Source organism: Camelus ferus, chromosome 9 (assembly GCF_009834535.1).
Source record: "Camelus ferus isolate YT-003-E chromosome 9, BCGSAC_Cfer_1.0, whole genome shotgun sequence".
In the NCBI taxonomy this organism is placed as follows: Eukaryota; Metazoa; Chordata; class Mammalia; order Artiodactyla; family Camelidae; genus Camelus; species Camelus ferus.
Window position 1 is genome coordinate 75,795,475 of NC_045704.1, and position 487,587 is coordinate 76,283,061.

At 39.0% G+C, this 487,587-nt stretch overlaps 2 protein-coding genes and 2 long non-coding RNA genes across 7 annotated transcripts; 2 read left to right on the forward strand and 2 right to left on the reverse strand.

The window, feature by feature from the left end:
• Positions 1 to 107,909: 107,909 nt before the first annotated feature.
• PRMT6 (protein arginine methyltransferase 6) lies at positions 107,910 to 113,752 on the forward strand. Its single transcript, XM_014568414.2, has 2 exons — positions 107,910 to 109,167; positions 111,347 to 113,752. The coding sequence occupies exon 1, from the start codon at positions 107,942 to 107,944 to the stop codon at positions 109,070 to 109,072; it is 1,131 nt and encodes a 376-aa protein (XP_014423900.1). The 5' UTR covers positions 107,910 to 107,941; the 3' UTR covers positions 109,073 to 109,167; positions 111,347 to 113,752.
• Positions 113,753 to 140,491: 26,739 nt separating this feature from the next.
• On the reverse strand, positions 140,492 to 156,551 carry LOC116666118. Its single transcript, XR_004322968.1, has 3 exons — positions 156,403 to 156,551; positions 141,386 to 141,477; positions 140,492 to 140,938 (listed from the first exon to the last, which is right to left on the reverse strand). It is a non-coding gene; the product is annotated as an uncharacterized LOC116666118 (long non-coding RNA).
• A 30,538-nt stretch (positions 156,552 to 187,089) lies between these two features.
• Positions 187,090 to 487,299, forward strand: NTNG1 (netrin G1). 4 transcript variants are annotated; one of them, XM_032487228.1, is made up of 10 exons: positions 187,090 to 188,374; positions 195,390 to 196,149; positions 348,752 to 349,392; positions 404,583 to 404,755; positions 416,392 to 416,418; positions 426,786 to 426,851; positions 429,182 to 429,241; positions 436,856 to 437,023; positions 441,631 to 441,765; positions 485,488 to 487,299. In XM_032487228.1, exons 2-10 carry the CDS (start codon positions 195,904 to 195,906, stop codon positions 485,736 to 485,738), a joined length of 1,767 nt encoding a protein of 588 aa, XP_032343119.1. In that variant the 5' UTR covers positions 187,090 to 188,374; positions 195,390 to 195,903; the 3' UTR covers positions 485,739 to 487,299. The 4 variants fall into 4 exon arrangements, with proteins under 4 accessions (XP_032343119.1, XP_032343117.1, XP_032343116.1 ...); XM_032487226.1 differs by lacking the exons at positions 429,182 to 429,241; positions 436,856 to 437,023; positions 441,631 to 441,765 and having other exon boundaries at positions 187,093 to 188,374; XM_032487225.1 differs by lacking the exons at positions 426,786 to 426,851; positions 429,182 to 429,241; positions 436,856 to 437,023 and having other exon boundaries at positions 187,093 to 188,374.
• LOC116665916 lies at positions 405,019 to 426,553 on the reverse strand. Its single transcript, XR_004322749.1, has 4 exons — positions 426,183 to 426,553; positions 420,949 to 420,952; positions 416,253 to 416,256; positions 405,019 to 405,030 (listed from the first exon to the last, which is right to left on the reverse strand). It is a non-coding gene; the product is annotated as an uncharacterized LOC116665916 (long non-coding RNA).
• Positions 487,300 to 487,587: the final 288 nt, after the last annotated feature.

Below are 487,587 nucleotides of genomic sequence, written 5' to 3' on the forward strand. Positions count from 1 at the left end.
TAAGCAGCTCAGGTTCTCTCTCTTTGTCCTAACAAATTAGGCACCTTATTGCCTGGACCTCCACAGCTCTCACTGCCCCTCACCAGCAGCAACACCCTACCTCTGTCCTGCCAGGAATGCATCAGTGAGGCTGCAAAAAGAATCAGAGCAGCATTCCTGGTTAAGGCTTTGTTAAAAGTTAACTGAAGTATATTAAACATTTTAAGAGTTTGAGCAAAAATTCATTTGAATGAGGCCACGCCAAAGCAGAACTCGTTAGGAGCACTCCACCCACAGGAGCTGGGGAGAGACTTGTGTAAAAAAGAGGTGGAAACAAAGCAAGGAAATTACTTGATTGGCTGTCACTTAAGCATTTGCTTTATCTGGAAAAGCTCAGTGAGCTGTTTGTGATTGGTTGTCCTTAGATTTTGATTTCCTAACCTTGAGGCACTTGTAGTGTTAGGTTTTGGTTTGCTTAGGTGGACTGTTATTTTACAGTCAATTATTCTATCAGCAAAACGAGTTTATTCAGCAATAGCAGAGAATTGCATTTCATGACGAGTATGTTATAGCAAAAACCATAGGCAAGTCCAGAGAGACAAAGGCGAGGATCGCTCTTATAGAGGAGAAGGGGATATAGAGGAGAAGGGGAAGTTGGGAAGGGCTGTAAAGGGTCCACTGGAGGAAACTGGTTTGTCGGCTGAACTGTAACTGTCCCTCTTTGGCCGGGCTGTTGCCAGGCAAGGAGAAAACTTTCCTTCCTCCTGCTGGGATATTAAAGTAGTAACCTTCCTATTGGAGATGCCAGATACGTCCCTTCCGTTTGGGGGTATGCAGATGGCAATAAATGGTAGGGCATCAGAGCTCCCCCTTCCAGCCTTTCCAACTCCAGTTTAAATGAGGCTTTCTTTGTTCATTTTCACAGCTGCTAAGGTATTAGAATCACATCAGTCTAATAGCCTCCATTTTTATTTAACTTAACAGCTTTTAGATAATGATTAACTCAGCCTTGTTTGATCTCTTGCTTGATTTGGATTTTGGGAGAAGACGCAAAGTTGCACAATTTAGGCTTTCATTCAATCTCCTAGATTGAATGAACAGCAGGACTGAAAATAAAAGGGTAACTTCCCATGTAATAGAGGGGAGACATTCGAGACACCATCCCAAAGCACCTCTATCTCAAGATGATCAAGCTGTGGTCAGGAATGGAAAGGTCTCTGAATCAACTCAGCTTTTGCAGTATTCATGGCATCTCATAAAACAGTGCTTTTCAAGCTTCATTTTGCATATGGATTATCTGGGGATTCCAATTCCATAGGTCCAGGGTGGGGCCTGGGGTTCACATTTCTAACAAACTCTCAGATAATGCTAATATTTCTGGTCCCTGGACACATGTTGAGAATCAATTGGTCTAGAACAATCTCATCTAACCTCCTACCTTTTCCGTCATTCTTTCAACCATTTCCAGGGAGCTTGGATAACGTACTCTCTTTGTCTGTTTGGACTTCTACAACTAAACACCATAAACTGGGTGGCTTATAAACAACGAAAAATTATTTCCCACACCTCTGGAGGCTGGAAGTCCAAGAGGGGGAGAGAGAGCTCAATATTAGGTGCTGGGACAAGTATAAGTCTGAGAAACCATCCATGTAGCTTATAAATTGTTTAGATTGAACTTTCAAATATCACAATAGTTGATCAGTATATAGGGTTACCGATATCTGGTAAAAATATTGTAATTTTAAATGGATTTTTTTGATTAAGGATAATTTGGTTTGATTTTTTAGTGATTTTCATTAATAAAAACAAATTATGCTAATGATTTCACCATCCAGTCTGTGTTATTGACTATGAATTAATTTTAATAATCATTATGTGATTGTTAATAAGTCACATTTGTGTAATTGCTAGCGTTAGATAACTCCAAATGCTATGAAAGTCCAAATTAATTTCTAGTTTATCAGTGTTTATATTTTAATAAAAATACTGCTTTCATAAAATTCTGACATAGCACTTAAATGGATTCTTGGCACTCCTCTCAGTATATAGGTTAAAACAACTGACCAGTTCTAGATTTTTTTGTGATAAATTCCATCTGGCTAATGCAATGGAGAGATTTTAAAGTCATTTCTTTGGTCCAGATTTCAGAATCAATCCCTTAGTATTCTTATGTCTTCCTTCCCTGCGAGGTAACCAATTTAAGTGAAATAAAGTGATTTTTAATGGAATAGACTGTTCAAATGACCCTATTTCCTGAAGAGGGCATTTTCATGAATATTTATTTAATCTCTTTTACTTTTCTCAGGTTTTATTTTAAATTATGTTCACCACTATAACCTCGGGAGTTGAAAAATCTATTTTTTCATGAAGGCATTGAATAATAAACATATACCTGTTGCATAAGTTTCTAAGAGATTTCTATAACTTGCTTTTAAAATGTTCATCTAATGCCACCCAGCCACAAATAACAGATATACCTCCTCTTTCCATCAGATTTTTTATAAATAGGGTAAAAAAAATAAGGCATATAGAACTGATATAACTGAAAGATAAAATGAAATAATTATATTATTTAGAAAGTTATCAAAATATGAAATATTGATATGTTCATGGTGAAATGGGGAAATGTGCTTTTTATACCAGATGCAAAACTTTATCTCTCTGAAACATTAAAAACACAAACAGTCTGCATAAAAATTCAAAGACTATTTATCCCATGGAGGGAGTTTGTTAAAGTTTTATACTAGCTTGGGTGAGAATAACTCATTTGTAAGTCTTCCCTACATCCACTTTAATCAGAATTATTAAAACCTTCATTTAAATTTGAATTTGTAAGAGTTTTGAATAATTGAAAATAATTGGTGAGTAAATTTGGTCCACAGTGATTTTTCTCCAAGAAGGTCATCATTATTTGAATTGAGAGGAAAAGAAATTTTGTTCCCCCAAGGGAATTCTGTTATGATTCCTCCAAATCCCAGTAAAAAAGATAGAAAACATGAGGTCCTAGACTCATGAGTACTGGATTTTTCAAATTACCATTAGATACAAATGGCTCTGGCTAAGGCCATCCTATCTTGCCCCTATGAAATCCTTTCTCCTGCATCCTACATTTAAAATCATAACTAGCTCACCTTCCACAGAACCAAGAATTAAAATGGTATTTAATAACAATCTTTGGGAAAACTTCACCTGAGAACTCTGAGCCACTTTTAATTACCTTTAACCATCATATTGAACATTTTTAACATTGGAAGCATTCTGAACTTTAAACAAACTTAAAAGGAAAAAGAAGACACTAATCAACTTACCTACAAAACAGAAACAGACTCACAGACATAGTAAACAAATTTATGGTTACTGAGGGGAAAGGGTTGGGAAGGGATAAATTGGGAGTTCAAGATGCAAATATTAAGTAGTATATATAAAATAGAAAAAAAAAATTTCTTCTGTATAGTACAGGGAACTATATTCAATATCTTGTAGTAACCTATAATGAAAAAGAATATGGAGAGGAATATATGTATGTATATGTATGACTGAAACATTATACTGTACATCAGAAATGGACACATTGTAACTCCAAAAAACATTAGCACACAGCCTGTACATAGTTTGGAGACTGCTAAGTTATTTAATTTCCCTTTTACCCAGTTTCTCTACCCTATATATAAATAGGATTTTGTGAAATGGCTAATGAATAAAGCCTAACAACAAGAGTGGTATACAGACATCAGTCCATAAAGTAAAGAAGTTTCCTCTCTTCCTCTCTCATTGTTCTCCCCAAAAACCTGACTCTAAGAATCCCTTAGATTTTTATCATTTAATTCAATTGTTCACCCGTCAATCTTAGATTTTAGAACCATAAAACCCAAATGTGAATTTTTGAGCTGGCACTGTATGTGTGAGTCATGAACGTGCTCAGTTTCCTCATTGGCAAAAAAAATAATACTAGTCCCTACTTCATGAGGCTGCTGTGGAAAATCAAACGGGGTGAAGTATGTGAAAGTGTTACCGCATGTGAAAGAGTGACAATTCTCATGAAAGCAAGCATCAAGTTAATTGTACGTCTTGGCTATTATGAATAATGCTACAATAAGCATGGGTGTGCCTGCAGCTCGTCCAAATCCTGTTTCCATTTCCTTTGGATATACACCTGAAAGTGGAATTGTTGGATCATATGGTAGATCTGTTTTTCATTTTTTGAGGAAACTTCATATTGTTTTCCATAGTGGTTGGGCTAATTTACGTTCCTACCAGCAGGGTAAAAGGGTGCCCTTTTCCACATCCTCACCAGCACTTATCTCTCATCTTGGTGATAGGTGTGAGGTGAAATCTCACTGTGGTTTTTATTTGCAACTCCCTGATGAGTAGTGATTTTGAGCATCTTTTCATGTGTCTGTTGGCCATTTTGATGTCTGCTTTGATAAAATGTCCACTTAATTCTTCTGTCCATTTTTGAATCAGATTGTTTTTCTTGTTATTGTGTCAGCTCTTCAGATATTTTGGATATATGGATATATATAAGCCCCAGATGTATATAATCCCTCATCCAACATATGATTTATAAAATTTTCTCCCATTCTTCTGGCCACCATTTCACTTTGTTAATGTACAATGAACTATTATTCAGCCATGAGAAAGAAAGATTTTCTGCCATTTGTGACAACCTGGATGGCCCTTGAGAACATTGTGCTAAGCTAGATAAGTCAGAGAAAGACATAAGACAGAGAAAGACAAGCACTGTATGATATTACTTATATGTGGAATCTAAAAATGTCAAACCTGTAAAGGAAACAAACAAACAAAAAAATGAGAGAATAAAATGGTGGTTACCAAGGGACTGGGGGTGGGGGGAAAATACTGATCATGGTTAAAGAGCATCAGGTAACAAATGTAACTAGCAAGTAACTACTTGTAACAAGTAGAAAATAAACCACAGAGATCTAATGCACAATACGATGAACAGAGACAACAGTACTTCACTATAATGATATAATGTGACAAATATTGCTCTAATGGCAATCAAGTAATAATATATAAATATATCACAGTAATACTCCATACATCTTAAATTTACAAAATGTACCATGTCAAATTTATGAAATAAAAAATAATTTAAAAACCAAACCAAAAAAATGAAAGTTTAATTCTAAATTGAAAGGAGGATACCTTTTTTGTTTGGTTGTTTGTTTGGGGGGGAGGTAATTAGGTTTATTTGTTTATTATTTATGTTTTAATGGAGGCACTGGGAGTTGAACCCAGGACCTCGCGCAAGCTAAGGACATGCTCTAAAAGGTGGATAGCTTTTTAAGCCCCATGAAAACATTCAGTAGTATCAAAAATAAAAATAAAAATAAAAATAAAAATAAAAATAACTAGCCCTTAAGTAAATTTGTCTTCATCCATTTTTCTCTCCAGAAAACAAAATTCTGAGTAGAAAGGCAGCTCCCCATTATATAAAAAGCAGTGCAGTGCCAGATCCATTTCAATGCAAAACCTAGAATCAAATTGCTGTTTTACTTCACCTTGATTTTCTTTTTTCAGTTCTGTGGATAAAGGCCACAGGCAGTAAAGTCTGGTTTTCCTTGGAATTTCTCATCAACCTTCATAAGGAACCAAAGCACAGCAAGGTCTGAGCTTATTTTGATCGTAGGTGTAAGATCTCAAAGGAACTGACTTAACACCTCCTCGTGTGAAAAAGTCCCGAGGCTTTTAGGTGACTGTAAATTCAATATGATCTTACTCTGTGAAGCATCTGAAAATCTGACTAATAACAGAATAACAATAATAATGATAATAGTTAATGTTTATAGAGCTCTTACAAGATGCCAGGCATTATTTAAAGAGCTTCCTATGCATTAACATATTTAATCCTCTTAATATTATCATTATCCTCATTTTCTAGGTAAGGAACTGACAATAAGAGCTATCATTGACTGCAAGCTTATTTTGCAAAGTAACCTAGATGCTTTATACCTCTTATTTCATCCATCAAATTCTTAACATAATTATGTGGCCAAAATCCAAGAAAGAAAAGCCAAGAATAGAAATGTCGTACACTAAAACTCAAAGCCTGTAAATGTTGTTCAACAGAGGTGGACGAGACTGTTCAGAGCACCTGGGAAAATTTAGCATCGCTGGCCCCTAACCACTGAATGTCAGTAGGGACCCTTTCCTAGACACTGTCACATTCAAAACATTCCTACTCACTTCTCAGTTCTCACTAGGGGACAATCATAGCCCTTTTTGAGAATAAAATTACAAGGAGAATGGCAAAATAGTTCCCTGGGTTTAGCCAGGAGTGGATTTTGGATATTTGTTCATTCATTCATTCATTCATTCAGTAAAGGTTTACTGAGTATAGTCTGTTTATAAAGGAACAGACTAGATATCAGTGTGTCAGCAAACAGAAAAACACACACAAGCCACATCCTGTTTACAGTGTATAAAGGGCAGTAGAACGTAAATGCAAACAACCACTCAAAAGAAAGAAAGTGGTGTGAACCATAAGGCCCGAGCAAATTAAAATGTCCTTGAAGCTTGGAGAAGAGTGGTCATTGCTAGTGGGAGAAAGCCTCAGAAGGTTCCAAGGAAAAGGTAAGGTTTGGACCGAGGCTTTGAAGGGAGGATAGACTTGGAGAAATGAGGAGATTTCCAAGCAAAAGGCAACATGAGTCAAAATACAGATGTGCCAAAATGTAGGGCATTTTGAGGAACCGTAATCCCATTATGGCTGAAGTAGAGTGGTGTGTGGGGGTTGAGGGGAGAGTAAGAGGGGGAAAGGAAGAGAAAATGAGAAGGGAAATAAAGGAGGGTCGTGAGGGGCAGGCTAGCATGGTGAGGGAGAGTCCCTGAACATTCTGAATAGAAGAGAGCCATGACAGAAATTGTCATTTGGAAAGATTTATGTGGCAACTAGATTAGAATGGATTGAAGAGCTTGGAGGTAAAGAGACATAGGAAGAGAATCTTGCCTGTATCCACAAAAACAAAGAAACAGCAATAGAGAAGAGGGGTAGATTCAGGAAATATTGCAAGACAGGCTCAATCACTGGACCACTGATTTGATGTGAGCAGGAATGTTTCATTCACGGTGAGGTTTTGAGCTTGGGTGAATTCACAGGAGTTGTTTATTCAACCAGAAGTTATGCAATATGTTTGCCTACCTGGGTAAAGCATTGTGTTAGGCACTGGAGAGGCAGAGGTAAATGATTCCTAGCCTTGGGTTAGGAGAAGAGCATTCATGCCAGGCCAGAAAATAATGGCAAGATGAGGAGTAGATTCCACGGGCAATTACAGAAACACTGAGTTTGAAGACCTGGTTGAAAATCCAGAAAATGTATTCAATAGATAAGATTCGTCACAACCCAGTTCTACGATTTCCTTTGTGAAGTACTCTCCTGACTCATCCAACAAACATTTTTTTTTTGAGTGCCATCTATGTGCTTTTCACTGCACAAGTCTCAGAATGCAAATATCCAAGTGCCATTGACTCTGCTTGCTTCATCTCTCTCTGATATGCTCAACTCTCTTATGTCCCCAAATTACCCAATTCAGGTCTCCATCTCCTCTCAACTTAATTATTATATCAGTCTATCCTACCCCTTACCTGCAGTTTTAACCCGCTATAAATCTGTCCTCTACACTGGAGTCTGAGTGGTTTTTTAAAACATAAATCTGATCGTGTCCCTCTTTTGCAAAATGCCTTTCAGTGGTTTGTCACAGCTTGAAGAATAAAGTCCAGATTGCTCAACATGACCCACCACTCCTGACTCCTGCTAACCACTCCAGCATTCGCTCTCAATGTGATGTTCTTCTCATGCTGGGCTTCAGCCCCACATTCAGGTCGTCAACAATGCCATCCTCTCTTTCACTGCCAGGTTTTCTAGGATGTTCCTTCTCTATAAACTACCCTATTTCCCTCTTTGTCTGCCTGAACCCTTTTCATCTTTCAGTTATCAACCTATCTATCCTTATACCCCAAAGTACAGCTTTGATGTTCCCATAACGTGATAACATGCTATGTTCCTACAGTCATAGCTCTCTTCATACTACATTTTCATTTCCTTAATTAATTCTTCAGTGCTTGTAACTTACTAGACTGTAACTGTCATGAGGACGGAGGCTATTGTCTAAGTCACAGCTGTAGTACTTACGTCTCACAGCACCTCAGACATAGCAAGTAATTGATAAATATCTACTGAGTTAATGAAAGGGGCTTACATTCTGATACAACTGAACACTGCTTTTTCTACCAAAGAACGCTACCATATGTGGAATTATCCTCATCTCAACATAATCACAATTATTCATCATGTATTTGTCTAATATACCATGAACTGCTTGAAGTCAAGGACTGCATTTTACAATCTCTCTATGCCCTGTACCTTCCAAGCTGATTTTAATATGGTAGGGGCTCAATCAATGTTTGCTAAGTGAAAAAGTGAACAAAAATCAGGGCTTTACACACACCACCTAATCTAATTTCCCCAGCAACCCTGTGTAATATTTATAGGTGAGTCACTTGATGTACTGCAAATTATCAGCAAAGGCTATTTTCTAAAGTTCTAGATAGGTTTAACAAATACACAATAGTTCATATCATAAACTTTCCGAAGACATTCACTCCACTCAGTTTCTTTCCATGTTATTCTGATTGACTAAAACAGAATTCCCCCTGGACAGGGTATGGACCAACTTCCTAAGAACTACCTGGGGCGCTGGTTGAACGTACACATTTCAGGGCCTTCCCCAGAACTCTTGAATCAAAATCTTATGACTAGCAAAGTTTGAGAAGTACTGCAATAAAACAGTAAAAGAATTCTCACTCACACTGACCTGAAAGATTCATTTCCTGTAATGTAACAAAAATCCAAACTGTTGTCCTTGACAGAATTATAATCACATCTATTCTCAGGAATCTCTATTTTAGGATCTAGGCATATTTCAATTACCAGTTAAAGAACAGAAACTCGAAAAAACAAAAAAGCTGCATTCCTTGAGCACTCCTTACATAAACATTGCTCTGTCTGTATTCTCTAAGGCAATCACATTTTTGACATTATTTAGTAATGCACTGCCCCCTTGCAGAAGCCTAATTGATCCTTTGATAGGACACAAAGCTCTTGCTGGGAAGAGGATGTTTTTACTGTCTAAGTACATCCATATTTAGAAAAATGCAGCTGATGAGTCAAGTGCTGCCCAGATTAATAGGTCACCAAAAAATGAGAAAACTTAGCTTATTTAGAGTTCTCTTAAGAGAGACCTTTAGATTTTTATTTTAAAGTCCATCATTTAAAATGTATTTAGTGCTACTGAACGACCAAACTGTCATGTTCTTATGAGTGTATATTTCTATAACTAAATGTAATTATGGAACAGGGTGGCAAGTTCATTCATCTATCAATAATAGAAGCTTTACTATGTAAGAATACACCATTTTATTCTTTGTTCATTTGGATAGGTTATAAGGGAACCACCTCTTGGTGGTCGGACATTCATAGCTCACAAAGGTTTGCCTGTTTATGAACTGTGAGCCTGAGAATGCCATTTTGTCATTCAGTTTTCACATTGACTGCATTAGTGAAGGTTCTTATGACTGTAAGCAATAAAGAGAAACTCTGGCTTACTTCACCAAGAAGAGAATTTACTAGAAGAATCATATCTCATAGATTTCAAAGAAGAGTTTTGTTTTGCTTCGTTTTGTTTTAAAAGCAGGCCTCTTAAAGGTAAAGGACTCAGAAACCAGTCATGAAATTTCAGAAGCAGCACATGCTGTCATCAATGTGCCTCAAAAACCCACTGAGTTTTATTGTCCCTAAGTTCAAAAATTTAAATTCGAGAGAAGCAGAGAACTTTATAGACCTATTCCTCTTCCAGCATGATTGCACTGAAATTAAACATTTCTGTTCAACAAGAATACTACATAGAAAGTAAAGAAAAAGATGACAAAATGGGAAAAGATATTTGTAATGTCCAAAACTGACAAGGTATTTTTAAGCAGAATACACCAGGAATTCCTGAAAATTAGCTAGGAAAAAAAAAAAGTAACTCCAAAAGAAAAATGGATACAAGTAATAGAGAAGAGAAAAATCCAAAAATCCATGAAGTATACGAAGAGATGCTATAACATTCTAGTAATCAAAGACATATAAATTAAAGCCACAAGGAGTCAATCTAAACCTTAGTAGGAACTAATGCTCAGCAAAAATTAGAAAGGTGGCAATGCCAAGTGTTGGCAGTTAATGCAGGCCTGTTGGAACCTTCAGGCACTATTGTGGGGAGTGTGAACTAGAGCAGCTATTCCTGAGAACAATCTGGCTCTACCCTGTCAAAATAGTATGTGGACAACTTCTCATTTCCAATTCTATTTTGGATATACACCCCAAAGGAGTTTGCATAGAAGTCCCAGAGAGGCCCTGTACAAGGATATTCCCTGCAGGGTTACTTGTGAAAGCAAACTTGTGTGCTCATTCCTGGAAGAGCATTAGGTAAAATGTTTTGAAGGCACACGATGGAGTTCAATGAGCAGTTAAAAGCAACGACTTAGATATGATCATAACAATATAGACGGATTTAAGGGCATCACCCAGAGTGAAAAGAAGGCTGAACAAAATGTATTACATAATGACAATTATGCAAATTATATACAAGAAGACGACAATACACATTTTGCAAGAGTACTTGCAAGCAAAAAGACACATGTTGAGTAATTTGAAATTTGAAATTTTTCCTGGGGTGGAGAATGGGAGGAAGATGGGAGTTGGAAATGGAGATACAATGGAAAAATTAAATAAATTCAACAAGAGAGAGGACTTCTATGGACCAAAGATCATAATGTACCTAAAGTAGGTAGTTAACAATACTACTTACCACATAGCTAAGTAATTATATACATTTTATTCATATAAGTATGAAAAAAAAAAATAGAAGTCCATGCAAATGCATTATCTTGATTATCTGAAGATGAATCTAGGTTGAGGAGCAAGGAAGCTGAATACGAACATAGCTTAAGTAAGTAGTTATTCTCAGCTTTTGAAAGAGTTTGCGATCCACCATTCCTTTTACTATTCCAATGGATTTTACAGTGTTCTTTTATTACCATGATTTCCTAAACCCCACAGTACCTAATTTTAATTGTACAGCTATGTACACATTTTCTACAGCCTTATCTTTCCTTTCATTCTTACTGACATTTACATCTATGTCATGACACTTTCAACTTTCAACCTCAGTCTGTGGTTACTCCATCCATCAGCCAACAGCTTCTCCACCCTGCACCATTCGTGTACGAGCTTGACCATGTCTTTGACCTCTCTGTCACGTGTTTTTTTTTTTTCTTTATAGGCCTCTAATAACTTCTTTGCCATGTGCTCTCCCCTCTTCTCCCATTCACTAAACCTGCTTCTCCCTACTGCCTCTGAGATGCTAATAATTCAAGCACAGATTGTCAAGAAACTCGATTACAATGGATCCCTTGATACCAGTCATCTAATTCTTTAACATCTAAAATCTCACCACTTTCCTCTTAGCAGATGGCCTCACTTCAGACTTTGTTAAGGCTTCTGAGCTCCCTAACTATCCTGCACCTCAGTTCTTCAAATGCTGACCATTATCCATATCGACTCATCCTTTTTTCACCTTCAAAAGAACGAAAGACTTTTATTTTATCTAACACCTTCACCACAGCTATAAATTCCAACCCATTGCAGGTCCTGAGAAGCTTTACTTCCATATTTATCTCATCTTTCTCAGTAGCTCCACTTTCTCCCTGCTCGCTGGGTCCTTTCCCTTTCCTGAAGGCGTACCTAAGTCTTCTCTCACCTGAAAATCAGCTTTGCACTGAAATCATCCCTTCCATCCTAAACTTCTCTCCCTGATCCTATAGAGGCATTTAGACACATACCACCTTGCAGTGTGGCTTAAAATTTTTATTTTGAATATCTGTTTCACTCTACCTATACCCCTCTTTCCCCTACACACACGAGGACACATACAGCTGATTTATTAGGATACAAACTTTTTGTTACATGTTAGGAACAATTTTGTTCACTCTATGGACATATCCTTTCAGTCTCAAAGACCTAGAAATATGAATTATTTACAACTCTTGCCTGGATAATTTCCAGTGCTTCCTAAATGAATTGTCTGTCTCTGTTTCTCCCTACTCTTTCTTTCTACAACATAAATATCTGTATTTCTCTATTGCTATGTAGAGATAAATGAGACATGAGACTTGACTTTGAACTGCTTACAATCTAGTGGCAGAGATGACATGTAGATGTCCTAAGAGAAGTGAAGGCAAATGGATAGGAGAGTTCAGAAAAGGGAGATATTTTACTCGGATAGAGGTACTTAGAATTTCTAAGGAGGATGCAATTCGGGTAGACCCTGAAGGATGAGTAGAACATGCAAAGCAGAAGAGCACTCCAGGATGGTAGGGCCCCAAGTCATGCAGTTGGCCAGCAAGTTAGTCAAGCGTGACTTTAGTATAGTCAGTAAGACTAAATGAGGCTAAAAGTTATTAGATTATAATAACCTACCATTATTAAGCATATATATTACGTTCTGAATACATTGTTTTATTTAATCCTTTCAATAACCCTGTGAATAGATACTAATATTATCCCATTTTATAGATGAAGACACAGCAGAACATGGAGGTTAAGAAGCATCAAAATTTCTCACACTAGCAAGTAGGAGATCTGGGTTTTGAATCAGGTCAGCCAGAGACTAAAGTTTGAGCTAAAACCAATAAACACACTCTCTAGAATTAATTTTGAACTAAGTTATTTCATTTTTCATGTCAATTTTTCATTTGTGTGACAAAGCCCAAGGCAGGAAAGATTTGTAAACGTTAAAATCCTTGCTATGCAAAGAGATGCCATGTGGAAAAAGGCACAAGACCCACGTAAAAGGCATGTGTATGTGAGATGCTTTTGTTGCCATGATCTCCTTGCAGAGTCAGATGGAGGTTGATGTGCAGGATATTCCTATAAAGGGACTGTTCTTGGCATCAACACCTGTGGGAGGGAAAGGAAGGAAGCACAGCTGGGCAGAAGAAATTGTTCGGTAATGAAGTCTCAGCAACGTCCTCGGCCCACTTCTCGGGGGCTCTGCTGCTGAGATGGCCTTTTTAGAGTTATCCCTCGTTGAGCTGAGAGGCCACAAACTTTTGTACCGGCTTGTTCACCAGTAATTGGATAAAATCCACTCCTAGAAGAGAGCATAACCTTTGGCAAGACAAAATTCTTCAGCCTGCGTATCCTCAAAGGTGGCTGATGGTTGTGGGGGGAGGGGACTGTCTGATAGCAGCCCTCCCTGGGAATAAGTCCTTTGTTTCTGAAGAAGGACCAGCTTCTACCATAGGTAACAGATTAATCCCCAAGTCTGCGAGATTTTAGTTCAAGAGAAGTTAATGTCACTCTCACATAAAGTCCAGTGGGTGTTGGGTGTTGGATGTTGGGTGTTGCTCTGTCTATGCCACCATTTAGGAAGCCGGGGTCACTCTGTATGTGACCTCTCTCACCTTTAAGGCTTCAGCACCCTCTTCATTCAACCAGCAGAAGGAAAAAGAGAGAGGCGAGGATCACATAGAAGATTTCCATAAGCCAAGGCTAGAAGTGACATCTCTTTGTTTTGTCTACATTCCAGAGGGCAGAATTCAGTCACTGGACCAGATGTACCCAAGGGAAACGAGGAAACAGAGTCAGTCTGTGGACTCAGGATGAAAGAGAAACATGTTCTAAAACAACTAGTCGGTCTTCGCCAAAAGAACTTTCTTAATGTTACTGATTTTTCTGTTTATTGTGCTAAGCAATGTGCTTTGCAGACCTTCAGGGCGAACTCGGCATGCGTGGAATTCCGTAACTGTGACTGCCATCTCTGAGACCAGGCAAGCCTGAGAGCCAACCTAGACTCAGAGAGAATTTAGAAAATGTGCACGTACATGATAACAGGGTCAAAATGACTGACCAAAGGTGTACCTTCGTTGTAACTGTTTATCTCAAGTCACTGTTTTTCTTCCCCCAATTTTCTCTCTCCAAAAGATAATTCTTTAAGAAATTTGGCCTATTTACAGTAATATTCTATTGCAAAGATAATCATATTTTTCTTCTTTTGGTTAGACTCTTTGGAATTTAGGCCCAGGAGTCTAGAGGAAAACACCAGCATTGTTGCTACTGGAAACTACAGTATAGACTACTGAGAATTCTTCAGTGAATAAAGGGCAAGTAGAAGCTTTCATGGCAAAAACATAGTATCTACCACAATTTTACATCTATAAAATTCTGAGTGTTTAATAAATATTGATCCTAAATCCAGCGGGAAAAGGAATGCATTAGTTACTTTGGGGACTCATCTCTGGCTCAAACGGGCTGGCACACAATAATACACCACGCTTGTGTGTGTATTTTTTGAGCTGTACTATACAGCCACTTCTCTCCCTCACTCACATTACTATGTTTCTAAAATAACATTCTGACACTTCTTATTCTCCACTTGTATCATTCCAGCACTTTCCTCTTCCAACTGCAGCATGAAATGTGTATTAACAAGTGTAAAACATCCAGGGATTGTTTCATATGTGGGGACCAGCACTGCGCTAAAAGCCACTTGGAAAAACTCAAATTTGTTGTTGTGTGTCCTGCCTGAGTAGGTTTTAAGGTTAAACTCTTAGGTCTGTCTGCTGCTACCCTCCAAACCCCGTGGGTAGGGATAGATCATTTTACCTTTACACTTTTCAGTTATTTTCATCTGCAGAATGGGGGTAAGGATAATGTGATATTTGATTTATAATGAGAAATACATATATTTGGTCTTTGTCCCTGTTTCTGGCACAGAGCTCCTAAAACCATTGGAATTTCCTAAGTGATGAGAGATATAAAGGTGTCTTTCGTTATGTTAAAAAGGGGGCTTTTGGAAAGCACCTAAGGATGGGACTTGATTGTCAGGGGACCCAACCTTGGGATTAAAGGGTTGGAACTTTCAGTCCCCGACTCCCACCTCTACCACCTCCGTAGAAGGGAGGAGTTAGAGGTTGAATGAATTGCCAGTGGCTAGTGACAAAATAAATCAGGCAATGTCTGGATAATCGTCACAATTAAAAATCCTCACAAAAATCTTTCCAAATAAGAGTATTATCCCCATTTTGCTGATGAAAATAAGTAAGAGGCTTATGTATCTTGCTCACACACAACTAGTAAACAAACCCTGGGCTAACTTCGAAGTATGTGGTCTTGAAAAGTCATTTTAAAGGACAGTTTTTTTCCTCAGAATATATTATTAGTGTTGTATTTTATAATGTAATAGACATAATGTGTGACAGTTAATGCAGTGTCAGTGAGGTATTCACAGACAATAGGAAGACAAGTGTTCTATGACTCTAAACCATTCTTTTCTTGTCCACATTTTTTAAAATATTTTTTTTTTCTTTCTTTAATAGTTTCCCTCAAGTCTCAGAACTCAGGGCATCACTTACCATTCCTCCTTTCCAGAAATATATGCAGAAGTTTTACTAGCCAAATAAGAAATAAAGTTCTAACTTATCAAACTGCGTTGTATAAACTGTATTGACCAACTATGGTGTATAATGAGGCTTTTAGGCTTGAGGCCAAGCGAGCAGCTGACACTCAGAGGGAATTGCAGGGAAGATTCCACTGAGATGTGCTTCCTCCGAGACAACCCAGGGAGATCGCCACGCTTGGGCTTAGATCGTGAAAGGGAGCTGTGGCAGAGTGATTCCTCCCACGAGTTAACTTTATTCCAGTGAAATTATTAAATCAAGAGGAATCCGATAAATCACTCCTCTCCCCTATGAAAAGGAGAAAGTCGGGGACAAAGAGGGAGACTGAAGGTTCTGGTTTCAGTCTCCTCCTGTCTGGGCACAGGGATCAGAAAAGGAAATGAGAAATCTCCTCCTCACCCCAGCCCACATAGCCTGTAATCCGAACATACAATCACTTTAACAATTCAGATCCCAGTCTAGGTGTCACCTGCTCTGGGAGGCCTTTCCTGAACACAAGTCTAAACCAGCTCTCACTCCAAATTACTCTTACTTTGGCCCCATTTTATTCCTTTCATAGCATGTGTTACTAACTAAGATTATTTTGTTCATATATTTCTCACCCTGCCTTTCTGTCCAAATTTTGCCATTAAAACCTCCATAGAGTAGGGATTTTTCTTCAGGGACTTCAATGATGTCTGGCACCTAATGAGTACTGAATAATTAATTTTTAAATGAAAAATGTGCTCTTCATTATATGCATACACATTTGATCTCACCACTGAGACTGCTTGAGAACCAAGTCTCACACTTCTTTTAATGTACCATGGACTTTGCCACTTGGTGAGAATTTAATACACATTTGCTTTTGTTGACGTATTTGTACAAGTTTTCCAACGACTTTTTTGATGGACTCACAGTCTTTCTCCATTACTGACCACTTTCCTTAATAAGAGAACTGCCTGATAATTTTCACTCAGACTGACAAGTCTGCAGTTAAATCATAAATTACTGGAAATGAATGGATTTCCCCAGGCCACACAAGTCTTCTGGGAAGACGGACATTAAAGAGCTTTTCTTAAGAGAATAAACAGCATTTCATGACTCATTCCCACCTGTTGTTATGAGATCTTATCCCTATGAAATATCTCCCCCGACATACAAAATGATTTTCTTCCTGATAGAATCGAGATTTGTTTTAAATTAATAAACCTTAGTTTTTAGATTCACAGAAAAACTGGGCAGAAAGCACAGGGAATTTCCGTACCTTCTCTACCCCATCCTCCTGTACCGTTTTCCGCATCATTAACATCTTGCACTGGAGTGCTGCATTTGTTACAACTGATAAATCCATATTGATAGCAGAATTGTTAATAAAAACCCATAGTTTACATTAATGTTCATTCACTAAGGTTGCATAGTTCTATGGGTTTCAACAAATGCATAGAACCCTATGCCCACAATTCACAGTTTCATACAGAGCAGTTTCACTGCTGTAAAAATCCCCTGTGCTCTTCCTATTCATCCCTCCCTCTTAGACAGAATACAGCTTTAAGTAACGTTTGTTCATGAAAACCTATTGTCAGCTGCCATGTGATGGCTTCTTTTTCCTTCCCGTTTCATCTTCCCTCCAGCAGGTCTGTGGTCACAGGCTGCCTCATACCACAGACATCCAGTGCCAGCCTGGGCACCCCAGAGTGCAACAAAGCCTCCGAAATCTTTGGGATCTAAAAGCCACCTTGTATTCCATGCCTGTCCTTGCCTTGTGTTGTATTTTTGTCACATGTGGACAAAAGTGGTCCTCTTATCCCCCAACATCTTGAAGAATCTTCAGTGAAATTACTTTTCAGGTATCATTTGCTACTCTTTCTGTCCCTGGTATTGAAAGACAAGTCCCATGGGGGAACTGAGCCCAGCGACCACTCTAAAGACCTCAACACACTCAACAGCAATGAGCTTTGGGGCTGTAAGTCCGTGCTCAGCAAGAGTTGTCTACCGAGGGCCAGGCAGTAATATTCCAGGCTTTGTGAGCCTCCCATGGCTGCTGTCAGACATTCTTTGTTTTTGTTTCGGTGTGTTTTTCTACAACTATTTAGAAATGTTCTTAGCTTGAGGCCACAGAAACACAGGCCACAAGCCAGATTTGGCCTGTAGTTTGCCAAACTCTGCTCTACAGTCAGACCACCTGTCTGGTCTGATTACGGTTTGACTCTTTCTCTGCCACTTACTTAATATTTAACAGACACATTTGATCTGCCTAAGTTTCCTCATTTCTAAAAGAGGAGTAATTGTTTCTACCTTAATAGGATAGACTGAAGATTAAGGAAGATAATGCTTACAAAGTTCCTAGCACTGTGCCTGGCACTTGTAAATGCTAACTATCCTTATTACTATTTCTCAGGACACATCCTCCCTGACAGTTCAATCTTTATTACTGACCAAGATTGTCTAATTCCATCTGCCTTTAGGATAAATTTTCTTCTAGGACTTTCCTTGTTCCTGTAGGTAAACTGAATCTATATGTGCCTTCTCATCCACCTGCCAGATATGCCCAGCTGTGTTTAGTTCCCTGGAGTGTGACTAGATATAGGGTAAGAAGCCTCCTACAAAAATGAAAGTAGGCAGTAATAGATAAGACGGATACCATCAATTAATACATGTGCTGCAAACTACCCCATAATTAACAGACTAATTCTGTTCTGAAGCCCCCAACCATACCTGAATGAGCCAATTAGAGTCAATATCCAGGTAAGTTACAGCAAAATCCCATGACATATTCTCTTGCTGAATTTGGGTACACTCCATCAGTTTCTGGAGAGGAAAAGACATTTTTTTCTTGGCACGAGCTGCACTTTTTCAATTCAACAATTATTTATTGGACATCTATTTCATGAAAAGCACTGAGCCAGGCATTATAGGGGAAACAAAGATGAACAAGACACAGATCCTACCTGTAAGGAAGAAGGGAAAAAGAAGGTGGGTGCACAGACAGGCATGATAACAAAAGTGTTTGTAGAAAAAGAACAGAAATGAGGTTTAAGAAAACACAGTCAGGAGGTTGCATTGCTCCTGAGCAGTCAGAAATGGCTCCAAGTTGCTTTTTGGCTGCATCTTAAAAGATGGATAGGATTTCAACAGGATGAAACTAAATAACAGGAAGAATGATTTGTGTTAGAGAACAACAAGCCATACAGCTGACGAAACATGGGGATGGTGACGGAGAGCAGTGAGTGTGGAGGCTAGAATTAGAACAACCTGAAAAGGCATGAGTTCATCTAGACTTGACCCCTGGCGTCACACAAGAGGAAACTGCATCTCAGAGATTAAGCGGCTTTCCCAGGTCGTACCACTAATGGCTGAGCCGAGGTGCCCCTCAGCAACCCAGCTTCCCAGGCTGGCTCACTTTCCATTACCTAACCGTTGAGAACACATAATGGATGAAATTGAATATTGCACTCTGGTTCTTGGTTTTCCTCTGTTAGAAGTGATTTGACACTGGCAAACTTTGAGCAGCAAAGCATCCTCATTAAGGATGTGAATGTCTGATGTCAGCAGCACCGTGAAACAGGGGCTGAAGAGGAAGAGGCTGGAGGCAGGGAGACAGGCAAGCACTGCTGGCATTGCTCAGCCTGAACCAGGGTGGTGGCACCGGGAGGCCTTGGCTGGGACAGAGAAGAGGGGCACTGTGAAAGGAGAACCAAACCACTGGGAGGAGAGGGAGAGCAGGGAAGTGAGAGGAAGTACTAAAGAGCAATTGCTTCTGCCCCAAATCTCTGCGTTATTACCTACAGACCTAACACATCACCTGTCTGTACACAGAAGAGACAGACTGGAGCAGAACGAAGTCTGTGCTCCCTCCCAGACCTGCTGCCGACCCTCCACAGTGCCTAGCGAGTCACTTCTCTGAGCTCTCCTTGTCCCTTATGTAACAGGAGGCACTGTCCAGATGATGGCTGACGCCCCTTCCAACTCTCACGACAGCGGTTCTAAATCTCAGCCACGAGAAGGAGCCCAGGGGCCAAGGGCTGCCAGGTGGAAAGATGCATCCACCTGGAACAAAATCGGTGCACACATCTTTGGAGGTGGAGGGGCACAGGTCTGAGGACGGAGCCGCTCTCCTGTCTGACCTCAAGGAGAATTCTGCTTGGCAGTTTGTCATCCTCCCTGAACTCTGAAGTTGAACACACGGCCTGATGAGCTGGCAGAAGAGGCTCCAGAAAGACAGAACACAGCAGCTTGCCTCCGCGCAGCCGGGTCCAGAAATAGCACACCCCGTGCAGAAGGCTGCCCTGACGCATGCCCTTCGTGACGGCTCGCCCAGCAAGTCTCTGACGTGTCACCTGCCGTGGCAGGGAGTCAGGCAGGGAGCTGTCTGTCCTCGGTGCTCAGGAAAAGACTGTCTGTCAGTGAGGACACCTCACTGAGCATAAGGCTAGCTGGCTGTGGGGGAAGACCTTTTGCTTTTCATTCCTTTTTCCAGAGCTTGCTGTCAGGAACCTGTGACTAACCGACGCTTTACCCACAGCCCCCACGGTCTTCGGTACCCACTCTGCCCAGTCACCAACCGCAGCTCCAGACACACGTTCTTCTGACTGGTTTTTTTGCTTCTCAACCAATGCCAGTGCTCTGTGGCACAATATGATGGATATATCTTTCCATTTCAAATAATCAATTTTGCAGAATGCTTCATTAACAATAACTACTAGAGTCAGTGGTCAGGGTTGTCGCAACACAGTTTGTCTGGGCTTGAATGCACTGACCCCTCCCACTCTCCTTGTCAAAAAATATAAAGGAACAGATTCATCAGGAATAACGGCCAGATGTTTGCTTGTTAATGATCCTTCCATAATCAGAAATGCGATGACCAAAGGACAGTTAATCTTGTCAATTTCTGTGACAGAAAACATGCTTAATTTATCATCCACTTTGCAGAAAATAGAGTTCTTGTGCATCCAAACCAAACCAGGAAACAAAATAACTAGAATTTAGTCTCATTTGTACTATAAGCCCAACATAACCTTTGCATAGATTTGCCAAATTGCTTCTGCTTCTTGCACATCCTGAAAACTTAGCATTGGGGACAAGAACAAGAAGCTCCCAGACCCCAGTGCAAGGGCTGAGCTGAGCTGATCTGAGCTGAGTGTGCTGCTGAAATGCACTGTAATGGGATGGATGCCAGGCTCTCCAATCTGGCCTGAGGTCTCCATCAGTGCTTTGTCTCACCTGCAGTGTGGAGACGCCTCACCAGCTTCTGCCACTCAGTGCTCATAATCACTTCTGCATGGAGCCGTGTCCTCCACTCTCTTCTCTAGCCCTCAAACATCCCACAGACTACAGAGGTCCTCCCCAGGGGTGTGTGTGTGTGTGCATGTGTGTGTGTTCCCTCACAGGGTATTCTCAGCAAATAACCACCCACAGTGCACTTCCCTTCTTCAAATATAAATGTGCCTACAGTCTACACCCTCCACAATCGCGATGTATACCAGGTCTGGTTTTCTCATGTCTTGTCTCCCCAGTGGGATCAGATAGTGCCCAAGTGAAGACTGTCTCACAACTTCCACAGTTGATGAACTGAATGAAGATGTAAGAAATCTTTGCAGAGGCAATGAGAATTATAGAAAAGAGCTTGGAATCTGAAGTCCAGACTTAAGTTTGAAATTATAACTCAGCCGTCTACCAGTTGTGTAGCTGTGGGCAAATTATTAAATCTCTCTGAGCCTCAGGTTCTTTGTATATAAAATGAAGTTAGGGGGACCAGGGAAACTAGCACATGTAAAAAGCCTGGCAGAGTGCCTGGTACATGCAGAGGACTCAAAAAATGCCAGTTCCCATTTCCTTTTTGAGCGACCCAATAAAAAGACCAGAACCTAGAGTCTCCATCTCTCTCCCTCTCCAGCTCTGTCTTACAGACACTCTCTGTCTCTCAGACAAAACCCCCAGCAGTCGATACCTGTGTGAGAATAATGCACAGGGTAAAAAGAAACAACAGTCATCGAAACCAACAACAATATAAAGAGGATGCACCTGACCTAAGGAAAGGTCTTGTTTTAATTGTATCTCAATCTTCTCAGTTCAGAAAGGATGCAAATGCACAAAAACATATTGGAGCCACATTGTCTTAGTCGGCTCAGCTGCTGTAACAAAACATCACAGACTGAGTGGCTTAAATACTTATTTCTCCTGGTCCTGGAGGCTGGAAGCCTGAGATCAGGAGGCCAGCGTGGCTGAGCTCTGGTGCATCACTTCCAGATGTGTATACACCCACCTTGCAGCGTCCTGATGTGGCATCCATCCCATCATGAGGACCTCACCCACATGACCTAATCTAACCTTAATTAACCCCCAAGGTCACACCTCCAAATACCATCATATTGGAAATTAGAGCTTCGACCTATGGATGTGTGGGGGACACACTCAGCCCATAGCACATGTCATGTAAGCATCGCTCACGAAACTGCAAAGTGTCCCCTCAGTGTACTTCACGGCTCAGAAGGTGCTATATGGTTATTTTCTAACAGCAAACAGTCACTTTACTGGCTTATTACTTGATAACGTTTATTGATAATATTGTATCAATAATTTAAAGCAGAAGTTGTTTCTACACCCAAAATTTGTAAAGAATGCCAAAGTTTTCTTTGTAGAGTCAAACAAATTAGGAGACTTCTCTAATTGAGTGTTCTGAGTGAGTTTTTGTTTCAGAAATAGTAGAGACACAATAGACAAAGAGAGATAAGGAGAAAAAACCAGACTGAAAGAGATAATGCAGTTCCATACTCTCTCAATACCTTTGGGCCAAGATACCAAAATACCTCAAAATGCGATGGTCATCACTGGAATTGCTTGACTGAAAGCAGCAGAAAAAGCATTTTATCCCATAACCACCCCTGAGTATGAGATCACAGCCATGTTGAATGTCCTAGAGTTCTCCAACTTCTGGAATCTAGAAACATCCCTTTTACTACTCCCATTCAGCTCACCCAGCAAGAGAGAGCCTCCTCTCCTCTGAGCCCTGTGTTTCAGAGACTGGTACCTATTTAATTCTCTAGTTTCACCCATCTTATTATTGTCTCGCATCGAGGCAGCTCTCATGGAAGTAAGTGTTACGATGAAGGGCTAGATGCTGTGAGAGAGGAAAGGGGGGAAAGGAGGAGGATGAGGAGGAGGAAGACAGGGAAGCTGCTAAATACCAGAAAATATATGTATGTGTAAAATCCATTAAAAGCACCAGAATTGCAGAGGAAAGAGCTTTTGAGCTGGAGATTAGTTCTTTGGCAACTTGGGACAAAATGCTACTATGATTTTTTTTTTTTGATTATGCATTCCCAAACTTAAATCAACAGTGTTTACACCAAATGACGCTATCCTTAATGGGCATCTACAAGCCTGATCAACAGCAATGGCATTAACTAGACAGCTCACCAGGCATGGACACCTGTGTCTACCCACTTGCTCAGGCCAAGGAATCTGGGAGTCATCCTTGAGCACGGCCTCTCTCATCCCAATTGCCGCCAATTCACCATCAAGTTCTCTCAACTCTACGTTCCAAACACACCTCTAATTCATTCAAATTTCCTGTGTCTTCACTCTTACCAGCCTCGGCCATCACCTTTCATGAAGACCCGTCCAGTGAAAGTTACTTCTCTCTGCACCTCTATCCTTTCTCCTCTCAATCAACCCATTCCCCAACAGTAGCCAGAAAGATCTCTAAAAAAGGCAAGTCTGACTATGTCGCTCACTATGTTCAAATCCTTTTACCACTTCCTGACATTAAAAAAAAAAAAAAAAAAAAAATCAAAATTGTTAACAAGCCCTAGAAGTTGTGGCCTGGCCTGGCCACTACTTAGTTGTCTCTGCAACTGCTCCTTTTCTCTCACCCCTTCCCTCTCTCATGCAGCCTCTTCTCACCCACCTGCCCTCTCCTCCTCAGACACGCCCAGTGCCTTCTTGTGTCAGCGCTTTGGCACACCCTGTTCTATTGGAAGCACACGCCACCAGCCATAGTCCCTTTTATCCACCTGACTCCTACTGATTCTCCAGATTTTGGCTTGGATGCTACCTTCTCAGGGAGACTTTTCCTGACTCCGGAGTTTAGTTTAGGATCCCTGTTACATTGTCTGATGGCATTACTTAAATTTTCTCCAAGACACTTAGTGTAATTGTAGTCTTATAGCCACTTGTGTGGTTTTATATGTTACTTTTATTTATTTATTTTGGGGGGCTGTAATTAGGTTCATTCACTTATTTTAATGAAGGTACTGAGGACCGAACCCAGGACCTGGTGCATGCTAAGCGCACACTCTACCACTCAGCTATACCCTCCCCGCACCATGTGATTTTTTTTTTTAATTTAATGCTTGTATCCACTATTCTCTACTCCAAGTACCAAGAAGGTAAAAACTGGCTTTTTTTTTTTTTCTTTTTTGCCATTGTATCCTCAAGCTAAGCACAGCATGTAGAACATAGTGTCAGTGCTTTGTTGAATTAATTCATTAGTAAATTCCATTTGCTTTTCTTTAATCAAGCAGCTGTGTCCCCATACTTCCGTGCCTATCACAGCTACCATTGTTGAGCACTCACTGTGTAGCAGGCACATGCTAAGCATGCCACATACCTCCTGTTTGTGGCAACTCTGTAATGCAATGCAGTATCGTCCCCATTGTATAAATAGATAACTGAGCAACTCAAGGTCACAGACTGGTAAAACTGAGATTCAATGCAAAGCCTTTCAGGCAACCGTGGCCCATTTTCTTAAACAATTCACTATACTGCTCCTTTGCGAGGAGATAGCAATTAAACTGGGGGGGGGGGGTGGAGAAGGGTTGGGAAGCATGCGTTTTGTCCTGCTATCTGCTGTTACTGTTTCAACCAATCAGAGATACGATTTTTCTCTGTGTTTGTCATTTCCATTGACAATGACTCTTACCACCATATGCTGAATGGAGAAACTGTTCCCAGTTTCCAAAGGATGTTAAACCAGGGGCAGGGATGAATTGCAGCCTCTCTCTTCCAGCCTTTTGAGTTTGTTTTAAATATAAACACATAGGATTCCTCTGTTACTGCCTTCAACACTGGCTTCCCTACCTGGCATCCTTGCTGGCCAAAGACTGTGGATGACCGAGACAGCAGTGTGCGTGCGGCAGGATTCACACCATAGAAAAAGAATGGAGCTATTTCCAAGTGAAATTACATACACCTTAGTTTGGCTTTAATCAAAATGGTGAATGTTACTGTTTAATCACTTTTGTAAACAGCAACCAACTCTCCTGCCATAGGATTATCTCAACCTGCAACATTATGCATTAAAAATCCTGGAAATAGCCAACTCCTCTGAATCATAAATATACCTTCAGGCCTTTGCTCCTCCAAAACAGTTCCCTTGGTGACAAGTCTGTTCCCTGGGTGATAACTGATGGATTCCTTCTGGATGTCACTCTGAGGATGACTTTAATCTGAAGCAAGGCTTCAGTTCCTTCTAAGGCATTAAAAACAGGATACAATCATGGCTCTCTTGAGGATGAAAAATGGAATTTTCTTGTAAGCAGGGAAAGGCCCCATTCTGTGCTAAAACCTCAGGAAAATGCCGGTAGAGTTGCTCTGGAGACACATCACCATGCTCTTGTCCACTCTGTCTAGCTCAGGCCTGTGTCTGGACTCTCAGCAAGGCGTGAAATGTCTGCTTTGCCAGAAACGTCACTAGTGAGTACACTTTACTTAGCCTCCTCTCATCACTGAAGTGACAGTATTTCACAACCCTGGGGAGAACCTTAAGACAGCACATCCTGCTAAGCCAATTTATGGAAGAGAGTCTTATTTTTCCTGTTAATCTATTTTTGTGGGAGACTTCAACAGCAGTCAATAATAATCTCTGGCATTTCTTGTTTATTTATAAAAATGTTTATCATCCATGTACTTATTTCTGCCCATTAAATATCAGGTGTTTCAAGGGGAAAAAAAATACAGCAATTAAAAACTTTAAAGGAAGCCAAAATCATTTTTACAACACAATTATTTTTCTCCGATTTCCTGCAGATGATAAAACAGCCTAGTCCACAGGGGCGGGAAGACAAAATTGACGTCCACCTAAAACCACTCAAATGTTTCCCACAGGAATCATCAGGAGGCAAGCAAAGTATCCTAATGCTGCATGTCCACTTGGGCCGTTGTCCTGAGAATCCTGTCTCATTTTATAGAGTATTTTAGGTAGGAAATGCACCTGCTACATATGTTAGTTCCCTAACTTAAGCCTTTCAGATCGCAGTGAGGTTTTATTTTAACAGCCTCGTTGAGAAGCCTTGATATAACGTCACTTAAGTCATTGCTGCTATTAAAAACAGGATCTGAAGAGTTCACATGGCCATAATAAAGTGCTAAATTTTTGTTATGACAAAATTTATAATCTTAAAGCCACAGATGGATATATCAATAGTCTATCCAACAGAGGTTTCAATACTCCTGTGCTACTTGCTTATCAACATGGTTGACTATTCCAGATTGTTTTGTGTTTTTTTCCAAAATCCTGCAATACGTAATTACCTGCCAAATTTCTCTTAGTGTCTTCTAAATGAATATTCCAGGGGGACAAGGACATACAGAGACACTGCCACGGCAAGGGAAGAGCTGTGAGTGCAGAAGTGAAAGAGAAGGAACGTAAATTCTAACGCAGATTCTGTTTCTCGTTTCTTCGGCCGTTTCACTTCTATCCCTCATGACGTGGCTGTTCTCAGATAATGCTGTGAGGGCTACACCATTTTTTTTTCACCTTTATTACCTACTCTCCAGAATAGCAGTCCTACTATAGTACTTCGACTCTTTAATTGTGAGGGGAATGACTCAGAAGCAACATTTTGATAATCCCACATTATGAGGAAGGAATACATTTTATCTCATTTTCACACTGATGTCCCCCAAACTCACACAGTTATTAAGAGACACGAATGGTAAAGGTGACCAAGGAAAGCATTCAGGTACAGAGATATTCTTCATCATTTGCTTACCATTACTAGGTACTTAATACAATCTTTACGAATGAACATTTAGTGGGCGAACAGAGGGAGAGGGTGATCTGAAGCTGTAAGTGGCCATGGCAGCTTCCACCTCCTGAGAGAACACCTATTATCTCTGGAACACCACAAAACACACTGTTGAGCTATTTGGTTGTGGGAGAAAGAAAAGTTTAGAGGACAGAAACAAGAAGAATTAAATGATTTCTCTGCATGATTAAGGACAAGCTTGGGTGTTCCCAAGAGGATGAGGACAGTGGAATAGGTTGGCAGAGAGGAAGAGAGACGTTCAGAAAGGTATGAAAATTGAGCCCTATATGGGTGAGCCACTGAGACTTTTGAGAATATGGCAAAATCTCAATTTTAAATTGTCTACATATGGGCTACAATGTAATCTTGCCCACAAACTTTAGTGACTCACTGCTAATTACATAGCCTTGGGTCACTGATACTATGGGACAAGAAGGGTCACAGTGTTACCCACATGTGGGGGGTAGGGGGGGCACTGACAAAGAGCTGCAACATACTTGCATTGATGACATAATCCACAACTAAATGAATTCAATGGTAGCAGAAACCAGAGCCACTGAGAGAAACATAAACCACTCAAGTCTCCGCATAGAAATAGAAAAAGGAGTTTCAAAAGTCAGGGTACTTACTGCTCCTCACAGGAATACATCTGTCTTATTAGTGGTGCAAACATCATTCACTTCTCTTCACTTAAATATGTTTCCAGCCTTCTTCCAGACGTTGGTAGCACGAGTAGTGTGTAAACCCCAAGCGTGAGAAGCATTGGGGTTTACATTGTGCTGGCTCTGTTTAATTGTGGAGGTTACGTGGTTGTTGAAGACTCTTTGCTTGGTGGGTTTCACACATCACTGGTGTTGAGTAACTATTTTTGAGCTCTATGATCTCAATCTCATTTAATTCTCACAGCACACCTATATAGTAGGTATCTGTAGCTCCATTTTTTAAAATTGAAGTCTAGTTGCTTTATAATTTTGTGTTACTTTCAGATGTACAGCAAAGTGATTCAGTTAAACATACATATTTTTCCTCTTTTCCATTATAGGTATTGAACATAGCTCCCTGTGCTGTACAGCAAAGCCTTGTTGTTCATCTATTTTATATATAGTGGTGTGTATCTGTAACTCCATCTTACAGATGAGAAAACTGGGGTTCAAAAGTAAAGTCACTTATTCAAGAGTCACACAAACACTAAGAGACAGAGTCAGGATTGGACCCATGCCTACCAGGCTCCAAAGCCTGCGGCTATCCTGTCTTCTGAAATGAGCTTAAAAGAAAGAGGCGTGTCATTCTGAGAAGAAAACCAATGATGTCCCCCTTGAATCAATCTCTGGTCTTGGGAGGAATTTGGTCTATAAAACAGAGACCTTTGCGCAGATCTGTCTTATAGGGGAAAATATGAGCCCCACTGGGAACAAAGAAGAGAACTTTTGAGTCTTTTCCTGTGATATCCAGGATACCAAAAACAAATTAGTGTAGCCCTAATGCATTCAGGATGGGAAAGAATTTAGCAATGTGGGTAAGGTCACCTTGAGGTCCACGGTGCAGACCTGGGTTCAGATCTGACTGCAGTATTCACTTCCCTGTCTCTGTTTCTTCATCTGAAAAATGGGTGTTGTAATAGTGTCTACATCCCAGAGTGGCTGTGAGGATGAAGTGAAATAATGCAGCTAGGTTACCTGGCATGTGCGCCTCACATAAAGCTAGCAACAAAGATGATCACGTGTAACACCAACACTCCTGCTGAAATGGACAGAAGTGTGCTGGATCCCAGGATACTGATTTTGCTTTCTTTTCATTACAATTCCTCCTGATATGCTTGATCAGGAGTCTTTACAAGGGGATAACAAAGGAATTTTAGTAAGATCTTTGTCCTAGTATTTTCCATGAGGGCTGAAGGAAAGAAAACCCCAGGAAGATCAACTGAGTCTTTCACATCATACAGGTAATGATGGCAAAAGGAGCAGGTTACTATTAGCAATTTTTACTACACTTTATTGGTTTAAATTGTACAATGGTTTGAGGAACAATGTACTCTAAACACTGTAGCCCCTAGCAGCCAGCAGTGTGTCCGCTTGTTTTTTAAAGCATATAGGAAGAAATGTTGCCTAAATGAATAGCATTGCTTTTCAGTTCTCTTTTGCTAACCTAGGAAAATCACAGCAAAATCCAAGCTAATTAACATAAAATAAATATATGACTATCCCTATATAGGTCATGAAGAGGATGAGAAAAATGACACCTATTTTCTATCTCACTGACAAAGACACTTTAAAAAACAAGCAGACATACCGCTGGCTTCTGGGCGTGTTCAACTAATTGGAAAAACACTGAATTTTGAACAGATTCCTCTGTCTGCTTAAGGACACATTTTGCCATCCAGGAATATAATTGCTAATGTGAATTAAAGCAATGCATTCAGGCCCATCTCAATGGGCCTGAATGGACACAGAACATGGTGGCGATGTGGTCTGTCTTTTTGACAGATGGACTCCAATTTAGCCATCACACCCCCAAAGGGTTAAACCACAGTGACATGTTAAAGGCAGGGGGAAAAGTACTGAGGAAATAATCAATTTTCTCTGCTGTATGCTACTTCTAGAAGGTTGCTGCTGTAATAAAATTAGGATGCCACTTTATTATTCCGGTGAAAGTAATTTTATTTACTTTTTCAGCCAACACATACACACAGGGTGGTGAGAGCAATCAGCTGCTGCACTTGTTAGCTCACTGATTAAATATGTTGTCACCTAACTCTGAACTAATTAAAGGAAATTGAAGCTGTTTGTGCATTAGCCAACATGGTATTAACTTTGTTAACCGAGGTTTCTGAGCTTGCTTCCTCTTTTCTCTGCCATATTTTTTTTAAATCACTTTTCTTTTTCACTAGCAACTTAACCCAGAGTTATCAAAACCTGCTAGAGTTATCTCTGAATCTTTGGGGTGTACTTACAATAGCTACTCACATCTCTTGCCATTTGATTGTGGAAGACACTCTAAATAAAAAGGACTAGAGAAATAGGAGCCAGAAATATAAAACTAATTAATATGCTTTAACTATGCTTTCTTCTACAAGATGGCTCTACTGGTGAGTGGACCTATGAATTTCTGGTATAAGTAAACCTATGGATGAATTTAAGGGAGAGCATCAGGCAGCTGACCCTCTGGGCCAACCTGAACCCTGAAAGCTCTGTAACTCCACCCCCCTGGTGTCTCAAACCCACTGCCTGAAAGTATCCTGGCCAATGGGATTGTCACTGTTTACGCCCCTGTGTTCAATAACCCCATCATCTAGCTGTCTCCTAAAGTGGATCTGTCTATTTCCAAAAGCAGATAGATGTCAGTAGGTTGTTTTTCCCAAAATGCTAGCTCTGAAATATTTATCTTTTGCTTTCTTTATTTTTTATGCTAGTGAAAAAAGTAACTTCAGGGCTTCAGGGATACAAAAGAGAAAGTTTTTGAAGTGCTTTAAAGGAAGGGGAGAGAAAAAAAAAGAAACAGAAAGATCTAGAACAAAAGTTGAACTACTTGCTGTACCAAGGCTGCTTCACTAAGGCTGCTCTCCCGCATGAGAAAATACCAGTGCTGTACTTTGTACTTATATAATGCATTTAACTTTTTCAAAGCACTTCACCTACATTATCCTGTGGAATCCAGCAACTGGCTTTTATAAATGGAAAGGACACTGTGATCCTAGGGTGCTTCTAGAAATTCCAAGCCAAAAACCCGTCGGGTTTAATTAAAGGAAAAGTGTCCAGAAGAGAATCAAACCAGTGCTAATCAACCAGCATGCAGGTCATCAGGAGAAGACAAATCCTGTCCATTTAAACGGTTGAGAATTCAACAGTTTAAGTAACATAATAGCAATTCCAAGCAGGACTAAATGTATGGGGATCAGCTGGAACCACTTTCAGCTGAGATTGATTGATTTAGTTTTTACAACACCAGCCAGCCAAACAAGTAAACAAAGGTTTTTCAACTCCCACTGGTTATATTGACTTTAGACTCATTGTCTGTATCTTATCAGATTTTGAGAATTATAAACCCAGGAGACTGGCAATCTGGGATCAAGACTGGGGGAGGGAAGAGGTAATGCTTGCAGATTTTAAAATTCAAAAAGAAAAAAAAAATAAGCTTGAAACACAGCACAGAATAGTAAGTGGAAAATAAAATCAGTGCAGCTAGTGAGCAATACACCTGGAGTATTAAATTCATTTTTTTAAAGAATTGCAAGTCTATGAATTAGAAAAGAAGTGCCTTGGGTAAGTTACTCGTCAAGGTGTTTCTCTAAGATCTCCTGCAGCATTAATAGATTATGACGGTGAGGAATACCTTGAAAACACGTTTAGCAGTGTCTCCATCATGCAGTTGTGTACTTCATTAGTCGTTAACAGAAAAGAGAACGAGCCGTTTATTAAGGAAAAAGAAAAAGAAACTTCTCAGGGGCTATCAAAGCCATTTGTAAACTTTGACTGGATCTAGACTTTCTCAGAATTTTCCATGAATTTCCAGACACAGTCCCAATACACTCTGGTGGCTGGCCCTTGTTAGCGGCCAACTTAATCCATCAACTGCTTTAACCGAAAGCCCCAGAGAGAGCTGAGGCAGCCAAAGGTACGGAGTCTCCCAGCACAGTGGAGGAGCCGTCCCCTCAGTAGCTATGGAGACATGGCCCAGGACTGCTTTTTCACTAAAAGGATGTAATTGCTAATGTAGTTATTGACTTGATGGATCTGTCCCAGCTTAGCTTATGTCATTAGGGCTGTTTCCTCAGCCATTTTAGGATGAAATTTCGTAGGTATCTTACTACAAAGAAAATGTCTTCCTTTTCTCTTTTTTTCCCAACGTGTCATTATAATCGATTCATCTAAGGCTCACAATGTACTAAGAGCTATATAACACATGGTTACAATCCCTCAGCAGTTTATGTTTTAAATATGCCCTCGCGGTGAATTGGAAAGCAGCCTCCGTATTTGAGATCCCTAAGATGCCTGTGGAAAAAAGCTTTGCTACTTTCATGAGTCAGTTATTTTTGGCCACTTATGGTTCATCGATCCTCTTAAACAGTTGCTTGATCATTTCCTTGTTCATCAAAATATGGGCAGTGCCGCCAAGGAAGCAGTTGTAGCCAAAATCCCTGGATTTTCCTCTTGCAGGGTAGGTGATGCGAAAAACCAACTCTCAGTCGCAAATTAGAAGACCAAACCCTTTATTTTTCATGTTAGCCAAAGAAAGATCTCCTAGTTATCACATAATAGTCATCACAACCAGTTCATAAATCCAAGTCTGAAGTATGTTTGCTATGACAGCCAGGAAGGTTGGTTTCTTCAGTGATGACAGATTTCTTTGATCCAAATCTGAGGAATAAAACTACTCATTATAACTCTAAAGATAGTGTTTCTTGGAAGGGGCAGAGAAACTGAAGTAAAACAGAACCCACGTACGAACTCATTGATTTTGAAACCCATGTTTTCAGGATTGAATGCAGAGCTCATCTGCCCTGAAGCGGTGCGACATGGTGTGTGAGTGAAGGAGTTAACACCACGCTTCTCACCCCAGCCCTCACCACACTGTAATTAAAGTGGTGTCAGCCCTCCTTCCACTCTAAACCTGTGGTATGATTTTCAGAGGTTTATGACTCAACCATAAAAATTCACTCTAGGCTGAAAACTGGCACTAGGCAATGAAACTCGAGAACACAGTTTTTGTAGAGAAAATTATTTCAGCTCTTTAAGGCTATAGAAACTTTTTTTTTTCAGTTTCCATGCTCACATAATAAAAATAAATCTGTTCCATATATACAAATTTTCTATGAGTTTATTGAATTTCAATAACCTATGATGTTTAAAGCTCTACAATACTTGTTTTTATACCTCCTCTCACCCCTGAAAAGACGGTTTTGATCAAGCAAGTATTGGGACTTTGCAGAATCTGAACTGGAAGGAAGCACAAGGGGGCATCAGATCTGATCTCCTTCCTCCGAGCATTTTCCCTGCTGATGCTTCTTTTCTTCCCCTTACTTCCTTCTGCACACTGTTGACAGGGTAAGACTCATTTCTTCCTTGGGTTTCTCAATTATTTTTTTTAAATCTGTAGCACTTCCAGGGAAATGACAATATCTATCCTAGTTGGGAATAAAAGAGAACTCTGCTATTTTTATAAACTGTCTCTAGAAGAATCTGCGGTAAGGAGGGTAATGTGATTGGTGCCTCAAAGGCCATTGATCAAAAGAGGTGGTTGGCTGTTATGGGTGATAAGAAACATCTTCTCCTTTGGGGAGGCAGGAATCTATTATGAAGCAATAGAATCAGAAGGGTGGATGCATTTTTCAGATGTAGGAGTTAAATACCTATTCTTGTAGCAGTTTCTACAGGTATAAAACCCTTTTAAAGTCCCACATTACTAGATGGCATTTGCTTCATAAGAAGATCTTAAAAAGAATGATGATTCATTTATGAATTCAAAGATTCCTCCCTTGAAGTAGCAAATATTATCAAAAAAGATGAATTCATTCTTTAAGCATTTTCTTTCTCTATTCTTGTTAAAATGGTAAACATAATACAAAATTAGCTTATGCTGTATACTGATATTCTGCTTTTGAAACTTACTTTTAAATCTAATAACAGTAAATATCTTCCCATTCCATTAAGATAAAGTATAAACAAAGAAATTCAGCCCTAAATCTGTTCCCTGATGAACTATACATATTTCCATATTAAGCATGCTATTTTAATTCCACTGATTTAAAATAATTTGGAAGCTAAAGAATATATTATGGAAATCCTTCAGGAAAAAAGAAAACAATTATTATTTCAGTTACTTTAAAAGAAGAACAAGTTAGAAGAAATGAAATAAAATTTCCATTTAATCAACATCTGTTTTGTGTGAGGCAGTTTCCTACGCACTTCACATTTACATATTTGCTTAAGAAAGCCAAAAAAATTTCAGTTGTAGCTGATGCTTTGTCCAAGAGGTTAAAAGAGTCTAAATTGAAGGGACAGGAAGGGGATGAATGAAAGCACCAGATTAGAGTAAACTTCAACATTGCCATTAAAGAATGTTCTTTCTCACATTCTGTGAGTGCACGTAACATATGACCCAGGGCCACAGGCAGAGGCATGGACTGCCCTCGGAAAATGCACAGGAAAAATTAACCCCTCCACCAAGTCGATCAAGCCGTAAGCTTGCAGTGATTTACACTCTCCCGACAAGCGTGAGGCAATGAAAGTGCTCTTGTATTCTGGCTTCCTTTGTAAAAGCTGAGTGTCTCCAGATGGCAGGGCTCCATCCTGACTCATATTTTTTAAAAGTTGCGCTATCCTCTCCCAGGAAAAGAATGGAATATTCCAGGTGATCAGAGAATAATGAGAGGAAACCAAAGGAGTTTCGGCTTGTGTGCAGCAGGCAAGAAAAATGTTTCCAATGACCCAGTTTAAAGGACTATCACCTTGTAGGGCATAAAGAAGACACGACAGCCTGCAGGACAAGCAGAAGTCCCTTGATCAGAGGGGAAACAATTCAGTTTGACACCGCTCTGACTTTGAGGCCAAGACCACCAACAGAGCATGCCTTGCAAGCTGCACTTAGGATCCTTGCTCAAAGGACAGGCTGGACTGGAAACCAGAATGTGCAAAACTGCTGATGGGCTTGTACAATTTTCAGCCACATCAGCACACGCAGGAAGGAACACTGTCAATTCGGCCCTCTCTAAGTGCAATGGGCAGAGATGGAAAGTGAATGTAGCTTTTAAAAACTAGGGGAAAATCCTCCCCAGCGAAGAGTCTGTAAATAGCAAAAATATTTTTTTCCCCAGGATGAAGTCGAGTCTTTGTTTTTGTTTGTTGTTGTATCTTTTGTTTTAAATGTGTTTACAGTAATTTTCCAAATGAGAATATAGACTCACACTTCCCTTTTAATAATTATTTTTCTAAAACAAAAAGGTATTCGATCAAAGCTTGTATTTTTCGCACTTTCTACTTTCATTTCAATCTAAAAGGTTGGACAAAACAGAACTGCGGTACAGATATGGCCTCCTTATGTTCTGAATTTTCTCATAATCCCCAAACTTAATGTTTTTCAAGTAAACTGTCTGTGAGATATGCACTAATAGATCAAAATACTTTTGTATCTTTTGAAGTCTTCTGATTCACGAATCAATTTAGATTTTGGATCATAATTTATATTTTAGTGCTCAAACCATAATGAGGGCAGTTGCAGATTTGTGGAGGAGCTCTGAACAGACCTCTGGTTTTTTTAATGGGTAACAGCAAGAAGAAATTATCATTCAATTACTTGTGCCTGAAACTTTTCAGTTCACATTGACTGAAAAAGCTGCCCAAACTCCTAAACTATCTACTAACCCAACTTCCCCGAGTCTAATTCCTCCTTCCCACACACGCTCATAACGTCTTAGACTCGAGAAAGAAAAAGTGTGCCGTTCAGAGCATGACACTCCCCGCTGCCCTCTGCGACGTGCACGTTGCCCACGGTCTGTGCTGGGCCCTGGACTTGCTGCTTCCTCTCCCACTCGTGGATCACAGACCCCCACGCCCCATGCCCTGGGTCCCTGGCATTGAACTTCTCACCGCAGGCCAGGTTCTAGTTCTTGGATTCTCTTTCCAATCCTTATCAAAACTTATTTTCTGCAAGCTGTCACCTTGGAAAAGACCAAATTCAGTACATAATCACCTAGTAATGCTCACCCTTTACGTCTCTCACTAAATTCCATTCCAGGAGCCTTTCCTCAAGCTTCAGAACACATAGGTTCTTCTAGTGTATGCTTTAAAGAACTTTGTCCTTTGCAGGGCGAATTGCAATAGTCATCATGTAACTATTCGTATAATCATTTGTTTAATGTCTGTCTTTCCGACTGTTCTGTAAGATGCCTGACAAAGGGAACTTGAGCCCTCAGCTCCCAGCACAGTGCCTGGCAGACATGAGACACTCACCACTGCTGCAAAGTCAACAGTCAGTGGTGATTTAATGTATTATTCCTCACATGAGTATTCATCTTTTAAAGAGAGAGAAGGGGAGCCTGTTTATGGGGCTGCCTCGTGTACCGGTACTATGACAGGCTCAAAAGCATTACCTCACTGGTCCCTCAGGAACTCTGCGAGGGACGGATTCTGATTCTCATGCAAATTCCTTACTCAAGGTCCCACTGCTAGGCTAGGGTGTCAACCCAAATCTGCCTGACTCCTAATTATTTTCACTGCATCTTCCTCTTGTTCCTGAGGAAAATAATCTCCGGGACAGACTGTAAACATTCCTTTCTGACCCTTCATTCACATCACGGAGGTGATCGCCCACGTTATTTATGAGCTTTAGCTTGCCCTCCTGCTCTCTAAAATCCTTTGTCTGTGCAACAACCAGAGCAATCTTAAAATATAAATAAGGCATGCTACTCTCCTACCTTAAAGCGTCCAAGTTTTTCAGTGCACCTAGAACAAAGTCCAAATTCCCTGCCATGGCCAACAAGGCCCTCTGTGATCTGGCCTCTGCCGACTTTTCAGGCCTCGTCTCTTACCACTCACCCGACCCCCTTTGCTCACTGCGTACGCCTCATCATGCTAGTCCCCTTCGTCATTCTAGACCACACCAAGCTCGTTCCCATCTTAGGACTTCTGTGCTCTTCTGTCCTTCTGAAGTCCCACTGTCCTGGCATTCATATGGCTGCATCCTTCTTGCCAGTCAGGAAACTCCTCTGACCCCCACGAACACAGCACCCCTACAGAGATCCCTGTCACCACCCCCGTTACTACTCGGAGATATTTTCTCGTCCTGCCGAGTCCGGTCTCCACCCAGCAGACTCTCGGTATTCAGGCCTCAGTCTGATCCTCACTTTCTTAGAGGAGCTACTCCTAAAACTTCAGGGAGGGCAGGTCCCCAACGGTAGATTTTTAAAAACCTTTTTCTCTGCTAAAATTATAACCGATTAAATATTGGTGCTAACTAACCCTTTTAACTAACTGGTACCTGCTTGGTTTTTTTGTGTGCTTTCCCAAACATACACGTGAATACAAGCTCCTTGAGAGGAGGCTCTTATGTGTCTGTGTTTTTCACTGCCGCATCACCCAGAAATGTGGCCCTTTTTTCCTGAAATTTACAGTGTGTAGAAAACAGACTTTAAATAGTTACTTAATTACTATTTTAAGTAATTAAGTATTATTATGTACTATATATTGAAAATTGATAATTCATTATGTTATTTATTTTATTGTTATAACTATGTAAGTATAATTATTTAAAGTGAACATTTATTTAAATGTTTTAATTATTTAAATACTTAAAATTAGTAATTTAAAGTGTGATGAGAATTACAAAGGAGAAAGCACCGGGCAGCGTGGGGACCTGAGAACAGAGACGCACCTATTCTAGCCTGGATAAAGGAGAGGTCAAGAAAGCCTTCCAATCCAGTGATGGTTGAGCTGAGCCCTGAAATGTGAGTAGCAGTTAGCCAGGCATGGAGTAGAAGCAGGGTGGGGCGGCGAGGGAGCAGGGGAAGAATAGTCCAGGCATCTATAAGCACATGTGCCTCCTATACTCCATCCAGGCAGCCCCTCACTCTCTGTCCGGTTGCCTTGTTCTCTTCATAGAATTCACAACCATCTGAAAATACACTATTTTCTTTGTTTATGGTCTGTCCCTCTAAACCATTAAAAGAAAAGTTCCATGAGAGCAGGGACTTTGTCAGTCTTGCTTTGCACTATACTTGAGTGCTTAGGACAGTGGCCTTCATTTAGGACATGGTTGATATGTGACTTTTAAAAGAACATGTGAAGGTCTCGAAACAGTAGAAGTAAAAGCAAGACGCTAAAAGAAAAGCACCAAGTCTGTGACAGAAGATGTAAGGAGCCAACAGCATCAGAAAATCTGCAGTTAGGGGGCAGGTGGGTAAGCAGCACTGGTAAGCGTGTTAGGGAAGAGGGACTCTACCCAGAACTAATGAGAAGATCTGCACTTTAAACAGCTGTCTTATACGATCAGATATATGATTTTAAAACATCACTCTAGCTAAAGCGCAGAGAACGGACTGAAGAGGAGAAAACCTGGAAGAAGAGCAGCCTGTCCTGGAAAGTTTTACTGCTGTCCACGTGAGAAATGGCAGTCTCTTGGACCGGGGCGGAGGCCATGGCAATAGAGAAGAGGAATCAGATTTTAAAAGTATTTGAGTCCTAGAATTGAACTGATGTAACAGATAATTGGATGTAGCAAGTGAAGAGAGAGAAGACCAAGTTTCTTCTCAGCCTTGAGCCACAGATGACTGATGTATCTGCCTAAACAGGGAAATCACAGGAGCGCAGCAGGCTTGGTGCACAGGGTGAGGGCTCAGTGACGGTGGGGACTGCAGGGGACGCTGAGACCTCCTGGTGGGTCAGTCTAGCTGGCAGGTGGACACACATGTCTAGGCCTGAGGCAGGTGGGTCCAACCAAAGATAAACAGATTTAGGACTGATCTGCATTGTTGTTGGTTAATTGGTTGCTTTTGTTGTCCCTGGGCACTGATAAGACTCTGAAACCAAACTGCCTGAACTAGCATTCGGGGTCCCCTCCACTTCTGTTCAGTGGTCTTGGCCAACTGACTATTATCTGCAAGCTTCAGTTTTCTCATTTTCAAAGTAAGGTTAATAAAAGGACTCACTTCACAGGATTGTTTTGAAGGTAAAACGAGATGAAAGAGGTAATAAGCATAAAACATAGCCTGTACAGAGTGAGCTCCTAATAAATGTTAATGATTCTTAGCCATTATTAGCCTTTTTGGCATTATAAAGTCTACCCGATTCACGGACTTTTGTTAAACATTATAGGGATAATGCAAAGCCAACAGACTTCTCCAGGTTAAACACTTGCAGTCTTCCTCCACATATAGATCATATAGTTCCAATTTTCAACAACAGGGGTGCCTAAATTCCTATTTACAAGCTGATGCCTTTAATTGACATCATTTTTAACACATCGTATTCCATATTTATTCTGTTTTTCAGATTATACTTTTGTAGACTTTGATAAGGAGTTACCAGAACATAAATATGCATTACTTCGGTAAGGAGGCATTGATAAGGATCAAAGCCACATATCCTAAATTTCTGTCATAATTACTTTTTGCTGACTAATCAATTAAAAAGCATTTCAAATGTAATATTATGCTTCCCAGAGGTACATGCTGAAATCTGCCACTGAATAAGTCGTTCCCTTTTTACCAATATTAGATAATATATGTCTAAAAGCAGTAAGTAACTTTATCAGCTGTCATTATCTTGTTCCTCTTCTTCATCAAAAGACACTATAGAATGCAATTGAAATGCTAAGTGTAAGGAGAGATAGAGATGTGTGTGTGCAGTTGTGTGTGTACACACACACACGTAATCTCATGCACATGCCTATATACCTATGTGCAGAGTAAATGAAAATGGAATGTGAATTATAAGAGAACAGAACAGTTCTTAAGAGGTAATGAATCTTTGCCCTAGCAGGGACCATAAAAATCAGTCCATTGGCCTCATCACACAGATACAATATCCGAAATCCAAAGAGCTGGGATAAATTGCCTGAGATCAGGCAATATTGTATGGCAGAGTCATGATAAAACGCTTATCTCCTAACCCACAGCCCAGTATTTCTCCACTATGCCACGGTTAACAGATTTACTACTGCATTTTATTTTAAATTGATTCTGATAGAATTATGAACATGTTTGTCATGTTCAACATTCCGTATCTCCACTATAGCAGCTAAAAAGACTCAAACCATAGTTAAACTGATTATATCTCCTTTATTTAACCACATATTATAGTGTTAAAAATAAATAACCCAAGGTAGACAATTAAAAGATTCATACAGCGAGTCATTGTCTACAAAAGATCTGAAAATAAGGCTGACATCTGTTACAAAGAAGGATTAATTAGGTATTACTTTAAATGATGAATTCTGGCTCCATTTCCCATGAGAACAGTTGGTAAATGTACTGTTCTAATTAGGGATTTGGATCAAAATATCATTTTATTCTAATCATGAAGCCTATTAAGATTTTTATTAATACTATCAGTTTTACTAACTATGTGCATCACACATGTTTCTAAGACAAGCACAAATACTTTCCCTCTGGTGAAAAACAATCTTATAAATGGTATAACATTTATAATTGGGGGATTATTGATTTAGGGCTAAACTACAGCATTATAGTTCCCTTTTATCATAGCATGCTTTCTTCATAATATTAAAGATATCATGTTATTAAAATCTCATGAGATCCTATAAAGTGGTGACAGAAAAAGCAAGGCTATGCCAAGAGGTATGGCATATAGGGCTTAAATCATGGGCTTGTATTCTGCATGGAGGACTAGTTCCTCCAAAAGCATTTTCAAAAGAAAGCACATGCCTTGCGCCATGCCCCTCTGCTGCCACCTCACTGCCACCTAAATCTAGTCACGTGACTTGCCCCAGCTCTTACAGTGCAGCATGGGAAAGACCATGTAGTGAATAGAAAGAACAGAGAAAGTAGCATTTAGAGTCCTGGACTTACATCCTGCCTTTACTACTTGCTAGATATCTCTTTATGCTGGTTACTACTTAAGCCCCTACACTCTTTCTAGCCTCATTTTGTCATGTATAATAGAGGGATAAATTATGATGATAATACACTCGTTTCTCAAGGGTTGTTCTGAGAATTATATGAGCTAATTTATGGGTATGACATACAGTGTTACTCAAATAATCATTTATTTAATACTTATCAAGTACCTCTTCTAGAATTTGTGCATAGTTGTTACACATTTTCCAAAAATGTACTAAGCCACCAATAGGTGAGGGGAAGAAGAGAGGAAGTTAAAATGAAAACATATGTCAGCAATTAAAAAAAAAAAAAAAAAAAAACTCTGCAAACAAAAGTCCTGGACCAGATGGCTCCACTGGGGAATTCTACCAAACATACAAAGAAGAGCTCATACTGATCCTTCTCAAACTCATCCAAAAGACTGAAGAGGAGGAAATACTCCCACACTCATTCTATGAAGCCACCATCACCCTGATATCAAAGCCAGATGAAGACACTACCAAAAAAGAAAATTACAGGCCAGTATCATTAATGAACATAGATGCAAAAATTCTCAACAAAATATTAGCAAACAGAATCCAACAATACATAAAAAGATTATACACTATGATCAAGTTGGATTCATCCCAGGGACACAAGGATGGTTCAACATATGCAAATCAATCAACGTGATATATACCACATCAACAAAAGAAAGGACAAATATCACATGATCTCAACAGATGCAGAAAAAGCATTTGATAAAATTCAGCACCGATTTGTGATAAAAAAAAAAAAAACTCTTTCTAAAGTGGGTATAGAGGGAACATACCTCAACATAATAAAAGCCATTTATGACAAACCCACAGCCAACATAATACTCAACAGTGAAAAATTCAAAGCCTTCTCACTAAAATCTGGAACAATACAAGGATGCCCACTCTTACCACTTCTATTCAACATAGTATTGGAAATCCTAGGCATAGCAATCAGACAAGAAAAAGAAATAAAAGGATCCAAATTAGAAGAGAAGAGGTAAAATTGTCACTATATGCAGATAACATACTATATCTAGAAAACCCTAAAAGCTCCACACAAAAACTACTAGAACTGATAAAAGAATTCAGTAGGATAGGAGGATACAAGATTAGCATACAGAAATCAGCTGCATTTCTTTACACTAACAATGAAATATCATAAAAGGAAGATAAAGAAACAATCCCTCTTAAAATTGCATCCAAAAAAACTTAGGAATAAACCTGGCTAAGGAGGTGAAAGACTTATATGTGGAGAACTACAAAACATTGATTAAGGAAATTAAAAATGATTTAAAGAAATGAAAATATATCCCATGCTCCTGGATTGGAAGAATTAATATTGTTAAAATTGTCCTACTACCTAAAGCAACCTACAAATTTAATGTGATCTCTACCAAATTACCCAGAACATTTTTTACAAAACTAAAACAAATAATCCTAAAATTTATATGGAATCACAAAAGACCCAGAATTGCCAAAGCAATACTGAATAAAAAAAAAAAAAAAAACAAAGCTGGAGGAATAACCCTCCCAGACTTCAGACAATACTATAGAGCTATAGTAATAAAACACTGTGGTATTGGCACAAAAACAGACATATGGTTCAATGGAACAGAACAGAGAGCACAGAAATAAACCCATGGACTTACGGTCAATCAATCTTTGACAAAGAGGCAAGAATATACAATGGAGAAAAGACAGTCTCTTCAGCCTCATGCTATTAGGAAAACAGAATAACTGTATGTAAAGAAAAATATCATATGATATCACTTATATGTAGAATCTAAGAAAAAAGACACAAATGAACTTATTTATAAAACAGAAACAGATTTACAGACATAGAAAACAAACTTAATGGTTACCAGGGTGGAAATGGGGTGGTAAGGGATAAATTGGAAGTACGAGATTTTCAGATACTACTATGTATGTATATATATATATATGTGTGTGTGTGTGTGTGTGTATATATATGATAGATAAACAAGTGTGTATATATATGATAGATAAACAAGTTTACACTGTATAGCACAGAGAACTATATTCAATATCTTGTAGTAACCTATAATGAGAAAGAATATGAAAAGAAGATGTGTATGTATGTGGATGACTGAAACATTATGCTGTACACCAGAAACTGACACAACATTGTAAACTAACTATACTTCAATTTAAAAAATGGAAAACAAATTTATCCTCCTGTTACATCAATTAAAAATATGGATGTGTGGAAATAAATACTAAATTGCTTACAGATTTATTCTATGTGCTTATTTTTTAATGAATGTTTGATTATTTTTAATAGAAAATAATTAGCTTAATCGTACTTAGAGCAACCACAGAAAATTGCCTCTTTTAAAATTTTCATTATAATGGGCAGGAAGGTAAAATAGCAAATCATCCTATTAAATAATAGACACTTGGAGATGCTAGTTACATGGGGAGGACTGCTTTCTTCTAAATGCATCCTCACTGCCACCACTGCACGCTGTCACCTCAAAGGACAAGAAGATAATGGTGGCTGAGGCAGATGCCATAGCCAGCACTTAGAAGGGAGAGGAGTATTTGCTGGATGGATTTTCATAGACAGAAAGGAGGGAGCCTTGCAGAACTAACGTGCGTGTATTTGTGTAATCAGTCCCTTGCAAACTGCCATTGTTGGTCCCTTCTCACTCTCCTGTATTGCTCTGGCAAAAATCTAAGCACTTGCCTCAGTCATTTACATGACTCAAGGTCTTTGCAAACCATCTTGTTCAATAAAGAACCCTTCTTTCCTCCACTATCCCTCTCAGTGGCTTTCTACTTCACTTAGAATAAAATCTAATTTCTTTAACATGGCCCCCAAGGCTCTGCATGATTTGACCTTTGTCCAGATCTTCAACTCCTGTCATGTTTCTGCATGGCAACCTCACCGAACCAGTTTCAGTTCCTAGAAAACACCAACCTCTTGCCCACCTCAGGTTTTACATGTTATTTATTTATTTTTTTTTTTACAAAACTCCTTCACTTCTCCCCACTCATCAGTTAAAAGTCTTCACTTGACTAAAACGAACTCAGCTCTCTGGGTTCGGTTCAAATATTATGCCACCAACTCTCCAAGCCAAATCAGCTGCCACTCCCCAGCCTTTATTCTCTCTTGCAGAATTCAGTTAATTTACTTCATAGAAGTCACCTCAGTGTTTAATTATACAATCATGTGTATGTTTATGTCCACCTCTTCTAGTAGTTGGTAAACTCCATGAAGCAGGGACATTTCCTGTTTTATTTACCACTGTCACATACTGTCTGGCTCGCAGCCTGGGTTCAATATGTGTAAGTTCCTGAACCAAATGAATAAAAGTTCATTACTAGCTACTCAAACAGACGAAGCTATTTAATCTTTGTAATTATTCTATACATAAAATGTTGTCTACCTGTATTAGATAAAACATTTAGTATTGGTGTCTCATATAATATCTACATTTACACAAGGTTTATGACATGGTGTAACTACCTAGAACGTCTTCCAGTTCACAAAGAATCTCCATTTTGCATTATTACATTTGAACTTTCAATCATCACTTTTGTTAGCAGACTATACAACTGAAGCTTAGAAAGATAAGAGACGTGCTAAAATTCACATTCCTAATAAGATGGCAGATCTTTAGATTTTCATGTCAAGTACGCTTTGCATTACATTATATTGCCCCAAGACTAAAATTTAAACCTTTGGAGAAACGGGTGGAATCACAGCTTCAATATGCCATTTATTCCCTTGAAGGACAATCACAGGAAACCTTACCTTTGATGCCATTAGTAAGATTGCACTTACCAAATTTACCACCACCCCCACCCACCCCCAACGGAACACAATGCTAAATAAGTTTGGCATCGACATGAAAATATTTTAAATGATTTTATCTCAAGACAAGCTACACCGTCTTGGTTTCCTGGTTCCATGCACTGACTAATACAGGGTAATGTGGTGTGGGAAGAATGTCACCAATTTTGAGGCGGGGAAGATGGTAAGAATTAGAGCTGGCTAGGCCTATCTATTACAACCCTGTCTTCATGGGTCTGTCCTCTCATCAGTAATCCACGTAGCTATTTTGGTAGTTATTTTCCACGTTTGAACATGCAGGTGGCAAAATCCTGCTCGTGCGGCAATGCAGGCAGGTTATGTGACATTAGCAAACACAGACTCACATAGAGCCACTTCTCAAGGAATTGCTGCTTTCTTTTTATATTAATGAGAACAATAATAGTAATAGGTAACATTTACTGAATACTCGCCACGGTCAAAGCACTAGTTCACATTTTTTTTAAGTCCTACTTAATTTTGTCCTCAAACCGCTCTTTAAAGATATGCTTACTATTTACCATTTTGTTGACAAAATCTCCTGTATGTATGACCTGAATCTCCTAGGTCATAAAAACAAGCTTTAAGACTGTTCAGCTGGTAGGTTGTGCAGCTGGGATTTAAACTCAGATTTGCCTAGTTAAAACCCATTTTCTTTCCATGCTGGCAATATTGATCACTCTTTCCTTTTTGATTAGCAGCGAACTTTGGTTTCCTTATCTTCAACGTAGTGATCATTGTTCCTTTTCTGGGTATCTAATGTTTTCCGAACAATCTTTTAAAACCTCTACTAAGGAAGGGTATGAAAAACAACCACGAAATGGTAATCACGTGAGGTGAAGGATGTGTTAACTAACCTTATTGTGGTAAACATGTCAATATATAGGTGTATCAAATCAACATCGTACACCTTAGTCTCACACAATGGTACATGTAAAGTATATCCCAATAAAGTTGGGGAAAAAAGAGTAGGTGAGTGACATGAGCATGAAATCAGACAGAGCAGGAAATCTCATATTCTCACCTACCAGCTGTTGATCTTGGGCACGTCATCTTACTTCAGTGGCCTCAATTTCCTTGTCTGTAAAATAAGAATAAAAATATTTATAAGCTAATTCATGGGATTCTCATGAGAAATATATAATGTATGTCATGCACCTATATCTTCCCTAGACCACAGGAGATGTCCAATATTTTTATTACACTCTTAAAAGTTTTTTTTTTAATATTACTTTAGCATTTATTAGCTGGGTGACTTTGAAAAGGTTATTTAACCTCCCCAGGCTCCATGTCCTCTTATCTAAAATGGGGATTATGGCATTATCACCTGTCTGATCATTCTGTCCAAATCAATTTTTGTTCAAACTGGGAAAGCTTTGAGAATATTTTTAAAAAGGCATTGAAACAATTTAGGTAATATAAATTTTAAAACAGTCACTAAAACTGGTTTCACTTATGTTAGTGGATTGACAAAATAGTTCTATACAAAAATATTTAGAAAAATAAAATTATTTCTAAAAAATAAGTAATATATATCTGTATACTTTAAAAGAACATGAAAGATTTATAATAGTTACCTTGGCATTAAAAATAACATAAGCACAATAATCATTCTTGCTATATATTCACATAATTTAAGTAGTTCCTTAGCTACCTGTATCTCATAGCATTATTTCTAAAACATGTTTTTATATTTCAGTATTGGTTTAGTTTTAATTCTTGCCTATAATCATCCTTAAAATTACATTTTATAGTCAATAAGTTTGAAACTCATGATACTTCCAATTGGCTTTTTCACGTACAACATAATATTAGAGGAAATATATGAGAATATATTCTGTCTTTGAGAGCTGAGGATCATGGTGTGTTCTGCTAAATTCAAGATAGTCTGAGTCATATTTTTCATAATAAATGTGGAAATATTTCAGCTCAGATATTTTCACAGATACCATCCTTTGCCTCCACTCAAAACAATAATGTTCAACAAATATTTTTATAACTAAAACTTGTCAGTAAGTTGATTCCTTTTATTATTATTTTGAAGGTTTCCCAAATTTGCATTCTCCAAAATCACTGGTCCTTTCACTTTCATTTTATTATGATACAGAATGTAAATTTATATAAGTAAAACCAGAAGCTAGATCAAGAGGTTTTTCCCACCAGCTGAGATATTCCAAAATATAATTATAGGATTGTAAAACTGAATCATGTACGTTTACATTCTCATCATTTAATTTGTTCAGTTGTTTCTCTTCGTAGGGATAAATTTCAGTGTCTACTTGTTTAAAGGCTTTGTCTTTAATAGTTGAAGTTCCCTTCAAAATTTCAAAAACTGAAATTCCACTCTTACACTATGCTTAAATGTCTCTTATTGCTTTTTAACAACATGAAATATTACAGAACTTGACTACGAAGAAAGATCAATAGAATTGCAGGACAATTACAAAATAATTTATTACAGCCTCAAACATATCTAAAATTAAATTTGTGATAGGCCATAAGAAGCGAAAACATATTGTCACAATGATGTGTGTGTTTTCAATACCAGCCGCCAAATTTTGTGGTTAGTTCTCTTTATGTACAGGATATTTGTAAATTTTGATATTTACAGCTTGCATTAAAAAAATTGAATACAGTAGTTTGCTTGGATTATAAACTATGCACGTATTCTAACAAATTCCCTGCACATGTCTGCTCCATGAGTTCCTTAATTTATGAGGAAACAATTTTTTTTTACCATACATTATACAGTAATACAAAATCTGTAGTCATATCACCCTGAAAATGAATACATCTTCAGTGTTCACCTTTAGAAATGAATTAACAAAGATGTTCAAAATAAACGCAGATGTTTCACTTTCAATATAATGAACTTCCTCTGATGGTCTAAAGGGGGTGCCCCTGCTTGCGATAAGTTGCCTTTCTACTGCTGCTTTCAAATTACTCTCTTTTTCTTTGACTTTTGTCAGTTTAATTATAATGCGTTTTGGTTTTATCCTTTTGGGCTTCAACCTATTTGGGGTCTTTTGAGCCTGATGAATGTGGATGTCCATTTCTTTCCCCAAGTTCAGGGACATTTTAGCCATTGTTTCTTTACATAGAGCCTCAGTCCCTTTCTCTTTCCCTTCTCCTTCCAGGGTTACCATAACACATATATTTATTTTATTTTTGTTGGTGCTCCATAAATCCCATAGGCTTTCTTAATATTTTTTCATCCATTTTTTTTCCTTTTTCCTCTCCTGACTAGATAATTTTCAATGGAAATAGGAAACTTAATTTTTGTCTTCTGCTTTTTCGGGTTTACTGTTGACGTTCTCTTTGGAATTATTCAGTTTGGTCATTGTGTTCTTCACCTCTAGCATTTTCATTTGGTTCATTTGGTGGTTTCTATTTTTTTGTTAAACTTCTCATTCTGTACATGCATGCTTTTCCTAATTTTGTTGAATTGTCTATTTGTGTATTTTTGTACTTCACTGAGCTTCTTTAAGAGGGTAATTCTGAATTCTTTGCCAGACAACTCAGTGATCTCCATTTCTTTAGTATCAGTTACAGGAGCTTAGTTTCCATTAGAGGTGTCATGTTTACCTGATTCTTTGCGAATCTTTGTAACCTTGTGTTGGTACCTGTGCATCTCCTCTTCAAGACTTCATAGGTTTTGCTTCAGTAGGTTAAGACCTTTGCCAGTCAGCTCAGCTTAGGGTACTAGATGGGTCAGCTGGTAGCATCTGCAGACAGATGGGGCTTGCTACCGGGGTCTCTGGTTGGGTGAGGTCACCAGCCTTTGCTCTAGGTCGGTGGCCAGGTTTTCACTGGCTGGGCTCCACCATTGGGAAGGCCTTCTGACTGGATTCATGTTCAACCAGGCTTCTGGGTGAGCTTCCTATTTGGGCAGAGTTGCTGGATGTTTTCCATGTTTGGATGGGGCCATTATCCAGGCTCTGTGAACACCCTTGGTCAGGTGGGGCCTCAGGCTGTCTTCCCCACCCTGGATGGCGCCCAGTGTCTGGTCTTCGAATTGAGGCAGGGTGGGCTGTAGTCTGGGCTTTACAGTTGGGTAGGCCATTGGGTGTGCTCCACTGTTGGGGAAGGCTGTGGGCTGGGCTCTCTGATCAGGTCTGGTCACTAACTGTACCCTGCATTAGGATGGGGCTGGTGACTGTTCCCTGGTAGGGCAGCACCACTGTCCTGACTTCTTCATCAGGTAGGGCTACAAACTATGCTCTGCAATTGTGTGGGGTCACTGACTGGTCTCCCTGCTTGGGTGAGGCCGCAGGCTGTTTAGCAATCCCTTGGGGTCATATGCTCTGCTCCATTGCTTGGCAGAGTTGTAGGCTGAGCTTTGCAGCTGGGTGGTTCCATCAGCTGAGATTTAAGACTCCAGGGTCTTTTCAAGCCCCCTGGTTATGTAGGGCCAGAGGCAATGCTTCACAGTGGGCAGGGCTGCTGGTTTGGCTCCCTGTCTGGAGGATCAGAGGATGTCTTTCATAGCTCCAGAGTGCTGTGGCCACGATTCCTAGAGCAGTGAATCCGGATACCATGCTCAGCAATTGGGCTGGACTGTAAATTTGGTCTCCTGCCTGGGCAGGGCTGTAGAACTTGCTTCATGGTCAATGCAGCCCTGTGCTAGCAATTCAAATCATGCCAAACTGCTAACTGAACTCCCTGGCCTGATTGGGTCACTGGCTCAGCTCTGCAGATCTACAGAGCTGCTAGCAGGAATCTCTACTCAGGTGCTGCTGAAAGCAGGAAAGTGGTCTGCCAACCTATGAGTGTGGGTTGCTGCAAACCCTGTCCCCCTTATCTGTCTCTGTGTGAATCCCAGTAATTGTGCTCCACAGATTCTCCCAGTGATCCCTGTGCGGTAGGACCTAAGGAAGCCACCACCACCCCCCGCCCCGCAGGAAGCATCCCACAAAGCTGGGGAAGCTGGATATTCACCTCAGGTTCTCTTTTTTCCCACTGGAGAAGACATAGGCCCAGGGAGGCCTTCTCAGTATGACACTGTGCCGTGGCCCAAGGAAGGGGTGATGTGGTCAAAGGGGAACTCCCCTCTTGCCTTTCCCATGCATTCATGCTCGGTCTCTGTTGTTCAGGAGGTGCTTCAGCCCCATCTGGGCTCTGCAGTTTTACAGTGCTCCCCTGTCTAGGCACAGTGGCCAGCTGGTCTTCCTGTTAGGGAGACTGTAGTTAGGAATGACCTATGACACCAGTTTGATGGTGTCACCTACCTCCTTTGAGCTATTATTCTTAAAATCAAGTTTTGAGATACACAAAATATTAATTCCTTGATAGTCTTGATCTTTGTTTTTTATAAAAAATATCCTAGACATAGAACACATTCTTTAATTTTGCATTTTCCTTGATTGAACTTTTAAGAGTGATTGTAAAAGCATCTGCAAGGTGGACATAAGAGTATATGTTGTTTCATATAAGCTTGTTTCCTTCTTTAAGGATGAAAGTATCTTTTCCCTTGTTCTGATTTCTGGTTTATCATTGAAGTCAATATTACTTTTGTTAATTCAGATTTTTAATCAATTTCTGATTCCATTTCAAGTATTTCACACAGCATCCACAACTTTTTTTCTCTTTACAAGTCCTCTGTTAAAATATCTAAAAGAACTGTGGCCTATGGAAAATATTCAAACACTGAGAAATGATAGTGAACATTATTGAGTTGTATTCAAGTACTGAATCATTCAGGAAGCCTAGCAAAGCAAAAGCACTACATAGAATCACATGTCAAAATTACTCATTTAATGACTTACTTTGTTTTTAGAACTCATTTCTTGGAATGCCACTATATATCTTAGAACACCACTCATGAATTTTGTGTAATGTATCTACAAGTATAAACATATTTTTTTTTTGCAAGAATGGCTCACAGTTAGCAGCAGACAGAGCCAAGAACATACACTTTAAAAATGGCAACAACACAAGCATGACTGACCGATGAAGTCATAACCATTTCTTTCCATCATGTTCCTGTCCCTCTTCCTTCAGGCTGGATGATTGCCTTTCTAGTGTCCAGAATAGTTGATCTCTAACATCATTTATGCTCAGATTCTAAGGTTATCCAATGATCCATGTCAGGTAACACATCACACAAATACACAGAAGTAAGCATTAGCTAACTTGTCATCCTTCCTAAAACAAAGGATGAGATTATATATTTCATAATGTATTTATTCTACTTTCAGGGTAAACTCCAGAAAAATTTGCAAAGGGAGGCTACACATTAGACTATCCTAGAGATTTGAAAGACTGGATAAGGCCACCATTTGAATGCTTCTGTACTGCATCAGGAAAGAAAATCAGATGACCTCGAAGCCACTTAGAGCCTTAAAATAATGCTAAGATTTTTGATGCCAGAGATTAACCCATTAAGCCACCACCATTGGCTGTAAGCATTCTGATACTCTGAAACTGGTATGGAGCCTCTGTACTGCTTGGGGCTTAGTTACTATAGAAAAAAGAAAAGTCAGATTAAGCTGTCATCCAAAAGGAAATTAACATGTGCACCTAATTGGCTTAGGCTTATTATTATTATCATTATTATTATTATTATTATTATTTATTAATACAATTACAATTTGCATCTATAGAAAATATCAGCATTATTTTTCAATTACTATTTCAGGAAAGCAAGTTATCAAGATGAAGTTTGTGAGAGAAGTAAGGGAAATTCATAAAATGTACTGCAATTACAGCTAAATCCAAAATGGGCGTATCAGCACATGAGTAGGAACACATTTTCAAGTTCTTGGTATGCTTGGCCTCTATCTCATACCACTAATTACTTCTCAACGCAAATGGGCAAAATCATTAGCGATTTGCTCAGCAATAGGTGGAAAGATGTATTTCCTTTTTCCTCTCGCTGTGGAAAATCGTCCGCATTGTACCGCAGTGCTGAGCAAGTTATTCTTAGCAGTGAGTCTCCTCAGACATTTTATGGCAGCTTGGGGAGTATTATATGTATGATTAATAAATAATTACAACCATGTGTCCTCTCCTCAACTCACACTCAAAAGGAATTTTGACTGTGTGACACTTGAGAGGAGTTCTGAGAACAATATATTTATACATTTTAACTTAGATTTATTCCAGAGTTAAAGTACAAATATTTACATATCCCATGCCTACTTTACATATAGAATTATTTTAACCACCATGGATATACAGCTACCTCCAGGGAGAAATGCGGGGAAGAATTTAGCAGCAGGAAAACACGGTAAACAACGATTTAGGACAGAAGGTAAAGAGCATCGTAAACACGGAGAATCTGAAATTAGAGGAAGAATTTGTAATTAGGTGGAATGTAATCACTCAGCTGGAATTTGTCTGCGTTACCAGAACAGGAGCATTTTGTTATTGTTGTGCAAAGTGCTTTCAGATATTTCATTAACAAATCAAGCAGAAAATCCCATTTCAGTCTTTTTCACCACCTCTCTCTCTACCTAACAGTACAATGCAATATGAACTTGGCTTATCAGTCATTGTGCAGGGGTATGATATTGGGGTGACTACATCACTGGCAGCAGGGTATAGTCATGGGGAGCCTAGGTCCTGAATTTTCTGGAAAAGTCCCAGATTCCTACTTGATCGATTCTATGTGCTACCTTTTGGTTCCAAAGTTATAATCACTGTGACTATGGAACCAAAAGCTGTGGCTGGATGAGAGGACACTTCTAGCTCCAGCTCAGCCACTCAGTGCACATCCAAAAATGTTTCTTAAGTAATTTTGGCGGCAGTCCCTACCCTCTCCTTATACAATGGCATGAGTGGGAAAATGCCAAACAGCCTCTTACTCCATGGCTTACCTAGCATTAAGCAGGATGGCCTAGCAGTTAAAAACACAGACTGGTACCAGTGTGCCTGGAGTTGAATCCCAGCTCTGCTAATCCCAGCTCTGTGTGACTCTGGGCAAACTAATTAACCACTCTGTGTCTCAGCACCTTCATCTGAGGCTGATGACAAAGGTACTTTCTCATGGAGTTGTTACTCCATGATGAGCTGATACACATAAAGCACCTAAAACAGCACATACTGTGCATAAGCATACTCCTTCAATATACATATATGAGAAAGGACCACATGCGAGCTTGAATTCTCTATTAATTCAGTTACTCAACAGCCATTCCCTTTTTGTGCTCCAGCTCAAAACACCTTAAAAGATGGGTTTTGTTCTCCATAATTATGAGAAAATAGATTAGAGAGGTAAAGAAACTTGTCCACAGTCTCATCTGACACCCAGTATTTATGACCTTCTATGTCTGATTTCAAATCTGTGCTCTCTAAACTCTGCTTCCCCAAGGTCCCTACAGATTTTGCAAGATGATTATTACTTTATTACAATGTGCCTTGGTCCCAAGTTCATTGTCTGCAAAAATGTGTAACAAGCATGATTGCTGGACATACACTGATTAAAAAGCAATGCTTCTGGTTCACCTCCTCACAGTAAAGAACAGCAGTTAAAGAACCAGATTCCACAGCGAGACTGCCTGTGTTCATGATATCAGCTCTACCACTATCTAGATAACCTTGGGCTTAACCTTTCTATGCCTCAGATTTCTCTTCTATTAAATGAGCATCATGGTCCCTAATTCAGAGGGTTATTTAAATATTTAATTAATTAAAACAAAGCATTAGAATAGTTCCTGGCACAGAAGAAGCAACATAGAAATGCTTCCTGTTAACATTCTTATCATCACCACTGCTACTTGGGGGAGCTGGGAGAAGAGACTGTTTAACGGCCCTACACCAATGTAATCATGGCCATACAGAAATGGGTAAATGTTTCATTCAAACAGAAAGCCACTCTTCCTGTGAAGGGACTTCATCCTCCTTCCTCACAAACCATTGCATTTGTGTGTAGAAGGACACTGCTCTCCAAAGAAGAGACACTTAAAACTGCTCAGCTTAGAGATACAGACAGGTGGGATGATGCAGGCCCAACCAACAATAAACAAAATGTTGAAAGGAGGTGAAGCCTGCCACATAAACTAACTGTTAAAGAGTCAGTGTCCGATAACTAGCCTTTGAGCAAGTAAATAAACAAAGAACGAAAATGTAGTGGAAGAGGTCCCACTGACCTGGTTGAATGAGAACAATGTCACAGACAGAAGGGGATGAAGATGGAACAGAGGCATCCCCTTGGCTTCATCTGCTCAAAGCTTATGATAAGCAAGGAATGAAGAGGGAAAGGATGTGATTTCAGAGATCCTACAAAGCCCTGAAAGTTTGTTGTATGTATGTAAACAGTATATAGCTCTTCGTACAGAATGCACCCTTAATTTTTTTCTCATTTGCATAGAATTCTAAATATAAAAGTCCTTCCGGGGATTGTGAAAGAGAATTGCCCCAACTGGCTGGACCCCAACTCAGCTGTTAAATTGGAGATCCTGGTGTTCAGAGTGTACAAAATAAGCAGTTCTTATACAATTTTCTCTTAATAAGGCTTATTTCTAAGTGGACTCTTCTTAGATTTGTCTTGGTAGGGTTTTAGTTTCCCATTTGCTTTTTCCTTTGTTTTCAGTAGAGGGAAAAACTTGAACAGATTTGTTGAGAGACTGAGTGAATGGGTCACTAAGAGGATTGTAGATTTTAATAGACTCCTCTCTTGCCTTCCCACGCAGCTATTTCCTATAACCCTAAGTTTGAAGGATTTGAAATAGAACTTTAAATATTATAGAGCGGAATCATCAAAGAGTTTTAAACCTGCCACTGGATGAAGGACAGAAAGAAAGGACCATCTGATCTAATGCCATGAATTCTTAGCACTGAGGATGGTTCCCCTGGAGCAGAACAGAGAAAAACAGGGAGAGAAAATACTTAATTGAACCAAAATAGGCTACAATGACATACATGGAAATCAAAGCTTTAAAATGACAAATTAAAATAAAGGGTAAAGAAAGCAAAGGTGAAGTTAACTTTCTTCCCTAGAGGCTGCTAACTTATCTAGGGCAATGGCTTTCAGATGCTAGAAAAAGCACTGATCCATAATGATGTTTTCAATGTTTCTCTACAAAGTGAGGACAAAGTGGAGAGTTTTTTTTTTTAAGTGTACTTTTTTTTTGATTTAAAGGATTATTCTTTATTCTGGGAGTGTGTTCTACCTCCATTTTTTTTTATATTAAAATGCCCTTTAATTGGAAGAGATGGTGACAAAATATGGTAGCTTATTTCTTCATTTCAATGCCCTTAATGATTGAAATTAAAGATCAACAACACTATATGGCCTCCTCAAATCAGAAAAGAAAAATTCTGATCCAAGGGAAAAAAAGGCCTGAGACCCAACAACCTGAGTTAGTTCTCTTCTACAGGCTGGATCAGAATTACCTTGGAAGCCGTTTCAAATTAGACACTGCTCCTTCTGTGTGTGGTGAGCTCTCAGAAGGAAAGTTGGGAAGAGGGGGGGAAGGAGATGTGTATTTTTATATAAGATTCTGATACAAACCCCAATTGACACGAACAGTTCTCAGAGGAGACTCGTCGACTATCATCCTTGGAAGACGCATATCTTTTTACTTTTGTATTTTTCTTGAACTTACTCACCTCTGTGGGCAGGAGACAAGTAGTTTACAATGGATTTTCCTAAATAAGAGGAATAACACTTTAGGAAACAAGTATCTATGCTCCACATAAAAAAAGATCTTTGAAGGAGAAGCTTCAAGAAAACAGCAATTCTTTTCATAAAGAAATCATAATATATTAAGACTCTAGGGATATGACAAATATAGTCTTGACTGTGGTGGCAAGCTAAATAAAGTCCTTGAGATAATTTTAATGGAAAAATTTCTACACACAAAGCAAGTAAGTAGACATACTCTAAAAATATATATTTCTTGAGCTCTAAAAAGCTACACGGGGGAATGCTAAAACACATATTCAAACTGTGCAAGATGGGTGAAAGTGTAAAAGTAAATCCGGATTTCTTTAACACGGTGAAGCGAAATAAAATCCTTAAGATACTGAGTTCCTGTCTGTCCTTGAGATCGGTCTAGTATAATCATCTTCCTGTTCCAATCCAGCTAATTTCCTCCCTGTCCTGTATATATACACATATGTACATACACACATACAGCATTTACTTAAGGAACTAATGCTACACCCTGTCCCTCCCCTCACCCGACCCTACTGCCAGCATAAAATATGTCTTGACCCTTCCTATGCAAATCCTACTCATTCTCTAAAGCTTATTTTGTTTACACAAACACTAGACACTTAGCATGTGCCAGGAACTTGCTAGGGCCCAAAAGGCCATAAAGAGCAATTGCAGGTTTTAAGGAGATTTGTGTTTTAGGTGTGGAAGATGGCTTTGGAAGAAGCCTTGTATAAAAACAGGGAGATTCTTTAGGAGGCTGCTGTAATCACCTAGGACAATAACAATCAAAGTGTGATCTCGCAATCAACAAAATCAGAATCACCTGGCGACTTGTCAGAAATGCAACTTTTCATGCCCCATCCCAGACCTACCAGACCACAAACTATGGGCTCCGTCCCAGCATTCTGCAGAGTAGCAAGCCTGCCAGGGGATGCTGATGCACACTGGAGCGTGTGGACTTAGAAGACAGGTGGGAGACAAGATTAGAGGCCATGGGTTTGGAGAGCAGGACACACTCTCCAGATATGACTGAGCTGAAAGACATGATGACTGATTAGATGACAAAGAAGAAGTGAAATAAAATGTCAAGACTTATGATTTGTGTGACTGATGCCTAGGAGAGCCTTTCAGGGTTACAGAAATATAAGAAAATTTCTGATTTGGGGTGGTCAGTGAAGAAACTAAATGCTTATTTCATACTGGGATGTGTCCAATCTGAAGTTTAAGACATTCCAATGAATATGTCCAGAATGGTGGTGTAAGAGAGAGACTGAACATCAGAAGAAAGATTAAGATACAAGTGATCTTAGGGGTGATTAAAGTTGAAGAGCTAATAAAACAAGAGAGCAGAGGCAGTCACTAAGGAGAGCATCAGAAGTGAAGGAAACTGAAGATGGAATCTGGAAAACACTAATATTTGAAGAACAGATGATGGCAGAACCTAGGAGAGAAAAAACATAATCATGGTATTTTAGAAGTTCAACAGGGCAAGAGTTTCAAATGTCACAAAGAGATTAGGGTAAGGAGAGAAATATATCCATTGCATTTTGAAATGAAGACAGTTGTGACTTTGCTAAGAAAAATTTCAATGGTGAAGAAATGAGATTACAGTAGGAGAGAATAAACAAATGAATCAGGACTTCTGGTTTCAGCCACAACATGAAAAAGTTTAGAATTCATTGCTGTTATCTTTACAATAAAAAAAACAAAGCTGAACAAACTGAGAGCAAATGACTTTTATTGGACCCATCAGAGAACTGATCACCACCCCCAAAATCTGGAGAGAAGGGTTCATCCAAGGAAAAAGAGGCAAGGTATGTTTACCCCACTCCTAGCCAGGTCACCATCTGTCCTCACACTAAAGACTGAGTTACTTCAATTCCTATCACCCGATACAAGATGCCAAGCTTTGGGCAAAAAAATTACAAGGCATGCCAAACACAGTAGGAAAAACAAAACAAAACAAAACATATACACACACAGGATGAGAGACAAAGCAATTATCAAAACCAGACTTGTTATGACACATGTTGGGATTATCCCATAGGAACTTAAAATAACTACAGTTAGTTTGCTAAGTGATCTAGTGGTAAAAGTAAACAAACATCTGGGCAATGCCAGGGATGGAAACTCTTAAGAAGGATTCAAAAGGAAATGCTACAAATAACAGAACTTTGTAACAAAAAGAAGGGTGTTTTGATCGGCGTATTAGTAGACTTAACACAGCGGAGGAAAGAATCGGTGACTGTGACAATAAGTCATCAGAAAATTCCCACACTGAAACGCAAAGAAAATATGGGAACTTTTAAAAAATAGGATAGATATCTAAGAAATGCAGGACAATTTTAAAAGCATAACTTAGGCATAATTGGAATATCTGAAGAAGAAGTAAATAAAGCAGTAATGGATTGTAACCTAGAGTATAAAATATCCATGAGTCTACACTGATATAAATGATTGAATAAATTAATAATTGGGGAAAACCAGATATATTATCCATGCAGAAGAATTCCAAATAATTGTATAGACACTTCATCCTTGGGAAGATGGAGCATAATTCTTCACGCCTTAAGAACTGGCTATCCATTGAAACTTTCTTCCAAAGAGCACATACATCAGGGAAAAAATAAGACTTTCTACAAATTATGCTAACAGCTGGATATTCCTTTGCATTAAAATAAATTTTGATCCATGCCTTGCAACATATCCAAAAAATAATTCAAAATGGATCATATACTTGAATATAAAACCTGAAACTAGGAAACTTTTAGTTGAAAACAAAGGAGAAAATTTTTGTAACACTGAGTTAGGCAAAGTTTCTTAAATGTGACACCAAAATCACAATCTATAAAAAAAAAAATTACTTTTTTTTATAAATCCAAATTAAGAACTTTTGTTTTTCTAAAAATAACATTGACAAAGTGGAGAGACAAGTCATAGACTGGGAGAAAGTATTTGCATATAATCGTTAAAACCCTTGTGTTCAGAATATATCAAAATTTATAATTCAATAGTAAGAAGATAAATAACCCAATAGATTAAAATTGGCAAAAAAAATTTGAATAAGCACTTTACCAAGTTAGATAGTAAAATGACAAATAAGCACATGAAATAATACCATCAAAACACAGTCAACCACAGAATATACCACTAAAACCCCACTGGAATGAGTATAATCAAAAAGGTTTTCTGAAAGTCGTAAAGAATGTTAAGACACTAAAATTCTCATACACTGCTGTGAGAAATGTAAAAATGTTACAACCATTTTGGCGAAAGTTCGGTAGTTTCCTTTAAAAAAGGTAAACATATCCTTCCCATACAACACAGCAGTTTCACTCCTACATATCCCCCAAGGTAAATGAAAACATGGCCGAAGACTTGTACGTGATGCTCATAGAAGTAATATTTTTGATAGCCAAAACCTGGAAACAACCCAAACTTCTATCAGCAGATGAGTAAAGAAACTGTGGTCTATCTGCACAATAAAATACCTCTCAGAAACAAAAAGGAACACACCAGCAATACATGTAAAACAAGAATGAATCCCTAAAACACTACGCCATCTGAGAGAAGCTAGATACAAAAAACTACATATTATACAAATCCAATACCTTGGAATTTCTAGGAAATACAAAACTATGAAGACGTAATCAGGTCAATGGTTGTCTAGAGTGGGGAGTGAGAATGGGGTTAACTCAGAAAGGCATGAGGGAGCTGTTGAGATGATGGAAGTGTTCTAAAGCTGGAATGTGGTGACTGAATATATCTACTAAAACTCATAGAGAACTGTACCCTTAAAGTAGGTAAGTTTTAAGGTCTGTAAATTGTATCTCAATAAAGCTGTTTTAAAACAGTGAATATTTGCTAAGGAAGTAGAGATCGTACTTATCTGAAAATTGATTATGAAAGGAAAGTGATAAGGCATTAAATAGTAAGTAAACAAGTTTGATGGAGATTTATTTTCCCTTATAAAAATGAGAAATAGTTGAGTATAGTATAGTATAAAGGAGCCAGTAAAGAATGGGAGTTTAAAAACATAAAAAAAAAAAAAAATTAATGTATCCAGATCTTTGAAGAGCTTTCGAAAGCAATTAGATGGATTCACTTAGGATAAAAAGGGTTACTTCATCCTCTGCAATGGGAGAGAAGGTGGAAAAGATGAAATTAAAGATAACAAGCTGTGGTGATGGGGCAAAAAGGCAGCAAATTAAGAGTTCTATCCTGGTGGTGTCACTTCTTGCTTACTTCGAATTAAATGGAAAGAATATATTCCTTAATAGTTCAGTTTCCTCCTGATGGTTATGAACTCTTCAACTAACTAATATGAATACAGTTTGGCATTCTTTCTAGCTGAAGTGAATTTATACCTGTCGTAATAACAATAAAACTTAGTAGAATAGTCTTCAGCCTGAGGTGTATACAGTGGGGGTCTGAGTATAGAGGAATTTAGAAAAGCAGCTGACCTTGGAGGCAAAGGGTAAATAATTGCTTCCATCTTCCTGTTGGGTGTTTTCTTCCACTCTACCCCATAGCACAAGGTAGACAAGAAAAAGGGAGTGGTTAGGTGGCTGCATTAATGTTCCAACAGTTTTCCAAAAAGATTTCTCTGCAACTGCATTATCCCAGGTTGATTGCTCAACCGTACTGGCTTTTCTCCCCAGCTGGCACCCACTTCAGCCTACCACCTCCCAGTCCCATCTGCCACTATATTTTACCTCGAAGTCCTCTTTAATTATTTTACCTGTGTGTGTTTCTCCTCTGCTGGGAGCACTGTGAGTAGGGAAGCAACATCTTGGGCTTCCTTGGAGTCCCTGCATTAGTGCCAAGTAATTGGTCGTGCAAATCTTAAGATTTGTTAAATTGGAAATAATTTAAAATCATTATGGAATAGCTACCAATAAGCTATTTGGAAACAAAATCTTTTCTAAGATATTGGTGATAACCATATATGCCAGATCTCATTTCTAATTTGGATTCTTCCACCAAAGAGCTGGATGGTGTTGGACAAGTGACTTAATATCTGTGAGCCTCCATTTCTTTATCTGTAAAATGAATGGGTTGGCTTAGATAGTTTAAAAAGTTAGCAATTTTTTTTCAATTATAAGTGAACAAAAGGACTAGTAGTGCTAATTGTTTAAAATCCAAAATCGGTAGATGTTTATAACAGAGAAAGGAGAGAATAATATTTGCTTATTCCTGGATCTACCATTGCAATTTCACAGCACAGAGAATAAGATACATAACACTATTTTATATTTGAATGTTCTTCTAAAAATTGATTTTAATGTAAGTTTTTGTTCTAGCATTTGATGTTGCTGAAAGAGAAAACAATTTCTAGGAAAGAAAAATCAATTTTAAAATGTGTATGGATGAAAAATATGTATAATTTCCTATATCCTGTGGAATTGAAAATTACTACTCAAAAAAGACAGTTACACCCATGATAAATTTCTATTTCACATACATGAAAAACATTTTAATGTGTCAAAAATCTCAATTTTAAGTCTTTTACAGCAAAATTTAAATATGCTATCTCTTTTACTTGATGATGTAGCTTAAAAACTATCTATGGAGTTAGGTTATTTTTCTCTGAGAAAGATTGACCCAGGATGATAGTAAAAGATAAGGAAATCTTGTCCATATTAGAAAAAGCTTAAAGAAAATCTAGTGAATGGCTTGAAGGAGTAAAACCTAAGCAATAGTGTAGATAAAAGTGGAAGTTGTTGACTCATTCAAAGGGGAACCTAAAATCAGAGGTAGAAATCACGGCTATATAACCTACAGAATATTTTGTTCTCAACTGCACTGCCCCACAATGAAGAATACCAGCAAGGAAGCCAGCTTTGGGGACTAGGATTCTCAGACAAGATTGGTGAGACCAGCTGCCAAAGAGACTTTAAAAGGGATTGTTATGGTAGACAGTTGCAATTTCCCTTATAGAAGTCTTTGATTCATAATAAAGTTCACAAGTAGAAGACTAAGTAAATTCTTGTGAGCTCATAAGGTTGTAATATAAACTTTCTCCTTTTTTGTACCAGAAACTAACCAATCGCTTCATCCAATAAGTATTTGATAATTATTTACTAAGGAAAAGTGAATTTTTTATAAAGGTCATATAGAGGATTGACATTAGTATCTGCTAAATCCTAACTATTCACCATCTGCCAGGACACTGTTCCAATGCTGTGCATTTACTATCAAATTGAATCCTCACAACAACCATTTGAAGTATTACACAATTCTCATTTTACAGATGCAAAAACTGAAAACCAAGGAGATTCAGAAGTCCACATAACTAATAAATGAAAAGGGCAGAATTTGAATACCAATGGTATGCTCACGGATGATAACTTCATTCATTATAGGTACAGCAGTCCTTTCACATACATTTTCTCACTGAAGTCATCTGTTTTCCAATGATTTGTTTATTCTAATGTGGTGAACATGAAAAGGGGATCAGGAAAAATTGTCTCAGCATCTGGATCACTGTCTGCTGGCTCCTTTGACAAACTTCATTAATCTTTCAGAATCTTTCGCCTGGTTATAGGACTTTTCAATTAACTAGCATGAATACAGGGAAGTGTCTTGACTAAATGAAGTTTATTTATACCTGCGGTGTTACAATGCAGTCTGGTAAGATGATCTTTAGCATCAGTCAACTCTAATCCCACAAAATAAAATTGACTGTCTACTAAGAAAGATCTTTGACAAACAAAAGTTATCACTTAACTTAGTTTCTACAAAAAAAAAAAAAAAAAAAAAGACTGAACTGGTAATCACACAAAAAATCTATTTAAAAGAAATAATGGGAAAAGGGTATGTAAAATATATTATTTATAGTTGTAAAAATTCAAAATTATCTAAATGCCCCCATAAAAGATTAATGGTTAATTCAAATAAAGAATTGTGCATCTATACACTGCTGGTGGGAATGCAGTTTGGTGCAGCCACTGTGGAAAGCAGTATGGAGAGTCCTCAAAAGACTAGGCACAGACTTACCATATGACCCTGTCATCCCGCTCCTGGGCATATATCTAGAAGGAACCCTACTTCAAAAAGATACCTGCACCCCAATGTTCATAGGAGCACTATTTACAATAGCCAAGACATGGAAACAACCTAAATGTCCATCGACAGATGACTGGATAAAGAAGATGTGGTATATTTATACAATGGAATACTACTCAGCCATAAAAACTGACAACATAACGCCACTTGCAGCAACATGAATGTTCCTGGAGAATGTCATTCTAAGTGAAGTAAGCCAGAAAGAGAAAGAAAAATACCATATGAGATCACTCATATGTAGAATCTAAAAAAAAAAAAAAAAAGAACATAAATACAAAACAGAAACAGACCCATAGACATAGAATACAAACTTGTGGTTGCCAGGGGGGAGGGGGGTGGGAAGGGACAGACAGGGAGTTTGAAATTTGTAGATACCGACAGGCATATGTAGAACAGATAAACAAGATTATACTGTATAGCAGAGGGAAATATATACAAGATCTTGTGGTAGCTCACAGCAAAAAAGAATGTGACAATGAATATATGTATGTTCATGTAAAACTGAAAAATTGTGCTCTACACTGGAAATTGACACAACATTGTAAAATGACTATAACTCAATTAAAAATGTAAATAAAAAAGAATTGTGTATCTATAAATATATTTTCATCCATTCAATGAAAATCTTGTTTTGAAAAACAGTTAATGTCATCAAAAATTCTTACTGTATAATATTGGGGGGAAAGGATGCCAATACATGCAAAAAATGAATTAGAAGCCTACATTCCAAAATATCATTAGTGATTATATCTTGGCAGTGTGATTATAGGTGATTTAAATATTCTTTTTAGTGTTTCTGCTTTCCACATATTCTACAATATCCGTACTATGACTTTTATAATAAAATATCTATATTACAGTAGAATTTCCCAGTTGATTTTTGAGTAATAAGATGATATTTATACTTCATACATTTTCTGAAAATAATGGGTATATGCATGGAGTGTTATATGCAAACAATTTAACATGCTATTTAATTTAATTGTTAAAAGAAACTTATGGGCTTCCCACTTGCAGCCAAGATCAAATGACCTATATTGGATTCACCATCCTGCTTGAACCAAAACACTGGGTAAAATACATGAAACAATGGTTTTAAAGACACTAGATATTGGGCAATGAAGGATATTGATCCCTGAGGGACAGGACTCAAATGAGATGATCCTTGAGATTGTCTCAGCTTCCTGCCTTGAGACATTTCCAAGCCATGACTTGGGGTGGATAGGGAGGAACCCAGGCAAAAGACAATGGCTTCCTGACATGAAAACATTTGAGTCCAGGGCAGACAAAGATAAAGTTCACAGGACAGAACACTTTAATAATGCTACACAGAGGCAGGAACTCTGAAGATCCACAATGTGAGAAAACTAAGAAGGATTAGAAGGGACAGTACCAAACTCACACAAGGCTGGGAATACTGCCTGTTTCCACAAGCCAAGCTGGAAACCATCAAAATTTATAGGGCATTGGGAGGAGTACTCACAAGGATTTTTTCCCTCAGTAGTGGAGGAAAATTAGCCTTCGACTAAACGCTGCTCTGTTTCTATACAACAAATCTTAAAAGCAAGACCAAAAGGATAAAACAGTTTCAAGCAATTATGTTGCATTCTTGAACATACTTTAAGAATATTCAGAGTGATACAAAAATATTCAGCACACAATGAGATTAGCATCTACAATGTGTGGAAACAAATATTTTTTCAAAATAATAATGGCCTGCAAAGAGCCAGAGAAAAGAACTCATGATGAGGAGAAAAATCAATCAAAACTGACCCAGAAATGATACAAGTGTTAGAATTAGCAGACAAAGACATTCAAACAGTTATAATAACTGTATTCCACTAATTCAAATAATTAAGTAAGAAAGTGGGATATATTTAAAAGACTCAAAGTGAACTTCTAGACTTGAAAACTGCAGTAATGAGAAGACAAATATACTGAGTGGGGTAACTGGCAGATTAGAACATAAAGACATAGCCACAAAACTATACCAGGTAAAACACAGAGAAGGAAAAAGATTAAGCATAGGGTTAGTAAGCTGTGGGAAAAACTCACCTGGCCTCATATATATATATAGGAGAAGAACAAAGTTGGAAGACAGACACTACCTGTCTTCAAGACTTAACTATAAAACTACAGGAATCAAGATGGATGGTATTATCAAAAGAATAGACAAAATAGGTCAATAGAACAGAATAGAGAACCCAGGAATATACACATACAAATATAGTCATATTATTAGTCAACTCTGACAAAGGAGCAGAGGCAATAAAATGGAGCAAAGATAATCTTTTCAACAAATGGTGCCAGAACAACTGCATATCTATATGCCAAAAAAAATATCTAGACACAGACTCTAGACAAAGGTCTTACACTCTTCACAAAAATTAATTCAAAGTGGATCTATACCTAAATGTAAAATACAAAACTATAAAACTTCTAAAAGATAATGTAGGAGAAAACCTAGATGACCGGGGCATGGCAATGGCTTAACAGATACACCAAGGGCATGATTCATAAAAGAAAAAAATTAACAGTCCTGAACTTCATTAATACTAAACGCTACTGCTATGCAAAAGATACTCTCAAGAGAATGAGAAGACACTACAGACTGGAAGCAAATACCTGCTAAAGACACATCTGATAAAGGATGGTTCTCCAAAATATACAAAGAACTCTTAAAACTCAAGAATAAAAAACAAGCAACTTAATTTAAAAATGGGTGAAAGATCTGCATAGACACCTCATCAAAGAAAAAAGGGATACAGCATATGAAAATACGCTCAACATAATATGTCTTTAGGTAATTGTAAATTAAAACAATAATGACATACCATGATACACCTAATAGAATGGCCAAAATCAAAAATACTATAGAGGATGTGGAGCAACAGGAACTCTCATTCATTGCTGGTGGGAGTGCAAAGTGGTGCAGCCACTTTGGAAGCCAGTTTGGCAGTTTTTCACAAAACTGAACGTATACTAGTCCCCACTTATCCACAGGGGATACGTTCCAAGATCTCCAGTGAATGCCTGAAATTGTGGATAGTACCGAACTCTAAATATACTGTTTTCTCCTATACATACATACCTATGACAGTTTAATTTATAAATTAGGCACAGTCTGAGATTAATAATAATAACTAATAATAAAGTAGGACAACTCTAATAATATACTGTAATAAAAGTTAGGTGAATTTGGTATTTCTCTCTGTCTCTCAGAATATCTTATTGTACAAATTTAATGTCTTTTCCATCTTAACTAAGCACTTGCCGTGGATGGTGGCCATTAACATCTGCAGTTTGAGGTGCAAAAGCAAAACTAGCATGACTAATTTTCTTCTTCACAATTTCATGAGTAGAAGATTTGTCCTTGCTGTAGACCTTAGCAGCCTCAGCACATAATTTTTTCTCTTCCTTATTAAGTCAAGAACTTTCACCTTTTCACTTAAAAAAAGCTCTTTATGGCTGCTCTTCGGCATGTCCAAATTGCCAGCATTACTACTCTTACACTTTGGGGCCATTATTAAGTTAAATAAGTGTTGCCTGAACACAAGCACTGAAATACTTCAACAGGCAATCTGATAACCCAGAGGATACTAAGTGACCAGTGACACGATACAGTGAACAAAGGGATGATTCATGTCCTGGGCGATACAGAGCAGGATGATGCAAGATTTCACCACACTACTCAGAATGGCATGCAATTTAAACCTTATGAATTGTTTATTTCCGGAATTTTTTGTTTAATATTTTTGGACCTGTGGTTGATCACAGGTAACTGAGACCATGGAAAATGAAAACGCAGATAACAAGGGAATACAGTACTCTTATACTATCCAGCAATATTGCCTCTTGGTGTTTACCTAGAGAAGTTGAAAACTTATCTGCAAAAACTTGCAATAGGTGTTTAATGAAGGTTTATTTGTAATCACCAAAACTTGGAAGTAACTAAGATATCCTTCAGTAAGTGAGAGGATAAATAAATTGTGCTGCATTCAGACAATGGAATACTATTCAGGGGTAAAAACATAATAAGCTATGAAGTCTTGAAGAGACATAGAGGACTCTTAAGTGCATATTACTAAGTAAAAGGAACATATCTGAAAAGGCTATACAATGTGTGATTCCAACTACATGACATTCTGGAAAAGGCAAAAATATGGAGACAGTTAAAAGATTAGTGGTGACCAGGAGTTGAATGGTGAGGAAGAATGAACAGGCAGAGCGCAGAGGATTTTTAGGGTAGTAAAATTTGTATATATGATACTGTAGTTAACAGATACAGGTCATTCTACATTTGCCAAAGCCCATAGAAAGTACAACAACAAGAATGAACTGTAATTAAACTAAGGACTTTGGGTGATAAAGATGTATCAATACAGGTTCATCATTTAACAAATGTACCACTCTAGTAGGGGACATTGATCATGAGGGAGGCAGTGCATATGTCAGGAAAGGAGTATATGGGAAATTTCTGCATCATCTGCTCAATTTTGCCATGTAGCTAAAATTACTTCTAAAAGTTCACTTAAAAAATCCTCCACCCCCAAATACAAAGGCATGGGATTGGCTCATGTGCCTCTATAATGCAGAGTCTGAGTTAACTGACATGTGATGAGATGCACCAGTTGGCAAACCTTCACACTTTAATCTATCCTGGGACTCAAGATACAGTTTATACCTGGGATCCCAGTACATTTCAATAATGTAAACCCTATATTTTGGGGGTAGTCACCACACATAAAAGACAAACAGGCAAGATTCACCTCAGCCAACAGAACTGTTTTCATGCCTAAATTCTTTATAGCTGTAGCACTCATTTCCCTAAAATACCCCAGGGTGAGCATGGGCACTCTGACTCAACAGGTAACAGATTTAAGTGATCTTACAATTTTAGCACTGATGATCAGCTTGACAAAGTGGGACTCCAAGTACCCCCCCCCCCCCCGGTTAAAAGTAATTAACATGGCCCAAAATTAATGAAAACAGCTCCTTCAAAGACTGAAATCCATTATATGAGACCTGCTTGGAGAAGAGGCGAAGGCACTTACTCACTTCTCAGAATGTGCAATAGCAGGCTCTTGAATAAGGAATTCAACAGAAACCACTTGCTTTACAAGGCCTCAGGCTTCAGGCCTCATAAATGCCCTAACAGCTTATTTAAACACGTTCAGATTTAAGTAAAACGTGGTACATTTTAATCATGAGTCAAATATCAGAGTGGCTGTAGTAAAGAGTTTGACCCTTTTTTTTTTTTTTTAATTTTTTACTACTGATAGCTTTCAAGTCCCACTCCTCCCCCTTCTCCTACTGTTTACACTTCTGGGAAAGCCCATGTGCTCTCTCCTGTAATGCTTAAGTCAGGCAAGCCCTGGCCTTCATGCAAGAGCCATGCCTCCAGCCTCACTCCATAACCACAAAAGAAGTCAAACCCAGGCACCCTCTCCTTGCTCTCTGAAGCCATTTCAGCCCTGCATGGGAGCCTGCTCTGCTCTCCGCAGGACAACGTGTTAGGTGCATTACAAATCTCTTCATACTCTCTTGGTGCATTTGTGGCATCATCAGTCTCAGTATTAAACATAATTATGTGTGGGGCGTCGAGCCCATTTCCCATGGGATGGTCATAACAGACTCCAAGCCACTATTCTTAAAATTACTAAACAAAGAAAAAGAATCAAACATTCAGGCTGCTTTTTCCATATCAACTATATTCCAGGACAACCCAATGCAGAAGAAATGAAAGAATGAGAAACATCATCATATTGCAAATCTGATGAAATACTGGGTTTACAACAATCATCAGTGACTGTGAAAACCACTAGACAAAAGGTTCATGGGCAATTCTATAATAGATTCGGCTGGAACCATCCGAACTGACTAATAACCTTAACAGTGCTAAAAGGGAGATGACCAGTTGTTATACGTATCCTGATGAACGCAGTAGGAAGCACATAGCACTATCTGTCCAATATTCTTACCAAAATTATAATATGAATCTAATCAAGCCTTTAGATTTAACTATTAGCTAATAGAAAATGGGATGGATAGAGGAGCTAGTTAGATGTAACCATGAGATGGACAGTGAAATACGGTATATGGAAACTCCATCAGGAAAAAAATCAATGGTTTTCTTCCCCAAAATGGCATTAAAATGGGAAAAGGAACTGTAATAGATAAGACATATTAGCCTATTGCAATGTGTGGACCTTGTTGATCCTCACTTAAGCAAACCCATTGTAAACTGTTTTGAGTTAATCAAGGAAATTTGTGCACATGCTGGACATTAGTTAATATTAAGAAATAATTGTTAAATATGGTCAACGTAAATAGGATACGGTCATTATGTTTTTTAAAGGGCTTGTCTGTTAGACATACAATCTTGTGGGGAAGGGAGTATAACGTAAGGAAAGAGGAGGATGTTAAAGACACATGCTACGAAAGATATTAATGTCTCACCTGAGACCAAATAGAACTGGGTAGAAAGGGAAGGAAAATGTACCCCACACAAAACAAATATCACATGGGAAGTTGCGAGTATCAGAAAGACCCTCGTGTATCCGAGAAACTGAAAGGCACCATATGGATTGCAGTGTAGGGCTTGAAAAGGAAAGAGACAAGCGGGAACACTGAAGGGTCATTAAAAGCCATGTCATTAAGGCCATAAATATTGTGTTTAGTAGCAATAAGAAGCCATTGAAGGATGTTAAAAAGGAGTATGACATGAAGATATTTTTGCTTTAGAAATGTCACTTTTACTATGTTATGTGGAATGGATAGGTAGGGTAAGATTGGAGACAAGGTGACAATGAGTTAAAAGGCTTTTCATTAGCAGATATATGAAGAAGGTGATGGTATAATTGATGAGAAAAGTTTTAACAATATGACAAGACTTACTGACTGTATGTGAGGGGCAGTGGGTAAAGGAAACAATGCAGGCAATGATGATACCAGACTTCTAATTTGAGGAAATAAAGAGTGGCATTGTCCTTAACCTGAGACAGGGAACACAAAACGAACAGCTGGTTTGGGAGCAAAGATCACTTGCAGCCTCACTGAATTTGAAATGTCTTCAACACACCCAAGTGAAGAGACAGCCAGTAGTCCGTGGACATATGAAATGGAAACTCAAGTATTTATCTTTGACAATCATCAACATATACAATGTACTTAAAGCCATAGGAATGCATAAGAAATTCCTGGATGAGTATGTATGGTAAGAAGAAAAGTCAGTAAACAAATCTCAAGAATATACACTAAGAGCTAAAGAGGAAGAAACTCGTTTTTAATCATCTGATTCAAAAAGTTTCACACCTAAAAACTGCCACCATTTTATAAGATAACCAAGGGCAGATCCGATGTCTTAACGTGCTTGTGTTTGATTATTATTTTTAATTCACTATAAAATATGTCAGAGATTGCATGATTATACTACTTTTTAACCCATTTTACTGTCAGGTATATATTTGCCATTACACATCATGCCACTACGAACATTCTTGTATGCGTCTCCTTGGGCACACACACACCAGTCTCCTAAGGATATATATCTAGAGGTAGAATTCCTAGGAGGAAGGCGTGTTGGTCAGTGTTCAACTGGAGGAAACAGAAACAACTCCAATTATTTTAAGGAGAGAAGTATGAGATACCAAGTGCTTGCAAAATCACTGAAAGGGCTGGAGGAGTGGGTTCCAAACCTAGAATGACTCAGAAAAATGCCGCCAAATGGACCCACCAGAGAAGTTCACCTTGGCTACAATCAGGAAGGTAGGAAGTCAGGAGGCAGCTACTGGAACTGTTGAGTTGAAGAACATGCCACTGTCACTGTGATCCCAAGCTCAAGAAAAACCACAGCCTCTGAACTACAACTGCTTGTCAACACTGATGAAACTAATGACCTGACATCCACTGTTGCTACAAGAAAAACACAAACAAAAGCAATGTCTGCATGACTCTGCCTGCTGACCAAAACTCCCATATCATTCTGCTTTCTCAGTATTTCCCAACTGTATTTAATTGGCAGAACTTAACGTGCTTCTCGTGTTCTAACTCAAGAGAGTCTCTGAGATCTGAGAAATGCTGATTCAAGCTCTCAAGATTTAACAGAACAGCACAGTAGACCAACAAGGCAATGCTGAGAGACACCCTCATCGTATCCACCACATAGTGGCAGTGCACCTCATACTTGGCCACATGTTGCAAAATAGGTCTGTCTTAGTTCACTCAAGATGCCAAAACAAAATACAACAGATTGAATGGTTTGAGCAACAGAAATTTATTTTTCACAGTTCTGGAGGCTGGGAAGTTAAAGATCAACCAGCGCATTTGGTTCCTGGTGAGGGCTCTCTTCCTGCCTTGCCGACAGCCACCTTCTTACTGTGACGTCACATGGCAGAGCTCTTGAATCTCTTCCTCTTTTATAAGGACCCCAAACCCATTATGCGAGATCCATCCTCACCACCTCATCTAAACTAGTTATGTCCCGAAGGCCCCCCCTTCAAATACCATCACATTGGGAATTAGAGCTGCAACACACGAGTTTAGAGGAACACATTCAGTACCTAACAATCTCCTAGGTGGTTTTATGACTATGTATTCTTTCCCCTGGTGGATGAGTGCTCCCATTGTTCAACATCCTCTCCAATGATTAGTATTTTCAAGTGTTTTATTCATTTTTATCAATCTAATAGATGCAAAATTATATCTCATTCTGGTTTTAATTTGCATTTTTTGATTACTAGTTAGGCTGAACATATTTTTACTTGTTTGTTGGACATTTTAATTTCCTTTTAAGTTTAGATATCTTGTCATTTTTTTATATTGAGTTGTTAATCTTTTCCGTAATGATTTATGGGAGGTCTTTGTAAATTCTGCATCCTAATCCTCTCCTGGCCGGCTGTATGCGATGAAATCATCCTCTAGTGTATGGCTTAGACTTTTTTCTGTTGTTACTTATGGCATCTTTCCATGATAAACTTTTCTACATTTTAATTTTCATGTAGTCAAACTTAATTTTTTTCTTTATAGTTTATTCTCTTTGGGTTCAATTTATTATACTCCTCTCTTGGAATTATTAAGAGATTTTCTAACAGAGAAGTCCTTTATAACTTCTTAAAGATGTAAAGACTAAATTTTCACAGTAGCTTTATCAATCTTCTGATATTAACTCATGGGTATGGTGGGAGGTGGGAATCTAACACATATTTTATTCCTTATAGATCATCATTATTTGAGCATCATTTTTTTCTAACTAGATCATCCTTTGCCTACTGATAAAAAAATGCCACTTCTGTCATATATCAAGTTTCTATGTCTGATTCTGAGATCTCTATTCTGTCAACATGTCTTTTCAAGCATGGCACAAAAATGTCTTGATAGCTTGATCATTTTTTTTTTTTGCCTTAAAATCTGTTTTGTCTGATTTTTATATACCAGCTTCATTCTGTTTAATATTTGTTTACATTTTTTATTGTTTAATCACCAATTTTTCTGTGTATATTTAAATATGTGCTTTTTTTAAAAAAAATAACATATAGCTAGATTTTTTAAAAATTCAAGCCTGACCATTTATTTTTCAACTGACATTTTAAACCACTCACATTTATTGTGATTGTGGATGCTGTTTAACCCAAGTTCATGTGCCTGATGCACAGTGAGGCCAATCACCAATATGTTGGAGCTTGGAGCACAAAAAGGAAAATGTAAGGAAAATGGGTGGCTTATGCCCAAAAGACCCAAACTCTCATATGGTTTTCAGGGAAGAGTTTTCAAAGACAAAATTTGGGGTAAGGGCTGCAGGGTGTGTGACTTTCTTCTGATTGGTTGGTGGTAACAGGGTGGTGTCTCCAGAATCTCACCTTTTGGTTCCAGCCTATCTGGGGTCTACGACTTGTGATCAGCATGTAGTCACCATCCTCCACCTCGGTGGGCATCTTAGTTTCTGCAGAGCAACTCAAAGATATGCATCAGACTGTCATCTATATCCTAGAGGGACTAGGAGACCTGAGACTCTATTGTCATATTATCTGCTTGAGCCTGCTCTTTGGAACTGGGGGAAGGCCTAGGACACTAAAGACTTTTTTTTCCTATGAGCAAGAAACAAGGGCAATGGAGGGACTTTTGTAGGAGGACCCTATGGGGTTCTGCTTAGTTTCAATCACCCCTTTTCAATGATACTCTTCAACCTTGAGGGGAATGGATGCAGGGCAAGAAAGAGAATAATGTTTCAAATATAGAAGTTAATCATAAACCTGGCAGAGGAACTCAGTTTTAAAGGGACTCAGCCTCACAGATGTATCTGGATATAGGTCTCATTTTATTCTTTCTATTTGCCTTATTTCTATTCTTTGGTATTTTTTATTTCCTGCCTTGTTTTGGATTCATCAATTTTATTTTTAATTATAGTTATTATTATTCCATTTCCCCTACTTGTTTGGGAGTCATTCCCTCCACTTTTATTATATTTGTATTTACCATCCTCTTTAAGCAGTGTGACATGTGTATCCAGTTATTAAAATGGGACTCTTTCTTTCCTGGAGTGTCATCTAAAACCACAAGACCACAACCAATAGAGGAAAGTAACCTCCATATGAAAAAAACAAATAGGTTAGATTACCTACGAATAATTTTCCAAGTTGGTGACCCAGAACTTGTTCTTCAGCCTCATTGCAACCTCCAGGCCACATGAGAAAATGCTAAGGACTCACTGGAGGTCGATTAGAATTGGCAAGTTCATTGGAAGATGTTGTTGTTGCGCCATCTTCACCAAGCTAAGTGAGGCGGAATTAGAGGGCGCTCAGAGAAACACTTGGAAAACTCATACTACTTGGAGTTTGGGGATCACAAAGCTGCTGGAAACTGACTCCTTCCTGGAGACCTCTAACCGTGGGTGCTACATGGATGCACCCTGACTCGCAGGGCACTTGGAGAGGGCTGGGGGCCAGCACGCTGTCACTTGACTCATGCATCTGTGGAGAGCCAGGCATGCATTGTTTAAAGCAAACCTCCCTTACTCAAGAGGCCCAAGAGGGACCAAGTAACCTGACACAGAAAAATCTGTGTAGGATGAACTACCAGAAGGCAGAGCCTGGAGGGAGAGACGTAATATATACACGGAGAGGGCTTTTCCCACATTAGGACAGGAGGAGGAGGAAGGGCCCCCGAGAGACCCACAAAAAAGCCATACCAGAGAAACAGCCCATATTTCTGTGTCTGCTAAACAGGAGGCCCACACATGGATAAACACTGTAACCTGAAAAACACTGGAACTAAAACCTAAAAGGTGGTGATAAATGTTTTATTACACTAAAGAGCAGCCAACATGAAAAATACGGCAAAGTTCATTGGAATCTAATACTCCAGCTATTTCTTGCTTTTCTTCTCATCCTGGTTACCTTCTTAGGGGTGTACCCATAAGCCATAAACACCAAATATTTTATAGATGATAAACAGGAAGCTGTCTGTTTGCCAGCGTATTTGTAAAGGACTTCAGCCAAGACAGAGGACTTAAGTCTGAAAGCTTTGCCTCCCCCTTACAAACTCTGGTCTTTCTCTCAGTAAAGAAATCTGCCTGCCAGCCTGCACTGGAACCTGTCTCTGCCTGTGCCTGCTCTTTGACTCTAGTTTTTGGATCTAACACCTCTGCTTATTGCTCAGAAACAAGTCCTTAATTGGCCCATTTTCCCTATTATAATAAAGCTGGTGAAAGGAAAGATAATTATAGCCAATAGTCAAGAAGCTACTGCATCTTTATTTTAAATATTTGTGTGATTGTGGACTGCAAGATACTGAATAAAATGAATGGGTAACGGATGCTTTTTAAAAAAGCCCTCTATTTTCTCTGTATTTCTTATATTGCTAATGGATTCTTTGCTTTTCAACATGAAGAACACCCAAAGAGCTGAGAATATGTGATGCTACACACTTCTGGTGATTAAGTATGTGCCCCTGCATCATTTGGCTGAGTCAGCGATGAGGGCAGGTTTGTGTGGCCACCACTAGCAGCAGCCATTACCAGCCAGACACCATCACTGCCAAGGCTCTGTTTCTTCTTTAAGGCTCTTTTCTGAAATCTGAAACTCAATTGACATTTGCTAAAGTGTGAGGCTTTCACTAAGCCTTGGCTCAGTTTTGGTGTGAAATTAAGCTCTCCAAATTGCGGGTAGATCTAGGCTAGATTCCAGCTTCTTATACTCCCCATCTCTATCCATCCTCAAGAATCCTCCTCGCTACCACTGCCTCCTTACTGGGGAAATCCTTTGGCTTGACTTAGTCCTTCTCGTCTAATGTACGAGAGCCAGGTGGCCTTCTTCCCAGACTTAATCTATTTGCCAATCCTTTCTGTCATTTTTTTGAGGAGGACAAAAATAGCGGAATCCTCTTTCTTGCAACTCTGGGAACATTTGTGTGTTTTTGAAGAAGGTCAAAGTGAAGCTATCTCTAAATTTTCTGCGAATCTTCTGATTGTCCCTGTAACTAGTTGGAATCAAGTGCCACACAGAATGAATCCTCAGATAAAAATTTAAAACTAACAATGAACTAGTCTTTGAGGTTTTATTTATATTTAAAATGTAAGAATAAAGTTGAAAAAGAAGCGCTCCAACCAAATATAAACTAAAAAATTTTCAAACCTGTTTTTTATTCTCCTAACTTGTGTGATTTGTACTAAGAGTGAAGATTCAAAGAGTTCAAAAAAATTATTGCTTTAAATTGTGCCTAGCACACAAGAACAGCATTAAAACAAAATAGGACACAAAAGATCAGCATTGATACTAAGGTCAATGGTGACCATTTCAAGCAGCTATGTTAAAAAAACAAAAAAATTTTAATTAAGAAAAAACTTTGATGGAAGAGTAAAATACTAACACAAGAATGTTCTCCTTCCAGACATTTGCTGGGAGATTTGATTGCCATCAACAAAGCAAAGGTTCAGACAAAATCCTCCTTTCCGCCTCCAGAGAAAACAATCGTCTAAAATGTTTCTTTAATTCTCAAATTGAGTTAATTGCTTCTCTGCTCCACTCTACTTATTAGACTATGTCTGAGTCACATTTCCTCCTTTTCATTTTAAGAACACTTTAAAGCCAACAGATATCTTAGGCTAGGAAAGGCCATGCTGCAGTAACAAAAAAAAAAAAAAAACTCTTCCCTGGGTCACAGGTCAGGACTGACACAGCTCCCCATGTGGTGACTCAGAGATCTAGGTGTCCTTCATCCTATAGCCATGAAACCCAGAACATGCAGGCTCTAAGGTCACCATAGCCAGAAAATAATGGGAATGAGGTGGCTGACTGGCTCTTCTTCATCCTGCATGGGGACAGTCATGTTTCACCACATGCAGGGGAGGCTGGGAAGCGTGGAGGAATACATGGGCGGTGAGTGAGCACTAGTCATTTTGGACACAAGCTTGAACTTCTGAAACTATGTTCACACTTCCTCTCTTCACCTGAGATTTTCTGATGCTGTAGTTTTGCTCATCAGCAAAGAACACTATGTATGGCGGGGGTTGGGGGTAGTTATTCCATTCTTAACATCTCTTGCTTTTGGAGTACATTAAATGTTTCAGTAACTTGGTAACAGTTTTTAGTAAATGTTTACTCTTTCAGGGTAATTAGGCTGCGTTAAGACAGAGGGGTATCTTGTCACTAGAAGCCTGGCTACCTCTTTCTGTCATGGACAAAGAGAATGACATGTGGGGCTCCAGGCATAGAGGGCTCCTTTAATTTACGTCAAGAGTTCGTCATGTGAGTCCAGCTCTTTGGGTGCAGGAAAGTTACGAAAGACAAAATCCTGATGTATCCATTCAGAATCCACCACTGTAAATTGACTGCATGTTGTTACTTGCCAACATATATCTTTCATGTTTTACTAAGTTACAAAACAGCATTCAGAGTCTGGCTCACTTAGAAAAAGTAGAGAATAGTTACCATGCTCTTTCAGAGAATGAATTCTCATCAGCCAACCTAGCGACCAGCTTAAGCAGAAATGAATATGAAATTGCCAATACAGTACAGGAAGAAATGTGGGCAGGTCTATTAAAAATGTCTTCACATCATGTGAGCAGCACACACAACCACCAACAGATGATATTCAGCCCGAGTTAAAATAGATGTCAGCCCAGAGTGGAGAGAATACTGAAAGGAAAAAAAAAAAAAAAAAAAAACCAATGGCAACACAATAACTAAATGACTACAGGCTGAGACCATGATGTTCCCCAAACAGGTTAGACCAGGTGGTTTATCTATGCAGATCATTGCTGTTGGAGACTTTGGTTCACATCTAAAAGATGAGCAAATTGATAATGAATAAATCATGGTAACGAAGGCCTGCTACAAATGTAAAAGAACCCATGTAATCCACAGGGCCCCAGGAATCCCATTAGGTCACAACCCTGAAAAATGTTTCAAAATACCCTATGGCATCTAGCGAGCTAGTTTAGTTTAATTGCGCACTGGAATTCTTAATGACATCCAAAAGGGCAAAGTGATTACACACACACACACACACACACACACACCCCAACACAAAAGGCTGAACATCTAAACTTAGTGGTTCTCAACCAGGGATGACACTTTTCTCCCCCAGGGGACGTTTGGCAATCTCTGAACACATTTTGGTTGTCAAAACTGTATGGATGCTCCTGGAATCTAGTGAGTAGAGATCAAGAGTGATGCTAAGCATCCTACAATGCATAGGACAGTCCCCATTACAAAGAATTATCCAATTCAAACTTGCAATGGTGCTACTGTTGAAAAATCCTGATCTATACATTAATAACGGTTTCTCTGAGTAATAGAATTAGTTAATAGTGGTGGTTGCTTCTTCTTTGTGCTTTTCTATATTCTGGATTATCTAAAAGTAGATGTTTGTTTTGTTTTGTTTTAATCAGGGTAAAAAACAATTCCATTTGGGAAAAAAAAAGAACAATTATTTTAACACATTTGAATTAACTTGAATGAATTTAAATATGGAGACATTTTATTCAGAAGACCTTGGGAACCTTAATTGTGATAGATAGATAGATAGATAGATAGATAGATAGATAGATAGATAGACAGTAGATGATAAATAGATAGATGATAGATAGATAATTTCTATTATGTGAGCTTCCAATTTCAATGAATTTGTGCTATCTCCACTCTTACAGCTATTTCCCAAGTTTTCAGGATTGCATTGTTATAATTCTAAAACTGAATTTCCTATTCATCATTCTTACAATAAGCCCACAATGTGGAAAGCATTCATGCTGAATGGTGACTGGCCTTATCAAGAATTGGAAAGGACAATTCCCATTACACCAACCATCCCAAATACTGTAGTATGTCTATCATCTCTGCCCTCTAGGCACTAAATTGCTAGTGGGGCCCCTTCTATTCAGTCATGTAACAATGAAAGATGCCCAAATACATTTCCAAATCCTCCTTAGAGGGACTGTAAACAGCCCTGGCTGAGAACTGCTTGACTAGCTAGTTTCTGATGGTTTCTTCCAAGCTTATGATTCTTTGATCTCCCACATTTCAATAGAAAACCTATTCTGATTCTTTCATTTCAATAATACACGTTCCTCAAACAGAGATCTCAAGGTTCCCAGACTTCTCGTGTTGAACAAATGTCATTTCATAGGTTTACTTGGGCTTTGATAAATTAAAGCAAAATAAAATTCAGAGAACAAATAATGTGATGATAACATAAAAGTCTAAGTGCGACCAGTGGAACTAAATGCTTATTAACCAATGTTGAATTAGTGGGATTGCTTAGAATGTTTTCATAAATTTGACATTTCTCTTTACTACTACTGTCTTGAATTTCTGCCTGACTGCCTCTAATTTCCAAGTCCTAAAGGAGTTGCTATAAATAGCTAAAATTTCCTGATCTCCATGATATATTTTTATACCTTTGGTCAGGTGCGTTATTGTCCAAAGTTACTTTTGGCAGTACTGCTATAAGATATCATAACTAAATTGTTGCACTTCTCTGAGTAGAACACAGCATGCAAAACAAATTTTACATTCCAAAATATTTTTACAAAATATTAAGAAAAAATTTTTATCCCATAGGAAGATATACTTTTTAGACAAATTGTAATCATATAGATATTTAGTGACCTTGAATTTATTTCATTAAGGTACAATAAAATCCTTTCCAAGCTCACCTTTTTCTTTTATATACGTCAGCTGACATGTAGGGAAAGCAGTGAAAGGACGAAAGGAAATCTCAGCACCGAAATTGAGGCATTAGGTGTATATTGCACTGAGATTAGGAGGGGACCATCTTAAGCTAGAGTTTCCGGCAGAAGAGAAAGAAAAGATACTGAGAAATGGTTCTGAAAAATATGAACCAGTAAGCAATGAAATGGCTATTTAAGCCAATAGCAACAGCATGCTAGATTACTAGGAAGTTAACTTGATTTTAATGCAAAAGGACTTATGGTCTTATGACTGATGCCTACAGCTTTTGTAGAGGCATACAATTTAAATTCTTTTGAATATATAATACATATGACAAAATGCTAAGTAAAATTTAAGAAAAAACTACTTGGTTCATGGATTTAGAAACTTTTGCTAAGGACAGTGTAATAGCCTTTATTTTTTTTTTAACTTTTCATTGTGGGAAAATTCAAATATATGCAATAGTGGAGAGTATGTATGATGAATGTATGTATATATTATCCGATTTCAACCATTATCATCACAAGGTCAATCTTGCTCTTTGACTGTTTTAATTTTGACTAATGCCTGTTTGGATGAACTTAGGAGCAGCCTTCCCAGAAAACCTGAACATAGCCTGGATAATGTCTGGATTTTCATCTTCATTTTCTGAAGAATAACTTCAGAAAGATCAAGATCCCAAATAAAAACACCAAATTTCACACACCATCTATTTTTAATTCCTCAAAAAATTCCACCAAAACAGCAGTAAGTGGACTTCTTTTTTTTTTTTTTTTTTTCATGTTATCCCAGAAAAACTCAGATGACGGGAGAAGGGACAACAGCAATAAGGTGTGGAAGGTGGAAACAGGTGGACAAGTGGAGTAAAACTGAGTCTTAAATGGGAGCCGGGCAAAGCTCCAAGCTGATCCTACTTATGTCTCTTGAGTCTCTGAAGAGTTTAGGAATGGACATCTCCAAATCCCAGAGCGCTGACAGCCACCCTTCATCTCACACAGGGGAATGGAGGATCATTCTCTGCAGAATCTGACCAACCTAAGGTAACAGCCCTGAAGATGGAGATGCCGGGGTCTTCCCAAGTAAACTGCCCACCTCGACCATCCTGCAGCAAAGCTCATAGATGCTTAACTCCCTTCATCTGAGAGTTTACAATCAGAGTTTTAAGTCCCCTACGTTTGAATATGCGACAGCTGAGTAGTACCAGGTATCTGAGGAAAACATCTAACATGAGATCAAAGTAATCAAACAGGAAAAGCAACCTGGAGGGAAAATGGGCAACAGAATAGAGAGAACTCTCATCAGCATCCTCAGAGAAGCAGAAGAAGGTATCAAAACCATGAAACAAGAGCAAAATATTATTTTTAAAGCATTTTAAAGCAAAAAGAGAGTTATTGGAAATGAAAAAAGTAACCAATACGCATAACTCAATGAACAGTACTGAATACATAAACCACAAATGGAAGCAAAAAAGTAAAAAGAAAAAAATTAAAGGGAAATAGGAGGAAAAAGATAAGAAAAAGAGAGGATCATTCTAGATGATTCAAACTCCAAATGATAGAATGAAAAGAACAGAGAACACTGAGAGAAAAATCATCCAGGCAATAATAAAGGATAATTTCCCAGAACTGATTGAGAAGCTCACTAAGTGCCAGCAAAAATGGTAAAAAATACAGCCATACCACAGAACATCACCATGAAATTTCCAGACAAACGGGAATCAGAGTAGCCTTGGGTTCTCAACAGCAACAGTCCAGGAACTCACAGATTATAATGCAGTGCAGTTCTGGATAAAACGTCCTAGTCTTAATAAAATAAACACTGAAATCTGTTCCAACCAGAATTACAATACAGCTATATTGAGAGGATGAGATTTGAGTAGGGGAGAGAGAGAGATGAGAGGCAGGGAAGACAGATAAGCCTTTCCTTTCATAGCAGGGAATCAGTAGATAATGCCAAACCCTGAAAAATCAAAAAGTAGCAATACAAACATGTTACTTAGAAACAGGAAGTAAATATTACACACATACACATGATAGATAGATAGATAGATAATAGATAGATATTTAAAAGATGTGATTTCTCTGAGGAGGGAAAAATGGATGAAAAAAGAAAGAGGAAAAACTAATATTTTTTTATATCAAATCCTACTTATTGAATTAATTTATTTGCTTCTTAAAATTACTTAATTGTTTGTTTACCTTTGAGGCATCTATCATTTTGATTAAAAATTTTAAACTGCAACATTGACTTTAAAAAAATAAATCCTTGTTCATTGTTTTTGTGTTACTCTAAGTTGATATTTGTGTTAATTTCACTTGGATAGACTCCGCACATAATCAAAACACCTCATTTTCCAATACTTCCAAATAGCTAGCAGTCCACCGTGTGTGAGAGAAAGTTGCTACAAGGCTGATTTGAGAATGAGCTTTGACAAAAGCTATGAAAGTGAAACGGAGAAACAACTGACCTACATAGTGTTGAACATGTCTGCTGAGCACCGAGAGATTTAATTAGCTGAAATGTGTTGACAAAGTAAGACCTTTCTGATGGTTCAACAATTTTTGCATCAGAGATCCTACGAAACACTGAGACGGTTAAATTGTTGGATTGCTTACAATCAGGTTCTGACATCTACGTATACTCTGTCTCAGGAGGAGCTAAAAAGCAATGTGGAGCGTTAAAAACCACTAACAGGCATTCATGAGAAGATACTTTCCAGCCACCAGAGACTTAACATGACAGGATAGCACTGACCTGGCTCCAGCCCTACTCTGGATTATGTGCTGATGAGAAGCAGGTACCCACACCTTTCGTGGTTAAATCATTAAATTCCTCTACGTAATTTTTTAATTACCAGCGTATTACTAGTAGATCTGACCACCTCCGTGTGCAGTAGGACACACACCCTCATTCTCCTCTGCCACCATCACCACCACCGCCATAAAACACTAAAAATACAGCCATTTAGAGATGAGTGAACTGTGATATAAGCCTCAGGAAAAACAGTGTATCGATCAGAAGCATAGCTGTTTTTACTTCTGGATCCCCAATTGTGGAATGTATCTGAGGAGATGTTAGAACAGTGTGTTTTTCTAAATAGATTAATACTTTAATATTTATTGAGTGTGCATACTAAATCTTAAATATGCACAGGGAAACTTCCTTCTACATACTTCAAAAGAAATGCAAAGATGTCTAGACTAAATGAGTTACAAAGCAGCACACAAAAGTAACAATAGAACACCTTTGTTCATTAGTTCTGTCACCAGACATTCCAGTCATTAATGTAGTACTGGAAAACATTAATCACCACCCTAAATTGTATCTTTATGTTGATATTTAAGTTAGTATAATAAGAATCACTTCAAATGGTTTATAATTTATGTAGTTCTCTTATGGCTGGTTTAATTTCCTTTAAGTTTTTTAGATGATTGCAAGCTCTGAGCAATCGACAGGAAAAAGCTGAAATAAAATGAAATGAAGTTGTTTCAAAATGCATTCCTTTGAATTCTCTTGAGACATGTTTTTTAAAAGGTAGTAAGCTATGTTCACCTAGCTAAGACTCCTTATGTTACCACTTTTCTGTAAGATAAAAATCAGGTCTGTCGTTTAATATGTATTTCTAACTCCCTCATCGTTTAAAAAACTGTAACAGACAGTGTTACAACTGAAGTGACAAAACTGACACTGGACAGGGAGAGTTCAGGGTCTTTTTACTCCTTTAGGTCCAAGTAAACCAGGAATAGTCAAAAAACCCATTCAGGCTCCAAATGATTACACTTTCATTGGACAAATGCTCACAAACTATTCTTTTTTATCTTTATTTTGGAATCCTGTCCAGATATATTAAGGGGAATACATTTGATCAATAAAATATCTTTATACTTCAATCAATTATATCTATCCTCCCCTGTTTTTCATTATTCTTCTGAGATTTCTGACAGATATTTAGCTGTATCATTTTCAAGTGTCCTTTTTCCTGCAATGTGATTTGTCTAGATGAAGATACTTAAACAGTTTAGGCCACTGAAGACCTCAGACACTGCAGAGAGCACATTTCAGAGGGGCAATGAAGCTAAATCATTACGCACAAACTTTCGTCAATCATCCGTTGAAGGCTTTTCCAGAAGAGATTACTCTCATATTTGTCTTCCCTGCCCCTTATAGGCCGAGAAGTCTCTACCTCTCCAAAGAATTTGGATTTCAATTCCCTTTTACTGATACTTGTTTTACTCTTTTTATTAAAGATAAAGATACTTTTCTTAACAGAGAAGATAGAAGTAATATTGTGTTCCATTTCTTCAACACTGAAACTTAACATTTCTCATGTCTTTATTATTCTTTCTTCAGTTCCTAAGACAGCCAGTTAGTTGTCCACAGCAATTTTCGTAAGCCTTAGCTTATTTTGGACTTTCAAGTTATTTGGTTTATTCGTATTCATCCTTACATTGCTGGCCCTCATTCTTATTACTCCAGGTTATTTCTAAATCTGACTTAATCTGAGAACACCCATCTTAGGTTGGGTTCCACCAGAAGACCTTGCACAGGGTTACAAATGCCAAGTCTTTCTGGGAAGCACCCACAGAAGGTGCAGTAAATGAGTCCAGGAAAGGATGTAATTCAACGCAAGACATGTTAAAAAAGCAGGATGCCGCTGTGGACAACAGAGGCTCGAGTCTGCTGAGGAGCTTGGGAAACTGCAGAGTCCATCTCAGAGGACCAAGGAAGCTCACTTATTGTGCATGTTCTTGTCAACCATTAGTGAAGGCTTCAACCAAAGAAATGGATTCCAAAAACATGTCTGGGCTGCCCCTTGCAGGCCAAGAACCTTCTTTCTTCCCAAGAAAAGCCTCAGGCCCAAAGCTGCAGGTGTTCATGCTAGGAAGCTGGGGTCTGCGAGTGTGGGAACTGTGTGTGTTCAGTGACTATGGCAAGGATACTGACAGCATCTGCTTTGTCTCTTTAGAAAACATTATTTTAATGAGGTCATTCTCTATATCATTGTTAGATTGTGCTTTCAAAACTCCAAGTCCTATTTGGCCACTCTATTACAGCCACGAATCACAGAAGCCCACTACGCTTCCCTCCATTTGTGAAAGCTGGCAAGCATTTGAGTGAGTCAACTGCTCCTTTCTCTCACTGCTCCAGCATGACGATGCCGCCACTTCACAGCTTCAGCTAGTGGGCACAGGTCTCAGTGCCCTCATCCTTAGGTAAGGGTAATATTTATTTGAATGAAGATAATAGTAATACTTATTTATTAGGTTGCAAATATCAGGGAGATTAACATAAGTAAAACATTTACCATAGTTCTTACAAAATAGTAAACACACTAGTGCTACCTATTATATTATTAATATTATTATTACTATTATTAATTACAGTAATTATTTTTTAACTTTCACTTTTTCCTTATTAACCAAAATTATTCCTTGGAAAGTAGCTCCCTTCATCTCTAAAATATTCTAGAACAGAGTTCCTCAATTTCAGCACTATTAATATTTGGGGTTGGATTAATTTTTGAGATGGGGAATAGCCCTATACATTGTGGGATATTTAGCAATATCCTTAGCCTCTGCTTACTATATTCTAGTAGTACCCTTGCCCCAAGTTGTGACAACCAAAAATGTCTTCAGATGTAGCCAAATGTCCACTGAGGTTGGGGATCAAATTGTTAGGAGAAAAACAGTACATGACATATAAACAAGCAGTCAATATATACCTGCTAAAAGAAAAGGGGAAAGTTTAAAAAAGAAAGTGAAGGAGGGAAGAAGGGAGGGAAGAATGCAAGAGGAGAAGGCAAGCAAGAGTCAGGGAGGAAAGAGAAGGACGGAGGGAGAGATGTCCTGAAACAAATGGCAAGAATTTATCCTAGGTACCGACTTTTTGCTGAATGAAGATACCAGTGGATGATCTGATAGCTAAAATCCCCCATGGCTGCTGTCATAAACTGTCTCTGCGCCATTTCTGTAATCAGATTCGGGGATATCAGTCCATGTACTTGACTTGTCCATTCAGTCTCCCATTACTTACATTCTTTTCTCCTTTTGCTCTGAACCCAAATGTTCTCCAATCTGCCTCAGCCTTCAGGTTCATGAGTTTTTACGGTAGGTGAATGTTGTCTTGACAAGTGACAATACTTGATCTCTTCCGTGTAGAGCTCTATTATTTTTAAGCAATCTGTAGCTGGCCCTGTCCAACATGGCAGCCACTGGCCAGTAGACTTAGTATGAAGAAAATAATATAAAATAACTGATTCATAATTTTTATTCAGTGGCCTGTTGAAATGATAGTATTTTTAATATGCTGAGTTAAATAAAATGTAGTGCTAACATTAATTCACTTATATATTTTCACCTATTAATGTATATCCAGAATTAGCCAGACTGTGAAGTTGAGGGCACATTCCTCCAGACTGCAAACTGTGCCCAAGACATCTGGCACCAAGTGTATCCAAGATTTCTGACATCAACTGTGAGGAATTAGGGTCTAACTTTAAAGTTAGAGGGAAAACTGCCCTCACTTCAGGCACTAACTGCAAATTCAAGGGGTTTCCAAAACCACACTCAGTTTTGATAATTCACTAAAAGGATTCACAGAACACACTGAAAGCTATTATACTCGCAGTTATGGTTTTATCACAGGGAAAGGATATAAAGTGAAATCAGCCATGAGAAGGGACTCATAGGGCAGATTCTCGGACAGTTCCAAATGCAAAGCTTCCACGGGTGTCAGGATGTATTGTCACAGGAAGTGTGACAATCCACATCGAGTACTGCCAACCAGGGGAGCTCACCCAAGCTTTGGTGAACAAAGTTTTTATTGAGGCTTCATTTCAAAGGCAAGATTGATTGATTTCCCACATGGATGAACTCAGCTTCCAGATCGACTGATACCATATGACCCAAAGCCCCCACTATAAGTCATATGGTTGTTCTTTCTGGTGTGGCCAGCCCCGACTCTGAGACTATTGGATGTGGTTGGTCCTACCTTAAGATCTGGTGTGACCAGCCCCTATCCTTAAACAAAGACACTGCTATCAGGTGCGACATAGATTACTCCTGCAAGCAAGGACAAAGCTAAACCTCTCTTGGGGGCAAGGTCAATGTGGCTACACTACACAATGTGACTACTAGAAAATGTGGCTCACTCTATAGTTCTATTACACAGTGCTTATCTGTATCCCTATAGCCAAAATTCTCGTCGTCTACTCTATTATACTAAATCTCAGCAATATCTTTGGATTCATATAACTAAGTTGTGCCATTGTCTGTCATCTGAAGTTTTGGGGGTTTGTTTTTTTTTTTTCATTTTTCATATGATTTATTGGGAAATTTCTCCATTGTTATTCCCCTTTCTAGGTCAGTTTAAGATAACAAAATATATTTACATGTTTTAGAATCCTTGATCTATTTTCAGCTGATCATCCTGACAGATCTTTCAGCAAAAGAATTTACTCCATCCTTGGAATGCCACTTTTTCCCATTATGAGCTCCTCATTTTGTCACTCGTAAACCACTGTGTAGGAAAACACTGACATCATCTAGCAACCAAGTGTTTAGTTGAACGTACCCTCTCTTCTTCTCCATGGTCTGTACCTTATGTGGAGAAAGAGGAGCCCGAGGCTTCACAGACCCTAGATATGCTCTCTAGGTCTTTTTCAGAAGTTTCAATTCATCCTTTAAATAAAATCTGAATCATATTCAATGACTTTCACCAGGTCCCCTGTGTAATAGCTCCAAAGACAAAGTCCTCTTCCCATTTAACCATTCCAGGAATACATATAGCTTTCTCTAGACCAACACTTTGAATGCTGATCAGATGTACAATTTTTGGTGCACTCTCCGTGTATTCAATACCCGTGGTATGATGTTAAGCAAAAGTGATAAAAAGATAAGAGGGAAAGCTTCTGCTCTCAATGGACTCTTTGCCTGTAATGGAAACGTGACAGAAAGACCTCACATGGTCAACGCATCTTAAGATTAGGACAGGCAATCGAAGACAAGCCAAGAACCAAGCTGCTCAGTCCACAGACTGGATTTCCTGAGGCATTTATTTCATACTATCATTAATCTACATCTTATCAGAAGAAAAATACAATTATTAGTTTTAATAAGATCTGAATTAAGAAATATCCATTCTTAAAGAATGTGTGCTGCAGCAACGAGTTAAAGCAACACAATTAGCTATGCCTCTGCAACTGGGATTTTTAAATCCTGGATTTTAGGAGGTCAAAATAGGACATTAATTATGTTTTGTTTTGGTTTATCTTCTTATACTATGCCATTCCGTCATGGGGTATATACCAATTAAAATACATACACGTTGTTTTTATGAATGCACTAAATGGAGATGACAATCACTAACGCAAAACCAAAATAACTAAGTTGTGCTTAGTTTAGCTTGGAGGTGGGCATTGTACAAGATCGGCAGCCTTAAGCAGTTCTGTTGATGGCTTCCTGTCCTTGGCAAAACCACTGTGGATGACTCTTAATAGCTGTCAAACATCTGCACACATGCTCTTGGTTGCCCTTCCTTCACGCTCATTCTACCCTAGCTGACTCTGCACATCTGTCGTAATTTGGTGAATAATAATAAATATGCTTATGTAATAGGTGATGCCACAAGGCACAAAAAAAAAAAAAACCCTGAAAATTCACTATGCAGCTGAGATTGGGGCAATAGTCACACGGTATCAGGGACCACCTCACTGTAGCCATCTTGTGGCAGACGAGGACTTAGGGAACCTGAGTCCTGATCTAATACTTCTCCTCCCATACTGAAAAGTCTTATGGAAATTTCTTAACTTTTCTGCCTCAATTCTTCATCTGAAGAGTGGAAGTAGTTAGATCTGTTTCAGTTACTTCAGAGTGATTATAAACAATTGAGTTTTTTTTTTTTAAGTACTTGAAAAAGAGTCTCTCACAAGACTGTATGGACAATATTTCCTTTAAGGTTGTATTGACCACAGCCTCATTTTTAATCTCCTTAAATGAGGTGGTTTCCATACCATCACACAACAAGCGGTGCCTTTCAGGGAACAGGTTGGAAGCTGTTATTACTAGCTCACAAGCCTGAAGTTGTCTTCTGAAACAGAAGTCACAATGTTTTGATCACCCATCAAAAGATATTAAGGCAGCAATTAAGAATCTTTTTAAACGTGCACGCAGATCAGAGAAATCTCAGAGATTTGGCTGCAACTGAAGACTACAAACTGTTTCAGGAAACTTTTTATATTTCTTCTTTCTTGTCAACAGGTGGTTCATTACTAAAGCATTCCCTGACAAATAGCTGTATTACCATCGAGTGGTAAAACAGCCATCTTCTACCGTTATTCTATGCCCATGGAAATGCTTTCTGCTGTTGACTCATTGCAAATTAACTCAATGGTGCTGAAATTAATCACCTAGACTCTCTATCTTTGTTTAGAAAATTAGGGACTCCTTGGCTTTTTGTCATTGGTACCATGAGGAGCCCAACAAAACTTTTACATCATTTATAGTGCTCTGTAATTGCCTTAATAGGTCTAATTAGAATACTGGATTTTGTTTTCCAAGAGCTTGCATATTTTTAATGGGTTTGCTTTCTTGTTAATGGCCTAAATGACTTTCTACGAAGACCAACTTACACCAGAGGCAGGCTGCAAATCAGTAAAAAGGTTACTTTGTTTTAAAGGAAGGAAAAAAGAAATCAAAAGCTGCTCCCCATAGCAGATATTCTGGGATACAGGGAAGTAAAGGAAGAGAAACCACAAGTATTTATACATTAAAAATTCAACACACTCGATTAACAAACTTTCCTGGGTGTTCATTAGGTGCCACACTGTTTTAGGCCCTGAAGACACATTAGTGAACAAAAATAATCTCTGATAGACTGTAACTTATATTCTAGTGGAAGAGACAGCAAGAAACATGCATATATAAAGTTTGAGGTAGGCCTATGTTCATGAACAAGAGGAAGGCACAGGGCTGCAGAGAGGGTGAGACACAGCATTAAGAAGGCCACCCAGGAAAGATCCAAGAAAGTAAGAGATGAAAAGACACCTGACTGAAGTAAGGGGGAGACCTGTGTGGACGTCTGGGGTCAGTGCATTCTGGGAGAAGGAAACTATGCCGATGCCCTCGGGGCACAGTGATCAGCATATTCAAAGAACAGAACAGAGGTACCTGTCACTAGAACACAATGGGAAATCCATCTTCTATTAGAATTCCTGTTACAGTGACTGTCAGATTCCCACACCCTGGTTTTAAATGCCTACTGCCCAACACAATGCAAAAAGAGAAAAGCCTTTGAACAAAATGCATAAAATTACTGAGTGAAAATCAATAATATGATCAATACGTGGACCACACTTCGGTTAAGGAAAAAAATCCACTACTTGTGATTTGTCAAAAGAAACAAAAGTGCTGTTTTTTTCTGATGCCTTAGAAAATTATTTAATTTACATTTTCTCTGTCACATTAAAATCTAACTTACATTTAATATAAAAGTGAAAAAAAAATGCTTACAAACCACTCACTCCTTGTGGGGAATTAGAATACAGACCTCATAATCTGATAAAATTGGACTTTCATTCTTAAACTCCTTCAGGCATTGTTAATAAAGATATTCTCTTTTGAGGTATGTTTTATAATAACAGATAAAAGGCACTCAATTATATATTCTTACAATTGGAATTTCCATAATCCTGGATTTTATTAAATTAAAACCATTTATATTTTGCTGTTTTTTTAACCTTTTAATTTATGTAAGTGTTTTCTAATTTTAAAATCATTTATACAAATTTATTTTGACATGGGGAATGGATGGATGGACAGACAGATAGAAAGATAATTGCTAGATGGGCTGCATATGTATGCATTGATTTTGTGAATATATTAATTGGGGCTGATAATTACTTATTCAAAGTCAAAATAACTAAGGTATTCTTATGTTATTGGCTCTGGAGGTTAGTTTTTTATGAGATTTTTTTCTGTCCTATAACTAATCTAAACAATATCTAGCAGTAAAGTTAGAAGAAAACAAACAACAAAATCTACTACTTAAGAATAGAGCACAGACGTGGTATAATTCTGGCTCTGCCACTTACCGGCTATGTGACTTAAGCAAGCTACTCAACTTCCCCGAGCCTTAGCTTTCTCTTCTGTAAAAGCAAAAATAATAATTTCTTCTTGTTTTAAACATATGCTACCAAACTCCATGGCATAGTACCAGGCATTTAATAAGGTGCTCGAAGATTACTACCTATTTTATAAGCAGTAGTCGTGGTTTTATTTTCATCATGACTATCATGAATCATTTGTCGGCCTCACTTTGTTGGTGGCAGCACAGCCTATGTGCCAGGTGAAGCTGTAATCCATGTGTGACCCTACCAGGACCTACTGGTTACTTTAGAGAAGGACTTGCTCAACCTTATTATACTCTTATCTTACGGCAGGTGGCAATTTGTGATAACATTAGTCCCGGGAGTTACGCTCTGTTGCTGCAACATTGACGGCGAAAGCCATGTTAGCACAAAAGCAAACAGTGACCAACATCTGCAGAATTATAAGCTCAGTGAGGGAAGATAGTGAAGAAGGTTTTTCTCACAACATTTTGGTACAAGAATTCTATTATAACATAAGGGAAATTTTAATTACTTAATGACTCCCCCGACCCCAGCCAATGTGAGCAGTATACGTTTATGACTACCATTTTGATAAAATCACATTAACAAAATATATAATTATAAATTGTGTAGCACTCAAGAATATTTATTTCATTAATCACAGTAGCTTTGAAGTCCAGGATAGATGTGGGAATTAAATACATCGTAAAGGCGGCATCACAAACCTGTAGGGGAAAGACAGGCTGCCAAAAAAAGAGTTTGAGCCAACTTGGTAACTGTCTAAAATAAACAGAGAAAAACAATAAATTTCCAAGTAATCAGAAGTGAAGTGGCCCCTATGTTCAGTGTAAGAATCAGCCTCCCCAGAGTCCCAAGACCATCGACATGGAGTCAAGACACAGCACGTTCTGAGTAAGATCCCTTCCACTTCATCTAAGATCACAAGCCTAAAATCAGACCTACTAGGACTTCTAAATCAGAAACTTGCCCTCCCCCACCCTCCAGTTTAAACTCTTAAGTCCTGAAAGGGCCCTCTGCCTTCAACTCTTGGACTTGCTTCATCATGCCTTTATCCCTGTGTCTGGCATCACCATACTCTTGGAACATCTACACTCTAATCGCAATAAGAACCCCTACATCCTCCTGTCTCCCGAGCCATCCGACTGCTGAAAGTCTTCCACTCTGAAATTCACGGTTCCCTTATCAGCAAAATTCTTCCCTTCACCTTCTTCACTCAGCTGAAACTCAGCTCTCCCCCATGGGCCCTGCTTTCCCTGCAGGCAAAGTGGCAGCTGTTTGTCAACCCACCATCACCCCAGTGTCCCTGGGCTGTGAGTGAGGTAGAGGTCAGCCTCAGTCTTCATTGTGGCTTTCAGACCATTCCCCTTCCTGAAAAAAACCAGCTTTGAATCTACTGTCACCGGATTATACCACTAAATACTCCCCATTTTCTTTCTGACATATCAAATGCCCTGGATCTTTCCCGCTAATTGCTAAACAATTGTAGCCCCTGAGTCACTGTCTCACTCTCCACGATACTGTTCCTTCCTTCTTTACGGTGACTCAGCAAACATGCTATTGTGGTTTGCTAGGAATGCCCTAACAAAATACAAGAGACTGGGCAGCCTGATCAGTAAAACATTTATATTGTCCCAGGTCTGGAGGCTGGAAGTCCACGATCAGGTGCTTTCAGAACTGATCTCCTCTGAGACTTCGCTCCTTGACTTACAGACAGGCCGCCCTCTTGCTGTCTCTTTCACGTGTTTTTTTTTTTGTTTGTTTGTTTGTTTTTTTGCTCTGTGCATAAATTGGTATCTCTGTATGTGCTAATCTGTTTTTATAAGGACACCAATCAGATTGGATTAGGGCCCACTCTGACGACCTCATTTTAACTTAGCTATCTCCCTAAAGACCCTCCCTCCAAATACAGTCACATTCTGAGGTACAAGGTTAGGGTTTCAATGTAAGAATTTGGGAAGAACACAACTGAGCCCAGAACACATGTAGATGATGCATCTTATGCTCTGAGATACTGTATTTATCCATCAGACAAAGTCCAAAAGCTTGATAAAGCATTTTATGGATGAGCTCACACATTGCTGCTCAAAGTATAAACTGGTACAACAAATCACAAATGGACAGACCTTCTGGCTTAATAATACCACTTCTGAGAATTTATTCTACACAAATCTATTTACATATGTGTGACATGAGGTTTGTAAAAGGCTAGTCATTGCAATATGGCGTGCCCTAGTAAAATGCTAGAAACAAAATTAATGTTCATCAGTAAGACTTTGGTTAAATAAATGACATGTCCATCAAATGAAGTAGTATTTACTTGTATAAAGAAATGAGGCAATCTGTTTTTATATGGCAGTTCCAGGATATAATGCTAAGTGAAAACTGCAACAAGCAGAACAATGGCATCTTGTGTTTAAAAAATAGAGAAATAAGAATATACATATATATCTGCATTTGCTTACATGTACATAAACAAACACTGGAAGGATGTATAAGAAGTTACCTGTGGAGTTGGGATGTAGGGACTGAGCAAAGGAGAGGAAAAGGTAGGACTAAGACTTTTCACTGTGTATCTTTCAGCATTCTGTATATTATTCTTGAACTATGAAAGTGTATTACCTATCCTAAAAATCAAGTGTTAAAAATAGTTGTAGAAAAATAGCTCATAAGAAAATCATATCAGTACTACATCATTGAAATGACAACTAACTTCATTTTATAAACACCTTGATTAAACACTTTATGTATAGCAAATAGGAAAACAGGGAAAAAGAATATTTCTCCATTTTGACTCCAGGAAGACTGTGGTGAGGGAGAAACCGAAACTGGTAAAGAATTCATTATTGTTATTTATTAGATACAGCAGGCCTGCAAACATGTCAAGAATCCATGTAAAAAAAGGCAGGAAGCAGTATTAGCATCAAAAACAACCACTGACGGTAAGCAATACCACTTGCAGAATGAATAAACAGGTGTATAGCCACTTAAAGTTTAATTTCCACATAACATGAACAAACAGATGAGTAAAAGAGCAGCCTTCCCCCTGAGACCAAAAGAAATTGGACCACAGAGCAGTAACATAGCACTATTGTTGAAACAACAATCAAGATAGTGAGTAATAGAAACAGAAGGAAAACGCAGAAACTGGAGGCAATCTTCTTTGTATTCAACAGCATCCGTTAATTCCTTTCTTTGTACAGTTCAAGGTCCTCAGATGGGGAGAGATCTCCATGTCAGTGTTCCTACGGTTGGGTCCAAAAGTATCTTGTTAAAAAATGGTGAGTACAGACAAGTAGATTTCTCCCACTAATGACTCTTAACAATAGTCTTCACCAAAATCTGAGCCATCAAAGGCATACAATGAAATGAACTAAAAACATAATTGAAGAAGAATCTAAGAATGAATGTAATTGGGGTTATTTTACCTAAAGAAAGGAGTAACAGAAAAAGTGAGAGGCATCAGCATCAGTAAGAACAAATATTATTTGATTACCAACAATTTAGATCTTGGGAATCAGAGAGTGAAAATAAAACACAAATGCTCCCAGAACTTAGGAGACAGGACACACACATCAAAACCAAGTCTACAAACTTGTTACTTAAGGGTCAATCCAGCCCAGAGACATACTTTATTATAGAGTGATATGTCAATACTAAAAATGTTAGGCAATTTCATATAAAAATCTAGATATTCAGCTTCTCTTCCAAAACTGGGACACAGAGGATTCCCAAGTGCTGAGAGGAGGAAGTGTTTCAGGCACCATGGGATACATTTTACACCAAGAATAAGGGAGGCACCATGTGAGAGAAACCCTATGGGGGCCTGGGGCCCACAAAGTTTAGAACAAGGTGAAGTACAATGTTGAGGGGTATGTTAGTCAACTCTGGCTGCCATAACAAAATAGCACGGGTGGGGGGACCTAAAAATCAGGAGTTTATCTCCCTACAGCTCTGGAGGCTGGAAGTCCGAGATCAGGGTGCCAGCATGGTTGGGTTCTAGTGAGAGCTCTCTCCCTGGCTTACAGATGGCCACCTTCTCGCTATGAACCCAAATAGGGGAGAGACCTCAATCTTTCTTCTCTCTCTTCCTCCAGCATGGTTAGGTTCTGGTGAGAACTCTTCCTGGCTTACAGATAGCCACTCTCTTGCTAGGAACCCAAATGGGGGAGAGACCCCTATCTTTCTTCTCTCTCTTCCTCTTATAAAGACATCACGAGAGTCCCACCACCCTCATGACCAAAGCTAACCCTAATTACCTCTCAAAGCCCCACCTCCAAATACCGTCACATGGAGGTGGGGAGGAAGGGCTTCAACATATGAATTTGTAGGGCAGACAGAAAACTTCTGTCCATACAAGGGGCCAATGTAAACCATTTGCTGGGTAAGAAATTTGCATGTTAATAGAAGCCAGGTGGGAAGAGATATGATTTTTTTAGTTATCTCTTTTCACCCTTTCGTATTTTGAATTCAGTGTATTTAAAAATCTTCCTCCACTGCAAACTTCACCCTCTAATTTACAAATATTACACCCCCCAAAGTCTCATCTTACAACCCTTCCAGAACAAGGAATTTCTATTCCATTCCAAACCAATTATGGACATAAAATCATGATGTCAGTTTCACAAACTACATAAGAAAATTAGTCTTGTTAATTTATATTTACCTTTCATGAAAGAGATAAATATTTAGAATCTGGTCAATAATTTGGTATATAAAGTTAGTTAATTTAGTGATGTTAGATAGTCAAATGAGGTCACAAGTTTTACTTTAAAGTTAATCACCTGTGCATATTCTTTAACAGTACGGAAGCATTTCATTTATTTTGCAAAACAGCTGTTAAATACTTAATTTTTAAAAACATGCTGCTAAAAACCTTCTTTTGCCCATAAAAGTCACCATATTTACATATCTATTATTCTCCATTCCAGCACCTTCTTTTGAAAACAGGTGGCTTTCATTTCATAATTAGCAAATACTAAAATAGATCATCAAAACTCAACTTTGTCAGGCTCCTAAAAGAAAGAATTTCTATTGGAATATAGTCCAATCCATACTGGTGAGGGAGCTGGTAGAAGTCAGCTCTATATAGAGGTGGGGCTATCTCACAGCTTTGCATATCCAGTTTCCCCTTCACAGGTTGTCGCTGTCTTTGTCCCTAAAGCTGGGTTTGCAATCAGGGTGGGCTCTGATAAATGCAGGAGAACGAGCTTGTCTTTGAGATGTTAGCCCAGAAGAAACCTCAAAATCTATTTGAGCCCTCTGCAGGTTTGGGAGCCTCTTATTAGTCATAGCTCTTCCATTTACTAGCTCTTCTGCCACTTAATCTCTCTGAACTTCACTCCCTTAATCTTCAAAAGTGGTACGATGATAGTATCTATTGCCTAGAATTACTATAAATTAAATCTTAGTACAGTGCCAAAGAGACAGATTACATGAATTTACTTTCTCTCCTTCCTGAAATCATACCATAATGGAGCTGTTTTGTTTTGTTTGAAGCCACAAAGACAAAGAGAAAAGAGCAGAGAAAAGCTAAGAGAGTAAATGTAAAAAGTCAGAAAAGTAAATGATAACTGACTAATGGTACCTGACAGCAGACCCAGGAAGGCAAAATGCAAAGTAGGTAATGAGCGAAGTGACAAGCAAACCCATCTGAGACATTTAACTGTGCCCCACCCCACACCCCTGCCTGAGGTGTAGGTGAAAATAAAGCCACAATACCAAAGCCAAAAGATCAGCGAAAAATATTTTTAAGAACCACATATCCCACCATCATAAAACCAGATCACCTGAGTAATGGTTTTTCCCCAGGGAACATTCACATCCTGAAAGCTGAGACTTCAGGTTTCTTACCCTTGTACTTCATAAAGGTTGAAAGCCAGGTATATATATATCACACAAGAGACTGGAAGAGCTTTCTCAGAAGACTCTGACCTCTACCTTGAAAGACAGGGACCAAGACAAACAAAAATGCGACAGCCTTCTCAGAAGAAACAGCAACTACGCAGGGAGAAGAAATTTTCAAAGTATTTCCGAGACCCTCAGAAATACAATAAAAGATAATGCATCTATGAAAAAGAGAACAGACACTATTAAGAAAAGGAGATCAGGAGACAAAGGAGAGCTTTCCAGTCTCCCCTCTAGGTAGTAAACACGGTACATAAATACGCACCTTGTGAAGAATCAATTTTGTTAAAATAACCATGCAGCCCAAGGCAATCTACAAATTCAATGCAATCACTATCAAAATATCAAACGAATTATTCACAGAACTAGAAAAAATAATTTCAAAATTTATATGGTAACACAAAAGACCCTGAATAGCCAAAACAATCTTGAGAATGACAGAGCGAGAGGAAAGTAACCTTTAAAAATTGTATCAAAAATTGCTTTAATCTAAATAAATAAACAACAACAACAAACACACACACAAAGGTTCCCAAAACCAGCAATGGCCACATATGAGCGTTCTGGGCTCTGGCATCCAACGTCCACATCCTTTCTCTGTACTCATCCTCTCTAATTCCCTATTCTGATTTAGATATCCCTTATCTGTGCACTCAGCACATCCTGTGCATACATACATCTTTCATAGCACATACACAATACACCTTAATTTTTGTTTATCTATCTCCCATACTAGAGTGTGAAGTGTCTCTAGGAAACGGACTGGGTGTCACCAACACAGAGCATAGTGTCTGGCACATTAGTAGGTGCTCAATAAATTTTTTGAATGGATAAATGAAATGATTGGATGGCAGAACTGCTGTCACACCAGTTTGGTATGTTCCCAGGACTGATACTTCCAAAAGTCCACCATCTATTAGCTTTGCTGGACCCATTCATGTAAAACTCAGATATGCTACTTAACTGAGGGAAAGAACCAGAAAAGTGACTGAGTAGAGGAAGAAGGGGTGAATGGGAGCCTCCCTTCAGTAAAGAATGACAATTTGAGCAAGTAGTATCTAATTATACATAAGAAAAACTATTCTGTGCTGCAGCTATGGGATTATGCTTTCCAACTGCAAAGGCAAATGCTCTATTACTGCAGTTAAATTCTAAATATTCATTTGTGGATTTTAAAATATTAACGGTGGTCATATTTGAAGTTATTTTCTTCATTTTGCTTTTGTATTTTCTGATGCTTCTACAGTACCCAGGCATTAGTTGGGTAATAAAAATTAATTATAGATGCATGAAAACATATAAAATAATACAAATTCAAATCAATGTTAAAATATTACTAATTTAAAAATTTATTACCTCTTTATGAAATGTGCTTTGAACCAACAATGGTGTAGGATTCACAATCGTCTTTGTGCATCATGAACTACGTTTGTCCTGGCTCTTCTCAGGTCTATAGAACGAAAATCTACGGAAAAGAGACCCAGGCACGTGTAGTTCTTACAAGCTACACAGGTGATTCTGACACTCAGGCAGGTCCGAGAATCACCATCTGTGGAACACATGACTCATGAGAGATCCATGATCTTAAGCCAAGAACTAGGACTCCACCCAATCACTGCATTCAGTGGCTTCACTCATAACTTGTAAGTGGAAAAGTAATTATTAGTTTAGTAAGAAGAGGAGTGGAAGGAGAATACATAAAGAATAGGATTTCTCAGGGTGACTACTGAGCACCATTTAATCCAGATCCAAAGTATCTATTAAGTGAAGACAATGGGTAAGATAGGATTTATCAGGCTTATTTTAAGTTTATCTTGCTTTTCTATATTTCTAACTGCTAGGGAGTAATGTCTTAGAGGATTACTTCCATTAAAAGCCCATCCCCTTATCCTTTTTGCTAGCAATTCTTTCCAAAGTATATAAAAGCCTATTTCAGTTTTTAAGAAGCTAGTTAATCAAATGGATATTCAAGTTCATTTGCCTGGTGTCCTTTGCTAAGAGTCGACACTCAAATAAGGGCTTATAGCACATGTATTTGAGCTATTAACCATGTCTGCTAACCATTTATCTTACTTTTTTTCCCCTGAACTCAAAAGCTAAAATTCTGTTAGCCTGCCACTTTATTTTTATTCACTATATTACATTCAAATGGCATCACTATTATATTAATGTAATAGATGATCTCTGTAATTGAATGTGAATACTATCACTTTGCACCCTTCTAGAGTTATTAATTTCAGTATATTCATTGTATTTTCGAATATGGCTGCACAGTAAATAATACAACACAAAGAGGCTTTAACCTATTCCCAAAGCCTATGACAAGGATGTAAAGCCAGTGGTGTATTAACTTAAAAAATAGATCAATCTTATCTTGTACAAAGAAGATAAAAGGTAGTTCTGTCATTAAAGACAACCCTGCTTAAGGCTGTAAACCATACTGGAGACTATAAAGAGAAGCCTGGAAGCATGTGTTAAATTTTCTTTCCTGTCCTGGAAGAAAGTATTCAACTCAATCGACATTTAAAACAAAACAAAACAAAACAAAACAAAACCCACAAAAAAAACGGATTCAGTCATCCAGGTATTTCCTCATGTTGACAGCGCTGAGAAAGCATAAACCCAACAGGAACGGCAACAATAATCACAATGTCATTTCAGCGCTTTACAAAGAGCTTTAATACACATGAAAGTGAAAATTAACTGACTTCTTAAGCATGGCCATTACACTATCCACTGATATCCTAAGGCATGTAAGTGGAGAGCACAGCCGTATTCATCAGAAGAAAACACAACAGTTCCTCAGACCAACGAGAAAATTCAGAGTGAAATGCAGAGCCGTGTAGGGAAGATATTTGAACAGCACAAGAATTACCCTTGAGTTTTTGAGAAAGGGACTCAGCATTGCTCACAAACTGTAGACAAACCTGGGTTCAAGGTCTGCCAAGTGGACTTTGAGCTCTTCGTACTGATGTTGGTTTGCACACTCGGATGCTTCCCCGGGTGAAATCTCAAACAGGTCCCGGCACGTGGAGGGCAAGGAGAGACCAAAAAAAAAAAAAAAAAAAAAAGGCAAGCCACTCCAGATTGGTAGGTGGCAGGTTAAAAGGCAAAAGAACTTACAACAGAGGCTTGTCTTGGGCGGCCACAAGATGAGCAGCTCTCCACACCTGCCGGGCAGAATCTTAAGGTGTATAAGGGGGCTTTAGCAGGTTCAGTCACGTACAGAGTTCAGACGGACTCAACACCACCTTACTCTCTCAGGGCTTCGTCCATGAAATGGCTCCCACTACAGGAACGGTGGGCAAAATGTACATTTCAAGGACGGGGTTGGGGTGTGGTGCCTCTGACCACCCGGATCCAGCTTAAAGGTCAACATGTGGCCACATCCTCTGGATGACCTCCTCCGACACTCCACCCCTCGTGACTGGCTCTCACACTCTCACACGCCCCCGACCTGCAATGTGCTCTGCGAGGTCAGTAAAGGGTTTCACTAGCAGGAAGGTGGCTCATTTGGCGACTACCTGGCTGCACCAGAGGCAGAGTCCACAGTAGCTACATGGGCACACGCAAGAGAAAGCACAAAGACCGTGTTTCCCAAAGTAAGTAACAGTTTTTTTCCACCAAGAAGTCCATGATCTGAACCACTGATTTATTAAGTCCTCTAGGCTGGGAGTCAGATCGCTCAGGGCATTCACTTGCGTCATCACATGATTTAATAAAGATAATGCCTTATCAGACTCATTAGTTATGAACACGACATTCTGTTTGGATAATGGCACAGGTGCCTCCTTTTGAGACAGTAATAATGTTAAAGGCCGGCCAGTTTTGGAGGACAGCCTTTTCTCATTAGAGACATTTCGTCATTCAGTGAAGACAGGCTTTGCCGGCTATCACCTAAGGCTTGCCTGGTGAATTCAGTAAGGGCTTCTATGTGTGCTACAACGTCCTCCAGGCCAACGAAGGGAACAAAGATGGCAGCCAAAAGATCGTACCAGTGGGAAACAGAATGTGCGCATCTGGCCTTGAGGAGAGGGAGGTTGACAATTTTTGTTACTTTGGATCCTCCCCTGTGCCCAGGGAAGACCTAGATACAGCACAGTGGCCCAACCGCCCAGGTGGAGGCCAAGTGTCACGACCAGTCAGTCCCAAACCAGTCACTATCCTTTAATGGGGCAAAATGACTACACAGCTCTGGTGATATCCATCCCATATTCTTGGTACAACTGGGTTGGTTCTGTTTAGAGTGATTCATCTGTTCCCAACACAGGGGGTGCCAGGGGTTCACATGTCCATAACCCAGGGTGAGCCACATGAACCCATCCCAGCTCTTAGTGTAGCCATCCGTGACCCTCGTGGTGGCATTTTTAGGACTCTTCTGGTCAGCAGTTTGATGGGCTGCCATGTAGTGACAGGCACAGAAAGAACAGCCATGCCCCGTGTTGATATCCGTGCCACAGACCAGGTCTCTGGATCAAGTATTGGTAATGCCAGGTGAATCAAGAGTACTAGCCCTAGTGTGTTCTACCTTAACATACTGCCTTCCAGTTTTCTCCCTGGAGTGGTGATACCCATCATGATGAGCAAGAGAGGGGCAGGTGCCCACAGTATGAGTGGGCCTGCTGTAAAAAGGTGTTTCCATTAAGTGTCCATCCTGTGACCAGACAACAGAGGAGCAGCAGAAGCCTAAGGGCAAGAAACCAGATATTTAGTAGAAACTTGTATGGGAAGATCTTCTCCTTCTAAGAATTACACTTGTGGCCTGACCTTTAGACGTTAATGTGGCTGCAGCTTCAGGAGTCTGACCTGGTTGTGCATATTGTACACGTTGCCCATGGGAGTCAGCACTGTCAGGCATGAGGAGACGGGCTGGGGGTGGGATATGCCAGACCAGGACTCCCAGTTTTCCCCCCTTTCAATGGTGCGTGTTCCATTCCAGGTATAATATGTTTCAACAGGTCCAGCCTGCAGCAGGACAGCAGGATCCTGTGGAGACCGTGTGGTTCCCAGGGGTAGGAAGTAATTCATCCATCCCAGTGGGACATCCCATTGCCAATTCCAGGAGATAATGTCTTTCCCGGGCGTGATGGGGTTTGGGTGTGCTCAGCAGCGCAACACATAAACCACATGAGAATCAAGGCAATGGCTGTCTCCCAAGATTTCCAAACCCTTATAGTACTGGGTGTCTTGACAAGGGTCCCCAGTCTGGCATATGAGCAATAGGCCCTGCAGTTTGGTCATTCAGATGTATTGTCTTGACAACAACCTTGGCCTGGGATAGTACCTTAGTCCCCCAGGCCAAGGTTGTTTTACCTGCTAGTAATTTAATCTATTGTTTTAATATTCTATTTTTCCTTTTTACGACCACTGCTGCTAGCGAGTTATAGGAGATGGAACCTCCATTCAGTGTTACAGTCTTCTGTCTAGTCTTGCATATCATGACCTTTGAAATGTGACTATTCTATGAGAGTAACCGTTTCTCTAACCCCCTAATCGTGGCAGCCTGGTTTGCATAGTTACAGAGGAAAGCTTGGGTTAGGCCACATACAGTGTCCACACAAACCAAGTCATACTTAGAACCCTCAGGAAGAGGATGGGGGCCAATTTTCAAATCCCTCCTCGGGACCTGGAACACCAGTGAATGGCTCCAGACTCTTTTGGTGGGTTGCCTTGGCTATTGTTAAGAATACACAGGACACGCTGTTGGTACATGAACCAAGTCACTATTTCAAGGGCAAATGGGCATCCTTGGCAATATGCCATCCCACCCAGGCACTAGAGTGGCCACTTTTTCTATGCACTGAAACTGCTGTATGTGCCAAAAGGTCAGCTGCTAGGTCATGTACCCAAGCTAGGGCAAGAGCTTCCTCATTACCAGGGGGTGTCAGTGCCTTATAAGCCAGAATATGGAAGACAGTGAGGACTGTTTCAGACTCTTGCAGATGAACCCAAATACTTTCCATATATCCTGACCCCATAAGGGTTTATTCAAAATCATACACCCCTTAGCTTCCCATTTTCCAAGCCATAGACAGGGGCTGGAAGACAGGACACTCCCCTGCTGTAAACAGTCCTGCTGTAAACACATGTTCTGATATGCTACAGATCAATTCAAATTGGCAGATGGAAGGTTTAATAAGCAAGGGAACTTACATACAAGACTTGTCTTGGGTGACTACAAGCCGAGTGCCCCACCCTCCAAAATCGTAAGCTTTATATAGAGGCCTTAATGAGGTTCAGCCCAGATGGTTTCAATGACACTTCACTCTCTTAAAATTGGAAGTTGCTCTGGCTATGGGAACAAGGAGACAGGAGGTGGAAGGAGCCTCAGATTGCCCTCTGATTGGGTCAACAGTCAGTAAAGCCCTTTCAATGACCTCCTCCAATATTTGTGAGCTCCTTAGGGCAGAAAAAGACACTGCTTCCTCCTCTCTTCCTTAAAGCCCAGCACAGCGCTGGGCGTGTAGAAGAAGCTCAACAATATTAAGTGAATAAACCAACAAAAATTCTTCTTTAAAAAACCGTCCTTCACTTTCTCCTTTTTATTGAAGCATAATTAACTTAAAATATTACTAAACCAACTAAGATTCTGCAGCGGAACTAACAATTCCCACACCACAACTCTTCTGAGTAAAACATATGCAGAGGTTAGACAAAAACACAATGTCTAACTTGCTTTCTTCCTTTGATGTCTAGAAACAGAGTAGCTGCAGAACAGAGATGGAAGAAATGAGCAGCTCAGGTCACTTCTCCATGCAAACTCATCCACAAGTATCACGTAGCGTGATCCACAGTGGCTTTAGAGGAGGCTGAGAACTGAACACCGCACAGCAATATAAGTGAAGGAAGTGCTTGTATGCAATCCCATGGGCTAATTTCAACACACGTATCTAGAGCACAAGAATCTAGCCAATGGCAAGTCACGTAGCCTCTTTTTGCCTATTTTCTGATCTCTAAATGGAGCTAATCAGACCTGCCACAGAGCGTTTGTGAAGACTGAGTTGTCTCTGGTATATAGAAAGCAGGAAATAAATGTTAATTGTTATCAAAATAATTAATATGATGACTATATATATGGTGCTCCACTAGACACTGTGGGAAGATAAAGGGAACTGGCTCCTGAAGAGTTTGTAATCCAGGAGAAAATGTAAGTAAGAGGTGGATGTAACTGCTATGTGTCTGGTTTTCCAAACTGTGAAAATAGGGACAATAATATCCACCTCATAGATTTTTGTGAATTAGAGATTATTCCCTAAAATATAAACTCCATAAAAACAGGGATTTTTTTTTCTGTCTTGTTCACCTTTATACCTTTTGATACAGAGTATCAGGTGTTCAGTAAGTATTTGCTAAATGAATGAACGAATGAATAATGCATATAAGACATTTAGGCAATGCCTCATTCATGGTAAACACACAAGTTTTAGCTATTATTAAGGCACTTAACATACAATATCATAAAAAATAAATTATTTATATAAAGTAGAAAATATTGAGACAAAATAATTGTATGAAAAAAAACCCAAACTATGAAATTCCTGGTAGGAATATTTCCATCTCAAAGGATCTGTGCAACAACAGAAACCCACTTAAACAAATTATGGTATGTTCATACAATGGAATACTATAAAATAAAGCAAGGGCAGTGAAAAAAATACTGCTACACATAGTCACATAGGTGAATCTCACACCCATAAAGGTGAGCAAAAGAAATTAGACGTAAGAGAATACATACTGTATGATTTAGGTGTGTATCAGATTCAAAATCTAGGGCAATGAACGTTTTCTGGTATTATCAGGACACTTACCTTTGGGAAAGAGGACAAGTATAGGATTGGAGGCACACAGGGACAATCATGGCTCTGGTAATGTTTTATATCTTGACCTGGGTAGTGGTTCTATAATGATCACTCATTTCATATGTATATTTGTATTAATCAGCTTTGTTTTTGCTGCAGTAACAAGTAATTCCAACAGCTCAGCGGCTCACAACAAAAGTTTTTGTTTCTTGCTTCCATTACATGAGAGCTGCCGTCTACTGGGTTCATTTAGGCTTCACTCAGTTTGGCTTTCTTCCAGGACTCTTTTCTTCTTGGACCCAGACTTAAAAAGTAGCCACAATTTGGGTTTTTTTTTTTTTTTATTTTTACTTGGTAGGGTTTAGAAACTTAAGGGTGAGTAAGGTAAACTGGGCTGTATTAAAATCTTCAGGTCAAATATGGTGTACAGCTTGTTCAAAACTTTGTTTCTGATTTATCTGATCCAATCATCTCCCCATGCCAAGAGCTACACCCATAGTTCTCTGAGACATAGACTAATTCGCAAATATTTTACAATATTTATCAAGTTTCAGTAGGAACACACCCTTGGTCTTTTTACCTGGACCTATTTTCTCCAGCTGAAACATTATTTAACATATGTAGTTGAAATCCCCCATCGGTTAATTTTGAACTAATCAAAAGGGCAGTTCAAATGCCTCGGTAGCAAAATGCTATCAGAATATAAGAATCTGATTGAAGAATTTGATTGGCTTCCTTTCATATTAAAGGTTTTCACAAAAGAAAAAAGAAAGAAAAACATCTTATTAAGTAACAATCATTAACCTTAATGCCTGATTTTCATTAAACTACATGCTGCTTATTACCCCTGGGGCAGGTGAGCAAATACTTACTTCCACAGATGCACTGATACATTACTTTTATAATTTACATTCCTATTTTTCTGTACTATTTTCATTACAGTGGCCTGATTTATAGCAGAAATTGTTAAAATCTCATAACCAATATTTACACTTGGAATTGTTAAATGCTACATTCAATACACTAAGAGGGCTCAATAAATTTAAACCAAATTGCTAATTATGGATTAAGTTCATAATATCCCTGTTGTCACTACCTAAACAATTCAATACACACATTTTTTAAAAGAATTACAACTACTCATAATAATATCATCAGGGAACTATGAATTTGCTATTCATCTGTTTTAGTATTAGGTTTAATAGTTGGGCCAATACACCATGGATCTAAAAGACACTATACACATCAAGAGAGTAACATAAACCTGGGCTTTTCATGTTAGACGTTCTAATTTGTTTAAATACAAAAATCACCACCTTTTGTCTTCATTTTCCATAAAGGATTTTTTTTTTTGACAGAAGTGCCTCTTTCTATGCTGGCAGCTTCCACGTAACTATAGCAAGGAAAGAACTAAATCATTTAATGAATATTCATATCAAAGAGATATTTATAACATTTTTCATGTCATTGTTCTTTTACCAATTCTCCAACATACACTTTGAGAATTACAATTAGTTCTTGAAATCCTGAAGGAACTATCATCAATTCCTATACTAGGCTTTAAAATACATTTTAAACAACAGACCTTCAAATTAAAGAGGAAAGAAAGTTAGAAATAAGTATCTGTAGGAAGAAATCACATCAGAATCTGAGATAAAATAATACAGGAAAGAAAAGTTGGGAGTTAGAAGTGGTATAACAGTTTGCTTAAGTTAAAAAAAAACCCATAATAATAGATAATATAACACTAACCCTAAAATACAAGCTCCTTGGGAGTAAGGACTTTTGTCTTTTTGTTTATTGATATGTTCCCTGTTTCTGGAATACTTAGTGCAGAGTATTAGTCCAGAATGATAAATAAATGGATGAATGGATAAATACATGAGAGTGATGCAGAAATTGATCATGGTTCTCCCAGTCATACAAAACACATCTGTGACCCTGTGTATACTCAGGACCCAATCTGGAATGTGGAAATGGTTCAGATTTTAGTACAACAAGCTAGATTCTCAATAGAAAAGTGAAAAACAAAAAATCTTGGTGTTCAAATGTCCCACCTCTGGCACGGAAAAGCCAGATGTATAAATAGTTCTGGTAAAATGGGATAAATGAAAAAAGAGTTACATATAAGTGTTATCAGGGCACTGGTTGAAAAAGCTACAAAAAATTGTTAACATCTGAGCATTATCTAAAAAGATGAGCGACAGGACAAAGGAGTTCCACACTCAAAGCAAAGGTACAGAACTGTCAAAGTTCACATTGATTTTGGAGAACAGTAAACTATGGATTTCAAACTTTTAACTATAACCCATAGCAATATACATTTAGTACACTTAACTGCAACAAGTTTTATGAAATAATACTCACCTATACTCATTTTATGCGTTTGCTATTTTCTATTCTATTTCTTCTACTTCTTTTTTTTAATGCTAGTGAAAGTGTATTAAATCAATTTCAAGATCCATTTGTTTGAAAAACATTATGTTTGTTCATTGAATATAAATAGTGAGCAGACCACTGAAATGAAAACACAAAGAACACTCTGCCAGCACAGTTGGAAAACTTCTCCCATCCAACTGGTTTGCTGCTGAGCTGCAACGCTCAGAGGACTATGATCTGGTCCCTCTCTTACTTAAAACAACTCAGTGTGGTAGAAAAGATAAGTAAAGAAATCTCTCTATATATCAAGCCGAGTACTAGAAGGGACAGTGGCACAGGCCATTTTTTCTCTAATCTGGCCAATAGTTAGGGCTTACCATTATTCTATCTAAAAGGGTTAAGAAAGTTTGGAAATGAAATAATTTCACATCTGGGAGCATCTTAAATTTGACCTGTATCTGGATTTACCCCCAGAGTTTCCCAGAGTCAAACTGTCATACTGAACTACAAAAAGCCAAACTCTCTTTTCCTTCCTCTCTGAATAGCAATTTGTTTCCACATCAGTCTTCATTGACTGGCCAGGCTCTGTTCTAGTGCTGGGAACTACAATAGCCAGGAAACAGAAGTCCAAGTCTCCTGGAGTTTATATTTTACAGAAAATAAATAGACAAATAAATTATGTACATTCAGCTATGAAGGAAATAAATGACATCTTGGGTTAGAAAATAGTATTTAAAGTAGCCAGGGAAGGACTTTCTTAGGAGTAATATTTGAGACCTGACAGTTGAGGAGCCACTGAAGTAAAGTGCTAAGAAGAAAAACAATTTTCCAGGGCCTGTAAGAGCATAACTGAAGACCTAAGACAGGAAAAAGGTATCATTAAAGGTCAGTATACCTTGGGCCCAAAGAGGAGTTGGGAAGAGCAGTACAAGATGAGATGGGAAGTTACGTGAAGTTACTGGATTGTTCCAGTAACAGGAATAAGAAGTTACTGGAGAATGACACGGTCCAGTTTAGATTTTTAAAAGCTTATTTTTGTAGCTCTGTGAAAAATGGATTAGATAGGGGTATGATTTAGCAGCAGAGAGATCTCTTTGGAGACTGATTTCCACACAAGGAAAGACGGAAAATTGGACTAGGGTGGAGGCAGTGGAGAAGGAGAAAAGAAGATGGACTCAGATATATTTTGGAGGTAGAACCAACAAAACTTATATTCAGAATTTCTTTAAAAGAGATCAAAGTAAGTGAAGTGAAAATTGGGTAGAGGAGTGAATGCATTTAAAAGGGAAGGGCAAAGATTTTGATGGCGGGAAGAATGGGAGCAATATACCCTGAGTAAGCCTAGAATTAATATATTAAAGTGGTCACACTTAAGACTCTGATCCCATGTCCCGCTCTGGACCGCTATTTTCTTAAAACTAGGCAGAGAGGAACTACTGTGAGGATTTTTATCTTTAAATGGTTGAACCCAGGGCACTGAAAAAAGATAGTTTACCCAACAAAAATAAATAAAGCAAGATTTAACTAAGATCATTTTAGTGAAACAGTTCTCATCCTGGCTGCACAAATTCCCTGGGTAGCTTTTATAACTATATGTGCAGGCTCCACTGGAGTGGTTCTGATTTAACTGGTTTGAGGTGGGACACAGGCATAGGTATTTTTTAAGTCTTCCACAGAGGATTCTAATGAGCAGCTAGAATTGAGGGTCCTGAGTTAGAAGTACAGCTGAGGATGTCAGGTCAATAAGCCTATTTTCATTAAATGACAGATTAATAGAGACAACGGGGTGAAGGAACTTTTCCCCCCAGATAAGGAATACAGGCCCATTGGTTAAACATAGTTTGAGATTACAAGAAAATAAGAGTCACCTTTCTTCATGTGATTATCTTTTTTCTTAAGCTGGGAGAAAATATTTTCTCACCTTACTTGAGAAGAACAGAAATACCCATATAGACATCACATGTATTTTTAAATGTATTTTATTTCTATCATGAACAACCAAGAGGGAAGAAATTAACAGCTGATAATTGACTGAAAGGAAAATGGAAGGGAAAGAGGGGAGTACCAATCTTGCCCAGACAAGGAGACACACAGGAAAAAATGAATTGCAGTGGAAAAGTGATCACGAGGGAAGAAAGATTCGGTTACTTCTGGGGGTGTGGGGGAGATTGGTTACCTGAATAACCTGGCAATGGGTTTAACTGTAATCACACAACTGTTGCTTTTCAACTGCTTCTTGGTCTGAACCTTTCCGAGATTTAACTCTTGAATGATCCACACAATTACCAGAGCAGGACTAAGAGCCAAGTAACCATTCTCCTGCAAGAGAGACCAAATTGTAATGTTTTAACTGCAATGAAATTCCTTGTTGCTGGTGGGTGAATGGTGCGGTAACTGAAGGCAAGAGCAGTTCTATAACTTGCCCTAATCATTCTATTAATTTGTGGTCTCACTGGAATCAGAACCAAGGCTTTATACAACGTTAGATTTTTACTTTGTTCCATTTACACTTCCCCTGCATTCTAATTCCACCCGAAAACGGGGAAGAAAAACACGTAGTGCAATTTCTAAATCTCCACGTCTGGAGAGCTTTAAGAGCCGCACCCGTTCAGGTGAGGCGGTAGTGTGTGAACGGTGCCGCCCAGAGAATTCGGTGTAATAAAGAAAACCTGGGAGTTGAGCAGACAATAGTTTTAAGTGGGCGTGTCCACTTCAGGAAGGGAATGAAAGCAGAGAGAGAACTGAGGATCTAAGGGAAGGAGGGGGAACGTAAAGAATCATAAAATGTAGGAGCCGAGGGTGGGAAAGGGATTCCGGGACTCCGAAGAAGCAAGTGGAGGAGTTCAGGACAGATCGGCGGCATCCGGCCGGCGTCCGCGCCCAAGTGGGAAGCCCGAGCGCGCACTACAAGTCCCAGAAGCCCCCGCTTCCTGGAGCCCGCGCCGTGTCGCGCAACGCCCGCCGGGAGCCGGCCCGAGCCGCCAAGATGTCGCAGCCCAAGAAAAGAAAGCATGAGTCGGGGGGCGGCGGCGGCGAAGGAGGGGAGGGAGCCGAAGAGGAAGATGGCGGAGAGCGGGAGGCGGCTGTGCCGCGACCCCGGAGGAGTAGGCGGGAGCGGGACCAGCTGTACTACCAGTGCTACTCGGACGTATCGGTCCACGAGGAGATGATTGCCGACCGCGTCCGCACGGACGCCTACCGCCTAGGCATCCTGCGAAACTGGGCAGCGCTGCGGGGCAAGACCGTACTGGACGTGGGCGCCGGCACCGGCATTCTCAGCATCTTCTGTGCCCAGGCCGGGGCCCGGCGCGTGTACGCGGTGGAGGCCAGCGACATCTGGCAGCAGGCCCGGGAGGTGGTGCGGCTCAATGGGCTGGAGGACCGGGTGCACATCCTGCCGGGGCCGGTGGAGACGGTGGAGTTGCCGGAGCAGGTGGATGCCATCGTGAGCGAGTGGATGGGCTACGGACTCCTGCACGAGTCTATGCTGAGCTCTGTGCTCCACGCGCGGACCAAGTGGCTGAAGGAGGGCGGTCTTCTCCTGCCGGCTTCCGCCGAGCTCTTCGTGGCGCCCATCAGCGACCAGATGCTGGAGTTGCGCCTGAGCTTCTGGAGCCAGATGAAGCAGCTCTACGGTGTGGACATGAGCTGCCTGGAGAGCTTCGCTACGCGCTGCCTCATGGGCCACTCAGAAATCGTGGTGCAAGGCCTGTCCGGCGAGGACGTGCTGGCCCGACCGCAGTGCTTTGCTCAGCTGGAGCTGGCCCGCGCGGGTCTGGAGCAGGAGCTGGAGGCCGGGGTGGGCGGGCGCTTCCGCTTCAGCAGCTACGGCTCGGCTCACATGCACGGTTTTGCCATCTGGTTCCAGGTGACCTTCCCCAGAGGGGACTCTGAGAAGCCCCTTGTGCTGTCCACCTCGCCTTTTCACCCGGTCACGCACTGGAAGCAGGCACTCCTCTACTTGAATGAGCCTGTGCAAGTGGAACAAGATACGGACATTTCCGGAGAGATCACGCTGCTGCCCTCCCAGGACAACCACCGTCACCTGCGCGTGCTGCTGCGCTACAAAGTGGGCGACCAGGAGGAAAAGACCAAAGACTTTGCCATGGAGGACTGAGCATGGCCTTTTCTCCCAGCTACCTCCCGAGTCGGCCAGACCTGCGCGGTAGAGGTGGAGGGGGGTCGGAGGAGAAAGGGAGATCTCACGAGCAAGTAGGGGGCCTTATCTTCCGTCTCCCTTTTCCCTCAGGGCACCTGGGGAGGGAGAGTAACTTCAGTCTCCCTTCCAGGAGAGTCTTCTGGCGGTATTTATTAAAAAGTGATTCCTCTCCCCCGCAACGATCGAAACAGCGTGTTTATTAATGGTCCCTTAAGCCTCTAAAGCACGTGGTACCAAGCACTTGTGTTTCCCTTTAGTTTCATGCAGGAAAGAAAAAAGGGAAGAAAATGTCAGCTTATGAAGGCTCCTTGCACATCCCTGACACCTCACACCCAAAGTCTGAAGCCAGGAAGAGGGTAAAGGGGTTTACAGTTAGATCCCATAAATTTCCAGTATGACTAATACCTCTCTAGAGCTCATTCTCTGAATTCTGTTCCTTCCCAGGCGCCTCTAGGCCACAGTACTTCTTCCTCATTGTTCTTTAAATAAATTTTACTACTGGTGACCTGAGGGAGGAGAATGAGCAGGAAGTTTAAATAACACTTGGTACTTCCTTAGGGTGCTGAAGTTGGTGAACACAGTACTCCATTAAGTGCGATAAACTTCCTGTGTAATGGTGCAGCATACCTAAGAAATCTAGAAGATAACATTAGGAGAAAAAGGCCTGAAAGACACGAAGTAGTATGGATTTTTTAATTCTTGTCTTTACTATTAAGATTTAATCAAGAGAACATTTCATGTATTTTCCACAATAAAATTTTTGTGTACTTCTTTAAAACAGGCTGGTAGAGATTTCTTCTGAGCCTGACCCAAGATCTTATTTAGCACCATGGGTGAATTATTTAAGCTCATAAATTAAGGAAAATATTTTCCCAGCTTGAAAATTAACCTCTCATTTAGAGGGATCATGTGATTTGGCCTACTTACATCAACTAAAATTTTTTTTTAGTATGTTTCTTTTTTTCTTTTTAGCTCAGCTAAATGTGAAAAAGTTGTGAATTTAGGAAAATAATTTGTAATGAAGTGTGAGTCATGTTATCAAATTAATTTTACCAATGTTTCCCTCCTTATCCCCGTGGCAAATAAAGCATTGGCATTCTCTCTGTTTTTACAGATGAAGTAAGAGTCTTGAGTACTGTTTGAATTATAATGGTTTCGCCTTTTTAATATTGTTAGTTCTTAAAAACAGTCCCTACAGAATATAGCTTCAGGGTAATTCACCTATTCTTAATGTATGGTTTCTTCATGCTAGTAGAAAATAGATGTGAAAAACTGGTCTTCTGAAGTACTCTAACATAGAAATGTTTATTATAACTGAGTTTTCTTCTTTATTTTGCTTATCAAAATACTTAAGTATTATGACTAATTTGCTAAAACTTGGTATCAGTACAATAAAATCTGCCATTATGAAGGGAAACATGTACAAAATCATCCACTTTACAAGATCCTTGAATAGTAAGTAATATATTTATAGTTGTCACCATGGTGATGTTAAGATTAGCCTATGTAAATAGTACAGTCATAGCAAACTAGGCCTGGTTTAAGCTAGAGGAATAAATTAGTTCCTTCTGTTAGGATCAACTGTATTTTAAGTTGAACATTTATTTAGTATTTTAGTATACAGTTTTGAGTAGATTTCTGGTGTTTAACTTCCTACAGTAATCCCATTGCTGTTTGAATACATGAAAGCCTTCTACCAAATTCCATTTTTTAAACATGTTTTATAAATATATGAATCTGTAGAGTTCCCACTACCAGTATAACCACACAAAGCACACCAGTTAAAACTGGGTAACTACAGAAGTAAAAGGTGAGTATGTCATAATTAGAATGAAAATTCTTATTTTTACTGTTTTCTCAAAAATAAGATGAATTATAAAAATATACCTAAAGCAGTTAGTCTAGAGCAACATGGCATAGTGGTTAAAAGCTTGGACTCAATCCAGACAGGTCACACTGGAACCTAGGCTGCATCACTCTTAAACTGTGGGCAAAATACTTAACCTCTGTTTTCTCTCCAGTGCTCTCATGCAAATGGGATAGTAATCCTACCTGCCTCATAGAAATGAGAGGATACAATAAGTTAATACATATAAGCACACAGTGCCTAGTGCGTTAAGATCTCGGTAACTCGTAGCTGTTCTAATATGCAGGACCTGGAGCAGGTGGACACATTGAAAATGTGCTACAGGATAAATAGTCTACATTTTGATTTTTTTTTTCTTTTTACAGGTTTTGTTTGACAGTATCAGCATGGCTGTATATGACGAGCAATATGTGACACTGGACACCACGTGACCCAAAGGAAGCTCAAGCCCTTTGAAGTGAGGACACTTCCAGAAGGATGAGATTGTGAGACGCATCCAACATCCCAGCACTATCCGAGCTCTGTGTGAACTGGTATTGATTGTTCAGGGCCACTTGGGCCTCAGGAAGGAACTGCCAACCATAAGGAGAGAAAAACTTAGTGAAGTTCTGTCTGCTTTCTCCCAACAGCCTACATTTATTTAGCACTGAAACTTTCCAAGTATTTCTGTTAACTCACTGGACAAGTGGACATTTTATTGAGTATACAATAGTCATTGTGATAAGCACTTAGGTTACAAACCATTAAAACATAGTTTCTGCCTCCAAATAGGTATATTCACATGATAAACCAGAAAGTAAAATAAATTAAAAATAATGGGCAAAAGACTGGGGTGGTGTAGGTGTTAGGGAGGGCAGGTAATTATCTTTACATACTAGGAAAAAGAGTTACACAGATTTGTGAAGGATTTGCTTAAGGTTACATAGCTAATTCTTGACAACTGAACACGTCTTTCATTTCCTAACCTCAGATAACCCCTTAGTTTTAAGAAGTCTCATTGGAGATCTGTCTCATAGGCCTCCAAGAGCTACCTTCAGTATACAGGATCAGTAGGTTGACAAATACTAGCCACTCATCAGTATCCCTGTTCCCATTTCCCTAACATAGCTCATCAAATGTGGCAGTTTCCCAGGAAACTGAATCCTCAACACAGTAGCAAAGGTAGACAAACTGCCATTCTCCTTGGTACTTGGTGCCGAAGAGCACACATCCAAACAAGTGGTCATTCATTTAATGATTTAATAAACACCGGCTATATAACAATTAAGTTCTATGATACATAAGCAAATCCTACTCAGAAAACTGGGTTCAGCAGAGGAACAGAATTACCTACATCAGTAATCTGCATTTATTGTTTAGCCTGGAACAATTTCATTCCAATGAAATTTTACCTCTCCTGAAGCAAGGATGAGAAGCCAGCCCTCTTAGGAACTTCATTCTCAAAATTTCACCCAAGTGCAAAAATACACCTTATCACAGATTATGAGCTCCTCAGAGAAAAATCTCTCTGTGGTGTTAACTCCCCAAATAAATGTGTCGTCGATATAACTGGTTTCTTTCAGCTAACAGACACAGTGCAGTGGGTAGAGGGCCCTCTCATACTGGCTGCTAGAAAGCTGGGCCAACTTTATGACTCACTTGTGCTTTACTTAGTTTTTTTTAGCTTTATATCTGCCTTCATTTCCATAACCCAACTTTTTTCTTGATTTATCCCTCTCATAATATTAATTTTTTTTCCAGAATTTATGTATCTTCTCTTCTAATACTTTTTTGGCATTAAAATACTTTCTGGAATGCCTGCAGGATTTCTGAGGGTGAGGAAGTTAGAGAAGAGGCCAGAGGAAAAAAATTTACTATGGAATGTGGTATTGGGCATTGTTAATGTGGGTGGATAGCTGACTGGATCTTATCCTTTAGCCAACCTGCAGCATTTTACACTTTGTAGAATCAAGATTTCTGAATTGTAGCAAACAGACATGTAGACAATCTTGAGGAAACCTCGAATGTTCTCCAACTCTTTGTAAGCCTAGAACAAGCCCTAACTGCACCTTAACTACAACAGTAGGATTGTAGATTACCAAACCTCTTCCAAACCTGTGTCAGGATAGTCTAAAGTGATGATAAGGAGCAAGATGACATAATGAGACTATTTCTCAAAATATCATACATGCTTGTAGGAAAAGACATTTGAAACAAAGAATCTGGGCCTAACTAAACACAAAGAGAATTTTAATAAAAACTGAGGCATCAACAGCACTGGAATTGTGCTCCTTGGGGAGCTTTGATAATTAAATTCATCGCTGATAATAATAACTTTGGGGAAAGGCTTGTGAAGATTTCAGTTGGATAGATTTTTAGCTCCAAAAAACAATCACTTATAACAGAAATTTAGAATATAGAGAGCTGTGGGGGTGGGATGAGGGGGAGTTCCTCTTTCTCTGGGCTGTCCCCTGCAAGAAAAGGAAGGACAGAAAAAGGAAAGCGGGATGGAAAGAAGTCCTCCCCACACATTTTTAAATGCTCTACAGGTATTCCTACAATCATATGAGATACGTATTTGTAAAAATCCTTCACATTCTGCAATACTGTGCACTAAAAAATAACAAACTTAAGGACAAATTAGGTTGGGTGGACCATCAAAACCTATGCAGCTTTGTAACTAGGAGCACTAGGAACACTAATTCTAATAAAAATAGTAGCAGTTAAAAAAGATGTTACTCCTAGTAAATAAACACTGCAGTAAATAAGACAGCTTGACGGGAGAGCATGAGGAAAAGTTACAGAGACAAAGCAAAATGCACAAAGATGGGGAGAAGCCTTAATACCATTTCCAGGACATAGAGCATATGGCTGAACAGAGCCAAGAGGGTATGAATGCAGAGTGTGATACACTCCTCTTTGGCTAGCTGCATTTAACTTGTGTCAGTGTACACTAGTGTTTGGCGCTTGCTACCTGGTGGTGGTAAATATTAATGATGGGAATGATCACATATGAATCAGTCAACTTTCACATTATGATTTGAAATTGTTCCTCTGTTTACCGATATCATTTGTTTATTTTGCAGAAACATGCATGTAGCACAACATTCTGTCCTTTGTTCAACTTCCAGAAATTAAAGTAACTCAAAATTCTGTTGGGTTTACAGATCTTCCCAGTGCAATCTTTCTTAAAGGAAAATGGAATAGATTCAGAAGCTTACAGATGGCTATAACCATCTTTGAACATCAGTCTATTTATTATTTTGGTCACCAGGAAGATCAACAGGAAGGGAGAACAGAAATTCTGGGCTGTGTACAGTGGAAGGAAAATAGTTGAATATTCAGGAGGTGGTTAGAAGGTAGATAGACAGTGGGATTGAGGATTATAGGTATTTTTGCAGAGCTGAAGTTCAGCATAAAAAACATCATGGGGTTAAAGAGACCTGAAGTTAGTGAGAGAAGCACATAAATAAAGAGTAGGATCCCCATGCATACAGTTTGCCTACTTTGTAATATCCTTAGGGTAAGCTTTTCCGAAGTCATGGGCTCAGAACATAACTAAGATTATTTTGAACAATTACAAATTATTGCTTATTTTGATACTTGTCCTTAATCTCACTTTTCAGCTTAGTTTCTAAATCTATTCAAGGACTCTTCAATGTTAAGACCTTCTAATCCTCTCAAATTTATAAACAAAACCTTCCAACCACCATTATTTCTGGTGATATGCAGTTTAATAATGGGTGGTATGGAGTTGGATGACATTAGGCATTAAAAAAAAAAAACACTTGCAGCTTTAATCTTGGTAAAACTATTATATTTAAGATCAAAGTGTAGAATTTTAAATTGTATATGATGTTATTGAAAGGATTAAGATCCCCAAATGGTTAAAAAATTCATTTTATGCATTCATTGGAGTCAGACTTTTACCAGGAATTTCTATAAAAATAACAAACTCCTTATTTTAATGTGAACTTCTCACTCTACCATTATTTATCATTTGGTGAATTATAAAAATAGGAAATATTTAAATGGTTAAGTATGTACAGTAAAAGAATTAAAAAGAGAGGATTTGGAAAATCCACAGATTAAATACACAATCCCTGAATAACTGAGAATTTACTCTAGTCAGAATATTTAGGAGAAAACAGAGAGAGAATGACAGCAATTACAACAAGGGGATTTTAATATGAAATGAAATTAGGAACTACCAGGAAGTGTAAAGTTTGTAATAAACAGACTTCAGCATCAGCTAGCTCTGCTTGAACCCCAACCAGGGGAATTTTAGAGAGCCCAGACATTATTATAAAGTAAAGTTGCATGTAAATTAACTCCATGATATTGGGTCCTAGAGAAATGGGCTTCAGGATGATGCTCTGTAGAGATAGGAGATAGAACTGTTGAGTTATTAGCAATCAGACAAGTTCCTTAAAAGTAAAGCTAAACCAATAAAGGATGTGGTCATTGTACCATCCGCACAAATAGTGATGTTATTTGAGATTAAAATGATATGTTATTCAGTGCTAAAATATGTGATATGGTTGTTAGGGAGATATCATTTTTCATTTTTTGATTCACTGTCTGATTAATTTTATACCAGATGAGGCTCCGTAGCGCAATGGATAGCGCACTGGACTTCTATTTTATACCAGATGATACTGCATTCATGGAGACATGTAGTGAAAACAGCATATGCTGAAACTTTATGCCAAATGATATTCTAATGCACCAGCTACTACTTCTCAGCATGTAGAATGTTTTTATGCAATAATGACATATTAATCATACTGAGCAAAGTCCCATTAAAATCAATGACATATTAACTTTGTTTACTTCACATGAATCATACATAATAAAATAATGTTATGTAAAGAGTGACTTTCATCCTAAGGAAAACTCTGTATCATAAATTTTCATGTAAAATAAACTCCTTTTGTCAGACGTGCCACAGCATACATATATAGTCATGGTACTTACATAAAGCATCTTTATTAATTTTTAAATCATTATTGAGTTCCTAACATGTGCTAGATGCACTTCAAGTACATTATTTTACTTACTCCTTGAAATAGCTCTGTGAAGTAGTTCAAATATCAATCCCATCTTACAGATGAGAAAACAAAGGCATGGAGGGGTGAATTGCCCAAGGCAACAGGGAGAGTCAGTGCTTGAGATTCATCACCTAAAGTCTGAGCATCTGAACTACCACACGGTATATCCTATCCGTGATGCCTGAGCTCTCAAGGAGCTGAGACATCTTAAACCAGGATCTCCAAAAGCCAACTTTGAGACAAGGATGCAAGGAAAAGTGTTTATCAGGAAGTGTTCCCAGAAAATGCTAGAAGGACAGCTGGGAAGCAGGACTAGGAAGGGAAGGAGATCTGGTTAGAATGTGATATTAAGTCAAGTCCCAAGGAAAAGAACTTTGGCTCAATCCTGTAGAGATGCCCTGGAGACAGCATAGATCACACATGTCACCAATTAGGGAGCAATGGAGCTGAAACATTCATACGTTCTCACCCATCAGACATTGGCTAATGACTGCCCCTAGGGAGATATAAATTCCTAGAGACTTCCCAGCTCTCATGTAGGTGGGCAGAACAGTGTCCATAGCCTAAGGGCAGTCCTCCAGTGAAGGGTCACTGGTGTGGAAGGTTAAGAAAGAAAGTTGAGGGAGCAGATAATTTAAAAATGGTAAAGGATGCAAAGGGACAAAAGGGGAGTAAGGAGCAGAAATAGAGCACTGATAGGCTATTGCTACTGTCCTAAATACCCTTTCTAAGATTTCTTTACATCTAAATAGTTACATAGTTACAGACATTTATTCTGTTTATGTCCCTCTTTATCATTAGATGTTTTAAAGCTGCATAAATAAAATACAAATATAAAATATTTAGAAGGAAAGTTGATTTCCTATTCCCCACAGTTTAGAATGTATCTTTCTACTGCATAGAAAATATTGTGTATACACACACACACACACATATACATATATATATTTTTTTTACAAATATATAGACATATTATTCTGGAAATTATTTTGGAGGTCAAAATATATATCCTAAATATTCCTTGAAGTCAATACATGTATATATAACTCTTTAAGAATATGAAAATATATGGATACATAATCCATAATTCATTCAACCAATTTTCTGTTGATAAACAACTGTTTGCAATTCTTTTCTACTACAAATTATATTTACCCTTTTCTTCTTTCTGTTCTCTTCCTAAGTGATCTCATCCAGTCCCATTACTTTAAATAGTGTACCACCTATATGCTGATGACTCCCCAATTTATAATGTCATCCTTGACATCTCTACTGAGTTTCAGACTCTGTATAAATGACTGCTCAATTGTCAGCTTGACTTGCACATAATAGGCATCTTACACATAACATATACACATAATTATATACATAATTTTACCATATGTGTATATATCTCTAGACAGAATATTCTTGGGTTTTGCTTGTTTTTTTTTTAACAAAACCAGTATATATTTATCAGATATATTTTTTAAATAGCTAGCCAGAACCTCTCACTACCCTCTACCCAACTTCATCTTTAGCCAAGAGTTGATCTGCTCCTTGAAGGCATGACAACAGCACAGACTGTTACATCAGATCATGATCACTGGTGGGTGTTTACTGAAATACTCGTTATGTGAGGGTACTGTTTTTGGTTCTGGTATGCAAAGAAGTGTAGAACAGGGTCCCTGGGCTTCAAGAGATGAGTCTGAAGTCCAGAGAGCAAGCACCTCAACTTCTAAAAGACAACGAGTATCAGAATCAGCATACTCTCAATGACAAGTGAATCACACAGACAAGGGCTATTATCAGAGTCTGGTCACTGCACGAGGGGAGAATCAGAGCTTCTCACCGAAAATGGAGGGACGGAACTGGATCTTGCTGATTCACAATCTTGTCAAGATCCTACCCTAGGGACCCTCCTCCCGGAACATTTTTTCTTAGACTTCATGTTTCACTCTCTCTGTCTCTCAGTTCTGTGCTCACAAGTCACCCCAGAGTAGCTTCCCCTGACTACCATGATGAAGACAGTCCTCTTCCTTACCACAGATACCATTTCCTCCTTATTATCTCAAATTGAGTTGTTTGCTTGTTTATTGACTTTCTCACAATGAAAGATTTATGAGAGCTGCAGTCTTGTCTCTCTTGTTCACCATTGTCTACCCATTGCTTAAAACATTATCTGGCACAAAGTAGGCATTCAGTACATGTTTGGTGGGTAAATGGTCCTTGTAAACCAAATGAAACTTACATAGGACAGAGTAGCCATTCTAGGCAAGGACAATCGCTTGAGAGACAAGTGCTCCTTCGAGAGTTCTTTTCAATCACGATCTATAAATGGCTTTCTCCTCTCTAAAGGGAAATTTTAGTAACACCTGGGATACTGATAGTATCACTGATGGACAGTACAAATAATTGTGCTTGCCACTATTGTAACAATTCCCAGTCAGTTTATAGCCAGTGAGCCTTCTCCTGGCTCTGCCCATTTTCCCTCAGGACACAGAATAAAGCTTGTCAAAGAGGATTTGGTTGGATCTCTGGAAATAAAATTTTGCAAGGCATCAGACAAAAGTGTTGATAGGACTTTCAAAACAACTGGCTTCCTTTTCAGGGTTTCCATGAACAAAAGAGAAATACTAAAAATTATGACAAAGAATGTAGATAAAATCAAGGTCTACTTTGTCAAAGGTGACGAAAAGAATTTTTTTTTTCAAAGTTCTATTTTGACAACCAGTTTAATTCGATTTCTTCCCAACTACTGTTTGACAAGTATCTGGCAGTCTTCTCTTCCCCACCAGGCCTGAGTGGACAAGATCCTACAAAACTGCCAAAAGGCCACTGAAGGAATTGCAAACCTGCGTGCTCTTCATTCCTTGTCATCATCAGCACTGCCCAGTCTATGCCCTGAGGTCATCCCTGGTCTACCCTGAATTTCTTCCTTTGAGGAAGGAAGCAGACAGCATCTTCTCAATTAGTGCTCTGAGTAGTTAGAGCCTATCAAAGACATGCTTTATGACACACTACAGTTTAAGAGGCAGCCACCACAGAGTGTGGCTACATACCAGTAAATTTTGACAGAATTTTACTAAAAACTATTTTGAAATACCATCCATCTATTTTAATAGTATTATTTTCATTAAGAAAGCAATGCATCCTGATTACAGCAAATCCCAAACTACAGAAACATGAGAAAAAATAATATATCATCTATAGTCACACCCCCTACAATATTTCCTATTTCAACTTTTATGTGTGCCTGTTTTTAAGAACTTTATAAAAACGGCATCACACCATCTTCTACAACTCTTACACTTCACTTGTCACACCACCATGTTGCATCTTCCAAACAGCACTCAGTACCACCTGAAATTATCTTACTCATTTCTTTACTTTACTTTCTATATTAACTTTCTCCAAATAAAATCTGCATTTTACAGAGAGCAAAATGCTCTTCTCTCTTATGCACTCAAGAAATTAATTAATAGATAAATGTCAAATTAATATCTTCATAAATATCGCCTTATGCTCTGCTATTTTCATATCTTTAGGGTAGATTTCCCTAAGTATTTTGCTTATTTTCAATTATAACAAATTCCAGTAGACTGCTTTCTGAAAGGTTGTCATACTACATATTCAACACCAAAAATACCTTAGAAAGTCTGTTTCTCAATACCCTCACTCGCCTAGATTTCAGTAATCTTGTTTTTTAAATCTTATGGGTAAAAAAATGCTAGCTTCTAATGTTGAACTTCATTACCCTAACTCTTAGTACATGAGTATCCTTCCTTATATTCACTGGTCCTTTGCATTTCATTTTCTGTGAACTTGTTGTTTATTTTGCCCATTTTTCTATTGAATTTTACGGTTATTGGGCGGCCCTTTGTTAATGAGGAGTACTCTTTCATATGTGTTATAATTCATCCATTTATTTTACTTTATTAATTTTGGGTCACTCAGAACTTTTCCATTTTAATGAACCCAAATCTAGTAATTTTGTTTGTAATTGCTTCTGAGTTTCTTTTCTGACTAAGAAGGCTCTTCCTAATTGAACATTGGGAAAATACTCCCAAATTATCTTTGATCTTCATCATTTAATTTTTAAATTTAAATATTTAATTCCTGTTTTATTTGTGTTTATTTTGCTTTTTACAATTTGAGGCAAGAATTCTTTTGTTTTCAATGTAAAAGCATAGAATCCACTTAATTAATGCTACCAGATTTCACTTTTAGCATGTTGGACCAATGTTTTTCATAAAATATCTCAGCATTTCACAAATATGAAAAGTATAAGTTTAATGATAGATAAGTTAGGAGAAAGAGGGAAAGTTACATAAAAGAAAATACATGGAGAACAGTAGTAGATAGAATTTTAGAAAAAAAGAGAAAAGAAAGTTTGGAAACTCAAAAAATGTCTATTGTAAACTGACTATACTTCAATTAAAAAATATGATAGAAACTTCAGATGAATTTTTTTAATGTCCAGAAGATAAATATAGATGAGACAAAATGCCTGAGAAAGAAAATATTCTAACATGACCAGTATTATAAATAAAATGTATCATTATTAATAATTTTTATTCAAAAAAGTATTGTTTTATATTATTTTCCTGCCTAAGCTAACTCTGATGCAGTCTTTTTAGTGATGGATTACTGTTTCTAAGATAGTCTGACATACCGTATCCTCTAAAATTCAAGGCTTGGTTATTTTCTTAAGACTTGTATTTGTTATTATTTATTATCAATATTGATAAATATTTATTTTAAGATTTATACTTTTTAATATTTTAAATTTTATTTTTAATTTAAATATTATTTTAAAATTTACAAATACTGTTCTTAACCTCCATATAAGTTTACAAATTTTTTAAAGTTTCAAGATAGGCCTGGAAAAATAAAAATACTAGATAATTGATCCAAATAATATGCAGTATTAATTTCCAGGAACAGAATTTTAAAATAAAGATGAATTCATGTTTACATGGTCTGGGTAAATTTATCCTATGGACCTTATTTCTGTGCATATAAAGGTTTCCTTCAATGAGATTATAATCAAGGATAAAATTTTCCCCAAAAAATGGGACAAGTATTTTATAAATACTGAATCATTTGGGTTATATTTCCAATGCCATTTTTAAAAACTATACAGAAAAATCACTTTTTTATGATATCAGTTTTCTCTATATTTGGCTGGAATATTTTTGTCACTACAAGGAAGCATCCATGAGCAAATTTCTCCTAATGTGAAAGATTCTTTCTAGGATTAAATTTAGTCATCAAAGAATTTATCCTTTGTAGTCCATTCTGCATTTAACTAATTTGCCTTGTTAGTCAAATATGCGCGCGCACACACACACACACACACAGAGACAGGCCAGGTGGAGGAGACAACACTGGCAGATACTGGTTAAACAGTGGTTGATACTTTTTAGAAATGCTTGAAGCAGACCTACAAGGCAGCATCTACTGGGTGAATGCGTTTCAATTCCTGAGAAACATGGTGGTATCATCCCAGGAAACATCATGCAATTCCTGGCTCCTTTGTTTTGCTCATGCTGCCATCCTTGCCTGTCCAGAATGCCTGTCTTCTCCCCTTCCCTTTGCATGTCTGACGTTTCAGATCTTGCTTAAATGCCACCTCCCATACTATTTTCTCTTCGTCCCTGATGGAAGGAATCTCTTTACAGTTTCACATTATACTTTACCCACATTACTCTTTGGAGGCCCTTAACCTGTGTCTACTTCAGTGTAGCTCTGTTGTCCTTTAAGGGCAGGGAACTTTTCTTACTCATCTTTACATGCTGCAACCTGGCTAGCATATAATATTTGATTGTTTTTATTCTGTATCCTTCTCTGTTTCTTCCTGTTCTGCATGAGAGAAGAGTGTTTTTGTACTTTAGGGCAGAGTTTCTGGCTTAACTGATTTTGCGAAAGGCCTTAGATGACTTTGGAATCCCATATGTCAGAAAATTCTGTTACTAAAAGGAAATCAAAATACTGTATCCCAAACAGAAGACGATATGGTTTTAATTGAACAATAACTTTGGGACTAAGTTCAGTCCAACAAAATAATAAAATATCTATTTGCAAAATAAAATTAAACATAATATTGTTCCTCAAAAAAATCTTAACCAATTTACAACAAGTTTTATTGGGCATAAATTCACCCAAAACTCAATGCATATGCCAAGTCCTGCTATAATGTGTTAAAATTGCTTCAGTATGTTTGTGGTCCATCCATATCTAAACTATCCATATGAAATGTGGCATTAGCATAAAGTCTAACTATTTCCAGAAACCTTAAAATAAGAAGTGTATTTAAACATTTGTCTCACAATATATTAACTGTAAGTCACTTAATCTCAGGAAAAATAGGCAATATTTTAACTATATCTTGACAAAGATGCATTAAATCTATTTTTTTTAATGTTTTATTGCTTGCAAGTTTCAGCCTGATGTGATTTTAAAATAGCCAAGTTATAAACCCCTGAAAATTGGAGTTTATAATGGAAATACTGACAGACTCTTAACTTTTAGGATGAACATGCTGCTGTAATGACATTTGCCGTTGCCGCCTCAGTCAGCGTAGCGCCATGACTGGGGTGCTAGATGTGGTATTTCAAATATGAAATTGGTTGAATACGTGCTGAAATACTTTGCTGTTTCTAAAATTTTAGAAAACTCATTTCTTGTTTTGGAAACTCCTTTTATCTGAAAAGTTACTATAGCAAACTAGATGGAGGGCTATTTTTCTATTTTCTGCAATATCTCCTGGGTTATCTCATCTTCTTCTGTGGCTGATTTCCACAAAGCTTTCCTGTCTCAGTCTGTTGCACCTCCATCCACCAGTTACATAGTCAAGCCAGAAAATGAGAGGTCAACCTTAGCTCATATTGCAACTTTCCCACATCTGATTGGTTGCAAATACTGAGTGTTTTACTGCCAAAATATATTTTGAAACCATTTATTTTTTTTTATCATCACTGCCATCACCTTAACCCATGCTACTAAAACCTCCTGCCAAACCAGTCCCAATAGCCTCCTAACTTGCATTTCAGAATAATCAATAGTTGGTAAAGGAAAGTTCTTAATATTTATAGAATTCCAGCAAATAAAGCAGTAGAAATGATAGAATTAGAAAATCATCAAATTTCCAAAAAAGAAAAGAAATAATGCATACTTGGAAGTTGCAAAGAGAGTAGTTCTGTTCTCACTACACACAACAAAAAGCTAACTCTATGAGGTGATGAATGTGTTAACTAACCTGTTGTGGTTAACCTTACTTCAGCATATATATGTATATCAAGTCATCAGGCTGTATAGTTTAAACTTACACAATGTTGTATGTCTGCTATATCTTAGCAAACCAGAAAAAATCCTAGCTCTGTAATTCAAATGACCTTGAGATAAAGTAGGAATATATCAGAAAAAGAAAAAAAGAAAATCAGAGGGTGGGTATAGTTCAATGGTGGAGTGCATGCTTAGCAGGCACGAGGTCTGAGTTCAATCCCCAATACCTCCATTAAAGAAAAAAAAAATTGAAAAAAAAATTTAAAAGAAAAAGAAAACCACCATTTTGCAACCCATAATGAAATAATAGATCTCTGCAATGATTACCCATAGGTGTTAAAATCAGGATGTGAGTGGGTAATGGAGAACTTTATAATGAAGGAATCAGGCTGACTTGCTCAGACTCTATCAGCTGTACTCATCACCAAAAGTGGGAAAACCAGGTACTGTGTGTTGTAAAACATGATGAATGCAACAGGAAGCATACTTGCCTAAAATACTGAACCTGAATCGAATCAGGCCTCTAGATTTACGGGAGATAAAAGGAATGGAGGAATAGGTTAACACTATGAAGAAGCAATCAGCCAAATCCAGGAATATAGACATCCTACGGAAAAACAGTGGCCTAATTTCTCCAACAAATCAATGTCATATGAGAGGCAGTGATGACGAGGTGGGGTAGGAGGTTGTTATGGACTAGAAGAGCCTTAAATGCCGTAACAACTGAATGTAATGTGAGTACCTAATAGGATCTGATGCAAACAACCCATCTGTAAAAATAATATTTGAGGCAGTGGGGAAATTCAAATGTGACTTGTATCAAAAATATTAAGAAATTATTGTTAACTCTTTAGGTATGAAAATGGCATTGAGATTATTTTTTGAAATGTTCCTGTCAGAGAAACGTAATGAAGTATTTGTGGGTGAGATGACATGATATATGGGTTTTGCATTAAAATACTCCAGGAAAATAAAAGGAAAGGTGAAAGAAGGAAGATCAACGTATACTGACAGGTGCTTTAGCAGGATGATGAGTATATGGGATTCATTGTACTATTTTCTTTATTTTGTGTATATTTAAAATTTTCCCTGAAAAATCATCTTTAGAAGATCACTTAGGTTCCATAGAAAAGAAAGATAATGACTTAGCAAATGTAGGCGTAGTGAAATATACAGATTTGAGATATATATTTAAATTAATAGGAACTATCAATAAATTGGAGGAAGAGGTAAAGGAAAAAAGAGAAAGCACTGGTAATTCCTTGGTTTTTGGTTTGAGCAACTAGGTGAACAATAGTGTCATTTACTGAATTAGTTTAGACTTCAGAGGCACATTTTGGGGGATAGATTAAAAACCCAATTTAATTTCAGACATTAAGACCTGTATTAGTTTTCTTTGGATGCTGGAAAATAATCACCACATGCTTCATGTCCAAAAGCAAAACAAAAGCAATGTCTTACAGTTCTGAAGGTCCGAAGTTCAAAATCAGTCTCAGTAAGCCAAAGTCAAAGTGTCAACAGGGCTGGTTACCTCTGGAGGCTCCAAGGAGCAATCTGTTTCCCTTCCTTCTCCAGCTTCTAGAGGCTGTCCTCATTCCTTGGCTTCCTATTTTCTTCCTCTGCCCCCATGGTCACATCACTTCCCTGGCTTTGACCTTTTCATCTCTCTTAAAAGGACCCTTTGATTACACTGGGCCTACCAGGAAAATAATCCAGGATAAGCTCCCCATCTCAAGATCCTTAATTTAGTCTTACCTGCAATGTCTCTTCTGCCAAGTAAGATAACATATTCACAGTTCTGAGGATGAGGACATAGACGTCTTTGGGGGCCACTATTCAGCCTACCTCAAGGGCTAATATATCTGAAGTGCCTGTCAGATATCCTAGCGGAAATGTCAGTTGGACAGTTAGATGTAAGCGTCGATGTCAAAAGAGAGAACTGAGAGACCAAATTTGGGAGTCATATACATAGAGATATGACTTAGAGATATGAGTAATGCTTGAATCTGAGGAATTCCAGATTTAGAGGACAGGCATCCCAGGGGACTCGAGAGTCAAGAGTTCAGAAAGCCAAGGGAGCAGCCCATTCATGTAATGTGGAGAACTGGGTCTGTGTGGCTGAGAGGTCAAGCAATACAAAAGGTATTCATTGTATTTGGCATCATAAATAAAGCCAGTAAATTTTACAAGGGCGGTTCCAACAGCTGAAGTGGAAAGGAGTTAACGAATGAAATGGATCTAGTGACTAAAGACAATATTTGCAAAGCTTCTTTGGGAAGAGCAGTGAACACATGTGAGGGCTGGAGGATGATTTGGGTCAAAAAAGAGGTGTTTGTTTTTCTCAAGAGAGGAGATACGAGAACATGCTTGTTTGTTGATAGAAATGATCTCGCAGAAAGGGGAAAATTGATAACAAAGGATAAAGAAGGAGTAAAGGAGGGAAATCCTTGACCAGGTGACAATGTTGTTCTAGAGGAAAAGAGAGAGACTTTCTTGGGAGCAGAGCCCTACTCTGGGCATAAAGAAGGGAGGGCAGGAAAAATGGGCACAAATGGAGGCTGGCAGTTCAGTTTGTGGAGTTACGATGCATACCTGCTTTGACAGCTTTGTTTTCTTAGTTACGAGAGTTCCAAGTAGAGCTGAGGGTCAGTTGGTGAGGGAAGGTTTGAGAATTCTTCCAAGAGAGATACTGTGAAACTCCTTTCAACAGGCCAATTTTCCCCTGACAAAAAAGGGGAGTGGAGTGGGAGGAAGCCTTCCCCTTGTGATAAGATGGATTTGGAGGGGCAGTTTTATAAGTCTGATATTTATAAACATAGTATTTTCAAGTGATAATTAAATTATTTTCAAATATAGTAAGCTAATTGAATAGAAGAGAAAATTTCTTTTGTGCCAATGCAATACGAGTTACATTGGCTGCTTGAAATTCACCATTGCAGTATGGATTTAAATGTTCAGCATCTTTTAATGAGTTGTTAAGAAGCAGACTTAAAAGTACATAAAAATGATAGACTATATTTGCAGCCCTAGATGAGTGTTGTCCCTAAGGGGTGACATCAGTTAACATCCTAGAGTCCCACAGAAGTAGCTGCTTTATCCCAATTAAAATAGGACCGTCATTTCAAGAGTCTTGCTTTCCAAGCAGAATAATATTTTGCCCATCCTCTCCCAAGCCATAAGCAAATGATACCTCAATGGCTGAATGCTCAAGATTGCCTAGATTCAAATTCTTCTCACACAAACATCAGAAAGGCAAAAACGTGTTACTCCTGGGCTAAAAATCCTCCACCTCCATCTTGAGGTTTAGGACTTAAGGTTGTGAGTGACAGCAATGAAAAGTTAATGTGCTTAAACTCTTCTGAAGGGTATCAACTTTTGGGAGTATGTTTCAATGCAGTACCACAGTTTTATTATAGAAGGGATATGTGTCAATCTATTACCTCTGGAAAGAATGAGAAGTATGAAATAGTTATCTTAGGGGAAAAAAACGACTTTACTAGGAAAGCATAATGGGATTGTTTGTTAACATAGAATCAGGTTGCGTTTTTCAAGAAGCATTTTGGTTACTTTCATCAGATTCACACAAATAATCTGTATTCTTGATTTGATCCAGCAAATAACTTGATTCAAGAATATTAGCAAACTATCCCCTAAGGGATAAAGAGAATTATTTCCATAAGTTATTTAATGTCAACTACATGTTGATTCTTCACTAATTTTGTTTTAATAATACCTGACTGCATCTGTAAATTCTGGATGTGCTCTGCTGTGGTTACCTGCATACCACAAATAACAACAGTAATATTTTGCCTTTGAATACTCCAGAGCTCTTTTATAGATAAGAAATTATTCTTACAACCTTTCCTTGAGAAAAGACCAGGTTTACTCTTCCCATTTTTCTGAAAAAGAAAAGTAAAGCACATGCATTACAAAAGTACTATCCCCAAATCTATTAGGTTTCTTTGGACTTACAGTTTAATTCTTATGCCACGAAATTTGAATGAGTAAGCATAAAAATGTACACTAAGTGGAGCATTTAGGAAATCATTGAAAGGAAGCTGCAAAACTCCACCGGCTTTGTCTTTTGAATTCACTTCCAGAAAGAGTCAATTCAATTTGACAAGCATGGATTGAAGATCTCTGCTACGTTTAAGGCATCTAGAAATTTGTAAGAAGGTAAAAATATCAGTTAATGATCATTTGAAACAGAGACCCGTGCCCAAATCACATTAGGTTCACTCAATAGATTGTTGTTTTCTTAAAATTAAAAATGATGGCTTGCTGCCTACGTTGATGCTGTTAGACTTAACATTTTTATTGCTGTTGTTGTTTCTGTTTTGCGAATGATAGTGATGAATTTCAAATTCACTGATTTTTTTTCAGTGTAACAGACAGAATTGTTCAAAATTCGTGTCCCATTCATGAAAGAATAACTGTAATTACATGTTTCATACTTGGCTCTGAATTGGGTAATCAGCAGAATTACCTTCCCAGTTGGGTTCTTTCCTCCTGTACTTCTTGATGTAACTAGTTCTGTTTGGATATGTTCAACTAACTACACAGTTGCTAATTGAAGGCTATTTGTTTGCTTTTTAGATGAATAAGCTTTATGCATAGAGCAGTTTTAGGTTCACAGCAAAACTAAGAGGAGGACTGAGAAACTCCCGTATATCCCCTACTACCACCCATGCACAGGCTCCCCCGTTATCAACATCTCTCACCAGAGTACACTTGTTGTAACTGACAGCTAATTGAAGGTTGATGCTTATTCTTATGCTATTTCGGTATGTTCCTAATTACTTAAAACAGTTTCTTAGAGATACTAGTACTCAATAAATGTTGATTGATTTTAAGTTAGCTAATTCCAACCTTTTGAATTATAGGAATGTTATATAAAGAGGGAAGAGTTTGGATGACTGAGTAGGCAGTTATGCCATTTAAGGACCCAAAGGAGATTGGAAGTGATGTTCTGAACAAAACAGTTGAGGAGGGAAAAAAAGAAACTGATCACTGTAAGAGAGAATAATTGGATTACAAGTCCTCTTGCAATATCGGAGAGGCTTGTGCCTTTGGTGGAAAATAGGCCTACAAGGTAACCTTTACTGTACAAAATGATGCTTTCCAAAAGTGCAGATATCAAGGTCATTGGCAGAATAACCAGCAAGATTAAATTAGTGACACTGGAGAGGAAAGATGACAGTTCAAGGGAGACAGACCAGAGAGGCACTCCCCTGGCCCCTTCAGGGACTCAGGGCATTCAGTAGAGTCCCAGGAAAGGCCTAAGACATCCCAGAAGCAAATGCAGCCTACAGGGACATAACATCATCAAAGTGGAGGTTTTACGCATCCAGGCTGCCCAAATATTCTGAGTCTGCCTAATATCGACTACTAATTTTTAAAGGAAATATCTTTATTGTTTTGAGTTCCTACTACATGCTAAGCATAGAGTTAAGCGCTTAGGGGCTAAACAAAACAGACAAGGCGTCCTTCTCTGAAAGAGATCTGGGAAGCATGTCTATCTCTGGGTCTAACACAAGGTCTGTGTTCAGATGTCACTTCATTAGCAATCTGCCCAGACCACTCTATCAAAATAGTACCTCACTCCTTTACTTGGTAGTCTATCAGTCTCCTGTTTGCTCCCCCACCAGGACACAGGCACCATGGCAGCAGGGACGTTGTCTGGTTTATCACTTCATCATCAGGACTACAATAATGCCTACACATAGCAATAAATATCTGTTGGACGAGTGCATGAATAATTAAAGAATTGAGCTTGTTTGCATTTTTGGCTATTGTAATCAAGTTTGGGAGGAACAATCATAATTTTTTCATCTACTTGTCTACTTTTCTTCAGATAAATTCTTAGAAGCAGAATTGTTGGGTGTGCATTTTTTTAAAGACTTTGATAGAATGCCAAGTTGTTGTTCTAAAAAGAAATTCAAATTTATATTCCTCCAGTGTAGGACAATCCTCTTTTCTTATAACTTTCCATACAAGGGCATCGTCAATTTTGTTAACTTGTATGAATTTTATGGGTGGAAAAGATATTGCAGTGATGTTTTATTTTAAATTTATTTGATTATTAGGTAGAGTTAAGCTAGTTTCATATGATTGTTGATTGATACTACTTTTTTTTGAGAATTGTTATTACAGTTGGCTTATCCCAGTATTCTGATCAATTTTAATTTTCATTGATTTGTGTGTTAGAAATATTTACCCTTTGTCACATATTTTATAAAATATTTTCAACCACTTTGTCATTTGTTGCTTAATCTTCTTTATGATGGGAATTTGGCTGTAAAACTCTTCATTTTTTATGTCATCCAAACAATCAAAATTCTTTAGTTTGCACCTGTGGAAGATTAAAAATTGCTAAAATCTTTCCCAGCTCTCTCATCAAGAAGTAGGGTTTTCTTTGCCACTTCTTAAAATTGGCAGATCTTGTGAATTGCTATGACTAATAGAAAGAGGCAGTAGTGACTTCATGCAAACTTCTGAGGAAGGACTCAAATTCTCTGAAGTTTGTGCTTTTTTTGCCTCCTTGAATCCCTGAGGCCACTACACTGTGAATAAGGCTACTCTAGCCATCTCGAAGATAAGATACCAGTCATCCCATTTTCCCTAGCTGAACCCAGACACCTTTTGAGCCATGATCTGATCACAGCCACAAGTTAGGCTGGCCAAAGTCAGCATAAGAACCACCAAGCCAGTCCACAGAATCATAAGAAATAATAAATTATTATTTAAATACAGTAGGGCAATCTGTTACACAGCAGTAAAAAACTGATGCAGTGGCTTTGGGTTATGCTGTTATTTGCTAACTTACAAAAATCCATATCTAAATTTTATTTTAGTATATTTATTATTTTAATTTTTCCTTTTTTAATCAGGTGCAAATTATTTTCGATGTACATGTGAGACATAGCTTTATTTTTCAAATAGCTATATAAATGTCCTCAAATCATATACTGAACATCCTATATTTATCTCACTCATTTTTAATGCCACCGTGCTAAAATTCCCCAAATTTGGATTTATTTGGTAACCGTTTAAGCTTTCCATTGTTCTATTTATTTGTTCCTAGTTCAGTATTACACTTTTAATAAATGCAGCTTTGTATGTTTTTGTTTTTTAAAAAAGACTATTTTTTAGAGCAGTTTTAGATTCATACTTCAATGAGAGGAAGGTATAGAGATTTCCCATATAGTCCCTTCCCCCACACATGTGTAGCCTTCCCCTTTATCAACACTGCTCACCAGAACAGTACATTTATTATAATTGATTAACCTAAACTGACAAATCATAATCACCCAAAGTCTGTGGTATACATTACAGTTTACTCTTGGTGTTGTAAATTCTGTCAGTATGGACAAATGGATAGTGGCATGTATCCATCATCAAATATCATACAGAGTATTTTTACTGTCCTAAAATTTTTCTGGGCTCTACCTTTGCATCTTTTCCCTCCCTCCCTTCCAAAAATGAATCTCTTCACTGTTTTAATAATATTGTCTTTTCCAGAATGTCATGTAGTTGAAATCATACAGTATGTAGAGTTTTCAGATTGGCTTCTCTCACTTAGTAATATGCATTTAAGATTCCTTTATGTTTCTTCACGTCTTAACAGCTCATTTCTTTTTTAGCACCAAATAATATTTTATTGTCTGGATGTACCAAAGTTTATTAATCCATTCACCTACTGAAGGACATTTTGGTTGCTTTCAAATTTGGTCAATTATGACTAAAGCTGCTATAAACATTCATGTGCAGGTTTTTATGAACATAAATTTCAACTCCTCTAGGTAAATACCAAGGAGCACAATTGTCCAATTGTATGGAAATAATACATTTAGTTTTGTAAGAAACTGTCAGATTGTCTTCTAAAATGGCTGTAGCATTTTGCATTTCCATCAGTGATATATTAGAGTTTCTGTTTCTCCACATTCTCACTAGCATTTGCTGTTGTCAGTGTTCCAGATTTTGGTCATTCTAATAGGTGTGTAGTGGTATCTCATTGTTGTTTTAATTTGCATTCCCTTAATGACATGTTATGTGGAGAATCTTTTCACATGCTCATTTGCCATCTGTACATATTCTTTGGTGAGGTGTCTATAAAGGTGTTTGGCCCATTTTAAAAATCAGATTGTTTTATTATTGTTGAGTTTTAAGAGGTTTGGTTTTTTAAAATATATTTTGGATAACAGTTCTTTATCATATGTATGTTTTGCAAATATTTCCTCCTGGTCTTTGGCTTTTCTTCTTATTCTCTTGACATGTCTTTTGTGGAGAAGTTTTTAAATTTAGTGAAGTCTAGTTTGTCAATTATTTCTTTCATGGGTTGTGCTTTTGGTGTTGTATCTAACAAGTTATCACCATACCCAAGGTCATCTGTGTTATCTTCTAGAGTTTTATAGTTTCATGTTTCACATTTAGGTCTGTGATACAATTTGAGTTAATTTTTGCAGAGAACATAAGATCTGTATGTAGATTTTTTTTTTTTTTTTGCATGTGGGTGTCCAGTTGTTTCAGCAACATTTGTTGAAAGAGACTATCTTTCCTTCATTGTATTGCCTTTGCTCTTTAATCAATGATCAGTTGATCATATATGTGGGTCTATTTCTAGGCTCTTTATTCTGTTTCATTTCATTCACCTCTTCTTTTGCCAATACCACACAATCTCGATTATTGTAGCTTCACAGTAAGTCTTAAAGGTGGATAGTATCAGTCTTCCAACTTTGTTCTTCTTCAATATTGTATTGGCTATTCTGGGGCTTTTGCCTCTTGATATAAACTGTAGAATCAGTTTGTTGATATCCACAAAATAATTTGCTAGACTTCTGATTGATATTACATTAAATCTATAGATCAAGTTGGGTATATATGTATTGGTTCCTTCTAGTGTGTTATTCGAGTTGGGTATACACGTCTTAGCAAATCTGATGGTTGTTAAGAGTTTGCTCAGTTTAGGGCCTTTTTTCCTTCTTCTTCTTCCCCAGAGTTTTAAATTTAATGGTCCCTGTGTTTTATGTCAATCATGTGTTCGTCCCCAAATGTTTTCTTTTTAAATTCAAACAGTCTTAAACTCAAATAGCTATGGATCAGGAGATTTCTCCTAAAAATCTGAAATTTTGACTTGGATGATCTGGCAACACTGGCCTAGAATTCCTCGAGAGCAATCAGTTCAGGTGAACGTGAATAGCAGGCATTTCTATCCGCAGGCCAGACCTCTTCTGTTAAGCTACAGGCCATACATCTAGCTGTTTACTGACATTTCCCCATCCGTAGAAACTGCTTTTCTGGTTTCCACCATTGCCAAGGAAGAGACAGGACAAACTATTTTTCCGCTCGTTTGCAGGTGACCCTCTTCCCTTTCCTGAATACTTGGAGGAATTCTTTACAGAGCATACCTGCTGCGTACTAGATCCCACGACACTTGGTTTGTAACGAAAAGACTTCTTTATCACCTTTATCATGATCAGGACAAGATTTTCATTATCATGACCTCTTTATCATCCCTGCCTTCAAACCTCTTTCTAAAACGGGAACCGTTACTGGGGTTTTTCCGGATTTACTTCACGAACTTTCTAAAACACTGAATCACTCCCTTTGGAAGAATTATTTAATGTCAACTTACAATGTCTACTTTCAATTTTGTTCAGTTTACACTGTTCCTGAAAAGTGTCCCATATAGTTTGTGTTGTAAGTTTGAAACTAATCCCGAGTTTCAAGTTTCTTGCCTATTTTGTTCATTTTTGGTGCGTTTCAGTGGGGTGGGCTTTAAGCCTTCTCTTATTTTTACATCTTTCCTGGAATATCTTCACTTCATGTTTGATGTGCGTGTTACATAGTACATGGTTTATTAAACATCTTAATCTCACTTTACTGTGAGAGGGCTTGCTTTATTTCCTTCACATATTCCCTTTTCAAGGATAGGGTATATGCCACCTGTAAGCATTCAATAAAACTGATTACATAGAGGGATTTACGAGCAATCTACTGATGGAGTTGCCACCTGAATAAATACTTGGCATTCATGATTATTCAACATACTTATGTTGTCCCTTTGCCTCTTCCTTAACCTACGAGTCAACAAACAAGATACTTTAAATTTTGTACTTACTCTGAACATTCTAAGAACTTTCATTTAAATTTTTTTCCTTAATAAGTAGAGTCACTTGTCTAAGGTGGTTGTAAAGTATATCAGTCCCAGGTATTAGAGAAACAGAACCAACAGGATATGTATTTATGAATCTTTATCTGTCTATCTACCCATCTATCATCTATAGAGAAAGAAAAAGGGAGAGAAAGGGGGATTGATTTTAAAGAGTTGGCTCATGCACTTGTGAAGGCTTGGCAAGTCTGAAATCTAATGGGGTAAGCAGACAGGTTGGAGACCCAGGGGAGAGTTTGCAGTTCAAACCCAAAGTTAGTCCACTGGCAGAGTTCCTTCTTGCTTGGGGAGAGATCACTCTTTGTTCTGTTAAGGGCATCATTTGATTAGTTGAGGCCCATTCACTTTATGGAAGGTGACTGACTTTACTCAAAGTCCACCAACTTAAATGTTGATCTCATTCAAAAAACACCTTCACAGGAAACATCCAGAATAATGCTTGAGCAGATATCTGGCCACTGTGGCCCAGCCAAAATGACATATGAAATTAACCATCACAGAAGATAGTTTTTATAGGTGTTCATATTTAAAAAAGTAAGTTATGTGGCATATTTGGGTTATTGGAAAAGAAGGTCTATCCTTCAGTGAGCCGTCTGTTTGTTTACTGTTAATGTGAACTGACTGGAATCATAGCTATTTTAAACCAGCATTATCATAACACATTACAGGAACTGCATATGCTGAAAAAAAAAAACTGGGCAGTAAAACATATTGATGAATAGTTATTGACAGCTTTTATCCAGACGTGCATTTGCGCAAACAGTGAGTCCCTACTTTTGCAACAGGCATTCTTATCACAAGCCTGCGTAGGCCATAGTATGCATACAGTCTAAGCTCAGAAAAAACATGGACTGAATAAGCAAGCCTTGCTCCCACATTCACAGATAGCATCTGGAAAATTAGATCCATATTTTGATACAAATATACAGAAAAGGGGATGCATACTTTGGGGAAGGCATTTGCTTGGGGTACTATAATATTATTTGTTGAAATGCTTAGTTTACATAGCTGGGGTTTTTTTTTTCCAAAAAAGAATAGAGGAAAATATTTTTTCTTCTAGAAATATTTAACTACTATGTATTCTGCCTTTACTATTTTTTTTCAGTTTTGTTTTGTTTGGAGAGTAACTCCACAGATATAGAATGTTTGCTAACCACATAACATTCTGCACTTCGCAGCAATGCTTGAAATATTTTAAAGTTATTTCATAAATCTGCAGTCAGGGATGAACAATGCCAAAACTTGGCACTGCAGAAGTTAAGTCACTAATTTTCCCTCTATCCTTTAATTGACTGAAATAAGTTTCCAGTTACTCCCAATAGAATCACTACTGATTCAGGTTTATTTGCCATCTCTTTTCCAAAACAACTACCATTAAAAAAAATCCATGTCTGTGCTCATGCCACTTTTTTTCAGGACAACCTCTTTCAAGATCTGCTTAAAACTATCCTTCTTTCAAAAAAAAAAAAAAACAAAAACACAATCGTGAGGTGATTCTGCCTCTGTTTCCAGCTCAGGACCTCTCTCTCCCCTAGGGCTTCAGGTGTGCTGTGACACCATACATGCCTGCAATGCACAGAGGGTGGCTCGACCCATACAGATTTGTGTCATGAATGACCAGCAATCTTGCTGGACACTCAGAGTGAAGGTGGGTGTGTCATAAAAGAAAGGTTTTCTTTAAGGCCTCAGAAGGTTCATCTAATGTAGTCCCTGGGTGCTAGCCCTGAGATACTCGTTTGACTGAAAGCTGAGTGGATGGTGGGCCAAACTCAGCCTCTGCGAGGTCCCTCAGCATCTCACTCAGTGGTTCTTCACTAAGTCCATGGTTCTTCCTTCTCTCCTCATTTCTTGAAAATTTTGCTGTAATTATTTCCTAAACTATAGGCATCTCATCTACTGACCACCTCATCTCCAAAAGCACAAATGTGTTTCTCACCTCCAGAGTTCATGCCCCATGTGTTTTGCCTCCACCATTAGAAATAGAAATACAGGCTTATCTGAAACAGTCCCAAGATAGCAAAGAAAAGGAGGAAAAACAAAAGTGTTAACTTCCCATGTCTAAAGAAATTATACATTCGTGTTCTCTTAAAATGTCTATGTAGGGAAATCAAAAGATTTAATAAATGGTATTTTCTTTGGAACCCTCATAGACAAACGTTTCCCCTGAGATGATTTCTCAGACTGCTCCTTGCAGTGCTTTACTGTTATCAGTTTCTTCTGTGCCCTCTTAAGTAGAAACAGCTTATCTTCTCAACTCCATCTAGTTTGTGGTCAGGCAACAGACTCTGTCAGGGTTCTGAGCTCTGGATGGGACAATTTCTCTGAGAAAACTGCTTGCGCCAGGGGGTAAGGATGGCATCTCCTCCTACAGTGATGATGGAGAGAGATGCAGTCTGCTCTCAATTCCTACTGGACTTATGTGCCATTACAAAGGACAGAGAGATAGAGGGAAAGGGAAGGGGTAGGTAGGAATGAAAGGAAGGAAGGAGGGAGAGGAAGGAAAGAAGGAAGGAAGGGGAATGAAATAAAAACAGGAAAAAAATGTTACGTATCCCAGGTTGAAGAACCCCTTTCTTATCTTTGTGTTGGGAGATCTCATACACTCTGAAGACTTCAAGCACTGCCATCATTCTGATCATTCACAAATCTCCATTACCAGCCTGTTAAGCAGTAGGAAGTGTCTGAGATTTTACCCTGTTTGCAAGCTCACAAGTTAGCCTACCAGCTTCGTGGATGCTGGCAGAAGACTCTTGGGTCAGAAACAAAGTACTTTTCACTCACAGCACAGCAAGGTGAGTAAGCTTCCTGCTCAAGCCAGTTCCCTTTTCCCACCCAAGTCCACAGGCACTGTGGCGCGGGATGGGTGGATGCTGCAGATGCCATGGGTTTGTACCACAATTAAGAAACTCGAGCCTAGGAAACCCTAAATTTTTATAATGAGTTGCAAGCAAAGGTGACCAAACTGTGCTCCAGAGGGAAACATTTTCTTTATTATACTCTAAAGTAAAAAACCAGGCCCTGTACTGCAGAGTGAGATACCATCTCTATCTTCCAGGCTGTTCCCTATACCAGCATCCTTGAAAAGATACTGAAAGCTGTCAGTATCTCTGCCTGAAAGATGCAGAAATGCTACAGATCCATGGAGAATGCTCTCCCAACACAAGCCCAGCTCTCCTGTATGAATTCCAGACCCACATATACAGCTTCCTTCTGGACACCACCACCAGGATGTCAGAAAGGCATTTCAAACTCAGACTGCCAAGAGCAAACTCTCCCATGACTCTTCTGCGCCTCGATTTACTTTCTACTTTAGTGAATAACAGCTCACTCAGCCTATCTTGAGCCCAGCGTCATCCTAGACGCTACTCTTCCTCCTCCCACTCCTGGCTAATCAGTCACCCAGTTCACTCAATTCAATCTCATTCATGTTGTTTTACCTGCCCACTCTTCCCCACATTCGTGGCACTGTCTTAGCTCAGGTCCTTAACATCTCTCCCCCAGCCATCAAAATCCTACTGTTATCCCATCATTCAAGGCCATTCCCCACACTCACACCAAGGAAATCTTAATGCTGTTGCCTATAAAATAAAATGTAAGCTTCTATGTCACACAACCGTATTTGCATCTTGGCCCCCACTCATCTTGCTCTCCAGTCTTTTCTTTTCTCTAATTGCATTTATTTATTTGACTATTAGACTCCTACTAAAATACAAACCTCAATTTCAGAGACTCTCACTTACATGAATTTGATTCTTCCAAGAAGACAATAACCAGTGAGAAAGTCTTTAGTAGATAATTATTTGAGAGTCTACTACATACAAAGTTGTATAGGTTATGCTTTTAATTTCTGGGGTTGGTGTATTTCACTTACATTTACAGACAAAATTTTGGACTAAACACACAAATTTAGACCAACTATTTTGCTAAAACTTTAAAATCTTCAAGGGAAGAGGTCATTTATTTTTCAACACCTCCCTTTGACAAAGAGGGCATTCTATAAATAATGTTTACTAGCCAACCATTTTTAGTTAGCATACTGACTACACATATATGTGGGTTTTATTACTGGGTTTTTTTGTTTGTTCATTTGTTTTTCAGAGTAGGGTTTCCCAATCTTGGCGCTAGTCACATATTTTTGGATGGATAATTGTTGTAGGGGCTGTCTTATGCACTGTAGGATGTTAAGGGCATTTCTGGTTTCTACCCACCAGGTCCCCATTAGTAGCCTCTCAATCCAGTTTTAACAACCAAAATTGCCTCCAGACAGTTCCAAATGTCCCCAGGGGACAAAAATGCCCCTGGTTTGAGAGTGACTGATTTAGAGCCACTGGTTGGCCCTTTTTATCCCTCTAAATAGAATTCAAATAGAGTGAAGGTTGTACACAAATTTTTCCAAAACCAATATTCAAGAATTACTAGAAAAACACATTCCAGCAAGAAAACAGCTCACTAGAGTGAAAATGGGATAAGATGGTTCACGGAACATATATATTAATGAATGAGATATTATTTACTATGTAGAACAAAACCAGTGAAGAGTATGATGCTTCGAAAACTGCCTTGTGGTAAACCACATGAACCATATTAATCATGTGACTGTCTTTCTTGAACCCATAGAAAAGATTTATTCCCCTTCCTCTTTTATAGCATAATCTAGCTATGTATCTAGAGTGGTTTTTTTTTTTTTCTTATTTAGAAGCTTGTTTTTCTTGGCTCTTAAAATTCTTATGGCATTTTTACTGCCATGATCAATGTTTATTTATTGTAATGCTAATAAATGTTTGTAAGTTGGTTGATCTTCTCTAGTGGGGTGGTTCAAGAATGATTTTAACAACTGAAGTTTGCAAAAAGGTTATCATCATATTGTCTAATTTTTCTTGGTGTTTTAAATAAACGTCTTCAAGTTTGCTGAGATATTATGCTCTAGAAAATGACTTGAGTGTTCTGCAATAACAGCTTTTCATTTGGGTTATGAGTCTTAATATTCACTTACAGCATTAACTCTAGTAGTTTCAAATATGCCATTATGAGCCATTTGGAATTTTAAAAGCATTCATAAATAAATGTATAGTGGAATAGTTCCAATTGGGTGGGTAAATAATGTACATTTAAAAAATTAAAATAAAATAATATCAAAATGCATACACACTTTGGTTAAATAGAGAGTGTATTCTGAGCCACTGAAATACATTTTTCATCACATTGAGTGAGGCTTTCAGAAATTTTGCTTTTCCATTATAATGAATAGCAAACAGAGCAAATGCCAGGAATAGGAGTAAAGATCTCAGATAAAATTTGAAATTTTATTTTACTATTTTCATGAAGCGTGAAAATACAAAACCTCTTGCCATTTGGTTTTTAAGAAGAGTTAGTTATTAAGGACATTGAAGCAAAAATATACAAAGCAATTAGAAATTTTTCATTACTTTTTATCAAGCATGAATAGTATTTGGAAAGAATCAAATTAGATCACATAGACTGAAAATTAATTGAGTTAATTGCTACTATGTTTTTAGTTTCTTATATATTCTTATTAATAGAAGAAATATCAAATACAGTTATTTTCCAAAAAAATTCAGTCTACCTCCCCTCCGCCCACAATTCAAGAATCCTGAAGTCTGTGGGAATAACTCTGCCACTTCTCTCTGCCCAGATTGTCGTGGTCCTTTTCAGGGTATATACATACATGCTTAACTTCTGTGCCAGGTGTGACCATGTAAATCTGCGTCAAGAATCTGAACCTCCCTTGGCACACATGCAGCCATCACCATTTGAGGTCCTACCTGGCCCTACTCTGCTGGTACAAATGGAAAACAAAAACCCTTTACTGACACAGCAATACCTGTACCCTCCCAGACAGAGTCTTGCCACTTCCATCATCGCCTTAGATGTTTCCTTCCATTTCCTTGCCTTCCCTGAGCAGCCCCATCTCCTTCCCTAACAAAAGTTTCAAGACGGCTTCAATTAGATCTTCAAAGTAGCTATTAATTATCACTGAGGCAAGAGAAGCAAGAACCAAGAGGTTTATCTCTCTTCCATTCTTTCTAACAGGGAGAATAAATCAATATTTTAATAGGCTTATAAATTATACACAGTGCCTCTACTCATATTTCTTTATTCCTCACAGAACTCTTACAACACATACTGCCATTTCACAGACTCAGAATGACACTGAGAAAGTCTAGTTGTCGTGTTCAAGGTCACAAAACTAGAAGAGGCAGAGCTGGGATTGAAGCCCAACTCTTGTGACTCAAGGCCCTCAAACTCTGTAAGAGCTTCAGATTGAATGGAGGAGTCAGTGAAGGACAAGGTGCTATTACTGAATTTAACCTTAGAGGACTACAGAACAATAATTTCAATTCAATGTTTGGTATCTATACTAGGCTGGTAGGTAGAACAATGGCCCCACAAAGATGACTGCACCCCAATCCCCTGAATCTGTCAATATGTTGTGACAAGGAAAAAGGGAATTGTGGATGCCAACGGAATTAAGGTTGCTAATCAGCTGACCTGAGATGGGGAGATTATCCTGGATTATCCAGGCAGGCCCACTGAAACCATAAAGTCCTTAAATGTGGACAAGGAAGGCAGAATAGCAAGCAGCAGAGTGATGTGGCATGAGGAGAATTCAGTTGGCCATTGCTGGCTGTGATGGTGGAGGGGAACAACAAGCCAAGGAGAACAGGCAGCCTTTAGGAACTAGAGAAGGCAAGAAAACAGACGCTCCACCTGAGTTTATAGAAAGGAATGCAATTCTGCTGACTTCTATTTTGGCCCAGGGAAATCAATACTTCTGAACTCCAGAACTGTAAAATGATATATGTGTGCTGTTTTTTTAACCACAAAATTTGTGATGGTTTCTTACAGTAGCCATAGAAAACTGTTATCTCAATTTTGTGTTTTTAAAATCTTATAACCACAATTAGCAAATAATAAACCAGAAAAAGATCAAACAAATTAGTATTCCATTATCATTAAGAAATTCTCAGCCCAAGGATATATTAAAAAATACAAATTCAAAGTTTCTGAAGTTTTCCTTTCCTTATATTTATTCAGATATATGATTATTTAATCAATAATTATTTATGAAGCAGCTATTAATAACTTGGAATTGAAGAGATAGTGGGAGGCAAAACAGATCAAGTTTCTGTCCTTCAAAGATTTACAATCAGAATAGTCTAAAAAATCAGTTCATTGGGTGTTCACTTTATATCCAAATTGGTCAGGTAGAGTCACAAAGGGAGTTCACAGTCAAGCCAACTGCGGATCAAAGAGTAGATGATGTGGAGTCAGGCTCAGCCTCAGGCCTCGCTTCTGCTTCACCCCTGCTGACTGCAGAGCTCGGCCATGCTCTTGTCTTCTCTTTTCCAGATTCCTTGTTCACTCTACTCTTCCTTCCTCAAAACTCGCCTTGTCGTGGATTTGGTCTTGACAGCCTCTCCTCTTCCTTGCTCCCTCAACCTTTCCTTAAATATTTTGACTGCTAACCACTGAAGAAAAACAGGCAGTTACAACAACATCAACAACAAAAGTAAGCGGTATGTGTTAATGCCTACAATGTTCTTATCTCCGAGGCTTTGGCTCATTTTCCGTAACTGTTCTCTGAGAGGTCTTCGGGCAGTAACTGGAGACATAAATAAGTCCTAAATTTGGATTCAAGGTAGAACAAAGGCTACCCCTTTGAACTCAAGTGGGCATTTGTCTTTCTGAGGCTTTCCCATGAGATGACACCAAATTCACTAGGGTGCCAAATAATCACACCCTATGGGCATTTCCCCTAAACCACACATCAATTAAAGAGCAATTCTGGGAGGCCTATGTCAATAAAGCTGTTTTCCAAACTTGCTTTGGCAACAGTCTACAGGAAGAAGTAAATTTTAATTTGTGATCCAACATGCACTCATAATTGAAATTAAAGTTTCACAAACAATACATACCCCTTATACTGAAGAATACACTCTGATTTTTTAAATTCTATTTCTTCTTCTTCTTCTCCTTCTTTTTAATGCTGGCTTGAAGCTTTCAAACACTGCAATGAGTGATCATGAGGAACTGGTTACACAACGTGACAAGCATAGTCATCACAACTCTGGATGTGAGTCCTGGCTCCAACACCTTCTTAGCTGGGCAAGTTAATTCAAGTTGCTTATCGTCTCTGATTGTGCTTCCTGTTACCTAATAAGTGGCCATTAATATTTCAGAAGAGAATGGCAATGACCCAAGGATTGAATAATATAATGTACGACGTTAGTTCCGTGAGGGCATGCTTTTCACGTATTTTGTTTACTGGTGTACACAATGGTATACTAAAGTCAGCTCTCAGAAGCTCACAAGAGTGGATCCTGTACTTTTCCCAACTCCCCACTCAACGAGATCCTGTTGGTAACTGGAAATCACCCATCACGGGGGGTATTTACACCAGAGGAAACAGCAAGTGCGACGCATCAGCCCCCTCCCCGCCCCAGCCATTATAAAACATTTACTAGCACACTCCTGCACGTATCCGAAGCAGCTAAATGGTGCCTGACTGGTAATTCTTAATAAATATTCATCAAATGCATAAATGTAAAAATAAATATAAAACATTTTATAACAACAACCAGTATCACCATCAGGAAAGATATGTTAATAGAAAGTGCCTTGGGGACTGTTTTGTTGAAAGAAGAGCCACCTAAGGAATTGCCTTTAAGGAAGATCTTGCCAATAAAACAAATGGTGTAGAATGACCTAATTTCCTGTTCTGTCACTATAGAACCAATGAGTTAAATGGTGATTAAAAAAAAAAACAGCTATTGTGATTTCTTTTACAGCTTTCCCCTCCATTCTCACCTTTAGCTCAGTGCAAGTGACTAACTTCTAAAATGTCAAAAATCAAATTATGCTGCATAGCAGACAAACCCGTACATAATTTGTACATATTTTCTTCCAACGCTGATGATGAAGAGGTGGGAAGTTTGCAAACTAATGTTAAAGAATGATGGAGAAATGAAGATTATTTCCATTAAGCCATGCATACTTTCTGATTAAAAGTAAAACAGAAAATAACAACAAAGCGTATTTCCTTCCCGCGTATTATCACCTTCTCCAAGAACATTTATAACTCTCCAGGGAAAGAGTGGGCGTCCCTCTCTTCTGGGCTTCCATGCCGTAATGCATGGGCTCAAGCATATATATTGTATATTTATCACATGCAGCACAATATAATTGCCTATAATTACTTGTCTCCCCCAACGTAAGCAACTGAAGTCTAATGATTTTCTTTCGTTTATACTTTGACACTAAGAGTAATGACTGTATCTTCCAGAATGCCTGGCACATGATAGAAGTTAGTAATGTTTACTAAATGCATAGTCAAATTAATATATTTATGAGTTAATGAATAGTTCTTTGTATATTAAGGATAAACTCCAGGCTTTGGAAAAACTAAACAATTAACAATAACAAAAAAGAAAATAAACGGAGGTAATTTTTTGAGACCAAACTAATGCTCATTGCTCTTCAGATTTAATGATGAGATGCCTGATGGACACTGTCGGGTGTTTGCTCCCAGGCAGGAGGGAGGACAGGGATTCCATGCATGTTAACCCTGGGGGAAAGTTCAAAGACAAGTGAGTAGAAATTAAGAATCTCTTCAACCTTTATTGCATAGCCAATACTTCTACTAAATAGATAGCTAGTTGAGTTGCTTTAGAATCTCTACTGAAGAGTTATGTCTACTTGCTTAAATCTCAAGGACTCAGGAATGTTTGACTACACATCATTCAGGAACCAGTTATACCCGTTTTTGTTTTTTTGTTTGAATACGTTTCATTCAGGGATTGTTTATACTCATTTATGTTTAAACATAATTAGATGTAATCAGTAGAAAGGTCAAGCATGTATATTCTCATCAACATATAGTTTAAATGATAAATTCAGAGATTAAATCTCAGAACAAATAACTAAACAAAACATAACACTAAATCTCACACAGCTGAACTGGTTTATTTGCCCCTGCAGTTGCTTGAATAGATGTTAAGAAAGAAAGTATAATTTTCTGTGCCCCTTGGTTTCTGCCAAATCACAGTAGTCAATAGTCACAGTAAATCAATGCATATTCTTTCTCTTAAGTCCCTTAGGTGCTGTTGAATTGTAATAAATGCAACTCTCCACTTCAGTGATCTGGGCTGTGATCCAGGAGAAAGGAAAATCTTGAATTTAGAGTCTTGGCTTATCCACAGCTCAGCAAGACTTTGCAAATTTTAATGAAGATTCAACTAACCGATGCATGTAAATGGTGAAACTGGAGCTTGTTTTCATTGGCACGATACACCATTCTTAATTTGGGAAAGAATTCTTTTTTGTCTTGTTAGAGTTTAGGTTGCTCTGCCATTACTTGATTATGCCTTTTATCATGTACGCTGTACCTTTGGATAAGTATTTCCTATTGTTGCTGTTGTCATTAAATTTTTTTTAAATTCCAGATTCAATAATATTTTGTATATAATAACTATGAGTTTAGAAAATATAATATACTTTCCAATATGGCTGCATCCCCATCAGAAAGCAGAGCCTAAAGATCACTTGGGTACATGGGAGGGGATTCCATAAACAGGCACAAGGTTTTTTGTTGTTGTTGTTCTAAGGGATTTTTTTTCTTCATACTAACTATATTTATCAGAGATTTTTCAATCAATTGAATTTTAGTTTTCATTCATTTGAAACAATAATTTTGGACTTATGAACATTTGATGATACTTACAAGTTTAACTATTATCTTAAAATTATAGTTCACATTCATAGAGATAATTAAATAGTAAGTGCTTTATCATAAAACTTCCTATGATTTTCCCTATAAAAGAAAGACTTTATCTCTTAGTGTTGAATTAGTAAGACAATTGATACAAAACTTAATTAAATGTCTTTATTCAGTCATCTTTTGATAAACACTTAGGTTGCTTCCATATCTTGGCTATTGTAAATAGTGCTGCTATGAACATTGGGTGCATGTATCTTTTTTAATTAAAGTTTCTTCCAGATATATGCCCAGGAGTGGAATTGCTGGATCATTGGGTAAGTCTATTTTTAGTTTTTAAGGAATCTCTATACTGTCCTCCATAGCAGCTGCACAACATTACATTCATACATTCCCATCAACAGTGTAGGAGGGTTCCCTTTTCCCCATGCCCTCTCCAGTATTTACTGTTTGTGGACTTTTTAATGTTGGCTATCCTGACAGTATGAGGTGATAACTCACTGTAGTTTTGATTTACATTTCTCTGATAAATAGCTTTATTGAGCATTTTTTCACATGCCTGATGGCCATTTGAATCTCTTTATTGGAGAAATGTTTGCTTAGGTCTTCTGCCCATTTTTTGATTGGGTTGCTTGTTTATTTTTGTTACTGAGTTGTATGAGCTGTTTGTATATTCTGGAAATTAAGCCCTTGTCAGTTGCATCATTTGAAAATATTTTTTCCTATCCCGTCAGTTGTCTTTTTGTTTCATTTATGGTTTCCTTTTCTGTGCAAAAGCTTAGAAGTTTAATTTGTTTATTTATGCTTTTATTTCTATTGCCTGGTTAGACTGACCTAAGAAAACATTGCTACAATTTATATCAGAAATTGTTTTGCCTATGTACTGTTTTAGGAGGTTTATGGTGTCTTATCTTATGCTTAAGTCTTTAAGCAGTTCTGAGTTTATTTTTGTGTAAGATGTGAGGGAGTGTTCTAATTTCATTGATTTACATGTGGCTGTCCAGTTTTCCCAACACCACTTGCCAAAGAGACTGTCTTCTCTCCATTGTATATTCTTGCCTCCTTTGTCAAAGATCAATAGCAAAGCTACAAAGTAGCTTTGTAGAATTGTCTGAAGTCTAGGAGGGTTATTCCTCCAGCTTCGTTCTTTTTCTTCAGTATTACTTTGGCAATGCTGGGTCTTCTGTGACTCTATATAAATCTCAGGATGATTGGTTCTAGTTCTATGAAAAATGCCCTGGGTAATTTGATAGGGATCGTATTAAATCTGTAGATTGCTTTGCATAGTATAGACATTTTAACAATATTAATGACTGGATAAAGAAGTTGTGATATATATAGGAGTACTACTCAGCTATAAAAAAGAATAAAATAATGCCACTTGCAGCGACATGGACAGACATGGAGATCATCATACTAAGTAAAGTAAGCCAGAAAGAGAAAAACTATATGATATCACTTATATATGGAACCTAAAATAAAAGGACACAAATGAACCTATTTGTAAAACAGAAACAAACTTACAGACATAGAAAACAAACTTATGGTTACTGGGGGGAAAGGAGATGAAGAGGGATAAATTGGGGGTTAGGATTTGTAGATACTAACTACTATATATAAAATAGATAAACAAGCAGGTCCTACTGCATAGCACAGGGAACTATATTCAATATCTTGTAATAGCCTATAATGAAAAAGAACATGAAAAGGAATATATATATATATGCATAACTGAATCACTATGCTGTACACCAGAAATTAACACAACATTGTAAATAGACTACACTTCAATTTTTAAAAAACAAATTTTCTAACATGGTAGATATGTGGGGGAGAGGGTGCAGAGGGAAAGTGAGAACTGGATGTCAGTCCGTGAAAACAAACACTTCCATTTCCAGTTTCAAAACATTATGCACTGAGATTTATTTTAGAGGATAAAAAGAAAAAGAAGAATGGAGCCCACTTCTTCAGTTTCGCACGGACTTAGACTGTGACTGTCTCTGATTCTCAGCAGCTAGTGAGGACAGAGTTAAAATATCCTGAAGAGCAAAGATTGTGTTCTACTTTTTTTCCTTCCCCTCGAATCTCTCATTCATCCAATCTTCAAATATTGGTTGAGTGTCTGGCACTCTTTTAGACACTGAATAATACTGTTGTGGGCTGCATTTTCCAGCAATGACAGCAGTATTATCTCCCATCCCACAGGTGCTTCTACAACATGACCTGGCTGCTGCTCTACCAGGAGGTGGAGTCTGATTCTTCCCCTCTTCAACTGGGCTAGTCTTAGAACTTGCTCATAAGCAACGGGAATGTAGTAGAAAAGAAAGCGCATGGATTTTGAGGCTAGTTCATTGGAGGCCATGCATCTTCTGCCCAGTTCTTTTGAAACTCTTGCTCTCGGGGAAGCCAGCCAACCTGCAGGAAGTCTGTCTACCCTGAGACTGCCAGATGGAGACACCACGTGTAGGCACTCTGTCAACCAAGCTCGGTCTTCCTACCCTTCTCACCAAAGCATCAGATGTTGAATAAAGCTGTCTTGGATCGTCCGGAGTAGCTGGTCTTAGTCAATGCTTCAAGGAGTAGAAAATTGTTCAGGCAAACCCTGCTTGGATTTCTGACCTACAAAATTGTAACATGGTGACATGGTTGTTGGTATAAGCCACTAGGTTTTGAGATTGCTGTGCACCAGTGTGTTATATAACCATAACTACCACTACTACTACTACTAATAATAATAATAGTAATAATAATAGCTAGCATCTATTGAGCTCTTTTATGTCTTAGGCACTTATTTAACATTATCTCCACTTTCTAGAGAGGCCAAAATAGACTGTCTCAAGATCACAGAGCCTAGAAGAGATGAAGCTAGAATTAAAATGCAAGGTCTGCATCTGAACTGCTATGCTCTACAAAGTCCCTGCCCTCGAGGAGCTCATAATCCAGTGGAGAAATAGACTCATAAATGATTATAATATAATATGACAAGTGTCATAATATAGGCATCACAAGATGCCATGAGAATTTAGAAGAGAGAGAATGTAATTCTTTTTGGAGTAGGGAGGAGATAGGGGAGAAACGACTCAGAAAGTTTTTGAAGAGGAAGTAAAATTTGATCATGTAGGGATCTGGTGCCTGACAGAGAAAAGAGCATTGGCTGTCTTTTCTTCTTTCTTCTCTTTCTCTCTCTCCCTCCCTTTCTGTCCCTCCCTCTCTCAGTGGCAGATAAATATGCCTGAAACAAGAGAGGTTAATAGGATGGGACAAAAAATTTGAGGAGGCAAGTCAGGAAAGGTTAACATAGACCATTTCACTCCATGCTAAAGTTTTTGTATTTTTTTCCTAAAAGTGTTAAGGAATCATTGGAGAATTTTTGATCGGGGAAGTAGCAAAAGAAAACTTGCATTTTTTTCAATTTATTTCTGTGCAATGTGGATGGAAAATGAATTGGATTGAATTTAGAAATGGGCACTCAAATACATATTTTATACGAAAGAATGAAGGGATTAATTTAAATTGCAATTTTGTTTCTCTCTCTACGGCCTTAGGCAATTTGCCTTCTCACTCATAGCAAAACAATGCAGAATATACAAAACAACACACAAAATTGGTAATAATGACACCTAATATTTATTGAACATTTATGATGTGTGTTGTCATTTAATCCAAACAACAGACTTCAATGTGAGCATTACTGTCTCCTTTCTATGGAGGAGGAAACTGAGGCAGAGATTATCCAACTTGACATAGCTATTTGCTAGCAGAGCTGGGATTCAAGCCAAGGCTGTCCTGTTCCAACTGATACTACAAATTCTGAAACAGAGTTCAGTGATAGCAGATCCTAAAGCAGACACTTTCACCCTAATTTAGTAATAGGTGAGTATGGAGTCACAGTCAGGATACAAAAGTATAAAGGGAAGGGGAACTTAGCCAAAACAGAAAGTACAGAAAGGCTTTCTGGAGGAGATTATTATACATGAGTGAATTTCAGAAGATAAGTTTCTTTCTTCGAGCAGCCATTCATTTATTCATCAAATACGTCACAGTGCCTATAGTGCCAGACACCCTGCCAAGAGAATAAGATAATTACTTTGCCTGCTTGGAGCACACGTTGTAGCATGGAGAGTTAATAGACAAATAATCACAAGCTTAAAAAATGTTATAAAAGGAGAAATACAAGGTTCTACATAAGCCCCTCAAAAAGGGATTCTCACCTACTCTGGGGAGGTAAAGTTTAAGCCAAGTGCTAAAGGGTGAGTGAGAATTATTCGAGTGAAGTGGGAGAGTATGATATAGAAGAGTATTCCAGGCAGAGGGAAACAGGATGGCAGGCAGAGAGGTGGGCAAGCACAAGGACTGAAAGACATTGAGTCTGACAACAGCAGAGGGTGATGAGCAGAACTGTAAGTGTGGGAGGCAGGGCTCAGTCCATGGAGAGTGTCACGGTATTACAGAGACCTTGATACCGTTTGAAGGCATTTAAAAATTTGATTGAGGATTTATTAAATTCACTCTGGTCACTGTGTGCAGACTGAATAGAAAGGTGGCAAGAATTAAAGTGTGGAAGTAGGGAAATGTGGATATATTTAAGTATATCTTGGAAATATAATTGATAAGCTCTGGTGACTAATTACATACCAGGATTGGAAAAGGAAAGGACAGTTTAAAGGACAGCTCATCCACATCTAAACTGTATGATTGGATAAATGGCTGTACCAAAATGGAACATCACAGAACACTGAAAGGTGGGGAATGACAGAGAGGGATTGGTGGATGGGAGTAGGGGACTGGAGAGATCTGAGTTAATTTCAGGTGCCTACGAACTATCCAAGATGAGAATTAATACATAGTTGGATATATGGAGTTAGGCATGATGTCCAGACTGGTGATAGGGATTTGAAAATTTCTGGCAATGAGATACATGGTAAATGAAGTTAAGAAATTGATTAGGGAGAGAGAGTAGAGTGACAAGAGAAGACGACATTTCTGAGTTGAATGTGTTTTGAGACAAAGGAGACAGAAGAATTTCCTAGAGAGTTAGAAACTGAACAAGACAGTGTTAACGGAGAGTGTTTCGAGGTGAAAGAAATCATTAATGTCATTTTGCTGACGTGAGAAAATGTTGAGCAAAGAATAAAAAGTTTTGAATTTGGCCCTGTAGGGTGACATAGTTTCAAGCGGAATGTTAAGGAGAGGTCACAAAGGGAAGGGAAGACATCTCTGAAGATATCTGGCTGTGAAGGATATAAGACAGTAATTAGGGTGAGCTATGGGTTCAAGGAAGGTATTTCATTGTTTATTGTTTGTTTTTATTTTGTTTCTATTTTGTTTTGTTTTCCAGTGTTAGACTCTAGGTAGTGTCCAGGTAGGTGTTTGAGTTCACAGAGCAGAGAAAGGTGAGTGCTTGTATGTCAAGTCCTGTTCCCTCCACCAAGAAAAGGGAGCTGTTTCAAAGTATGAGATCAAAGAGATAAAAGAGATCACAAAGATCAAAATTTGCTTGGAAGGTGAGAACATGACCAGAAAATATATTGCTGCTATAATTTTGAGAAATCTTTCCCAGAGTCATTTTTTTCCCTCATTACTTCAAGTAAATCTGTGATCATTTGTACAGCCATTAATTCTTCCTGTGAGAGTTACGGTTCTTAGTGCTTAATAGCTCTAATGTTTATGTACAGTAGAAACCAGTTCAACAGTATGCATGTTAAAATTGCCAGGTAAAAATACATTTTCAAGTCCATATCTCCCAAATGTCTAAACTCATGTTCACATTATAAAAAAATAATTTGTCTTCTAAAAAGAATGATGGATTCCTGGTTCCTAAAAACACTAAGAACACAGGCTGCTAGCTCCCTTTAATGAAATTCAGTGCTTGATATGTCATAGAAGTGAAATAAGGTTTCTCATGAAAAATTAACAATAACAAAAATGAATCCCTAGGTAGACTGCTGTTGGCCTCTTCTTCAGTGTTAAACAGGAAAGGCATCCCTGGCAGGCACCAGAGATGATAGTGGAAAAACAGAATTCAAATCCATATGTGGTATGGAGGACAGACAACAGGTGCAGGCAGACTTTCTGGCTCCTGGGCATTTCCTCCACCCACAGTCCCCCCTCCCCCGCCTCCACCGCTCAGCACCAGAGGGGTCATGATGGTGTTGGTGCAAACAGCAGGCAACTTTGTCGTCTATTGTTGAAAGAGTGAATAAATACGGTAGACACACATTACGAAATATCACGTAGCAGTCAGAAGTAATGAATTAGACATGCATTGATAAACATGGATGGGCATGAATATATTCCTGCGTTTTAAAGAGTGTAAGAAGCGAAAGAGAACTATAACCTATAGTGAAATACCATTTACATAAACATTTTTTTTAAAGATTCAAAACACTATTTCACCAGGATAGAACATACAAATGTACATGTCTTAAACAAAATACAGTGTGTTTGGTAGAGGAGAGGGCAAAAGAGGAAAGGGACTACCGATTGTTGAAGAAAGGGATAATTAATTAAAATACAATAAAATGGGGACTGATGATAGTGTGTCAAGAACCTAGACCTGTGACTGAAACAAATCTCTGTACTGCCATCCAAAAAAGATAAGACAGCATAGACAAAAACAAATGCAAAAAAAAAAAATTGTATAATGAAAACGTAAGTAGGTTTATAGTCAATGTGATTTGCAGAAGATTGAAAAAGACCCAAATGTAAATTTATAAGGAGGTAGGCTTTCTGTTACAGAGCCGTTTCAGATGAAGAGCAAATTCAGCAGCCATTCCTCTGGGCTACTACCAATTCATCAAAGACTCTCCCTAGGAGTTCCAAACGGCACATAGTGGAGAGGGTCACAGAGGGTACAAAATAAGATTTTGAATGAAGTGACCCTTTGGTGAAAGAACAGGAAGTGTAGGGGAAGGTTTATAAAAATATCAGCAGGCTAGTAAAACCTTAAGAGATTGATCAGTTTTGTCAAGCTAGTTTTAAGACTGCTTTCATATAACGTAAGATATTTTTGAGAGACAAAGACCTAAAAAACTGCCAATTAATAAACACAGAAAATCAATATACTGGAAAATTTCATTAAATTAGTTTTTTATGCTTTTGTTGAATGTCAGTCTTGACCCAAACGATGCCATGACTTTGAGTAGAACAAAAGAAGGTGAAAAATGCCCTTCACATGAAAGTTTTATATTCTGACAGCACAAAGGAATGAAATACTTTCTCATCTGAAATAGCAGTTGTCTGGGAAGTTCTTTCATTCTTTCACTGGCACACAGTAAATTGAGTCTTTTCAACAGTAATGCAATTGGGAACTTTAAAGATAATTAAGAAACATAAAATATGTCAGTCTTATAGTTGGAATATGAGTTTTAATCGCTCTCCTTCAAGAGCATTAGTACAAGTTTAAGTCTCATAATTTTTTTAAATGTATCATTTCAATATATACTAAGAAAAAATGTCTAATAACTGTGTATAAAAAAATAAAATGTTTGTGTTTTTGTAAATATTTAATAAAAGCTGTATTTGAAATATATTGCTGACACGTTGTACAAAAATATTTCTTAAATGTGTTGGTAATAACGTAGAAAAACTACAAAAGAAGAGAAAGGAAGCCTATGACGAAAATTAGGTCAATGACCTGCCCTGGAATAAATGTAGGGATTCAGTTCTCTCCTGAATGTCTCAGAGGTCAGGGGCAACGCAGAAGGACGACGTGTCTATCTGTCTCCTTCTTAAAATCTCAACAGTTAAACTGATTGCAGGAGAGCATGACTGGTACCCACACCCAAAATCCTTGTAGTATAAGTGCTCTCGATGAGGCTTCCAAGAGTCCTATCCAGTTTACAGATTTAAGGAAAAAAACCTGTAATTCACACCAGCAGCTTAGTAAATAATGCATGCCTCAACTTCAGTTCAAAAGAGTAAATTTTCATGAAGATTCATATAGCTAATCCATATACTGTTGTAATCTCAATTATAATCCTCTCTCAGATTAGCCTTTTCTGCATCCATGTTCCACCATCAATCTGTTACCAGGTGAGATATTACTGTGATTCAGACATGCGGATCCTCAGAAGTACATTTATTTTCCCCTTAAAGGTTCTTGATACATTAAGGACACAGACCTTCAAGCAATCAACAAGTCCCCACCTGGGCCAAAGCATTATCAGTCTCTTGTTATTATGGTTCCTACTCAGTGTCAAAACTGTCTTCCTCAGAATCCACCATCATTACAAAAGCTGAACACCAGGATTACATGGATCTCAGATAACACATGTGGAAATATCACAGATTTCCAACTATAACTATACCCTAAACCACACACACACACAAACGATGCAATGCTCTAAAATAAAAGAAAATGCATAATCTCAAAGCTGACCAAACCTGTGAATCACATTGGAAACATCCAAAACAGACCCATAATTATGATTTAAATATCTTATTTTTAAACATCTCCAACATAAAGGAATTTTTGTATGCCAGTTTAAATATTTCAAACACAAAAGAGAGAGCATGCCATTACATGACACATGTTCAGAATGACATTCTCCCTTTAGAGTTGCAAAACCAAGGCAGTTTTCACCAAATGAGACATCAAGACAGAGAATCTGCACCACTTTATGGAGGATAAGGAGGGCACCCTTCTTGGGTACATGAGTTCTCTCTTTTCTCAAAACAGAAGTACCTCACATATGGTTTAATCTGAGGAAACACCTCCTTGAAGTTATAACCTAGTGTAGCTGAATGAAGAGCTGTGTTTTCATTCTAATTTTGCTAGTAATTAGTTGTGTAAGGTTAGGAAAAAATTCAATTCTGTAGGCCTCAGTTTTCAAATTTATAAACTAAGAAGTTTATAGTAGATGATTTCTAATATTCTTTGTACCTCTCATTTTTTTGCTTAGTTTTCGCATTGTAAAGTAAATTTAATAATTTTTTCATTAATGTAATAAAAGCAACTTGAATGATATTATGTAGCAGCAGGAATGCTGCTAGACCTCAGGAGCAGTGGAAGCCCACGGACAGAACAACAGAATCCTCCTACATTCTCCAAATTGCTAATCTTGGCTACATTCTCTTAGTCTGACTTCTTCCATCTGATAGAATATACGGCTGCCAGAAACTCTCAACTTACCTTCCTCCTCTTCCTACTATGAGTACCACTAATATTTCTTCCTCAGTTTTTTTTTTTGTAAAAGACAAGTTACTGGTTTGGGCCACGTGCTTCTCATTAGAACAGTCAACTGAGGTTTTGCAGGAAGCTGTCATCACTGGGCCAGTTTGGTGCCAATAACCACCCCAGAATAAGCACGTGGTGCTTGTAAGAACAGGTCTGGGCCCCACCGTGTATTGGCTGTGTGATGTTGGAAAAGTTACCTAACTTCTCCAAGTCCCCACTTCCTCATCTGTAACATGGAAGAAGTACTAGTTCCCAAATCACAGGGTTCTTCTGAGTATGAAATGAATGCATGTAGATAAAGTGATTAGCACAGTACCTGGTTCATAGTAAATGCTCAATAAAATAGTAAATATTATTTTAAAGGAATCGTCATCATCATCATCATGGAAAATCCCACTAGATTCACATCTTTGGAAAGGGGAAAGGTGCTTCCCAGAAGGATAGAAAGTACTGGATGAGACAAGTAATAATTGTCATGTACACCGCTGTTAGAACATCTTACTCTGAAAATCATTTTGGAACAAGAATAGAAAAAAAAAATTAAATGAAAAAAATGAAAGGAATAAGCATATGTCTAAAGTAGGAAAGAAAGACAAGGGCAACTAGAACAAACTTACAGAAAACTAAAAAGAAAACGCCTAACCCTTTTTACATTGTGGAAGTTGAAGAAACATCCTTGTGGACTTGGCAGGAGAGATGAGACTCGGTGCTTAAATGCAGGTCCAGCTTGGGACCTGCCCACGGGGATAGACAGGCCCTGCTGCCGTTTGGGGACTCAGTTTCTGGCTGCCATTCATGGCTTGGTCTCTCTGACTTGGCCGGGGCGTGGGAGTCCTATCTGATGGTCTCAACCTCAGTGCGGTTCCCACCGACCGAAGACACTCTGGTGTTCAGCAGACCCTTACTCTAACCTGGACTGGCGGTTCTTCCACAGACCCGGCCTCTGCAGAAGGCTGACCTGCCCCTGGGACGGTAGGTCTCCTGGCAAGCCAGCCGGCTCTTAAATTGGCATTCACACCACTGGGGAATGCGACTTCTCAAGACAGCCATGTGGTGTGCTCCCACCTCTCCTTCAAGTGTTTGCTCAAATGTCACTTTTTAAGGAGGCTTCCTTGAGCTCGATTCCCCCAACACGTCCTGCTCGCCTTCCTGCTCAGCATTCACTGCCATCGTACATGTAACATATTTTATTTATTTTTTGTTGAATGTGTGTCTTTCTCCCACTAGAATATAAGTTCTAATGGGGTTGGGATTTTTTTTCTTTGTTTAATATTGTATATTCGGTGTCTAGAATATAGCCTAGCATAAAATTTTAAAAATGAATGAATAAATAGAAACTAGGAAGTGCTTCAGAGTCCCAACTCACACCGTCTCTGTGACTATACTGTTTCATTCTCCTAACTAGTCGGGCTCCTGGCACATAGTAGGTGAGTGAATAAACGGGCTTATTATCATTTTGCCACTGAGTCCTTATATGGCTCAGCTGATGCGGTCCCTCAGCGAGCCCCTGGGTCGATTTCCAAAGATTGCTCTCATTCTTTAACTATCACTTGACGATTATTCTCCCAGGCTTTTAATTCTGACTTATTGTCTGTGGCCTGATGTGCATCCCTCCTTGCGTTCTGCCGTCTTTTACCTGTGCCCCATTCCAACCTCTCTAACACTCCTTGCCTGCTCAGAAGAGTCATTTCTACCTAGACAGCTCTTCACTACCCTCATCTGGTTTCAAGCTATTAGATTATCAGCTGATTATCTTTATATTTCATTCTGATGTCCTTGTTCATCTCATTTGTACCTTCAGGGAAAAATGAACTCATTTTAATCCCATCTGAAATTTCTTTACATAGTTATACTGTACCTAAAATTGTGGGTCCTTGCTCCATTAAAAAAAAAACTTATTATGGATCTAAATTCTGTAAGCATACTATGAATGTTGCAAGCTTATGTAAGCTTGCAACTTTTAAAAATAGCAAACACTTATTGAGCTTTTATTATGTGCCAGATACTGTGCTAAGCATTTTCTATACATTGCTTCATTTTCACATAAATTTATAAATAAAGACTATGGTTTTAGCCTTACTTTATAGATAAAGAAACTGAGATTCAGAGAAGCTAAGATATTTGCCCAAGATCACACACATTTAGTAAGTAGCAGAGGTGAAGTTCATGGCCAATTGTGTTTGTCATCAAGGCTTCTGTTCTGAAGGATCACACTAAACAGGCTTTGTGATTCATGCCTACTAAAGAGGAATTTTACCACAACTTATCTATCAAATAAATGAACTGTGTAAATCAGAACCAAACATTAATTTACAACAAATTATGAAAAAAAAACCCATTCTTGTCACTCAGAAATATCTCATGATTTGGTAAACTTCCAGGTGAATACTGAGCTCATAAACAAACAAATGGATTTGAATGAGACAGAAATATTTTTTCCTTTTAATACCAATGTCATCTTTTCTTTACTCATCTTCCATGCGATATTCATTCATATTCCACTGATCAGAAAAGCAAGTGACACGAAACTCTCTCTCTTACACCCCTTCTTAAACCCCTTTACATAAGGACCAGCTATTAAGCCACGAGGCTGTATGTATTTCATTTGGCAACGGTCACAATTCTCATTAGGAGCTCAGATACATGCAGGGGCAACTGACTGGTAATAACGTGCTGGCCCACATCAGCGCTTGCAACCCACTCTCAAGTTGTTTACTAGTTCTCATAATATTCTAATTACCAATATGGTCAGGGACAAAATGCTGTTTTTGTTGTATTTTCTCCCCCTCTTCACATGGCTCAGCATGGATAAGCTGTGAAATGTATGAGAAAACAATGTTTCTAATGATTTTATTTCAAAATATGTTCCAGATTTTCCATGCTGAGAAAGTTACCCTCTGAATTCTTAAAACTGCTGAGATGACCTGAACGCTTAGAATTCTCCCGTAATCATCTCTGCAATCGGTAAAACGAGGCGAATCTTCAGAAGAAAAACTGCTTTACGACTCCAGCCCCGCCCTCACGTAGCGTTTACTACTTACCCTCCCGAGTGGGTCCCCAACCGGTGTCCTTCTGCCCGGTGTCCTTGGAGACCGAGTTCAGTTCAGACGCAAAGGAAAGCTTTATTCGGTGATCCAGAAATGGAGAAGTAGGAGTTGCGTTCTAGATCCCCGCTTTCCCCTCAGGGCGCTGCCGGGGCTGTTTCTCAGGGTTCTTGTTGGGGGAGGGGCGTGGACAGGACGTGCAGTTCTCGCGAGAAGGGTGCAGTCCAGCTGCTCCCGGCACTTCGGAGTCTCCGCACGTAGGAAGCCGCCGCCATCTTGAACCGACGTGTGTTCGTGGGCAGCTCCTCTCTGCACAGCCTCCACACGCCCGCTCCCCAGGTGGCGGGGACAGGGACAGCGGCTCTCCAGTCTGACATATTGGGCGCAAGGCCTCTGCACTCGGCCCCCTAAAGGCAAGTGAAACTAGACTAAGCAGGACAGAAGAGGTTAGACCGTATCACCTGGATGCCACCTTATCCACACCCCGCCCCCCACCGCGCCCAGGACCCCAGTGGGCTTTGCTCGTGACGTTCACACGGGGCTTACGTTCTGTGGCCTCCTAAGTGAATGTTTTATTCCTAAAATAGGCTAGGCAGAAACGATGGTCAGTAGAAGATAAAAGTTAGAGGAATAAATTACGGCCGCCCCAGGGACTAAAGCCGCTGCAGTTTACAGCTAAATTTCCTCCGTATCAAATCACTCAAGCATTGTTACTAAGTCTGTACACACTCTTGCTTTCTCTTTCGGCGAACAGAGTCTTTCATGCCCCTTTCAGAGCTGCGACTACTTTTGTCAACAACCGAAGCAGCTCACTGCTGTGAAAATAACTTGGAGTAAAAACCAACCAACCAAATATATATATATATATATACACACTCAAAATTGAAGTGGGAAGGAAAATACCTGGGGGATATTATATTCAAAAAAATATGGTAAAGAGGCTTGCAAAATAATGCTGCAAGCCTTGCTGGAAATACAGTTCTAGAGTTTGAAATTCCTTCAGGATGGAGGCCATCCTGACATCCTTTGACAGATAAATACTTGAATGAATCTTTCAGAAGCTATTGTGCTTTGACAATTTGGTTGATTCAAGAAGAAAGTGAGGAGAAAGGGGCTGAATATTTTATTGTGTGATTCTAAGTATAAATGTTTCTTTCTCAAGCTCCATGTTTCCTGGAGTCCAGAATGCTGGACCGGTACACGTGGATGAACTGGTAATTCATGACGTTATTTTGATCGTAGGCTGTGATTGATTGAAATGATTAAATGAGCCTGTTTCTGAAAGCAGATATGGAACATGGAATGTACCTCCTGGTTTAAGAACAGAAAGCACCAGACACCCATTAAAATAAGATGTCTGAAATTTGAACATTAAAGTGTTAAGTAACAAAAATCAGTTGTTTTCATGAATTCTGAGATAAAATTAGGATATTTGTGAAGTGACTGTGAAGCTAACATTAGGTAGCCTCATTTGTTTATCATAATCACAGATAAAGTCCTGAAACAAGGGCCACAAGGCGTGTCAACTGCATATGTCATCCTTTGTCCATGGGACGGTCACACTGCCTTTGCGTGGGCTAATTCTGTATGTCTCAGTGTTTACTGACACTGAAAAATGTTGGTGAATAGTCATTATACTAGTGAGATTTTGAGAATTATTATCTACCTCATCACAGTAATTACTTGATAGCACAAAGTAGGCCACATCCCCATTATTGTTTACAGATCTAAAAATTTCATCCTAAACACTTTCTGAAAACAAACAAACAAAAAATGGTCTCAAACAATTTCTCCAAGGCCAAAAGACGGTACAAAACATATTATCAGATAGCTATATTCTCTAAAATTTTCTGTTTTGATTTTTTCACTCTGTTGAGTGATCATCTTTCCTGGTTCCTTCCATAAATTGCCTCACACAGGCAACCCCCAATATAAAACAGAGTGTCCTGGAGGTCCTACTGCAGCCATTTGAGACAGAAAACATTTTCCTAAGACTTGGTACTGTTGAACTAATTAGGCTCACCCAAGCTACAGATCCTATTTAGCCTGTTCGGGTTAATGTACATTTTTTCCTTGAAAAACACGTAGTGAATCCTACTGGGAAAACATCTTTTCTGATCTTAGTGATTACTAGTCCAAAAGCCCTTTTCCAAAAGCACTTCTTCAGTAGCTTAAGGATTTGACTTTCATTAAAAAGTAACACTTTGATTTCTCTGTAGTCATTTAACATTTATTTATACTTTGTATCAATCAGGGTCCAGTCAAAAAAGCAGAATCATCAGGAAACTAGAGAGATACAGAGACAGGTAGATGGATAGATAGGCAGGTAGAGATACAGTTTTGCTATAAGGATTTGACCTTACAGATTTGGGCGCTTAAGTTGGTTAAGTTGTCTCTGTAAGGCTGTTGACTTTGCATCTGGTGCTAGAACTTTGTGTAGTAGTGGTCTAGTTCGTCTTCATAGTCAGGATCAAACACACCAGCCAGTAGAATAATCCTCTTCTTTGCCTGTTGAATCAGAGGCATAAGGAAACCAAAGTGTCCAGACAGCAGTTTCAACTACCAGGTGAATGGAATCATTTTTTGTGTGCCCAGCAGACCCTAAAATCAAGAAGATGGGGAACAAAAAATTTTTTTTCTGTTAGTAGGTCACTTAGGGGAATAGTGAAAAGAATCACTCCCATGCCTACCATTTGACTCCTGGACTTGCAAATCCTGGTTATAAGAGAACGGCATGGTTAGATGCTGAGTTTGAGCATATGCTACCTTCAAGAAGACATTTCACTGATGTTCTCAAGGTGTTCCCACCCCCAACACAGGTTTTCACATAGCCATCACATCAGTCAAGCCAGCTGCTTCATGAGCTTGGGGAACACAGTAAGACCCATGAATTCCATAAGCATGAACCCACTGCTATACTTCGTTTTTGTGTGTGTGAAATAAATTCCTTGGTCCGAATGATGCTGTGTGGAATGCCATTAGGATGGATAAGGCATCTGAAGTCCAGAGCTGATAGTTTTTGCAGGGGCATTAGGGAAGACAAATCCATATCCAGAGTAAGTACCTGTTTTAGAAGAGATGGGCGCTGCCCTTTTCGTGATGGAAGTATCCCAGTGTAAATAACCTGCCATAGCTGGGTGATTCCCCAGGGAAGAGTGTCGTCAGGGCTCATGTTGTTCTCTGAAACTGTTCTCTGCTAAAATTGGGCACTCAGCAGTGGGTATGGCCAGACCAACCGTGTTGAGAGGAAGTCCACAGTGCTGAGCCTGTGTATAACCTCCGTTTCTGCTGCCATGGCTGTTTGTGCATGAGCCCACCAGGCAGTGGCAGGAGTGGCTGGAGAAACATGGGTCTCCGTGCAGAATGGGTCATATCTGATTACAAAAATCGTTCTCTACTACGGTCACTCCTTAATGAGCATTCACATGGGACACAAATTTTCAAACTCTGCTTATTTGCAGTGGTCTCCCACAGAACCCTTTCCTCAGACCTCTTAATGACCAATTTACCCATCATGTTCCTTTGAAGTATCAGAACATCCAGTCAAACCACTGGCTATAGTTCAAAGACTGCATAGATATATTATATACATCCTATCATCCTTTCTTCCCGGGAAAAATGAACAACCAGAAGCACTGCTCGGAGTTCTGCCTACTAGGAGGATTTGCTTCCACTGCAGTCCTTTATCCCAGAGTGGGGCTGCAGTGCTGACGCTGTTTTCTTTTGGGTTGTGCATGAATATCTTGGAGAACCATCAATAAAACAAGCCCAAGGTTTTTCTTCCTCAATCAGATGGTCAGGTGAAGTCCCTATGAGATCATCATACATGAGGAGAGAGAGAAGATATGTAGCAGGAGTAGGGATGATGAGCATCTGTGTCTCTAGTGACAGGAGGGACAACAGGCATCTAAGCTCATGTAACTCACCTGTGCCTTCAGGACCTTCCTGGACAGGATGTTGTGTGTTACTATTTACATTTGATGATGGAGTATAGCTGTGCACACCCAGATTCATGGTTTGCAGAACCAGGCACCACATGCAATTCATGATGGGCAGTTCAGGTTAGACGGTAGGTTGGTAGTCCATAGTCAAATGGTCAGTCTTTACTAAAGGCCTGTGGTAATCCAAAAGCTGTTTTTTTAAAAGAGAAGGTATCACCAGAGGACAGCATGGCATTGCTCCAAAATTCTAAGGCTATGTACTGTGATAAAGTTCTGCCAAAAGCTTTGAACAGCATCCCTGTTTCACTACTGACACAAGTACCATTGGATCTGCTGGGCCATATGTCCTAAGTGGTAGAGCAGCTTCAGGGGCAGTCTGGGCCTGTTGCAGAACCTTCTCTTATTCTGTGCTTCACTCAAAACTGGCAGTTTCTCGGATAACCCAACAAAGGGGTCAGAGCAGCATGCCCAGATAACATACATGGCGCTGCAGAATCCAAAGCAGCTCATCGGATGACACCCCACTTCCTTAGTGGCCAGAGGCAGCAAATTTCCTTCACCTTGCAAGAGATAAGGTGATATTCCCCAAGCCATTGCACCTTTTGAAATTTCACCAAGATGACAGACAGTCCCTTGAATTTTCATCAGTTTAATTCCCCACCCCCTCACACACAAGTGTCTTACCAACTCGTCTAGATAGCTGCTACTTTCTGCTTACCAGAACATAATATCCTCGGTGCAGTGGACCAACTCAGTGTCCGGTGGAAGGGAAAGGTGATCAAATTCCTGCAAACTAAATCGTGACATAGCTCTGAACTATTGGTGTGCCACTCAGGTAGAACAGCAAAGGTATATTACTGGCCTTGTCAGTTGCAAGAAAACTGCTTCTTTGCTGGCCTTTACTGCTAGGTATAGAGAAAAAAAGAATATTTATTATATCAATAGCTGCATACCAGGTGCTATGGGATGTGTTGGTTTGCTCTAGAAAAAAAGAAATAAAATCTGCAACGGCAACTGCAGTTGGAGTCACCACCTGACTGAGTTTACCATGATTCAGTGTCATTCTGCAAAATCCATCTGTCTTCTGCACAAGCTGAACAGGCAGGTTGAAACGGAGTCACCATCTCTGAGTTTCAAGTCCTCCATTGTGGCAGTAATCTTGGAAATGTCTCTAGAAGTGGAGTATTACCTTTGTTTTACCATTTTCATAAGTAGAGGCAGTTATAATGGCCTCCGTTTGGCCTTCCCTTGTGTAATTGCTCTAACTCCAGCGGGCAGGGAACCACTGCGTGTGTATTTCAGTTATGCCTTCTAGAACAAGGGTAATAGTCAGAGAGTTCGTTGGAGACCCGAAAGGCCCATTGTGAGATGGTCCTAAGTCAAACTTGATTACCTGACCTCTTCGCAACCCTGCACCAACTGGTGGGCCACAGTGGTGGTTTAAGTCTGTGGGAATTAGTGTTAGTTCTGAGCCAATTTCCATTAATACCCAGAATGTCTGATTATTTCCCCTCCACAATTTATAGTTACACTGAAAAATGGTCACATATCCCTTTGGGGGAAGTCTAGGAAAAAGAGCAACAGTATAAAATTTTGGCAGTGAAACAGGGTCTTTTCTTAAGGGAACTGGGCCTCCCTTCCATTCAAAAGGTTCTTGTTGTATGAACTGACTTAAGTCTAAGAGTTGATGGAGGAGTTATGATTCTGTTTTGGTCAGATTTCAAATTAGATTTCTTTTTTTTTTTAACATTTTTTATTGATTTATAATCATTCTACAATGTTGTGTCAAATTCCAGTGTTCAGCACAATTTTTCAGTTATTCATGGAGATTTCTGTTCACTAGGCCTACAACCATCCCCCTTGAAAATATTAAGTAACCTGGCCAAGGCCGAAAGTCCCTGTGAGTCCGTCTAGTCTGGTGCCTGCACTGGCCGCAGTGTCCATTATGGTAATCATGCCACCCCTTTGTTTTTGGAGATTAAGTGTTCTCCTTGGTCCCAGTAATCCCATCATCCCCAGTGTATTTCAGGAAGCCAGTTCTGTGGGAGTAGCTCTAACTGTGATTTCTGACCTATGGAGAAGAGCTATCACAAAGCTCTTCAAGGATGCCAGGAATCCTCTCACTAACTTATTTCTCATAACTTCATGAAAAGTGGGCGAACAGATCTTAGATGCAAAAACACTTCAGTATTACAATCACCTTAAGCCTTCAGATGCCTTCTTCCATGGAATTTCATGAAAGTTATGGCCTTTTAACTTGTCTGGTATAGGTTGTTTTGGATCCATATTCCAACCAACTTACCAAAAAAAGTTAGGGCCATTTCTAGCTCCTCTGCTTAAAACAATAAATCTAGAATCTGTCCTTAGGGGGTCTAGAGCAACATTTTATGCCTGATATAACTTTATATTCCTTCTATCTTGATCCTACACGTGTAAGATCTATTCGTACATACTCTTCATATTTCTATCAAAACAAATTAACAAATTATGCAATATCTTGGTGGATATTGCACCTTATCCCAGGTGATGATTTGTAGCATGCTCTTTGGGGCCTTTCAGGACTTGAGTCTGGCTATAGATCTTGAAGGCCAGAAAAGGTAGGTCCCAAGGATGATAGCAGTGCCTTGCAAGGCAACTCTATTAGGGGAGGCCATTACAAATTCTTTAATAAAAGGAAGACTAACCCAGGCAGGGATGGAAGGACTGATTCCACTGGCAAAGAAGCCTCAGAAGGTTTTAGGAGACTGGGTAATCAGAATCTGCCCATACATTCCATCCCAATTTTCAGGATTTCAGTCCTTCCCAATCAATGTCATAACTTTAAGAAAAGAGACTCTTCATGGTTGGAGATTCAGTTTTCATTATAGTTCAGCCACCTATAGGATTAGGCTTTGGTTTGGTTTCCAGATATCTTGATCCCACCTTTGCAGGAGATAAGAGTTTTCCTCAGGATAGTCATACAAAGTTCCAAGTGTTCTATGTGGAACTGGAGTTGAAAATTTAAAGCGCTGTGAGCTCTTTATAACTTCTTGCTTCAAGTTCTCCAGCACGTTTAAAGCAATTGACCAATCCCATTATACTCTGTATTTTTACTGTAAGAGGGCTGCTTGGAACCTTCCCTTCTAAAGGCACTTGATCACAGGCATCCAAACATCATGAATTGAGTCACTGTGTTGCCTGTGTTGTCTCTGCATAAACCAGTGCCCACTTTATCATGGGATACGGTATCACTGTCTTTAAACTTAATCACATCAGAGAACCAATTCCAGAAAACTAGAGCCAATATAAAGAACTCATCTTTAAGATTTTGTTTCTCTGGAGCCACCCCATTTCCAGTGCCGAATTCTGTCAGGATATCATCAGAGAAACAGAACCACTAGGAGATGTAAATAGATAGGTGATAGATAGATACATAGATAGGTAAATAGATGGATGGATAGATAGATATTTGTTACAGGGAATTGACCTCATACAATTGTGGGAGCTGGAGTTAGTTGAGCAATCTCTGTGAGGCTTATTCACATTTGGTGGTGAAACCTTAAGTCCACAAGCCACGTAGAGTCAGGAAAGGAAGATGAAAGTAAGATGAAGAAGAATAAAAAGAAGCTGGAACCCATAAGCAGGAGCAGAAGTCATGAGGATAAGCTTCATGCCTGGTTCTTGTTGCCTGTGACTGGTAGTGTGGGTGTCCTGCAGAAGCCAGAGCACTTCATTACAAAGCTTGACACACCCTTGCCCCAGGAGTCAGAGAAGCAGAAGGAAAACCCAGGATAGCTGGAGCAGTTTCCGGCATAGCTGCTGGCTCAGGCCAACAGGGTGCTTCAGCACGTCAGAGAGATGTGTGAACTAACAAATGGTGCCTTCTCATCTACATCCTCCAAAGCTTGCAAAAGAATCTTTTTTGGGCCCATTGTAGCTGGAAATGTATAAGAAAGAGAATTCTGAGCAATGTAGCTTAGCCTAACCAACTTGACACATTATAAAGCCCCCGTACACCCTGAAGAGAACTGAAATTTCCATCAGAAATTTTCTGAAGAGATTTTTTGACAGTTGATATGAAGTAAAGGCTATAAAGCAGTGCTAAGTGACTAAAAGGGTATGATAGTAAATAGCAAATATTCTTAATGGAGAAACTAACCAGAATGAGAGGTCCGGTAGAAATGGATCTACCTTGTTACACTGTTTCCTTCTGATTTCCCTTATTGATACCTTACCCAAATGATGCTATTTGTTTATTTCCCATGGATTGTGATAAAGATTTCTCTTTTTTCTCAAGGAAAGTAGGTGTAGGTGAGCTATGTGATTCCTGTGGTTATAAAGTCAGACTTTGACTTCTGCCTCTTTCACTCCTTTGAGATATTCCTACATTAACTACTTCTTCATTTGCAAAAGCAATAATAGGCTTATCTATATATCATAGAATTTCTGAATTTATTAAACATAATGGTTGCAAAGTGTTATATCAATATTTAAAAGTTGAATCAATCATTAAGTATAACTAAATAATAATAGAAAAGTAAATTAACAATAATTATAGCTAGATTATTATGTTCCTACAGTATTATTTATGGTTTTCATTTCCATGGCAGATTATAACATTAAAATGTTTTTACACTACTAATATCTTTACCAATGACATTAGGATAAAAAATTTTGTTTAAAGAGATTAAATTGTTTAAATCATTTGCATTTTTGGTTAAGAGAATAACCATGATAGATACTGTCTCAGTTATGAACTTCCCACTTAGAAATTGCCAGGTTTATGTTGCATTTTCTTTTCCCTCACTCACCTTAATTTTTTTCTCTCCACTCTAACTGAAATATTAAATAGCATTTACTGAATAATGTTTATGTGGCAAGCACCTAGCTTACTGAGTTAACCCTCCAAAATTTGAAAATGGGGAGTTCTACTATGTACCTTTTGTTTTAGTATTACAGTGTTTTCAAACACTGTCTCCACCTTGTGGAAGGGTGGAGAGTAAGAAACAGAAAAATAGAGAGCTAGTTAACTGCAGTAAAATCAGGAAAAACATAGGGCATCAGGAAAGCACATAGTAGGCACCTAGCCAGCCTTGATGAGTCAGAAAAGGTTTCCAGAGGAAGTGAAGGATGCTTTAGAGTTGGGAGAAACTATGATGGGAGGTAAGAGAAGGGTATTCCACAGAGAGAAAATAGTATACGCAAAGGTGAAAAATAAATTTTGCAAGAAGCTACAAATAATTGAGCTGGCTTAGTACAGATAATGAGGGCATGAGTGGCAGTGTGTGGCAATGGAAAGGTAAGCAGAGTTCTTCTAGAAGGTAGAACCAAGCTTGAATGATTACACTCTATCCCAGAAATAAGATGTAGCCATTAAAAACCACTGAACATGAGAGAACCTGTATTATTTTAGGAAAAGTACTCTTGATGCTTTATAGGATGAAATGGAAGAAAAGACTAGTGGCAGATGGACCAGCTCAGAGATGAAAGGTAACTGTGGCCTAAACTAAGGCATTGACAGTGATCTTAAAAAGCATTGGATGAGTCAAGAGACATTGGTCTGGTAGATTTTCCAAGTCTTAATATACTGATCAGATAAGAGGAAGAGAGAAAATCCAGAATGGTTCTCAATACACTTATTTGAACAACTTGGTTGAATGGTGCTGCCTGTCACTGAGTTAGGAGAAAGGGGAGCAGCACCCCTTGCTTAGGTGTCATTACACCCATTTCAGAAACAAAGCCGGGACAAGTTGGTTAAATCCCAAAGTCACAAATCTAGTTACGTGGTAGAGTCTATAGGATTGCACCCCTGACTCCTGAGTCCATGCTGGTAGTGGGTCTGTGACATGCTTCCCAGACCCCCTTTCAGGACTGAAGAAATTATGCTCCAGGCTGTTGGGAGTGCTGCCAGCTGACAGTCCCCTCCAGGAAATGAACTACACCAACGAGCCTCAGAGTATGATCTCCAAACCAGCAGTATCAGCATCACTTGGGAACTTGTTAGACATGCAAGTTCTCGGGCCACTCCCAGACCTGATCAGAAACTCTGGCAGTGGGACCCAAGAATCTGTTTTGTTAAGCTCGCCTGGGTTCTGATTCTGATGTATGCTAAAGTTTGAGAGCCACTGGCCTGTGTTAATGAAAATTGCAGTGACAAACTCCCGTTCTTTCTACCCCTTTATCCCAAAGTGGAAAAACTCTCAAGGGCTCTCCCAGTCTCAGTACTCCCCATGGGTCAGTCAAAGCCTTTCTTGAAACTGCATTGCGTTGTAGTCCAACTTCTGCCTCTGCCCAGTTATGTTTGCTTTCCTTTTGCTACAGGTTTTTATCCTGCATGGTAATCTTCACTTCATATTTTGCCTCCTTAGGAACCTAACCGGCAATAGTCAATACCAGCAGTGATCAGAGATTGCAGACACTAAGATGGGATGTTGGAGCTTGACCACTTGTCAGTCCCCTGACCATGAGGACCCAGTTACTGATGGTAGATGGAGCTCCTGGGAAAAGGTAAGAGTGAAATTTTTTAAATGCTTACTGGTGGTAAATGGGGTTGGTATAAAGGTAGAAATAAATACACTAGTAGTGCAAAGGATCAGGTGTTTGAGAAATATTAACTGTTTTAATTATAAGGACAATAGAATGATTTGGTTATTGATGGGAGCAACCGATGCTTTGGAAACAGTGGTAAAAAACTGAGTAATTAGTGGGTAGCTATGAACACCAAAAGTCCTCTTTGACTGCATATAAAGAGACTCTCATCTTTTGGAGCTGAATGACCAAAAAAATGCTGAGAACTAGGCCTCAAATTTAATTTTAAAAGTATCAGAGCTCTAGGGGAGGGTGTAGCTCAAGGGTAGAGTGCATGCTTAGCATCCACCAGGTCCTGGGTTCACTCTCCAGAACTTCCTCTAAAAGTCAATAAATAAGTAAACCTAGTACCTGCCCCCTCCCCCCAAAAAAGTAGCAGAGCTCCAAAGAAAGCTGAATTCTGAATTCTCAACCTAAGCAAGTCTTTTCTGTCAAAGTTAGGGCCTTGACTGGAAAAGAATGGGATCTTGAAATGTCAGATGCATTTGAAAAATGTAAAGCCTGTTTCCAGTGAACTCTTGGTGTCTGCGGAAGTTGCTCACTTTTCTCCATCAGAGGACAGCACACTCACGCTGTTTGATGGTGATGCAGAAGCGCACGTTTTAAGACAACACATGCTCCCTCTAGATCTGCCCTGGCCCCCAGAACAATAATTAAGGTGAAAATCACACATAAGCAAGCATTACCTGGCCAGGGAAGTACTGGGTCTAAGTGCTAAAGGAGGAAAAGTACTATCAGTGGAGATAAGGGACCTGGTCACTATGTGCCCGAAGGAACTAGGAGAGTGTGCTGGGAAACAGATGTCAAGGTGCTGGATCAAGAGAAGCAGAATATAAAGTTGAATAAGGAAGAATGTACTGAAATGGGATCATTTCCTGGGATACAGGATTTAACATCCTGGTAAGGACCCTTAGGAAAAATGCTAACATGTTTGGGGAAGAAATGGCCCATGTTAAAGTGAAATAGAAAGGTGAGAATTGCCATGGCAATTGGTAGAAGAAGGAAACAAGGGCTCAAAGAAGTGCGCCTACAGGGGTGGATGTATTACACAAACCCACCCAGCGCCTATGTTCTGAGATGCTCCATTTGCCAGATCGGTAAGGATGCACCTGTGAGAGAGCCTTCAGCATTGTGAGCAGCTCAGTGGATGTTCTCCTTCATAAGCCACGGCTGCAAATGTTGTAGAACGAGGCTCTCAGACAGCAAGGCAAAGATAGGATCTTAAAACGGCGAAGTGGAGGGTTTCCTAGGCTGCATATTACTAGCTGATCTCACTCTGAAATCAGGGCTTTCAGAAGCCAGTATACACCACTATAGATGTTTCGGTTACTTAGAATATTAACATTCTTCTATGCTAGTTGGTGAATAGACTTTGTAGTGAGCACTCTGCAGCTCTCAGCTGCCAATGTCCATCTTCCCCACGACTAAATGCTTAATTGTTGACACAGCCTTAAACAGGAGCCCATGTTGTTTCCTGGGCCATACTGCTTGATTAGCATTTTAATATTTTGAAATGTCTTAGTCCATTAAGCCCATTCTGAAGATTTGAAGAAAATGCTTAAATATTCCTTTTGTCACATATATCATATATGTTTGTGTATATTAACTCTTTTTAAAGTTACATAACACCTTTTTTGTATTATGGCATATTTACAATACTCAGTTGAAGCAAAGTACACCAGGATGGTAGAGAGCCATAGTGTTGTGGGAAAAGTGGGGCAGAGGATGGAATGAAACAAATAGATGACATGTTCCCTGGTTGCAGTCTATGTTGAGAATATCAAATACATAAGCAATGTTTAATTATCCATCTTACTTACATTAATTCACAACTAAGAAACTAAGGTTTTGCCAAACCTTACAGTTTTGTATTAGGGCATCCCTTTGAATCTAAAATATTTTTAGGCTTTCAGTAAAACTTGTATTTAAATCCCTTCATTTGCTGACCTATTATTGAAAATCATTGTGGGCAATAAAAACACTTTTTAAAATAATTCTCCCAAATCAAACAAACCCCAGCCAAATATTCCCTAAAGTGTGAAACAACAAAGGCAATGGATGAAAATGAATCAGTGATGCTGTCTGGAATTTTAGCTTAATTTTTTTGCTGTTGCTCAAATATTAATAACTTGAGATCTGATCTTTTTAAACATGCAGAATGTGCTTAAGCCTTTAAAAAATAAAAAGCTAAACAAAGACTTAGCCCGCACACTGGAGGGAGCAAGCCCAATTTGGTAGAAGAGGGAACTAGACAATTGCAAGGTACTTTAAGATTGTTATTTCTAGGCATTCCTGGGGTTACTGTAAGGAAACTGACCCTGCATGGCTACTGGATACTAGACCGTGTGTGAGCTGCTTTATAACCCAGTCAGCCACGAGCAGAAATTACTAGTGACTGAATCAAGATGGTGGGTCTCTTAGCACAGGTGTGAATAGACAGAGGCAAAATGTAAATCAGCTAAAAGCAGGAACTGTTTCATTGCCAAAATTATGACAGAATTCTCAAAAGCTGAGAAGCAAGCATTGAATTATTAATTAGAAAATGATTATAATTCTTTTTTTTTTTTTTTTTTTGCTTTTCAAAGTATGAAATAGAGAGCAAAACATCCTCAAAACTACACTGCAAATTAAGCGGCTATCCTACTAATGTTAGAGCCATGATTAAGAGGCATACAAATAAGATTTTTAAAATGAAAGCTATGGTTGTAGTTTACCTCAGCTTGACTGTCTTCCTGGTTTGAATCTGCTGTGTGCCTTATTTCCTTTTTCTATACAATGAAGATTATAACAGTAACAACCTCATAAATTTTGAGGGAGCTAGTATGTGCCAAATGCAAAAGTTATCAGCTGGTAGGCTGTAAGTGTTAAGTAAATCCTAGCTGTTGTTACTATGTTAAATATTGTTACTTTGTCAAATGGGAAGCTACAGTGCTTTCAGCAGAATAGCTTAGCTCCCTCGTAGGCAAAGCAGGCATTTATGATCCTGGAACTTAACTAATTTTTATAACACTGACTCTTTGGGGAAATGTATTCTTTGTCCCAAGCGACCTATTTTTAACAGTTGGGGCATATGTGCACGTTTTAGTTGGAGACGGTCTGAATCAAGGCAGTGTGATAAGTGCCCAAGGAGAGCTGAATGTATCTAATAACTTCTATACCAGGCCTTATCCTTGGAAAGTGGTTCAGACAGCAAGATGCCAACACATCTTACCTTTCTTGACTCAGTAAGGAGGACAAGAGGCAAAGTGCTCTGAGATCAGTCTGGCTAGGCAGGCTGGTGCTAGATCATATCTTTCTTTGCAGGTCATGTTAAGATTCTGTTTTCATCCCAGGAACATTAGAAAGCCACCAAAAAAGTGGTAAGCAGAACATGACATATGATTAGAGATGTTTATGAGGAGATCACCCTGGCTGCCGTGGAGAGGGTGAGTTGGTGGGAGGCGAGGAGTTCGGGCACGTGTGAATACAGAAGACTGATAGGTTTTGCAGTGGCTGGGTGAAGATGGTCGTCTGAGCCAGTTGTGATTATAGTAGAGGTGGAAAACAGATGGAAATACATTTTCCTTCAGAGGATCAAATTCAAATCCAGGTTATTTACTAACACCTTTGACCCTGTTTCTACATTTGTGAGGTAGAGAAGTTGTAGTTACCACACACAGTAGCTGTGAAGATTAAAGGTGACTTTGGCACAGAGAAGCAACAAGGCCACACAGTGAGACAGTGATGGTGCCAAGGTGAAACTCAAGCTATCTGACCCTGACAGCTTCTGTCAATTGTTGTGATTGTTAAATAAAAATTCCTTTGTGCATTTTAAAGCACCATGACGACCGGGTAATAATGTGATCCACCGAACAAGTGATATGCCTGGGTGTCAGTCACACTTAAAACAGGATAGGTTTAAAGTTCAGTGTGCAATTATTCGACAGTGGTTTTAAAGAGAAGGAGCAAAGAGGCAGCAGCCTATGTGGTAGGAATTTCCCTCTGCAGGATACTGTGGGTGTTCCCCCTTGCTGGTGGTTTTGACAGGGGATGTGAAGAAGGGTGAAATTGGGTTTCAGAACCCTTATCTGAACACAGGAGATGTGACCGGCAGCCGCTCCCTCCTGACTAGGATCCACCCTTGTATAACAGCCCTCCACCCTCACTCATCCACTGAGAAGGAAACAGTCCCAGAAATGCGCTACTTTGCAATATTCTTGTTACAGAGTTAGCCTAAAATAGCAGCTCTTTGCAGTTGAAAAGGAAGCCCTAGTCAGGGCTGGGGCTGCTGTGGAGCGTATTTGTCTGGTTTAGGCCATATGTTGAGATCCAAGTATACCTCTCTTGACTTTAACCATTAAACAAACAAACAAACAAACAAAGCAAATGGATTTGGGAGCCCAGAACTGACGTTAGATCCCAGAGAGATCACTGACGTCCCATGTTTTGCTCTCCAAATCCACCTGGAGACACCTGAACTCCTTGGCTGTGAGAGCCTCCCCTACTGGAAGCGGGGATGGCAGGTTAGGGGAAGAACAGTCAGTGCCTTTTTCTATCCTTTCCGTTTTGTTCACACAGTCTGTAAAGAGCTGTCCTTTTTTAAGCGCCAGGTGTTAAAAAGTGTTTAATTAGGTCAAAACTTGGAGGTAGGCTAGGAAGAACTGAAGTAAGCTGCAGTGAATCACGTAGCCCCAGAGTCATTCTGCAGTATTTATGCCCTCGTACGTATACACACGCCAAACATATTTGTGGGATTAATATTTGATTAATAGCAACATTTAGGGAAGAAGGGTGGTGTAAGGGGCCCCACGATTCCATTTCCAGGGGACTGTTGAGTCATTTTTCCTTGCCTGAAGTTCACAATGCATAAGGCACTGGATGTTTGGGTGGCAGTAAAACCTGGAAGGCCAAATCAAAACAGCGAATTTTACATCTGTGGAAAAAAAGTTCCGCAAACTGAGTCAGCTAGAGTATATCACCAGCCGTACTGTGAAGGAGACTGTGGTGAAGCGCACTGGGTTACGTTTTCACAGAGCATGTGCCCCGGAAGCTGTAACCTCTGCACCTCTGTCATTTCACCTAAATGCCCATTCCTTCATGAATCTGCCTCTACAGCTTATTGAATCATTGAGAAAATGTGCTCGGCTTCTCTTTTAAATGCCTTCTGTTCCCAGCAGCTTGCAATATTACTACACTCTGAACTAAAGCAAAATGCAAATTCTAATGTGTTTCACAAAAGCGCAGGCTTGATGATGATAAAAGGATAGAAAAGAGTAGCCTCCTCCTATTGTTCGTATAGATACACAAAGAGCAATGAATAGAAACAATAAATCCCAACCAAATGCAACATTTCTTGGTGACCCAGAAGGAAGCTTACCGATAATGACTGAGGCAGATGTATGCATCAAATATAAAACTGAATTTGCCACTCTAAGGGTATTATAGTGAGCTTCAGAACAGCCCTAAAAAATCTCCCCAGAACTGGCCTTGCTACTCAGTAGAGGAAAGAAACAAAACATTTTATCAAACCAGGCAAGGAATTCTTTTTTTTTTCTTTTTAATTAGTGTGACGCTCACATCTTCAAACTTAAAATGTGTGTGACAAGTAGGTGTTGCTGTGACTGCTCGACCCAGGAAGACTAAAACTGAGTCAAGCGAATAACGTGGGGGCTTTTCGACATGACCTTCTGCGCTCCTGGCTCCTTCGGCTGTAGCATGTCTGCAACTGCGTCTCCTGTTGGGCTCAGTTGTACTTGTTGAATCCCTTTCTTCTTCCGACACAGCATGAATTCTGAATTGTTTCGTTTGTGTTCTGTTGTATAATCAGAATTTCAGAAAATACAATGATAAGAGTATTTAGATTTTAAATAGCAGTCTCCTGAAAAATGATGCCTACAAAAAGTGATAAGTACCTAATTCTTTGCTCCCTACCCCCAATTGTATGTATTTACTCCTTCTGTGTCTTCCACACTTAGAAATGCCAACTGTACTGAGTCAAACATAGTGTGAACATTTATTGGAGGGAGACTTAACAAGCCTTTAAAAAAGTTAGTAAGTTTTATATTCCTGCATTTAGGGTAAAGAGGATGGAACTACAGGATTTGGAAGTATCAGGAAACTTAGATGGCATCCATCCCACAGCATTTTGCAGAGGAAAGAGAGGCTCAGTTAGGTCAAAGGCAACCTTCTATTAGCCAAAGAGGCAGGACTTGGAGGCCAGACAGTGGTGGATTCAATTCATGACTCCATAATTTATGAGCAGGTTATTAAAAGCAGAGAAGCCTTGGTGTCTTCACCTGGAAAGGGTGTAAGAATGCCTCCTTCACAGACCTCTTTTAAGGATGAAATTAAGTAATGACCCCAAGTGTCTAGCACATGACAAGGTACATGATAAGCACTCAATATATATTCTTTGCCCCTCTTCCCTTGCCTTGGGTCACACCCTAGCCAGTGGCAGAATGGAAGTGATAAATAATACAGGTCTCTGACTCCCACTTTTACAGCATCCCAGCTTCAATTAGCTGGCTGAGCTCTGGTTGATCTACTCAAAGGCACCCATGTCTCAGAAGCCCACACAGCCAAGGCCACTTGTCTCAAATCCATCGAGAGATAACAAGGTGTGTGTATGGGGGGGGGGAGTGCAGGGAGGGGCACATCTGTACCTCATCTGAAGGTGCAGAGTTGCTCTTTCTCCATTCCCCTTACAGATTTCATTTTAATTAGCTCCAACCAACTTCAAAACGAGGCAAGTGTTCCAAGCATAGAAAAGTGGCTACTGAGCAAGGCCACCGATATCCTTGCACACCAGCATTGGGTAAATACACTGAATTTAAGCCCTAAGAAACAGGGGTCAAATGTTCATGCTCACACGGTCATTATGTCAGAACACTCGCAGGTGGAGGGGGTTCACATTTATTGAGCACCTAGTGGGAAGGACCCCGTTTTGAACCCGTTTTGTGAAATAAGTGTCATTACCCGCATTTACAGACATGGGCTAAGAGGAGTCAAGGAAGTAACCCAGGGAAATGGAGTAGTAAGTGTCAACCCCAGGATTTATAGCTGGGCATGTCTGACTTCAAAGCTCAAACTGGTTTCACTGCACTCACAGCCTCCCAGAACTGCTCTCTTCAGCTCATAGTGCCTAAAGCTGCTCAGATGAAGCTGTAAGTATGAGTGGTTGGTATTGTAGTAATCTGATCACAAATCAGGGAGACTGGCCACTGTGTTTAAAGATGTGCTGTTCAGACTGTGTTCCATAACCCACCACGCAGCTACAGTACCAACCAGAAGATGCCTCCTTAGGGAAGGACAAACTAGCAGGCTGATGAGAGAGGCTATGGTAGGAAGGATTTAGTAATTATATTTTTATATTTTACAGGAAAAGATGTTAAAGTTTTTTTTTTTCAACCCACTGGTCAGGATCTAGAATATATTCCCTATGGAAAGATTTAACATTAGTTTCCCTTTAATTCTTTATCATGTGAAACTAAACATGTAACTTTAAAAAGTAAGAAACTGAGGGCAGGAAAAAAATTTAAATATTTGAAAAGAAAGAGTACAACTTAAACTACTAGGTAGGTTAGAAGAGCCAAACAATAGAATCAATCCAAAATTTTAAAACAAATTGTTATTTATTTTAAAAAATAATTTAAGTACAATAATTGATATGTGATTTGGTGTAGTTCAGGTGAACAGCGATTGTTGTGCTTCGCTGTGAATTATGTGGATTCTGTCCTGATGTCATAGAAGCTGTATTACAGTTTGGCTGTTGCAGCAAGACCCAAAATAATCTCATACAACCATCAAGTGTAACAGTACAAGGCTCATACAGTGGTCTGTTACATCAAGAAGCCAGGACTACTTATCTTTTGCCCTGCAGTCCTCAACACCTGTCTTCAGTGTCAGGGTTCAAGATGGTTATGCTAGCTCCTACCTTCACATCTGCATTCCAAAACGAAGGAGAAAAGGGGAAGACTCCTTCCCTTTAGGGATATTTCCCTGGAAGTTTTACATAGCATGTGGCCGAGGCTAGGAAATGTCCTTAGCTAAAATTCTATTACTAGGATGGAAAGGAAGACCAAGTCATGGGGACAACTACTGTAGAAGCTCGATCTGCGATCCATGATGTGGATCTTAATGGGGCAATTTGAAAATGACTCTGTCAGAGGCTATTTCAAGTTGTAAAAATTTCACAAATGTTATAGGACATGCTCATTTACTGCTAGGCAGGACATACCCCAGATGTGCACACTGAAAAGAGAAATGTGACAAGGTGAGGCAGACCTAGAGCAAAGAGATGACCCTGGTGAGTCCTTACAAATGAAGCTGTGCTTTTTTTCTCTGGAATCTGTTAAAACCACTAAGTTGAAAAGATGAACAAAGATTTTTCAATAAATTATCACTATTTTTAAAATTTGTTACGTGATGCTTTTTAAGAAGGAAATAAGTACTTATCACAGATTTTTATTTTGATATGATAATATATAAGTAAATGCAAAAATAATTTTGCATCAGTAGTTATTGAAGGTTTACATAGTGTCTTATACTTTATAAATGTCTGTTATGAGTGTAAATAGTAAACTTACAAATGTTCCATGTTTTTAAACAATCCAAAGCAACAAGTGTTATGTATTTTTTAATTGATTTACCTGACATATTTATATTAAAAGATAGCACTGTTATCAGCACAGGCCATTTAACTTAAGCCTCATAGTAACAGTATGAGTTGTGTATCATCTCCATTTCATCCGTAAAAATAGGGTTCAGAAAGGGTGAAGTCACTTATCAAGATCACACAGTTCTTAGGTAGAAGAGTTGGAAATCATATCACATCTGCCTCCAAAGATTATACTGTCTTCTGTAAGAAAGCCCCAAATCTAAACATGTTCACTACTGGCTATCCTGGAATATTTTAAGGCCTTTAAAAAATCCTCCCATCATGGATATAACCAGTGAAAGAAAACTAAAATGAGATGTGGCTCCAAGTATGGGGCTGTCTCCTCCTCCTCCTTTCCCTCTCCTGACCCATTTTAATCACTTAGGATAAACACCTCTCCTCCCCCCACCTTTTAACATATTGTGGTGACAAATTAATTTAATCAGAAAGCTCTGGCAAAGTGTGAAATTTGTTGCAAGAATTTTTTCCCTTTTCTTGTACACATTATTAATCTAGGGCAAAAGAATCTTAGTTCAAGTCATGAACTGAACTGATATCTGAAAAAGAATTTATTGAATTTAGAACTCTGTCAATTGATATTCCATTGAATGTGATTCCTCTTTTATTTTCAACTTCAAATCAATAAAGTCTTTGGATTCTGAGGCTGTTCCATAATGTATTTTTGGATGGCAGAGTAGAGGGTGAGAAAATATTTCATTTAAGTGTTCCCAGAATAGCTGCAGAGCAATCTTTAATTCCTGCTCCTAAATTCTGTAAGAACCAATTGATTCTGAAATGACAAATGGTCAAGGTAATTATAAATTTTGTTTTTGTGTTAAGATTATATTGTTTAAAGCTAGCCTATCAGAACTATTAGCATAATTAATTAATTTGCAACAACTACCTTTATATAAAATTAACCATTTTTATTTAGGACTTGAAATAACTATTAGGCCTTGTTGTTTATGTTACAAAACCATTGGCTGTTGCTGCCCTTTACTGGTTTGCAATGGTACCACAAATCATAACTCGTGGTTAGTTGTCAACAGTGTGAAGATCTCCACGTGCCATGCATTACTCAAAATAACACATTATTTGTGAAGAGCAGCCAGGGAGCCATCTGAAATAATTTCTTGACCCCAGGGCTCACAGACGTAGTGCACTACTTACTATGTATTGTCATTTCTCCACTTGAAAGTAGGCTCATCAGAATTTCCCATTTGTTCTTTCAGTATTAACTTACATACCCAAGTGGTCATCTGTGCCCTCACTGTGGTCAGCGAGTAGAGATTTTCACATCACTCTAATACATGACATATAATTAAGAGGTGAGAGTGAGGTGAACATTATAAATCATGATAAATATGTAACGGGCACCACGTCAAATGCATACTATAATACCGTCGAAAATATTTTCCACTCTTTCAAAACAATTTTTAAGAGCATTATCAGCAGGTAGCGGGTTTTAATTTGTGATCTTTATAATAATGCTGCTTTGCAGTAGCTCTGCAGCTACGGATATTACTTTCTGGTTATTCAGACGTTGTTCCTTCCTGGCTGCACACATAAACGATCCTTAGTGTTTCCCACAACACCGAGTTTAACAAGTTTGGTAAAACTGAATTATGGGACAATCAAGCCTTCCAGTTTGACCCTGGTTGTGATGCTGTGGCTTCTAGGCTCTGTGGTGCTCAGGCTCAGCAGCTTGCTGGACCAGGCAGCATGTTCCAGTCTCTTGTTTTTTAGCATGTTCATAAAGATGTGCAGTAAACCTGGGAATCCCATCCAAGTTTCCCTGGTTTGAATTCAGTGTGTTAACACGGAACAAATGATGGGTGTAATTGGTAGAGTTTGTAAACATGTGGTTATGTGACATCCTAAGTGAGAAAACGAGGTTCTTTTTTGCTAAAACAAATATTATTTCATGTGTATCCCATGCCTTTCCCAGCGGTTCTCAAGATAATCCATCGAAGTCTTGAATTTAAAGTGTCTTTTCCATTAAACATTTTTTTCTCTCTATTCATATCTTTGGTGAGGATGTTGTAAAAAATGTTATTTTATCACATTATATTCTTTTTTGAGGACCCTCAGGCAAAATGCATGCCTATCATTATTACAAAGAACAGTTACACTTCCTATATAACTAGTTTTTTTTTAAATCTAATAGATACTATCAATTAAACTATAAGATCTTTTCTTTTTTACTGTCCATTAGTAAGCTTTGGGGAAAATGTGTGGTACCTAGACATTATGATGTGCATGTTCAGTCTTATTTTCCCTGCACTTTGTTTCTGCTCCCTTTTTGTGGTCATTTTTATGTATTCCTGTAAGTGGCCCAAAATCCTTCCTGAAATATGATGGCAGCAAAACTTAAAAAAATAGGTAAAGGAGTTAAGAAAAAAAACCTTTCCAGAAAACTACAGAAATTAAATCTCCATACAAAAATCAATGATACTAATTAAAAAAAATGATGACAATACTAACTGACATCATATGAAAAGGACTGTTCTCCATGTCCCCAAACTATATAATATTTACCCCCAAAGGTTCAAAATTGCTTTATAGAGGGCTGTATGATACATAAACAATACAAATATGGTTAAGCTTCAAAGAGTTACATAAACATGAATTAATGTGATATGCTGTAAATTTCTGTCAGACTTTAAAAAAAAGGTATCTTAAATCTCTAGCCATGCTGGTCTCTTCCAACATGCCAGGGAGGATAAGAGCCTTTATACTAGCTGATTCCTCTTCCTGGAGCATTCTTCCCCCAAATATCTGTGGGACCAGCTCTCTTTCCTCAAGTCTCTGCTCAGCGTCACCTTCTCTATGAGGTCCGAACTGACCACTGTATTTTGCACTGCAACTTGCCCTCAACACGCCACTCTCCATCCCTCAATACCCTGTTCTACTATTTCTTGTTTCCATATATTACTGTCTTTCAAACACAGTAGATGATTTACTTATTAATTATGTTTGTTGTTTATATCCTTTGTCCTCCAACTAGAATGTTAAGTTCGTGAGTTCAGTCTTTGTTTTGTTGGCCACTGAATCCCAAGCTCTAGAACTATGCCCATATTACACACTCAATAAATATTTGGTTGAACAAAGGGAAAGTATGTGCATTTTGAACATATAAATAAAAATGAAAATTTAAGGGTTTTATAATTTCTCATCTAATTTAAAAGGATTGTTTAGCTTAAAATTATTTTTATAAATAAATTCTGTCAGAAATCTCACCATTTCCTCACATATCAACTTTTTTTTCTTTTTTCTTTCAACAATGACCATTTTAGTATAAATGATTGTTTACCTGGCTTCATTCATACAGTAGCTTCCCATTTGCTCTCACTGCCTGTACTATCTCTGTACTTGGATTCAATATGAACAAAATTTCCAGGTAAATTAACTTTAAAAATATCACATTATTCATGAATTTCCCCTGCTCAGAGCTCCAATTGCTCCTTATTATCCTCTGGGTAAACTTCAAATTCTTCCCTGGGGAGTTCAAGGAGCATTAACCTTATATTCCATTGATCTAATTTTCCAAACTATACTCACAGCTTCCTCCCTGAGACCTTAACTCTAATGACTCTGTTTCCCCACCATCTCCCGAAAATGGGTTGGCCTTTAGGCTCCACTGCTTCTGCCCTTCCTCAGTCTCCTGACGACATTCCCTCTGTCGTTTATCTATCCAGACCCCTTTCCTCCTTCCACCTCCCTCAGTAAAACTCTCCTGATCTTTGAAGACCAATTGTATTCATTCTTTCAGTCAGTCTTAAAAATTCATATTTCAGTTTTTAACCTTATACTGTGTGATACTGTTATAAAACCCTTCAGTAAAAATTGTATCTTAAACATAGAAATTATAGCTTATATTTTTACATTTTCCAGTGTGTTTGGCACAGTGTTAGAAGCATGATAAATGGTCCAGAAATGCTTGTCTATTAAATAAATAAATATAGGAATTTATGCTGACGTATTAACAATAGAAGGCTCAATACTATAATATGGGAAGTAAATAATTAATATTTGCAGAGTGTTTTTTTAAACTAAATATCACATTTATTCTTCACAGCAATCCTATAAGATACTCAGCATTATTCCCATTATTCCCATTATTCCCATTTTTATAGCTGAGGAAAGAGAGCTGAGGAAAGATTAAGCCAGTTACCTAAGGCCATGCAACTGTTAAGCAATTTATTAAAGGACTTGAATTCTGATCTTTGAGGATTTGCCAATATATCATACTACATTTCATAGTGACTTTAACTTGAATACACAGAAAATACATGCATCTATATCGATATCTACCTTTCTTTACACACACACGCTTGTATATAGTTTGACTGCTAAGTTTTTAATCTAAAATGTTTTGGAAGTTTTGACCTTTATGGAAGTCTGATTGTGATAAGTCACCAGGGCATTTTGCACAGATATGTTAGCTAGTGCTGGTAAAGAAAGCCCAATAATTACTGACTGATTTTGAAAAAAATTGAACCAGGATACGATAATCAAAACTTTTAATACCTCATGACTGAATCTTATGGTAGGTTTCAGAGGAATGGTGTTTACAAGTTGGGTAATTCACTTCTAGGAGAGATTTATGGCAGCTTATAGCTAATACATATGTTCCAGAAATTGGGTCTTAGTGACCATGGTTGCAAATTAACTGTATTATGTGGCAAATGCTTACTTTCTTCTTTTCTTAAAAATATGACTTCAAAGTCCTTGGCCTTCATTCTATCTAATCTTTCAGAGAATCAAACATATATCCCACTTAATTCTATTATATAAGAAATTTATGTACTACTTTTAGAAATCAGAAATCCTGTTCTATTATCCAAGAATATGAAGAATATATTTATTTCTATCTCAGCTTTCATTTCAATTAATCTCAACCTCAAAGCAGACTCAAAATGCAAAAGCTGGAAGGGACCATCGGCTAGTTATTCTTAAAATTTAATATGCTTAAATAAGAATCATCTGTGGAAGTGCTGATTTAGGAACCTGGTTTTTAGCAAGCCCCCAAAGCCATTTTAAGGTAGGATGTCCATGAATCCCACCTTGAGAATTTAGACTTATTTAACTCAACTTCCTCATTTTACAGATTTGGTAGTTAAGGCCCAGAGAAGTGAAATGGCTTATGCAAATTCACACAGCAAGAAAGTGTCTTAAAAAGGTGTTAGTCTCCTGGTTCCTAGTCCAGTGCTACTTACACTATATCTCATTAGATTTTCTGAAAAAAACTTATTTGAAGGATCTAAACATATAATGGTTTTAAGCTAAACCTTCATTTAGGGCAGTCTCAGATTTTCAGTTGCTGAGAGTCTGGAGTTCTGTTTTTCAGTGCTTAAATGAGCTATGAGCATTCAGCTCTCATTGTCCAACAATCAGCTCCTAATATGAGAATAATTGCAACATCTTAACAGTAATATATATACCATGATATACAGTAAATGACAGTCTAGTTCTCTTTTTTTATTGCCAACTCAGCCTTCAGACAAGTGGGGGCAGATACAGTTTCAGGGAAATAGCTGAGGAGAGAGGTAGTTTCCTAAGTCTCATTTTACATAGATATCAAGAAAATTAAGGTTTATAAATGCAAAAGGCAGTTGGAAATTTGTGGGGAGGGCAGGTAAAAAACAAAACCAGATTATTCATTTTTCCTTATCTCTTGACTTTTTGGTCAAAAACAGCTAAAAAGCTTGATTAACGCCCATCTTCACCAAAAAAAAAAAAAAAAAAGTCTGAATTCTGCTTTGATTTAGAGAAGTGCTGGTTACTGTAAATACCAAGTTGTTACTGTTTTCTCCCATTATGCATAATGATTTCTAAATTTCTTGAATTTTTGCATCTTTTTCCATTTTGTTTTATTTTGTTCCCACCTCCTTTTTGACAAATAGTTATTCTCCAACAGAAGTTTGAAACACATTTATTTAGGATAGCAGAAATGCAAATCATGGTGGAATGGTTGGGGACTTTCATCTAAGGCTTAATTAGTGTCTATAATTACTAATACTCAACTCTTCATTATTCATGTGTGGCTTATCCCTGGTTAAACGTTTGAACTTTCAGTTTCCCGGTCACCAGTCTGCTCTGCAGCCACTTTCTCCTGCTGTCTGTGCTTACTCGGGGAAATCCAACTAATTTTAATACCAATCTAAGTGCAAAACTTCATTGCGAAGGTCTATCTCCTGCCAAAGTAAGACATATAATGTATTCAAAAGCAAATAAAGAAGTTTTAAAATTGTTTGCTATTTTAGATTACTCTTCTCTTAACTCAGATTACTTAGAACTGAATGGGTAGTGTCTGATCCTGTAAGGTTGAGACATAAAGCTGCCATTTTTGTAGGTCAATTATGGTGAATTTTTAGCATATTCGTAAGTCTCAACCTCAATAACATAAGATACTTCCTTTCTCTTGATTTTTCTCTTCCATTGCTCTCAATTGTTGTTACAGATTTTCCATGTCAAAAGCTCAGAAGCATTCACCACAAAGGCCATCCATGAGCTGCAGTCATACCAAACTACTTGGAAGTGCCAGAGTATGCCCTGTCGCCTTAGGCCTCCTGACTCTGTTCCTCCTGCTTCCTAGTCAGAAGGCCCTTTGCCCCTTTGCTGGGTGAATATATACTCATCTTTTGAGATGTAGGTCATATGCCGCATCATCAGCTTTTCCCAGGATTCACTGAGGAGAATCAGACATTGTTTCCTTTGGGGTTCACCTGCTGTCTGTGGGTTTCGATCTCAGCTCCTGCAGCAGCGTTACTTTGGTTGTTTACAAGTCTGTCTTCTCTAACACATTGTAAACTCTGTGAGGGACTGCCTTATTCATCGTGTTATTTCTAATGTCCCTAGGACACAGTAGGTGTGAAATTCATGTTTGAGAATGAGGAAAGGGGAACAAGAAATAATTTCTATGACATCATAGGAATCTTGCAGTTGTGTTATTTTCCATGAGAGCTCCAAGTTTGGAGAACTGACAAACAAGTTTCTTCCTGGCTTATTGAAATAAGAGATTTCATAATGCTTCTGATTTCATTCTTCTCCATTACAAATTGAAGTAGGATTTAAGAGAATTAGGCATTTTCTGCAGGAGAGGGAGCCTTCTTGCCAACGGCGATGGCAGCCCACTGGGAAGTAAAGGCCACTTGGCACAAATCCGTCTTATTTACTAGAAGCCAACCCAGCTTCTCTCTACTGCCTCCATTCAGCGTAGAAGCTAAAGGATGGAAGCCATAGAGCTGATAAAAACAGCAGTCAGGGCAATCATTTCAGAACAGTAAACCTGAAATTAAACTCAGAAGCAGGAGGACAAGAAAAGCAAGGAGAAACGTCTAGGTAGAATATAGCTCAAACCAGTGGCACCCTGTGACCTTCGATTTCTCTTCTGTGTCTGCTGCTTTTCTATTCATGGACTGCCTTTCATCATGGATATTCTTACTGCAGTGGTTCACCGAATTTTAGCTCAACCCTTATTGTATCCGGCCGCACATTTATATGATGGTACAAGAACCTCTTGAGAGGCTGTTAAACCACCGAGGCTGCAGTTTATTGTAGTTTGGGGACATGGTCTAGATCTTGGAAGAGGTTTTGGAAGCCCTGTATCATCATCTTGATTGTGTGCATCTTTGCCCCATTTTGGGCACACAAGGAATCTCCAGACTTGACCTTTGCTATTGCATTTCTCTTACACAATCTCTAGTATAATATGAAAGATGCACATTACAGTTGGTGTAACTCTTGTTTTCCCAGCATGACAGTGCACACTCTGACTGGGGGTTTTGTATTACCTCTAGCATCCAGTATAGTTCCTGGCAGGTGGTGAGGGTTCCATTAATATTTTCTGAATTGAAAAGAAGAACCATCAGGAAAGAACTGTTGGAGAGATCTCTAATTTAGGCAAGGGGTGTTCATCTTCCTTCATATATTTTCCTTCTCTGTTTGAAAGGTGGCTGATTTTGTTTTTGGAGAGTAATTGAAAACATAAAAAATTACATTTGAGGAAATTGACGCAGCTGTTAACTTTCGAGACTGAACTTTTCCAGCCAACACACTAGATTACACGTGAGATCTCGTTTTCTCATGGACTAAGTTAATGATCTTGGACAAACTAAGCACAAGAAAACACAAGTTCATAGAAGCTTGCTAATTTTTTTCAGACCACAGCATTATCCAAACCCACTGCAGGGATGACTCTTTTTGTTGCCTCAGAAAAAAAGATAAACTGTTAAACAAATAACCCAAAATAGGTATAAAAAAGGCTCAGGGTGCCACGACTGACAGATTTTACTGGTTGGATAAAAACATCTAGGGTCACAATGCTCCAAAAGCATAAAAATTAAGAAGTGATTTTTGTTGACTTCTTATGGGTGAGAGAGATTAAACAAAATTAAGAAAACTATTCATGGGTCATAAAGTTGGAATAGAAAAAGACATGAAATCTGTATTTGACTAAAAAAAGTTAATCTTCTAGGTTCACATGCTTTCACTTGAAGAAAATACCAAAACTCACATTTTGTTAATTTTTATGTTGTCTTAACCAAAGCAGCTAATTTTATTATTTTCAAACTATTTCACACAATAAAATATATTAGAAACCACATGAGTGCTAAAGGTCACATCCTCTGCACAGTCACTATCAGTGGCTTATACAATCTGCTATTCTTCATGTTCTAGAATCAGTAACATAGTCGATATGTGTATTTTCTTATATTAAACAATATCCCCTTTGGTCTGCTATCAGTCCTTGGAAGAACTAAAAGAGATTGTTGATATACCTATGTTGGACATGCTTGATACTTGGATAATTTGGGCTTGTAAATTTAAAGTTTCAAGGTAAGTGTACTTGGTGGACCTACAACAGCAGGAAAATGCCAGTATAGTCAGTGACACAGTCCAGGCCAGATGTCAAGAACTTGCGAGAGGTTTAAATGTCAAAATACTTAAGCATTAAAAAATCCTGTTAAGTAAGGAATGTCAAAACCTGTCAAAACTACACTGCTAATGGCTCTGTAATAAAGTATGTCTCTGAGCACAGAGTAGAGACAAGAAAGAGCTAAAGGTTTTACAACTACTGGGAACCATGTTTCTACTGGGGCACAAGTAGCAGTTATAAAAAATATCTATCACATTGTATACAATTGGCCCAATAGGACTTGTCCCTGATTTGAATATTTCACACATCTAAGTCTTAGTTTAATACAGTGAAAATTAGCTCTTGTTACCAAGGAGGTTATAACTGAATCCTGGGAATGGGTAAAAATTATTTGCATCTGCAAATACCTATTTATGTCAAGTACCTTAATCATATTTATAAGAAGACACATATCTTTTTGGACCAGATATTATGCAAATATGCTACCATTACCAGTTTGGCATATTGACGTCACACATATTTAAACAACCCTGCCAAATCTCTAAAAAGAAGATTTTTAAAGCAGCTAATAACCTAGAAAAATGAACAATAGAGACCTAAGAGAATTACAAATAGATGAAAATCTAAGTTAAAGAAGAATGAGGAATGTGTGGAAACCAGACAGAGATCTGAAGCCAGAACTGAAAGATCAAACAATTCTTCTCTAAAAGGAGAGAGAAATAGAGTTGAAAGTTTAGATAAAAACAGAAAAATCATTCTTTCCAAAGAAAGTTAAATATATATATATTTATATATATATGTAGAGAAAGCAAAGGATGATAAAAAAAAAAGTAAGTATGCCCTAAATTATTTTCCCTGATGCCAAGAAAATATCTAAAGCAAATTTTTGATTGCTGTGTATTACATAAACAAATGTGCAAGGTATGTTTAGGAAAGCTGGTTTAATATATAAATTCATGGGTTCTCAGTCTGAGGAAGTACATCAGATCCATCCAAAGTGCTTTTTTAGAGAAAAAGTCCTTCCCACCTATCCCCACTAGAGGAGGGATCATGACCTGGATGAGAAGTTTTAAAATTGAAAGTCTCCTTGGGGATTCAAATTTCCTGCTCAGAGTTTAGATCCACTTGTTTGGTTGGTGATTTACTGAGTCTGTGAAAGATCGGAATAGATGTATGAGGGAAAATTTGCCTCTGGAAGACTCCCACTCTTGGAGTGGGAGAAGCTGCTTAACTGGAGAGGGTCTCCATTCACATATTGGACTCATTTGGGAACGGTGTCTCATCCTAGTGAAAGGGACTCTGGGAGAGAGGGAAGGTGTGGCACAGGGAGAGAGGGCAGGAGGGTAGTTCTGATAGCACAAAGATCTTGGTATATCTATCCCAGAAAGGAATACCCTAATCTCTGCACAGAGATTTATTTTCCTTTGCTTTTTAATGGAGAAAGACCTAAAAGAATCAGACAAAGCTGAGCATGAGAAGTCAGGAGTTTTCCTGGCTTCAGAGACGAATGCAGGAGGAAGAGGTAAGGATGAGCGCTATTTCTATCTCAGCATTCAGGCCAGGATGCCAGTGAGAAGCGAGAGGGCTGCTGTGGGTGTTGCTTCCCCCATCCTTCTGGCTCCTCAGAGGGCGCCAGGCTCTGGGAGCATGTGAAAGGAGGGTTAGGTGGTGAGCGGCACCTCCCTACAATGGGTATATTATGACCCTGGAGGAGGATGGGCAAAGACTGGGTGAAGAGCAAGGAATGGCCACTGTCTAAGAATGTCTTTGAGGAGTTTACTCCTCAGGTGACTCCTTTTTGCAGTGACAGTGCTTGAGAATAGAGGTGGGGAGAAGGAAAGAGAAGAAATCACAGATTCCTGCGCTGGAGGGAGTCAAGGGAGAGAGGATTTATCCTGGCTTCTCAGGTGTTGGAGGGTCTGGAGTGGGGGTGCCTGGAATCCTTGCCTCCTTCCCAGCTGCTTAGGGCCAAGGAGGATCTGATTATAGGCTCAGTTCAACAGTCTTCTCCCCTATGTCCCCTTCTGCCACCACATCACCAGTCATGGTGGAAAAATTAAAAAAAAGACTCCTCTGCTCTTAGCTCTGTGCCTCCACTGTGGGACATGCAGTGAGTGACCAAGTGTTCACAGTTGCCCATTTCTTACCCTCCGCTTTGTCTTTACCAGACTTAAGTTCTGCTTCTCTCCTCCTCGGACCCTGAATGTGTACCCCACATCTGAGCAAACACTAAAATGCAGAACATGTTTCCTTGTCAGCTTATCCCCCAAATCAGTGGGCCACAGAGACACATTTCTTACCAAACCAGCAGTTCAAGCCATGGGTTTACTCCCTCTCATCTGCCCAACTTTCCCTCACCGTTTATGCCCTTGACCATGCAAAAAGGTCTTTCTGCTTGATTTTGAGATGCTTGCAGATTTGTGAGATTTCTCTATTGCAATAGTCTTTCTTTTTAATTAACGTCTCTCCCTGTCTAAGTATCTAAGTCTGAATTTTTCTTTTCCCTTGACGTTGGTGTGTAGCTAAGAGTGATCTCCGGTAAGTCTGAGCCCCCACTGGTGGGGCGGGGGCAATTGTCTTTCTCTTCAGTAAGTCGAGGGGGCCTGAAAAGCACAGCTCTCTCTCTCTCTCCAACTTCAACTTTTGAAAGGAGAATGAATTTCTAAATTAGGAGTTTCGAGGCTTGCGCTGTAGGGGCCGCTGGCTAGGCAAGGGAATTGCTGGTTGAAAAACACTGTTGCGATCTGCTAGGAGCGAGGGGTGTGCTTAAGAACGGTTTTCGAGAAGAGAGCCAAGAGTGAGGGATGGGACGGGCGAGGGCATGAGTGAAAGGTACGCGAAGAATTACTAGAAAACCGCGCTTGGTGGGCGAGCTGAGGGTGGGGGAGGTGAGTGGTGGTCGCAGAGCCTCGGCACCCCGAGGTCGCAGAGTGGCAGCAGCAGCGGTTAGAGCAGCAGCAGCAAGCAGGACGGAGTTAGGACCGCTCGGAGCGTCCAGGTCTCGAGGTAGTATAAGGTTTGCAATCCTTCCACTTGCTGGCAGTTGCAGAAGATCTGCTTTTAAGTGAAACGTACATGCCACCCTTCCGAGGGCTGCAGCTTTCCCCGGCTTGCTTCTTTCTTTCTTCGGCCCTCGCGCTCACTCTTTAATACGTACGCGCCACTAAGTTTGCAGAGAGCTCGCTGCCGGCTCGGAGTCGGGTCCGGCCAGGCGCCGCGGGCGGGGGCGGGGAGCCTGGGAACCGCAATCCAGAAGCATCGTGGGCCATGTATATTTCATCAACTGGACTTCGGGTGCGTCGCGTCTCGCAGCCATCAGCGCTATGTGCAGTGACATTTCTGACTTGAGTGGAGGAATGCGCGAAGAAAGCTCGGGCGAAATTGGTACTGGAGGATCTTCTTGGCGCCAATGCTAATTGTCCTGATTTATGTCCCTTCTGACTAAGCTCAACGTCTTCATCCGAAATAAAATGAAAGCTGTGCCAAGCGGGGTAGAACCGCCGGGCTGCTGGTTCTGATCCCCGGGAATCAGGAAATCGTCCTGCAGCTTAAAAATTGGAAAAAAAAAAAGGGGGGGGGGGATTGAGAAAAAATAGAAATAGGGGGGAAAAAAACACCTCAGTAAAAGTTTAAGGCGAGAAGTGGCAGAGGCAGTGGCGCGAGGAGGCGCGGAGGAGAGTCGGCAAGCGGTGGACTGGGCTGGCAAGACCTCCCAAAGGCTGAGATTTCATTATTAATATCACTATATTTTTGGAGGGAGAGGCACCTTTCTCATCCTCTCTTCCTCTCCGCCCACCTCTATTCCCTCCCCCTCATCTACCTGTCAAAGTCACTGATCTTTTGCATTTCGGAAGAGGACGTCAACGGGAAGGAATTCCCCCTCTCGGCCAGGGCTCCGAGAGGGGGCGACGCGCAGGAGGCTCCCCCCGAGGGCCAAAGGCGAAGGTAATTAAGCGGCAGGGAGTGGCGGGCGGGCCGGGGCTCTGGGTCCGCGGGGTCCTCTCCCGCCGCGGCCCGGGCGCAGCCCGGACTTCGGGGTGCGACGGCGGGGCGGCGGCGCCCGGGTCCACACCCCCAGCTCTCTCGCTCCACCCCGCGCCCCGAGGAAGCTCGGCGGGAACAGCCTCCGCGCGCCCAGCGCCGCCCGGGGCTCCGCCGCTGCGGCCGCCGCCCGAGGCGCACCAGGCTGGGCTGGGCTCCCGCCCGGCTCCCGGCGAACGAGCCCCACGGTGAGTGCCGCCGGCGTCCCCCTCCCTTCGACCCGAGCGTCCCGCCTTTGCCCCTCTCCCCCACCCCCCGGGCTCCCTCTCTCCCTCCCCCCGACACCCCCCTCCTCTGCGCAATCCACAGGCGGGAGGGAAGGCTCCGGGTGGGCGAGGAACTTTGTGAAGCGCCTTGAGGAGGCAGCGCGCGGAGCCTCTGCGAGCACACACCCCGCACACTCACACCCACGCACAAGTCTTCCTGGTGTGCGCCCCGGGCAGGTTGTGTGTCCGTGCTGTACTCAGTGCCTGGGTCGGTGCCTCCATCGACGGACTTACAGACACACACAGCTCCCTCTCCCTCTCTCTCTCTCACACACACACCTGACCACATACAACGCACTGGAGGGTTCTTTTTTTCTTTCTTTCCTTTCCTTTCTTTTTTGTTTTTTCTTTTTCCCCTCTTTCATTTGCTAATTGTCCTTGCTTGGGGTAAAAACTTGCCCTCTTGCCGACCCCTTAGGGTTGGTGGTCACACTGAGCTTTTGAAGTTCCTTTCTTTTCATCTCTTTTATTAATGTGAGATTAAGCATTACTATCCCATGTTGTGCAGCTAGGGAGAAAGGAAAAGTGATAGAGGAAAGACTTGGTGTAGGAACGCTGTTTGGAATATTTTCTCAGATTCTTTACTGGCATTGCATTAATCGGTTGATGGATTTGGCTAGAGACATTGAATTGCCCTCCTGTATGGATCTGTGGATATCTATATATAATACAAATAATACTGAATATTATTGGGCCCAAAATAACCAATTAAGTGAATCATACACAGGAACTTCGATAAAAAAAGAAACTGCGCCCTCTGCTGTTTATTTTAGTAACCTCACTCGGGGACTTTTTTTTTCTCCCTTTTTTTTTTTCCTTTTCCTTTTCTTTTCTTTCTTTCTTTTTTTTTCTCCCCCTCCCCCCCGAAATCCACTTAAGAGACTGTCATTTTACAGGGCAAGGGAGAAAAATTCCTAGCAGGCATTTTAAGCAACGTTATTTGGAAAAGTTGGAGGTTGCATTTCCATCCTCGCTTTGGGTATAGATTTCCAGAGTTGAGGCTTTTGTTTCCCGCTTCCTCCCCCATTCTTCCCAGGGAATGCTAATGGAGCCACTTGTTATCATAACAGTTTGTCAATCTTTGGAATGGAAAATTCTGAGTAAGATTCAGAAATCCACTAAACATATGGCGTATCTGGCAGTAGATTTGCTCTAGAAATAAGGCCCTATTTTATGACTGAAAATACTAAAAGTTTTCTTATCTTACAGAATTGGGGGGGGGGGGACAGAAAAATCTTCCAACAAAATCATTTGTTCAGATATACTTAATGGTTAAGTTCGTTAGAAAAAGTTTTCCAGAAATTCTCTTCTTGGAGTAGGGGCAAGGTTTTTCTGATTTGTCTAGTCCTTGAGAGAAGAGCATCTCTAACCTTTGGGGAATTAACAACCCCAGGTTTCATTAACTATTTTGAACTGTCACTTTGAATGCCTTACTGCTCCCCTCCCACCCTTGATCTTTAGCGAAGGAATATCAGCTCAATAACTGTCCAAGTTTCTTTTGGAAGATAAGTAACTTTCAGTTCTTCCTTGAGACAAAATTTGGATCTTTGCATGTACATCAGCCTGCAAAGAAAAAAAAGCCTCCAGTGTTTCACACGGAAGGTTGTTCCAGCTTATATACATAAGGGATATATTTCCTTCTCATTTCTGGATGCCATGAAATGAGGTCTCTTTCACCACTAAAAACCAACATGAGTGGATTCAAAATTCCACATAGTTGGCTATTAACTTGGTGATACTTCCCACTGTGAAATTTAAAATGGTAGTCTTCACATTTTGTAAGAAAACAGTTTATTTTATATGCATATAAAGCTGTTTTTCCTACTGAGATTTTTGTTTTGTCGGCTTTCACTGGGTATGTGTGTTAAAATGATTCAGGTTAGCTTTTTAAGGAGAAGGCTAATGTATTTTGCAGTTTATTTTTGTATATGTGTAAGTGGTGCATGTACCTGTCTTTGACTCCATTAATATTCTGGAAAAAATCAAATAACAGTGTTAAAAAATTGAGCCATTACACAATTAGTTGATATGTCTTCTTACTGTTGTAAAGATTTAGAGAGAGAATTTTAGAGTTACAAAAGCACTAAGTCACTTGGAAAGAAACAAAATTTCATACAACGCAGAAAATCAATTATATGTTGACAGAAAAAATGTGTGTGTATGAATTATATTATATGTCAGTAAGAGATTTAGCATACTTTAAAAAATAATTTTATCTTCAGAATCCAAAGTTTTGTTTTAAAACTTCAAGTGGGTGTAGATTTTCTCAAATGTATATTTGAAACCTTGGATTTCTGAACTTCCCTACCTGACAATAAAAGATTTGTTATTCTCTATTAATGAAACAGCATATTTATTCTAGGCTGAACTGATTCTGAAATAATTTTATGTATTATCCCATCCTCAAACATCCCCCAAAATATATGCTATCTAATTTCCCTAATCAATCTTCTCTAGGTGAAAGGAAATATTTCAAATACTAAGGTGTGCTGTTTGGTTTTATTAAGAATCTTGTGATAGGCAGTTGCTCTTAATACTCAAATCAAGTATGAGTAGAATATGCCAATAATATTGCAGGCCATGTTAAATTCATTATATTTTGAGAGACAGTTAACAAAAGGGTAGAAGCAAATGTCTCCCATTAGGATGAATAGAAAATGCTTTCTTCATAACAAGTAAAGAAATGCAAAGAGCGTTCAATATATATTAAATATCTCCTCTAGTCAATTTTATGATGACAGTGTTGGAAGCTGCTAATTTTGATAGGTTATGGAGTTTGGATATGTCTTTATCTCCTTATATATCTCACTCAATGGAATGTGATTATAGTCAGTGTTCTTTTTGTTCTTTCCCATTCAGAAACATGCATAATTATAAAATTCTTAATGTCTATGAGGAATGAGTCAATAGCTGCCTATTTCAGGTGCCCCTGAAGAGCTGACTGTTTATGGAGTAAATAGCCTACTACCACGCCCAGCCCCCACCTCCTAGTGAGATTATTTAGTAAAATGAATGCCCAGAGCCAGCTAGGGTTAGTGGCTTTACTGTCAATACTTTCCTCTCAGTTGATGAAGTTGGCAGTTGTTTTGGAATATAATTACCTATAATTTTGATCATTATTAATTCCGTGTAGTGGTTGAGAGGTTTCTTTTCTGATGAGGGAAAGGACCTGTGAAATAATGTCAGCAAAGTTAACCCAAGGTGGCAAGGAATTAGCTCCAGAATCCTGGAAAAAGATGTTCCTTGTACACGAAGCCATTTTATACAGCCCGTTTTAGTCCAGATCAATGACATCTATCCACTTGAGAGCATGGCATAATTTTATATTTTCACATTGGCTTCACAAGTGTGTACACCAGTGAGAAGTCTGTGGAGTACTCATAGCATATTAGTGGGTATTTTTATTGAAGAGGACTTCCCAGTACTTGGGTGCGCAGGTAGGGATGATGGCACTACCAGATTACAGTGAGTTCTCAAGGTTCCCTGAGTAAAGAACTAGAACTGGGGCTGCCCAGAGCTCTTCTGAAGCTGCTCACATTTAGGTGAAATGAACAACTGAGACAAATTCAAAGCCCACATTACTTGGCAATGAGTTCAGTTATGGGCAAGAAGAGATGGGTTTAGTATATTAAATCCCCAAGTATGTCATTGACTGTCCTTCTCGTATCGGCTTGCCTGGCTATTTGCTGTGATGACCTAGCTTTTAAGAAGCTATTGAAGATTTTAACCTGGTTGAAAGCATAACCAGGTGGGAACTGGTGCTATTAGGTAACAGAGGTTAAGGGGTAAATAATATTCTATTTTTAAATCATTTAATTTTCCTTGAGAACTTCATAATTATACTTCAGTAGAAAATTCCTGATTTAGACAGAGGCTTCTTTTCTATTGTGTGTTATGGAAGTTCATTGATTCAATTTTTTACTGATTTTAAATTGAGAGAATTTTCTTTGAAGTGTATGTGGCATTGAAAAGTAAGGAGATCCTGATGTGAAGGATGCATTCTAAGTGATGCTACAAACATAAAAATTGGAGTGAAATCAAATAATTATGTGAAAGAACAGCTTAGTGACCCTCTGTTCCTGATCTGTAATATGCCGTGGTCAATATCCTTTTCTGTGTCAATGGGAGCTCATTAAATGTAAATTCTGCAGACTAACTGAGCCATGCCATATTAGTGCTTGCCAAAGCTTGACATTTTTAATACATTAATAATATGTCTGTAATGTAATGGAAAACTATTAATCACAACTGGTTATGTGCCAGAAATTTAAGCTATAATTGGCTGCTTCTTGTCAAGAATGTCTGTCGCACAGTCCTGCAACTGCCTAATATTCAAATGTCTTGCACTCCTCTGCATTTTTCCTTGTCAGTTTTCTAAATCTGATCAATGATGTAGTCCATAATTTTGTGTAGTGACCATCATTATAATTCTGGTGTACTTTAATGAGAATTCTTTACATTGGGATCGCTGTTGTGTCAGGAAATAGTAACAGGTTCCCATACATTTCCTTAGTGTCCAAATTTTTAACACACACATATATGGTCATCCTTTATTTTGTGCATCAGGTAAGGCGAAATGTGGATGAAGGCAGTGGCCAAGAATAAATGGATTGAGGGACAACATTTATTGGTTAAAAAATATAATTAATCTTAGGGAGAATTCAAGTATATACTTAAGGTCATATTTTTAAAATAATATTAAAAATTAGTTTGTAGTGCTCACTCAGTTCAAACTCAAAGCATTTCATTCTAGGTCTTCAACATTGTATGTTTCTTGATAAATAAGTTGCTGTGTATTTGAAACTAAGAATTGAAGCTAACAGTTTCTGGTGCGGTAGACTTTACACTGCTTCAGCTATAAAGCCCACCTCCTCACCACCCTGTAGAAGTGTTTGTTCTTATTTTAACAAAGTAGTAAACGCATTTAAAAAATGCATCTAGAAAATGTAAATTTGTATTATTTGAATATCCTTTCAGATTATTAATTGTCAAAATGTTGGATATTTCTGAAAATACCAACTTAAAATTACTAATGAATCTGAAAAAAGCAGAAGGCAGTCGTAGCCACAATACATGCTTCTCTGTGATTTTCTTCTTTTTAGATTAAGATTTCAAAATGTACTCAACACAATATAGTCTTTATGTTACAAGGAAGAGGCAGATTTAAATCTGTAGTTTATACATGTTTAGACAAACTGCTAATTATTGCTTCATAGGAACTCAAATATTCAACACTTTTCCTAATAGAAAATATCACAAATTGCAGCAGTATGATAACATTTTATGAATTGAATATAATGAAAATTGCACTTGCATCCATAAAGCAATTATTATAAATTGCTTTGCTATGGAAACACAATTCAACCATCTGTTGGCATTTCATAGTCTCTGTGGTTTAGTTCATTTTAAGATGGTGCATTATTTAAATATAGTGAATTCCTTTTATAAGATTGTTTGAGGATAGTGAACTTCCATATTTAAACTGCTTAGTGTGAACTGAAGGGTCTATAATGGTATTTCCTAAAACTGTAGGCGTTTTTGTCCTTCTGCATTTAAAAAAATAGTTAAAAATTATTTGGACTATGACAATAAGAACCAACTAGTTAAGCAAATATACTTTTCTTACACCTGGATTTCAAACATTATTGTTTGTTTAGATTTGAACAGTGATTTCTAGGGGGGAAAGTTGCCAGTTAAACTCTCCAGTGACTTGTACCCATACTTACGTAGGCTGTAAGTTAACCCAAAAGTACTTTTAAACAGTAATTTTTATTTTCTCTTGGAATTAGTGCCATGTTATTCTGCTTCATGGCCTGTTAACTCACCCTCTGCTATTTTTATATGTGCATTTTAAATTGTGCATTTTACTACAGAGCTTTTAGTTTTAAAGCAGCGTATAATATTCGCCTTTGGGACAAATTCTCTTCTTCTGTTGCAGAAAGTAACTGCAAATGCAGATGTAATGGCTATAAAAAGATGTAAGAAAATAGAAGATTCTTATGAAAGGAAAATTTGCTCCTTTGGTTTTATTTTTGAGGGTTTTTTTTTTTTTCAGAGAGCCAAGTTATCTTTATCACTAAATGCAACTAAACAAAAGATGTGAAATTCTTCCAATATAATGAACAAGTCCAGAGGGACAGGCTCATGCCAACAATGCCAGTTTTCACTCCAGCTAACAACGGCTAAGAAATGTACAAGGAATTTGGAAATTTTTAGGGTCTCTTTGCTAAGAGACAAAAGGCATTCCAGTAGTTGTCACTTCTTTGTCATTGTTATAAAAGCGCTTATTTTTCCTCCATTGTTCTCCAGGAGGATTTTCTCGCACTGCGATGTATGAGAAATGTTTAAATCTAGCTGCTTGCTCTCAGTTTTGTCAAGATGGAAATATAATTTTTGAAGCGAAAACCTGTAACTCACCTGGAACACACACATCTGTCTTTGTTATGGAAGAGTTAAATCCTTCATATCGAAATTCTCTCCAATATGAATGATTTCTGTGGTTTGCTCATTCTAGCAAAGCAGCTGAGTAAAGGTTATCCATATTACACCAATTTGCTTTATATTGCATCAAACCTCCCAAATGTCAACATATCATATATTTTGTAATGCATTGATTCTGGGACAGTAACTCTTATTCTTATTGTTTCTAAAAGGGTGTTGCTGCCAGAAGAAAAGAATGATTGATGGGAAGCAGACACCGGGGTATAGACGCTCATCCTTTTGCTTCAGATACTGATACCTCAGTGCATCTGAGCATCGCTTGTGATCTGTGAGCATCGAGGATCACCCAGGATATCGGATGTACACCAGGAGAGCCATCACTTTGCTAAATCATTATCTGCTACTGGACATCTTTTACAAAAACCAAACTAGGCCCAAGTGTAATAGATACGTTCTGGGACAATGAAAAAGCTGCAAGTCATTAATGCCTAACGCACAAGTATGCTAGGCTTCTGCCAAAGTCCTCAGTATCCCTGAACACGCGCAATATCCAAACTGTCCACTTTTAGTTTCAAAATCTACTTTGAGATCGCATCTTCTTCCTTTTTTTTTTTTAAATATACAGACCTACCTACGAATAGACATACATGCATATGTAAAGTAGACTGATACCACAGAAAAGCAAACCCTGCTTTAGTTACCACGAAGACTGCCAAGAATTTAGAGATGTATTTGTCAAGATTCCTGTCCATTCATGCCCTTTGGGTTACAGTGTCCTCAGTGATGCAGCCCTACCCTTTGGTGTGGGGACATTATGATGTGTGTAAGACTCAGATTTACACAGAAGAAGGGAAAGTTTGGGATTACATGGCCTGTCAGCCGGAATCCACGGACATGACAAAATATCTGAAAGTGAAACTGGATCCTCCAGACATTACCTGCGGAGACCCTCCTGAGACATTCTGTGCAATGGTGAGACAACCTTTTTGAATAGAATATTTCGTGTTAAGTGTAGGCATGTTGTATATGCATGAAATGTGGGGAGTGTAAAGACTCAACTGGGGCCATAAGATGAATCTGCAGGTGGCAGATTTGTGCTGACAGGCTAGCTTCGTTCTCAGTGGAGGCCTGTGCTCCCTGGAATTGTAGTTTGCACAGTGTGATTGATGCACTGGAACTTAACCTCCACGTTCCTGCAAACCAAAGGTTTCTCCGAGACAAGCGCACTGTATGTAAATTATAACAGAACAAGTCCAACTGAAGGTTAAATTTTAGATTGGAGATTGGAAATGTGACCAGGCTAAATATGATATGGTAAGGATAAAATCCATTGGTAAGCCAGCTTTAAAAACACAAAGATTTCTTCATATGTATATTTAAAATAAGGCCAGCCCCTAGTTCCACAATTCAAAGCTAGGGTAGACGTCATGATTTTCCTCATCAGGAAAGGGCTATGATTCACAATTTGGGGGCGGAGCGGGAGATAATTGGGTTTATTTATTTATTTAATTATTTTTTTTAATGGAGGTACTGGGGATTGAGCCCAGGACCTCGTGCATGCTAATGCGAAGCACTCATTCTGCCACTGAGCTATACGCTCCCCCTTAGGAAAGCTCTATAATTTGGAAGATCTTGGTTAGGAGACCAGTGAGAGGAGAAACACAGAAGGAGATGGGACTAGAGCCTCATGAGAAGCTTTTCCAGAAAAGTCTTATTTGATAATTTATGTAGCCTCTTATTTTCAAGGGTTGTGGTTTCCTGTAGAAAATGTTGGAATGTTGAAAATGTATTTGCTGAAAAGTAATGACATGGAGCCTACACATTTAAATGCTATCCTTTTGATAAGCCAAGTTAGAGAATTCATTGTTTTCATAGTATATAGAAGTCTTTTTCTGGGCGGAGAAGTAAATGCTGTGAGGAAAGGTAACATTGTGGCGACACGTTGAATTTTTACTAAAGACATTGCTGAAAATATACCTTTAAGGTATTACTAAAGAGTTTGGTGATTAAAATGAGGTAGACCAGTGTGCTAAAGAATTCAGCATGTCCATTTGGTTTATATTGCTTTTTTTTTTCTAATATAGGTAGTCTTTATTTGATACAGGAACTGTGATCCCATTTTTTCTCCACATAACATATAATTGTATGGCAGATTTTAATAGTGTTTTTACCTGGCTTTATTATCTTGAACCTGGCCTGGCATTTTCAGGATAGTGAAACTATTAATCAAAGTAGCATCTGTTCACAGTCCCCAGTGAATTAAATTAGCATAAGATCATCTTAGACCTAGCACTGTAGAAAAGGTTTTGTAACAGGGAACAATTTTGAGCAATAAAGAGTGTTTTCACCTAAAAGCTAAAGGCTTGCCATTTTTCAGAAGTGCCTTTGGGGACTGGTTTGAATTATAGTCTAAACCTGATTTCGTGGAGAGTGAGAAAAAGAGCTTGGCTATGAGGTGTCACTATGACTAAAGTGCCCTGAAAGACTAAGTATTTCAAAGAGAGGACCCGTCTCTCTGGGAAACAGGTATGTGCTTTGCAAAGAAGTTGTCTTTTAGAACCCAGAGACTTCCAGAAGAGAAGTTTATTCAAACACATCAGGAAAACTATAATAAATCTATAAAGCAGCAGGGGCATTTTTTGGCTTTCTATAAGGTCTTTAATAATCCCTCATAAAAGGTCAAATTTAAGGCCTCATTGCAAATCTGAGATGAAATGGCTGTTCAGGTGACAGGTAGTGCATTTTCCACTCCTCAGCAGAGGATGAGTTCTGGGCCAACTCTTTGTATGATTAAGAACACTCTAACGCTGCATATTGGTTTGCATGTACTTGTAGCAATATGACTCTTGTGGAATTGTTTAATAATTTACAGATCAGAGTAAAATAGCAAAGATCCTTTTGCAGTGTGTTGTTTGTACTTGCATAGGCCCTGTGTGGTGAATTTAATGTGTGATTTGAATGTGTGGCTTTCCTGATCTCAGCCTCTGGCAAGAGATGCTTGTTCAGCACTGCTCCTGTCCATCATGTTGAAGGGTTTGTTTGGTGTCTTCAGCATGCCTCTTTCTCCCGTCATGAGTGGGAAAGGGCACATTACAGAACTTCTTGTGCCTGCCTTTCACAGGGACATGGTCATAGGTCCTTAAGCAAGCTGGTTCCTACTAGTCCACTGGCTATGTGATGTTAGAGACCAAAAGAAAAAAATTAAAATGATATCCTTCAGCTTTCTCAAGTGCAGTCATGTGTACTTTATATGTTTATATAAAACTTCACAGGGCAGTGTTTTAAAAGGCTGCATCTTACTGTGATGCAGATGTTCCCAAGCATTGATGGGTTTAAGCTTGTCATTGAGCAGAATGGTTTTCCAAGGGAGAGTATGAGGTTTTGGAGACGTCACCTATCAGTGCTTAATTTGGACTCCTTAATGTGCATATGATCAGCATAACAGATTTAATAATCTATCCTTTAAATACATAATATGGGACTAATTGTATGCATGCTATATACTAAATCAAAGATGAAGACCTACTATAGCAACGCTTCCTCTCTGCAGTTTTGGATTTTCCATAAAAGTCTTTAGTGTAAGGGTGCCTGACACAAGGCTGTAAAGCTGTCTCAGGATGCTGTCATATCAGACCTGTTTAGGTGCTCCTTAGCCCAAGGTCTAATGGGAATCCATCAAGTCATTTGTGTTATGACTTTCACGTTCTCCCCTCCTTGACACACGCATCCATACCTGCTCCCTCAGAGTCGTTATGGCCTATTACATCAGGGCAGCTGCCACATAAGCGCAGTCACTGCTTAGCCCTGATATGTAAATGCTTGCTGCGAAATGGATTCAGTAATCACCTGCCTTGCTAGTGACACCCTTATTAGCTGTGACTATAACAGTTCTGAGCACCGAGGGGACATTTGGTCAGAGAAATATCCTGTAATTCCCATAGCCAATTTATTTTATATAAAGTTGAAGTTATTGGCAAAGCATGGAGGGTCTGTGTTGCTGCTTTTTGCGTTACTTCCATCATTACATGGCAGTGACCATCCTTGAATGCTGCATTTACTTTAGAGTGAAATTTTAGGGAAAAAGGACTACATAATTCCATTTGTAGAAGTAGATCTCCGCTTATTAACCTAGATAACCTACTTAATAACTCTTTAACGTCTAGTGATTTTAAATTGTTGTGTACCATAAGTATTCGCATTTTAAACATCAGTTTTATGGGAGATTCTGCCATTTCTACTTATGAGAGTGGAAATACATATGTCCATATACATATATATGCATGAATTCTGTATATTGAGACCTTGCATTTCCCTTTTAATTTAATTTGGTATATTCCTCACAAGTTGTTGATGGCTAAAAAACCTATTTTTGTTAGCGAGGAACAATCTGAAGGGTAGAAGAGGGTTGAGCATTTTTTTTTTCGGCTGGGATAACATGTTAATATAGATCATGTCCTTCCTTCAGCCACATTAAACCTTCAGGTAGCACAGCTTTGTCAGAAAACACAGATCATCTAGTGACTACAGTTTGTTTCAATTTGCATAAAGAGCAAATAGGATGATCTGAACCTGTGTGTAAAGCTGAAGTGACAACAACAAAGCTATGACTTGTTCTTTGTGTTTAGACAAACTTAGCTGTCATATCTCCATGCAACACCCTAGTGGCTTAAAAATGGCAGAATTATCTGCAATTATCTCCAGCCTGCAGCTAATTTTCTGGATAAGTTAAACAGAAGCTTTCAAAAGAAGCCTGTAGACGGAAGAAATCATAGGCGTTTGTACAATTTATGGCACAGAAGTGCTGATGATGGTGGAAATGTGAGCCCTTGAGTGCAGCTATGGATTTCAGAGCCAATCAAAACTAAATTAGGAAACAAAGATTATTAAAAAGTCTTCTGTGCATGTAATTTTGGCTTAATATTATGAGGTGGACATTAAATGCTTCCCTTGGAGGCCTTTGGCGTCGTTAATGCAGCACGCCTTTAATTACATGTAGACTCATATTACTAAAAAATGGAAAAAATAAAGTACTCTGAGGTGTAGTTAGCAATACCCTCATTATGTTTACTGAAATAATTAAAAGAAAGGGTGTAATTTTTCTAAATAAAATGTCAGAATTTGAAATGAAAATGGATTTTCTTTAGGAAATTTGCTAATGTGTGCCTGCACTCTTGATAGGCATTTATTCAAGCACCATAGCAGGTCTATTAATGATCATTCCATATTTTGCTGTTTCTAGATAGACTCCTATTAAGAAAAAAATTTTAATTATTGTAAGCATTGTGGATAGAGAGTATTTTATTATGTTCAAATGAAATTTACAAAAGTGGTAGAAAGCCTTCATGTTTTATGATGTTAGAGGAACCCTGCGGGATGAGTGTGTGGTGGTGCATAGTCTCAGGGCTATCCATAACTTACATTTCTGATTTGACATCAGCTCAGGTTGCCATCTGGTGGCTATCAGGTGGCCTTTGAGAAGTTAATTTGATAAATTCAGTTACGTTTTCAATGACAAGGCATTAATATCAATTTTCCAAAAACTGGAAATGACATATGACATTGACATATATAATAATCGAATGATCTTAAAAATCCACTCTGTTCACATGAAATGTAATTTAATAAATGAATGAAGTTTTAATAACAGTGACATCTTTCATTTGAACTGATTTATCCCTTAATTATGCCAGAATGGAATTTTTAAAGCCTTCAGTTCCTTCATTTTTAACACTTCATTGTTATTTAGTTCATTATTTAGACTTGTTTCTTAGAAAAGTTTTAATTCATGTTTGCAGTGAATAAAGTTCCACAGAGATCAGTCTTTCTGGTATATCTGGTATCAAGTATTCCCCTTTTGAGGAGCCTACAGTAGCTCTCTGTTATCCATTGCATCAAGTCTAGAGTACTCTACCTGATTTTTAAATCTGAGCGTTTACAGCCTTATTTCACCTTATTTCCCACTGGGACCCTATGGCATCCCTAGGGGATTTAAGACCAGCCAGCTGTCTCATTGGAAGGGGACTACTGGATTTGGGTTGAGGCTGCATTGGCATAGCATGCATGGTTTATGGGGGAGGCCTTGGGAGGTAGCTGGTAAGGATTATGGTGGGGCTAACAAAACTTAAAGCCACCTCATGTCATTCATTGTTTCCAGACAGCGTTCTCTATGTGCACAAGTGGCCTGTCTCCGTTGGGCTAAGGCACAAGTATTATTCCAGACTACTGTGTACAGAGTGACGCAAGCACAGAATGCAGAACCTGGTGGTGGTGGTGGTGGTGGAGGCGGCGAGAATCAAAATCAAATAACATGTGGTGCCTGCCTCCAGAGGAAGTAGAGGCCTAAGCAAAATTAATACAAAGTGGTGTGTACCCAGAGAGGTAAGACTAGCACTCAGAATTTAAAGGTGAAACACTATTTTGCTGCATTTTAAAGGGCCACTTGGAAAATACTGTCTGGTATATACCAAGTGGCCTAATGTTAAACTGTGTCTGCAGAAGATAAGAAAAAAGTCTGGATGCAGCAGATGGAGGCACAGCATTTAAATGACAGCCCAGTGGTCTGGTTGATGGTAGACTGATACATCTGCAGGATGGTAGAGGAGCAAAAAAATCACAGAGCCTGATGAGTTTTATATATATATTCTCAACTGAGGAGATGCTGGAGAATACTGCATAAGATAAGCATGGCTCATATACCTGGAGCTCCAGCTCTACACAATAATTAGGAAAAGCATTTCACTGAATGCACAAATGCAAGATTTTTAAAGATGGAGCATGAGATTTCAATGTAATGGCTGCCTTGTAGTGGACTACTTTGAGTTACTGCCTTCAATTCCCCAAGAGGTATGTGACCTTGTCTGCTTTAGAGGAATATCACTTGAAAAATGTGAGAAACAGTGTCCTAAGCAAAAATAGGATCTCTTAGGCATATTGTGTAGACTTTTGGTGGTGGTGGTGGGGGGCTTTTTCTACTTGGCTTTGGAGCTGTGATGGGTCTTAGGCTGGCGTCTTGTTCCTAGGATGTTGATGACTAGAGTCATCACACAAGAAGTCCCTCATCTCATGTGTTTTCTCTACCAGGACAAACAGAAGAGATTCCTCTTGCTTGGAATAGTCTCTGCTTATCCCAATTCCACCCATTCAGGGTCTAATGTCAAGTTGGTTTCTCTATATTCTTCCTGCCAATTTCAGCTTGTATCATTCTCTTGACTTTTACGTATGTAGGTAAAATACATGCCTATCTATGTACTCTATTGCACTGCACCATTTAGCACTTCATTGTATTTTATTGATTTATACACTCGCATACACATTTGTTTCATGTGCTAACCGTATCCAGACTCTTGATCTGGATCACTATGCTTTAAATGAGATGATACGTGAGACAGCATCCTGTACTGTATTCTCTGATGAAGAGTATCTCTGCTCAGCAGAGACTGTATGTTGCTTTACTACCTCATAACATTTACTATATTCTCAGGCAACAAATAAGTAAGAACATATTTTTAACTAATCAATTGATTAATTGATTGGATATAGTATTTGATTTTCTGGAGTATTTTCTGCTTCTTGAGAACTTTTGTCATAGATGTTTATTCTTTTCTTCTGTAAATTAAGAGAAAACTAGAAAAATTTAGCTACTGCATTGGGGCAGCTTATCATAATGTTCTCACAAGAGAGATGAGCGAGGCAAAAATCTACTCTGAGCTTCGACACTGAAAGCATGTATGAGGGATTTTTTTTTCCATTTCTAATTGACTCTTTTAAAAAGATATTTTTCCAAATAAAAAATTTGGAAAAGATGAAAAACTGAACACTCAACATTGAAATTGGTTTGCCATATTTCTTACCAGTCTTTCTTCTTAGACATAATATACATTTTGTTTTACAAAATTGGAGTCAGAATCATATCACATATAATTTTTCACCTTTTTGCATTTACTACTCTCGTTTTAACATTTACTTATATCATTTATTCTTAGAAAATATGATTTGATCGCTATAAATATCCTCTTACGTGGATGTATATTCAGTTATTCTCCTGCCTTGATGACTTGATGTTATTTTCATTTCATTTTTTCCTGTTTGTTACAATGCTTTGTCGAACATGTATCAGCATAGTTTTCTTTATTAAACAGACCCTTCTTCTCCCATATTCCAAACCTCCCATAGTAAATGCACGTGCACTTAAGATGGTGAGCTTATTATATTGTATTTAGTTGGGGCTACGTACATGTATGTCAGTCATGGGGAAAGAAGTGTTGGGCTTAAATCAGGATGTGGGCCTTTCTCTCTTTTGTCTGGACTTGAGAGGACTTCTGGGGGTAGAAGGAAGACCGCATCTAGGGTAGAGTGAAGTCAGGAGGCCTCTTTGGGACCAACAGGCCGAAGATGAGCAAATTACACCACGTAAACTATTCTTGTGGCTTTAAAATTTGCTTTAAATTGATCCACAGTGAGAAACACATTTTATATTGGAAAGCAGTAATAAACATACACTTATCCACACACACAACCAAAACAAAAGCTTTGCAAAACAGTCTTTACCCTTTTATATGTGCTGTGCCCTCTGATATTTTTTTCTTCCTTTATATTCCTTTTTCTTCTTTAACAAATAATTGAAAATTACATATTGATTGTGATCCACAAATTATAAGTAGCATTATTTTTGAACCTTGTATAAATGGAAAAAATAACATACACATTATTGTATAACTTCCGTTTTAAATTCAACATTATGTTTTTGAGATATACTGCTATGTAGTATTCTACCATATGGAATTTCTTTAATCAGTCTTCTATTTATAGACATTTAGGTTGTTTGGTTTTTACCCTTTAAGGCTCTTAACTAATGTCAAACTGTTCTGCAAAATGATAGTTAATTTATATGTCCTCCAGCATTTCATGAAAATGTACTAGTCACTAGATCCTTGTCAGTAATAGACCTTATATATTTTAATCCTCTTCTAATATAAGGCGTTAGCAGATAAATGAAAATACGTCGTTTACCAAAAAGGTTAGTGATAAAGTTATCCTTATTCCCACCACCTTTTCTGCCAAGGTAATAATTTTTAAAATTTGGCATTGGTAAACAAACATATAGGAAGGTGAAAAGGACATTTCATTTTTAAACGTGTATTTATTTGCTTATTGAAAAGATTGACTTTTAATATGTTTCTTGGCTGTTTAAATGTTCTTATTCCTCATTGTAGTAGTTTTACCCCTTTGTACTTTTTGCCCCTTTTCTTTTTCTACTGAAGCCAGCAATTTATATATATGTATATAGGCCTTTTAAACAGACACCATTTTTTGACCGTTGATCAAGTTCAAAAATGAATAGCCTTTCTTCCAGAAGAATAGGTCTTGTTTCAGAAACCCTTCACTTTGTGGAAATTTTGCATATTCTTGCACTGGAAGTTTGGTGGCGAAAGGGGGCCATCATCTCAGGGCTAGGAAAGATTCACCTGAGTGCCCCGTCAAGTCTTTTTTTTTTTTTTTTTTTTCCCAATGTAAACACTGTGAGAAGTGGTCATTCACCCTCAGTGGAGCGTCTCTTTTCACTTAGGATCAGTCCTTTTGGAAACAGTTGTATACTGAAACATATTCCTTGTATAAAATGGCTGGTGTGAAATCTGCTTTGGTTTTAATTCACCAGACCAGTGGGGGGACTACTTTTTCACGTGCCATTCTTAGATTTTAGAATTTCTTTTCTCATAAAAGGAGAAAAGGATGAAAGATGTTTTGCACACATCGTATTGGAAAAGGACTTACTGAGATTGGCAAGTTATACGTTTCTTCTCATCTTTCTGGAAATAGATTCTCATAGTATGAGTTCCATTGAAAATTAAAGATGTGAGCTGAGGAAGAAACCAGAATTGGTTTTCATTCTTTGACCTACTTTGGAACTGACTTCTAAGATATTAAATGAAGAATTGAACTGGATATTGTCTCAGCACAAAGAAATAGCCCTTTCGTTCCAGAGGGTTGACGTCCATTGAGAGGTCCAGCAGCTGACAGTATCATCGGGTCATGTCTGAGCGATCATTTCTCACCACCACATGTAGCTTTCTGTTTGTTTCCTGTTGTTCTCTTTCCTTCTTGGAAATGATAAAATGAAGAAATCAAATATGCTTCCAAGCAGCTCTCTCTGAAGGGGGAGAAGAACCTAGTGTGTGTGGTCAGCACAAGTTGAAGAAGAGGATGTGTGCATGACACAGAAAATGAGGCCACTCTGAGGTTGGTTGTGATGACTGGACCATGCCATATGGATTTTGATTTCAAGGTTTAGAAAAACTAACCTTGCACGTGGTGTAGGGAGCATTGTCACAGATGCGTCTGCTGTCTGGCTTGGGATAGAGCTCCATTTAGCCGTCACTGGAGTCCCGTGAGTAGTGCCCAGCACAGTGTAAAGCACATAACAGTACTCAGTGCAAGCTTGTTGAATTGAAATTGTGGAATATGGTTACAAATAATGTCATTTATTGGGAATTTACATGGTGTAATGCACTGTACTAAACACTTCGCCTTTGTTGGTCCACATAATCCTCAGTCTTATCATCCTTATTCAGTAGGTGAGGTAATTGAGGCAGGAGGTTAAGTAACTTTTCCAGCGAAGCAGTGGAACAGGATATAAACCCAGGAAGTCTGACACACACGTCCCACTTTTAAACTATACTATAAATTCCTCCCCTAGTTTCATTTGTAGTATGTGGGATAAAACCATCACAAAAACCTTTTTAATGTCACATTGATGATTTGGACTGTAATACTGTGATTTTGTTATTTAAAAAACCTTTTATCTGAAATAACCTCAGAAAATTGGATCCTGTAAACAAAGTGTGTGGAATGTTGAAAATGCACAGTATGTGATGAGTGTCTTCATTCAGGGATAAGAGAGCCAATCAACAGTGTTTGTTTCCATTCCTGCTTTTTTTTTTTCATTAACGTGTTCATATAAATGGAAATAAGCTGTTAGAAATCATAGAGAGCTGAGTACATATTGTATTCACCATCTAAAAACCAGAATAATAAGTCAGCAACTGTTGGCTAGTTAACAAAATCGTATTCTTGTGGGTGAAGTGTTGGGAAAAGTAGTTAGTGTGATACTTTTGATTCTTTTTTTTTCACACTATCAGTAACAACTGTTATCATATAGCCAACTGCCTCCACGCTGTCTCCACTTGGATGTCTGGGAGGCATTTTAAACTTCACATGTTTATTATAGAACTCTTGATTTCTGCTCCCCAAATCGATTCTGCCTCTGGTCTTTCCCTGTATCTATAAACAGCAGCTTGTATTTATCTGGTTGCTCAAGACGAAAAATCTAGGAATCCTCTTTAACTCCTTTATATCTCTCGCAACACATATCAATGAATTTCTGTTAGCCAAACTTCAAAATATATCCCAAATCAGACCTCTTTTCATCCTGTCCACTGCTAACAGCCAGGCCCCAACCAGCTTGATCTCTGGGCTCCTGCGGTACCTCCTCACTAGTCTCCCTGCTTCCCTATTTTGCTCTGTTATCAAATTCACATATGTTTTACAATACTGTAATATAAAACATTATGATATATAAATGTAATGTAAGTATATTATATAAGTAATTATATAATATAATTATATAATGTATATACACATACATTAAATTTTAAAAATCTGAGTGAGTCAGGTCCTTTCCTTGTTCAATTTCCTCTTGTATCTTTATGTCCCACTGAGAATTAAATCTACACTGTTACTACTGCCTGAAAGGTCCTTTGCAGTCTGGCCCCTGAATACCTCTCTGACCTCTGCTCTGATTACTCTCACCTTGCTCATTCCTCCCTACCTGCAACTTCTTGATGTTCCTCATAAAACTCTGTTCATTCTTGCCTTGTTTGGACCCACGTTCTTATTATCTTCCCATAACTCATTCCCTCCTTTTGTTCAGGTCTCTGCTTAAAAATGTTTCTCAAAGGGGCTAATCTGACCGCCGTATCTAAAATCGCATCTCCTCCACACACTTTATCTATTCCCTGAGCCTGCTTAGTTTTTCTTCATTGAGTTTATTACGGGGATGATGTTCAGACTATTTTAACAACTGAGACAGCACCAACACCGACCAATCAGAAGAGGTGTCAGTGGTTACACTTTACTGGGTACCTTCTGACGGAATATCAGTTATAACTACCTGCTATGTTATGTGATACACTGCTCCTTTATTTGTGTCTCTTTTCTCCTTTCCAATACAAGCACCCAAGGACAGGCAAGTTGTCTTGTATCTGCCCATAATGGGGCTCAATAAATATTTGTGGAATGAATGAATGAATTGCTAAAACAGATATTAACTGATCATAACATTTTATATCAAACATTATAGCTCTAATACATACATGGTCTTTGGAGTGTGTAGTCTGCTATGGAGGTCTTTGATCTTGAAGGTATCATTAAAAATTTTTTTAAAACAGTAAAGTACATAAACAATATAACAAATACATGTACAACTACCACTTAAAATGAACAATAGTATCATATTGTTTTTGTTAGGATTTTAAAAAATAAACATTACTGACCAAGTTGAAATCATCTTTGTCTCCATGCCCCCTGATCCATTTCTTGCTTCCCTCTCTCAGAGGGAACCAGTGTTGTAAATTTGATGTATTTCCTTCTAGTCCATGTTTTAATATTTTTTGTACCAAACTTTTATGTTCATAAATAATACATAGTTTTGATTTCGGACTTTTTAAATATTACCATCCAGAAAAATCTATTCTGCAACTTGCCTTTTCGTTCAACAATATTTTTGTAAATTATCCATTTGGTCTGTATGATCTAGTTCATTCATGTTATATATATAATATATATGTATAATATATAACATATATATATTATATGTAAAAAATGTATATATATATATAATGTGATACATATATATTCCATTATATAAATACATTTTTCATTAGTGGGAGTTTAGAGTGTCCTTTTTTTTTAGTTTTTTATAATTTCAAGCCACTCATCTTTATACCCATATCTTGGTGCATATGAGTGAGAGTTTTGTTTTGTTTCACTTTGCTTTTCTTGAGATGTGCACCCAGTAGCCAGTCTCTTGGGTTAGAGAGTCTGAGCATTTTCGTTAAATGCAGTTGCACCACTTCCCATTCCTACCAACAGACCATAAGGATTGTCCTCTCTAAGTTTTGTTTTGTCTTGTTTACTGAGATGCTTTTCTTATCGTGCGCTGAACAAAGTTTAAGAAATTGTGTTTCTCTTATTGCCTTAGTTGTCAGGACACTCATAGTTAGATTTTATGATCTATCATACTAACCATAATTAACTCAGGGTTTTTGATAGAACTCTATGTACCATGACTCAGTCTCTCATCTTTTAAAAAATTATCTAACACTAAATCACTTGGAAGTTGTATGAGCATCACTAACAAGTATTCATAATTATGGACCGACAAGAAGAAGCATAAAATTTGGAGAAATAGATACTGAGCTAACCTATAAGCAAACTTCTTTGACTAGATCTTTATACAGAGGGCAACAAATTATAAGAGTGGCATCTTGCATCTGGCCACCTGAATTGAAAGGTATTCTCTGATCTATACAACTTATGCAAAAATCACAGGTTTAAAAAATATTTTTAACATTTAGCTATATGCAATTTTTCCCCCCAAATCACTGTCTTCATTACTGGACTGTAACAATAGCCTTATAGTGCTTTTAAACTGAAAGTCTCCTTGCTTACTTTGCAAGATGATATATAAATATTGCCTCATCCATCACCAGAATGACTTGTCTCCTAGATGAAAACCTGAGGGTGATGTGTAACTGTAATAAATTTGGACAGCAAGGGAAGGGTTCCATTTCCAATTAAAACCACAGCCAGGAAGTTTCCATTTAGGCTGACAGCGTAGGTAGATCAGCACACATTTTGTACATTCACTTGTTTGGTTGGGGCAAATGGGGATGGTTCTAGGAGTGGCAGCAGTAAAGGAATACCTTTACACCACTTTATGCCCTTCTAAGAAAGGGCCAGTTGCCCTTTCTAGATAGGAAGTTTCCAGGATCACTGGGTCTTGGACAATTTAAAAAATTCATTCATTCATTCATTTTTGTTGACTATAGTTGATGTACAATATTAAATTAGTTTCAGGTGTAAGGGTTTTTAGACGTTTAAGAACTGGGTATTCTGAAGTGGAGTTGTGCTACTTGGGAAAGTGCATGCCTTTAGGGATATTTTATTTGGGATTCAAACAGGTCTGAAGGTTCAGGTTCCAACTTAATCTTGTTATTTCACTTCTTTGTTCTCAAAAACATTAAGATAAAAATGTACTAAACACAGGGCCTGGCACATAGGAATTGCTCAATAATATTAGTCATCTTTATCATTGTGATTATCATTTCTAGTGGTAGAAAGTTGAAGTCATTCTGATTCTCATTTTCTGCTTTGAAAGGATCTTCTGAATAGTTTCCCTTTCTGTGAATCGTCTGGTCTTTCCTGATGTTACTAATGGCATCTAATAACTAACAGCTTATGAGAGTCTGGCTCTAAGCCAGGTATTTAAAATCAAAATAATTTCACAACTGTAGTTTTGAAGTAAGTGGAATGTATTCTAAATAACACAGTATTAAAATAATTATTCATGAATGCAGTGGCATTTGCACTGAGATTATAATGGATAAATGTTTTAACAACTGCACTAGACATGCCTAACAGCAACATAATGACTCCTTATAAAAACAGAAAAAAAAAGTTAAAATCAATAATTATGAAGATAAATTAAATAAAAATTCATTTTATTAATAAAATATTGGAATAGGCTCGATGTGTTGGCTCTCATGGAGGCTTTGAAGTGAAAGAGAGAAATTTCATGTTGGGAAATGGAAATGCCAGGTCCTAAATCAACTTTTCTGACTGCCATATTATCCCCTTTCTTAAAAGCATCCAGTGTATCTCCATCACACTCCTGATTAACAAGACAAAATACGGTTCATTGCAGCATTATTTATAGTAGCCAATATATGGAAACAATCTAAATGTCCATTGATGGATGAATGGATAAAGGAAATGTGCTATATGTATACAACAAAGTATTATTCAGCCATGGAAGGGAAAGAAATCTTACTTTTTTTGCAAAAACATGGATGGACTTTGGGGTCCATTATGCTAAGTGATGTAAGCCAGACAGAAAGAAACAAATAAATACCGTATGATCTCACTTACATGTAAAGTCTAAAACAAAACAAAACAAAGCAAAACAAAAAAGGCAAGTTCATAGATACAGAGAATAGATTGGTGGTTGCCAGAGGTGAGCTGGTGGGCAAAAATGAGTGAAGGGAGTTAAAAGGTACAAACTTCTAGTTATAAAATAAGCAGGTCACGGAGGTATAATGTGCAGTATGGTGACTATAGTTAATCATACTGTATTGCATATATGAAAGTTGCTAGGAGAGTAAATCTCAAAAGCTCTCATTACAAGAAAAATAATTTCTGTAACTATGTATGATGATGGATGTCAACTAGACTTACTGTGATCATTTTGCAGTCTATATGAATGTCAAAGCATCTTGTACACTTGAAACTAAGATGATCTTGTATGTCAGTTGTACCTCAATTTTTTTAAAAAAAAAAGCATTGTTAGGCGAAGCCTTAGACCCATAAATCTTACTTGCTTCTGTTGCAAGTTTTAGTTCACATGATATTTGGATACAGTATGTTCAATTAGGACAACCAACAAGTTGCATTATCAAAGCGACTGATTGTGTGAATTAGGAAGAGGTTGGTTCTGTTTTTTGGTTTTTTTTTTTCTCCCCAAGAGATGCGTTATGGCTTGGAAAGGAGAGAGCAGATTGGGTCTCAGCCTCCCTCTGCTGCTTGGCTTGGCTTCTTTGGATGGGCACAACCTGCCCAGTTGTGCTTGCTAGTTCTGTGCATTATGCAGATTTCACAATTATAACTGGATCTTATGCTAGACTCACACTGCATTTTGGAATGAGCACCACACAGGGGGACAAAAGCTGTTACAGGCCATACAGAAACTGTATTTCAAGGCATTAGATGACAAAAATAAAAAATGTTAGTAATTTAACTAGTTTGGTGTTAATACTTATTGAGTACCTACTATATGCAAGGTACCGAGCTAGAGATGTGAAGATGAGCAAGACTAACACATTTCCTAACCTGTGGAGCTCAAGATCAAAGGAAGGAGAGACACGTTAAACAAGTATACCAGTTATTGCTAATGTAATAAATGTTTTGATGAAGAAATTAAAGCCCCTGTGAAAAGTATGTGATCATACTGGTGGTGATGAGAAAGTCAAGACTGTTCTTCTTGGGAAAGTCTGCATGTTGTTGAATGGTAGATTTGCTCAGGGATATTAGGTTTTGCATATATATTCTTAGAACTATTAAACATACAACTTTATTATTGAAACTCCTACAGTAAAATAACTTCGTCATCACAAGGCTAGAGGTCTACCCCCTTTTCCTCATTGAAATTATTTTTAAAGGCAATTTCTTAGGCATGCAACTGCCATGTTATAGCAGGTAGTCATCCTTATCAATACATTTAGCACTTCATTTTGTGCTTACTGGTTACTTGTCCACCAATGTACTGTATTGGAAGCTCTTTGAAGACAGGGTTGGAGCCTTGTTCTCCCTTATATCCCCAGCAATTACTTTAGTGCCTGATACACAGTGGGCCCTTAATTAATAGTGCTGGAATAAAGAGTCCATCAGTCTGCGTTCCTACATCTGTGCTCTCCCCACTTTAACTTTTTTTATTATTATTATTATTGACCCTGCATAATCTTTTCTGCCACTTCAGTTATTTTTTCCACTGTCTTTGCCACCTTTTATGTTTTCGAAGTAACATCATACAGAATCTGGCAGAAGGTGACCCAAGGGATATCTTGCTGGGAGTACTTAGTTCTTTAACATAGTGTTGTTCCCTCCAATTAGTTCAGTACTCTGAGTGTTAATGGAGTTCCTTGCTCTGCAGAGCCCTGTGCGGGGTGCAATGGGAGATAAGGATGACAGGCTAGCCTCTGCCTCCAAGTAGCTTTATAAAGTAAGCAGCTATTTACAAAGAAGAAGAAAATAAATGCTATGCTAGAGCTACAGATAGAGAGCTATGGGAATACAGAGGGAAGCAGTTCATTGCAAACTCAGAGGGATCAGTGATAGCTTCATAAAAGGGATGGCTTTTGAGCTGAGCTCTGAGGGAAGAGTGAGCTGCTTTGAGATGGAAGAAGAAAGAGAAGGATATGCCAGCTTCAGGAAGCAAGCAAAGCTTTGTCTTTAGCTTTCTTTTTAAAATAATTTCCTTTTGTGGAGCTATCCCAACAGTAACAAATGTTATGACTGTGCCATCCATAAATTAATCTAAATTTTGTTCAGCTGTCCTTATGTTTCCTAATACATGATACTATGGCATCATTTTTTACATTTGGCATATTCTCCTGCTCTCGAATCTGTCAGTCATTAAACACAGTCATGTAGGTGAAGGTACTTTATAAAAGGCAAAGCACTATATAAAATAAGGGAAAGTGCTATATAAAGATACTGTAGTTCTTATTTACATATTTATTTGCAAGCTAAGTGATCACAAATCATTCGTACTTAACAGATGATACAGAGATTCAATTCAGTGAATATTTATTGAAGCCTAACCAGGTTACCCATTTGAACTTTCTAGGTTCTGATTCCTTTGGCATGGTTCCTGTGAAGACTGGTTGAAATAATTAAGTTTGAAACCTATAAAATACAAGAAAATCACTCTTTATACATAACAGACCCTTTGGTTTGACCCAGGTTTTTGACTGCCAAGAGCTTCAGTAGAGAGATGAGTCTTACATGGCTGATGTACGCAATAGTACGTAACAATAGATGAGTAAATGTTGAAGTTACTAGTACTGTTATTCAGTATCCGAAGGTTTGTGTCCCTGTTTAGAGATGGGACTAGTCAGAAAGATCACAATGCACATAGAATTCAGATACAAGCAACTTTATGTGGCTTGTGTCCATAGCTCTGATATTCAGAGGATCTTCCATAATCCTAGCCCAAAACTTAGTATTCCATTTCCCAAAACACTGATTTTAGACTACACGACATTTTCACTGGTGCACTGGACTGTTGGTTTTACCATTGTTTTCTAGAAAAAAAAATTTATTAAAATGCTTTTTAATTTTATTTGCTCTGCAGTGTTCCAGAACACATCTTCATAGCTCCCTGAGCCTGCCTACAGCCGTCCTTAGAGTGGCATGAATTTATGCATGATCACTGAAAATAACTTTATTCTACAGAGTCTACCCATAAATGGCAGAACATCAGTATTACATTTTTCCCAATTTATTAAATAGTTGTGATGTATAATATATATTATATAGAATTAATTATGATCATTGTTAAAATTCCTTAAATGTTTCAAGTTCAAGCCCCAGCTTTATTGTACTAATAATTCATATTTATGTAAAAATAACTTAAAAATAGTTTGCTACATCTTGAATCATGTTAATAATAATGAATACGTGAAAAGCCCCGTTTTACAAATGGGGAAGCCGAGATTTTAAAAAGGGTAAAGGACTTGCTTTCAGTCACCATAGCTAATGAGTGGTAGATGTTGGATTATCACATATTTATAAAGTTATAATGAACTTTTATTGTGTATATTATTACTAACCACGAAGGGTATAACATGTATGAATTTAAACTTTAAATGAAAGTTCAAGTAGATTTAAGAAGGATGTAAATATTTTGCTCTTAAGCTTCCAGTTTTTTTTTTCCAAAGCCATTCCCTTTTCTTCTCATGAATATGTCTTTTATTAGTTAAGTAAGCACTTGACAAAAGAACATTGCAGTCACTATTGTTGCTTCTTAGCCTGGATTGCCATAAAGCTTATGAAAGGCTTCCACAGAAATAATGCTAGAACAGATTCCTCTGGGCTCCACAGGATTAGAGGCATTGGGCTATTGACAAATTGATACCAGGAAAGAACTTGGAGATCTCTGGAGGAAACGTAGCTGCAATCTCACAGTATAACTAATGTGAGCTTTACTGTGAAACTAGATTTTTCATGTAGTCGTAGTCTGAAATGAGCCAGGCAGTTCTCAAATGTTGCTTCTACTGGCTTTTTGTTCCTTTTCTTTCATGGAAATCCACAGTCATCATAGGATGTCATATGTTAGGTTCTCATTTCCAGTTTAGAATAACGTCAAGGAAAAAAATCACCTCAGCACTAGATGGTAATATGATTTCAGGAAGTTCTACATTCATGTTTATAAATGGTTATTAACCTATGAAGTAAGACACTATGTCCAGGAGAGTATTTTTCTGATCATGCAAATCCTGTTTTGTTTTATTATTCTGGACAGATTAAAATCTTTCTCTCTCTCTGTAGAAACTTACAGTATCTTTACCTTAACCTGACATGTGATTCTGTCTACACCTATTCATGAGCATCTCTGCTCCCTTAAGAAAAATACAAGTGAAACGACTTTGAGGTGATGTTTACCAAGGTCAGCACAGTAAGCCCAGTAGTAAGTCTGTTTTAAAATAATCCTCTTTTGAATTGCATTCTGGAGAAACGTAAGAACAAGCACATCATATACTTTTTTTTTTTTTTTTCTATCTGTAGCGATTTCTTTGATCTCTCTCCTATTTGGCTCAATCCTCCAAACTTGGAACAGGTATGTCAGTCTCTTCACCATAGAGGGGTGACTCATGGAAATCACCTAGCAACAAAAATCTCCAGAAACACCCTTAAATCACTGGCTATTTTTTGATGGTCTCATGACACTCTAAAAAATTGATCAAATCGGTCACCAGTTTCATATTTGCAGCATGTTCTTGACAGATCGATATTTGCCATCAGAACCATCATGAAGTCCTCCAAATGGAGGCTAGCTTTCCTTTCCTACCAAACCTGGTACCCACATTTATTAATAGAGTGAAAATAAAACTAGTCATCTCAAACAGTTTAATCTGCACATGTATTATTTGACTCTATAGTCTGTGTATCAAACTGTTTTCTTGAGTATATAGATTTTATAAAGACTGGTAAGAGTATTTGGAGCTTCTTAATACATAGTCTGCACTGTCCTTTTGATAATGAAATCCTACGAGGTGTACATTTCTCTAAGATCTTGGCCACCTGGGAGAAGCAAGGTTATACTTGAGCAGGATTTGAAGAAATTTAGATGGAGAAGCACCAATTCTGATAGGACTAGCCCTTGGCCAAGCTCTGAAGTCTCAGTATTCCATTTACTGCCTACTGTTCCCCTGGTCTTTACAGCTCTCCTTTGTGGGTAGCATCCTCTGTGTTCAGGTGGGAGTAGGGGGCTCTAATAGTAAAAGCCTTAATAGGAGTAGTTTATTCTGTTGCTCCTAGAAATGTCTGCATTATTAATACAATCTCACAAAGAAGCAAATGGCTATCTAATAATACAATTTGAAATGGTGAGGTATCTATTTTAGGGCAAAGAGTACCTTCTGCTTTTTCTTTTCTCTGACACAACAGCCAAGCCATCTTGCAACAATCTAGCCTGCTGTATCAGCTAGAGACCCATGAGAGAAGCAGAACCAGTAGGAGATAATATACTAAGAAATGCATTGCAAGGAATTGGCTTAGGCAATTATGGAGTCTGGCTAGGCAAGTCCAAAATTGTAAGGCAGACTTTCAGGAAGGGCAAGCTAGAACTCTAAGGCATGTTCTGAAGCTGCTGTTCAGAGACAGAATTTCTTCAGGAAATCCTTGGCTCTGCTCTTAAGGTCTTTCAACTGATTGAGTCTGGCCCACTCAGATTACCTAGGATAATCTCCCTTGCTAAAAGTCAACTGACTATGGACTTTACTGTCATCTATACAAAATCTTCACAGCAGCTCCTAGATTAGTGATTGAATAATTGGTGGCTGTTGCCTAGTGGGTTGACACAACATCACATCTGCTTTTTAGGAATACTAAGAAAACCGTTTTCAAAGTGTTTAGCTATTTAAGTTTCTTCCATAAATACATACTTTTAAGACCTAAAGGAAGTGAAATGGAAAGGGTATTAGAGCCTGAGGAAGATAAATAAATTTTTTTCTCTTGGGCCATGTCTGTGTTATGCTTCAAAACTCAAATGAGTGACAAATTATGGTACCCAGGCAATATTTTATTTATCTTTATGATCATCTTGTGGATCTTGTGGATGATGATTTAATAGGATAATTATAATGAGCAGTCTTAATGAATAACAAATCAACTAATTATCAGCAAAAATTATTGTTACTGATGATACTGGTAAAAAGCAATTATTTAAACGGCAGGTATGGTATCATTAAGGTTAATAACTGGATATAGCTGAACGTGATTATTGATGCGGATCATCAAAATCCGTTGGAAATGAATTAATTGGAGGTACCATTTGTTATCATTTATGTTTTATTTTAAAAGCAGCTATTATAGGTCAGGTTTAGAAAACACATTATAATTGATCAAATTACCACTACTGACCCCAAAATCAAATTTAGGCAATTATTTTTCACATTGAAGCATGTATTTAGGCTCAAATTCCCTTTTCTTTTCTTGGAATTCCTCAATAAGAATAGGAGATGGGGCCATTATTACTTGTAGCACCATACAAATATTTGGTGTCCCAACCCATAATTTAATAAGACAAAATTTAATTGTGTTGAAATCTAGCCCTTAGTTTGTGTTGAAATCAGATTGACTGGTCTTATTTTGTCAGTTCAAAACCAGGTATGTTTTTCAACATGACATTTTCTGTATTTCAAATCAATACCATACTCTGTATCCTCTTTAATATTTAAAAATATTGATGGCTGAATTATTGATGTTTAAAAATGCTCAGTAAAATTTTAAACGTTTCTTTCTTACGGTGTGTGTGTTTAACTATAACACTTCCTAATTTTTTCTATCCATTCTGTTCCAGTCCTGAGTTTTGTACTTATGTTCCTTCCATCTTTCAACAAACAGCTTTTTCTCCTCCCCCTGGCCTTTCACCCTCTTTTCAGAGCCTTTGGCAGAAGGCACTGAGGGAGGCTTAAGACTTGGGGTTAAGACTTTTTCCTCCCTTAAGGGGTCTGGCTGCCTCAAAGACACTAGGTTCTTCTTGGTGTCGGTAGCTTGCATTGGTGGGCCTCTGTGTGTCCCAGCAGGGGCTCAGAGGCCTCCTGGCTGTCCTGCGCCACGCCTCTGTGGGGCTGTGTGACTGCTCTTGTCCTAGCATTAGTCACTCACACCCGCTGCATTGACCATTCTGAACTCCGTTTCCCCCCCTCCCCGTCTTGTACACATAACTGCTCATCCATCCTCTGAGGACGCACAGCGTTTCCTGCTTCTGAGGAAACAGTTATTAACCTTCTCCTAGTCAATGTGGTCCCTGAAGCGCAGACTGTAGTCGCCACTGATTTTTCAGTCTCATATTTGCTTTGGTACATAGAAATTCTTTTATCAATAGCCTGGATTTTTTTTTGTGTGTGGGGATGGGGAAAGGAGGCGGATGGGTAAGAGACTGAGGAGTCTTTGGGCTTTAGAACGAAGTACAGTTTCTTGTTTCTCTTTCTTTAACAACTTACAGACTAAGATACATGCTATTTATTTCCTTCAGTTGCTGTGTGCAACTCAGATAACTCTGACTATGAGGCAAGCATCTTGCCCGTTGCTTGCTTAATCCTCAAACAATTGTGTAAGGTAGGTATTATTGTCCTTGCTTTACACTTGAGAACTCTGAGACTGAGAGGACAAATAGCTTTGTCTACTGGGACAAGGCTAGTGAAGGACTGAGGTGGGATCCATCCCTAATTCCAAAACCTGTCCTCTGCCAAGGGAAAATTTGGAGACCATGTAGTTACTATATATTAATAACCATCTTCTACTGAGTACCTACTATGTGTCAGGCACTATTGTAAGAGCGTTTCAATCTGTTAACTCACAACAGCTCTAATAATTAGGTACTGCTATTGCCCCATTTTTCAAATGAGGGTGGGGCACAGAAAAGTTATGTAATTACCCGAAGTCACACAACTAGCAAAAACCTTGACAGTGTGGTTTTTGATTCCTCATACTTAACCTGTGTGCCATAATGTTATGAAGTCAGAATGCCAGAATTCAAGACTTAAAATTGTTTTAACCATACTGTCACCAGGAAAGAAAGGTGAGACGTCTTTGGTTAAGGCACTCTTGAAATGTGACAACATTGGCTGTGTTTTTAAAAGTTGTCTTGAAAGGAAATGGAATTTTTATGGAATCAGTCTAATTGTTGGTCTTTAAATTAGGCTGCTTGTCCCATGTCCTCTCACTCTCATAAATGTAAATTCACTCATTTATGCTTGAAAAATGCAAAAAATTAGCATTTTTAAAAGCAATAGGCGCTTGGTTGAATGTTTATGGTGTATGAAAATAATTTTTTCTGGGCAAACTCAGAAGTAGAGAATTTGGTAGTGTCCTTCTGCAATCTCTGTGCTGTGAACTTGACTCTTGAGAACTGCTGCCTTTTTAGAGAAATCACTTCATTCAGAACAGAGGACTTTTCTGTTTCCAGATTGGTGTGAGATTGGTACAGGAGAGCTCCATAATAAATTAACTGGTCCCCGAGAACATCATAATAGCTCTGTAGTAGGAACTGAAATTATACTTTACTTCCAAGCCATTATGTGATATTTGTCAGAGAATCAAGTAGCAGCGCTTCAAAGATTTATTGAGCGAAACCCAACCAGGATGCTTTTTTTTTTTTTTTTTGGTCAGTGTGTCTTAAAACCTCTTCACAAGTCTCTATTCTAGAAGTCTTTTCATTTTGTGCTTTATTCCTTTTTCCCTTTATGCTCTTGTTTTTATTTCTAGGGTTGGATACAGTCTAGTCTAGAGTACAGAAAGACTTACAATTCTTTAGAAATAACCAATTTCAAAGCCCTAGTTGAAAGGGATTGGTGTTTCTCTTTTTCAGTAATAGATACATTGAATAACCTGGTACATTTTTTGCTTAGTGCAGGGAAGAATTAAAGAATTGAACCAAAGTTTCTTTGACAACGCAGTATGATCCACAACACTTAGCTTTGCCCAAGAAATTATATGCCAAACCCAGCACCCTTCAATAATGTCCCAACGCACCTGACACCTTGGAAAGTGAAGGTTTTACAGCTCTCTGGATCTTAAGGAAGACCATACCCATCTGCTGAAAGCAGTGAGAGATATTTAAGGAGTTCTTATTGAGAACAGTGGAATACGATGAGAAAAAAAGTTGTAGCCCTTTATTCTTGTCCACCGTTCTAAGAGAGAGAAGCAAATCTTAAACATCAAAAGATTTCGTGAAAAAACAGACTTCAGTGCCACACTGAGTGCTTATTCTTAGTTAATCCTGGAAGAAAGGTTTGAGTTTTAGAGTTCCATTTCTATAGATAATTTAAATCCCATTCTAATTCCTTCAGAATTTTCTGATCTTGACTAATCAGGGCATTATATTAGTCAATACTAGCATTGAAAGAGGAGAATTGAGTCCTGTTCAGGATTACTGTGGCATAAAAAGTAGTCTGTCCTATATCCCACTGCAGAAAGCTGTGTGAGGATTGTTTTTATTTAATACTGAGATTTCAGTCTTCTAAACAAACAGAAACTATAATTTTAGTCTAATTACCAAACAGTATTTGAGTAATATCTAGATGAATTTGATTTGAATTATCTACATTTACTTACTGATGGCATTTATTGAGTATTTCTGCCAGATTTTGTTTCTGTTCTTCACAATACCCCTACTTGTCATTATCCCGAATTTATAGATGATTGAAAAAAAAGGATCAAATAATTTCTGTAATTTGTCCAGGACACTCTGCTGGTGTTTGAGCTGAACTTCCACTATGGAATCTAGCATTTTTGGCTGGATATTTGCCTCGTAGTTTATTGTGCTAAAATATGCATGTTTTCTTGCTTATTTTTCTTAATTTTTGCTTTCTTGTCCCTCTCCTTCTTTCTGACCACTTTTAGAAGGCTTTTATTTCTCCTGTAGAAGCTGTAAGTCTATTTTTATTAATAAAGATTTCCCTAACCATCCCCACGCTCCCTCCAAGTCTGATTTTTATGACCTTGTAAAGTGCCCTCATAACACCCTGTCTCTGCCTGTGATGGCATTTGCTCCACAGTACTATGGTCTCCTGTTTGTGTAGTTCACCTAATAGAGCAAAGATCTCATTCTCTGCTCTACATTAGAACCTCCTGGGGTGTTTTTAAGAAATGCCAGAGTTTGGGATCTACCTTTGAGGATGAAGTTCACAGATTTTTTTTTAAATTGCCTGGGTAGTTTAGATGCAAGTTCAAAATGATAACTAAATATTAACCTATAAATTCTTCAAGAGTGAGGATAATTCAACCCTATTCCCAGAATTTAGTACAATCCCTTATACATAACAGATACTTAATAAATAGTGGTTAATTGAATGAATGAGTGAAAAAATGAATGAACTTTGAAATTCTAACTTACCAAGATTTTGCAATATAAATAGTTATCTAGTTGAACAATGTATGGTTAATGAACGCAAGAGTGTTGGAATGTCTTTAAGTATTCAAGAGCAATTATACTAGCTTCAAATTCAGCTAGTCCTTTCTGATTTTCACAACTAAGCTGTGCTTGCCTAGCAGATCTCAGCACACTGGTTCTCTAGGATGCTTCCTGAGAACTCCAAATTCAAGAAAAAGCAATTTATTGGGATGAATGAAGTGCAACAATAGTGCAATCAGAATGTGAGGTTTCTTTGCAAGTCTCTCCTGGGATTTGAAGGACCTTTACCTACTGGTGTGTTATATTCTGCTCAAGTTCTGTGTCAGAAAGCAGGAGGCATTTTAGAATTCAACAACCTGCAAAGGGATCCTGGCACCAGCACACAGCAGGCTACTGCCTTGGGCAACTTAATAGGAGAAATTGATTGCTACTCTAGGTAGCCATCAGGATATCGCTAGGTTTCTTAGAGCTGTAAGAACATTAAGTGGGATTTCCAGGACTGCGGTATATCCTTCAGGTCTCATTTCAGTGGCAATCAATGCTCATAGTCCTTCTTCCAAAGCGCTGGAAAACATACTGGTATAATTAATGTCACTGAGGTATTGTTTTTTCTTTACTTTCTGTTTTTTTTCCCCCCTAAGAAAGTTAGGCAGGTTACAAGACAGATGTCTTCTAGAAAAAGCCGTTACATAATCTGAAATAAAATGCTACTCTCTAATAATAGTAGGGTGTTAAGGGACAATCAGTAAACTTCCTTGAATGAGATCAATCATAGAAATTTTTTAGGGCACCATATTTCAAATTGGGATGCAAATTCTAAACTCATTTACCACATGCATGGTGAGAACCACAAGTAAAAGGCCAGTTTTGTAGAGATTCATAAATCTGTCAGTTGGTTATGTCTGTACATGGGATCATAAGTAATTTTAGTGTTGACAAGGACAGATTCTTTCTGGGGGCAGTTTGAAATTAAATCCAGCAATCCAGGACAAATCAATAGCTGCTTATTGACGGCCCACTATTTTCAAGGCTGGGCACTTAAAGGGAAAGGAAGTTGAGTAAGACAAGTTTCCTACCCTGAAAGAACTTTCTGTTGGGTAGGAACATTGCAGCTTTTGATTATAAAGTAAAGTCTTGTTGCAAAGGAACCATAATGGTTTATAGAGGAGCGCAATTGTAGGGGAGCTTGCTTTAATGAAAGTTAAGTGGTTGTCCATTCCCTACACAGTGCCCTTTTTTCCCCTCATATAATTGCTATCAGCAACTCTTTTGATAAAGAAAGCATTGGGGGAAAATATGATGTATACATTATTTGTTTCTGCAATTAAAGTAAAAATAGGCATTTCTATAGACATGGAAAACATACTTTTACTCTAAGTATCTGAATCCAGGATGCTTTGGAGAAAGAATTGTTTCACTGAATTAACCCTTATGAATGGATCCTCAACGAAGGATTGCCTATACTTAGGGTGGTTCGACCTCACGATTATCTGACTTCACAGTGGTGTAAAAGCGATATGCATTCAGTACAAACAGTACTTCAAATTTTGAATTTTTTATCTTTTCCCAGCTAGTGATATGAGGTAGGACACTCCCTCGTGACGCCGGGCCGGGGCGGCGAACTGCATCTCCCTGGTCAGCCCCACCATCACAAGGGTGAACAGCCAATATACTTACCACTGTTCTATACCCATACGACCATTCTGTTTTTCACTTTCAGTACAGGATTCAACAAATTACATGAGACATTCAACACTTTTGTATAAAATAGGCTTTGTGTTGGATGATTTGCCCAATTTGTAGACTAATGTAAGTGCCCTGAGCATATTTAAGGTAGGATAGGCTAAGCTTTGATGTTTGGTAGGTATATTAAATGCATTTTCAACTTATAATATTTTCAACTTATAATATTTTCAACTTACGGTAGGTTTATCAGGACATAACCTCATTGTAAATTGAGGAAGATCTGTCCTCATTTGTTTAGCAAAGGACAGATCTTAACATCACCATTGTGTGCATTAGCTGACAGGAATGACCTCCATGTGCCCTTTTAATAAGGCTTTAAGGACCTTATCTGAATTGGAGTATATTCAAAATTTGCAGGTTAAATACAGTGCTGTACTACATTTGGGTACTCACTGAAATGGATAAACAGAATAATTTTTCACAGTCTGTATCTGCAAAGGTTTCTGATTTTCACTTACCACCTCCAGGCTACCCCAAGTGCTGCCGTGGCCTCCTGAGTGGTTCTTTTGCTCAGTCCTTGTTGTCGTTTGCCTTGTTTGGTGCCTTTTTACCCCTCATTTGAACAAACGTACACAGTCCAAAGCAGGTTTCTCACCCTTGGCACAAGTGACGTCTGGGCTGGAAGGTTCCTTATGGTATAGATGGCTGTTCTGTGCATCGTTAGGATGTTGAGCAGCGTCCTTGGCTTCTACTTACTAGGTGCCAGTAGCACACACCTCCAGTTGTGACAAACAGAAGTACCTCCAGACATTGCCAAATGTCCCTGGGGGCAAAACTGCCCCCAGTTTAGAACCCCTTGTCTAAGGCAGTTTCTAAGCTTTCTTCCTCAGTCTCGGCCTTGTTCATGGTAGCTGCTGTTTTCATGGTTCTAAGCCTTGCGTTCATTATGTTACTCCTGTGCCCCCAACCTCCAGTATTCAGGTCTTTATCACCCTCACCCCTGTCTTTTTTAAGTTTTTGTTTTTTTTTTTAACACAGTGCTAATGAACCTGGTAACAAACTAAAGAGCACAGAAGAACCATGGAAAGCAAGTCTCCTGCTCGACTCCTTTCTTCTCTCATGTCCAAGAAGCAACTTTAAAAACAGTCTCTGATTTACCTTTAGCAGTTTTCTCCCTAGCTCTTGATAGAGTTACCTTCTGTTTATTTGACTTACCAATTTTAGGCAGTGTCTGCTGGCTCTCTGTTTTAGAGATGGGGTTATAGCTCGGTTATGTAATTTTTTGTTTTCCCTCCCTTCTTTCCAATTTTTGACATTTAGGTGATTATTTATAGTCATATATGGTATCCTTTAAAAATAAAACATTATTGGCCAGTCAGCTTTCAGAACCACAATGTTGTACCATCTGAAGCTGGGTGGGACTAGAGACCCAGCTGATAATATCTCTCAACCCTTTCACTTTGTAAGATAAGACCTTCACTGCTTTTGCTTTTCCTCCCCCTCTTGCATATCCCACTTCCTGTCGGCTATACTTTTATGTACATTACCATTTACAGTGTAGACTGTTTCATTCCACCTTGCAATTACAACCAAGCTCCTGTGCTTCATTCTTAGGTTGGCTCTTTAAGTTGAAAGCCAATAAGCCAAATTTACATTTTTATGACTATGCAGATATTTTCAGTGTCAGGTCAGGTAGAGGGCTATAATTTTCTTTTCTTTTCTATAGGTCTAGTGTCATGATCCTTGCACCATTTGGAGGAGAATGATCAGTGTCAATATCAGATAAACTCTGTCTTCAGCTCTTATCAACTGTGAAAAATTGTGCTCTAATGTACATTAATTCATAAATAGCCTGCATCTTTCTTGTGAGTTCTTATTTGCCTTGTTTCCTGCAATGTTTGCCTATTTTCCTTCATCTTATTCTTACATTTATCATGTCTATCTCTTTCTCCACGTGCTCAACCGGATGCTTGGAGATTCCATTCATTGTTTTTTCTAGGTGGGACCCATAGTTTTTTGCATCCCATGTCTTTCTAATTTTTATTTTATTTTCATTTTGCTAGGGTATAAGCTCAAGTAACTTAGAAAGAAAAAGTGTATTGGAAGTAAACTTTGTATGGGCTCTTGTGTAATGAAAAATTTCCCTCACCTTGGTTGATAGGTTGGGCACAGAATTCTAAGTTTAAAATATTTTTTATTCTCAATTCTAAAGGCATGGTTAGACTCAGTGCTGCTGAAAAAAAAAACCCATGCTTTTTAAGATGACTTTTTTTGCTGTCTTGTTTTGGTGTCGCTAAGTTAGGCTATGGTCACATACAATCCCCAGATCTCAGTGGATTGCCACAGCGTAGCTGTGGGTTGACTCTAGCTTGGCCTCAGATGTCCTTTTAAGTCCGGAATCTAGACTAAAGGAGTAGCCCCTATCTGCTAAAGCTCACTACTTGACAAGAGAAAGGAGTTGTGGTAGAAGCAAATGTTGACGCTTCTGCTTACGTTATTTCCCCTCACTTTCCACGCCAGTCACATGTCCAAGCCTGACACCAACAGAGCAGAAAACATTCCCTGCAAGCCTCCTTCTCCAGCCCCAAACTCCCCGCAGGGAGGGGCCCTGAGGGAGGGGCCCTATAGAGAGGGGCCCTATAGAGAGGGGCAGCGAATACGTAGGAGCAGTAGTACAAGGCACCACACTCTGGGAAGATTTTAGGACTTTCTTTTTATTTTTGGTGCTCTGAAAATTTTTGATGATCTATCCAGATGGTTCTTCTATTCAGCTCTTGTTCCGGGCACTGAATGGATCCTTCCAAAAGACTCATACTCTTCCTGTGAGGACAGGTCCCCAGTTACTGCTTTAGTAACTTCTCCTTCCTGTTCTTCACTCATTCTTCTAGAAATTAAACCACATGAATTGCTTTTATATTCATCTTTCATCTTTTTTTTAAAGCATGTATTCCATTATTTTGTCTTTTTGCTCTATGATATTTTTCCATACATTTATTTTTCGATTAATTTTTTAAATTGGCAATACCAAATTATTGTTTCAATTGTGATTTTGTTTGGTTTTTTTACTCAAAATATTTTTTCTTGCTTTATGAATATAAAACATTCTTGAATTCCTGAGTAGATGAATTGGGTTATGTTCTGTTTTCTGAATTATCTCCGTTTCTCTCAGGCTGTACTTTTCTGCTTGTCTATCTTGGTTCTCTTTTCAGGGGTTTCTAACTAGAAGCACTGTGAGGAAGTAAGTTTAGTTTGGCATTAGTAAGGAGCATGTCAGGTACTGACTGTTGCATATGCAAGAATGCAAAGGCTGCACTTGGAGACTCCAGTATCCACACAGGAGCCTTCTCTTTGCCCAGTTAACTCAAGGTTCTTTGTAATTCTTTCCACCTACGCTCCAGAGAGTGCTTTACATTTTCCTGCCTAAAGACATAAATATGGATTGATATCCACCCTTAGCAACAATATAGGAATTATATTAAAATGTATGCTTCTCTTTGAAGAGCCCATTAAGAAATGAAAATGTATTTGTGTTTCCATAAGGTTGTGAGTTTCACAAAGCTTGTATTTTATACTGGTAATGAAGACTCAGTCAACCCTTTAACTTAGTAGGCATATAATTAAGCTGGTCTGGCTTCTCTGTGCTCCTTCCCAGTGTCAATATGAATGTTACACGATTTGATGAAGGGCCCTAGAGCACAAGCTTTCAATTTTTTTAAATCTAAAATTAATGGTAATGCATTTGACATCAAAAAGCAGTGAACACACATAAACATAAATATGCATTTAACTGAAATTCATACTATACACAAAGCAATTTTATATTTTCTTTTTTGTTTCAGGTTTTTAAATTCTTATCAAGACCTACTCAACTTGTTTTATTACTAATCATTTCATGGTGTGAAAACCAGTGCTATAGAACATTGTCCTAAGAAGGAAACAAAAATATTCTCTGAGTTTTCAAATACGTGTCACAGAATCTCTTATCTGAAGTCATTGTCTTTATTTTTTAACATTATTTTAAAACTCAGAGTCTTATGTGTATTTAACATAAACAATTCATAGAAAGCTTTTTTATCTGGGTATTTTCTCCAAAACTCAAACTTAGAGGAAAAACCAGAACACGAAAATACATAAATGACTGAAGCACTGCCTAGTATAATAATGGATCTATGTGAGCATTGTGTTAATTAGGGTATTGTGTGGTCAGTATTGCCTATTTTTATGGCGTGGAATTTACAACATATTTCAAACAATTTTCGTCAAAAGGTTTAAGCATTGTTGCTTGATTTGACCCGCTTCTGTATTTTGAGGTCACCCTAAGGATGGCTAGAAACAAACAGCTGAAGGACTGTGCTGCAGGTGCCCCTCAGGCAGTTGGCTGCTTATACCTAAAGCTTTCCTCAATATTTGGATGAAAAAATAGCGTATCACACTTGCACAAGATTAGTTGAGCACTCTTTTTAAGACTGATTAAAATCTGGGATTGGCAGAGAAAGGGATTCAACAAGAAACATGAGGCATGTACAGGTTATGCTATGCAATGAAAAGAATTCTGTATTCAGTACTGCTTTCTTAGAGATGTAAAGGCATGGCAGTGAATTCTAAATCAAAAAAAAATTTCAGTGGAATAACCCATGACTGAAAAGTAACTGTGAGCACACCCATGGTTAACATCAATTGATTATGTGTTGAGTAAATGAGGGTTTGTTTTCAATGATTGTTTGGGGAATTGAGTGCCTTTCAAGTAGCTAGAAAGTTGCATAAGCGCTGCAGTTTTAAGTGGATTCTGCCATGCTACTGAAAAGTCTTAAGTGTTGGTTAACTTGTCTGAAAGAGAAAGCAAAACACTCTTAAATAAATTTTTTTTCTTCCCTGGGGGTTGGGAGGAAGATGGCCTTTTAAAGTTTTCCGGAACCCTTCCAAAGAAGTGTTGAGGATTCCTTTAAGTAATAGCCACACAAATAATCACAGATTACAGTGTCATACAACTCCATTAACTAGGTGAAGGAAAAATAGCAACATTTTCATCTTAATGAGATGTCAGCTCCCTCCTTTACTATACCGTGCATCTTAATGTCCTTGCTGTCTACACTAACTTGGGGCGCCAAGGCTCTGTCATTACTTGGCAATTCCTTTCTCTAATTTCTTGTGACACATGATGCTTAAATCCACAAGAAATGTGAGGTGAGGCAGAGAGAATTCCTGCAGACTGACTTGCTATATGCAGAACATTCGTTTACATTATTCATTAGATAAGAGCACTGATTTGCATCTCATTCTCGTTGTCTCCTTTAGGTGAAGAAATACTGGAGAACTCTCCATATTCCCCCAATTTTTTTTATTAATAATAATTATTAGGGGAATTAAGCTTCATTACTGTCCTAGATTTTGTCTTGTACCATTTGCAATTTCTCTTAAAACACACACACACACCCTAAACACTCCCAAAGCCCTAAACCAATGTGCTTTTCCCCCTTTGTGTTTAAGATATTTGAAGCTTTAACATTTGATGAAAGATCTGAATACATAAATATATTTTATTGAAATGCAAAATGAGACATTTATTTATGATCCATATCTAACATTAGGAATGGGAAGGAGGAGGGGGTGGCAAAAAAATTATAGGCACAGTACGTTGTCTCCACAGATCTCATTTTAGAGAAATTTCCTAGCAACAGAAGCATGCCACAAGTTAGAAGATACTGCCGGTAGTATGTTCTTCCCTTCTTGACGGTCAGATCCAAGTGATGAAATTTTGCTTTTTATTTTCTCTTCAGAAGGACTGATCAATTAAGATTATACTTTTATGTAAGCTTTAGCCCCATCATTATCAAAAAAGTTCTACTAAGTAGATGGAGCTCTGTGTTGGTCGCTAAAGTTCCCATGTTAGGTACAGGAAAAATAATAAAATAGCCTTCTTTCCTTGGCCTATAATCTCAGTCCCCCACAGTCATAGTAAACTTCCAAACACTCGCCAGTTCCTTGGCACAGGTGTGGTAGGGCTTTATTTATGTCCTCTTGTGATTCTCTGGGATTCTGAGGCATGAGCTGCACCAGAGAGTGTGATCTGCGTCGCACATTCCATTGGAACTGCTGGTGCATTGACAGAGGAGAAGCAGGACGTCCCGTGGATGGCAGTCTTCTTTATCCTCTTCGGGAGAGAAGGGAGCAGAGGAGTCAGGCTCTTTCTTCTGCCTGCTGATTTGCTGCAGCTCACTTGCCCCCTGAATAAATGATGGCATTCCACTGAAGGCTGCAGCGAATCTAGTGTCATGGATAAGTCACAACATCCAGAAAAAAAATGGAATAGAATTCTGATGGCATTTAGGTGACACTGTAACTAGAAATGTGGCATCTGGCAGGCTGGGATGGTTTGTCTGGAGCAGAGGTTTTGCACAGACTGTACATTGTTTCATCAACACAGGTAACAGAAATTGAACTGATTCTTTTGCTCTGCTTTTGCGTGTCTCCCAGAGGCTTTAATTCACTCGTGGAAGAGGTCATCACCAACATTTATTATCCTCGTTCACAGGCACCCCCTCACACAACTGCTGTTTATTCTCGTCAGGTTCCTGTGATTTAATGCTGTGATGCAAAGCAGCTACTTCTGTTCTTTATGGCTGAGGCTGGCACACTGCAGTATTTAAGGTTTTTTGGCATCCTCTCAAGGAACACCATTTTTGAAATAGCCCTCATTTGCATCAGACTGAAACTGGAATCCTGTCCAAGATTTGATTTTTGGCCAGTGACCAGTTAGGTCAACTTCAAATTGTGTTTTTCTTGCAAGAGTGATTGTTTAAAGATATTTTTCCACTTCAAGCATTCATTTTTGTTTTTCAAATAAGAAAATTCCTTTTCACTTATTTAATTAGGGACAAATGGTGACCTTTCAAAGTAACAAACATTACTATTAAAAATTGGGGGCAGCTTATGCTTAGCTGTATTAGTTTTGGGTGATTATGCTGTTTGGAGGACATCAATCTTTTGTTTTTGTTAATGTCATAATGGGCTTGTAATGCCACGCTTCATAAAAATGTCACTGGTGAGCTATTTCCATTATAGAAGTTTTATTGTGGTTTCAAAATCCTGAATGAACCAAAAAGATTACATTTGAATGTCTCACATTCTAAAAGCAGGGCCAGTAGACAACTGTGATTCCCCATCCTGCCCACCTCCTCTCCGCTCCCTGCAAAACTATTACTAAGCATCTCAGCAAACGGTATTACGTGCCCTTTCCTCCACTTGCCTAAGCCAGAAACCTAGCAGTCGTCCTTGATCTCCTCTTATGCTCATCCTTGTGGTCTCATTACTGTTGCTACGTGACAAACCACCTCAAAGCTCAGTGGCACAAACTGGAGAAGAGTGGTGCGTGGGATGAAAGATATTTCTGTGGCTGTCTTTGGTAAATACTGTCAGTGCCCGTTCACCCTCTGTCCACAGCTATTCATGTCCTTTCCGCATTGAGATGCACAAGATCCCTCCCTCAGAATTCCCCCAGCCTCGTCTTAACTTGAAGTCTGGGATGTTATCGTCCAGATCAGAACCAGGTGCCAAGAAGGCTCTGTGGACGCAGTTCTTCTGGTGTGTTTCTGTTCAGCCTCTGGAGAGCTATGAATAAAAGATTCCAATTCTCTTCCTCCCATACCCAGCATGCAGTGAGGTTCAGGCATAGGATAACCACTATAGACAAAAAAGGAGGAGGAACAGGAGGCACACAGCCATCACTCTTTAACAGCAAGTGTGAACCTCTGTTGGGCACATCTTGCCCATTCCTTGACCAGGGCTCAGATCTGCTCTCAGGCAGTTGTTTTCCCCAGCACTGGGTTTCACTCCCTGAGTTATTTTGCCTTTTCGGGAAGAAATGGCCCACGTTTGCAGCTGAGTAGCTTCCTCCTACTGCTTCCTGTTCAGAGTAGGTCATGGGTCCAAAGACCCCATGCCCTTCATCTTGTGGTGTATCCGCAGCCCTTTCAGTCCTAACTGATTCAATTCCTTTAAAACGTTCAGGTTTCCTGTGTATCAATTTATACATCCACTGTGTGAGACAAAAGGCACACCCAGAAATCTTTTCAGTAGCTGTAGGACAAAACCCTTTAGAGTCTAGGTGCCTCTTGTTTAACAAGGCATGCCCTTAAATCCAGAAGGCTCCACACATATTTGAAAGGTTTATAAGGCACCATCTTAAATCTTTCTGAAGTTTTAATGAAGGATTTTACAATCTCACTCTTTCCTTCTTCCTAACATTGAGACATTTTCCTAGCAGGCCTAAGTTTGATCTTTGCACTGAGGCCCTTTCTCACTTTGAAAATCTTCTGTGCAGAAACACTGAATGAACTATTACAAAAACAAAAAACAGCAACAACAACAAAAAAAAACAAAGCAAGACCTTTGTATTTCTGGTAAAGCTTGCTTAAAAGCTGGTCAGTACTTTTTTCCTTATGTCTCACTGTGTCTTACACATGGCTGGAAGAAACAGATTAGCACTTTTGGCATCCTGCCTAAGAAACGTCCTCAACCAAATCTGCCAGTTTGCTAACCATACTTTTCACGTTCTGTATCAATGCAGCCAATGGGGTTGCCAAACTTTCTGCCGCTACGTGGTAAAGGTTAGTTTTTTCCTAGTCTCTGATAACAGTTTCTTCCCTCTCATCCCAGCTTTCACCAAAGTCTCCTTAAGACCTTTCCAGCTTTCACTGACTGCCTTCACTAGCTTTCACTTACTTTCACCAACTGTCTCTTTAAGGTCCTTCCAGCTTCTTCCCACTGCCCAACTCCAAAGCCAGTGTCACATGTTCCAGGCTTTTGTCATGACAGAACTCCATTCTGGTACCAAATTTTTCTGTTCTGGTTGCTATTTCTCTGTAAGAAACCACTACCCAGTGCTGTGGCACAAATTATCTTTCATTATGTGTAAAGATTCTGGGATCAGGCATTCAGACAAGGTACAGTAAGGGCAGTTTGTCCCTGTTCTGCAGTTTCTAGGGTCTTACCTGGTAGAGCTCAACAGCTGGGGGTCAGTTCACCAGCTGGAGCCAGAATCATATTTAAGTGTCTTTGCTCCCAGGTCTGACGCTTGGTGCTGGAGACCTCAGTTTGGGCTATTTGCTGAAGCACCTTCATGTGGCCTTTCTACGTGACCTGAGCTTTCTCACTGCCTGGTGGACTCAGAGTAGCAGAAATTTACTTCATTGAAGCTCAGAGCTTCAAAAGCAAGTGTCATAGCTAAGGTGTGTGTTAGTTTTCCAGGGCTGTTGTGACAGTATGCCACAAACTGGATGGCTTAAAATAGAAATTTATTACCATGCAGCTCTGGAGGCTAGAAGTCTGAGAGATAGGTGTTGGCATGGCTGTAGTCGTTCTGAAGTCTCTAGGAAAGAATCCTTCTTCTTCCATTCCTAGCTCCTGGTGGCTGCCAGCAATCCCTGATGCTCCTTGGCTTCCAGCTACATCCCTCCAATTTCTGCTTCTCTTGTCACATGGCTTTCTTTCCTCTGTGTATATCTGTATCTTTGTGTTCTCGCCTCTTTTTATAAGGGCACCAGTCCTTGGAATTAGGGTCCACCCTAATCTACTGTGTCCTCATTTGACTAAGTGCATTTGCAAAGACTCTATTTCTAAATAAGATCACTTTCTGAATTTTTATGCAACAGTGTTTATCCCCGTACAAGTTGGAAATTACACTGTCTCTGTAACTTAGCCCTGGAAGTTACATAGCATCATTAGCACTGTGCTCCAGTTGGTTGAAGTAGTCACAATCATGCCCAGGCTTAAGGGGAGGAGGGTTAGATCCCACTTATCTGATGGAGTCACCTTGTAGAAGAATATGAGATATGAAGTGTTGTTGTGTTCATCTTTGAAAAGTGCAATCTGCCACACCCTTACCCAGACCCTGACCAAATTCTAATTGATTCTACCTCCAAAATAACATCTCAAATATATTCGCTCACCTTCCTTTGCCACCTACTCATGCAAAGGACCATCATCTTTCATCTGAATTACTGCATTAGACTCTTACCTAATTTTTCTGCACCTGCTTTTACCTCTTCTCACCCACTGACCACCAAGCTTCAGGAAGAGAGGTATTAAAACTGTAAATTGACTCATGTCATTCTGTTTAAATTTCTTTGGAGGCTTACAATTAATTGCATGTACAATAAAATCTAGATACCTCCCAGTAGTGTAAGAAGCCCTGAAAACCCCTGCCTTTCCAACTGCCCCAGTGAAGCAGTATGTCACCTTTTTCTTCTTCGTATACTAGTCTCTAGTCGCTCAGGCCTTCTAAGAGTTCTTGGACCAACCCAGCCATGTTTGTACCTCGAAGACTGTGCCTTATGCTTTCTTCAGCCTGGAAATCTCTTTCTTTGGTTCTTTATCAGGATCACATTTTACATATTCTTAGTTTCATAGTAAATGATGCCTCTTTAGGTAATAATGACGATAATTATTACAACTGACGTTCTTTTTGAGTTAGCTCAAAATATTTTTCAGGCCTTGGTGGGTAGTCATTCTATCTGGATTATAACACCCTGTGAAAGAGGTTCTACTGTCATTCTTATTTGTTAGATAAGAAAACTGAAGCTTAGAGGTTTTAAAGGATGTTCCCCAAATCATACTACCATGTGCTGTGTAATGTGCACCACACGTTGTATAAAGGTTAGAATTATACTCAGGACTCTGACTCCAGAGATTGTCCTTTCAACTGCTAGACCCTGCTGCCTCTGCAGAAAGACTCATCCTTTATTTTATTCCCGGTCATAGCACCTATTTCTTTTCTTCATTTTATTGTTCACTATCTGTAGTTAAAAAAAAAATAAGTTTGTACTTACTTATTGCCTATCTTTCCCGTTAGCACTGAAGAATTTTTATTGTTCATAGCTGTATTCGCACCACCCACACAGCGCGTAGCAGATACTTAGTAAGTATTTGATAAATAAGTGTAGTGTTGTGTTGATACGTTTCGTATTATCAACCACCAGTTTTGGGGAGGAGAGGGTGGAGACTGTACCTTTTTTGAATGTCCATGCTGCCACCTTAGCGCTGATTTCAAGCTGCAGCTTAACAACTGACTCACAAGATTCCAGAAAATTAAGCTCTGGCATAGCAATGAATGAATGAATGAGTAAGTATTGCGAAGGACAGAGCAGCTCACCCGCAGTTACCGGTTTTCAGAGGGGCGTGGAGGGGGGCCTTCTCTCCAAAAGGCCTTGCGCTTTTAGCTCCAAACAGAGCAAACACATTGGTGAGCGTTCAGAGCACAGCTGCTGTCAAAGCTGCAAAAGGGCAACGAAGAGTTAACGCTGCATCTGAGATACTAAATACCTCTATGACAATGTAGTGAGAAACACTGAGAACGGATACTGTCATTTCTTCATCTTTTTTCACTGCCTCAGGTGTTGGCGAGGACATGTATGATTCAGAAGCAAGGGCAGGATGACTTTGTTTTATCCTTTACAGGGAAAGGATGGCTGAGACTGGAGCAGGAGGACTGAACAGAAAGGAGAAGGATGGAGGGGAGTCATTAATATTTCACATTACATGTAAAAACGCTCAGTTACAGCCTTAGCTAGGAAGAGGAATTTCCTTGAGACTGTTTGTTAGATTTTTATGCTAAATGGATTGTACGAAAGGCTGATTTATAATTGGCCCAATTATTTACCTCTGTACATAATACAGAGTGACATAGGCATTATTTTTTAAATCACTATGTGCCACTCAACATTGCTGACAACATCTTATTTGACAGTTCTTAATTACAAAAATACCACTTGAATTTTTTGATCAGTAGTCCCATGCCAATGTGAATCTAGCAATAGAGCTGAATGAATTTGTAGCATTTGGTGGGACTGTATTTATCACATTAGGTATGAAATTCTTGACATCATATTGGCTGGCTGCAGCACCAGGATGGTAAGACAAGGGGGCAATGCTTAGAAGTCTCAGTCACGACCAGGTGTAATATGTCTCTTGTTTAACTGACAGGTCTATGCTTTGGTCCCGTATCTTGCAGTCCCTTCACACTCTGCATAAATAATACCTCCTATTACGCACATTCATTCTGGGATTTTGAATTAATAAATTCTAAAATGCTCTCCTTGCCAGCTCCAAGATCTGGAGTTTTAAAAGTACATGTATAATTAATTTTGCTTTAGAATTTTGAATTAATACTAAGAGAAATGCCTTTCTCTTTATTAATTCCCAGGTGTGAGTTTAAAGAAAACAGCAACCAGTTTCCTTGAAATCACATGAATAATACTGGAGCAAGACTGTCTCGATTGGAGACAAAAACATTATATTTGTGTGTCATGGTAACCTATCCGTTGGTTAATGGACCGAGAACCCTCTAGACAGATCACAAATCCATGTAACAGAGCAGATTTTTGCATTAGGATTCCTGACTTAGCTGAAAAATGTGAATAATCAGATGCAGCCAAACAGTTTCCTATTGATTACAAATGTGAGGATCAAGAGTAAGTTATTCCATCTAAGGCAGCATTTATTTAAATTTAAAATTGTCCTTCCTGGTAATCTCATTTTGGTTAGTGGCATACAAATCAGTGAAATTTTAAAGAGTATTAATTCCATTCCATTTGAGGGGCTTCTTACGGCAAAATAGACATTGATATCTGGTCATACTTTGGGGTGTCTAAGGCTTTGGATGAATTTAGAAATACAAATGAAGCTTGAAGACGACACTGTTAACTTATTTTTTTAAGAAAGTAAACAACTACTAGTGTCTAAAGATAAAAATGGGAATAAAAAATCCCCAGCCTTGTCAAATCACTCTTTGCTGCTCAAATATCTGACTCAGTTTTTCCCTCTACCGTTTGAGCATAGCACTCTAATAGTATTTGGTAGGTTCATAAGATGTTTTAATATTCTGCGCTCTTAAAAGGACCTTATAAACTTCGTCCGTTGTCCCGCATCATCATACCTGGTATAAGAATCCTTTACATCACCCTGGACAGATAGACAGTTCTAGTTTGAACACATCTAAAACTGGAAAGTTCTTAATATCCTAAAACAGTTGGAGCAATGGCTTAGCAGGTAAATGCAAGTCAAAAGTTAAAAACTGAAGTGCCTAATTTGAGCAGGTATTCGTACACCCAGTGTTCATGGTAGCATTATTCACAGTAGCCAAAAGGTGGAAACAAACCATGCCCACTGACAGAGAAATGGATAAACAAAATGTGGCATGTACACACAATGGCGTGTTACCCGCACTTAGAAAAAGGAATAAAATTCTGACACATACTGCAACATGGATGAACCCTTAAGATACTATGCCAAGTAAAATGAGCCAGACACAAAAGGACAAACATTCTATCATTCCACTTATGTGAGGTACCTAGAATAGTCAAATTTATAGAGACAGAAAGTAGAATGGTGGTTGCCAGGGTCTAGGAGAAGAGGGGAATGGGGAAGTTACTGTTTAATGGATACAAAGTTTGGGAAGCTAATAAAGTTTTAGAGAGAATGTGAGTGTACTTGTTAATTCCATTAACTGTACACCTGAAAATGGTTCACACGGTAAATTTTGTACTGTGTGTATATTTGCCACCATTAAAAATGACAGCAGTGGAAGCAGCAGCAGCGAGAGACAAGGTGCCTTGGAAGAAGCCAGGGGCCCATGAGCATCTTTGTGTATGTTCTCACCCTCTGATTGTCTGTGCCCCCGCACGTCTGACTCCTACTTTGTGCAGCTGTCCTCCTCCTTTTTACACAGCCTTACTGAATGGATAACCTTAATGTCCCCTACAAGGAAAGTGGGTGGACTTTGTTCGAGAGCCTTATCCCAAGGGATGACTTCAGTGCCAGTGTGTTTCACTGTGTTTTTCCCCAGGGGTCTTCCCATAACCCCTAGGCCCCAGATCCTAGCTGTTAGCCCAGAATGCCAGTGTCTAGGGGTCAGCCCCTGCCTTCCTCCTCCCACCTGCTGAGGGCCCTGGAGACACACAGATTAGCCTGGAATCCCCCTCTCTTGTCTCATGTTTGTTGTTTTTCTGACACATCTTCTTCTACCTTGTTTTTCTTTTATTTACAAAATGAGTGTTTAGTTTTGAATTTTAAGATACAATTGCTATTCCTGGATGGGTGAAATTATCTTTGTTATAGTTGCCGTTCCTTATGTGCAGGTAGATTGTGTGCACTTGGAAATTACCAGTGATGCCGTGAGGTTCGATTCTAATGTTCACTTTAATTCAGTTGGTTCACATTGGACAATAAGATCTGACCAATTCTGAATAATGAAAGTTAGACTACAATGGTTTCTTGAAAAGTGAGAACCATTGACTTTTTTAAAAGAATTAAATTTTCTTCCTTTTAAATTCTATGTGTATCATAAACAAAGTAAACAGAGACAAATAGGTAAAATGAGATAAAGTACAGGAGGATTATAATTCAGAATATACTGGTACTGTAATATATAATAAATGTACTTGATATATATTAATTGTTTAACTCAGATTCAGAAATTGAAAGTGCCTTGATAAGTGGCCAAATTGTCTTTCCCTTTGGATGATAGGATACTTTTCTTGAATGGTAGAATGATTTTATCTCCTGTTAGTCTTACCTCTCAGAGACCACCTTCCACAACTTCTACACTGTTGTTGCCTCTCAATATTATATTTTTTGCTTACAGCTCTTTAAGTTTCTCATGGCCTTCCAGATTTTAAGTTTCACCTACTCGCGGCCATTTCTTCAACCTTTTCGTGCTCTCCAAGCCTGGGTTTCCAACTGCCAACTGAACATTTCCACGTCTCAGAATAAACAAATTCTAGATATTTTAAACTGAACTCAGCCTCTTCCTCCTTGTTGTCCACTTTTCTTGTATTCCCTCTCCTTCTCTGGCTAGAAGCCATTCCTTGCTGTCCTACTAATAATGAGTAGTAACTAGTATTATTGAGCACTTACTACGTATCAGGTGCTTCCATAAATATCAGCCCTTGGAAGTCAGTTTGCTGATAGGAAGTACAGTCTGAGTACAGTTAAGCAACTTGCTTAAAAGCCTCAAGTGAAGATTCTGTCATTAAGACTACAGCGCTTGTATCTTCAAAGTTGTGTTTTGCCAACTAGTCACTAAGTCTTTCGATTTTTTGATGTCTCTTGAACCTATCTCTCTTCCACATTTTATCTGTATTTCTTCTGCCACTATCTTAGTTCACATCATCCTAATTTCGCCTGGAATATAACAATTCTTAATTTGCCTTCAGTTTCACCTCACGCAGATACATTTTCTCTTGCTACCAGACATTCCTCCCTCTCTCCCTTCCTCCTTTCCTTCCTTCCTGCTTCCTCTTTTTTGAGTGCTTGAAAAAGAAAAGATTCATCGTGTCTCTCTCCTGCTTAAACTTTTCAGAGTCTCCACCTTGGCTTCCCAATCACATCTAAACTCCCTAACCCTTTACGATCAGGTCCTTGAACTCCTGCCTAGCATTTTGTTTTACCATTTATGTCCTTACGCATCACTTCCAGCCATACCAAAGTGCTAGAGGTTGTCAGTGGGTCATGCATCCTGGTCTTTGTGCTTTTGCCCACACTTCTTCCTCTACCCAGAAGTCCCCTCTTGTTCACTAATTCCTGTCGTTCTTCAGAATTCAGCCTAAATGTCATTCCTTGGGGATGGTTCGTCTCCTCACTCTGCTCCCCAACCCGCACCCCATGTTCCTGTGGTGCACTGAGCTTCTCCAAGGCAATAACCAAATGTTCTTGGATGATTTTGTCAGGTGGTGACCAGTGCAAGAAATTCTCTGATTTGAAATCTTTTCCCTGTGGCATTCACAACATTTTCCTGGCTTTTTCTTTATCATTCCTTAGTTAATTACAGGAATTCCCCACATATCCTTGGAGGATACATTCCAAGATGCCCTGTGAATGCCTGAAACTAAGGACAGTACCAAACCCCGTATTTACTGTTTTTTCCTATACATACATGCATACATACATACATACATAAATACATACATACATATGATAAATTTTAATTTATAAATTAGACACAGTAATAGATTAAGAACAATAACTAATAATAAAATAGAACAGTTATGGCAATATACTCTTATAAAAGTTATGTGAATGTCCTCTCTCTCACAAAATATCTTATCGAACTGTACTCCCCCTGCTTGTGATGACATGAGGTAATAAAATGCCTACCTGATGAGCTGAAGTGAGGTGAGTGATGAAGGCATTGTGACGTAGTGTGAGGTTACTGTTGACCTTCGACAGCGTGTCAGAAGGAGGCTCATCTATTTTAGGTGATTCTGGATCATTGAGCCATGATGCTGTCCATGGCTGGATGTCAGGAGCAGACAATGTCAGTGATTGGGGATCCCATGTAGGATGGAGTAGGGGGGCAAGAGATTTCATCACACTACTCAGAAAAGCATGCAATTTAAAACTTATGAATTGTTTATTTCTGGAACTTTTCATGTAATATTTTCAGACTGTGGGTAACTGATATTGTGGAAAGCAAAGCCACAGATAAGGGAGGACTATTATACATCTTAAATTAGAACCTTCTTATCGAAGCACAAATATATATCAGTCTCCCCTTTCCTCCTGAAACTCTTTCCAGTTAACTCAGGCACAGAGGTGAGTACTTGTATGCTTTCTTGCTTTTTTCCTCCCATTCCCTCGTATCTTTACATCTGTGAGTCATGGGACAGCCCCCACTATGATCCATATATGCAAACCAAGAAAAGCCAAAAAAGCAAATCTGAAATGTATAGAAATGACATGGGCTCAGTTCACCAATAACATCCCTCCGTAATGTGTTTTAAAATTTCTAGAAGACCCTTCCAGTTCTTCATAATATTTTCATTACCCTCTCCTCCATCTCAATACAATTTACTTCACCTCCTACAACACTAATAAAAAATAAGTAAGAATACATTTCCTATTAACTTCATATTGGTTAATTTTTAATATGACAACATACTTGGTTTCTACTGTATTCTTAATTAAAAGTATCTCTGGTGATTCAGCTAGAATAAGGGTTACAGACTTTTACAGGTTGACCTGCAAACTAAAACCATTTGTCAGAGTTTCTGTGGGAAAAATGTCTTCCAAATTCTAAATAGCTGCCTTACAGACTGAGACACAGCCCTTATGCAAGTTGTGGTCTTCTTACATTCAAATTTGTTGAGGTTTGCCTGCAAAGTTAAGGAAGATTTAAACTGTTTTCCGTATATGCTTAAGGAACAACGAAAGTGTAATGAAAAATGTATGTGCTTTAGAGTTAGGCAGATCTGGGTTTGAATTCCACTGCAGCTGTTTCTTTTTTTCTGTGTTAACAGATAGTTTAAGCCTCAGTTTCCTCATCTGTAAAATGAAGATAAATCCTCCTGTGTGCATGTGTTAGGGGTTAGGGTTGTCAGATAAAATGCAAAACACCTACTTCAATTTAAATTCCATGTAAACAATGAATACTTTTTCTATAAAAAATTTTAATAAATAAAATTTTAATGTGAAATTTTTCATTATTGATCTGAAACTCAGATTTAACTGAGCATGCTTTATTAGCATTTGCTAAGTGTGGCAAACCTGCAGGGGGTGTTAATATATCTCTGTGTAATACCCTTAGATGCGTGATACAGAAAATACGACGGGATTCCTTCTGCAGCCGTTAGCTACATAGTGGCCCGCTAGGCTGACGCTAAGTAGGTCTCTTCTTGCTCACTGCTACTCCCCCATGCTGCCTTCTGCCTCAGCAAGTTACATAGTCACAGAGTTCCACCATTAAGCAATCTAACGAGGATTCACGGGAGTGGCCACATTGGGATTTTGTTTTTCAGAAACTGTGTGATAGATGAAGTGATTTTTCAACACTGAATTTAATAATATGGTGATATCTTTGAAGTTCAGCCTAATATATAAGAATGGGTAGACAGTATTTAAAAATCATTGAGTATTAGATATGGAAGGGACTTAAGAGGCGATCTTGGCTAATCCTTTTTATCCCGAAAAGGAGCCTGACCTCTGGAGAGTTCAACAGATTTGGCTGAGTCCAGGCTGGAATTTAAAACCCCTGACTTCAACCTCAGCCGGTTTTTCTCCTGCAGAGCTTCTCCTGCAGTGTTTCCTGTCTAATCTCTGCCGTGCCTTATTAGAATACACTTGTGTGCAGTGACAGGGTAGGATCCGTTTCATTTCCCCTGTGTGGCGCCTTGCCCAGGATCATTTGGAGGTATGAGCGTAGTTGATAATTTGGTGCACCATGGCATGTAAACATTACCATCAACTTGGCCACTGCATTTTTAATCATAAACTCATCTCTATTGAAATATTTTTCTATGCATTGAATTTGGTCACAATGTGATTATACAAAATAATGATCTTATTCCGAGGCTCAGAAATGATACTTTTTTTTTTTTTTTTTTTTTTTTTTTTTTGCCATTCTTCAGCATGCGATGATTTACTGTTGTTACCAAAGGTAGCTTATAGCGTGACTTTCATCACTACGGCTTACTTGGTTATTCTTTATTTTCAGTAATTTAGTAAAATTTAAATTCTTGGTTCAGAACAAATTCTAAAAATGACATCTGTAGAACAATTGGAAATTTGAACATTGGCTTTTAAATGATGTTAAAAATTATTAGTAAATTTTTTAGGTGTGATAACGGTATTGTAGTTACATTTAGACACATGTGCTGCTGTGCACATGAATGCGTTCCTGGATTAGCCTCAAAATGATATTGTGAGAAGAGGCAAGATTAGGTAGGGAATCGATAAAGCAAGATTGGCCATGAGGTAATTGTTGAAGGTGGATGATGGGAACATGGAACTTTCATTATACTATTCTGTCTGATTTTATACATGCTTGAAATTTTCCGCAGTAGCAAGTTAAAACTGTATTCCCAATTCCCAAACCCTTGTCTGGTTATACAAAGTTTAAATAAAATTATATAGCATGAAATGAAAGATTTTAATGCTTATATTTAAGGAATAGAAATAACATTTGCCTTCAAGTCCGATCCTTGTTGGCTTATTTCTATCATAGAAAGAACTTAGAACTGGGAACTCACAGTCTAATTCTAGCAAGTGTCTGCCTTTTGTTAGTTGTGTGACCTCAGGCAAGATACTTAATCTCTTTGGGCCTCAGTTTCTCATTAGGTAAAACGAGAACACTGTACTGTGGTCTTGTGGGGCATTCAGCTCTTATATTGTTTGACATGGTATCACACTCAGGCTTTCCAAATCCGCCATTAATCTGGCTCATGGTGTGTTTAACCTTTATTCTGTCCCTATTAATGGAGCAATGGGCTAATTTCTGGGAACAACTGATTTTAACATAAAGATATTAGGAATGTAACACAAAATATTGTATGCTTCCTGTGCATGCATATACATAACCATTTCTTTCTTTCACTCTCCTCTCTGATACATTAGCTTGGGCTCCTTTGTTAGCTAACTTATGTATTCATTTGTTCATACAAAATGTTGTATGCTTCCTGTACATACATACCCTGTATATGAATTTATTATTTAAGCCCTTCTGAAATAACTTGATATTTCTGCCAATATTACATAGTGGACGAGTTATAGAAGTTATTTCCTAGTTTGAAAAAGTTGAACAACGTTCTTGATGTGGTGCTAAAATAGACTCAAGATTCAAAGAGGGCATGCTCGTTTTAGGATTCAAGTGTTTTTAAAATAATACCATGTTGATTCTCTATATATCATTTTATGATTTTATAACTTTCAGTTATGTCCCTAGTCTTCTGTATAAAATCTTCTCTATATCTTCATGTAGAAAGATGTACATTGTCCCTTTCACCTATTTTATTGTTTCTTTTTTGAACTATCCCTGGTTCCATAGTTGGGCATACATTATGTATGTTGTGTTTATACCATTTTTTTTTTTTGGAAGCAAAGGTGAGACTTTTGAATAATGGGAAATGCAACCCTAACTCACCGCAGACCTATGTGTTTGTACCTTCTATCCAAGGATTCAATTTCATTACAGTCCAATAATCACTGCAAAACATCTGCTTATGAAAAATATGCATTGGGTACCACTTAATAGTAATGCTAAATGTATTATCTCAATGTCACATCAAAATTCATCCATTCAGCAAATGTTTAATGAATGTCTTCTAGGTGTGTTAATTTTGAAAAGGGATCTTGCAGGAAGGAAGACTTAGAACAAATTACCAGAGGACACAGATTTCCAATTTTAAACTGATTTATTCATCAGAAAATGTTACTGAGAGACACTTACTTATTCATACACACAGTCCTCCTCTTACACAGATACTTTAAAATTACCATAATTAATTCAGAGTCCCACCTCTAGCCTCCATAGAATGAAGTGACTATTTCAGTGGAAGCCATAATGGAATATCCTCACAAAATCCATTATTACCACTTTTTAAAACAAATCTCTGCTCACTCAGTATCTTTCTGATAGCTCATTTCATCGGTCCGTAGCCTTCTGGACCAGGAGTTGTTTATTTGGTCTCTGTGAAATGATGATACTTTTATCCAGAGTCTCTCAGAACTAACTTCTGTTTGACCTTGGTGGAATCACGGGGCCTTTCGTCAACTGATTAGAAGCACTTGACATGACAAGTAATAGGATGCATTCCGTCTTTGGCCAGATAAGCACTCCGGTGGCCATGTCAGGTTCCCAGACACTGTTCTTGTAACCATTCCTTTCTTTCATTCTCCTCTCTGACTGATACATTAGTATTGGCTCCTTGGCTAGCTAACTCGTGTATTCATTTGTTCATAAACATTTTTTGAGAGTCCACTGTGTGGTAGGTAAGTGCAAGAGTGACAAAGATAACCTTAGCAGCCCCCATTTTCAAAATAACATATTTTGAAATCTGGTGGCTCTTCCTAGCGTATCAACTAATCATGTGCTGTGTGGTTGAGTTAGAACAGTACATTGCCTTTGGTTTCTGTCTGAGGATACCTTCACTGGAGCATTTTCATAATTCCCATCAGCACATAATTCCCCATTAGGGGAAGGTGTGTCCAGGGGTAAGTTTTGACCAAATCATTCTTCCTTCTTGGCCAAACTCTTTGAACTGCTTTGTTTCATTGACTCTTTCATACTCTTTGATGAGGCAACTTTTCAAAGCCTTTTTCAAGTTAGAATAATTTAGGGCCACTGATTGTCCCTTGTTGAAGTGGTTCTCTGCTTCTTCACGTAGCTTGTTGGTGTGAAGGGAGGCTTGATTTCTCATATCAAAAATAAATTGCCTTCCCTCCGTGAACCCTTCCTATCGCTGTCTAAAGTGGCTGATCTGTTTTCTGTCTCAGGAGTGTTTCCCTTTTTCATAGAAACAGAATCATACAGTATGTAATATTTTGAGATTGGTCTCATTCACTTAGAATAATGCCTTTTGATATTCATCATGTGGAGATACATCTAAAGCATCTTAATTAATAAATTTCAACCCAAATATAAAAATACACACACACACACACACACACACACACACACAATTTTTGAATGAAAAAGATCTTAGATCCCTACCCTCTGGCCCTCCATTCCCCTTTTTCTTGCTACTATTGTCTAGAATTTTAATTCCACTTTTTAACATGTAGTATTTCCTTGCTTTTGCAAGTAATTTAATTTAGCAAGAATGCTTGTAAATTCCTTTGATCACAGACACATATAAACATATATCCTTCTATCCCTCTGTGTTTATTATTACTTTTTAACTGAAGTACTTTCCTTAATGATTCTTTCAACAAGAGTCTGTGAGTATTAATTTCTCTTACTCTATGTCAAAGAATACCTTTTTTTCCTCTGTATCTTTAGAATAGTGGTGTATGCAGAGATAGAATTCCACATTGACAGTTTTTTTTTATCCATTTTAAGGGATTTTTAATTGTTTTTTAGATACAATAGGTACATATTATTGCTAATGAAATTTTATTGCAAATTTTATTAATCTTGGTTTTTTTGGTAGATAATTTTTCTCTAAAAAGTTTATATATATGTATATATTTTTTCTTTCATATAATTTCAATAAGTTCTATTTAAGTATAATGTTATTTCTAGTTTTTCAGCTTGACCTTTACTATACACTCTCAATCTGAGAATATCTATTTTTGTTCAGTTTTGGGAATTTTTATCCATTCCCTTTTTTCTATGCTTTGAATTCTTTTTTGAAGTATCCTTGACAGTCTCAACTGATCTCCTGTGTCTCTTAACTGCTTATTCATGTATTTTTAAATATCTTTATCTTTCTGCATTGCATTTTGGGTGAATTTCTCAATACCATATTTCGATTCACTAATTCTTGTCACTGACTGCCAAAAGCATAAAGTTTGTTCTACTAAATAAGCTTTATTTTAAAATAAAATACTAAAATATTTAATATCTTATTTTTCATTTTCAAGAGTTCTAACCTACTTACTCTTCTTAGCTACTTGTTTGTATTTTTATATGGTTTTATTTTTGATGCTATTGCTCCTCTGTATTGCTTTGAAAATTCTAAACCTTTTATGTTGACATTATCAGATGCTCCTGTTATTTTCATTTCATTTGGAACAAATTTATCTCCCGTTCATTGACTTCTTTGGTAAGAAATTTTGGCATTAAATGTCGTCACCTGTCTTACAGTTTTGACTTAAAGACGATGGTGGATTAAAGAAGGTCACAAATTGCTTGATACTACTTCCACTGAGTGGTGAATCTATAATTCTAATTTAGTGGGGTCTGTAACTCTTTTGACTAAGACACTAGGTGGCGATACTGAGCCAATTTCTGGGTTCTTCCTATCTCTTGAAACAGTCCCTTCACAGCCCTAGGCCACCATGGAAGAAGTCCAATGACTATCTAGCTAGCTAGCTAGCTAGCTAGCTATTTATTTATATTGAAGTACCATCAGTTACAGTGTGTCAATTTCTGGTGTACAGCACAATGTCCCAGTCATGCATGTACATACATATATTCATTCCAACTACCACATAAATAACTGCATGGAAAGGCCCTGAGACTACAGTGGAGAAGGAGAGGGGCCCAGCTGATTAACCAGGCACGTGAGCTAAGCTGTCTCTAACCCTGGAGATCACTTTAGCCACCATCTGAATACCATCAAATGGCCATAACTGATACCAGATAGAGCAGAAGAATCACCCAGCTGAGGTCTGCTCACATTTCTGACTTGCAAAATTATGAGATACAATAAAATAGTAACTGTTTAAGCCAGAGTTTTAGAGTACATGCTTTGTTACATAGCAGTAGATACTGGAAACAATGGCCTTATCATTAACCTGTTTTCTTGCCTCTCACCCGTTCTCCCGTAACCTCCACGCACACTCATGCTGACTGCTGGTTTGGGGATGCTCCACTACGTTTCCCTACTCTTCCCGTGCAGAACTAGACTCTAGGGTTCCCATCTGCGTGCGACACTGGAGACACAGCAGGTGGAGTCCCTGGACCCACAGCAGTGTGGCCAAGGTCCTGGCTTCCATGCTGTCCTGGTTTCGTCCTGACTTCTTAGGTCTTCTGCTCCATTATGTGCTTATAGCACCAGCTTTTGTTCTTGAGTCCGCTTTCAAGCTGGAGGAAGCCATGCTTGACTATAATTTCTCATTTTGTGTGGGCACTTTTGGTTCTAGATTCCACAGGAGAACTAACTTCCCAGCTACGTTTTCTGGTTTTCAGACTTGAAGCCCAGCAGACTTTCAGTTTAGCCCCATTTCCTTCAGAGTGTTTTTCATGTCTGACCGTGGAGATGTTTTGTTTATTCGGGAACTTAGCCATGTCTCTCTTTCATTCCCTCTCTCTCTCTCTTTTTTTCCTTTTTGTCTATCACAATGATTTCTTTTTCATTTATTAAAAATAAACTTTTTGTTTTAGAATAGTTTTAGATTTACAGAAAAATTGTGAACACAGCAGTTTCTATATATCCACTTGAACTATGACCCACTGTTATACTGGAGCCCTGCTGGTATGGTGGTAAGGTGTCAGGAATAGAGAGCATTTCATAATCTTCTGATTACATCTCTGTCTTTTAGTGGACATGTCTTTCTGGGCTGTGACCTTCAAGAACTGTTTTTCCTATGGCATAGCTTCTCGCCCCCCACCCCGCCCTGCCCTGACCTCTTGACCAGGATACAGAGCCTCAAAGTGTGAAATTAAAATGCCCCCGGACCACAAACTCTGAATACTTTCTTTATAATTTCCTTTCAGTAAATAAAGCAAGCTTCTCGCTAAATTGTTTTATTAGTCAAATACATACGTCAGTGTGCACACATCATAGGTACACATGCAAAACAATGAATTTTAAGAAACTGGAAGGCACCTGTACAACTAGCACCAGGTAAAGAAACAGAACATTTCACCACACCCAGAAATACTGAGACAGGAGGGAAAGGGGCAGGGCACAACCACTGAAGGAATGACAGAGCCACTGAGGACGGCACTAGCTGGTTAGAGCCAAGATGAAGGAAGATTTGACTTCCAGTAGACCTTGAGCCTCATGGCTCTCCCACAGGCACCATGACAATTCTAAGGCTGACCATAAAAGGTCAGAAAGTGGGCGAGGGGATGATTCCTTGAAATCCCTGCCCCTTCCCCCAAATAGTTGGAATAATCCTCGTACTTATTAGCATATGAAATGACTGAGTTCATAAAGACTAATGCCACACCTCTTTGTCGCTCTCTCTCTGGCCCACGCTCTGTCTATAGAGTGTGTATCTACTTCTGTTTTAAACTAAACACCCGCACCTCTGGGCCTCTCTCCCTCTCACCTTTTGAGATGGCCTATGGAGTATGTATCTCCTAAGCTGATTTCCTTTCTGAGTGAGACAGACCCCACTCTGTCTATGGAGTGTGTATCTCTAGATAAACTTGCTTTAACTTTACCGTGCCTCCCTCTTGAATTCTTTGCTGTTCAAGGCAAGAACCTATTCTCTGACAATATCTCTCATGCTCCTTTCAACTGCCATTTACACTTTACTAATTGCCCTGACCCCCAAAAGATGACTTCTGTCCTGACTTCTTATAGCATACGCTAGTGTGGCTTCTTTTGGGACTTCATGGAAATGGAATCATACAGTGTGCGCGTTTATCATCTGACTTGTTTGGTTTAGCATGTCTTTTACATCTATCTGCCGCATTGTGTGTAGTTGTAGATTGTTCGTTCTCCTTGTTCATTGTGTGACTGTATGACGGTTTGTTCGTTTACAGTGGATGAAGATTTGGGTAATTTCCAGGGCTGTTGGAACTTTCTAATACGTATTTCTTGGTGAACATCCATGTGTTTCTCTTAGGTATATACCTAGGAGTGTAATTGCTGGGTTATAACTTATTCTCCCTTCAGGCTTCCCTAGACACTGACGAGCATTTTTCTGACGTGGCCGACTGTCCTCCCTCATCCCCCACCTCCACCAACACCACCCTGCAGTGCATGGAAGTTCTGCGTACACCGCATCCTCACCGATATTCTGTATCTCACATCTCTTTCTCTTTTGCTATTCTGGAGTGTACAGTGGTATTGCGCCGTGGTTTCGATTTTCTTTTCCCTGGTAGGTAACAAAGTCGAGCATTTTATGTTTTCTGGCCATTCGAACCATTTATTAAGGTGATTTTTAATCAAGTCTATCTTCCTAGTTAGACTGGGAGTTCTTTCTAGGAAGGGCTCATATAGTTCACCTTTGCATGTCTTAAAATCTGCCAGTGTCTCTCTTCTAAAGTGCCCTTCATCCAGTGTTACACAGATGCCTGCTTACCTGAATATATGGGGCTTTCAGCCTCTCTTCTCAAAGCTGCACCTCATAACCACCTCACAGTTTATTCCTAGAGACTCAAGTATGTCAGTTTTAGATTTTAAGCATTAAAAGAAATCTTAATAGATAATCTTTTCAGTGCTTGGTATGCCCTGGTTACTGTGTAAGGCTGTGTTGGGGAGAGTGTATTAGTAAATTCAGAAGTAACTCCTCTACTCAGGGAGATTCTAGACCATGTGCCAGCCTGGATTAAGAGCTAGTTTCAGATGAGTCCTGCTTTAGCATAGGCCTTGGTATCTATCCCCAACCCTGCCCTTTCTGGTGTAACTGGGTGGGCAGAAGCTGATAGGCAGCGTTTTAAGAGGATGAACATGGAGGCCACTTTGAAATTTGGTCTTGAGAGTTTTCTGCCTGGTGATTTTAGAAAAGGAAGAAAAAGATTTTTCACTGACATTTTTTCAAAAGTGGTATGAAGCGTGTTTTGGAGATGAACACATCCAATTACTTGGTTCCTAATTTCTCCAGTATCCAGGCCAGTCACAAGTGTCAGTGTAGGTTTTATGAAAGAAATCCTCTCCCCTGTCTGACACGGCTTTATTATCCTCCGTAATAGCAGAGCTGCGGCCCCCACTCTGAGGAGACACTTTTCCGAGCAGTAACTATGACACCTACAGATTTCATTTTGCCTCAAACACTTTCCCATTTTCCTCCCATGTCTGTGGGGGAAAAAAAAAAGAAACAACCTTCTATGGAATCAGTTACTTTATGCCGTAGGTATACACACTGAAAAAAAAAATGACTTTCAGATTGTAGATTCTTCCCACAGGAAGAACATTGTAACTGTGAAGGGGATGGCACAAAGCCAGGTTTTTCATTACGCTTAGCAAGAGATCTTGCTGTGCACTTCTTTGTTTTTAAGAATCTTTTTATTCTGCTTTCCTTTTGATCAATTTCTGCTCCAGAAACCAAGGAGACAAGTGGACTCTTCCATGGAGAAACTGTACATATGCTTAGTATCTAGGGTTGGCTGTTTTAATTTTATTTAAATAGGCAAAGTGGTTCAGAACATTTTGCCTTTGGAAGTTGAGGTGACGTGCATGTCAACAGCTATGGTGACTCTGATGCGAGGAAACTCTGCTGCCCTTGCCTTGCGTCCACAGAAGAATGGTTTCTGCAGGCCCCCGCCCTGCCTCCCTGCCTCTTCACCACAACCTGGGGACAGAGCTGGTGCTGACATCCTCAAGGTGCTGAAGCGCTGTGTGTCCTCTGGAGACCTCAGAGTGTTAAGGTTATCCTCTGACTCATGCGGAAGTGGGGAGGGTGCTTCCATGCTCACTTCAGTGTTCACCTTTGTCAAATGTGTCCCAAAGCAACACGGGAGGGAACTCTTTCATTTTCCATCTGTCACTCCTATCCCCAGAGAGCTGGCTGGGAGACATATGCAAGTGTCCTGCCCTGTGTTGCGCTCAGACTCACGTCCCTCTTCCAGGGATGAAGGCTTTCTTCCTGGATTAGGTTTATCTGCTCTACTCGCCCTTCCCTGGGGTGGAGTTGCTTCTGGAAGGAGCTTTAGTCTCTCAGGTGGGTGTCTTCTGTAGGGGCTTTCCCTCCAGTTCGTCTGACAGATGTGCCTGCTCTCAGCGATGCCCACAGCGTCAGCGGGCTCTCCCGGGAACTTCACACCACGCCTGCCCCATTCCCTGGCTCACATACCACGGCTTGGATTTGTGAGATTCCTTTTGTAGCCAGTGAATGTAATCATTTAGGGGAAATAGCATTCCTAGTCATCCAGGACCCAAACACATAAAGCTCAGACTTTACATTTTGTGATCATTAAGTTCTTTTCTTGATTTCTGAGAGTTCAACCTTTCTGTTACTATTTAAAATCTTATGCTTGCTTTTTTTTTTTCTTTGTTGCATTCCCTTTTTCCTCACTCTGTCTAACTGCAGACACCCTCATGGCATTGACCCTGGGTCCTTGCTCCTCTGCTCTGGCCTGACCCTGTTAGAAACCTTTCCCTGTTGCTTTGATTATCACTGTGTGGCAGCTAACCCATTCTCTTGTGGTCAGTCACAAATTTAGACATCTTTGGTCCAGTGAATGTTTTTCAAGAGACTACTGTATGCCAAGCACTGTCGTCCTGGTGGGTCTGCCTCTGAGTGTATTCTTGAGGGAGGCAGAAAAGGAAGCACATTATGATATGATGGTGACTTAGCAGTATGTGAAAGGTGTGGAAGGAGCGTCTATGGGGGTGACGCAGCATGGACAGGTAAGACGAGTCTTCTTGCACTGGCTGCTGTTGCTCTCTGTTCAGCACTCATTCACTCCACACCTTGTCCTAGTAACAGCCTCTGACAGATGACCTTGGCTGAGCCAGCTAGTACACTCCATTCTGCTTTTCACAATAATAGGTCCAGGAATAGACAGATCACTTACATTGGGACAATGAAAGCGTTTTTCTGGAATTTTCTTAAGAATTCTCTCTTTTGTCTAGAGGCAGTTGCCTGCAGCCATGTTGCCCCCATAAGGAGAGAGCCTACAGATGTAGGAGGAAGAAATGAAGCCGTTCTATTAGGGGAAGGGGTAGGAGAGCAAAGTCCAGGGAGGCCTGACAGCAGGTGTGTCATTGGACTAGGCTGTGCCTGAGCTCCACAGCGGTCCTCTTTGTCAATACATCGCTCTTTTGTTTAAGTTGGTTCAGGTTTTGTTTAAATTGGATGGGTTATGATTTTAGTCAATTGCAACTGAAAGAGATGTGATTTAAATGCTTCCTAAAGAAGATGATACCAGAGCAGAGTGTTGAAGGAGGAGGAGGAGAGCATTACAGAAGGGGGAAACACTGAGCAAAAGCTGCAACAAGATGTAATGTGCCCAGAGAGGGAGAGGGGAGGGGAAACTGGGGAGAGGATGTGGAAGAATTTGGGGGTGAGATCAGGTGGAGGGGTTTGGGGTGTTATGCTGAAGACTGTAATAAAATAATGCATTTTAGAAAGATGGTTTGATGACTACACTTGAACACTAGAAACGCTCTAAGAGAGTAGATTTCAGGTGTCCTCATCACAAAAATTGGCGACTCTGTGAGATGGTGTGTTAATTAGCTTGACCTTAGTAGTCACATCACTGTGTACATGTATATCAAATCACTGGTCTGTACGTCTTAAATATATGTAATTTTATTATATATGCATGTATCTCTGCTATATGGATATAGGTATATATGAAATATGGCCTAGGCACCCTAATCTTGTGTCACTGGAGGTCATTTGGAGGATGATGTAGAGTAGAACAAAACTGAAGGCAAGGAGAACAGATAACTCCCGTGGTACCCAAGTCAGAAATGACAAAGACCTGAGCTAAGGCAGTAGTCCTGGGGACAGAGGAAAGGAATGGCTTTAAGAGAGAATAAAGAGATAAAACTGCCAGGATGGGGTTACTGAGCAGATGAGGGTGGGTGAGGGAGAGGGAACCCCAGGTCCAGCCATGGATGAAGGCACCGCTGTGTCGAGAGGGGGAGCCCGGGAGGCAGAGAGGTTTGGGGGAAGATGAAGTGTCCACTGGAGCGCCTGGGACTCGGGCTATCCTTGTGTCATTGCCAGATGAATCTTAATAAAATACAATTTTCTGTATATTTCTTCTTGTGTGAAAAGGTTGTGCAGGGAGGATAGGTTTAGATTAGTTGATCTTTAAGATTTCTTCAAGTGATTTTTTTTTTTTAAGAATTGATTATATGTCACTGCCAAGAAGTCCACACAGAAGTTTCGAATTCGACCTCTCTTCCTGGCTTTTAAGCCTTCCATTGTAAGCTGGGCCCTCTGTCCTCCCTGATCTTGCTGACTGCTGCTTCCAGTGCCACCTCGGCTCTGGGGAGAGCCGTGCCATCGTTGTTCCTGTAAATGCTGAGTTCATAACACTTCTTCTTCTGGAATCCCCTCTCCCATTTCTCTATCCACCCTCCGACTTAGCTCAGCTTAGCCTCCCTTTCTTCTTTCTTTGAGGTGACTTCCTTCCCCATCCTCACGTATACCATAGTCCTTGTGTGTCTCCTCTGAACATCCACTTGTTCAACTCTTACTATGTAACACAGTCAACTATATGTATTGTCTATTATTTAGAATCCTAATTAGTTCATGTATGTTTGTTTGCTTTCTCAACTAAACCCGGTGCTCTTTAAGGGTCTTTGGTGTCTGCAGCCGTGCTGGCTGAATTGAAGCATCGTATGTGTGGCCTTTACCTCTGCTGGAATTCTGTCTCAGCTCTACTTTCTCTCTCAAAATTTTGTTAATACATCCTTAAGAGGTAGTTCAAATTTTGTCTTATTTAAGCCCCAGACCGAATTAGTTGTTCTCTTTTCATTTATATTAAATGTAATATATATGTACTATAAAATATAATCTATATTTGAGCATGTATATGTAAATGTGCATCAATATTTGAATATTTGAGCATGTCTCAGTTGTAATGTCACTTTAATAATCTAAACCAGCATCTTCAATAATACATGTAAGAGACAAACAAGGTCACTTTAATATTCTTAAACTGCCACGCCCAGTGCAAGTACTACTTGGCCCTTGGGAAGATTTCTGCAGACAGGAGGATCACATGTTTGTATCCATGCAGTCCCGTTAGCACATTGCAGCATGAGGATGGAAGGCTGAGCTCATCCAGGGAGTAAGCCCGTCAGCTGACAGAAGGCAGGTGATGAGGTCGCTCACCAGATTAGGCAGGGAAGGGCAGCAACTCATTAGGAAGCACAGAGATGTCTGCTTAATTACTTGAAAAATGTCTGCGCCAGTACATTTTATGACACCTGGAGGGTATAAACATGCCCATAAATTTAATTAATTTTCTTTCTTCTTTCATCGCACCTGTATGGCCTAAAGGAAAAGGAGTCTAATGAAACTACAATCAGGCACTTCTGCTGGACTTCCACAATTCATTTGGGCAATATTCAGAAAATGAAATACTGAATTTCCCACCAGTTTATGGGGAGAAATGTATTTGGAAAAAATGCAGCCCAGCCGTGAAATTATACCTACGTCAAATTCTGATCAATGGCTCCCTCAGCTTTATTTCCGAAAAGAGCTTAAATCTCTTTATAGATATATTAAAATATATTTAATACTCATAAATCTCTGAGGAGAAAATCAGCATGAGACGTTATCGCTTTCTTGGAGGAAAGCGTTGTATGAGAACCAGGAGGCTGAGGGTTTGGTCAGACCTTCAGAGCAAATACTCCCATTTGCTCTCTACTGCAGTAGTCTAACCCATGTGATTTTGTCACCAATCTTCAGATTGGTATTACTGTTTTATCAGTTACAAGCTTAATAGTAACGAGTCACTTGAATACCCATTATAACATTGTATACTTGATGAGCGCTGTTTGCCAGAGGACTGCACTAGTGCTTTCAACATCTTATCTTGAATTCTCGTAACAGCACTGCAAGGCAAGGACTGTCCGTTTCACAATGACTCCCTGAGAGACAACGGGCTTCCTTACGATCACGTAGCTGGTAAATTTTGAAACTTGGATTCAAAACCAGATCCTTTTGTCTCCAAAACCTGTGCTTATTTGATTTTGTTGTATGAACAGTAATGTCAAGCCATTTTTCTCCTTGTTAATTTGTCACTGAACGTATGAAAAGTCCATAGGTACACCTTGTTTTTGTAAAAGAATCTTGATATTACTGAGCTTTGACTAGTACATTATTCATTGGAACTTCTGGACACTGCCTACTTTCTCAAGAATTCACAGAAGAAAACTCCAGCTGTGTATGACTCCATTTAACCTAATATACGCTTATCTGTGTCCACTTGTTCCTACAGTAAGCCAGAAAGGGCTTCTTGCTTCGGTGGTGTAAAGGAAAGGGGAAAGAAAACATCACATATTGAGCACCTACTATAGGCCCATTATATGCTCAACCTCTTACGTGTATTTACTTACTCTATGCAAGTTACGTGAGTGACGGAGGTGACCATTGAGAGGCAATGCCTACTGGGAATGCTCCAAGGCAATGCTCTCTCTTACCTTGGAATTCTGCTTTTAAAAGATGCAGTGGTAAGTGCCAAGCTTCACAGCCAAACATATTCTGGGATGATTTGAAAATTACTGTTAGATAAAAGTGAAATGAAATATTTTCATTTTAGCTGTTAAACTCCTTATTCTGTCATGAAATACCATAGTTAGTGCTGCTCTCAGTTTTGATCTCTTGTAAACTCATTGACTGTTAATGTCTAGTAGGCTCATAAACTAATTTGAATCGATCTGATTTTGCACAATCAAGCCCATTACACTTGTTTCAATTTTTTGCATCATGGCTCTAACATCTGGAACCTATGAAAAGCACAACAGCCTGTCTAAAGAGACTGCCACAAGAAATCATGTTAAAGGACATATTATTAAGACTCGGCTAACCGTCAGCACTAAAGCCCCCGCCATGCCTTCTCCATCTGTGTTCCCCATCTCAGAGAGCATGCAGACCAAGGGATGCACGCTTGGAAGGCAGCTCCCAAAGCCCTGCTTGGAAACTGCTTTTCCCAAAACAGATTCTCCTCTTGGTACCTACTCAGCCTTCCCTGTCTTCCCTGCTTCCTCCCCTCGCCTGCTTTATCCTCCCAGGCCAGTTATTAAATTAGCTATGACTAGTTCCTCAGTGACATTTTGGACCTAATTAGGTCTAGCTGAAGAATTCCTGTGGCAGAATCAGAAGTAACTTTTGTACTCAGGATTCTCAACCATCACAAAGACTCTGTGCCTTTGTGCTTTTTCTAATCATTATATTTTTTTGGAGAAACTAGTAAATAAGCAATTCTGCCTTTAAAGGTGGAACATTTTTTAAAGAGCCAGCCTGTGATTTTATGCAAGGGGGAATTAAGGTACCAAATTCATTCAAATTTTTGCATGCATTTTAAACTTTGATTTAGATTAACACATGTTTGTGTTTCTTGCCATTTAAAATATATCCTTTGTCTATGGTGTCAGCTTCTGTGCCTATGCATGGCTTAAAGGTGGAGAGAATGGTCTTTGCAGTCAGATTGCTTGCCCAAGCCCTCACTCCACCACTTAGCAGTGCAACCTTGGGAAATCCTCACCTCCTTAGCCTGATTCCTCATTTGTCAGACTGTATCTCATAAAATTGTTGTGAACATTGAAAGATTTAAAGGATTAGAACAATCCTTGGCACAAGGTGTGTGCTTAATAAATATTGTTTATTATTGTAACTATGCATTTGTTAGTTTTAAAAATAGCATTCTTATTCACAATCAGGTGCTATCTTCCTGTTATGGAAAAGAGAAAAATGCAGAAAATGAGTTAAAATGACATCTGTTTCCCTTGATCCCACCACTGAGGCAATTTATGTTACCATTTTGATCTGTTTCCTTCCAATCAGTTTTTAACTTAAACTCTTCCACTTATTATCAGTGTAACCTTGAGCAAATCACTTAACTTCTCCAAACCTTGGTTACTATGTCTATAAAATGGAGATGATTTCAGCACCTGCTTCAAAGGGCTATTGTGAAGATTAATTGAGGTATCACGTGTAAATTGCTTAGCTGGGTACTTGGCCCGTGTTTAGGTTGAAACACATGAATTGCCAATATTCACCATTTTTGACCTATGAAAAAGGCAATTTCATTCAGTTCAACCTAATGTGAAGAGATCAATATGTATTAGCTTTTGTGGTAAGGCTGTGCAGGGTTGTGATACATAAACGATTACCCTGGGGCAGCCCTATAGGCAAGAGAAAATGTTTAAAATCAAACAAGTGGACAAACACCTCTAAGGCAAAACTAATGCATGCCCTAACACAGACACAGGTTCAATGGTGGACGATTCTGGCGGAGGTAGACCACAGTGGAAAGATCCAGGTGGCTAGGGGGCAAAGGTGACATCTGAGCCAGGCATTGAGGCATGCCTACTGTCTTCACCTACCAAAATGCAAAGAAAGGGAGGGAACATTTTCAGGTAGAGGGAACATTTGAAGCAAAGAAAGGGCAGTGCTGCCTACAGAGAGCCATTCATTTGGTCAGAGCATAAGGTGAGTGAGGACTGGAGGTGGAAGGCCAGGTGCAAAGCTTGTATCTCCACTGAGCATAGTGGAGCGCCCATGGCTGGCCCCTGGCACATGCCTGAACCCATGTGCACTTGGACCTGTTCATCAGGTCACCCACCGAGTCTGGATGGTAGCCCTCCTGGGGCCTTGCATGACGGCTCGTACTTCCAACATGCTAGATACTTCCTTCTCTTCATTTCAGGGGTCTTTTTCTCTGTACCTGCCTCCTAACCCCTCCAGAATGAAAGCTGTGGCAGGTGAAGACTCTATAAGCTACTGGTTAAAAGTAGGATTGAGAGACATATAAAAACCTGCTTCTGTCTCCTGGATCTGCCGTTTAGAACTTGCGTGACTCTGGATGAATTCACCCAGCTCTCAGCTGTATAATGGGGATGATAACAAAGCCTAATTTCTAACATTGGTGTGGGAATGAAATGGCTTAGCATAGGTAAAGTCCTTAGCATAGGGCCTGGAATACAATGGAAACAGTCGTGAACATTTGTTAAACCTTTGCTGTTAGTCACAGCAATACCTCTAGAATCCCCCACAACCGTACACTACCAAGCACATATTAAGTTCGCCAGATATTGCCAGATGATTGAAACAATGCCTGCGGAAATGGAGAAGATGTAGTTGTGAAGAATGTTGCAGTGATAAAAGCCAGCAGAACTCAGTCATTTAATTTAGAGGGTGGGGGTGAAGGGGTAGGCAGATTCCATCCAGGGCCTGAGCCTGGGGAATGGGAAGACCCGTGGTGCTTTTTGAAATAGGAGCAGAAGTGGTGGGTTGGATAAGAGGACCATCAGAATTCATCTGGAGGCACCGAGTTATGTGTCTAGTAGAAAGCTAGAAGTTTCATCCTGGAGCTCAGAAAGAAATCAAAGGTGTGAGGTGGGCTTGAGTTTCATTTTAAGAGAAAGGGACTCTTGAGCCAGTGCTTCTGTGACATTAATGTATCTTGGAATAAACCTGCATGTGATGTTAAAAGGCAGACTCCTGGGTCTTATTGCTACAGATTCTGATCAGTAGGGTAGGTCTGGAGGGGAGCCAAAGAATATGCATTTTGAAAACATAGCTTAAATGCGGAGGCTTTGTGACTTTGGACAAGTCAATAATTCTGAGTTTCGGTTTCTGCCCTTATTAAATGGGAAAAATGCTTACCTTTGGTATGGTGGAGAGGAGGAGAGAAGCTGCTAGGGAAGCAGCTTGTGATGCAGGTGGTTCATCAGTAGGCTGTCGGTTGGTTGGAAATGGTGGTGGTGGTGGGTGGGTGTGTGTGTGTGTGTGTGTGTGTATGAAGGTCATGTAAACTGAGGTTGTAAAGAGTTTCTGGAAGAAAGTATGATCGTAGTGTCATATCCTGCATGGTATTGCAAATTGGTCAAAAAAGGAGGTAAGTGAGAAAAGGATGCTGAATTTAACAAGTGAAAGTCATAGATGAGGACCTGTTTATGTGGACAAGAGACTAGAGAGCGAGGGGATTGGGAGGAGGGCAATCGTGTCCTTTACTGGTTCAAGAATATAAGAATGTTTAATGGCATGGAAAAACATTAGTTACGTGTTTTTAAGTAAGATATAGTGTAAATCAGAATGACTATTTTTTGTTTAAAAGCATTCATATACGTACAATAAAAGGTAGAAGGCTGTATCCTAAAATAATACACAGGTTATATCTATGTAGTTGCATGAGGGTGATAATTTCATCCTTTGGCTTAACTATATTTGCTGATTTTTCAATAATTGAAGCTGGTTTCATAACACGAAATAATAAACTTTGTTCTTGAAAGATGTGAATGGACTGAGAAATTGGTATCTCTGGGGGTAATTGGACTAAAAAAAAAGGCTTTGTTTTTAATTTTTTAAGATCAGAGAATATTTTTGCTGGCTTGTTAGGTAAGATAGAAACAGAGTGAGGTAGGGATAAAATCCTGGAAGAATCAGTTTGGGATTGTGTCAGATTAAGGCATAAGCCCTTGGAAAGGAGAAAGGAGTCATCTTATGAAAGAATGGGGATAGAACTGTTGAAAATAACAGTGAGAGTTTATAGAATACAGGTATTATTTACATGAGAATTTTGAACAATTTCGCTCAGTTGTATTGAGATGCTTTTGTTAGAGAACAAAGTTATGGATTTGATCCCTAATAAGCGAGTTAACTTCTTCCCATTCCTATAGGCTAAATAATTTACTCTAATGTTGGCCACCTGTTTTATGGAAAGGTGCCTAGGATCACAAGGGATGACACACAAGAGAGGATGCATGGATCCCTGAAGATGTATTGGCATCATGCAAGGAAAAGCTCATGTGTATGCAGTTGCTAAGGTGTTACAGTCAGACACAGCACCTAACCTAACCTGATGATCTGATCAGTCTGAGTTTGAGGATATAAACCCCTAAACTGAGGCTTACTTTCTGGGGGTTGCTGTCCCTTAAAAGGACTGCCATCAGTCCTTAAAAGGACTCCGTTGGCACGGAGATTTAAGATTTAAGAAACATACTTTCAAGAAAATTGTTGCTTCTCTGGACACCCACATGCATTCATTGGTCACTGCTGTCTAATTCTGGTGATTGAGGACGTCATCTCCAAAGTAATAAGTCTCAGTTCCCCGGCTGTCAGACTGTCTCACCCTCTCTACACCCTACATGTACGTCATCAAGAGGGTGGTGGAGCACAGTCCCCTGAGAAGCAGTGTTCGGGTAGTTTCTGTGGTCAGACATTTGTTGGTCCCAGAAGACTTTGCTAAATGGGATTTGATTCCATTTCCCTGCCTAGAATGCTGCAGTTTTAAGTGCTCCCTGCTGGATTACTGTCTGCTTTTTCTTCTGAGGTATTGCATGGTATTTAACAGAAGCTGCAGGATTGCAGTATGTTCATTTAATTATGCAGGAATAATGAGAAATTAAATAACATCCTGGTTCACATTTTATAACTGAGGCCGAACCTAATGCGCTTAAAAATATAGATGTTTATGTCGGGAAGAATCCAGTTGGAGACCCAACTCTGCAAATTGTTAGCTCTGAGACTCCGAGGCTTAGTTTCTCGCCTGTTGTGTGATTGTCACTTTCTTCATAAGGTTACAGTGGACAGTAAATGCACAATGCATATTTATCAATTAGTATAGTACCTAGCATAGAGTAAATGTTTAATAAATGTTGATTACTGCTTCTGCTGCTACTGCCACTCAGTCCGTAGACCCAGAGGGTATCTCTAATAAAAGAAGATTGTCCCAAGGAAAACACTAATTTACCATTTAACCAGAACATAAGATATCAATGGGATGAAATTGGAAAACTTAGCCATTTCCCTTTACTGGTCAAAGATTCTGGGTAAGAGCTTGACTTCGGAAAGGGGCACCCAGTGTCCGTTCTGGGATCAGCAGATATCACAGCCATAGGATATCATGAGATATTTACACCCATCTGATAGGTCAAAGGCAGGTGAGAGGCACCTGTTCACAAGACTTTAAAGGAAAAAGGAATGAAAAATTAAAAAAACAAACAAAGAAAACTTGCCTGTCTTCAGTGAAAGTTTCTGTGTAAAAATATATGTAAATGCTTCTACAAGCTTTTTGGAGAGTGAAGACAACAATGGATTAAGGCTTCACACATGGTTTTGGAATTAAACAGATCTGAGTTTGAATCCCAGCTAAATCACTTCACTAGCTGTGAGCCTCTGAGCAAGATATGTAAGTTATGTAACCCTTATCTTTCTCCTTTGTGGGAATTAATTTAGATGCTGAAAGCAAATTAGCAGAGAGCCTGGCATGACGTAAGTAGTCAATACATGTTGGTTATATTTTTCTATATATGGAAAATGTGACATTGGTATCAGGCAGACAAAATCTCTATCCCAAGAAGTTCTCATGTGTATCAAGACAAAATTGGGATTTTGTTTTTTTATCCTCAGTTGCTTTACTGATAAAGAAATTTGAATAATCCAGAGGTTTTTGGTTTTTTTTAATAGAACTCCTTCCAAATAATTAACATTGTAATTACTCAAATACCCACCAGGGACAACCATAGACTAAAGAAATAACATGCAGACCTTTGCTTTGTGGGACCAGTACTGTCCTAAGCACCTGCCAAGTACTGTCTGATGTAAACCTCACATTTATGCTTTGAGACAGGCAAATGTCATCTGCATTTTATAGACAAATGAAATGAGATTCAGAGAGATTAAGTATCTTGTTCAAAGTTATGCAGCTTATGAGAGGAGGCAGAATTTGAACAGGAGTCTGGTTTTGTTTTGTTTTAAAGCCACTTTTTAATCCAGTGTCAATTATGTAGTATATACAGATGTAATATATGATGGCTATATTGTAGAACAACCACAAAAGAACCTCCATGATGTCCTGGTGAACTCTGTGAGTCTTAATTTGACTGAATTGATCCCAGATGTTAAACGCTAAATGTGATGCACTGTTTTAGGTCTTTTCTTTCCCCCCTGCTGTTCAAATACAATCATTAACACAGTCAGGAAGTAAAACGTTGCGTCTGACACAAATGCTGTGCTCATGTTCCTTTTTCCCTCTTTCATTGTGTAAGAGAATTTTGTCATTAATGTGACAAAAGTTTTGTTTCTCAGGAATAAAACACGTAGATTCGCACGCCTCCGGGGCAGTCTGGTACAGGTGGGGAGTGCAGCGCGCCGCGCGCAGCACGCAGCAGGCGCACAAATGGCAGTTTCCTACCCAGCCGCGGTTCTGGCACCTTGACTTCCCTTATCACCTAAAGCGGTTTCTCCTGGCCACGTCCGCATAGGGGTGAAATACAGGGCAGCGAACAATATTTCTCTGACTGTCTGCCCATTTGTTACTGTGTGTCCTTCATCAGTCTGTAAAGATTTCCTGATTCCAAGGATACTCCCTCACAGTCTTCCCAGATGCCAGAGGCTGTCAGCGGGCTTCCTCCTTGCATGTTGTAACTTCCCGAAGTGATGACGCTGTGGGGACCTGATCACAGCTGCCCCCGCTCTTAGCGCCTCCACGCAAACACGGAGTCAAGGGGACTGCTAACCAGGAAGCACCAGTGGCTTGCTGTGGTCTCCAGAAATCCTTAATCCTCAAAGCTGCCTTGGTATATTTTGGGTAGTAGGGAACACCCAGTTCTCCACTTGAAGATTCTGCTCCCTGAACTGTAGTGGTTCCGAGTGAGGGTATAGTTCCTCCACGGAGCCTGAGTTTCAGCCCTTCTGTCAGGTTGGGGTGTGACCATGGGCAAGTACTTAATCTCCCTTTGCCTGGGTTTCTTCATCTGTAAAGTGTGGCCAACAACAGTACTTACCTCATAGGGTTGTACCTGGTCCAGAGGGAGGACTCAGTAAATGTTGGCCACTATTAACTGTTACATGAGTATCCGGACCAGACTGGCCCAGGTGTCTAGGATAGTGCAGAGGTTTTAATCCTCTCTTTCAGTTTGTGCTGAGAGCTCCTCTCCCCAGGACTCAGTCATGAGCTGGAGGATGCCTTAAGCAGTAAGTGCTTGGCTTTATTCAGGAATGCCCTGCTCTCCAGTTCTGTGGCACTAACCTTAAATTATGTTTATGTGCCTTATTATTCCTTCCTTAGGATTCACTCTTGCCTAGCTAGCTTCCCAGTCTCTTGAGCAAATCAATTGTGTTGGAACTGTTCCAGCAGGCATCCAGATAGACCAAGATATGTCTATATTTTTGAATTTTTGACTAAAGTTACTTCTGGCTCAAGTTGCAGACAAGCATTTTCTCTCTCTCTCTCACACGCACACTCTCACACACACACACACACACACACACACACACGGACTTCTATTTTTTCAGCGTCAGAAACTCTCCATTATAATTTATTTATATCTGGCACACTTGCTTCCTTCTTAAATCTCTTTCAAAGAGACTTTTTCACTGGAGTTTCAACAGAACATCATCATGAAATGATACCCTTACATGAATCCTCCCAGGTCATCTTTCAGTGATGTTAACTGGTTCTTCTTGAATTACCTGGAGCCAGAATTCAAGACTAATGAAGACATTTACTTTAGTAGTTTCTTAAAGAATACCTATTTGTACGCCTTCTTGACAGTAGGTCATCTATGGGTCCTTTGTTCTTATTCAAGTATTACACAAGTATCAGACAATCCACATAAACTATTCTTGCATCAACTTTAGAACATTGCAGTTTTTTTGCTAGATGAAACTTGAGTCCAGGATTCTTTTCTAAAGGCAAAATTGAAATGACACCTCCAAGACAAAAACAGCATTGTCCCTTTCACTGATAACTCATCTGAGCTTAGGCATTAATCTCTTTCTCTTCTCTCTCACTTTCTTGATCTTTTTTTAGTATTGAAACACTGATCAGTGCTTGCTTTTTACATGCCAGAAAATTTTACATCTGTGAGGTCAGACTTCATCGTTACTTTGTGGACAATAAAATCCACTTATTTAGTTGCTTTTGACCTAACACTCCAGCGAAAATTTCTACCTTGGTTACGGTGAACTCCTTGTGTGTTTACAGAAAGCCAGACACTCACACCTGCAATGGCTATTAATTCCCATATTAGTTTATCACAGGCACTTGGAGTCATCACATCTTTCTAGAAGCTGAGAAACAACAATAATAATTAGTGTCATTGACTAAGTGACTACTACACACCAGTCACTGGACTAAGTAATTTACAATAATCTCACAATAAACTCATGAGGCAGATAGTGTTCTGTCTATTCTAGTTTTACACATAAGGAAACTGAGGCTCAGGGAAGTTAAGCGTGGCTCTGGGTGGTTTTATCTTTCGATGTTAATAGTTTTCTAATTTGGATGAGGCTCTAAGGCCTGGATCAACCAAAAACATCACTGTCAGCCAGGGAGGAGTCTCCTTTGGTGTCACGGGTGTGTGAACATAGCGGCCAGACCAGAGGGTAATGAATGTGGTCGTGTGCCATGATCAGCCCATCAGGCATGGAAGCGTTGCTTCCCCAGTGTGTCTCTGTTGGGCTGATCATTGCTCATGACATCCAAGTAACTGCTGTCAGTGGAGCAATGACTCCCAAACTGGTAAAAAAAAAAAAAAAAAAAAAAGCCCAAGGATGCAATGAGACAAAGCCTCAGACTGGCTTCGAAGCTAGATGAAAGGGCTGCCCAGCCAGCCCGGCAAGGTACTGGGCAGATCAGAACTGCTCATGCAGAGACAAGGCTTTGAGCTAGCAGCAAGTTCGGAGAGCGGAAATGTTACAAACGAAGAAGGGGCCTTTCGACAGCTGCCCCACTTTGGATCTGTGGCCTCACTACTGATGGAGTAAAGGACAGCCAGTTCTGTGCTCGATCCGTGCATGCGCTCAGCTGATCCAGCACTGGCCTTTTCAGCCACCTCCGTGTGCACTTGATATCGTTTTCTCATTAAGTATGCTTTCTTTGAAAATAAAAGACAGCAAGCAATACCAAGGCTGGAAGGAGAGGGTTCCTCTGCTGCCCTCTCAGGCTCTTAATCCTGTGTGTCTTGAGCGACTTATTTGCACTGCAAGAGTTTATGATGTGCTAGTACTTTACAGAGTTGTTTTCATTTTTCTTTAAATGAGGACTTCTGAGAAAGATTCTGCTCTGAAAGAAGCAGCAGTTGGAAAAATGCTTAGAGGTGGAGGTACTAGTGCGCTTTCTGCTCTGTGGGGAGTGGTGAAGCTCATCCCTGAATATCTTACCTCCCTTCCCACTTCCCAGAAGTTTGTTACACCATGACAGTTCGCAGAAACTTTTTAAGAATTTTTCTGGCTTCAAAACATTCTTTTTGGAGTCCCAAGTGATTCCTTTACATAAGTCATAGTGTCGTGTATTTCCGCATTTACTATGAATTCTATTGGAAATGATGCGGATCCTCTGGGAGGGGGCTGGAAAAAAATGTGGTGGTTTCTCTTCTAGAGGAAGGAGATGCATTTTCCCTCAGAGTTGCTGTGCTCTGTAGACCCATGGGAATATGTTAATAACCCTGAAAAGTGATTCTTTTTTTTTTCCCTAAAGAAACACTGTTCTGTGGTCTCTGGGAATTTGGTTTATTTGTAAAGATAGTGAAGACTGGTCCTATAATTCTTCAAGAAGGTAAAATATGGAATACAAATTGAGGAAACTGAGTATGAAGTGTGGTAATACTGCTACTAATCCTAAAATGTGTAGTTTCTTTTTATTATTATTTTTTGCTGGATATTTATTGCTGGGTTATTTTTGCTGGATTTTTGCTGTGTATTGTACTAGTTTTACAAGCACTTGTAAAATAGTTATGACAGCTTGAATCCCTAAGAAATATCACAAGACATTCTTATTTCTGAATATTCCTAGGCCTAACAGTCATATAAGGTGCCAGTATTATTGTGGGAGGAAAAGGTAAGTACGGTGTCCTTTACTTCAGGTCCCAGTCAACCCACCGTTGGACTGTCTACATCAGACAGACTCCAGGAAAGTCTGCAGTCCTTGCAAGATCTGTCCCACGTGGAGGAACAGAGAGGGCTCCAGGAGATAAGTAGGCTGAAGACAGGGTACAGTGTAGCTGGGAGCTGGACATTTTTAGGGTTCTGGAAAGATGGAGTTACTAGAGTAGAATTTGAATTACTGACTCTGTATACATTACCGAAGCAAATGCTCTAAAATTCTGTTTCCCACCTTCTTCTCCTTTTTATTTTTGACCATATGTAGATTTCCTTATATTTAAAATGGCATAATAATAATAAGATTTCTGATGGATTTTTGTGATCTTCAAATCAGGCATTATATAGGAGTGTGGTTTTTAAACAGTATCAGAAAAGTGAGTTATTCTTTCTAGGCTTGCCAAAAACTGAACATATTACTTTAACGCTCAGAGCCTTGAAATGTAGAGTAGTTGCATCTGACTCACTGGTTGGCCTTGGTAGAGATCACAGCCCCATGGTACAATTACTAATCAGTTTCAAGGATGAGTGAGTTAGCTTTCCTTGTACCACATGGAGTGAGTGCTTCCTGTAATGGATACTTTTAATGTGTTATCCTTATTTTGATTTCCAGTGGATGAAGGAGGTATTGTGGTAGAGTGGGCATGAGCTTGGACTTTGGGGTCAGATAAAGATGGGTTTGAAACCAGCTTCTGGTAATTATTAAATGTAAGACAAAGTATTGACTCTTAGAACCTCAGTTTCTTCACCTGTAGAACAAAGATAAATATCCCTAATCTTCCAGATTTAAAAAAAAATTGTTTTATATGGAAGTGTAGTTGATTTACAGTGTTATTAGTTTCAGGTGTATAGCAAAGTGATTCAGTTATACATATACATACACATATTTTTTTTCAGATTCTTTTCCAGTACATGTTATTACAAGAAATTGAATACAGTTCCCTGTGCTGTACAGTAGGTCCCTGTTGTGTATCTATTTTATAGATAGTAATGTGCATCTGGTGATCCCAAATTCCCAATTTATCCCTCCCCTGCCCCTTCCCCTTTGGTAACCATAGCTCATTCTCTATGTCCACTTCCAGATTTTTAAAACAGATAATGCACATAAACTACCTGTATGATAAAAGATGAATACAATGACCATGGTGGCCAAGATGATGACCACAAAAGTTCATTGTAGTTAGTAAGTTCAGGTGCTGGTGCAAACAGCCAGAGGTGCCCAGCACTGTGCCCACTGGCAGCCTCTCAGTCCTGGATCTGGCCTTCCAGTGTGTCTTGGAGTGCAAAGGTCAAGTGAAGAGGCTTTGGAGTTAAGCAGCCTGACTTCAACTCCGGATTGCCGTTTACCACCGGTAAATGATTGTTAATTCAGATAAATGATTTAGGGTGAGTACATTTCTGTATGTATTTCTATCAGAATCCGTACTTTTTTCTAGGACTATTCATTATATCTTAGAGCTAATTATCTCACACGGTTCAATCATTAGCTCCTTGTGATATTAGTTCATTAAGTTACCATCCAGTACCAAATTAATTACAATTCTGAGAACTTCACCTCTCGTTAAATTATAGAGCCTTACACAGAGGGACAGACGAGTAAACAGCTTCACCCCTGGGTGGTGCCTGTTTAGTTCCGGCCAAGTTGGTGTGCAGACTGACGGAGGACAAGCTCCCAGTATCTGTTAGTTGGCCCTCAGTGACGTTTGTTTCTTTTCCACTATCTTGGACACTGCTAAGCTGTGGCAGGCATACTGCTGGCAAAGAGCATGAAATGAAATTAATATGTGGCTGTCATAGAAGAAACGCACTTAGTCCATAGATTGACCTTTCCATTGGGAAGCCTCAAAATCAGTCTAGAGACTTACCAGGTGTTTCCCATTTATTTGTGGGTAATTTGTACTTTGGATGGTTTTCCTGTGGAAGGAAAGAATAGAAAAGGCCTCTTATTTCAGAAACTCTGGCTAGCAGCCTGGTATTGTGTGAACATTCAACAGACCAATTCCAGGGTTCGTCGCATCTGGTCTTTACTGCCGTTGAGTCAAGGTGACTAGAATAAAGGGCCACCATATGTAACCTTCTTCGTTTCCTAGCTACTAAAACATTTCAAGGTCAGATACTTTTTACTGTAATAATATCTTTTCAAGTGATGGCAAGTACAGATCCAAAAAAAAACAACATATAAAGGACACTTACTGCAGAATGGAGTTCTTTATAGGTGGAAAAACATCAACAAAATGTTCATTGTACTCCATGCTTAAAGAAACATTCGAATGGCTATGCTTAAACCGGGTTTTCTCTGCATACCTTTCTCTACTTCCATGGAAACCAGAAGTTCTGGATTCCATACCTTCTCTGGTTTCTCCCTTTCCTTTTACTGAATTTTCTTGTGTTCTCTCACCCACTAATTAGTGTCACCATGTGCCTATATTGCTAACAGTTTAAAGAGAGCAGTTCCTTTGAAAATATAATCTCCTTTTAAATGCATCATCATTTTGAAGTGGTCTCATAAATTTTGTTGCTGATTTGGGATCTTAAATGGTATATTTATTTATATTAAAGTCTGCCTGCTGCTCATCTTAAAGATATTATATTTGTATAGTTAACAGAAGCGATGAGCTAAATTTAATTTTCTTTCTACTCTGGAATGCTTTGCATCTTGTAATCACCATTGATTGCCTACTTACTAGTCAGAATCAATAAAAGGAGTAGATGTAAAATTGCCCAATCTCATGTTTTATAATATAATAGTCTAGTCAAAATGGAGAGTACTAATAGCATTCAGCTGCAAAGACATTATCTGATAATGGCAATGCGTATAGCTCAGACTACAGAGGAGCAAATTAAAATTGGAAGCTCAAATATCGGACTTCATTTTATTTAGAATGAAGTTTATGCACAAATCTCATCAGAATGTGTGTTTTTCGCTGTTTTATGGATAATAATATAATTTTAGTTAACTTTTTATCATTTTAATTGCATTTTCTTTGAAAGACCATTAACACTGTTTTACCTTTGTTTCAAGATTGTCTCTGGTATAACTGATGCTTTTGCCTAAAATCCATCAATATGAGATTATGGAAACATTAAAGCATATAGACCTGTGTGAGAGTAACAACTTACAATTTCAGGTTTATATAAATCAACAAAACCCTGGAGATAAAAGATAAGAAATATTACTAGGCAGTCAGAGATTTAGTTAATTACTTTTAAGTATTTGCTCTTCTCTGTTTATTGTACTTTATAGGTCTCAGAAAATAATTTCATTGAGCTTAAATATTTCTAAAATGATTGTTCTTTTATTTGGAGTCTATTAAACTCAGGAGCCCACTGGTGGGACTAGCCTTTGGATCACTCGATGGTATTCAAAATTTTAGGACCTTAAGCAAGCATCCTTGATGATGGTTTTAAAAAAGAAATGCAATGTGCATGATTTCAAAGCCCATCCTAAAAGGACTGTACTGAGAAAATCAGTCTTAACAATTGATAAATTACATCCCCTATTGGAAAAGAAATGTGCTCATGGCACTTTGGAAAATATTCAGCATGGTAGTCAAGTTCTTTCAGTGAGTTCCTTGACAATCACGGTCTTTTACTATTCCCTACACCTAGAAGCACGAATTCCTCCCCAGACAGCTTTCAAATGCAGTGATTAGGTAGTACATGTGGAATAGAAACCTCATTTGTAGATTTTGATTATGGATTAATTACTCAATTGTCTGTTGCCTGTTTAGGATGGTTAATGGCTATGAGTATCTAATTTTTGACATTTTCCCCCACTCTTTTGCTCTCTTTTTATTACATTCTTCTCACTGGAAGCCATGTAATGAAAAGCACCTTTCCATCTCATGTTCCTGTCTTCACTGGCATCTATTCCAAAGCAGTACAGGATTTTTTTGTTTTGCAGCAAGAAGTGCATTAGATCAGAAGGCAAAGAACCACCTGTGCTAATTTTGCCCGTGTTGTTTTGTCACTCTGTACTCTGGAGAGAGGCCATTTGGTAATTGATTTTTACCTTTATGTGGGATAAAAGTTTGTAATCGAGAAGGAATAACTTATAAATTTGATAACAATGAAATAATGGCCTAGAGATGTTAAGAGATGGTCAAGAAAGCCTTTTTACTTATTTATTATTATTATTATTATTAAAATTTAACTGGAGGTACTGGGGATTGAACCCATGACCTCATGCATGCTAAGCACGCACTCTACCACTGAGCTATACCCTCCCCTGCTTTTTCACTTTTTTTTTCAGATGTATATGGTCAGTGAAAATCATATTTAATGCTTATTGAATTCTTACTCTTTTCTAAGCACTGTTCTAAATGCTGTACGTGTTACCTCTTTTGGTGCTCATAGCTGTTCCATGAGGTAGGCACTATTTCCACCTATCGTACAGATAAGAAAACTGGTACACAGAAAGGTTAAGTTACCTGTCTAAGGTGATACTGAAAAATGGCAGAGGCAATATCTGAATCTCTTAACAACATACTCTAATTGCCAGGAGAGCCCAAGATCAATTGGTCCTATGGGCAAAACATTGATAGGAATTACTGTCTTCCACTGGATAAAGGTTAATGATTGAAATGAGGGGGCTGGTGGTGAAGCCATAGCTTCTAAATTTGTCAGCACTGGAACTGCTCACGCAATATCAAGCCTCATGTGTGGGACTTGCAGAAAAGCGGGGCAAGGCCTCCAGAAGAGGACAGTGAGTGAGCACAAGTGAAAGTTGCACTTGGGACATGACAGTAGTTAACTTTTATTGAGCACTCCATGTGCTAGATCCGATGTAAGGCAATGCCTTATTTAATGTTAGTGTCTTATAATTATTCCTGGGGTTTAAAATGGTTAGGCAATTTTCCCAGAGTTACATAGCTGCTGAGTGACAATAGTAGAACTCAAACTCAGTTTATGTGAGTTCAGAGGGCATTGCTCTAGGACTGGTCTTAGCTCTGACAGGTAAAGAATTTGGAAGTCGTTACTCCTGTCCTTATGAGAAAAACCTGGTCAAACTGAAAATCAGTGAGTTTTCTGGGACCCATAAGAAATGACATTACAAGGCAAATCACCACCCCTAAATCTAGAGAGACAGGCTCATTCAGAGAGAAACATAGAAGATCTGCATACCTGCAGCAGAAGCCACAATTATAAGCTGACAGGGACGCTTAAATGATAATTTTGATGAATTACTGGATGCTGAGTGTGGACTAGCATGAGCGTGAGAAATTCTGAGGAACCTCAACCTCAGAGAGTCCCCTGCACACTCGTGGGCTTTACTCCAGAAATCCTACCAGGTTCTCATGGTGAACATTTCATCATTGCTCAGACAGAGAGTGATTATTGTGAAATAAGCCCAGAGCATTCTCCATAACGAAGGCTTACTCTCCAGGGAAAAGCCTATTTCAGGGTTTTATCGATGGCTGAGCTAGGGAAAGGACATTCCTCCCATTCCAGATCCCTCCAGCCTTCCAGTCACACCCGAGATTGTCCACAGAGGTCATATCTTCAAGGAAATATATTGGAAACACTGCAACTAGGGAAGAATATAGGGGAAAGGAGAGAAAATAAGCTACATCACTGGAGTAACTTGGGGAAGACGACGGCCCAAGTGGGAAGGGCCTGATAAAACACTGCAGTGTAAATGGAAGATTACAGATTACTCCCTCTCCTCTACACCTTGTGAGCACACCTTGAGGGCCCTGTACAATAACTGTGGATTATAAGTGAAATCTGCAAGATCCAGACTCTCAAAGTTAGGATGGAAGGCCAAAATAAGGACATCTATATATCTTTTACACACACACACACACACACACCCCTACATGCGCGTGCACGTGCGTGCACACACGCCCCTGTAGATAACATTAAGCATAGGGCAACTGTTAGCCAGATTAACATAAATCCTCACACAGGCATGCCAAAAAGCAAGAACAAACAGTCTGAAGAGACAAAGCATTCATCAGAAACAGACTCAGATACAGCAAAGGTGTTGGAGTTATCAAAGAAGGAATTTAAAATAAATAGGATTGATATGTTAAGTACCCTAATGGTGAAAGTGTACAACGTGCAAGTACAGGTGGTAGAGCGGTCAGAATTATGCCCACCTTCCAGCCCAGGTGTCCACATCCCCATCCCCAGAAGGTATGAATATATTATCTCCAGTGGCAGAAAGAACTTTGAAGATGTCATTAAGTTAAAGGCCTTGAGATAGAGTTGCCTGGGTTATCCAGATGGGCCCAGTATAAATATAGGCGTTCTTAAAAGTGGAAGAGGAACACAGAGGAGGAAATCAGAGTGATGAAATGTGAGAAGGACTTAACCACCATTGCTGACTTTAAAGACAGAGGGAGGAGGCCAGGAGCCAAGGAATGCAGACAGCTCCTAGAAGTTGGAAAAGGCAAGGAAATGGATAATTCCCTAGAGCCTCTGGAAGGCAAGGCAGCTCTTCCTGGACCTTGATTTTAGCCTGCTGGGACCTGTGTTGGACTTCTAATGGACAGAACTGTATGACAATACGTTTGGGTTGATTTTAGCCACAAAGTCTGATATAATTTGTTAAGGCAATCATAGGTTACAGATGCAGATAGGTTAATGTAAGCAGAGGGATGGAAACTAAGAAAGAGTCAAAGTAACAGCTAGAAATCAAGAACACTGTAACCTAAGTGAAGGATGCTTTTGATGGGTTCATCAGTAGACTTGGCACAGCTGAGGAGGAGCTCAGCAAGAGAGGAGCCATCAGGGAAACTGAGTCCAGCCCATGTAATATTAAGCTTTCTAGAACTGTGCTGTCCAATAACATGATCACAAACTAGATTTAAATTTGAATTAATTCAGATTACATAAAATTAAACATTCAGGTCCTCAACTGCACTAGTCACATTTCAAGTGCTCTCATGTGTCTAGTGGCTACCATGCTGGACAGCACAGAAATCAAACATCCCCATCCATGCAGAAAGTTCTATTAGACAGCAGCATTCTAAAGTGTGTAGGATGTAATGATACAACAGAAACACAGTTTAATGTCTTCCTGACACACTATGAAGCAGGTTTTATAATTTTTTAAATTTTGCCAGTGAGGATAATAAAGCCCTTGCAGCATAATTAGGCAACTCTGCCAACAAATGTTTGTACGGGTTTTTGCCCCTTTTAAGTGGAATGAGATATCCTCGTTTTTACAGATGTAGGGAATTGAGTAAAGTCAAATCACTTTGCACTAGCGGTGAATGGCTGAGTCAGGTGTTGAAGTTAGGTTGTGCAACTCCAAAACCTGTTCACTTGACCTTTGTGCTCCAAGACACCGCAGAAGGCCGGATCCAGGACTGAGAGGCTGCCCATGGGTGTGGTGGTGGGCACCTCTGACTGTTTACAGCCAGTATCTGAGCTCAGTGGGGAAGGTGTCCATTCTGCTTGGGCAGCAGCAGTTGTTAGATATTTTGCAATATTACTTTTGCCAAAAAATGTGTATATTAGTGTACACCTTCTTGATTAATTGCAAAAAATTACATGCATTTAATGCTTTTCATTAATACCCAGCTACGTTGGTTTTCATGAGTTCCATTTGTTTTTCATTATACAGTTACTGAAAAAAAGTGAGAAAACTGTATAAACACAATACTTTCTTTCAATAACTGAAACTGATGTGTGTTTGACCAATTAAATGATGTTTAAAAAAATAAATGTACTACCATATACTGGAAACAATTCTTCAATTTCTCACTTATTTAAAATTTATTAGAAAATGAAGTGTCTTCATTTCACCCACCCTCTGTGTTTTTACTTTCTTCCTTGGAAAGATGAGAGGTTCAAAAATATCTTTAAAGTCACTTTAGGTTTTGATTTTTTTTGAAAAAGAGCTAATTATATTGCATTGTTTTTCTTCCAACTTTTTATTACTTTACTTTTAATTTCTTTCAAGCATATTTGGAAATAACTATTGAGATTTCTTCATTTAAAAATGCCTTTTTTTTTTTTAACAGTGAATAAAGCAACTCTACTAAATCTTTTGGGACTAGGGAATTTCAATTAAAGTTGAATAATTTTCAGGCTGTGAGATGGACCTTTGACTCACATGCTCAAATATTTGGGAAAGCCTTGGATCATTTGTGATTGACAGTTCAAAAATACAATGATCTGTTGTGTCTAGCCCATGTCATGCTTGGAGAATACTAAATCAATAGTAATGCTATCAGAACCAGAAATCAAATGCAAAGTAGTTCCCTTGGCTTCCTAGATAATGACATTTGCTCTTTTGATAAATTACTAATGGGTCCTTGGACAGGAAACTTCCTAGAACAGCCAAGCCTGGATATAAATGGAAATAGTGAAGTAGCAATGTTTACTGTACAGAAAAATTTTCTTTCAGTGAACATTATACACAAAGAATGTCCAAATATAATCATATCTCACATTGTGATAGGATATTTGTAAAAAAGCAGGAACAAGCAGACAGTAATCCATGGTCTCTGAGCCCTACAATGGTTACCTGGAGAGCCTCATACTAAACCCTTCATACTATAACTAGAGCTGCTCAAACAGGCGAACACAGCAAATATCAATATTTGTACCAAACTTCTTCCTGGAGTAGCCACCCTATTTCCTCAAGACAATGTAGTCATTGGCTAAAGGGCATCACAATTTTACCACATCTTAATAAATCTGACGGATTGCTTGACTCGATTTAGGGGACCATTTGATACCGTGAACATGCTTTGGGGCAAATGAGGGGAGGTAGTTCATATTATTGTCTTTAAAAAAGCCTGAACTGACTTCAAATAACTTTTGAAAGCCTGCACCACCATGCCCATGGATGTATGTGTGTGTATGCATATATGATGTGAAGAAAAATACTGTGGTGAATATCCAAACACTGTCTGACTCAACACTACCTCACTCAGGTTCACAAATTTGGGGGAAGAGAAAGTCTCCCTACCACACAGTTGTATTAAACACAAGGAGTGCAGATTAACCTCTGGGCTGTACAGAATGCCAGATAACATCGAGTAAGACATGGTAGCAAACCAGCCCATGTTTCCTGTGTTTGTGGTCTACAAAATGAACATACCTCAAACTTTGGATGCACGCTAATTCTAACCTTTCTGTACTTATAAGGTACTTGCTGTATTTTTTTTGCATTGAAAATGAATAAAAGTAAGGCTTGCTTGTTGCAGCAAATAAAAAATCTTTTCCCTCTGCCACTTTACCACCTCATCTACTTAATGTTGTGGATGGATCTCATTGAGCTGCTTAAGTGAACATTTGTGCTTCAAAAATACCTTTGTTTTGTTGGATTCCCAAATTAAAGGGGAGAAAATTTTATACTGAAGGATTAAATGCAACCAGGGAACAAAATAATGAAAAGCCTTATTTGAGAAGGAATAACTCTTTGGAATAAGAGGTTACCATATGTCAATATGTCATATACAGGGAAAGTGAGCTTTTGATTACTTAGAGGTAGGTTGCCGAAGGGTTTCTGATTTAAATTTCTAAGGCTTGATCAGAGCATCAAGGGGTTTGTTGAAAATCCTCATAACTTGTGAACTTGACTTTTATTCCTTTGAAAAATTATAAAAATAGTTTTTGCTCACATTTATATTCCATGTGGTATATATCTCCTTGTAACTTTGCAGCTATCCTTGTGCAGGTTTTATATTTATTGTAACATCAGAATTGAATTTGAGCATTTCTAGAAAAAGCACTTAGTTTTGGAAATGGAAAAGTGACCCCCCAAATTGGCAAAATGGTTTATCTCAAAAAAGACTGAGAAAGCCTAAATAAATATGAATTGGGACTATTTAAATCAATTATGGTGCATGCTTAAAATGAAATTCTATTTACCAGTTTAAAAGATCAGAACAGTATCTAAGACATATTGAATGAAAAAAAAGTATCCCCGCTATTAAGTACCTTGATTTTTTTTCACTCAGTATTTTTATGTACGTATACATAGAGTCTATTTTGGAATAATTGCTTAATAAATTGGTAGTACTACTTTTGGGCAAGGCAGAGATGCTAGGGCTTGATTGAGAGATTTGTTTCTCCCTGGGTGGCCCTTTGTACTAGAATCATTTTAAGTAATATGGATGGATAGACAGAATGAAAGAAAAAAAATACTCAACTCCTCACACTCTTTAAATACATTACTTACCTTCCACGTTTCATCAAAACTTGGTTTCTTGTCCAGTAAAGTGGAAGTGTGGATATATAATAAGTTAAGAAAGTTTTGTTTTATTTTGAAATGAAAAACTAAATTACTAACTTCCACTTTGGAAATATCTTGGAGGTAAATGAAACATTCGTCAATAAAGGATTTTTGATTCCACGGAAATAACTGCCAGAAGGTAAAAACATGTCAGTACAATAAACAAATTTGAGAGGTACGCCTATTATTGCAGCCAATGTGTAGATTAATAACTTCATATATGAGGTAGTCTGTTTATTGTTAAGTATATGCTTTATGTAGGTGTAAACCTGTAAATAAGACTGTTAGTGTTATCTGCATTTAGTTATCCTGTGGAGACGAAACACTAGTTAAATAGATAAAACTTTAAAATTTCGAGTTATTTTCTTTTCCTTTATGTTGCCTGTAATTTTAGAAGCTCGGGACTCTGAAAATATAGTGTTGACTGCTTGATTTCCTCTCTACACGCCCTGTCATTTTAACTTGTTCTGAAATGAGCCACGTGTGGTACGTTGTATTATGTACCCACATCTGCTGCTCCATATAAACCAGTACTGCCGTCTGAGAAATAATAGACCCCCTTTTCATTCTCTAATGCAGACACTGCCATTATGTGTGATTGTATTAGAACTTTAAAATTTTCCACTCTGTATTTGTGTTTTCAGCTTTTCTTGTGAAATAAGTGATCCATTATTTCAGTAACTTTGTGTATTGTTATATTTTTGGAGTTCCGTTCTCTCTCCTCCCTTCCACCTCAGTGTCTCTCTTGTCTTATTTCCCCTTCCTCTCTTCTTCCCTCCCCTGCTCACTGTCTCTGTGTGTCTCTGTCTCTCTCTTTCTCTTGCCATTCATGGATCTTTGGACTGAGGCGAAGGGTGTGTGGAGCAGGCAGCGGGACCTTGTGTGGCACATACTGGTCAGTACATCTCGCGCTGGAGAATTTAGCTGTCACTTTGGAGCCTGCTGAATGAAACTAGTATGCAGTTCACATTTCGCATACCCCAAGTACTGAGAGGGAAACCGCACCTGGTGTCAGCGCGGTTTACTGATAAGATTTTATCTTTTCTCCTGCTGATCCTGATAGAGCTATAGCCAAGTGGGCAGTAAATAAAGATTTATTATGGGCTGGACTTACTAGCTAACAGTACTTTCTCAGAACTATATCAAAAAATACCCAGAAGTGTTCATCTTCCACATCATGGAGCTCAATAATGAATGGTGCAGTGGGGGAGGGGTGGCTGCAGGACTTTATCTGTCTTGTTTGTTTTAAACAGTGAACATTTCTTACACAATGAGCCTAATCTGAATAGATGGCTAAAAATCCAGGGATTGATAAATTATCATCATGGCACCTGCATCTTATGCCTCAAGAACCTTCAGCAAACCCAGGGCTGTACTTGTGGATTAATTGAGCATGCATAATTTACCACTGCAGTTTACATAAGTGTAAGTATTTTTCTCATTCTGGTAAATAGGCATTTCCAGCTTCGGGAGAAAAAAATCAGAATATTGCTACGCCATGAAATGAGCCATCGGCCTTTTCGACTATTATAAGAAAAAAGAATCTCTGCTCTTGCTGCTGCTGCTTAGTCCTTAAATTGGAATAATTTTTCAAGTTTAATTTGCTTTTCACCATTTATATATATTTCTTTTCGTTCACATTTATTGTGTTGATTTTACCCATCTTGTAATCAATACTGCTTTCTTATTTGAGTTCGACGCTACTGTATTTGAATGATTTAGGGAATCCTTCTAGGTATATGTTTTCACTGCAGTTATTTTAGGTAGACAAGGGCAAGGAGCAAAGGAGTGAGGAACAGTAGTCACAGAAATGCATCCGGGTTTGAGTAGCTTGTCGCATGGCGTTACCCATGTACTTTTAGGTAAATTAGCTATTAATTCTAAGTTACTATTGTCTCATCTATAAAATGGGAATAATAAGACCTATCCCACAAGTGGTTGTATTAAATGTTATAATGAATGTAAAGAGCTTAATTCAGAGCTGGGTATGTGCTAGGTACTCAATAAATAGTAATGAATTTTTGCTATTATTTTATTGAAATAATTTTTTAAATAGACCTAACAGTAAATTCTAAATTGCTAAGTTAGCAGTTTAAAACATTTGTATCTATATGAGAATCTTTTAAATTCTTAATAGTAGGCTATAAAGTATTTAGAAATACTGATGATGTAACGGTTAGTTGTATCAGTATGAATTTACGGCAAATTTATGCAAGTTTATGTGTAGGCAGACAACCCAGAGGCATGTTAGGTGTGTTCAACTTGCTCATATAATAATGTCTACATTAAAGTTATATTCTTTTTGTTTAAGACAAAAGAGGCCCTTGTGGGAAATGAAAGATTAAATGCAATTGTTCATAAAGGAATACTATTATAAATTTATTAATCCCTGTTTTGCAATAGAAAAATACTTCTAAACCCCAATTCGTATGGTAGGCATAATCTTGAAATGCTAAGTTTAAATTTGATTTTTCTCATCTACTCCTATTTTCTATATTATGTATGTAATAATTTTAAAAATATTATTTTTAATTATGCTAAGCATTTTATTGCAGTAGCTGCTAATGCTGAAATCTTAAAGTTTGCTATCTCAGGGCCCCTGTGTAATAAGTTATAAAAACTTTGAACTATAATAGAGAAACTGGCTACTTAAAGGAGCTTTTCAATGAATCTTATAAAATACCTCTTATAATAGAGGTAAATGTATTTGTATAGTAAGTTAAATTTTTCATAATACACAACACCCACGTATAAATTGTAGAATCCGTTGTATGCTTCCTTCTTGGCGAGAATTACAGCTTTCAGCCGGCATTGAGTTATTCCTAGAAAGGCATGTCACATTTCCTGCTGCTTCTCCGTGGCTTTACTGATGTGGCTGTCACCCTAGAAACCCAGTGAATTCAGAGATGAAGCTGTCTTTCTGCTTGATTTTTCACTGAGGTACCTTTCAGGAGACCATTGTGAGGCTCTGGTGGAAGAAGTCGAAAGGGTAATTCTCCATGAGAGTAATCTCATACTTCTGAGGCTTCACATCTGCACGCACCCGGCACCTGGCCATTTCCTGAGTACCGAGTAGAAGTGTGGTGCCATTCGTCACACCACCATAGCACCCTCAGTCCTACCAGAAATAATCCTCACTTAATTAGCTGGTCTTTTCTTTGTCTTTCTCTCTTTCTTTTTCATACATATGTTTAGAAATGAGGTCATAGAGCCATCAATGAAAGAGAAACAAACCAAAGGAATCATTAATTGCAAGCACAGGGCTTGGAGTCAAACAGGCGAGGTGTCTCTGTCACTAAGGAGTTGTATAACTTTGGGCAGGTGACCTCAAGTAGCTAAGGCGCCATGTCTTCTCCTGAGTGTGCTGAGTATAGTAGTATAATCCACCTCATTTGACTGCACAGAACAGTAAACGAGATGATACATATAATTATAAGCATAGTGCCTTTCAGGGTGTGTTGGTAAATTCTAGATACGTGTATACTTGGAAGCATGGACGACCTTCTTTTCTAATTTCTATCTGGATGCTATGGGATCGGGTCCCAATCTTAGTACTTCGCCTTTTCCCATCTCTCCAGATTATGTGGGCGCCTTTTTTTCCTTGGCTTCCTGAATGTCAACATTGCAATGCCAAACCTCGTAAACAAACAAGAGAATCTTACTCACTTAAACAAGAGGATCTTATTTACTCCCATCCAGTGACACCTGCTATAAGAAAAACACTGTCAGCGTCAAGTGAAGTGAGGGTCTCAGCCGTGGGCCCCATCAGCCATCTCTACCTCGAGGGGCTCTCCTGTCCTCTGCTCAGTTAAAATGTGTCTGATACCCACCTTTTCAAGTGCAGCCAAAACAAGGAGGTCAGAGGCTGGAGCTCCATGGGTGAACTTGAGAGTGGATGTGGCCCAACCTCACCAACTGCACCTGCTTCTTTATTTAGGTCAATTTCATAGGTTCCTGCAGAACTTGAAGTTGTCACTCAAAGTGGTCTCTGGCCATTGTAATGGACTTTTGTCACCTTTTCAGGTATCCTTCTGCCAATGTGTCTTTCTATTTAAAGGAAAAATTCCATTTTGTGTAATATTACGAGAATAGTGTACCTTGTCTCTCGGTGTAGATGTCAAGAAAGGAAAAGAAACCTTTTCAAAGGTTCTTGTCAGCCAGTGCTCAAGCATGTGACCTTCACTTGGCCAGTCAGATGCTTCTATCTGAGATCTTGCCTCCAGAATAAGAATGGTGAGGATTCACTTATGATCACTTTCCTGGTGGTCAGTGGCACCATCACATACTTACTAAGATGTTCAAATATATAATACAATGCCTTCTTCAGTCGTTAAGAGGGAAGCAGCAGGTAGGCAAGCTAGCTTTTGGTTTGGGAAAGCCTGAGATTTTTAGCTGCCATTACAAATTTGGTGCTACAGCACATAATATAGGGTAACAAGGAGTTAATCTCACCAAGGAACTAAGACAGTATATGCATATTCACTATCCACTTGTCCTCAGATCTTCTCTGTGATTTAAGACAAATATTTTTCATTGCTTATGGCTATCAAATTGAGATCACGGAATCTGTAATGACAATCACAATATAAGCCGTTTTATTAACCTGTCAATTATTATTCAACTTTCTTATTCTGGTCACATCCCAAGTCCATAAGGGTGTTAAAGATGGAAGACAGTGTTTCTTCAAATCCAAAGTGCTGAATTTCATATTTTCCTTTCAGGAATGAGAATGGGGGTGGTTATGCATATATCTAGTTATAAAATTTTAAGAATGCTTCATTTTACTTCATCAGAAATTTAGATACTCTATTGATTGAGATTAAGACATTGGCTTGGAGAGCTATGCATGTATTTGGACTCATAAGAAATTACTGCTTTAATCAGTCTCTAAGACAGAAGTTCCCAGAATGTGCTGTTTTGATGAGATCACCCTGGAGAAGAGGTCTGTGGTCAAATAAGTTTGGAAAAACACTACGTAAAATGTCTCCCTCTTGAAAACCTACTCAACATGTTAACTCATATTGTTAGATCATATATATGTGTATATATATGAATTTATCTCATATTGTCTGAGTCAGAGTTTTCCAAATTTATCTGAGAACCAAAACCTTTCCTACAAAATAACAACTATAAGGATCTCCTGGAATTAATAGTTATGCTTGGTAACTGTATATTAAGAGATACACTTTGGGAAATGTTGCCATAATATATTTACCTAGATTGTGTTTCTTTGTGTTACCTACTTTCAGCAACAGATTGTTTGGGCTCATATACCTCCAGTGGTTCACTTTTGCCTGCTTAGTAGTTGTGGGATTTTGAGCATGTTGTTTAATTTCTCTCTGCATCAGTTCCTCGCCTATAAAATGGGTATAATAGCAGCTGTGTCAGAGGATGTTCTGAGGATTAAATATCTCGTATATGTAAATCCTTAGAAGAGTGTCCGGCCGGCAGTAAGCATTCTACAAAGGTTGGCTGTCATTACTGCTTTCTTTCCCCAGGTCACATTGCAGTCTTCACTGACACCCCTTTTTGTGTAGAATCTTTTGCTGAAGCTCTGTAACCTATTCTTTTTAAGCTGAGCAACTGGTTTACTCCTTGCTAATTGTATTCCTGTTCCCAGATTTTTCTATTTGGTGATTCTTTTCTGTTCTAATTCAAGAAATGTTAAATTGAGAGTCACGGAAACTAATGCATGTAAACACGATGTTTACAGACTAGATCCAGCAGGTAATCACACCAACATCTAAAAGCAGGGAATTACAGACAGCAAGGCCACATGGGGTTGGGCTGACAGGAGATGTCTCCTTCCAGTTCTGGGGCATCTCTGCTCTTCAGTCTGCTCCTGGGTCCTGACCCTCGTTCTCTGAGCCTACTGACTTTATCTGTTTGCTTAGTTTTGCTGTTTCCCCCTTTTCTTCTTACCCTTGGGTAGGTCTGGCCTTCTAAAACAGTGATTTCTGCTTGGACATCACTTGGCTTTGCATCAGGTCTCCCCACAACGAACAAAGTCAGTCTCTCAGTGTCTGAATTCTGTATTCCTAGGAAAGAGTATCTTAATGGCCCAGACCAGCCTATAGTTCACTTCCCTGGCTCAAGTGTCCACTCTGTTTCCTTTAGTTGTTCACAGCTGTAGGTTTACCTGGTGCAAACATGACCTCTTAGAACAGTTCCCTGTAGGGGTGGAATATCCCCCATACCAGAGAGGAGCGTAGGTGGGCAGTACAGACACAACCAGAGGGCCAGTACACCCTGTCACCGTCTTTGCTGTAGGAAGATGTATCTTAGTCTTTTCTTGTAGAACTCCTATTTTCTTCTCTCTTTTCCCATCAAGAAGAACTAAAGGATGCCAGGGAAAATGCTTTACAACCATACAGTTTTGATTTATGGAAATTTCTCAAAAACAGCCTGAAAATTTGAAGATGGTTTTATTCAGCTTCCATGGGTTAAAAACATAGGTTTGAGAAAGCCCCTGTTGCTCAGAAGGATGAGGCTGAATATTACTACACATCACACTCCTGGGCCAAATGTCAGCTGTGAATCCAATCTGGTGGCTCCTTTTTACTCCTGCAGCAGCCACCCCGCAATACAGGTTTGGTCTTCATGGCATAAAGTGAAGTTCTATCATAGCATAAGAGGTAGCTGATAACATTTGAAATGATTGAATTCAGGATCCTAAAAAGGAAACAGCTGATAAGGGATTTACGTTCAGCCTTTTATTCTAAAGTATCAGAATTAGCTTCTGTGTCACCCATTTTCCCTTTAATTTGTGGGTCACAGATCTTAGAGAAGGATAACTCTTTTGGCTCTGTATTTTTCATTCTGTTTTATTTCATTTTCATTCATCAGGACGTTTATAATTAAGTTTACCTGCCCTTACCCAGGAGGCAATTATTGGTCTAGATCATATTATCATTGTCTTGGGGCTTTAATGGCCTTGCCTGACGTTTGGTAGTGGCATTTCCTCTTTTATTTTAAAGCATTTGTCCTTTTTGTTTCAGTCTGACAGTGATATGTGTTGTTCTTCTCTGCAAACAAAGGAACGAACGTCCCACACTGCATAAACATTTGTGTCACACTTTCCTCCTGAAATTAGTATTCTTTTAAACTGGTTAACACATTTGTACTGTCCCTGACACCTTTAACTATGACAACTATGAAACAAAATAGGGTACAGTGAAGAAACACGTCACTCGGAGCCGATTAGATTAATTACTATTCGGGACAGTGCTTAGATTAATTATTTTGTTTGTGTAGTATGTTCGTTAAGTGGTTGCCTGATTGCTGCTCAGAAGATTGATTACTTGTTACATTTACCTTGTGGTTTCTGTGGGGAAAACATCTTTTAGGATTCATCACTTCTAAAAGCCCAGGGGGCTTGGTTGACATGAGAATGCTCCACTGAAGCTGTAAAATGGAGAACAGGCTGTGGGAAGTGTGTTCTTTAAATAAACACCTACAGTGGTGGTTAGAGTAGCCATCAGATCCGTTTAACATCAGGAGAAACAATCGATGATAAAATTGAGGTAATACGAACCATGCAACCTGAAAACCCAGCACACCACTTGGATTGTAAAATTGAGGTGAGTAAGCACTTCCCAAGATTTTCCTGGTCTCCTGGAAGGTAAGAGAGCAAACTCTGTGGCTTTGCTGTAATTTCACCTCGCGACGGTTGCGTATCCCGCTTCCCAGGCTGTGACTGCTGCTGGCACTGCTGTCTGAGCCTGCCCTTGCCACGGCGCCTGAGAGCCCTCCTGGCTTCCTTCTGAAGAACCCAGACTGCAGCTCTTTGAGGTGCTTGCCTCACTGTAGGAAACTACGTGGGGTTATGTGATACACAAGAACACGAATTATCTGCTGTGTTCAAGAGGTGATTGCCCACACCAGGAAGGGATTTACAATAATAGGATTTTGTTGCAACAGGAGATCATAACAAATTTAAATAGAAAAGTACTTTTGAAAGAAACAAATGAGTTAAGGATTAAAAATAGAACAGCCTTTTGTTTAGTGAAAGGCTGGACTAATCTCTCCATTTGGGGACTGAAAAAAAATTGCATTGCTTAAACATGACTGTTTATCATACCTGTCTGTGACTTTGAATGTTGATGCCTTTATTTAGACGAACAGTTTTAGGACTCAAAGAGGCTTCATCTGTCCCTGCCAAATACATGGTACCTTTGCCCAGAAGATAAAGACTAAAGAATATTTCTATCTTTCTTACTCTTTGACCTTGTTATTTAGGCCTATTAATCATAGTCATAAACAAGTACAACAATGACACAGAATACTTAGAAGTAGGGCACTGAAAATGTTTAGGATTTTAACTGACATACATCCCAGTAAATTAGAAGAAAATAACCAAGAAGTAAAATAATGAAATGAAATAAAACTTGCCTCATGTTTCCGTCACAGCCTTCGCCTTTTATGCCTGGAGAATTCAGAAGGTAAGCCGTTTCGAACACGAAGTGTTTTTTTAGCATTTAAAAATCATTTCAAATTTAAGATGATTAAACATCACAACCGTATGTCTTTATAACCATATGTCATTATGGCAAAGATAGCTTTTCTCCATAAAGGTACAGTAATTGCCAAAGGAAAAACAGCCTAGAGCTTGGGTATGGGGACATTGATAAATGAGAAGAAGATGAGAGGTGGGCAGTTGTTTTTGAGTTGGTTGGCTTCCTGCAGTGGTGCAAAGACTAGAAATAAAAAGAAATGCTTTAGCCCAGCTGAAAATATATTTAGGGCCTTTTTGATTAAATTCTTCTTTTCCCATGTGACTTAAAAACTGGAACTAGATGGGGATTAATTCTTTAAACATTTTCCTTTCTCACTGACTGCCTTGTTATTTCTTTGTGGGCACCTAAGTTCAAGTTCAGTAGGAAATTTTAGTGATTCAAGTTTTTCAGCAGTTCCCCACTCCAAATCCCTCATTTCTGATAGATCGCTACCTTGGGAAGTGGGGCTGAAGCTATTATGGGAATAAAGTTGCCTGTAAAACAAGATTTCTGTGGTTCAAAAGCTCTAAGTTCAGCCTACTTAGAAATAGCCTGGAATCCTGAGGAATGAGCCCCTACTGTCAAAGCATGCCTGGTACCATCCTCTATTATCCTGTTCATACATTATTTTATATTTTACAACTAAGAACTATTCTAATGAACAGGTTGCTTATATTACTGAACTCAAGCTCTTTGAGAAAATTGAAAATGTGTATTTGGAACCTCATTTGATTGTTCATAGCTGTGGTTTTAATTGTAAAAGCAGCATACATATTAAATGTAGCTGTAAGAAGGTGACTTTAAGTTAATGGAACTGGTTTTCATGTATTGTTTATTGAAGTCATTTTATCACTTTATATTACACCTCAAACATTTAAAAGTCCCTGTAATTATTTGATAGCCAAATGAGGCTGTCCTTTTAAAGCAGAAATAATATTATTGATCCATTGTTAGTCCCAACCCACAATTTAGTTTAATTGCCTTTCCCTTTTATGGACAATGGGCTTCCAGTGGCTTCTCTTATTTCCTCATGTAACCAAGGAAATCTCTCAGGAGACGCTATACAGGGTGAGGAGTCTTGGGTATTTTCTGAAGCAGCATTCATTCATTCAGTCAATGAATAAATGCACTGAATACTTACTAGATTCCAGACCTCATGCTTTTTATTTTCTGTATGAATGAAGGTCATAATCCCTGCCTTCGAAGAGCTCAGGGTTTTTGTGAGAGGTCCTGCAAATGTGCAAGCAATTAATATAAAAAGTGTTTGGAATGACCCTAACAGAGCCCAACAAGGTTACCAGAAGCATCCCAGGGGAGGACTTAATAAGGCTTCTCAGAAAGGAAGGGCCAGGGGAAAGGTGGTCCAGGCAGAGGGGCCGAACTTTCTGGAGTTGCAGAGCGAACCCTGCTCAAGATGTTCCTTAAACCCGGAGGAGGTGGAGTCAGGGAAGGGAAGCAAAAGAGGAAGGTAAGGCAAGACTGGGAAAGTCATTGTCAGCCGTGTGTTTGGCTTTTACTCTGCAGAAACCAGAGACCAAGTAAAAGATTTAATCAAGACAATGACTCCTGTCCAATTAGTATCATATTCTAACTGAATTAATCAGCCATACTTTATGCCTTTTCTTTACCTGTCAAAATGTCCAAACTGGTTTTGTTTTTTATTTTTCATTGTCCAAACTGAGCTGGCTTCCTTTTCTGACAGATTTGACTTTGAAATGTTTTTGCTTATCTGAAAGGTAGGGGTATTTTTCTTCCTACTCTGACTTTCTAACTTCTGTCTTCCTTCCTCAGCTACCTGCTTGAGCTTTCTTCATGTTAAGTTAGAAAGGTAAATCTGCTTCCAAATATAATTATATGAGTTTTTTTTAAAAGATGTTATGCTATTTATATGATATGAATTACCTGCCTTTATAATTATTTGGATTGAATGAACCAGTTTAGAAACCAGTTTAGATCATAATTCGTAAAGTTATAAGTAGAAAATATTTTAGTTGCCAACTGTGAGACTATCACTGAAATCCACTTTCTAAAAAATGTTTCCAAAGCTGGAGTGTTTTAGTTGTAACTAGGTCTAGAGAAATAGTTGAGAAAAGTCTGCCTTGTGGTGTGTGTCCATTTCACATAAGCATTTTGTAGTTGTAATATAGATGTGGAAATAAGAATCTGCATTTAAAGAATGCATCTCATCCCTTTAATGTTTTGCCTCAATGTCCCAATCAGCTCTTTGGAAATGGAGAATTGGCCTCCTTTTTACTTAAGACAGTGAAAGGTTCAAAATCTTTCAAAGGATCAAACCCATCAATACAGTCACTTTGGACATCTTAATAAATAAATTGAGTTGCTACACAGCCATTCTAGTCACTTAATTTTGAATTGATTGTGAATATATCCAAATATATCAGCTTGACGCTACAGAGCTAATTTGATCCTTGCGCATAAACGTGCTCTAAGGATGGTGGAAGATTTCAGGTGGAAGAAGGAGACAGCACACTTTGCATGGGCCCCAGCTGAAGGGACACTTACCATGTTAGCCATGGAGATGCAGAGCAAGAGGGGACACACGGCTCCTTGGCAAATATCCTGCAGCAGCAAGACAAAGAATATAAATATAGATGCTGCTTGCTGGAATTTCCAGAACCAAGCTATCTCTTATTCTCCCTATGACCTCACTATGAGAAAGCATCCTACATTTCCACTTCAATAATCCTGCATTCTTTCCCATGCTTCCTCTTTGTTTCAGTAGCTTCAGGCCCATAGTAACCCAAAGAGCCTTTTCCCCCAAGAGTATTTTATTATTTAGGACATTGTCAGTGATAATAGGACCTCCACTCCCGTTTTCCAGTATTGGACAAGTGGGATTAAAGCATTATGTGAAAGACATTGTCATGTTAATCCCTAACTCTACAAACGCATTGTGTGTTTTGCCCTGTTCAGATAGGATCATCTACATTTGGGTTTATAGGATGAATTTCATTAAATTGAATGCTCTTCTTGGGATTATATGCTCTTTTATTTAATGTTTTGCCCAGAGCTACTCATAATAAGTGTCTTAATGGGTCTAGGAAGTCTTTTATTTATTTTTTCTCACTATACTAGTAGCTGAGGAAGAAAAAAATTCATATGATGTTACTGAAAAATTGTCATTGTCCCACATTAAAATAATGTAGGTTCATCTCTGTGAATTAAAGCATGTCACTTCATGTGCTCCTTAGATGAAATGATTAAATAGAATTGAATGAAAACAAAAATAAAAACAGCTTCATAATAGACTCTCTACATTGTATTTTATTTAAAAAAAAACAATCAGCATGTCAACTTAGATTTTTTTTTTAGCGGCAGACATAAATAGATACAGTTTATAATAACAGCAAACACTCACATGGCAATTTTAATGTGCCAAACCCTCTTCCAAGCATTTACTTCCTCAAAAAACAAAAAACAACAATTTAAGTGGCTATTATTATAATGTCCTTTTTTTTCACACGAGGAAACAAGCATGGAAATTAAAGAACTCACTAGAGTTCGTAATTAAGCAGGTGGCAGAGTGGAAACTCAGTGAGGATTGGAACTCAGAGTCCATCTCCACAGGATACAGAAGCCTACTTCACTGAGTGCTTCCTCACTGGAGGAAAAGTCGAGTTCCGCCCATGAGCACATCTCGGCCAGCCATCCGATCCACAGAGGAAAAGACGACGTTAGGCTGAGAGTGTGACCTTCTTTGTACAAAGAGAATAAGCCTTTTTCTTGTTGCTGCTGTTGCGTCTGCTGCTATTTTTCATTTGTTTTAATCCTTGGAATGGAGGAAGCAAAAAAAACATAATAAGATTACAGAAAAAGACAAATGTTTCATCTGAAAAGCCCAAAGGGAAAAGGGGAAGAATACTAGGTAAAGGAATACTTCAGAGGAGTCCTAAAAGTTAACCACTCTGTAATAGGGGTGACCAAAAATGGATTGGAATTAGGAATAGGAAATAAAAAACCATTTAGGAAATGCTAGTCTTAAAAATTAAGCTATAAAAATGGTTAGGTTTTAAAAGCCAGAAAGCCGTTAAAATTGTAAGCACTCGTTCCTAAGGATACTAGTAATTTCTATATGAGTCTTAGTGTTCCCATTTTCTCTCTCTCTCTCTCTCTTTTTTTTTTCTTTTTGTCATGTTTTCCTGGTATATTTCTATTCAACCAAAGCTGCAAAGCAGTCTGTAAGTTAACAGCTTCCAGTTGTCTCCATTTGTGTTCCTTTCACACTTAAGTCCTCATCAGGTCAAGGTGGCAAATACGTTCATCGGAAAAAACTCAGTGTTACACTTAATAGGGATAGATTGAGTTTTTTGAAAGGATCATCAGTACTAGGAATTGTAAGACAGCTTTGATTTACTAACCCCTACAATCATCAAAATTAGACATAGAAAAGACTTTAAAAGTCACTTAGTTTAACTCTGAACTTGTTTGGGATGATTTTCATAGATATAAATCTAGAACTTACTAGAACTCGTTTTTAGATCCTTTCCCGCAAATGCTACTCTTTACTTTCCCTCCCTAAAATAGTATTATTCTGGTAATGAATAATTTACATTTGCTATTTTTGTTTTACCCTCATTGTATGTTCTTTCTCCACAAGATAAAAGCCTCAGTCTTGCTATTTGCTTCATTCAGATGTTAATCAACTGCTTCTCTCATTTGTGAGGTTTGTGCTTATAGATGTCAGGGATTTTTTGCAGACTAATTTTTTTATTAGGTCTCTGCTTTTCTTCTTTAAATGGTTATTAAAATCTTTATAGTTTTCTTTATATCTTGAGTCAAAATACAATTTGAAATCCTGTTATTTCAGTTATAATCCTGTTGATTCAAACTCCAGGCTAATGACATTTTGTTATCGGGGTCAGAAACTTCCTATAAATACTGAGTGAGGTGAGAGGGACACCACAGAACTATGATTGTGTGAACGTTGTATCCTCCCTTTTGACCGCAAATTGTAGTTTATCAGAAAATGACAGGAATGCACAAGAAGATTAAAATTTTGGCCATGTCTCCATGATAGTAAACAACAATTGAAAAATGAAAACACTCATCTGATCACCTCACAACAGTAGTTTTGTATGATAACCTCGTGTGAAGACAAATGAGGTTTTTTGATTTTCCCAGCTTTCTAGATGTCCTACTTGAAATGGCCCATGACATTTAAGACAGACTGTATAGAGGAAATGGGGAGAAGATGATCCTTTTCTTGCTGAATGCTTCCTGGGCCTGCTTTGGGACCTCTTTTTACACTCACTTCAAACAGTAAATCTGGGGACAACAAGATCCTTACTTTCATCCTGGCATTCTTCAGTTGGTGGAGGGTCTGCCCTGCCTCCAACAGCTGTACTAGCAACAACCACCTTCACAGCATGAAGCTCACCTGTAGCATCAGCCACAAGACAGAAGTAACCACAGCTAGTCATTAATGGACCCATAGAAGCATGTGGCTTTTGACCAGGGTTTTCTGTAGCAGTCACGACCATCATTACTACTTTTTCCATAATGTATTACTTCTGAGAATGTTGGGACTGAGTTAGCCCTGCTTTGACATCCTCCTGTCTGGCTTGTCTGGGCTCCAAACTAATAGCGTCCCTACCTTTGTCACCAGGCAAGACTATTGTCAAGATGCTCAAGTTTAGAGAACCCCAGAGATCAATCAGGTGAATATTTTCCCTTCCAAACCCTTCTGGCTTCTTCTGTCAGCATTTCTGCTGCTTCTGTTGCTTGTCAGACCTGGTGAGTGGAAGCCACTAATGCAAAGCCGGTATTTTACATAGAGGAAGGAAGTTCCAACTGGGACTACTCACCAAGTTTAGTTCTTGGGGAAGGGAAAAAGCAAGGCAAAGGCTCTCGACAGCCTTGATGGACTATGGCTTCAGCCCAGGTAACTACCTGTGCAGAGCTGTAGTCACAGTGGATCAGAGCCCCCAAAAGTAGGAGTGCTGGTGATAGTAGTTGCTCTTTAATTAATTCATTTAAATTAATTCATTTTTTCCCTTTAATTATTCATTCCTTAATTCATTGATCCAACAAGTTATTTTCTGAGTTCCTGCCATGCACTAGGCACTGTACTGGAGATGTGGAAATGAACAAGGTTCACATAGTCCCATAGTTTTACGGAGTGGACAGTCCAGTAAAAAGTAAAGGCATTAAACATAAAAATACACAAAGGATTATTTAATCACAAATGTGAGAAATGCCATGTATGCATCTTAAGTTTTCTTAAAATACCAGACAACTTGCAATAGCCAATTTGATAATAATGATTTGATTTATTAACATCGTGTAAGAACTGCTGGAAGGAAAATTTTTCTTCCTTTGCGTGTTTCATAAGATTAAAAAAATCTTTATAAAAATACAAATAAATATTTTAATTAATATTTTATTCCTAAGTTTCTTATTGCTCAGAGGTGACAAATTTATTATTTTAAAAGATAACATTGTATTATAATATTTATTGGTCCAAAATTTATTACAGAAGGGAAACACAGTGTTTATGTACAGTATTCTGGCTGAGGACTGTGATTAAAAAAGCTACATTCTGGTGTTTACTCTCATGGAGGAGAAATAAGATACACAGTGAAATAACCACAAAACAAAAAATCAGAGTTAAGGCCCATGGAAGTTAACATGTGTAATAAGTGCTTTTATACATTTTGAAGTGAAAAACTAGAATGCATGAACTGATAAAGCCTTTTGTCCTGATTTATACATTTACATAGAAGTTTTATTAAGGTATTTTTAAAAAGCTGTTGTACATATAGTAATACACATAGTCAGTCACATGAAATCTGAATGATTCCAGAAAGCCAGGGGCACATAATGTGGAGACTGAGAGGGAGACTAAATTGGTTAGGGCAGCAGATGGAGCATTTTTGTGAAGGGCAGGTAATGAGGGCAGTTCAGGGAAGAGGAGCAATGGGAGATACTTTTATCATAAATAATTCAAGATATGCCTGGAGACAAGCAGTAGGCCAGGTGGCTAAAATGGAGACTTATTTTACTGTTAAAGAAAAGACCATAACAGTAGTTTGGGATCTAACTGTGGAGAACTTTGAATTCCAAACTAAGGAGTTTACATTCTAACTGATAGTTTATGCCATTGAAGGTTTTCAGGGCAGGCAAGTGTTACGATCAAAGTAGAGAATTCCATCTGGCTGAAGGACACAGATGAGAATGGCACAGTACATTGTAGTTGCTCCAGGTAGTAGCTGGGAGTTGAGAAATAAATACATGGATTAGACAATCTTAAACATCACTTGTGTTGACTTGAGCATATGGTCTGCACATTTCCCAGGAGCATATTTGCCTTTTGTTTTTTAAAAAAAGACAAAACCCAATGAAAAAATAATTTCTTCCTTCACTCCAAAAAGGGAGGGAAGTGAAAGACAATATAAAGGATTGTCTGTAGGTCCCTTTGTTGGTCGTAGTCAGGAGTTGAAACCCTTTTGCTCTGTTGCTCAACTTTATTCTTAGCTACGAACATTTGTCATTAGGGGAACCCCTGTCATGATAACTGGATTGAGAGCCAGCCCAGTAGAGGATCTGGTGGCAAAGGACTGAAAACCATTACCTAACATGAATAATGCCAAGTTGGCCGTTTACCCATGTGTGAGCTACTTTTGCGAGTAATTCTGATCAGGGCGGGGAAGAAGCCATGGAATCAATGCTGTGTTTATTGTGAAGGGGAATACACATAACCCAAAGCTTTGAAACGTGACAAATCCCAATATACGTGGCTGCATTGCCGCGGCTCCAGGAGAACGGGTGTGTGGGTAGGAGAGTGAGTGGGGTGAGGGGCAGGCTAACAGCACTTCTAGGCTAGCTTGCTTTCTTTTTAAAATTTTTTTTCTAAAGCCTTTAAGACAGGTAGGCTTATACTTTTGAGGCCTGTACTAATTTTTGAGGCACATACTCTTTCCATTTAGGCATTAATCAGGAAGTGCTAATCATGAATAGTGAATGTGAAACATTTTGAGAATGTAGTAAGAAAGATATTAGCACTTTGGGGATAGCTCCTTAGTGGCGTGAGAGAGCTAATGAACACTCTAGGTTATCCAGCTCTTTTCATCTACGGTAATTAGCCTTAACAAGGCAAGTTAAAAAAATTCTTTCTAACTCCTGTTCACTGTAACTTCCCACTTAGCATTTCTTGTCTCCTTACAAGCCTTATAGCCTGAGGCAATCTCAGATATTCCCTATGGGAAAGATGTATTTGAGAGTTATGCTTCTGACACTTGCCTTTATTAATTTTAAGGAAAAACATTCATTTTAATATTTGAGTATTCAAGAATGCAGATGTTGGATTTGAGTATTGTTGGGATTTTGAAAAAAAAAATAGAAATAAGGTATAATGACAATAAATTATGACCCAAACACATCTTAATGAAATGTTCTGAAACTCCACATTTTTTAAAATGTATTTTGCTTTTTCTCTTAGGAATCTTCCTGTAATTTGTTGAAACATTCCAAGGAATTATAGATACTAAACTATCATGTTTGATAGATGTCGATAGATGACTCATTAATCTAGACTCCTAGCTCTCTCTTGTTACTTGATTGAACAAATCCATTTCACCTTCTTTCCTTTCTGCCTTTTAAGTACACACATACACACTGACACACACACTCACTCGTATACCCTTCTGTTTTTCAGAATCCTTAACCACCACCACCACCCCCAACTCCCACCACTTTTTTCCCATCCTAGTGCGAATTTCTGTAGCTGGTTGTTCCTTAAGGTGACAGTGAGAGAGACTTCTTATTGATCAGCTTACCTCCCACACAATTTATTGGAGGTTGACACACTCCCTGCCATTTTTTTTTCTTTGTGAAGGCTGAAAGGGCCATTTATTATAGAGATCACTTCATTAAAAAAGCAACCCCAAAGTTCTAGTGGATTAAGCTATTTAGCTACAGAGTAAAGTCCTTTGCAATCTTATGACAATCGATGCTCCCCCCTCATCCTTTCCTTATGAAGTTAAAAGACTGCATATGGATTTTCCTTTCATTTTTTTATAAGTGCTCCTTGGACTTTTACATTATAGCATGCTGTATTCTCTGAGGAGAATTCCTGGCTATAGCTCTTCGTTCTTCTTTCTTCATACATTGGCGGTTTTAAAAATAGAAATTATTTTGCATTGATTTGGCTGATCTCGACATTTTCTCTATTTATATTAGTTTAAGGCACCTTCGGGTTACTTTTTTCTCATTATTTTGCTATTTAGTCTTTATGTTTGGCCCCACTTGGGTTAAGGGAGGGCTGAGGCAGAAGCTCAGTCCAGACTGAAGTCTCTTTGTGCACCTGCGAAATTCCCTTGAGAATTCCTGCCTGTTACACCTGGCTAGTCTCCACTGAAATAAAGTTTTTGATCAAATATGCAGGCAGGGCATTCTATGTGACTTGGGTACAGTGAGAATTTTGCCTATTTGCTTCTCGCACTTGATGATGAGCACCTTGACTCTGTCTTTATTCAGCATTCTCGCCTCTGGTGTCTTGCACGGCAGGCATCTTCAGACGTTTGTTGAATGAATGTGCAAATGAATGACTGTTGCATGAAGTGCCCATCATGGTATAGTAATGGTATCTTGTTTTCTTATTGTTCCAATATTATGTTTCCCTGCCTCTCAGAATACTGCCTCCTTGAGTTCCCTGAAGAATTACAGAAAAGTAAAAGCTGATAAAAATTTATAGCAAATCAGTGGTAGGAAAGGAACCTAAAAGTTGCTACCTCTGTACATTGGTACACTACTATAAATTCACCCCTCTAGGCTCTATGCATTACTTTTCCAGAAATTAGAGGATTTTCATTAGTGAAAATTCAAATGCAGCTCTTCTCTTTATTTTATGAATTTGGCAGTGGACTGGAAGGGAGTCTGGAAGTGGGAGGACTTCCTGAAAGGGAGTCAACCTAGAGTCAGCCAACTGTGCTTGACAGAATAATCACAGGCATTTGGAAACTCTCCGTCGCGAGTTGAGATTTGCAGGGTTTCAAGCCTAAACAGTGAAATAAATGTCACATGGAAATTTCTAAAATGTAGTTTTTTCCTGTCAGGTGATTTGGTTATATTGACCCTTAATTATTTTGACATCATTTGTTTACATCTTACTCTAAACCATATGGCTTCCTGTTAAATTTTCGATATTAGGAGTAAGAGATACGAGTGCCAGATGTGTTATATCTTAGGTCCTTTCATCATGCTCCTCTTTTGTTAGAGGTTTAAGAAATTATTTATTTTAATAAACATATAAGAATAGAGCAGTTCTGTGAATGTACAGCAGAAATTTGGAGCATTCTCTTTGGTGTTCCGATTGGCCCACTATCAGTGGGTTCTTCTCTTTGATTCAGTGTCCAGTAATGATCAATGTATTTGAGAATGCATCTTGGAATTAATGGGCAAACTGAAACCTTCCCTGTTTCTCTACTCCTTGCCCCAAGCAAAATGAATCTTTCCAATCCCTGTGCTTTCTTAGTATTTTGTATGTAATTCTAACTGCATTTGTCGCATTTTAGGATGATTTTTAACTGCTTATTTTTTGCTTTTACTAGAGCGTTAGGTTCTTCATCTTATTCATCATTTTTTTCTCCCGTAAATAACCAATATGTGTTAGCTGAAATGGGGATTACTGAGAAGTACTGGTTTATAGTGATATGGGAGGTTAATGGTGTATCGGGAAAATGTGCTGGCTGTGCAGTTTTTCCAAGTTTAGACCTGTTGTCATATAACCAAGCTATTTAACCTTGTGAATTCCAGTTTGCTCATTTATAAGATTAGGACAAAAGTTACAAAGAAGAATCAAATGGAAGATGAGGTGTGGACTGCTTTTAGATCTTTAAAGTGTTATTCAATTAATATTATAATCTTGTTAGCCTTTCAGCCAGTGAGAGTGCTCTCTGAGTCCCCCACTCTCCCCGAAATTGTTTCAGTGAAAACTATTGGTTTACCTAAAGTTTCAAACTTTGGGGTCTCATCCACAGCTTTTCTTCACTTCAGGTCAACATTTATTGAATTCCTCCTATGTTCAAAGTGTATGGTGAGTTAAAGGGGCATTGATTGCACCTTTATAAACCAAGTCTCACTATCATCAGACACATTGTGGTACAATGTACGAAAAATAGAGTTAGACATTCAGAAACTGCTCTTTGGTTATTTTAAATTTATCATTTCAGCATGGATTTGGGAGACATGTAGACCTTTGTTAAAAGGTCCACACTGAGCCTCCACTTTTTTATCTGTAATAAGGGATAGCAGGACCTACCTCATGGAACTGTAGTAGAGATTAATGAGATAATGTGTAAAAACACCACATACCGTGCCTGACATATTCGAGAAAAAGAGTTATCAGAGAGGGCCGGAAGAGTAAGAGGTGGGGTTCATAAGGAGATAGGACATGCACTGGATGTGAAGCGGAAGTCAGATTTGCACAGAGGTAAATAAAGCATGAACAAAGGCTCAGAGCTACCAATATCAACATAAACCCACTGCTCAAGCCAGAACCTGGGCCAACTGTAGCTCTTCTCTTTCCCTCATACTTATCCCTAATAGCCAAGGCACTACCACTTTCTATCCATTCCGACTTCCAAATATTTCTCGAGTTTATATAATCCTCTCAGTTCTCACTGCATCTCTCCATTTCCAGCACCTCTCTCCAGCCATGATCCCTCCAGCTGTTTTCAGTCCCCAGAGTGTCCTTCACTCTCTTGCCCTGAGGGCTTTGAACATGCAGCTTGCTTAACCTAGAGCACTGAGCCCCAGCCACCTTTCCTTCCCCACAAGCACACCCCGACCACATACACACTAACCCTTAGACTCTTCTCCAGTGGGTCCTTATCATAACATTGATTGGCTGCTTATTTCTCTCTGTCGTTGAGTAGAATGTAAGTACAAAAGGCACTCTGCCATCAAAGAACCTAATTTCCACAAGTTCCCAGCACCTTGTTTAACAATATTCCTGCATCAGTTCTCCAAACTTTGCCCGTCTTTCCATTACTATGGATGCATTATCCCCTATTCTAAGACTGATTCCTCCGTACGTGAATCGATCCCATCCCTTCTCACCAAAAGACATTGCTGCAGATAGTCTACCCTTTCCCTCCTACATCATTTTCCTCTCTAATACCACTTAGGTAAATATGCTAAAATATATCCCATCTGAAAAAAATACTCCCTTAACTTCACATCTTCTTCCAACCTTCTAACCATTGTCCCATTTCTCTATTCCTTTTTACAACAAAGCTCCTTGAAAAAAAAAGTTGTCTGTATTGACTTTCTATACCTCCTTTTATTCCATTCTCCCCCTAACCAATCATTCTTTGGTCCCCACCATTCTAACAAATCAACTCTTGTCAATATCACCACTGATCTCCACATTATCCAATTCAGTGGTGAGTCATCAAACTTCATCTTTCTTGATTTATTGGGACATTGATCTTGAAATCTTTCCTCACTTGACTTTTTGGGCCTCTCTATCTTAGTTCTCCCTCATCTGTCTTTCTCACTCTCCTTTGCTGGTTTCTCCTCCCAAGGTACAATCTGCTTCTTCTCTGTCTCTACTTGTATCTCTGCCAAACAAGTCTCATGGCTTTAAATGTCAGCTGTATGTAGATAAGCCCCAAATAGCTCCAACCCAGTCCTCACCACTGAGCTCCAGATTTACTGCCTATTTCGTGTTGATGAGTTTTTATTAAGCATTTTAAACTTACCTTAGGCAAAGCCTTTAATTCCCACTTCCTTCCCCAAACCACAGAATCCACAGACGTCCTCTGTTCAATGCAACACCATTCTGCCAGGTGATTAGGCAAAAAATCTTGGAGTCCTCTCTTTATCACCTCTCCTCATTGCATCCAAAACCTTGGAGCCTTGCCTTTACCACATCCAGTGCATCAACAAATACATCTAGAATCCAGCCATCCAAGCCACTCTCATTGCCCTTGTAGCCACAGTAATTTCCTATCTGGTCTCACTGTTTTCACCCTTGCTCCCTATAGTCTTTTATTTTTTTAATTGAAGTTAAATTGGCATGTAACATTATAGTTTGATATTTGTATACACTACAAAGTGATTGCTTCTGTTAAGTCTGGTTACCATCCATCACCATATATTTGATGCCCTTCACCCACTTCACCCTCTTCCCAACCTCCTTCCACTCTGGTAACCACCAATCTGTTCTCTGTATCTGTGAGTTTGTTTTTGTTTTGTTTTGCATATTTGTTTTATTTTTTAGATTTCACATATAAATGAAATATTTTTTTTTCTGTAGTACTTACTGCTCCAAGATATACTGTATATTAATTTGCTTGTCTATGGGCTGTCTTTACCCAAATGAAGACAACTCCATGATGACAGGGCCTTTACAGGCCCCTCTCCATCCACTTATCTTTATTCTCAACATCTAGAAGACCTGATCCATGGAATGTGTTCAAAGCAATATTTATTGAATGACCAAATGAATGACAGAGGTCCTTGGTTGACCATGAGAAATTAGGATGTCAGTCATTCCTTCTGTCTCTGTGGCACAAATGTGTAAATGGAGGAAGGACTTATGCCTGTTATATTTTATGTTGTTAGAATACTTAGTTTCTCTGACGGTTCTTTTGGGAGATATTTCTTCTTTCCTTTTTCAGACTTCTCTCTTGAAATACTGTAAATTCAACTAAGCATGTACAAGCCAGCAGCTTTAAGGCAATTTTTTAATCGATGCCTTCACAATGGTAGCCTAAACAATTGTTTTCCTTTTAGGATAGCTGGCTCTGTAATTTCTATTCATGTTCCAAATGCCATTGAAAAGCCACTGAATATTACAGAAAGTATGCCAATATGAAAATTATCATCAACTGCCATTTTATTTCAGGCTGGGCTTCTGCACAAAAAAATTGTTCCAAATTTGGTGAAAACCAAATCCAAGTCACCTTAGCAGAAGGACAGATGTAAAACAGCAAATAACTTTTTAAAAGAGAAAACAAACATAACTTGTTCACCCAACTACAGCCATATATTATTGCATTATTTTCTTAACATTTTCTGACCTGTCACATGTATTGAGTTTTTCATGTTTTAATCAAAATTATTTTATCATTTCTGCAAATAGTTTTGTAAGATATGAAAACCCCATGCAGATTGCTGTGGTTGGCTTATTTCCTCATTTACTAATGTGATTTCAAAGCTCAAGCTTTGTAATTAGGCAAGTCTCAGTTTGAAACTAACTTTTTAAATTCTTATCTCAGCAAACTTATAAAATTACATAACATTTCTAAGACTTAGTTTCCTAATTTCTGAAGTGGAAAGAATAAGTTCGTTATGATGTTTGAAATAAACAAATAATATATAGCATTCAGTATGCATTTACTAGTATTTCTGTTATTAATTATACTGTCAGAGAGCTGTTTACTAATAGTTCATAATTTGGAGTTATATTCATCTCCAAAATATAAACTTTTTGTCCACTTCCTAAATGAAGCATTGTAGTCTAAATGCATTGACTTGTCTCTCTAAAGTGTAGCATTACTCCCTTCTCCTTGTCAAAGTCTGACATGTTTCTTTGAACTTAAAAATTAAGTTTTTCAATGGTGGTGAATCATCTGAAAAGAAGACAAGTTAGCATGATTCTGTGTTTGCTTTGCCTGCACAATATATGATTATTTTAAGTGGAGACACTCATATAGCTAAAGTACCCTTTATCTATAACGAGGTACAACTTACAGGATGATTCTAATAATGAGGAAATTGACTTCACGCCAAGTGAGTTCATGTCAAACACTGAAGAACTTACTTATCAATGGAAGGTGTTCTGCATATTCAACCAGAAAGATTCAAGAGGCAGATTGCCTAACCACAAAAAGCAGGTGACAATATTTAGACATAATTCTAAAATCAAACAAAATTTAAATAGTTATAATACCCTTGTTTACAAAGTTTATGATGCTGGTCTCCAGGTATTAGAAATCAATTTAAAATATATTTTAATTGAGATTATAAGCATTATTATCAGACAAAACCAGTTAAAATTTTTAAATTCTGATCTAAACAAACCTGTCCTCTTTCAGCATTTATTACTTTTGTTTAAAATGTCCAAGGTTTCCTTTTTCCACTTTATTCCGGAGTCAGCTTATGAAATTACTACCATATACTCAGAGTTGTATTTAAGCAAGAAAAACATGTTGGTAACTGGCAGACACCAAAAACCTCAATAAACTCAACCTGCAGATGAATGAAGTCCTAAATAATTTAATTATAATAGCAAACTGATATATTCTGTCACAACAGTCTTTTTATATGAATTTATATTTAATGAAAAATAGGCGGTAGCAGTAAAGTTATCATATATAAGGATATGACACAGGCAAGTGTGGACTCTCCCAGGTCTGGTTAAATAGACATTTCCTCATCTTTGGGTCAGAAAAGTGCTACTAATCTTGAGACAAGAACATGATAAGGTATAGAGCTTTGCAGGATAACACTCCAATCATGTTTGGCTCATGAATATATATTAGTGACTTCAGAATCTAGGGCATGCACTGTCTTTTAAATGCATTGGGAAAAAATGACATTAATGAAAAGAGGGAATTATGGGGAGGTAAGACCTTGTTCTGTCAAGTTTAGTACCTGTTCTAAAAACAATGATTCAGAGTTTTAAGCTAAAACCGTCTCTTCTAGTTAAAATTCCCTCTGACCAAATAGTGGTGCAGAGAACTTTTAAAAGTCAAATGGAAATCAGCTTTGGTAAAGTATCCTTGATGACTGACTCTCCAGCAAATATTTACTGAGCGCCTCCTTGTGTCAATACTATGCTTTTACAAATGACCTAGTTAGTACCGTTAATAACAGTATCGTTTAGCCTTGTGAATAATAGTATTAGTAGTAATACTAATAATACTATTTTTAAATGAACTAAAATAGATTGCTCAGTATTTATTTCAAATAATTCTTTTTCATGTGGCAAAGTGTCTCCTTCTCTCTCCTTCCTTTCAGAACATGGAAAAGTAGGCATTGTTTCATCCCTGTGGAGTTTATATTAAGAACTAATGACTCTGCATTTGCTCCACGACTTTTTAGCTCTCTGATGAGCTTATCTAAGCACCAGAGTCCTTGGTGGCTAATAAATGAGCGTTTTACAAAGAATTCCACTGAGAAAATGGTATTCAAATTAGCCCCCCAGGGAATTTGGTTGCAGTGAATTCCCGTGGGCACATGGGGCAAGATGATGACGTTCACCCTTGGGAAGTTTATTTTTGTGCTTTTCGTGGCTCTGTGAAATACCTGTAAACCCTTAGAGGCAGCCACAAACCCCCAGAAGTACCCATTTCTCCCATATATACATAGGTGACCAAGAGAAAGTTAGTCTGTCGAGGGCTGATGTTGAGGTTTGGTAGTGTTTTGTAAGTCACTTGAAAAACCAGTCTTTAAAAGTGATATGTAATGTGTAAATCTGGCTTTCAGTGCTGTGGTATTAAGAGAGTAGGCATTATCATTGTATAACCATTAAGTATAAATGCTTAAGCAATTCAAAGCACTGAAATCGGAAGCACTTAAAAGCTCTAGTAAAATTGTCTATAGGACACGACTAATCTAAAGCATCATAAATATTTAAAGATTGCTTAGCACATCCCTTACTATCCTTGTTTTCCAAGCAGCTTGCTTTTCTCATGATGATAAGAAGCAAAGATCAATAATTTCCCATTTCTTAGTAAAGGAATGAAATATGTAGCATTTTACACTTCCTATGAGGTTAGTGCTTTTTATTCACTTTTTTTTTTAGTAGTAGTATCAGGCCTGGCTGAGTGATGCAGGTGACCCAGAAGCTGACAGATGTCAGGACAGGGAAGTCCTGAGCAGGCAGGCGGGGTGTGAGAGGAATGGGAGAAGAGATCCACTGAGTGATGTGGAAGAGAAGGAGTACAACTGGGAGTGAGCAGTTGGACTCAGACCTTAGGAGGTGTGAATCCTGGTGGAAGCATGTATTGGTTTCTGAATAAGGGCAAGTTATGATAAATTTTCTCAAGTTATTAAAGGCTCACCCTCATGCCTAAGAATTGTTAAGGGGATTGTAGCAGAGCTGCCTTTGGAAATGCAAAATATAAAACAACATAGTTATTTTTGCTTATAGTGGAGTTTTTTTTTTTCTCGGTGGCAGAGGGGGTTGGTTTGCTTTGGTTTTGTTTTTTAAATACAAGGAGCAAGAAATGGAAAGATATCCCATGCTCTTCGATTGGAAGAATCAGTATTGTTAAAATGGCCATATTGCTCAAGGCAATCTACAGATTTAATGCAATCCTTATCAAATTACCCATGACAGTTTTCATAGAACTAGAACAAATAATCCTAAAATTTATATGAAATCACAAAAGGCCCAGAAGTGCCAAAATAATATTGAAGAAAAAGAATGTAGCTGGAGGAATTACCCTCCCAGACTTCAGACAATACTACAGAGCTACAGTAATCAAAACAGCCTGGTATTGGCACAGACATATGGATCAACGGAACAGAATAGAAAAACCAGAAATAAACCCACAGACTTATGGTTAATTAATCTTCAACAAAGGAGGCAAGACTATATGTTGGAGAAAAGACAGTCTCTTCAGCAAGTAGTGTTGAAAAAACTGGACAGCAGTATGTAAGTCAATGAAGTTACAACACTCCATCGCACCATACACAAAAATAAACTCAAAATGGCTTAAAAACAAATATAAGACAAGACACAATAAACCTTTTAGAAGAAAACATAGGAAAAACATTCTCTGACATAAATCTTAGCAGTGTTCTCCTAGGACAGCCTACACAGGCAATAGAAATAAAAGCAAAAATAAATAAATGAGATAAACAAATAAACTAATTAAACATATAAGCTTTTGCACAATGAAGGAAACCATAAGTAAAACAAAATGACAACCTATGGAATGGGAGAAAATATTTGCAAATGATGTGACTGACAAAGGTTTAATTTCCAAAATATATAAGCAGCTCATACAACTTAATAAGAAAAAAAACAAACAACCCAATCAAAAAATAGGCAGAAGACCTAAACAAGCAATTCTCCAGTGAAGACATACAAATGGCCAATAGGCACATGAAAAAAATGCTGAATATCACTAATTATCAGAGACATGAAAATCAAAACTACAATAAGGTATTACCTCACATCAGTCAGAATGGCCATCATTCAAAAGTCCGAAAACAATAAATGCTAGAGAGGGTGTGGAGAAAAGGGAACCCTCCTTCACTGTTGGTGGGAATGTAGTTTGGTGCAACCATTATGGAAAACAGTATGGCGATTCCTCAAAAAACTAAAAATAGACTTACCATATGATGCACTCCTGGGCATATATCTGGAGGGAACTCTAATTTGAAAAGATCCATGCACCCCAATGTTCACAGCAGCATTATATACAATAACCAAGACTTGGAAACAACCTAAATGTCCATCAACAGAGGACTGGATAAAGAAGCTGTGGTATATTTATACAATGGAATACTACTCAGCCATAAAAAGAATAAAATAATGCCACTTGCAGCAACATGGATGGACCCAGAGATCGTCATTCTAAGTGAATTAAGCCAGAAAGAAAACAAATACCGTATGATATCACTTATATGTGGAATCTACAAAAAGAAAAAAAAAAAAAAGAGGACACTAATGAACTCATCTGCAAAACCGAAACAGACTGGCAGACATAGTAAACAATCTTATGGTTACTGGGGAAAAGGTGATGGGAAGGGATAAATTTGGGAGTTTGAGATTTGCAAATGTTAGCCACTATATATAAAAACAGATAAAAATAACATATTTCTTCTGTATAGCACAGGGAACTATATTCAATATCTTATAATAACTTTTAAAGAAAAGAATATGAAAACTAATATATGTATATATATGCCTGACTGGGACATTGTGCTGTACACCAGAGATTGACACATTGTAACTGATTGTACTTAATAAATAAATAAATAGATACACATACATACATACATACATACATACATACAAGGAGCAGGAGGGAACGAACAGCAGCCATTCCTGCCCTCTTACCCTTGCTTCTTCCGTGGAGGTGCCTCATGCTGTGATTTACATACTGTGACATAATAGGTGCTGAATGAGTATTTGAGAAATGAATGGAGTGTTTTTTTCTCATAGTTCTGAATTTTTTCGATTTGGAAAGTGAATTACAAATTTCTTATAATTTTTTATTCTATACATGTCATCTCATCTGTTAGTCTGCGGTGATGTTGGTGACTCTGTATCACTCATAGTCAGGTAACCCACAGTCCCAGTCAGTGCTCACTGAATCTGCATTAAACAGAGTACATGAGGTGTAAACCCACCCACCTTTGTTGTTTTACTTCCCAGTAACTTTCTGATGATGATTTCAACTTCTCTCCTGAATTTTATCATGATGATGATTTACGGTCTAGCCCCTACACTAGGTGCTGGGAGTTTGAGAATTAAGGCACAGCTCTGTGCATGCAGAAATTACATCTTACTAACATCAAACATTTAGTCAGCTCTTATGTGCCACCTACCCTGTAAAAAAACTTATGTATATAATTTTTCCACTCAAATTGTCCAAGAGCCCATTTAGGTGAGTATTATTTCTGCAGTTTACAAGTGAGAGGCTTGAGGCTGAGGAGTAACTTCCCCAAGGCACACAAGGAGTTGGTGCTGGGATTCTAACCCAGGCAGGCTGTCTTCAGGGCCCATTCTGGAAAAACAACAAGTAACATTTTTGGTATTATGTGCTAAGTGTCCACAGAGAATATTAAAGTGCTGTCAGATTTCAAGAATGAAATATCCCCTCCCACCCCCCGCCATGAGCGTGCTATTTGGATAGACTCGTTAGTATAGGTAAGACTTGTATTGAGCTCTAAATAAGGGCAGTAGTAAAAATTTGAAACACTTATGTAGCATTTACCTTGTACCAGGGACCATCTGTATATAATGAACTCATTTATGCCTCACACAATCCTATATGCTAGGCACATAACATGACCATTTTACAGACGAGTAAACTGAAGCACAAGTGGTTAAGTAACTTGCTTCAGCCTCCTAGCTGGTAAGAAAAGGGTTTAGAGGAGCAGGCAAGAGTGGAGATATATTGTCTAGATGAAAGCCACATCCAGGAACTTTATAGTCAAACCTATTTTGCCATATGAGGATTTTCTCTGAGCAATAAGTAGGAAGACACTTGAGATAAGTTATCTCTCACTACTAACAACTTGTGGAGAACATTAGATATGTTGGCAGAGGAGTTTACGTTTGATTCTATGAGGGCATTAGAGTGACACTGAAATTATTCTGAACATTTATTGTTTAGCATTTGTTATACATAAAAGTTGCTGCACTAAGGCTCAGCTTAGACACTTATTCTGGGAAACTTCCTGACCACCCCACCATCACCCACTCCCTAAAAAATTGCTCTTCTATGTTCCCTAAGAACCTAGAAATCCTCATTTTCATAGCTCTTACAACATTGTTGTGTTTTCTTTCATCATTCTGTCCACAAACCATGCACTCCAATGACAAAGGAGACTTCTCTCTTATTTTCCTGTGGCTCCTCCAGCACTTGGTACAGCGCTTGGAATATAGATGGTACTAAATACAATCATGTTAGCCACCTGAAATATTTTCTAGACAAAATAAAATGCAGATAAATTCAACATCCATTTATGACAAGAACTCTCAAAGTTGGTATGGAGGGAACATACCTAAACATAATAAAGACCATTTATGACAAACCCACAGCTAACACCATACCCAGCAGAGAAAAGCTGAAAGCCTTTGCTCTAAATAAGGAAAAAGACAAGGAAGCCACTCTCACCACTTCTATTTAATATAGTATTGGAACTCTTAGCCAGAGCAGTCAGACAAGAAAAAGAAATTGAAGGCATCAAAATTGGACAGGAAGAAGTAAAACTATCACTATATGAGGATGGCATGCTAATATATATAGAAAACCCAAAAGTCTCCACCAAAGAGCTATTAGAACAAATAAATGAATTCAGTAAAGCTTCAGGATACAAGATTAATATATGGAAACCTGTTACTTTTCTATACACTAATAAAGAACTATCAGAAAGAGAAAGCAAAAAAAAAAAAAAAAAAAAAAGAAAAACCAAAAATCTCATCTAAAATCCCATCAGAAAGAATGAAATACCTAAGAATAACTTTAACCAAAGAGTTAAAAGACCTATACTCTTATAACTGTAAAATGCTGAGGAAGGAAATCAAAGATAATGCATAGAAATGGAAAATATTCTGTGTTGTTGGATTGGAAGAATGGATATTGTTAAAATGTCCAAATTATCCAAAACAATCTACAGATTTAATGAAATCCCTATAAAAATACTCATAACATTTTTCACAGAACTAGAACAAATAATCCTAAAATTTAAATGAAGTCACAAAAGACCCTGAATTACCAAAGCAATCTTGAGTAAGAAGAACAAAGCTGGAGGCATCATGCTCCCTGACTTTTGGATTATACTACAAAATTATGATAATCAAAACAGCATGGTACTGACACAAAAACAGACACATAAATCAATAGGCCAGGATAGAAGGCCCAGAAATAAACCCATGCACCTATGATCAATTAATCTATGATGAAGGAGGCAAGAATATACAATGGAGAAAAACTATTCTCTTCAATGAGTGGTTCTGGGAAAACCAGGCAGCTATATGTAAAGAAATGAGATTAAAACATTTTTCCATACTATATACAAAAATAAATTCAAATGGATTAAAAGACCTAAATGTAAGATCTGAAACCATAAAACTCCTAGAAGAGAACATAGGCAGAGCACTCTTTGACATAAATCATAGCAGTATATTGTTGGATCTGTCTCCTAAGACAAAAGAAATTAAAACAAAAATAAATGGACCTAATAAACTTAAAAGCCTTTGCACAACAAAGGAAAACATCAACCTACTGAATGGGAAAAAATATTTGCAAATTTACATGACCGTTACCAATAGGGGGTTAATATCCAAAATACATAAACAGCTCATACAACTCAATATCAAAAAAATAAACAACCCAATCAATAAATGGGCAGAAGACTTGAATAGACATTTTTTCCAAAGAAGACAAGCAGATGGCTAACAGGAACATGAAAAGATGCTCAGCATCACTAAATATTAGAGAAATGCAAATCAAAACCACAATGAGACATCACCTCACACCTGTCAGAATGGCTATCTTCAAAAAGTCTACAAATAACAAAGGTTGTCCAGGATGTGGAGAAAAGGGAATCTTTGTACACTGTTGGTGGGAATGTAAATTAGCACAACCACTATGGGAAATAGTATGGACTCAAAAAACCAAAAATAGAAATACCATATGACCCAGCAATTCCACTCCTGGGCATATATATTTTTTTAAAAACCCACTAACTTGAATAGATATGCACCCCAGTGTTCACAGTAGCATTATTTATAATTGCCAAGATATGAAACGACCCAGAAGTCCATCCACAAATTAATGGTTAAGAAAGATGTGATGTATATACAATGGAATTTGACTCAACCATAAAAAAGAATGAAATTCTGCCATTTGCAACAATGTGAATAAACCTAAAGGGTATTATGCTTACTGAAATAAATCAGACAGAGAAAGACAAATACTTTCTATTATCACTTATATATGGAATCTGAAAATAACACAAATGAATATGTATAACAAAACAAGAACAGATGCATAGGTAAAGAGAACAAACTAGTGGTCACTAGTGGGGAGAGGGAAGAGGGGAGAAGCAACACAGGGGTGTGGGATTAAGAGATACAAACTACTATGCACAAAATAAATAAGCAACAAGGATATGTTGTACAGCAGAGTGAATAATATAGCCATTATTTCATAATAAGTTTAAATGGAATATAATGTATAAAAGTATTGAAGCACTATGCTGTACACCTGAAGCTAATATAATACTGCAAATCAACTATATTTTAATAAAAAATGTATAGATGATAATTAACTAATTTTGTTTCATACATCCCTATGAAGTCTCATGGACATCAAGGGTAGGGATCAGACCTTTTTCTTTGTGTCCTTCTCAGCTTCTGCTGTAAATCCGATTCCATTTAGATTTATACATACTTGTTGATTACCTCTTCCCTCATGTAAGGAGCAAAACAGTATATCCAGACACTTATTTACTAGACCTCAGCATAGTAGTCAATCACTGTCTTAATCATGGCAACAATTTCTGCTTTCTCAGTTCTACCACCCTCCCCCAAATCACTCTTCAGTTCTAGCCACACCTGCTATTCAGCACTTCCCACAGTATCCTACATAATTGCCTACCTTCCTTCTTTGCTTCTGCTGTACTCTCCGATTGGAAACTTTTCCTCTTGCTTTCTCCATGTGGTGAATGCCTACTCCTACTCCAGTTTTAAGACTTAGATCACTGAACCTCCACCCTCAACCTTTCTCTTGTAGAATAATCAATTACTTCTCAAAATGAGTTCCCATAACACTAGGTATCTACTTCCATTTAATTTATTTAGGGGATGTTGCCTTCCTTGCCAGTCAATGCAATTGTAGGGGGCAAAGACTAGGTCATACTCATCTCTGCATCCTAAGCCCCTAGAACTGTACCTGATACATAGTAAAATTTTGATAATTGCTGGATGAATAGTAAAATTATTAACAATGGCATTCATTACCTGATATACCCTGACTCTCCCTAGGTCAGTTAACTTTTGTTGTCTGTGTTGTTGAAGAGATGGCAAAATCAGTCATTCCTAAGATGTGACTTTTAGTAGTGCATTAATTTAGGTCCTCCAAGAGGCAGATACTATGACAAGATTACATATACAAGAGATTTACTGGAAAGACAGATGACTATGATGAAATTACATATACAAGAGACTTACTGGGAAGAACTCACATGAGAGAAAAAGGAGAGGAAGCTGGGGGAAGCTGGGAAAGTGGTCACATAACTATGCATGTCTCCTGCGTAAGAGAGAGAGAAGAAATGGAGATTGGATAGGAAATGTTTTAGACCATGGTGCAGTTTTTAAAACATTTCAATAAAGGCAGCGGCAGATCTCTAAGCCAGGAGTCATCCATCAGAGGAGCCTTGCATCTCCCAGGACCTGGTTGCCTTAGTGTCCCTACTGTATTCAGTACATTGGCTGAGAGTAGGTCTTGGTCCAACTCAGAGGTGGTTTTAAGAGCCCAGCAGCTGAGACCCTTGGTCAGTTACAGTCCCTGCAGTTGGAGATACGAGAGGCCATGTCTTCTTGGTAACTGCAATGGCTTGAAACCCATGAGGGATTTGAGGCGTAGGGATGACCGTTTATCACTTCTACAGAGTTGTACCTGAACATGTTTTAAATACGTGAAACATGCCTTTAATAATGGAACAAGACACAAGGCACTGGGAATCTTGTGTTCATGTGAGGTTAGTCTTAGGTAAGCTTCAGTTGTTAGCTAATTCTGACATTTTAGGGAAACATAAAGTACTCAACTTGTTACTGAGTCCAAACTCGTTCAGGTCAGTGCATCACAGGACAAGAAATTGGGAGATGAAGTGTTAGGGCAAGGAATAATGACTATTCGGAAAGCCAGCAGACTGAGAAGATGGCAGACTAATGCCCTGGAGAATCATCTTCCCCAAGTCAGAAATCAGGCTTCTTTTATACTATAAAGGGGAGGGTGTGTGGTTGGTTGTTGCAAATTTATTGGTGTTGGAATTCTTTGTTCTTGCAGCTGTCCACGTGGTGAGGTCATGGTGTCCCTGTAAACCTCCAGCAAAACAAATGTTATATTTTCTATTCTTCAATTTTTAAAATCTTTATATGAATGGAAAAGTGTTAATACCCTTACAGGTCAGCACCTTGAGAATAGGCTCTCCTGTATACTTCAGGCTCTAGGCAACATTCTTTTACAAATGTGCATAACCAACATGACTACACACAGGAAACAGCACAGTGCTAGAGCCAAAGGAACAGATCTAATATGGAGTCAGATTTGTTCTTCCCTCTTACAACCATGTAAACTTAAAATACTACAGGGAATTTTGAGCACAGAAATGTTTCCCTCCCAAAATCAAAGGAGCTGTTTTACATGCACTGTCTAGTCGGTAGACATTTGACTAAGCTCATAGCTTTCTGGAACTTAGAGGTTAAATTCAAAAGGCTTCCTCGAAAGAGTCACATTTAACAAACTGTTGATGCTGCAAATCTTGGGAGAAAGAATGTGTAAAAGTTTGTTGTATAGAATAGAGCATATCTAATTTATAGGGATTTTAAATGACAAGCCTTTTCTAAATTCCAGAAGGCTTTTTAAATTTGCATTCTTATAAATAAACCAGTCTCTCTTAGAAGCAACCTTAAGACTAATAAATAAATAAAACCCAATCATTATTTCATATGACATTTTCATGCCAGAAGGAAATGATTCAAGATAATATATGGTATAACTTACAGAAAGCAGTGCTATTAAAAGTACATGAGGTGGTTGCTCTGCTCAATATCCACTCTGCTTACCATCCCCTGCACTCATATTCTCAATTATAAAATCTATTGCATATCACCATCCTTTTTTGCCTGTTGACCTCCCTCTTGGATTCACCTTGGAGTCAAATTATTTAACAACTAACATGGTATCATCACTGACCAATCAGGTAAGAGGCCATTTTTAAGCCACCAACTAGGGCATTCCAGTGTGTATAGATTGAGTACAGCCCTGCTTACCAACTTCAGTGTGAATGAATGGTCTCTGAGACACCAGCACAGCTGCCACACTAGGATTCCTCCTTTCTCTTCTCCTAGGCTGGCTTAATTATTTCTTGACTCTCCTGGCTTCAGTTTCTTTTTCATTTTCTGGAATCCATCTTCAGTTTCTTCAGAAGAAAAATTTGGAAAATTATAGGAATTAAAAGTCTTTCTTTTTCTTCATTCTGGATTGATAATTTGACTGGGAATGGAATTCTGGGTTAAAAATATCCCCCTAGAATTTTGAAAACATTACTTCATTAGGTTTTGTCCTCTCCTGTTGCTGATGAAAGAAGTCTGGTGCTTTCTGAATTCTTGTTCATTTGTTGATTTTTTTTTTGTGTGTGTGTGTGTGTGTGTGTGTGTGTGTATTCTTTTTTAATCTGGAAGCATATTGGATCATTTTTTTACCTTTGATTTTCTTTGATTTCCTAAAGATGTACAGTCTTGGGGTTGGATCATGATGCTGGACTTTTTTAACTTATTGTTTTGGTTTCTCTATGAAACCTATCAATTTAAAGGTTAATTTGTTTCTTTAGTTATGGGAAGTTTTCTTTTTTATTTCTGATAATTTGTTATGTTCTGCTAAGTGCTATGCATTTTCTGTTCTCTCCTTTTGCAACTTTGTTAGATGTATGTTGAATGTACTTTTGAATATCTGTATCACTTACTACTTATTTCATATGTGCATTGCGTGTGTGTACATGCCTGCGCCTTTCCTTTTACTCAAACTTCTGAGAAAGTTTCTCAGCTTTATTTCTAAACCTTCTGTTGATTTTATCTTAACTAGTTATACTTTTAAAACACAAAAGCTCTGTAGTATATCCTAGTTCTTCCTTTTTACAGTATTCAGTTCATTTGTCATGGATGTAGTCTTCTTGAACCTCTGGGCATATTAATACTGTGTCTATACTGTTCTCGGTTTCTTGAATTATTTCTCTTTCCTTAAAGGTCAATTTTCTTTCTGTGATGGTTTTTCTCAGTTATTCTGTAGCTCTTTCTCCACTGTCTGGTGGTTCTTGGTAATCCATACTTACATAAGAATCAAGAGTTGGGAAATTGACATGGCTCCCTTGGCTACTTATATAAGTACATTATCCTGAAATCCTCCTACATGAATAAGAAGTCTCATTTGGAGCTCTGTGTTATTGGGCAGGGATTCCCAACTGGCATATTTCCTTTTAGACTAAATCGATGGGGAGCCAGAGATCAGACGGCAGGCCGTAAGCCACAGGACCACAAATGCCACAGTAAGGAGGGACTGACTCTTGGGCACTCAATTCGAAATAGAAACATGCCCTGTCCTGAGATAGTTTAATTTATTTCAAAAAAAGTCTTCATTTGTTTTTGATTGGGAACAAACTGCTGATCTCTGAGTAATGGAATTGGAGTGGGCAGTTGTTCTGGGTTACACCTTCAGTTTTTTCCCTGTTTTCAGCACCGGTTCTCACCCTTTCTCTCATGTAACCCTCTAGCCTAGAGCCTTTCAGGTTTCCAATATTCTCACCTTCACAGTAGCCCTCTCACAGCACATTCTGGACTGAAGTGTTTCTATCGGTGTTTTATCTGTTAACATTCCCATTTGGGTTTTTTTTTTTTTCCGTAAATGTATTGACATCTTATATCTTTGTTGTTACATGTCTATTCTCCTTTGCACCTACATGCAATTTTATACATATAAAATACTATTATTTCAGGGTCCCCAGTGGAATTCAGAGTATGAATGTGTGTGCTCAGTCTGCCAAATTGTCCCACAAGTCATTAAATGCTTTTAGAAATTATATTGAATAGAAATGTTTTCTAGAAAAAAAGTATGACTGATCCTCTTAAATGAAAGAAAAATGCACTTGTGTGCCCTGTTTATCATTTGTGAGACTCAATGGTTATATTCAAGAGTTTTCAAAGTAACCAGGGAACCTGAACCACTTTACAAATGTTTGAAGATTTGTATGATTTTCATATAGTTGGCACAGGACTAAGGAAATGGACCAACCCTAAAATAAATGTATACTTCGCCCTGCATTTTCCTCAATTAGGTTTGACTCATTTACTTGGGTCAAGGGGATAATGTGCATAAATCAAACCTACCTAAAATGTGGTTTGTGGACCACTGCATGTCCATGAGTTGTTTGTTGCCTGCCCATAACAAGATAAGAAACTTAAACCAGAATGTAAATTAACTAAGTTATTAAGTACACTTTGTAGTTAGCTGACTTTTTTTTTTTTTTTCTAGCAAGACTGTCCATTGAAAGAAGCAGTATGTTGGTTAACATTTTGGTAAAAGTTACTTCTCCTATCATAGACAGGCAACAGTTTGCATATCAGTTCCAGTCCTTGGGCTACACTTTGAGAATACTGGTCGAAATCACTTAGAATAGTGCCTGGCAGAAAAGTCACTGAATAAATGTTAACTGAGTTTGACACATGTTTTAGTTGGAATGAAATTTGAAAACTACCACGATCATTCACAGAACACTTTGTTGTTTAACAAAGTTCACCTTACTGTTTTATTAAAGAGATAATTTCTCACAGTGAAAGTTTTGTTATTTCCCAGTTTGGCAAAAATCGCATAAACCCCTTCAGTTTATTCAGCAGAAAACAATCGTTTAAGTTGCCAGTGAGACAATAGCTAAAGCTGTAGTGAGCTCTACTTGTTACCAAATGTTGCCTGTCTGTTCTAGCTCGCTTCCTGGGAGCCCCCATCCTGAGACTTCGTGCCAGCTGATCCTAATTAATACTCTGGACTCTGCACACCAGTGTGTGCATTTTGCTAGTGAGATGGGTGGTGATTTAATATATCAGCATCTGTCTTCTATCATAAGTACCCCCCAGAGTTCAGAAATGATCGCTCCATCTCTGCTCACCGATGAATGGCAAGACATCCCTGCAATTGTGTTGAATGGGTGCTGCCTCCCGCGTAGGCCTGGCATCACCAGGCGCTGACCAGCCCCCTTCTCTGGGCACTTGGGCTTCCTTGGCTTGCCTCCTGACCGCTTTCAGCTGAGGAAAACGCCCAGCAAAACCCCAGCTCACAGCCTGGTGCCAGCCCCCCGGGGGTTGCAGCTAGCTCCAGACTCCAAAGGTCATTTTATGGCCCTGTCCTTCAGTCTCATTGCAGGCTTCCTGGCATGGCCTAGTTTCTAAATGGGACTCTTCCCATCTTTGCACTCCACTCCCAGAGCAGCGTGCAGTCCTTCTCTGTGGAGACCATCTTCCCTCTGATTTCTACCACATCAGTACCCACAGGACTAAATAAGCTATTCCCGAGTGCAGCTTGATTAGAATCTGGGACCTTCCTCTAGAACTACGGCTCTGTTCCCTGTCTAGTCGTCTTCCCCAGAAGGCCTTATTCGGTACTGGGTGCTACTTGGGGCACGTCTCCGCAGAACCTGCTGCAGCCCTGCTAAACTTCATCCTTCAGCCTCCAACTTGCCTAGACCCTGAAATAAGGAGTGGTGCTAACGTGGGCTATGTTAGTGCGAGTAGCCCTTTAGTTTGTGACTTCACTTTCAGTTTTCCAAATACGTTTAGTAACGTTATTCCTTTGTCTTTAATGAGTGCCATGGAATTAGCAAGTCAGGTTGTCTTGACGTTGCTGTCCTGCAGTCTCCAGTCAGTTAGCCTTGTCTGGCATGGACCACTTCAATAGATCTGACCTGAGTACCTTGTTACTCTTTCTCTACTTAATCTAGTTTATGGGGGGATGGTATAGCTCAAGCGGTAGAGCACATGCTTAGCATGACAAGGTCCTGGGTTCAATCCCCAGTACCTCCTCCAAAAATAAATAAAATAAATAAACCTGACTACCCCTCCTCCCTGCAAAAAAAAAAAAAAAAAAAACTAAAAAGATTTAAAAAAAAATCCAGTTTATACACGCCTGCCATATTAACTTCCTTAATTTGCTACAGAAGTCCTCATGTCTGTGCAGAAGAACCCGCAGTGGCTCCCTACGGCATAACAGGTGGGGTCCAAGAACCACAGCCTGATGATTAAGCGACACCATTAACCCAGCCACTGACTCCTGCACTCTAGGCTGTCTTTCACTGATTCAGTCACATGCCCTTAATTATGTGTCTAATTTTGCTCATATTGTTACATCCATCGTCTTTTCTATTGACTCAGTTTTCATGCATCCCTTAAAGCTAAGTTCCTAAGCTCTCTCTTTAGGGCAGCCTTACTTCATTACCTTGACTAAACATGGACTTCCCTTCTGATCTCCTGTTTTACTCCCTGTCATTTCCTTTTATTTGTTGGTATACTTGTCTCCTCTCTTTTGGGTATTAGCTCTTTGAGGTCAGGTGGTGCTCCTCCATGCATCAGTGTTCACTCATAGTAGCTAACACAGTATCTTCCATATGGAAGACACTCAATACGTAGTGAGCGAATAAATTACGGATTGTTACATGCTGAGGAAGAGCCAAGGAAGTAACTATTACGTTGGTCACTTAATAAAGTAGGTTTGTGAAAGTTTGAACCAAGGTGAAGGGAAACGGGGCCACTCTTAAGGTACAGAACCTGATTCTTACGATATTGGACAGCAGGCTTGAACACCCCCCTTAACAGTTTATCTTCAAGTGTTCATTTATAGATACTTTCAGAAACCTTCATTATATGTATGCAGATAATGACATTTGAACTGAAGGAGGTTCAAGTAACCTGCTTTGTCTGTAAATCTTCAGCAAATTTATGTTTAAGACAGTTATCCTAATAATTTATTCATTTCATGGTCAATTTTGTAGCCATTCATTAAAAATTATACTAGATTGCTTACAAAAATATGGAAAATATTTACATAGTGCAAGCGAAAAAAGTAGGATAAAAATTGTATATATAGTGTAGTTGTGACTGTTTTTAAAAATATAGACATAAGAGAAGATTTGAGGGAAACACCTCCAAAATGTTAACGACTGAGTGTGGAGGCATAACTACAGGAGCTTTTTTCTGTTGTAGTATTTTGCATATTCCAAGTTTTCTTTAATGAATATACTAGACTTTGCTATATTAAGAAGGAATGGATTGAAAAGGGAAAGAAAAATAGCTAATAGAATGAAATCTAACTCACTGATAGTGTCGTTAGGTTGGTTAGTTCACTGACTTGGAATGGCGAACAGAGAATGGTGCCCCTCAGGGAGATGTAGTATCCTGCTTTAAATCTAGTTTTCGTTAAATTAGTCATGATACATCTCAGTAAGAAATTTGTGTCTCATTGATAGCCACTCGCGTATGCAGAAAGCATTTTGACATAAGTAAAGTTCTGTGGGATAGTTGGGAAACTCTTGAGTTCCCCACCAAATTGAGTTTATACTGCTTGATGCTGTAAAAAAAAGCATGGATTAAATTCAGAAATGATTTTGCATAACTATTCAGAATCATTTAAAGTAGAGTAGATAAGTGACATCACTCCTTTCTGCAGAATTACGCTGTGCAATTTGGGAATGTAAGAAAGCTTCACTCCCAACTCATGCTAGGGAGCTTTACTCCGTTGTGGTCCAGCTTTCGGATTTGCTCTTTCCTGGGTTTTGGGTTTACGTGGTTGTTTATGATGAATCATAGGAAAAACGAACAACTGAAAGAGTCAGTGCACCTTTTTAGAAAAGTGAGAGGATATTAAGTACCACTTATGATGGTCATTTTGTTTATATTAACTTTCTCCCTTTCAAACGCTCGTAATCACACAAGGGTTATTGAGAGCTAAAAAATACATGTAAAAATGATCAAATACAACAGAAGTGAGAGCAGAATTTTATGGCAAGAAGAAGGTGGTTTTTTAATATGCAAAAATGGTGTTTCTGCAAATGATCAGCAATTCTGATTGTGGTGTTTGACATTCAGTGTTAATCCAACAGATCTAAAGCTTATTAAAAATGGCAGTAGACACATTGGCAGCACAGAGGCAGGTCAGAAATTGTTGGAAGACAATAAGACCTCTAAGATCAGCCATGAAATTGTGGTTATTTTAGAAATCTGACTTTTGCATGGAATCCATAGGTGTAGGATCAATAGCCGACAAATAATGCTTCCAAATGTAGACAGTCCCAGCAGTACATCTCAGAGATCCCGAGTGGGGGAGAAAGAACCTTCATTTGTTGTATACGCCTTTGTTCTTTTTTTATCTGGATGTGTGGAGCTCCTTTCCCCTACCCAATGGAATTAGCAATAGAATTAACAATAAAGAATAAATGTCAGCTGTCACCTTTTCCTCCAAAAAGAAGGAAACACATCAAAGAGACTATGAAGATAGGAGACCTGCAGTCACTTTGTCATTTGCGAAGGTGTCTGCTGCAGTTTTATTTAAGCAGGTGTGTAAGGCCAGTGGGAGTTATTTATGTTTTAGCTTCTATATCTAGATTTATCTAAGAGCCACTCCCAGACCCTAATTCCTTAATTATCCAGGTACTTATGGGAAAATGAGGAATATTCAGTAGTGTCCAAGTGGCTGAAGGTTTAAGTGGGGGCTCATCTAATTTGATGTGACAGTTTTCTTCTCCTACTTGCTAAATGAGTAAGACCTGAGGACCTCAGGCATCTTGCTCAATCACAACCCTATGCTTTGTAGCACGTCTGACAAGAAAGTCATTTCACTCCTGCCACCAGTGGTGAGCTGTTGTAGTAATGCCTAAGCTTTCTGCTGAGGAAATAGGAAGCATCCAAGGAAAAATTACTAAACTAAGACTGACAGTATCTTGTCACAAGCACCCATTAATGAACACCATGGAGGATTGCATGCTTCCTGTTCATTGTCTTTCTGCACTTTATTTCTGATTTCCCACAGAAATCAGAAGTGTTGCTGAAGCGTTGTATGAATATTTGTTGTAGCTTCACATTTTGAGGAGCAAATAGGATTTTATAATAAATGGATGGAGGTAAGAAGAGAGAAATGCATTGTAAAGTCGCTTTCCTTAGGATGAGTGTCTCAACAAAGTATGTGACATTGTAAACACGTGATCTTTTGTCTGCTGGTAGTGGGTTTCTTTGCATAGAAGGGCTTGCAGATACATATTAATTCTTGGTTATTGATGTGATTGATTGTGACATCCATAATCTCTCTTATTCTAATTCCAAAGATTTTGCCAAGAAAAGTGTAAATCTCATCATCCAAATTTATGCAAAATATTAATACACTTTTCAGGCCAACAAAGATTTGGGATATTCAAATGACACTTTTCACTGTGTCCTTCGCACATATGCACGATGATGTGTGTACATTTAGAACAACTTTTAAAATCTGAGCAAAATTGTATAACTACTCACAGCTGCAGTTGGTTTTCTGAGTAATTTTGAAGACTCCTTTTGCACACATAGAATTGTTATTGACATAAAAGAATAATAGGTGTATTCATTTATTAAGGAAGAATAAATTCTACCAGCTGTGGAGGCTGAAGCCCAGCAAAATGTGCACAGTGTGGATATGGCTGTACAAAAAGTGTTACAATAATTAGTTACCGTCTTTTAAATATCGCCCCCCACCCCACCCCCAAAAAGGTAAAGGTAATATACTATTTAAAAATGATTGACCTAAGGTGTAGCTAGTTCATCATTAATTTATTAATCAGGTACAGCACAGAATACCTACGTTTCATGCCCTTGATTAACTACTGGAGATCCTTTGAAGTATTAGCACTTCAAAGATTTTTACCGCTTGTCATGCAGGTAGTTCAACTCCTTTAAACTGGGAGGAGTGATGGTAAGACAAAAGGTTGAAGGTGTATATTTGAGACATATCTTGAAGATTTTGGGAGGCCAGAGAATTTAACTTTTACTTTATCCCCTAGGTAGGAAGATTATGGTTAGGAGTGGGCACGGAGATTTAGTTAGCCCAAATGCTTTGAATTCTGGCTTTACTATTAGTTGAGCCTAATGGTCTACAGGACTCTCACCTGTAAAATGGGGGCAATGCTCCTCTCTTAGATTATGATGAGGAAGAAGATAAATGATACAACGTAATATTAGCTTTGCAAACTGCTTGAACTTTATGAAGAGCTTGATAAATGACAGCTATCACTAATGAGAAGCCATGGGAGGATTCTGAGCATGGGAGTAGCATGATTGCACCTGTAATTGGAGAAGATCCCTCTGACATTAGCATGTAGTACAGAGTAGATGAAGGCTGCAATTATTCACGCAGATGTTATTGAGAGCCTGAAGTAGGGTATAGAAGGATAGATAAATGCATTATATGAAACAGGATCCATGAGGTAGGATAACTGATATGAACATGAGGTTAAGGGAAAAGAAAAAGGTGATTCCAAAATTGGAAACTAGGTGACTAGGAGAATGTTGACAAATTAGGAAGCACAGTAAAATGATAAAGTAGGCCTTGGAGTTTCCATTGGGACATTCAGACCAGAATGTCTGGCTGGACCACTAGAAAGAAGAGCTGTGATACAGTGGAAAGGTTGATGTATTTGAGAGGCACCTGCACTGAAGTACAAATTGAAGCTAGGTAAGATGAGTATTGTGAGATTGTAGGGGAAAAAAAAACAATAAAAGTCTGAAATCAGAACATTAAGAAATACCAACACTTTTGATGGAGTAGGAGAAGAATCAAATAGAGATGAAAATCATGTCCAAAAAGTCAGTGAGGGTAAAATAAACTGTGTTACAGTCAGTCAATGAAATATTATTCAGCACTAAAAAAAGAAATAAGCTACCAAGCCATGAAAAGACATAGAGGAGCAGTAAGTCCACATTACTGAGTGAAAGAAGCCAACCTCAAAAGGCTAAATAACTGTGATTCCAACTATATCACATTTTGGAAAAGATGAAACTGTGGAAATAATAAAGACATCAGTGGTTACCAGTGGTTGAGGGGAGGGAAAGATGAGTAGGCAGAGCACAGAGGATTTTTTATGACTGTGAAAATACCCAGTATGATATTATAATGACGGGTATATGTCATTACATATTTGTTCAAACCCATAGAATATCTAACATCAAGAGTGATCCCTAAGGTAAACTATGGCTTTGGGTGATTATGATCTGTCAATGTAAGTTAATCCTTGGTAAAAAATATACTATTTTTGTGAGTGATGTTGATAAAGAGGGAGGTTATGTATGTGTGGGAGCAGGAGGTATACGGAACATCTCTGTACCTCCCTCTTAATTTTGTTGTAAACCTAAAACTTCTCTAAGAGAAATTAATCTTAGTTTTTAAAAAGTCAATGAAGCCATTGCAAAGGATTGAGGAATAAGTGGGAGTTGAATAAAATGAAACAAGAGTAAAAGAGTTTCAAGAAGTTTTGTGTTAAATGGTAGTGAAGTCAAGAAATGTTTATATTCTGAGGAGGTTTGAGTCATTAATTTTATTGGAAGGTTATACATTCAATCTTATTAGATTAACAGTTTTGAAGGTTTTTTTTTTTTTTTTGAGTCAGACTTCAATGATTTCCTTTGTCTTAGTTTCCTTTCTCCCTAATTTTTCAGATGACTTCCTAGACAAAAATCGAGATAAGTTTTGTATCAGTATACACAGGAATCCTCACTTTAATAAAGCATGATTTTTCTCTAGTCAGTTATCTCTTCCAATGACTCCTGTAATTATTTCAAAATCTTTGCATTCCTTCAACTTGCTCTTCCTTCTCTTCGTTTCAATCAGACAGTGAGAAAACACGAGCCGTCAAAGATGCGGATTCTTTCAACTTTCCACCATCCCGTATAGAAACGTATGTGCCTCTGAATCTCCTGGTTTCCTTTTCCCCCTTTCACGGTGGAGCAGGCTGGCCCCTCCACCTACCGCGCTGGGTTTCTCTCCTTCCTCCTTCTCGAGAGGCTGTGCTAGTGGTCATCTCCTCTCTTCACATTAGGCAGCTTCACATTGGCTTCTTCATATCGGTCATCAGGCAGGCTCAGGCCTCACCAAATGTTTTCAAAGTCCTGCCTTTACTGCTTATGTCCCTCCAACTCCTTTAATGAAGAAGTTGTTGTTACTTCCCTAGCTTCATAAAGTTTGGCCAACTTTTTACATACGACACCACTCCTTACTTTCTGCCTTTGCAAGTTACCCTGCTTGGAATGATCTGTCCTGCCCCACAAACCCCCTACCCCTTCTCAAACTTCTTTATACTCATCTTTTTTGTCTCAAATATTACTTCTTTAGAATAGTTTTTCCTCTACTCTAGCCTAAGAGCTTTTCTTTAGTATACCTACTACCCTCTCGCCACTTCTTGTGGTTCTTTCCTTTGAGATTATAAATTCCACAAGGGAGGTTTCATGTGTCCTGTTCATTCTTCTATAATGAATACTGCATACATGCTGGCATGGAGTAAGCATTGAGAAAACTTCTGTTGGATATTCATTGCAGAAGCTCATTAATAGATAGATTCCCTAGTACTTACAATGTAATTTATCAAAATAATACATTTAGATTCAACTGATTTTCACATTAATTGATTTTTTAACACATTGATTTAGGAGTAAGGGAAGGAATATTTTCACATGAAATTTTATATCCCACTAAGCACAATTATAATTTCAAATGTTTACATTGAAAAAGTGTTGACCTCAACATGTGATGTAACCATCCTTAACATTTTTATATATACTGCAACAAGCATTGTCTCTCTGCCATACGTATTTAATTTTTCAGTTGGTATATTTAATTCTCCTATACCACTAATAACTTAGTCAACCAGACATGTGATGCTTGTGAATACACATATTGAAACACAGAACAGAATCATTTCCCCATTCATCGGCATTTCCTCATAATGTAATAACACGTTTACTCGTGGCTTGAGAGAGTTACTGACCCTGCCTTAATGTCTAGATTTTTATGAGAACCAGATGAAATGCTAGGGAAAAAAAAAGAGTGGAATGATAGAAAGGTCCCTGAAGTGACAGCTAAAAGACCTTGGCTGTAATCCTCATCTGGTCACTGATTAGCTCTGTGGTCCTGGCTGAGTCATTTGACTTCTTTGAATCTGCTTCATTTGCAAACTTAGTATAAATGATTTATATTTAACTTTTAATTGAGGTAAATTTATTTCAAAAGCATTTAGTTCATTTAAGCCTACATTTCCTTAGCATTGTGAGGGAAGACCAACATAGCCTTATTCACAAATAGCTTGTCTTCTTCATATGGACCCAAACCAAAACAGTCTAAAATTTAAAAAAAATGCCATTGTACTTGAGATGATTAAGTGCCTAATGAACAGAAGAGACTATCCGCACTACAGAGTTTAGAGAAAAGAACTTCTCATTAAATAATATGACCTTTTCCCTGTCAATACAATAATAGTAAGATTGAGTATAGAACATCTAATTACGTGCTTGCATGTAGAACCTACTCATGAATATGCATGAGTAAATTAATGAAAAAAACAGGTGGATGAATCAATGAATTAGATTGTTTAAAATATTGATTATACCCGCAGAAATATTCAAAAGTGTTTCATACATATACACAGATGTATATGTGTGTCTATACATAATTATACACATATACACAATGTATATGTGTCTGTATCTGTGTGTGCATAGGTCTTTTTCATAAATGTAAAGGTAGCTTTTCACATAGGAGGAAAACAAATTTTTCAAGCAATATAGCTGACTTTATTAATTACAAGTACATTAGAGTTCTTATAATATAACCCACACCAAAATATGTAACAAATGATTTAAAAATTAATTGAGGCCATAAATAAAATAAAATATATGTGAATATTTATATTTATGGAGTGAGAATACATGTTCTAAATTCTATCTAAAACCAAAGGTAAGTCCAGGACTGGATGGCTTCACTGGGAAATTCTACCAAACATACAATGAAGAACTCATACCAGTCCTTCTCAAACTCTTCCAGAAGACTGAAAAGGAGGGAATACTCCCAAACTCATTCTGTGAAGCCACCATTACCCTGATACCAAAACCAGGCAAAGACACCACCAAAAAAGAGAATTACAGACCAATATCACTGATGAACATAGATACAAAAATCCTTACCAAAATATTAGCAAATAGAATCCAACAACACATAAAAAAGATTATACATCATGAGCAAGTGGGGTTCATCCCAGGGACACAAGGGTGGTTCAACGTATGCAAATCAATCAGTGTAATACATCACATCAACAAGAGAAAGGACAAAAACCACATGATCATCTCAATCGATGCAGAAAAAGCATTTGATAAAATTCAACACCCATTTATGATAAAAAATCTCACCAAAGTGGGTATAGAGGGAACATATCTCAACATCATAAAAGCTATATATGACAAACCTACAGCCAGCATAGTACTCAATGGTGAAAAACTCAAAAGCTTCCCACTAAAATCTGGGACAAGACAAGGATGCCCACTATCACCACGCCTATTCAACATAGTCTTGGAAGTCCTAGCCACAGCAATCAGGCAAGAGAGAGAAATAAAAGGGATCCAAATTGGAAAAGAAGAGGTAAAAGTGTCACTATATGCAGATGACATGATACTATATATAGAAAACACTAAAAGGTCCACACAAGAACTACTAGAAATAATTAAAGAATTCAGCAAGGTAGCAGGTTACAAGATTAACGTTCAAAAATCAGTTGCATTTCTTTATACTAACAATGAATCAACAGAAAAAGAAAATAAAGAAACAATCCCCTTTAAAATAGCACTCAAACTAATAAAATACCTAGGAATAAATCTAACCATGTAGTGAAAGACCTATACATGGAAAACTATAAACCATTGATAAAGGAAATTAAAGAAGACTTTAAAAAATGGAAAGATATCCCATGCTCCTGGATTGGAAGAATCAATATTGTTAAAATGGTCACACTGCCCGAGGCAATGTACAGATTTAATGCAATCCCTATCAAATTACCCAGGACATATTTCACGGAACTAGAACAAATCATAATAAAATTTATATAGAACCACAAAAGACCTAGAATTGCCAAAACATTACTGAAGAAAAAGAAAGAGGCTGGAGGAATAACTCTCCCAGACTTCAGACAATACTATAGGGCTACAGTCATCAAGACAGCATGGTATTGGTACAAAAACAGACATATGGACCAATGGAACAGACTAGAGAGCCCAGAAATGAGCCCACAAACTTTTGGTCAACTCATCTTTGACAAAGGAGGCAAGAATATACAATGGAATAAAGACAGTCTCTTCAGCAAATGGTGTTGGGAAAACTGGACAGCAGCATGTAAATCAGTGAAGCTAGAACACTCCCTTACACCATACACAAAAATAAACTCAAAATGGATCAAAGACTTAAACATAAGACAAGATACAATAAACCTCCTAGAAGAAAATATAGGCAAAACATTATCTCACTTACATCTCAAAAATGTTCTCCTAGGGCAGTCTACCCAAGCAATAGGAATAAAAGCAAGAATAAACAAATGGGACCTAATTAAACTTACGAGCTTCTGCACAGCAAAGGAAACCATAAGTAAAACAAAACGACAACCTACAGAATGGGAGAGAATTTTTGCAAAAGATGAAACCGACAAAGGCTTGATCTCCAGAATATATAAGCAGCTCATACGACTTAATAAGAAAACAACAAACAACCCAATCCAAAAATGGGCAGAAGATCTAAACAAGCAATTCTCCAAGGAAGAAATACAAGTGATCAATAGGCACATGAAAAAAATGCTCAATATCACTAATTATCAGAGAAATGCAATTCAAAACTACAATGAGGTATCACCACACCAGTCAGAATGGCCATCATTCAAAAGTCCACAAATGACAAATGCTGGAGAGGCTGTGGTGAAAAGGGAACCCTCCTACACTGCTGGTGGGAATGCAGTTTGGTGCAGCCACTGTGGAAAACAGTATGGAGATTCCTCAAAAGACTAGGAATAGACTTACCATATGACCCAGGAATCCCGCTCCTGGGCATATATCCAGAAGGAACCCTACTTTAAAAAGACACCTGCACCCCAATGTTCATGGCTGCACTATTTACAATAGCCAAGACATGGAAACAGACTAAATGTCCACCAACAGATGACTGGATAAAGAAGAGGTGGTATATTTATACAATGGAATACTGTTCAGCCATAAAAACTGACAACATAATGCCATTTGCAGCAACATGAATGCTCCTGGAGAATGTCATTCTAAGTGAAGTAAGCCAGAAAGAGAAAGAAAAATACCATATGAGATCACTCATATGTGCAATCTAAAAAAAAAAAAACAAAAAAAAAAACAAAAAAAAAAACCAAAACAGAAACAGACTCATAGACATAGAATACAAACTTGTGGTTGCCAGGGGCCACAGGGGGTGGGAAGGGACAGACTGGGATTTCAAAATTTGTGGATACTGACAGGCATATGCAGAATAGATAAACCAGATCATACTGTATAGCACAGGGAAATAAATACAAGATCTTGTGGTAGCTTACAGCAAAAAAAAATGTGACAGTGAATATATGTATGTTCACATACAACTGCTATACACTGGAACTTGACACAACATTGTAAAATGACTATAACTAAATAAAAACATGTTAAAAAATAAAATAAAATAAAACCGAAGGTAGAAGCCATAAAGGAAAGTAAAGATAGACCTAACCATGTTAAATAAACCCTACTACCTCAAAAACATTCATAAGAAATATGCAAATGACAGACTTGGGTCATTTTGCAACAGATCTGATAGAGCTAATAGTCTTCATATAAATAACTCTTTCTATTAAATAATAAGAAATAGACTTGCAATGAAAAGATTTTTGTAAAGTGAAGGCTGAGGACATACATTTTTAAATTTACTAAAAGAGAGGAAAGCAATAGGTTGATAAACATGTGAAAAACTGTTCTATTTCATTAGTTCTTAAAAATTCAGATAGAAACAAATGATTTGTGTTGACAAGGGTGTGAGGAAATGGTCACTCACGTTTCCTGCTGGTGATCTTTCTGGTAGACAATTTAGAAATACCACAAGTATTAACAGCTTAAAAATGTGTGTACCCATTGATCCAGCAATTCCACCTTTAGAAATTTAACTTAAAGAAATAATTAGAACTATAGGCAAAAATAAATGTGCAAAAATGGTTGCCTAGGATTTATTTATAATCAGGTAAATTGAGAAATGGCTTCATAAGCATTTTGGCCAGGGAAGATGAAAAATCTGTGCAGAAATTTTTATAATCTTTTGTTAAAAGCAATCTGTCAATGTGCATCAAGAATCATGTATGTTAAAGTATTTATACTCTGACATATTCATTCACTTTTCTAGGAATTTCTCCTAAGGAAATAATTGGAAATACAGATAAAGCCAAATTCATGAAGATATTTGTTGTAACATTATAGCAGTTTATAATCCATTGTTGGACTATCAGCACTGAGTGAGCAAATGGCGGAGTCCTTAAAATAGAAGCATATGTGGCCATTATTGATGTTATTTATGAAATGTTTTCAATATCTTGGAAATATGCATTTATCAAATAAATGTTCAGGTGAGAAAGAGACTGTGTTTCTGGGTTCAAGCCAGCACTCTGCCATCATCTACCATGATTTCTCTGAGCTTCAATGTTTTAGTCCATAAAACGAGGTCATGCTTGTACATTCCTTATAGGGCATGCTGTGAGGATTAAACAAAATAATGAATATAAAGTACTTAGCACAAGGCACATACTACTCAATAAGAACTATTAAATATTTTTAATGGGACACACGATTCCATAAAAGGATGGTTGTAACTGTCTGAATATACAGTGAAAATACTTCACTGCAGCATTAATAGTCGTTATCTTGGAATGGTGCAATTATAAGTTATTTTTCTTCTGTATATTTTCCAGGTTTTTCTATTTTCGTAGTTTTTAAAATACATTGGTTTTGTGTTTTGTTTTGTTTCATTTTGTCTCCAAATGGTAGAAAGCAGACAAAGGGTTCTGAAAAGAAAAGAGTAAATCAGACATGTAGCAGCAGCAGCCAGGACATGGGCCACCAGGGCAGAGCCAGCGCCATCTGCCACGCAGCAAGTAGCCAGAGTCCTGGCCGACGAGGTGTAGCCTGGTGGCCAGAGCAGTGGTTCTGCAGTTGTGATGTGCATCTGATTCAACTGTGGAGCCTGAGGACAGCAGAGATGCCGGGGCCTCACCTCCAGAGATTTTAATTTGGTAGGCCTGAGGTGGGATCCAAGGGCTGGAATTTTTAATAGCTATACCACCTGTGATTCTAACTCACACCAAAATTTGAGAACCCTTGGGCTAGAGCATGGTATTAATGAGGCCAAAGTTCCAGACTGCATCCCTAAGGGACTTCCATAGTTAGCTGCTTTGTGTGCCGGCAGGCTGCATGCCCGTTCTCTGCCATATGTCTGAGCAAGGCTCAGCCAGTTCAGGGCGTGAATGGAAAAGAGCACGTCGTCTCCTACCCTCTCTCCACTCCACACACACACTCTGTTAAACAAATAACCCTGAGCACATGTCCCATTATTGGTGAGTCATTAATAACACCCTTGCTAGACAGTAAGGGGACCTATTTTTAAAAGAAATGAGACCTTGACTGCTATATAGGATGGCTGTTAAAGATCAGGCGAAGCAGGTGCTATGAAAAAGTAATCCGCTTAATGAGATTCATGTTTAAAGGGCAGGGTCATTTTGCTTTTCCAATGGAGTTATAGAGTTTAGTGAGAGTTCACAATTGTTTAGTGTTCATTTGGAATCTTTCCGTATCTTCCTCATGTTTTTGTTGGTATCATTTATTTATTCACTGTTTTGTAACATTATCTTAAAACATAATGTGCTATGGGTCTTAGTTCATCTGAAGTTCACGGTGTTCCAGCGACATATAAAATGAACTGACCCAATGGGAGTCAGAAGTTTTTTCATCTAAGAGTTTCAACCTTGGCGCACTCAATAAGGTGAATTCTTTGCAACACTCAGACATTTGATTTTTACTTGCCCTTTTGCAAAATCCATTCATGTTTGCTTTTGAAAATAACTTTTAATTAAAAACATCCCATGGATTTTACACTATGTTCAGTTTCTAATGTCAGAAAGAGGTTGCGTAATTACATTAGGGTTGGTTGGGATGTGCAGGAAGAATCATTTGTGTGTTTGCCTTTTTAAAATGGAGCCCAGTGGAGTGAGTTATGTCACTTTGATTTTCCCGTTGGTTTTGCTCAACCCTGTCTCTTTTCTTCTGGTCCCCTTTAGATGTGATTATTTTAAGCTTCATTACCTATATACCACTGGTCTATTCTTTTCATTCGTTGCGGATATATCCAACTTCACTCTGCTTCATTTTCACAGATCCTCGTGCTTCTAGGATGGGTTGAATATCCACTTCTTCTCTAGGTGGGAAATATCAAATAATCTTAGTCTTTGTCCCTAGTTTTCCTGTGCCATAATGAAGATGCGTCTAGTGGCATATGCTTATGCAGTTGAAACCTGAAGTGAGTAATGAGTTTGTGGTATGAGAGCGAAGAGAACATGCCTTGATATCTGCCCCACTGATCTTCAGTTCCCTCTTGTATTACAGTTATGGGAACACTCTATTTCTTCCTCTTTAAAACAAAGATGATAACATGGAATTTGCAGGTTTGTTTGTAAAGTAACAATAATGTTTATAAAGAATCAGGGGATAGTTAGGCGTTAATAAATTGTAGCTAGTATAATGAATGCATATAAAGTAGATATATCTGTATAAAGTATATGAATAGTGACAAGCAGAAGAAGCTAGTGAATATGAGATGACACGATTGGGAGTCAACGTTGTTTCAATTAGTATTGTATTTAACGAGTATAAAGATACAGTATTCAGTTTAGGTTCCAAAAGTGAGCTACAGGTTGCCTAATGCAGTAGATAGTTTAACTATACTTTACTGCAGTATTTGTCCCTGTCAATCACCTTCATGCTCCTGAAACTTCCTATTCTCCTTACCCATTCTTCTTATTTTCTTTTTGCCTCTTTGGTTCATCCAGCTTTGTCTCCTTTATATTCTCGTCCTCTCCGTGGTGTTATTACTCAGTTTCTATTCTTAGCCTTCTGAACTTCCCATTTTATTAGTCTTTCTTGATTCACTGGTGAATACCAGATCCACATATCCAGTTACCAGGTATCACCCAGTAACTCTGTACAAACATCCTAAAAGAGAACTCATTAAGTTTTCATAAAACTTTTTCCTTCAACTAATTGCCCATCGTGGTGAATGGTTTATCCCCATTTACACAGACACACAAACCAGAAATCTAGACTCTTTCAGTCTGCTTACTTTTCCTATCACTCACTCATTAAGCCAAGTCCTATGATTTTTGTTATTTCTTTTTATGTGGCATGATTCTTCCTTCCTTGATTGTCCCTCTGCCTCTCCTATATTTAGTGCCTGTCATAATTCCTGCCTCGATTTCAATAGCCACTTCATTGAACTTTCTGCCTCACTACCCTGCCTCCTTGCCGAACTGCCCTCTTAAACCTTCTGTCAAACTTGAGTGTAGCATAGATTTTAACTTAGATGTACCTATATTTAAGTTCCAGTTCCATCTCTTGTGGGCAGATTATTTAACTCATTTTATACGGCTGTAAAATAAGGATAACAAGATGCATATCATTAGGTTGTTGGGGCCATTAAATTTGAAAATGTATGTCATAGAAAGGAACCTTATAAATTGCATTTACTGTTATTATCTTCCCATGAAAATATGACTATTTCACTTCTCTCCCTAAAACCCCTTAATGATGCACAGTAACTTTTAAGATAAAATTCAGCCTCATCTGCTTAGCTGGTCAGTTCTCTTATGGCCTGGTCCTGTCTCTCGATTCTTCTTTCAGCAGTACCCATCTTAGGTCCTTCACTCTGCACTGTTTTATGTCTAAGCTATTTCCTGGATCCAGTAGCAACCTCAGGTGTCTCACCCCTCTCTGTCCTTAAACACATTCTTCCTGTACTTAAAGGATACTCTCTTCCCTGGTGACTGTGTTCTCTCCCTTCCAAATGCAGATATCACTGATTTATGAAGATTCTATTTGGCCTCATCCGGGCGACCATCCATTCTGGCTTGTCAAGGGTAGTCTTAGTTTACAGTTGCTGTCCCTCCATAATAGTTATTAGCACCACCTTTCATACTCAGAGAGTTGGATGATACGTTATCTGGTCTGGTCCCCTTACATAGACTCTACTTACGCCCAGGCCAAGCTAAGCATCCCCTATCACAAAATGAAATCTTCACAAAGCCTTACTGTTTCATAAAATCTCCCTTACCTGTCTCGCACTGGCCCACGAGCTCCTAAGATAGTCTAGTAAAACTTATAAAAATTTGAAAAGTGAAACAAAAATGATCAAATGAGGTTGCTGGTGATAGAAGAAGACACAGATGAATGGACTATGGATAATTGTTGAAGTTGGGTGACGGGTACAGAATGGTTCACCACACTATTCTTCTGGCTTTTAGTCTGTTTGAAAATCTCATGTCAGACACTTAACAAATGGTGGTTCCTGGTACCCTGCTCTACTTGTGTGGAATCAAGATCACCAGGAGGGGAGCCCTGGAATCTGCCTTCTTGAGAAAACTCCCCAGGTGATTCTTATGTGCCCTGAAGTTTGAGAACCACTGGTTGAGATGTAAGGTAGCAGGGTTATTTCTCTAATACGTCTCTCTCCCCAAAATAACACTTGCTGCTGCTCAGGATGTTCAAGCAGAACCTTGACTTCAAGGATGAAAATACCAGCACATCAATCTCAGAGATGAACAGCAGTAGCAGCAACCCTGTCACACAGACAGAGCCAAGTTACCAGGGCTCAGAAATAAACCTGATCTATTTCGTGAAATAGAAGACATGGTTTCAGAAATTACCTACTTTTTTATCCCTAATGAAATAAAACAGGACATTGTCTCTATTGAGCAAAAGCAGGCCTGGGTAAGAAGAGCATGCTACATAATGAAAATGACAATAACTGAAATAAAAATCTTATTTGAAACTAGTAAAAAGCAGGCTTGACATTGCAAATAATCAAATCAGCCATACTCAGAATACTGAGAAAATGAAATCATGGCTTTAAAAAATGATGCAGAATATAATGGGCATAGAGGTCACTCATGAAGATAAAACCTATAGACTCAACAGACGGATCAAAATTAATCATTTAAGATGGAATCGTGTGTATTTTAGAATTCTGGGACGAAAATGACGCAGAGGTAGCCGCTGAAAGAGTTTATCAGGGCCCAGGTGACTTAGTACTCAGGGTAATGGTACTAACTGTTCCTTGTGCTAATGTTTAAATTATGGAAGATGGTGATGATGAGTGTCATAAGTTTTAGAACAGAAAAGCTAGATTCCTTCAACAGCAGTTAACATTACCTTTCTTCCTAGTTCTCATCTGCATTTTCATAGGCCTAAAGATGATGGAGCAAGTCTAGTATTCCTGGGGGCGGGGGGCAGGGGGAATCGTGAGATGTTCGCATGAGAAGAATCATCTTAACATCACCGAAGTGAGGATGCACCTTCCAATCGTTGCTGTTTGGCAGGTGGCAGTTGTGACACAGTTGGCACTGTCTGCACACACACATCCTGGCTGGGATTCCTGTTGACGTAACTAGACAAGGGCAGCTTCTTAATGTTTCAAAAAACAAACCATTTCAGGGCAACAGGAAGAAGGAATGTGAGTCCCAGTTCTTGCCTGAAAACGTTCTGTTGGTATTTTCTAGTAATATCAAGAAAATGTAGGCATCACAACTTGCAAAAATAGGTGTTAGCAATCTGGGAGAAAAGTCTTGCAGTTGGTAAGCACTTTATTAAGAATGTTGCCTTGGGGTATGGGTTCAAGGATGTTCATTATTCTCTTCTATCTACCAGTATGCACCTTGGAAAATTTCTGAAATTAATTTTTTTCTTTAATTGGAAGAAGTAAAAGGAGCCAGAAGAGGAGGAAAAGAGATATGGATCCCCAAGTAATCCCCAATCACTCAGAAGATGATTTTGTGTAGAAAGGCATTGATACGGATAACTCAGAGTTTCAGGGTGACTCAGCAAAGTCAATATAACCAATTATATGTGTATTTTTCTTTCTATATATGCACAAGAGTAGTGATGCAAATTTATACCTAGGTCTGGAGATATAAAGTATAAAGTAAAAATTCTGATAAGAAAGCATTATGTCAATAATTTTTTTTCTTCCTTAGTAGTACATACAGCAGCACTTCTCATCATCAGTGGCATATTAGACTCCCTGAACTATGGAAATTATTACTTATTAAGCACTTGATATGTTCTGGGCACTGTTTTAGTGGCTTTACATGTCTTCTTTATTTCTTAAAAGTAAGATATTCTTACTATCCTTACTTTACAGAGGGGGAAACTGAAACAGCCAGAAAGTTAAATTAGTTAAAGTGTCCAATATCTCACACCTAGTAAGTGTCAGAGCCAAGATTCAAACCCAGGCACTCAGAGTCCAGTGGCCAGGCCCAAAACCACTGTCTCTCCCAATGACTTTAGTGGGAGGAACATCTGGTGCTCACTTTACACATGTCCAGTGAGACCTGGGGGACTTAAATAGCTTGACCAAAAGCAGGCAGTAAGTTAGTGATAGAATATAATCTGACCTTGTTCTATGGTCTTTCTTTTATAGCCACCACACATACACACACACATTATGAATATTCAAGCCATACACACACACACACACACACACACAAAATTCCCATTATTGCCACTATTGGCAGCAAAATGAAAGGAAAGGAATGCAGTAAATTTTTAAGGAGAGCCAGGCTGTTCATGTTATTTACTCATCACAACAGTGCTTCAAGTTACCATTTTCCCTATCTAACAGCTGAGGAAATGAAGTCTTTGGAGAGGACAGGTAACTTATGCTAAGTTCCAGAGCTATTATGTGGCCAAAAAAAAAAAAAAGAAAGAAAAGAAAAAGACGTTTGCTGCTGAAGTTCACAGTCTTTCGATTTTCCAAAGATAATTAAGTACAATTACTAATCACCAAGACGGAGCTTTATTGCTGTAGCAGAGGCACAGCAGCAGCTTGCATTTGAATTTTGCCTGTAGATGTGGCTGCTTTGTCATATGCAATGTTTCCTTTAAAAACTGTGTCAATTTTAAATACTGAGAGATCAGCTAAAATCTGGACTTTTGTGGCTTCTCTTGAAAAATTAGAGAATGTGGTAGCCTTAGGATTTAAATTCTTGCATGAAAACAATCAGCTGGAGCTGACTGGTGATTGTTCCCCTAACCCAGAGCCAGAGGTCTCCAGTTCCCCAGACCCCACACTCATTCCTTCCACACCCAGTGTGCTTCATGGCTTTACTCTGCCTGCCTGAAGTGTATGGGCTTTGAGTTTGTGACCTCAAATCTAAATGACTGTTGTAATTCAGAAAGCTGTTTACTTGAGGACAATAAACCATGACAATCGCAGACAACTCTTAAGATTTTTTAAAAGTCAAAAACAGTAGTTAGATCTGTTTTGTGATATTCAGAATGACGATAGTTCTATTAAAAGTGATCCAGATCAAGCAAGTGCTCCATTTCTTCCTTTTAAATTTGAGTTTTATTTGTGTCTTAAGAATTAACAAATTTTACATTCTACTGTCATGTTCTGTTAATCCCTGGACTAATTATTGGTGTATTTATTTCTTTTAAAAAGTGAAGTGGCAATAAAAATGCCACATAATGTTTAGATTCATTTTCGTATTTACTCTCAGGGAGCAAGAACTCTTATTATCCATGAAAGTCTACATATACCATTGTTTAAGTTGATATTGGTACTTAAAACTGACAGCTTTCAGTGACCGGAGGCTAGAATTTATCCTGGACAAACAGAAAAAAAAAAGTAGAGGAGGAATGAGGAACAGCCTCCCAGTTCACATAGGTTATGGTTGCATTTTTGGCAGGGAACATCCGTCCCAAGTGGTCTGTTTCCTCTCCTGGTTGCCTCCAAACTCATTTCACGTGCACCTCATCAGTAAAAAGTAGGGAGCATATACCATCAATATGTGTATGTTCTTTTAGGTAAAAATGGAATGCATGTTCTGCACTAACACATTTTAAACATTATAAAACATCGAAATAAGATAATTTAAAGCATGAGATAATGCAAGTAGAAAGAGATGTTCCAATCTTTTCTTCAACTCCCCTGACAGGCTACTTTGTGCCCTCTTCTTAATTGTGTCTACCCCACTGTTTCCCAAAGTCTACTGTATGCAACACCAGCTCAACGTCATTTTAATAAGTATAAGAAAGGATTAAATTGTCAAGTAAGTTTCAGAAATCCTAGGTTAAAATTAGATAGGTTTCCTTGCCACATGGCTACTCATCTTTAACACAGAATCCCACAGTGAGTTCTTATGAGGAGAGTGCCTGCAGGGCTAATATTCCTCGAAGACCCCTTTGGAAAATCCTACTCTATTCAAGTTCCCGAAACATCGCCTTTGCTTGCTGTTTGCCATCTCTCTAATGTAGAGTTCCCATATCATTCCCAAAAGATCCTGGACACCAGTTCCTAACCTCTGAATTGCAAGCCTTTCATCTCACTGATTCTTCCCTTCTTTCCTAAGACCATATCCTCCCCTTTGCACCCAGAACCTGGTATGCTTTTTAATAAGCCTTGTTTGGGTCTTAGCCTCAGCTCTCTTCTTATCCACGCAACTGGTATATTTTGGTTTTAGACGAGACTTGCCTACCTAGGTTTATTCCAGTTTCTAGGATGAATCCTGGACTTAGGTAAAAGGGATTTGAAATAGATATCCTGTACAATTTGAGACTTGCCACGAATTAACTCTTCCTGCTTTGTCCTGACCATGTGTAGGAACACCTATTCAGATAGCCTTTTTGTTTCTAGGACCCAGTTCCCACTTTGTACTCCACTGATGATAAGCCAGCGATGGTAACCTGCCTAGCAACTGATCATTTCAAGGAAAATATTTTAAACTCTTGCTATACAGAGAATATGCTTGCCAGGGACTGGAACAAAGTGAAATATCAGTTAGGGTCTGTTCAGGAGCTACTGTAGTGTACCAATATTTTGGTCATAAGAAACCAACAACTAAGATTTGGTTCTGTCCACTAGTGGTTCTGCCACTATCTGAAGTGCAGCCTCCATCTAGCTCACTTCTGTCTGTTTCCTCATCTGCAAAATTAGAATAATAACAATACATTCCTCATAGGATTGGTTAGTTTGTTTTGAGAATCAAATGATTTAATATATGTAAAGTATTTGGAATAGAGTACTTAGAACAGTCCTGGTCCACAGTAGATTCACAATAAATATCAACTTTCATCATTGTTGTTGTTATAAACAAATCCACTAGGTATTTCTTCTGAAGAAAATTGGGCCTATTTTTGTAATTCAGTAAAAACCGTATGTTTGTGTTTCATTTGAGAACCAAAACTGCACATTTTGTTTTCTGGTTTTAATATTTTTTTAAGTATTGCTCAATACTGATTATTCTTAATATATGTCAAAATAGTACAGTTGAAAAGTAGCATTGACCCACTTTGGTCTTATGAGTTTGGCTCCTCATAATTATCCTGTCCATTGTTTTTGTTTACTTTTTTTTTCTGACACACCAGACTCTACAGAGGCAGTCTCTCCTGACAGAATGCTTTGTCTTGAAGGCAACGCCGCGAATGAGTCACTAACATATTCATCCCTTCTTTAGGTTAGCTTGGTGTTGCTTGATATCTCTTTTACTCCAGTAGTAAAAGGTGATCTGGCCATCGTAGGTTAATAAATTATTGCATTAAAAGTTTGGCAAAGTTTATTTTAAATCGTGGGCTGTCCACCATTCAATAAGCAGTGCAAATATTTTCCCTCACCCTGTAGGCTCATGAGCCATCAAATACTGTACTAAAACAATACTGATCCTTCAGCAAGATTAAAAAAAAAAAAAAAAGAAAGCTGGCAATAAGGACAATGCAATTTTGCACTTTAATATCTAGTATTAGATCCAAAGACCAATATAAAATAATCTAATATTTAAAATTCAATATCTTCTGACTTCCCAGTTGTGATATCACTTGAGTAGACCAGTGCAATCCATTCAAGACAAGTGGATTTTCCGCCAGTATGGTCCTGAACGAATATTGAGGAAGATCTGAAATTGCCTAAAATCAATCCTTATATTGGCTTCTTTAAGTGAGAGTTAACCACAACAGATTAATGAAATTAGAAGGTGAGGAACAAAGGAGACATTTATTCAATGATTTTAGTCATAGAGAATCCTGGCTACTAACTAAAAAGATTTAGCCAATAAATAAGAGAGCTTTTTGCATTGTGCATATGTCCTGTGTTTGCAAAAGCATAACTGTAGATACCAGCTACTTAGTCCCATACTTAACCTTTCTTTCATGAGCATGTTTAGCCTTTCCTTTTCCACTACGTTTATTTGCACTCTGTCATCAAAACTGATTAGTCTTTAAAGTGCCTTGCTTGATCTTTTCCCCCATTTAAACTATTACCCTATTTTCCTTTCTTTCATTTCCAGACTTCTCCAATGCTACTCTGACTCTGCCTCCCTACTTCTTCTGTTTCCTTTATCATTCCACCATTCTCTACTGAGATACTTTCCACTTCAACACTCTATTGTGACAAGTATTTCCAAGGTCATTGACAATGACTTTCAAGACAAATCAAAAGATTTTCTTATTTCTTATCTTCTCTCAAGTATCTGGCACTATTGATCACAAACTCTTTTTTTTTTTCCCCTTCTGGTCTTTTAAAATAATTTTTTTTTAAATCTAGGATAGGAATTGCTTTTAAATTTTCTTGGAGATCAGATTACATTTTTATGTCTCTCCTGTACATACATTCAGATATCTAGAGTGATCTAAATTATATATATAAATTCAAATGTGGGTTGTAAACTGCCAATAAAATCAGGTCAGACTGAATGATGTATTCACATTTATGACCAAATATATGGACTCTTCCTTCTTCTAAGGGAGTTAATTCCCTACATGTTTGATCCCGAAGAGGTTCCTCCAGTACGAGTAACTTCCTCTTCTACCCCTAGATTCTGGAATAACTTATTAATATTGTGGTTGACGGAATATTCTGATTACCTTTCTGGAGGCATGTAAATGCATCCTTGTTGCAGTTTGTTTTTGACCATCCAATTCATATTCTTTTCATGTAATTTTGGGGGAGCTCTTTGGTCCTTGTGGCTCTTCTCCCTTTGGCCTTCCCAACCATGAAAAGCACAAAGCTCAGACAATTCTTCAAAGACTCCTTATCACTCTAGTTTCTCATCTTAAAACTTTGTTTTCACCAGCTAGTCAGGCTATGTTTTCCATGCCTTTTTTTTATCATCACTATCATCGTTATTATTGCTTTGTGTGTGTGTGTATGTGTATGTGTGTGCATGTATATATGCTTATCCCCTTTCCTAGACTCCTGCCCAAAGCAAACACATCAAGAACGTCAAGTGCCTATTGGTGTGGATGGTGAAGGTCATTTCAATCGAATTTACAAAATGTGGAAGAACCACCATGAATGTTCACTTGCTAGACAGTTGTTTCCTTAATCACATCTGGTTGATTGTTTAAACTAGTATTGCCCAAGAGAAATATAAGATACCCATATAAGTAATTTTCAATTTAACAAAGATAAAAAGAAATAGGTTAAAGTAACTTTAATATCTTCTATCTACCTAGTATATCCATAATATTATCATTTCAACAGGTATCAATATAAAGTTACTGATGAGGTATTTACATTCTTCTCTCTTTGTATCAAATCTTTGAAAAATAACATATAATTTATACTTACATCACACTCATTTCAGACTGGCTCCATTTCAAGTGTCTAATAACCACATGTAGCTTGTGGTTACCATATTGGAAAACATGGGTGTGAACTATTAAAAGGAAAAGAGAATGGAAGTGGAAGAAAATGAATCTGAATTTCCAACTCTATTTCAGTTTTTGTGTTAAGTGTGGTTTTTCTTTTCTTTTCTTTTTTTTAATATATCAGCTACTTTAATTTTTACCTGAGAGGGAGATATAGTCTCTGTTATATACTTGAGCATACAGATGACCAGAAAAGTTAGATAATTTCTCTGAGTTCACTTTGCTCATAAATTCAGAAGTATGATTTCAGTCTCAGGTTTGATCTCTTCCCATCTGGATTTTAATTACACTGAATTCTGAGTTGGCTGGCAGGGTGGGAGGATTGTGGGGTTTTTTTCCTAGATTGGCCATAGCTACTATAACAGATTTGATCCTGAGAGATAAATAGGGTGTTCAGTAAGAGCCATCTGGGGATGTTTTATATTTGTCCACAAAGGGCACCCTGAGAACTTGTATAGTTACATCATAAATAATAGGAGTGCTTTTGCATTTGGATTCCCAAGAGATTGACGTGTTCTATGTATTCAATGAAGAGATTAACTTCACACCTCCATTTTATTAGTCCACTTTGAAGAATGAGTATTGAACTATTTGGTGGAAACACTGGACTCTGTAAAGGAGGCTTTTATGAGAGGACTAGTTGGAAAGGCCACAGACAGGAATAGCAATGATAGTGATGACAGTGATCATGATAATAGTAATTGCTAACATTTACTGAGGTCTTACTATGTGCCAGGCACCATATTAAGCTTTTTTTTTCTTTTTTTTTTTTTTTACATATTAGCTCGTTTAATCCTCACAAAAATACCATGAAAGTGTATCATTATTATTCCCACTACATAGAAGAGAAAACAGAGACATAAAGAAGTTGGGAGGTAAATCCTGAGAAAGATAGTTCTGTGCTCTTCTTCACCACAGGAGAGGACTGAGAGTCCTTGATAGAATAACCATTTGTTCCAGCCATCCAGGCTTGAAAATAATGGTTCCATCTTTGTCCCACACTGATACCCCCAGTCATCACTGGTATGCAGCTCACAAGACTTATCTTTAACATATTCCTAACCTGCTCCTATTTTCACTGGTTTCTGTTTACTGCCTAACACTTAGCCCTGTTCATACTTCCACTCAGGTTCATCCCACTTCCTTTGGTGTTGGCCTCCCCTCTTCTGTGACTCCTTTGGGGAGGGTAGCATACCTTGTTTGTTCTTGGGTTGCAGTTCCCAGCTCTAGTTTCTTGTTGAAAACATGACTGGGTCCACTCAGCTTCTTAAGGATTTTCATCACAACTTCTTGGCTCCTAAGGATTCTGTTTTGACCTCCAGGCTCTTGGGCCTTTGTTTTTTAAACTAGAGTAATGTGTAAGGAGGATGTTTGAAGAACCCAGAGAGCCCAGCTGGGTTTGTAATGAAATAGGCAGGTAGTGACTAAAAGGAGATAAAGAGAGGAATGGGGAGAAACTAAGAGAGAGAAGGAAGCCTAGGCAAGCCAAGTTTGAGACCAAGTTAATGGGAGCTTGGAGTGAAGTAGGAAGGATTTGGAGATCAGTAATTATGACATGTGAGACATTTGGAGAGAAATGAAGATGGAGAACCTGAAAACATTTTGTTGTACATTGTGAATTAAATCTTTATGGCATTTTCTTGATTTTCAGTTACACTGGCTACCAACCTAACATTTTGCAAACTCTGCTGGGATAGGCAACAATAGAGTCTCAATCTTACACTAGTTGCAGACTGAGACCTCATTACCAACAGTTTTACTCTCTTCCAGGCATTAAACTTTGGTGTCACCGTTGATTCTTTCTTCTCCTTTCTTCTCCACTTCCAATCAGTCTAATTCCTGCTGACTCTTTCATCATCTTTCTACTTACTTTAGTCCAACTCCCTGTTCTCACACCTAGATTATTAAAGCTACCTCCTAGCTTGCTTCCCTACCTCATCTATTTCCCCTTCCATCATATCCTGCACTGCAGTTACCATGACATTCCACTGTCCCTCAGGATGTCTCAGTCCCTGTCCTAGACTTCAGTGGAAATAGACTCACCTAACTGTAGGTCAGTTCTGGACCCTTCTGGCTTCACAATGAGATCTCTTGGTTTGGAAGTGAAGTATGAACTAATGTTTGAGATTTAGGCAGTCTCTCTAAATAAAAAGTCTTCTCTGCCTGATGTTCTAGAAGCAATCATGCAGCATGTAGAGAGTTGAAGACATTAGAAGACAGAGACTTGCTTCTTTAATTTTTGAGAATTTTTATTTTCTTATTAAATGGAAAAGCTATTTACAGAAAACTTACTTTTCTTTATTCATTTGTCTGCTCATCATTTATTGAGTATCTGCTGTGTACCAGGGATTTTGCTGGATGTAAAGAAGAATAAGATATGTCTAGGATTATTTGTATGCCCACTCCTAGAAATTTTTATGGGTGAATCTTACTTTTTAATTCTTCTTCATGACTTGAATGAGATTAGTCCTAATATTGGGCTCAACTTGATCCTTTTGTTTTCTCTAGGAAGGAATCAGGAAAACCAGCAAAGAAAGCTGTGTGTGGGACACCTGCTGTGAAAACCACCAATGGCTTTCTGTTTTCCAGTTAATCAAACCTGCACACTTCTACCCAGCTTTCATTGCTCTCTAAAATCAATTTCACGTTGTATATTTAAATGTATCTCCCACTAGCTCACAGACCATGCCCTGGCCTATCAAACATTGGGTTCATTTTCATATTTACAGATATTAGCTTGAATAGGTTCCATGACACATCTGAATCTTAGTTTCTTCATCTGTAAAATTAGAATAATACTTGCATCATAGGGAATTGTTAGGATGAGATGACAAATATAAAGCCCCTCTCACAATTCCTAACCACAAAAGGTGTTCAATGATCATTGATCCCTTCTCCATTCCAAAAAGAACATGTCTTCTTCACCTGTGCAAAACTGAGACATCTTTGAAAGCCAACTGTGCCTTCTCTAAAGCTTTCATAATGACTTTCTTTTATACCTCTTTTTAACAATAAATGTTGCATAAATGTTCTGTGAATTAGACAATTAATTTCTATTTAACCTACTCAAAATAGCCCTGTATAATAAATGTTCTTACTTTCAAAGTAATACATCTATCCAATTTTGTCTTGCTGCTACATTATAGCTGAAAAGGAAGAATCAACCTTATTATAAACTAATCTAACATAATGCTTAGCATATGATAGTTGCTTAATATTTTTTGTCATTTAATTTGCTTTGGTTGCTGATGGTGGATCTAGTAAACTAACAGCCACTCCAGCCTTGCAAATAAATGAAGATTATATTTATTGTTGGTAATACACCAAGGGACTTACGTATCTGTTGATCTGAATAAAATACATTCACATTTTAATGAAATATTGGTATACTATAAATATAATCAACATTGGTATATTATATCAATATTTTATATTTAGATATAATATGAAGCAAGTATATATATATATATGGTTTAAACTTGGGCAAGAAAATTATATTTAGAGAAAATGCATTTCAAGGTTAGAAATGCTGAGAATAGAACATTTGGAGGGGGAAAGGGAAATGAAAAGAAAGAATAGAAATGAAGAAGGAAGAATAGTTTTAGTTCAGCAGGCCCTAAAATGTACTACCTGTGTCCCAGACAGTGGCAAGACCAGGTTTTAAGATCCTAGAGCCTACGCAGTTCTGGGGCCCTCTTTTAAAAAGAGAAACGCAAGCACACACACACAGAATTAGTACCAGGCGTGAGAAGCAGCTTGTATAACTGAGTGGCCCTGAGGTTTAAGCTTCATTAGTTCCTTGATGAATCAGCCTCTGGACCCAGGTAGAAAGTCCAGAATCTCTGTAATTAGGAGAGCCATTTTAGCTGTAGCGCAATAAATAAAGACCACTTCCCTCTTCTTCAAAAAAGTACGTGTGCTTTCTTGTTCTCCACCCATTCCCACCTTACACATCTTAACACTTTTTCAAGGATTTGCACTACTGAGGCACTGCCATTCCTGGGCATTTTAAAATTACAGCCACCTCATTTGCTTCTTCTTCCCTCAGTTTTATTTAGTTCTCCATATTGTCCAAGAATAAATCAAACTTTCGGTATTCAGCTACTTCTGTAAACTCAGAAGGATGCTGTGGGTTGGATAAGTAAGGCAAGGTGGGATGAGGAAAAGAGATCTTCAGATCTAAAGCCACTAAAAGAAATACCACTGTGACTGTGGAGAAAAATGAAGATCAGATGAACACCAGGAAAGAATTGGGACATAACTGCAGCTCATGCCATTTGTCTTTGTCCTCCAGCCTCACCAGAAGTCCCTGGAAATGTATCAATCACACACATAGGCACTCTGCACTTGGAGCTGGACTCATTGTTTTTGTTTTTTTATGCAGTGAATTACATCAAACAAATTCCATCTAAAACTTAGGGAGCTAGGAAGTTCTTTAAGGTTGGTTATCTGTTTGATCCCCAATCACCAACCTATGGGCAAATCCTTCCCACCTTAATTCATACTTTAAATCTACTTAATTTAGCCTATTTCCTTCCTGTCTTTCAGTCTTTCTGCTTTTCCTTCTGTAGACCCATAAATTTTTGTTGCACACTTGTTACATGCCAATTCTTCTCAAAGAACTCTACTGGAAGAGACATAAAAATAAATAATTTGAATTTAATATGTGAGTAATAATGCACATGGGCCACTGTATATACAAATACACTCATAAGTTGGTATAACTGGCTCATAAGGAGTGAACATGAGTGAATAAAAAAATTAAAAATACAGGGGCCAGATCTTGAAGGATCTTACAAAGCTATGCTAAGGAATTTGAATTGTACTCATGAAGGTAATGGGAAATCCATTAAAGAGCTCTAAGAAGGGGTGTGATAGAGTTAGACTTGGATTCTAGAAAGATTACTGTAGCAGCTATGTAGAGAATAGTTTAAAAGCGGACAATGAAATATGGAGAGATAACATTTAAGACACTATTACAGTAGTTCAGGAAAAATATTTTTAAAAATATTTAAAATGTTAAATAACTAAAGAAAGCATTGGCAGTGTGAACAAAGCTGTGGTGATGGGTTGCATCTAGAGAACTTGGTTGGTGAACAGATTGAAGAAAATGAAAAAAATAGAAAGTGACTCCCAGGTTTCTTGCATGGGACATGGAAGAATTTGGTGTCATTCTCAGAGTCAAGAATACAGGAGGGAGGAGCATGTTTAATTACTAATTACTAATTATTGAGCACTCTCACTGCATGCCAAGGAGATGCCAAACACTTAGCATACATGATGTAATTTTATCTCAAATTAACATCATGGAGTACATATTAGTATATTGAATTTAAAGAAGCAGAAATCAAGGCTCAAAAACTCCTGTATTTTGTCCAAAATTGCATAATAGCTTAGAGGTAGAGCTGGAGTTCAAACGTAGGCAGATCTAACCCAGAGCCTCAGTTCTTAATAAATAATACACCAGTGTTTATCAGAGTGTGGCCTAGAGGGTATCTGCGTCAGAATCAGCTAGAGTACTTGTGAAATTAGGCTCCTGGGTCTAATTCGGTCTATTGAAGCAGAATTCCTGATGGGTGGGGACTGGACTCACCAGGTGTTTCTTATGCACCTTCAAATTTACATACTGTTGCAATACATAGTACATATTATGACTTGAGGGAAGGAGGATGACAAATCTACTTTTTTTTTTTAATACGGAGATTTTGGTGTATGGAGAATGCCTCCTGGATTACCATAGGGGTGGAGAGCAGCAAATATTTTCAGGCTGGAATTTGATGCTGGGGCAGTTTAATTTACAGTTCTCAGTCTTGATAAGGCCAGTGGTGCTGCAGCCACTCCTGGATGGTTTGGACGAAGTGTCATATGCAGGAAAGGTGGTGGAAAGGAGTAAGTTACCACCCAGTCGAGCCCCCCAGACTCCTCCTCCTTCACACTCTTGTTCAGGGGGTTTTGACACCTACCTCCAAATCTGCCCCCAGCATGAAATGTCTCTGTGGGGTTTTTTTCTTCTAAAAATGTTCCACAGTGTTGTTTTTTTTTTTTTTTTGCATTTTACTCCATAAAATGTTTATTTGTTTTTAATATAAAAATATATTTAATTATGTACCAAGAGGTGAAACCCCAGGAAGTTGCACAGGGTTGTTAGTGACTCTGTTTACCCTCAAGGACACCTGATGCTCTAAGACCATGAGGAACCGATTTGAGAAACATGTGATTGTTGCTTGTGTAGATCTAACCTTCATTACTAAATGGTGAACATTTAGATGTATTATTTCTGTGTTTTTCACAATGTTTTGAAAATAGCAATGGTACCTAGTAAACAGCTAGGGAACTAGGATGAGAGGAGTTTGGAAGAAATGAGTATGGGAAATCAGAACAGACTCACCAAAAACCAATCACCTTTGAGTGTCACTTGAGGAAGATCTCTTTGTGCCTCTCATGGTGAAGTGATCCCTTCAACAGAGGCTGCTTTGGTCTCCCCATACTCTCTGGTGGTTTTCAGAAGATGGACTTCAAGCGGATCTTAGACTTGCTCTCTCGTGTGAGGGAGAAAGGAATCAGTTTTGAGAATCAAGTCAGATCTTTCAGAATTAGAAATGCCCAGTCTAATTCTCACAATGCAAGGTGGTGTCAGGACTCAGTATTCCCACCTGCCTGGTACTTGGCTCACTTTATTTCTTTCGAGTTGCTTAAACTGCTGATGGCCCCTACTTCAGCTTTGTGTTATTAACATTTAACTGTCTGTGTTCTGGCCTATTTTGAGCCTGTAAGATAAAAGACTGTACCAAAGATTAAAAAAAAAATTTTTTTTGTGCCAAAGATTTTTAAATGATATTTTTTAAGAAAACAAAATTTAAAAAGCAATTGCTCTACCAGTTACGGTAGTGTCAGCTCACTGTGGTGTTTTTATGTAGGTAGTCACTTTTGAACCCACTCGATTCTGTGAATATTTCTTCTTCAGTTCGTGCAAAATAATGACTTAGGTTGCTGTATAGGAATCCATTTTAGTGGCTTGTGGCCTGAGAATTTTATTGGCTCCTTCCTAGAACCTTGGTCTTCTTGACCTCTGCGGCCTTCACCAGTTTGAAAATCCTAACCATAACCCTCTGTGGGGGTTTACACACGTGTCTGTTATGGCCCGTAATCTGTGATGCGGCTTCCTGCATTCTTGTTGTAGAAAGGTTAAGCCCTCCTGTCTTTATTCCTGAGTAAAAAAAGTCCACACGCGGTTAGTATTGTCAGCGAGCAGATGGGAACAAGCAGGGAGGCATCTTTGTGATGAGCAAGGGGCTCCTTTAGAAAATGGAGTAGTCGGTTTTTAACTTCAGAGTTACAAAAACAAAATTCTTTTTCCTCTGTCATGCTTAGAGTGGCCATACTTCCCAAACTAAAATTTGGGATGCATTCTCTCGACAAATACATAGGTGCTTTTGTAACAGCAGTTTCAGGATATTTCAGTTGGGACAGTTCCATAATCTTCAGGCTATACTGTTATTATGTACATGCCCCACCTTAAGACCCAAGGTGCCAGTTAATAGGGCAGGTTACAAAGTGAGATGGCACTGCCATCTGAAGAGATTGCTGCCCTTTATGTCCAAAGGGACAGTGGACAGCTGGAAACACACTGCCCTGTGGGCCTTTCTCATCTGAGGACACGGAGAGTCTGTCCCCATAGTGGTGGTCAGCAAGGCCTGTCAGTGCTGGTGGCGCTGACATTTATCTCTCAGATTTCTGGAAAGGATGTCCAGTGTCTTGGGTTGTACTTACCTCTGGTTCTGATTTCTCCCTGTTCTCCCGAATGTCAGTAACAAAGCCATAAGGCCTGAAGGGGGCACCTCGGCATGACTGATTAAACGTCGGCTTCCACACTTGGGGTTGTCTGAATTCTTCAGAAAAGTCTTGAAGGAGGGGACCTTCCCCTGTATTGTAGCCAAGCAAGAATCCAGAAGCAGAAGGACTTGGGGCAAGGAGACGTGACCAAGAAGTTCTAAGAAGGAGCTGGGAGTGGGAGTCCCTCCAACCCAAAGTTATCCCTCTGGTATTGAGAGGTCAGTCACCAGGCTCCCAGGAGCTCTTCTGCTTGGTTGGCTCCGAAGGAGCTGTGTTGAAGGAGGAGAAAAGGAAGCAATCTCCTGAAGGGGACAGCCCCGCCTAGCAGCTACAGCCTGGAACTCATGGTCATCTCTCTCAGACGAGCAGTGGGCTGCGCTATCAGCTTCTTATCCCTTTGAAAGCCTTGCATCGGCAAAGCCATAGCGATGTCTACTTCAAAGTCACAGTGGGAGCAGGCTGGGAGTGCTGTCCCAGGATGCAGTTTCTGGTCCCCTTGCCTTCGTGTCCTTTCTTTACTGTCACTTACCGATGAAACAAGCAAGGACGAGCCAGATGCAGATGGGTGCGAGGCAGCTCTGTCTCAGTGTTTTTCACAATCTGTGGAAGTGTTAACCCAAATGCTTCTCACAGCCGCTTGTAAGTACATGTCTGCTTGGCATGTAGTTTACAGCTCAGTAACAAATCTCCTGTGAGAATTCCCTGCAGCTCCAACTGTCATTCCCAATAGTTTGCCAATGGGTGAAGCTTGGAAAGGCAAGTTCAAAATGGGAGGAAACACTAGTGTGACATTAAATACTGCTTATGTAGGATTTTCTTTTTTAACTCTGAAGGGTCTAGCAGATCTTAGGTGAAAAGGATGTTCTTTTCAAAGTATCACCATAAGGAAGGCTCTTCCATCAATAGAATCAATAAAATCACGTCTAAAATTTTAATTATCTCTCTAAGTTCTGAAAGCACATTAAAAGAAGAATAACAACATTCCACTTTGGCTACAAAGTGCTAATTAATAACTAACTTCAATTCTCCCAGAGGTAAAATATTAACATTATTTTTAAATAAAATTAGGCATCCCAATCTTCTTCTAATTATTATAAATGTATTTAGCAGCAATATCTGTTTAATTATTTAGGCATCTCTTAATGGTGTAAATAGTATCAGCACAATCATAAACATTTTCTGCTTTGTCCATAGACAATCAGCTAAAGGTCTGTTGCTTGTAGGACTTAAATTAAGATCTATTTAAGGCTGCCTGCTGGCCACAAAATAATTACTTACACTTGCTAATGCCTTTTTCTGTCAGATTCAGCAGCAAGAAGCGTTCTTTGCTTTCACAAGTAGGGAGAGGTTATTTTTCTTATATGAATTTTATTGTTGATGGTATTAGAGAGGATTAGGATGTGGTAGAAGTAGTTGAAATTTTAATTAATCTAATCCCTTTAAGAGCAATTGTTTTCATACTGATAATTCTCTTTAACAACAGTACTATAGATCACACCCACGTGAAATACTTACACTAAGTATTTTAGCATGTAATCTCCCCTCCTGAGTTTCTAGAATGGTAAGATTTTCAGCTTCTTTGGCTTGCTTCTTTTGCTTTTCTTTGTCTTTCTCACCTAACATGCAGGGTTCCTTCTCAGTGGACCAGAAAGAATTTTTTTTTTCTCTGCTAATTTTCTCTCAATGTCATTATCTCTCAGTAAGTTATATGGCCATCAAATCATGAATCTCCTAAAAGAGCATGGATGCTATGAAACAAGAACAGTTCAAGTTTAGTTTGTTTGTTTGTTTGTTTGGTTTGTGTCTACAATCATTTGCTATAGATTCTCATTTGAAAAGATTTGTTTATCCATCAATTTCAATAAATGGTTATGCTGCTGAAATTATCACTAGGAGTAGAGTCAGATGAAGGATGAAACTGCCATTTTGGTCAACCTCTGATTATCTCCTGTGTAAATTGGGAATTGTTCTTAATCTGCTCAAATGTCATGTTATCAAGGAGAGACTTTCTCCGACCTCTCAATATAAAATTACAATCCGTATCCTGTCTCCAATACCATTCTCCCCTTTAATTGGTTTTATTTTTCCATATAGAATTTAAGATTATGTAAGATTATAAGTCATTATATATCTGTTTCTTTAGTACATCTTCCCGAACTAAGATGGAGACTCTGCTAAAAGCAAGGACTTGGATTTGTTTACTGTTGTATCTTGAGAGCCAAGACAAGTGCCTTAAATATAGTAATATAGTAGGCAATCAGTAAACAATTATCAAATACATGAAGCTTTTCTCTCATTTTTCAGGTGCCTAAAGCACCAGATTGGTGCAAAGAAATGAAAATTTCCCCTTTTCCTGGCATGCATTTTGATGGCTGACAATTTGGTTTAAGTATAAGCATTTGTTGTGGGCTGGCTGTCCTCTCAGCCCAAGTGGAAGGGTATCCCTCTGGAACAAAAGCAGAGATTGAGTGCTGAACGTGGCCATGTCTTCATTAAAGGACTAAAACTATGGGTTGTGCCCTGCTGTTTGGCACTCACATGTTTACAATTCTAAGAGTCACACAAAGCAGGGGATCTAGAAGGATGCTCTCCAGGACTCTACTTGTATGGTAGATAAATAGGGGTTACTAAACCAAAAGGGGTTCAGTGGTCAAATAAGTTTCTGAAACTAGGTAGTACATGAAGCTAAGGAGGGCTGTTAATTCAAGGCATCTCAGATGTGAGATAAGGCTCATTAGAGCTCTCCAAGGCAAGAAGACCTTGGACTGTGTTTTCCAAACTCATCTGGTCTTGGGTCCTTCCTTTCTACCCACTCTTGTTGCTAAGACTGGGCTGCATCATAGGGAACTCCATAGACTTGGGAGTTGAATGGGCCAGATCAGGTGCCAGAGAAGCAGGTTCTGACTCCGCCTCTTACTGACTCTGTTATCTGACCTTGGGCAAGCTACTTAACACCCACCCCTCTATGCCTCACCTCCTCTTCTGTAAGGAAGGGATGAAAAGGATTGCCCAGGATAGTTTATGTAAAGGAACTGACCTGTGGTAAGTGCTAAATAAATGCTGGTTATTGTCAACACCCTTCATCACATATAGGAATGAATGCTTTGAGAATAGATATCTTCAAGCATATTTTCTAAGACAGGTTTGCTAGCATCGACCCATACCCAGAATCCGCCGACTATGCCTCCTTCTTTGTCTCAGCACCCTGTCCCTGTCTGAGAAGCTCTGTGTATTTATGTAGAAGTCAAAGAAATGCTGTCTTTCAACAAGGACTTAATACAAATGTCTGACAACTCACTTTGGAGTATCCCACAGAGTTGATTTCTTGTATTTCCATACCCTTGACCTCATACGAAGACACTTTTGTCAGGAGAAAGGTGGTAGCATCCAAGCTAATGATTGTGCAGATGGCTACATGCTGACAGATTTTGAAGTGACCATATTTTCTTTCAGTAAATTTCAAATGAAGGTGTGATTTGTGTAAATCTGACCCTTTCCAGTAAAATGTGCATTTCCATGTATTTAGAATTTATAAACCCTGACAGATTCCACAATATTTATAGCCCTCCGTAAAAAGCCTTTGCCAGTTTTCAGAGCTATGCATTTGGCTCTCTGGTATGCTTAAGAAAGTTTAAATAATAATAAATTTGGTGATTTATTCCACCTGGAACAGAAACTTATTTCCCCCCCTTTGGCTCATTTTGAAGGGGATACTATAAATAGTGCCACAGACGCTGGGATCAGGAACAGGGAATTGAAATTCGAGACAGAAGTGCAGAAACATTTTCATTATCACTGATGCCTTGGATGTATATTTAAAACAGTTCTGTTCCTCAGATAATGTACCTTCTCTCCTTTCTCCTGCCCCATCTCAATTACCCTGAGTCCCCCAAACCTGTTGCCAGTTTTAGGATTCAGCTGCATTAACGGGAAAGAGGGAGCAGAAGCAGTAGCTGACTAGGTAGGAGAAAGCCCCCTCTAGGGAGGCCGAAGCCATTCTCCAGTGTTCGTCTCACATTTCTCAGGAGTCAGCCAGTAACTGAGCATCGATGTCTGAAGTGTAAATTCATTGTTTGAGACCCAGCTCATGCATCCTGCAGGTATGATGGAAAGCTCTCAGTTCATGAAAAAGGAAACAAAACAAAACAAAACAAAACAAAAAAACCATCCAATCGCAATTACAGGAGAAAAGCCCAAGGACAGTGTTGGAGGATCGATTCTTTCGCCCCCCCCACCCCCCCGTGCCTCTAAGTCCCCAGTGCAGGATGACAGACAAATGCCTGACGAGCTGACTCCCAGTGATGCCATTTATTTTCTTAAACACAAAATAAACCAGAGTTGAGGAGCTGATTATTTTGCCATGGAAGCAGTCTGCAGATGAAACCTGAGAGTGCCATTTAGTTTCGCAGAAGCGGTGTTGTAATTTGATATGACAAGGAGACACGTCCACCTTCTTGTCTAAGTGGAATGTGAAGGAATTAGCCTTTGTGAGAGGGAAAGTAATAATAATGACAGCCAACATCGAGGGAGAGCCGACCGGGGGCCGGCCCAGAGTAACACAGCCAGTGGCTTCTGATGGCCTTTCCTGTCCTGATGAGCTGGAGCACACCCCGCGCGAGTCCTTCCTAAGCAGTCCCCTTGCCTCCAGCTAATGGGATGGCAGATGTTTGGACCAAGCCCCGGGGCCTGCAGGGTACCACATTTTAATGATTTGTGGTGAACAAAGTAAATGCTTTAAAAACAGGCCTTATGAAGCAGGGACGCAGTTAAGCATGATGGATTTGAGGTGAAGCAAAAAGAAGCTGAATGTTGTATGGGAGCACTGTTTCCCAAACAGGACACAGGTATCCACGGTTCACTGCTAATTCTAAAGCTTTGCCTGAAAAATGGCTTTTTGAAATACTGTGCTCTTGAGGAACGTCCTTGAGGCATGGAGGAATTTCCTTGCTTCTCTATAGCATCTTTCTAAGAGGACGCGGAGGGATTGAGCTGTTAGACAGTTGCTCGGTGTCTCTGTGCTTCTGGGATCACATTATGGGTCTAACACATATGGGATAAATAAACTGTTTTCATTTCTTAAAGACCAAGGAAGGAAACTAGACAAGAAAATTACCATATTGCCTCTTTTTTTAAAAAAATTTTTTTAAGCTATTAAAGAGGAGAATCCAGTTAGGGCAAATAAAAATGATTACTGCAAACAGGTTTTCTTTTTTCTCTCTCCTAGCCTCCTACTCAGCAACAGCAATATGGCAAGACCTGTGTCAAACCGGTGTTTTGATGCACCCTCTTCTGTTCTTCTTCCATAGGGCAACCCCTACATGTGCAATAATGAGTGTGATGCAAGCACCCCAGAGCTGGCACATCCACCTGAGCTGATGTTTGATTTTGAAGGAAGACATCCCTCCACATTTTGGCAGTCTGCTACTTGGAAGGAGTACCCCAAGCCTCTCCAGGTTAACATCACTCTGTCTTGGAGCAAAACTATTGAGCTCACAGACAACATAGTTATTACCTTTGAGTCGGGGCGTCCAGACCAAATGATCCTGGAGAAATCTCTTGACTATGGACGAACATGGCAGCCCTATCAGTATTATGCCACAGACTGCTTAGATGCTTTTCACATGGATCCTAAATCCGTGAAGGATTTATCACAGCATACGGTCTTAGAAATCATTTGCACCGAAGAGTACTCCACGGGGTATATGACAAATAGCAAAATAATCCACTTTGAGATCAAAGACAGGTTTGCATTTTTTGCGGGACCTTGGCTACGCAATATGGCTTCCCTCTACGGACAGCTGGATACAACCAAGAAACTCAGAGATTTCTTTACAGTCACAGACCTGAGGATAAGGCTTTTGAGACCAGCGGTCGGGGAAATATTTGTAGATGAGCTACACCTGGCACGCTACTTTTACGCGATCTCAGACATAAAGGTGCATGGAAGGTAAGAAAACAACTGTCTGGCTTGAATGAGGATGGGTGTGTTCAAAGAAAAGGCCAGTGTGTTGGTCCCATAGCTGTAGAGTGACATCTGTCACTTTCCCCTGCAACCTTTTTCTCAAGAACACCAGCCAAGAGGTCGGTCCTGAGGCATTTGAGACCCTTCTAATTCATCAGTAATTTGTGATCCCAGACTTGCTGTCAATGAACCTGGCCTGGCAGGATTTCTTGGAATTTAAACCAAAGCAAAAAAAAAACCCAAACAACAACAACAACAACAAAAAACATCTTAGTGTCTTACTTGAGACCAAGGAACTCCCTTGGCTGGGGAGTGGTTTAAGTCTTTAAGACAGTGAAGCCAGGGGAGACAAAATAAGCTGCTCTATAAAAGGGACTGAAACACAAGAAATACATCTTACTGTTGTTTTTGGATGCAAGAGAGAGTTTCAGCATGATGTGTTTATGTTTTGTTATGTTGCACAAAAAAGTTCTGTAAATGAAAGTTACATTTCTTTACATTTATTAAATCAGAACCAAAAGCATTTGGGAAACACAATGCATTTATTAAATAGGGGTAAGCTCTACTTTTCAGGTTTTTGACTATTATTGTCTTAAAAGGATATACTGTCATTTGAAATATGAACCTGAGTCGGGCTGCCTTCATTTTGTGGTTCAATTACACATGGAGGAGAGTTTAAACACATTAATGGTCACAGTAAGGCATATCTTTGTTTTGATAATACACCAGAGACACAATTGAGCAAGTTTCCAAGGATTTTGAAGATGTTTAAATGAAAAAGATGAATAATGAGAAGCAGGACCACCAACAGAGAGATTTTCACACCAGATTTTTAGGTGTGGCATGCTATCAGAATAGCCAGCTGGTGGGAGTTGAAGCATGAGATAATGAGCTGGGAAAACTAAAGGTAAGAGTGGAGTATAGGGTACAATGGAAGAACAAAGGACAGCAAGGCAACAGTCATGCTAAATAGTGCCAGGAGAGCTAAATCGAAATACACGAGGATAAGAATATAAACAGCGCATACATCACGTAGGTTTAATTAATTGTAAAAGCTAAACAGATAAGGCAGGATTCATTAAGCTTACTGGCTTCCGGCATCCCTTAGGGCAACCTAGACCTCAGAGGCTGGAGGAGTGTTGAGACGCCCTGGGCTTTCGGAGAGTTGTCTCAAACCCTTCTTTAATAATACTGCTGTTGCATCTGTGCACTAGAAGGAAGAAGTGGTCCCTGCTGTTCAGTAACGGCCACAGAGGGCACCTGGAGTGCTGGGAATGACCTCAGTGTGGTGGTACGCGCTTCGGAATTTTACCTTATTGAACTCGTACGTAGGGAGAATATGGCCACCTATTCTCAGCTCTGTTCTAGCTTCATGTTTCTCATGGAACAGTCAAGAGTCTTTAGCTGTGAAGCTTCTTTAAAAACTTTTAACCATGGTTTGACAATGTTTGATGAGGATATCTTGAAAGCAAAATCATATTTCTGAGAGAAATAAGCACTGGTACGATATTAAGCTTGTGGGTTCGAGGGTTTGTGTGTTAGCAGGGTGTGGCGAGCAGGTGATATGGAGCTATGACCTTAAATATGAGTTTGCCATTTACAGTAAAATGCAGCCATTATACTCATGAATATTTTAGCAACAGAAGATCAGTTTCCAGTATCTTATTCTTGGGAACATACAATATATAGGAACAGTTGACGCTGGTATTATTAACAATAGCGTACCAGAACAAAGTAACAAGTATTCTTTTTAATCTTCAAGAATAGGTATCAAAATTAATAAGCTGAGATTTGAATTTGTATCCTGGTGTAATCTACATGTTAGGTAGAATCACCTAGTCAGTTTCCTTACAGTTTGGGAAACCTGTAAGCCAGAACTTCCCCGGTAGCCCAACTTCCCCTAAAACTATCATTTTCCACTTATAAAGAAGGCACTCTTGTGATGCTTTTTGGTTGGGAAATAGCCATTGCTGGGGCTTATTTCTGCCACTGGGTATTCATTTTTGTTTCCTCTGATTATTTAAGAGGGTGTGAAAGTACACTTTAAAGCTGAAGGCATTTCTGTGCACTCTCTATTGGGGTCGGACACACTGTCTCTTAAAGGTGGCACGTCAGAAATGTAGAACCCACCAGACTGATCACTGTTCTTTTATCCCTCATCCTACTAGTGTCCTCCAGCTGCATTTCAGGGGTTCTGAGGCTTTTGGAGGAGCCCTCCTCCCTTCTCAGGGACTCACCTTCTCTATCTTTTCCTGTTCACCAGTCAACTATAAGCTGGTAACGAAGCAGCTGGGCAGGAGAGAAAGGTCCAATAGAGGTGAGCCCCTCCCATAAGGTCCCACTCTGTCACCTCCAAACTCTGTCCAGATTCCTCAGGGCAAAACTGACGCTGGCATCTACAGTGCTAGGCACCAGATGGCTGGGGTATTTTTAGTCTTATGGGAGGGACTAAAGAAGCAAGGCCTGATGGCTCGGGCGTGTCTCCAGCTTTTAAGTTACATAAGGAAGATGGAGCCACTAAAGGGAACCGTTGAGCTGTTGCCTGCTTCGCAGCCCTTTCCGTATAGAAGCTGATACGTATTTCACTCCTGAAGAGTTCGGCTGGGTTAAAATCTGGTTTGTCTTGTTCTTATGTAACAAATAAGCTATAGGAAGATTGAACATTAATGGATGATCTCTAAAAGAAAGTGGTAAAGATTTCTTTTCAAGAATAGCATAAATACGAACATTCCAAAACGTAGCTGAGGTCTTTGCTTCCCTCACCCCACCACCATCTATGAAATGATTGCATTATTTAACTTAACTTTACTTGTCTATGTCTGATCATGATAATGATACTTTTCTTTCTGTCACTCCACCCCCACCTCCACCATAATGTAGGTATGAGTTATTTGGAGAAATGGGCAAATTTCCATAGAATAGTGGGTAGACAATACTACAGATTTTTTTCACCTTGAAATACTAAGCTGTGAAACAAAAACAGCGTAGAGTCTTAGTTTGAACTGATTGTAAATTCTAGTTCTCTACTTCCTGTGCACATGTGTACACGGCCTTTATGCTTTATGCGGGCTATTATTATTCAGTGTAAAAATGACGTTTTGACTGTTATAAAACTAATGTAGCATTTATGTTCTTCTTAACATGTGACACATCTGATACCTATTTTGCTGGTGACAGCAACTATCATTGCATCATAAAAATATTATTCCTCTTTTGCCACATACTTATTTTGCTTCCATTTACTCCCTTTTATTGTATATTTATAAGATAATGGAGGAAAAGAGGGAAACATGGCTGTTGGCAATCTCAGTGACTCCATGGTACTTACACTGTTCAATAAACCTAATAATCTTCGTGGACTAATTCTGACTTATGGATGTCCTGCTTCAGTACATCAGAGTGATTTTCTCTAGTGAGTAATGGACAAGTGCAGTGTGCCAGTACCTTAATTAAAGAGTGGTTCTCTTAGTCTTGATCTCACTTTAATTTACAGGGTAATACTACAATAATATTACTAATGGAAGGTACATTAAAGGGCATCAAGTAGCATTAACTGTATTAAATAATGGTACTTGTGTTAATTAACTGCTGAAGCAAGATGGTTCTAACGGCCAGAAAGGTCGTCTAATGCATAAATAAAATCTACCCAGATGAGGGGTGAGAGGAAAAATGAAGAGCAGATGTTTGTTCTGAACATCTTTTTATACAGCCAGAGAGTTAAATGCACAGGCTGTTAAATACAATGTCCAAAATGTTTTCTTAGTTGCACAATTGGAAGTTTTGATTTTTGAGTGTTTTGTTTCTGTCTCAGCTTTCTAGATTTAAATCACTTGAAAAGTGAACACTGTATTTGTCAGATGCATAGATTTTACAGAATATAAGCTCAACATTATTTATTGTTTCTTTGAGGTGAACAGTTTCAAGGGAAGTCATGTGATTTATTATAGTAACTGTTAAACCTGAAAGACCAGTGAACATTTTGATAATATGCTCACATATTAGTAAGACATGCTGTCAGCAAAGTATCAAGGTACTGGTTTCAGATATAAGATAGTAGAAATTATTTTTCAACCTCAGGAACTTTGGGACAGAATTGTAAGAACTTTTTCAGTGGCCTGGGAAACTCAAATGTGCATCTCCATTACTTGCCCTGTTTCACGATATTCCTAAACATAATTATCAATGATTTTTCTCAGTGGTGTCTGCTCAATCTCTTACCCCCTGCAGCGCCTACCCAAACTCCTCATAGGCAGTAGCTGTCAGTTACTATTTACCCTCTATGCCTCCTTTTCCTTTAAGAAAGGGGCCAGGGGGTGCTAGCACAGAGCCTCCTCTTGTACACACATTGAGGTGGTTTCTTCTCTGTTGCCCCAGCTCAGAACCACAGGCCCCCACCCTAACGCCAGGACCTGGAGCGGTCCAGGGACAGAACCATTCTCACAGGGTGACAGGAGCTGAAGAGGTCCCCTGCACTCTAACCCTCAGAAGGAATCAGATTTGTAAACCCTCTCTGTTTCAATATTTGGTATTTGTTCTAATGGGGACAAAATGAGGCTGAAATTCACTTTCTTGAAGCAAGGCTTTCAAATGGTTAGTGCGCAAACATGTGATAGTGGGTAAGCCTGGACGCTTGGGGAAGTTTAAAAGTGTAAAAGCAGTTGGGCATTCAAGTTTTCTCAAATACGTTGGGAAAATGTAATATGGAAGTGCTCTGCCAATTACAAAAGGCTTACAGTTATCCTGTAAGTTCTCTCAGTCTTTCTCCTAGCTGCAATTTGAACGAATCCACCAAAATATTTACCCTTCCCCTCTCCTGTGAGAGGCGTCCTGCAGGGTGCTTTTGAGGCATTCGGCCTGACATTTGTCCATTCTTCCCAATCGCTTCTAATTATTGAAGTTGGGCTTCACTATTGCTTAACAGATTCTGCTTCTCTAACACCTTCCTTCTTTCTGTCACCCAAAAAGACTTGACCTCGGCCTTGGAACAGACACTGGGCTGTAGATACTTGGAGATGCAGTAGGCAATAGTCAGTGCCTTTAAGGAGCTGATGTCCAGAAGGGGCCCAGACATGTAAATGGAAGGTGATGATGGCTTGGGTTAGGTGCTTGTACTGTGTGACTGTGTAAAGTGCCCTGGTAACAGAGCAGGAAATACTAATTTAGTCTGGGTAGCCTAGCAAAAGCTTTGATGATGATGACATTTACTTGGTGCCTTGAATATGTGCCTTAGAATGCCGAGCAGCCTGTGCAGAATGGATATTCTAGGTGCCAAATTATGTTTAAATACAGCACAACATGTTAAGGAACTCCAAATAGTTGGGAGTTGGTGGAGTAGACAGATTCTGGGAGGTACACTTCCATCTTCTCGCTGTGAACCTTCAGCATCTCCAAGGCCTCTGAGCCCCACATGTCATAGGAAATCTAAGATTATATAGGTTCTCATATATCAACTAAGTGCAGGTGAGAAGCTTTCTAAGGCAGTGGGGTTAGGGGATGATCCAGTGTGGCTGTGTTAACAAGGAAATGCAAAGACCAGGAGAGCTGTAACATTGCTTAACTGCCTAGAGTCACGAGTAACTCCAAGCTGTGATGCTTAAATGGAAAGTCTAGAAAAGCTCTCCAAATTCCACAAAGCCATCAGAGCATAACAACGTCAACAGGACTTGGCAACCAATCAGATTTCATGGAAGGAAAGACTTCAGTAGGAATCTGGGTAGAGAGTCCAGTTAAGTATTTGAAAATACTGCTCTGGTGTTCCAGAAAGAGGTTTGTGATCGTAGAAGTTTAGGGAATGGATGATGTGGTTACGATAGGGTGTTTTCCCTTATTGGTGACTGTAGTCACTTAGAGAACGTTTACAGAACTCTGTGGAATACTGTAATGTAAGGTAATTTTTGAAGGTAATATAATAGAAAAACTCTGAAGAATAGAAGGAAATCAGAAAAGAGCAGAGTGAGCTAATTCTGATGGCCCGGTAAGTATTTAAATACTCATCCTTCACGTCTGTGCAGCACTCAGGTTATGAGGTTCTTCTCAGATGCCTTCTTTCCTTTAATCCTCACAAGGTGCTTGTGAGGCAAGTACTGTTTAACCCCATTTTGCAGATGAGAAAAAACAGAGACTTTCCATGACTTTTTTTTTTTTAATATCCCACACATAATAAAGTGACAAAATCAGGTTGCTAATTACAAACCTCATGTTTTCTCTTCATTATGCTCTTGCGGCCAGACTAGCCTGAAGTGAGCTCAGTACATATAGCAGACCCAGCATATTCCGAAAGGAGCCACTTTGAAACGGGGCAAACGTGAAACAGTAAGTCTTGTGGCTCTACCCTTCTTGAAATATTCTGGAAGCCACCCTCTCCATGACTTATGGCCCAGTACAGGTATTCCCACTTTGCTTTTACGAAAGACCTACATTTATTTAAAAAGGAGAAACGCAAAAATAGTGTTTAGCAATGGTTGTGCAGCAAGCCCGTACAGAGGCGGGGCGCTCCCCGAGCGGCCCAGCGACAGCGGCCCCGCCCAGCCCCTTCCACGGGAGCTACACTCCGCACCTCGCACCTCGGCACCAAGGCTCCGTAACTTTGAACTGTGTCTGTGAGAAGCTGTGCTCTATCTCAGTTTCTTTTGTGCATCTGTTAGCAAGATGTGTCCTAAGGTAATTGCTTCTTCGCTTTATGACATTTCAGCTTACGGAAGGTTTCACAGGAACACCCTACTTTCAGATAGCGGAGGGAACCTGTATTTCATTATACCACGTTGCAGTGTGTTTATCTGAGAACGCTAACTTCTTAACTTCATTTTTGTCAACTTTATAATGTGTGATTGGGCTAATTTGTCATATTGTGTTAGATCTAAGTGTTTTACTGCTAAAACAAAATGATGATAGTTGCTCATTTTCTGAGGGGAGAAATAAATAAACGGAACTGAATGTTCTCACTACTAATTTTTCCCTACATTTTCCCATAGATCTTTAATACAACTACTTCCACTTACTGGGCACCATCAAACACTGAAACAAGCCACAAACATTAATGGATAAACTTGGAAATGCCCAGCTACCCTAGCTTATTTTAAGAAAGTCTATCCTTCAATTGAGGGCAATAAATATTTTCTTTTACCTTCCATATATTAATCCACATTCCCTCTGCTGAAACTATAGTGAATGTGTGCTGCCTCTTTCATATAATAAAATTTCATAAAATTGCGGTCAGTGATTCTATCCCTCCAAGTCTTTTTTACTTCAAGTTAAATTTAATCATTCTATCATCCAAAAATTTTAATTTTAATTTCCTCTTTTTATAAAAGGAGAATGAAATTCAGTAAATAAGAGCATTCAGATGAAAATCTTAGTAACCATAATTAAAAATAAAAAACAACACAAAGCGTTGCTACTTAACTCCAGTGGAGATGCTTTAAATAAAGGTTTATGGTATAAATACATTTTAAGTGGACAACAGAGTGTCATTCTGACTTGAGGCATATTTTTTAAATCTTTGAGGATTTCTTAAAGAGAATATATGCATAAGCAACTCACTTTCCTCTGAGGTTTGTACCATTATAAGGAGAGACTGTATCTAATAATTTCTCCAATTAAATTATGAGCTTCATTAGCGTGCAAAAAAACAATGCAGTTTAAGAGCTTGTCTCTTTATCCTTAATTCCCCAGTGCCAGACATTTTTTTAAACTAGTGGGTCATTAAAGGAAAGATGTCTCCTTTTTAAGAAACATAAGGATATTTAGGAAAAATACCACATAATAAAAAAGTGAGATAATTTCCTCCCTCTCTTAATTTATATAGAAAGCTACCTTCTGGCTACATCTGAGCGCCCAAACAGTGGGAGGCGGGGATACACCCAGCTTTTCTGTCTAATTTCTGGACTCGTGCTTTTTATTCTAATTCGGTGGTTGGTCTTGCTGTTTTTTTGTCCCTAGGATCAGAGGTATTTCCTGGCACATTAGGAATTCATGGCCATTGGTTGATATCTAGTGTAAGAGTTTTTGTGGATCTATGTGATCAGAAGTTCAGTAGAGACAAGTTTCTGTTCATTTTCCAAATACAAGAACAAAAGTGTTAAGATCCTGGCTTTTATTGTAGTAGGTTGATTGTGTGGATAGATATGTTCATTTCATTGCAATATATGTATGTATTTCAATTCATTAAGCTACTATTAGAATAAAAAATGTTAGTTTAACCAGGCAGAACTAACTTGACTGTATATAAGTTCATGATTTCTATTTCTGCCTCCCTTTTTATAGGTAGGAAAACTATATCTAAACAAGATTAACAATCAGAGGCAATAAATAAATAAACCTAATTACCTCCCCCCTCAAAAAAAAAAAAACCATGGGGGGTGGGTATACCTCAACTGGTAGAGCCCATGCTCAGCATGCATGAGGTCCTGGGTTCAATCCCCAGTACCTCCATTAAAATAAATAATTAACTAAATAGACCTAATTACCAAAAGAAAAACCTAAAAAAATAAATAAATAAAATCAACAATCAGTGACAAAGGAAGAAAAGAAAATCTTTTAAGTACTCATGTTTGGCAAATGAATTTGTTTCTGAACTTCCACTTGAAAAACACTGAATGAATGAACAGACTAGGTTTAAAGTATGTGCTATAGGAGCCTCACAGATACCAGTGGTCCACAGATCCCAATCCAGAACCTTGTGTAATCGGGATGGCAGCTGTGTCAGCTCTTTCTTGCCTTGTGACTGGTGCCCAAGACGACTGATATTATGCTAAAAATGTATTGAGAGAACAGAGGACAAAACATTAGGATCTCAAAAATCATTATTTGTCTTATTTTAGGAGGAAACATTGGCTAGGAGTCAAGAGAAATAGGTTCAAGCTCTAGCTGTAAGCTCAGAGCAAGTCCCATACACCATAGGCAGTCTCCCCATCTCCAAAATGAGTGTTGTGCTTGATTTGTGTTTCTCAGAATTACTCTTCAAATAAAGGTGTCAATGGGTGAAGACACTTGGGAAATGGTGTTTGCAATATTTCCTTCTAGGAGAATGACAATATATATTAACATATTAAAGGCCCTGATCTGTCCTACAGTAAAGGAACATTTCCATTTTATTTAACTGAAGCCTCCCAAACTTACTTAGCCCAAAACCCCCTTCTATAAGTATTAGCGTTAACAGGACTCATGTAGGGTAACAAGGTCTCTTCAATCTCCAGTATTATCGGACTTTTCATGGGATATAAGGAAATAAATGAAAACATCGTGTGTGTGTTTGCGTGTGTGTGTTTGAATTATTCACGCTGCTAAGAACAGATTGATATTTCACAGCAAGTTCTAAGTTTAGCTATCATCCTTCCTATATCGTTGCTACATTGGATGAAAAAAGACTGTCTTAGTGAAAGGCTAGCTTTGATAGGGAGTGCCTTTCTTTTTTTAACTGTTCTTATATTTTGAACCTTGGGGAGTACTTTGTATCTTTAAGAATTATAGGCAATTCACTATTCTATTGAAATAGATAGGGATATTTTTGTTTTGTTTTTAAGCTAGAGAAATTATGATGGAAGAGTCAGCAAAGATATAAAAAATGAAATGCCAAGTGGTACAATCTGGTGCATTTTAGAGATAAATAGGGATGCTGGCGGATTTCTGTTCCTCTCAGATGTAGCTCCTCAAACCCTAATTACAGCAATAAACTAAAATCGTGTGTGTAAAGGAAAATAAGATTAACTAATATTTAGTATATTGTTTTTATTTTTTTCTTTTGCTCTGGAAGACATTCTTGAAACCACAGGCTCATTTTAGTTAAGTGCGAGTCGCCTCTCTTCTACTCCTGAAGAGTGTTAATGAGTAACAAATGAGAGCCTAGGAAAACTGAGATGGTATACAACTAAGGGATATAGTCTTGCCTAGGAATTATGTGGCTGCCCTGGCTGCTTTTACTCATTTGGTCCTGCTAGAATACCAGGGAAGCAAAGCTGTTACAACATATTGGTGACATCCATGTGTAATTATAGCTCCCCCAGTGCTGCTGAGAACAGGGAACAGATGGGGGTAGGGTGGGCCAAGAGATGATGGGAGGAGGGAATGTAAGAGGTCAGTGATTTGGCACGTTGGCAGGAGACAGCCTCATGAACTCTTGTATTAGAATTAAATAGGCAGTGTGTATGCCAAATAGTAAGAGTCATAGCATTGCAAAATCATTTCTTTTAGAACTGAAAGAAACCATGAAAATAATTTAATCTAACTCCCTCTTTTCAGATGTGAAACAGAATGGTTAAATGAATTAGCCAAGATAATATAGTTGCATAACTAAAATTTAGGTCCAGATGAGCTTGAGTTTTACTCACTGGTCTGTCACCAGTGCCTAGAAGTGGACCTGTCACACAGTATGTGTTCAGTAAATATTTAGTGAGGGAATGAATGAATGCATATGGAATACCTCTTTGAGCATCATGTAAACCAACCATTCTAAGAGTTTATACCCTTCCCATTTGGCATCCTGTGGCCATCTTTGTAAACTCCTTACACAAAACTGCAAGAAAATTGGAGCTAAGTGTAATATTCTTGGTAATATTATTTTATCCAGTATACTAAAATTGCAAAGCTTCAATCTTCAACCAATTATCCAAAGTTAAAGAACAAAGTTTGTCTACCTCAAGTATCAGAGTAATGTATATATTCAGGATAATATCACCCTACCCAGACACACATTGTTTCTTTTATTATTTGTCTGAATGGTGCTTTAAGACTAGAAAGACTCTTAGTTCCTTTCCTGGGTGAGGACAAGTCTGTAGAAAGATATGGCCTTTTCTGCTTTATTTGTCTCAGACTCAATAACCAAGGGGTTTAAAACTGTATAAAAACCATCTTACAGTTTGTAAATGAGGCCTTTAAATATTGATAAAATCAGAGTTGGAGTTGCAGAGTTTGAGCGGAGAAGACATGGAAACAGGCAGTGACCTTTTGTGAACATGTGTTTTTATTAGAATAACTCAACTTTATTATACACTCCTAAGTAGCAAAGTAGGATTAAAAATATTAATAGTAAAAGACTGATTATGAAAACAAAAGAGGGAGAAAATGAAAGAACATAATATATGGCTAGCAGTGGGATTATGGGTTTTTTTTATTTGTTTGTGCTTTTTTATATTTTTCACATTACATTCATTGAATATATCATCGGAATAAAATTAGTTTTAAAAATAAAGTTAAAATTAAGCAAAGTTGCAAGGTACAACATCAACACACAAAAATTGGTTGTGTTTTTATACACTAACAATGAACAATTCAAAAAGGAAATTAAGAAAAGAATCTCATTTATAGTACTGTCAAAAAGGCTAAAATACTTGGGAATAAACTTAACCAAGAAGGCAAAAGACTTGTACACTAAAAACTACAACACTGCTGAAAGAAATTGAAGAAGGCACGTATAAAAGAAGAGAAATCTCATATTCATGGGTTGAAAGCTGTTAAGATGTTATTACTACCCCAAACAATCTATAAAGTCAGTGCAATCTCTGTCAAAATCTCAAGGACAATTTTTGCAGAAATAGAAAAATTTACCCTAAAATTCATATGAAATCTCAAGAGACCCCAAATAGCCAAAACAGTCTTTAAAAAGAATAAAGTTGGAAGTCTTACACTTTTTGATCTCAGAACTTATTGCAGAGCTACAATAATCAAAGCAGTATAGTACTGGCATAGACATACAGAGCAATAGAATAGAACTGAGAATCCCAAAATAAACCTTACACATATATAATCAGATGATTTTTGACAAGGGTGTTAAGCCCATTCAAAGGGGAAAGGACAGTCTTTTCAGTAAATGGTGTTGGGCAACTGGATCTGCCTGAACTTGGGATGGAAACTTACCCAGGGAAGCACCCTAGAGGCCAGGGCAGGAAAGTTCTCCTCTCTGATGATGCCTCACTTCCCCAATTCAGAATTTCCAGGCAGTTCAAAGCACCTCCAAAAACCACACCAAGGTTTCTACTTTTGATAATGGCCAACCATTCTTATCATGCTAACTCTCCTGCAAATAGTAACTACAAACACTGGACTAAGTATAAAAATAATTATTTGAAGGCCCTAGTGAATGACCAGAAGTAGGCAGATACTGGAGGGGAGTCATACCTGGAAGAAAGGAAAGGTACTAGGTGAGTTTCCCCTTTACCTGCTTTTCCCTAAGAGCAGGCCTCAGTCTATGTCATGCATGATGGGGAAAGGGAGGTGCAGTTAAAACTCAGATGGAAAATCTTATCTTACTGACTTGAACAACTGGAGCATAGGTTGACGCAACCATAGCAATTAAAATGTCAAGAGAGAAATCTGAAAAGGAGAGAGCCAGAGAAGGAGGAATCCTAAATACAATGTACAAACTCTACCTAAATCTTTAGCTAAACTCTGAATCATTAATGTGTGGGGCACATTAGCAGCCTAGCTAAAGCTAAAAGAACTGAACTTTCAGCTGCTATTGCAAAGGAGACAAAGTATGCAGTTTGAATTTAGCCACATTCACTGCACACTAAACCAAACAAAATCAATACTCTTAGGAAGTGCATAACAGAATGTAGAGTCTCTACAAAGTATTATTCATAGTGTCTAGATAAAATAGCAAATTACTCAATATATAAATAAAACAGAAAAAAAAATCTCCACATTGTAGAGAAGAGACAATTGAGACCAAACTCTGCATGACTAAGATGTTGGACTTAGTACACAAGGATTTTAAAGCAGCTATTATAACAATGCTGAAGGGTGTAGGAAAATGTGATTTTAATAAATGATGAGATGAAATATCTGCAGGGAAGTAGAAACTATTAAAAATTAAATGGAAATTCTAATACTGAAAAGATATAATTTTTAAAGTAAAATTTCACTGAGGTACTTAAGAGTAGGTTGGCGCTGATAGAAGGAAAAATCAGTGAAGTTGATGGTAGGTCTGTAGAAATTATCCAATATGAAGAACAGAGAGAAAGAGGGTAGAAAAAAATGACCCAAGCCTTGTGGACTTTTAGGAAAATATTTAAAGTTTTAATAATAGGAGTTGCAGAAAGAGAGAAGAGAAGGAATGAGGCAGCAAAAATATTTGAGGAGTAATTCCTGAAATTTACTCAAAGACATAAAGTTACAATGAACCTCAGGCAAGATGAATATCAAGAAAACAGCCCCTAAGCATATCATATACAAACCACTGAAATCCAATGATAAAAAGATCTTGAAAGCAGCAAGAGGGGGAAAAAAAGATACATTACATATAAGCAAACAGCAATTCAAATGACCATTGGTTTCCTCATCAGAAACAGAAGGTAGTGAAACATTAGAGTGCTGAAAAAAAAAAATACTGTCAACTCAGAATCTGTATTCAGTGAAAATATCTTTTTCTTATAATGAAGACTTACCAAAGACATGTTCAGATAAAAGAAAACCAAGAATTCATCACCATCAGATCTGCACTAGAAGAAATGCTAGAAGAAAGTTACCAGGCCAAAAGGAGGTGATATCAGATGAAAACTTAGAACTTCAGGAAGCAATGAAGAACAATGGAAATGGAAAATATACGGACAAATCTGAAAGACTAGTTTTCCTCTTTCTTTAAGATGCATATGACTGTTTAAAACAAAAATTATAACATTTTATTATAACATATATAGAGAGAGATATAATGCACATAACAAGTACTGGATAAATTATGAGAGAAAGGGATACATGGACCTATATACTCGCAAGTTCTTAAATTTAGCATGAGATGATAACAATGTTTGCTCTAAGTAGACAGTGAAAAACTAAGGCTATACAGTATAATCCCTATAAGGAATCATAAGTAATAATAATTCAATAAGGTATATCTTTTTTCTTTTCCATTATAGTTTATTACAAGATATTAAATATAGTTCCCTGTGTTATCAGTAGGACTTTGTTGTTTATCTATTTTACATACAGTAGTTTGTATATGCTAAGTCCAAATTCCTAATTTATTCCTCTCTCCACCCTTCCTACCTGGTAACCATTAGTTTGTTTTCTGTCTGTGAGTCTGTTTGCTTTGTAAATAAGTTCATTTGTATCATTTTAAAGATTTCATATGTCAGTGATATATGATATTTTTCTTTCTCTGTCTGACTTACTTCACTTCGTATGATCATCTCAAGGTTGCTGCAAATGACATTATTTCATTCTTTTTATGACTGAGTAATATTCCACTGAATATATATACCACATCTTCTTGATCCAGTGATCTGTCAGTGGACATTCAGGTTGCTTCCATGTCTTGGCTATTGTAAATAGTGCTGCTGTGAACACTGGGGTGCATGTATATTTTCAAATTAGGATTTTCTCTGGATATATGCCCAGGAGCTGGATCATGTGGCAACTCTATTTTCAGTTTTTAAAGGACTCTTGATACTGTTTTCCATAGTGGCTGCACCAACTTACATTCCCACCAACAGTTTAGGAGGGTTTCCTTTTCCAATTAGGTATACCTTAAAAGCCACTAGATAAATTAAAAAATGAAAATCTTAAGAAATATGTAATCAAACCAAAACTGTACCACCCAAGGTCCGGTGAAGGAGGAAAGCACAGTTATCTGGGGAGCCCATCTTCCTGGACACCCACTTAGGGGGATTTGGAGTGCTTGAACTTTTCTCCCCACCTTCCCATTCCCACCCCCAGTACGCTGACTTGTGCTCCCTCAGCCCTGCACCTCCTGGCGAGGCGAGGCCTAGCTTTCCAGTACCCCTTCTATAACTTCCATATGTCTAATTTGTTACCAAACTTCTCAAAAAAACCTTAAGGGGAAAAAAAGAAAAAATAATAACGTGTTTCCATGTTCGTGATGGATGGGACTCTCTGAAGTCAGAGTATAGAGCAGTGACCCATTTTGTGGGGGGCCTAAGAGCGGCAGTGGGAGAGAGGGGGCATCACGATGTATGACCAGATTGTTCATCTCAGGGAGACAGAAAGGTGATGTGCCAGTGATAATATTTTAGAAATTGAGAGGGGTATCTATCTGAGATGACCATGAGCTCATGTTTTAACTTAAAAGTGGTATTGGCCTATGGGAAATTGGAATTTGGGATTGGTTTTTACCAGAGAGGGGAGGTTAGATATGATAAGTATTTGTTAGTGAATATATGAATAAATTAGCCTATTGATAATCTACAAATAAAGTAAATTGCTATTTTATGTTCTTTAAATTTTCATCTAAGTACAAATGTTTCTTTGGAAATAAGCAGATAGAAATAATTATCTTTACTGATTGCAGCCCTAATATTTCCTGACAGCAGAATACCTGGAAAGTATGTTTACCCCATATGTAGCCCTGAATGCATCCAGACCATTAATAATTGGTATCATAGGACAATGGTTTGACTCTTCAATGAGTTTTCCAACTCAGATGGAAAATATACCAAACATATAAGCATAGAGAATAAGATTTTGAATGGACGTTAATTACATAAATATCTTGAGAATGTTTTATTTCCTTTGGAAAAAAATTTTTTAAAGAATGAGGGAAAAAAGGAAGTGGTATTTCTCAAGAAGTCTTGAAGATTCAAGAGAAGTCTTTAACAACATGTTGCATTTTTCTGCACTCCTACCCAGGCTAATCAGATCAGTTGGGAAATCTCATCCACATTCACTTCAGAAGCATTTTTTAAATTGCCCAATCTCATGGCTGACTACAGATTAGTTCAGAGGTACATCTCCAGCTCTCTAAAACCACTCAAATGCTCTTTGATTCTGACAGCTCTGCCCACTTTTATAGCCATTGTGAGTTTGGGAAGTCAGCAGATCACAATCTAAAGTGAGGTGTTTTCTGTGTTCTAGAGTGACCCATTTAGGGAAAGAGATAAAGCACGCTGAAAATGAAAAGTATATAGTGTTAATATCAAAGGAGACCATGGCAACCACCTTCTTAACCTCAGTAGCACATAGAATGTAAAATATACAAAATCCCATAATGTAAAACAGAAACATATAAAAAATAGTCAAGGAAATGTCAGAAATACACTATAATTAAAAAAGGAAGGAAGTCCATTTGTAAATAACAATAATCATTTGATTAAACTTGTTAAAGCAATGCAGACATTCTGCAATTTTAAGAATAATTTATGTTTGTGGCTTAAGAAAGAAAAAAATAATCAGTTACTTTAGCTAAACAGGAATGAAGTTATAAGCTTTGTGAGAACATGATAATTGCTAAGAATGAGAAGGAGTAAAATGTCATTTAACTGGGAATCAGGTCACATGGATTCTAATCCAAGAACTATAATATGGGAAATAATAATACCTATCTTACTTCCTTTTCAAGAATTTTGGAAAATTAAAAATACAATACACATAAATGTAAGCACTTAAATGTTTAGTGCTTCCTAGTTTCTGGGAGTGTGCCAGTTGCTGGAGATACAAAGATGAAAGCCACAGTCCCTGTCCTCATGTTGCTACCATCTGGATAGGTTGATAAATTATAAAGCAATGGGATCTGTGCAGTGATAGGGATATGTGTATGGTTGCTATAGCAACAGCAGGAAGGGGAGGAGGAGGAGGAAGCCCTTTGGGATGGGGGAAGCTTTCTGGAGGACTTCTAATATTTGCTTCTTCATTAAGGTTATTGCTAAACAATAACCTCCATTGGTTAGGTCAAACCATATGAAAAAAAAAACATTTAAACTTAATTGAATATTATCTAATGGTTGAAAATATCTAATGCCCTATTTTAGTATCAGTACATGCTTAGAAAGACACCTTTTCCTTCTCCTTTCCCTAATATAAATATATCCAGAAAATTTATTCACAGTTGACTTGGTTCTAGACACACAGAAATACTAAGTAAAATGTGGATTTGTAAAACTGCATGTTGTTTAATCAGACTGAATGATAGGCTCAATTTTCAATACAGAGTTAATTCTGTTCTCATTAAATATAAATGTTATTTATGGAAAACAAGAGTCCTGTAGAAGCAAGAAGGATACCTCTCAGGGTTACGCATTTTATACTTGCTTAGCATTGATGAGTTTAAACCAATAGGCTTCTTTGCAATTTGATTATTTACTACTTTCCTTAATATTGATTGTTCTATTAGATTTTGCTACTAACCAAACACATGTAAGGATTCCAGTATTATTTTACTACCAAAGTAAGATGCCAAAGGAAATTACATATCATAGTTGAGATTTTGACACAAACTAAAATAAGAAATTAATATTAAGTTGAGGCATATGCTTGTTAACTAACTCTAGTTTACGTGGAGAGGCAGCAGAGGGTGGCTGTAAGCAAGACAGACCTGTGTTCAAATCCCAGCTCCTCCACTTGCTACTTGATAGATTTCAGAAAAGTTGCATAACTTAAATATCTCGAACTCTCTGTCCCCCTCATGTATAAGATGAAACAAATGCTACCCACATTGATGAGCTATTTTAAATATTATTAATGTAGGTGAAATGAAAGTAAATATTAAATAAATGGTGGTTATTATCATGGGCCAGGAATGGTAGTGAGAATTGAATATTATGACTTCAATCTTAGCTTTGGGTGTTTTTTTTTCCCCAATTTTTTTTTTATTAGTCTCATTAAAACATAGTATCCCTATCAACATTAACCACTAATATTTTTTTCTTCTACTAATTCTATTTTCCTATATTGTTAGACTATATTTCCTGTACTGCTGAACTTATATTTATGCTAATATATAATTCATACTCTACCTTCATTAATGCACTTATGTTACCTGTCTTAATTGTTTCCTTTCCCTTTACATACCTCAGCAGGTTAAACTTATCATTACCGTATTTCCAGAGTTCTCCTTTGGTAGAAATCCTCATGAAAATCAAAACTGAGAATCGCAAAAAAGAGCAGAGCAAGTTCAGGTTTTCTAAGATTGGCTTCTTGAGTCCTGGGTAAATGCAGCTGTGTTATTGCCCGTTTCCTCTGGGTCACAGATGTACATCTATCCTCACCGATGATGGATGGCCTACTTTGACATTTTGCATGGATGACTCTTGAGAATGAAGATTCTAGTTATAAAAGATTCATTGGTTCATCCTACAGTCCTAACACTGTCACCTTGACACAAACTGACAGTATTAAAATGTCCGTTGACCCTGTTGGTCAGCAAAAAGGAGAAGAAAATGTCTCAGGATCATCTAAGACAGAAAAAGAGTTTGAGACTTCTTTTCCATAGAATGCAATAACTAATGCAATTTTTAGTTTTATTTTTCCTTTGGCTTCAGGGAATCTGCTTTTGAAAGGCAACAAAACCCCATTGTGCTGGGGAGGTTCAGGAGTCACCAAATTAAGAAGCACAAGCAGTTGAGAGGCGAATCTACAGGTTGTAAGGGAATTAGAGCAGAGGTTAGCAGGTGAAGGAAAAAGTTATGTGAGCTCAGAAGAGTAGAAAAATTAAGTGAAGAAGATATGATACAAAAGGAATTATATATGAGTAAATGCCATTCAAAACCCAATTAAAATCAGTCGCACTTTGTAAGTCATCGTTTTTGTTTAGGAGTTTTATTTCATCTCTATTATATATTGAGTATGTTCTATTAGGCAAAGACTTCTTAAAAATAAGTATTTTGGTGAGTTAGGAAGTACTCGCAGGCATTCTAACATTTAAAAATAAAATGTGGCTGACCTAGAGTTGCCCAGGGAAATTCTGACACACAAATAATAACTTCCTAAATTTAAAAAAATGTATGACTGAAGCATTGATAGAACCATAATTACAGCATTGTAAGACAAATGTCAAAGTTCAGACTTAAGTGCTTTATACAAATAAAACAGTAAACTATGAAAATGTAAAGCATAGTTAGAGGAGGGCTCTGTACATTGAGATATGCGTCTTTACACTCAACTAATTAGTCGCTACTGAATGTTTTTGCTTTGCTCAATGGCATGTGGTACATAAATCATTGCAATATGTTAAATGCAAATGGTTGTTAATAGAGGAACCATCTGCTCTGTGCTGAAGAGTTTGTTAAGAAGAATGTGGTGAACCTACTTTGGATAATGTTGAAAAACTCAAATACCAAATTTCTAAAATGAGCTGCCTCTGTTAACCCCAACATTGCTAATAGTCCCCTGTCCTTCTGAATTCTACAAATACATCCTAAACCACAGTCTGTGCTGTTGTCATGCAGCCTCATTGGACACTTCTACAGGCAGAACACTCTACAGAGTCTTACACTGAATGGAGACCTGCAGTGTCCTAAGATTGTGTTCAGGGATTTAGAACAACCAATAAATAATCAGATGATCCTCTCTGGAACATCTTTGCTAACATGAGTAAGACAGACTCTCCATCCCTGTCCTTCCTGAAAGCTATTCCTTCATCGCTGTAGAGCACGGGTAAGTTGCAGGCTGATGATGAATTGCCGTGGGTCTCATCAGTGTTTGCAACCTCCACCTCCTGTAATCCACAATACTGTATTTCTCTAAAAGATCATCAGTGCGAAGGGGAGCCATGATTTCTCTCCTAACATACTTTATTAGATGCTGTCACATACCTTCCTAATAATGTCTGCGGGACTCACCGGTGACAGTGTAAAGCATGGGAAAATTAGTAATAGGACAGGAGTCAGAGCCCTCGGGTTTCCAATGTCATGCTCCACTTTCTGGCAAAAAGGGAATGCTCTTTCATCCTACCCTTTCTAATCAGTTCCTGGTCAAGGTTGCTAGCAGTACGTTTAAGAGCCAGCTGCCATGATGATCTATTACATCAATATCCATTGGAGGTGTGCTCAAATGATGCAATACTCGAAATAGAACTTTGGCCATGAAAGAACGAGCTTAGAAATTAACTGTGCAGATGAAAATCTTTAAACACACAACTTCAGTAAAGCCAGCTGCAAGGTTTGATTGTTGGCATACTGCTAACATGGCTTTCTCCACCCTACTTTTCTTTTTCTCTCCTTCCCCCTACCCTTCTCTCTTTTGGCTTTTACAGTATATGATTTAAGACTGTGCTTTTGGGGCTTCGCCTGTGGGAGAAGAGGCTGCAGGAGAGCTCATTAGCCCAGCAGACGCTCTATCCCTGGATGAATTATACAATGAAAAGCTTGCTTCTGAGGGCCACCAAAAAGAGCCCTGGCTTTGTGGAGGTGGGCAGCCCCGCAGTGCAACACAAGCTTTTTATTTGTTAAAAGGGGATTTTGTACTAAAAACATTTCCCTTTGTTTGTTCTCATGAAAAGAGGAGCCTCCTGAAGGCTGCATGCATTTGATGACTCCATTTCAAAATGAGCACTTGTCAGTTTCCAAATGGGGCTGCTGTACTTGAAAGTCACACAAAACCATTCGGAGATGGAGGGACTGGCACGATAATCAGACAAGCAATACCTTAAAGGCAGAGTGTGCTGGCTGTGAATCAGAGAAGCTGGAATATTGAATTGGATTCTGACAATGATCCTGGCCCTTTACAAAGCCCATGCTTTAGACTTGGAGCCTAGAAAAGAAAAAAAAATTCTTAGGTTGTCTAATTTCATTAGTTTATTGAGCTGCAGTTCCACTTTAGTCCCCAGAACACCACTTTAATTTAATTTAAATTTTGTTACTTCTTCCCTTCCAAAAGGAAAGCTTCACCATAGAGGCGTGTTTATTGTTTTTAATGCATATGTTTGGAAACATTCACTAATTCATTTTTCCACTTAATTACCAGAAACAGGAGGATTGATTCTTTAAACCTGCAGATGATATTTACTGAAGTTTTTATGGAAATATAAATGGAAAGTTTCTTTGATCCAAAATTATGGTCTGATTTTCTGAGGGTTTTTGTTTTTGTTTTTGTTTCTGTTTTTGTTTTTTTAGAAGAGGAAAGGGCACCCAGGGAAATATGAAGAGCTAACAAAAGCCAGGTGCAGAGACATGGCATTCATCAACCTTGAGTCTCTTGTACAGGGACGTGCATTTGGGTCACTGCTGCTTTCTTCTCGGCAGGGTCCTCCGGGGCCTCCCCGGTGCACTCTGCTGATACTCGGTGACACACACACCAGCAGGGAGAGAATTCAGACACATTCCATCTGCTGATGTTTTAATTTTTTTTCAAATCCACTTGATGAAGTGTGTGTCAGCAAACTTGTCACTCTATTGTATTTTTGAGGTTGGAGCCCTCTTCCTTGGGCCCAAAGATATCTCAGAGATGCAGAGGAGAATATCATGATGCCTCCCTTAATCCTTTTTAAACTGAAAGTATCCTCGGTTCCAAAACACTTCTCTCACTTTTGTTCTGAAAACGCCTCTGGGTCATAAAGTTCAAGCTATGTAGTTAGGTGAAGCAGACATTTATTTATTCTCAGTGATAGGGGTAATTTTTTAAACCTTGCCTTCTCTTTCCCAGTGTGATATTCTGCTTTGAAAGAGCAGAAATAGTTGATTTGTGAATAGAATGTCAGGTTTTCTTTAAAACAGATCAAAACAATGTATTTCATTTTACTATCAGGGAAAGCAGTCTCACAGTGTTCAAACACTGATATTCGGGGAGTAGTTCCAAAATGTCACTTCTAATATTTTTGTCTTTCTAAGAAGGATGAGATTCAATCATTCCAAGGGAGAGTGGAGATTGCATTGTGTTGTAGATCTGATCATTAAAATATCTCCAAATGTTGGAGTTCGTCTCATTTATTTACCTGGGGATTAAAATCCAGTGTTCAAAAGCCATGTGGACAATCTGGGTAGTACCAGCTACTTCATCTCCACATTGCTCGATGCCAGAATTAGTTATCAAAATAAATGGAGCTAACATTTTAAAACAGGTTATAAGCAGGAACTGCTTCTGCTTATGCCATGTTCAGAATAATCAACCCTTATTCTTCGTGTGAACCCAAAGAGCCCTGAGGGTGCGTTTCTAAGGGCCACAGGCCGTGCTGGAAGACGGGGTGCTCAGCCGGTCACAGGGCTGGTGTGCGCAGCCGCGGCACGGAGTCACGGGCACAGCAGCCAGGGGAAGCGAGCTCTCTGGCCTTCTCCCTTGAAGTGGCGTTTTTCTCTGATGGGAATGTCAGGTGGCATTTCATAGTGTTCATGACTGCAGCCCCTCAGCCCAGCACCGTTGTTCTAGAAAACCCACCTGCAGGCTGGTAATTGTCCTCACCATCACTAGTTGGCACGCAGCCTTTAAGTACCGTACAGATTCTTCTCCCTGCCCCACCCCCAAATGAAGAGTGTGCTGCCTGCCCTAGATTTGTGCTGTTCCTCCTTCCTCTTTTAAAACTTTCTGAATTGAAAGCTTTTCATCCCAAGATCATGTATCTGACCTAGTGAACAATACCCTCTTCTCATTTCCATATTGAGGATACAGTCTTCTGAGAATAGAGAATGTTCATTAGTTCACCAGGCATAGGTAATGTAGTTTCCTCATTTTTTTTTTTTCTGAGAAGGAGTTTCATGTGGATGCTCAGACCCCAAGATATCAGAAAAAGAACAGTTGTACCAACGAGTAACAAACAAAAATTCACAGCCGAGAAGCCTGGGTCTGGGCTGGGGCCTGAGGTCACCCTAACTCCGTGGCTGGTGTGTTGCAATCTGACTTGCCAAGGCATTGTAATTTCCATAGGTTTCAAAAAGAAGAAATGCGTGAGACTAAGAAACACTGAACTACAGCCAACCTGAAGGGGTTGAAGGTTTCCTCCATCAGTAACACAGCTTGGGGAGAGGATTGCTCCCTAGATACCAGCTCTGTGAGGAAACTGCATTTCTTTGGCTCTGAGTATGAATTTGGTATAGTTACCTGGCCAGGGGCAAAAGGGGGTTTGAGTCAGCCAGTTTGGCACCCTTCAGCATTGTGGGTTGGAGAAAAAGACCACTCATTTGAGAGCAAGGCAGATGCCAGATGAGAGTTTACCCTGAAGGTGTGTTCCAGGCAATAAAACAGACACTGCCTGTGGCCCCTGCCTTGATGACCGCTTGACTACATGGGCTGGGGTGGCTGTCCCGGATCCAGAATGCATTTCTCTCAAGGTGCACTCACAAATCTGTTATATATTTAGATTTTTTTTTTTTTGGCAAGTTTTTAAAAAATCTTCAGGGATGTCAAAACAAGTAAAAAATTTATATCCAAGATAAAATGTTCAGTGCCTGGTTTAAAAAGAAGCTTTGATCAGGCTTAGGGGACCAGAATAGCATTTGGAAGTTATTGCAAGGCAATCTTTATTTAACACATTCCTTCACAATTGCTTAACTATGTCTTCAATCTTGCCCTCATAACAGCCGTGATTTTCTTACCTTGTATTTGCATTTGTAAAGAACACTTATGTAGTAGGAATTCACAAAACAGCAGCTCCGTCTTACTGTCCCCCATCCCTGCCATCATCTCTTTCCTATCCTGGAAAAATTTTTCCTTTCATTTGGGATGTACTGACCCTGCACTGATCCTTCAAAAGCTGACTGCTAGAATTTGACTCAGAATCAGATTTGAATTTCTTTCCTTTTTTTCTTTGTCTAATGTGCTTTTTCAATGTTTGTTTGTTTGTTTACATTGAAGTATGATTGATACACAACCTTACATTAGTTTCAGGGGTACAACACAGTTGTTTGTTATTTGTGTGTATTGCAGAATGTTCACCACAGTAAGTCACATTAACGTCTATCACCTTACATAGTTACAGAGTTTCTTTTTCTTGTGATGAGAACTTTTAAGATCTACTCTCTTAGCAACTTCCAAATATGCAATACAATATTATTAACTATAGTTGTTAAGCCTTATTTTACATCCCCATGACTTATTTGTTTTATAACTGGAAGTTTGTGCCTTTTGACTACCATCACCCATTTTGCCCACCCAGCCCACCCCCATCCCTGCCATTTGTCAAAGTCTTGGGCCCCAGAATCTCCACACAGGTATATAAGCTTAGACAGGCTTTAATTTTAACTATTTCATTTCTTCCGTAGACAATTCATAGTTCCTTAAAAACCTGAAGTAATTTCATCTTTTGCTTGATTGAGCTGATAGAAATCCTTGAGAAATGACCAGAAACTCTGGATCACAAAGTTAATGTCGAAAGAAAGAGGATGTGCTGGTTTTAAAAGCTAAGAGAGAAGGAAAGAAACTAGGGAAAAGTGTATTTTTTAACATTAAGTATAATGTTTTTCTCAGTGATATTTAACAATTTGTTTTTCACAGTGACACCTATAAATTATTTGTAATAGGCTATCTGTTCCTTAGCTTTCCAATTATATGTGATTATAATGGTGAGTTGATACAAAATGAAGGAAAATATTGATTGAAAACATTTGAAATATAAATGAAGTCATTTGGTTAGATTGAATATTGAAGTTGCTCTTTGATATATCTAAGGAACATTTAGAAACTCTAACAGTAGAATTTATAGCATTATATTTTAGTCTACTATGTAAGTCAGATTTTTAAGAATTTCTGACTACTGTTGAATAATGGATTATTCCATCCAAATATATGATTAAGATTTTGAAATATATTGAGTTTAAAATAAACTGTTATTGCGAGCTCCATTTTAAACACTGTGAGAAAATGTTTACATGTCTTAAGAAGGCAGTAGGGGTTTTATACAACAATATGCAAAATCTGAAAGTAAATATCAAAGGTGCGGATTTTTTTTATCTTTGTGAGGGGAAAAAGTAATTGGGAGAAAATGTTACTCCCTTGACTAAGAGAGCACCTCAAATTGAGTTATTTTTAAAGTTTAGTTCATCAAGCCTCCAGAGCTGAGCAATGGAAGATATGGGTATGAAGAGATAGTATGTACTTGTTTTTCTTAACATCAGTGATTCCCTATTTGAAGAAACCAGAATTTATCAACAGCCAGTGGCCACTTGCACAAAGGTTTGGTCATGAGTGGGGGCTTTCTGTTCTTTTGTTCTGGGTAAGTCTATCAACAGTAACATTCTTCTTTATCTCCAATTCATCTGCTGTATGCATAGTGCTGATCTAGACACTGAAAATTTGGTCATCTTTTCCCAAAGTAATATCCTATGGGAAAAAAAAGCCTAAATCAGAGTCTGCTTTGAATATAGTAAGTTCTAAAGAGCATCTTAAGACGATAGTCAAATTATCCCAGGAAAAACAAGGCAGAGATTTTAACAATATCCACAAGTTGATGTTGCTTGAAAACACACAATTTGAGTTGAAGTTTGAGCATATTTCTTCCCTTTAGACATTATAAACTTGCCTTTACACCCTGCTGTGAGGACAGCTTTGGTGCCCCAGAAGTAAGAGTTTAGCTGTGATTAAAGGAATGAGGTCTGTGCCTTGAACTGACAGATTAGTTTTTGCTAGGTTTTCCCTGTTAATTCTAGGCTTGACAGCCCTACCATAAATTTACCTAAATGATGGCAAACTCCTACAAGGCTGGTCATTGTCTTGCAAAAAAAAAATCATGAAGTGCTACTGAAGATGCTGATATGTCTATCACAAAATGCTCTTCCAGTTTGCTAGAAACCTGGGCAAAGCAACTAAAAACGCATCACAGCTTCACTGCTGGTGGAGCGATAGAGATATGGACACACAAACTTAGCTAATGGGAAGACTGCGCCTGACTTCTGTGGTCACTGCTGTGAGCCTCCGTGTTTGTCTTCTGGTCTCTCATAACAATGTAATTACATCCTGCCTGCCCAGTTTTTCTCATAACTGAAGCTGATAAGTATAAACCACAGTTTATGATTGTGAATCACAGCCTGAAGCAACGTGGCATGGACATTGATTGCAGAGAAATATAAATAGTAGATGATAACAGATTGACTGACTCAATCTGAACCCTATCACAAACCAGTTAGGGCATCAGAGAACCACCTAAAATGAATCTTAGCTTCCCAGGAAGAGACCAGGGATGGAGAGTGAACAAGTCCAAGCATCAGATAAAGGCTTTATAACCTCATTAGCCTTATTCATTCTTATGAGGTGATCATTCCTCTAGGCATTACCTCTCTCTGCAGACATGAGAGTAGGTACCATAAGTTAGGGGTGACATTTTCTATTTTCTCTTTCCAGCAAGCCCCTTCCCTTCCTGTGTCCATAAGTAATGTATGTTCTTTTATTTTTTAACACCTTTATTGTGGTATGGTTCCTGTACAGTAAACTACACATATTTCAAATGTACAATTCAAGAATTTTGATAGATGTATACACCCATGAAACCACTACCACCATCAAGATAGCTAACATTTCCATCACTCCCCAAGAGATGCAATTTTCGAATTCCCAATTTATCCCTTCCCACCCCCTTTACCCCCTGGTAACCATAAGTTTGTTCTCTATGTCTGTGAGTCTGTTTCTGTTCTGTAGATAAGTTCATTTGTATCCTTTTTTGGGATTTCACATATAAGTGATACCATATGATGTATGTTTTTGAGTTTGGAGAGTCCTGGTTCTGTGACTAGAAAACCTAGAGATGCTTTCATTTGCAGTCACTGTGCATATCATTAGGTTGCTGAACAGTCAAGAACTGAACACATACACTGTGGTAATAATTCACCTTCAGGTCTTAAGAGAAAATGCTAAGGAAGAGAAGGCGAAAGAAAGGGTGAGAGAAAAGTGGGAATTACTCATTTATTGGAAACAAGATTTTTCTCCAAAACCAACTACCATTAGGTGATCATTACTATCTATAAATGCATATGTAAATTCAACGAGGTCAGGCCTGATCTGGTCCTCAAATACATTTTATTTGGTCAACACAGTGTTTTGATTACTTTTTAATATTTGAATACCTTATTATGGAGCATAAACCTTTGAGGTAGTTGCAGCTTCTGCCATACATTGTTGTCCTATCCAGGGTCTGCTTACCTGCCTGCCTACTGAAGGCAGTGGAATTTTGACCCCTTGGTCTACACCATCCCGTAGATTGATGTGGAAACATTGACTCTTCCAGGGAAGAGCTTATGGGTACCTATTATATGCCAGGTACTGAACTTGAAACAAACAAAACAATCAATTTTATAATTTCAGGCAGTGATACATACCATGAAGAAATATAATCAGGGTGAGGGAAAGGGAGTAAGAAGACAGCCACTTTAGGACTAATCTAAGAAGGCTTCTCTGAGGACAGGGTATCAGAGCAAGAGTTAAGGAATGTGATAGAGTGAGCCTTGTAAAGATCTGGGGGGCGAGCACTCCAACAGAAGGAACACCGAGGGTAAAGACCCTAAAGAGAAACAGGAAGCAGGCCAGAGTGGAGTTCTTCAGGTGGAAAGTGATAGAAACTGAGGTTGGGGAATTCAGCAAATGCTAGATTGTTTAGGTCTTTTGTCTCCTTCAAGACAATAGGAAGTCACTGGAAGATTTTTAGCAAGGAAATCAAGTACTTTGATTTATATGCCTATAAACAGGTAACTTCTGGTTTATAGGAAGCACATACTTTAACTTACTTTAAATTCTTCAAATATTTACAAAATTAAATAATGCTCCTGAAATTTTACCTGTCTCTTAATCTGCTCAGCTAATCAATATGTTAGAAAACATTTACTGAGCACCTACTATGTGCAAAGTCCTATGCTAAGTTCTATTTACAGTATAAAGATCACTTAATACATGGTCCCTGACTCAAAAAGCTTGAACACTGCTTTCTAACATCCATTCACCAATCACTGAGTATTTTGTGCTATGCCTCTAAAATACATGCTACATTTTTCTTCCTATTATTACTAAAGAGCAGACTTAAGAACCTTAGTTTTGTTATTGATCAATATATATGATGCATAGCCTGACACAGAACTCCCGTGTCACTCCTTTAACTCTTATGTTAAGTATATCACTTCAAAGAAAAGCATATTGCAATATGGAAGTTCACAGCTCCAGAAAAAAAAAAAAAAAACAGCAAAAGACCTCTGGAATGGGTTTGAGAAAACAAATCTTTTAATCACTGTCAGCACCTCCTCATCCTGCTGAAAACCGATGTCCTTTTTGGCACTCAGGAAATGATTTCTTTATGGAAGAAATGATAAACCAGTTTGCATCCTACTGTGATACCCCATTGAAAGACAATATTTGTTATTTCAGTTTTGAGGATCACTTCATAATTGTCGAGTCATATCAAATTAGCATCCTAGCTTCTGTTACCCCATTTTCTGGAATCTTGGAGTGTGACTGACAGGGTCTACAGAACAGTCACCAAGGGCAGGCTGGTTTAAATACGCCAGAGACAAGCACAGGGACAGAGAGAGTCCTAAACAGAGTTGCAGGAAGGGGCGTCTCACCCCCACTCCTCCCACTTCCAGTGCTCTCATATAACCATCGGGAATTCCCTGGACACTCCACAAAGCATCGCTGAAACCCACCTATCAGAGTTACTCCGACCTCTATCCCCTTTCCTTGGAGCCCTGTCTCTGATAGTTTCCCAAGTCTGTGTTGCCATGATATTTCCATCTCAATAACATAATTGCTTTTTAAAAGGGGTGATTATACCTTACCCACAGGAATTACTTGAATTGTGGTAATTCTAAATGCATTAGCAGGCAGCACAGGAGAGATACAGACAAGAGGCCTTTGGTTCCCCTTGGAATATCACCATTTGCTATTTCACGTGAGGCCGACCAGACACATGCGGTTGTTGGGTACACGTTACTGCCTGAAACCCTGGCCAGATGTGGTAAGTGCTGTGCAGTCCTACTTTAATTACTGGAAGGCCGGGTGTTCTTTAGTTAACTCTCATTTTATACTGCGGCAGGGTCTAAGTAGGAAAATGAATGTGTCTGTGCATTATCCTAGCACACATGAAACCAAAACTGACAGGCACCTGGTGTGACGCAGTGGAAAGAGCTCTGGAGTCGAAAGACCTAGGTGCGTGCCCCGTCTCCACGGCCTGCGGAAGGAGAGGCGTGGGGAGGGCCCCTCCGCCTCTGAGGCTCTTACGTCACCTGTGAAATCCCACAGAGCTGTGGAACTGAAGTACCGAGTATATGTTGAAACACGTTGTAAACTGTAAAGCACAGGCAAAAGATGCTATTTTCGTTTTAAGCAAAAATAGAACAAGGGCAGATGAAGATTTCAAGATCTTTAGGATTTTTTTTTCAAGTTTCTCTACCTTTCTTAACAATCTGTTTTTATGATGTCTGATTATTTGAGGATGTGCTCAGGAGACCTTTCTGAGCAAGTGTACGAGGTTCGTCTGAGCGCCTCATCCTTTCCCTCTCTCTGTTTCTTGGCTTTTCCCAGGCTTTCTCTTGTCCTGTGGGAAATCGGCTGTGGGTACTCCTGAAAAGCCTTTTGTGAATTTTGTCAAATTAGCAGTCACAGTTCCATCTCTTTGTTTCTTCTTTTTCAAAAATTGCTCAAAGAATTAGAGTTAGGGTTTTTCCTTTCTTTTCTAAGTATGAGTTTATCTGGCTATGCCTTTCAAATGAAAAGCATATTCTCATTGAATTCTATAAATGTATGATAGAGTGAAGGCAGGGCTTATGTTTTGGATTGTTTTCTGGGAGAAAAAAAGGAAAAAAGCCCCATTTCAAGTACAAATACAGGAGAACAGCATCCTGATGGAATCCTGTGAAGGAAGTCAGCATTGCACAGTCTTTGTGTCAGAAGGCTGTGTGGGGTGCATATCATCACAGAATCTCATATGGAGGAGATGGAGGTCCATTTCATCCAGTCCAACTCAGTCATCTTCCAGTATACACAGGAAACATGCCTTAATTTGCAATTTAACCTGCTTTCAACATCAAGTCTAATTTCCTTATCTGAACCATATTTTGCACTTAATAAATGTTAGTTAAGTAAAATGAATAGTTAACCCACTATCCTTTCCCCCTTCCAAAAAAAAAAAAAAAAAAAAGAGAGAGAGAGAGAGACTTGCTGATAGTATCAGTCCCTTTTCTGATTAATTCCATTCACTGCATGCTTTTATTCACTTTTCCCCTGCTAGAGTGTGGATCCTCTCTTGCCATTTGTATAGAGATTGCCTATCCTTCAGACTTCAGCTCAAGGCTAATCTCCACCAAGAGACACCATTCTATGCTGATCTTCCTTCTTTTCTGAATGCAATTCAATTAAATATCTAATCATCTCGTATATAATATATATTTCTTGAGATACTGTACACGATGCTTTTATTTTTAAATAAGATGTAATAAAACATGATTATGTACCTGTTTTGCATTTTTCGTTTTTGTTTTGATCATGTTACTGTGTGGTGGTGTTCTAGTAGCCTTTGGGGACAAACTACTTTTTCTTTTTTCTTTTGGATTGTTCCACTGTGACCAGAGAAGGAAAGTACGTAGAATAGATGCAAAGTAAATATTTGTGCTTCACTGAATAATAAGAATACATTAGTTCTACTGTAATAAACGGCTTATACTTGCTTTATTGAAAATATGATGTAACAATATTAAGTAATAATTTAAGTCATTTGACTCTAACACTGTTATTTCTCCTTTTTCCAAGCCCTTTCCACATCTGTATATAGTTTATATAAGCATTATCAAAGTACACTTACCATTTTGTATTCTGAATTTTTATCTGTATTTGCCATAATCCTTTCAGTAATTTTACATAATCTTCATAATTATCATGTTAAATGCATAATAATATACAACATAAATAATAAATATTCCTTTCTGTGGGTGAACCATAGTTTTATTAAGCTACTCACACATTATTAAACTGTGACCATTTCCAATGTGTCCATCAGTGTATCAGGTGCCTCAAGTGTATAAAGAAGCTCCTAGTGAGGTCACCCAAACTGTACCCCTTTGTTCACACTCCAGAAGGCATCACCATCGTCTCCTTCTTCCTATTTATTGAGCAACTGCTCTGTCCCAGGCAATGTTCTAAGTGCTTTGAATGCTTGTCTCATCTGAGCCAGGTATTACTATGCTTCCCTTACAGTTAAGAGTGGCTTAGAGTGCTAAATCACCTGCAGAGGTCAATTACATAGTCAGGTGCACAACCTGGAACCCCAGTCCAGGTCTGTCTGATGCACACCTAATTATCTCGCTACTTTTTGTCACCCACATCCCTCAGTATTTAAAAAAAGTATTTTTACATATAGTGCCTAAAGCACTGATGGGAAGCAAAATAATTTTACACAATGCACTGTTATACATTCATTTTGATGAGCATTAGAAAAAAATATTGAAACAATATATATTGCATTCAATGTGTTGTTAAAATTAATTTCACTTGTTACCTTTTACTGTGTTGAATGTGTCTAGTTAGAAAATTTTAAAGCGTATATGTGGTTGGCATCTTGCATTACATTTCTATTACAAAGTGTTGACCTAAAAACAGTAGAGATGTTGTGTGGGACTACGGAGCATAGTTCTTCTTCTGAAAGACTGCATTGAGAATTGTCAAAGTCAACCCTAGGATCTGGTCTGCATTCACACTAGAACCTCATAACTTCAGCCTGTAAAAGGAATTGTAAAAAAAACCAAAAAACCCCTGATGATCCCTACAAATAGAAGGTAGCCAAAGGGTCACCAGCGTGGTGAATGGCTTCCTATGATGCACGTTAGCTCTTCTTGACGCTTTAGGGTCCATAGGAAACAACTGGGTACCAGCCCCATTTTTGAGAAGTCAAGTGATAATTTAAAAAAATTATACACATGAATGAATATATTTATTCATTTGCATATAGGTAAACCAATATAATTTTATGTGTGCATATTTTACAGTCACTTACCATATGTGATGTAATGATGTCTATAAATATAAAAATTCAAATTCAGCCATAATACAGAATAGACAGTATTTTCAATGAAACATAATCATATTTTTGCATATTTTTTCTATATGCCACTTGGCATAGGATATGATTTGTAAGAACTATTTAACATAATCCCTCAGGATCTGAATTCATAAGAATTTAAAATCTGTTTTAAAGGTCTAAAACTACATTGAGTTTGTTTTGCTTGGGGGAGGGCAGATTTTAAGCATAGCACTGTTGTGCTCAAGCATTATTTTATATTCTTTCAAAGCTATATTAAACAGTATGAAATTAACCTCTCTTGTTTCTCCAGCAGCAGTAAACAATTTAACAGAAACTCAATTTTCTTTCAGTTCATAAATGTAGTATATTCCCCACTGTGTCAAAATACCTTGTCTACTTTACCTCTCCAGTAAACTGATGACAGATAAAGATTCTGCTACCCATGTCTGTTCCATGTAACAATAGCAGTTGACATAGATCTGTAACAACTCACCTGGGTAGCTCTGTTAGTGTGGGGGAAAATAAAAGCGTAGCAGAGAGTTAAGTAATATTTTTGAATGGTATTGTAACCATGTCCACTCAGATGATAATTTAATCTCCACAATTTTAGGCCTCCCACACAACAAATTGTTCCCTTTCAGTGACACAGTAGGGAGAAAAGTGCAGGATACCAGCTGGCAGTTGCTACTGTGGAATGCTACCTACAAATATAGATTGGAAGTTGTGGGTCATCACTCACATCTCAGAAGGACTTTTTTAGGATGGCTACTGAGCAGATGTAAGGGCACTTTTAATTAAATATAGACCCAAAAATCTGTCTCAAAATAAAGTTTGTTGTGACACATTCTCTCCAGAGACCTGGAAATTCATAGCTAAAATTAACTTTAGAACAAAGAGGTTTAAAGTCAAGAACGATGTTCCAAAGGGTCACAAAATGCCAAACTGATGGGTTTATAGATCTGTACACAAAAGGTCTTATTTCTGTAAGGCTGTGTTTATATTTAAAGGCACTCAAAATGAAAGGATAAAGTCAGACTTCAAATCTTTTCCAAGTTATTAACATATAAGCTACTGGGATAATATGAAATCTTTTGCACTTTATATCTAGATTGAAATGATGCAGAATTAATTCATCTTGTCTATTGGGGATTTAAGATATTCTATGATTTTTAATTTTTTTATGGGAAATTTAGGAGAAATGATATGAAATAATTTTGAAATATCTTATTTCAAGATTTTTTAGTGGGGAGGGTATAGTTCAATTGACAGAGTGCCTGCTTAGCGTACATGAGGTCCTGGGTTCAATCCCCAGTACCTCCATTAAAAACAAAAAATAAGTAAATAAACCTAATTACCTCCCCTCTAAACAACAGTAACAAAACAAACAAACAAACCCCCCCAAAAAACCAATAAAACACACAAAAAAAGATTTTTAAATTCATTTTTGTCCACAGAGCTGTACACTTTTAAGTTTTTAGTCATTTAGAATCCTATTTTAGTAATCAAAAAAGTCTAGGTTTCTCCATCAGATTTACTGTACAACATCTTGATTAAATATTTATAAATTTCTTAAAATTTAGATTGCTTTCTTGATCTATTGAATAAAGCATACATTCATTAGTCTTCTTTTACAAAGGGCTGCTAAGCAGGAGCAATGTCTTTTATCTGTTTCTGTGTGTCTAGCACACTATGGGTGCTTAATAAATGTTTAATGATGTTAAGCCATATGATGAATCACTATTGTCCTCAGATATAATTGGAAAAGGGGCTACATCCTGAATGCAGACTTGGGCATTCTAAACCTGTGCCTGCCAAAAGCAGGAAATGTAGATCTTAATATCTACCCAAAGTTGATTTTTTTTCATACAGGACCCTAAATAATTAGAGATAGGAAGTAGAAACATGTAGATTGGAAACTCCTTGAAGAAGGGCACTGAATCTTCTGAATATTGGACACCAGCATGCCTACTTCATATCAGATTCCCAATAAATAATTGTTGAGTGGATGATTTTCCTTAGGGCCCAACAAACTTCATTTGCAACTATGATTACATTTACCCTCAGGAATATCCCTGTTGCATCCCGATCAACCCTGGAATGTTAATGGTATTCCCACAGAATGACAAGTTTTCTCACTTGTAAAACAGGTAATTCTGCCACAAAATAAAAAATGTGTATTACCAGTATGTGAGCCATCTAGATTTCCCCTACTCCCTAGTCTTCTGGAGTTACCCGGTACTGAGATCTTTGAATAAAAATGGCTGAAACATCCACCCAACATACAGTAGGAGACCATTTATTCTGTCCCCATATCCCCTTATTTCCAGGGTTCTTGGATTTTTCTCTCTCCTCATTACTTTTCATTCCATTTTTCTACTTCTGCTGTCTCCATTCTCTCTCCCCTCTTGCACCTATTCCCGTCCACATGAACATATAGCGTGTGCAACAGGGAAGAATCTCAGTCTACAAACTCACAGTGTGAAATACGTTTCTTTATTTCCTTTACCTAAAAAAGAAAAAGTTGGTGGTGGAGTTCTTTAGTACAAGTTGCTCATTTCACCTTCCTTTGTAACAAGCTCCATGTGGTAAGTACTGTTTGTTATCCCCATTTTACAGATAAGGAAACTGAGGCAGAGCGAAGTTAAGTAACTTATCTTAAGTTTTACAGCCAGTAAATAAAGTGTTAGGAGTTGAATTTAAGATTCCTTTTCTACTCCTGCATTTGACTGCGAAGTCTACAATGATTCACTGCCTCCTTCATGAGAGCTACCCTAGAAGTGATTTACTAACAGTGAGTGCTCATTGAGTACTATCTACATAACAGCATCCTTCTGAGTCCTTTACAGGTATTATTTTGTCTGATATTAATGTATCATTCCAGCTTCCTCTTGATTAATGTTAACCTGATATATTTTTCCAGCCTTTTGTGGGCAGCGTATAATTGTTCTTGCTTTTTCATCCATATCTTAATTGGGTGTTTAGTTTTGGATTTAATACGAGTATTGACGTGGTTAGATTTAAGTCTAATGTCTTGCTATTTCTGTTTGCCCCAGTCTTCTGGTTCGTTTTTCCTCTTTTTCTGCAATTGTTTGGATTAATGTAACTTTTTAATGATTCCCTTGTATCTCTTTTGTTGGTTTGTTAGCTGTATCTCTTTGTTACTTTAGAATTGCTTTAGGGTTTATAATATGTAACTCTAAGTTATCACAGTCTAACTTCAGGTGGTGTAATACCACTTCAGATGTAATACAAGAACTTCATGGTCGGGGAGGGAAATAGTTCAGTGATAAAGCGTGTGCTTAGCATGCACAAGGTCCTGGGTTCAATCCCCAGTACCTCCATTAAAAAAAAGAAAACCATAAAAAAAAAAAGAACCTTATAATATTATACTTCTGTTTCTCCCCTCCCAGCCTTTATGCTTTTGTTTTCATACATTTTACTTATATGCATGTTACAAACCTCACTATGTATTGTTACCATTTTTGTTTCAACAGTCAATTATTTTTTAAATAAGGAAAAATTTTATATATTTACCCTCATAGCTGTCATTTCCATTTATCTTCATTCCTTTGTGTGTATAATCCAGATTTCCATCTGTCATTTTTCCTCTGCTGAAAGGAGTTCTTTTTAACATTTCTTATAGTTTAGGTCTGCTGTTGATGAATTCTTTCAGCTTCTGCCTAAAAATGACTTTATTTTGCTTCAGTTTTGAAAGATACTTTGTTGGGTGTAGAATTCTAGATTGACAGATTGTTTTCCTTTCATTTGTTTAAAGATTTTGCTGTGTTTTCCACTGTGTTCTCACTTGCATTGTTTCCAAAGAGAAATCTATATATAACATGTCTTTTCTTGTATCACTGCTTTTAAAGGAGTCACTGTCACTGGTTTTGTGCATTTTGATTAAAATATGTCTTGAGGTAGGTTTCTTGTATTTTTTATGCTAAAGGTTCACTGCACTTATTAGATTTGGTTAAAAAAATTAGAAAATTTGTGGGAATTACTTTTTCAAATACCTGTTGTGTTCACCCCTCTCCTCTTCTTTGGGAATTCTAATCACACATGTCTTAGGTCACTTTATATTGTCATGTAATTCACTGATGATCTTTTCATTAAGAAGTTTTTTTTTTCTTGTTTCATTTTAGACAAGTTCTATGGCTCTGTCTTTAAATTCACTAATCTTTTCTTCTGTGATGTCTAGTCTGCTGCTAATCCCTATCCAGTGTATTTTTCATTGCAGAAATTGATTTTTTTTTGTCTTAAGAATATTGATTTGGATCTTTTTTTATATCTTCCATTCTCCTAGTTAATTTTTGAACATATGGAATGCAATTACAATAATTGTATGTAACTGTTTTAATGCCCTGCCTGCTAATTATAATGCGTGTCAGCCTTGAGTTGGTTTCTGTTGATTATTTGCATCATTTTTCAGCTCCTTTGCATGGATGATAATCATTGGCTGTATATGCCCAATATTGTAAATTATACCTTGTTGAGTGCTGAGTATTTTTGCATTTCTGAGAATATTCTTGAGGTTCTCCTGGGATTTAACTAAGTTATTTGGAAACATGTCAATCCTTTGGGTTCATACTTTCATGATTTATTAGGCAGTCTGGAGCAGTCCTTAGTCTAGGGTTAATTATTCTCTGTTGCTTAAGCAAGACTTAACCTATTTCATCCAATATCCTGTGAATTAAGAGCTTTTCTCATTACCTCGTGAGAACAGGCACTGTCTCTGCCCTGTGTGAGGGCAGGTGCTGTTCTCTAGTCCCTTCAGGTGTTCTTCTCCCTGGCCCCCTGCAGTTCCTTCCTCCGCATGCACAGACCAGTACTGTGCTGAGTGGTGGAGGGGTCCGTGTGCAGATCTCCCATGGTCTTACACCGTGCAGCCCTCTCCAGTGCTCTGTCTTGACTCTAGCTGCCCTAGCCCCCTGCCCTCTCACCTCCACCTTCTCTGATCGGGTTGTGCAATGGCCTCAGCCTGGTTCCCCTTTTCTGCACCATGGCCACAAAGCTCTCTCAAGCCAGCAAGCTAAGGCAGTCCTTGGACTCAGTTCATTTGTTTCCTTTCTCTCAGGGGTCATTGTCCTTCTTTGCCTGGTGGCTAGTGTCTTAAAAACATTTCATATATTTCATCTTTTGGAGGGTTAGTTCAGGTGGGAGAATAAATATAGACCCTGTTACTTCATCGTGAGTGGAAGTGGAAGTCCTGAAGTCTGTGTTCTTAATTACACTTTCCAGTGATTTCTGGTGTGATCTACGGGGTACTGTTGATTAGGCATTTTTATATGGTAGAAATATTGACCCAAATGCCCTTATTGGTTATGAGAGATTGTTTAAATTACTATTATATTTTAAGCCAAATGAGTTGACTATTTTGATTCTGAGCCAAAAAAGGCATCATTTCCCACAACAAAACCCTCTTTAGTGCTTCCACCATCCAACTGACCACTTGACTGGTAATTGATAATAAGGAAGATTTTAGCTATGCTAAGAGGAAGTAAGTGTGACATTCACTATTTTAGACACCAGACTAGCTCAGAATCGCAGTCTTCTTGATACTCATGCTTTTGTTCTTTCAACTTTTTCCCCTGCTCTTTAAGTTCTTGTGCCCAGCCTTCTTTCTTTTCACCTCTTCCTCCTTTCAGAGAGAGGGAGATAGAAAGTGGGTGGCTAGTCAGGACATTTGACCATTAATCAGTTGCTCCTAGCTCTTATCTGCCTAGAAAATAATAATGGTAGTGACCACTATAGTTAATATGTGTTGCAGATTTATACTGTGCTAGAAACTCTTCTCAGCACTTTTTTTTAAAGATAGATAGACAGACACACAGACAGATAGACAGACACACTAGCCACCTCCTCCTCCTCCTTTACATAGAGAGATAGACAAACAGACACAGTAGCCTCCCCCGTTAGGTAGGTAGGTAGATAGATAGGTAGAGACAGACACAGACACAGACAGATAGACACACTAGCTGCCTCCTCCCTCATTCTTCTCAGCACTTTTATTAACTCATTTAATCATTACAACATCCTTACAACATTACTATTACTATCTTCAATTAGTAAATGGGGAAGCTGAGGCACTGTAATGATAAGAAAATTGTCTAAGGTCACATAGCTAGTAAAAGGGGCGAGGACCAGAGTTCCAACCAGGAAACCCTGCCCTGGAGCACAAGATCCTGCCCGCTCTGCTGTTTCACCTTTCTCCTGCCCAGACTCCCTTTAGGATTTACATTTGCCCTAAATTCTGGATTTTTTTCCCCTGAATTTCTGACATGCTTTACGCTGATTTTCAATTTGTATGATAAAGGGGATTTCTACCCTCATTGCTGATGTATCACCTGGAGTGAATTTTATTGGGTAATTTCCTGACATTCTTGGTCCCAACTTCCCATCTTCTCTTGCTGCTCCCCAGCCATGAACCCAGGCACACGCAAGTGTGTACTTTTCATATTCTCTCCCCACTCTTCATTCACAGCTCTGTTCACTTGGAACTGCTTGAGAAATACCTCTTCTTAAGTTATTACAGCCTTTGTCCACTTATTCACTGGTTTCACAGCAGAGCCCCATTCAGAATAACAGTGAGGTAGGAGAATCAAGGAGATGCCACTCTGCCAGGGGGAGATTAAAGTGCCCTGAGCCTGAAACATGTGGCTCCAGCGTTCCTCCCTCGCCTGCTAACCAGGTGCTAATCAGACTGCTTGCCACATACCTGCTTTCCCTAATTGTGGACACCTACTTCCTTAAAACAAGATTGTTAAATTTAACAACACACTGTGGAAGGTTTGGGGAGCACTGAAGTGCCACATCAAGAATGAGTCGCTAGTTTTAGGGCCTCATCTTTTGAGCAGCTCCCAACTCCCAGAAGGTGTCACACAGTTGTGATGTGGTGGCTAGGGCAGGGAGGAACGTCTCCCCTCACCACTGGCTGGAATCTCCAGCCACCACCACGCCTCACAGCCCAGGTTCCCCACTTCCTGGCCAGGGAGAGAAGAAAGACCTTTCTCCCTCTAAAGCCCACCTCACTTCCTGTGCAAGACGATTGTCTCAGAATATTTTTTTCCTTCAAGGGAAATTCCCACTCCGACCCAGAGAATGAGGCCAGACCTTCTGGCCCATGTGAAAACAGCTGTGCTGTTTAACAGTGCATTTCTTCAAGTCTGGCTAATCCTGCACAACATCCTTTTTTGAGGCACCAGAATCCGGTCCATGTTGTGTGTACCCAACTCAGTCTGGTTCTTCTTCGTAGTGCTTTCTCCAAAAAGACATCAGGCTACCACATTTCTCCTTGTGTTGGACACTCCCCTCATTTTCCTTTGAGCAGATGCTTGGGCGAAAATATGTACGTATCTCCCAGGGGCAAATGAGTTTTTCGGGCCTAGGGCAGCATAAATTGCAAGTTAATGGCGAGTCTTCTCAGAGACTTGGCTCTGCAGACTGACACACCAAATTTACATCACCAACCAGAAAGCTTATTATCTCAAGCTGAAGCATCTGCATTTGAGTTATTTCACAGGCTTTTTTGAGAAGAGTGGGTTGGTATTTGCATTTCATTGCTTGAATGAAAATCTCACCTAAGGGTGCTTTCCAGAACCGTGGAGGATTTTGCTATACAGATATAACCCATTGCAGATGTTTCTGGCAGAGCCCTCAAGTGACAGCTTTGCAGCTTCAATAAATATTAAGATGCATTCTCTACTAAATATCCCCATTTAATGTAAGTGCTTATTTTAAAAAAATGAAAAATGGAATTACTTTGAATGCTTACAGTGTGAAAACTGAAGCTCAGAGAAGTTAAAAACATCCCTGAATTCACACAGCTTCATTGGTGCCCAGTAAACACGGTGCTTCCCCAGGTGAAATAATGCCAGGCTCGCAGAGAGCACCCGTGTCCGCAACAGACGCTCGCCCACTGCCAGTCTCAGCATATCGCCTGTGACCCTTAAGGATGTGTCTGATGAGGTGAAAACCTTCGTGCACAGCTGCAGGAGAAGATAAATCCAGAGATGTAGCCGACTGATTGCTTTAGGAAAAAGCCCTTCCAGTGTGTCAGAAACGATCAGAATGAAGAAATGAGGGTCCAGCACTCCAAGTCACATCACCAACAAATGCAGAAACCAGGGTGGATGCACGGCAATCCTGGTTAAAAGTGGAGATTGGAATCTGAGCTCCATGAGGCTGCTGGGGAACAGCCTTGGAATAAAGAGTCGCAGCCCCGGGAACTGGGAATTAGGTTGGTAAATGAAGGCACCGTGGCGGGAGAGCGGAGCTGGGTGGCCTGCCAATGTCAGAACCATGAGTAGAATGTCGGGGAAGGAGAAAAGCCAAAGGTACAGGCTCACGGATCAAGACAGACTAGACACAGAGCGGTGAGCCTGGCGCAGCCGAGTGTATCTTGACAGTCTTCAATCCCTGGAGCCACCCGCAGAAGCACCTGTTCCTCCCGGCGCTGTCTGGCGGGTTGTGGGCCCAGCCTGCTTGCTTCCCGGCAGGGTCCTGACACCAATCAACGGTGACCGCACGGTCCTGCACAGACACCTTCATCGAACAGAGGTCACTCTGTCGGGCAGATTCACTGTCAGCCTCCTATCTTACTCTTTGTCATAAAGCTCTTGTGTTTACCAGTGCATTCAGTATCACCGTGCAATAGAAAATCCTCGTTTTCATGCTTGAAATATATTATCTAATGGCATATCTATTTGACTTTTACTACATGCCTTTCATTCCTCTAAGTGAGGTAATTGACCTTTACTTTGCTACCCGGTGGATTAAAAGGCTACACCACACTCTGCATTTGATATTTCCAGTCCTGCGGGAGAGGCAATTCTGATCTGCTTTTGCTGCAGCCCTGCTCTTCGAGCCGGCCCTCAAATGACGGGAAGCCTCAAGGCCCAGGACTGCTTTGTGGCAGTTATTGTCACCATCATGAGGCTTTTTTTTTTTTTTTTTTTAGCAAAAGCACAGGTCACTTCATTTCTATGGCCATCTCCATGGAATCTGAGGAGTGTGGGCCTGTAAGGCTTCCAGAACCTTCCACCTTGGTTTCGGATGACATATCCTCACTCCCTGCCTCCAGTAGTGTTTTTTAGAGATCAACAGCATTTTTCAGATTTGGTTCAAGCACCTGAAAGTGTAAAATCGTGTCCAAACTACACAATTTGTAAGAGAGGGGGAAAAAAAAAAAACTAGTGTTACTGGCAAAAGCTTTAAGGACTCCTGTCAGCCAGGTGTACTCTTTTGTGTGATAGTTTAGCACTAGTGTTGTGGAGGATTCTGCAAGTCAGGAATTCAGAGCCCTTGGCTTTTTCTGATGCCCTGTTAGCTTTCCCTCCCACAACCAAAATGATGACAAGAATAATAAAGATGGTGATAGTGGTGGGGATGATGACAAGGCTAATAAACACTGACTGTGTGCCTGGCACTGGTTTTAAATGCTTTGAAGTTAATAACTGTGATTCTTCGTAGCAACCTTGTGAGTTATGTACTATTATTATCCAGTTTTACAGATGAGGAAACTGAGGCATGTAAAAGTTATATAACCTGCCCAAGGTCACCAAGCAAGTAGTAGGGCCAGAACCCAAACTGAGTCATTTTGGACTTGAGGGACAGAAGACATGGATACAAGCTTGCATCCTCGTGCCTCTGGATTAACCATGTTTATCATGAGGGCATTTCCCTAACTACCATAGAGAGTTCTCAGGCTTGATCACTTAGCTTCTGGAGGTGCAGGGTTCTCCTGAACACCCCAGGAGGAATTCAAAAGCCCCAGGGGAAGGCAGTCAATCAATGAAACCCTGTTACATAAAAAACAAAACTCGACTTCTTCCACATGCCAGTTAACAGGCTAACCGATGTAGGGAATGCGTACTGGGAGCTCCTTACTCCTGGGAAGGCAGGTGATTGATTGCTGAGGACTTCAACCTGACAGTCTAACAGTGTCCCTTCCTGTGGTCCATCTTGCAGTCTAGAAATTCTTTGGTTTCTTCCCTCTGTCTTTCTAATTCTGGGTCCCCTTGAGACAAGGGTTTGAATGCAAATAGTATATTTGGGAAGTAATTCCAGAAAGCACTGTGAGGGAATAAGGAGTAAACAGAGCAGGAAGAAAAGTCAATAAAGTTGCTGTTCTCAGAACTGTCTCCTTGAGAGGCAAGAAACTGGAGTATTTATCCTCAAACGTCCATCACTCACTGGCTGAGGGTTGCTCCAGGGAGCTTGTTCAACTTCTTGGCCAAGCACCAGGCACGCAGAGGCCAGACAGGAAGCTGTCTGTGGGGGGTGCTGTCTGCAGGAGCAATGGGGCTTTTGCTGCACAAAAATGAGGCTTTTCTTACACAAAGCCCGACCTCCTTCTCTCCCTGCCTATCAAATGACTTTGATAACCTGTTAAAACCAGAGCCAAAGTCTTTGGCAACTAAAATCAGGGTAGAAAGAGCTCAGTTATTAAACACTGGAAGAAAAAAATGTTAGATTACTTTGTTTAAAGTGTTGTTGATGCACATGAAAAAATGCTCAACATCACTAATCAGAGAAATGCAAATCAAAACTACAATGAGGTATCACCACACCAGTCAGAATGGCCATCATTCAAAAGTCCACAAATGACAAATGCTGGAGAGGCTGTGGAGAAAGGGGAACCCTCCTACACTGCTGGTGGGAATGCAGTTTGGTGCAGCCACTGTGGAAAACAGTATGGAGATTCCTCAAAAGACTAGGAATAGACTTACCATATGACCCAGGAATCCCACTCCTGGGCTTATATCCAGAAGGAACCCTACTTCAGGATGACACCTGCACCCCAGTGTTCATAGCAGCACTATTTACAATAGCCAAGACATGGAAACAGCCTAAATGTCCATCAACAGATGACTGGATAAAGAAGAGGTGGTATATTTATACAATGGAATACTACTCAGCCATAAAAACCGACAACATAACGCCATTTGCAGCAACATGGATGCTCCTGGAGAATGTCATTCTAAGTGAAGTAAGCCAGAAAGAGAAAGAAAAATACCATATGAGATCGCTCATATGTGGAATCTGGAAAAAAAAAAAAAAAGAACATAGATACAAAACAGAAACAGACTCACAGACATAGAATACAAACTTGTGGTTGCCAAGGGGGTGGGAGTTGGGAAAGGACAGACTGGGATTTCAAAATTTGTAGATACTGACAGGCATATGCAGAATAGATAAACAAGATTATACTGTGTAGCACAGGGAAATATAAACAAGATCTTGTGGTAGCTCATAGCAAAAAAATGACAATGAATATGTGTATATTCATGTATAACTGAAAAAATGTGCCCTACACTGGAATTTGACATAACATTGTAAAATGACTATAACTCAATAAAAAAAATGTTTTAAAAAATCGTGCACTTTTAATGGGTGGGTTTTTTTCTTTTATCTCTTTTTCGCTCTCTTTCTTTCTTTTTTTGTTCTTTAAACTTCAACTTTTCTAAGGCTTGTTAACAAAAGTAGGCCACGAAATAAGGGGAAAAAAACAAAGGCTCTGCTAGGTGCATTCTTCTCTATTGGATATTATTTTATTTCTCAGAAAAAAAGAGAATTAGAAGAAAGCTATTTCCCCCAATTTTCCATACCACCCATGGGAATCTAATTCAATTTCCTTTCAAATTTTGTAGTCAAAGATAAAAGTATGGAGTAAGGTTGCTCTAGTGTATTCTTTTGCACAGATTTGACTTTTATTTCTAGTTATAAAGCTATTTATTCAGGCAGATTCATTTTTAATCAGACTGTAATATAACCATTTAAAGAAATCAGAGCTTTTTAGGTGGTGAGTGTACATGTATAAGAGATGTCAAAAACTTACCTGACAATCTTACCTGATGAAGGAATCCCACGGTGTCCGACGGCTCTCAGCTCTGCAGCAGAGCCTCACTGAACTCTGTGGCTTTGCAGAGCACAGGAGAACTTTAGGCTTACCCCTGCCCTATTTATCTTTTGTCCCAGTTTCCCCAAGAAAAAGAGAATTATATTTTTTAATCCAAGGAAGTATATAAGAAATTATCATGGTATAGTTCACATCAAATTGGAAGTAAAAAAGACAGATGTAAGAAACATTTCACTTATGTGGTTCTATAAAGAAAATAAAAAGAAGTCTAACTTAGCAATTGGTTACCATAAACCAAAGAATGGACAAGTATGTGTGAACATAACTTATGTACATCCACAATCTTTATAATTGCTTCTTGTATCAGGAATGTATTGTTTCCAAAAACAGGAAAGCTGACTGTCTTAAACGGGGTGGGGCTTGTTTCCCATGCATGGGAGGACATGGGGAGGTCGGTGGCTGGGGGCTCACATGGTGTGTAAGGACATGGACAGACCTTGGTTTCCTTCTAGCCTCCTCCTTACCCATCATTAAATAGAATTTCAATTATTATGATCGCAAGCCTTTAAGTTCCTATAGCATTTCAGTCTGGACCTCAGACAAGAGACAAGAGGAAGAGGCAAAGGGAAAAGGGCCAAAGGATTGGTTCTGTTCAAGCTGTCCTTTTTCAAAAAGATTTCCTGAATACCTCACCTAGTGACTTCTGGTCACATCTCATTGGTTGAAACTACATAATGTGGCCAACCCTAGAGGAAGGACAGCCTAGGAAAATGAGTATTTTAGTTTTCCCACATGTTTTAAAGAGGAAGGCAAGAGAGAAGGGAATGTGAAGGACTTTTATGTAGCCATGAAGTTGCCACACCCCTATAATAATAGCTAACATTTTTTGAGTACTTACTGTCTCCCAGAATCTGTGATTTACACTTTACATGGACTATTTAATTTAATCTTCATAGCAATCCTATGTCATAGTTACTAATAGTAGTCCATATCACAGGTGAGGAAACTGAGACTCAGTTCGGGATACCCAGCAGGCTCATGGTGGAGCCAGGACTTGAACTCACACCCTTTGCATCCAGAACCCAAGCTTTTAATACCACGTTGCCCTATGTGTCTTACAGAATCTGGTTCCTTGAGCTATAATCATTTGTATTTCTGGGTTTGGAGACCCCTAGACTTTCTGTTTTCTCAAAAAGAATTAGAATGGTTCACTATGCACATATTAAGCACCTAGGGTCATCTGCTAATTGCTAATTGGTCTTGGATTAGCTGAGTTTAAATTTAACAAGCTCTCTACCTTCCAGTCTTCAGACTGATTGGCTATTCAGAGAAGAGTTGCAGTCCAGACTGCAATGATTATCGTGTTATGTCTTTTATCTTTCAGCACCTCTTATCTAGCCAGATTTCTCATGGGTGTAGTAAACAGGTCACAGAGCACCATCATATACCCGTTCCAATCTCGGACAATGCATTATCTCAAATTTATAAGCTCCTATTTTTATTTTATTGTCATGGTTCTTTAGTCTCGCCGGCAAGATTTGTAAATAGAAAAGAGCTATTTTTAATATTATCTACAAAACCCAGCAGTTTAGTGAATCATGTAATCTGATGCTTCACTATGGGTAAGTTTAGGGTCTCAAGTAAGCTTTATGTGGAACTGTTAGAGGGCTTTAAAATTGCCATAAGGATGTCTAAGTCATTTATTGCAAAGTGTACAAGAAGGCTTTTGGTCCTTTACCTTCAATTGTTGGAGCAAACCATTGCTTTATATATACATGCGCGCTCTCTCTCGCGCGCGCTCTCTCTCTCTCTCTCTCTCTCTCTCTATATATATATATACACACACACACACACACATACAGAGAGAGAGAGAGAGATGATAGATACATAGATATGTAGAAATCATTAAGATCCCAGTGTCCATGAAGATCTGATCGATATCTCAGTTTTTACTTTATACAGTTCTCTGCTTTAAAAAATAACTATACCAATCAGTTTTCAAAAATAATTAATTATTCCAAGAACAAAGCTTAGGAGAGGAGCTCCCCCATCAACCAGGGTCCAGGTTAGGAACTCAATATATTGTGAAAGAACAAGCTCAGGAAAGGAGCCCTATGGAAACTGCCCTCTGGATTTGCAGGATGGCTTCCTAGACCCCGACCCCCTTCTTTCACGTATGCTTCTCCTGTAGTACAGGAGTCCAAACACAAGTTGGATGTCCAACCTCTTTGTTGGTCTGTTGGTGTGTCGCTGCTTTTAAAAAATTGTAAGCAGGTATCTATTTCACATTGAACTTCGACCATTGCATAGCTTATAAAAATACATCTTCCAAAAACATTTTTGCTTACCGGTGGTGGCGATCATCAGGCTCCAGGCTTTACTAATGCAGGAGGAAGTGGTAGAATGCTGGGAAGACTGGAGCCCTCGCTTTCCTAGTGATTTAAGATCAGACAAGCCCTACTGGGTATTTTGAAGGTCTAGCCTCTTGCTGTAGGATTATGGTTAATAATACAAGTGATAATAGTAGTGGCTTATGTTTATTAAGTGCTTATGACATATGAGGTGCTGTGTTGAGGTATAACTTCAAATGTGTGTAAGAAAGACCCCCTCAACAGCACCAACAGAGTAGAAGTTTACTTCTTTCTCCTCGCAGTTGGGAGGTAGGTGCTCCAGGGCTGGGATGGTGGCTCCACTCCACACGCCTGCCTTGACCCACCTTCCCCTGACCGCAGTGGATGTTGTCCAAGGGCCCGCGTTCCACTGTCCAGGGTTGCTGCCAAAGTCCGTGTGGTCCAGGATGGCTCAATACCACGTGCATGTTCCAGGAACCAAATGAGAAATGGGGGCCGGAGTGCAGGCCTAACAGGGGTATCACAGACACCACTCCTGCTAATATCCCAGTGGCCAGGAAGTAGCCACATGGCCACACTTAGCCAGAGGAGGTGCTGAGAAACGTTTTTAGGCCTGTGACCATGTGCAAGGCTAAGACTGTTCTCATGTGGACAAAGAAAGGATAGCTCAGTTAGCATTCTCTGCCTCACTTATTTGTCATTTAACCCTCCCAACAACCCCTCAGGTGGGCATTTTACCATCCTCATTTTGCAGAGGAGTAAACTAAGCTTAAGGAACTTGCCTAAGATTCCTGCTAATGCCAGACTGCATGACCCCAGAGCCCAAACTCTTATCCACTGTTTTCTGCTGTCTCGTTTGGATAAATACTCTATCTCATTTAGTTGTTTTTTTTTTTTTTCATTTACTTAATTCACAATTTAATGAGTTTTAGTATATTCAAAAAGTTGCACAACCCATCACCACTATCAAATTCCAGAACATTTTCATCACTGTAAAAGAAAGCCCTGTCCATTAGCATTAACTCCCTATCCGCTCCTCTCCCCAGCTCCTGGTAATCCTTCATCTACTTTCTGTCTGTGTAGATTTGCCTATTCTGGGTATTTCATATGAAGAGATACATATTTTGTGGCCTTTTGTGTCTGGCTTCTTTGATTTAGCATGAAGTTTTCAAAGTTTATTCATGTTGTAACTTGTACCAGTATTTCATTATTTTTTTCCATTGTGTTGTTACCTGCATTTTGTTTATTTAGTCATCAGTTGATAGACATTTGGATTGTTTCCACTTTTTGGCTATTATGAATAATGCTGCTGTGAACATTTGTGTACAAATTTTTGTGTGGACAGGTTTTCAGTTCTCTTGAGTAAACACCAAAGAATGGAATTGTTGGGTCATATGGTAACTTTGTTTGCCTTTTTGAGGAACTGACAGAGTGGTTTCCAAAGTGACTGCACAATTTTACAATATAGCAATATATGAGAGTTCTAATTTCTCCACATCTTTGCCAACATTTGCTGTTGTCTATCTTTTTAAATTATAATCCTCCTAGTAGATGTAAAGGGGTATCTCATTGTGGTATTAATTTGCATTTCTCTAATGGCTAATGATTTTGAGTTTTTTTTTTTTTTTTAATGTGCTTACTCGTGCTCACTGGCCATTTGCATGTATCTTCTTTGGAGAAATATCTATTTAGATCCTTTATCCATTTTCTAATTGGGTTATTTGTCATTTTATTACTGAATTACAGGAGTTCCTCATATATTCTGGAATTCTATATATATATATATAAATTGTTATATATAAATATATATATGTATGTGTGTGTGTGTGTGTGTGTGTGTGTGTGTGTGTATACATCTCCAGTTTGTGAGCACAGCTAGAACCATAGTGCTAATCAGGTTTAAGCCAGAGATTTCCAAACAACATGCAGGAAGGGAGAAGGTTTGCATAAGGTTCACCCCCATGAATTTACTTTTCTTGTTCATCAAGACTTGACACCTTGATGAGCTCTACAGTCCTTTTCAACCTTTGCTGTGCACATAAATCACCTAGAGATTTGGTTAAAATCCAGATTCTTATTCAGCAAGGCTGGGGGAGGCCTGAGATTTCTAACAGACCCTCAGGTGATTGAAGCTGCTGGTCCATGGACCACGGACCACAGACCACGACCCTTGAGCAGCTAGTGTCAGAGTGTAAGTATTAGTATTGCTGTTTAGAACTACGGGTCTAATTCTCCTATGAACCAGTTTTCTTTGTTCTTCCTCAAACAGTGATGTCTAGAAAGAGCCCAGCTTTTGGAATTGACCCTTGGCTACCACTTACCAGCAGTGTGTTTCTCTGAGAAAGTTACTTTACTGCTCTCAGTCACACTTTCTGTGACTCACGCATCTGTAAATCACAGGTGCTTGTACCTCCTTCTCAGTGGTGATGAGTGAGGTGAAATAACACACAAAAAGCATCTGTTGTAGTTCGAGGTCTCTAATGGGCCTGGGTAAGAGCTGATATTTCTTCCACCTGCCTTCAGTGATAGGGGCTGCACCTCTGACTGTTTAGCACACGTACACCCTCATCAATGCAGATACAACTCAGTGTTACTGCCCTACCTCCCTACATTGTCGTGATTAAGTGGAGTGTTTAATCTTTGTGGTCTGTAGTTAGTCTATGCATGCTTCATCTTCTTTACTCAACAGATTACATGTTCTCGGAGATAAGGACGTTACATTGTCTTCTTTTTGAATCCATGAGACCTCTCATAGGGTTAACCACAGAATGTGTTAATGAAAGCTTATGGAATGAATCAGATAGCTGATTCCAATAGTAACAGTAGCAACAGTAACTATAGAATAATAATAATAATTGAAACTAACATTAAGTAATAACTTTGTATCAGACATTATGCATGGATTATCTTATTCAGTCCCCAAAACTGTTCTTTGAAACACGTTTGTTTATTATCTCTGTGGCAGCTGAGGTCTAGCCACACTTAGAGCGACAGCATGCCTTCTGCAGTGCTGAGAGCAGAGTTCTGGAGACCAGCTGCGCATCGTTCAAATCCCTGCTCTAGCTCATAGCCTGGAAGCCTTGAATTTCTTTCTTTCTTTTTTTCTGTTTTTCTTTTTTCGGTCTTTTTGTTGGGGGAGGTAATTAGGTTTACTTATTTACTTTTGATGGAGGTACTGGGGATTGAACCCAGGACCTTGTGCATGCTAAGTGTGCACTCTACCACTGAGCTATACCCTCCTCCCCGGAAGCCTTGAATTTCTTAATCCCTCAGTATTCAAATTCCTCATCTATAATTATTAATAGTCCCAATTCCATGGGATTATTTTTAAATTTGTGTGAAATATGCCAAAAGCACTTAGCACAATGTCAGGTGCTTAGAAGTATCTAGTCAGGGTTAGCTCTGTCTATTTCTTTAAGTCACTTATCCGTGGCCTCACAGCAAATAAGTGGCAGAGGCAGAATTTGAACCTAAGCTGTCTGATTCCAGTGCCGTAACTCATAGTCTGTAAGTCATTTTGCTGTAGGTCTCCCACTTCAAATAACGTATTGCGGTAGAAATCAGAAATTCGTGTGTTGAAATGAAAAGAGAAAGGTTAAGGGGCTGCAGAGGCAGAAAGAGTATGTGAGAGGCATTTTATAATGTATCACCTTTTGAAAAAGACATCTCCAAATCTCTGATTTTTGTGCTAGCTGATTTTCCACAAGGCCTTGTGTGGCTGGTGCCAGTCCAAGGCAAGGAGTACAACCAGAGGCTGATTCAGGTTTTGTAGTGCCTAAAATTTATGCCCCCTGAAAGGGGGGCTTATTAAGGAAAAACCTTCATTAAGTAAAAAATATAATAATATCGTATTCGTGAAAAAAATACCAAAGCGTTTGACTATGTGAACACACTGTTAAGGTCTTTCTCATGGTCTAGGAAAGGCTCTGATGCTTCAGCTTCATTCATTTGATGGTGAATCCTTACCCAGCCAAACCGTAGCCCCAAAATGGCACGCCTGGTTTCCCTTCCGGTTTTGTTTCACAAAGGGCAGGCCTTGAACTTCTTTGCTGTCTTGGTACTTTTATTCGAAACACTACTGATGGACTATATGTACAGACCTCTAACTCACAGGAAATGCTGGTGGATAACATGCTTTCCAGAATAAATATATTAAGTTATAAAAAACGGAACAGGCAGACTGTATGGGTTTTTCATACCTACTGCCAGGTGGCACAGATCTAAATGTTGGAGCCTTTTTATAAGCAAGATTAAATTGACTCATGACAGCTGGTCACTAAAATACAGGAAGTGCAGACCTGGTTGAAAGCGAGAACATACTGGTTTTCATCAAGCTTGCATCACAGAATAGAGCTCACTTTTTTTTAAAAAAGTCTGTCTTAGCAATGCCCTTATTTGACAGTGTGGACGATTTGTCACTTATACACCAGGGGATCTCTGAGGTACAAGCGAGTCCGTTAGTTCTGTCTGCAGTGTCTCAGTGTGAGTTGTGTGCGTGCGAACAGCGTCGGTGAATAGGCTTAGCTCTCCAGAACATCAGATATGTGACCGCGAGCAAGGCCTGTCAGGTCTCCGCTCGTACAGTTCCTCCCCCTCCTGATGTGACGGAAGCCGTGGCAGCCGGATGGCCATGGAAATGGATAATGAATCTGTCAGAGACAAGTGGATGTCATGGAAGTCTGCCCTCCACCTCATCACAAGGCTGGAGGTCACAGCACCAGGAACTGAGAGCAATCGCCCAGCACTGTGAAATCCATTGCTTTTTTTTTTTCCCCCGTTGAAGAAAAGCCACTCTGTCATGGGTTCTAAATAAAGGATTTTAGCATCTGACTGGAATGGGGTGATGAGAATAAACTGAGCTGTGGAATGTGAAAGGGAGCTATTTCCAAACAGAGTCCCACCTTGTGACGCTTCAGTGTCTGCTCTCCCAAGCTTGGCCCTGGCACAGCCGTTGTCACAATGAACGAAGGAAGACAGCCTGGAAGCTGAGCTCGGTCAGCAGATTTACTGCTGGAGAAGTTACAGTTGTCGCCAGCGTCCAAGCAATGTTCTGCCAAACTTCAGCTGAACCAGGGTGGCCATCCTTACACGAGCTGTTGAAGCTAAAAGATGCACATTCCAGAATAATTATGCTACACACATGCTCTGTTTTTCCTCTTCTCTAAGTCGTGTTCTTCTCCTGGGTCTTTCAGGCTTTTTCTAGGATAGTTCTTGTGTTGGGTTTTGGACATTTGACAAATCCTCTGGAGTTTAAATGCAATTAAATTGGGTTTACAAGGTCTCACCAGTTTTATAGAGTTCCGTCTGCCCAGTATAAGGTCAGCTGTGAAAGCCAGTGGTGAGGGCATATGGCAATTTTCAGCACACATCATGGGGTATTTGATTTAATGCCTATTCTCTATTTTCAGTCCATTGCTGTGTTCATCATAGTAGAAGAGGCACATGAAGTTCCTGCTTTCAGGAAACGTACTTGTTTATTAGCCCCTTGTTTGTTTGTCAGACATTTTTTAAACACTTATTATGTGCCAAGTAACTAGACACATGCTAAGCATGTTACAGTAAATAAGGCAAGTATGTCTGCTGCTTCCAGAAGCTTACACTCCAGCAAGAGTGACAGAAGAATAAACAGCTACAACACGGCCTAAGTCTACAGCAGTGACAGTGCAGGCTCCATCCTGTGACTGGCATTGCCTCGTGTCAGAGGAGCTCATAGGAAAGGCATTCCGGTGGGTCAGAGAAGCGTTCAGATAGTCAGCAGCTGTTTTTTGAGTGTCACCTAGGAGCCAAACACTGAAATTTCCAAGTTCATGTCCGAATGGCAAAAATTATGCAGGTAAAGGAGGCAGAGGTATGCTCTAGGCAGAAAAAAACAGCTTATAAGGTAACCCAACGGCAAAGTTTGTAGAACTAATGGTAGAGTTGGTGGTGGTGGAGTTGAGACTGGAGAAGCGACAAGAGATAGATTTCAAAGGGACTTGTGGGCCATGTTATAGATCTTGGACTCTATTCTGACAATAATGGGAAATTTTTCAATGGTTCTAAGCCAGGGTGACCCAAATATTTTTCTGTAAATGATTGTTTTGACTTTTGTGATGAGCTTGAGCTAAAGAGGAACATGGCTGGAGGCAGAAAGATCTCTTTAGAAGCCATTGTAATGAGCCAGGTCAAAGATGATGATGATATCAGCTAGGAAAGTGGCAACGGCTGGAACTGTCTGGATGTGAGAGTCATCAAGAAGGAGGAAGCTCAGGATTTGGTGAGAGACTGAGGAGGGACAGGTCAGCTAGGAAAGGGAAAGGAAGTGTAGGCATGCTTGACCAGCTGACTGGAAGGTGACGCAGTATACCGAGGCAGAAAACACAGGAGGAGGAGTAGGTGGGAGGGAAGCCAAAGAATTTAGTTTTGGATATGCTGAGTTTGACGCGCCCAGGAGAGAGATCCATGATGAAGATACAGCACCAGGGCTTTTCAACTTGTTGGTCAGATAACCTTCACCTAGTGATAACGAAAGGAGAGGGTTCTCTGGATCCCAGAGAATCTCTGAATCTCCTACAATGTTTCCAAATGTTTGAGTTTATTTTGCATATGTTCATTTTTGTCCTAGGGAAAAAATGATGCAAGTTTGCTTTAAAATGTGTATAACTCAAAGGCAGTTACGGACCGCAGAGGAAATTGAAAGGACAACCTGGATAACAATGCCCAAGGAGGGTCGCTTAGGCTGACTGTGCTGGTCCAGAACCCAAAGAATAGCACATGGAGACAGCGCACAGAAGACGGTTCTGAAAAAGACCTTGAGAATCCAGTGGGGAGAGAGTGTCGGGGAAAGGGAGTGGGTCACAGAGTCACATGCCCCTACGGGGTCAAGACGAGGAAAGTACTGTTGGATTTTCAACAAGGAGGTCACGGGTGATCCTGGCTGTGGTTAGTTAGAAACATCTGAGTGAATGGGAGATGAGAAAAAGGAGATGGCAAGTGTCGAAAACTCAAGAAGAGAAAGTAGAGTGTTAAAGAGGTAGTTAGAAAGGAAGACTAGACTACGAAGTGGATATTTTTCTTCCTTAATATGCAATGAGTAAAATCTAAAAGCAGACAGAGCCTTAAGTAACAACCAACCAAACCAAACACACAAAGACGTTTAAGGAAATCAGAACCATAGAGATCAGGGTATCTACTGTGGGCAGGATGGGTGTCAGGAAAGAGTTATGAATTGAGTTGAGCCTTGAATGATTAATAAGCTTTTGGAGAGTTGAAGATGAACCATGAATTGAAAGAAATCTGAGAAAAATAAGACTAAATATTCATCCATTCTCCTTTCACTTCCTTTTGTTATTTGAAGAACATTTTCTCAGCGAATATAAAGTCCTCAGAATGGAAATTGCCTGTAACTCAGAGAACTACCAGCATGGTAGTATTAACGGTTACAAGATATATAATCCAATTTACAATTACTACTTGCGTGTCTTCACACTTGAAACCAGCATATTCTTTGGGGTCACATTGTTCATTTCCTCATTTGGAATTTTTAACACCAGAGTGGGTGCTAAATCAGTATAAGCTGCTGCTTCTATCACTTAGGTTTCTAACATCTTCCACATATATAAACACACCCATAAATAAAGGTGCTAATGGGGGAAGGAGAAAGATCCTTTAATAAGCAACTGAGCACAAGTAACTCCCGGCATGTAGGAGACTGTTATAAGACCTAGCTCCTAATTAATCACTGTCTGTTTCACTTAACTGATTTTTTTTTCTCTTTTTTAAAGAGTGTGCAAATGTTAACTTTTAAAGATTGTGTTTATGTGTTGAGGCTGAATAGGTATTATTTAAATAGTAGCCTTTCAGCTCATTCTACTTTCTAACGCTATAGAGGGCAGAGTGGAGCTACAGGTATGACAGATCGTAGTTGACCCCTGAGGAAGCTGCGGCTTGGTCTTACCCAGGGAGGTTTGAACGGGTGGCCATTGCTTTGGGGGCTACACCTCTCAGTTAGAAGAGAGCCCAGCAGCTCTTAGGAATGGTCTTTGCCGCTCCTTTGCTTCCTCGCCATAGTTTGGGTCAGTGTTCCAAACAGACCATCAGTACCCAAGAAAGAAACTTGGGTGTCTCTGTACAGACATTATAGAAACCAACAGCAGTTGTTAAAGAACCTTATCTTCTTACCTAAGAAAGAATATTGTTATATTTCTTAATTCATGACATGTGCCACAAAAGAAAACGAATGTAAAGCACTACAATATTTCTTTGTCTTTATCAAGCTTGGCTTTCTGTATTTTTGACGTAGTTCCTCGAAGAGGCCAGACCAGTTTAAAAGTGCACGCACACACACCCACGCATTTTCGGGTTCTGACTCTGGCAGCCCCAGGCCTGGGTATCCAGGTTCTCTCCTGTGTGTGGACACATCTCTTCCCACATACATTCTGACCTCTGGTCACAGACATTCTGTTGACCTGGGTTTTCCTGCTCCAGAGGATACGGCTCGTGCTTGGTGTGTTAAATTTATAACCTGCTACCTCAACAAGTAACACGTTGGCCTTTGCAATTCTACAGTCAAAGACTTTGGATGTGGGAATGTGTTTTGTGGAAACTGCATGTTCTGTTGCTGCCTCTCATATATCCCAGCTTTATTCATGGGCACCAAAGGGAAAGCCTTGGCTCATGACCGCAAACCCCTGCCACACACAGGTTTTTGTTTTCTAGGATTCTAAGCATCTTGTTTCCTGAGTCATCTGACCCATTTCTGAGAGACCTTTGTGATTATTTTACATGACTAGGAAATCTGAGGACTACTCAGGTTGGTTAGAGGCCTTGGTGGAAAAACTCTTCTGACTGAGGAATGTCATTTTAGAGCCCAGAATGAAAACACCTGATTACAACCTCTTGGGTCTATAAAATAAATCCAAATAACAGATTGTCTCAATGGTTATATTTCTTTTTAAACCAATAAGAACTGTCTTTCTGGTTTAAGGAAAAACAGAAGATGACACTTTCCTTCAAACCCAGATGCTTTGTCGTAGATTTGGATAATAGCACAGAAAAACCGCTCCCTAGTGGCAGTATGTTGGGTATTTGTTGGGAAACCCTTAATTGTGGAGCACAGGTGCCCTAGGGGACCTTCAGACCCCACTGAATTGACTGACTGGTATTAGGATTCCTCGAAGTGTGATGTGAGGTCAAGCTGTAGCATAACCCCACCCCCAACCCCATTGGTCCTTGTTTAAGAGATTCTGCATATCGGGCCTGCAAATCTGTATTTTATCAAGAGCCTCTAGGTAGCACTCAAGTGCTGCAGGTTGTGAGAGCCACAGTCCTAGGAGACAGATGCGGAAAGCCTTAGTAATCACCAAGACCAGCTGACTTAACAATGAACTCTTGTCTCTCCTCTGCCTAGGTGCAAATGTAATCTCCATGCCACCGTGTGCGTGTATGACAACAGCAAACTGACCTGTGAATGTGAGCACAACACCACAGGTCCAGACTGTGGGAAATGCAAGAAGAATTACCAGGGCCGGCCTTGGAGTCCAGGCTCATATCTCCCCATCCCCAAAGGCACTGCAAATACCTGTGAGTAGCGTTGCTCGGTCGCACCGTATTTTGTGCATGATGAGCTGACAGTTCCTCTCAATTTCACTTGCAGTGGTGCTTTTACTCCTCCCACCAGCAGTCCCATTCCTCTTCAAAACGCGTCTAAAGCTCTCTTTCCCTACTTTACCACTTGTAAGCACGTTTTAGCACTTGGCTCATCTGTTAAATTCAGTCTTCCAACACTCACATCAAATGTGTTGGGAAGTAATGAAAACCACAGGAGAAATTTTTCTAAGTGGATGAAACAGAAAGTTCTCCCCTCCTCAAATCAATTAACTATTAAAATAACAAAGGCATTCAAAAATCTCAACTCTAACTTAATTTGAACCATAAACTACTTCCAGAAATTCTCTGGATTTTTACAATCCCATTTCCCATACTGGGTAACCTAAGAGATGCTTTGTCTAGAAGATGCTTCCTTCTACCAATTTAGCTACAGCTTAACTTTGCCCAGTGAAATGGTTGACTTTTTCCTAATTCTACCAGTTGAGGTCATGCCTGGCATGGATCCTGTTAGTAGAGGCCACCTTTTCATAAAGAGCATGACTATAGACCTGCAGGGACCACATTAAAAAAAGGGATGTTTGTGTGCACAAGAAAAGAGCACAGGCATTATCTGTGTTCACAGGAACCACAAGAGATGCCCCATTACCACTCACTTGTGTGCCTCTCTGAAATCCCTGAATATCCCCAGGAAAACATGTTCTGACACGCTCAAGGAGAGAGGTGATTACTTCCAGAATAAATTGGCCAATTCCATGCATGGACCAATTAGCCACTCACAAAAGCCCAAGGTTTGTCCTCTTTTAAAAGTAGAGAAAGGGTGAGGTTGAGAATATACCCACTCAAGTGCGAAGTAACAGAAATAACAAGACAGTGAGCAGTGGGAGAATGAGAACTTGAAAAGCCACTGGCTCCGTGCAAGGCTAAGAATGTTATCAGGCACTTCAAAGCAGCAGCTGTGAGAAACCAAACCCTGAAAACTAGTATCACAGGAGCCAGGGCCTTATCAAGTTAAACGTAAGAGTAATGGACCAAGTAACAAGCCATGGAGTATGGGGGCATGAAATTATGATAAAATTTCTATGAAGCGGGAAACAAAACTCCTTCAAAGTTTAAAAAAAAATCCCTCTTTTTAAAGGTATTCAGTTTCTGTGTTAAAGGAAAAACTGACAGTCTAGCTCCTAAAATTAATACATAAAGCTCTGTTGAGCAGAAATGCTGATTTTTTTTTCAAGACGGTTTTATTAACGGGGTCTCCGTGGGCTTTCCTCCATTGTTGAGGGCCACAGACTCATGAATTCAGAAGGAATCTCTCATGAGGTTATTTGTTGCTATACCCTGTGACTAGCTACCTAACAATTCCTATCACCTCGGTTGTCAAATTTAGTTTAAAGTTTTCCCTGAAAGAAAATGGCTCAGGTTTCATTTTTGGTGCCTGCTTCTTTAGTGGGGCTGGATGGAGGAGAGGAAGGTTCACCCACACTTGCTGGCATTCTGGCTCGTCCTCAGGGCAGGCCAACTTGTCAAGGCTACCAGAGCAGTGGCTGGGATAGACTGCTGTTGAAGGCATTGGCTTCTATTCTAATACGACCCTGTTTTTTTATACCCATAACTGTGGTTCAGAGTCTTGTTTAATTCAAGATACTTTCACTGGAAGGACCTCCTTGTGCCAGCCAAGCTTTGTCATTGGGATGGATTCCTTGTTATATTCTCCATGGCAATGACTTACATACCCCTAACTTTTTGTGGATCGAAGTCCTCCAGTTCACTCCTGGAGGACTCCAAAGGAATGCAGCCTCTTTCAGTTTTCCTTGTGGATTCTATTTTCTGTCCATCCCTTACTTTTTACTGGCCGTCTCTAGACTTTTCCCCATTTCTGTTAAAATAAGAAGGTAACAAATGAACACAATGGCCAAAGAGGTACAATTTAATGTTTCAGTCCTCAATACGGCAGAAACTAGATTAAAGATGTTAAGATAATCTGCAATGGTCCAGTCTTGCAATGGAAAGAACACCTAAACTAAATCTCTGGCACATCAGACTGCTTGCAGACGTCTAAGGATGGAACTGAGCAGTTTAGTGGTTTAGTACACAGGTTCCAGGATCAAGTACCAGTTTGTCCATTCACTAACTGTGTGACCTTGAAAAAGTAAGGTAACCTCTCCAACACTCAGTTTCCCATTTGTAATGTGAGGATGATAACAGTTCTTACCTCATAGGGATTTTGAGAGAAGTGAATGTGATGTGTTTAGCAAAACACCTGTCACAAAGTAAGCATTCAAAAATAATTTTATTTTTAGCTTCTTTTTCATAAGGCAGACTTGTAAATTATTGGACAGTTTTAATTGTTATAAAACTTATTTCTTAACATCAATATTGAATGTCTCCTAACTTCCAACCACTTTTTCTTTTTAAGTGATAAAAGACTATATCAACTCCAGTTTCCTTTCTTCTCTAGGTTAACATCCATTTTTTGTGTGATCAGATTTTCAAGTCTCTTACCTGGTGTTTGCCCTGGAAGTCCTGTAATTTTTTTTTTTTAATGTGGAAATTTAAGCCAAGCACAGGACTTCTAGCACTATTATGGTTCTCATTTCATATTGACTTTTTCTTACATTCATACATGCACATACACACACATACACAACTTCAGTTGGTGCATTACAAGTCAGTTATTAAGAGTGACACTTAGGATGTGCCATATCTTAATACAAGAAAACAAAATCCAAGAAGTAAAAAAGAGTGCCTAAAATCTCTGATCCCTCAACATCACGTCCTCAGTGACCTAGAAATACCACCCATATTGAGTAATCTCTGGATTTAACAGAATCTCAAGCAGCGATCATTTTTGAACAGGACAACACTTCCTGCCCACTCCTAGCATAAGAACTAAGAGAGCTTCATTAAATCAGGAAATTGTAAGCTCTCCCTTCAAAGGCACTCAACCCATCACTCTGGAGGTCCCTAAACTGAGACCTTGCTGGGATTCCAATGGCCTAGAGGTCCTAAATTCTGAAGCAACTCCAAGGTCACTTTTCCGCATGCTACACAGAGCATGTAGAGCAAGGAGAGAAGAGTGCAGGGCCCAACACTCTAAAACACTGCCCCCCAATTTGTGAGACCCATTTCCCCATGCTCCTCACTATAATAGCCTCAGCGGAGGCAGAAGTAATAACTCTTGGGATGATATTTTTATGCATCGTGCTTTTTATTGAAGACCCAGTGTGTTTTATTGTTTTTTTAAAGCCATATATATGTGTGTCGATATATTTTCTTATTTTCTACAAAGCTTATGTTTTATCTGTAAGACATCTTTCCTTTTCTCCCTATGGATCTTCATTCTATTTTTTGATAGACTTGTATTTTGAATGTCCTTGGAATTTTATTTATGTCTTCCGAGTAGATAGCATTTCTGTCCAACTTCATGCTTCATCAGGATTCTCTTGATTCCCGTTTTCCAGCTTATTCTAATCCCCCTTTAAATTCTTATCCCTGTGGAATAGCACACAATATTTTTTCTACAGACAGATGCTGAAAAGTTAGTAATTAACTTTAGGAAGCATAATTCCAAAAAAATGTAATATAATATCATCTACACCTCTGCTTACCAAACTATGCTCTATGACCCTTAAAAGAATTCCATGGCCAAATAAGCTCATAAAATACTATACAGATGATCAGATATTCATATTATCTTACAAAGCATTTGAGAACCCTACAGTAAAGTCACCCATTTCATACTGTGTGTCTCTAACTTATTTGTTCACGGAACACTTAATAACTTTCTATAAAACACTCTTTTGGGGACACACTGCTCTAAACAATTTCTTCAGCCTCCTGATGGAAATGTCATGGAGACAAAGCCCAGCTAGTTCAGCTGTATTCAGTCTTTTGCTTTCCTCTTACTTACCTGGTCTAATATTCTTCGAAGAAAGAAAATTAAATTGTTTTGACATTGACATTATTTGTTTGTTCAGAAATCCAACTTGAATTGTTACACAATATCTGGGGCTCCTCTGAGTGATGGAAAGTAATTTGATGATTGTTCTGTTATTTTCTCTGGCATTAAATTTGCATTGACCAATCTCTGTTTTCCCAAGTGTACACATGTATTTGTCATTATCCAGACAATTTTCTAAGCGCTTTACGTGCATTCGTTCTTTTTTAACTCACAACAGTTTTATAAGGTAGACACTACTATTTTTATGCTCTATATGTGAAATCTGATGACTGCAAAGGGCAAGTATGTTGTTTGAGGTTTGGGTACCTAGTCAGAGTGAGAAGGGAGATTTGAACCCAGATATGTCTCAACCCCAAGGACTGCACATCTCACTGTATTGCTTCTCAGGTTCAAGTTCAGTGACTTACTCTGTCCTCCACTGGGTTGGGGACTCCGTGTGACACCTGTTTGAACAAATCAGTCTTCTCTCAACCTGCTCTCTCCTCCTTCTCTTCCTAGATTGTTATGTCTTTGCCTTCAAAGACTCCCTTCTTACCTTTGTTTCAAGTTTTCATGCTCTCCACCCCTGCCTCTTCTCAGTCTACAGCTTTTTTTTTCCCCCGTGGCATTCCACTATAGTCCTATGGTTTTAGTTTTTAGTCATATTGGTTTAAAACTAATAAACCAATTATAACTTGATTATTTCTAATGAACCCAGACCAATTTTTCCAGCTGCCTGTGAATATCTCAAAGTCAGCATGCTAGATACTGAACTCATTCCTTCCCCCAAATCACCTTTTTCTTCACTCATATTGAAATTCTGCTCATTTTTCAAGACTGCTCCTCAGTGTAAACCTCTCAGTGCAGCCTCCCTGGACCGTCCTGTGTAAAATCAGCTGCTCTCTTCTCTCCAGATTCTTGATAATCTGTGTACACTTAACTGGTTGACTGTAATCAAAATTATGGTAATAATGTTAGCTAGTATTTATTAAGTTTACCATAGCCGTGTTTACTTTGTGAAGTGCTTTATGTGCTTTTTTGCATTAAATCATTACAATGTTCCCATGGGGTATAGACTACTTTTATCCCCATTTTACAGATAAGTAAACATAGGCAGATGAGGATGAATATGTAGGTTGTCCCAAGGTCCCACAGCAAATGCATGACAGAGCAAGATTTAAATTCAGATCTGTCTGACTTTAGGAGGTAAAATGTTAGCGATTTAAAAATGGGACCATATTTTATTCTTGGCCTTCATAAATGTCTGTGGAATTAGTTATTTGGTGAATGAATAAGTAAACCAAAATGACCCTGAGATGTGCCTGTGGATACACTGACCTCCCACAGATCTTCGCATGTCCCCTGGAACACGTGGCCTTCACAGTTCAGCAGCTCTGACATGAGGGCCTTCGGTCTTCCACAGGAAGAAACCAGCTGAGGTCTTGGAGGAAATACACTAGGAAAAAGACTCACTTTTTTTTTTCATGGGTGCTCACGGCCCATCTGGCCATCTAGAAGAGATGACATATTGGCTGGCTGGTTTTTACAGGCCTCCCCAAGTGGCATTCATAGCGTCAGTGACTTGACTACTGTCAGGCTCTGGCCACCAGTTTTTCAGGTTCAAAACCCTGATTCTGTCTGCACAATAAGGGAGGACCTTCCTCTCAGAGCCTTATGTGTATAAACCAAGCTGTCGGGCCAATATATGAAGCCAGAACTCCTACCAAGTTACACATGTATAAGCACTAGTCCACAGTCTCTTATCTGAAGTTTATAGGACCAGATATGATTTAGAATTCAAAATGTTTAGAATTTTAAAAGACATTACAGTACATATACATTTTATTAGAGCAATACCCACAGCAGAACATCAGGTAGCACCACTTAATCCAACATCTTAATATTTCTGTAGCAAACCTATGATTATTTTTACTTAAGTGGGATAAAGAGGAAAGCCTCTAGTTCAGATCACATTGGGTTGTGCTCCAAGTAAATTTGAGGGAAAAAACTCTGAGTTTTCAGAGTGTTTGTCTTTGAGGATTAGACCTAAGAGAGAGGAGCCGACAATAAATGGAGCAGTTGTATAGTGGCTGTTATCGGCCCAAGCCCTGGAACATGGACCTCTGGATTCAAATCGCAATTTCCTTCCCAACTGACCTGTGCTGATTTGGGCAAGGTCTTTGTCTTCTGAGTTTTCCCCTATTTGTAAAATAAACCTATGTATTGACCTTGCAGGGTTGTCATAAAAATTAAATGAATGAATACAGGTAAGATATTTATTACGGTGGCAGACACATAGTTAAGCGCAGCAATGAAGTTTAGCTGCCATTGTCATTATAATGTCACTGAAATCTAGCACATGCATCCATCCCAGCTGAAAGGGCATATTCTCCCTTTGGAGACAACAACTGTAGGGGGAGATAGATTGTGTCCAAATGCCAATTTATTCGCCCACAGTCTGAAATAACTGTTACGGTGATCAGAATATTTAAGTCCTTATGACCAGGGTATTCTCGCCCCTGTAATTAAGTCTCCTTGTACAGCCATATACTAATCAGAATCTTGCTTTGTGAGCATGGGATCGGGAAGTTTAAATAACTCGAATGTAGTAACATCAGGCTGAAACATCTGACACCGCCATCCTTGCACAGGGTCAGCCTCCCTCGTGCCAACAGAACACTGACAACCTGAGAGTGTACAGGTCACTCCTCCCTCTTCCTGAGACTGGACTTGGCCAGCACTGCCTCCGTGTGCCTGAGGATGCTCTTCTCTGTAGACTTTCACCTTCTGACCAGCTCTTCTTCCCATCTTCAGATGTGTTAATACACTAAGTTGGGTTAATACTGCCTCTGTCAAGTGTGTCATAGACACTCAGGTCCCAGAGCCCTTCTGTTGTTGTAAGATGACTTAGCGATCTCTGACTGGATCATTTATGTGTGGATTTCACAGTATGATTCGTGACAGCAATCTTATTTCCTTCAAGTTCCCATCAACAGCAGTTTGCACCAGGGACCAGGACTGAAAGGAAATTGGGAGTAATTCCTCTGGAATACAAATGAGGCTGCAGAATGTCTCCTCACTCATCACCTGCTTCTTCTTCACCTGGGCCTTTTGAAGTTGGAGCCCCCAGTGGCTGCAGCCTGGCTAGAAGAAGGTCTAGTCATGTACTTGATAGGCTTTTCTCGAACCATCTAGCTCAACAGTGGAGGTATTTCCTCTCAGTGTGAAGCATCCTGAATCCTTGTCCCTTCTGCTTCCTTCCTGATGAAAAGCTGCTAAACTTTCCATTGATTCTCAAAAGCACTTACGGCCTTCAGCACTGCATTCATCTGCTTTGAAACATCAGAGTGTTCATTTTTGAGGTCTCCATCATGTTGACTTCCTTAGGCCTGACTCTGTCCCCGTTAGCCACATACTTGGTGGGAGGGTTAGTAAAACTGAAAAAGAAGAAGAAGGCATAGAAGGAGGAGGGGGGAAAAAGGAGAATATAATAATAAAAAAAGGAGTCTATATATAATTCTAGTAGGTTCTGTTTCCTCAACTGCAGTAGAATTTCTTTAAAAAAAAAAAAACATAAATATAGGAGTGGTGAGGGCTGAACAAGGAGGGAAAGATTGCAAGTACCTACAAGCTTAGCAGCTTTGCGTTCTTTTGGCCCTTTGGCTCACTCAGTGTGTATGTATATCTCTGACTGAAGGAGAATTTCTATTCTGGAAGAAGCAGAAGTCCTAACTCATATAACATGTATTTCAGAACCTTTCCTTAAAGTTTTTTCATGCCTGTGTGTCATTTCCTCGGTGCGAGTTTAGCAATGTCTCCGTAGACAGGAAGATTCCAGATTAGGAAGCTCCTGCTCCAGTGTTGACCAGAAAGGGGTTGACTCGGATGAGGCCTTTGCTTCTTTTTGTGCCTTTGACCTCCTCTTGTGTAAAATGAAATGGCTGTATAAGATAATTTCTTAACTCTTCAGATTTCCATTTTTTATCACTTTCTGAATTAGCTTATCTGGTATCCTTTTTTTTTCCCCCTTCCTTTCTAAATCTACCAATCATCTATCTTTCCTAAATATTTTTCAGGTAGGCTTAGAAATAGATTTAAGCTAATGAAGCTTAAGTTTCAGGGTCCTTCACTAGACTCCTTCTAAATTAAAGAAAAAAGTAATTTCATGTCTAATTTTATACTTTAAAGTTAATATTTTCAAAAAGAGCTCCCAGATTTGTATTTGCTGGAAGCCCCACAAAATCTGCATTTCCTCCTGGATTAGCTTAGGAAAAAAAGACAAATACAAATAAAAGCGTACAACTAGTCATTTAAGAAGGAGGTGTGAGAAGAAGAATAGAAACAAAATAAGCCAAACATTAATGAGTTTACCCAGCTGAGCATCCGCCTGGCCTCTGAGTCTCTGAGTTTCCTAGAAGGCAAAGTGGTAAGAGACATAATCTGCACATTGTATAACTCTTGCTCTCAGAATGGAGGAAATTTTCAAAGAGAACAAAAATATTTATTAATACTGAACTCTGAGATATGTCTCAGTGGAACATTTCTGGGGGATGAGATCATACGATGACCAAAAGTTTCTGATAGAAACCTTCTTGGAAGCAAGTGATAAATTTTTGCTCAAATACACATTGAGCAGCTCTTCCATACCAGGCATTGTCCTTTGGCTGATAATAGAGATACAGATGTGGCACTTGTCCCCTTAGAGGTCTCGGGAAAACACACAAGAATCATAAAGATAAGTTGATAAGTTGCTCACAGAGCCTGTACAAAGAGGTGTGCCATCACAAAGGACAGTGGCTGGTGCACATCAGGGAGATGAAGAAGGAAGGGAAGAAATGACTTCTGAGCTCAATTTCAAAAGTAAAAATAGTCTTTACTTCATAGTTGTCACTTCCCAGGGAATATTAAAAAAAATCTGCTGACAGGCGTCTAAACATTCTTCCTGAGCATAATCTGACTCTCATTCCTGTGGCGTATGGGCAGCCATCTCTGTTGTAAGATGGAATTGCATTCATTGATTCATCCCTTACAGACCCTGAAGAAATTCATCTTTCATGAAATGAGTTGTAGCCTTCCTGCCTTAGTTCCTTAGGCATTTGAAAGATTTCTCATGATTTGCTTGTAGTTTTTTCAATGGATATAACCAGTTTGTTAAATTCTTTAGTTGTCTGTAGAGGACCAAAAGCAAAGTGTTTGAACATTGTAATAAGAAACCTTAGGGGAAAAAAATAACACTGGACAAAATACTTACCGACATTCCTTTGTGTTCAGGTATTTTCAACTTCAGAAATCTTTATTCCAATGAGCAGCTTAAAAGTCTTTTCTAAGCAATTCCCATTTTATAGCAATGGGGTAGAAAGTGACTCATCTAGCAGCACCTCAGAAAACTGTAAGCCACAAAGTGAGGAAAAGCCTGAATTTTAAGCATCCGAAAGTTAATAGAAAACATCTTCATGAGGAAAATAGGATCTCTTAATGGTCGTGCTTGGCGAGGTCTGCATGGCTGCAGTGAACATTTCTCCCCTGCACTGGCATCCCCAGAGGAATGGAAACATTTTTTTTTTTTTTTGCATCTTTTTAAAGTATTCAACTGCAGCAAGTACTCCATCAAACAGTCTTGCAGGTTTGCTCTCCACTGTGTCTGGCCAGACACCCTGAGAACTTCACCTTGCATGATGCATGCCCTCTAACTCCATGCAAGTTTGAAGACACAAGGAAAGTCTCTTCTTGACATCCTAACTTCCATTCTCTTCGACGGATTACAAAGAGGCAAGCAGTTTCTTGCAATGGAGCAGGATTTTCAATCACAGGGAAACTTGGAGCTTCTGCAATTGATACTAACACTACGATGCTGCTGTCATAGCTCTCTCAACAGGGGATCCACAAAGGAAAAAAGATTTCAGCACCAAGTCACTGTCACACTATGGCAAAGATAGTCTCCTGAAATGTCGGGTCAGTAATCCAGCCACCCTTTGCAGAAATCTCACCCGGTTTGAAGTTCAGTTTAGACGTAGTTAAAACATGAAAATGAAAATTTAAGTTTCCAGCTTTAGTTGATCAGTAATTAAGCCGAAGCACCATAAGCTCTGTGCATTTAAAATCAAGAGATTTTCAATGTATCTAATAACTGAAAATAAGATTTCATTCCTTCCGGGTTTTTTTTTTTAAAACATCATGGTAAGATTTAATTCCTCCTTCTCCTCTCCCTACTAAGAAATAGGAAAATAACTCTTGGTTTTAAGGAAAACAAAGCTAGAAATCTCTGAGTAAGTTTTGATCATTAGTTAAAATAATCAGAGGGCAGTTGTTCAAAGATAAATACTAAAATAGAAATTTAATGATTCGTACATTTACCACCTGTTAGTACACTTCAGTGATGCGGAGAAGTCTGCACAGCTCATTAATAGCTATCACTTATTGACTATGTACCATGTGTCAGACCCTCTTATGGATTATCTCATTCAATTGTCACAGCAGCCCTGTGCAGTGGATTTTATTGGCCCCTTTCAGGTGAGGAAACAGGCTTAGAGAGAGAGGGAACTTCCCTGAAATCACCCAGCTAGTCAGTTGCAAAGCACGAGTCTCACTCAGTTCTGTCTTGTTCCCAACTCATGCTTTCACCCACACCATTACTCGAATTTAGTGGGAATGATATAAATCTCTAACTTTTAATTAGTAATATCTATTATGCTGTTGCTTGCTTGATGAACCAACTATATCAATAATAGTAATCATAGCAAAGAATCGTAGCACATACTACCTGCCAAGCAATGCTTTGAGTGCTTTAATTTTACATACATACATACATATGTAAATTTATGTAATCCTCGCAACAACCCTAAGAGGTAGAAAACTGAGCCACAGAGAGCATAAACAACTTGCCTCAAGGTCACACTGTCAGTGAGTGTAAGAACAAAGTTTCAAACCGAGTCAGCCTGCTCTTGCCTAGGAGTTTTTATCTAGATATAGACTAAATTCATGCCCACATTTATACCAAGTCCAGTCACATTCTGAAATGGTTCCACCACCTTAGCACAACCTGGAAATTAAAGTGGAAGCTGAAAAATTGATGAAGCCCATGGTCAATGTGAACAACCTAATGTATTCTTGAATTATTCTGCTCAATTTTGCTTCTATTACAGAGTTTAATCCACATATCTGACAAGTAAAAGAGGAATAAAAATGATGGTTATGTGATGTTAATCAAATAAAATGCCAAATGACTTTCAACAGCTAGCACATGCAACTCAGCACATTTAAAGAGGTCTACTGCATATGTGGATGGATATATTTGCACAGGTCCACATAATGTATGCTTGGTGCTCTGTGCCCAGAACATAAGCCTAGCTCAATATCTGTTTTGAACCACATACAAAGGTTTATTAACCTTATAGGTAAGCCTGAAATCTTTGATGTCATGAGCTGTCTTGAACTAGATGTTTAAGTTGAGCATTGATTTCCAAGCTGTAGTAAGTTCAAGGAGTTCCAGAATAAAAGCAAAATGGTTTCAACTGGATGGATATATACATACACATATCTTGTTTCTGTGCTAATTTTCTAATGATCTGAATGTTATCGAGTGTTAAGTTTCTGAGATTTTTGTATTATGTTAAAGATGTCATGTACTAATAAATGTATAACAGCTTTTCTTTATTGTTTTCTTTCTCTCCAGGTATCCCGAGTATTTCCAGTATTGGTAGTAAGTAAAAAAAAAAAACAAATCAGCAAACCAAGTCTAAGCTAGCTTTGCTTTGTTGTTCAGCTCCTCAGATCTATTTTCCCAGTGTCCATTTCTGGTGTAAGAGAGTATTTCCTTTGTGAATTGAATTATTGTGTCTGTTCTCTGCACAGATATGGTGAGAGCACAGATAAAATAGTTATCTATGTATAACTCCTCTATGGATGTGGCAGTGCCATCCTGACTACTTTTGATCAATGAAGGCTACCTTTACAGAGGTGCAATTACTCAGGAAACCATAACTCATTTAGCAAAAATAGAACAGTCCTATTTATTCATACTTAGTAACCAACAAACAAATTGAACTCTCTCCCTAGGACTGGATATGGATTTCTACCATAATTTAGAAAACAGAGAATGAATGTCAATGAATGCTTTAGGCATATTCATTAGAACTCAAAAAAACCCACCATGAAACCAGGGGGACGGGGTTTTATTAATGCATTAAACCGTAGTCTTTGTGAAGGCCTGGAAGAGGTAGGGTTGTGATCATTAGCCTTTCTGGAGGAATGAAGGGGAAAATAATCAGTGTGTCCATTTCTTCCTCCTGAAATACTGTGATCCATATTTTCCTGACTACTTAGGTTCAAGTTTGATTAAAAAGAAAAAAAAAAGAGGGGGCTATAAAAAATACATGCAAAATTTGGGAGTCAGGCTACTAGAAATTCCTCCAAGAAATCTTTTAGAAAAAATGTTAGCAATTGAAAAGAGAACTCTCTCTTCAACCCTCTGTGGAACACTTCTCTAGTTCCATTGCAAAGAGCATTCTCCCAGTTATCATGGGAGAACCAGACTGTAGCTCCCTCTTTACATATAAAACAATGGCACTTCAACACCAAGACTGAAATGCTCCCTAAGGAGATGCCCCGTAACTTTTCAGAGCAGAATCTCACATATTTCATATATTGCACACTTTCTCTCTGATGGCGAAGGCCTTTGAACAACTGCTGAATGACTGATTTGAAAAGTAGTACCGAGGAAGCCAAGATCATGTACTGTAAGTGAAGAGAAGCATTTTCTCTGGGGTCTCCCCCCTCACAGGCTTCATGATAGGTACTGGGCCACGAAGAGGGATCAAAATGTGAACAGTAACAGGTGAAGCATTCCAATACTCAATATCCATCTAAAAAGCAATACTCCGATAATTTGGATAAAGCAACTTCCTGCTTTTTATAAGTGCACAGTCAAGTGTTCCAATTTATAAAACAACCCTGTTTACTTAAGCTTGCGAGGAAGTCCACACACGGATTTGTTAAGCACCAGACGTGTTAAATGCTGTGAAAATCAGCCACTTTGTAAACAGAAATAGAAGCAGCGTTCACATCTATTCAGACGCCAGCCTAATGCTATATAGCTCCTCTCTGATCCCGTTGAAATGGCATCAGGGCTACGAACTTGCAAATGAAAACCTTCAGCTCAAACAGTCTAATTTTTCTGCTTTAGTATCTCCCTTGGCATTTGCCTAACTGTATACATAGCCCACAATGTGCCCCTTTCAGGCCTTGACAATTGCATTTGCACATGCATTTTGAAGCAAAAGGGAACCAAATGGAAGCAAGCTGAGACGGATAATTGAGGCTGCTATTCCGATCTGGCCTGTCAAGTTTCAGAAATGGATGGATGGAAAGTAGTTCTTTGGTGCTGGGTGTGTTTCTGTTCGGAGTGTCAGTCATGTGTTGCATGGAATCTCTGAATGTACTGCTCACCCGACATCTCATTCGGCCGCCTCCACCACATGCCCCATCTCTGAGCATCAGCAGATGTTGACCTTTTACACACTGAATCGGGAAATTCCAGTTTTGTCTTGCTTTGTTTTATTTTGAAATCAGTGGTGACCTGAAAGGATGCTTTGTTGTGCCTTTGGAAAATGTATTAACCTTTATTATCAGGAAACTAGGAAAATTTAATTCCCTAATATCTAACTGAAACCCTCTGACAAACTGGTGGCTCGTGCCCTGCCTTCGTTGTGCCTCTGGCTGTTCTGCTTGGAGCGCAATGGGTGTTTCCTTAGATTTCTCCAGCAAACAGGACTTAAGTGCTTCCAGGGTCACCCAGCATCACACACGACTAGCTTGCTTACTGCTTGGCTTTAAGGTCAAGAGATTTATGATAAAATCATCAAACATGATTGTATCTTCTCGGCTGCTCTAATGGCATTTACACGTTCCTTCTTTGAGGGCTCATAAGGTGCTTGCTCTCTGCACTGGTGGATTCCTTTACTCTCCAAAGGGCAAGGATTTGTGCATAGATGACTCACTGCCTGTTCTAGAGTGCAAAGAAATGGGGTTTCCAAGGTGCAAGCCAGGGAAATAGAGCTGCTTGGATTTTTAACTAATTTTGGGTCTTTGCCAGGGCTTTTCCCTTATCCCAAGGAAGCAATCGATGAACATAATTCCACCAAGTATATAAAAAGATGCCATTATAATAGAGTAACACCCACGAGACTCCCATCATCAGAGAGTATCTCAAGGACAATGAATGATGTATATTGTCGATGGGAATTATTGATGTATGTAGCCATAAGTTCATGTACATATGCTATATATGCAGTGACTAAAGATTTTGGAGGCCTAATAGATTTCAGTATGGATTTCAAACTGTCGACACTTGTATTAAGGTTCAAATGCATGGACAGAGTGGTCATCCTTTCCGATCATCTGCTACAAATGTTTTTGAAACAGATTTCCCATCAAGGTCATTTGTACCTGCTGTTGTCTATCAGGAAATAGGCTTCCCAACCATCCTAAAGGTACTTGATTTAAAACGCGGTCATTTTGATGTGCTTTGGCCGTGGCTGAAAAAATATTGGTGCTATGGTCAGCAATTAATGAATCCCAAAATAGCTCTGTAGCTGTTTGAGCCTGATGAGCTCTGTTTTTACTTTATGTGATACAGCAGTAATTCATTCAGGTTTCATTTTTTAAAATAAAATGTATCATGCACTTATAGGTAAACTTTCACGATTTAATCCAAGTGAATGTTTGTTGATTCTGATGATCCAAATTAATATTTGGTTTGATGTGGGTGTTTTTGTTAAAGTGATAAACTAATCATTACCTTCTAACATGTATTATCTGATCCTTAGTCCAAAAAAGCAAGTGATTTCACTATGTTAAACAATATATTAGGGAAAAAAAACATAACGGGAACAACAAGAGTTGGCCTAATGTGCAAATAGCTTTGTGTGAGTGATTATCACTTAAAAAAGCAGATGACAGAATTTAAAGGTAAAAAAGTCAGAGGTTGAAGGTAGACTGTCTACTGAATTGAAAGCTCACATCAGGAAGCACCATTTAAAGGACTTGGAATTTTTTAATAATCAAAAATATCTCTTAGAATAGCAACAAAAGATAAATGCAACAATTCTGTGAACCCAAGGATACATTTTCTTAAATCACCTTTAAGTGATTGAAATCATGGTTTATAAAGCATAGAATATCGATGGAGGTGTTTGGCTGTCTCCTCCTCTTCATCTTATTCAATTTGAAGCAACGGTTCACTTAAGGGAGATATTCTGTTTTCCTGCTATCTCTTATAAGGAGCACTGCCTTCATCACAGAGTTAAAAATTCATCTCTAATTTGACTTAATTGGCAGGACTATTAAACAAGAAAAGTGCTACCTGCAGGGATCCATCAGCCTGTTGAGAAAGCTCGGAGATGTTTTCATACTTGAAAACACTTAATGCCAGTTGGAGACCTTGTAAAAGTTATTTTCCATACAGCATCCAAATATTTTTGCTCGGTGCCAATTTACTCTGGAAACCCGGATCGTGAGGAAAATAACAAGGTTAATCATTTCCCCACTCAAGGGCTGTTGGTAATCTTGTGCACGCTATCCAGAGAGCTGCAGTGTTTGTTTGTTTTTTTCCCTCTGCTTTAATACTTCCAAATCCCCCAAATAAAAGTTTCATTTGAATTGCCCTTTAGCTAATTAGATTTTATATAATGAAGGGAAAAAATATCAAGCTAGTGTAGCTATACGGCAAGTTGCATGCGTGCTCCATTAATTTTGAACTGTTTGCTGATGTTCCAGAAGGAGAGCTAAGATCCCAGGTGACATGCCTTTGGGACTTTGTTGTGTCATGTCCCTAGTATCCTCATCGCAGATTCATTTCACATTTGTGTAACTAGCATCTCACATTCATGAAACTTTTGTGATTATCCGAAAATTGAATGAATATTAGGACATGGCTGTTTGTTTAATCTTGAGGAATAAATTAAATATTTCAATGAAGGAGGGGGAAGTATCCCCTACCTTAAAAAAAAAAAAATCCGAAGAGGTTTAGCAATCTTCAGGAAACAACCGTTGCTCACCTTGAGCAAGTTAGACTTTTTCACGTATTAAGCTTTTCCCAGGGGACTTCAGGATGTCAAGCCTCTGTTTAAGTGTGAGCTGATATCTCTACCTTTGCTGTTATCTCTATGTGGGGGCATCTGGAAATTCCTTGTTTAAACAAAGATTTGCCAAGATCTCTGAACAGCCCTATGACGGACCTTCAAACATATAACTATGAACTAAATAGCGTGGGTATCATCAAAGGCTTCTCAGGGTATGAACAGGGAGCTAGCCAGTGAACCGCTCCACTTCCTGGGGAGGGTTTAACAGAGCGTCCGCTTGAAACTGGAGGGAGGGCCCCCTCATGCCTGCAGAATTCTGTTTCACAAGTGGTGAATCTGAGGCTCAGAGTGGTCGAGTAACTTTCCAAATGTAATACCGCCAGGGAGGCCTGTCTGACTACAAAAGCTGCACTTGTAACATTATATCAAGTGGAAGAGGTTAGAAAGAAAAATTCTAGACTTATTGACTACTACCCCAGACTTCCTCCAGTCTAATACACTGCACCTTAGATCGGCTGATCCCTGAATTGACCCCCATCTGTGCGGGGGAACTTCAGTGTCCTGGAGAAAAACAAGTTCATTTCCTGGTACCCCAGGTGTGATCAACAGAAGCTACACTAAAATATGCCCTTCCTCTACCACCATCAATAATAAACATCCTCAGTAAGCTGAGGGAGAGAGGAAATGTGAAGATGTTAAATACATTACAGAACATGGAACAGTTCTTGAAATTCGCTGTGCAGATTGTGAAATATGCTTGTACATTTTCTATGACAGAAAAAAACCCCAATTTTTTCTTCATTAACATAGTCCCTTATAGCAAAATAAAATTCTGTGTGCCGTCTCAAGGACAGACTTACCTCATTAAACTGTCTCTTCCCCACCAGTTTAATGACGCTGTATTTCTGAGAGTAGGCAGCTCCCTGTAAAGGTGGTAAGATTACCTGCAACACCCTAGGGGTTTCTTCTGAAGACCTTCAGGGTTTTCTATAGACCCCTTTATAGACATCAGTAATGTCATTTGCAAACTCCCTGAGGAACAAGAGCAGTGACTGTAGAAGTCCCAGGGGACCTTGTGACTTTGTCCCCACCTGATGTTTTCCTCGTACCCTCCTGGAAGAAGGATGTTTAATGAAGGCTGACTAACATCCTCTTAGCAGTGGCTTTTCACATCCATGTTGGCACCCTAGTTGCCCACCATATTTTAGAACCAAAAAATTATCTAAAAATTAGTGTTTTCAGGAGACTTAAAGAACACTCATCCAACATGATCATTTTACAGACATGGCAGCTAAGGCTTAATTGAATTGCCTAAGTCATCTGGATAGTGGCCAAGGCAGGATTCTAGCTCAATGTCCTGTTTCCGAACTAGGATTCTTTAGAATTCATTCACCTTTTCATTTAATTAAATGACTAATGTATGAAACACTACAAGGTAGACTATTCTGGTGGAAAAAAAAATGCAAAAGCATAGTTGCAGTTTACTCTGGCTTTAAAGGGTATCCACAGAGTGAGTTGAAAGCTGCCTGTGATTCATGCTAAATGAGTTCTTGTATGATAGAAGACCCACCTCTAACGCTTTCTCGATGTAAGCAAAGTGTTTGTAGCCTTCTGCTTCAAGCTTGCTTTTCGGCTTGATTCACTGTGGCATCAGCAATAGATGGTCAAGTTTAGCAATTCTAACACAGTTCTCTCCAACTTACAGTACAAGGAGTTTTCCTTGGGGCACAGAGCAGAAAAACTTTCTTCCAAAAAGCCTCATTTTTACAACTAGAATGTCAGTTTTTCTGATTCATGAAAATAAATGTCAAGTGCCACAACCAAATTGTCACATAGCAGCTTTCTGAGTCTCTCCTTAATGAAAAAAATAAATAAATAAATTCAGGTAAGATATTTATTTGATTCATAGTCTAAACTGATGTGCTTCTAAACTGACAGAAACTAGAAATTAACCTTTTGCCTTCAAGCGCTAAAAATCAGATCTTTCCGATGTAGGCCCCAGAACTAGATCACTCCCTAAAGTAAGTTGTATCTTAAGTGAGCTTTTTTGTCTATCAGGATCACTTGCTTTGGGAGCAATTAAGATTGCAAAAAATAAGGAGAGCACATTGCTTTCTGTACTTCAATTCAGTAAGAACTGCTTGTACTGCAGTAGTCTGATTTTTATTATAACAGCAACCACAAATAGAAGAGTTAGAGCTGAGATTTCTTGGATGCTCACTACCATGACAAGCACATATTACCTCATTCAGCCTTGATAACAACCGGAAGGCAATATCATCATCCCATTTGACAAGGAAGAAAACACGGAGAAGTTAAGGAGCTTGTCCAAGTGGTAAAATTGAGATTTGAATCTAGCACAAGCTCTCTTTACATGATTATGTTAAATTATGTTAAGTAAATTTCCACTAAAAAGATATTTCCTAGATGAAGTTTGAAACTTTAGCAATGACAACAGAGCAATAGCATCGGATGGGAATTTCAGATACTCTGTTTGTTTGTAAACAGAACGGTTGTGGAGTATGTCATCTTGGTATTCATACTCCCGGAGCCAAAGTCTCTGGAGATCATCAGGATGAGTTCAGTCCGTTACCCCAGATGTGTGGGGCTAGGGTCCTTGAGGAGTAGGAATTTCCATCAAAGGCTGTTCCTGAAGGACTGGCCATCTGCAATCCCACTGGGCATGTATGGGGATCCCTCCCCTTACCTCAGTAACAATTTCTCAGCTCCAGGCTGGGTTTCACTATGACAGTCACAGGTCTGCAGTTATAACATGCGGCACTGATTTCTCCTTCACATGGAGAGCTCTAAATCCCCTAAATCCCCTCGATCCTCCAGGCAGCACATGCTTCACTCCAGTAGGATCCATCCTTCCACGAACTTCGGTGTGGCCCGGCTAGGCCGCGAAGGAACCACTGGAGTGATGGATCTCAGCAGCTGAGAGAAACCTTAGAGACTTTTTAGTCCAGTACCTTTATCTTACAGAGAAGGGAACTGAAGTCCACAGAAATTAACAGCCAGACAGCTCTACCCAGCAGAAACGAGACCAGACCCCTTATCTTCTGACTCCTAGTACTTTTTGCCTTGCAACATACTACCACTCTGAGGCCTTCATATTGACCCAAAGATCTTCATTAATTAATTTTTGAAAGAATGAAATTAATAAATTCTGCAACAATTCACCTAGAGGCAATACTAATACTTTCGACGTATTATAATTTTCTTTTTCTACTTGCAATTTCTAACTACTCGAAATAAGTGACCACTGGCTAAACATTCTCAGATGCTTCATGCCGTGCAAAGACTTTTATCGGAATTGGGTATGCTAACATAGAATTTGTCTCAATTGTATGATTAATGTGCCTCATTTACTTCTGGGAACTAAACCTTTGTTAGTAATATTGATTGAATATTTATACGTGCCAGGATCTTCGAGTAATAAGAGTAACCAGAGAGTAACTAGCTAATTTCAAGCTGTTTTCTTATTTGGCTTTGCAATTTAAAACATAACAATTTTTTAAAAATTAAGATGAGATATTAAATTAAAAATTTCATCATGACCAAATATTAAAACATGTAAACACAGATAGTCTCATGCTATAGAAGCTTAAGGTTCACAAATTTCAATATCTTTTTTTCAGGACATTTTTCCTCCCAATAAAAGACATAAAATTTTCTCCCACTAGAGATACGCATAGATTAGATTGGGATTTCCATGTGAGGACTGCTGGTGGCTCTGAGTTTTGATTTTTCAGGAAACTTAGGCATTCCACACTTTAATATCATTTGGGAAAAAAATAACTGTATTCCCAAGCAAACACAAAACTACACTCTCCCATCCGCCAAGAAACTATCGTAAGTACACAATATGGAGGAAAATTATCTTCTAGTAGGATGTAACTGAGGTGTCCATCTTGATAATTTTATATAGATCAGGTTGTGAATAATTCAAAAGTAGAATGACCTACACTACCTACACTGATTTTTTATACATGTAGGAAAATCCTCAGAATGGAACCTCAGCATCCCAGGGAAAAATCCTAAGAGAGTAACTAAAATATAGGCATAAAGAAATATTTATTATATTGGAGTACAGAATAGAGCTAAATTTATAAAGTTTTCAAAACTTACTTCTAAACTGGCTTAGTATAAAATTTTTTGCCTTTCGTTAAATTTCTTGGCAAAGCTTATGAACAGAATGATTCATCATATTATTACCTTCATTTCATCAAGATATTCAAGTCACTGAATACTTAAACATTAAATTTACAAACATCACCCCCACTTATGACCAGTATTTGCATCTCCTGTGGAAAAAAGATGGAGAGAACCATTTCAAACAACTGAAATTTTCTTAATTTGATGCTAATAATATAAATAAATATATCTTCTAATTAAACTGTAACAGTGGTTTGAAATCTTTTCTAAATAAACAATTCTAGAAATCATATTCGTTTTTCAAAAATGACCATCACAGTTCAAGTAGGCTTGTTCTGTTAACTCAGTATCTACCTATCACCAAAGTGGTCATGTGGAAAGTAACATTCAGTCAATAAATTGCATATTTTGCCTAAATGTTACCAAATATCTATTTATTTAGTAACACCTGGAGACAGATGTGGAAAACCATTACATTCTTTCTTCATTAATAAATTTTGATAGATACAGCAATATTAAGATTTCTTTTGCTTTCATGTGTATATAGACACACACACACAGAGCAACAGGAGATCAGCTTTTCTAACAAATATTTAAAAGACAAAGTTATAGTGAACGTTCCATGTCTTGCAGGAATGTTATTCGCTGTAATCTAATGATGGAGGAAACAATCTGATAATACCTGTTTACAGGAGCCTCGCCACTTGATATCAATTACTCAGTTATTAGACATTTACTGAGGCCTTCTGGAAGGCTTTGCCCTTCCTCAGAGAGATCCAATCTAATTACAGAGACAGGAAAGAGACCTATCAAATTTAAACCAACAATACTAAACCTTACGCCATCCAAATATCAAAGCGAAATTAGAAGCACAGAAGATAACACGCCACAGGAGTTTAGAGGCACAAGCTCTCCTTGTTGACTCATGTGGTCCCTGAGGGCTGCACAGAGATGAGGCTTCGAGCTGATCTCAGTAAATGGGAGATCTGAGTCATGGAATGACTGCCTTTATACTTATGGCCCATGTGCCTTAGAAAAATAGTTTTAAAGCTTCCAGTCCTAAACCCTACTATTCTCTTGCTTTTCTAGAGTCTTTCTTTTTCGTTTTTTTAATACTAATGAATCTAAGAAATAACATCAATTCTTAAATTAACAATGATTATAATTATTTCTGGATTGGAACCAATGACTTTAGAAACATATTTTGAGTTAAAAACATCATGAAAACATATACACACCCATACATGCAAATCTTAGATACAATCAGAAGCACCTTGGACTATTCTCCTTAAGCCAGAACCACCAGTAATCCTTCTCTTTCTTTCTGAGAAATTGCATAAATAAAAATAGGAAAAAAATCGACTTCTTTGCAGAGATAATGGCTCACACTTAAAACATACCCTAAAGAATCTCTCCTGAAGACTAATGCAACCAGCGCGTATCTGTAAACATAAATTGCAGAGAACAGAATCCTCAAGTGAAAAATTATTTCTTTCGCGTTATCTTCCAGTTTCAGGCACCGGCTTTATGTAACGATTGGAATTGCTGTAGTCCCTATTTGGTTATTTGTAAGAACGCTCTACTTTATTGCAAAAGTTAACATATATAGCTTTGTTAGGGAAGAGGCTATATATTTAATGTCCATTCAATGTTTTGGGAATCATCAATTGCTTGCTCTTGTTTGGTGTGGGAGTCATGTTTTGTTAAGTGCATCACAGCCAAGTTAAAAAGCAGATGTGTGGTTTGTGTCTTTGTCCATATAATTTTCTGTTTAGACCAATTAACATTGTAGCTGAAAATAACATACCCTGATTTTTCCTGATGCATGCAGATCCTCCAAAGTTTAATAGGATATGGCCGAATATTTCTTCCCTTGAGGTTTCTAACCCAAAACAAGGTAGGAGCATGTAAAATTCCTACTGATATAAAATCCCACATATTTAGGGAAAAAATCCCATATTCTAATTTTTAGCACATGAATACCATGTCTTTGAAAGAATCATAATTCAAATATTTTTTCTAACGTGAAGAATGTCCCAGAAATATTATAGTGAAAGGTGTAGGAAAAATTAGATGGCATAGAATTTATAAACACTTTATCAAATTTACCCTGAATGTCCGTCTGTCCCAAGAGAAGCCTAGAGTTCAGTTGCCATCACCATGGGGAGTACAAATAATGAAAACCTGTGAGCAGCACAGGTGTCCTTCCACTGTCTCCCTTTTGCTTTTCTTAAGTAAACTGACTGGTTCATCGGTTGTATTGGGGGTCAGGGAAAATACATAAAGACAGTAATGCAACCGCGAAGAGACCTGTTTTTGTTTAACTGTTGCTCCATATTGACGGACAGGATTTGGTGCTCTCGCTCTTGCTCTCTCACCCTCTCTCTCTCTTCCACATTGCAGTAAATTTTCTCTGTTAAGACTTTCCCTCTTTTAATCCTTTATGAATTACCAATCGTTTCTGCCAGGTTTAAGAACAACCTGTTTTCTGGCTGTTCTTAGAACAATAATTATTTTCTGACGTCTAACGTCATAAATAGACAGATGATACATAGATAGATAGTAGATAGATAGATAGATAGATAGATAGATAGATAGATAGATAGATAGATAGATACTGATGTGTAATTGCACAGGAAGAAACACAACCTTTAAAAACCGGGCAATAAAATTCATAGGATGCAATGTAATGTTAAAATTACACTAACATCTAGCCTAGATATACATAGACATACATAAATAGTTTATGTTAATAGAAAATTGTCTTCTTTTGCATTCTTCTCAAAAAAAAAGGCACATCTTCGGCTTCCACCTTCCTTTGCTATCTACAGGATGTTCCTTTCAAGCTCTAATGAATACAGATGGAGGAAGAAATGAGCAAAAGGAGGAACCAGGAAATAGCTGCTAAGCAAAACAAAATATATTAGCAATTTGTTGAGGAGTCAGACTGGAAGGGCTGCATTTTCAGTCCTTGATCAGAGTGATGAAATCAGACTGTCCTAGATACATACATTACTAGCAAATAGAATTACCTTAATCATCCACTCGAAATGATTTTTTCAAGTTTCTGCATACGTATGTGGAAGAAGAAATACAGACGAAGCCCACCCCTATTATTAGTATAATTCTGGGAGGACTTGAGGGTGGGGGTTAGTGGCTTTATTCCATGGCAACTTCAATGAGAGCATCCTCAGTGAAATGTCTCTCAGTATTTCCCATTGAATTTCACACATTATACAAGACAAGGTCTAAGATTTTACACTTCTTCATAGTAAGTTCAATGCTGAACAAGGTTATGCATTGTTCAAAACCTGAAACAGACCCATTTAATTATTTTGCTATGCTTTCTGTAAGTGTCACAGGACTAAAAGTTTTCAGAAACATCTTTAGTTAATGCCAGTTGCACTTTTTAAGAATGTGGATAATGAATCCAAATAAATTTATTTGAGAAGCAGCACAGTTGAGTAAAGTGCTTGAACTTGACTTTTCAGCTAAAGGTGCACTTCCTAGCGAAGGCCAGTTCTGTGCAGACATAATTTACCTGGTCAACATCTGCAAAGAACATTAGTCTCTATCCTGTTTTTTGCTATTGTCATGAGCAATTCTTCATGAATAATTGGAAAAGAAAAGCTGGCTAACTTAGAAATCCCTGCCATTAACAAACTGATATCGTAAAGGTAATAACTATTGAGAAAAAGACTACACATTTGAAAGGAAGACAGATTCAAGGTGACTCTGAGACTGAGGGCCAGATTTTGCTGAATGGTTGACTATGTTCTGTGATGTCTAATCAATTCAACAAGAATAATCTTACTGCTTTATACGTAGATGAGCTTATTGTTACACAGAGAGAAAGACGTGGTGAATTAAGGCAATGATATTGCTAATTAAGTCAACAACACAACTACTATTTTAAGAGAGGGACAAAAGAGGATCCTAAAATCCATATTGTTATTGGAATAACCCTTGTGTAACTGCATTCTAGACTTAGATGGTAATTCTTTTTGCCCCTGAAAATAAAGCTCCTAAACTTTATTACACAACAGAAAACCATTTTCAGCTAACTACAAAACTTCCTTTGTGATTGAAACAAACTCCCAGAAACAACGTATACAAATAGTCTTTTCATTTAGGGCTGCTTTTCAAGTGGGTTGATGATAAGTTGTTACAATTTGAACCTTTCACTATTGTTTCTAATGTGCTGTTCATTCTTTTAAACCTATCCAGTTGCTCCCAAATTAGCTTTGTCAACAGTTTCTTCTGTTCAAGTTGCAAACCACAAGAGAGGTAGGAATTCTTGGATTCATACAGTGATTTCATGGTGTTATGTGTTGTGAAACATTGCACTGTATGAATCTGGAATATCTGTGAAGTGTACCCATCAGCTTATTGGTGAGGCATGTTGACTGGTAACGATCAATGCATCGAATAGTACTGAGAACGTCATCTGTAAGAGAGAGGGAAAAAGCTTCACTCAGAAATTTGCTGCAAATTTAAAATGCTGCAGTATTTGTTTTCTGAAAGATTAATGTGTGAATAAGAATTGTAACACTTTAGTTTCCTGTTTAGAACATGAATGTTAGAGTATTAACATTGTTAACTCATTTGCATTAAAAATAAGGAAACCCGCTTACAGTGAGGTTCCAGGATGCTTTTCATGAGAACAGAATGGCAGGTTCCATGTATGGTGTTCATTGGACTTTGTGGCAAATTAAATATCTTGAAGTTTCTACTTCCACACATTGTCTGGAATGAATTTGAACAAATACCAGTGAAAAGCTACACTGGGTTAAGTGTTGATCATGACCCAGAAATAATAGTTACATTGCTGTCTTTAACTGGAAGCAAGCGGAATCTCATCTGTGACTCATGAATGGCTCGTTCCAGCTAACATCTGTCATTCACAGACTGAAGATTTTTCAGGAAACATAAAGACTCCTGTTTTTATTTCGCCATTTTCTTTTGAATGTCCTGTGTGACAAGTGTGTATGGTTTTTCCACCCTTGACTGTTGTATATGTCGTGTTGGGGAGGGGGGTTTGTTTTGTTTTTGGGTTTTGGTTTTTCATGAAACACTCTTACAAAGATATATATATTTATTAACAATATCTGAATTTGGTTTGACCCACTTGGTGAAAATGACCATAAGAGTGTCTCTGTTCCTGATTGAAAAGAGTCAACTCATTCTCCAGAGTTAAATCAACTTGAATTGGTCCTTCTGGGACACACAGAGACAAGGGGGAAGGTGATCAGAAGGTGGGAAAAGGAAACCGATAGTACTTAAACCACATCTTAAACTTTCCTCACAATGTGCTTTTATGTGTTTGGCAGTGCCCTTTTCAGAGGAATCCAAATGGATTTGAAATTGGGGGAAGTAAGTTCTTTGGGAACATAGCAGCCCCAGGTTCATAGGGTGTCAGGCCTATAGGAGCATGTGTGCAAATCGCAAGGTCGTCACTGGAGCCACAGTAGGGATGTGGCTCCTTATCTATGATACGCGAATCTACACAAAGCAACCAAGGAGGTGAAGGAGAAAGGAAGCATTCGGGACCCTTATAAAGTCCGTTTCTTTTATGTCATGTCAAGCACTGGGTATACAAGAGGCCTCTGGACCTGAAGTTTCACCCTGCGTCATTGAATCTCAAGTTTCTTGGGGTCACAGCACTAATGAAGTCTGAACGCATCTCCAGAGTCAGGGAGAAGCCACCTAATGAAGCAGACTTTTCATAGAAAAATCCATGAATAATAGTTATCAAATGATGTATCTGGAAGAACTCCAAAATGTACAAAAAGTTGCAGGGCAGGGTGGGGAGTAGGGTAGGAACCAGAAAAATGCTGCGGCCGCGTCATTCCTACCCCTGGGGGAGGCCCCTGGAGGCTTGGGGACTGCTAATGTAGTGAAGAGAAAACACTTCTTTTTAAGGGTTCTAAGTCCTGCTATCTGAAGTCTTTTCCCCAAATCTTTTCTTTTTGAGTGACTAATTTTCACCAGCTCTCACTTTGAATTAGCTTTCCTCACTTGGCCCCAAAATAGATAAATAAACCTATGTGTGCCACATTCAGAACACTTTATCTCATATTCTGCAATGCATCTTATATTAGGTTACATAGGTAATGTAATAATGGAACTAGAGGCAACACAGAGGGAAGAAGAGGGAAGACGCCAAGCGGACCTTCGACTCCCTCCTGTTCTTTAAATTTTTTTTTCTTTTATTCTCTTTCTCTCCAGCCTTTTGTTTTCCTGTAACCCCTACCTGCTCAGGCCTTCCCCAGCCAGTCTCAGTCAAAAAAGAGCCTTTAAACCTTAGAAGAGGTTTGGGTCTTTCCTGATCTAGAAAGCCAACTGTGAACTCTTCTTCTCCTAGAATATCGCCAGCTTGTATTGCTCTTAAGTAGCCAGTTTTCAAGCACCGTATTATCATAACTGCCTCCTAGAGCATACATGTCAGATGGGAGGTTTTGCTCCCTCAGAGGATTGGTTGTCACAGCTTCGGGGTTACTACTGACTAGCGGGTGGAGCCCAGAGGTGCTTCTGGGTACCTTACAACGTATAGGGAAACAAAGAATTATTTGTCCCGAGGTGTCAGTAACGCTGAAATTGAGAAACTGCTCTAGACTCTGCGGGACTGGGCCTCTTCACGTTGCCCCCAGGTACGAGGTGGTTCTCAGTAAATATGTGTTGCCAGGGCTTGGGGTGTGTTTTAGAGGACCCTGAAGTGTGTTTTAGAGGACCCCATTACCTTGTTTGCACAACAGTAATTAAAACACTTGTCTGAAAAATAAAATACAGTCTACAATGCGATTTGAGATTGAAAAAATATATAAAACCTTAGCAGTTTTCAGAAATCTCCGTTTTCCTACTTAAACTGATCTGCATAAACATATAGTCAACTGTCAGCTAAAATAATCACTTAGTTGTATCTTGAGGTGTGGCTGTTGGTTTTCTAGACTCTTTAATATGTAGGACATAGGCAGACTCTCTTATGGAATCTGAGATGTGGAGGAATGAATTTAAACATAACTTTCCTCCATGTCTTCCTCTATTTCACAAAGGATCACTGACTCATTGATTCATTCATTCAGCATGTTTTGAGTGCTTAGTATGTGCTAGGTGATGTTTTGAGTTCTGTGTGTGCCTCTGTGAACAAAATGGACACAGTCTTCACACATATATTTACACTCGAAGTAGAGGGGAGAATTTTTTTTTTAATGCACTTTTCAGATACTCTAAATTCTACAAAAACTTTAAACAGGATTAAGAAATTGTGGGAGGGTTAGTTTGTTTAGGTTGGGCTGTTATTTCAAATAGATTGGTCACAGTCTTTTCTCTGAGCAGAGACTGAAAACCAAAGTGTGGAAGCAAGTCATAGAGATGTCTGGGGAAGGAGTAGCCCAGACGGAGGTGACAGCAAGTGCAAAGGCCCTGGGGAAGTGCTTGGCATGTTTTCAGAGCAACCTAGAGGCACTGCACAGTGGATGAGGAGGAGAGTGGTAGCAATGAGCCCCTGGGAAATTAGGGGCCAGACCAGTTGGGAATGAGTGAACTCTAACTGCCTTTTACTCTACACGAGGCGGGAAGCCATTAGGGTGATGAGCAAAGGGGTATCATGACCTAATTGAAGTTCTGAAAAAGCCATTCTGACTGACGTGTGGAAGGGAGACCATCACAAGGACGGAAGCCGGAAGGCAGTTTGAGAACAGCAATAGCCCAGGTGCCCTTAACTAAGGATGAGGTGGTGGGAAGTGGTGAGATTTGAAGTATGTCTTAAAAGCAAAATCAAAAGGATATGCTGATTGGTTGGTTGTTGGGGGTGAAAAAAGAGAAGTGTCAAGAATAACTCCAGGAGTTTTTTGACCTAAGCAATTGGAGGAGTGGAGTTATCATTTACCGAGATAGGGCGGACTGCTGTGTAAGTAGGTTTGGGAAGGTAACCTGTGAGCTCAGTTCTGAGCATGCTGAAGTCGAGACAGCTATTCAGTGCCCAAGGGGAGACATTGAGAAACTGAATGTATCAGTCTGAGTGAAGTCTCGGTAACTAACTAACTGGGGAGTTGGGCCAGGCTGGAAATAACTATATTGGAAAGGTCAGCGTATTGATTGTTTATAAAGTCATGAGGGGTAAAAAAGCCGTGGCTACAGGGTGAGCTTAAAGAGCAAAGAGGCCCAAAGGCTAAGCCCTGAGGCATTTGAAAAGATAGGACAAAAAGCAGGAAAATGGAAAAAGCAATGGTGGGTGGGGAAGGAAGTTAGTGAAGAGAGAGTAGTGACCCTGTTTCAGGAAGGGTTGCCAGGAAGCCCTGAGAGCCCCTTTTGTTGTTTACAGTCCTGAGCTTAAAGTGAGAGTTGTTTCAAAATAGTTGTAGAAAAACTCCAGCCACGTTTAGTAGCTGGAGTGTACGCATGGAGCAGTGGAGAGCTGGACTTCACCAGGATCCGGTTTTCCCAGGAGACCACAATTGAGGATGGAGGGTAGAAGGTGAGGGAGATGACAGTATATAAAAGGAAGTGATTCTAAGGATGGACTGTGGACGCTATACTTCGTATACAACTGAAAGGAGGAAACGGTAGGTCAGTGAATTACAGGATCAAAGAATTACTGAACTATTAATAGGATCTTCAGGATCTTAATATGGCAGTGCTGTAACTCTACCACTAATGGTCATTCCTGGATTCTGTGCCTATGTGGAAAGACCAGTTCCTAAAGAATGGGAAATTAACAGAAAAATGAAAAATAACACAGCAGTCTAATAATTACCTTTTAAATGCCTTGCATTTGTATGGTGATCTCATATTTTTCAAATCACTTTTGAAGATCTTTTTCTCACTTTTTATTCTCAAATGTACCATGGCTAGAGAAGACAGCTTTATCAAAATCTCAGAAGAGTCTTAGACTTAATAGAATCAAGTTACTATTAGCTCATTTCTTAGATAATAAGGCATGTTAAATATCCACTTATCTTCTGAAACAAGTTTATAATATTGAGTATTTAGCTATGTATGGTTTTGTATATAATCGTTTATATAATTTATATTATTTAACTTTTCCTATGAAAATTAATAAATTGCCTTTCAAACAAGACCGAGAAACAAATAAGTAATGTTGTCACAGAAATTCATACTATTCATTAAATTGAAAGAATAGTAGGTGACAATGTCTGTGGAGATTCATGGACTGAGTCTTGAAAACACTGGAACTGGATTTCAGATACTTTTTCTCGTGGATAAAGCTTTGTCAGATGAAGCCCAGCATGCAGTTCTGGCTCCTGGGCAGATCTTGTGGAAAGAATTCTTCAAATACCCACAGAGGAGCCATGTTGTGAAGCTTCTCCAGCCCTGTTCTCTCTCATTTCCCTCCGTCGTGTCTTTGTACCCTCTATGCCTTTCACTGGAAATGCTCATCCCTCCTTTAAAAAAATAGATAACCGTGCCTGCCCTCGTGGAATATTTGGTGTTAAGACCAGTGTTAAGTTAGTTTTTCCTAATTCTGCTCAAGTTAAAGGAATCTCGCCTTATATCACTTTTGTCTCACTGTTTTCTTAAGCACATCCTCTTCGTTTTCTACTTATGTGAGCATGTTTGTCTTACCCACTGAACAAGCTTCTTGACAACAAGGACTTATTTCCATGTGGCTCTGAAAAGTTCCTAGGGTGAATTTATGCACTTAGAAGATTCTTTGGAAAGAAGCCGGATTAAGTATATTAGGTGCACCAAGGGCCAGCCTAGGGTAGGGCTGTGTGAAGAAGGACAACCACTGAGGGGCCTTGTCTGGAGCGGGGGGGCCTGAGCACAGAGCTGTGAGTGCCCACTCCTCAGAAATGCCAGGCAGCTCTGAAGAAGTCCTTGGGAAGCAATTAGATTTGGGTTGAGGGGTCTCCTCCCTGCAACTGCTGCTCCGGGGTGACTCCAGGCCGGAAAGATTCTCCCTGTCCCAAACCCTCAACTAAGCAAGGATCTTTTCTAGGGATTCAGAAGTACCAGCTTAAACAAGGTTGAACTCGGAGACATAATGCTTGCTTTCTAAGAGAATTTAATTTGGTGGTATGGAATTCTGTTATTTTTGTTGTTGTTGTTGTTGTTGTTGTTGTTATTATTATTATTATTATTATTATTATTATCATTATTATTAATTTGCCATGCCTTAACCACTACATTTTTGCAGCATTTTCTTACCCCATCTCCCACACGGCCTCTTTCTCCCAGAACTCTCTTTCTTCCACTGGTTTCTCTGAATCCCCTCCGACCTCCTACTCCCAGCACACATGCACACAGTGAGAAGCTAGCCTCCTGTACAGGAAGGGGCTTGCCTTCAGGAACCTCCCCTTCTTCTTGCCTTTCTTGTAAGCATCTGAGGTCCCCAAGGTGCTAACCCTATTCCAGGGTATTTTCCATTCTTCACCATTTCCGGTGTCCTCCTCTGTTTCTATCCAAATTTGATTTCATGCTGTCAGGGCTTTGACCTCAGCTCTCTGCTATAGTAACTGGCCCTCATACAAATGAATCCATGCCATTCTGATGAGTGGCAGCGTGTTAATTAAAAAAAAAAAAAGCTAATCACCCTTCCTTATTCATTTTGACAATACTTACTCATTTTAACTCAGGGAAAATACAATCAAATGCAATACTTCCAAAATTTTATTCTAGACCGGAAGAGTAACTTAGCACCTCATATAGTGCCTGACACATAGATCAACCCAATAAATTATTTATTGAATGAATGAATGAATGAATGGGGTCAAACAGTGACTGTGTTTGGCTTCCTGGTGGGATAAAATAAAAGCCAGACATTTACGAAAGGGATATTTTTCGACAAACAAGGTTTGTAGTTTCGTAGTTGACCTTCCTTATAAATGTGAGCTAGGCCTATCCCCATACTTTGAGAAGACAAAATAGGTTCCTCACCTAGTTATTTCTTGCACCTTTTTTCTGTCTGATTTAGTAATGATTGCACCAGTAGAAACTTTGTTTCTACCACTTCTTCTTAAAAGGTTGAATTAGATTAACAACTTGCTTTGGTTGGAATGCAAAGGAGAGACAATCTGTCATTCTCCACCCTTCCCCACAACGCCTGGTCTAGCTCTCTCATCAACCCTGAGCCTCAGAGACATGGCCAACATTTTGGGGAGACAAAGGAAAAGGAATCTGAGGGTACAGTAGTTGCCTAACTCTTCTTTTGTAGCAGACGTAGCTTGAAACTCATAAGAAAAGGAAATCTTAAGAACACTTTTTTCATAGTAATAATCTCCCAGTTTTCGGTGCTGTCCCTCACACATAACGCAAATATGCAGATTTGGCCTGATGAAAAGCTTGCAAAAGCCATCTTCTCCTCTTAACATCTGGAAAAAAACAAAAATAAAGAATTGTTTAATTGTCTAAATCCCTATTAAATTTTCCATGATTTCTTCAGTGAAACCTTGACTGAGTTACCGTCTTGTCATAAATGATAGTAAGACTCTAAACAAAGGAGCCATGGGTAATGGCAGACTTAGGCTCGAGATGCTGACATCCTTCCTTCTTTCTTTTTTAAGACTGCAAATATGAAGAGGAAATGTTGCAAAGACAGTAAAGTTTTCAAGGTGCAAAAATTAGACTTTTGCATCAATGGAAACAGCCTTCCCAAACTTTAAAAGGTGTGCACCTGCAAATGCTTCTATCCATATTGTCTGCCAAGAATTAACACTCTCTGGTCATGTTCTAAATGTCCAACCTTTCTCTCCTGCTTGAAACAGATGCTACTTCCATGCCAGTCACAACCACCTGTGGTCACCATGTGTCATGTGAAATCACATACATGTAATGCCATTCCGCCGTTTTTCCTCCACTTCTCATTTTATCCAAGCATGCAGTGTGCAATTACTCTGCGACTGTATACACTCTGTATACATTTCTGTTCTTCCTTGCAAGATTGTGAATGCTTCGGCCACTCCAATCGATGCAGTTATATCGATCTGCTAAATACAGTCATTTGCGTGAGCTGTAAACACAACACTAGAGGGCAGCACTGTGAGTTATGCAGGCTGGGCTACTTCAGAAATGCTTCTGCACAGCTGGACGATGAGAATGTATGCATAGGTCAGTTCCATTATAATTTCAGCTATTATTCTGTGCCTTTGGAGCGATGGGGAGCTATTTAAGGTGGAGAGGCTGGTGATTTGCACCACAGCTGAGCCAGAATGAACTTTTTCAATGGAGAAAACATCCTTGTGGTGGAGTTAAAATTCACTTGTGCTGGTTGAAATCATAGTTGGGGGATGTATTTTTGAGTCCTCTCTTATTGTTGCTTTAAAAATGATGAGCTGAAAAATCGTGTTTAAGAGATGAAGAATTTTCTTTTTATTTTTCTTTCTTCCTTTTTTTTTTATTTTTTTGCATGAAATCTTAAAACCTGGTCATTCCAACCTGATTTTAAAATCTTAAGTTATACTTTCAACTTTCAAAATGGAAACTCATTATAAAGTATTTAATTATACATATGAGAAGTTAGGGCACAAACTTTTGCAAATAATTGGTAATCAACAAATATTGATTTAAAATATTGTCATTTGGAATTGAAAGCCACCAGCAATTGGTGATGTAGAAGTTTGCCTGACTTTTCCATCCATAGTAACGAAATTCCATTTATTGAATTTTCCTATAGCCCCCAAGAGGAGAAGCAATTTTTCAGAACTATTCAAGGCAATTAATTCTCTTGGCTCCCAAAGCACGTGGGCACCAGAAAACTGGGACCACAGGGCTCCCGTGAGCACTCTTTCTACCCACTGTGAATACTGATCATGTCAACTGGGGAGAACCAGGTGCCCTTCCCCCTAAAAAAGCTTCTCCTAGCTTTTGCGTAATGGAACCTGTCTTTAAAAAGGGAGCTGATGGAAAAATAAGAAATAAGAAATGGAATTTCACTTCATAATGTACTTTGAAGAAATGCATATGTTCAGAATGGTGAAGGATACATATGTATCTGTTACCACACCAATAGGTAACTGTATAGGAAACCAATGTTAAAGGTAGAATTTATTCACATAGAGGCTAAATAGAATACACAGATGAAAGGTGATCTTTCCAACAAAAAAAGGAATCAAATCAATCTGCAATTCTGGGATCATTGTTTTCTGATTGGACTGTCAAGTTCATATTAGCATTTGCCAAGTGTCGCTTAAAATAGCCGGACAAGTTGTTTTGCGTTAAATTGGGCCAAGCTTACATAAAACTGTTTATGTCTATGGTATGTTCTATTTTTCAAAGTGCTTCCTTATTGTTTATGAATTAGTGGAGAAATTCCTGAACTTAGAGGCTGGAGATCTGGGTTCAAATCCCAGTTTGCTATTTAATAGCTGTGTGCTTTAGGTAAGTCACTGAGAACTCCTGGCCAAATGGGTATCTTATGGGATACATCGGAAACACTTGGTAAACTGTGACTTGCAAATACGTTTTTTTACTTAATCCTCATTAACAAAACCGCGGTGGGTAAGTATTCCACTGATAATTTCCCCTATTCTTTAGTTGAGAAGAGAAAGGCAAATTGACCCAAATCATACAGTTTTAGCGAAGAGTTAGCTTCCTGACTTCAAAGCTTGAACACTTTCTCCCAACTACTCTGACACAATTAGCGAAGCTAAGCTCATCAGACTTTTACTTACAGTGTGCTTTTAGGATGACAGCAGCAATTCCACTACAAGCTTGCGAACAGAAGACGTTCAGTTGCCTTTGTAACATTTGGGTTACAAAAGTTTGAGGATATTAATAAAAACCAAAAGACACATAGCTGTCTGAATTTTGAATGTAGTTACATTTTGCTGAATGTCATTTGTAAAAATATATAAATGTCATACTATAAATATGGTAACAAGAGAAAAGGTAAAATAAATAGGAACCCTAGGAACATAGAAATAAAATGTAGTCATTTTTTTCAAAATACATACGATTAAAATGTTTTACAATATCAATTTCACATTATTTTAAATAAATCAAAGAAAAAGGCCTTAAAAAATATTTTATTCCATAAAATTTCCCATAGCATGTGCCTTAACAATATCCCCATATGTCTCATTCAGAGTATTCTATTCTGATGAAGTCTGGCCCTTTTCCAGTCCTAAAGTAGTCTATGAACTACAAAATCTGCACTTCCTATCCAATTCTAAGAGGCATAGTTCTGTTGTAAATCCATGTTTGATTATCTGTGGACAAGAAGTTATTCAGATTTTGTCTTTTAAATCACATAAACCACAGATGAAATGTGGAAAGCTTAACATGCATTCTTGTATTTATTTCTGCTTAAAAAAAATCAAGAGCAGTTGTTTTCTCCATATCTAGAAAGTTTGTTAATTAAAATTATAAACCTTGGGGAAATTTTATTTATTGAGGCAAACGTATTCAGTACTTTATACTCTTCAAACAAAGTGAAATCATCGGTAAGCACAAAGATGAGTATTTTTAGATACCATTAAAATTAGCTACAACTCCTTCCCCCAAATACCAAAATTCCTTAAATTGTGGCCCTTTTCTTTAGGGGTAAAATTGTCTTTAAAGAATGAACTGAAAAATCTGACTAGTTGGTATATTCTATGGTCCATCTTTTGTCTTTGGTCTGTATGAGGACACAATGAATCAGTAACAATTTCCTGAGGGGCTGTAGGTTCCGCTCTTCCCATTTGAGGGGCCAAGAGCAGAGCTGTAGCACTGCCTGGGTGTAAGGCTGAGCTGGAGTTTGCTCTCTGAAGGCCACTGGATGCCTGTCCATTACCAAGGTTTGCCCTACAGGGCAGTGTGAACCCATTCACTATTTTCCACAGGTAAGCTCCCCAAAGGGCTTGTAGCAGGACTGAGAATTAAATTTGAGAGGATACACCACAAGTAATTGAGAGTTAATTTTAATACCATTTTTTTTAAAAAAAAGCACTAATGAAAATGAATGGATATTTGCCCAATTCACTGTCACAGAATTAGGCACTAATCTCTGAAAGTTCGAACTTCATCTAAGTCTTCTTTAAATTTAAGAGAAGAAAAAGGCACTTTGCCATTTCTTTAACAGTTGGCAATGAAATCCAGAGTCCTGACTGTGAGGGAACAGTACCTGTCTTTGACAAAATGTAGACTGTGTTGAAGTAGATGTCTTTTAAACTATTTGCATCATTTGTATTATGGCAAATATAAAATGCAGGGTATTCCATGTTTCCACAGTGATTGCAGCTTTGTGATTGCTGGCAAATTTACCCATTTTTCATACAAATTCCAAACCCAGCCATGTTTCCAAAGATGCATGTAATTACCCTGTATGATGCAGCAATTCCATGAAGATGACATCCTTGCTGCTCCCATTTCATGTAAACTCAAGCATTAAGCAGAAAACTAGAAGATACCTGGTTTGTGACCTTGGGTCATCACTGCTAATAATCCTTGACAACAAGTTTGACATCAGAATGAAATGCAGAGCTCGGCAGTTGCTACTAAAGATATCTCATGATGTACTATTGTTTTTATTCCCCTGGAAACCCAAGATCAGGTAACCAGAGGTACCTTCTAAAGAACAAAGCAAACACTAGCTACTTCTAATGCCTACAAATTAAGTGTAGTATACATTTTTAAATCAAACTTCCAAAAGTATTTCATGCTGTTTTTTTAGTGTAATAGTCCTGCATATTCTTCCTAGTTTCATGGAATAAGTATAATTCTCCAAGGTCATTCTCACCACCCCAGCATCTACCATTGGTCATAGTCATAACTGGTATTTCTTTAAATATGCAATTATTTTTATGTTAAGGTAGGGTGTAGACCCCACCTCTCTTTGTCACTTATTTTCGTGATGAGTGACATTATACTTACCACCTTTTTATATGACAACCACTGAGATGTACTGTACTTTAGATGTTCCACATTTAAAAAATTTTGTTTACATTTTTTTTGCATCTGACACCTTATATTAATCAGTTGTTATGAGCTAACAGACTAGTGAATTCATATTGGCCAGATGTAACTCTGCTCCCTGGCTTACAAAATGTTGGTGATTCATTGTCAACTTATACACTTTATATAGTAAGAAACATATTAGAGTTGTTTTGATATAGGTTATTATTTTTATATATGTACAGACAAACAGTTTTAAAGCCACAACAAAATTACTGTTTAAAAAAAATTAAATAGCTACTATATACATATCTAAAGTCTTATCACAATCCAGTATAAATATATATATATATAAAGTGCCATCCCAAATCATAAAGTAAAATGGCCTTTGAATGAACGAAGTGCATTCGTATTGCACTTTAACAATGTTCAGCAGTTCTCAGATATTGAGTGTAACAGATAAGCTCGTTTGAATAATTTAAAAGAGATTTTACACTGATGGCATATTGATTTATCCTTGATATACAAACTTCTCATGGCATTCATTAAACCATCTAAAAATGCCCTAACAAATGGAACCTCCATTATGATCTGTTAGCAGTGAAGAGCATGATGCCTTATTTCCTTGGAAGTTTTCCATTGATTTCCTCCCATATCATAAAAATGATATCACGGAGGCCTGAGCAAAGGAATGGACCTGAAATAGCCATGTTTGCCAAAGCGTTTCATTAGTGGACATCTTTCTTTAAGTAAGCGATGCATTTGAGTAAGAGACGCTCGTGTTGATAACTTATAAGCCGTGTGGACTTGTCTCCAGCCTCTGTGTTGTCTTGTTTCTACAGAGTGTTATTGTAACCCTTTGGGCTCGGTCCATGATCGTTGTAATGGCTCAGGATTTTGTGAGTGTAAGACTGGAACGACAGGGCCTAAGTGTGATGAGTGTCTGCCGGGAAATTCCTGGCACTACGGCTGCCAACGTAAGTAACTCTGGGAGCTGCCCTCTGCCTGCTGCAGCATGGCTGATTCTGCTTGTCTAGGCCGGTGCCTGCAGCTTCTCGGAGCAGAAAAAGACCCAAACTACTGACAAGCTTTAAAAACCACTTAATGCCCCAGTCTGTGTATAGGAGAGAGAGCATCCATCAGCTGTCCAGCTGGCTCCTTTGAAGCCCATCTTCATCCCCTCTGATGGCTGGAGCAAGTTATATTGAAATATTGTACGCAGAACCGTGTACTGGGCCAGACCATAAATTAAGTGGCACAATAGGGACCCAGCTTGTAAGTCCTTACCGCAAAATGAAGGGTGATGTGTATGTGGTTAATATATTTCTTGAAACCCTGGAGCTCCAGAGTTCATAAATTAAATGATATCTACATAACTTATTACCACCCTTGTATCCCCATCACTGAATATGAACCAAAAGCCTAAAGGTAATAAATCTAAGGGATATTTAAATGCCAGGGTCAAATAAATGATGAAAATCAATATTGATTTTTAAGCCTCTGAGGTTAGGCACCGTGCAGCGAGCCTTAGATGGATGCCATTTGGTTCAGCCTCATTTCTCTGAGGATTATCGGACCTTCTTAAAAGCTTGTCAAGGCAGGTGGCATGTCGGTGTATTCAGGGAACAGAAATTTTAAAATCTGAGCAGAAGCTTCCTTCTGTCATTCATAACCTTTCCTGCTTCTAAATTCTGCACTAACTTTCCGTTCTGTCTATACACAGTCAGCTTACTAATACTAAAGAGGCACCAGGCAAATCTCCGGAGCAGAGCAGTCCAGTAGGAAATCATGCATCATACACATGTAACTTTAAATATTTTGCTATCCACATTAAAAAAGTAAAAATAAAATGGAGTGGATTTTAACAACTTATTTTTTCCAAAAAGATGGAATATTTTCACTTCAACATAGAGTTACCATTAAAACTATGAAGGATATATTTTACATTTTTCATACTGTCTTTGAATCAGATGTTTAATGCTCACAGAACATCTCAATTAGAACTAGCCATATTGCAAGGCTTAATAGACACATATGTCTACCATATTGGACAGCACAGCTCTAGAGGTTTTTTGCTTACTTTTCACTTGAAAAAAATGTCAGCATGCAGGAATTATCTAAAGCCAGTTTCTACCAGGGCTGTACGGAATATTTTACCCACTACTTATGGAGTGTATAGTTAGCTGGAAGCTACACGTCTACATGTTATAAAGGCAAGGTGAAATTTACTGCCACACTAATGCCATGGGCAGCAATGAACCATGGTGATAATTGAGAGATTTGGCATTGAGCAAGCCAAAGTTAGGACGGGATCTAGAAGCTGGAGGGTGAGGATCTCCAGCTAAGAGTCAAATAGTCAGAAGTCAGGAAACGCATCTGCACATAAGCTCTGGGTGAGGCCATGGTTTGAAAGTCATGCGCACTGTAGGTTCCTAGAAAGCACCTTAAGGTTTGGATGAGTTCTAGGTCACAAGGACCATGTGAGGAGCCAGGACTCAGAAGACAGTCATCAGTCCAGAAACATCTGGATGCAGAGGCTCACAGGAGGCCAGTAGTCAGGGGGAGATGAGGAGAGACAGAGGAGGGGCTGAAACTAGCACCAAGACTTCAAAGCATAAGGTATAAGGAGACTTAATAAAGACACGCCCTCTCAAAAGGGAATTCTCATGTAAACTTCCTGACGCAGCAGGACCTAGTGAATGGGGTCCGGGTGTAATCAGGGAAAGACACTGGAGAGGAAAATAGACTAATTTTACAGCTGTAGGGGAAATGTATGCCGAAAATGGCCTGACTTGATTTTTCTGTATTAATTTCTGGAGTATTATGTAAAAAAAAAAAAAAGATATAATGTCATCAGAGTTTTCTTTCTGGAATTGGAAGACCGGCTTTAAGCACAGCCCTTCCACTGAAGGGCTGGATGGTGTACAGAACCCTCTGTGCCTCGACTCCAGCACCTTACATCCTTGGCTGGTGGGTCAGCGAGATTGTAGGAGTAAATACTTTATCCCTGGGAGTATTTCTTGAGTAACTACTATAACTTAGGCGTTGAGCTAGTGTTACAGGCTACAGGGTGAGGAGAGACAGTGGCTTTGGGCATGTGGACGTGAAGTTCACCATCTGGAGTGAGAGGCTGACATGGGGCTCAACAATTAGACAGAAGGGGACAAGAACCAAGAGCTACGCACCTGATTTTAGTGAAGCCCAGATGGGGAGTAAGGCTTCCCAGAGAGCTGATATTTGTTTGATTACTGAAGGATTAGTGGGAGCTTCCAGTATGGGACGCCTTGGGCAAAAAGGTACGTGAGCTAACACACTATGTTCCAGAAATACGAAACGATTTGAAGCTGATTGAGGGACAACGTGTGTGTGTGTGTGTGTGTGTGTGTGTGTGTGTGTGTGTGTTGGTGGGGAGGGAAGATGTTGAAAAAGCAACTAGAGACCAGATCATGTGGTTTCTTGAACACCAAGCCAAGAAGTTTCATCACATTAGGGAAGAGATGCGAGGGCCATTGTGCAGGAGAGATATGAGACCTACCGTCCAGTTCTGAGCAGAGGAAGAAAGGATGAGATTTTGTTTTAGAAAGATCATTCTGACTGCTCTATAAAGAATGACTGGAACAGTATGAGACTGGATTTGCTATGTAAATTCAACATGTTTCAAATACATACATCTTTGAGCACACAGTAGTTTTATCTCACTCTGAAATCTTTTCTTCCCTCAGATCCACCCACCACAGGGTTGATATTCTGTGTTAAAATATAGAAATTCTTTTGCCATTTGGTAAACAGCTACTGCATGAAGATCCCTACGTGTCTTCCCTGGGAGCTCTTAGATCACCCCCAAAATCTAGTGACTGATGGGGTGATTCCTGTCATAGAAGTGTGCCTTCAGCACCTGCTCCAGTATTAGAGCAGGTGACCATGCTAATTAGTCCGTGCTTATAGGTTGATAAATACTTTTTATATCACTCCTATGTCTGCACACACGTGAATGCACTCAGAAATGCCCCTCAAGTCAATCTCTCTTCCTTCCCAAGATCATCAACATAAACACACACACACACACACACACACACACATGTTTCTGTTGCTTGCCCATCCTTAGGTGGAACACATTATCAGTGGCATTGATATTAACCTGCCCACAAGAAAGCAATGCCAAGAAGAAATGCAGTGGTGGAGGAGGGCTGACTGTGGCTCTGGCAGCCGTGAGTAAGGGTTAAGCAGTGCACCTGTAGGTAGGCACCGCCAAGGAGGGGCTGTCGGAGGTATCAGGACAGAGTCCAGGGGATCCAGAAACAGGGCTTCAGTCCCCCAGAGGACTGGCAAGAGGAGAAATGTGAAACTGCAGTCCAAAGGACTTGGATTTGGAAACAGACAATAAAGAGATTCAGTTACTGGCAAGCTTGCTTAAACATCCTATGATTAGAACCGAGTGAGTTCACATTTAGGCTCTGGACACATACAGACCCGGGTCTGAAGCCCATCTCCACGCCTTACTGCCTGCAGGACTTAGAGGAAATTACTAGGGCTCTGTAAGCCTGGTTTTTCATCTGAAAATGGGGGTAGTACTAGGGCCTAACACATGTGATAATTGTGAAGATTCAAGGAAAATAATGAATGTGGACCTCATACTACATAGTAAGATCTCAGTTATAATTAGTTAGTGCCAAGAACAAGCTGATGTGTCAAAGAACTAGGCAAGAATCCGTATTTAAAGACCAACTGTACAATACTAGTGCAGAAAGTGTAGTAAGTCTGGCCACTGTTGAGTATCAAATGGTTGATGGAGGAGATTCCAAAACTCCCTTGATTAGAGAGACAAGGCTGATTCAAGAGATTGAAGCAAAGGTGACCCCAAGAGCAATTGTGTGTCTTCACCTGGGGATATCAGGAACTCCAGGCTCATCAGTGCACGTTCTGCCTGAGGGGGCTACCAATTGTGTGCGCCATAAATGTAAGCTGGTCTCTCTGACAAAAGATGAAACACTTGAAAACCATCAGGATGAATGGACTGTAGACAGCATGGCACACACCATTCAAGAAAGAAAGCAGAAATAAAATGATTTCAAGAAGGCCAGGCAGAATCAAAATTAGTGTTGAGGTTGTTCCACAGAAGAATGAGACATGGAGGACAAAGAGAAGACTTTTTTTTTTTTTAATGTGCCCCTTTGAAATCTGAGAAGAGGCATGAGCCACCTCTTAGAGAATAAAGCTGAACCTTCTAAAGACAAGTAACATTCGGTGCTGAGTTCACATCAAATATGGTTGGTTCACATGTTTTGGGAGATGATGAAACACTTGTTAAGGGCACCAAGAAGACTAGACATAGGGGAGGTTTGTGGGGGTTTTTTGTTTATTTGTTTGTTTTGATTTGGAAAATGAAATGGAAATAGCCACACGGAGATGTAGTGAGGCTGATGGAGAGATGTGCTGTCTTCCTAGAGGATGCATGAGCTGCACTGGAACATCATGCAGTGTTTATTAAAGCCGCCAATTTCCCCACATTTTTACCTAATTTACTAATGGCGCATTCAGAAGAACTTACAGTGTGAATGTTGTGGTTAAAGTCAGAATATTTCATGACATGGCTAAGTGTTATGATTTTGGAAGATATCAGAGCGTGTAGGAAATCAAGAACCAAGCACACATAGCACAGAGAAGGCTGAGGTTCAACTGCTGGACCATGGCCTGTAGTATCAGAATGTGTGTTCTTGGAAGGGATCAGTACATGTATGACCAAGAACAGGAAAATGTGTGTTTATTAGGAGGCTCAATGGCCCGACCAAGAAAATTTTTTTGAATTAAATTTGAGAGGAATATAGTGGAAAAATACCCTTCCCAGAGAATGCAAATAACTAGATTTGTTTTCATGGCTGCTGGAGAAAATTACCACCAATTACCATGAATTTAGTGGCTCAAAACAACACAAATTTATTGTCTTATGGTTCTGTGTTTGCAAATCCAATAGCAGTCTCACTGGGCTAGATCAAGATGTTGTCAGGGCTCTGTTTCCTTCTGGAGTTTCTGGGGGAGAATTTGTTTCCTTGCCTTTTCTAGCATCTGGAGGCCACCTGCATTCCTTTGCTTGTGGTCCCCTTTGTCCACCAAGAACTTTTCATTTCTCTGTGCCTTTCTTCTATTACCACATCTTTCTCTAACTATAACCTGGACACAGTCCCACTTTTAAGAACCCATGTGATTAGAGTGGAGACATACAGATAATCCGGGATAATCTCTCCATCTCAAGGCCCTTAAATGTAACCACATCCCTTTGTCCTATAAGGAAACTGGTTCCAGAAATTAGGATATAGACATCTTTGGGGAGACCTTTTTCTCTGCCTACTGTGATAATCATCAAGAATGTTAGCTTTTAATGCTAGGGATAAACATGCAGGTATCATGGAGATGGAATGTAACTCATGCTTGGAATAAAGATATTTGAGGGTAAAACTTATGTAAAAGAAATAACGTAATATGATTAGAAAGGAGTGATGTATGTCAAGTAGCTATAGACTTGCACTGTGAATTAGAGTCTGTGAAATATTTTTCAATCAAGGTCAAAGATCTTACAGAAAAGGTGTTATGAGTGTATGTTTTAGACCATACAACCATTTAGAGATACAGGTATTGCCCAAAGCAAAATTAGGAAATCCAAATGCTCTGTAATCTTCCAAAATGAGGGAACCCACATATCAAGATATCTGCTAAGAGATGTGTTCTGCTAATTGTTGGCCTGCACTGATGAGAATTTCTTCACCCAAATGAGTGGAAGAAGCATTCAGGAAACTACCAATACCACTTGGGAGATGACAGTATCACATAGCAATACTCTTAAAAACCTTTAAGGGATATTGCTCCAAATGTTCAAGAAAAATTCAAAATGTTCTTGGGGAAAAAGGTAAGATCTTAGACCCTCTTTAAAATCAAACACACATATATTAATAAAATCCTGAACTGTTTCTAGAGAAAAATGAGAGACTTTTAAAATTACCAGCATGTCTATACAAGGATCCCTTGGGAAGTTTTAATGAACATTTATTAAGTCCCTACTATATGCTAGACACTGCTGCAAATTAAGGCTATAAAAACAAGTTGCAAAAATGTAGAAGGGTGCAGAGGTGTGTTAACAAGTTGTTTGAGTGACAAAGATGGGGAAGGCTTAGCTTACGTTCCAGTTTAACTCCAGACAACGTTTTGTCGTGAGTAGCAAAGAAGCTAACACAATTTCAGACCGAACAAGGACCAAAAATGGTGGTAGTTCCCCTGAAATATGCCCCGGGCAGCCCGCATCAAGAGTCCAGTCCTTGGAAAAAACATTTCGATGCAGCAGTGATATAGGAGGGTTTTTTGTCTTTGGTGAAAGGTTTTTTTTATGAAAAAGTTGAAAAAGTCTGGTTAGGCATATGATTTAACGTGTCACAGACATCATCCAGTGTTTGGAGGGCTATTATGTAAAACTGGACTTGTTGGTTCAGGAAGATAGACTAGGGACCAGTGAGTAAAGAGAGGTGGGTTCCAGCTTAACACTTTCCAACTATTATTCTCTCCAGCTGTCTGAGAATGTACAGTAGGGTTCTTGGGGAAATGATAAATCCCCAGACTCTGGAGAAGTTCAGAAAAAAGCTGAACGGGATCCTATGAGTGATGCTTTCTGGAGAGTTTCTGCTTAAATGAAAAGTCAAATGGAAGACCTCCAGGGCCTCTCCAACTTTCCAGCTCTGACTTTCAGACCAAGTCCGTGGAGCAAAGGGAAGGTAGAATGAGAGACTCAGCTCGGTCTGTATTAACAATCTCTCTTTACCAATGGACAGACTCTCATCCTCTCACTAGTGTGTTGTCAGTCCTCACTTCAAGAGGCAGGCTTAAGGCTTATATAACACCTTGTTTTCTAGAGATTAATTGATTCCCATCATAGCTTTTCTGCGACTGTAGTTCGGGGTTTTTTTTTTTCTTTTCTTCTTCTTCTTCTTCTTCTCCTTCCCCTTCCCCTTCCCCTTCTCCTTCTCCTTCTTCTTCTTCATTTTTTGGTATGAGATTAACTTCTGCAGAACTGCCAACCCAACTTGTGATCACTAAGATGATGCTTCCACTTGCTTTTCTGAGATGAAGATTATACCTCCTTGGGAAAATACCTTGAGCCTAACTTGTAATTTTTCAATTGCCTCTGTTTGTAGTCTCCTGCTATTTGCTGTGTTACATTAAAATATCCAGTTCACATTTCACCAGCTGACCTTACATGCTGAATCCACTGGCAGGAGGCATATCACATAAACAAGGAAGTCTGTGATGCTTCAGAGCATTTGCAGCCCTAGACACATGATTTCACTCGTTTGGCTCTTATATCTCTTGCTAAAAATGAATGGCATCACCGAATCCAAGTTTTTAACTTCCTTGCTATCAACTTGAATACCAGTCTCATTTCCCTTGCTGAGCACCACACACATAAAAGTGATGAAAAATAAATACTTGGATGGGCACTTGATGTTGCTGTTTTCAACTCCTAAGGGTGGGAAGGGAGTGCTCGTTAAAACAGAACCAGTAGGAGCCTCCCAGAGGTAATTTAAGAAGGAAAATATTAGGAAGACAGACGATAGGAAGTGGCAATTTGTAGGCATTACAAATATACCGGACTGTCCTCCTGGGGGGAAATGGTTCATTTTTGTCAGCTAGAAGAGCGAACCCAGGGTTGCTCTCAGTTGTGAAATTTCTCCTGATTCAGCAGGGCAGTGCCACACCACTCAGTCATGCTAATAGCCATCACTTTCCAGTTGCAGTCCTGTTTTCCCGCTATCCTCAATATAACTTTAATTTGGGATTGATTGAAAAAGCCCACCTACCTCTAGTACACCAGGGACTCGGTGCCACCGGTGAGCAGGGGAGTCTGGGTTTACACTGACGCCGTGGAAAGTGCTTCAGTGCTTCACACCGCTAATGGCTCGTTGGAGACAGCCACAGAAGCAAAGGCTGGTGGAGCTGGTTGAAAGGAGTGAGTTGTTCGAATGTCCTTCACAGCAGGATCATATCCTAAATACATTCAAAACCCAAGTCTCTCGAATTGCTGAAGCCCAGCATAGGACAAATACGAACAGTGGACATACTAACAGCAATTCCAGGCTCCCTCCTGACATTCTGAGGTTTGCCTGCTACTCAGCTAACCAGGACTCAGCTCAGAGAGGGGCTCAGCTCTCACCTGGTTGGGCAACTTTCTGTACTTACTTGGCCATGCATGCTAATTTCCCCCCTTTATTTGAAAGGAATATTGAGAATGACAAGTATGCACAAATTGTACCATTTCACTCGATAGAACTATCCAAGTATAACAATGAAAGATGTGTGAAATGCCGAAACTCATGAAGAAATGCGGGTACAGTTGTACCCATGAGTGCCCAGCGTCAAAGCAGCAGCCTGGCCTCTGATGGAGAGATGGTCACGAGACCAAGCAGAAACACAGTACATGAAGTTCTTCCTTACTTTAGGCAGTATATACATGGAGTTTCACCTTGAGCCATTCTTTACCCACTCATGAGTGGGGATGTGTGTGCGTGTAAGAGAGAGAGAGAGAATCTCAAAGTCATCTAAAGTTGCATGTATAAAGAAGCTATCTCAGTATGAAAATCAGCTCAACTGAAAAAGGGCCAACCCACTTGAAACTTGTCAGGGAAATTTTTTCATTTAAGTAAACGGCCAGTCATCAGTCACTAATAGAACGGAATTCTGGGTATAGGAGCCACAGATAAACCGGGGTGGGAGGTGCCTCCTGATAACGGAGTTCTAGGAGTGAACACAGGGACCTGATTCTGGGTGTGACTGTTCCCACCCTCTCCAAGGAATATTTCCTCAACCACCTCAGCCTTTCCTGGGCAGCGGCCCCTGTGAAATCCTAGACAGGGTTTGGATGTTCCAAGGCTCTTTTTTCTTCTTCCTTTTTTGTTTTTTGGTTTTTTTTTTAATTGAAATGTAGTTGATGTACAGTGTTTCAGGTGTACAGCGAAGTGACCCATATATATATATTCTTTTTCAGATTCTTTTTCATTATAGCTTATTACAAAATATAGAATATAGTTCCCTGTGCTATACAGTAGGTCCTTGTTGTTTATCTGTTTTATATATAGTAGTGTGTTATCTATCAATCCCCAGTTCCAAATTTATCTCCCCCTGCCTTTCCCCTTCGGTAACCATAAATTTGTTTTCTATGTCTATGATTTAAGACTCCTTCTTGGTCTGAAATTACGTGATCCTAAAGTCTCAAAAATGGTCTGACCTGTTTGCATATGGACCAATTTCTGAGGAATAATAATTTTAAAATAATGAAATTGTTATTATTTATTGTGTACTTCCTGTGTGTCAGGAACATGTATGCACTATGTCATTCTACCAGAGAGGTAATATTTTTTTCCCTTATTTTATAGACAGCAAAACTGAAACTTAGAGTAATTTTCCCAACTCAAACACCTAATAGGTGGCCAGCCAGTTAATCGTGAACACTTAATGCTGAGTTTGCTATGACATTTTATAAGACTTTGCCATTTTCACTTTGTAGATGGAGTCAGAGGCAAAAAAAAAAAAAAAAAAAAAAAAAAAATTATTCCAAACTTTTCGTAAAGGACCAGACAGTAATTATCTTAGGCTTCCTGGGGCAACCCCTCAACTCCGCAGCTGTAGCCCCAAATCAGCCCCAGACAACACTGAAGCGAGAGATTGCATCTGTCTGTGGTCCAGTAACACTTCATTTATGGACACTGAAATTTGAATTTCATGTAATTTTCACGTGCCATGAAATAGTCTTCTTTTGATTTTGTTTCCTTCACTAAAAAATGTGAAACCCATTCTTGGTTCCTAGGCCATCGTAAACAGGATGCAGGCTGGATTTGGCCTACAGACTATAGTTTGGTTTATTTTTAAACTTACGCAGGAGTTAGAAATGAAGAAACAAGGACCTCTTAAATAAAATGGAGAGAATATGAAGCAGGAGGCAAGAGAGAACATTAAATTAAAAAAACCCCAAACCATGCATTTCATTAAAGTGCGTCCTTTATCTTGTTATGAGTATCTCAGGGAGTTGATCTAACTGATTAATATTTACCAGGCCCTAATTGACCTTAAGAAAAATGTTAAGATTTACAGAAGGCTTTGGCCATATAATTTCCAGAGCAAGATCACAGACACAGTCAGTGCCAACTGTTTAAAGGCTTACAAGCCAGCCAAGTCAATTTCGCATCAATTTAGTGCAATCAGCAACTAATGAAAGCGAAGTCAGGGTGGCCATAATACAATCAGGATTGCTCATGTTGGCGTGAGGAGTCTTTCTGTTGCCTTCTGCACCAACAACCAGTCACCTTCAATATCAACAAAAAGCCCTGATAAGGGAGAATCACAGTAATAATATGGGCCACAACACCAAGGGCACAGGAAATAAAAATGCATACAGAATACGCTGAGAATGTATTTTTTATCATCAACTTTAATATCAGAGGTAATTATTCTGAATAAAGTGCACGTCAGTGCTGTGAACCCTACCTTTTCTGTCCAGTGCTCTGTTGAGTGAGACTGAGTCACACTCAAATCGATAGATGAGCCCAGGACATTCTAAAATCATGTAGCTCTACCTACAGGGACAGAATGTCATGACCCGTCTGTATTTAAGTGCCACAGGCTTTTCATCCCATCTTTGCCAAGATTTCTGTCTTTAAAAATTACAGTCAACCTTCAGTCATCTGTTGCTGCAAGGTATGGAGAAGAGGCATGTGTAAATGCAGGACAATTGATTATCTTGATGTAAATCCCAGTAAAGTTGGATTTCATCTAGAACAAGCGCATACACACAGAAATTCAGACCCACACGCAGTTCCTCTGTGTCCAACTTCAGTCCCCAGCTCATCCTTGTGCTTCATAGTCAAGATCATCCAGATAGCTCTGGATATTTTATAAGAGAAAGAATTCCTAAGATATATTTTTGACACTATTCCTTCCCATATTCTGCAAAAGTGTAGGATGAATATTATGTATTGTTAGTTATTTCCTCTAAGCTACAACTCTTTGGGGAAATGAGCGTATGTCTCAGAGACAACACAGTACAAAAATAATGAAATATTGATGTAATTATTTTTAAGAATCACATTTAGACCTCTTTTTAATTAGTGTTATTGACTCTGTGGACTTAGTCTTACCCTAATCTGTATTCTTCATCATGATAATCAATAATATGGACAACTACATTGTTCACATGGATTTTGAGTGCAAAGAGACAAAGTCTGTGAGTTTACAGGGGGGCTTATTACCAGGACAATTTGGCAATGTATTAGGGATGTAGCGTCAGAGGTGACAACCCCTGCATTTTCGATGATTTGCTGACCCAGCTTTTATGAGTGCCCATGTGGAAGACACTTGGGTGTGTTATGAGGTCTTTCCTGAGATATCACATCCCTGTTATTTCTCTTTTTTTTTTTCAATTTTAGTGACATTTATTATTTTCTTTCTAATTTTACAAGCTATGCATGTTCATTGCAGACAACTGGAAATAGATAAAGGCATTAGGTAAAAATTAGCAGTCACTCATAATCGCCACCCCCAGAAATAACCATCATTAGCATTTTGATGTATTTCCTCCTAGTATCTCCATATTTTTTTAATTGGCCTGTATCACTATGTTAGTTCCAGGTGCACAACATGGTGATTCGATATTCCTGTACATTCCAAGATGGTCATCATGATACAGCTAGTTGCCATCCATCTGTTCTTTCTTTAAGATGAAAGTTAAAGTTGCTGATTTTGCACCAAGGATGCTAAACTACTTACGGACTTATAATGTATGAATTCCATCAGATTATCTCAGGGCTTGAAATTTCTGAAATCACAGTTTTGCTAAAGACTGTCTGGTGTCTTAGGGTGGGGGAAGCTGTGCTTCACCTATTGATAGGCCTAGCTAATAAAACATGATTAAATCAGCCGTGTTCAATATGTTCTTCATGTACAATAAATGAGGTCAGGTCATATCATAACTCTGTAGAAAAACTCTTCCCTTCGTTTCATCTTTGATGCCAAATTCAGTTTAACCAAGGTGGTAGAAGAGCTGCTTAACAGAGCCTTGCTAAATCTTTTGAATCCTCCCCAGCAAACTAGGCTGGCTTTAGGTTGCCTAATTTATTTGCTTGTTCATGCAATCACTCATACACTCATTTACTCGATCACTTATGCGTACTATCATTCATTTAACAAATATTAAAGTCCGAGTTATGTGCCAGGAATTGTGCTACATTTGAGCACCAAGAGACAAATAAAATGTGATCCCTGCCCTCTGATAAGGGCTGGAAGTACAGAGGGGTCTCAGATCTGACAATGCCTCACTCTTGGAATCTGAGAAGACCGACTTCCAGTTCCACTTTTATAGCTTGCTTTTCTGATCATAGGTATCCCTGCTTTGACCTACAACCTTGGAGCCTTATATCTGAGTTGGAGTCTTAGAGATACTCTGGTTTAGCACTTAAGTCATAGATTAGCTCTCCTAATTGCAATGATGACAGTGCTTGCCATGTGCCAGGAACTATGCCAAGCCATTTACACTGCCTTGTCTAATCTGCATAAAACCCAGGTAGCAGTTATCCCCACTTTCCAGGTAAGTGAACAGAGGCCCAGAGAGGCTAGGTAGCCTGCATGTAGTCATTTAGATTCTTGTAACTTAAATGTGTGATCCTTCAACCAGTAGCATCAGCATCACTCGGAAATTTGTTGGAAATGCAGAATCTCAGGCCCCATGCTAGACTTACTGAGCTGCATTTTAAAAAGATCTCTAGGTGGCTCATATGCACATTAAAGTTTGAGAATCAGAGGATGATATAGTAAGTGTGGACTTTAAGGAGTCAGCCTTAGAGGCTGACTTCAAAGCCCAAATGTTTCGTTTGTTAGTTCGTTTTCTTCACTTAGTGTTCATAGAATAATGGTGGCTGGAAAACCAAAGGGCACACATACGCCTTGGAAAAATCTTGTAAGGAATAAGAACTCATATAGTATCTCATGCCATCAGTTTTTACCAGCATGTATTCTACAAATCCAAATCATATTAAAACAAGGAGAATCATGAAAACTTAAACAAGTAGCCTATTTGTTTTCTTTCATCCATATAATTTAAAAGTGGTTAATATTTGATAGGTTAATAATAAATATTTTAATACAGTATATTGCATTTGGTTATGAATATATCAAAAGGAAATACAAAGTGGAGTTCCAAAAGATAAACTTTTATTGGGCACATGAAACAGAACATAAAATTTGATGGCAATTACCATTTAATCTATTTGTGTTTGGAAACGTATTGAAAGAGAAACTCATAACTCAGTTAATTGTTATGAATTATTAATTGCTCATTTGAAAAGCGATGAGACAACTGCACTTGTTGAAAAACTTTCTCAGTGGCTTTAACCTTTGTGTCATTGGTTTTACGAGAACAAAAGGGAAAGAATGACAGGAAGATTCTAATCGTCCAAAACTAGAAAGTGACAAGACTGTGAGCATCTCAGTGACTATATAAAGGTTAACTGAGACTGAAATGAAATAGTTATGGCTGGCCCCACTCCCGCATACTGAAGTGTGATTCTCTGGGGGTGGGGCCCCAGCATCTCGATTGTGCGAAACCCCTGAGACAGTAACAATACATAACCAGGACTGAGGACTACACTTTCAGTAGTTGTACATTATCTGAGAGATTTAACCCACCCATGAATTTGACTCAGGGTACTCTGAACCCCAAGGGAGATGTAAGCAGGGCTTCAGTTTGCCATCCTGGTTAGAATTTGAGGCAGGAGGGCAGGGCACCCAACTAATGCCATGAGCACTGTAATGCCTGGGCAGCTTTATAAAGACGTATTCCCTAGGTGGCAAGTGATTTCTGATCCAAACAGGCTAAGATCAAGAGTACGTCTGAATTTCAAGACACCTGATGCAAACAGCCCCTTCTCAGAAATCAATGCGATGAGTTTCTTCTGTTGAATGAAAAGAACAAGCCTTCAAAAAGTAGAGCCTTTTTTTGTTAACTAAATCCAGGGATTTACTGTTTAGTGTCAGCAGCCTAACTGCTTTATAATTGATTTTTTCTGAAGAAAACTGAAAACTTAAGCCACCTTAATTTCCTTTATCTTGACACACATGATTAGCATTACTCTGAAATATATTTCACTGAGTTCCCAATTACCATTTTTTAAAATCCACTTCCTCGTTGCATTCTTGCCTTGATAAAATATTTCTGAGACAGAGAGAAAGCAACTGTGTAAAGGTAAAACTATGGCTGCTTTATTCCTGTTGATAACTTTATCCTCTGTCTTCAAAAAACTAAGTTTGTAGTCAGTTATGTTTTTTACAATGAATGGGATTATCAAAACACATTAATACCTATTAATTTTTTAAAATCTTGGGGTAAAGGAGTAAGAACACTATGGGCAATCACAGAAATTTAAAGATAATGAAACAAAATGTAATATTGGCAACCTAGGCCAATGTGCCTAAATCCATATAGATGCAATTAATATTTTGTGTGCAAAAAAAAATCAGTCCTGTACCATTAGTTGCTCTTACTTAGCCTCAATTTTCTCATGTAAAATGAAAATAAGAATTGTATCTACCTCATTATCTGTGAGAATTAAATAATATAACAATATTTAACCCAAGTTCTGTCACACAATAAGGGCACACAGTGGGATAATAAAATTATAAATGATGGTAGCTGCCCTCAGAGTTTCACCGAAAAATGGTGGGGATTGGATCAACAGATTTAGGAAAGCAGTCGAGTTACAAACGGCATGATAAAATGAAAGCTATGATAATCGCGCTGCTTCTTGGGGGAAAAAAGGCTAAAAATGAATGGGATTTAACACTTACTGTGTCATTTTTTGTGGTTATTTTAGGTTGGAATTGCCATGTGTACATACAAAATTTCAGTTAGGGTTTTCTCAATCAGCGATTTTATTTTGCAGCTTCTAAAAAGGAAAATAAAGCCCTTACTGTAGACTTCTATCCATTAAATTCAGCCTAACCTTAGCAGCACTTATTCATCAACTTTAGGTCATTCTAAATCCTGGAAATTACTCTGTAATGTTAAAACTCCTGCCTGCGAGCTGAGTCTTGAATGATGGTGACCCCTAAACAACCAAAGTCTAGAGTGGGTTCTGCCCTTGGACATAACCCAACTTCCCAGGAGTGATGATTGGACAGTTAACAATCCACTGAGTCTCCATCAGACCTGTTGGATACCTGACTATTATCAGCTAAGTAACTTTTTTTTTTTTTTTTTTGAGTAAAGGTAGATTTATTTAGAGAGATGCATACTGCATAGAGTGTAAGGCAAGAGAAAGGCAAGGAAAGAGGTGTGGGAATTGGGTGCTCAGGTTAAAGTAAAAGTAGGTACACACTCCATAGACAGAGTGCGGGCCTCCTCCGAAGGGGAGGGAGCGGAAAAAAAGGGCCGCTAGGCGTGGTGTTGTCAGTTTTATGGGCTCCGTAGCTTCACACACCTACAGGTGGGACCTTTCCAACTGCCCTGGGGAAGGGGCTGGGATTCCCAGGAATTGGGCCACCGCCCATTCTTTGGCCTTTTGCGGTTAGCCTTGGGACTGTCATGGCGCCTGCAGGTATGTTATTTCTCACCCTGTTACAATGAGCATATAATGAAGCTCCAGGTCTGCTAGAAGTCAAACCTCTTAATCCTTAAGGCCAACTGGGAGTTGAATCTTCCACCATTTTGGTGAATCTTGCACCATTTTGGTATTAAATTGCTGTCATTCCTTGAGTGGCTGTGCCCTGCCCCCTTCCCTCGTGTCTCATTCCCCCCTCAGAGATTTTACTCCCTGAAACTACTTCCAGGCTGAGTAGGGGCGTTGACCCTGCCTTTCAGGGAGTAAAAACCTCTGAATGCCTAATCTAGGGGCCCCAGGGGCAGGACAGCCTTTTGTTTTTGCCTCAGAGGGCAATACAACTGGAATCCTCCTATAGCCATTGTCTTGATGTGCAACTGTTGAAACCGCTTTCATAGCCTTCTTATGAATTTTCTTGAAGATGGAGCACCTTCGTAACAACAGTTTAACAGTCTGTAACAACAAAAAGACTTAAAAGGCATGGTTAAACACCTGTAATTGATAAAGAGACTTGTTTGTAATTACTAGAATTATGACTGATTATATTTAACTTAACATATTAAGGAATCCTATGTAACTTAATATCTGAGATGCCTCAGGTTTCCTTTAAAGCATCTCAAAGTCAGCTGGGGCTGCAAAAAACTTTTAGAATTTGTTAAATACTTAAAATCCTGATTAAGCATGAAACTTTTTATTTTTCTACTGTATACTGAAATATTTTTATTTTAGGAGCTTTAATTGGATGTATTCTCAGCTAAATAACTATTGACACTCCTTTGGATTTGTATGTCAGAAATGTATTAAGCCCCTTCTTTGTTTCTACCCCCCCCCTTTTTTTTTTTTTTGCTTTTTAGAATTCCTCAAGACACTTCCCACATGGTTATGTGGCTATTCTTAGAAAGTTCATGCTATGTGCTATTTTTCAACAAAGATTTCTCTTCTTATACTAAAAAGATACTCCAATCGAAACTCTTATTTGAAGGCAATAAGATTGTTCATTCCTACAGAAGATTAAAAAGCAGTGATAACATGAGCACCGATTTAACCGCACATCACACTGCCCTTGAAGAAGGAAGGCTAACTTTCATAGTGAACCAAACGACATTGAGGGACGGAAGATATGTTAACATTTCTGCAGCCCTAATAATGCCGCAACCACATGTGAAAGTCAGGGAACACAGCCTCCAAAGAGTAAGGAGAATGTGAGGGAAGTGTGACTGTCACTAGCAGCAGGCTTACACAGGACTCATTGCCAGGGCCAGCCAGTCTTGGTTTAGTCTGTGCATTTGAAATGCTCTGTCCCTCTGCACACTATGTTGACATATCACTTTATGTTTTAACGTGAATGTACCAGTCATTGCAACCACATAGTGGGTGAAGAATCACCGGGGAGGGGAGAGAGAAATGGTGTTAGACGCACCACTCTGCTGGAGCATGGTGGGAGGAGAGACGTGGGTGGCAGGATTCATTAATAAGTAACCAAATATTTATTATTTGTTGACTGTTTTTTATGAACTTCACACTATGATAGTTAAAAAAAAAAGTTTAATACTAGCCTGCACCCTTAAGGAGGTTATCAAACTTAAGGAGATTAGAATAAAGAGCGTAGAGTCACAGAGTGAAAGAAGTTTCCTGACCGGAGTACTCAGGGCCCTCCTAGTGGCGCTGGCTGTAAAGGACACTGGAGACTACTCTGGGTCTAGCTAGCTGAGTAGCTCTCTGGTATAGTGATTGGAATCCTGGCTCTGCCTCTTCATGGGTATCTTGTTGAGCAAATGATATAACCTCTATAACCTATGGTTTTACATCTCATAGAGTTGTTGGGGAACTCGATGAAATGCTTGTAAACCATTGAGCACCGTTCTGGGGGCACAGTAAGCCCTGCACATGATCGCTGCTTGTTGGTACTGCTCTAGTGTAAGCAAACCCCAGTAGGCAGCAGAGAACCTTGATGAAGAGCTCAGAAGGATTTGCAACTGTCAGTGAGTCATTAAACCTGTAAATGGAAATCCCAATCATAAATGTCGATTTTTTGAAGCAGTATTTGACATTAACTTTTGTGTGACCAGAAGCCATCAGGGAAATGTGGGAAGTGTCTGGTGACAGGCAGACACCTTAATAGGGATTCCCTGATCCTGTATAATTCGATAGGGAATGGAAGTGTTGGAAAGATGAGGACTTGAACGTTGTTCCTGTACACAGGGGTACCTGACATTGCAGGTGTGCTGATCCCAGGCAGGTGGCTAAGCTCTAGAAAGCACCTGAGCCCCCAGCCTTGCTTGGGCTTCGTGAACGCTTTCCTCTGGGTCCTCTGAGTGAGAAGATGGAGCTTCCACTCCCTGTGGCTCACTCCCCTGACACTAGTTTAGTGTTTCAAAACAATGTCAGCATTAGCTTTTTGTATTGTAGAAGACAAGAGTTCTCACTTGTGTCCACTCTCAAATTAGAATTGTACTGTTTTGTAAAATAGTGCAGTCAACTTCAAGTTTGGTAATGAATCTTCAGTTAAAGCTAGTCTTTTCGTTTTCCTTTAATCAAGAAGAGAAGGCACTGCCTGTTTCTAGCCCCAAATTTAACATTAATACAGAAAATAAAGATGCTTTAGACATGGATTTCTGTCTAAAACTTCATCCAGAAACTGACAGTCCAAAAGGATACTTGCAAACACATTTCTTTTCAAGAGGAGACAGGAGTTCACTGGGGACTTTTTCTTTTCCTCTGCAGGTACCTAGTTTCTAGCTACGAAGCTATGCCTTACTCACCAAAGAATGCGTTTGAAAGCACATCTAGAGATCATGACTAAAACCCCCCAGGTGGTCTCTTCTGTCCTGCTAAGCCCTTTTCTGTTCCCCCAGGGTATTTAAGCTTTTCCTGCTGTGCCTTTCTTTTCAAACTGCCATGCTTTAATAAACAGGAAGGATGAATACCGTATATGCAAGAGTCTTACAAATAAATACAGCCATACTATAAACACTTCATAAACTAAATTGCATTCAAAACTATTTCAGTAATACACATGTCATGTGCCATAAGCATGCTTGGACATTTCACATATATTATTTCATTTATTCTCCCCAATAACTCTACAAGGACATGCTAGCGTACCCATTTTATAGATGAGGAAATTGAAGCTCAGAGAGTTTGATTTGTTCAAAGCAAACAACCAGTTGGTAGTAGACCTGTTATAAGACCAAGATACAGATCTGACTCCTTGCCCCATATACCACACAAACTCAATGCAGTGGGTCCAAAATAAACCCTATTTAAGCTCAATCCTCCTTTAGAGCCAGGAGGGTAATAGGAGCTTGCAGTGTTCTAGTCTTGGACCACAGCCCAGCGACAGGATCAGTTTGCTCCCAGTGAGATGGAAACAGGACTGACTTACTAATAGGAGTGTTCATGAACACAGACGCCATCACACAACAGAGAAAGAGACTTCTGGATAAAAACAAGCATCACCTGACAAAGGTAACCAGCTCTTTGCCACTATCATGTTGTCATCTGCCAACAGAAGCGAATATTTATTCACTAACCTCTATGTGCAGTGAATTTATTTCTCTGGATCAGCAACTGACCTACCCATGCACTTGGAACAAGCAAGTTATACTCTCCGGTTCCCAGCTCGCAAGGTCAATTTTTAGATGCATACGGGGGAGAGTTCCTGCTGTAATATAAAAACACTATTGAAACGTAGCATCTCACATAGGCCTAGGATGTTAGAAAGAATGTACCACCATTCAAGCATGCAAATCATGCCAGTCAAGAGAAGAAAAATCCTGTGCATCCTGGGCCTTTTCACACACAAAAATGTCACCCAAACTAGTCATTAAATTATTTTCTGACCAATTCCTCATGCCTGTCAAAAATTTAAATCAATAGACGTCAAACTGGGGCCCTATCAGCAGACCCTATGTCACTTCACAAGTGAATACCCCAAAGGAGGAAATGGTATATATAATCCACTGTCAGAAATTTAGTCACTGGATCGCATAAGGCACTGTATTTAATCATCACAACATCTCTATCATAGAAGGTGTTGCTCTCTGCATTTTCATATGGGGAAACCAAGACTTGGAGAGGTAAAACAAGTGGCTTAAGGTCATGAAATTAGAAGAGAAATGAATGAGACTCAAACCCGCACTTTTCTTCTCCAGGTCTCCAACATATATTCACTGTGCAGGGGCTGTGCACAGAGCACTGAGCTACAGAAACTCGGTGGTGAGCCTTGTAGGGAAGCCGAGGCAAGAAGTGAGGTGTGATGAGGAAGACTGTTGAACATCAGACACTTGCATGATGATTTTTAAAAGCAATAAAAAGTCATTATCTCCAATGTTGTCCATTAGCCTAGCCCCTCAGGATCAAACAAAACGGGCTGTCAGATGCTGGAAACAGGAAGGTGCTGTCTTCTCTAAAGCAGCAGGCTCATTCTTCACCAGCTGTGTTAGTGCCTGTGAAGAGTAATAAATGCCTGACTCACGCTGAGGGTCCAATATTCTCAGCTGGGCAAGGCCACTCCAAAGTGACTCTGCTGGGCAGAAGACGTCTGGTGAAATGGAAAGTGACTGCTGTTGTATTGCAGCCATTCCGGCGAAACCAGGTGACAGCACTGGAGAGCATGGCAAGAACAATACGTGGACAAGCCTTTATTGTTGAAGCAAAGTTCTTGATGTCATGTCAGTACTACACAGTCAGGCCCCTCTGTTGCTCTGGAGACAAGAAATGGCAAGAATTCTCTTCATCATCAAATCATTAGCTGTTGGTGGCAGACACACTGTCTCAGCTCTTGTGTCCTGTGCCTGTCATCCCGTTGAAAGGGTATGTGGAGATGGCTCCAGAAAGTGGCTGCAAATACTACAAACAAGATCTTTGGAAACATGGGTAGGTGTCATGGAATAGTCCTGAGTGAAGTCTGGAAAAATGCATCTATTTCTAGGAGGAATAAGAATACTCCCCAGGCCATAACACAGTGACCCATCCTAATGGGAGACAGGTCATTTCATCTTAGAAACTGAACACTGTCCCATTAAAAGAGGGATGAGCAATGGACGAGGATCCAGTGAATGGCATCCTGGAGTCACTTTGGGCTTTAAGTGGGGCGATGGATCTGCTTACAGTAAGTAGTTAGATATTAATGTGACCCACAGGAAGCCTTGTTGCCCTCTGTGGGCTGGTCTGATAAGCCTTAGGCTAACTTGGCCATAAGCTACTTGGGTTTAATAAAAATGAAAACTCCTTGGACACCAAGCAGATGTCTACATCCCTCTTTCACATTTTAGGAGAGAGAGCAGGACTTGGGCACAGTGGGAAGGAGCAGGTTCTCTCTAACCCAGACTGGCTTTGGAGTCTGTTGTAGGTCAGGACCCTCATATTACAGGATCACTCTCAATCCAGTGAGTCATTCAAGCCTCTCTGAGAGCTCCCACCAGAAGCAAATGGACCCACCAGCAGGGTCAGCCTACTTGCTTACTAGGACTCCCAGCTGGATTTTAGAATAGCCTTGGATATGACTGCTGATATCACACTGTACTTCATCCAATCCCTTACTCTCGAAGTAGATCAATGTACCTGGTACCAACCAAAGAACCCTATAACCCAGACTTAAAGGCTCCATTTTGTTTCATACCAGTCAACAAATACCTCTGTCTGGCCATGCATTGCAACACTGTTGCTTGCATAACATGATGCAAGACTTTATCCCCCAGTTGGATGACCTATGTGCTTTGATACACCATTAGCTAGTAGATTTCACCATAAAACCAATCTCCATAAAACCATACCAGAATGCTAGGTCTTAGGTCCATGGAATTACACATCTGGAGTATTGTATGTCCTGTATAACTCAATATACAGATGAATTAATAATTATTCTGTAGAAATTCTACATGCAACACCATCCACACATTTAGGTAATGGCTTCCTCTGTGTTCCATTATGAATCCAATTATAGACACATCTAAGTTGTATTATTTGAAGAAAATACAAATCTCAAGCCTCAGACTTGTGTGGCTAACATCATCCTTTTTGTATTGCTTTAGAAGTGTACACGTAGAATTGTTCTAGTCTGTTCTCCTACATCAGAAAAACATTCTTGGGGAGAAATGAAGGCCAGCAGGCAGCATCCATGTCGGAAAGAAACAACATACATGCACTTATCATTTGGCTTATCTTCCAGTATGAATTTCCAAGGGTTTCAATACCAAATTCCCAATCCAATATTTTAAATACTAAGAGCAACACAAATTTGGAAAAGTTTGGAAGCAATGCATTTGAATTCCATTTGCACCTTCCACATTTGCCCATGTGCATGGCGCTATGCTCAGTGCCAAAGACGTACATAGATGCAAGCGCTCATTCAGCATGGTTACAATGAATGTGTTATGCTCAATTAACAGAGAACTGGGGATATTATTTAATATCATGCTTAAATATATCATGCACATGTCTATCAGATAGTCATGTAATGTTCTAAGAGGCAAATAGATATTTTGTTTGGGGGTTTATCTAATGATAATTTATTTTTTATTAAAATTTTTTGTAACAAGAAAATTACAACATTCTTTTATAAATATTACAGATTGAATCATACATAAGCTGCCAGAATAAATTATTCATGTCAGTAGACTTACAAGTTCATAGTGTGAGGATGTGTTCACCTCCTAAAGTATTAGAAAATTATGAATCTAATACTTTTCCATAATATCTAGGAAGCAGAACATTAATTTCTTGGCTTTTTGCGTTATGAGTAGTGTAAGGAAGTTTTTCTGAAGACTTTTTTTTTCATTTATATATCCCAGACTCCTTAGTTAGTGGTATTAGAAAATGATCCTCCATCCATCCTCAGGATAGTATATTTTTATTCATAATATTCAAGGAAAAGACTTGGTTTCCCATTAAAAGTTGATCTCATTTGCTCTAATAGCCCAAGTGCAGATAAATTCAATTCTGACGTGTTCTCATCTGGAAGTTTGGGAATCTTATTCACCGTATGTCTAATGTCAAATATTAAAACACACAGTACAATAAAAAGCAAGTTTAAAATCCCTTTACTTTCAACCTATTAGTCAGATTAATGGGGATGACACATTAGTTCCACTGTTACACCACTTCAGTGGCAATCTTCTAAAATTAGGAACTGCCAATCTGGGAGAAGCAAAAGAACCCTCTATCATTTTAAATTTAACTTCAGCCTACTCTGAAGCCATTAGAAACGATTAGAGGAGCTCTCTAGCCATTATATTCAGCCCAGTAGTCTTAGAGTTCAAAAGGTGAAAAGCACTTTTCACCATGAATAAACTGAGACAAAATTATTTTCAATGAAGTTTCAATTTTAGTGAAAATAAAGCAGGTAATTACATTGGCTATTACTGAGGTCACTGCCTTCATTGACCATCTGGCTTAAAACTAAAAAATAGGTATCATTTGTGACATGGACAGAAATGAGCAGCGTCCACTGCTTCCTTTTTTAAAGGCCTGCAAATTCAGTTAATTCACATATGAACAGTCCTCATGAAACAGTTACTAAAAAAATAGCCTGATGGCCTTTTGAAGCTGAACAACTCAAGGGGAAAAAAACAAACATGTAATATCTTACCATTACTATTACTATAGTTACCATTTTCCATGTGATGGATTTTTGCATAGTATTTTTGATGCCAAAAACTGGGGAGCCAAATTTATCACTCCTATTACTATAGTTTGCCTATATATGGAATCCTATTTGTTGGATGTAAACTTCGTTTTTAAGTTGAGAGTGTTATTTCCCTAGTAAGGGATATAATTTAATTTTTGCCTAATTTTGTCCTGCTTCCTACAATCTCAGAAAGCATCAAAACACTTTGGGAAGTTGGACAGATGCTGTTTTAAAGTCGTTTTCAATGCACATTGTTTATTTATTTATTTTTACTAAACTCTTACCTCTGAAAAATGTCATTATCGGATTATTGTATAGCATCAGTTCACTGAAGTCTCTCAAAGAGAAGAAAGTTGGAGCAATTCATTGCTTTTTTCCTTTGGCAACTGTGCGAGGACTTCAAAATATATTGTTTAAGAAGAGAGGAACAGAAATTGCATTAATATGCTTTGAGTCTTAAACCTAAGATAACTTTATTCCTATATCTTTTGTAACACCCAGGTTCTGTTGTGCTGTGTCGTGTTTTCCTAACACAGAGGCCAGTAGCTTCAGGTTGTGCTATGCATTCAGCCCCAGAATAAAATACATACTTTCTGAAGATCCCATTCGCCGCATTCATTGCTGTTAGAGAGCCTTTGAAAATGCCCTTGCAGGATGCATGGATGTCAGTCTGCAAGAAGGAAAGAAGGGGAGAGGGTGGGAGCAGGGCAGGAGTAGAAAGTAAGTCACCAAGAGAAAAAAAAAACTATTTTCAATTTGAGGTTATTTCTATTGGGTCAAGTCCTTCAAAATTATTCAGAGGAAAGATTAATGATTCCTTACAGGCAGAGGTAGCTTAGCATCCCCACTAGCCTCTCCTGCCAAAATCCATCACGCAGTGACGCCAGCAGGAAGCCAGCGGGGAAGAGTTTGTTTAACCTAGAATCTGGCACAAAGGGGCTGTTCCAGAACAGGGTTTTGGAATGCTGAAGAGACGTGTTCACAGCAGCATTTTCAGACATGGCCAACGAGGTAGTCCCAGAATACATCATTTGCTTGTGGGTTTACCAGTGGGAGATTTTAAATCACAAAACAATACCCCTCCTCCCCAACTAGCCAGATGTATACTGAGGGACCACAAATGAATTGATGAGTTAAAGTGCAATTGTGGCTCGTCTTGTCTGATTCTGCTCTTGGCTCTTTTCCATTTTGAGAGTGGGAAACAATTTGCTTTGCTCAAAACACAGTTCTCAGCACGATGAGCGTGCAGGCTGAGACCCGTCTCAGAGGTGCAGATGGCGAGTCCCAGCTCTCGTCACAACATTCATGTCGTGCCTGGTGCCCCATGACTAAGCTGTGCCCCGCACAGTGCCATGCTGACAGTTCCCCACGAGCACACTGTCGGGCCATGAGCAGCCTCTTGGACCATGACGCCATCCCTCTGCTCTTTTATTCAGAAAAAGTTGAGCTGATAATATTTTATCAGGCAGGACAGATTTTTATGATCTGGAAAAATTCTGGCAATTAAATCTCACAAAGAAATCCCATAGTTTCTGTTTGGGATATGAAATTATTTCTTCTATGGCCCATGGTTTAATGTTGCCTTCTTATGAATATTTATATTCCTAGCATCTTAGCTACACTGACAGGGAAAAAGGCAGTTCTGTTGAAATAATGGCTGTAATTATTTCATAGGTTCCCTTTTTGACAGCAGTACATCCTTCAGCTTCCACTTTTACACCAAACTAGAAATTAGGAGGTAGCCTAGCTGTGGAAACCATTGCTGGAAACTGTCCATCCATCATGAGGAACGATCCTTTCTCTGAGGGGAATTTTCTGCTGGATTGCCAAGTGCATAATATTCCCCTGGAGCAAGACTGCATGAAACAACGCTGCTGTGACACGTCCCATGATATTTAACTCTAGAGGGTCTGGCAGCCCAATGCTCTGGGGGTGCTAATTGTGTTCTCTGGTTATCATCATGTTTTAAAACCCACAATGTCAGAAGCGTTTATCTAATCCTAGGGTAGAAAAGCAATTAAAATCCATCCCAGCCAGGAGAGCTTCCACAAAATCCATTATCCCTGCCCTACTTTTAGGCCCATAAAGGAAGAACAGTGGGTGAAACAAGCCACAGAAGCCTTCAGTTTATTTCATAAACGTATATTGAGCATGAATTCTGTGCCAGGTGCTGTTCTGGGTACGGAGAATATGGTGGTAAGAAGACAAACGGAGACCCTGCTCTCAAGAGCTCAAGTGCTGGTGGGAGGCAGATGGGAGCAAGTAGAGGAGTAAACAGTAGGCGGGCGGACACTGGAGACTGAAGTCAGCCATCGTCCTTCTGAGAAGGTAGACCCGAGTGTCAAGGAAAGGCCCGCCACGGAAAGTTCTGGAGGAGGAGCATTCCAGGCAGAGGAAGCACGAACTGAAAAAGCTGCCAGGTGGAAAGGAGCTTAGGCAGTTCAGAGAATGGAAGGAGGCAAGTGTGGCTGGGACGCGGAGAGCGGCGGGGGGGTGGTCTGAGGTGAGGCAGGAGAGAGAGAGGCACCAGCTCACAGGTCCCTGACGGCCTGGACAAGAGCTGTGGGTGTTATTCCAGGGCAGTAGACGTTAAGCAGGAGAGTAGCATGGTATGGGGGCTAAAATTAAAGAATAATAATTCTGGCTGCTGTGTGGACTAGTGGATTGTAGGGAGGGCAAGATTGAAACCTAACAAGACTGCAGTCGTCCAGGTGAGAGGCGTTAGTGGCTTGGACTGGGTTGGGGCAAAGCAGGTAATGAAATGGATGGATTAAGGACTTGCTGTAGTTTTTGCCTGCCTTTGCTGAGAAACTCAGAATTAAATCTAAATTTTGAAGTGTCTGTAACAGAGGTGTGCTTTATCTGTTTTCTGTTGCTCTCACCACATGGATGCCTTATAACTGACCAGTACTGAATTCTGTCTGGTAGAGAAGGAAACAGAGGAGCAAAAGTAGTAGTGGTCACAGCATTTTAGCATATGCGTGCAGAGCATAGCATTCAGACAGAATAGCAAAGGGATTAAGTCCTCAGGGCTAGGTGGGATCCCAGGCTTTACCACACACTACCTGTGTGACCTTAGACAGGTTGCTTACCTTCCCTGAGTCTTCGTTTATCTGTAAAATTATTGAAATGAGAGTACCTACCTTATAAGATTGTTAAAAGGGTTAAATAAATCAATGCACGGAAAGTACTTAGAATAATGCTTGGTACAAACTAAGTGCTCAATGAGTAAATGTTAGCTTTTGTTATTACTATTTTGATTTGACTGAAACCCCTCCCCCCAAAAAGTGACACATATACTGACCTATCAACATGCACTTTTCCCTTTAGTTACCAAACAGGAAGAAAGATGATGCAGAGAGTTTTTTTTTTTTTTTAATCTCTTAGAAGAAGAGGAATTAACATTTAAGAAGCTCTTGTTACTTGCCAGATGATTCATAGATAATCATATCTCATTTAGATTTCTCTATAATCAAAGCAGCCATCATTTATTAGTAAGCGTTTTACGTGCAGCATCTATTTTCATCCTCAGAAGCATGCAGTGCCTGTTTCACAGATGTGGAAGCTGAGGTTCAGGGAGGTGCCCTGCCCTGCCAGCGCCCACAGCTAGTGACACGAGGAGCCAAGATCTGACCCAGCTCTGCGTGACTTCACAGCCTTTCTCAATTCTCACAAAGGGTAGGTGAGAGACCAGCTGCGCCAGAACGGGTCAGGTTGTCTCAGCTCCACCATCAGTCAAGCCAGGAGGCGAGGCTCTCCCTCCCTTCCCTGTGCCAGCCCAGGCCTCCACTTGTACCTTGGCTGGCTTCCAGGCGAGTGTTCCGAGCTGGGTCCCTAGCTTAGTGAGCATGTACTGCTCATGCATTTTGATGTCATCAGGCAAGTACCCGTCATCAACACGAATTCACCACGCGCTTCTTAGGCAGTGAACTGCTGAAGGTGAGAAACCACTGCAAATCCTTTACTTTTTCATGTGGTCATTCAGTCTTTTCCCATTGTTCTCACGGTGTTGCTCTTGGCAATAGAGTTAAGGGTCTGTCGACGCTAGCGTTGGAAAACAGATCTATCTCATGTCATTTATAACTTGGTCACATTAGTTCATTTACTTAGAAACTTTGGCATCATCCTTCTTTCCTGACTGAATTTTTGTGACAGACTTTCATCTCATTAGTTATATAATGCTGGGGAGAGTAATTCACAATTTCAGTTCGTGGTCCCTTTGTTCCTTTGTTTTTCACACTTGTTCCCAGAAAATAAAATTGATTAATTTAAAATAGCAAATGAATAATCCATAGTACTAACTTTAAAAAATTTTAGGTACTTGAGCATTCTATCAAAAGAAAGTCTAGGAGTTCTCATCAGAAAATTGTCAAGAACTAAATTGTACCTGTGCTTTTTAAGATTTTTTTCAAGCAGTTTGCTACCTGGTCTATCCAAGGGTCCAGATTATGTCCTTCGGAGTCACTTCCATGTGTTCATTAAGTCCCTTATTCATTCTTCACATCATCAGTAACCCTAAATTGCCAAGTGCCCACGATATAGGAAAAATGCAATGTATTCATTTTTAGATACATTTCTATTTTGATGGATTTGGGAGATTTGGGGTTATTTTGAAATTATATACTTCCTTCCTAGACTTTAAAAAAGAGACTTCTAATCATTATTTTGGAAATATGAAATCAATTAGTGGCAACAAGGTAATGGCTTCAATATTCAAGTTTGAAGAAACAGACTTACCTTCAACTTAATATCCTTTGCGATATGTTCTTTTTCCCTCTGTTAACGTAAGCAGGGGCAGCATCTTTACACACTCTAAGAACTTCACTGCCCACCCCTGCCTCTGTGAATCTTTTCTTTCTTTGCAATCTGTGAATCAACTGCCCTGATTTGGGCTAGCCAGAGGGTAGCCTTTAGAGTTAAGCATTGTAGATTGATTTAAGAGACATAAATATTTATAACCAGCAACATCATTGACACAAAGGAATTGCCTGATTGAACAAGTTGGAGACCCGTCTGAAACAGATCCTAACAGGCTGGAGTGACATTGAAAAGATCTGACTAGTTAGGGGCACCTGGTGTGAAAAGCAAGCGCCACATGGAAGTGAGTGACTGGACACGGATAGAAGGTCTAACAAGGCAGCAGTGAGAGGTAGCAGGGATCCAGGGGGAAGGGACGAATGAGAACGTAGACCTTTAGATTAACCAGAGGCCCACATGGGACAGCTACATGGAACAAAACAGAACCCTGGAAGATGAAACCAGGCAAGAGGAGCCATGGGGGATCGCACGGCTCACCGAGCAGCATAGCCAGTGACGAGAAACGTGTTTGTTTGAGTCAGAGTCTTAGCTTTGGCTTCAGGACAAGTCTGAAAGGGAATTCATGGAGTGCAAAAGCCAGCTCACCCTCTGTGCTCTTTCGTGGGTAGTACGCGAGAGTCACTCATCCCTCTCATCCTTGGAGTGGAATAGCCTTGATAGAAGCCAAATCCAAGAAACAGTTTCAGTTTAAGATCTTGAAGGTTTTAAACTTAAAGTGTGCTCCATGCCCCCAAAACAAACAGAGCTGGAGGCAGACCCAGGAGCGTGGGTCCCACGTCTCCAGACAAGTTTCCATGGGCGTTTCTCTCCCAAACACTCCGACTCCCTAACTCCCCTTTCCCTGTCGCTCTCCTTCTCTGCGTGACAGAAGAAGCAGGCATTGAAAGCCAAATTAAGGTACTTTTCTGAAATCACTACTTGGCATTAGTAATGAACGCCAGATTCATTTCAGTTCTAGTCTCAGGATGATTTAACTCTCACAAGATCTTAGGATTACAGAAATCACTGGAAGAAACATCATGGAGAATTTCCCGTCATACACCAAAAAATAGCATAGATGCTTAGAATATAAGATAAAAGATGTCTGAGTGCACAAAGATAAATGATGTTTACTACCCTCAGGAAATAATATTTATAGACGGCTACCTGCTCTGCACAGAGCACCACGCTGTTCAGTGCGAACACTGAAAAGAAGCACAAGGTAACAAGCGCCCTGCCCTCACATTGCTTATGTTTTAGTTGAGGAGACAAGAAATCAACATGAAAAAGGAGTGTTTGTTGTAGGTTTTGTAGAGTCAAATAGAACATTTACTGAGGAATTGTTGCAACTGCCTTATATGTATTAATTCATTGAATCTGTGTAACGGTCCTATGATGTAAACACCAGGTATTAAATTATCTCCGTTTCATAAATGAATCAAAGATAATTTGAATAATTTGCATAGGATCAGCCAACTAGTATTTGGTGGAACCAGTATTGAAATCCAGGCCATCTGAATTATATTTGATCGTCTGCTGTGAGGCTTGAAAGGCAGGAATTGTGTCTGAAGGCTGGAACAGTCAGAGAAACCATGGTGGGGGTTGTCCACGAGCTGGACATTCAAAGATGGGTGGGGAGTTTAGGGACGGGCACACCAGCAGCAGAGGCACCGACCCAGGGGCCAGCATACAGCAGCCACAGGACAGGCGGACACCACGGGCTGACGGCGCTTCGGGGTCAGAGAAGTCTAAGGTCTCGTCCTGCCTCTGCTGCTCGGTCGCTGGCGGGGCTTGGGTGAGATCCACAAGCTTCCTATGAAGTGGAGACAGTAATGACAATAATAAGTACTTACCCTGCAAGGTTAGTAGAAATAGTCAGCAAGATGACATGTAAAATTGCCTAGCCTCTTACTTGTAATTTAACTTAATTTCAAGTGTGTGTGTGTGTGTGTTTGTGTGTGTGTGTGGGTGTAAGATAGCCAGCAGATCAGCCAGGAGCAGCAAGCTTATACTGAGAGTGAAAGCAGACACTGGGGAGATTCTGACCGCACTGTAGGGGCTCCTGACTACAGGATTAGCCAGTTAGCAGCAGAGAGCCCCTGAAGGTTGTGAGTGAGAGGGATCGTGAGAACACTTGTTAGGAAACTCAATCTGCCTATGGCACTTCTGTGCAATTTGATTTAGGGGATAGAGCATAAACACCGTGGGAAAGAATACTAGAAGAAATTAAGCAGGGCATATGAAATATGTGATATTTTTCTTTAAAATTCATCCATTTATTCACTGAAAAATACTCAGATACTCATCGCTTACGATCTGGTACCAGGCGCTGTTCTAGGCGTTGCACATACAGCCAGGGACAAAACCGTCGAAGTCCTTATCGTCACGGAGCTGATACTCTGTAACAACTCATCATTAGTATAAAAAGTACGTGTGTTCAAAGATAAGAGTAAGAGATGTCACAGAGAGTGAAATGTGTTGGAACAAGATTTTCAAAGCACGTTGTATGATTTCTCTTTAACCAGCCCACCCATCTTCTTCATCCCTGCTTCATCTGACCTTGGTGCGCCTGAGTCTGCTTCAAAGAGAAGTGCTAACATCTTTTCACTATGTTTTAAATAATGTTCACAGCCTCCCCATTGTATCCAAACCAATTTACAATTTTTTTTTTCTTTCTACTGCTGGATCTGAAAACCCCAGAATGCACAGCTTCCACACGTTGCTCGCTACCCTCTTGATTTTGGTCTAACTAGCTCTCCTCTCTCCTGAGACACAACAGCCTGGCTCTCGTTAGGGAAAGCCGTAAAGCACCCTTCTCTATACTTGCAGTGACTTCATTTCCTCCTTCTCAGGTCATCTGCTCTGTGGATTTATTCTCATTCCTACACCTTTTCCTTAACCAATAATGAAAGGGTTCCTTTGGATGTTGAGAAAAGACTCTGAGTACCTCTTCCTTCTGCCTCATGTTTGAAGTTTAGTTTTAGTAAAAGTTGTGTTGCATAGAATTACTTAATGTCACCCATGAGCTAGTCCAGCACCCTGGTCTTTTACCTAAACATTTTCTTTAATAAGGGCTTTTGTCTGTTTTCCTTTTCATTAAAGAAAAGTGAATAAATAGCAGTTGTTCTTTCATGTAAGGATCTGTGGAAGTGGAAGATGGTATTTTTCAAACCAGTAAGTATTTGAGCACCAAAGAAGCTGGAAATTATTAATGATGGAAGTGAACAAGGAGACGCAGGAGCATCCACTATGTGAAGTCACATAATCTGATGAGACGTAAATACATGAAACTATAAAAATAAACCCGATTTCTGTAGCTCTTCCAACCTGTCTTCTTATTGCAGGACTTTGAGCTATGCCTGGCACCTAAAACACACTTAATAATAATCATTGAGTCAAGTGATGTCTCATGCTCACAACAGTCTTATAAAATGGCCTCTGTTACAGATGAAGAAACAGAGGCTCAGAAATTCAGATTGGAAAGGGGTGATGTCAGTATTCGAACCCAGTCTTCCGGACAACACCACAGTAAACGATTAAGTACTAAACTTTGCAGTTCAAGTTTTGAGTGTCTCAGGAATGTAGCAATGGGAAAAGACAATGTGAGTTGCACAGGTGGATTGTGACTTTATTGAAAAGATATTCTTACGGACTGTCTGTAGTTGTAACCCCTTTGTCCTTTCCTAGCCTCACTAATGTGTTTTAGATCACTTAAATGTCTGGCTCCCAGTGCAGTAGCAAATGCACTTTTGAAAATTAGCAGTCATTTTTACTCAGATCCCGGCAACCCTAAATGACTCATGTCATCATTTCGCACGTTCTCTTGATTCCATAATGTTGTTTTCCTCACCTTGAATTTATTGACACCAATTTATTTTGCCTTGACATTGGCATTAACAGGGAAATGGCTTTGTTTCATCCTGACATTATAAAATCACCTCCCAAGACTTGGTTTGACATTGTCAGGGGATGGTTATGGTGACAGCAAGGCCACAGAAGACAAGAGTGAATTACAGTGATTCCCAGAAAAAAAAATTATTGAAAAGTTACTGCTGTGTGATTTCAGTAGCTATTTTTCATACTTAAATATCCCTGCTCTTTAAAAATCCTAGGAGGGCTTAGACCATATTTAGAACACTCCTGCCAAGTATATATAGGAAAAATTGAGTCTCTAAGGAGACATTTGGCTATAGCTCGACAAACAGGAACCTCAAATTATATTTTAGCTTTACAAAGTGCTCAAAGGCATTGAAATTCTGTCTCAAAAAAAAAAAAAAAAGAACCACGCATGTGAATTAATGACACAATTATCTCCTTGCAGCCGCAGATACTGGGATTTCTTAATGCCGAATATCAAAGGCCTGTGGTATTGCTGCACCTCCTACTCAGAATGCGAGGTGTTTTACAGACTTGTCTCCGGCCCTGAATGCCACCGTACGGCTTGTCTTCTACAGTTCTCGAGGAGCACCGGCTCCTTTTACTTGCATTCTTCTATGGGACCATGATTGTCTCTCACCTCTGTCCCAGTTCCACATAGAATAGCTCCATCTGAATTTTCCTTTAGCTAGTGTTCCAAATTCAACTAGTCAGCTTCCAATTTCAAAAAAAAAAAAAAAGACATGTCACTAAGTTCCTTCAGGGCCGTTTTTTTTTTACCTTCATATTACCCACAGTGCCAAGATTATAATAAGAAGTAATACATTTTGCCTAATGAAAAATGAAGGGATGCTTCTGATCTGTCAGCTCACCTGCCTGCCCCTGCTTCCTCCCCTCCCTCCGTCCCTTCCCAAGGCATATATTGTATCATTGAGGGAAGAAACCGAAAATAAATCACCACCCTCTTCTAGCTGACGTTCTCCATTATGAAATCGTCTATGGGAAGCCCTGACCTGACACATTGTGACAGACAAGCTGAGCTGGAACGTCAAAGCTGACCAGCATTTTTCTTACGTGTTCCTAGTCAGCGCCTTCCCACTCCCTGCCAAGTATTTCACCCTTCCCTTCAAGACCCCAGCGTCACTCTGCCTCCTCATGCTCAGCAGACAGCCTTACCTCCTACTCCACAGAAACTAAAATGAGACCACAAAGGGAAACGTGCTTCCACTGCCCACTTTCCAACCTGTGAGCTATACATTCATCTGTACTGGCATCTGATTACTAATAATGGGCATATATCCACCATTCAGAAAGAGAAAGAGGACAAAAGACACATTGTATTTACTTGTTTCATAAATATTTATTGGGCATCTATTTGGTGCCAGGGACAGGGCTAAATATTCATGCTACACCACAAGGCACAGGTCACAGTTGTGGTGCAGACATGTACAAGTGTAGCAGGTCTGGGTCTCCCACAAACTCAAGAAGCATGAAATATGTTTTCTGTAGGTTCAATCTGACTATGAGCCCCCTATACCAGAGAGGGGGTGGGGAATTCAACTACAGTCATCACTGTGGCTTGATCTTCAAGTGTAAACAATGTCTGCTCATTTTTGCATCAGTCTGCACTAGTTAACAAGGAGATGGCCCTTGGGCTCAGATCCCCTTAGCTCAGGAGACTCTGCTGGTTCCATCCGCACCTGAAGCTGTGCAGTCTTCTGCAAGACAACGAATCTTTGTGTCTAAGTCTCTCTTACGATTATAGGATTGTGTAGGATCTCATGCTTTTTCTGAGATAATTTTTGTAGACATTTAAGATAATTGGTAGTTTGACTAGAAATATATATTAATAACAGATACTAAAATATGACATAATGTGGTCAGGTGATTCATTTATCTTTATGAATAATAATTATGAACTTATCTTTATCATCTCAGTAAAAGATACTTTTATTTTCTCAAGTAACAATTCATTTTATTAACATTTTTAATATTTTCAGGGCACTATATATTTATTCCAGGCAATTTGGAAAGAGTAGAAAGTATAAAGATGAAAATTAAAGTTACTAAAATCACTTGCAGTTCTACCAGCCAAAGATAAGTAGTGGTCACATTGTGATACAGTCTGTTGCGGTGCCTTCTCCAAGGTTCACGTTACCTGAGGCATATGGAGAGATACATGTCTGTCCTCACGGGGTTCACACTGTACTGCTGCTGCTTCTGACATAACGGCATGGACTTTGAAACGCTGGTTTACGCCCTGATGTATGCTGCCATCGTGTGTGACTCTGCCTCCCAATGAACCCTATCTTTCACCTTGGGCAAAAGAGTAGAGTTTGCACCTTTTTATTAAACTAGACAAGTGCACCTTCTGATCCTAGATGAGAAACTCTGTGATTTCTCAGCACCGTTTTTATGAGCACCTTGCCTGCTTCTGTGTCTGAAGGTGTTGACCTAAATAGGATTTCAATACATCATTAATGATCGCTTTCGGAAAGGTGCTCAGCCTTTGGCTTGTGGGATTCTCAGTGAATTAATTATTTCTCAACATCAGCAAAGGTTTTTTTTGTTTGTTTGTTTTTTTTAAGGTTGCAACAGCTAACAACTTTGGGGGTGTTTGGGCAGTGCTTCTAGCCCCTGCATTGGAGTCACCTGTTAACTCACTCGTGCTGGCTAGGGGACTACACACGGCAGGCAGGGGCTCCTTCAAATGAACATGCCTTTCTTAGGATGTTGTGCGGTGTTTGCTGTGATTGGACAAGAGCAGGTGTCACTGCCATAATCGGTGCTTTGATATGGGATGAGTAGGAATAGAACGGCTGCTCTCTAATGTCAGAACCTGCCGTGCTTGGTTACCCAGACACGTCTGACCACCCGTGACCGCTTCACGGGGTTCCTTACAGCCCTGTTAGCACTGCTCCTTGGCCTCGTTATGCTGAAACAAAGTAGGCTGGTTGCTGTCACACGGGGATCACGCCACCAGCACCCCTGTCCCCAGGTGGATCCAGACACAGACGGGAGTGCGGGTTGAGAGCAATCCCCTTGATGGCCCCCAGGTTTCAGTCTGGATACCGTGTCCCCTGCCTCGTCACTGCAGAGGCTAAAGGTTGACCAAGGGGCAGTGTCCCCCCTGCCACTCTGAAAATACACCTTATGTACTGTGATTGGCACAGGAGAGTGCGCACTGAATGAGAGCATATAAGTCACCTTTAAGAAAACAGGCACTGCCAGTCCAGGCTGACCTTGCAAGTACACAGCAGCTGAATTCAAACAGTCAATAACTGCATGTCTGACCCCACCCTGTCCCAAGACTCATGCCCACAGAGGACATGGACAGATGCTGTCTTTGAGAGAGGACGTTTGCTTCCTTTTTTACTTCAAGTACCTTGAGCTGGATAGATTGTGATGAGTTCATTATTCCGGCAGAGATAGAAGTAAGCACCTCACTCTCCCACCTTGAACTTCTAGAACTGGGGGACAGTGAGAAGGCATTGCACGTTAACCAAGTATACTTGGGTTGTGTTTTATATTTTTTAAAGCACCTCCACATAATTGGTCTGGAGGCTCCCGACGACTGTGAGGTTGGTGAATAGGACAAGTGTTACTATCCTTGCTTTAGAAGTGAGGAAAGAGAGCCGCAGAGGTTAAACCGCTTCCCCAGGTTCACCCACCCCACTAACCGCAGGGACTAGATGTGAATCACAAGTTCTTCGCCTAATTCTCTTCATACTACCTCATGCTTTGAGTCCCAAGTGAGCAGAAAGACTATCCTTGTTTCATGGGGCACCAAGTAAGACCCATAGGCAAAACCAATCAAGCCAAACAGCCACCTGAGTCATCGACCAGGACTAATGATATCGGAGAAGTCCAGCTGTTACCATGTATGTGATGAAAAAGAGGAGGAATTCCTCACTCTTTGCCTTTTAAGATGATAGGCTTTGCATGAAAAATATCCATGCCAATCACAAAGCTCAAGAAAACTTCAGCAATGCCTATGTCAGACTCGTCCCCCAACTTCAGAGCTGTCACTAGAATGTACACTCCACAGAAGCAGCTGACTTCTCCGTCTGGTTCACACTAGGCTCCCACCGTCTGGAGCAGTGCCTCGGGGGACGATGGATGGATGGATGGGTGGGTGTCACTAAGTGGTTTCATGGTCTGTTCAAGACCTTACAGCAAATCGACAGCTCGTCAGAACTAGAACTCAAGTTTTACAGCTCAGTCAGTGTTTTCACCACTCCACCATATCCCCAGCCATGGCCAGACATAAGTAAGAAAAGACAGGAAAAATGCAGTCAGTGTACCGAGAATTGCCCCAAAGGCCATCAGACAGGAGTCTGCAAAGTTTCTTCCATACCCCAGCAGCAAACCTACAGGCCCAGCTTTACATCTCACATCCCACAGCTTAGGAAAGCAGGCACCAAGGCTGAATAAATGGGTCATCATCACAGCTCTTCGTCTCCTGCCACAAATTCTCAAATGCCTAAATCAGAACTGAATGTTGCACACATGCCTTTGTTAATAGCCTGTTTGGTGGAGGTTATTCGCTCGCTCTTTGACGTTTCTTTGAAAAGGACAGGAACAGTTTGGAACATCTTTCCCTCAGCAATCCTGGGTTTGTTTCAGGTGTGAAGGTAGAGGTCACTTTATTAATACAACCATCAAGGAAGGCTGTCATGGTAACGCGTTGCATCGATTCCTTGAAGCACAGGAGACAAAGCCAAAAAGAGAAACTTTCAAGTCTATAAATACAGACCCAGCATTGCTGAAGCCTAGCAGCTCACTGACAGGGTGAACCTAAATGTATGGCTTTGAACAGGACCCAAACAGAGGAAAGAAAACTTCACTTTGGGAATGTAATGGATCATCATGACCGTAACGGGAAAAAGTGAGCCTTCAGGTCGCAGAAGAAAAGAAGAATAGAACAAGTTGCAACACTGAGTCCTGGCTGGCGCCCTCTTTGCACTTTTGGGTTTCCTCTCTGGGTCTGCTTTTCCGTACCTTCCAGAAAGGACTAAGAGAGGGAAAGGGATCAAAGTCTTATAATTCACATTTTGACAATAGTTTGCAGTTTGGAAAGAGGAAAACTGTGTGACAATCAAGAGACCTACAAAAAAAAAAGTTAAAGGATTGAATGACTTAACTTCACCCCTGTGACTCTCATTATTCAAGCTAGAAGAAAAATAAAAAGAAGTGAAAGAGGGAGGAGGAAATGCTGCTTGCCCCTATTCTTTCACTGTGAAAATTCCGAGTTTTTTCATAAACTTGTAGCAACGGTGGGAGCTTATTTATCTACTACGATAGCTTGCTTACCGAGCTGTGATCAGAGCTGTTAGAACACCTTGCCGACTTCAGCATTTCCATCAGGGTTCCACATTTCATCTTTCAGCCACATAACTCTGTTTGGGTCTAGCATTAATACTATAACCTTATTTATCAAAGGCCACAGATGATCTTGGCCACTCCATTTGGAAGCATCCCTAGTATTGGTATGACAGGGAGTTATAGGTTGTATGGTGTGATATGGGATACATCCATGAGTTTACTTCTATCAGGAGTAAAATGATCCTTTAGAATAGAGTTAAGCTATTACCAAAGTAGTGTTAGCTTTTCCTGAATCTAAGGATCAGATTTTTATCATAATAAAAAGAATTGTGTCCAGCAAATAACAATTTGTATACGATACTGGATCAAGTGTTGTGTAAGGGATTTAAAAATGAAACCTTCACTGTTTACTGAGATAGCACCCTGTTAAGTTGTCAATAGCAATGAAGAAAGAATCAGGACATGCTTAACATAAACACTTAGTAAGGTCAGTGTTTTCAGTTTGAGGCAAATGCACACAGAAGGGTACCAAATAAAGAAGTGATACCTTCAAGGTGCCTGTTGGGTAGAAATCCCTAGTTGGGTTTTTAATCTGCAGTGACATACGAGAGGAAATGGAGGTAATGCCAGGATTTTGTAAATGGGCATTTACCCTCATGCCAGCTTTATCTGGAGGCATAAGGAAACTTTGTGTGGAGAGGAATTCTGAAGTTAGTGCAAGAGAATGCCCTGATTAAGGAGCTATGATTTGTACATAGAGGAGGAAGAAATGAGCGCATTTATAGCATATTTGCCATTCCCAACCTAGACCTTTGATATTTTTGGTATTTTATGTATGAGCTGACTTACATTTGGAGCTCTGCCGGAATGTGGTGGGACGCGAGAGAATGTGATATTTAGTGCAAAGACCTCTGCCTCCTGTGGTGGGAAAGCAGAGCAGCTGGTCAGTACAGACGACAACCTCTTGAGGATCTAAGAAGAGTTATGTGTATTGTCTTGAGGAGCACTGACTGCTCTGCGCATCGTGCAACACATTCGCTGTGTTTCTCCTGAGTATTCTAGGTCAAGAGCAGTTGTCTGCAAATTGGGAGACCTGGGTTCTCGTTCTCGATCTGCCCTTCACTGTTTTCCGTTTCCTCATCTAGAGCTTGTCTAGATAGTTTCTGAAGTTTTCCTCAAGCTTTGATTTTACTGTTTCTATCAGCAGAAGGTAGAGCAGATTACACGGCAATTGGGTGATTTTGGTTCCCCTCTGTTTCATTGTGAGCAGAGCTAAAGGGTCAGTCTTAGATCCCAGCCAGTCTTCTGTATTAACCAACCCCCACCACCAGGAGGATGATACACTCTTATAGTTCAGCTTCAAGTACTTATAGTTGCTTCTAATTCCCATGGTTCTGCACCTGGAAATTCACTCTCTCTGAAGGAAAATCACTGAGGCGGCTTCATTCTCCTTTCCCCAATATACAGAAGGACATTGCTGTGGCTGATACCCTGATCCAGGCCTTCAACATTTTATCACCAACATTAATTGAGGAGTAATTCTTTGTTGTGGGGGCTGCCCTGTTCAGTGCAGGCTATTTAGCAGTATCTCTGGCCTCTGCCCACTAAAAGCCAGTAGCATCCCCTCCCCCGAGGTATGACAACCAAACACATCTGCAGACATTGTCAGATGTCCCCTGGGAGACAAAAACCATCCACTGTTGAAAACCTTTACTTTAGATTGACAACCAAAGACCTGTATTAAATGTTAATTCCTCAAATGCCTTCTATCCTTTTTCTAATTATTCTAAAATCCCTTCTGTCAAATTCAATTTAGAACACGCAATGCTTATTTTGCATATCTCCTTTACTCAACTCAAAGTGCCTTTCCTCTTATGCTTTTCCAGTTTGTCTATTTATTCCTGGATACAGCCAACTATATGTAGCAGGGAGACTTCTGTGATTAATTTTATGACTTCATGTGATCACTGCATTTTGTTGACACCCTTTTTCTCATTGTTCGTGGTCTTTCTGTCTCTTCCTAAGACTTAAATGCTGATTGTTCTACAGGTCTCTCTGCAGTCTTCATTTCTCCTAAATCTATATTCTAGCAGGATGAGGTCGTCTCTTCTTTTCTTTTCACTCTTTGTAACAATGACCACCATCACTCTGCTCCAAATCTGTATCTCCAGGAGGACCTACCTCCTGAACTGCTAACTACTTTTTACAGCTAATACCAAGACGCCTGCAGAAAAACCTGCAGATCTCTCCAAGCCACTAAGTCCAAAAAAAAAAAAAAAGTTTATTTTCTTCCCTGATCAAATCCTTCCTCCAACCTTCCTTTCTTAATAAGTTACATCATGATGCATCCAAAAGCCAAAACAGGAACCTTAGAATCTCTCTTTCTTCTTTCAAATAATCTGTCTCCAAAGCTGTTCCTTCTTCCCTCTCTCCACTGCTCTAACCTGAACCAAGCCCATTTTGTTGAAGTGCCTGTTCACCTTGCCTCCAGTCCATCCTTTCTCTGGTCTAGCCTCACCTTTCCTCCCCCTTTAAATCACCGCTCTTCTCATAGTTGTTTGACAGCTTCCCGTATCGTCTTTTATCTAAACTCTGCAGCATGACCACAGCCTGCCTTTCTAGTTCCATCTCCACTGTGCACATCCAACATTCTAGCCACACCATTCCTTCCTTACTCCTCACTCACCAGCGTGTTCCACGTGTCTCTCACTCAGCCTCTAGCTGGAAAACTGAACCCACTCCAGGTACTTCAACAGAGAGAATTTATTAAAGGAAATGCTTAAGCAGGTGCTTTAGAATTTAAACAGGAGAAGAGGGCACTGAAGTCACTCAGAAGTAGTAACTGTGTAAGCAGGGAGCAGTTATCACTCAGGCTGAGGAATTACAGGAAAGAGGAGGGAGTTATTAGAAACTAAAGGTTTGGAGGAGAGACCCCAAAGATGTGGGACCTGTACCTCATAGGAGAGATAATACATGGCTGCTGCTAGTACCTCTGAAATGCCGGGCATCAGCCCCTTGGAGCTGGGGTTCAAACCTCCAGAGGGGGAATGCCACCAAGCTGGTGCAGAAACCTCTAAGGATGAGATGAAATTGGTTCTGAAAAAGCTGAGCCCTGGAACCAACTGCTGCTGTTGGGATGTAGGGTCATTGCTGGGGCGTACTCTTAAGAAGAGCCATGAATCAGGAAAATGGAGTTCTCTGCTTCCTTCCCCTACCTTCTCTGTTCTCTCTGGTGCACCCTGTTGGTGGAAACAGGAGACCACTTGCAGGGTTCCAGCCTCAACATCAGAAGGAAAGGTGGATTTAGAGTTGAGAGACAACGGCTTAATAGCCAGCACAATGTACTTTCATGTCTCCTTGCCTTTACTCGTGCAATTTCCTGACCCCTAGTGTTCTTTCTGCCGGCATCTGCCTGATGCGTGCCATTGTTCACATACAATCTCCTTTTTATGCTCTCCTCTCATCTCCCCCCCACATAAATAATCATTTACACCAGCATCCGAGTTCCCTCGCAGTTTGCAAACACTTCCTTTACAGTCTTTTTTTTTTTATATATTGTATTATAATTACTTCCATACATGTTCATTTATTTGTTTGTTTTCTACAAAACTGTGCGCACCTTTAGGGCAGGTAGTTACAAGCATATAATCTAGCACGGTGCCTGGCATACAGCAGAGGTTGGTTGAGCTGGATGGAAATGATAAAAGCATTTTAATGAAATTAATATTAGATCATTTCTTACATATATTTTATCCTCCCAACCAGACTTGAACTTTATAAGAGCAGAGATCACGCTTTCTATTTCTTTCATTTTTTTTCATGATGTGTAGTACAAGGTTTCATCTGCTGAAGAAGAACTCAGTGATATTTGTTAACTGTCTAGTTTATTCATTAAGTGCCACAAATTTGGTTCAAAGTGGCATGAAGATGGAACATAAGTTTATGAATAGCAGGTAAGGTTAGTAGTTAGGATTGAATGTGCTTCTAGCACATGGTTCCAACAGAGAGTGCATATGGTTAAAGTTCTATATTTGTTGAATAGCACAATCAAGAAGCCAAATGTAATATGTCTTATAGTGAATTCTAAAGTAATGAAATATATTGCAGGTTTCATTTTTTTTTCCTGCTTATGTCTTACAGAAATATATTCCCCCAAGTGTTGAGATTATTAATCCTGGGCTAATCGGGTCCTTGAATATTTATTAAATTTTTCACAATCATCAATATCGACTAGTAGATTATTTAAATGTAGGAAAGGTGTTGAATTTTAACTTAATCACTGGCTTCTTGGGAAAAAAGAAACCTCTGTTCCACAACTGATTTACATTCAGATCCAATAAGAAGAAAAACAGCTTTTTTTTTTAAGGGAGTGATATTTAATTAACTATTGATTTCTTCTCAATTATTCAAGGCAAGCAATTATCGATATTGATGGAAACGATATTTCCCTATGTCTGGTGACTAAATGAAAGGAAATATCCCATTCAGCAATCTGCTGCCTGAAACAAGAAATGCTGAGGATCTTTAACTTTAAATGGAAACAGTTATTTGGATCTGTTTATTCCATGTTGACCCAATTAAACAGATATTTCCTAAAGTGTAAGCAAAACAAAATCCTGAAAGCCTGTGTATGCTTTCCAAATTAAGAACCACCAAAAGAAGGAGGGTTTTTTTTTTTTTTGGTCAGGTTTGACCATGAGTTTCACCACTCTGCCCTTGTCGACTTTGCTTCAAAGCTACAGATCTTGACATTTTTAGCCATGACACATTAAATACTATAATTTGAGACTAATATTCATGATTTCTAGGCCACCCAACGAGAGGCGGCTTACATAATCATTAGAACCCCCGAAACACTACCTTGCATATCAATATCTCGACCCTGAAGGTGTTCACAGGCCTTAATAGTCCCTTCTAATATTTACAGATAGCAAGTCGGGGTACAGTTTGAAAATTGTACCAATCCATTATGCAACTATGTTAGCCGTCGCCAAGGAATTGTTGTTGTGGAAGGTGGGAAAACAGGGCCCTGTTTAGGGCACTTTGTTATTAACTCTGTGAGCATCTACCACTATCTTTTCTCAGCTCATTTGCACACAGAGCATTAGCATGTTTGCATGTAAGAAGCTTCTTTTGAAGGTGACATGACTATTGAACATGAGTAATGGACAAGGCAATATTCTCTATTGAATTATTACTTGGGAGTTTTTTTTTTTTAATACATTATACATGATAGTAATATTAAGAGTGTGTGTGTGTGTGTGTGTGTGTGTGTGTGTGTGTGTTTAATTCATGAGGTATCCCTGGGGAAATTTGACTATGACATTCTTAAAAAATAAAAAAGTTATAATTTATAAGAAGCTGCTTTTTCTGCTCTGCGCCACATCCCCCCCCCCCCCGCCCTCCGCCCCGTTCCAGAGTGGTTCTATATATTAAGTGCTTAAGCGGCATATGTTGCTGGGAAGTGTTCTTGGCTCTTTTCATGTTTGGTGGTGTTTTAATTTCCCTGGGTCCTATTTATCATTCTGCTAAATCAGTGAAACCTTGATTATCTAAAAGAACAAGAGACATGGAATTAATGAGGATAGTCAGATTTTTGAAGAAGTAAATTATTAGAGACGAAAGTTACATGGCAGGGGCCGTAAATGAATTTCAGTACCTGGAATTGCTTGCTTGATTTATTCAAATTGATTCTATTAATTGGTGGACATAGTGAAATTTTGGTAATCAGGGTTTCACCATTGCATTTATTATTATTCCTGGAAATCAAGGTAACCTTGGACTCTACTTGCTATACTGACAAGGTGATAAATATCCTAATAGGCTGTCAGGAGCAAATGTGACTGCTCTTCCTCACATTGCTCCCATGAAAAGCTTTTTCTCTTCGGATCTGACTGCTGCCTTGCCCAGAGCATGCTGCCTGCCCTCTGCCCCACCCCTCCCTCCTCATGCTTGGGGTTCGCTCCGCCCTCCTGCATGCAGCGCTGGAATCACCTGCAGGGAGAATGGCCCACCCCTTAGAGGTTCTTGGTTATGTTAGCAACACGGCTTTGCATTTTAATTCCATTCATCTGGCTTGAAAGCTCTGCATTCTTGTATCAAGGCACTATCCTTGAAAAACCCTGGAGGTCACAACAGGTCCCAGTTCCACGAAGAGAAGATACTGCCAAACCAGGAGTGTCACATTACTTTGTATTTGATAGCTCGAAATGGACAATGATAATATACAATATTGCAGCAAAAAATCTATATGAAAAGGACTAATATGATCAAAACAAAGGCAGCAAACTACATTTGTTTCGAAATTGGAGTACATGCTTAGTTTGCGGAGGGGAGGGGGGAGCGCAAGATCAATAGAGATTTTTTTTTAAGCTGAAAACATGATGTACCAGATGAACTTAAATTGATTCTGCTTCTCCTCCCCGCGCCCCTCCTCCCTCGTTCTGCAGCGAATGTCTGCGACAATGAGCTCCTGCACTGCCAGAACGGAGGGACGTGCCACAACAACGTGCGCTGCCTGTGCCCGGCCGCGTACACGGGCATCCTGTGCGAGAAGCTGCGGTGCGAGGAGGCGGGCAGCTGCAGCTCCGACTCTGGCCAGGGGGCGCCCCCGCGCGGCTGCCCCGCGCTACTGCTGCTGCTGCTGCTGCTGCCGCTGCCGCCTGCTCTGCTGGGGACGGCCGGCCCCTTGGGGATGTAGGCGGCGCATCCAGCCACCTGACGGGCCGGGCCGTGCGCGGTGGGGAAGCAAACACAACCCCAGCATTTGCTACTAACATAGGAAACCCACCCTCAGACACCCCCACTCAAACACAGTGTACAAACGAAGAAGGCCTGACTGAACTAAGCCATATTTATCAGCCGTGGACAGCACACCCGAGTCAAGACGGTTCATATCTGACCCTAGAGGAGCTGGCAGCTGTTGATAATATCACTGAAAATCACATTGCCAGCTGCAGAGCGCATCACCGACTGGAAAGGCTGAGACAGCCCCCAAACGGGAAAGACAAAACAGCAACCACCGACAAGAAGGCAACCAACCTAAAAACATTCGCTCCTCTCACGTGGTGCGCCCCAGCTCCGCCCGGCCCGCGTGTGGACCAACCAAACGGAAGCCTTCTTTGCTGGCAGTGCAACGTGGGTCTAAGGAAGTCTGTTTCAAGCTGCCATATTGGCCTGCTTCAGTCCCTGAATCCCTTCCAACCTGTGCTTTAGTGAACGTTGCTCTGTAACCCTTGTTGGTTGAAAGATTTCTTTGTCTGATGTTAGTAATGCACATGTGTAACAGCCCCCTCCAAAAGCTCAAGCCAGTCATACCCCATGTATCTTAGCAGCGCTGAGACGTCCCAGTGCGAGCACACATCCACTGTCCAAGAGTGGCTATAGGAAAAAAGAAAGTGTATCTATCCTTTTGTATTCAAATGAAGTTATTTTTCTTGAAATACTGTAATATGTAGATTTTTTGTATTCTTGCCAATTTGTGTTACCAGACAATCTGTTGATGTATCTAATTCGAATCAGCAAAGACTGACGTTTTATTTTGTCCTCTTCCATTCTGTTTTTGTTTCACTGTGCAGAGATTTCTCTGTAAGGGCAACGAACTTGCTGGCATCAAAGAATATAAGTTTACATATATAACACGTGTAATAAGATTCCACCAAAGGACATTCTAAGTGTTTTCTTGTTGCTTTAACACTGGAAGATTTAAAGAATAAAAATTCCTGCATAAACGATTTCAGGAATTTGTATTGCAGTTTCTTAAGATGAAAGGAGCAGCCACCAAGCAGATTCACACTCACTTTACTGATTTCTGTGTGGACTGAATACACTCAGCTGACGAATTTAGTGCCCAGGAAGATGGATTGATGTTCACTAGCTTGGACAACTTCTGCAAAATATGGGACTATTTCCACTTGGGAAAAATTATAACAGCAAAAAAAAAAATTAAGTGATTGCCAAGATTATGCCAAAGCCTGTTGGCAGAGTACTAAGAGACTTTTATTTTTAAGTCATGCTGTTTTCACAGATTGATGTGATCGTGTGACTCTAGAGATGCTGATCTATGTATCTTTCCACTTACAGTGTTTACATGGAGTATCCTAAGAAGCAACCTGGGGAACCAGGAAAGTCGCAGGGAAACTGAGTGATTAACAATTTGACTTTGAATATATTCAGACTAAGTATTTATAGGAAATATCAAAATATACAGCAGGAAGTAGACATAACTGCTGCTCCTGAGAATAAAGTTTGTTTTAAGTACCACCCAAGGTGTAATAAATTCTTCTTTCTGCCTTTTATTAGGCCAATTACTGTGCAAGACAACAAGGCAAGGAGGGTAGGGGAGAATCATTGCAAAGTTTCAAAGTGGCTAAAGCAGTGTGTATTCCATTCCCAGCGCACTGCTGGCCTCCAGGTTACCAATGTGTTAGCAGCAGCATCGCCTGGAATCAAAAACAGATATCAAATGAAGCCAGAGTCTAAAGGAAATGAAGTCCTGCATGACTTGGTAGAGCAATAACCTATGGGAGTGTTGGGTCCGAAGCCTGCTT

Bases quoted from the DNA above. Each gene is read 5' to 3' on its own strand.
- PRMT6 (XM_014568414.2), top strand. From the start codon at position 107,942: ATGTCGCAGCCCAAGAAAAGAAAGCATGAGTCGGGGGGCGGCGGCGGC.
- NTNG1 (XM_032487228.1), top strand. From the start codon at position 195,904: ATGTATTTGTCAAGATTCCTGTCCATTCATGCCCTTTGGGTTACAGTG. The intron at 404,756-416,391 runs GTGAGTAGCGTT...CTTTCTCTCCAG, and splicing joins CAAAGGCACTGCAAATACCT to GTATCCCGAGTATTTCCAGT. The intron at 437,024-441,630 runs GTCAGTTCCATT...TTGTTTCTACAG, and splicing joins CGATGAGAATGTATGCATAG to AGTGTTATTGTAACCCTTTG.